Consider the following 523,263-nt stretch of genomic DNA (forward strand, 5'->3'; position numbering starts at 1 on the left):
AAGAATAAAACAAATTTCTTTACTTACAAAGAGAGAGATTTTAAGTGAGTACAAGTAATGAGGGAATACAATCAGAAATGGTCAGAAGAAAAATAAAGATGAAATGCTTTCTAACCTCAGATTTGAACTACGAATCTAAAGAAAACACTCTGCAATGTTCTTAAGCTTTGCTACTTCTTTCAAGAACCAGAATATAAGCAGTTGCAGATGATGTGCCAGAGTTCTTGCTTATCTTCTATTATCATATGTAATTTTAATTGGTTGCAAACCAGTCTACAAAAAGCTTGTTGACTTTAGTTCCATATATTTGCTGGCATCTGCTCAGGAATATTTCAAACCTGGGCATACAATTAATATCACAGGTAAGGTTTTGTTTTCCTTTTCCTTGAACCATCCTACTGCCTCAATTACACATCATAAGAAATCATTCAAACTATCACACCCAATAATCAAGGACAATGGTAGACTAAGGAAGCTCTGCATGGTAGCAGAGCTGGTATGGTAGGCCAACTGGCAGCCTGTGGGCTGAATCTGGCCCATGGGACTATTCCATCCAAGCCCTGAACACGTCTGCCTCTCCCTTGCATCAGACCTGCTCTACAAAATGGCTTCTTCCATGTGGCATGACCTTGCATGCCCCGTATGGAGAGCACACCACTGTAGAGCACATATTTCTGTATGAGCAGTGGAGAGGTTCCCATTACCAGCATCCACACCCCTGCACTGGAAAGGTTGGACCCCCCAGACCCACTGCTTTCAGCAGGTCTATACTATCTTTAAAATTGGAACAATGCACATGAAAACTAGCAGCTGAACTGACAGCTGTGCGTTAGATCCATACGCTCCAAATATATCTGCTGATCCACTATAGCATCAGTTTTGGACGTATTGAATGGGGAGTCAAGTACACAGGCAAATATAATGGATTCTGGCTGCTGACATCCTGCTGGGACTGAAAATGTAAATAAAAACGCAGATTCACCCCTTGCCCTACCCAAGGATTTGTGGAAGGTAATGAGGAGCAGCTGGGAGATGGACACTTGACATACCATGGACCTACTCCCTTCCCAATGCAGCAGAATGGACTGGAGCTGGGAAATGCAGCTGGAGCATCCCCTCCACATGCCTTCAGCCTGTCCACATGGGAGAGCAACTCCAAGCCCTACAGTGTCACCATCTAACCCTACCATCCACACATGCTTTTGAGTAAGAAAATCAGAGCCAAGAAGGGATAACAGTTGGAGAATGAGGGCAGTATCAGGGAATGACGGAAACTATGGGGGAAACTGTAGCTATTTCTCTCTCTCCCAAAGTTATAGAAGCATAGGAACTGCCATACCAGATCAGACCTGTGGTCCACCAGTATCCTGTGTCCAACAGGGACTAGCAGCAGATGCCTCAGAGATGGATAGGAGGAACCCCCTCAGTAGATAGATGTGGGATGATCTGCCCCCCTAAGGGCTCATCCTGCCTCCAGTTAGAGATTGTCTTAAACCCTGAACCATGAGATTTGATAGCAGACCAACAGTGCACACAATCAGAAAGAGAGAAATTGTACAGCATGGAGTCCATTATATTCTATGCTGAACTAATACTTCTGCCTAAAACCCTGCCAGAACGGATCAAGTCTCTCAAGAATCCATTTATTTCCATGTATTCTACATAGCAAGACTCCACTACAGCTCCTGTGTAACAAATAGCTACTTTGTGTTCAGATTGTAACATTGGAGCATTTACAAATGTCATAGTTCTTTATTGACATAGCATCTTTTGCAAGCATTAAAGCACTTTACAGAATTATAAACTATATGCATATTTTAGAGCAATCCTCAACAAAATGCAGCTACCTCTGGAACAAGACTCCAATGTTGCAGCTAGCAATTCTTTTCCGTGCTGCTTATCACCAAAGGATCTGAGCAACTCACAGACTTGAATAAATTTTTCCTCATAAGTACTGTTTAAGATAGGAAATATTATCCTCATTTTAGAGATGGAGGGACTTTGAGCCAGAGAAAGTTTACATGATTTGTCCAAGGGCACATGGGAAGTGAACTCATCACCTCTTTATAATGGCACCAGAACAATCAAACAACAATTTTAGGGCCCAGTGGTGGGAGAAAAGAATACCAAGGCAATTAAAAACAACAATAGAATATAAGTAGTTGGAATGTAATTCCAAGATTACAGTAGAGAAATCCTACAGTGGAAAAAGAGTTATGGGATTTTCGACAACCATGAACGATCCATACCTAAATCTGGTGTCTTTTCTGAAGGATATCATCTCCAACACACTGTAAAGCCATTGGTTTGACTGAAACAGCAGTAAGGAGCTATCTACTGAATAAATACCAAGGCATCTTAAGGAATGGTGATTATTCCATGGAGGTCTCCCATCCAAGTATATATCAAGCCTGACTCTACTTAATCTTATGAGATCACAGGTCAAGGTTGTATGGCTGCAGTCTATCCATTTCTGAATCAATAAAGTCAAACATCTACAAACAATACAAGAGTTTGCGCGCTGTTAGTTATATAACATATCATAAACTAGAACACTTACTTTTCTTAGCATCATAGTACTTACTCTGTAATTGGTACAATTTTATGTAAAATGTTTCCTTTGTTTCCTGTCTCAGTTTTAATTGTTGATGTAATTGCAGTTTTGCAAACAATGGTAGCATACCAATGCATCCATTTCTGTAGCAAGTAAAATGGCTTAGTACTATTCACATCAAATTATTGTAAGACCTACCTCATGTCAAAAGGAAGAGCAAATCATGAAAGTAGGCGATTTGTTTGGACTATCATGAAAGGCAGCCCCTGAAGCGGAGACCTACAGTGTTAAAAACCCCTTTGTACTTGCACTGAAATTATATTCGCAGGTACAAAAAATACTGCTATAGTAACCCAGCTATCTGGGTTTGAAGAGAGATAGGGAAAGAAAAGCAAGTCTTCACACTAAGTCAGAACTCTGGAGATAGTAAGCCATAGGAAAAATACTAACCTTATTCAATAGAGTTGCTGCAAATTCACAGCTAGTGAAGGGATGTAAGTACAAAGCTTGTGAGCCAGCATTTCAAATATGATTACTTAGCTTTTTGGAACTATAAAAAAAAATCAAGAATGGGACATGCTCACCCCTCTTGCTCTTGTAATAACCAGTTCAGACAGCGCTGCCATGGAAAATCATCAGTGCTAATCTGGCTTTTACTGTTCATGCTTCATTGTCACATGGTGCGGAAAATGAGCTAACTCATGCTGACAATGCTTTGTAGTAATAACTTGAGCCCTCTAGAGAATAAGGATCTCCACCTCTATCACAGTCCTGGCTGTGGGTCATAGTAGGCTCTTCCCCACTCTCTCCAGTTTAACAAGAAACTATCTGCTATTACCAAAAATATGCACCAGCCCTGGATACATTCCCATTCTGCATCCCCTTTTCTTTGCAGCGAACTCAGCCAGCTGGCTTAGGATAGGAGGTTGGGGCAGGTGAAGAAAATTTTGATGAAAACTAAGGAAAAAAACTGTTTTCACCAGATTTCTGCAGAAACCTGATTTTGATTTAAAAAAAAATAATAAAAAATTTAATTTTCTGCTGAAAATTTTCAGCTGGAAACTGGCAATTTCCATTTGGAAATGTCTCCAGAGTGCCTCACAAGAGTTCTAGTTTGAGTGCCTCATGGCCTCATTCTCCTCTCTGGAAAATTTTCAACCTGCCCTGGTTTTAATACCGTTGGCTGGTTTTAGTAAACCAAATAGCCACATATATCTGCAAGTGGGTCTTGACTAAATTGCAGTTTCCCCCTCTTATGCCAGTGGTGAGTTTGGCTCAGCATGTTTAACCTCACATATCCCTGCACCAGGTGGGTGCAGGGATATGCTATCATGCTCTGGAATAGCCTCCCTGTGTTGCCTTAACTGTGTGGTTTTGTCTAAATTTCAACACCTCGATCTCCTCTCCCATCGTAAATCTCCTGCCTCTTTCATAAAAACAACCAAACCCTGCTCTCTGAGCCTCACTTTCCCCAGGCAGCACTAAAATATAGTACAACTGGTTACAACAGCTGTCATCAAGGCTTCCATGCAGAGAGGAGTATATTGATGCCTCTGCACAATACTAGATTATGGTCATGTGTGAAGCATATGGCAATACTTCTGTCTGAAACGCAAAACAGACTGCATTATGTACTGCATAGGAATGTGCTTTAGTGAAAATGGAAATTTGAGAGACTGGTAATATACAATAAACACTTGTGGTAAGTCAGCATGTGACTGCATTAGAGCTATGCTGATTTATACCAGCTCAGAATCCGCCCTGTGATCTTTTTGGCACCATGTATAGACAATTCCAGCAAACTTGGTCCTGGCTTAAAGTTAAGCACATGAGCAGCCCCATTGAAGTCAATGGAACTACTTTATATGCTTAAGGTTAAGCACATGCTTAAGTGCTTTACTCTATTGGGGACAGAGTCGTGAGCAATTCTGAACGGCACTATTTCCAGTTCTCATATTTGTAGTATGAGGACCCAACAAAGTTTTGGTCCTTTAAAAATTGGTGGCACATCATTGGAAATGAGATAGGAAAGGCTGGCACAAGGCAAATTTAATTGAAACCATTCTATGCCACTAATACACGAAAAACGAAAACAACCAGCCTACTAATCTAACGGGCATGGCTTCAACAACAATTAGTTCCACTGATAGCTTATCTGAATAGCTGTACAGCTGCCAGGCGGTATTGATCAGAAGAGCAAGCTATTCACAATAGTGGCACCTAAAGCAATTGGTTTTTAAAACAGTCAGAAATATAGCTATTGATTTATTTGGGGATTGCTTTGTCCTTTCAGCATATGCTTTTGCTTTCTTAACCTGTCAGGGCTTCTCATATACTATGGCCTTTGAAGACAATCTTTAAAAGAAAGGTTGAAGAAAGCAAACAAGGAACGGGACATTTCAGCACCTTTGCAAAGAAGCTCAGCTGTCTTTTGGGGACAGCAGACATGTTGTAGGGAAAATTTTGCTCTGGCCATCTCTAGCCGCAGAATCCCATTCTAAGATTTAAAGAGACACATAACTTTTGGAGGGCAAAGTACAAAAGGTACAGAGTTCAGGATTTGTTCCTATTAGCTCCCAAAGTTCACATGCTCATTCCAATATCCTGGCATTTCAAAGCATGGCTGGACATACAGCAACAACAGTTTCTCTTATGGAATTTCAGTTGTTCTGGTTCAAGCTGTTAGAGGGGTACATAGAAATGAAAAAAGAAATGCGAGGAGGCATAGTTAACGAAACAATTTAGAAAGCTAAGCTCAGATTTGTTTCCAGAAATGAGCAAAAAGTCTTGGGTTAGGTGGAAGATTCTTACTTTTTTCTAGCTCAGACTAATTCCCCTGATCCAATTTGTGGTGGGCGAAATTCACCCCTGTGCAAAGGGCCAGCTCAGAGCACTTTACTGAACTCTCTGTGCCAGGGTGAATGTCACTCAAAGACGTGAAACTGATTTACCTTCAATTTTTTTCTGAGTAGATAAAAGGGCAAATATCCCCCAATAGTCTCCCCTCTTTCTTAACCAATAGGTGCAGCATGGAAGATATTTAAAGCTAAATCTGTGAGGACGTAGGCTCCAGAGAGTAAATCCATGCATTGAGAGTCCCTGCCTCATCACTCATGGTTTGATAGGAATGACACTCTCAAGTCTCCATCTGCTGCTGTATGCATTGGTTTGGGGGAAAAAAGATGCAGGTCCTAACCATCACATCTGCCAGGAGGAATAGCTGCTATGAATTTGGGCCAGGCAGCTCCTAAACTGAACATCTCCCATCTAAAAATCAGCACAGTTAAAATGTATTTAAAACAGGGAGGTAGAACTTCAGCGCTCCCTTTTAAAATGATGGTTCCCAAACAACCGTACATTCCCCTGGAGTGCACAAAGCAACCAACCAACCCACAGAGCCACAAATCCAACATTCCAAACCATGGGCTATGTCTCAAATACACCCCATTTACTGTTATATGTAATTATAGACACACCTCTGGAAGCTTCAATCGAGATCAGAGCCTCACTGGGTGAAGTGCTGCACAAACACACAATTCCTGCCCTGAAGAACTTACAGTCTAAATAGACAAGGCAGAGAAAGGGAGTATTATCAACTCTGTTAAACAGACGGGAACTGAGGCACCAAGAAATGAAGTGACTTGCTAAAGCTTACACATGAAGTCCGTGGCAGAGCTGGGAATTGAAGCCAGAAATCTTGAGTCTCAGTCCAGAGCCGTCAGGCCACCCTATCTGGTTAATGGACTACTTGGGAAAACAAAATTCCCTGAGAACTGCTAAGCCTATTGATCACACTGATTTTATTACTGTAGCAGACACAGCAACAACCATTGCTCAGGCTGCTCCAAGCTTTCTTTCCTAACCCTCTTTTCAGCCATTCAGAACCCTCACTTTGGGGCTCAGACGTTCTAGGCATGGCATCTGCCCAAAGGTTAGACTTTTTAAAGATCAAAAACAGTTCAGCCAGATTTGGAGTACAAGGGGAGTGAGAATAACTCCACCTACCCCTGTTACAAAACATTCTTGTGAGCTTCATTGTGAACAGCTCCACAGCTGAAGCAGCTAGGGATTTGAAATAGAGCATGCAGCAAATCTTTTACTGAAGAGACCCGCCTTTGAGTGTTTCCGTGAAAACTGGTTTGGATGAGCAATAGATTTAGAAAGCATTTTCTTGCTAAGCTTGAAAAGTCTGCAGGTAAGGAAAGCTGCACATGCATATTATTTGTATTGTCAGAGTGCTTGAAAAAGCCCCCATTAGAGACAGAATCCTTTTGGCTAAGCACCATGTAAACACTGAACAAAAAGATAATCCCTGCCCCAAAGAGTTTTGCAACTAAATTAACTAGGGACCAAAAATATAACACTAATATGTGTGGGGCAAAGGGCTCCATCTTGGATGGTGCAAAGGGGGTGGAGATGTATACTTTGCCAGGTTTCCAAGAGCGAGCTTTATTCTGGTGCATCTCTACCTAACTCCTAAACTTTGCAGGACAGAGACACTTTCCAAGGGACCTTGCACATATCCTACATGTCCACTGCTGCCTAGCCAAATAATCCCAGATTATGGATTTTATGTGCATTATTGGCAATTTTTGCAAACCAGCCAAGCTTTGAAGACCTAAATAATGAAGCTTCTTTTTATGGATATTTTAAATATTTTCCATATTTTTTCTTTTTAAAAAAAAATCCTAGGAAATTCCATACCAAAAAAATTGTATAGTTAAGAACTAAAAATGCAGGAAATGCCAAAGTAAAAGCTGCTCCAAAGAGTTTACATTCTAAACAGACAAAGACACAAAAGAAGTATTAGTCCCATTTCATCATCAGGGACCTGAGACACAGAGTCACTTGTCCATGGTCATACAGAAAGCCTGTGGCAGAGCCAAGAATGGAGACACACTCCAGCACTTTAGCCAGAAGATAATTTGTCCTCTTCTTTCAACTTGTCATGAGCTCCCTGAGTTCCTTCATACAACCCAACTATTCTTGGTACAGCGATCTTCAGTTCTGCAGCTCCTGTCTGTATCTCTCCACCTTGTTGGCCTTCCATTTAACTTGAAAACATCTTTTCTGCTTACCCACATCTCTCTGGTACTCTCTCCTGCTGCTTTCACTGTTATTTTAGATTTCTAACTGCGTTATCTAACACTATAAAGCATTTTGGGAAAGACATTATATGAAAGACACTAGAAAATTAAATTGTCTTATATTGCCTTCATCTTGAACAGCAGTCACAGAAAAAAGATAGTTGAGTGCTTGTTTTGTTCATATCAGTTTTGCTTTGTGAGGGCTTTCCTCTTTATTTGGGCTAAATAACTTAAACAACACAAACGCTTTAATCAGACATTACAGTCCAGAAAACTATTCCACTGAGGATTATACACATTCTGTATCTTATACACATTGCTTATGTTTTCCTACCATCTAGTGGCTCAGTTCGGAAGACACAGGATTCTTCTTAAGAGAAGGGATTGCTCGTCTCCACACCAGCCTTACTTTGTGAAATCAGTAGTTTGTAAAAGGTTGTAGGCTTGAAGTGGTATCTGGTTAAAACCCACCTGATAGCTATTTTGTGGAGAACACATAGCAGTCTGACATGCCCCAAAGATATGTTCTGTTTGTTAAAAAAAGACAGTGCACACAAATATATTCATCAAATTTAAACAAGGCAGCACATCAAAATGGAGAGGGCTAGGACATACCTAGAGGAAAAACCCATATAACATAAGACAGGCATTAGACTGGAACCCTAAGGACAAGAGGTGATGAGGCTGACCAAGTATACAGTGGAAATGCATAACAGAAGCAAAACTGAAAGCTATCAAAATGACATGGGAAGAAGCTAAGACTTTAGCAAGGATGGAAGGCAGGGGTGGAGGCCCTATGTCCCACATGGTAAAAGATGCATGAGAGAGAGAGAGAGAGAAGAGAACATCAGTACAGTTCTTTGCCATTAGTGGACTTCATGTGTGACCTCAAGTAAGTCACTTAATTCTTCTGTGCCTCAGTTGCCCATCTGTAAAATGGGGATAACAGTGAATTACCTGACTGCCTTGTCTATTTGGAGTGACTGTTCTTGGGGGGGAGGTACTAGGAGATTTTCAAAGGCACATATATTAGCCACTTAACTCATTGACTTTTGTGGAACATAAGACACTTATTGCCATTTATTTGCCTTTGAAGGGCCTGTGGAGGGGCCAGAGTCTAGCACAATGAAGTCTTGACCTCAGTGGGAGCCTGAAGGCATTACTGTAATATAAATAGCCAGTGTTTTAGCATTTGCAGGGGCTACCCAGTAACAAAGAAAATGAGACCAATTAGATAATGAGAGCCCACCATTTTAGACCAGGAAAACTACAGGTTACACTATTACATACACAAGACAATTTTAAAATATGTTGAAAAGCCATAGTGAGACTAGAATTAAATGCTGAGCAGTGAAGCCACGGGGATTTGTGCTACAATGGGGCCCTCCAGAGTACAGCATTGGCATCACACACATGACATCATTGATATTGGCCACTGACACAAGTGGCCAAAGTTCAGCTCCTACATCCACATCCACAATTAATTGCAGCCTGATTTGCCAGAGTCCTGAACACCCACTCACACAATCAAAGTCTGTGGGAGCTGCAGGCACACAGCAGCTCTGAAAAATCAAACCACTTCTTTCAGTGCCTATCCCTGGCTTTAGGAGTCTTGATCATTTTGACAGTCTGGTCTTGAGCATTATCAAGCTTATATTTGGAACATAGCACGAAGTTTATTGAGATTTGGCAGATGGATTTGGCTTTAGTCTCTGAGGCCTGAGAACATGCTGCACAGAACATACCATGGCCCAGACTCAAATATTACAGCTGTCATGCTCATACTAAGCCCTGTGTTGACCATCCCAAATATTCAAAAAAAATCACAAGTCAGGCCTCAGAAAAGCATTGTTGGCTTAAAAAATCATTGCTTGTATTTGCCATCTGGTCTTGGAGCCTTTATACGTTTTCAAGCATTTCTGCATAATGATGAGAGCTGGAAAGTTACTTTAAAAAAATAAAGGAAAGACAACTCTCAGGTAGTCACATGCCTCCAAGGACAAGGGCTGTATGGAGAGAGACCAATCAGCACAAGACTTATAATGAAATCATCAGCTGACAAACACAGAAATGCATATAAGGCCCGCAGAATGGCTTTTTAAAGGCAGCTGACAGTTGGGTAATTACAGACTCTATTATTTGTAGCTGAACTACCCTGCCAGGTGAATGGTTATGGTCATACCTGTTTCCCTCAACTCCACCTGTTTCAGCAACAGGCCTTTGCAAATACTATTTAGGCAAAACCAGAGCAAACAAGATGTTGCAACAGAATGAGACAGCAAACAAGGGAGTTCCCGTTAGCAGAAAGGCTGCTTCCCTGAGGCCATAGGGTTCAGCTCCATTTAGCTGTTATGGTTTCAAGCACAGCACTGAGAGAAACCAATGTTTTATTCAATCTAGCACCTGCCCCCATGTCTCTCTCCACAAGAGGAGAAGATCTGAACAAGACTATGGAGCATCAGCTTGAAGACAGAGCCAGCCTCTGATTTTGAGCCAGCTGCTATCATGGCAATATATTATTTATATAGCACTAAGTATGCTAACACTGCAAATGTGTGAAAAGACAGGGTCCCTACTCCAGCAAGCTTACAAGCTAAGACCTTGATCCTGCAAAGACTTAAGCATTCAAGTATTTTCATTATATGCTTAAAGTTAAGCATATATGTACATGCTTTGCAAGACAGGTGTCTAAATGTAATTTCTGCCTTTCCATTTTCTGAATGAACACCAGGAGAGCCATAAAGGTATAAAAGCTAAAATCTTCTCACGCATGGGGGAAATTTTTGTTTCCTGTGCCATTCTATCTATGGGATATTAGTGACCATAGGGTCGGTGTAATGGCATATCTGCCAGCCTCCTTCTGTCCCATCTCTGCACTCTCATGCAACCATGACAGTGAACACCTCTTCCACCGGCAGTCAGATCACTGCATGTGCAGAGCAGCGTGAGGGGATGCAGGATTTGCTCACACTGCAGGGGCACGTCCCTGCTCTGGAACCATAGATTGAAGCACGCAGAGCAACGGACATCACTGTGAATGGGGGCTGGATGAAGCAACTGGATTTTGATGTTGGAGCCACTCAGACACTGCAACCGCTGATAAAAGGCCAGGAAATCCATCACTGAGGTAGGGGTCCCTGGCTGTTTTCATTAAGATATTCTCCCCCTTCCAGACAAAGTCCAAGCTGGAGGAAAAGGGAGAAAACAAAGGGAAACAGCTTCCTCTTCTGCTCTCGCTGAGTACAGTCCTATCAGCTCTCCAGCAGGAGAGGGGGGAGGTAGGAGCTGGGTCAGCCAGTATGCCAGCAGGGGGAACTTTCAATTAGTTTAAAGAGGATGAAGGAATGAGATGTGCCCAGAGTTCGGACTTCTGATCAGGCTGATGAATTCACCAAAGAAAGGAACAGACAGACTAGACATATGGCAAAATACAGCCACTGTGGCTGTGATTAGTAGAGAGTTTGTCTAGGCATAGGAAGCAATATAAAGATGCTGTAAAATAGGGGCTCTCATACTGGGAGTCGTGAGGTTATTATGGGGGGTGTTTGCAAGCTGTCAACCCCCATGCATGCCAGTAAGGGTGGCATAGCATGGGGAGGTCATCACAACCTGAAATAATTTCAAAGGGGGTCCTAGCAAAAAAAAAAAAAAAAAAAAAAAAAAAGTTTTTTTCTTTGCCAAACCTGAACAAAGGGGCTCAATAAAGGCAAGCTCTGTGGAGGTTAGGGGGCAGATCTGTTTTGCTGCTGGGGGTGCAGAGAGGGCTCCACCCTTCCACAAGGGTGCCAAGAGACCCTCCTTAGAGCAGGCTTCTCTGGCATGCAGGGATGTATGCATCTCCTAGGATCTGACCCTGCCCTGCCCACTCCTACCCAGCACACGCTCCAGCGAGTGCAATATCTACGGCGAAGTCTATTACTGGCTAAATGAACCTAGCGCCAAAGCATGCGGGACCAAAAACACTTGGATGATTTCTGAAGGACTGGATCCTGAAGCAATTACTGTGGACTCATATCCACATATCTATCTATCTATCACACACACCGGTTTGTTTGAGATTGATTTATTTCATGTTCCTGATTTTTAATACAGCACGATCTGGCTAATTTACGTGAATGGCTGGTGGAGACTCACACTGCTGAGTGTTGCAAATTAAACACACACACACACACCAAGGTTTGTGTTTTGAAAATGCACAGTGATCTGTTTTGACAAATAATTTCATTTTAATTCCCAGCATACTGGCAAATTCAAGATAGAGTGAGTGGAATATACTATTAATGTTTTGTTGAAAAAAGAGACCCTATGGGTGTTGTATAAACATTATTGGTTGTGCTAATTAGCAAGTAAATATTTATAAATAATAAGCACCAACCTGGCTCCATTTGCATTTAGGCTAGGAGTACAACACATCCCACAGCAGAGACTTCCTAGACAATTTATTTCTAAATTTTAAAATGTACAAACAATTGAGATCTGACAAAATTGCATGAAAATGTAAATCTGGACAAACATCATATAGATCAGGGGTTCTCACTCGGTGGTACGCGAGGCAAACCTCGCCGCCGATTCCGCTGCCGAATCCCCCCCCCCCCCCTCCGCCGAGAAACCCTGCTGCCGCCGCTCCCCCCCCCCCCCCCCCCCAGCAGCCGCCAACGCTGCCGCCGATTCCCCCCCACCGAGAAACCCTGCAGCCGCCGCTCCCCCGCCCCCACCGAGAAACCCTGCTGCCACCGCCGCTCCCCTGCCCGCCGCCGCGAAAAGCTGCCGCTCCTCCCCCCCCGCCGAATCATGTCCCCCTTGCCGCCGCCGAAAACGGGCAAAGGGCTGCAGAGTTTCTGCGCTTATTTTCCAAGTAGTACTCTGGTCAGGTACAGTCAGGTGAAGCAGTACTTGACCTGACTGGAGTGGTACTTGGGAAAAAAAGGTTGAGAACTGCTGATATAGATCAAATACTAAGTACTGAGTTGATGCATTCAACTCAATTTTAAAGAGTTCAGCGAATAAGGAAATGTGATTATTATGCACCTGATTCCAGCATCAGTTATCCTTGTGGAAATGCAGAGTTACTTTACTGATTTCATAGGAGTTCTTCTAGATTTACTATGGTGTAATACTAGAATCAGGCAGATGCTTTCAGCCTGAAGTGGACAAATCAAAACAAAAAGTAAGTCAAATGCTAACTTCAATGGCTACAATTCTTGATTTATGCTGGAGAATAAAGCGAAGTGTCACTGATAATTGCTCTGGAAAGTTTGCATGTGCAGAGAATTCCAGTATTTACACCATGGACCTCCCTGTAAAGTGAAACATGGTTTTGTTTTGTACAAGCTGGATGTGTATCTGAAAGAGTACACGCAGTTACAAGTTACTGGGACAAAACAGCAAAATACATCAAGACACAAGCTTGTAGTTTAATATGCATTTTATTGGTAAGAATTTTCATTATAAATTTAGAACTGCATAGTAAGAGAACAGGACATAAGGGAAACAGCAGTAGATAGGATACAGAGCATGGGGTAAGAACATATAACACTAAAGCACCACAGAATGAAAGCAACTTATGTTTATGCTAGCCTCTATGTCATCTATATCACGTGCTCTATATCTTTTGTGGGAAGTGGAAAAAAACCAGACACATGCTTGAGAAATATTGGTCATATTTCCCTTTTGCTTCCTTGTTGAACTTTGCTCGATGGTGCTAGAAGTGAAGCCTCAACAAAAAGCTGACTGTTCTGTGCTATGGTTTTGGAAGCCAGCTCCTGCTAGGCACTAGTTAGTTGTGGAGTGTATTCTAACACAGGAAACAATGTCTTCTCAAAAAAACCCAAACAGACAATGCTACTGCTCTTCCCATAAATAATTCCAATCCCCAGCACTCAGGCACAATTAAAAAATAAAATCACAAGTCACATTTGACAATGCAGGCTTATGGTCTCTGCAAATGTTTTAATTTAAGCTGAACATACATTAGTTATATGGACCCAATTCTGCCACCCGCATGTAGTACCTTACTCTGGGGGAAGGGGAAAAAAATTAGTGGAACTGTAGTACCTGTATAGCTCCAAGAGATCTACATAGATCGGTATTAGGCCCTGGTTCAGCAAGGCATGTGCTTAAATGATTTGCTGAGTAGGGATCGTTTGAACCGGAGCCTCAGCAAATACCACCATTCAGAAGGAAATGTCTGCTTAGGACCAAGTTTTCAGCCAGCTTTTGAAAATGTACTCAAACTCAAACTATAACATCATCGCTGCCGCTGCCCTATCAAGCTTTTCTGAAAGCAGCAGCAAAAGTGCTCATTAGTGAGTAGATTTTCACAGGTGCTGAGCACCTGCAGCCCCTATTATGGTCCTCAGAACTTGCAGATGCTTAGCACATCTAAGTTGGTGGGAGAGGATGAAGAAGGCCATTACTGTGTAGCCACCCAGACAATTGTAAATACAATAAAGCCATTACATTAAACATGAGAAATTATATGCAAGCCAGTGTTCTAGGGAAGTGAACTTATGGGTTGCTGTTTATGGTCCATCTCATTAACTATGAGTAAATTGAGGTGGCTATCCACCAAAAAGCCTTCTCTATCTGGAGCATAACATCTCTGCTTAACTTGTCAATGCTTCTTTACCTGGATCTTCCATCATCAGAAGGAAGGCTCTAAACTCCTAACTCCCAGCACCAAAGGGACCAATATCTTGATTACATGTTCCAGTACAGTTCCCTGTGTGTGCTCAACAGCTATAAACAAATGCTATTAGATTAATTAGTATAGACAATCAGCTGCCAAGATTTTCTTTGAAAGCAGTTTACAGTAACAGAAGCCAACTAGAACCTTCGGCTTTTCTTTACGGATTTTCCTTTTAAATGCATTACTCTGCAAGGTCTGGTTTTTTGTTTGCTTATTTTTTTAGACACTGATTTATTTCATTATGAACTTTCAAATCAAAAAGCAAGGTAATCATTTTAAAGTTTAACTAAATGTACACATGAAAATTCTAACAATAGAGTTCCTTCTCCTTATGGGCTTTATTGGTACAATCAGGGACTTGGATACAATTTTGTGCTTTCAGCACAAGACACAAAACTCCTATACTGTAGTTAACAGACCCTGGAAAAATTTGGAACTACTGCTAAATTACCAGACTGATGTATTTTGTGCTTTGCTTTCACCCACCATTACAATCTTAAACAAAACACACAAAAAATTGGAGTTGTATTTTGCTGTTTTTATTTTCTACATGCTACGCACACAATAGCACAGGAATAGGTGACATACAGGTGTTCTAGTCAGATTGTTCTAGTCAGCTAGTCAGATTGCAGAGCTCCAAACAGAGTTCGGTAGGACTGTTATACAACCAATTCCATGGTAGCCTCGAGGCTTGGAATATTAATAAGTATTCATTTAGGCTCGATCCTACAGGCAGAGCTTAGCAACCTCATCTCTCATGAATATCAATGTACTGAGCACACCGCAGGATTGGGCTTTGAGAGGATTCAGTGATGCATTTCCAATATTTTGAATTGGTCATGGGTCAGTTTCCCTTTTGGGAAAGGTATTTTGAAAAGGATTATTCCTCTTTTGAAATGCCATGTGTTGTTTCTGTACAACACATGTTCTTATCACACACATTCTTGGATGAATGCATGCAGTGCCCATTGAATTCAGTGGGAGCCATTACATGCACCCAAGGGCAGAATTAGGAAAATAGAGTCTGTTCCAGAGCCCCTTGAAGTCACTGAAGGACTCACATTGATTCCAATAGGCTTTGGTTCAGGCCCATAATTAGCAATACATCCAAGACAACATCAGTCCCTCATTAGAACATTTCTTTTCAATGGGTTTAAGCAGCTTAAGTCCATTTATGACAGTTGGCCCCAAAACGGTCACAAAATGTTGTTCTCTCACTGGCAAATTTTTTCCAAGCGTTGAAGCATCCGGTATTGGTTGTACAGCACAACCCAGAAAATACACTTTAAAGTTAAGCCAAGTTTATTCCTTCTCATCACAAACTTATATGGCTGCCAGATCCCATCTATTTTCATCTTCCCAGACATACTCTGGCTTCCACACCTTAAGGATTTTAATCAACTGAAAGCTTAAAGAGGCAAAAGTCTCAAAATATTAAGGATGGCATCATTATAGGAAGCTTTAAAATAGTGGAAATATAAAAGGCAGACAACTTTCTACAAAGATCAAAGATGAGGCACCCTGCACTTTTTCCCAGTAAGAAAGCACACACATTTCTGCTCATTGGTTCCTCCACCATGCCTAGTACAACTCAGTTTGTATTATAAAGCAGGACTATGCAACTGGTCAAGAATGAGAAACCACTCAGGAGTAGTCACCCAGTCAAAGGAAGGAACAGCTCCCTTGGGGTGTTTCTGCAACGGGAAGCATGACAAAGGAAGGGGAAATCTTTTAATGGTTGAGTTAATGGTTAGTTAAAGATAGGGAAGATTGTGTGTATATAAAACTCAGATACCACAGCACCCATATGCCCACTATCAGTCAAGACCTTGTTATAGGAACTGATGGGATGGTAAAGTAACAGATACGGGAGAGCGGATCTTCATCTCATTTGTGACACACTGGCTTATACACTAATGGGGTGCTCAGCCTGCATACAAGGTCCACTAGAGCTTTTTTCCCCTTTTCCTTTTCTCTCGGTCTGCTTTCTGCCTGCTCCTCCTTTCCTTATTCATCCCATGGTCCCCTCCCCAAACAAACTCCAGCTTACTCTTAACACATCTAGGTACTGCCAGGTCCAGCCCTGCAAGGATGGCTGTGATCAGCAGTCTTCTCTGTACATGCTACAAATGGAGCAGCAACAGAAGAGCTTAGCACAGGTGTACTTATGCACAACTGCCTCTTCCCCACCAATGTATTTGTAACTGGGCATGGGGAAACACCACCTGTCTACTCAGATCCCAGAATCTCCCCATCCTAGCGTTACCCTGGTATTAAAGTCTGAGATCCAACTGCTTAGAGTCTTGTGGACTAGGTTAAAGAAAAGGCTTGTATTGGCAACAGATGTTTCTCTCACTTTAGAAGTACTGAAATCATTAACATTTCTTATAGCATAAAAGGAATAAAGGAGTATTTCCTTGCCTCACTGATCTCATTGGAGAGGATTTTATCCTGTAAAACGGGCTTGGGAAGTGGGTATGCTAAATCTACTGCCGATTTATTGCAATAACCCTCTACATTTACACATTTATTTATGAAATTCAGTGCAATTCACTGAAAAGTAAAGATTGCCCGGGTGGGAGCAATGAATAGAATCCTGTGCATGTCCGTCTACTTTCAGGAGTGTTTTGTGAAGCTGATAGCGTAAATTCCCTGAATACATGACTTCAGTACACTTTGCCGCTATTGCACTATAACATGCTGGAGTTGGCAGCTAGACTAACTAGATCATATCAAGGCTTAGAAATAAGCCTTAGTTCTGGAGTCTATGTTAACAGTCTGTTCTTAAGACTAGTGACAAATAACACTTATCCTTTGCTTATAATATTCCATTAGTACTAATGCTGACCACTGATCAATGGACAGAATACTATAAGTCCAGACAGCCAAGCTCCATAAAAGAAGCTCTCTTGAAATTAGCAAGTGCATCTTTAACCACATTTCAATTAAATGGCGCCTTAAAACCCTCGCCTTGGGATAGTTAAAAGTGGGTTAATTATAATTAAGATGTCACTACTAAAAGAGGGGCTCCTGCATTTGTCTTATTAAAAACCTTTACAGTAAACAGTACTTCGCAAAATATCTTATTGCACAGGAAGAATAAATAAAGGTTTTTTTTGGAGCTACAAAGACAAGGATTCCAGGGAACCTAGAAGACCCAGAACAACGATCCCAGGGCCATTCCAGTTGCTGCTCCAGCGAGCATGCCCAGTGCAAGGTCTCCATCATTGTTACGGTAACGTTCTCGAATGATGACATGATTTGCAGGGGGCTGGCCATAAGGTCCTAGAAAGTAGTAACAGTTTGGTTAGGAAGAGAGTGTGTACATATATTTTGATTTAGATGCAGGGTTGAAAAGCTTACCCATTCACCCTCTCTCCTCCTCCCCTTAATGTGAACACTAACAATATCCTTCCTTGCAGCTGGTATGGTGAAAACCAATTCCAGTTGGAGCTGGCCGCTGATATCAATTCTTGATCATGCTAGGTGAGAGTACAGACAGCAGCCTTCCCCATCACCACAGAAAGGGAGAAGGCATCCAGAGACATAAGTTCTATTCCCAGCTATGCCACACATTCCTTGTATGGCCTTGGATGAACTATTTAATCTCTGTGCCCCAGTTTCTCAATATTCAAGATTGAGATAAAAAAATTCCCAAAGTGTTGTGAGCTTAATTCATATATGTTTGTATTTTGAGATCTTCAGATCAACTGCCATACAGAAGAGCAAAGATGTGTTACTATTTCCCAAGCCAACCATATCTCTGCATTGGATTAGGTCTCCAGCTACACAGAAGTCAGTCGTGCAGCTCCTGCAACAATTCACTCCTCCTCTAAGGTTGGCACTCAGGAGAAGAGCTCTCTAGGAAAACCCAGATGCAGCAGGAAGTGCTCACACCAATTCATTAAGTGGGACCTTTTCCCTCAGTCTGTACTATGCCAAGGGCCAACCCTGGTGCCAGAGGGCACTATGTGCAAGAGTTGGTGGCTTTTGAGTGACTTACAACTAAGATCCTGACTATTTGTGCTCATTAAGGGCTGGATCCAAGCCCATTAACATGAAAGTGGAAGTTACGTTCCCATAGCAATTTTTGGGAGAGTAGAGATGTTAAGCCAAATCTATTGGACAAATTCCATCCTGAGTCAGTACATTCTCTTGCTAAATCCCAAGAACAGCTTCAACTGAACTCAGAATTCTTCACTTCCTATTCTTGTCTGTGTGTGGTGATAATTACTACCTTTCACTTTTGAAAGGAAGGATAGTTCAGTGGTTAAGGCAAATGGGAATTTTCCTTCTAAAAACTACCTACAGCTACCTTCAGCATCAAGTGTGATGGCAATATTGGCAATTGGTATAAGACCCAATTTTTATTCCATAGGAAACATATATTACTTCATAGTAACGTCAGTCTTGATTAGAAACATATGAACCAAGCTGGAGCAAGGAGCTGGTATTCGTTACCTTGGTATGGATACTGATAAGGAACAGCATATGCTTGCCCATTAGAGGCATAGATGACTTGAGGACCAGGTGGGGGATATGCACCATTGTACGGTTCGTAGCCATAAACCTGGGGAAATTAAATGGATCTATTAGATGTTGCTTTACCAAGCATCTTTTGGATTTGTTTAAAGTGCTTTGATTAACTCTCCACCCCGTTGCTGGTGCAGTTTAGGGATTATATTAAGGATGTTATACCCAAGATTAAGAACACATGGCCAAAATTTGAAGACGTGACTAGTGATTTTTGGGTGCCTCTATTTTTCTCTGCCCAATCTGAGACACCTTAATGGGTCCTGGTTTTCAGAAGTCGTAAGCAACCACCATTCAGAAGTTAAGTCCCTGTAAAGATGCTTCAAGCTGGGCACCCAAAATCACTTGTCATTTTTAAAACCATGAGCCCTTTTTCCATTAAAAAATAATTAAACTATGTTTTAAGAAACAAAATCAAAGCAACAGCACTTCCAAGGAACTGAGTCTGAGCATTCAATACAGTCAGTCTTTCCTCATTTTATGCTTCCTTATTACACTGTTACCTCAGGTGATGGGGTTGCATATGCTGTATATGGAGGAGGAGCTGAGGAAATTGCAGTCTCATCATACATCACTTCAGAACCAACATAGCCCTAAACATTAACAAAAACAGACAGCAGTTATTCACTTCTTTGCACACAGACAGAAGTGACTAGAATATAGACTAAATACACAAGAGACCCAACAGTAAACTGAAGTGTCCCTAGATTTCTGAGTATATTTATTACCTACAAGTGTCAAAATCACACCATACCAATGCTTTAAATGAAAAGCTTTATTACAGTAGCACAGTACAGACCCCAAGTTTGCAAGGTTTTCTAGAGGATGTAACTTCATGGGGTGATCCACACCAGGAAGAAAGAGGAGAGAGTGCATCATATATGTTGCAGCAGGACTCCAAATATGGGAGCAAAGCTTTGGCCAGCTGGCAAGGTATGAGCCAGCAAAGCCATTTTCTTTTCTCAGACTCATTTTATTCCCCTTATCGTAATACTTTCAACTGATAGGTTACTGTTTTCTAGTTCAGGTTAATTTGAGTAAGGGGGGGGGGGGGGGGAGAGGAGAAAGATGACACTCTTTCTGTACAAGCTCAGATACAAGTTCATATATTCTGCTTTCAGTCACTCTGGAGTAATTCCACTAAGCTCAGTGGAATTACATTAGTGCAACTGAGTGCAGATGTTAGCCTATAAGGATGAAAAGGTAAAGCTCCCAGCTGCACCCGAACGTTTCATACCAGTGACTTCAAGCTTCTCAGCAACCCATGCTCTTTGTCTACAAATAAGACAAGGACCTGAAAATAGCAGATCTATATTTAAAAGTCCCCTTCTTTCAGCTGTTTGTAGAAACATACATAATTTAAAACATTACACTGAAACTATTTTTAAAAGCGTCTTTTGTTAAATCTGTGTTCTCTCCGAAGGCAGTGCAGAAGGGAGGGGAAGTAACTCACAGAATAACCACTGCAAATTTCCAAAAGTTTCCTTATATGTTTCAGAAGGGCCTTGGATCTTTGCCTCTAGTTGTGGCGATGTATAATGCTGCTCCTATTCGACCAGACTTCCCATAAGAAAAAGGCTAACTTCACAGTGATACTGTTCTCATAAGCTCCTAAAAAAATTCTCTCCCCGACTCAAGCTATTGTAAGTGAACTCTGTCTAACAAAGAATTTCTGCATTTTAGCTTTGAGTGCCCAGTCATATCTGTGGTTTTATTCGAGATTCTAGGAGACCAGGGGTTATTTTGATTGGTCCTGTGTTTTCCATCCATGCAGAGAGAGGATTTCACTCCCTGCCTCAACTGAAGGAACTAGAGCCAAGATTTACAAAACAAAAACAAAAATAGGAGCCTACTGTTAGGTGCCCAAAATAAAGCCCTGCTCCTGCAAACAAACACAAGCAGCTTTACACATGCAAGGACTTCCATTGAACTTATGAGACTACTAAGTGTGTGAGGTTTTGCAGAGTCAGAGCCTAAGTGACCCAATTTTCAGAAGTGGGGAGCACCCTGTTATTCCTAAGGAAGGCAGTGGGTGCTGCTAGATGCTCAGCATTTTTGAAAATCTGGTCAATTACTTAGATGCCTGTAGGTGGACTGACTGCTTCTAGGTAGGCGCCTTTATTATTTAAATAATATCTTAGAGGTTTCACACTAGATAACATCTGAAAGTCACACTCTAAGGCCTCATCTACACTGGTGGCAGCTTGTAGCGCACATGTAGCTACATGCTGCCGTGAAAACAAGCTGCGGCCACGCTGCACGTGTAGCTAACATAGCAGTGAAAGGCTCTGGCAGCACAGGGTCTTTAACTGCCATGGGGAAAAGGCTCCAGCAGCGGGACACTACACTGTTAAAAACAGCAGTTTAGACATTAGAGGCACTGCTTGGGTGGTAGAGAGTAGTGTAGGGAACATACCTAAGGTTCTGGCACATCTTTACTTGCCTAAGCAATGCCTCACAATCTACTCTGCTATTTATAGCATGCAGTGTATGTAATCTACACACCACCATAAGCATAGACATAGCCCAAGACATTAGTTAGCTTGGCAAATTGTACCCTAACAGTTGTACTTTTAGAGCACCTATAACACATTCAAAAATCAGAGTTAGCTTCAGCTCAGAAGTTACTGAACGTTGCCTTTCTGCACTGTGATGTAGTTACTTGCTACAAGAAAATAGCACTTTTACCACACTACAAATATTACGTCAGGTATCCAAAAATATAAAGAGCATCACATGATAGGATGCAGCAGCTATTGTGGCAATGTGGGAACCTATATAAATGTAGATGTCACTCTCACCCCCACTCTCTGGCTTCCTTGGACTATCCCCCATCTAGATGGGCCTGATCCCAATAGGTGATGAGTAGTGGGAGGGTCAGACTGTATCTTAACCAGTTCATTCTTAGTCTACAGATCTGTCTTTTCCTCACCAGAGAATGACTGCCAGCTTTCTGAGACTACTCTTTGAACAAGCCTTATAGCACAGTATTTGTAGTGCTCCAGAAGATCATTTCTCTCCTTTAACCAGCATGCATAGCCACAAAATGGGCACCAGATCCATGATGCTCATACTCTTTTCTGGCCCAGGCAATGAGGGACAAAGCACAATAATTCAAATGGGTTCTTGAAGGTAGTGTGAAGAAAAACTGCTAGGCCACTGACTGTCACTCACACGCTCGCTCCCTACCCCATCACTATGGAAACATTCACAGTGCACTTACCGCATTTGTTCTAGCATCCTGGAGAGCAATTTTCCATGCCCTGCAAGAAACATATTATTTAATGGATAAAGAGATACTCCACATTTCTTGTAAGGTTTTGAATAAAATACAGTTAGCAGGTAAAAGGTACTGTACAAGCCAAGTTTCAGTAAATAAGTGATATGCTGGAAAATATATATCAAAGTTACTGTGGGTGGTGATAGCTTAAAGTTAAGCTAGGACATATGCAGAGGGATTGTGGGAAGGACCAAGGAGGTCCTAATTCCTTTGTACAGTCCATAAACCTACGCCAAGAGTAATGTGTGTTGTTCTGGGGCTCCTTGTGAATACAAAGAAGGGCAACAAAGAAAGAGCCAGGCATAAAGATGCAGGAGACCTGCAGCCACACTGAGGACAGGGCAACATTATAACAGTAAATCGGGAGGGAAGGAACATGTTCCCACCATCTCTTCAATTGTTGCACCTGTGCCAAGATATAACCTAAAAAAAAGAGAGGAAGAAGAGTCCATATCAAAGGAACATTCTTCCTCTCAGCATTCGCCAGTGTGTAGCAACCTTGAGGAATTCCAGAATATTTGGGGCCCATTCTTGGGCTACAAAGGGCTAAGTACAGCATGTTAAACAACATTCTTTGGAAACTCACAAGCAGTCATCTGCACTTTCTGCACAGACGTTGATAGTTTTCCCATCCCGACAAACAATCTGCAGCAAGCAGTCTCTTGGCTTCCCCTCTGGGGGCTGGAAATCTACTCCAGAAAAAGAAAGTAAAAAAGATTTTGATTTAATACTTTGGAAAACAAAATCCTTTATTCCCTGAATACTCTTAATTCATGTGGTCTCAGTCCTTCTGGTCAGGTTTGAGTACAGCAAGGTTTGAGTTATGCAGGTATTGGTCTCCTAGGGTATGTCTACACTGCAATAAAAGACCTATGGCACAGCTGCAGCTGGCCTGGGTAGGGTGGCTCATGCTGTCTGCTATAAAATTGTAGTGCAAACATTTGGGCTCAGACTGGTGCCCAGGATCTGAGACCCTTCCCTCTCACAGGGTCTCAAGAGCCCAACCCCAAATATCTACACTACAATGTTATAGCGCCACAGCCTGAGCCTTGCAAGACCGAGTCAGCTAATAGAGGCCAACTGCAGTGTAGACATACCCCTAGGCTAGCGACTCCATCAGGGCAGGAGAAAGTTACTACAGCTTGGCCTGGCTTTCAGGCAAAAAGCTCTTAGGGAAGGACTTCAGCCTACCAACTCTCATTTCATTGTTACTGTATATAAAAATGTTAGGCTAAAAGTTCTGTTAGAGACAAAACCGCACATACAAATCCATCTTGTTCAAGTGGGTTAAAAAAATAAAATAAAATGCAGCCAAACACACAGGTTAAACTTCCTCAATCTCTCTCCTGCCTGAAATCAGAAGTTGCCTGCACATACAGCATCAGCTCAAGAGACCCCAGCAATTTTGTGCTTTAGGAAAGATGCAACCGTCTCTCAGAGCACAATGCCATTTGCAACTTGAAGCCTCAATCAATTTAAAAACGTAAACACATCTTGAAATTAAAAAGCTGTAATGACAAAGAATCCCTTACCTGGTATTAGCTCAAGCAGAAGAACACTAGTGTTAGGGAGTAATTGTGTGTTAACAGCACACTAGTTTGGTGAGTGTATCCTCTCCCCAACAAGAAAAACACACCAGCCTCACTGCCTACCAGGGATCCGGGGAAAACACGTCCATGGGAGCTCATTGCTAATCAAGCTGATCCCCCTCAACTAGAGGCCTTAGCCCTATATTGCCTCACACAGCCACAAAGGACCTAGGCCAGCTAGGATCCACATGTCAAGTCACTAGCCAGACTACTATAATCCTATTTACAAGCAAGGAGACAGCTGGATGGGGCCCCATGCACAGGGCCCTGCATAAGTAAGGGCCAGCCTTGCTCCTTGTGTGCTGACCGCACATTGAATACAATGGCAGAACAAAAAAAGATGCCAACTCCCCAAGACACCGTGGAAAGCACCAGCCTGAACACCACCAGTCTTAATGCTCTGTCCTGTTTCTTGTTGGGCAGGGGCTGTGCCCATTGAACTGGTGTTTCTTTACCAAATAAATGCACTCTCTGCCACTGGTGTCCTTCTGGTTAATCAAGTATCAAGTGAATAGTGCCTCTAATAAAAAGGGTGTGCTAAAAATGAGCCTGATAGAACTAGAGGGAAGGCCCCATCCAAGTACTCTTTTCTCCTCTCAAGCCTCTGAGCAGCTCCAACTCTACAACATCCATCAGAAGCACACTACATCAGGCATATCAGCAATCTGCTATCCATATCCCCAACTCACACTACTTCTGCCACAGGTCAGCACTTTACCCACAACATATGTCAGCAGAATCAGTGTCAGATGCCACAGGCACACCATGATTCTACTAGTGTCTTATATGTGAATTGCAGCAAACGCCAAGATGATCTACCATATGATACGTGGGAATACAATGCTATGAGAAACCACTCCCTTTACTAGTTTACAGGTAAGGAATCTGGAAAGTAATTTTAAAAAACAAAAAGCCACATGTTCTACCTCGGCATTCATTTCCCACTCTGATGTTGATGCAGTGTACTCGCATGTGGATTTTATCCTCTATGTCATGCCGATGCTGATCATCATAGAATAGCAAATGGCCATCAGACCACAGGTCAAACCAATTCTTCTTCCAACGTCGTAAAATGGTGCCTGAAAGAATGGAGGAAGTAATTTCTGGGAGCACTGATCGGAAAATGCTTGTGTCCCTAAAATATAGGGAAAGCAGCTTTTCAATTTGACCCTTGCAACAAGGTATTCTACAAGTCTGAAAATTAATTGCTAATTCATTTTGCACCAGGAAATCTGAACTGCAAAACAATGGGACAAACAGCATACAACAAATAATGCATATATGACAGGCCCAAGTGTTATTTCTTATTTAAAAATTAATGTTATGATTGCTAGGTTGTGTTTTTAAGCAAATCACCTAATGCTTCAGGGTTCTAGTGACCAAGTACTATATGGGACCAAGTGAATAAGCAAACATTGGTAGGTGTCCAGTAATGCTTCTAAGCTCCACTTATAATAATCTGTTAGTTTGGATTTTTTTTTTCATTAAAGCATTAGTTAAGACCTGTGCCAGAAACAGGCTACTAGCCCAGGCGTGCTCAGCTATAGCAATGCCTATATTCCCATTATTGTAATCCAAAAAGGTCAGATTGTGATGCTATCAAAATAGGCAGTTTCTTTTGGTCCAATATCTTTGCGCACATCCTTAGAGAACTGTTTAAACAGGACACAGGGCAATATTTTTTTCTACTGATTATCTATAAGAGAAGCCTATACACACAGCCAAACTGTCAGCTGGGGAAAGTAGGTAAAAAGTCCACCACTCACTTTGCCGAAGCAGCCATCCACTCTTCACAAACGCCATCTTCGTTTACTCTGGGGCAGAAAAGAAGAAAAAGCCCACAATCTTCAATAAATTGCAACAACAATCAATCAGGGAGAGGAATCTCTATGCCTCCTAGTTAGCTGCAAGACCTTGGTACATCTAGCTGATGGGTGCACAATAGAGGCTCTTTCCTGAAGTGCATTCCCCCTTGAAAAACTATACAGCTGGGATACAGTCTGAACCATTTAAGAGTGACCTGCAAGGGTAACATGACAACAGTCCATATAATTTTTTGGTAGACCCTAGTTGAGAAGTAAAGCTCAGTAAAAGACAGTTAATATTCCACAAACTTTTACGCCATTAGTGAATGCAATGAAAAACATCCTATGATGTTAGAAGATCCTTTTAGTACTAGTGACCTAATTCTGTTCTTTACTAAGTCATGTTATCAGATGTAGATATGAACACAGTATGTTGGAAAAGAATCAACACAGCTTTTGTAAAGGGAAAATCATGCCTGGCTCTATTAGATTTCTTTGCAGAGGTCAACGATAATGTGGATAAGGGTGATTCAGTGGATATAGTGTACTTGGATTTTCAGAAAGCCTTTGATTAGGTCCCTCAACAAAGGCTCTAAAGCAAAGTAAGCAGTCATGGGATAGGAGGGAAGAGCCTCACCTCGATCAGTAACTGGTTAAAAAATAGGAAACAAAGGGTAGGAATAAATGGTCATTTTTCACAGTGGACAGAGGTAAATACCAGGGTTGCAGATGATATAAAATTACTCAAAACAAACAAAAGGAAGTACTTCTTCACATAATGCACAGTTAACCTGTGGAACTTGTTGCTATAGGATGTTGTGAAGGTCAGGAGAATAACTGGGTTCAAAAAAGAATTAGATACATTCATGGAAGATAACCATTGGTGGACCTATTAGCCAAGACGGACAGGGACACAACGCAATGCTCTGGAAGTTCCTACACCTCTGACTGCCGGAAGCTGGGACTGGATGATGGAATGGATCAATCAATAGTTGCCCTGTTCTGTTCATTCCCTCTGAATTCCCTGGAAGATAGGATACTGGGCTAGATAAGACACTGGTCTGACCCAGTATGGCCATTCTTATGTTCTTAATAAGAAAGACCAGTTTTAAGTTTCACTTGAAAATACAAAATCAAATTCCCATCTAAAACTGCCACTCTCTACTTGGAGTGGGTAACTGTCAGCAGGTGACAGAGCAATGTCTTCATTTCCCAATTGTTCACCTGGTTTTCATGACACTCCATAGACTCTCTCTATTCTACTGCTCAGAACTCATAAGCTACATCACCACCGTCACTTCCCCTTCTCCATCCACTCGGAACTTCCAGCCAGGTCCTTTGTTCTGTCTTTGCTCATCACCTGCCCCCCATACCCACCATACAGTAAAAGCTCACCAGGACAGAAAGGGGGGCGGAGGGGGGAAGAATTCTCCCTTATGACCTGTGTTGTCCCATATAAAAACTGTCTCCACTTCCCTCTGAGAGGCACTTTTGTTCCTGAACTTGCATCTATTTCAAATGAAAAAGTTCTTATTTCTCTTTAGCTTTCAAGTGACACTACCAAATGCTTGATACTGCACATCAAGGACATTAAATCAAGATCTATTGTTCATTATACAGGGCTGCTACATTCTGTATTTGGTTGCATGACAAAGAGAATTGAACAAACCTCAAAAGGAAATGTAGAAAGGAGGGGAAGGAGGGGGTTTTGTTTGACAACACAGCTGTTTTGACTTTTATTTATTTCAAAAGGGTTGGATTTTACTTACCTGGCTGTGATTCAGACAGAACAGCTAGAACAAAAGGGTTGTTTTTCAACTTGCAACAAGGTTAATCCTTCAGGCACAATTTTTTAACTTGTAAATTAAGACTGTGAATGATGTAGGAGTTTAGAGGAGATTCAGACCCCTCTGAAACTACTACCCAACATTTGCTTGTTATGAAAGTACACAAGACTGTCCATTAAAGGTCTCACTGATTTGATATACTTTAACATATTTGCTGTTCTCTAGCCCCTTTGGGCTGAGGATCTCAGAGAGCTTTACAAAGGAGACTCAATGGCCTTGAAAATTAAAGTATCTATCTTATCCCCTTTTAGAGATGGGGAAATTGGAACAGCTACCAAAGCCTTGTTATAATTTGTAACTACAGATAAAAAAGTGCAGAAATAGCTCAAGTATTAACTGCCCCCACATACCATCCCAATTTAGAATGGAAAAGTTTTCTTACGGAGAGACCATCTGTCCGGTTTTAGCTCAGATCCTTTATTAATATGTCAAGTTATAAACTTTACCACAAAAAAAGCTTTAAAATGGAAGTCTCAATGAGCACTGTTAATGCTTTACTACACTACCCAGTTCTTACAACAAGAATCTAAAATATTCTTGTTATGCTTGCAGGGCTATTTGCTCCTCTGTTCCTTTTCTGATCTCTTTAAGTGCACACACTCAGATGTCAGGCATCATGCCTTTACCTATCTCCAGGTGAACCCCTGCTACTCTCAGACTAGACCCCAGGCTACAGTATCTTGTGTATCAACTGTTCTGATCCTAGCAGGTCCAACTGAGTTTGAGTAACTGCTACCTCACCTACCTTGTTCTCTTTAGCAGTCTGTGACCAGAAACATATGCAGTGACCAGAGAGCCTTCTTAAACCAAAGTACTATTTATTTTAACATTAGAAAAAAGCACTTATAGAAAAGATTTTAAACCAATCAAGTCTACATGAATGTCTACCTTGCCTGAAGAAGTGCTCTGTGTAAGCCTGAAAGCTTGTGTCCCTCATCAACAGATCCAATAAAAGATCTCTCAGCCACCTCGCCTCCCTAGTATCCTGGGACTAACAAAGCTACAATACCACTGCACATCTTACCTAAAGGGCTTACCATCCCAGATGGTAACCTAAGCAGGCCTCACTTCTTCAGACACCCCTATCGGGGTCCTGAGTCTGTCTGGTTCTCCCAAACATCTTCCTTCACTCTTCTTGAGGGAGTGTTCTCTTAAACTGGCCAGATCTTTTTTTGATCTCTGATGTGTGCAAGCCTTCTCCTATCTCGACACTGTCTCTTAACTCAAGTGTTTGCTGAGAAGTAGCTTATCTTGAACTAGTCTTTCCCTGCATGTTTGTTTTTCCATACAGCCCTCACTAAACCAAACCAATACATTCAAACAGTAAATATCCCAATAACCAAGTCAATACAGAGTATTCATAAGTTATTACAGAACAGCTCCACATCCATCACAACAACTCTGTCTACAGGATGCCAGCACATTTTACCTACAGGATTCTAAATGCTTTGTTATCCAGGCAAGAAAGATAACAGAACACACTAGAGAAGTTTCAGACATTAAACATGCATAAAGGAACATCACAGAGTCAGAATGGGTTACAACATAAGACAAATAGGTGTCATTTGAGGTGTTTCTATATACATCAGTGTTTCTCAGCGACCAGTCTGTGGACCAGGGCCGATCCCTGAAATCTCTCTGACAGTTTAGGAAGGCAGCTAATAAATCTCTCTGGTATCAAAGCTTCTAGAATGTGTACTTAAAAATAAAGCTTTTAATTACAATTGACATTTAAGATATCTTGCAGAGGTATCCATTTTGCTTAGAGCACTTTGTAAGAGATCATAACATGCTTTAAACCAGCTCATATCCTGCTTCAATGCTAACGATGCCAGAAAATACACTTATATTACACACTGTACTTTTACAAATGCTGATTTGTATGCACAGACAATTGGGCTTAAGACTAGGACCAGTGCCTAAATTCTCAATTGTGATACCAGTATCAGTATGTGTTAACTGAAGCTAACAAAATGTACCCCTTTTCCAACAAGATAGCAATTGCTGGCACTGGGCACAGAAATTCTCTTCCCCTTAACTCCTAATACTGGAAAATGAAAAAGATTCCTTCTATTTTATTATCTTTTGTGTTTGTTTTGCTTTAGTGGTTCTCTTTATATTTTCCCCTCATTTAAAATGACAAATTGTAACTGATTAGGTTAACATGAAATCTAGAATCTACGTTATTGCTGCATAAAGTTCTGTGGCTTATCATCTGGTCACGTTACTCACTTCTTCATTTTCTAAAGAGGAAGAACTGATTTAACTTCCTACCTCCTCCCTAAAATATTTACATGGCCCCCCATTACTATAGCATCTGAGCACTTGACAATCTTTAGTGTACACCCTCACACCACCATGAGGTATGACAGTGCTATTATTCCATTTTACAGATGGGAAATTAAGGTACAGAGAGACTAAGGCCCAGATCCTGAAAAGTACCGTATTTCCCCATGTATAAGACGCTCCCATGTATAAGACACACCTTAATTTTGGGGCCCGAAATTTGAAAAAAAAATGTATTACATAAAGTTATTGAACTCAAGTTTTATTCATCATAAATGCAAGTAAAAAAATCTACAACCACTGTATAAGACGCACCCAGTTTTTAGACCCCAAATTTTTTGAAAAAGGGTGCGTCTTATACATGGGGAAATACGGTATTTAGTCTCCTAACATCCACTGATTTCAATGGAAGATAGGAGCTTAAATGCCTTGGATGATATGGACTTAAATGTCTTGCACAAAGTCACACAGGAAGTCTATGATAGGGAATTGAACTTCAGTCTCCCAAATCCCAGGCTAGTACCATACCCACTGGACAACACTTCCTCTCTAGAGCTTCCAAAGCTCAAGTCATATTTAAGCTTTAAAAAAAAAAAAAAAAAAAAAACCACCACAGTTCTCTCCCACATGTGAAACATTTACCATTAAAACACCAATCTGTACACAAGAAACAATCCTGCATGGTACTGAGTGCCCATAGTTAGTATCAAAGTCAACTGAAGTTGAATTCCAACAGTGAACTCTCATGAAATCCCACTGACTTCAGTGGTTTTAAGTGTAGGATCAAGCAATGAGACAGTTGTTGCTACCTTTGAAATATACCCATACTGTTAGAATAATATATAATTACTCCATGGTACAGGGCATGCACATTTCTTCCAACAACAATTGTTATTTTTTTGTTTTTTTAAAAAGGAGAGAACAAGAAACCTTTTCTTTTGAACAATTAAAAGCTACATATAAAAAGTTTAATGGGGAACTGATTTTTAAAAAAAAGATAAATCCTGTAGACTATCTAGAAATGTATCAAACATAAAACTGCTGACATATTTCCATGGCAAACAAAATCCAGTGGTTGGGTGGCAACTGATGAGTGTGATAACATTTTGTATTTATACAATACTTTGCATATGATATCATATATGAGAAGTTATGTGTTGCAGTAAATTAATTTTAGTTTATTTAAGTACATAACACTTACTTCCAGTGTATACAGAGAGAAAAATCACACAGGCAGGTAGAATGTATTACTGTCAGCACATAGATGGGAGCAGTGTAAGAACCAAACCTGGACCTAGGAAACAATCAGTTTTGAGAAGAAATACGATGTGTGCAATCAGTGAACAATTTTAAACTATTTCCAAAAGCAAAAAAACTAGTTTAAAAGGATCAGCTATAATTGAGTGGTGTGTCTTAAGTTAATGTTTAGCACAAGTACAACTAATACATGAAATTTAGAATAGAACAAATTGGGAATTTTTGTTGACATATGTGATAAATGAATCAACCACTGAAATCTAAAAGCAATAATACAATGGTACTCTGCAAACACTGCCCATGAATTAACAGTAGCAGAAAGAAAAGAGAGTCATGGCTGTCCCCCACTGTGTAGATTAGCAGCATTCTTCCTCCTCCTGTTTGCATACATGGCAACTTTTGTTTCCAGTACATGTAAACATATTCAGAATATCCAATATTTTCTTTTAAGTTTCATGCTATTCTCAGGGGCAGATTTTTAAAACCTGCCTTCCCTGCTTTTGGGAGGGCAAAGAAAATTGCATCGGCAATTATCCCCATCCTGCAACCGGATCTCAGTGCAGGAGTCTTAGTTGTGCTCACCTACTAGATACATACACATCTCAGTAGTCTTAAGTGTTCCTGTGACTGACTGAGGATGGAGAATCTGACCTTTCAAACTACAATAAAAACATGGTAGTTTGAATGATGATTACTTTGGATGATGCTAGCACTAAATCTGGATAGTTTACAAGCCAGTCCCTATTCCATATTGAGGTGGGGTCTCATCAGCAGCGTCCTCCCTAACCTATTCTTTTCCCCAGTAGAAGTTACAGTGACCAAATTCAAACACCAGCTATGTCCACTGAAACAAGCAGGAATACTATGCCTTCTAAGCTTCACAATCCCACAACTGCTACATATTGGCAGACTTGGGCTTGCTGAAGTAAACATGCTCCATGCAAAGACACTTACAGGATCAGGGCTAAGATCTGAAACAGCCAAAGTCATCCAACTCAAGAGACTCACAAGTCAGAGCTCACAGGCAAATGACAGAGAAATAATATCCCAGTTTCTTCCCTGTCCAATCTGACCCCTCCATTACGCATTCTCTCTAGTATTATGTGTTTCTCTACTGCTACCAAAAATAACACCACCGAATTCCCTCCCCCGCCGCCAGGGCCACCATCAGGCCCTTGACATAAAAAAGGTTCACCACCCTGCTCTAACATGACCAATTATATGCAGAGCTATAAACACGTAGACCTGAATGAAACTGTTTCCATTTTTTGTTTCAGTGAGGGAAAAAAATGAATAAATTCAGTTTGAAACTAAAGAAATTGTTTTTTGGATTTTTTGGTTGGGCCACCAAACTGAAAAATCATGTATTCAATTCTGATACTCAGTGTTGTCAATTCTTGCCATTTTAATCACAAGTCTCACAATATTTGGTATTATTCTTAAAGTCCCAGCACCGGCATCAAGAAAGAGCATGAGAATCTCAGCTTTCATTAAAAAGGGGAAATTTCTAGTCGTCATGGATGTGAGGAAAAGCTTGAAAAAAAATAAAGCAAGTGTAACCTAAAGATTCAGAAACCAGAAGACAGACAAAGAGATCCTCAAGTTTAAAATTTTGAATGGGTGGCAACATTACACTTTCCAGACATCTCCAAACCTAGGAACTCGGGCTGACCCCAGCAGGGCACGAGTCCCTCCCCCAAAAGGCAGTGACAACATTCCACTAAGATGATGGGCAAGGAATATTATCCTAACCTGGGGCCTGCTGGAGACAGGAGGCCTCTTCTTTTCAGTTAAGCCGAGTAATTTCAGTTGACGTTTTTGTTCTGTTTGCTTCCCAGACCCGCCCCGGGCCTTTCTCAGGGGAGTTTTGGAGGGGGGAGGGGGGGAGAGAGGAAGAGTCTCTTTCAGTTTTAAAAGGAGAGGAACGGGCTCTCCTCTCCGGTCTCCTCTGGGGAAGGACGGACTTGGCTGCGCTTATTTCAAGTAGGCGGCGTTGCTGTAGCCAGGTCAGTCCCAGGGTGGGAGAACACAACACAAGGCAGGCCAGCTCTTTTCCGGGCCCGGGCGGTAAGAGACGTTGTCTATCGAGCCACACAGACACTGGGCTTTTCTCCGGGGGCAGGGGGGCGCCTTCCCCGCACCCAGCGAAGCAAGCCTGGCCCTCCGAGCCCAGCCAGTAGCCAGCCAGGACGTTGCAAACACCGCCCCCCCCCGCGGGAAGGAGGGATCGATGGGGGCAGGGCGGGGCAGCGCAGGCCTTTCTCCCGGCCGGGGCCGTGCCGCGGTTACAAAACACCAACTTCCTGCGCGGCCCGGCCGGCGGCGGCGGCAGCAGCTTCTCCAGCGCCCTAGCCTCATCGCGCTGCCGAGCCGCCCCGCGCCCAGACAGGCTCGCTCTCGCCACGGCCCCAGCCCAGCCACCCTGACCCCACCGCGGAGCTAGGCACCCGCACACCACACCCTTACGCACCCGCTACCTCGGAGCCGACGACGCGTCGCGCGCGCGACCCCCGCCCAGAGCTGTCTCCTTCCTGCCGCTTAGCAGCGCGCTGCGCGCTCATCATCGTCATCACCACGCCCTCTGACGTCAGCCGGTCATGTGATCCATGAGCTCATCTAAATCACCACCCCCATCTCTGCGGTCAGCCTGTCCCATGATCCATGAGCTCATCTCATCCTTCTGCGCATGCGCCGGGTGCGGCTGGGCCCTGTCGTCTTCGGGGTGGGGCTCAGTCAAGAGGGACCTGAGCGCTCAGGTTCAGACAGCGCATGGCCTTGATCCTCTTCCATTCCTGGTGCCTGTCAGGATCATCAGGAGTGGGCGGCGCGTGCCTCAGCTCTGGAGACCTGCTGTAGAGTTGCTTTTGCTAGCTATTAAAAGGGAAGCACGGGGTTCCCTGTGCTCCCCTGTCAGTTTCCCTTTCAGGGGGCAGGCACCCAAAATAGTGCAGGGGCATGTTTGGATTCAAAACACCCCCAGACCAGCTCTCCTTGATTTTAATTTAATTTTGGGAGACTGTACGTTTCTGCAATTTTTCTGAATTCGTCTCTGCGTGGTGGGGCATGTCTGTCTTTTTTTCCCATCCTTGCACGCTTGGAGGTTGGTCCTACTTTGAGTAGGGGATTGGACTAGATGACCTCCTGAGGTCCCTTCTAACACTAATCTATAATTCTAGGAGAGAGGGAGTTGCTTTATTCATCATCTATTGTTCATTTTTGAGTCAAAAGAGTGATTTATGTGCTTGTTTCAAGAAACTATGTCCTAGGTTCAATCTCACCCTCCTGACTTCCTTTGAGCACTTTTTAGAGGCATCTCAGTGTCAGGGATTTGGGCCCCATTTGCCAAGGTATTCAAGTAGTTGCCTATTCTTAAGCATGTGAGCTGTCTCATTAGATAGCTGGGCACATACTTATGCCCTGGTGCAGCAAGATATGTTGGTTTACGAGGTCACTTGTGGTGGCCTCTTCAGTGACAGATGTCAAAGGCATAGCATACTCTTTGCGTGTGTAGGTCTTTGAATTGATCAAAGCAACTTATCTCCTGGGCTATAAAAGCCCTATGCTGGGCTGCTTCAATTTAGGCCTAGAGCTCATCCCCTTAAAAGTGTCTGTACAAATCAAATTCACCGGCACCCTGAGTCAACATTAAATTTAATAATAGCATCACAAATCTTGAAATTAACAATACAAGCCTGCTGGGGAAAGGTGCCTATTTCCTGGGGATTTGGGTCCAAAGCCATCACTCACTCCTCCTAGGGTTCTCTCTCTCCCTGACAACTTTCCTACAACAGACACAAGCCTAATTTTGTTTTTCTTCCCTTTGCTGTACATATTTCCTCTTGTTGGTCAGACCTGACCTGGGGTTTTCTCCCCCATACACTCTCTTTCTCTCTCTCTCACACACACACACACACTTCTTTTTGCTACTTCCTGCACTGTGCTTCCACTGTTTTCTTACTGGGTGGATGTAGGTGATCACTTGTGATGCCTCAGATTGCCAAGCCTATCACACCATCTGTTCCAGTCCTGGCTGCAACATTAACCATAACTTTTTGGAAAGTTCATTGTTTAAAAAATTCCAATTGCTGTGTTTTTCTTCCCTATACCAAAGTCACAATGTTCTCTTTGTTCATACAGGGCTTTCACACTTTTTCCAAACCTCTACTCCATTTGGTAAAGCATGGATGTTCTTATATTAGATTTCTGTATGGAATGAAACACTCAAAGGCTTTCTAGAACAAAGTCAAATATTCTTCTCTCCTTCCTCAGCCAAAGCAAATGATTTTCTAAATTTTTTTTCAACTGCATTCCCTGTTGCATAAGTCAGTTAGTTGACTGGCACTTCATTATTTTCTGCTAAACTGTGCTGTAGTTCAGAAGCAATGAAGCACTCCTTCCATGGCCCTATCAAACTGAAAGCCTTGGAGGGTCTGGGACCAATGCCCTGGCATTTTCTTTCCCTCTTATTTACAATGGTTAAAAATGGGACAATTTCTGACACCACATCATATGACCATGGTAAAAAATGACAGAAAGCCACTTTCTTCTAACATCTATATAGATTCATAGATTTTTTTAAGGCCAGAAGTGACTGTCTAGTCTTAACTCCTCCATAACACAAGCCACAGAATTTCACACAGTGATTCCTGCATCAAACTCATAAATTCTGGTTGACTCACTGCACTTCTTATAGAAAGACATCCAATCTTAATTAAAAGATTTCAAATGATGGTAAATTCACTAAATCCCTAAGTAAATTGTTCCAATGGTTAATTACCCTCACTGTTAATCTGTGTCTTATTTCTAGTCTGAAACATTTAATTAAGTTCCTTGTTCTAATGAGGGAAATAACTTTATCCAAAAGGCATGTCTCTACTTCACTGTAGAGCTTTTCATTAGAACCTTGTCCTGTCCCATCCTACTACAGATTAAAAGAAACAGCAGAAACATCCTCACAGTGGTAGGTCAAGCAAGGGATCCAACATATTTTAGTTGCATTCAGCCACTTGTGGAGTGTTTCTTTAAAGTGCAAAAGAATATTTGTTTTTCTTTTTAAAGAGTCAAGCATAAAGAAGCAATGTTTGCTTCAGTCACAGTCTTTCTTCATCTGTCATGAAACCTCCTGGACCTCCTGCTTATCTTCTCTTCCTGAATCTAATCACAATTATAAATAGAAATTATCTGTGAAGCCTGTGGTGGTACAATCCTTGGCTGCAGGTGATTCTGGGTCTCACTATACCCTGGGAGGAGAAAAATAATGGTGACAACAGATGAGGGAGGAAGAGAGAGAACTTTTGTTTGAGAGTAGATCTGGGAATTTCAGATGCAGCTGGTGAAGGGAATTTGTGTACAGCTTTAATTCTGTAGCTAACTCAAAGTCCCTCCGCTTTATGCAAAGTTCTACTCTCAAGATGTGAAGCAAATTTTTTACCCTCAACAGCTGACAAGACATTAAATGGTATTAAATGGTGGATGGAAGTAGATGCACCCTTTCATCAATAGTTTAGAAACTTTCAAAAGAACTGAAAAAACATTTAAACATTTTCAGCTGAATCCAAAGATGCTGAGACCTAAGTTCAACTAGATCTGATAAACTAGATCACTCTGCTCCAATTCCAATTTCATGAAGCAATTAGATTTCTAAATGTCTAAGTGGTAGAGATCCAAAGCTACTAAATAGCAGAGGGCTGCTATTTGTAAAAACCTGTTTGAAGGTGAACAGCATGACCTCTAATTCCTAACCAATCAGCTGCCTGCACAGTGTAGTGTGGTTTATCTCTTCAATACATGATAAGTTTTTGCTGCAACCAATTTACCCTTTTAAATGTTTAAATTTTCAAGGTCCTTTCAAGGTCTTCCAGGATCCTTATTATGCTATTGAAATTCATGCTTCAAAATGTGGTAACACACTCTATTACGCTCTTTTCGTAAAATACTCCTGTAGTCTTACAAAAGTGGTCTCCACTGGGCAGAGGGAAAAGATCAAATGTATTTACAGTCTAACAGGAGGCTGTATACAAAACATCCCAAAACAGAAAACTGAAACACAAGCATAAGAGAGAGCCCCTTCCTGGTTTGTCTGAAATGACTTCTCATTCCTCAGTGGAAAACTTCTACACACCTCCTTATAGTATCCTTGGTAATTGACATATAGCCAGCATAAAAATCTTTGGCTGATGACCAATACACTTGAAAAATAGACCATTTTAATTGTGAATCTGAAAAAAACATAAAACAGTGACCTGCATTCCATAATATGTGTGGCTAGCTGAAAGAAAGTCAGACAGTAGAAAATACTCCTTCCTCTAGAGTCCTCCAGGCATATTTTAGTAGTAATATCAAGCCCTAACAAGGAATGTGCTAGGCAATATATAAACAAATAATAGGTAGACAGGCTCTGCAGGCAGTGCTACAATCTAAACAGATCAGACAAAGGGAGTATTATCCCCATTTTAAATATGGGGAACTGTATTTAGGCTTTGCTTTACTCAGCCTTTTAAGGTCTAAGTGACTTAGATAGCGAAGTTCCATTTTCAAAATGACTTAGGCACCTAAGTTTTGTAGAACATCAATGGGTCTTAAGTGCCTGTCACTTTTCAAAATGGGACTTAGTGTCTAAATCCTTTAGATTTGGCAATGTGGAGCAGAGCAATGCCTAAATGCCTTTAAAAACAATGAGATTAAGTGACTTGTCCAAGAGCACATTGGAAGTCTGTATGTATCAAAGCCATGAAGTCTGATGCTCAATCCTGTCCTTTAACTACAATACCCATCCTTCCTCTCATTATCCTTCCTTTCCTTCTGTATTTCATAGAGCACTCTGGGAATGTTATACTGCTCTAGAAATACAATTATTACTCCGTACATTTATTCTGAAATTATAGGTAGATTTATATGCAAATGAAATGCAGTCTTTGGGCTCCTGGCAAGCAGCCAATGCTGCCCCCCAGGCAGTGAGGACTACGCAACACAGCACTGAACTCACTGGTGATAGGGGATAAACAGGAAGCATAGGTAAGAGCTGGAAAATGTTCCAAGAGGCCCAGATTTAATTGCCAGTGTCAACTATTTTATGTTAATTAAAAACAAAGTTGCACATGAGCCCAAATGCTTATCAGACATTCTCGCAGGTCACAGCCAGAGGAGCTATTTCTCTCTTAGTGATGTCAGCTGGTGTGATAGTAAGAAAATCTCATTACAAAATGTTATCTGTAGGCAGGTGTCATACGGTGGCCAGCCCTTGTAATTAAACTAGGTCCAGCTTCCCTGTGCCAGGACAGGTGCTCCCATTTGGCCTGTTACAAGGGCAGGGCAGAACTTGGGGACTCTAAAGGCTCAGTAAGGGGACAGGGGAAGAGATGTCCTAGTGAGTCAGAGCAGACTGGTTCAGTCAGAGTTAAGTGAGAGCTGCCAGAGACCAGGGGGACTTGCAGAGGTCCTAGAAGGAAGCAGAAAGTGTTTCCTGGGGAAAGGCTGAACAAGGCAGGAAAGCCCCAAGGGGGGTTGCTGGCTGACATCCCCAAGCCAGAGAGCAGAAGGCAACAGCAGCAGCAGATAGGGTTGACTGCTGGCTCTAAGCTAGAGCTGGGGGCCAGAGAGGATTGAAGGCAGGGGAGTAGTGGAGGAGTTTATCTGTTGATGTTTCCAGGGCTGGAGAGCTGGAGCCAAAGGAACCACAAGAGGGCCAAGGAGCATGAAGATGCTCCCTGGCAGCGTGGCTGGGGGTGATTCCTGTGGGGAGAGGGAGGGTTACACTCCAGTTGGAAGGGCTGAGGATGGCTGTCCTGGTACAAGGAGAGGGAAGTACTGACAGTCTGGGTGTGGCCAAAGGCACCACTGTGTGGTATGTAGGACTCTGAGGGAAGAGATGTCTTGAGAGAACACCTCATGGCAGGGAATACAACCTGAGACATGTGAACTGCTCAGTTCATCTCAGTGGGTGTCCTCATGCCCCACCTGAGCTTTAGCGCCTGTGATATGCATGAAGTATGTCTGGACTTCCCCAGATCTTGGCTTACACGGGGGGGGGGGGGGGGCCTCTGACCCTCCCACAGAACCCAGCGCACATCAGAGAGTTGGGGCATTTAACCCCTGTAGGTGAACACAGCCACCCTCCAGACCGTGGCATGTGTATCAGAGGATGGACAACTGGGCTCAGACACCCCTAGAGGGGCAAGGCTTCCCATATCTCAGCTCAGATGATGGGGCAGAGAAGGGTGCACAGGCCCCCCTCGAGAGGCATGAACCCCCTAGATTTGGGCACACACAGATGAGAGGAGAATGTGGGGATGACAGGTGCCACTGCCCCTATTCTCTACTAGTCTCCCTGCCACTCACTCCCACATCCCCTTCCCAGGTCCCAACCCTCCCTCATCTGAACCCCCAACCTCTCTCTCTTCCCCATAACACCCTCTCCTCACTGCAGCCCCAAACTCCTCTCTCCCGATTCCCCCACCCATCAGTACCCCTCTCCTCCCAGGAGGCATTCACATGTCTAATATTGTACCCCAAATACTTTACATTCTCCCCAAAATAAACTTGCCACCCATGATTCACAAATTGTAGCAACTTCCATCTGCTCAGTCCAAAACTCCTTTTATTTATCCGTAAGTATGTTAATTAAGGGTGAGCTCACAGCCATCAGTCTCAGTGAGATCTGTCATCTGTGATTCATCCACTTATGACTAGTATTTCTCAGTTTAACAGTGCAAGGCAGCAGAAGGAAACTGGTTTGTGGGGGCCCTGTAACTCAGGAACACTTCAGTCAACCCCAGGTTTGGATGGTTAATGCTGCTCTATGCCCCCCACAAGGCACACCACACTTTAAAGCAAGCTGAGTAAATGTTTAGATTTTAGAGCACTTACAAAAGTCAAGCTTTAGAACACATAAAATGGAGGGAACAGAAATCCTCTAGCCCTTTTTCTGTATTGGCACATGCGCATTGTAAAAACAAATATTTTCAGTTTGGGTGCTCCAAAGATTTAGTGGATGCCGTGCATTACTTTGGGTAAAACTTAACAGATTGAGACCATTTTGGCCCACACCACATCAATAGTTAGATCTCTAGATCTGTGCAAAAAAATCCACTTAGAAACTTTTGTGAAAATGGCTATTTTGGGGGGCTTATCTCTCTGCAAGCCTAGTTCAAATGATCCCAAATTTGGATCACTAACTCTACCATGCAGAGTACTTAGAATGGTCAGTCTAAGCAGAAGATGTGATGTAATCTTAACTATAGTGGCACTACTACGACACTATAATACTTCCTGCCATCAGTCTATCTTCCTACTAGGCCTCGGCTTGGATGATTATGAACCACTGATCAGTGTACTGACTGCCATATATGCTTGCCATTTTGTTTGCTGTTGTAGGGTTACTCAAAAATATTGAGAAAGAAATTTCAGTTTCTAGTAGTTTTGTAAAGAACAGCAAGTATTTGGCGTGAGATTTTCTCAAGCACCTAAGATAGTTAGGCACCCAACTTGCACTGACTTGATAATGTTAATGGGAGTAGAGCTTCTTACTTTTTTAAATGCTTTTGAAAACCTGGATCATTATTTTCAAATATATAGGAATCCTCCATTGACTTCAGTGGGTTTTGGATTAGGCCATATATATTTTCACCCAACCAAACATCAAATATATTGTCCAAATATTTAATAGAGTCCAAGGCCAGAAGAGACCACTGTGATTGTCTGACTTTCTGTATAGCACAGGCCATAGAACATCCCCAAAATAATTCCTAGAGCAGATATTTTAGAAAAATATCGAATCTTGATTTAAAAATTGCCAGTGAAAAAGAATCCACCATGAGCCTTGATAAATTGTTCCAATGGTGAAAATTGTATATCTTCTTCCCAGTTTGAATGTCTCTAATTTCAACTTCCAACCATTGGCTCATGATATACCTTTCTCTAATAGATTGAAGAGCCTGTTGTCAAATATTTGTGCTTATAGACTGCTCAAGTCACACCTCATCCTTCTCTCTGTTAAGATAAATAGATTGAGCTCCTTGAATCTATCACTATAAATAGGCCTGCAGGTTTGTCACAGGGGGGAGAAAAAAGTCAAGGATAGCATGATTTTTCTGTTTGGCCATGATTTTTTCCTCTGTCTGTGATTTTCTCAAAGGGCGGGTCACCAGCCCAGTGTGGAGGAGAGGTTGGGAGAGAGAGGGAAGGTGCTGCAGAGTGACCCCACCCTGTACTCACCAGGTTGCAGTGCCGCTCAGGTTTGCCGGCTCTCCGTCCCGTCATGATGGGAGGACCAGGGGCAGGGGGCGTTCAAATCTAAGTGGCACTACAACCTTGCTTGCTAGGTCAGAATGCCTGGAATGGGGCTACAGACCCAGCCCTGGGATACAGGAGCTTCAGGAGCCGCTGTGGCTCGGCCTCCCTTCCCCCCAGCATCTCCTCTTTACGAGGTGGGAGTAGGATTCCGGTGCTGGGGCTAAAGGTGCTACAGCAGAAGGTGCTGCGGCAGGTGGTTCGTGCCCCCTCAGCGGGGTGAGGAGGATGGCATATTGTAATCAGAAATCCAGGAGCAGTGTGAGTAATGCAGTAACCTGGGACTTTTACTACATTTACCTTGACAGCGTCGTGATTTTTTATTTTAAAAAATCTGCAGCCCTAACCATAAGGCATGAACCCTCTCCATTTTATCAACATCCTTCATGAATTGTTGACACCAGAACTGGACACTGTATTCCAGCAACGATTGCACCATTGCCAAATACAGAGGTGAAATAGCCTCTATGCTCCTATTCGAGATTCCCCTGTTTATGCATCGAAGGATCACATTAGTTGTTTTGGCCTCAGTGTCACAAAGGAAGCTCATGTTTAGCTGATTATCCACCAAGGCCCCCAAACCTTTTTCAGAGTCTCTGCTTCCCAGGGTAGAGTCCCCCATCCTGTAAGTATGGCTTACATGTATGAATTTACATTTATCTGTATTAAAACACACATTGTTTGCTTGCACCTAGCTTACCAAGCGTTCCAAATTGCTCTGTGTCACTGACCTGTCTTCTTCACTGTTTACCACTCTCCCAAAGATGCCTTTTGTCTGTGAACCATTCTGCTGTGAACTAAAAGTCACAGCTAGTTTCAACTTCATCATAGCACAGTGGGAGTTTGTTTTGCTTCTGCATTTTATCAGAGCAAACTCCAGTATCTGCATCTCCCAGAAGCCTTTTCAGTCCTTTTGATTAAGTAGTAGGAGCTATGGCCAAGGGCAAAGCTTTGCAAACAACATTTTAAAAAAAAATTGTAGCTTGGCGCAGACCAACTGTCCCCAGGTGTTTTGTTTTTTTCTTTTTTAAAACAAAAATGGAATCTGATGGCTCCTTTCCAGAAACAAATGTGAAACGAACATAGTGTAAAATATACACTGAAACATATACACTATGAACTTGTTTCTCTAAAATGGTGCTGCCAGCCATGCAGGCCAGTTGGAGCTAGATTGTAACTTGGATTACACACCTGTGCAAGGAAATAAGAAAGGGCAAGAATCCCCCTTTGGCCCGTTTGCACTACCCTTACTTTAGATGCAACGATGTGGCATTGGCATGCCAGATTATGTCCAAGCACAAGTGGAGAAGGAAAGGAAGGAGTGGATGGAGCCTTAGTTCCACATTTCTTTGCCCCCGATACCCCATTCACAAGTCACAGACTGACAAATCACAGTAGTTGAGTCAGCACATATGGTGCTATAATTTGCTGGTGAAATAGGCCAGATGCACATTATGCCCCCCCACCCCCACCCCGCCCACCTCTCACAGCAAGGAGGACACAAGGGAGAAATTGTATCTCAGAACTGCCTCTCACAATCTAGCCTTTTTGCAAATAGCCCAAATAGAAAATCATTCGTCCCACACACAGTTCCGTCTCCCCCCTTGTGACTGGATAGTTTTACCTGCTTCTACGGTTCAGAAGCCATCACTAGCCAAAAAGCAGGGCAGTGTTACATTTTTTCTCATGAGAACAGATTCTGCTCTAACTTGCATCAATTGTACTCCGGCTACTGACTTCCAGTGTTACTCCTGATTTACAGTAGTGTGAGTAAAAGCAGGATCAGACCCACAGAAGGCAGCTTTTACACAGTTCTACCTCCTTGTCTTTTTAGGACTACAAGTGTTTGCAGTTTATCAACATCCCTCTCAAAGTCCTAGAACATGAAAATGAGGGGTTTTATTTTAAAATACTGTAGATAATTTCCATGTGCTATTAAGATGGGCCAGCACTGTATACTAGAAGAAAGCAAGGTTTTTATTAAGATGCAATGAGAAACCTTGCAGACAATATCACTTGTAACTGACAAATCCACAGAGGATAGAGACATCTATATGGTATGTACTTTGCATATTCAACTGTTTGAGACTATTTGCCATAATAATTTGTACAGACCTTTGCAGAAAATGAATGTCAGGAAGTAGTGACTATAACAAGCATGATCCAGGCAGTTCTCAAATCAGGAATTGATTCTGACAATGTGTACAGATTGAGTTTGCTAATAACTCTACCTATCTGATAATGACTTCTGAGCACTCAAAACTCTTTACATTACTTGAAAGGCAATTATTTCAGATAGTAAAAAGTAGAGATGAAGAGACCTATTACAGTAGCATCCAGATACCCATTGCATAAGGTAGGTGCTGTACAGACACATAGCAAGAGAGTCCCTGCTTCCAAGAATTTATAATCTAAATAGACAAGACACAAAAGGGGTAATTCAACCCAACTCCCAAACCCATTTAGCAGCTGAAATGCCATTTGCTTACTGTAAAACAGGTTGATAATTTGGTTCCAAGACTGAAAGCTGTTTTTCAAAACCATCCAAACAAGAAAAACAGGTACAGAAACTTTAAGCGATTGTGGCTTTACTTTGGTTTTGTTACCAACTGTTGTCGGTATTTCATGGTGAATCTACTGGTTTGCCTCTGGAAGACCAGTCAGTAAACATCCATGTCATCAAAGAATTAATTTATACAGCCTGTCAACTAGCCTAGGAAATAAAAGAGTAAGGGGAACTTCTGCAGGAATTTGCTGTTCAAGGGAATGTCACACCAGGTTCTGAATAAGCAAAACTTTCAGAAAATTGCTCATCTTACGGTGTGTTTGTATAGTCAGCATTCAGCACAATGGAGCTTCAGTCTCAGCTCTGGCTGCTAACTGCTATCTGCTATTGTAATACAGGCACAAAATCAATGAAGATGTACTCACATAGTTCAAGGCATGAAAAGTGACGGCAGGGTCACTCAGAATCAACAGGTTTCAGATCTAATAACTTCAGCCCTAATTCAGCAAAGTATGAAATCATACACTAACTGTAAGCACGGACTTCATTGGTGACTACTCACATGCTTAATGTTAGACACAGGCTGAAGCACCATGCTGAATCAGGGACTTAGGCAAGAACATTGGCCAAAAATATTCACAGCCCATGTTTGATCAGGTTTTATTATTATAAAATGGAGTTTGATAACTGCTGAGAGAGTACATCATTCTGCTTCTTTCCAAATATTAGAGTGCAGATATTCCTAGATATGACTTTGCATTTGGCTGTATTAAAGCACATTTTGTTTGAATGGACCTAGTTTAATAAGAGATTCAAACTGATTTGTGTGACTGCCCTGTCCTCATCATTATTTGTCTTCTTTTCTCTCTCCAGTTTTTTCAACATCCTTTTAAAAATGTGGGCATCAGAACTGTACAAAATGATTTGAGGGCTGGAGAAAATGCCTTACAGCGAGAGAGACTGAAGAGCCCAATATGTTTAGCTGATCAAAAGGAGTAATAGATGACTTGATTAAAGTGTATAAATTCCTTTATGGGAAGTTAAAACTGGGTTCTAAAGGGTTCTTTCCTCTAACCGAGAAAGATAAACCAATGGCTGGGAGCTGAAGCCAGACAAATCAAATTAGAAATAAGGCACATGTTTTTAACAGTGAGAGTGATTAACCATTGGAAAAAGCTACCAAAGGAAGTGGTGGAATCTCCATCTGTTGATGTCTTTGAATCAAGACTGGATGCCTTTCTGGAAGACCTGCCTTTGACAAACACAAGTTAGGTTTTAGTCAAACCCATGGTTTTGAGCTCAACACAGGGAAATTTAATAGCTTGTAATATACAGCAGGTCAGGCTAGATAAACTAATGGTCCTTTCTGGCCTTAAAATCTATGAAGATTACTGCTACTCTTTCGAGGTATAATTTAACAACACACTAGTTCATTAAGAGCCTCATCACTCTTCCCCTCTCCTCTCTGAATCCCTACGCTACCCTATTAGCTTAATTCTATGCTGATGTAATGCCAATAAAGTCAGTCAAGTTATAAAATATTCACTGGATGTATCTAATTTCTGACCTCTACTACGATTTGTAGTACCATAGCCCATAAGCACTGTACAAACCCAGAGAGAAAAAAAAAAGACACTCTTGCCCCAGAGAACTTTCAGTGTAATTTAAGGTACGATACGTGCAGTACATGTAACAAGCAGGAAGGAATAGGGGGAGGAAGTGTGAGGGGAACAATATTATGAACACATATTAACATTGGCTAGCTACACATTCAGATGGTTTTGAGTAAGTTAATCAAATTCTCTAGAATTTATCAAAATACATAAGTTTGAAAATCCCTGAAGAGAAAGCAGTAAAGTGACAGACTTCTGAGTGAAAGACCTGCAGACAGAGTACGGACCCCACTCTCCTCTTGCTTTGGTTTGGAATCAGTAACTCCATGGTTTGCCAAGGAGTTTCTCCCGACTAACTTGGTAAGTGAAAGGAGAATCATGGCCTCTGTGTGTGTTTATGTGTAGTTCCCACCCCCAATTACAGGCTCTTCTGCCCTTGCCACGTAGAGAATCTGTCTTTACAGATTTACAGAGGTAGGCACCTAGCTCGCTACCCCTCTTAGATGCCTTTGTAAATCCCACTAGGCAATTTCCATTAGGTGCCTAGACGCCTTTGAAAATCTGGCCCAAAATGGCTACTTCCTTGGGGTGATGCCAACTCACTAGCATTGACTCGAGGGCTAGAATCATTCTCTGATATCAGCTAAATCTAAACAATGTTTCTTCTTCTGGCCATCATATAGGCCCACGTGAGTACATTATGTTGTAAGGAAGTATTAATTCCCCCAAGTCTTACATACCAGTCTATTGGGGGAGGGGTGTGCTAAGAACCCTGGACAATACCTTTATTACCATGGAAATGGAAGTAAGCCTGTTACGGGCAGCATAGCTTAAGAAAGGGACATGTATCTTCAAAGAGCATATATACAGAACCCAAATTAGTTAAATCATCAATATTTATTCAGCAGGCAAAATTCACCAAGAGCAGCTCACCGCAAGGTTTCATTCATGTATTTATTTTTGATGCAAATGTATTTACAGCCTGCTTCTCCCATGCCCTATTCTTACCATGTCCACTCGGGCACTGTTGTATTAATCATTTTCTGAGACTTCTGTTGTCTTTGATATGCAGCTGCTGTCATTGCCAAGTTATGCTGTGAATTAACTTGCATGCTTCCCCTTTGTTTTTATCCACTGAACCTCTCTATGTCATTACTGCTCAAACCTCCATTCTCTGTGCTTTGAATTCCTGAGCAGATGTTGACAGAAGGAGCTGTAAATTAGATAACCTCCTTTGATGCCCTCTCCTTGCAAGGAGCTAGCTAGCATCCCCAACCATTTCCTTAATAATTTGTCAGTTTTCTTTTCTCCTTCATTCATATCATGTATGTGGGAATGAAACACACTATCTTTACAGCAAATACAATCAGGGCAGAAACACATCAACAATATCATGCTTTGTATTTCCTTTGCAAGTCAATTTCTCCATCTTTCCTATCATGCCCTCACTACAAACTGGATTCTCCACTGCCTTGTCCTCATAGAATCATTTATGCCAATGCAAAGGGGATTTTAAACACTACCATAAGTCAGAAAGGGAGTGTTTTGCACAGGGGACTGGCCCAGGTGGAAGGCAAAGAAGAATCAGGTTCTCTAGTTTTGATACAACTTTTTAGTGTAAACTGAAAAATAAACACTGTCAGAACTGCACTTCTCAACCTTAGCTGTGAGAATTGGCAAGCAATGAGATACCCATTGAAGCGATAGGGACAATTATTTTGTTGTCAGTAAATGCAGAGAGCTTGATCATTTTAGTTAGTGGTAAATAAAGCTTCCAGGGGGCCTGGAAAGTTGCGAAAATTCTCTTTTCTTCTTGATTTCTATTTTCTAGTACTCTGGCCACATGTATAAGTGCTAATCAGATAGCTTCTCAGCACTCTTTATTGTTATGTAGTTATTTTGATTTACACATAAAGAGAAGATGATTATCTTAGTCTTTGAACACCCTGCTAATTTCTTTTAAAAACTCAATCAGTCCTATAGAAATAATAAATCTAGTAGATAACTCCACCCCTATCATGAGAAAGAACTCCTTAAACAAACGGGTGCTTGAACAAATACCCCATCTTTGTCCAAAATATACCCCAACCATCCAGGCAACTCACCCCTCCCCCAAAAGCATATGAACAGGAGATGGGCTTTACAGCATTCACTGAAGATCAACAGATTTGGCTGTTTCAGACCCAGCAGAGAATGAATTCCATCATCATAAATTTGAAGGCCAGAACAGACCATTGTGATCATCTGGTCAGATCTCCTGTATAACATACATCATAGAACTTCCCCAAATAATTCCTAAAGCAGATCTTTTAGAAAAACATCCAGTCTTGATTTAAAAGTTGGTCATGGCATAGAATTCACCAAGACCACTGGTAAATTGTTCCAATGGTTAAATACCTTCACTGTTAAAAATTTACACCCCAGGGCTGTAATAGAGAAAAACCTCCAGCAACAATTCCCTATCATCTAAAACAAGGGGGCCCCAGTTCAACCTTGTATAGGGCTAGCAACTGCATCATTAACACACACACAGAGAAGTAATCACTCAGGTAGGGAGATTCCAAGCCATGTAGGGTTTTATAGATCAAATTAACACCTTAGAATCCACCTGGAAGCCAAGTGGCTGCTGATTGGTGTGACATATTCATGGTCAGAGTCAACTGTCGACATTTCTACTGGTACCTCTTAACCAGAAGGGATTTTTGTCTCTCTCAAATTACAGGAGATATAGTGATCATATTGTGAAGAGCAATAAAAGCTGAGCACAACCTACCCAGAGAGGATATAGGGGGGCCATCTGTCCAGCACACCTCTTTCTCCTGCAGCTCCTATCTTTCATTGTGGGGGAGCCAAGTCCTCACTCTGAAGGGGTGCTCGGATGGAAAGAGTAGCTGGTGAGACCCAGGACCCATTTCTTCACCTCTCTCATGGCCGATCCAAGTCCAGGTGGCCAGTTCCAGAGGCAGTGAACCTGGTGAAGCTCCCTGCCCGTTTCTCCAAATACTACAACGTCATGGGGCAGAGCACTAGGGAGGAAGCTAGTGAGGCTGTATTTGGAACCAACTCTACCTGCTTCTCTCTACTGGGGACAATGATGGCTGGACTTTCACTTCTTGTCATGGCAGATGAGATGTCACTGGCACCTGTTGTCTCCCCTTCCAATAGTGTGACCTTTGCTGCTCCACCCTGCAGCCTTTCAAGATGGAAAAGATCCTGATTTGGATGCCCTCTGCTTCACAACTGCAGAAACTTCTCAGCAGCTAGGCTGTCTCCTCCCTGCTACTGCCGTGGGGGGCACTCTACATGGTCCTACAGACAAAGCAAAGGTGGGGAGAGAGAAGGTCCCCTAAAGCCTCCCTCCAAAAAAAAAAAAAAAAAAAAAAGTAGACTCTGACTTGAACATAACCCTCAGTCTTTTACAAAGCAAGGCTCAGGGATGCAGCAACACTTTAAACATATTGTGAAGAGAGGATTAAACTAGAAATTTAGCAGGTTTGCGCTTTTCTTTTGATGATCTGATATGCTTTTAAGTACCTACCGCAGTGTATCCATCAGCCTCCAACTGCCACCCACAATCCATCACAAAATTCCCTACTGATGCCATGGCATGGACTGAGGGCAACAATCAGTCATGGGGTACAGTGCAGTGGTATTTTAGCCCTTTGTCTAAGGCACACTAGAGTCCCACTCCTTTCAGGGTACTAAAGTCCAAAATAAAGAAAGAATGTGAAAAACTCAAAACAGGGTCATCCAATGAACCTTCAGCAATACCCTGTCCTTTTAGCAAGGCAGAACCACTCCGCTTTCCTCTCCAGTTCTCTCTCCCCAAGAATGTGCCAAGAATTCTAGAAATAAGAATTACTCAGAAGAGCTGTGTGTGACACCACTTTTATTCTGGGAGAATTTCACCACCAGTCACAGATTACTTTGTGACAGAGTCTGTTTTTCCAACACCAAAATCTCACTTTCTTTTTTTGTGAAGCGGTTGAGAAATAAAGGGTTTTCTCTCCCCCTCCCCAGACATGTGTCAGCATGCTATTCACCAGCAGATTTTTCCTTACCGCTATTCCGGAGATCTGCCAGAATAGAAAATATCATGATTCATGGATAAATATGAGCCAATAAGACCTCAAAATATGTCTGATCCTCTTACCTAAATAAATCCTGTTACTGATACCTGCCTGCACTCATCAGTAATCTGCCCCAATGTGACAGGGCCTGATTCCATGGTGCCCCTCATAGCCCAATAGGGCCCTACTCACCCTGTCACCAGATCACCAATGGCCAGTCACCCCCTCTCACAGCTAAGACACACTTTTGGGACAAAAGTACTCTGGGCCTGTCTTCAGGCAGTCAGTCCTTTGGTCGATCTCCCACCGTCTGGTTGTCTCATCTGGTGGGATGCACATCCAGGCAGCAAACGGTCTCACACTCTTGGCTGAAACCAGTCATCTTCGACTAAAGGAGAAGCAGAGCTCTGCTCTCCTTTTTAACTACACACTTGACATCTGCTGCAGGTGTAGAAGGGCAGGGCCAGCTAGGTCTCCAGGCCTTCATTAACCCCCTCCTTGCCACTATTGGGTCTGTACACCCCATTACAAACATGTTTAAGAGTAATAGTTTAGCTGTGTTATTACTATTTCTTTGTTTTCTGTATACTGAACATTTACATCAACAAGGACTGTTCCCTGCAGCCATTCTGTATTCTGCTTAGTGAAGACTGCTGCATAGGAGACACACTCTGTGCTCTGTCATTGGGACTTTACTTTTGTTCTTTCATGTTTTGTTCTTTATTAATTATTCTCACTGAAAGTATCTGTTACCCCTTTCTGTACAGAAAAAAGTAACAATTTGAATAAGAGACTAACTGGAAGTGGTACTTGGAAAATATAGCTTAAATATTCATATAATGATATTCCTGGATGGGTCAAATATGGGGTTAATCTATGGACTTCTGGATTTAAAAGCATGAACCTTTAAAGGAATGAGCCTCTACTGTCTGAGTTACAAGATTGTGGCCAAAATGTTCAAAATCACCTAAGTACCCCTGTCTTTTAAAGGAGCTTCAAGTCTAGTCTACAGACAGTTTTTGTACCACTTTAACTACATCTGTTTAGAAACAGGTATCACTGTATGCAGTTATACTGGTATAAAGGTGTTTTATCAGTATAATTCATTCCCCTAAATTTCATAGGGACATTGCTCTCTGACTGTTGCATGTGCACCCTGCTTCTGGGATGGCTGCTACTGTATCACTTTTCCCCATCCCTTTCCCTTACTATCTGCTGTAGTACTCCCTTTCCATTTTCACTTTCTCTAGTAAATTCTCATTTACCCTGATAGCTTCTACTCTGGCCTTTTCTCTTTGTTGGCTGCTGCTGACTCCTCCCCTTCCTTTTCTCTGATAGTTCCATTTTGAGAGCAGGTGAATAATTAACAGTAATTGAATTAATTTTTTTTAAATCAGGAAGACTTGCTAACTATGGAGTCTATTACAAAGTAGAAAAATCACATCCATAATTTATGCATCTGTGACAATATTAAGTATTTTCAGAAGAAACTGGCTCTCTCTCTCTCTCTCAAAAAAAAAAAAAAAAAAAAAAAAAAAAAAAAAAAAAAAAAGGCGTTCATCAGGTGCCAGAATTTTTGTCAGCTCTGGTACAGAGCGGATCAAAAAATTTGTCAAAACAGATTTTCTTCTGAAAATGCAGCCTCAATGAAACCTCATTTTTGTGAAATAGCATCAATTTACACAAAATTTTATTGGAAACAGTTGGAAAGAGTTTCAAAATTGTGAAAATGTTCTGTTTTAACATTTTCAGAATGAAAACTTTAAATTTTTCATTTCAAAGTGACTTTTTGTTTCTAACATTACTTTGTTTCTATTTCAACCTTTTTATTTAAAAAATAGATAATGTTTCAATGGACTCAAACTTTTTAAAAAATGGAATTTCATTTTATGAAAAATTTTGAGGTAGGGAGAGAAAGATTTTCCATACTCATGACTGAAGCAGACTGGAAGGAAATGGGTGGATTTAAGGCGAGGACTCGACCTGAAATGATCAGATCTGTGACTCAGCATGCAGTGGTCTCAGTGGTCAGTGCTTTTTTCAGAGGGTTCCAAATCAGAACCCAAGGCATATGTGCATCACAGGAACAGGGTGCGATACTGACAACATTCAGCTCAGGGCTTGATCCTGATCTGAGATCCATAAAGAGAGGAGCAGCAGAGAGGCTACCCGAAGTCTCCATTTGAAAATGTTAACATTAAAGTGAACCTAAACCAACTCTTATTCTGCACATCAGAATAGGCTGGATAATTTTATACATATTTTTCCATTTTTGTCCCTCTTCACTTCTGTTTAAAGAAATATGAATTGCCAAAATATTGCAAGAAAATCTGTTCTCATGAGACTTTCAGTCCAGCTTTCAGATTCCAGGTGTTAAGAAAAGCATCTAAACTCTTGGCTGCTTATCCAAACTTTTCCATCACTAGATGCAGACCCATTAGTTATTCGCATGATCCCATAGAAGTGAAGTAGAACTCTGCCTCATTTGGAAAGTGTGATATTTTTTACTTGCTGGAATAAAACAGTGCACAAGATGCTCATTAGATACACAGTGAATAGGGAGTTCTCCCACTTGTGATTTTTAGCACATCTTCCAACTAACTCAGAAATCTAAATGTAAAATCCAGGTCAGCATGAAGCTATGTTCCAGTCTCCTGAGAATTCTTGATCCATAAATCAATGAATGGATTATACTGATCCATATACAGAGCTTGGTCATCTGTGACAGATGCTAGAGTGATATTATGTTTAATTTATTAATCATCGAAGTATAACTCTGAGGAGGTTAGTAATCCAAGTCAGAAATAGTCTTATCTTTCTATAACTGTTTAAAGAGAGAACACACCTGAACAGAGAACACTGCTTACACAAATATAAGCAAACACTACAGTTTTTTTTTAATTTATTTCCTTGGTGTCTTGCAATAGGTCTAAGGAAAATGTCACATTCGGGCTTGTCTGTTGGAGCATGCCACAAAGCTAAGTAGCATGTCATAATTTAAAACGTCAGCTGGCAATATGCCTTTTCCTTCAGTGAGCAGCATATGAGACTGTGCACCGTGTCTTTAAATGTGTAGCAGGAAGCCAGTCAGGAAAAGAGGCAGAAGGTTCCAGGTATATGCACGAAGTAGAGAGAGAGAGAGAGAGAGAGAACACAAAGCAGAATAGTGAGGATACAATTTTCCTTATTCTAATAGAGTTCCTCATTCAGTGTTCAATCAAAGCAAGTCTCCGTAATCCTTTGGCACATAAGGCATGACACTTGTCCCAAATTGTTGTAGCTTACCAGGCAAAACACTTTGAGTAGATATGTAATAATAAGACCTAGCTCTTATGTAACACTTTTCATTGGCAGAGCTCAAAGCTCTTTACAAAGGAGGGCAGTATAATTATCCCCATTTTACAGATGGGGAAACTGAGGCACAGAAAGGGGAAATAACTTACCCTAGATCAGTGGCAGAGCCACTGTGTCCCAGGTGTCCTGAGTCCCAATCCAGTGCTTTATTCACTAAACCACTTGTAGGATTGTTGCACTATGTAGTGCTGAAATAGGGCCACAAGGCAACAATGAGTAAGACCCAGAGTACTTGTAGGATCACACCCAGGACACAGAGAAAAACTGGAGTGTCTAACTTCGTATTTCCATGTTTGATTCAAATTCTAAAAGCAAAAAGTAAAGGGAGGGAATCACTGAAAGTTATCAGGGTCAATGTACAGCTGGGGAGGAAGGAGAACTGGAAATACACTGCCAACACAGTTCCTTTAAAATGTCATGGGACTGTCTTGCTATAAGCATCATTTACCCTTATGCAATAACTCTTACGGAATTTCTTCTCTATAAGAGTTTAGAATAATAACTGCTAAAATGAGTCTATTAACCAAGGTAGCTGCTTCTACATTAAAAGTGTGCCAAATGTATATCTCAGCGATACAGGTATCTATCAGAGCAGAAATGTGGAAGGCATTACCATCTGAAAGTGTCTCAGCCCTGCTAATTTTAATAATTTGGAAGCAGGCGAAACACACCATGAAAAGCGACTATGCTGCAGGGCATTCAGCTGCCAACTGGAAGTCAGTGTGAGTATCCAAAAAAGAAACTAAAAATGAAATTGAAGAATTATTGCAAGCTATTTTCCTTTACAAAACAAATTCCCTGCCAATAAAAAAAAAAAATACCAACAGAGATTAGGCCAGATTCTCAATTGGTATAAATAGGCATAGCTCCATTGAATTGAATGGAGTTATGGCCATTTACACCTGCTGATGATTTGGACCATTCTTTGTTTATGTGTAATAACAAACAAAATGTATTGTATTGGAATGTGAAGCAGTGTCAGAAATCTCATGAAATAACTAGGCTTGGCAGAATTCAATTTAAAAAAAAATAATTTTGATGTAATATCAATATTGATTTTTAAGCATTTTTTTCTATTTTTATTTATTTAAATTTCACAGTTGTGCATAATTATGGGTTTTAAGCAATTTTTTTTGATAATCAGTTTAAATTTTCATAGCTGTGGAAAGTTCTGGGGGATGAGGTAACAGGTAAGCCAGACAATTTTAATTATTTAATGACAGGAGTTGCTGAGATTCAAAAGGTTAAAGCTTTATAGCCGTTAAAACATAGATTGTCAACATCATATGTCAATATATACAAAGTAAATAGCCTTAAATCAAATTCTAATACGGTTTCAATCAGAATTTTTCTTACTTCACTTATCTTTAAGTTTCAGTTATTATCAAGGGATATATTTTTTCATCAATTTGTGTGTGTATGGTGAAATAGACATTTATCCTCATTTACAACCCTAATCCTTCCCAGCCTAAATATAACCCATCCTTGTAAAGATTTGAGACCAAAAAATAAAAATAAAAAAACCCCAACACATGGGTGAAAGGAGGAAAGATGACTGTTTCAGCACAGAGAACAACATGGCTCCTTGTAGCAGTTTTCAGAAACTGTATTATTAGTGTTGGATGAAAAATTGAAAAATAATTTCACAAAATATTTTGAAAGTAATTTTCATTCTGCATGTTTCACAGAGAAACAATTTTTTCTTTAATCAAACTCTTTTACAAAAATTTTTTTTAAAAGTATCTAAATATGTTTCTCTTCCCCTCCCCACTTTTCCCCTTTTCCAATTTGCTCCTGAAAAGGAGTAGAGGAGCAGAAAAGGAGGGCAAAATGGGAGACTGGAAAAGCCAGTAAATAGTTTTGCTTTCCAGTTTCAAAACCACCACCCCCACCCCCAAAGTTTGTTTCTAATTCACAAAAATTTCCAATTTTGAAAAAAGGTTAGTTTTTCAACAAAAAACCCCACCCTTTTCCTTTGGAAAATTGACTAGTTCAATGTATATTATCAGCATATTCTGATTGTAGCAGGGCATAAAAATACTAGTATAGGTTTCCAAAGGTGCTATTCCGGTATATTCTTAGTAATCCAAAGCCAGATAGCAATACCCTTTCTCACACTGAGGGCTTGTCTGCACCACTGTAGTGCTTTGTGAAGATGCTACTTACGCCAACAAGAGAGCATCTCCCATCAGCGTAGGTACTCCACCTTCCTGAGAGGCAGTAGCTATGTCAGCAGGAGAAGCCCTCCCATTGACATAGCATAGGAGTTCGGTCAGCATAACAGCCTCACTCAGGGGGTGTGGATTTTTCAGACCTCTAAGCAACATAGTTATAATGATGTAAGTTTGTAGTACAGACCGAGGCTGAGTAGTGTCACTGAAGTCAATGGAGTTCTCACATCATAAGGTACTGCTCAGTATGAGTAAGGGTAGGACAATGTGGCCCTATGGAGAATCTCAGAATAGGAATGTTAATCCTCTTCGTGTGTCTTCTGCTTAAATCTTTGCTGTCCCCATTGCTTTACATTCCGTGGACTATACACAGCATGGCTTTTAAGCCCCAGCATACCATAAGTGGAGGGAGAAGGAGCTCTGTATTGATAGTCCCTGGAGTGCGCTTGGGGAGCTCACACAGCAGCATCACCAATTATCCTCTTTAGTAGGGTGCCTTGCATTTTCCCTCAGAGATAGCTCAGCTCTGCCATAATGTGGAAGGTGGCGGAGAAGGAGAGGTCATGGGCCAGGCTTCTCTTTCCCCATTTAGGGTTTATAGTGCTGCTGTCTATGCTAGACTCTCCTGGTCTGTTTCCAAATGTATGTAAACATTTGGAGTCCTTGACTTCAGGGAGGACAAGGATGGTAACTGTGGGCCTGGTCCCTGTGAAAGAGCTAAGGGGGCGTCATAGGCTTAGTTTCATATCTATTTTTTGGGGGGGGAAGCAAGGGGCTTAATACTATTAATAGGTATAGGTCTAACTTCTGGATTTACCAGCTGTTAGTGGTACTTAAATTACAGTGTACTTGAAATCACACATATCTTCATTATTTAAAGCACGCTTAATTGTTTGTTTTAACTTAATTTGCCATGTTTACCAGCTATCTTTAAAAACCAACATTAGCATAAAAACAAATTCTGGAATAAACAGAATGGAGCACTTTCATATAACTATGAATCACATCTCTTTGGTTTCAAACGTACATAAACATGCAATGCACACATCAGTCAAATCCATTGCTGAAGCCTGTCCCCTTTGTCCATCTGCCTAAGCACGTTCCACTCCCATTTAACTTTCCCCATTCACTCTGCCACTCACCTGGGCTTGACACAGTCACTGCTGGACACCCCATGGATGCTTGAGAAGAAGCTCAGATCTTGCGTACACTTGCTACAATATTACTGATGCTGATTTGAATGCGGCCCTTATGTCTCGATGCCAGTGTTTCTGGAGCAAGGCTCTTATTTTATAGATAATAAAACTGAAACAGCCCCAAGCTGCTGTGAGGGTCAAGAGCTGCTCTCCTGCCCTCCCTTGCACAGTCCACATGGGGAAACTGACCTGGACGCACAGAGTGCCTGGCATCACCACTTGCCCCCCTGAATGTTCCTCTGTGGGGAGGTAGCAGGGCCAAAGGGAGAAAAATCTGTGGACCTTTCCCCCACCAGTTGCCTCTGCGATGTATCCACTTGGGGGGGGGCGGGGTGCATCATCCCCCTCCTAATACCCCAATCTCCACCCATGGGGGGACAGGGCACTTTCTATGCACCCTTGTGTACCTGCAGATTGTTAGCCAACCTAATCATGGGAGGCTAAATCCTTATTTAGGCTCTAGTCCTGCAGTGACCTCTGTGTTGGCAGACCATACAGAGCTCTGCACCCATACAGAGCCTCATGGAAGTCAGTGAACTCGGCATAGGGGACCAACTGTGTGACACCCATAGCAGAATCAGGGGTTTAGTTGTTACCTGGTTGGAACTTCCAAGTAAGTTAATTGGAGTTTTGCCTGACTATAGACTCAAGAAAGATGGGAGAAATTGGCCCAGAGAGAGATTTCCCCCTCTCTGGTCTGCTCGCTACAACCCTGCTAGCACAGATCTTTCTGGTGAATACTGGAGAACTGAAAGCATAATGCCAGACATAGAATACATGCCCACAGTAGCTCTAGTGGCCATTGAAAATCATTTTTGAAGTTTTTTTCTCTTCCTTGCTGGTTCCTATAAAAAATGCACGGTACTCTATACATGCTGCTTCTGATCCCTATTCCGTCAGCTGCCCATTCAATAGAATTTGGTGGATCTTTTATTCAAGAGTAAAATAATATGCTGATGCTGTCAACTGTCCCTAATTTTAAATATTTTAAAAAAATTTCCAAGGCTACAAGTCATTGCCCAGTGTTCTTTTTTGACTATCAAGTAGACTACTTTGACTGAAGTTAGTCACATTAGAGCATCCATTACTTTATTATATTTCTGTAGCAGAAAAATTGAGAAGGTAAAATTTACTTACACAGTTTAACATAATTATGTAAGGATGTGACAATAGAAAAGAAAGTGAAAGAGGCCTACTTAAAAAAAATCTAATGAATATTTAAATAAATAATAGAATATCCAAACAAATTTAGGGTGAATTCTTAACTATTTCTCCTATGATGCTAACCATTGGCTTTTCTGACCTTCGCTCGGTTCAGATTTGAAGATGTCACTGTTTGGTAGCTCTCAAAGTAAAAAATGCACCTTGGCATGCCTTTATTTTAGGAGGGACAACTGAGCCCTTCAGTCCACTCAGAGGAGTGTTGGACTTTGTTTCTGCTACAAGACTAAGGCCTGCTCTACACTTCCACTGGCAGTCGACAGGAGATACGCACGCTACATAAAGTAGCGTGTGTATCTCCCATCAGCTTACTTCCGTTGCTGTACCACGGCGTCTCCACTGTGCTGTGTCACTGGAGATGCCCTCTGGTCAATGCAGTCTTACTCCTTTCAGGGAGGTGGTTTCATCGTGTTGACCAGAGCACGTCCGGAATCAACTGAGCGGGTCTCCATGACCCGCTCAATCGATTCAGCTGCATCAATCCCCAAGTCAATGGCAGTGTAGACATACCCTAAGTTTAAACTGCTTTTTCATGCTACTCAATGAGCTCTAGAAACTACATCCTGTTTCCATGGTAACAGCATGCAACAACATAATGTTCCACAGCAATTGTCAAGTCAAGTTCATGTAATACTTGACTCCTTAGAAGGGCTTTTTGCCATGATTTTGCCACAATATAAATTTCTGATTAAGAATGGCAAATTCTATGTTCTTATAATTTTACTTCCAATGCATAAAGCTAATAAGTGAACTTGTCTCCATTCATAATATTCTAGACAATGCAGGCAGTGCTGCATATATTTAAGGTTGCCTGACACTTTCCATTAAAAGACCCTGTTTTCAATTGCTTATAACTTTATCAAACTTAAACTATTCAGGCTGAAATTTTCCAGACTAGGTGTCTGTCTCAGTCTGAATTTTTTTTTTTTAAAGTTTCAACTAAAGTAATTGAGCTGTTCCAAGAAAGAAAATAATTTTTTACCCATGTTAAAAAATTCTCAGTCATTTTATTGAGATGCTTTAGCACCACCATGCTTTAGAGCAAGGGCTTGAGATTTGGCAGGGGAGGAAAACAGCAGTAGCTTGGGACAGGCTGGCATAGGGAATGGGGGATAGGAACAGAAGTGGACAGGGAGAAGTTAAGTGGGGAAATAGGGGCAGAAGGATCAGTAACCACTAGAGAACACTCCCCTATAGAATCTGGAATATAATCCATTATTCCTGAATCTCAATATTCCTTCTCTGAATTCCTTCAGTGAAACCCACTGGCAAAATGTGCGTCTCCATCTCCCTCTAGTGGCAGGTCCACATAGAAGGTAATACCTTTTTTACATCAGTTACACCATTAGTACTGGTGGAAGAGAACCGTATCTGGATTTAAACAGTCCCACCATGCTGATAACCCAAGTGGGGGTCAATATGATCCCAAATGATGGAATTTCTGTTATCTCTGTATGCTTTCATAAAATAAACTTAGGAAATTACATGCCAAAAATTATGGTAAAAGAACATTAAAGTGGCAAAGTCAAACACTCAAATGTTAGGGAAAATCAGAACTATGGGTTCCCGTGCATATAGCATTATGATAGTCTTTAATTACATGATCACATACTGATTTTTCCACAGGAATCTTGAGTTCAAATCCTGGATCAAACCAAAGTAGTGGAAATTATTCCCACAAGGTTTCCATTTCCACCACTCCTAACCTCTCTAGTTTCCTCTCACTTCCCTCTCACCATGGTTGTCTTTTTGGAACAAGTTCACAACCTCTTGCCTGTTTCACATTAGTCACTGGGCGGCTGCTGCTGCTGCCTCTTCAATAGGGGGCTGCCAGGGTAAGCCACTCTCCTTAATACAGGTTCCAATTCATGCATGTGCTTAAATGCTTTGCTAAAGCCATCCCTATTCATCAAAGTACTTAGCCACATGCTTAACTTAAAGCACATACTTAACTCCCATTGAATTCACTTGGGGCTTACACACAAGCCTAATGTTAAACAGGTTCTTGTTTTTTCCTGAGTAAGGATGGACTTTAGGGCTGCCAGAAGCACCTTCTGGGTGTGGTAGCTGGTGATATGAACATTCTCACCATCCTCTATGGATCTTCCTCCTCCCTCACCACCAGAGATACAATCCCTGTATGTTCCAAGCTCAATCACAGTGATGCTCACATCTTCCCATATCTAGTATATATGGGTGGGAGCTTGCATTTGATAGCCAGCCTTTAGCTATCTTTGGGGGGAGTTTTAGGGAAAGGATTTTTTTTCTTCAAGATCCTGGTTAGTTTTGACTAGATCCAAATGCCTACCACAGATCTCTTGAAATGTTATAACAGCTGCTACGCATTGTAACAAAGCACTGTCCCAGAATTTCCCAAATTCACACACTCTGCAAGGTTCAAGTAAAAGCAGTTAGCCAATATTTGGGGTCTTGAAGGTTGTTTCCGTTAGGAAGAGAAATTGATGATGACCAGGATTGCGTCAAAGAAATACCTAGCTCAACCCACAAAAAATTACATAAAGTTCTATTTTCCTGAACACAGCAAGAGCTAAACAGCAGGAGACAGTTTATTTGCTCAGTGTTCCAAGCCTCTTTCATCCAGCACTCTGCCCATAAAACTCTCTCTAGGCTTTCTCTCAGGGCCATGCTCCCCCTGCAGTTTTGGCTGTCTCCTTGGTTTTCTGCTGTTTTGGTGGTGTTTCTGCTGCTTCTCTTCGCACACACAGCTCCACCAAAACAATTACCAACCCCCAGTGAAACCTCTCTGCCCACTAACTCAGATTCCTGATCAGCAATACATATGGCTTGCATGTGGGTGCTGGCTCCGATTGTTTCAGCTATCTCATTCCACAAAGGAGCTAAATTGTTTCTTAAGTTATCTTGAATGAAGGGAGGCTGTTATGCCCACCAGCTTCAAGGAGATTTCACCCAACTCCCAGCATAACAGTATCTTTAAAAGAAAAAAAACTTACAAATATTCACAAAGTTAAATAAACGCTCGTGTAAAAAAAAAAAAACAAAAAAAAAAACCCAACATTGTTAACAAACATCTTCAGCATTAGATTGTGCTTAAAGCAGGCCTAACAGGAATTCTGTAGTAGTAAGAGTACAGAAAACGATTTCACTTTGCATGCTTTCAGAACTTAGGAAACAGCCCCAGCCTTCTTTTTTGTTTGTCTCTCTCAGACTCTTAGTCACCCTCTGCTAGATTTCAGGCCAATGTTAACTATAACGACTGAGATATAAATCCCTGAAAAAAACAGATTTTAACTGATGATGCTATTGTAAACTGCACAAATAAATAAGATGCAATGCACCAGTTAATTTCAATACTGAACAGGAAGTTGAAAAAAATGGAGGACAAGTAAATCTAATAAAAGAGATGTGTGCTTGATTTTTAAACACACATTGAAATGATAAAATGAGAATTTTTTTCTCCACATCTTTTAATAAAGCCTACTTCCCTAGGTATGTTTGTACAACAGATAAATCTTCAAATTTAAAAAAGTGACAGCTGAATGACAGGAAATATTAATGGGCTTCCTTTTCCAAATGTTACACCCTTCAGTCGGTTTCTCAGCTCCAAACCAAGTTTCTGTCTGATAGAACATTCCTTTCACAGATATTTCGATCATTTAGGGCCTGATCCTGAGAGATGCTGGCAAATACACCCTTCAGAACTAGGATTGATCAAATATAGGAAAAAAAGGAATATATTATTCCAGGAATCTCTCCATTACCTGGAGAGATAATATATTCTACCAATACTATACAAGGTTGAATGCCCCCAAAATATTATTCAGATAAATTATTTGAACAAAAAACTGAAAATAACTCAAATAATATTCAACCAGCTCTACTCAGAATCAGACCCTTGTACTGAAAACTTATTGTGGGAAAGAATCTGTCAATTTTGTTTGTAAAGACACATGCATACTTATGGTACAATGCAGCCAGTGTTCCCTATGCCAGAATCCCTGCTAATGGCCTGTATCTGGGAAAGTCTTTGTACCACTTCTGTATTTGAAATGGAAAGAGATTGCCCCAGGGTTTTCAACAGTATTAAACAATTTAATATTTGCCTTGGAGAAGGGGGTTGATCCTTCACAACATGAAAACAATGCTTCATAACAGTGTAACTCAGCATCTAAAAGGTTTCCCTAAATGTCTCTATCTTGTTATTCATGTTTGGGGTAGAATAAGAAGGCTGTCAGTCGAGGACGAGTACGCTCACCACAGCCCAGATGGAGAAATATTTGACCTGCTCCCCAAGTAGAACAGAGGTGTATTTGCTGAGCAACCTTACAGTTGCTCCATATTTGAGCAGAACTGTATCTTTAGTCTATAGGAAATGTTCAGATATTCCTCAATAAACCAGACATGATGGGTGAAATCCCGACCCCACTGAGGGCAATGGGAAAAAAATCCCATTGTCTTCCATGGAGTCAGGATCTCACACCTTGTGTTTAAGTTTATCTATGCATATACAATAATAGAGTTAAGGCAGCTTATGTGATCTTAACAGGGTATTTCCAGTAATTCCAATGTTTGGGTTTCTTTTATATGTTTACACTTAACTCTGAAATCCCTGTTTTTTGTCAATTACAAAGTTCTTGCCATGTTTTATATTATTAACACACAGTTGCAATCTCAGTTCCAGTGATACAATGTGTTGTCTGGGTATTTAATGACTTTTAATCATTTTATGGTTAAGTACCAAGACCAAATTATCTACTGGTATAAACAGATGCAACTCAGGAAGAAGGTGGAGGTGGAGAGTAGCTGAGATATTTTCATTGTGCTGGTGATGTCTGAGGCCATGGAGTAAAGGATATTGAGTATGGGTCCATTTCCTGTGTCCCTAGAAATGACCAAGAGATATGGTTCTGTTGGTCCACTGATAATTCATGCCTGGGTTCTCTGATCGGGTGTAGGTGTCCTCATGTATTATTGTTCTCAAGAGGTTCTGTGAGTAGAAGTCAGCTCAGATGGACTGGTTCATTACTTCCAGCCACCCATGGACTTTCTGGGCATAACCTGGTATAGCATGGATGCTATTGCAGCCATATTCTTGACCTCATGTTTGGGTTTTATCTTAACTATTTAATATGCTCAGATTACTAATAGGATGGTCCAACTGTCATCTTACATATTTTGATACAGAGGATATTCCACACCTAAATTAGCACCAGAGGCAATTAGTTTGTTTACAGCCACAGAGATGAATGAATCCCATTGATTTTTGTGGTCTCAGTGGTGCCAGGCACAGCTGAACACTCTTACCCCCCTTGCCTGGATATCAATCAGCTCACCAACACCCCTTGCCTGGATATCAATCAGCTCACCAACACACATTAGCAGCTGTCATCCTCTGTTGGCTGTCCCCTCTCACTGGAAGTTTAACGGTGTTCTGAGAATTGGAGTATTTGGTGTGCAGACTGGAGAAGATATGGCTATGAATCAGCCCAGATTCAGACCTGCTGTAAGACATTTAATATGAGCTAAAGCGCTGTGAGAAAGACCAAGAAATATAGCTTGTTCTAGGCCAGAGGCTCTAGAAAGATCAATCCAACAGGTTAATCCAGACTGCCTCACCCCTGTAAATCTTACTTTAACCAATCCCTATGTTGGGTTTGGTATTTTTTTTAAAATGGATAACACTCTATTGTTAACTAAAAAGTACTCCCTGAAAATCAGAATCTCCCCTGCACCCCCTCTTTAATGAATTGGGTTTGAGCACATCTGCAACTGAAGTCAGCATTTCTAATAGACAGACAAATATGGTTAATATTTATTGACTAGGTTTTAATGAACTAGAATCAAAAGTCTTGTAGAAAAAGTTTGTTTACTAACAACAATTAACATTTTAATCTATTGTTATAGAGGGAGAATGTCTTCTTCAATATGGCATATTATTTTTCAGAACCAACTCAGAGAAATGTAGGGCTGTGTGATGGGGTCCACTCATCTCTTGCAAGTGCCCCTGCCAGCAGATTGGGTCTGCACCTGTACACTCTCTGCATTGTGCTGCTTGCAGTGACCCCTGCTGGCACTTAAGGTCCCTGGTGGATTTTCAGTGACAGCCCTCTGGCTGAGTCGTTCACACAGACTGCGTGAACACACACAGAACAAACCCCTTCTGGGGTACACAGTCCAACAGGACCTATCTCAGTGCCCTCAGTACAGTCTGTCTGCAGCCCTGTCCCTGGGTTCAGTCCTCAATCTGTCCAACAGGGCCTATCGCAGTTCCCTGGCTGGTTATAAGCCCCTCCTGGGCTACTTTCAAACTGTCTCTCAGCCCTTTCTGGGCTCTCTCTCAATTATCCCTGTGCTGGTATGGAGCAGTGCCCCCAGGGCTTCCTCCCTGGAGACTTTTCATCTGTTGTCTCCAACTGAGTCATTCTTTACAGTTCAGTCCTTTTCCAGGGTGGTAAAGAAAGTCCCATAAATGCTGACCCTCTTTCTGGGTCTTCAGCCCCTTCTCTGGGATACTTCCCTTTTCAGGGCTTAAGCCACTTCCCTAGTGGTTGGTGGTGGGGAAGACCCAGGCCCACCCACTACTCCAGGTCCTGACCCACAGATCTTATAAGTAGTCACTGCCTGCTGTGTCCATTTACTAATTGCTGCATTTCTCTGGGCCACTTCCCTGCAGTCCCAGTAACTTCACATTCACCTTTATATCAGAGCTGAAGTCTTTCTTGAGTCCCTGCAGCCAGCCAGGAACACTTTTCTTGCTCTGTGGTCCCTGCCAGCAGCTGAATCTACTCTGTCCAGCAGCACCATTTATATGAGTTTGCTGGACTCAGATTGGCTGCTCCCTGCAGCCTCTCTCTGATTGGCTGCTTCCCCACAGCCACTCTAGGCAACCTGGAGGACTCACTTCTATTTCTCTTTCCCTGCACTGGGTTGTGGTAAGACCATGAGGTCTCCAGCAAAAGACCTCTGAGCCTAGCCCACTCAGTAACAGGCTGGAAGAGACTTTGAGAGGTCATCTAGTCCAGCCCACAGTTGAGGCAGGATTAAATATATTTTGTATATTAAATATTTACTTTATCCCTTCCTGGTCTATTTGGTTATTTGTGTTTGGGTCCTCCCCCCCCTTTATGTCCTTTTGCCCTTGAGGAGAAATTCATTATCATCTGTGATTAAAGTGAAAAGAAGGGTTACAAATAACTGAACAAACCTTTTAAAATTTTCAAGATAAATTGCATCTGGCCTCGGTGCTATAAGGAGTCAGCTCATTCCTTCTAAGACCATCCCTGATTTAGCATCCCTGACACAGTTGGCATAACCAGTTCTGCTTAAAATAAACCCCACTAGTTGATTACTAACCATTTCATAATGGTTCATTTCAGGCAACAGAACTTAGCCTGCTAGCCAACGTTTCAAAACTTTTGTTCATTATTAGATTTTCAAACTAATTAAGCATGTGAACAAAAACTCATTTGCATGAATGGCCATCAATAGTGAACACTACCTTTGTTTTTCATCAGTAGATCTCAAAGCACTTTGCAATCTTTAATGCATTTATCCTCACAACACTCTATGAGGTTGGACTGTGCCATTATCTCTATTTTACAGAGGCACAAAAAGGCTAAGCAGTGGAGTAATTAATTGAACCCAGACCTCCCAGGCCCTAGACTAATGCCCTAACCATTGAACCATTCTTCCTCTCACAAAGGTTATGAATGGCAGCTGCTCAGAGCTGTGACAAATGTTCAGCACTCCCCCCCCCCAGTATTTGCCCAAACCTGTGGACAACAATTGAAATTGCCCAGAAATTATTTAGACTAAAGACATCATACTTATGGATATTTCTCACCCATTGGATTCTTTTGCCAGTCCTTTTGAAGTATAAAGTTAGCTCTCTTCCCCGGCAAATGCACCAAATACATACGTTATCAAAGCTTATCACAAATTAATGTGAGCTTATGGCACATGTTAGCTCACACTTTCATTGCTAAGAGGCTCTGTTACCACTAGAGCATGCCATAGAAAAGCACAAAAAATTAAGACCACAAAAAATTAATATCCTTACATATGGCTGGAACAAATGGGTATACAGTAGTTTAGAATCACTCCAGGACTGCAGTAGCTTCTAGATTCCACTGGGTGCTGGCTAACCAATTCAGCATTTATATTTCCCAGTTCAGGTCAAGGCCAGGTTACAGATGTCATGGGTGCTGGAGAACAAAGTTCAGAGGCCTTCCGGACAGGTAAGGGTGAAGCTTGGAGAATCCTTAGCTTTCAGAGGTGAATTCTTTTGATCTGTTTTTTTCAAATCTATGACACATTCTTTTATGAGATGAAGAAACAATTTGATGGGGAGGGGGAAGGGAAAGTATTACTATATCTTTTTCTAGACAGTATCTTCACCTCCTTCCCTCCTACTGACACTGTCATCAGTTCCAGAGCCAGGATAACTGAACCACATTTTTCCAATGGATCAGAAGTGTGGGAGGCTATATGCTTTCAAGTGATTTCTCTGTATGTGACAATTAATTAGGTCTGTTCAAAAACCACAAAAGGAATAAAATTTCATTGCACTGTATTGTCAGAGACAATGCCCCAGATTTCTCAACAAATTCAGTCCAGTAAAGATAGTAACGGTAATGTTCTTTTTCTATTGTGGCTTGGGTCTGTATTATAAACACTCAATAAACTGCAATAACAATCTGCTGTTGGCCAGACTTACTGATGTATGTCAGTTTTCAGCTCTGGAAGAATGGTACTGTGAAACGGGGGCATAGGAGAATACTTTGAAAACAGAAAATTGTCTTGCCTGTGAGAAATGTCAGAGAGCTAAGAATTGGTTTGCGACTCTGCTGTGAAGAGGAATGCCACATTTAACTCTGCTACTGAAGAAATGAAATCCTATGAAGGAAATTCCACAAATGGTAAGAAGACTTATTTTTATTAATTTTTAAAATAATTTCAGTCTTATTGTAAATGATTTCCTAATGATGCTCATGGGTTTGGCTTTTTGGAGGCCAGAGGGTGGGAATTGTGGTAGACATAGCTATTAGAGCTATTACACCCAATTAATAAATAATACTTTATTAAAATCAGTTAGATTTGAATCTAACAGATCAGGTAGTGATGGATTTACATATGTGACAATAACAGAAGAGTTCAGATTGTTTGGTATTTTGCTTGGAACATATGGGTACATTTTTCACTAATATACAAATTATGAGACAAATATTTATTAATTAGACAGTTTTGGTATAATTGTATCTAATCTAAAAAGCCTGTGTTATGCATTAGCAATAGAGGCACTAAATAGATGGCACTAACAGATGTCATATCTGTATTTAAACAGTGCTAGACTATACTTTCACAAGAAGAGGAGATTCTGATTTGGGGGAGGTGACATGGAAGGAGGGTGCTGCCTCTGAGACACAATCCCCCCTTTCACCTTGGGAGCCCACAGAAGCTCCAGAGATAGAACTGCACGTGATCCGTTCTCTGTGAAATTCTGTAGACAAGAGAAGGGAGTTGCAGAGGTGAACCAGGGCCAAGCCGTACTGTGACATCATTTCCTGCAGAGGCCATGGATATCCCAAGAGATATCTGAGTCAGATGCAATGCTGCTTCAAGGAGCATTAACTGCCAGTGGGTCCGTATACGGCGCACAACCAAGAGGGAGATCACCAATGACATCTCTCTGCTCCCACATCTGACATTGGAATGGACAAGAGAAAAGTCCCCTATTTTCTTTAATTGTTACCATTTCATCAGCCTCTCTTCAAATTTTACCATCCTTTGTCATGTACTGTTATGTACGACCCACTTCTCACCATTAGCTGCATCTGTATTTGACAGATGTTTTATACACTTTTACGCATTCCAAAATATCCAACTTAGAATTGGACACTAGATTGTATACTTCCTACTGGAGAGTCAGCTGACATCTTTTCCAGCTGCTGAGATCAATATTCACAAGCTGAGAGCAGAATAAAAAATCAAACATCTTTCCTCAGCCCCAGAAATCAAATTGTTCTACTTCATATTAGCATCAGCAAAAAATTAATATCAAGATCTCTTACTTACAGTACATATTTGATCAAGCATATGCATTATTTTCTTTCCTATTCTCCAATTCTTGTAGCCTTCATAGAAAGACAAATCATAAGGTGCTGCATGGGTTCAAAGTATATCCTGTGATGAAACTAAACACAAACCAAAAAACAACTCACTCCATAGAAACAGATAATCAATGACATAACAAGCAAAACAAAACAAGAATGGGTAACTGCATTCAATTTTACCTTTGTGAGAGGATTCTTCTCAAAGGGTTTGTCATTCATGTAGTATTTGAATTCAGTACAAGACTACTGCAGTTTATTTGTTTTAGATAATTTGTGTAAATATTTTACCTTGGATTGACACTGCAGAAAAGATTAGATAGAAAACCCTTGATGGGTAAATACCTCTGGCAGATCTTCAGGTGAATCACCTCCTTCTCATCTCACAAGAGAAAGTGACATGATGACAGGCTGATACTTTGGTTATATCATCCAACACTTTGCAGGCACATGGACAGACTTCACCTACCCCCCCTACACACATAATGAGAAAAAGAATTTGTCACTGACAAGATAGACTATCTGAACCCCACAACAGCCATTGCTGTTGGAGAAGCAGACAAAGGGGCAAATTAGTTTTTTTAAGAACTGAATTTATTTTAAGTCAATTGAAAAGATTTTGTGTTCTGTTTAAAACAAATATCAGCCTATTTCAGAAGTTCAGAAATTGTGGTCTGTGGACCACCAATATCTCACAGAGAACTCCTTGTGGACTGCAGTGAGCTGGCTGGTCATTATTTATTAAATAAATAATTTCAGCTCACCACCATGTGACCAGCCAGCTCTTATTTCTTAAAACACAATAAAAGACAATTTAAAGTACATTAAATGCTTTCCTAATATACTATCAAAATAGAGGAATATAAGGTTTGCAGGTCAGACGAAAAATTGGTAGAGTGGTAAATAATGATGAGGACAGGTCAATTATACAGACCAATCAGTCTTGCTTGGTAAGGTGAGCAACATGGATTATAACAATATGCACTGTAAACCCAGACAAATGCAAGAAACAAAGATTGTAGGTCCCGCTTACAAGATGGGAGACTGCATCCTGGAAAGCAGAGACTCTGAAAAGCATTTAGTGGTCACAGTAACTAGCCAACGGAACAGTAGATAGCTAACTGAATATCAGCTTCTAGTTGGTAGCTAAGAGGGTGAACACAATCCTTAGCTGTATAATCAGAAGTGATATTACTGCTGTCTATGGCATTAGTGAGGCCACTAGTGGAATACCGTGTCCAGTTCCTGTGTCAGCACTTCAGAAAGGACATTGAAAAAATTAGAAAGGATTCAGAAAAGAGTTACATGAATGCTCAGAGGTCTGAGAAACCTGCCTTATAGTGACACACTAACAAGCTCAATCTATCTAGTTTAGCAAAGAGAAGTTTCAGAGGTGACATGATCATAATCTACACGGAGAAGAGATTCCTGATAGTAGGCAGCTCTTTTATCTAGCAGAAAAAGGCATAATGAGGTCCAATGGTTAGAAGCTGAAGCTAGACAAATTCCAACTAGACATAAGGTGCAAAACTTTAGTAGTTAGGGTAATTAACCCTTGGAACAACTTATCAAGGGACGCAGTGGATTTTCTATCACTTGCAGTATTTAAGTCAAGACTGGACATCATTCTTAAAAGATATTCTATAGCTCAAACAGATGTTATGGACCTGATGCAGAAACTACTCCTGTGTTATGCAGGAGATGATACTAAATGATCATACTAGATGGTCATTTGCAGGGTGGGTAAAAACAAAACAATGATTTAAAAAAAAATTTAAGTAGGATTTTTTAAATTTAAATTAAATACAGTTTTTTAATAAACCTATTTTAAATTATGATAACCTATATTACAGCCCAAACATATTATAATCTGTTAAAAATCACTTAAATTAAATTAAAAACATTAAGCAGCACATGTTTGCTGCCAAATTGTAAAGAAAGTCAAACCACTGAACTGGTATAAGTCATTGGCTAAGCACATGGAATCAGTTTGTTGAAATGCTAAATCAGCTTTTGACAGCAGTTGCCTCTTCTGCAGGTGCAGAGAAAATATATTATTCATTTCAGTTTATTCAACTAGTTCCTGTCAATGATTATTTCATTTGTAGTTAAGAAACCAATTGGAAGCTGAAAAAGCAGGAAAACTGATTTTCCTTTTCCAGTTGAATAAAAACTAGTTGTGAAAGGATGAGATTTACTAGTTCTAAAGTCTTGGTGGATATGGTGACCAGAAAGAATCAGTTCAATTAATTAAGGACAGATAAATACTTGCTTTGTTTAATAAATCAATCAGTTTCAAATGCAAAACATGTTTTGATAAAATAATTTTTTATTAAATAAAACTACATTAAAAGTGCTGGAAACATTTAAAAAACCAAATTGCTGTGTTTGTGTATTTTTAATTTAATTTTAATTTCCATCCAAACAGAGCTTGACACAAATCACTAGTAAACAATTAATCATCGTCTAGTAAATCACCATTTTCTAACACAGCAAAATATATTAAAAAAAGAATCTGAGTAAAGATAAATTAAACTATACAATTGCTTCAGGAAATGTGAATAGATATATAGTGTATCCTCCTGGTTAGCAAAAAGAAGCACTAATTTTGGTGTAAAGGCTATATTTAGTCACAAATAATATGTTGTAATGGTTACCAACTAATGAAACTCAATCTTTCTTTAGGAAAATAACTATAAAGCACAAATGAAAAACATGATAAAAATTGATAGTTTAAATCAATAGTTTAAATAAATAGTTTCCTGCTTGTTGATTTAAATCATGATTAAAATAGATTATTTTGAATTCCTTTGATTTAAATCATTCCACCCTGGTCCTTTGTGGTTCTAAAATCCATGAATTACTCAGAACAATGAACAAAAATACCTTAAATTCCCTGTTAAGTCATAATCCTTCTCATTAGTATCCAAAAGGAAATATTTTTTACACAATGTATAATTATCCAGTGGGACTCATAGCAACAAGACATAGATGCTATGGGCCAGATCTTCAACTTGTGTAAATTGTCATAGTTCAATTGGAGTCATGACAATTTACACTAGCTGAGGATCGGGATCTAAGATTTGAGAAGGATAAGACACTTCTATAGGTAATTTGGACACCCATCATTACATTAGATATATTCAGAAGGGATATAAATACTCATGTTTCATGGCATAAGTCAACCACAAATGGCCTTGGAATAAGGAAGACCCATTATGAGAATTCTTATGTTCCTAAACAGAATATGCCTGTTCTTAAAATCAAAAGGTAATCTGTTTTGAACAGTGACAGCTACACCAAGCAACAGTGTAGGGCAGGAAATGAAGATGAACAGTATATTGAACAGAAGCCTCAGGGGGAATTTAGGGTGTCAGCCATAATTAGCTGAAGTGTAATATAGCTAGGACAACAGAGTTAAATTGTATTTCTTATGAAAAATGTCATGGGATCCTTAATGACTACAAAGGATCAAGTGCCCAGTTTCATATCTCATCTGATCTGTCAACACAGCACTATCTAATATCCCACTGCAACACTGATTTTGTACATTTATATACATAAAAACTAAAAAAAAAAAAAAAAAAAAAAACAACAAAAACCTAGGGAAGTCTATTAAAAAGAATTATGCTAATTGAATATAGGTAAGGTACGACAAGAAGTAATGGGCTCAATTGGCAGGAAGGGAAATTTAGGTTAGCTATTAGAGAAACTTTCTAACTTTAAGGATAGTTAAACTTTGGAATAGGCTTCCAGGAGGTTGTGGAATCCCCGTCACTGGAGATTTTAAGAAAAAGTTGGACAAATATCTATCAGGGATGTTCTAGATTTACTTGGTCCTGCCTTAGCACAGAGAGAATGGACTAGATGATGTTTTCAGGTTCTTTCCAGTCCTACATTTCTACGATTCTGTGAATGTTATAGTTGTACAGTTAAATTGCTAAAGCTCAGGAAAATCCAGAGCTAAGGTTGTAAATACAACCTGGCCCGGACAGTCTTGTGTAAAAGATACAGCATGTGTGTTTGTAGGTTCCCAATCCTCCCATGAGCTGAGCAAGGACAGTATGCAGATTGCAGGCAGTGGAGCTCATGGGAGGATCGTAGCAGAAAAGACTGTGAGATGCTGTGGTGTGATGTGAGAAGCTGCATGTAACCATGTAACTGGGGCTGCTGCCATGAGTGGTGGTAGATGGTTAAGGACACCTGCAAACTTCCCATCTTTTGAGTGTCCAACGTTCCTGGAAGCATGGGTTCTCTATGGAATCAGGCCTGGCTTTCACAGACCCTTAACAAACCCTATCCACTGAGGGTGACTGTGCTTTGCCTGGGGCTGTCCCCTCCCACCACCAGGAGGTTCCCTTCCCCATTAACCTCGCATCAGGGAGGTCACCCCTCGCCCCCACTGAGTGTGAGGGAGCCCTTCAGAGGGCAGCAGTGCCAGGCTCTTCCATGGACCCCTCTCCTCAGGGAGATCCCCCCCCCAGCAGGGGGTGGAGAAGAAGACTATGCTCCCAGTTCAGTTATCCAAAACACAGGACCCAGCAGCAGTGGTGTACTGTGGGTCTCCAGTGCCTGAGGGTCATACTTACATTGGCACCCCCATCAGCAGCGCACCCCAGTGGGGGGGTCTGTGGGCCTGGGTCCTGCTCTCCCCCACTCCCTGCCCCGTTGGCGGCAGCAGTGGTGGCAATGCCCCCGGGGGGGTGGGGCAGGCATCCTGTGGGCCCGTGTCCCTGAAAAGTTGCCATGCCTTGCCCTAAGAGAGAGCGAAGCACGGCTGGCAAAAACACGACCAACCCCACCCAATGTTTTTACCACAACAAAGCTGGTGGATTTTGCATTTCCGGTTGTGGTGCCCCCTCAAAAATGGCGGATTATGCATTTCCGGTTTCAGTCATGTGGTGCCAAAAGCCAAAATTCCAGAAGCGACCAGGCCCAAAACTCCGTGAAACAACCCGGATGTGGGGCCACAGCAAGCCTGCTGGGAACAGGCCCAAAAAATGTGAACCATGCCGCTCAGCTGACAACAAGTGCATGGGTTGCAAAAAGGCCCAAATCAGCTTATAATGGGCTGACTTGGCATCACTCTCTCCCACTCCATCCCCCCTCCTCCCCCCATCGGCAGCAGCAGTAGCGTTGGCAGTGCCCCGCAGAGGGGGTGTGAGTGTGTCTGTGGGCCCGTTTCCCACTCCTTCCCCCACTGTGGGGGCGGCAGGGGCTGCTCAGCAGTGGGGGGTAGGGGAGGTGTGACAGGCTCTGGTCCCTGCGGCTCCCTCCTTGCACCCAGTGCAGGGCCGGAGGGTCTGGGAGGATGCCCTAGCTGCCTGCGTCAGGGGGAGGCTCCTCCTCCTCCAAGGGCCTGGCTGGCACTCCTTCCCAGGCCAGTGCCTGGGGGCATGGCCACCCCTATCCTTCCCTCGGTACATCACTGCCTGGTAGTAATGAAGGACTTAAACTAACCTGTCATCTGTTGGAAAAGTAACACCACAAAACAAAGTTTCCAATAAGTTTTTGGAATGTATTGGGGACACCTTTTTGTTCCAGAAAGTGGAGGAAGAAACCAGACAGACAGCCATTTTAGACTTGATTCTCATCAGCTGGGAGAAATTGGTAGCGAATCTGAGGGTTAAAGCCAATTTGTGTGACAGCGATCATGAAATGGTAGTTTCATGATTCTATGGAAAGGAAGGAGTGAGAGCAGCAGAATAAGGATAATGGACTTCAAAAAAGCAGACTTTAACAACTGCAGAGAACTGGTAGGTAAGGTCTCATGGGAAGAAAATCTAAGGGAAAAAGGAATTCAGAGCACTAGCAGTCCTCAAGGAGACAATATTAAAGGCACAACTGCAAACTTGTCTGATGCAAAGGAAAGATAGGAAGAATAGTAAGAGGCCAATATAGCTCCATCAGGAGCCCTTTAATGACCTGAAAATCAAAAAGAAACCCTATAAGAAGTGGAAACATGGTCAAATTGATAAGGAGTACAAAATGACAGCACAAGTATGTATGGACAAAATCAGAAAGGCTAAGGTGCAAATGAGTTACACCTGGCAAGGGACATAAAGGGCAACAAGAAGAGGTTATTTAAATACCTTAGGAGCAGGAGAAAGACAAAGGAAAGCATAGGTCCTCTACTTAGCAGGGAAGGAGAGCTAATAACTGATGACATGAAGAAAGCTGAGGTACTTAATGCCTATTTTGCTGCAGTCTCCACTAAAAAGGTTAATGATGACACAATCACAATTAATATGAACAACCAGGGGGCAGGAATAAGCAAAAATAAGGAAAGAACAGGTTAAAGAATATTGAGATAAGATAGATGTATTCAAGCCAGCAGGAGTTAATGAAATTCATCCTAGCGTACTTTAGGAATTAGTGAAGCAATCTTGGAGCCCTTAGCAATTATCTTTGAGAAAGCCTGGAGGATGGGAGAGGTCCAGAAGGTTGGAGAAGAGCAAACAGTATCTGTCTTTAAAAAGGGGAACAAGGAGGACCTGGGAAATTATAGACCAGTCAGCCTAACTTCAATACATGAAAAAATACTGGCACAAATGATTAAGCAATCAATCTGTAAGAATCTGGGGAATAATAGGGTTATAAGGAATAGTCAGCATGGATTTGTCAAGAACAAATCATGCCAAACTAACTTAATTTTCTTCGATAGGATCTCTGACTTAGTGGATTGGGGGAAAGCAGTAGACATAATAGTAGTAAGTAGTAATAGATAGATAGTAAGGCTGTTGATGCAGTGCCACATGACATTGTCATAAGCAAATTAGGGAAATGTGGTCTAGATGAAATTACTATAAGAGGGGTGTACAACTGACTGTACTCAAGGAGTAGTTATCAATGGTTTGCTGTCAAATTGGGAGGGCAAATCTAGTAGGGATCCCACTGAATCGGTCCTGAATCAGGTACTATTCAGTATTTTCACAAATGACTTGGATAACAGATTGGAAATTATGCTTATAAAGTTTGCAACTGACACCAAGCTGGGAAGGAGTTACAAACACTTTGGAGGACAGGTTTGAAATTCAAAATGACCTTGACAGATTGGGGAATTGGTCTGAATTCAACAAATGAAATTCAATAAAGACAAGCACAAAGAAAGAAAAAATCAAAAGCACAACTCCAGAATGGGGAACAACTGGCTAGGTGATAGGGCTGCAGAGAAGACTGGGGTTCCATGAACATCAAACTGACTATCAATTGTCACTGTGATGCAGCTGCACAAGAGGCTAATGTCATTCTGGCATGTATTAACAGGCCAGACAGGGGAGATAATTGTCCTACTTGACTTGGAAAGGTTAAAGAACCGACACTGTGAGTCTTGAGAAAAGACAGCTGAGGGTGGACCTGACAACAGTCTTCCCTTGTTAAGAGCTGTTACAGAGAGGATGGTGATCAACTGTTCTGCATGCCCCCTGATGCTACCCTGCAGCAGAGCAGAGCTAGGGAAAGTCTTGAGGCTAAGGAGAGCTACAAGCCGGACCAGGCTTCCAAGGGAGGCCGGGGAGGTGTTACAGCAGAGGTTGGACAAAGCGCCGCAGGGCTGGCCCGGGCGGGGGATCCGATCCCAGAGCAGGGGCCGGGCTGACTGACTAGCCTCTCCACCCAGGGCCTTCCAGCCCGAGCCCGACAGTCTATGATGCCACGGGGTGGGGGTGTTGAGCCCTGTCCCTGGTCACGTGCCGAGGGCGCCTCAGAAGCTTCCTGTGACCCTCGTTTTCCTTCCCTTGGAGGCTTCAGGCCCAGGCACCCCTCCCCCTTCCCCTCCGTTCGGAAGTGACGTGCGGCCGCTCAGTTGCTGCGCAGCTCTCCGGAGAGGGACGGGAAGGGAAGGCGCCGCCGGGACATTCAGCAGCGGGAGGCGCAGGCCCCAGTCGCGGCTCTAGCTCCCGCCCCTTCGCTCCCGAGACTCCGCCCCCCCGGCCGCAGACACCGAGCGACAGAGCAAGGGCCGGGGCTGCTACCACGAAGCGCCGCAGCCCGGTGAGTGCGGGGCGGGGCCGCGCCGGGCCGGGGCGGGGACAGGGCCCGTCGGGCTTCCGGACCCCTCCCGCCCCCGGTGTAGAACGGGGCTCGGGGGGCGCCGAGCCTGGGGGTCCCGGCGGATCCGATCCCTCCGGGCCGGGGTTTATTTACCTCCGTGCAGCCGGGTGTGTCCCCTTCTCCCCCGCAGGCCCTTGCGGTTCCCACTCTGCTGGCGGGGTGACAGCAGGGAGACTCCGGCCCGGCTGCGCGGGGGCCTTCTCCAGGCTCCGCCGCCGAGCGCTGGGAGGCCGGGCGCTCTGCCCTTCAGGCGGGGAGGCCCCGGCTGGAGGCGATGCGCCCCGCGGCGCCGTCCCCGCCCGGCTCTGATGCCTCCCTTGCCCAGTGCGGTTCCCTGCCTCTCGGAGCTGCCGCCGCTGCCGCCGTCCTGAGCATCCAGCGCCAATGCCGAGGGGAGCCCCTGGCTGACTGCGGGCCCCAGCCACCTCTCCTGGCGTTGAAAGCCTTTCGGCCGCTGGCAGAGGGGCAGGCCGCGTCCGGCAGCCACCGCAGGAAGCAAGCGCGATCTACAGTCAAAGGAGGCCCCAGGGCACTTTCTGTAACAGGTGTCAAAAGCGGCCCGGCCTTGAGGATGCTAGCGGCCCGGGCAGCCAGTGGCTGTCAGCCATGTTAGTGGCCTAGGCTAGAACTATTAATTTGGCCCCTCATTTTTTCCTTTTCTTGCCCCCAGAGAAAGTTACCGTCAGAATAAAGCCAGGGCAGAGTTTGAGTTTTAAGGTGTCCTCCAACTGCACTGTTAGTAGTGTACTGATGTAGGTTAAATGACAGGCCTGCCATGACCTTTGTGAAAATGAGATTTGCCTACTACGTGGTGGTCAGAGTCACTATAATTGTGTAAATAATATTTAGAACAAATAGGAGCAGTGCATGCTGAAGAATCTGCTTGCAGCTGCTGACTGAGAGCTTAACAAAACAGTGCCGTGTTCAATTGACCTTACTCTGGTATTTCTGAATATTTTGAAAGGTTTGATCCAGCCTGCAACCAATAGAAAGTGTTTCATCATTGAAGACATTAATATAAATTGTGCTTTAAACAGACATTCCCTTGCAATCTTTGAAACACAGACCTACCTTTCTGGGGAAAAGTGGTTTTTTTTCCTTATTCCATCTGAAATATGAGAGATTAGAGTTGTCCCTTTAGTAAAGTGCTGTTGCTTCAGAGATTAATATTAGAGGAGAGCTGCACTTCAATATGTATTATTTTACAATAAATGTAAGATGTTCACTAGGGGCATGTGTTATCTCCTTTGACTAGTATTTGGCTGAATTAATATAATTTCATAGTGAGACTTCTAATTGCAAGTGTCATACAACACAAAGCTTCCCAGCCTGTACTTTTTTGCGGTAGTGATCATGCATTTCAGCTTCCAGGTTGAAAGACAGGAATAATTAAAAGGCTTTTTTAGGTTCTCTCTCTATGGGAACTCATGACAGTTGCCTCTCATTTCCAGAAGGAGTACAGTATAAAGCGAAAACTAACTTTAGGAAAGCATTCTTGTACGCTAATAACTTACCAAAGACGAGAAACCTATCTAGCTCTTATGTCTTTATGTATACATCTGTATATTGAAGTGGTTTCATTCTTTTAAGTATTCATTTTTTCCCTTCCGCCTGAAAATCTAAAGTGTCCAAAATCAGCAAAAGATAATCAGAGCCTTACAAAAAGACTTTCAAGGAACTGGTGGCTCAGCTACCCAATCTTACTTTCTCACAAATTATAGAACATTTCAATTACCTCCATGAGGCATAAAAATGGAGCCCCGTTGAACTCTGATCCTGTGTGTGATGGGAGTACTACTGGGCTGAGAGGACTTCGTCCCTTCAATTGTAAATAATGGAAATTCTAGATCTCAAGGAGTTTTGCTAAGTGAGTAGGTTAACATTTTTCTTTTATAGGGAGATTCATTACCATTCTTCTCAAAGGGGAAAAAATCCTCCAGCTCTTTTACATTATGTATTACACCTCTGGAAAGGTACAATAATATATATTACAAATGATGCTTGTTAACCAGCGTTCTTGTTCTTGGCTGTTTATGGCACTACTTGCCTTAATCACTGAGGGGGTAAATCAAAATGTTTTAAAATTACAGGAAGCCATTTAGTTTCCTGTAATGCGTAATCATAATGTTTTACATTCTCAGATACAAGTGCACATAAATTCTTTAGATAATGTTAGTGTTTCAGCTTTGCAATTCAACCTTTAAAAAAAGGTAGAGCCACTAATAAATTTAAAAATGAGAAGACTGATTAACATATGTGAAAAGGAATTTCTTTACTCTTTGCAAAATCTTGAGTTCAGAGCTCACTTTTTTCCCTGCCTGATCTTAATAGGAAGGATGACTTATGGCTAAGACATAAGACTGGAAGTCACACATGGGTGGTATTCTCACCTGTGTCACAGACTTCCTGTGCAATTTTGGGAAGTTACTTAATCCCTCCCATTTAGTCCTCCTTCCTCCATTTTTTTTTTTTTGGGGGGGGGGGGGGGGTGCAAATGGGGATACTACTTATCTCATAGGGAAATTGAAGCTTAATATTTCTGAAGTGTGTTGAGGCCCTTGGATGGAACTATATAAATGCAAAGTATCTCTAAATATCTAAAGCAGTGCAGGAAGTGCTGGCCTAGGCCTTGCCTATATTGAAAATTTCCACCAGTGCAAAAGCCCTAGTTAGTGATAACGTAAATCATGACTGCAGCATACATAGGGGTTTGCCCCATTGCATGGACCTCAGTGACCGAAGTCTTGACAAAACACCATGTAGTTAAGATCTTAGTCAGAGTCAGTTCTCTTTCAGGGAAAAAAATCCTGAACTTTGGTCTTTGCTTGTAGATAATGAAAGAACTGATTTGTAAAATTAAAAAGGTCTATAAACATTTATTCCTGATTTTGGATGTTAATTGAATTTAAAGCTTTGCATTTCTAGGTTAAGCTTCAGAGAGGTGAAATCAATGAGCAAAATCTGAAAACACCTCATGTAAACTTGAGCAAGGGAGGAGGTGTGACTGTAGTCAGAAATATGTTGACAGATAAATAGATACAAAGCTAAAGTGGAAACTAACAGAATTTTCGTGGTGGATTCTAAAAGTGATCCAGGATAGCTGCTAAATGTTAAATATTTTGAATGTTTCAGCACCTGTCCTGTAAAGTTTAAGGAATGAAACAGTGGATTATAGTATGCTTGTGCCTTTGGCAAGCAGCCTGTTTAAGGGAGATTCTTCCAAACTCCTGTGATGAGAAGCATCTAATGACATGAGTACAAAGCAACTTAACAGATTTTTATAGTTTTTATTCTGCAATTGTGATCTAGCAGGATTTTTGTGGTTAAATATAATGAAACCTCTTTACAACCTCTAACCTCTTTACAAACCTAAAATTTTGTTGTGTGTGTTTTCACGTATCTTCTAAAGATTACTTTTACACAAAAATAAATGAACTCCTATGATCCATCCTAGAAACCTCGTTAGCTGTTTTTCAGTACCTAATTCAGGTTTCAGCTATAGTACTCTGTCTGCACATGCTCAGCTTCCTGGAACACTAGCTTTTGGGGTTTGAAGTTTTCTGCATGTTGGTCTCTGCCCTAAGGTGAGATTTGGCGAACTTGAGGGAAGAGGCGGAAAATAATTTTTTCCCCATTAAACATTTCCAAGCATACCTCAGAATAAGCTACAGATAAAATGACTGAATAAAATCCAGCATGGAAGTAGTCCTTACTAAGGATTATTACATTTATTTCATTTGAAAATAATTTTTCTGATTTAACAGACTGTCACTTGCATACAGACCAGGCGCAATAGAAAGTTTTCTGTGCGTCTACAGATATTCACTTAAACAGGATACCAGTTTGCTATAGTACTGAAAGGAGGACTCCAACAAATTAGGTTGGGAACCACTGTTCTTGGATTAATTGTTCTCATGTATTAAAATTGTATTCATACTCCCCTTGCCATAACTTCTGATATGGACTCATAATATAATAAATGCAGCATTGCAGTAAACTGGGTTTGTGCTCTAATGAGCAAAACTTATACTAAAAGAATGGATGGCAGGGTTCTGAGTTTCACAATGACTCCATACCAGTGTGACCTCTTTATTTATAGCAGGTAGTACTCAACCTTTCCTTACCAGGCCCTGTTCCCATTTAGCAATATAGAAAAGGCTAGAGGGTTGTAACCCCTAGGAGGAGACTGCATGATTTCTGACACAAACACGATGGGTCCTTCACAGAAGACAAGGAAATAATTATTTTTCACTGAGTTTTGTAGTGTCTGAGACTCAGACACACGCTTGGAAAATTTGAAAGCATTTTTCTATACTGGTATAGCTCCATCCAGTGGTGGAAGCTGCCAGTTACACACCACAGTCTACAAACATCTGCTCTGTCCAACTGCAGCTTCCTTTGTTGTTTGCACTGATGGGCCTACACTGGTTCAGATACATGCATACAGATTTCTCAAGTGTGAATGCCTCTGAAGTCAAAAAAGTTGACAGTATTAATAACAGCTTTGTACTTCCCACAAGGAGGCTTTTTTGATGCTGTCTAAGGAAGTGGTTCCTTACCTTACTTGTCTGGAGTCCCCTTTGTGCTTACCTCCTTTACCTCCTTACTCTGCATTTCTGTTGATGTCATACCCTGCTGAAGTTGCTGTCTCACCTGTTTTACCTGTGGTATCTAGAATTCTCTCCCCCCTCTGGTTTAATTTTTCAACTTTTCCCAGGTTGCATGTTCTTCAGCTCTCGCTTATTTATGACCATGCAGTTTCCCCTGTTTGTTTTTTGCTGTTCCCTCACCTGTCCATTGAATGTCCATTGAATTTTTTTACTGCTTCTCCCCTCTTCCCCACCCCAGAAGTTTCCCATGTTGCTTAGCATTATTCCCTCCCAGTTACTATAGAGATTGCAGAGAGCAGCACTTCAATCAGCACAGGGTTGAGGGCACCAGAGAGAGGAAGAGATTTGAGATAGCCTTGCAGGTGTGAACAGACCAGGTGGCCATCTCCCAGAGAGGTCGCTCCATGATTTGGAAATACCAAAACTAAAAGGAAAGCTGGGATCTCTCTTTTTTTTTTTTAAAAGGCCAAAAAGGCAGAATATGTATTTAAACACTGAAAGGGGGACAGAGTTGGAAATAGGAAGGCAATGAGGTGTAGGGATGAGAAGAGACATACAACAGGAAAGATATGCTGATGTGTAAGTAGATGAAAGTTAATTGATTTAGAAAAAAGGGAGAAAGTAAAATGGCACAGGCTAGTGAAATATTAATCCTTAAACCTTACTGGGATTGTGTGGAAATATCCCATAGCTTTATACGTGGAGGAGAGGGTGAGTAAGGAAATATTGTAGAATGTTATTGCTAATTAGAATTAGCTCCTTTATAGTTGGGTGGGTAATAAATGCAGCTGCTGGTAACTTTCCTTACTACTAGGCAATGTAAATTGTAGATTACTGTCATTTAACAGTTTTAAATGGATTTTTTCAATATCCTGAGTGTTTTGATTTTTTCCAGCTTGAGATTTGCCTGTCCTTTTTAAAAAGTGATGTTTGTATTGCTATTAGATAAAATTGTTGGATTCTTATTATGCTAGTTTGTGTGGTATTTTGTATTTTCTATTAAACTTCTACAATAGATGCTTTTGTGGAAAGCACAATGAATTTGTGCAAGTTCATGTTTTTTTGGCTTATGATGCTATGCTCTAGACAAAATATTTTGACAACTATACTTTTTACTCATCTTAAAAATCAAGCTGATTTCTTTTTGCTCTTTATACTGCTCAGATGAATGAGTGTAAGCAGTCTAAACTAGGGAAGCTACACTGGCCTGTTTAACTTTGAGTCCCTTATAGTAGCATTACAAGAGTCTTCAATGCTGCAGGTAATATTTTAGTTATTGAAGTTCTTTATTTAGCTTCATAAACTTTCTATACTCAAACTTTTGTAACAGTTTTGGCCTAAAAAGTGTCCCTTCATATGACATTTACAGTTCAAGAAATAGAGGGAGGAACTCAAGGATAATGGGAAGGCTAGTTCAGTTTTGCTACCAGAGATTTTTTTAAGTGAAGGATTGGCACTAATGGGCAGAAAAGAGGCACAACTGCAAAGATTTAAAAACAGGACTGGGATAACGTACAAACTTGGATTTTTTTTTTTTTTTTTAATTAAAAGTAGTACAATTAACTCACAAGATCTTGCTTCTAAAGATCTCTTATAAAAGGAATTTTATTTTTAGAATGTGCCAAACTGACAGTTTGAGGCTGAAATCCCTTAAGAAATCCCTTAATGCCAAAGAAAAGTTAGTGACGCTTCCTTGCAGGCTTGCTAGCACCTCAACTTTGACTTACAATATCAGCTCTAGAAGTGGGAGGGTGGTTTTATTTCTGTAGCTGTTTTGTTTTTCTGCTAATTATGGCTGTTTTTGAAATGTGGGGACTTATCCAAAAATAGCTGGCCTGAAACCCCAGATCACTTCTGAAGAGCCAGGGGTGATTTTTTTTTTTTTAATTACTACTGATGTAGACTAAACTTGAACAAGTTACTTGGGGTTCTGTTTTCATAGCAATTCTGAGCTGTTTTTTTCCAGCTATTTTATTTATTTCTTAGGCTATTGATATTTCAGGAATTTACATTTGAGAGATTAGAATCCCATGCCAAAGAGATTTTTATTTTATAGCAATTACTCCCCAATGCCAAGAGAAGCAGGAGCAGAGTATAAGTGTTTGGGTATCACAGACCTAATCTTACAGTAGAGAGGGAGAAACCGGAGGAAGTCAGTCAAGACTTGAGATGAGAGTACTCATTAATGGAAAAATCAAGATGAGGTAGGAAACGGAGTGTTTTAATGGTAGTGAATGCTAGTTTGAGACAGTTAGGTGGCTTTGCACTCATTTGGATACCAGGGAATGTGGGTACATTTTGAAAACAATGTCCTTGACTAGAGTGGAAATACTTTGCCCATTAGTAACCCCTCTTCTAGTGGATTCAGGGAAAAATATACTTCGAAAAACATTTATACAGTACAAGTGCGTTTCTCTATCTGCAGTTTAATATGTTGATGGGTGGTAGAATTGTTCACTTTCCCTCCCACCAATTGCATTTAAACTCCTACAAAGATTCTAGGGACTCCATATGCTTGGCTAAATAGATCTGATTATGTTCTTGTTTCCTTTTTAGTTACTGAAATCATGAATCCTGTTTATAGCCCTGGATCTTCTGGGGTTCCCTATGCAAATGCCAAAGGAATTGGTTATCCAGGTAAGCAACTGAATATGTAGCTTGTTTTCTTTGAAAGTGGTGCCTGTGGGTTGTTCACAATAACCTAATCAGTATAGACACTAAAGTGACTCACTTGTGAATGTTTCCTACCTTCTGTTAACTTTCACTTAAGTGGTTCATCTATTCTTGAAATGTAAACTTGGTTAAGTGGCTTGACTTCCTGTTGTATTTTGTGTTTTTTAAGCTGGTTTGGGAAAAAGTTACCTTAGGGCTTGTAACTAAGTTAAAATTAATGGCCTGCAGGGAAACAAACTTGGTCTACTTCTTCCCCATTGTTGGCTGACAATTTCCTTTTTTAATCTTGTTTATTGGGCACTGGCAGTCTTGTGTGCCACAGATACAAAACAAATTGAGACACAGGGTGCAGCGCCAAAGATTTTTAAAGAATATTTTTAGTGATGCCAAAATTATAAGGTTCTGTGCATTTCCTTATTTTCTCTCCCCCCTCCTCACTCATGTTCCAAGGTTCTTTTGCTTCTCATCTCCATGCCTTTCTCACAACCCCATGCTTAGTTTGAGTAGGCTTGGTTCTGTAGCCCCAGGAGTTCTGAAGTTACTTTAAATCATTAGTTAACTCTATGCAGAATTCAGTGAAAGTGCGAAGTGAAGAAATATATATACTTTTTTGCTGCCATGAAACATTTCAAGTGATTATTCTACTGTTACTTAGCTATAGATATCCTGCCTTTCAGGGCAGGAATTGCTCCGTATGTGATTTTTTTGCTTTGTTCTTCCTGCTTTTAAATATTTCAAGTGATAAGACTTACAATTTGCATTGGAAAACTATTCTCCAACTTAACAGGTGTCACTGTCAGGAACTTAGTTTCATCCTATTTATTTATACACTTTTCAGTCTCAGACTCTAAGGTCAGAAGGGACCAATATGATCATCTAGTCTGATCTCCTGCACAAAGCAGGACATAGAACCTTACCCACCCACTCCTGTATTAAACCTATAACTGAGTTAAAGTCCTCAAATAATGATATAAAGACTTCAAGGTACAGATAATCCACCAGCAAGTGAGCTGTGCCCCATGCTACAGAGGAAGGCAAAAAAAAGTCCAGAGCTTTTGCCAATTTGCCCTGGGGGAAGATTCCTTCCCAACCCCAAATGTGGTGATCAATTAAACCCTGAGCACATGAGCAAGACTCACCAGCCAGACACCCAAGAAAGAATTCTCTGTAATAACTCAGCACCCACCCCATCTAACATCCCTTCACAGGCCATTGGCATATCTACCACCAATAGTCATAGATCAGTCAATTGCCAAACTAGGCTGTCCTGTCAGACCATCCCCTCCATAAATTTATCAAGCTCAGTTTTGAAGCCAGCTAGGTTTTTTGCCCCCACTGCTCCCGTTGGAAGGGTATTCCAGAACTCCACTTCTCTGTTGGTTAGAAACCTGCGTCTAATTTCAAGTCTAAACTTCCTGATGGCCAATTTATAACCATTAATGCTTGTGTCCACATTGACATTGAAATTAAATAATTCCTCTCCCTCCCTGCTATTTATCTCTCTGATGTATTTATAGAGAGCAATCATTTCTCCCCTAACCCTTCTTTTGGTTTTGCTAAATAAGCCAAGCTCTTTTGAGCCTCCTCTTATAAGGCAGGTTTTCCATTCCATGGATCATCCTAGTAGCCCTTCTCTGCACATGTTCCAGTTTGAATAAACATGGGGGACCAGAACACATAGTATTCCAGATGAGATCTCCCCAGTGCCTTGTATAACAGTACTAAAACCTCCCTATATCTACCTTGTCTGATGCATTCAAGGACTGCATTTACTTTTTTCACATCCACATCACATTGGCAGCTCATAGTCATCCTGTGATCAACCAGTACGCCCAGGTCCTTCTCCTCCTCTGTCACTTCCAAATGATAAGTCTCCAGCTTATAGCAGAAATTCTTGTTAGTCTCTAAATGCATGACCTTGCACTTTCCACTATTAAATTTCATCCTATTTCTATTACTCCAGTTTACAAGGTCATCCAGATCATCTTGTATGATATCCCTATCCTTCTTTGTATTGGCAATATCTCCCAACTTTGTCATCCACAAACTTTATTAGCACATTCCCACTTTTTGTGCCGAGGTCAGTAATAAAAAGGTTAAATAAGATTGGTCCCAAGACCAATCCCTGAGGAACTCCACTAGTAACCTCCTTCCAGCCTGACCATTCACCTTTCAGTATGACCTCTTGTAGTCTCCCCTTTAACCAATTCCTTATCCACCTTTCAATTTTCATATTAATTCCCATCTTTTCCAGTTTAACTAATAATTCCCCATGTGGAATCATATCAAATGCCTTACTGAAATCTAGGTAAATTAGATCCACTGCATTCCCTTTGTCTAAAAAAAAAAAATCATCTCAAGAAAGGAGATCAGGTGGTGTGGCACGATCTACCTTTTGTAAAGCCATGTTGTATTTTATCCCAATTATCATTAACTTTGATGTCCTTAACTACTTTCTCTTTCACAATATTTTCAAGACTTTGCATACTACTGAGGTCAGACTAACAGGCCTGTAGTTACCCGGATCACTTAGTTCTTGTTTTTAAGAAAGGGAAGATATATTAGCAATTCTCAAGTCATATGGTACAGTCCCTGAGTTTACAGATTAATTAAAAATCCTTGCTATTGGGCTAGCAATTTCATGTGCTAGTTCCTTTAATATTCTTGGATGGAGATTATCTGGCTCCCCCAATTTAGTTCTATTAAACTGTTCGAGTTTGGCTTCTACCTCAGCTGTGGTAATTTCTACCTCCATATCCTCATTCCCATTAGCCACCCTACCACTATCCCCAAGTGCATCATTAGCCTTATTAAAAACCAGAGACAAAATATTTGTTTAGATATTCGGCCGTGCCTAGATTATCCTTAACCTCCACCCCATCTTCAGTGCTCAGTGGCCCGTCCCACTTCTTTGTTTTCTTCTTATTTATATAGCTATAGAACCTTTTACTATTGGTTTTAATTCCCTTTGCAAGGTCCAACTCTACTTGGCTTTTGGCCTCTCTCACTTTATCTCTACCTGTTCTGACCTCCAAGAGGTAGCTTTCCTTGCTGATCCCTCCCATCTTCCAGTCATCCTAGTTCATTATTTATGTTCACATCCTTCAAATATTTGTAGGCATTTGTGTCCCTGCTTAGCCAAATTGTTTAAAAATAAGTAATCTTTTCATAATTAAATTCTTTCAACACCTTAACTTTGTTGCTCTTCTCTGAATCTTTCAATTTATACATCCTTGCACTGAGGTACTGTTGTAATAATTGGGCCTACATGTTTACTGTAATTGTGAGCTCTATTGTAAAAAGTATAAAAACAAATGTTAATGGAAAAAATATAAGAGACAAACAGTCTAAACAAAAAAGGGTACTGATAACTCAAGGACTCTTGATATTCTTGGAAAACAAAAGGTGTGTATTAGATTCTTTTGATAAGGGTTTATGTCAGGCTACATGACATGGAAACTGGCATTAAGTGTACAAAATCAGAGTTTTAAAATTGTTAAATAAAATTACCTTAAATGTGCAGGATATATAAAGTTTATTGAAACAAAAGGAAATGTTAACTGTAGTTAGTGAGTTGATTGTTTATCACCAGGGGCTAGATTTTGAAAAGTATTTAGGTGCCTCAAGATGCAGATAGATGGGATTTTTCAGAAGTACCTAAGGGTTGGATGCTGAACTCCCATTCAAATCTGTGGGAGTTAGTTAGGCTCCTAACTTATTCAAAAGTGCTTACCTGTTTCCCCATGATACTGTTCTTCTTTGTAAAGCATTTTGGGATCTATGGATGAAAAAGCTATAAAACAGGTAGGTATTACCCACATCTTTAGGTGGCTAAATACCTTGGAAAAATCTGGCTCCCGAGTACTTAAAGTTTTTAGAATTAATAGATCCAATCTATGAACAAAGGCAAGTGGAAGGGCATGAGAAGAGGAAAACAAGTGTTCCTGCTCTTTCAACTGTTTCTCAACTGTGAATGAACTAGTCCAAATGGAGAATGTTTTCTCTGCACCTGCTAGCTAAACTGAAACTAGAAGAAATTACTGTACAAAAGAAAATACATTTTTCCAAATGTATGTAATTAGAAAAGCTGCACCCTATAATCCATTAACTTGATGACTCACTGATGCAACAAGTTTAAGTGATTTCAGTAGATTGTTACTAACTAAATGTACTATAGATTAGTTAATTATAAAATTGACAAGACAACCTCAGAACTCTAATATTTTCTTTTTAGTCTTTGAATGTATGTTTAGTGCCAAGCTTTATTTACCTTTGTGTTGCATGAATATGGATTTTTCATATTTCAGTTAATCATTCAGGGAATTAACTAGAACAAATTCAATTGAATTGATAAAATGTCTTTAAAAAGTCACCTGTAAATCTAATACCATAAAATGGTATAGTGACAGATTAAATTAAATTCCTATGGCTAGTCTAGTTCAGGTTTACAGGGTACAGAACATGCTCTGTTAAGTAAATGATGGAGGAGGCTAGAATGTGCTTAATGTCAGATAAGACACCTAGGCCTGGTCTACACTGGTGACGTAAAGTCACTTACATCGACCTACGTACACCTGTGTCTACACTGGCATCGCTGTTAATTCGAATTAAGTTGCCTCGAAAATTGACTTAAGACCACCTCTGCAAGTGGCGTAGCACCTAATTCGAATGTATTAATTCAATTTAGTGTCAGTGTAGACACAACTTCACTTAAATCGAATTTATTGGCCTCCGGGAGGTATCCCATAATGCCCCATTTTGACCGCTCTGGACAGTCGCTCTGAGCTGCTCTGTGGTCACACTACCATGAAATGTCCCCTCCCTTCAAGCCCCAGGAAGATTTGAATTTTCATTTCCTGTGCTGCCAGCGTGGAGAGAGCTTTGTCACTGTTCTCCGCATTGCTACTGCAAAGCCCAAATGCGCTCGAGCATGGAGTTGACCAGAGGTCTTAGATCTCATCGGTCTGTAGGGCGAGGAGTCCGTTCTGGCTCAGCTCAGAGCCAGCAAAGGGAATCTGGACATTTATGGGACGATATCCCAGGGCATGCTGGAGAAAGGACACAAGAGGGATGCTCAGCAGTGCCGCGTGAAGATCAAGGAGCTGCGTCAGTCATATCAGAAAGCCAGGGAAGCTAACAGTCGTTCTGGCTCCTCGCCCAAAACATGCCGCTTCTATGATTAGGTGTATGCAATTCTCGGTGGCGATCCCACCATGGTGCCACCCCGCAGCATCAATGCCTCCGCTAGGTCACAGTCCCTGGACAATAATGAGGACTCTGGACGAGGAGAGCAGGGTGCATGAGAGCGTGCTGTCCGTTCTCCCTGAAAGTCAGGATGTATTCCTGACCCCAGCAGCACACAGGAGAGCACTAATGATCCCGTGGAAGGCACATCTGGTGAGTTCTCTTCTTCTTAGCAGTTCTGTCCCTTTACATTGGGATGAGGGTGGCACGAAGGGGATGTCAGGCGTTTCGGTGACTGTACTGGGGGTTACCCAGGGAAGAGTTTATTTATGTGATGAGAAATGCTTCGTTTATCATCAGTTGATACCTCATGGAAACTTTCATGTATGTAATCTGTTATCCTTCACAAAAATTTTCAGGGGAGGGCTGCCTTGTTCCTCCCTCTATGGTAGGATACTTTGCTGCAATCAAGGGAGCCTGCATCATGGCAGAACACTGCTGGTACCCCCGCTGTGTCCAGCAAATCTTTGTTTTAAGCAGAGACTTCCCCCCCTCCCCCCACTCTGCAGTTCCTCTCTGTAAGGGTTTAAAATACCAGCAGAGACTCCACCCCCTCTCCTCCACCTGGTCCTCAGATCCTCTCTGTAAGGGCACAGCGAGCAGACCCTTCCGGGATTTCAGGAATGGAATGAGGCTCTGTGTTTGCCCTGTGCACTGCATGGGGATTATTGTCTACATTGTTGCACTTGTATCATTTTCTTCACTCTGGGAACTGTGCTACCTTGTTATTTTTTTCATTCCGTAGACACCTCGGCCTTGGCCCTACCCTCAAGAAATGCTGCGGAAAGACTACCACAGATTAGAAAGGAGGAGGGGGGGGGGCGAAGGAGATGACATGTTTGGTGAGCTCATGAATGCCTCTGCGGCCGCAGAGACAGAGCAAAGAGCGTGGCGCCTCATCTTGTCCCAGAATATGGACATGGAGACTCGCAGAGAAATGATGGAGCATGATCGCAGTACCACGCAGGAGATGTTGCGAATCATGCGGGACCAGGCAGACATGCTGAGGAGGCTTGTGGAGCAGAGGAAGGACCAAGTCATGCTGCAGCCCCTCCATAATGGCCCCCCCGACCGAGAGCTTTGATGCCTGCCCCCAGCTGGTCTCTGGGGAGACTGGCTAGGCTGCAGTACATGCAGAAAGCAGTACAGTACATGCAGAAAGCAGTTGTGGCCACTCTGACAGCTGGCCAGCAAGCTACCCCCTTACCCCTTGAGACAGTGAATGAACACTCCCCCTTCGTCCCCCATGACTTGAATGTTCATAAATAGTTAATCATTTCAACACGTTCCTTTATTAAATCATATCTTGTTCTGGAGGGAGTTTCCTGGTACAGATATCGATGGGGGCGGGGTGGTTTCACCAAAGGCAAACAACATATAGGAACAGAAATCAGTCCTGCATCTCATTGCAGAACCTGGTTTTCAAAGCTTTCCTAATGCAAAGTGCTATGCGGTTAGCTCTCAGCCTAGTGCTGGCATCTGGCTGCTCATAATTGGCAGCCAGTCTTTCTGCCTCCACAGCCCAACCCTGGGGGAACCTCTCACCCTTCGCTTCACACATTATAAAGAACACAGCATGCAGATATCACAGAATAGAGGTTCTTCTCAGTCATGTCCAGTCGAGTGAGGAGACTCCTCCATCTACCCTTTAAACACCCAAAGGCACATTCTACAACCGCTTAACCTCTTATTAAAAACACTCCTTGTCTCCGTCAAGGTGACTGGTGTACGGTTTCATTAGCCCAGGGAGCAAGGGGTAAGCAGGGTCCCCCAGGATCACTATGGGTATTTCCACACCCCCAATTTGAATTTTTTGGTCTAGGAAAAAAAGTGCCCGCCTACATATTAGAGAACAGCCCTGAATTACAAAATATTCACGCATCATGCACCTTCCCAGACCACCCCACATAATGTCGGTGAAACGACCCCTGTGATCCACAAGCCCCTGCAGGACCATGGAAAATTACCCCTTGCGGTTTATGAACTCGGTTGCTAGGTGGGCAGGTGCTAAGATAGGGATGTGCATCTTGAAACATGTTAACTTTGTGAATGGCTGTGATGTAGAATCCCTAAGACTTGTTATAGAAAATACAGCCGATTTCTTTATCCTAGAGTTTAATCTTGACACCTTTCTCAGCAAGGTCAGGCATAAAATCTTACATTGTATACAATACCATAGTCTAGGCTGGTGAAGCAAACATAAGACAGTCACTGCTCCAAAGAGTTTAGAAATCAGTAATTATAAACATTAAAACCCTGCAGTTCTACCAGATTTCGATAGACGTTTAAATTCTAACAGAAACCGTATGAGTAGTCTGAGTCGTCTTCCCCCCCGGCCCAGTAAACTGTATATCAGTGCATATTGCAGCAATGTTGCTGTCTCCCACCCGGCATGCCTGCATTTTGAGAAACAAAACAAGGGAATCACTCTGTTTTCAACCAAATTAATTGAACTGTATTAATGTATATACTTGGAAAGATAATGCCATCAAGTTAAATTAAAGCATATGGTTTTTCAACAACACCTGAAGTCAGTGAAATAACTTAATTGGCTCAGGTTACAAAATTGTTGACACTGTGGTTAAAAATAATTTTCTTTTCATTAATTTTTTTAAAAATCAGAAATTTTTTAAAATTTGAAATGGACAACCTATGTCAAGGCCTAAAATTATGAACTATTAATTATTTAAATTAAATTAAAAAAAGCAGTCACGTTTGCTGCCAATTTTTAAACAAAGTTAAACCACTAATGTCACTGGCTAAACACCTGGCACCAAAGTTTGTTGAAGTGGCAAACCAGCTTTTGACCAACTACTGCAGATGCAGAAAGAATATTTTCTTTTTAATTATTGAACTGAAAATATTGAATAATTAGTTCAAAGTTAAGAAACCAGCTGGGAGTTGAAAAAGCCATCTATGAATAAAAAATGATGAGAGCTACTAAAATCTTGCAGGACATGGTGAACAATCACTTCGCTAACTGCTGATAATTTCTCTTGTTTAATAAATCATTTAAAAAAGCAAAATGTTTTGATATTTTCTTATGCATCCAGTACATTTAAGCTAGTTTTATTTAATAAAAAGCTTAAAATGCTGTTTTTGTGCATTTAATTGAATTTCCATCCAAATAGCGCTTGATACAAATCACAAGCAAAGATAATAAAAAAGAAATGCATCATTGACATTTCTAGTGTCATAACGTTAAAAATTAATTTGAATAAATGTAATTAAGCATTAATTGCTTCAATAAGTGTATAGATTGTGTATCCTCCTGGTTAGCAAAAAGCAGCACCAAATTTAGCATAAAGGCTATATTTAGTTGCAAGTTAACATGTTTAAATGGTTACCAGCCAAGGAAAATAACTGAAAAATACAAATTCAAAACACTATTTAAATCAATTATTTAAATCAAGGTTTCCTGCTTGCTGGTTTAAACGAGGATTACAATTGGAAATTTTAAATCAGTCCACCCTGATTGTTGATCTTTCAGTACATGCTATTATCATCTTAGTACTTGGAGCCTGTCTTTCTTGACATCGGTTTAGTCATGGCAATTCTGTACGTTAGTGTCAAGGTGTTGACATAGTATTTAGTCACTGTCCCACAGTGAATCACAGATTGTTACTGCTTAGGGTCACTGTGGGTGGTTGAAATGCCAGGACTATAACTGACAAAAGCAGAGACAAATCTAGGTTAAACAAAAAGATTAACCCTCCAAAAAGTTGGCTTTTACTGTCCAGTTTGGGGCACTCTGATCCAAGAAATGACGCACTCATTCACACTTAGAGGTATCTTCTCTTTACACAGTGAAAAGGACTCTCTCTAAGTTCAGTAGTCTTACTGCATTTCAGTGTTGGTCTTCTCTTGGATTATTTAATACTAAATCTTGCAATCTGACTGCAATTACTTAGTGAGCTGGCTAATTTAGGCTTTTGCTGAAAGTGTGTTGGAGACTGTTGAAAAATGGGAACTGTTTAGCTTTCCTACTCAGCTAGTAGTCAAGTAAATTTAGAAAAATTGCCTCTGATTACATTTTCTTGATATTTGTTCAAAGTGTCATGCACAACAAATTCTCTTGGAACAAGTTATGTAGCCACACTATGTTGCTTATCTAGAAAATAACCTTGAATTGTTTTCTTTTATCATAGCTGGTTTCCCAATGGGCTATGCAGCAGCTGCACCTGCCTATTCCCCTAATATGTACCCTGGAGCGAATCCTACCTTCCAAACAGGTATGCATAAAATATTTATTTCTTAGAAATAGTCAAAACTCAGTCTACGTTAAGTATTTGAAACTAGGAGGAAGAAGGAGAAACACATACAGTTTTCTTTACTTTGTAGCGTAAGATGGTGGTCTTATAAACTAAACAGTGACTTCAGTTTTTGCATCTGGGAATGTGTTTACACTGTCCACACACAGTCATCCTATTTTAGATAAGGGAGGACTAACTTTTTTGTGCAGAAGTTTGAGTTATTCAGTTGCCAGTCACAAGTATTAGATAGGTAGTTAAAATCCTTACATAAATTTTTTGTTACACCTTTCACCAGTCCTTTTTGACCAGACTCTCTGAATAATGCCCTTTATTTCTATCTCCCTCAGTAAGTCTCTTCCCTTCCTCTTTCAGAAAGGCTTCTGGAATGTATCCTTTTATCACCTCCTCTCATCTTTCACTGCCTAAATTCTATGTGCCCCTTCCTACCTTAAGATTGTGCTTGTCACACACCTGCATACAGTGATTGTACAATAGTTGTAGCAGCATGGTGAAACACCTATGAACAGGGTGAAACACTGTTGTGTGCCTACTGGGTTGTGGGGAAAGGGCAGTGTTTAAGAACAACACTCACATACTGCTCAGCTAATGGGCAGGTAGGATGAGGGATTTGAGGTTATATGGAGGAAAGAAGAGATGCAGATGGGGCCAATGAACAAAAGTGAAAGCAGAATCCTCGAAGAATCCCTCAATGTGATGAGCATGATATTAATATTTAGAGTGAAGGCGAAACTGATGGTAGCTGTTAATATCTCCAATTACAACAGAAGGATTCACTCAGAAAGGGAACTTAAGACACTTTTTCAAAAGGAATATTACATACAGATAAGAGAATTTGATTATTGTCCTTGTAATATATTGTGGCTGGTATAAATCTATATTAGCAGTGAAAGAGAGAAAGATAGTGGAGAAAAAGTGTAGCAGTATGCAAATGGATCAACAGGTTACAACAGATCAAGACAAATGTAGTATTTGTCTATTGATGTATAAGATATACCAAAGATGATGCAAAGTGAGGGGAGGGGAGAGGGAGAGAGAAGGAGGGGAAGGCAGCAATGAAAAATTAGTTGGGAGGATGGAAGGAGAGGAATTTGTATGAAGAGACTGAGTCACAAATGGATCATGTAAGTGGTTTCACTTACCACCGTAGTGTCTTTTCCTTCTTTGTTCCTTTAAAAGAGTACTTCTTCCTATGGCTTTTTCCCCCTGGAGGGTCTTCTTCCTAGGAAGCTTCCTCACAGCCTTTCCTCCCCAAGTCTTCTTAAAGACCTCCCTGCTTCTCACAGGCCCTATCTCAGGGCCTCCCAGAGGCTCCTAACTTACTGCCTGTGGTTCTCTCCAGCCTGTTTTCACCATGCTGTACCCAGACAGAGCAAACTCCTCCCTCACCCACTACTCTTCCCTCTTTATGTAGTTCACCCTGACCCCTTCACAGGTGGGATCATTCATTGTAATTGAGTCACCAGATCAGGATGAGCTGGGGATTAAATGCTATGTCACAAGCAAGACTGAACCCAGCTCCCTTTAACGGGCTAGCCAGCCTGCACAGGTCAACACAGAGTGATTCCACAATCATTATTTTCAGGCAGTGTAAGTTTAACTGGGCTTAATTTAAGTCTTACGCTTACCTTAACAAACTTAAATGATGCCTGACATTTTGCAAATTGTTTCTCTAGGAAGCAGGACAGTAGATACAAGTCCTTTTGCCCTGGGGAACTTGCCATTTGTACAATTGATGGCTCTCATTTCATAAAGTTTTGTTGTAGTTACTCCTGTAGTTCAATAGTCAGTAATACCATTCTGATTTTACAGGTTTTTGTCCAGGCACCTTCAAGAGCTCCTCCACTTGAATCCATTATGTGCCAAAATTTCAGCAGTATTCATTAAAATGTCTAGTTATAATTTGTGGTACCTAGGAATATAGTTGGGTACTTCTACCCCTCACACTAACAACCTTGTAGTCTCTACAAGGAAGTTCTAAACTTCTGAATTCTGTTAACTTCCTGGCATGGCTCTGACAAATCAAATGCAATCATAAAGTCTTAAAACAGAATAATTACCAACTCACAAGACTTGGACAAATGCCTTTACATTTAGAGGGTAACAGGAGAACCTTATTTCTCACAGGACAGACAAAGCTGTTCTAAGACTTTGTGACAAGTCAGTAAGTACTTATGTAGTTAATACCTGGAAGCCTGGTGCTTATTTGCAGGGCTATGAGTTTGTGACTCACCAACTTCTCTCACTTACTGCATAAAAGAGAATGGCCGCATTCTGGCACTGTGTTAGGGCAGAGAGTAAGCCATCTAAACTCCTCACTGTCTGCACAAATCTGTGTTTATATAGTACTATTACTGTACCTGGAACTGAACAGTGTTTTGTTTACCACATCTCAGGTCCCTGCCCTGAATTACTGTCTAAAGGCAGGGCAGGTAAAGTCCTGGTTTCTGTTTGCCTTTGTCAGTTGGATCTTGAATTTGAGGCAGGGTAGCATATAAGCATAACTTTAAAAAAAGCTCAGAATCCCACCAGACTATCTTACTTGTTTGCAATGAAACCAAGGCTTCTAAGTCTCTGGTGGATTGAGGTGATTAACTGGTAATACTGAACTCCAGCTTATTGGCTAGGGTGTCTCTGGGAGCACAGCATCCAGGAGAGGTGCAGCAGCCCTCTGATACATCAGCACCAAAGTTCTTGACTCCAGACAGCAGTGAACACAAATCAGCAGACACCTCCCCCTGCAGAGATGGCATTTGGCATGGGAATAGAGGATCCTAGATGAACTTATCTATCAACATGTATTACTATTAAGTCCTTCAGTCTCATGGCTGAGATTGCCTCAGTGATAACACTACAGCTTGTATTTACAAGGCAGGAGACCCATCATCCATGTCCTGATCAGAATTCTTGTCACTGTGCTGAGAAATACCTATGCCTTGGAGGGTCAGGACCATGGAGATAACTTAAGAGCCCTCTGGTGAGTGGCTTTAATCTTCAGATCCTGTTACAACTCCTTATAGTTGCTCCAGAGACAGCTGCTGTGTTGGCTTCTACAGGAGTCAAGCTCCCATTGAAAGCAAAGAGAAGAAGCCAGAAGCACCATCTGGGTCTGCAGATAACTGGAATTGGTTCTGTGAACTGCTAGTGCTCTGCTGACTGTGGTTTAAGAGCCACTGTGTATGTAGATTTGGGCTCTGGATAGTTACATATAATCAGGCACAATTATTCTATATAAAAATAAATGGCATATGATGACCAAATTAAGGTCTTGATTAATTTTTATCCAAAGCTCTTCAGTTTGTTCTCATTTAATATTTGGCCACTTGTCTTTCTGACTAACTTTCTTGAATAGGTAGGGCTAAGCTTAATTTGCAACATGTTTATTATAGTAGAATTTGTTCTACATTTGATAATTCTGAAAATATTTTTCACTTTCATGGGGAATGATTAAAACTGGATAGAAGTACCTCTTTGTTCACCATCTTCAAGCATACCAGTTTTACTTAATATTAACACCATGAATTTCTTACCTCTGAATGGGGAAACTACAGTTCTTATTTCAGAAGTAGTAGTCAGCCATCATTTTTGGTTCCTTTTTAAAAATTATGACCTAGAGTTCAAAATGTCCAGATTTTTCTACTCAAGACAAATAGCTACTTTAGGCACTTGGTAGCAGCAGCAATTTCTATTAAAAACATTAACTTTACCCAGAAGGATGACAGTCCCCAATACCTTGTGAGTCAGTACATTAGCACTTAATATCCTCTTTATTGGAAGCAAATACTTAAATGTGGTATCAGTACACACAACTGATACTTAAAACTTCAGTTTCTGTAGCTACACAACTGTAACCAATGGACTTTCTCCCACATCTAAGGCTAGATGAACCAGTCACAGGACTCTGTTTTCTGTATCTTCTGGTGGGTCTCTTAGTTAACATTGAGCACTTCGCATCAGTTCAGTGAAGCATACCACATGAGGCAGGGCCAGAAGGTGCCTTTACAGTGAATGCTAATTACATCTTTCAACTTGAGGGACTTGCGTGTGTGACTTGAGGCCTAAGTCTCCTCCCTCTCCCCTCAAAGCAATCCAGGGCTGTTCATCATATGGCCCCACCTTCCATTGACAGAGGTATGCACTACTCACAGGGTGTTTATATTTTAGCTTCTCCCAATTAAGGCCCAGTGTCAGCAGTTATGGTGTTACTTCTCACTGTTCTCATGCCCTATCGGACATTGGCTCCATTATGCTAAGTCTCCCTATCTTCACAGGACAAGTGAACTCCTCCACTGAGTAGGCCAAAGGAATCACTGATCTGTGTCTTTCAGGTGTACGGGGATTGAGCCAACAGCACATGCCTTAATCACTGCCTATCTGGGTAGAAACGGTGTAGCTCCTAACGTACCTCAGAGGGAAGCTTGCTTTTGTGGTTCTCATGAGATGTGTAAAAGCATTCTGATGGCATTTAGCCTTTTATCAATCTATTTTTAAAAATTCATGAGAGATTATTAAGAGTTGGTCTACACAAATTGTACAAAGATTTTTATCATTGAATTCCACTGAGATGTAGGTACACAAGTGACTAAGTAAGTTTTTAAAATGAGATCTAAGCTCTTAAGTGACTTGCATGCTTATGTTACTTGTATCTTACTTTAACATTTAAACACTGACGCCCAGATTTTCAAATTTAGTTTAGGCATCCAAGTCTGAACCATTCTGTTACCCTATTCTACAAGATAGAACTATTTTAAATGGTTAAAAGGGCTTCTCAAACTTTATGAATGGAACAGAGCTTAATTCCCCTTTGCAAAGAGACAGTTGATTGTAATGATTATTGGTGTGTGCTGGGAATTTGGTTAGCATTTAATGCATTCCAAGCCATTCTGATTAAAGCAGACTTTGGTGGACCCAAGCTCTTCTCATCAGTGTCATAACAAATTTGAGTTACAGCATGAAGTAGGCTTGAAAAAGAGCCTAGTTAAGTCCATGTTTTTGAGATGCCAAAAGCTGAATTTCTTGTACTGCATCCTTCCTCACCCTAACATCAGAGCATGGCCACATTTGGTATCACTCTTCCATTCTGCCGCCTTCCTTCTGTGATGTTGGAGCACTTGACTCAGCCCAGAAGGGTTTTTGGGTTCTTCTTAGTCTCCTGTAGGAAATCACCTTCCATTAGTTCATTGGAAAGTGGTGAATTAGTTGATTGACAGGCAGTCAGGTATTACTAACCATATCTGTCCCTATGTGAATAATGTCTTTCAGAGTTTGTGCATAGGTATTGATGATAAAAGATCGTACTGAATAAGATAAGTGTTAAGAATAATAAACATTCAGTTATATTAGTCTCAAACTTTAACACAAAATACTTTGTTCATTCTTTCCTATGGCTTTTTAAAGCAGACTTAACTTTGTTGCAGGTTATACACCAGGCACACCATATAAAGTATCCTGTTCACCCACCAGTGGTGCAGTGCCACCTTATTCTTCATCACCTAATCCCTACCAGACTGCTGTGTATCCGGTTCGAAGTGCCTATCCACAGCAGAATCCATATGCACAGGTAGAAAGTAAAGATCAATTGTTGTGTGTCAGTTCAAGTAGTATCTTGCTTTCAACATGCACTGTGAACTTTTGAACTCTAAATTTTGTTTCATTGGTTTCATGAAATAAAGACGACAGCTTATTTCTACCTGTTCTGAAGGTTTTGTTACCAAAATGTCTCATGTACAGTATATACAAAAAACGTAATTCCCTGTCCAACTTGTAAATTTATTTTGTGCACAGTGATGGGCTTCTTCCTGTACTAATACACTTAAATCAAAAGTTTAAAATACAGGTGCCTAAAATTAGCCTTCTGAATCCAGATTTAGACACCTGAAAATATGGCCTTATTTTTCAAAAGTGTTGAGGACCTATTAAAGTCCATGTGAGCTTGAATGTTCAGCACATTTGAAAATTTTAACTTTAGTTATCTAAATAGGTTGCCTAATTTTCAAAAGTGTGTGTCACATTTTCTGAGTTGGAAACATGAAAATCGGTGAGACTTAAGAGTCTAAGTGCCTAAATCACTTGTAAAAATAGCACTTTAGCTTCCAAATCTCTTAAATTAAAATTGCAAAAGTGTCTGTGTCTGGCTTTGGGAACTACATTTTGGGCACTCATTTTTTTTAAGTTCTTAGCCCCTGCTTCAAATTGCTCGTATGGGAGGATTGTGGCAGCTGCTGTTGCTCCTTTATGCAGGAATAGCAGGATCACACTGATGCTGTCCTGATCAATTTCACTCCACTTCTCTTGCTGTGCCACGGAGAAAACAGGAACAGAAGCGTGATGATTCACTGATGTGGGGTAGAGACAGAGGTCTCTCCTCCTATCTTTTCCTGAATTTCCAAAGAGAGGTGGTTTCATGCAGACTGCTTTCTGTACTGCCAGGCTGAAGCAGCTTAATAAAACTGACAATGATAGCATCAGTTTCACTCTTCTGCATCACTAGACAAGCATATAGGATACAGTGGCATAAGGGTGATCCTATAGAGCGGTTAGAAATAGAAGCAAGGAGGAAAGAGCTGGGGCAGGCCTAGGTGAGAACTATGACAAACATTGGAACAGTGAGCTGCCCTTGGTAGTCAGAGTGCAGTATGTTGTAATTTTTAAATAAATTAGCTTTGGAGTATGCTGGAAGTGATCTTCTTGGACTGTGGTGGAAGAAAGCTTCTTCATGTTGCACTCTAGCAGCTTTTTAGGACATCTGGTTCTGGACAGAGACATGCCCAGTCCTCCTCAACCAGATGGATTATTGCCTTGAGGGAGAGCAACCTTGAAAGATCCCCAGGGAATGAGAGGGGAAGGGCAAAAGCACAAATTCCAGAGGAAGAGACAAAAGAAAAGCTTAATTCTAGAGAGAGGTTGTATTTGTGGGGTTTTGGCTACCAAACCAGTAGTTAGGTAGCTGGAAAACTCTCTTTTCAACACTCCTTAAGGTTTCAGTTTCTCTATTGGATTATTTCTTTAAGTCTTCTGTCTCCAGTCCTTGACATACATCAAGCTCCTGTCTCTGGAGTAACACATTGCTTCCTTGAACATCTCAGAAGTTAAAATACTGCTTTCAGTATATGTGATAGTGAAAATATACTTAATAGGTTTACTTACTTTTCTTTTCCAACAGCAAGGCACTTACTACACGCAGCCTTTATATGCAGCACCACCCCACGTAATCCATCATACCACAGTTGTGCAGCCTAATGGCATGCCAGCAACTATGTATCCTGCTCCAATTCCACCACCAAGAGGAAATGGTGTAACTATGGGAATGGTGGCTGGGACCACTATGGCAATGTCAGCAGGTAGATTGATTTATATTGCTTATACTTTTTCATGCAGTCCAGTTTTGGTTTGTTGTCTATCTCGTATAGTACGACTGCATGACATACTAATGCCTTACCAGAAATGTACTGCAGTTATAGGTATAAATGTTTCCCACAACCATTAGTTTTGTTTAACATCAGATGCTTGTGTGCTTGTTTATGAATTTTAACCCATTCTAAGTACAGAATCCTTGTGCTCTGGATCAGATCAAGTAAGCAGCATAGAAGCATTGGAAACAAGGAAATCTGACTTGGCATTCGAAATGCAGTGCTGCTGAAGAGACCCTCAAGAGGGGCTTTCGTTCCTCTAGTCACTTGCGATTTAGGAATTGAAGTTCTCTTTCCCAGACTAAGTTGCTAAGTGAACTCTCCATTCTAATTAATCAGATGGAGAATCATTGCACAGAATTGCCAGGAGTTCCCAAGCTGCACTTTCAGATGGAAGGTTTTAGGGCCTGAACATAATGCAAGTTACAATTGTGGCCAGCACAGTTGACTGTCAGTTAGTTGTGCCCATGTTCTAACATGTTTTTAATGTTACCAGAATAACATGGTTTTATAACTAAGACCTAGGCTGTAACATTGTTCCCTAACACTGTTACAGAACACGCAGTCCTGTCTGCATTAGCCCTAAACTATGTTAGAACTTGAGCGACTTTGTCAATCTGAAGAAATTGGTGTCTTTGCTGAAGTATCTCAGAAATAGATCTGTCTCTAGTACAGAGTGGAGTGCCTCTCCCCAGAATTTTGAGTGATGCTGTTACTTAAGCACCAGTAGTGTAAGAAATCTATTTTACCCCACAGCTGCTCTTCAGTATCTTAAAAGTTTTCAGATTGGCCAACAAAGGTGAACTAATTATTTTGTTACGTGGTAGTTTTCTGGATTACTGAACTGATTACAGTTTTCTAAACTCAGGTATCCCACAAGCCTAGTAGAAATATTTTTTCAGGACCAGCACTGTGTGCTCTCTTCATTACCTTTGTATTTTTCCCCACTTTCTTTTTTGAGTGTGGGGTAAGCAGCAGCAACTAAACATTAGTAATTTGCACATGAAGTGCTGTAGAAGGAAACTGTTAGAATTTTGGGGTCCCAGCCTTCTGCAGTCTCTCAGTCTAAAAAACCGATTTACATAGGCAGGAACCAAATTATGCTTACTTATCCTAGTCAGTTTTCTTTTGCTTCAGGTGTTTCCACTGCTCACAGAGCCTTCTGTAAGGAAAAGTATTGTTCAGTGTGTAATGTGTGCTTATGCTCTGGAGCTACTGCTAAGTAGTTATTCACTACTTAAAAGCATCTAAACATGTATTGGACAAAACATTAAAGTACCGTGTTGCATTAACATTTGAAGGATGGTAAATGGAATTGAAAATGCTAAGGTATAGATTCACAGTTGTGTATTGATATATGTCAAAAGAGGAACAAGTTCTGATTAATATGGTTTTGGTTTTCAAAATGACTATTTAATAGTGTTGAAAGTCATATTTGTGAACAATATTTAACATAAAAGTGTTTTGTTTCTCCTAGGTACTTTGTTGACAACTCATTCCCCAACTCCAGTAGCCCCTCATCAAGTTACTATGCCCACATATCGGGCTCCAGGAACACCAACCTATAGCTATGTGCCCCCACAGTGGTGATCATCCTGGCAGTGTAAGTTACCAGTGACTACAAATGGCCACATGACTGCAGCTCCTTTCATGGAGATTTCACAGGAGTTATACTGTTCGGGAGAATTTTACAATATGCCAGTTCAGGGGATAGGGATACAAGTAGACTTTATTGCCTGAATGTCAGTTGTTCATTTTGATTAAGTTGTGTAGGAGGAAGGATGTTTTTTAAACACGTCTGTCTTCTGATGAGACTTCCTTTTCTGTATACTCACCTCATTGGTGTCTGCATATAGAATTCAGTAAGATCTGTTTCTCAAAATACAGCATTTTAATCTATACAGCTGTAGAAATTTTAGGTGCACTTAATCCAAGGCCCTCAGGTCTGTATGAAACAGAGACTAGTTTGCTTAGTGATTTGGGTTTTGTGGCAATTCCTGACTCCAGCAACATTCTGATCCATGAATGAAAAAATATGTAAAACATGGAAGTAGGATCAGCTTAAATAAGGGGCTGTTTGGATCAGCATAAATGAAGGGGCACTTCATATTGCCTTAGAAATGAACATTTTCCAGAAAGGGAGGAAATTAACTATGAACTAATATGATCATAAGAAAATAAGAAAGTATAAGAAACTGATAATTCCTATCACCCAAATTTAGATGGGTTTAAATTTAAATTTGAATTGTTTACAGTCATAATGGAAATATCATTATAGCCTTCAGCATATTTTAAACTACATGTGGAGAGAAAAAGACTTGTGATTTCTTCTGATTAAACAATGTAACTAACTAATTTATCTAGATAGCATACTGTGCATTTTTTAGTTTGTGGGGGAGTGCAGCTTAAAATTGACATATAGCCTATTGGTCTTAGTCTTTTTGGGGCCTGATTCTGCTCATGTTTCACCAGTGCAAATCAGGAGCAACTCCACTGGTGTCAATTACATGTTTATAAAACCAGTGTGAGAGCAGATTCAGGCTGGCTCCCTTCACTTTATTGCTCTGTTAAATGTTTATAGCAAGTTAAGACAAAATCTAACTATTTCCATGCTCATTTCTGTAACTGGAAGTCAGGAGTTTGCTGATATATTCTAGTTCTGCCACGGGATCACTGTGTGTCCTTTGAACAAGTCATTTAATATGTGTTCCGCAGTTCTCATATCTGTAAAAAGAAGCTACCACTACCCCGCTCACAGTGGTATTGGCTTAAATATCTGAAGTGCTTTGCACTTATAGCACCTTTCAGCTAAGAATACCAAAGTATTATAGGCATATATAAAGTGACAATGTGCTATGACCACAAGGGTAGAATTGGTAAGGATGATTAAATTGCATATAACATCATACACATTGTCCACCTATAACCTTTCAATATGCAGCAGGACTGATTCTGTAGCCCTTGCTTGCACAAAGTTTCCAATGACATCAGTGGAAACCTTGCTGGAGTAAGCTATGGAACTGGAACCATTATAGTAAATGCTCATCTAGCGTGTTTCATCTGCCGATCTTATTTTGTGCTTTCCTTCGTACCATTCTTCTAAGGCAAAGAAGTCAAGTGACTTTTCTAGGGCCCTACAATAGATCATTGGCAGAGCAGGGAATACCACTTATCTATGCTGACTTATATATCTGGCTTTTTACATGATAAGTTGTGATTCCAGGGCAGAGTTATAGCCACTGGACCATGTTGTCACCCATATAATTTGTGTAATATTGCAGTGGAATGATTAAGCTTTACTAGTACACGCTTATCTTGGCTTACAGCGCAGTGTGGTCAGTATGAAATACAATGTGTGCAGAGATCTATTTGTAAACATCTTATTACTAAAACTGATACATTTGGAATGAAGTAACTGAATTTCCTAATGTAACTTATTTAGTTGCTCAGTGCTTTGTTAGTTGCTAACAAGCATTAAAGGCCTTATTCAAATGAGAGGTGAAAGAAAAGTATGCTAAGAAAATGACTTAAAACATTTCAGTGGTGGTATTAAAACACTGCCTGCATTTGAGGCACTTAGCCATTTACTTGGATTTGGCAAATCTGAAATGGCTGTTCTCTTTCGCTCGTGAAGTCCGTGGAATGACAGTGAGGGATTTGCTTCCTAAAACCTAGTCTTTTTTTAGTTATTAAAAAAATGTGTGCCAGCAATCCTATTATAAATAGCATTTGAGGCAGAATTTGGGATATGGAATTTGTAGGAAAACCTCTACACTTCCAAAGCTCCATTTAAAAAACATATATATTTAGTGGCTGTTGGGGAATGTAAGGAAGAACAAGAGTCTTACGTTCAGGATTGCTGCTGTGAAGTACAAAGCACTTGAGTGTGCTACAAATTTCTTAACATGAAAATTCAAAAGCTAACAGTAAATATTTTTAAATCAAATATTTTTTCAGTGACCTTTTTAAAAAAGTCTAGTCAATGTAAGGTATTCTAGTAATAAAAATTGCTGTCCCCTGATTCACCCAAGTTGGTGACTTAAGGGGCTGTAAGTGGACAGTAGATTTACAGCATAACTGCTACAAAGTAGCACATTAGGTTATAGTTAATGCATTTAAAAAATGAATCTGTTTTAAATACATTCCAGAGTAAAGCTTGCAGTATTAAACTAGATTCTGGGATATTACCTGGCTAAAGTAAAACATAGTTATGAGTATCCATCTTGCCTCTTTCTCTCTGAACGTAGGTTTGAAGATGGGAGATATGCAATCAAGTAATTGAGGTTTAAAAGTTGGTGCTGAAGCCCTCATGCCTCCAACCAGGACTTACTTTCTTCTGAATGCTTTCAACACTTTGCTAAACACTACTAATTCCAGATCACTGAAGATTTTTCCAGTGCTGCATATCTTACATCTTGGAACTCCAGCAGTTAGTCTTAAAGCAAATCCTGTTTTGTGGACTGTCTTGCAATTTTTTAGCTAATTATAATGATAAAAAGGGAGTATAAACTTATTCTGATCCATATCTAGTTGAATGCATGTTTTAAAAAAAAGCAACAAAAAAAACTAAGCTTTGCTCATGCAGTGACTGATGCAAAAACCATCATATGCAAAATCCAAAGGAACCGAAAAGTATTTTACAACTTGTATCACTAATGCACTGTTGTAACATATGCAGGGTCTTAAAAGGTAGAATCGTGAAAGTGAATTCTTTATAGAATACCATAAAATACATTAGATAACTGCTTCAACCTTTTGGGGTTGATGGAGTTGCCAGTTAAAAGGGGCAATTTTTTAAATTTAAGTGATGTATTCTTTTCAAATTAAGTTCAACTAATACAATTGGAATGACTGGAAAATGAGTTGACGAGCTGTAGAAATCCTGCACAGAATTAGTTTACCACATTTACCTTTTCATTTCTGTTATATGGATGCAGTGTTATGTGGACATTCTTAAGGATCAGAATGGAACGATAAAGGAAGTGTTGTGTGGCCAGTTAATGAAAAGTGTGAATAAAGCAGTCTTCTGTGCTGCCCTCATCCTCGAGACAAATCTGTGCCATTAGAAGAGGAGATAATACCATGTATGTATATATCAAATGAATTATGGCTCCTGAAAAAAATACATTCAGTAAGAAATCATTATCCTCCATATTATGGAGAATGTGTCAAAATGAGACTGCCACACATCTTGATAGAATCATATTTTCTTTGGCTTCAGTCCAGGAAATCCATTCTGTTTTTTTCCTAAAGAATGTTCTAATCAGCTGAAAACGTATGTGCATTTGACGCAGCTTGCTTTTCTAATACTTAGGAAATGCTAGGGTTTTCCGCAACCAACAGGAGGAGTTCAACTACATGCTATCCTGAAGAAAGTTTGTGTGCTTGTTAAGTGTATTAAAGGGGAACAAACCATTTAACACAATTTCCTTATGAACTCGTATTACATGCGGTGTGGTTTATGGATATGGTATAACAGGGCTGTCAGAATGTAGAGATTTCAGAAAGATTTTTCCTTTAAACAAAGTAATTGATCATAGTAGGATCGTTCATGAGTTACAAAATTGTTGATATAAGTGTTGAATTTTCCTTTTTTACCTCCCAAATTGCACTTGGAAAGCATGTAAATTAAGACTGACTGCAGATTATTGTTTCATTGCAATGAGTCATTTCGGGTATTGTTGCTTGCAGCTTCAGTTTTTAAAAAGTACCTCAAAGCAAATACTGTGGGGATAAAGGGCTAGCCTTGGAACCCATTTGTATACCAAAATCATTATGGGAAAGATTTTAAATTTGAATATTGCACAAAAAAAATCAAGGTTTTTCTGAAACCTGCCTGATTTATGATTCCAGTAAGATGCAGTTTTTTTCCAGATACATTCTGCCCGCAATAAATGATGCGGTTAATGGTTATAAAATGTTGTTCCCTTTTAAGAGTTTACACACAGGTAGTGTTTGTAGTCTAATTTCCATCCACAAGTAATTGTTTTTAACGTTGTGTATCTGCTTGGGCTTCGTTTTGGGGGTGTTCTACTCCTTCCACAGGCTTGGCAGCTATTTCAGGGTAGCATCAGTGCTGATTTAGTGCTGCCATTCCCATACTTACACAGGTGGGAGGCGTATGCATCTGAAGGCCCATTGGAGGTTAAAGCCTTCAGTAACTTTTTTTTTTTTTTTCCTCTCCAAGAAGCACTCTTCATATTTTTTTTTACTTCCATGTTTTATTTTATAAAGTTTAGGATTATTTTGCATGGATCACTGTAAACAGACTACCCTTATTGCTAATGCCTTTAACATAACTATGGTGTTAACTATAAGTCCTTTAAAACTTACTCATGAGCACTTACTGCAGCTTAAGAATTTCCATATATTTATATATGGAGCAGAGAATTACCCCCCAAACAAACCATTTGAATCTGTACTGCTTTGTTCAAGTCTGTTTAACAATTCCATTTGTGTAGGTTTGCAGCATTGACTGGTCAGGTGCTTCAGAGACTGTAGTGAACATTAATACATGTTAGCTAGTTTAGAGTGAGATTTTCATTGTCTTAATATGTTTTTAATAAAAATAGTTGCGAGGTGTGAAACAATGCTGTCTTGGGGAGAAGCTATAGAGAACAAGTTTTAAGCTTTGCTGTCTCCCAACTTGTTACTCAGCGATGATAAACAAACAAAGCTTTGAAACCATAGGAGAGAACTTTCATGAATGCTGCATTAGATAAATAGTTATGGAAAAAAACATAACGTTCTATATATTTGCTCTGACTTCAAATTCCTAAATGTTTCCTTGGAATCGTCTCCCAATAATACTATTCCGTAACATTTAGGTGGTCTCAATTGCTTGAGCACTTTTTTTCTAAATTGCATTATGGGATTCATCCATAAAGGGGTAATTGTACCTTTTTCTTGCAAAAGATATTGCACCTTCCAGATGTTATTGATATAATCTAATGGGAGGTTTGAGCAATTCTCCAGTAGTTTGATTAGGGGAGTAACCAAAAGCACAGGGGTGTGTGAGGGGGTGGTGTATATATAAACTATCTTATGGTATTTTGTTGCAAATAGTGGAAAGCATGGATATGAAACTGGGATAAAAATCATACATTACACAGTGGGGATCTTATGAAACATTCTGTCCTGGTTTTTATAATACATTCCCTATTTAAAATGCCTATATAACTGTACACACAGACATAAACACAGTACGTGACTGCATTGGAGCTCTTAAGAAAACAAAAGGGCAGTAGTGCAGTAGAGACCAGTTCAAATCAAGCTTCTCTGAAAACTTTTACAGCAGCTTCATGTTATAGATTAAAAATACTACTACTTCAAACCTGTAACTGACGATAACTATTACAGCAATAACAAGAGAAGTCCAACATACATTTTGGATCTAACTTCAAGTGTTGCATTTAAATAAGGTATTTTAAGGCTGAGCAGTGTCCTGTGTTAGTAACATCTGATTGTATCTCTTAAATGTAGCAAAGAAATCAAGTCATATTCTTGAAAATGGCTTAATAGCTGGCATCAGAAGGTAGTAGCCCTAGTCAGTGATGTGGTCATTAGCCAACCAATAGGAAGGAAATAAAACTACTACATTATTTTAAATCTTGTTTATAAACTTATTTTAACCAACCATTTCCTGTTGGAACTTTAGAAGACTTACAGAAATGCTGTTCATGGAAGTTTTTTTGAGTGTACTATGCAAATTAAGGGCTTAGATGACAAAAATTCATAATTTAGGATTTACTTTAGTAGAAGTCCTTTCTCTTACCAACTCACCCACTGAAAAGCCCCTTAAGTACCATCATGTCTTAGTGTTTTCTGACTTAAGTTCATGGTACAGGTATGCATACCAGGGTACTCTACATTGAGTAGTCTTTACAGAGCAATCTGGTTTAATGTCTACATAGAGAACAGGCCACTTACAGTATCTGAGCCAAAAAAAATTCAGAATTTTGACTCAGAATAGCACCCCCAGTGCTTGGACACAGTATTGTATATCATCAGTTTGGGCCTTAAACATGTTAGGTTTGCCAGAATGGAGAAGTGCAGCAATGTTTTGACACCACCTTTAACTTTAGGTTTAAACCCATCAAAGAGAATAGAAAATACCATGTATGTGGAACTCTCAGTTACAGGCACAGAAACAGTGTAGTGATACTTCAGTTAAACTTCTGGGAAGAGAGGACAGATGCTCTGATTGGTATTTGCATAACTTGCAACTAACCTGAAAAAGAAGCTCGGGCAGGTGTCAGTAGGAAATACACGTTTTATGTCCATGCTTCTCCAGCAGGTGTCATTATAGGATAACTTGGTATTTGTGGAGGATCAAAACAATCCATTAATCCCCAGTTTGAAATGCATTCTCTTAATGGAACACCTGTTAGAATATGTAAGGAAGAGTTATATTTGTCCCAGAATTTCTGATTAAGGAAGCATTAAGCAAATAAGTTTTACCCACGGTAAGCCTTCTGTAGAGACAGTTGGACGTACCAGGGTATATTAATAAGGAAAACAGTGCAGTGTGAGGTGGGATCATTTTTCACTAACATGCCTCATTCAGAATAGTCAGGCCTGTTCAGAGATTTTCTCTTCTAAGTTAGTGAGGACTTTCAAGCAGGCGCTGTTTACCCTGTTTGTGTAGGGAGGAGATGAGAAGTGATGAGGTCACTAGTGTTGAGGGGAGAAGGAACAATGCTTAGTTGGGGAGAGAGAAACCTCTTCCTTTGTCTATTGAATGTGACATTTGGAAATACTAGAGTACCACAGTGTTTAGGGCCCACTTGTTCAGAATATTTGACATCACATTTTATAGCCTGAAGCGCCAATGTCAAAAAAGTGAATGTGATTTTTCCATACTGTTGTGACTTGTGGGTACTTAACAGGCAAACTGAGAAAGCTTCTTTAGCTGGCTGCTGTACAGACTTGTTTCAAGTAGAATGGATTTGTTAGTGGGTTTTTTTATTGTAGTGCTATTTTTGGCTGCCCTCATGTCTAAGATTTGGGGGGAGAAAAAAAGGTGAGTTGCATGCAACAGAAGTACAAGAGGTCCCAGTAACAGTTCTCCATGTTTGTTACGAAATAGGCACAGGTTTCCTTTTTTCTATGACTTTTTCTTTAAAACTGTCTTACAAGCAGTTATATTGGTACTTTTTTAAGTTTAGGTAAATGTTGTCTTCCAAAATAAGTTTTAAAGCATCACTCACTTCTGCATTGAACTATTGCATCAACACACAAAGGAGTGGAGGTTCCATTCTGAGCCAGTTCAATTATGTGTAAATTCATACTTTTTTATTTTTATGCAATCCGAGTAGATGAGCTCAGATTTAAATTCTTAAAAGCACGTTTATTGTAACAAGAATTGTTATGTATTAATACTTCAGTTTTCAATAAAGATTGACTTGTGTTGCTTATTGTGGTCTCTTGCTGTCTTTTTTTAATAATACTGGTCACATTTTTATTATTTAATTGCCGACAAATGTGACGTGTTAGAATAACTTCCTTCTGAGTTTGCAGATTACTGTACTTTACTGATTAGCTGAGTGTTTTCTTCACTCATCAGTGAACTACACTTACATGAATAAACACTCTTGTGAGGGCTTAAATTAATAGCATTCCTGCTAAAATTCTAGCTAGTCATTTGTGTCCACATTATTTCTGGCTCCTTAGGTAGTCTGCAAAGGGCTTCCCACAGTTGCACACTGCTCCCTAATTCCAGCCGTGGGTGTACATAGATGCATAAGAGATGGTAAATCTGCCCTTCCACCAACTAGCCAGCAGTGTAGAAACAATGGTTTCACGTAGCAAAGTGGGATTAAAATGCCCCGCGTAAGCATATAGCAGAGATGGTGTAGCTCCATATCATCCCCTTTCAAATCTCTGCCATATTGGTATGTTTGAGTCCTTGGAGTATAATGAAAATGTGTAACTTTATAAATTAGTATGATCATGGCCAAGCAGCAAAAAAGGGGGAAATTTGAACATTATGACTTGAATATAACGTTTCAAACAAGAGTATCAGTTATTTATTGTAGGTTTCTGACCTGAAATAGTTTGCCTGATAATATGACTTCAAAGCCATGTGTATTTGAGGAGGGATGGAAGGTAGTATGACATCATGGAAATCATCCTGCACGTGTAAATTGTCTGGATTTTGAAATTCCATAGGGTTCTCTGTTCCATTATGTACTTTTTCACTTATCAACCAGCCTAAACCCCATCACTGGTTGGGCATTCACCTTCTAGGATATGTCTGGATGAGTTTTTACCTCAGGTTAATTGATTGCCAATGGAGAAGGCAAACTACAAATGTTTGGGGAGTGCCTGGACTAGTCTTTACAAACATGTTAACTCTATCAAGCTAATTGGCAATCCATTAACTTAAGGGTTTGTCTTCACTAGCTTTTTGCCCTCAACTACTAGAACCTGAGTTGTATTGGGAGATTGGGAGGTGATGTGCAATGATGCTCATTCCCTCCCCCCCATCTCATATAATTAACACTTTAGCACAAAGGATTGTCCTCCTTATTGATAATGGCCATAATAGGAAATCCAATTTTTGGCTGGAGATTTAAATATATTAAGTTAGAAGGAGCCCTATCATTCTAGAAACATCGGTGCAGCTTGGCTAGCAATCCTTGCTCCTTGGTGAAAACTGTTAGGCTACTGATCACCAGCAAGACAAGAACCTTTGGGTTCAGATTATCCAGTAAGTGGTAAAAATGTATGCCTCCCTTCCCAACCAGGTGTTTGAGATTCCCACCCTGCCTTATCCCCAGCTGCCAAAATAGATGGCTGAGGAGCCAGCTAACAGCCTGAGATGACCACTCCTGCAAACAATCACTGCCTTTGCCTCTTGGTTTGTAGTGGTTGCAGAGGTGATGTATTCACTATGATCAACGTTCATTGTTTTTTATTTTTGTTTTAATTGCCTGGGAATTTATCAGTGTGTTACATAAATTTTAAAATGGTTGAAAAATCAGTGCAAGCACTGGTTTGTTTTCTGGCTAAACATTGGGCAACAGGAGCACAGAAAACAGCAACAAATGTGGGGGGTGGGTATTGAAAGTAAAAGCAGTTGGATAGGGTAGCTTGTTTCATGACTGGTACATTACCAGCACATACTGTGGCAAGGCACCTCTTCTGTCCTGCTGAGCTGAGCACATCCCCCTCTGGCAGCGGTGGGGTAGGGGGATAAAGTTGCCCCACTCTGGACAGTGTTTGTCTTCCTACTCTGTGTTTATGTATTAGTCTTTTCAAAGTGGGCCGGGGCAGGACAGGGCTTAGCTCCTCCACTAAACAAAAATAAACCAATCTATAAAGAAAACAAAGGGGGTTACCTTGCCCTGCCCCCTGGCCGGGGTATGTTGTCCTGTTGGTGGCCCCAAGGTGTCAGTCCTTCCCCTAAACAGGCTTAGCTCAGCTGTAGGCAGGAGAGCAGCCTGTCACTCTGGAGAAGCCCTTCTCGCTGCTGCCACTAGCCTTGCAGCACTTTCTCTTTTCTCCCGTGCTAGAGGAGGGGTTTTTAAAGGTCCCAGGCAGCCCTCAATTGGACTCAGGTGTCCCTAACTGACCACAGGAAACCACCTTTCAGCTTAGAGGCTGGGCCCTTCCAACTTCATGGCTGTGAAAAACATGTCATGGATGGTGAAATCTGGCTAGTGTAGAGAAGACCAGCTTTCATAGAGCTGGGCTGGCTGGAGAGCGGCAGCTGCTGCCCAGGAGCCCAGCTCTGAAGGCAGCAGCGACACAGCGATGAGGGAGGCATGGTCTGGGGGGGGCAGGGCCACTCGTACAGGTGGACAAGTGGCTGACCACGCAGGGCCCCATGGTCAGTTCTGGGCCTGGAGCTGGGGAGGGGTAAGGCTAGGGGGTGCCCCAGCCAGGAGTTCCCACTGTGTGCGGGGCTCCAGCTACTAGTCCTGGAGGGGTTGGGGAGGGACAGGACATCCTCTTGCCCTGTGCAGGCTGCTCCTGGACCTGAGTCAGAACCTCTGTTGGCTGGCTGCCCAGCTCTGAAGGCAGTGCCCCTGCCAACAGCAGCGCAGAAGCGATGATGGCATGGGAGAGTGAGGGACACAATAGGGCCCTGTCTTGCAGCTGCACAGCCTGACTTTGTCCCAGTGCACAAATGCATCTGCGTGTATCTTCTACTACATTGCTGTATGTCAACAGCCTTGCATTTACACATGAACATAAACACACCTCCTTAATGTACTGGATTTTTCTTAACATACTCCTTACCTTCACTTACGTGAGTGGTCCAAAATTTGAGTGAAAAATCAGTAAAAACCAAATAGCGTTTGTAAAACCTGGAAAAACCTGGAAACAAGGGTCCTTAACTTAAATGAAGGTGCTAGTTCCTGATAAGGTAGCAACATAGACCACACCCAAACACATTGAGTTGTTTTTCAGGGTCACAGCAATCCATTAGCCAGCTGTACTGGAATAGAAGCTGGGCCATGTGAATATCCAAAGCTATTACAGAATAGGTAGAGGGCTCTCGTAGTTATAAGAAGCTCTTCTCCACTACCTGTATTGTCATGATGGCTATTGCTGGCCTGTTGGAGATGGGTGATCAAACTTGTCAGCTACAACTACTATTCCTATTTGGCCCACTAAATGTTGCCAAACATGGGCCTGAAAATGTTTGGCTGCCAAGTCACGTAGTTGTACATCTGCTGAAATCATTCCAGCCCCCTTGTTGCTTGGCTTGGACTTTTACCTTCAGCTGTTCTGCAGTCAATTGTAGTAGCTTGCTGCTTTCTGGAACAGAGGAGAGCCACAAGGTCAAATTGCTAACTCAACAAAGTAGGACTACATTTTGTTGTCCTTTATCTACCCTGCTATATAATCTTTAGGATAAGGATTATGATTACACCTATCACAAAGCATAGAGGTAAGGCTGTTGGTAACGGTACCAGCCACTTTGTAGGCTAAGAAACCTAAGAAATACACATGCTTATAAAAGGCAGCATTTCTTCCCTTGTTACGAGCTTGGGTGAGGTGGGAACGGACCTAAAATGCTGGCACCGTAACCTCTGATCTTTAGCCCTCCTCTTACTTATGCGTCAGTTCAAATCCATATACTACCCTGATAGAGCATGCTGTGACACGGAGTGTACTGCATGCAGCAATAGCAGCAGGAGACATGCTATAGAAGTAGGATGTAGTGATGCACAGAGCTACCCTCATGCTCTAACGCTGATATTACCCCAGGAATTAGCGTGCTCATAATGGACAGGAGAGAAAAACAAAGGCTTGGACAGGGCTGCCGTAAATTGAAGCAAAGATTGTAACGCTGACCACCCAATAGCCCCATGAACAAACAAGGCTTTGGATATGCACAAATATTAACGTTGCTGAGGCTAGGGTTAGATGAATGGGGCAGGTGTATTGTGCAGTACAGGGGAGGTGGAAGATGAGTCTGTCACCACAGTCAGCTCTCCACTGCAGGCACTACAGCAACACAGCTGCAGCTATGCCAGGGTAGCGAGCCATAGTGTGTAGTGTAGATGCTTCCTGCGTCAACAGCAGGGGTTTCTTCTGTCGCTGTAGTTAATCCACCTCCCTCAGCAGCTGTAGCTAGGTGGATGGAGACATTCTGCCATTGACCTAGCTGAGTCTAAGAGGCTAAGTTGACTTAATTATGGCACTTGGGGTTGGGGGGGGGGGTATGGTGAGGGAAGGGGGCATGAATTTAGCCATGTAGCTTGGACACTCTAAATGTTCAGTGTAGACCAGACCCCAAGCCTGGTTAATGGCTGCAGCGCTGTTATGCTTGGCTCCTTCAGCTTGTCAATTCCATGCTTTGAAGGGCTTATGGAGGTGGGTCCAGCACTGACCCCTCCTTAACCATTTACCCTTTGGCTGGGAATACAGCAACCTTCACGTGTTGTCTTACATTCCAGTGTATTCTACAACCAAACCCTAATCATGGGCCTTCAGCACTAGCCATTGTACAGCCAAGTCATGAAGACTGCACGCACCCAGATGACTGAAACAGGCCGGTTTCAGTGGGTCGAGAGGTTCTGTTAACAAAAAAGGATTTAGCAGGAAAGAAGCAGCCGCAACCCCTACTGGCTCCCACCCAGGAGTGATTTGGTGGCATTCCAGCAGAGGAGAGGTAACAGGCCAGGAAGGATTTAAGAGGATAAATAGCACTGTGAGCTTTGACTGGGAGATTGTTCCATGGTGCTATGTGATCCTCCTTGTAATACTCCAGTGTCATGATTAACTCCTCCTGCCAGCCTCAAAGACAGGTGTGTTACTGGTTAGGTTGCTAAAGTGGCACATCTTTGCCTGGGAAGAGGAATTAGTGGGCAAATGAAATTATGTCCTTCCGAAAAGAGCTGTGCTGGGCAACTGGATTCCTCTTTCGGTCTATTAGTGTTTGTAAATTGTGTAGCCAGGACTCAGCAGGGCCCTCCTGTGCTTCCTTGTGCTCTGGCTTAATCACGGAGCTGAGTGGTTTATCAGCAATAACCTGGAAGTGATGCAGGTGTAGTGACACCTACAGAATTGCCTTTTGAAATGCTTCTGGCACATCTCCCAAGCTTCAGAAACACTTAACATTGGAAAGCTCAGCCATGTACAATCCTGTAGTTTACTGGAGGCTGGGGCAGATTACTAGGGCCCCCAAGCATGCTGAGAGGATTATCCTGAATATTATATTCAGATGGCTCTATTAATACAGCTTTTCTTTAGATTGCCTTTTCTCTGATTCTAGGCCTGTCCTTTTTCTCCTCCTCCTGTTGGTTTATTTGATTGGTTTTCAGATTCCTAGATTGCAAGACCAGAGGGGAGCATTGTGATCATCTCATCTGACCTGCTGTACTACACAGGCCAGAAAACTTCTCCAAACCAATTTCTAGAGCACATCTTTTAGAAAAACATCCAGTCTTGATTTAAAAATTCTCAATGATGGAGAATTCACCACACCCCTTGGTAAACTGTTCCAATGGTTAATTAATCTCACTTTGAAAATGTTAAAGGTTTACATCTTATATCCAGGACTTGCCTAAGGGGACTGCCTCACCCTTTAGATCTTCTTGACCAAAGTAAGATTGCGATGACAGAGAAGAAATTACTTCTCAGCACTTGCACCGTCAGACACTGACAGTTCTAATATTTTCTGTTGTGAAGGGCTTTTTTTCCTCCAGTTCTTTCACCATTCCTGTGATCAGGCAGCTCTATTCCAGCATCCAATGGGGCCATTTCACCCAGGAATATTATTTTCATTTTCTTGTTCTCTTGGAAGAAAGCATCAAATGCATCTGCTCAGTCTCTCTGCATGATTGCTGTGATGTTTAGGAGTTCTATTTCTCTGGGCATGCTCACCACAGAAGCTGGGAATTCTTGCTCTATTTTTTTCATGTGGTTTTCAGACTGTTCTTGCTTGACTGTCCCCAGAGTCTTCTGGGTGGAGGGGTCTTCTTATGTTTGAGCTTTTTTGTTTTGAACCTCTATCTTAAATTGCTTCTCGAGTTCCTCCCATTGATGTTCTGCGGGGTGGGGGTGGTTGCTTAATGGAACATTCATCAGTTTGTTCACTGTTCCATCCACGCTTTCCTGATCTGGATTTCGGCTGGATCTCAGCAGGATGTTGCCTACCTCCTCTCCTATGGAGCAGATGAGAAAATGCACTTGGCATCCATCGCTTTTGTTGACTTGTCCTGCTGCAACTCAAAACTGCTCAGCATTGCAACTCCACAGGGACCGCATAGCAATAGCTTCTGTGGCGGGATTATGGGAGACATTAGCTCCGTGCCTTTGGGAAATATCTGCTTTTCTTTCAAATGTGTTCTCCGGCTGCTTCTTTGCCTTTAAGGTTTCTCTCCAGTGCTGTGTACATGACTCCTCCTTTAGTTGGTGTGGAATCTGGACCTCCGGAACAGCTGCTCCGCTTTTGGCCTATGGACCAATTTCTCTGAGCAGCTTCTTCTCAGAGGACTTGATTTTTCTCTGCCCAGTCTACTTTTCTCTTCTCTGTCTTGGGGCATTTCACACTCCCTTGGCCTGTCTCTGAACATAGCAATGCTGCTGCTGCTTTCTTTCATTTCAGCCCTGACAACACAGCTGTAATGGGGGCTTGTGACTCCATGAAGGCAGGAGCAAAGAGCACAGAGGGGTGTCTATCTTACAATAGAGGTAAATGCTTTATCCTGGATAGTCAGCAGTACTTCCCAGTGAAGTGAGGCCCTGCAACATTAACTCTTTAAGCACCTGCCAGCCCTTACACAGACATTAGTTGGCAACGTGGTATTGCAATAAAAAAGTCAAATAGCTCTCAGTTGGGCAGATCACTCTTCAGAAACCTTGCCAAGAAGAGCATTTGTAGGAAACCAGTGATTTCATCCCTGACAGCAACTGCAGGGCTGTGATATGATCTCGTGGGGTGAACCATGGAATCAAGCAAACAGCCTTTCATCTCTCCATGTAAACACCCCGGGGAGAATCACAGGATCATTGCCCTCCCAGCCTCACAGACAGCTCTTGATGTTTGCTTGGTTTAAGGCCACTAGAGTGGAGAGTACAAAATTGGACAAGCGGAAATGTGGACACCTTGTTTATTTCCCATCTCATGAGCACATATGGAAACAGCCATTTGCATGCAGAGGTAAGTATGCATCTAGGTTAAGGGTCACACATGTGCCAACCATATGGGCTATAAAACAGTGCAGAGAGCTACCTTGCTAGGAGAATGCTGCAGAATCACAGCCCACTATATGCTGGGGGAAGTACAAAGCCATTGCAGAGACAAGAATGACGGTGAATCTAAGTAAGCAGGACAAGGAGCCTACATTTTTAATCAGAACACAGTTCCTGTCAAAGCCACACTTTTTTATATCACAGTTCCTGATGGGGGAAGGAGACAGGAGAAGGGGATAAAAAGATTAAATGTGATGTGAGATGTTAATTCCACAGCAGGGAGGAGATTGCAAGCTGTGGGTAGTGAGTGGATATAAGCCAAGCCAGGAAACCAGAATCCTTTTGCTTCTGAGGAGTCCAAAATCATGCAGGTTCTAACACAAAACACACTAGTGAAATAAAGTTTTGTGGCTTAGAAACGTACTCTTTAAACATGCTGTAGGCAAACGCCACCGCACCTCCCAAAGTGGAACCAGTACACAGCACTCTTTCTGAAGCAGCATGTGATGGAAATGCAGACATGTGCACCCTGGATCCTGCCAAGTCATGTTTCTGGTTCAGTTTGGAATGAAATTAAGAAATGACGGAATTGCTGCATGTAGTGGTTGAAATGAGTTGCAATGATTTTTGCTCTGCTGCATTGGCGAATCGACTCCCTCCACACCCAAACTAGGCAAATAAAACATTGCATCTCAAATGGGCTCCACACATCCCAAACACTTAGGTTTTAATTTAAAAATAAAATAAGTTACCAACTCAAGACATTCTTTAATCCATCACTTACCGAAACGCCTGACCCTGTAGCCCTGTGTAGGACTGCAAGCTCTGTGGGGCAGAGACCCTCTTACTCTTGGAATAATTATATGGGGTCCCGTTAGCTTCCAATGGGCAATGATGAGGAGGGGTTGCAGGTTAGGCCTGAATGTTTAAAGCAGAAATATGAGCAAAAAGGGCCATTCCTAGAGCACTGAACATTATTGCAATCTCACGCTCTGTTCAAACACTTAACATGACGCAATAATCTTCATTAGCAGGTATGGGGCTAAACTTGTCAAGAGAATAATGCAACCAGAAGTAATTGCAATAACATGGTAAAATTAGACGTGCTAGCACTGATTTGCTGTTTGCTTTGTGCCAGTGCTAATACCATCTATTTCAAGGGATCAGTTTGTTTTAATTAAAACAAAACCAAATTTGAATCCCAGGCAATCAGTGTATTAGAGGCTTCACTGAAAATATAACCCACTTCCAGCTTGAAATGCTGATTTGCCATGCATACTTAATTCCACTGCTCATTATGGACCCAATCCTGCTGCCTCTGAAGTCATCAGCAATTCAGTGGGAGCAACAGCCAGCCCTCATACTTGACTTCAGTTCACAAAATTAAAACCCTTAGTTTTCCAGAGAGGCTATGGTAATAGCACACACTCTGGAATACTAAACCAAGAGTGAAAATTTCTGCTTATAGAGTCATAAAGTTAGTCAAAAGTACCTGTTACTTTTATTTACTTCTGTTTGTGGGTGACCAATTTGATCCATTGGGGCCTGGCTTCCTGACACCACAGCTCCTATTATGTGAAGCACTTCTGAAAGTCATGGGCCCAATGAGCCTCAAGTTGGAATCTAAATGTGTGGCAAGTCTTCAAAACTGGCTGCATCACAGGTGACCCTTCAGGGGATGCAGTATTGCACCATGACACATCTTGGAACGGTCGATACTTCCAAAAAGGCCTCTTCCCCATATGTAAACAGGCAAGAACACAAGGAGGGAGAGTGTGTCCCAGGCTCTTCAGTTGAAACACAAATCCAAAAGCTCCCCTACTTAGAAGAGGCCAACTCATGTAAAAGTTTAATGCCTCTTTGGCATGGAAATTCATCAGTTCATTATTTTCTTTGCCTTTGTTCTGGTAGGAAGTCTCATTCTAACATGCATCTTCCAAAGCTTATGGTGAAACCTATGGAAACATGAAGCTTTGGTATGTCTCCAGCACCTATTCTAACATTTCCAATCCACACAGTAGTTATTCCCTGCTAGTGAGGTGAGTGGGAAGATCAGTCAGTCAGCTACTCTGCACAGAAGAGAGATTTCTTGGTAACTACACAAAGTCCACATTACACTGGCAACTTCAAGAACATCTCATGCCATCTTTTAACCAATTCACACATTTAAACCATTTCCTCGCCCCTCCTCCCCCAAATAAAGTCTGGGCCAGTTGTACGCAAATATTAATGAATATTTTTCCTGTAGTTTCTGACAAGGAGGTCCCACATGGTGAGCTGCAGCAAATTGCCACAGGCCCCCCTGCCCTTCTGGCTCCTCTGAGTGGTCTCTCCCCCTCCAGAACAAACGGGACTTGCAGGCTTCACCCATGCTACTGCTCGTGCTCATTTATTTACAGTGTAGGGGCGCAACCCCACTCCCAAACCAGGCCCACTTGGCTCCAAGGCTTTGGGTTGTTCACTCTGCCTTGGCCAGGAGGCAAACTGAGTAGCAGGGCTCCTCCCTGGCCACGCCTCTCCCTTGGTTTCTCCCTGGCTGGGTTATATCCCCTGCAGCTAGGGAAACAGCTCTTTTCCATTGTCTCCTTAGGCAAGGTTCTGCTTGCTTTAATCAGAGCCGTCAGCTGTGGGTTCCTGGCTTGCAGTCTGGGGCCCTGCTCACCCACTTTGCCCCAGCCCAGGCAGCTGGGTTGGGGGGTGGCAGAGGCACCAAGGGGCTTGATTATCCTTTACTCTGCCACACACCTTCCCCTTTAATGAACCACCCAGTTCACCCAGTCTCTCCCTCTCTTTGGTCTGATATACTGGCCCACACAAGGGGGTTCCCTTTTCTCTGCCTGGTGATCCACAGGGTCTTCTCTAAGGGGTTGGGTCACCCGTCCATCAGCCCTTCCCCCCAGGGTGGCTTTCTTCTCCACCTCCCCAGTATGGCCATGCTGCCCCCAAATGCCCCTTGACCCTACAGATCCAGCTTTCCAATCCATGTCAAGGCTGCTCCTTTCCCCACCTCCCCAAGCTTCCCTGCTGGGCTCTTGGGTGGCTAGGCCCTCGAACTCCCTGGGCACCACCAGGGATCCCTTTACTCCCACCTCTATGGGAGCCACTCTGAACTTTCTGGCCTGGGCACTGTTTCCACTTGTGCCCTTCTTTCCCACAATTCCAATACTCCCCAGTCTCCACGGGCTGCAAGAGGTCTGATCTACCTGGCCTCACTCCCTCTATTTCTTGCCCCTTCCCCTCACCTTCTGGTTCTATGGGGCAGCTTTCTTTTTCCTCCCCCTGCTTGTGTCTAGGGGTTTTCTTTATTTCAGTGGGGTCCTGCGTCCCCTTGCTTTCCTGCTTCCTTTCCATGGGGTCTCCCCAGCCCCTTCTTTGGGGTTTCCTACTGGTCCTTCCAACTCTCTGAGAGGGGGTCCCCAATCAGACCTCAGCAGGACCAGATAGGGTAACTTGGCCACTACCCCTACCTGCTGCCACTTGAACCACCCTTGGGCCTCTAGGGCACCTGTGCCAGCAGATACTGCTTGGTATCCCCATGGACGCATCTGAGGTCCAAGCTGGCCCCTGGGACCACCCAGTGTGTCCTTACCAGTCCCCTCTGAACCAGCGTTTGGGTGGAGGCAGGGTCCACTAGCTCTTGCTAGGGTCTTTTCCCCACCCACACAGGTATGGTGGCCAACAGCCTCACCTTCAACCCCCCATCCTTCAGTCCACCCACAGAAGTCCACCAGTCTGCACTCCCTCTCAGGACAGTCCTCCTTCCTATGACCAGGGCAGCCACACCAACAGCAAGTCCACTCCCAGCTTCTGCCACTCCCAGTCCAGATCCCTTGAGGGGCTTTCCTGCCCCTTTGAGCACCTTGGCCTCTACATATTCCTCCATCAACCTAACCATCTCTGCTACTTGGCCCGGCTGATGCCATCAGACCCAACCACCAGGGGGCCCAGTCCATGAGTCACTGGGCAAATGCCTGGGGCTGCAGGCACTCAGTCCACTTGGCCGTTCAAAATTTCTGGCTGTAACACTCTGCCAAAAGTCTGACCCAGTCTAATATGGCAGCTTTCAACACCTCGTAATCCCTGGCTTGGGCCTCTCCCAACATCATGTAGGCAGCTCGTACCCCGCCTCCCAAATACGGGGCAAGGTGCAGGGCCCAGGCTGCCCTTTCCCAGCCTTCTGCTGTAGCCACCCTCTCGAAAGTGCCCCAAAAGGTCTTCCACCGGGGTCGTCCATTGGGCCCTTCTTACACAGTCCCCAGCCTGCTGTCCTGGTGCCATCCCCGCTCACTGGACTCACCACACGTTGGAGCAGTTGCTGCTGGACGACTGCCTGGTCTTTGATGAAGTCCTGGAGGTGCCACTACTGGTCAGCCTGCCAGGTCATCAGTGCCTCTCGTTCCACCTGGTGGGACTGCTGCATTTCTTGCACGGTCTTTATGAGCCATTTAAAGGTCTCATCCTTTGCAGTGGCCACTCTTAGCAATGGCTGTGGAAGAATCCTGGTCAAGCCCCCACATGTGGTGAATTACCACAGGCCCCTTGCCCTTCTGGGTCCTCTGGATGGTCTCTCCCCCTCTGGAACAAACAGGACATGCAGACTTCACCCATGCTTTGTTTACAGTGTGTAGATACAAACCCCATTCCCAAACCAGACCCACTTGGGCCCAAGGTTTTGGGCAATCATGCTGCCTTAGCCAAGAGGTAAACGGCGTGGCGTGGCGTGGCGTGGCGTGGCGTGGCGTGGCGCGGCGCGGCTGGACTCCTCCCCCTGGCCAGACCTCTCCCTTGGTGTCTCCCTGACTGGGTTATATAGCCCGTCCCCAGGGAAACAGCTGTCTTCCATTGCCTCATTAGACAAGGTTCGCTTGCTCTAATCAGAGCCATCAGCTGTGGGTTCCTGGCTTGCTGTGGGTTCCTGGCTTGCAGGGGGGGCCTGGTGGCCCACTTTACCCCAGTCCAGGCACCTGGGTTGGGAGTGGCAGAGGCACCAAGAGGCTTAATCACCCTTTACTCTGCCACATGAGCACACTGAATTTTCTCATTAAAAACCAGATAGCAAGGGGTTTCCCAAGATACCTACTCACAAAAATTTAAAGCCAGGCCAAATCCCTCTCATCTTTCTCAAGTGAGTAACCCAGTTTTGCAGTACTTGGAGGAGTAGACTGTCTTTGGTCTGCAAGCTTGAGTGGACCACTGATATTAAAGACCAATACGACCTGCATGTGAAAATACAGATTTTTAAGATTGCAAAGTGCTAGACTCCTGTGTGGAGGAGGAAGGCTACCCCTAGGGCTCTGTTGGGATTGATAAAATTCTTGTTATATTTATAAAACACCTAGCACAATGAGGTCCTGGCCTCTAATTACTACTGCAATACAAATAACAATCAAAAGCTGGGGCTTGTTCTTCTCGGGCATATTTATCAACAGATTTAACTGTTCATACCTCCTTTCCCCTCTCCCCTACATTAAATAATCCTTGATGATTGCTTGAAGAAGAAGCTACTCTTTCTCACTGAATTGTTGCTGATATACTAGAAAACATGTCCCACTGTTAAGAGAGTACATGATGTTCTCATGAATACCCTTAAATTTGCTATGTATGTACAAACACTCCCTGTCCCACCTTGTTTTTTATTTTAAAGTTGGCAGTGTAAATTGAGTGATAACTTCAGGGTGGGAGGAGAAAATAAAACTCATGGTGAGAATGTGGATGATTCAGTATTATTTTGACCTGTACCCAATAATGCCAGAGAATTTCTGACTGTTTAATCATAGAAAACCAGTCTAGTTCATATATAATTACCTGAAAACACAATGGTCCATTCATGAAGGAATAGGTGTTGTAGGATTAGTGAAAAATTGAATTATTACTGGATATAAAATAAGACCAAGGATGACAGTTACTTGTTAAAATTCTGCCCAGGTAAACTAGTTTCTATCCATTAGCTTCCATATGAATTCGCTATATAACACATGAGAAATTTTGGGGGGAAAATGAGTCAGATGCTTACCTCAGTCATACCACTGTCAATCATATAACACCACTAAAAATGGAGTTAAATCCTAATTCTACTCAATGGCAAGGCTCCCATTCCCTTCAATGTGACCAATATTTATCTCTAATGCTAAGCTTACATGGGAGTAACTGAGGCCAGAATCTGGTCTCTGATGGTTCTTACAAGGCTAAAATTACAGCTGATATCACCAGTGACAGTAGGCAATTAAACTGACCACCCTGCTCTGCCGGAAATAAATTACAAGTACTCGATATTATGCATAAAAAGCAACATCATCTGGCTGCACTAACCTATCATGGCCCCTATTAGAAAAGAGATGTCTAGAGAAGGATTCTCTTTACAAATATTCATAGTGCTCACTAATTAGGTGTGAAACAAGACAGGTAAAACATTTACACTCTTCAGACTACTTCTATGAGGACAATATGACGGCAAGTCACTTAAAATGTTGGTTTTTCAAGATGTCTCCTCTCCCTTAAACTGGTTCTATACTTCAGTGGAATTACTGCTGTTTATATCACTGAAGGCATTCAGCCTGCATCCCAAGGCTGATTGTCTTCAGAAATCAAAACTGAGTTTAGGAACAGGACAAACCAGCTCTCCAGATTATATAGCATGAATGCGTGCCAACCCATTTTCTTCCTGGCCAATCAAAACAGACATATTTGTGGGGGGGAGGAAGGGGAACACATTAAGGGTAAACAGGAAAAGAACAGTGCCTTCTGTCAAGCAGGATCTCTCTGCAACACAATCCAGCTCTGGCTGTGACAACACTGGCGCATCAGGTGGCAATCTGAATGTTGTGAGGAAGCTTCAAGGCAGGAAATTAACATCAGCCCAGTTAAATAAACCAGGAAACTGGGAGATCAGCATCAATCCTCTTCTGATTGGTGGATAAAGGGCTCTTTCCTACAACCCTGATTTCTGGGAGTAAGCCCATTGATATAATGTGATTCAGTTCCCTAGCCACGGAAACCCCAAAGGCAGGATGCGTATGGGGAAAGATGTTCTCCCAAGACATCCATTGCAAGCTGGTATGTCAGAGATGAAGCCTGGTCCAGCAGTAACTTGGTTATTGCTGGGATAAAGCAGCAGGCAGAACTTGTATGACACCAACCCCAGAGAAATGGATTGTTACTAAGGCAAATGATGAGTGGCTCAAAATGTCAGGCTGAAGTTGCACTATGAGGCCCTCCCACTACAGGGGCCTGTGATCATGTTGAAAGTCCATTTCTAATGTGGCTGTAATAGTTTGGGGAGTCTATAGATCTAAACTGGACATTACAATTCACCTCTCTGCCAGTGGGCGCAATGATGGAGGGTCTAGTGCAGATACAGCCTAGCCTGGCTTCCTCACAGGGTTTGTAATCATGTCAGCTCTCGATCCTAAGGCCCTGTAGGGAAATTCTCTGAAAATACCATTCCTGATGCTGATTCAGCTCCACCAGTGTTAGCAATGGTGGGGGCCCTAGTGTGATCACTGCAGGCTTTACCACCAGCTCACATAGCCCAGCTCTGAACAGGTCTAATTAACACGGTGTTAGGCTGCTGCTGGTGAGCTTAGCACCACGTTGTTAGACCTACTCAGAGCCAGGCACTAGGAGATGCTTTTTAAAAGAAAGGGTGCAACAGCCCAGCCACATGACTGCTCACTAGGTTGCTAACACAGGTGCACCTGTGTAAGCAACAGTGGGACATGATTAGAAAATGCAGACAGGGCTTATGCATGTTCACTGTCTGAAACATATGCAAAAGCCTGAGGCCTGATCACACTAGCTGTGCCTAGGGCAGCTTATTTAGTAGTGAATAACACTTCAGATTTTGCTTTATGTAGACGCAGGCTCAATAAAGGCCATGCCAGCCTAGAGTACTCAACAGTAGCAGCACTAATGTAGACTGGTTGTTGGTGTTTTCACTAGTATGCCATCTAGACCTACTCTGAACAAAGTCTGGCCAGTGTAGATCCATCTTAGATCCTTAGCTGCTGGCACAGACATTTCCTCTTAGCAAGACTCTAGGGCCAAGGCTATGCCTGGGTTCTAGCAGAGGAAAATATCTATGTCCACTCTTGGCCAGTGAAACCATGAGAGCCCCAACTAGTTGACCATGGTGTTAGGACACAGCTGTAGCTTAGCCTTAGTCTGGTTCTAGCAGAGAGTAATAGTGCAGGTAAGTAAGTTGGACGGGCAAGAGGAAGCCAGCAGGAAGGCTATTGTCAGGTATTGCAATCAAGAGATGCAAAAGTCCAAGCATTAGTAAATGAAATATTTCCTGTTGTAAGCTTAGGCTAGCTGATTATTAGAAGGAATGAAACAAGGTGGGTGAGATGTAACACTGCATTGTACAACTTCTCTTGGTGGAAGGGACACATTTTTGAGCTTCACGGAGCTCTTCCTCAGGTCTGGAAAAGGTAACCAGAGTGTCATAATCAGGTTAGGCCCCGTAAAAGCTATTACCTCAACCTACCTTGTGTGTCTCATAGCCTGGGACCAACACAGCTACAGCAACACTGCAAGCAAATAGTAAAAGGAATGTTTGTTTATACAATAGTCTCCATGCAGGGGATGTCACTCAGAATATAGGAAAACTTTCTAAGGGACCTGTTTAGTTGTCATTGCAGATGCACTTGCGGGATTGACAGACTATGCCCCTGCAAGTGATTGCATTAGTGCAGTGCTGCCCAGACAATCAGAAGGCCAGTTTTTAAGACCCTTTTGAACTTTGGCTCCGTCTTGGTGTTTAAACCCTCTGACTTGGAAAAATTACCTTGTGCAGAGGTTTGTCCTTCAGCTGAAAAGTTCAGCTTCTGCATATAGGATTGCAAAATAAGGGTCCCCTGGGACTGAGGAAATTGCGAGTGTGTCTGCAATTACCAAGGGTGGTGACCTCAGTTGCAATGTGGTACAGCAAATTCAAGGAAAGGCCACGCCCCATGACTGCCTCTGTACTGAGTCTGTACTCTATACAGCCACTGCATGGCAATTATAAGCTCTCTTAGGCAATTTTTACATCTTGGAATGGCTTCCCCATCTCATTCCTCACAGGAGAGGCAAAACAGAAACCCAGGGCTCAAGTATCTTATTTCAATAAAAGATATTGATAGGAAATGGACCACCACGAATGCTGCACTGCTCTGAAGTGCTCTGCTGCCGCCAGTCAGAGAATTCAGCGCTGTAACCTGTCAATGGATAGGACAGGAATTTGGGAGATGGCCTTTAATTACACTGGCAGCCTTGAGCATGTTATTCCAAGTGACCAGCATATTTCCAGCCTTCTCTGTATCTCTCGACAGATATGCCATCCCAAAGAGGACTTTGAAAGATGACACTTCCAGAGGGCCTCTGACACATGGCCACCTCTGTAGCCAGGAGAACAAGCAGCTATTATCGTGAAGAGGCAAAACAAGGACCACACAGACAAACACGCACGCATAAGACACAAACACTAGCTGTAAGTCACTTTTACAAGTTTCTTTATGAAATTAAATGTAGCCCCTGGTGAGGGGAAAGATATAGTGCAAGAATGACTTTGTACATGCTACTGAATTCAGATATCCCTGGATGACCAGACTTTGGTCAGCTACAGTATCAGCAAACATTGGAACTCCGAGCTTTGCAGACAGTTAGTGCTTACTCACAATAGTATCACACTGGAATGAATGGGTGTTTCTTCCAACCACCCGCAACTTCTCCTAAGCTATGGAATTCAGTCGTTATGGCTTCTGACTCTTCCACTATTGTAAGGCAAATCTTTTCTTTTACTAACCAAGGAATAAATGAATTCTTTTTGGCCACAATTTTCAAACCTGTGTGCCTACCGCTAAGCTCTTAATTCCATATTTAGGCACCTTATAAGTGGCCTGATTTCTTTTTCAAAGGTGCAGATGACCTGGAAACCCCCTTGATTTGGGGGTTTATATGTGTTGTATGGTTCTGAAAAATCCACCCATTTGGTAATAAGGTGCCCAGCTGTGGAGTTAGGACCCTAACTTAAGGAAATTAAGTTTGCAAATATTGGCCTTTGTGTTGTGTTAAAAAAAAAACAAAAAACAGACAAAACAGGCATCAAGTTAACAAACATCTGACAGGACTGATTACAAAATACACCGTTCTGTATTTACCATAAATAAACACATTACAAACGATTAACATTTTCATCTGCCAAGAAACATGGCAGAGTGACGGGGGAAAGAGTCTAAGGAGCTGAACAGACAGTTTTTATTTTAGGCACATTTTTTTTCCTAACTCATTTTTTTACATAACTCAAAGAAAATCAACGAGATTGCAAGATTCTTGTACTTCACTCATGCTGTGGGTTTGATTGGCACCATTTAACATACGATGGTTCATCGGTGTGTTGAACTAAGGAAAAGAAAAAGGACACAGCGATATCATTGTTGTCTTCTCAGAGTGCCAATAAAGGCTAATCAGTTTGTTAGACGTGTAGTAGGATCATTTCCTTAAAGAGGAACATGGGGATTGGGGCAGTGAAAGGAAGGGTCTTGTCCCCCAAAAAGTGCATTACATCAGCAACAATGAACCATGTTTCTGAGCATGCTCAGTAGACACCAAACAGGCAGTTGTTTGAATGGACAAACCACCATCTCTGCATGGGCAGCCATGTTGACTGAGGGCTAGAGTCTCTCTGGCAGTTGTCAAACAGCAATAATGTTCGTAGCTGGGAGGAATGGTTCAAGATGCAACTGAGAATAAGGGAAATCTTAAGATGAAAAATAGTTCAGGCTCCATCCCGTGCTGATCTCTTCCTGGGTGTTTGTATGGCTCCCGAGCGTCGTGCAGGGCTGGCTCACTTAGACTAGCACAAAAACACGCAACACAGTGTCCCACTTCAGACCCCTTCAAGTACAGTCAGTCTGCAAAATAAATAGGGAAGGAAGGAGCATGCACTGTCCTTTGCAAACAAAGGATTGGAGGAGCCAGGGCTCCGTCAGCTGGAACTGACGGCTAAAGTGCTTTCTCATAAGGGATTCAGGCACCAACCACCAGGCTGCCCCTTATTTGCGAAAGGGCGTCAGCCTGCTGATATTCTGCCAGAAGTTCGAGGGCTTGCGCTTGGGTTCTGCCAGCATGAAGACTTGCTGTTGGGGGAGGTTGGTAGGCAGGGTAGGGTGCTTCTGGCGCATCAGAAAGTCATAATACGGCCTGGTGACCGCTGTTAAGACAATGAGACAGAGAAGAGCAAACATTAGACTGCTGCAGTCTCATGGACAACTCCCACACAGCCATTCTTAAAGCTGGGGGAGCATTCGCCAAAATAAGTAACCACCAGTTACAAAGAACTCTAGCTAGAGTTAACTAACCCCAAAGGCAGTTCGGGGATTAAGCCAATGGTCTGGGAGTGCCCAAAGTGTCAATCAGAATTCAGAGATGCTCACGTGCTCTCAAAATGCAGCTTGCAGCCACACTCAGCAATACCAGGACAAAGCTGGATACTTAAGACATGTCTACACTGGAAAGAAAACCTGCAGCTGGCCCATGCCAGACGACTCGGGCTGCAACCTGAGCCCTGGCATCCTCCCACCTCACAGGATCCTAGAACCTGGGCTCCAGCCTGAACCTGGAAGTCTACACAGCAGTGAAGCAGCCCCAGAGTCCAAGCCCTGAGAGCACAAGTTGGCTGGCATGGCATGGCTTTCTTTGCAGTGTAGACGTACCCTTACAGCGCTCTACTGCCGACAAACTTAAACAGCACCCAATTCTGATGGCTTGGGACACTGGTTAGCCGACCTGCCCCTGCACACATTAGCCAGTGCTGTGCTGTAGGCCATAAATATGCAAGTATTTGTAAATGTTTTAATGTTCCAAAGTCTTAGTGAGCAGAGGGCCCAGTCCACACCATTTAGATACAGAGCTCGATTTTGAAGCCCTCAGGGTTGGGTAGAGTTTGGAGTTAGGGGCTTGTCTAGACTACAGACGCTAGAATGGCACAGCTACGTCAATGCAGCCATAGTGTAAACATTTGATATAACAATGGAAGGGCTTTTTTCCATCACGGTAGTTCATCCAAGAGAGGGCAGCTAGGTTGACAAAAGAATTCTTCCATCAACCTAGCGCTGTCTATACTGGGGCTTAGGTTGGCTTAACTACAGCTCTCAGGTGAATTTTTCACATCCCTGAGTGACCTACCTAGGTTGACTTAAGTTTTAAGTGTAGACAAGGTCTTGGTTAGCTGCACTGGAGAGAGACTGGGCAGCCTCTGCCAACTGGATCTGGCCTCTGTTTCCAAACTGCCATGACATTTAGCAGTGTCTGGGTGACAGCCTAACTGTCTATCTCTGACTTTTGCAGTGCTGTGCAATAAACTGTCAGCCTGTGTTTGATTCTTGGCACAGTACCCAGGGTTAAGCGGTCACCTTTGGAACCACAGAAAGGTAAGAGACTGAATTCCTTAGCAAGCTACAGTAAGGGCAGGACAGCCACAAAGTCTGGCTTCCCACAGTGGTTATGTGAATCTTCACCTGGAGGCAGTGTCAATGATGATAGGGATAAGGAGGGAAAACTTCCCTGTGACTGATGGAGCTCACCCCCTCTTTGGCTACTGCTAAACCTTCTTAGTGAGGCTGCTGATTTCTGTTCTGGGTCCCTAGAGAAACTGGTGAAGAGCACATCATCTGCATCCAGATATTCCCATTTACAGCAACGGGCAGGTATTTAACGAACTGTTCTATTGCGGTAGCCCCAAAGCTGTGCCAAATACTGCACAAACATACAGAACGAGAATGTTCCTTCCCCAAAGGCCTTAACCTAAACACCCCTTTCCACATCCCCAAGTGTTCCCCTAAAACTCCTCTTGTCATTCTGCCTGCAATCTGCCCCATTCACCTTGCTTGGAGGACCTGGCTTCTAGGGTTGAGAGAGGGACTCTAGTCTCTAGCCAGATGTCATCCAGCAGTCTCCTAAGCAGAAGCAACTAATTGTGTTTAGCTACCTTGACCTGTACTAGGGGTTTTGGAATATGAACCAATGGTTAGACACACAGCACGGCTCCTGTCGTCAGGAAATATTGGTTTCCTGAATCTCACTGGTTTAGCTAGAACTGTCAAGTCTTCAACCTGGCGAGAACTGCCAGGAGCTGTACTGCAATTTCCCACCTACCTGCTGCCCTACTCCAGAGCTTTTGTTAGTGTCACTTGATCCACACTAATCACATGCAGTAAAATTAGCTTGTTCAGGGAAAATTTACATATAAACGGGAGGCACTAGAAAAACACAGTGCTGAGTAATTTCCACAGCTCAGGGACAGTTACGTTAATTTCACCAGGATCCTATTTCCCTATCATGACTTTTCTCTGTATTTTTTTCCTCATCAGTCAGTGACGAACGGCCTGATCCAGCAAAAATATTACATATTCATAAAATTGCATTTCCTAGTTCACGCAGGAGACAATACCTCTCCATATGGTACTAGGCAGTTAGTGAGGTGTTAGTCACCTCCATCTTTAGCATTCCTGTGTGACCCCATTGGAACAAGACCCACCAGTGGAAATCCTTAGTCCTTTCCCTCTTAACAGTAACAGTAAGTAGATGGATCAACTGACCCTTGCGCCACTGGCACAAAGATTTTAAAACCTATCCCAGTAGTAGGAGAAGAGTAACACTTACCGAGCTCCCAAAGACGAACAAACTGGGGAAGAGGGCAATTCATGTATTGAACAGCACAAGCTTATTTGAAGTCAGGATTTTAGAAGTGCTGATGGACTTAGGAGAAAATTAAAGGGCGATACTCACCCTTAGGCTTTCCAGCGTGGTGCTGCTTGCTGGCATTCAGCATCGCCTGCTTCTTCTGCACCTCTGTGATTGAGAAACCTTAAAGATAAAACCAAACCTGTTACTTAGGTCTCAGTCTAGTTCCTCAAACAACCAGCAGGGCTCAAAGCACATATCAGAAGAGGGAAATGTGGGGATGGATTTGACTGTGCTCTTGAGGCACAGCTCCATATTGGGGTCTACAATGCAGCAGGAGTCCCAGGGCACAATCTGAGTCCCTGGTGCTGAGGGAGCGTGTGTGCTGCCTGGGGCGCTAGGCCAATTTTTTGCAAGATGCAGCATGTGCCTCACTTTGTGGCAGGTTGCAGCCCTGCCCCAATCAGTTCTCTCTGCCTCCTTAGTTAGTATAGTCAATGGCACTCTACCATATTGCTGGCACTCTTGACGCACCAGGCTGTCCCTGCTTGGGTGGCAACAGTGACACAATTTAGCCCTGGTCACATTAGACCAGGTATGAAAACGGTGAGATGGATGTGGCCCCTAGAGAACATGCGGTCATGTAAAGAATCCTGGATCGATCTTGTCCTGGGCTATTGACAAGTCTGTCTCTAACCTGCCAATGGGAAGAATAATTCAAAACTAACATAACTTACTATTTAATGGTTCAAGCAGGCTAAGCAAAAGATTTCAGCAGCTCCCTGAGACCTCATTTCTCTGCTATATTCTTTGCACAATGAGCAGAAGGGAAAAGAAACATCATGCAAAATATGACATGGGCTGGAGGTGCATGTATTGCATTTGCATACATTTGTGTTCAGTGTGATGGAGGGCCCTGCTAGACAGACAGCCTTTCCATACCAGTTTCCTGGTCAAGCTGAACCTGTTTCCTTTCATTCTCGAATGCCTTTAGCCAGCGCTGTTTCTGTTCAGGCTTTTTCACACAGAATAAGTGGACTTCCTCAGGGTCCCTGCAGTGCAGCTTGAATGCATTTTTAACACTGGTGTTGAAGTCCTTATCCTTCCCATCCTCCACATCCACTATTTCCATGTCATCCATGTTGATCCGACTCTTATAATAGAGGATGTCACGGCGCAAGAGATCCTGAAAGAGACCCCATGAAATCACACTATTATTTTCATTGTAACTATAGCCAATTTCTGCACGCACACTTTCTTTCTCTTCCTAGCCACAACAGACTACCCGTTACCTTGCTGATGAGCATTACTGCCTTATGAGGAAAAGCAATGACACCTGGAATTTGGCTTCTTTGTCTTGATTGTGGCTTTTCTGAACTCCTGTTCTGGTGCTGGCTTGTCTTACAACTAGCAGGTGGGGCCCAGATACAGTTTCTGCAGCTGATGGAGCATGTGTCTGGGCAGGACGGCATATAAAGCAGTGTGATAATACGTACAGCCACTCCTATCAACTGCACTAGAGTGCTCCTGTAACTCACTGTCACTGGCCCATGATGTATGAAAGGTGAGCCCAGGTTCCTTTGGTTGCTCTGACAGGGTGGCACTGGGTACTTACTAAGCTAGACAACCAGTCGACGTTATTACTCCAGACTGAAGCCAGTGTAATGGAGCAGGATTTGGCCCCTACAGTCTATCTCAAGAAGCCACAAAATGCAGGACTGAATTTCCCTGTTAATGTCTCTAGTGAAAAATATAGCTAGTAGTAGTGTCAGAGGCCAGGCACTCATTAGTTTGTCACTTGGAGTAAACAAACTTGGGTAACATGAAATGGGTCATGTGCTCAGCGAAAAGCGGTGGAGTGGTCATTTCTGAAGTGCTGTAGAAAGAGCCCTATCTTTCTCCGCACTAGGCTACAACCACATCTGAGCCTTTGCACTTACACGTGTCGCTGTGACCGGCCAGCATTCCCAGTGAAAACAAACCAAGTGAAGCTTTGCCTACAGATGGGAGGGTCTGATTTTCAGTGGTGCTGAGCTCATGGACTTCACTTGGAGTTGAGAGCAATCAGCAACCCTGAAAATCAGGCCTGTGAATTAGCTAAAACTATGAAACAGCTTTAAATAAAGAGCAATGTACAGGGAGAAAAGGGTCTATGGGTCATATTGAACTTTGCCTGAACGTGTCAACAGAATACAAAACTGAGCTTTAAATACTACCCATACAGGGCAAAGTGCCAAAAGGCAGGACACAAAGTGCAATGTGTTGTTCCATCCTCACTTAGAGCCTGATCCAAAGTCAATGGAAGACTCTCATTGACTTCTGTGGGCTTTGGACCTGGCCCCTAAAGAGAAGACAGACAGATTTAAGGTTGTGATCCCTCCCGTTATTTTGATAGGCTATGTCCTTGGGTTTATCATCATCTAATATAGGAGCTGTAACACTCCACACTTTCCCTGTGAGAGAAGAATATCCTAGCTGATTGAGCTGAAAGTTAGGTACCCAACCAAAACCATATTTGTCTTCTAAATACCCTTCCAGTAATCTGGTCATAAAATCCTGCTGATGACATCAGTGGTGGGAGTTGAGGGGAGAGGGGAAATGGTGGCAATGATGATGCATTTGATTTTCTAAAATTAAGTCTCATACTGATCCTACAAAAGCAGTGCACAGCTTTCCTTTCGGCAGGAGACCTGCCTGCCAAGAGCCTAGTACTTCCATTTATCATCTGCAATCAAGTGCACAGTAGACCATCATAGCAGGAAAAAATTGCTGTGTATGCACAAAACCACCCCAGCCCTCTGACAGACAGACAGACAGACAGACTTCTAGCTTTAGCCTTTCAGCCTGTATACTGACTCTTTAAAGATATTCTGGGAAGGGAATGTAAAACTGAACTGAGATGTGATTACACCTCATTGGGCATATCAATCAACAGAGGCAGAGACTGGCTCTTCAGGTTACCTTCTTACAGCAAACCAGCTGGTGATCGAAGAGGAAGAACATTCTCTGTTGGCCCTTCGCTTGAGGCTGGGAGATTTTGGTTAATTCCCCAGAGTAGATGAGTTCTGAGCTTCTGACTAGGACGTCTTCACCCTGGCGGCAGCAGAAGCACAAATAGCACATCAGTTTGTCCCAAGAAAGGAAACAAGAATAACAAGAATTCAACCTGATTTGAGTGCCGGGGCTTGATTGGTTAAAAGATCAGTTCCTGACCTACCATCCTGGATCCTCTGTGAAAGTTCATAAGATGTCACAATCATTTATAACCAAACATGTTGATGGGGAAAGGTGCAAATGCAATACAGCCTGAATTAGTCCAAATAAAAAGACCTCCTGATATAACTCAAGGAGTGTGTTAAGATCACTCTTGGTAAACAAGATAAATGTGGGACCAAAAATCAGTGAACCAAAATTGGTGTGTCCTGAATGCAGTCCTTCTCTGTAAATGGGGAGGGAGTGAAAAAGAAGAGGAGGCTGGTATGAATTCAGATGGAATAAATGTGACATAATCCAGTCACTGTCCAGCATTAAACAGTGTTAAACAAGGTTTGGTATACAGAGACCTCAGCCTGCTTAGTACTATGGCAAACACACTATTAAAAATCCTTAATCTTTTAGTAAAGATACAGAGAAGAAGAAAAACAGTTAAAGCGTTTGAAATATAAAGCATTAAGTAAGACTTTCATTTAACAACATTTCTTGTTCCCCTTCCCTTTTGCTGGAGAGAGTTTTTAGAAAGAAAAGCCTTTCTGTTTTTAAGTCTTTGTCAGTGTTTGACAGTCCCTGGGATGGTATCAAAGATGGTAATAACTGTCCTTTTGGGGAAAAGAGAAGTCAGTTGAGATGGGCTGGAGATGCTGCTGCTGCTGCCAAAGTCCAGTCCCATTTTATCTCCGGTAGTGGTTGGGATTCAGCTGGAGCTGGTGGGGGTGGTGATATCCCCTGGATTGCTCTTCCTGGCCTGGGCTCATCAGGACATCCCTTAGGGTCAGGATGAGGAAGGCTCAGGGTCCCAGGAGATGGGAAGTAGCAGCCACAATGGGGAAGCTGGCTCCAGTAGCCAATTTTTCTCTGCAAAGCCTTTCTTTTTGGAGCCCCAAACAGGAGCAGTGGGTTGAACAGCCCATCCCCCATTATCAGGCCTATTTTCTGACACAACAATTTTGGTTCACTGATTTCTGGTTCCACACTTCTCTTGTTTACCAAGCGTGATCTTAACACAGTCCTTGAGTTATATCAGGAGGCCTTTTTGTTTGGTCTAAATTTGAAGGTCCAGTTATCACAACCTGATCTTATTACATCACAACATTGGAGGACAATCCCTGCCTCCCAGGAGGGCTAGGGATGCTGTCTCTCCCTCATCCAATGAGTGTCAGTTTGGCTGGGCATATGTAGAAAAGGAAATTTTGTTCTGGATTCAGCACCATTTGACGAATCAGGATCATCTGCTCAGAGCAGATATTCTGAGCCAAGCCCTTTGGGCTCAGAGGAGCTCTGTCAGTTTACACCAACTCTAGAAAACAGGGAGTTTTGTTTATTTAAAAAAACATAAAACTGGCTTTAAACAGAGTTTTTCTGAGCATGACCAAATACTATAGGAAAACGCAGATGCCATTTTATCTGTCAGGATCTGTATCCCTCTCAAAGATACAGCTTAGAATACTAGATGCCAACTCTGCCTGCCTCAAAGAATGTTTGAAAATTGTTCAAATAATCAATGATTCATTGGAATTTCAATAAGCATCATGTGCCAATTTCCTTCTGCAAAGAATAAGGATGTATGGTAAACAGAATCCAGAGCTGTACAAAGCTGTAGAAGCATGTCAGAGTAGCTTGGGTCTGTCAGAGTTCCTCCAACCATATCAGGAGAAGGTGACTGATGTAATATAAAAAAAAAAAAGCAACATGCCTGGATGTGACAGAATGTGATAGGGTTCGTAAGCCATATAAAACAATCACTGTGGGTATAGTCCCCTCTTTGGGGCACCATTCACTCTTCAGAGCACTTGGGTCCCCTCACCTCCCAGTCCTCTATTGAACTCTGCCACTGGGCAATTTTGTCTATGTTCTCCAGCCTCCTCTTTCTCTCATTGATCAGTCGAGCGACATTCTTCATGGCATTTAAGGCAGCTTCAACATCTTTAAAATCCCTAGGGTGAAACGGATTTCATTAGGAACAGCACACCTAAATGAACGGACTGGAATCCAAAAGTGCTGCAAGTCTAGAGTCTAGGGACTAGAGCATAGAGCTGGAAGTAAGGAAATCTGGGTTTCATTTCTGTTCCGCAATTCATTTGTGTTATATTTCTAAAGCACTTTGAGAATATAACATAGAGAACCCTGGGGGCCACATTTTCAGAAGAATTCATCTCCCATTTTGGCACCAGAATAAGTGGTCAGATTTGGAAAGAAGTTGAATTCTTTGGAAAGCCTGGCCTGAATGATGATTTGAAAATCTGACCCAGAAGGTGCAAAGTACTCGTTATTCTACGAATATGTTTTCTCTGGAGATTTAAAGCTACCATTTTGTCCAAAACAAGAACTATTCTTTAAGCAAAATTGTTAAAGCCACAATATTTTCATGCTATTAGATTTGAAAGATTTAATTAATGTCAGGCATGGGCCAAGACCATTCAGAAATGCAGGGTCCCTTTCAAGCAGGAGGCATTATCTATTTGTGGTAGGACAGAATCTCCCCCACCCAACCCACACACCATCTGCTACCACCATCCCTCTCACTTCCTCTGGGACTCAGTGTTCAAAACTAGTTCAAAGAAGAGTGCTGGAGTGTCTTGCCTCACATACCATTTCCAAAATCTCACAGCACCCACTGCACAGCATACTCTGAGTAACCTCTTCCAAAATGATTAGTTTCACAACACAGTGTTTATAAATTTAATAAGACACTCACATAAAATAATTCTGAGAAACATGAGTGTGGTCCCTAGGAACTTTAAAGTTCAGGTCAATTCATTGTGTATCAGTATGATCGCTCTCCTCCAGTACAGATTTTCAGGTTTCTTTGTGTAACTCTAGTTATATCAGGTGCATTATTAAGGGTCACAATTTATTAGACACAAATATGTTTCTCTTACTGTGATTCCTTAAAAAAGCAGTTGATCAATGGTTGTGCTCTGAGAATTTGAATAGAATCTGTCAAAACTGTAAAGAGATTGTTTAAAAACACAGGCCCAAAGTTCGTCATGCCTTAAAATTGTTATGGCGCATTAGGGAAAGTTCTCTGGAGCCTAAAGTCTTTTTTTGTAGGACCTACAACATTTTGTGCTGTGCACCTGCACTGCACAAATTAATTCTTGAAGTCTATCAGCTATGCTAATATCACGCATGGGGAAGTGAACACAATACTAAACAGACTGTAGCCTGGTGATTTCACACCTACTACACAGGTAGGGAAAGCTCAGTGTTTGTATAATGGAAAAGGATATGTCTGCTGGGAAAGTATTTTTCATATCCCCCTTCTAAGAGGGCACGCTAAACAATGGTGAATATAACATACAGCTACCTATGGGTACCCTTTTCCTGTAACTCCAAGACAATTATTCTCAAATTGTCCATTCCCACGTGTGTCAAAGCTGTTCCCCACATGCTGCACCTACCTGTGTTGGGGGTTGGTATATTTGAGCAATTCAGCCAGCTGCAGAGGATACTTGCAGATTTTCTGCACTGGGGTCAGCAGAAACCCATCTAGAGAGATGTCAATCATCTTCTGAAGCAGGCGGCATGCTTCAAAGAAGTAGACGTACTTATTGACTTTGGTGAGCCGGGACAGTTCCACGCAGGCGTTGGGGTGGTTGTTGCAGTACTCGGAGTATATCTGAAACTCTGTTTGCTAAAATGGGAATGAAAAAGCAACCGTTAGTGGTAATCTCTCTTATATTAGGCTCTGGGCCCGAAAATGCTGCACAGTGCAGGTCTCAGCCATCCACTACCCACTGCAGGCCCCTCTTCCCAAAACACCTACAGTACATACACTGCTCCACAATAAAGAGACTCCACCCACCTACTCTGCTAGGCAAACACCAGTCTCTTCCATGCCTCACCTTGCTGGCACCCTGGCCTTGGTAGTGGTGCCCTTTGGTAGTGGGTACTGCCAGGTGTGCTGATATACTTCTCTCTCTGGAGGGCTTATACTCTCAGTGATGGATCTACATGTGTCACCCCCTCAAACACCTCCCCCCCACACACACTCCCAATATGCCAACCTGCAGTCTCCTTTTAGACGGAGACGAGAACCATCTGATAAATGGCCTGTATGTTTGCCTGGCAGAGGCCAATTAAAAATTATGGTACATGCTATTTATCAGACAGGCTAGGATGCTTCCAACACCCCATGTATGCCACAGACCACTCCATCTGCTACCCAGCCACCCAGCTGGATGTTTCTGATGACATAATCAGCAGTGAAACTCTTAAAATATTAGCCTATAAATGGCATCATTAGGCTACAGAGTTTACATGCAATGGAGAGGGATTGCACTCAGTAAGGCAGCTTTTTACTGAGTCACATTGGGAAGGTTTTCTTGGCAACCAGAAGGGCTACAAATTTAAATCTAAAAAACCCAAAGCTTAAAAATTCCATCAGAGAAATATCAGACTTCTGGCCCACCCCCACTAACATGCCCCCAGCTACATAGACACTGCAAATCAACTCACATATTCCAAGAAGCAGGAGCCGATCTCACTCAAGTGTGGATGGTCTGTGTTGAATTTCTTCTCCAGTGCTTTTACAAATTTTTTCTGGCATTTGTAAATGTCTTCTATGTTCCCAAAGATTGTCTTCAGCTGTTCTTCTGTAAACATATCAGCCCTTTTGCGGCACTGCTTAATGTAACCCTGGAAGGAAGTCAGATTTGAAAGGGGTATTGGGTACCTCCTCAAGGGGCTGATCCGCAAACCACTGGAGTCAATGCAAAGACTCTCATTGACTGCAGTGGGCTTTAGATCAACGTGTAGACCCTACACTTTCCAGGATGAGTACCGCTGTGCTTTTATTACTATTTCTCAAGGTACCAGGCCTAAAAATGGCACAGATGGAAATCAAAGCATAGTCAGAAACTTGCTCTGGATGATGCTGTAAGCCATGCTCAAAGATACAACCTGAACTATAGAATCTTCTGCTATAAATAACTAGCTCACTGTATGGGTACCAGATATTCTGGTTAAACCCAAAGGGCCAGATCAGCTGGTGTAAATGGACATAGCTCCATTGATGGAGTCATGCTGTTTTACATCAGCTGAGAATCTGGGTTTGAATGCTAAGATTGGGGAATGTCTGGACCAGTCAAGGGAGAAAGAAGAGTGCAAACTCACAAACAGCCATGGGGTAACTGGGACACTCTTTTCAAGAGCAAGAGCTTGTCTCAGTGTCCTTGGATAAAACAGTCTTTGTTTCCCCTGTTGGGTGCTATGTTTAGCCCCCATCGGCTTTCTCCCTCCATCCTGGAGAAGGCTGCAATTCAGTGGTGTTTTAGGTATGTATTTTGCAAAGTGTTTGGGGATGAAAGGTGCTATGTCCATGCAAAGCTGTTATCCCCAATTATAATGTATTCAGTGCATGTCTCTTGTGAAAGTAGATGTCAGAATATTCAGCATGTTCAGAAGTGAATGCTCTAATTGGCCAAATGTTCCCCAGGGTCTTGATCTCTGAATATCTGATTTGCATGAAGGCTGGTATTTCTGATCATACCACCTCACACCATTTATTAATAAAGAATATAGTGGTGCTAGAATTCTAGTCTTCTTGGCTTGGGAAATTCACTTAATTACATTTAATCAGGACTCCTCTGCATGCTCCAAATAAAGGGGCATTTGGGATATTCCTGGAATGCATCAGTATTCTCTATTTCCTGAACATGCACGGTGATTAAACAGAGGGTAAGAAGAAGAGAGTCTGGTGGACTTGTCAATTACACACCAGATAGATATTGATAGACAAACAACTCTATTAACTGAAGGTTCTTTTCTTAAGTGAAGGAGAGTAATTTGCAGCTAGAGAGAGAGATGAAGAGCAGAGGATATCTTAGCAGCCTGGAGGGTAGGGATCTCTAACTCCCTTCAGAAGTGGGTTCAGTTCAAGCATTTGGATGACACCCATTCTATCGGCCCCTCACATTCTCTCCTTTCACAGCCCGGTTACCTCACAGATGTCCTTCAGGTGTTTGATGTAGTCTTTCTCTGTGCTTATGATCTCGTTGATAACGTTGGTCCTCATTTGGTCCTTGCTTGTCTGCCCCACCCCATAACGCCGGGTGGCGGTGCTGGCATCCTCTTCTTTGCCGTCCTCTACCTTCATAGGGTAGTCTTCCATGGGTTCATCTTGGTTCACTCGGAGCTGTGTCAAACACACATGGATTTCTATTGGGTTACAGTCCCTCTGTTCCTTGTTTTTACTCTCTCATCTTCTCTGTGTCACTAATTAAGCTCCTTCTACCACCAAGAAAGGCACATTAGGGGACAACGCTTGCTCCCTGTCACTTTCCTAGAGCCCACATACTGGTTAGCCAGTGTCCTCCAGAATTAATTCTACAAAACATCCAGAGCCTGGGCACACAAATTGCTTGGGTAAGTTGGGGGGAGGGGAGAGGGGAATTCTAATGATAGTCCTATATACATTCTGCTTTGATAATCTTTTTTAAGGAGTAAATTAAAGGAAACTCATACTTATAAGGTAAATAATAATAATAATAAAACATTTCTTTATACGAACTGAGTACAGATGCCAGTGATCAAGTAATGTCATATGAAAAGAGAGCTCAAGGTAATTCCCAGGGCACGCAATATGAGACTCATGCTTCTTTCAGAATGACCACTAGATGGCAGCACAGCATGAATATAGGCAAAAATATCAGACATTTTCATAGAGGATGAATGTCTACCCTATGGGCTGTACTAAAACCACTCATTATTAATTCCAGGCAATTTTCAATGCAATTCTTTTATACAGTACTGCCATAGTGCATATTAATGGTCTTAGGTTACCCCATGTGGATATCTAATAACATTTTAAAAAGTATCAAATAAAATGCATAGGAGAGAATAAAGAAAACTCAAGTAGAAACATGCAACAAATGTACGCTCCGCTTCAGCCATTTTAGAGCTACATATATAGCAATGATACCAAGAGGTTGTTTAGATATCTATGTAGTTAAAATTAATTAAGATCGGATTATCATATCCACATATACATATTGCACACTTCCACATGCATACAGAACTATGTTTACTCAGTTACAGTTAAATTTAGTCATTCCGGTCAACATTATCAACAAAAATTGATGGATCAAAGATGTGGGACCCTGATTTTCCATCATTGCTAGCAGGAGAGCATGGATCAGCAAAACCAGTGCAATCTCGACTTTATTCCCACAACTAAAACTGGACTGCACAGAATCTAGGAAGTCTGATGACTCCAGATTAGCCAGAGGTGCTTTGATACTCCCTTCCCTATAGCTCTTCCCTGAAATAGGTAAGAGTTCAAGTGATACTTGGCAATGCCTGAGTTGCTTGAGGAAACACCCATCAATTACTCCAGTAGGAAAAGTTTGGCATCCTGCCCTTTTAAAGGCCAGCACCGACAATCCCCTTCAGCAACACATACGCAGTCTCACCACAAATTTTACTAGCCGGGAGGGGCATGGGTCCAACTTATATGCAGCAGCCTTAAGCTCCCCCAACACAACCTCAGTGTGGAACTCAGGTAGAAAAGACCCTTCAGAAACACTTCTGTCCCCATCGAAGCTCAGAGATGGGTCCACATCCAAGTGATTTTATTTACAGATTATGTTTCTCATTTGGAACAGTTGTTCTGCTAGGGAATGGGAGGATGCTAAGGAAGAGACAAAGAACCTCTTCTTTGCCTCCTGCACAGCCATAACAAAAGATTTCAAAACTTCCATGTCACAATCCGTCAGACTCTGACCAGGATTTTTGCTGCAGGCCAACTCCCTTCATACGTAAATTGTGTCAGGTAATTTGTGATCTCAGGTGACCTGTGAGGGCAGGAGACTGAAAATCCCGATGTCCTGGCAGATTTGACTCGCCCCCTATCAATTCTCAATTACTGTGCTTGTGCTGAAGAGACAGCCCGTGAGCAGTGAATGCAGAGCTAGGATGCTACACTGAGGTTGCAGCTCACATCGTGGGATGAAAAGTCTCTCTTACTTGGAAAGAGAAGGAAAATGTGTGGCTCATGCACTAAATCTGCCTGGGCTCTTGTTCTCTTCCATATTAATGTGAACTCTGATGTCCTGGCAAAGCAGCAGTAAGGAATGAGTCCACTCCTGCACTATCCAATATACAGACTACATTTCTGGAGTTCACATTTTGTCCACTAATCCTGCCACATCCAATACATGGGGCTTGTCAGGCCAGCTGATGTAGGTTCAGCACGGTTTCACTTCAATTGAACTATGATGATTTATACCCGCTGGGGATCTGGCCCATACCATATAAATTACCAGATCATGACAAATGGAGATATCCACTGAGGCTTCAGTTCAACACAGCATAACTAAAGAGAAGCACTGACGCACATGGCTCTGATAACCAGCACATTCTAAACCAAATCATCTCAAGTCATGGAAGCGCTTGGGGCATTCATATCAGGAGGCATGAAAACAGAAGCTGGTGTTAATGGACTGGGGTTAAAAATAATGTTTAGGTCCTTACCCGTACAAAGCTGGCTGGAAACCAGCCTTCGCTGTCAAGGATCCTCCCCCACCACCACTCTTTGTTGGTAGCATCCATTACTTCAATGACATCGCCAGCCTTGAATCCCAGCTCTTGGTCATCCATTGTGACGTGATCCCAGAGGGCTTCTGCATAAACCACGCTGCCATCGCTGATGAGCTGGAATAGAGCAAGTAAGGCATTGTCAGCCAGTTACCGCTAACAGAAGCATGTCACTCAGCTAGCACATGGCCATATGGACACTCAGAGAGCTGAAATCCAAATATTCGGTGCCACATTGCTAATTGCTAAGTGCTAATTTGCGTAGCTAAATTGTGCTCTCGATTGCATCTGTTCCACCCCAGTCTGAGACAGTGGGAGGTGTCGGGGTAACTGAGGCAGGTTTTGGCCCAGAGAATTGTTACTATTGGTGATTATGCATTGGCCAAAAAGAAGAGATCATGCACTTTAGGTATCAGGGTGCCATTGTAGCACCAGGTCCCATTTGCTGTGCAACTCTTGAGTCACAAATATGGAACCTCGTGGTAGCATTTTAGAGAGCTGCTTTTCAGAGCGGAAAGTATCCCAGGGTGGCCTAAGATGTTATGTTGCTTTAAGTCTTTAGGGTGGGTTAAAGTTAGCACTTAAGCTGTTTTAAGCAAGTCCTCAAAGGAACACAAATGCTTAAGCTCAGGGTCAGCTGGTCATTAACATATATTTAAAAAGTGCTTACTTTGGAAAAAATGCACACATGCATGGCCCATCTCTCACACTTAGGGAATGATTCTACTGCGCGGATTCAGTATGTAATTTTCAAATGGTCACAGCTTTCTTACTTTCCAAACGATTATTTTAAACTTAGTTTTGGACACACTCCTCACTAAGGGCTATTTACATGCCAGGATTGAGCCATTTCTCAATTATCAGTGTGATAAAACAGAGCAGCAAGCCCCGAAAACCACGGGGAAAATATCCCCTTCCTGCATCTACTCATGATTCAGTAACATCAGAAAAGGCTTGCTTCAAACATTCAAAGTAAAAGCTATGCTCAAGCAGAGACCAAGCCTGGGAAACTTCAACCCTAAAATATCATTTTAGAAAAAAGCATGAAGAAGTAAAACCAAGGGACTAATGTACATAATGGAAATCTTTGTATCCTGAACTCTTGACAGTCGCTGCCAACTGAATATCTGTCTGTCTTTTCCCTACAAGTCCATCCTGATTTCTTGGGTCAGAGACTCTCCCATTAACCTTAACCTGCAGAGAACAACACTTATGGACTTTCATCAAGGCCTGAACATGACTAAGAATAATGATCTAGACATTTATGTGATTCTGAGAACCTTTGACCTCTTGCCATTATGATTTGGTTGGGGAAGCGTCCCAAACAGTCTAATCCAATATAGGGAGCTTGTGAATCCTGGTTTTCTGTAATATCATTGTGCAATGCTAGACTCTGAAAGGAAGGTGGTATGAACAGTCCCCAAGGAGGATGGGAAAGGAGAAAACTTGTATGTATGGTTCAATGACAAAGTTACTTATTGTAACAAATACCTTATCCTCAGTTGTGTTACTTCCCTTTTCTGAAATATTATCTCTGTATCCATCCACTGTGGTGGATAGCCCAGCATTGGCTATTATTTGCACCTGAGGTTGATTATATTTTTCCAGGCACAGTTGATCACATCCTGTGTTATTGTTTTCTGGTTTGGTACCAATACAAATAATACATGGAGAAAAAAGGCGGGGGATCTTGTGCATGCTGCAGGATGTAGGACAGGAGGAATTAGAGCTGGTTGAATTATTTTTTTTAACAAAACTATTTCTGGAAAATGCTCTTTTATCAAATGTTGAAAGGTATGTTTTCTCAGATCATATGAGGAAGGGAGAGAAAGACTCCTGAAATAGCCAATAGCCCATTAGTTTGAGCACTTGCCTGGTATGGGGGAGACCTAGGGTCAAATCCCTGCTTTGAATACGACAGAGTGGGGTCTCTCAAATCTTAGGTGAGCATCCTAATCACCAGGCTGTTTTGGGATGAGAGGCTGGCTCTCTGTGTTTTTTTCACAACATTTTTTGAAATATCTCAGTTTTGTTCTGCATGGAAATAAGAAAAAATTCCAAAACGGTGACATTTTTCATGAAATGGAATTGTTGTTTTTCTGATCATCCCTAGAATTAATACAATAGCTAAAATGGTCCTAAATGTTTCAGTCATACCTCACTTCTTTTCAGCACTCTAGCTATCGGGGTGCATTATAAAAATATTTAGCATGAAAAGAGCACTTTTTATCTGTGCATCCCAAAGTGGTTCAAAAAGGTGGACAAATATCATTATCTCCAATTGGGAAAAATGAGTTACTGAGAATTTAAAGGATATGCCTAAGGTCACACAGCAATATCAATGACAAAACTGAAATAGAATCCAGAACTATCAAATCCCAGTCCTGTGTCTTATCTACTGGACCTCACTACTTCCCATCTATACTGAGTTATGATGAGTTTGGATCATATAGCTAATGCTAGTACAGGACCATTATTCCATGTAAGAAAAGCAAGGATCAAATAGTGGTAGTGGGTGACCCAGAAAACCAACTGCTACCATAGCTAGTGCAGCAGTAGAGAGATCTTTTCACACTTAAATGCATGGTATGCAATTTGTCCTATTAAGCTTTGTGTGTGTGTGTGGGCGTTTAGGCTTGATAATTAATCAATAATGCTGTTAGGGCCATTTACTACACTGCTTACTAATGGTTCATATAGCAAAGGGGAATAGAAGCCTACTACTGAAATTTCTCCTCTCCCTTCATGCATGACTCATTTGCTCCACTGTCATACAGCTATGGAATAGACTAATTATGGAATCCTTGAAAAAAACAAAATTCAAAGGGCCTCTCAAGACGCAAGTTCTGAAGAGCGAATAAAATACAGCTCTTTTTAAAGATAAAATAACTTCACTATGTCCTTAAATACCCTGTTCTGAGTGTGGAATGAAGTACCGGAGACAGTCATGTCACACACTCCGTGAATATGCCAAACACAGCTAAATGATCCTTCTTTACAAAATTGCTGCTGCAACACAAACAGGATTCAGCAGACGTGAATAAATTAATAGTGTAGGCTCCAGGCAGTCAGAACTGCCTATCTTTATAAGGAAGACAGTATGGCCAGTCAGACTCAACATTAGCAATGATCTTGGGTTGAGCTGTTGACAGTTCACTAGGGGGATTTTACACACACAATTCCTATTGAAATTAATGGGAGATGTGTCAGTAAAACTCTTAATCAACTCTGAAAATCTCAGGCTTTGGCCCTGGTGGGTGGCTAAGGCATCCTTTATTTTAATGCAATATCTAGCATTAATACCTGATGTTTTCTACATTCAGGAATGTAGCTCTAAAGATGGGAGTGTCTATAGCTACAGTGTCACAGCTGAACTACCAAATACCCAAGCGTAGGCAGAGAAATCCGTGCCAGAGTAGTTACTCAAAAATGATGGGGGGATTATATACCAACTATTGTTTCATCAGCAGTTAACACCATTTCTATAAGAAGGAAACAATGAGAGGAGATTAATGCATAAGAGTGAGGAGAAAATTTTTTTATTTAGGCTTTGGACTTTCTCACCCAATTTAGTCCCACAATATTTGACATACCATCTTGACTGAAAGCTACAGCCTCGGTTCTGCTCTCTGATTCAATGCCACTTTAATTCAAAGATCTATTTGGCCTTTAGGAGGTGATAGGTACTATAAAATAAGATATTCCATTGATTATTACCAGCAATGCCCATTAGTGCATCATGTCTTTGATTTGCAGCTTTTTAAATTTCATTTAATTTTGTTAGTCCAACTATTGGACTCTCATGGAATTGTTTTAACAGACCCTCCTCTGAGATAGATCATTTTAGAATAGCACTGTGCCACTACTCAATTTCAGTCATGATGTCATTGGCATAAATGCTGTTAAACTATTTATGCTATTTAACATATTTTCTCTGAAGTACAGTTGTTTCAGAAGTGGCACTGAACCACAATGGACACTGTAGAATTCAACAAAGCTTGCTCTGATAGAGATGTGTTGTGGCCAGGGTAAGAATGGTATGGTTTAGACTCTCCTTTTGAAAATTAAGAGGAAGCCCAATAGGAGGAGAAGGATTTTTTGCAAGATGCCAAGAACACTGCCCAGTTAGACAGATACATTACAAGTGCTTCTTGCCTTCCACAGAGCATCACACTAGATGGAGTACTGATCACTTTCAGCATGGCAACTCCTAAGATCAATAAGGCTCACAATTACCACAGCACATGCCTTGCTCTTGTTAATCATTATAATCATTAAGAAACAAAGGTTTCCATTCAAAACAATGTTTAACTTTTACATCCTATTTTTGTGACTTCTGCAGCTTTTCATTCTGACCACTCCAGGACTTTTCTTAAAGGTCGGCAATCCCTACCACTAAACTTGTTCTTGTGACCTACGTAGGATGACCAGACGTCCAATATTATCAGGACCGTCCTGATATTAGAGGTTTTGTCTTATAGATGCAATTATTACTCCCTCTTCCTCCCCTCAAAAAAGTGTCACGATTTTTCACATTTGCTATCTGGTCACCCTAGACCTAAACAACGTGCGAACCACAGTCTCCAGAAGAGAAATGTTAGAAAACAGAATGCAAACCTAGCTTTCCCCAGACACGCTCTCATTCAGCTTTGTTTGTGATTCTGCAAATGAACAGAAACCAGGGTTGAGTGTGCAAGGAGCATGTCAGCAAAGCAAACACAACATTATCAATGTATTGCTGACACTGACTATTGACTGTACTGCAGGTGCTCTAATATTACATTAGCATTGTTACTCATCCGCTGCTGTTCTTAGCTGTAACACAGCTACAGCCTGCTGTAATTGGTTTGCTGCTCATTTACAAATATGACAGACAAGCAACCAAGGGTTCACTGGAGTAGCACTGTGTACATTACTGGATGGATATATCACAAAAGTGAATAATAATGTACATTAGAATCTGCTGCATCAGGCACCCATGCACTGTCTGTTCTAGGGCAGAACAAATATGACCACGAGGGGCAAACAATAGCCTGGGGTCCACTGCAAAATAACATAATTGCACTGAAATTAAGCCAGTTATATGTATGCAAGCAAAGCTAGGTTGCCAAGCTCCACATTTATGTGCATGTTTGTATTTTAACTTGCATGTTGATGAGTTCCAGAGGGGTAGCCGTGATAGTCCGTTTTTAGCAAAACAGCAGACGAAGTGGGTTTCTGCCCACAAAAGCTTATGCCCAAATACATTTGTTATTCTTTAAAGTGCCACAGGACTCTTGCTGTATTTTAACTGTTCAGCTCTTGTTTGTCTAAGGCGGTATGCCTCATCATAATTGCCTCATATGTCCAAGGTTTGTTCTAGCAGAAGCTCCAGGCAATTTTAACAGAGATGAAAGATCTGTGTGCTATGTAGAAACCCTAGGAAACCAGGGATGAAGGCTGCTTTAGGAAATATTTATCTTTCAGCTGGCTAGTTCTACTTGAATAAAACTGTAATAACCTGCTATTGCTTATGCTGAGTGCTAAGAGCTGAAAAATCAGCCCTGCTTACACCAGGTGAATCAGGATTGGTGTTCATGTCGCACTCCCCATCAGTAACCTGTCCAAGCTAGGGAAGCTAATGATCCAACCAGAAGAGCAAATTCAGTGATGAATCCTGGTCATGTGCCACCCAAGACATGTTGCACAAACACTAAGAAGATTGGCTATCAGTCAGGCACAGGGGAGCTCAGCCTCCAGTCAAGACAGGGGATAAGGCACAAACCAGAAAGAACCACATTTTCTGCTGCATGACTCTAGAACAGGTGCCTTCCGATCAAGAGTAGCTATAAAGTCAAGCATTCCTTGACTAACTGCAATACATTTAAGAAGTGTTTTTCCAAGTATTTCTTCGGACCTCTCAGAAAACATGTATTAGAAACAGAAAAAGCGAACTGGGTCATCACACCAAACATTTAAAGCCTGCAGTTCCACCAGTCTGAATGTCAGCAAGCCACCCTAAAAGCAAAACCCACTGACTGCTCCAGTTGCTTCGCTCTGTCAATCCTTCCCCTATGGAGGTGCTCACCTTCCCGCTCTCATGGGAAGTGGAGCAGGGGAGTTTTATACAGCACTTTATTTCCCATCATGCACGGAGGCATGGCTGCACTCACTCTATAGATTATTTTAAATGTACAGGTGTCATCCAGCCAATCTCTGCCCTGGACTTAAACATTTTCCTGTAGATCAATGCTTCCAGGCACCTTCGTTCACTGTGCCATCCCTCTCATCCTGCCCTCCAACTCTCTGTGTTCAAGGAAGGAGAGGGGAGGGGAGAAAAAGATCAAGAAAGAATGTGTAAGTTGGTTTTCAGAAAAACAGTAATAAAACAGAACCAGGGTCCTGGAAATTAACGTTCCCCTAAGTAGGAGTTTTAAGAAATCATCTTCCCCTTTTGTTACTAACAAGGAAACATCTAGATGGTCATTTATTCATAGTGTGTAAGGCCTGGAAGTTCCATTAGCTCATCTAGCCTCATCTCCTGTATATCACAGGGCACTACATTTCATCTAGTTACCTCTGTATCGGCCCAATAGTTGTATTTGGCTAATGCACACCTTCTGGAAAGGCATCCAGCCTTGATTTGAAGACATTAGCAGAGCACGAATCCACCACTTCCCTCAGTAGCTTGTTCCAATGGTTAATCATCACAACTGTGAAAATATTGTGCCTAATTTCTAATTTGAATTTGCCTGGTTTCAGCTTCCTGCCATTGGTTCTTGTTCTCCCTTTCTCTGCTGGATTAAAGAGCCCTTTAGCATCTGGGATTGTCTCCCATGAAGATACTTATACAGAGTAATCAAGTCACTTCTTAATCCTCTTTCTGATGAACTAAACAGATGGAGCTCTTCTAGTGTCCCATGGTAAGGCATTTTCTCCATCCCTGAAATAATTTTTGTGGCACTTTTCTGTACCTTCTCCAATTTTTCAAAATCCTTTTTAAAAAATGGACACCAGAACTGGACACCGTATTCCAGTGTCAGCCTTACTAATGACATATTGTCTCCTTACTCCTGTTTACTACTCTTTATACATCCAAAGACTATATTAGCCCTTTTGCTACAGCATCACGCTGAGTTGCTCATCTATCTACTCTGACCCTTAATTCCCTTTCAGAGTCACTGCTTGATAGGATACAGCCCCCCCATGTAGGTACAGCCCTGCATCTTTTATTCCTAAAAGAATTTATTCCTTGCATTTATTCCTTGCATTTGGCTATATTAAAACACATTTTGTTTGTATGAGCTCAGTTTACGAAGCCATCCAGATTGCTCTGTACGACTGTCCCATCCTCATCATTATTTACCACTCCACCAATCTCTGTGCCATCTGCACATTTTATCAGCAGTGATTTTGAACAGTGTTCGGCCTTCAACTGCCCCACTAGAAACATCCCAGTGTGATGATTCACCATTGATGACTGCTTTTTGAGATCTGTCCACCAGCCAGTCCTTAATCCATTTAGCATGTGTTCTATTGATATTATATAGTGCCAACATTTTAAATCAGAATATCATGTTGTGATAAATCAAGTACCTTACAAAAGTCTACTACATCTACCAGTTATGTTTATTAACCAAACTTGTAATCTCATCAAAGAATAAAAACAGTTCTGACAAGACCTTTTTTCCATAAAACCATGTTGATCATCATTAATTATATTCCTGTCCTTTAATTCCTTATCAATTGAATCCTGCTTCCAATTCTTACTGCTCCCCTGATTAATATGCAGGGTAAGTGGTTAAAGTAGATTGAAACAGGAGGGGGAGCTCTCACCGCACACAGCCAAGGAGGAGGGGGAGCTGTATAGAAACAGTTTACCGAAGCCAGGAGGGAGAGGGATTCTATCCTTGTTTTTAGCAGAGTAGGCAGAGCGGTGCTCTCCGTTATTTTAAGCTCTATGTGGGTGTTGAAGGGAGAGGTTGTAGGAAAGAACTACAATCCACGTATCTCTTGCAGTGCTCTGCATGTTAGGGATCCGCTACACAGCATATACAGGCACCTTTTGAGGGAAGTCTTCAATATCCATTCCAAGGACAAATTTCCCCCAAGCATTAATTTTCCCCTTTTACCTTCCATGACCAGTCACTTTCATTAACCAGAAACAAAATTCAGTAATGTCTTCTCCCAAGGAAATCCCACTCACCTGCTAGAGATGGGAGTTTCCTGTTTTTATCATGTGCTACATGATAACAGAATCTGCTAACTTTCTAGAGCTAATATCCTCAGTCTTAGACAAAGGAAACCATGGAAGGTAAAATACCACAGAATCCTTCCTAAGGTTATCATCGTTCTACAAAAGACAGTTCCTGTTATTATGCCAGGTAACAAAATGTTAATTTATTACAGAAGTTGCTGGTAGTCACCACTATAATTAAGGTTGTAAAATGGTTTCCATAAGCCCTTGTTATCATTCACTCAAGTTTCCAGAAGATTATTCTTTGAAGATGAAAATTTCCATGCCTTGAGGCACGTTTTTTCTGATAAATGTGAACTAATTTTGTTCACCTGTTCTTGAATGAGAAGATTGTAAAAACAAAACCAAAGCAATTTTCTACTCCCCAATCTGACCACCATTTTAGTCACAAATGGCAGAACCCTGAAAATTCAGACTTGACTCGGAGCCTCCTCAGTGAGGAATAGCAGAACCTTTGCTAGGCTGGAAAATGTGTGGTTTGTGATTTGAGGTAATTATGGGGGTTTGAAAGTGCCCCTGTGGAGCACGCAGAGTGGGAACATTCTCTAGTCTGCAGGCAAATGGGCATGCATGGAAACCTAATGAAATACAATGTCTTTCAAAACTGTTCAGAAGGCCTTTAGCAGTTAAGTGATTGCTTAAAGAACCACACCATCTTAAGCCCATAGAGCCCATGAATTTAAGTTGCTCTAAAGCCTTAAATCATCTTAAATGTAAGAGTTTTAAGCACTCTAAGGCCTTAAAGTGTTTTAAGCAGTTTAAACCCATCTAAAGCCTTAAAGTGGCTTAAGCAGCTTAAACCCGTCTAAGGCCTTAATGTGGCTTAAGTTGCTTCAAATTTTGGCTAACTTGCACCCCATGCCTCTCCAGCCACACAGTTTGGGAACAAGCAACAGGCACCAGCTGCTAAAAACTTTGCCTTGAATTTTCAAAATGTCCTAGATGCCAAACTCCTATTGACTTTGAATGGAAGGTGGATACTTCACTCCCTTAAGTCTCTTCGAAATCCTCAAGCTTTGACATTTTGCTCCACATGACAGCCACTCTAAAACTTAACATGAGGCCAGGATAGAATTCATATCCTCCTGCCCCTTGAGCTGAAGACAAGTAGAACCTCAGGTAGCTGTTCTAAGTGTTGGGCCAATGGCATACAGTAGAGGGAAGCAATACATAGAAACTAGCCAGTGCATTACAATATTAACTAGAGAGCAGTCACAACTGGAACTTAGAAATCAAACGCTTATGGATTTCTTCTCTTTTCTTCTCTAGATGTGGGAAGGAGGGAGGATTGGATTTGAATCCCCAGATGTAAACTTTCCACTGTGGTCTTGATTCTGGGTCTGACCCCCAAACCATAAGGGTCCTCCATAAGGGGCCTATTTTCCAGTTCTAGTTTGGATACAGCTAAAATGTTGCAAGAACAGTTGACCTCAGAAAATTTGATCCCAAAAAAGAGGGACTATCACAAGACTGGCTAATTGCACAACAGCAGCTTGAAAGATTTTTCCATCCTCAAACTTGAACCTCACCTTTTGTTTGGCTTCAAAGCCACCCTGTAAAAGCTAACTTATACCTAATAGGAAGGTATCCAGATCCAAACACCACATCCTTAGCCCACCTCTAATTATTTAATAGCAATTGGCAAAATTGTCGCAACTTTTAATTTTATCTTTTCTCAGGGACCCAATTAGGAAAGCTAGTTATTGCCTTCATTTTAATGTTATGTGTTTATGATTATACTACCTATGCATGTTGCTGTGTTCTGTATTCTAGTCTCTCTCTATGGTCCGTCCTTCCTTCCTTCCTTATATGAATTTCTCTTTGATCCTCTCCCACCAATGCCCCTTTTATTATCCTCCATGATATCCCCCACCTGTCCATTTGTCTTTGTTGGAATTCAAGCTTCTCCTTAATTTCCTGTCCCTAAAGTGGGCTGCTGCCAAATTTGGAGGTTTCTCCTTTGTAGTCCCTTGTTGCTTCCTTTTCCCCTTCAAGAAATTGCTGCCACTTTTGATATATGGGGAGATTAGGTGCCTGTGGCTGTGGGCCAGCAGCCTGCATCTTAGCTGGTTCCTCCATACAACCACTGCCCCTTGTGGCTGGAGGCCACACTCACAACTCAGGAGAAGCCAGCTCAGTTGCAGGAAAGAAGCCACTGTATAAGAAACTCAGGATGCCCTTAGCTCCACTATGAGAAGTCCAGTTACTCCCTTAAATAGATCAGGAATCCCCTGATTCAAAAAAAAAAAAGAAGGGGTAGATACACAGCTATGGGTTTCCCGGACATAAACACCTGGTCCTAGCGCCTCATATGTGCAAAGACGAGGGAATCAGAAAGATTTGCAGCACTCTAATCATTGAGCCAGACCTCTATTCCCTCCCCAGGAGACTCAGTAACTTACAGAATAATTTGTTTTGCAAATAAAGCAAGAGGAAACATTTGCAAGAAGCAAAGATAACAGTGCTATTTGCAAACCACTTCAAATCAGCAAAAGGTCAGCATATCTATGGTTCTGGGATAGGCAGCAGGCCAGAAAGTAGCCCTCGTTTTTCTTTTTGCGTAATTTAATTTTAATGGAACATGCTGCAAGGAACACGCTAAAATGATTTTTATTGCTACTGTCTCCTGTGAAAACATCCCCCTTGGATTAACAGTTGGTTGCCAGATTCTGCCCCAAATCAAGGGGAGCTTAGCACACTCAGCATGTAAGAGCAGGAGCCCTGGAATTTTCAGGATTTGGCTCTTAGTGATGATTTCCTTTGCCCCCAAAGAGCCAGTCAAGATTTAGCACCTGCCTCATTCCCTTGGCTTCTCCTGTTAAAACAACTACAAGTGCCAGTGACCCAAAAAATTAGCTATAGAGGCAATTTTCCCATCTGTATCTTTCTCACACACACATACAAACATACACTTGAGGCTTTCATCTTATTACGCTAGTGATCAAACAACCCTTGACCATTCTTCCTTTCATGGACTATGGCCCTAAGGAAATCTCAATATTAGCAGGACTGAGAGGGGAAAAATCAGAACTGATGCTGTTTCACGTGGCTGTCATTAGGCAAATGTTAGTCATTCTTTTATTATTCCTTCTCTGGTTGGTTTCTGTAGGAGTAAAAATGTAGTTACTCACCTTGTCCTCTTTTATTCTAACAAGAGCTGCTTCAATTTAACCAGGTTCTCTCCATAACACCTACGCTAAGTAATGTATGTTGTTATTTTTTAAAACCTTTTCGATTGTACATGCAGTTGGTAGATAGAAGTAGCAGCTTGCTGGGATCTTTTGGGATCCTCTCATGCTTATGCCATTTAAATATTTCAATTTTCCGCATTTATCTGAGGTTTCAATTGTCATTTATGTCAAGAAAGCCAGTGGATTCCCTTAGCTCCATATTGCTGCTTCAAGACCATGCTGGAAAATAAGGCATCTGAGCTGGGGCAGATCACAGGCTCTCCTCCTCCTCCCATGTAACACTATTTCCCTATGCACAACCAAACACACAAGTTCTCAACCAATTCCCTGGGACTGAATCCCTTGGCTGTGGAAGAGGTTGCAAAATGAATCATGGGCCTTGCAATAAGTGGCTTTGCAAGGGCACTCAGAGGCAGTGTTGTTTAGTGGATAGGGCACTGGCCAGACTCAGGGGACCTGGGTTCTAGTCCCAGCTCTGACACTAACATGCTGTGTGACCTTGGGCAAAATCTTTTCCCCTCTATCTGTCTGTTTCCCTTCCTGCTCTTTGTCTTGTCTATTCAGACTGCGAGCTCTTCGGGGCAGGGGCTGTATTTTTACTATGTATGTGTATGGTGCCTAGCACAGTGAGACTCTGAGTTTCATTGGGGCCTCCTCTAAGTACTGTAATACGAAAAAAATTCAGTAGCAATTTCTTACTAAGATTAGTCATTGTAATTTTCAAACCCTGCCTCTACTTATCTACTTCTGACACTTTTGGGGGAGGTCACGGGGGAGAAAAAAGTCTTCTTTCCTAGGTTCTTTGTTCCAGCTGCTCAGCTGCTGCAAACCAGCTTAACGTCTCAAACACAACAGAGCTGTGCCAGTTGACACCGACTGAGGGTCTGACACGCTTGGGACTAAAACAATGGCTGAAAGTGATGACCATTTTGGAGTGCCTGAAGTACCCCAGCAGAGATACATGCAGAGGAAAAAGTCAAAAGGTACAAGAGAAATGCCATTTTATTTTATGGTTTGCAGTTTTTTTCATTAGTTAACATGCCCAGGGGGATACAATATAAATATGAACATTCCCCATTTTTAAATCTTATCTAATCTGTGTAATGGGGCATTTTAAAAACCAAAACAATAAAAGCATAAATGACAAATAATAGCTGACAGTATCATTCTCAATACTTAACGTGTTTCCTATCTGGCCAGCTGCATGCTTTAGAGTGCAGGAATAAATCACAAAGACAGCAGATGGTTATCAAAAATCACCCTACAAAAATGAATCTAGCCTTAGAGAACAGACTTAGACCAAAATGTGATCAAAAGCAAACAGCTCCCTCCTATACATAGGTCCTGTACTCTGCAACAGAATGGAGCAAACTTTTATACTTTCTAGATTTAAAGCAAAGAGACAAGGTTAGCAGGCTCTGCTCTCCCACTGTACAGGCCACTGCCAGTGAAATGTTCTGGTCAATTAGAGCTAGACTGTTTCTCCTGGTCCCATGTAGCTGTGTAGGGGAGTGGAAGGCAGCAAGGATGCAGCTCTGTGCAATCCACGTGTATCGCTTCTTGCAATTGGGTAAGTATAGAGGCTGCACTTAGGATGTTCTCCCCTGAGAGCAACAAGGAAGACAGTGAGCGGGGAGTGAGGGGAGCCATCACTCCATGTTCCCATGTATTGACCAGAGAAGCTGGCTGACTGTGGGGTGTGGAGGAGTGTGCTGTACCCCAAAAGGTGTGTCAAGGCATTATTCCCCCATCTCCAGCACAAACGGAGAGCCATGGGGGGCCTCAGGAGTGCTTCTGTGAGGCTCAGCATCATCAGTGCTCCCCTTGAGCTTCCACACTGCTCCTCAGTCAGGACCATGCCTGAAGGCACAACTGGGCCCAGCATTTGGATAGCTGCAGCAAAGAAAACAAACAGTCTCGCTGCTGGGTCTTTGTCTGTGGTGACGATTAAAGGGCAACCGGCAAAAAAACCAAACACACAAACAAAACCTAAGGCCGACTTCGTGCATTCAAATCCCCAGTTACCTTCCTTTCCCATCAGGCTTTTCCATGTTGCCTATGCTGTTCACACCCAACACAATTCAGGAATCCTTGGCCTGAAGTCATCTTCCTGTGTTGTTTCTTAAGTTGAGATCTGAGGCAGGTTCGAATGAGTCACAATTTCTAAAAACAGATTAATTAACTCCTATTCGCCAGAAGTGAGGATTTCAAGGCAAGAAATCCCACTTTCAGAAACAGATATGATGGCATAATTAGCTGTAGCCAGGTTGAGGCTGTATATATGACTGTAAGCAAGGTTAGAGTGGAGCAAAAGAAACAAATATGTGTTCCCCTCCCAACCAAAAAACTATGCCCAGATGCCATGGAAATGGCCATATTACAAATAACCATATAAAGAAATGGAAATGCCCCAAAATAAAAATTCATCCACCAGTTCCCCATTAAATATTAGGGGGGGAAAGACCCAAATTCAGCCCCCTACCCTGAATTCTCAGAGGTCTGGTGACCATCCAGGGTTGCTGGAGTTTGGAGATATACCTCCACTTAGCACTTTGCTCCAGGATTTCAGACTTGTACTCTTTGTCACAACTTCCTTTTTGACATAAGGATTGCTGGGCCCTTCAACTCTCATCTACACTGTGAAATAATAATACACTGCATGTATTTAGCACCTTCCACTGAAGAGCTCTAAGACCTTTAAAAACATTGATTCATTTAGTCTCCCTCACCCCAGTGACAGAAAAATATTGTTATCCATATTTTACTGCTGAGGGAAACTAAGGCAGGGAGCTAAAGCAACTTGCCCAAAGTCACCCAGAATGCAAGAACCAGGAATAGATGGCAGACCTCTTGAGTCTCAGTACTGTGCTTTTAGCCCCCAGACTCTTTCCCCCTGAAATCCTTTCCTATGTAACAGCAACACTTGCCTTCCAAGGATATCATTATAGAAACAGGGACGTGGATTAACTGTCATTACAGAACAATCAGAGGCAGCATGCGGAAAAAGGCAGAAAAAGCTTGTATACACATTTCACAAACCACAACCCTGCAATCTTTACTGAAAAGTATGCCTCAACACTCCAGCACTTGGGACTAGAGGTCCTGCATGGAGCTATTTTTTAAAATCCTGCTTCCATCCTGCAATACCGACTGCCATTCCCACCTGCTCTCGCATTGTTTCTTGCATTTTTATCCTGCTCCCACACGCAAAAAGTGTAGATCCCACAAATCTGGCAAGGAAGACAGAGTCCCCCATGCTACTTAAAAAAAACCAAAACAATGAACACCTGTCGGTTAATATATTGTATATATAAATGGAGTTCAGACACAATTTTTACCACTAAAAGAATAAAACAAATATTGCTTAAATCACATAAAATACTTTAATTCCTGTTATAATAGACATCAAATCTCTTTTTATCCCTCACTTAAATTTATGTCTTAAAAGTTTTAAAGTGTTTCTCCGCAAATTACTGCAGCCTGGGGATTTTTTTGCCCACCCAATCTTGCCCACAACAAAGTACATGTTACCCACTTCCACTATAATGGCAGCAGGTCCTGCAGGACCCACAGGATCCCAGTCCCACTACAGGGCTCTGCTTGGGACCACAGCCTTGCAGAGTTGAAGATCCAAACTGAGATAAAAAAAGGGATAGGTACCCTTACAATTCTAGTTCCACATGGATTAAAAAGTAAGGCAGCTACAGTTAGGGCCCGAAGCTGCCACTGCTAGTCACATTGAGCTATACCCTTACTCCACACGTAGTCTCAACAATTTCAGGAGGACAATTTATGGAGTAAGGCCCTGGTCAACCCAACTACAGAGGGCAGAGTCAGGCTTTATGGAAGAATTTTTCTGACACATAAAAAGTTGTCTGACTCTTTTTTTTCTCTTTATTGCCTTTAAAAAACATCATCAAGGAATTTAAATGTAAAAGACTGAATTAATGCAGTGCTAAGATTGCAGATTTAAACACCAATAGTCAAGTGATGCCAACATTAAGGTTCTCATAGCAACGTTAAATTGCCTGCGGGTGCACAGGTGTTATTTTGGATAACTAGCTATGCTATTAAATATGTGCCTCAATATACAGTTCTGGATATGTTAAAATCACTGAAAGATCCATCCATACATACTGTACATTCTGGATATAATGTTACGCACACATGAATAATACGTGCAGAGAAGTCAAGTGTTAAAGTATTCTTCTACTATCTTAAAGTCATGGGTGATATCTTGCATTGCATTGCTGGAAGCCTTTCCTTTTAATTTCCTTTTCTTTAGCTTGCCCCCAACCCTAGTTCCACAACTCTACTAAATTCTCTCCACTGCTCCTGGAAAAATGGCTCTCTAATGGCAGCCAGCACTTTTCAATTCAGAAGCAGTCCAGGATCCTTTGTGTTAGCAGTTGCTGTATGTCAAGAACAAGGGAGCTGCTATGGCAGTCAGCACTGAGGTATATCAGTGCCCTGCAGGCACCGTCTGCCAGAATTATGCTTCCACCTAGACTCATGTCGGTTGTTTTCAGAAGCAGTTTTTCCTCCTAACAGTCGCAGCTAGCAATTTAAGGTCTCAGATGCTCCCAAAGATCCACTCCATTGGCTGCTGCTGCATCAACTTTGAAGTGCTACAAAAGTTAATACAAATGATATTAGGATGCATTTCATTCCCAAAGCCATTAGCTGCTGTGGCTGAGCAGGAAAGGGCAAAAGCTGCTTCGTGGGACGGATCTAAAACTGGGGGTGGCAGTGGGTTGAAGGCGAGTGGAAGAGGAGGGTCAGTGATGTGCTATTAATATGTTAACAAGGGACAAATTTTCCCCTGTATTTAGCCTCAGACAAACACCATGTAGAAGCCGGGTCACCTGGCTGGTTCATGCCTTCATTTCAAGAACTGCTTTCTTATAACCAAGAAAACAGTCAACACCACTTAGCAAATCATTAAGTGCCACAGGTATACAAGTTTATATTGATCTCCTGAAAAGCATAATGCATATATTCCCTGCATTTGGTGTTCAGCTTATGAGATCTGAAGGACAACAGGATGGGGTGAAGATCTTGGTAGGGAGTGAGGGGCAGTGGGTTCTCTCTTCCTTTTTGACATATTTTGCAATCTGATCCACTCCAGAAGCAAAGTCTTGCTCTACAGAAGTATTTTTATGAACCCCAGAAATAAATCACCTCACATTAGGATGGGTGAGCAATATCTAGAGGAGGGCAGAGTCCTTTAGAATCAGGAAAAGCCTTCAAACCCTCCCATCAATTTTGTGGTAGATTTTTTAAAACGGGGGCTTCTGGGACACCCCCCTTCTAGCACATCATGGGGGAGTGTGTAATGGTCGAAAACAGACTGCAACTGGGTAATAAGAGTCCTGTGATTGAATTCCATCTAACTGCTGACTGGCTGAAAAAAGCCTATGGTTCACTGGCTAATGGCAAAGTGACTAATAGTATGGCCAGACACTGATTAGCACAGAATTATTTCAGTTTCATGAATCTACCTTAATGGACAGGATTGTTTGGTCTTTAAAGATGGTAATCAATATTTCAGGGTGCGTGAGTATGTCAGCCCACCCAGGAATGGTTTGTGTGTATTAAGACAAATGATTGGTAGATCAATGGATGCATTGTAACTAATATTATCTATAGCTATATTTCTATATTTTAATTACAGTCATTATAAATATCCTTGGTTCTTGTTCAAACAGCCAGAGGTGTACGGTACCTTATCAAGACATAGAGCAGGACAGATAGTAATAGCTGACACTTCTGACACTGTGTAAGGAGTTCTGATACACTGTGGCCCAATACTGCTCCCATTACTGTGACTGACAAAACTCTCAGTGACTTTAGTAGGAGGAGCAGGAGCCAGTCCTCAAAGGCAATCAAAGCTTGCTTAATCCTGGTGAAAACTGAAGGTCAGATTCTGCTCTAATATATTCACAGGCATCGGCCAGTGACTTCATTGGGAGCTGGGAATTGTGCACTCAAGATCAAAGTTTGGCCCTAACGCTGGCCCTTTAATATTTTGAGGGATTTGATTGGCTGTATCTGTAAGTCATACCTTCCTTAAAATAAACTCTTTTCCATAATACCTCTGTAAAGTTATTAATTTTTTAAAAATTATGATCACAGAATAACCACAAAGCTTGAATGGGGAGATGTCTTTGAAATCCATATTTGTTTTTTAAACAGCTTGAGAAAACCATGCATGTGTGACAGTTTCAAAAGCTGGATTCCTCATACTGTCCTCTAAGGATTGTTTGTATATTGTGACCACTGACATTAGATCAGGGTGGTATTCAGAAAAGCACACTGGAATATGATTTGCAATACCTCAACCCTCTGATCTGCAAGCTTGTATTTGGGTTTGGGGATGGTTACAAAGAGAGAGACAAAGAAAGAACTCACAAAATACACATTTCATTTCTTTGTGTGCTGAAGTGGCAGGATTTTGGCACAACATCAATCTATTACACATAAGCATGTAAATAACCAGTACAGAGAACATTATACATGATATGACACAGACAACACCATAACCAAACCTCTCCCAATATCAGATCAAATTCTATGAGCCATTATTATTCAGGTCTGAAAAGATCATAGCAGCTGCAAGTACAATGGCAGGGAAATACACTGCCCTTATGAAACGTGCATTTCATTGCATGCTGCTTGCAACTGCAAAATGAAGAAGGAGCTTGTTGATTTTTAGGAGTTTGGCCATTTTACTGAGCTTTTTCTGTGCCAGTAGAAAACAGTCCCATGGCTTCCTTTATAGTGTCTCTTCCCAAGATTAATTTGCCTTTAATGCTACCAGTTAGAATGTTGCTCCATTTAGGTACCACCGCTTATATCTGGAATTTCATGATGTAACAGGACTGGTGATATGACATCACTGCGGTGAAAAAGCCATGTCGGAGGCTATGTTTCATTCCCTTTCTCTTCTAACAGGCCTTTTTCAGTGTTCCTGCATCCAGTGCTCACACTGTGCATGGATATTGTGTTTCTGCTAGAAATAATGGGCATGAAAGCAGTTTCCTGTCCAGTGATTTTGCCAGCCATTTTAGCAGATATGCACATATATACAAACATGAGGTGGTAATTAAGGAAACAGGATAAAAGCCAACAAAATGCTCTTTCCACGCTGCTGCAGCTGTGTGTCAAATATAAATTCCTGATGCACTTTAAGGATTCATTATTAATCAATTACGGTTAATTGGACATTGCTTACATCCCACCACACAGCACATATTTCACAGCTTTGATGAAAGCAATTAGAAAGCAATACAGGTTTGAATGGATCAGGCTTTTCACAGCGCATGTAGCCGTTTCTTGTGCGATAGTTTGTTATAAAATAATTGCCAGTTAACAAGCAAAGAGAGTGCACAGTCTGTAAAGCACTTGGGGATCCTTTGGGTTGAAAAGTGCTACATACAAGTATGGAATCGGGGTTTTTTACCACTATGAGTAGCAGTTATTCAATTAACTGGGCTGGCTCTGTTACCTCTTTCCCGTTCAGTGGCACAACTGTGCTCCGGACTGCAAGGCACAGACGATGACAACAGGGAGTGGGGGAAGGAGTGCTGACTAATCAAAACAACGAGGGGTACTCTCAGACAGACAGGTATCGTGACAGGAGACAGGCAAACCAGAATCAGACAACGACAAGCTGACCTGCTGATCTGTCGCCCAGTCCTGGAAACCCCCAATCCACCACCACCGCTACCATGCAACAACCGTCCTCCTTCAGTGAAAGGCCAAGAGAAACATCAGCACCACGTTAATGATGATGAGGAAGAGCAGGATGACAAAGACCACTACCCGCTGGGTCTCCGGGTTCATGTTGCAGCGAAGGAACGTGTGAAGTGCACTCCATTTATGCCTACTTCGGTCTGGCCCCTTCGCCATGGCCAGCGATGGCCTCAGCCCCCAGAAAGATACAGCTCTTTAGCTGATTATTCCACGGTTCCAGGGGGCGGGAGGGAGGGAAGAAGGGGGTTACACACAATAGAGCTCTTTTGCAGCTGTCAGAAGAAGTCTAACGGACTCGGTACCGCCATTGTCAACACTTAATGAGCTACAGCACATGTGCCAGAGCCCCCCTTCCTCCCATCAAGCAATCCAGCATATCACCTTCTAACTCGGCACAGTAATGGGTTTCCACTTCTTCTGCAGCAAAGTAAACGTCTCAGTTGCCTTAGCAGAAGGAAGACATTGAATTCTTTAGTGCAGGAAGCCTGCGAATGCTGGAGCACAGCGATCCCAGCTGCGATGCTGGCTTTCCAAAGAGCCACTCAGCTATTTGCTAAGCACGGTATCCAGGATACATGCAGGCCCTAGCAACAAGGAGAGCACTAAAGAAAACGTGGGGGTGAGGGTTCTTCTAAGGAGGGTCAGGAGTGGATTAGGCGGCTGCTTTTTTTAATCCTTACTATCATGCTAAGAGCTATGCCACAGTTGGAGAGAAGTCCTGCCAGAAGGCTAACGGAGCTCCCTCACAGGGGGGCTATATGACGAATGTCCACCCACGTGCAACAGCACAGAGGCAGGGCAGATCTAGGGCCAGCAGAAGGGCTGCAAGGATGTTTCAGTTAAATCCAAGTTCTAAAAGCGCAGGGCTGGATGGAAGGATGGATTTGGGACTAAGACACTAGACTGGGACACAGCAGAACTGGGTTCAATTTCCACCCCAGCCTCTCTGTGTGACTGTAGACAAGCCACTTAACCTTTCTGTGCCTCAGTTCCCCATCTCTAAAATGGGAATAATAATATTTTCTTTGTCTATCTTTTCTATTTAGATGATAAGTTCTTCAGGGCAGGGGCCGTCTCTTATTAAGTTTATGTACAAATTTGAAAGATTTCAAATTTAGAAATTAAAAAAAAATTAAAAGAATATGTAGTGATTGTTCCCCTCAGAAATCCCCATGCCCTCACAGCTGTATTTCTTCTTCTTCATATTACAACAACTTCTGGAGGCCCTAACCAAGATCAGGGCTCCACTGCAGTAACGATGAAGAGGAGGAGGGGACTAGGAAGGAGCAGGAGGAGAACAAGAGGCCGATATGTGGTCCAGCAAAATGCTCAATTTGCTTCCATTATTGTAATGTATATAATACACAAACCACCCTTTTTCAGCTGTGGGCAATGTTTACAATCAGTACATTACCTCACTGAAGATACTAACATTGACCATCATTTCTTCTTGAGGATTTATATTACTTAACTCTTTCTTTTCGCGAGTTGCCATCTGGTTGTGGGGTTATTTTTTTTTTAAAATGTGCTATCTTTGGGAAAGAGCAGGTGTTGTGTGGGAACTGCTAACCAGAGAAATAATTCCTTCTATATTGTTATCATTGGGTAGTGTGTAAAATATCTGCCCTTACTGATATTGTTACAAAAACAAGTCTGTAACAACTGCAGCTCAGTGGAATCTGCCCTGAAGAATACTGTAAATCATCCCTGAAACCTAAATGGAGAGCAAGAAGTATAATGCCTAGGTGGAGGAGGCTTCAGACCCAACTGTATATTTAGTACATGGCATAATATGCTCCACTTTGTCTTCAAGCCCCATTAGCGGTTTTGGTTGTGCTTCTGCAGCTTTGCCATTCACAACCTCAAGTACCAGGGGCAGAGCCCCCACATGGGGGGGGGGGGGAAGGGTACACTTTACCAGGGCCCCAGAGACTCTGGGGGGCCCAGCAACCCCCATTATCATGAGGAAAAAATTGAGTCTAAATTGTAGATCATGCCTGAGGATATTTATAGAAACATATTTCCCTGTATCTATGTCCAGATCTTGTGAGATTTGCAAATCTTGGAGATTTGTAACATGGGAGGGGGCTCATGTTACAAGTTTGTACTGGGTCTGAAACAATTATGCTTGGAACCTGACCAGGTGCCATGTATCCATATCACATTTGAAACTCCATTTGAGCTTGTCAGATCTATGCTGTTGATCTCCACAGTCTGTTTTCTTATACATTTCAGCATGAGATTCTGCTGGTATGATGCCTGACTGGAAAACGGACACTTCCTGCCGGAAAACTGGGTTATGCCAAACAGCTTCCCAGGTCTGGCACTAATACTGGGCAACTTCTCATATGTCTCCAAGGATTCTCATGCAGGTTTCTCATCTGCTAGCCCTCCTGTTCAGTGAGTATGTGAAACTTTTAAAGGACATAGTAAGGCAAGGTGGACTGCAGCATTTTCAGTGTTTGGATGACTCCAATTCTATCTGTGCCCTCAGATCTGAGCAGAGCATATAATAACTTGAAACAGTGTCAAGAGCTACTTGGCTGGTGACCCCTCTAGATAACACAGAGGTAATGCTTGTGGTTTGAGGGAGATAATTAGAGGAAATGTTAGAGATTATATTAGAGCCTTCAGTTGGCGGGAATATTACTCAGGTTTGTAATCTGGGGGTCTTGTTGGATACTGTGCTGCCTCTTAGACATCCAGGCAGCAGCAGAGACCAAGACTGCATTTTTCATCTATATTTGGATAAGGGATGCTACCTTAGTACAGGGGGTTGTTGACCTTGACAGAGTTATTCATGCCGTCGTCTCCTCAAGACAGCATTACTTGCCACATGCACTGCATGAATGCTTGAATCTCAGCCAGAATAGGACATGGCTCCCTGTTTATTAAACAGTACTTTTCACAGTGAGCACATTACAAATGTGCTCCAGTGTCTACCCCAGCTTCCAACTCATTTTGACTTTTAAAGTCCTAAGTGGTTTGAGTCCTGACCACATAAGAGTCCACTTCTGTGTGTGTGATAGCACATCAACTGGAGAGACTGAGCCCCTGTTTCGTGAAAGGACTTGAATTCCCACTTGATTTGCTGACCTTCAGCACAACCTGCAAAGCTTACCTATTCTTGCAGGCTTTCCATGAGTGGATTGGTGTTGGGCACGAGTGAGATGAATCTTATTTGTGGTAGTTAGGGAAATTTTGGGGAGGCTAAGTAGGGTGAATGGGAGAACTTTCTGTAGGGTGGGAGAATGATTATATATATTTTCATAAAACATACACAGCATCTACAACATTAGCTGGGTACTTGGCTAAACTGAAAATAAATAAACAAACTGTAGTGATTTACGAAAGCCCAACTTTCAGTGATGTGTACTGACAGTGAAGGAGGCTGAAAGAATCTCTGATGGGCTGTAGGAATACAGAGGGGCACTTTTTAGACTAAAATATGCCAATAAGTCTCTGAGTTCTTCTAATGTTATAGTTCTTCAGGCAATCTGTTTTGAAATATTTGTATATTATCAATGTGTTTAGGCATTTGAGGATGAACAGAAGGAAAACTTCATTGGATCTTTTGGGTTCAGTGAAGAGGAAAGTAAATATACCATGACATTTTTCCTCTTTGGATAGTCCCATGAAATTTCATGAAAAAAATGAAATATCTTGGGGCAATAGGATGCAAGCTCAAAAGAATAAATTGATTTTACACAAATTTCTGTGGAAGAAAAATGTATTTTGCATACAACTCTCATCACAGCAGATCTTAGAAGACTTCCTAAGCCAAAGATCATATCTGTGTCATTCCTCTTACTTTATGTTACAACCCCTATTGCATCAAGCTGGAATATATAGATAATATTATAATATTATATAATATTAATTATAATAATAATAATATATAATATATAATATATGTACATGTATTTATTGTTTGTACATTAAACAGTTAAAATAAAGTCACACAACTACCTTGTAACTGACCTTACAGTGGATAATCTGACTGATGAAGGCATGAATGGCACAGATACTGCAATCTGACATTGGTTGTGATACATCCTTTGTTTCTACAATGTTGGCAGATCATACAAACATCCAACAACATTTCTTAAACAGGAGAATTTGTACCTGGTAATAATTTCCATGGCAACTCAAACTGTTTCCCCGCTGCAAACAGCTAAAATACAATTGCTCAGTTATTAGCTATTATTTTGTACACTTTTCATTACAGAAATTAGATCTGGTTCTTCCTCATCACTGACCATGCACATGTCTATATGGTAGTTATTATATCACTGCCAAAGGAAATAATTTAAGGTGTTAGTCTGCAATTGGGTCTACTGTGAAATTTTATTCTTCTAATGTTCAACAAAACAGCACATTTTAAGTGAATAGTGCAGAATATTCATGGAAATTAATTTTTTAATTGCAATAATTCACATCAGATAATGTACTTGATTCACCAAGTCAGGGAACAGAAACATACCAAGTGATTTGTATGTCCACTCAAAACAGTTCAAGTTGTGAATACTGAACAATCCCAAAGGTCTGATCACAAACAAACAAGTTACAAACCGAGCTGTATTTGAGAAGATATTCAGTGACTAAAATTTCAAACAATGAATACATTCAAGAAAAATGAAAATCTGTTACTGGGTAACGTGTGAACACAGAAAGTAAAAACAAATATTAATCAATTTTTTTCTAATTATTCATCCAGCTCTAAATTGTTTTTCTGTACACTTAGTGTAGTGTCAGCCTTTAAAGATTTGGCTCATTGTTCATTTTTGCAAGGCCTGGTAGTTAGATGTAATGAACAAACAAAATCACTTGCTTTCCAAATGAGAGAGAATTTCAATATTGTCTCGGCTGCACTGGGACATAAAAAACAGCTGTATATAAATATGAAAAATTAATAACTGTAATAAATAGCACAGGTGTGTCTACAGAAAATAACTTGATTGGTCTTCTCAATTCATTCTACTGAACTGTGAGGGCAAGAAGCATGTGTTGCAAACTGCAAATCTAATGAATAAACAGTGCAGTAAGAACATATATTGGTGTCCAATGCCTTTCCTTCTATCCATGGCAGAGTTAGAAGGAAAAAAATGGGGTAATACTGTATGCGATGCTGAAAACACAAATCTCTTCTCTATACCTCTTAGCACAAACATTTCAATCTAGAAAGAAACAAAGAAAATTTGTGAGCCAGATCCTTAGATCAGTGCTTAATTTATGTCAGGGTTTGCCAGGGCTGAACTCCGGAACATCTAGGCTTTGCCACGTCAGTTCTTTTGAGCACGTAATAGATTCAAGTAGCAGTGCAATGCTCCACTTCCATTCACATATCACTCAGCTGCCAGAGGAATGTCCCTAGAGCATTGCACTGCTGCTTGCATGATGCTTGGGTCCCAGCACCTCAGCACCCCAGCACCTCTTTCCTTACAAATTAAGCACGGCCTCAGATGGTGTCATTCGGATTAACTCTGCTGAAGTCAGTGAAGACAAGGCAATTTACAGCAATTGAAGATTTGGCCCAACACGTCAATAATGTGAAGACAAAATAATGATTGGGGACAGACGGCAAACCCCTAAGAGTCACTCGAAGTACAGCAGTAAAGTGAATTTCTAGGATTGTCTGTGTTAGCTATAAAATGGGAGAAGGCATCAGAAGGGGAGAGAAGATTGCTTTCTATAAGAAAGTGGAAACAGAAAGATTTAGGATCTGATCCAAATCTCATTGACTTTTCTTTATTTGCGGTTGGTTTGAGCCCTTTATAAGGTACAAATAACTCATCGGAAGAAACAGGCTTATTGTGTAATTTATTAACATGATTAAAAATCAATTACATACAAAAACTGTATTAGAAGAATATTAAAGTAGCAATGCCAAGCAGTCAAAGTCAAGAAATGCCAGAACTGAGGCACAGTCAATTTGTTCATGGCAAGCTGGGATGTGAATTTACCTCACATTGGCCTGCTGCAGACCAACCATCCATGTGGAGCCTGTTGATGGGCGTTAATAGTTTGTTAACGTGCTTTGATCTAGTCTTGTTTCTGAAAACAGGAACTTGTAATAGGGAGTGTTAGGTAACCTTAATCATAGGCAGTGCTACCTGCACCACCTGTAATAAAGATAAAATGGCTCCTTACTACAGGGATGTTGATCATCATTGCTTAAGGCTAAATAGTGGAGCGAAGTGCAACAGTGGGATTTTTTGTGTCCTGAATTAGCTCTCAGGAATCAGTATAACTAGCAGTTAAAATGAGATGTAATTCATGATTGAACCAGGGCCTAAAAGTGTCAGAATTGAAAAAGTTCAGCTGTTTAAATTGCACATGGCCAAAGATTTCCATAATGGAAAACAATTTGTATAGGTCCAGAATACCCTTTGAAGTTTATAGTCTGCAATGTTCCAGGGCCACTATGTTACTAGTACACTGAGAGAGTTGTTTCTCATCATTTCTGATAGAGCACAGCGTGTTTCTCTAGCTAGTATGACATGGCATAATTCAGTTTCTACAGCCAGTACTGTCCAATTCTACTGGACAATTTACGGGTTTTCTACCACTAGTATATTACAGATGGCTCCACTGCTAGAGTGCTAAGATATGGTACCCTGGCTGTCATCAGAAAAAAAAACTAGTTCTAGGATTTCTCCATGTGATCCACAGATTTAGAGATTGTTGCATGGGGTGGGGGATGAGGGCATGACACAGAAGATCAGCCATTTCAACCACATAGTTGCGACTGAAATCCTCAAAAATTAAAGAGGACATTTCCACACCTTTGTTCTTCCTCATTTCTTCAAAATGGAACACTTTCTTAAAGTGTCAACAACTCCAGCCCACAAACAATTAATTCAAAGTTGGAGGAAGGTGTAATAATTCCACTTTGGAGCAGTTCTCTAGAGGGGACATCCCTTGTATGAAGAAAAAATCTTAACTGGGGATAATATAGAAGCAAGAATTTGTGTTAAAGGAGATCTTTTCATGTTTAGACCTCTGTACTTAGAAAGTCTTCTAAGTTCTCGTAAACCATTTTTCTTGCCCTCTGTCACTCCCTCGTCTCTCTCTGATTATATAACCATTTTCAAGCAAGCAATTTAGTTTTGTGATGATCAGCATATTTAAATGACACCACCCAGTATGAAGGATGAGCATTTGTATCTCTCTTTCCTTTACATAAAGTATTTGACTACAATTTAAATCAGGAAATTGCCATGACACACTCATTGCCTTGTCTTATTGTCTGCCTCTGAATAGCCCAATCTTGCCCTCCAGTTCTGTATATGGAAAATAATGAAGTTAGTTACACCAAAGAGTGATATAAAGAATACACAGCTGGCATGTTATTGTGACCCTAGGGACAATCAGGGAGGGAGTTACCAGAATGTCCTGATTCTGGTATGTATATTCTGGTTCAGCAAAAAATGTCACAAGGTCTTAAATGAATGCCAGGGTCACACTGGTCATGAATAGCATTGTGAAATGTACGTATAGAGATACTATGTAGGATTTGTGTGTGTATATTGAAAATATGTTCTTAGCTTGTGTGACACAGCAGAGGCGGAGAAACAGGTTCCTTGACAGACAAGAATATGTTTATTTACCCGTGTCTCTGTTAGTATGCACAGTTACTTTGTGAACCACTGGTATCACTTCTTGCTACTTCATAGCAGAGTATGAATGTCCAGTGTAGGAATGATCCGTCCATGCTAAGAAATTAGACCCCGTTCTAAATGACAGGTGTCATGTAATAACAGGATGTCTCAAGCCAACACCAAAGTATAGTCTGTATTTACTGGCTGGCATTGCATCACCTGATATCAGGAGGAAGTTAGCAAGCCAAAGGGAAAGATCACAGCAGATGGAAGATCCAAGGCATCCATTATATGGTCACATAGGTGTAATCAAATACCTTACATCATGAAAGAGTTTTATAGCCAGTGTTGTGCCTTTGGATATGACAGCGAGAAAGGCATGACTGAGGTTATGGAATGAAAGACTACTCGCAGTCGGATGCACTGAAATAGATATGGAATCCCAGGAGGATCTTACCAGAGGGGCTGATACAGACTGGTCAACCTGTCAGTGCCTGACCCGCCGGCACACATAAACTGGCAGACCAAAGACTAATATGATCAAATGGGTTTATTCTAATGACACGAATATATGCAAATGCAGCCAGGTGCAGATCATGGAGCATCTGCTTGTTTGCAGACTCTTTGGGGAGACCTGTACAAAGGAGGACCTCACTGCAGCTGCAGAAAGAGCAATTGCTTGTGCACGGTTCTGGAAAAATATCTAGTTAGTGACAAGAACATGAAAAGAAGAAGAAGCAGCATGTACATTAAGCATTGTAAGCAAACACAATGGAGGCACATTTACATAAGAATTCAACAGAGAAATATGAAGTCAACAAGGAAAAGCATACAGCAGGAGACAAGAACCTTATCTTGCAATACACTTCCAAGTTTTGCTAGACTGTATTTGGGGAACAAAGAAGAAACGCCATCCTCCTGCACCTAAGAAGTAAATGGGCAGTGCATTTACACTCATGGAAATGGGATTACAACCAGGCGTGGCTGAAACACTGCAGAGGATATTTGGGGTGAGAAACGTCTTCAGACAGGAGGTTAGCCTGTTAAGTCTCGTCTCTAGAAAGCATGGTATGATCTTGTTTTATATGTAACTTTTTGTTTCCATTATCCTCACTCACTATCTCTTGAATCTCTGCTCAATTTATCCTTGTTTTCACTATAAATATATCTCAGTGCTGTGATATTAAGTTAGGTGCTGATCCTGAGTTGACTTATACAAGTTGGTGTGCAGACAGCAGACCCACTATTTCTGAGAGTGTTCCTTGGATAAGGGGCTGAACGCTACAGGGGAATGTTTCAAAGGAGCAAAGTGACCAAGATGCACCTATTGTTAACCTGTAAAGCAAAATGAGGTCTGACATTGTCCTGAGGAAAATGCCTGGGTAGCTAACAGGCTAGTGGCATCAGGGAGCTGACACCTAGTTAAACACAACCAAGTCTCCTTCATGCTGGAGGCAGGAGTGTGTCAAGGTGACTCATAGTCCTGGGTACCCCAAGAACCATCATAGGAATGTACAGTAAAGTTTGTTTGGCAACCCTTTTCACCATCTGATGGAATTTTAAAAAAATGGACAAAGTCTGAGTTCCATGGAGAAGTTGAGTGAACAGGTTATTTGAAGGCAATAACATAAATGAGTTGCATTCAAAAAAGAGACCACCAGCCATTTTGATGGAGGAAATGTTACAGCAGAAAAGATAGACACAGAGAAATTTGATGGAGACAAACGTATTGGTCCAAGTACCTTTTCCAGTCTAGCGACTATTGATGCTTCCATTCAGGCCAGCAAGTTAGGGAAAATGCAGCAAAGCAACGTGCACATGATGATAGGCTGGTCCTGGTAACATGCCTGGTTTATTTTGCCCAAGAAATAGATAATAATGAGACACACAGCTCTTGATGATTCCCTCATAAACACTCCAAAATGTAGCTTTCAAACAGAACAACAACACAGACTGGAGATACCGTTGCTCTGTGACTCTATTGATACACGACACCTCCTCTGATCTATGGTAAATGAATAAGACATTCTTGTTTGTATTACTAGAAAAATATCCATGGGGGGCTGAGAAATTTGCTGAGGGTATGTCTACATAGAAAATGTTACAATGGCAGAGCTGCACCAATGTAGCATTTCAGTGTAGACACAGCCTATGCCAAAGAGAGGGGTTCTCCCATCAGCATAGGTAATCCACCTCCCTGAGAGGAGGTGGCTAGCTCAATAGAAGAATTCTTCCATCGACCTAGTGCTGTCTACACGGGGACTTAGGTTGGCTTAACTACATCACCTAGAGTGTGAACTTTTCACACCCCAAGCTATGTAGCTGGGTCAATCTAAATTTCTAGTGCAGATGAGCCCCAGGACAGCACATTCAGGGAAAGGAGAGAGTTACCTCCCTCCATCTATTCAAAGAGTCATATTGACAGGACCGCACACATCACCTCACTGGTGAGAAGATGGGTTGGCTGGATGCAAGAACTTTGGGAAAGGATAAAATTTAAAATGGGTTGGGGTAGGGGGTTGAAAATCAAACATTCTACAGGACCACTATCACCCACTTCAAAAATCTAAATCTAAACGAAAATATTGGGAACCAGATTCTGAACTGGCATAAAGCAGTGCAGCTCCAATGAAGGCAGCCGAGGCTTGATTTACACCACTGGAAGATCTGGCCAATGATTAAATATCTGCATGAATCTGCTTCACAGGTATGCAACATGTGGAGATTTGCCATTCTGTTCCAAGGTTATATACAGGCAGAGACAAGGGAAGCTATTCTGCCTTCAGGGTCACGTATGTATATCTATGGGTGGGGGAGTAATGGGATTAATACAAGTAACTTCTATTCATTCTAATGAGAGTAGCAGGCATGAATCCCCTGAGCAGCGAGAGAACAGCAGCACTCAGAGCATAGGGTCAGGGTAATCTAATGGGGCCTGGAACAAAGCCCATTGAAGGGAATAGAAATCTTCCCATTCACTTCAATGAATACTAGATCAGGCCCTTAAAGAACTCTGTTGTGACACTAACATCCCTTCTGTCCTCCCACAGTGTTCTGCTTTAATCAAAAGAATAAAATAAGATGTAAAGACACCTTTTCATCCTTTTATTATATTCAAGAGCCCTTGAACTCCGCTGCCTCCGCCCCCAATCTCAGGCCAATTCTGCTCCCACTGGCCCTTTGTCCCGAAGGTCATCAAAACCACAAGGGAGGGTCTGCCAGGGGATAAATAATTGTCTCTGAAGCTCCAGAAGTCACGAATGAGTCACAAAGACTTTTATTTCTCTGCCACAGGATTCAAACAGATTCTATGGTGCAAGAGGAAAACTCTCTCCAAAGAAAAAAAAAGCTTCTCAGTCACAACTTGAGGAAAAGAGAATCCCAGACATTTTCTGTCAGTAAAATCATCCCAAAGGAAATTTGAGATAGAAAAATTGGTATGAAAATCAATTTGTTCCCTGCTTCCATGCCAACAGTTATGTTTGGAACTGCCTCTAGATCAACATTCACCAAGTGCTTTCCCATTTTTTCAAATCACTTCCAAAACCCCATCCCTTCCAAGAGATCATATGTGCAATAACATCCAAACCTCTTGTGCTTCCACTATCTACTCCATATGCTTCTTGAACTAGGAGACCCGTTTTACTCTACTAACTGTACTTGATAGTGGCATAGTTTGGATGCAGCTGTATCAGTAGTAACTTGGAAGTAATAACTGCCTGTTGCACACTGGTACACTAGACCTGTACTACAAATCTAACTATGGTTATACTTTTTTTTTCTGAGGTAAACAAGGCCAAACTCTTTGTGCCTTCTTAAGGACAACACTTTCCCTTGATGTTAGGTGCTATGCTGGTGACAGAGCTGTGTTGGCCACATATTAGTTCCAGATCACAACTTGCTACTGCACAGCTGGATAGCTCACGTTGGGCAGCCACGACACACCTGGGAGTATACTTTGCTTGTCAGTTTGGGGTGAAAAAACATTTTGTACCGTTATCTGCCACTGCACAGCAGGATGGTTCAAGTTGGTTGGGCAGCCACACAACAGTCTGCTACAGAGTGCATCTGGAGATTTTCAGCCCAAATCAATATTCCTAGTCAAGTCTAGGAATAAAATAGAGATTTATATGGAATGCTAAAATGAAGTTTTATAATGGAAACTGATTACAGCCTTAACTGTGAAGAAGCTGCCATTCTTCCATGGCACCAAAATAGTTTTGAACTATCAACAAATCAGTTTTCCAATTCTGCTACTGTGGCAATGATTAAGTTAAATTTGGGGGGTGGGGGAGGTCCCATATGACTGAGTGATTGGTTTTACAAACCTATAGAAATATTGGATAATGTACAGACAGACTGCAAGGTGTTTTGGCACAAAAACGTTTGGAATTAAATTAAAAATCTGTTCAGATATTTTCCCCCAAAGGCAAAAAGTATTCTGTGATAGGTGCCCCTCTCTTCCCCATCTCCCAAAACCAGAACTACATTTAATAATAGCAAAGAACAGAAGTTATTAACAGAATCTCCCCTAGTGCTCGCATTGTTATTGACAAGCACAGCAAAGCTGCTTACAATTTAATAGCACACATAAAATTGACATAAACATTGCTCTGTCTTGGGTGTTTCTTTTGAGTGACTTTTTTATGCTTGTCTTCCAGACAGAGAGATCTAATCATTAGCCATTTTAACATCTGTGGGGGGACAAAGGGAAACTGCCCCTTCTGTTGTATCCTTTAAGTTTAGTTTACATTAGAGACAATTGGCCAGTGCAGAGACTATTATCATAAATTATTAATTCTTTATCTAGCTACTTATAAGGCCCCTCATCACCGAAATACCTCTGCATTTTCTATGAGTTAAAAAAATGACAGCTCTCCCTCTTTAGTCTTTCCCTGCTACCAAAAAACGGGGTTAGGAGTTGTTTGTTTTGTTACGAATGAATCTGAGAGAATGAAGATGCTATTGAGGAAAAGCCTGGATGAAGCTCGATTCAAAACTTTCTATGTCATTAAAATGAAAACACTTATTGAGTCAAATTAATGTCAGTTTGTGTGTATGTATATAGAGAAATCTCATATACACGCATCACATGGGGCAAGATACGTGGTCCCGCTGAAGTCTTTTGCATGACTGGAAGGGGGCAAAGAAACCATAAACCTGCCCTAAAGAGGCTGATGAGGATTTCCCCAGCCTAGGATAATCCTCAACTAGCATCAAGCCAACATAGTCTGCTTTACATCACCAACTCCTCATCTCTTATTGTAGGGGAGGGGACAACCGAGGAGCAGAATGAGGCAGGACCAGAGCACACAGTGTTTTCTGCCTGATCTTCAGCTGCAGGAGATTCCTCCAGACAGTGCAATTTAGGGCACCCCAGAGCTACCTATGTCTGTCCCGGAATTGAGTTTGCACAAAGGTGTCTCTTCAGTTCCCTGGGAAACCTATCCTACCACCCACAGTTTATTCCATATTCACTATGAAATATTTGCATATACTGAAACATTTAAAAACTAAATGCAAAAGACCTACGATGCAACATTCAAAGTTTGCACATTGAAGAATCTCTCACACACACACAAGTCAGAAAATGCTAAAGAGTTTTAGATTTAGAACTTGATGCTGCAAACCTATATTCACATGCTTAACTTTAGACATGTGAGTAGCCCCAGTGACTTCAATAGGACTGCCTACGTGCGTAAAGTTACCCATGTCCTTAAGTCTTTACTAAATCTGGGCCTTAGACTACAGGGTCCTCAGGGAAGAGACTGGCTATTTCTTGTCCTTTACAGGATTAAGTGTCATTGGTACCTAGCAAATAAATAATTGCTGCTTCCAAACTATAGTTTTCTCTATTCAAGTCTTGACCACAGTGGCATGTGGGATCTGCAAACAGGGACTTGAGCCAGCAGAAGGAAGGAGGGAGGGCATTTGTTATCTGGCTACGTTTGCTTTAGTGTCTGGCTATCAGCAGGGAGAACAATATACTCATATGAAGATATAAATGAAGCAATAACTCATCTCTCCTAGACTATATGCATGAATATAGTGTAGCACTTCCAAAAGATTGATCTATCTAATTACTAATGTTGTGGCTGGATGTCTGGTCTGACAATTTCTTTCCCCAAAGTATTTTGTATCCTTGAGATGGAGTATATCCTTCTAAGGCAAAATGTTACATGGAGAATAGTATGTTTTAAAAACTTATTTTTTTTCCAAATTGTTTGCTCATGCAAATATGACAAATGTATACTAAATAAATGTCTCAAGGATTCTAATTGCATTATTCTAAAATGCTTTGGACTATACTGTTTACATCTGAGAATGTTAAAATCTTGTTTGAGCAGATTTGATGTACATTAACATTTATTAAAAGTTTTATGACTTTGTATGTAGTTTTCTGCAATATTGAAATGTACCTGAATTATTTGGTGGTAACTTAATCTGTTTTAGAGAGGCACTTAGTGAGGGTGTTACACTGCTGAGTTCCAAGGAATGAATAAAGATGTAATTATAAGAACTAAGTTTTAGAATCAAAGAAATTACAGCTTCCGTTACCATGTTTACCTCTTTTATAGAAAGGTGCACATAATTCAGACCCAAATACATGAAAGAAATTCTTAGACCATCCCTGATAGGTGTCTGTCTAACCTGTTCTTAAAAACCTCCAGTAACTGGGATTCTACAACCTACCTTGGAACCCTATTCCAAAATTTAACTATTCTTCCATTAGGAAGTTTCTCCAAATATCTAATTTAAATCTACTTTGCTGCAGATTAAGCCAATTACTTATTGGCATACCTTCAGTGGACATGGAGAACAATTGATCACCATCCTCTTTGTAATGACTGTTAATATATTTGCAGACTGATCAGGTCCCTCCTCAGTCTTCTTTTCTCATGACTAAACATGCCCAGTTATTTGAATCTTTCCTCATAGGTCAGGTTTTCTAAAACTTTTTCATTTTTGTTGCTCTCCTCTGGACTCTTTCCAATTTGTTCACATCTTTCTTAAAGTATGGCGCTCAGAACTGGACACAATAGTCCAGCTGAGACCTCACCAATGCTGAGTAGCGCTGGACAATTATCTTCCGTTTCTTACATATGACACTTCTATTAATATACCCCAAAATGACATCAACCTTTTTCGCAACTGCATCACGTTATTGACTCAGTCGATTTGTAATAAACTATAAACCCTAGAACCTTTTCAGCAGTACTACTTACTGCCTAGCCAATTAATCCCTATTTTGTAACTGTGCATTTGATTTTTTTCCTTCTTAACTGAAGTACTTTGCATATATCTATATTGAATTTAATCTGGTTGATTTTAGACCAATTCTCTAATTTGTCAAGGTAGTTTTGAATTCTAATCCTGTCCTCCAAAGTGCTTGCAACCCTTCCCATCTTGGTGTTATATGCAAATGTTACAAGCATATTCTCTACTCTATTATCCAAGTCATTAATAAAAATATTGAATAGTACTGAACCCAGGACAGATCCCACACAAGACCCTACCTAATATGACTCTCCAGTTTGAGAGTGATGTAATACAAATTAGATTTATCATGGACTTTAATGGGGCCAGGATGTCATACATTCTGCTTTCAAATGTATCAAATGTATTGACATAAATAAATAGAAAAAATGACCAATTTAGTCACTGTTTTCAAAGATCATTTCCAGAAGCTTGATCCCTTTCTACCCAACATATCAATGCTGTTCATCTTGGAAAAATCAGTTAGTAAACAACAAATATATGCTCAGCTACAATAGCGTATTTTCCAGTTTATGCAGAAGTGTGCTCCGTCAGCAAAGAGTAGGAATGAGCTCTTTGTATAAGATCTGATATGTTCTAAATCAACCATGCCTAAGTCTACTTGCCAAGGTCAATTAGTTTTATTTGATGGACAAATAAAGTATTATTGTTTTCTTCATGATTGTCACCGTGCATAAGTAGATTTTGTGCCTAAACCAGTCTATGTTGTCGATAATTTTACAGTGCTAAATTTAAATGTATATTCATCACATCATGTAATTTATAATTACATATGTCCAATATATTATGCTTCCATATGGGAGGACTGAAAGACTACAGAACATTAGTAATATAGCTTCCTTCTGCCATATTTTTCAGCTGATTATACTTTGGATACAAATGTGTGGATCTGTTGCTTGGAACAACCCCAAACTAAATCAAACAAAAATACAATATCAACCAAAAATCTCTTTTAAGTATGTTCTCTCTGTTAATGAAAAGGCTTTGATAGGGCCCCTAAGAAGATAATTTTTCCCCTTTTCTTTTCTTAGGAATTGGCTCATATAATACCAGCCTATCCTCTATGATTACTTTTTGATTGGTTTCTTTCTTGGCTCCTACACATCCTCTTACTGTTCTTCCTAGGTGGGCTCTGAAAACCTTCCCAGTTTTCTTCTATCCCTCAAACCCCCTTTGTCAATAAGTCATTCTACTTCCATGAAAGGCTTCACTGTCATTCCACAACCATTGTCCGCTGATTCCAAACTGATAAAAACTGAAGATAAAAATAAAGACCTTATGGTCTGCCAAATATGTTTAAAAATACATTTCAGCCTTTCTCTGTTTATTTAAAGATAACTAAGAATGAGGATATCTGCAAGGAAATTGGCATGGTTTCCTTCCCCTACACCAATGAAATGCCAGTGGAGATGCAATAAAGCAGGGAAGAGACAGCTTAGAAAAGTTTATTAAATTATTATATTTTAGCTTTTTCATCTGTGATTCCCCCAAGGCTCTTACTGAAAACCTTCAGAGAAGATCCTGCCTAGAAATGTTTTTATTTTATAGAGGCCTTGGGCTTTGATGCATCACTGAAGTTCATCAAGATGGCTGGAAATCAGGAAGGTTTATGTTAGAAATGTCCATTCTAAATTGTTTGGTATTTGTCCATTTAAAGTCCCTACATTAGAAATTAGTATTCCATCACACTGTGCCATTCCAGAAGGCAATCATGCAGAGAGGCATTTGCTAATGCTAATTGATGCTAAATGATGGAATCATTATCCATCAGAACCTGTGGACAAGGTACATAAGGTGCTACCTGTTCCTGGGCCAACAAAATAAGTTGTAATATATAAGCTTACAGAGCACAGGCCAATAAATATTCAATGTTTACTGGTTGACCTGATAAGTCTATGGATCTGAAATGCCAGCAGATCCAGGTATGTTTAAGAATTTTGCAAGTTACAACTGCTTTGGACAAATCAATATCCTTTTTACTGACAAAGTTATATGACAGATAAGCAGTTAAAGACAATGAACTGTTAAGGAAAAAAGCTCTTGTCTTCAGTAATAAAAAATGAGGAAAATGAAATACAGAGAATATCTGATATAGAAACAGAATCATTTCCAAGTGAAACAAAATATTTTTCAGAAGTTATCAAGAGGTATAAAGATTTCTGTAAAGATAACTGTAATCCCTAGAATATTATATTTTATTCCTTTTCTTAAAAAAAAACCCCCAAGACCTAGGAAGTTACATACAAAAACTATATTCAGAGAATGTTATTTAGTTTCACATTCCAGCAGTTGAAAATCAGGAAAGGCAGTAAACACCTTCTATAACTCCAAATGTACCCAGTACATGCTGTGGAATTCACTTCCAGTGCTCCTAAACATAACAGAGGCTAAACACACTTCAGATGCCAGCTACATGTGGGAGAATGCATTTCTAGTGCTGTCATACATACCATATCACTTCCAATTCGCTTTCGTTACAAAGCGAAGTGGATGCAGCAGCCTAGGAAACTGAACAAGAGAATAGTTTTGCGGCAAATCTTGTTTTATCCAACCAGTTTTTCCATCTCTATCGCAGCATTAGATACCTTGGTGTTCTTCTAGATGCTTTATGTTTACTTGCCCATAATAAGAGGAAAAATAGTAATGGATTGAATTCCTAGTTCTACGCTGCTGTGGTGGCATAAAGAGGCTGTAAAGAAAGTGGAAACAGCCCCTAGTAAACCACTTTCATTAGGAGCCTTCTCACTGGTATAGTGCTACCACACAGACCCTATGATGGGCCTGTTCTCAACCCCCATTGTAGCCCTGAGGCCTCCACTTTCCCAATAGTGCAGGGAGTCTGGTACTGGAAGGAGTGTATGCTGTATTTTTTCTAAAAGGGTGTTGTACCTGTTGTTTCTGAGTATGTGCCTCCTACAGTTCCTAGAAGCATGATGGCTGTCTCTGACACAGACCTAAGGTGTAGCCACAATCATTCCAGCTATAGTTGATCTCTGAGAAAGCAAAATACATCTTTTATCGGTGCCATTCCATTTTGTGAAGGTCACAAAGATAGGAGAACGTACAGCATACTCAATATAGCAGTATGTGTTATAGTTCATAGGGAGCATGTCCTCAGCTTTTCCAATGAAACGTTTATTAATTCACCCAAAGGAAAGAGCATTCTATATATTGTCTAATACTGCATAGCAGGATACCAATTTTAATGCACTAGGCATGGGCGTTGTATGTTTGCAGACAGACAGATCCTGTGTACTGACTAATACTCATCACACAAGTTAGACTACAGAATACATTCTAATCTGAGATAAGCAATTAAATAGATGTCAGCGTTACAAGACCTGTTGGCTAAAACCATCCTTATCATTAAAATGCTACTTGCTTGGACATAAACCTACATTCAAGGTGAAAGGTTTGAACGCCTGTACAGAACAGTCCTTCCAAGTGCTTTAGAATCACTGTTCTTTAGAATCACCTGCTAACCAGACTTCAGGTCATACCAACCGTGAAAGTATTCTGGACTGTGATGCTCACTAATGTCTGTATATTCCCTTTCTGCCTAACAACACATGAGATGAAAGGAACTCTTCACTGAAGTTACTTGCAGTTTAGAGAGCTGCAGTTCCATTCTATATCATATCAGCATACCGTCAATGCTAGAGCCAGCAGCTCTATGGAAAACTCAAATCTGAGTTCTGGATGATAATGCAATTAAAATGGTCACCTCAGCAAATGAATACTGAAACCTTAGCCATTTATTCAGGACCTTATTGCAATGGTGATGTCTCACTATTAAAAACCAGAAGCAGCCTCCTTTCTGCTTCTTCACAGACCTACAGTTGCAATACCTCATTGATGGCAAGTTGTTCTCCTCCTCCTCCAGCATGGCCGTAGCGGTGATTGGAACTCCGAAAGTCCTCATATAGATCCTCCTCGCTTCCCACATCATCTGCAAGAGCTGTCTTATCCAGTACCCCATCGGTGATCACTGCAACAACAAAAAAATGAACTGCTTAACCACACTGCTAACAAGAGACTTGAATGACAGCAAATGGAAAAGATCGTTAATCTTGGATTTCAAAGTGAATTATTTTAAAATCTGTCCAAGGGATTTTTCTTTAGCATGACTGAGGGGTGCCAACTGATAATCACTAGAAACCCAGGTGGTCAGTTTATACAGAGAACAGGAATGGCAAAGGCACTAGTAACGGAAACTGTCACAGGCAGTCCCACCAATATGGCTGAAACCCAACATGGAGAGATTACCTGTGCTGTAAGAGGAGAGTTCACTGCTCATGCCCATTTAAACTTTTATTGCACTATGGTGCTGATCCTGCAAAAAAAATCATGTACATGCCTAACCTTATGCCTGTGAATACTCCCATTGAGATCTGTTCGACTACTCACATGCACCAGTGTTTGCAGGATCAGGGCCAAAGAACAAAACAAAAGGTAACTTCACACAAAATCTCAACCTCTGTGCAGGTGAGTGAAGAACTCAACAACATCCTCTTCCTAATTTGGCACACAATGCGCAGTCAGAAAAAAAATAGGAAAGTCAAGGGAATGTAAACTTAAGTTTGGATTCAGGTAGAAATCTTGGGCTGTTTAATCTTCGCTAAAGCTTGACTGATACCAGCTTATATGCATCTAAATTTATTACCATCTCTGTGCTTTAATTTTAATAAATGGAGGTTATTTACCTGTAACTGGAAGTTCTTTGAAATGCATGGTCCCTGTAATCCACACATGGGATATGCATGCCCACCATATGCCTGAGTCTGGAATATTTTATAAGCAGTGTTCATTGACCCTCACATGCACTGTAGCTCTCCTCATGATCTGAATCAAGTGCATAAAAGGTGGTGTGGGCCAACACCTCTCCAGTTTCCCATTCTTATTGCAGTTCAAACAATCCACAGCAGAGGGGATAGAGGGCAGGTAGTGGAATACAGATAGGGACCACCCATCTGAAAGAACTTCCAGTTACAGATAAGTAACCTCTGTTTCTTCTTCGAGTGATGATGTCTATGTGTATTCCACTCATGGGAGATCAACAAGCAGTAGTCAGACAGGGGGTGGGTGTGAGGACGCAAAAGTGATAGCTGACTGTAGTACTGCTGTCCCTACAGCTGAATCTGTAGCTCATGACTGACAAAAGCATAATGTCTCATGAAGGTATGCAAAGAGCTCCAACTAACTGCCTTACATATCTCTAGGAGGGCAACATTTCTCAGAGATGCAACCAAAGCAACTTGCCATCTAGTGGAATGAGCCCTCACTCCCCTCCAGAGGGGGAATATGAGCTGGCTGATAACAAAGGGTAATACTGCCCAAGATCCATTTTGAAAGTGTCTGTGTCAATATAGCTTGACCCCTTGATTGCTTTGTTATGGAAACAAGTAGTTTACATGTTCTTCTAACACACTATGTTCTTTGCAGACATAAAGCAAAGCCCTTTGGATGCCCAGAGAATCGAGCCATCTCTCTTCATCTGAGGCATGGGGTTTTGGAAAAAATATTGGTCAGTGAATAAACTGACTCGTATGAAACTACTTTAGGATTGAATCTAGGATGGAATTACAACGACACCTTTTCTTTATAGAAGGCAGTATATGGTGGGTCCACCATCAGCACTCCCAGTTCACTGACTCTTCCGGGCTGACATTATGGGTACTAGAAAAGCTACCCTCATGGACAGATGGGCCATAAAAGCATGTAGCTAGAGTCTCAAAGAGGATTTTGTGAGCGATGATAAAACAAAATTGAGGTCCCACTGAGGCGTGAACTTCATCAGTGGTAGAAAGGAACTGAAAATCCCATTCAGAAATCTAGTTGTGGCAGGATGAGTGAATAAGGAACAGTTATCCACCGGAGGATGGAAAGTGCTGATTGCTGCTAGATGTGCTCGCAGAGAACTGAGGACTAGACTGAAGACTTAAGTGTAAGTAAAGATTCTACGATAGCAGGGATCCCAGCTAATTCTGGAGACAAGTTGTGTTGGTGAGTCCATGAGTAGAAACGCCTCCATTTTGCTGAGTAACAGTTTCTCAGAGTCTTTTCTGCTTTGGTTAAGGATGGACTGCACCCTTTTAGAACATGAGTGCTTTATTTCTGATGTCCATTCAAACACTAGGCCCTGAGTCACAATAGTCCCGGATTGGGGTGATTGAACCTGCCCCAATGCTGTGTTAGGAGGTCTGGTAATGTGGGATGTTCATGGGTGGGTGAACTGAGAGCTTCAGCAGATCCGTAAACCAGAACTGTCTTGGCCAGCTGGGCACCCTCAGGATGACTTGAGTTCTGTCTTGGTGGATCTTCCATAGAATGTATGGTATCAATGGGATGGGAGGGAAGGCATATCCCAGGCAACCCTTCCATGAAACCAGTAGGGCATCTTCCATCATGCCCTTGCGCAGGGCTACTCTGGAGCAATATTGAGGAAGTTTCCTGTTCTCCTGTGAGGCAAAAAGGCTCCAGGCTGGTGTTCCCCAGCGGGCAAAGAAGTCATCAAGAACTGAATTGTGGTTCTCCCATTCGTGATTTGTGGAAAAATATCTGCTCAGGCAGATCCACTAGGGAGTTTTGCACCCCTGGTAAATATGCTATTGATAGGGTTATGTGATAGCTGATGCACCAATTCCAGAGGGTGACTCCCTCTATCCACAGATGGAGAGTTCTCACATCCCCATGCTTGTTTATATAAAATACTGTTGTCATGTTGTCCAACATTATTTGGACATGTCTGGATTGGATGGCAGAAGACGTCATGGGCTCAATGGACTGCCTGGGGTTCTAGTAAAATAGTACGCATTCTGGACTCTCGTAGGGTCCAGATACCTTTGACACCTGAATGCCCATGTGAGCACCCCACCCAGGAGGAAGCCACTGGTAATGATCGTTGCATCAGGAGTCGGTGTGAGGAAAGGGATCCCCATTCAAACTTTCTCCAGTTTTGTCCACTGGACAAGAGAGTCTACAATTTTGGGTGGAACTGTCACCCTGCTATTTATGTTGCCCTTGTCTGATGAGTACTTGGAGAGAAACCAGGTTTGTAGGTAGTGAAGATGAAACCTGGTGAACTGCATCATGTATGTGTATGAGGCCATGTGGCTGAGGAGAGGATGACAAGTTCTGATTGATGTCCTACATCTGATAGTTACCTGAAGTATGAGAGCGTTTATGGCCTGAAATCTTTTGAGAAGTAAATAACACTCCTGCTGTAGTCAAGTCCAATGTTGCCCTTATAAAATTTCTGAATCTTGTGGGGGTCATCATGGATTTTTTGTGATTGGCGCAGACCCCTAGAAAGGCAGAAGGCTATGCGGAACACTGGTTGCCAGCTAGACTTCGTCATAGGAACTGCCCGTCAGAAGCCAGTTGATGAGGTAAGGGAAGACTGTAAATCCCTCTCTTCTCATCCAAACTGCCACTACTGGAAAAAAAAAACCATGGTAAGAACCCGTGGTGCTGTTGCTAGACCAAAAAGAACTCTGAATTGGTAATGCTCTTGATGGAAGAGGAACCCCCTGTGGGCTAGGTGGATGTCTATGTGAAAATATGTCTCTCACGTCCAGAACAGCAAACCATGTGTTCTCCTCTAATGAGAGAATTATTGATCCAAAGGATATCATGCAGAATTTTTGTTTTTGAATGAATTTGTTCAGTTGTCTCAGATGGAGAATTGGTCTACATCCCCCATTCTTCTTGGGGATCAAGAAATAAGGGGAATAGAAATTCCTTCCCTAGATGTTGAGGTGGAACTCTTTCTATGGATCCTCTGAGGAGAAGGGAGTTCACCTCCTGTTTTAGAATCTCCTCACAAGAGTGATCCCTGAAAAGGAACCAGGAAGGGGGTTTGTAGATAGGAGGTACCAGAAACTTAATCAGACAGCTGCCATGAATAACTTCTAATACCCATTTGTCTGTAGTTAGGGCCCTCCAGTTTTTGGCAAATTGTGCAAGGTGGCCTCTGAATGTCAGAGATGGGGTATAAAGTGGCATCAATAAAGGGATGCAGATCTCGACAGTCCCATCAAAGGAAACTCTTTGCTTGGGGGCTAGAATATGATATGTCGGTAAATGTTCTGGAGACTGGGTTGCTATGTCTATATTCTCTGTCTCTTGCATGGTGGCTACTAATATAGTTGGTGTAAAATGGCTCAGGCGGCGGTCTTGGCCTATACCCCACCTATGGTGTTTTCTCATAGGGGTAGGGATATAAATACCCAGACAGTGAAGCATTCTCCTTGAGTCTCTGAGGGAGTGGAAAGTCTGAGTCTTCTTGTGGAATAGATTGACAGTATCGAAGGGCAGATCTTGGATGGCATTCGGCACCTCTCTAGGGAAACCTATGGGTTGTAACCATGAGTCTATCCTCATAACGATGACCATAGTTATCTAATCTGCCATGTCATCCACAGCTTGGAGGGACGTTTTAGCCATTACTCTGCCTTCATCTACTAAGGTCTGAAAGTGGGCCCTATCCTTCTCAGGGAGCTTGTCCTTAAATTCCAACAAGTTAATCTAATTAGTAAAATCAAATTTGGCCAAGAAAGCCTGATACGTATGCGGTGATAATTTGTGATCCTGAACTGGATGGATGTGGAAGAGACCTTTCTCCTTAGAAGGGTGAGTCACTTGTGTCCCTTATCAGAAGGACCAGCCTTTGGGTGCTGTTGCTTATATTGCTCTGTACCTGTTTGCACCAGCAAAGAGTTAGGTGGTGGGTGAGACAACAAAAACTCTCCCCCCTTGCATGGAGCAAAGTAATGATTCTTGGCCTTTATAGAGGTGGGAGTACAAGAAGCAGAAATGTGCCAAACCATCTTTGCCAGATCCATGATGGCCTTGTTGATGAGGAGGGCCACTTGACTGGGACCGGAAGACTGCAGAATGTTTTATAAAATGTGCTGAGGCTCCTGGACTTTCCCAAGCTGAATCTGTAGCTCTACAGCAACCTTCTTGATGTTGTTTAAAAATCATCTGGCAGAGAGATAAGATGTAGTAACTGCCTCATCTGGTGAAGACAATGAAATTGCACCTAGAACCATCAGATCCAGCACCTTTTCCCTTCCAAATATTCTGACAGGGTCAGTTGTAGATGACCAGGTGATGGCAAATAGGACTCCTGCGCTGATCCTAAGTGTCTAGGATAGGGCTCCCATGGTACCCAATATTGACAGTAGGATGGATCAATGTGCAGAGGAGGATCCCACGACATAAGGTTCGACCTTCTCTTGACCAGTCATATCTGATTAGAGGCTAGAATATTGATCTTCTGAGGCTCCTGTCTTGTGCCATCTCCATTTGCTGCCATGGAAGCTCCTGCAGTGCCTCAGACTCCTCCAAAGAGAAAGCCAGATCCCTTATCTCTGGTGGAACTGAAGGTTGCGTCCTAAGTCTGGCAAGTGGGATGGGAGAATAAATGTCTTGCCAGGATTGCCTCTTCCTCTGGTGTATCCACATCTCATAATACAGACTATCCAAATAAGAGTGGTGAAAGCAGATAGGGAAGAGCAAAGATGTCCTCCGAGACATAGGTCTCTGGGTATGAGGAGAATTCATTGGCAGAGCCGTCAGAACCAGAGCTTCTCTGGTCACTGTGGCAATAGGCTCCATTCAAGGCCATGTTGCTACCGGTACTGACTCTAGAAGTGGATGGGAGCACCAGGAACTGTTTATCCTGAGCCTTCACCATTGGATCTGACGTTGGAACTGTCGAATACGTACCCCTTCATGCCTCCTTCTCCTGTTGAGAAGATTTACTTGGGCCTTAGTCCTTAGCACTCATGTGCGCTGGCTCACCTGACTTTGATGGGGTCTGGGAAGGATTCTCTCTCTTTGGGGCAGTCTTAGATGAAGATGGCTGATGTCCTTGTGTCTATGAGAGTGCCCTTTGCTTTCATGTGAAGCCTTCTCTTTTGGCTTACAAATCAGCCTCCATCTTGACCTCATGCTCACAGGGATGCTGCCTTCTTAATGAGACTGATGTACTGGTGGCGGGGGGGTCCCCAGCCCAGATCTGATTAACTATATAAAATATGTTGCAGTAATGATGTGGTAAAAAGGGAGCTGAGGACACAGAAGATTCCAACTCAGACCATGTGGTGGTAGGAAAGAACTGGAGAGGCATTGGCCTGCACCACTTTTTCTGCCCTCAGTCTGGAGGACGAGGAGAGCTCAGGTACATGTGTAGGCCAACGGACACTGCTTACAAAAAATTCCAGGCTTGGCCACATGGTGCGCATGTGTATCCACGTGTGGAATACATATAGGGACTATCACCATGATTTGCACCATGTCACTGTAGGGTAATTTACTGTCATTTGTGGTGTACTAGGTTTTCACAAAGTGGCACAGGCATCCTTCAAAGTAATCTATTGCTCCAAGAGCTTGTCTGGAAAAGTCACAACAAAATAGCTTCATCCACAATACACAGCACAATATTTCCCACTCAAGAGCAATAGTTCTGTGTGTCAAATTCTGCTCTCATTGACAATGGAGTTTCTCCAGATTTACATTGACATAAATGAGATTGGAATCTGCTGCCATGCACTTATTTCTTTACAGGGACGATCTTCAGTTGGTCTAAACTGCCATACCTCCATTCAATTCAATGGAGCTACACCAACTTATACCTGCTGATGCTCTAGGGTCCATGATATAGTAGCATTCAACACGCATTCAATGTCTGTACAGAACCTAGGCGGACACAGACCTTGTCCCAAAGAGCATATGTGTGTAGCTCCAGAGTGCAAATTAGACAGGATTTAACCCAAAGTAATTCATCAGCTAGGATCCAACATTTCCATTGCTTTTTTTTCTCTTTTTCAGTCACAAATCTGAAAATTCCCTCCCATTTGCTAAGCTCTGATATTCACCCATTTTTAAAATCTTTTTTTGCTCAATATTTATCAATGGCTGCACCTTCCTTTTAGGAAGGCAGGTTTGATTTTAAAACTGGAACTGTACATTTCACAGAAAAGATCAGGGACTTTGTTTTTCTGTTGTTCATTTTATTTCCTGAAAAATGCCAGGAAACTTTAAAAATTATTAGCAACCAAGAAAAATAAAATAAAAGAGGAGATAAAAGAAAGATTTGTTCTTTCAGTAATATCCCTATTTATCTAAACCTTCCATCTTCATCCTTCTAAAATTAGATCTATAAAACACAGCCAGAAAATAGGCTCTGAATTTGGACCCCTAGAGAGTGTGCTCCTCTTTACACACTTTGACATGAATGTCATTCTGTCACAACACTGCCCTGTCATGATGTTGTATCAGGCTCAAGTCTGCCAAACTCAAACATGGATTTAATTACTGATAAAAACCCTTCTGACTGGGAGAGTTAAATGTTTTGCCAAACCATTTGTCTAGCCCTACTTTGTATATAATTTTATTCTACATAAAACATCTAATAGCACTTTTCATTTCCTAAATAAGCACTTGCCACAGAAGGAGTATCTATTACCACCAAAGGCAGGTAATTCTACTCTTGCAAAATACAGAATAAACTTCACATAAGTGAGGGCACATCTCCTGATAGCCTGTCTCCTCCTATTAGATAAAACAAGTGCTAAAGTCCTGAGCATGAGTTTGAAGCCAGTGGAAATACAGACTAGCTATTAGGAGAGAGTAAATGTAATGTATGCTACTTTTACACAAGGAAAAGCCTGTCACCCTTTTTAAAGAATAGGACCCTTTTGTAAGGTTTTCTCAAGGTTAGTTGCGATTTTGTGAAACTCTCTTTTTACCAAGTACATTTTGAAATGCACATGCTGCATGTTGACCGATAATCACTCATTCATTCTATACTTTTATAAGATACTATGTATAAGTTTGCTGATTCATAAACTCAGAGTATATCGTCTTCCTGCTTTCCTGAGATGGTAAGAGTGATTACTGAACAAAATGCAAATCGACATTTGTATTCAGATTAGCAAGTACTGTTAGAATAAAGCATATGCAGTTTACATAACAAAGAGGTGTACTCCAAGAAACCGTTCTACATGATAAAATACAAAGGCAATAACATGATGCCGACGAACATAATGCAGATAAAATACACCTGATGGAAGATTTCAACTTAATGGAGTCTACAGTACAGCAGTACTAAAGCTAAATGAAATTAAGGTATCAAAAGATAACATCATCTGGACTCTTGGTGATCTTCTCATTGACCAAGTTACAAATGAAGTCATATTTAAAATCCTTGCAGAGCAGATGAAATACAAAGGAAATAATTCTAGACTCATATAAATAAAAGCTGGGAAAGCTTTATTAGATCATCTAGTCCATGGGTTCTCAACTTCTGCCATACTGGGACCAACCTAGGATGAGCCCCCCATTTAGCAGTAGGGGAAGGGCAAGGTGGGCATCATTCCCTGGATGAGAACCCTAATCTAGTCCATCTCCCAAGGACTAGTCCAGAATCATTCCCTACTGGGTATTTCCTTGTGGTTTATTTGCTTTCCTCCCACTCCACCCTCTCCCCTCCCCCTGAAACCCTCCACCTTCCAGAAGTGACACTGCTAGTATCAACAGGAAATATGTACGAAGCCTTCAGCCTGACAAAAGAAAATCAATGTTATCCAAAGCACAAGCTGCAATAATAGGTCGGGGCAGGAGCAGGTCCAAAGATGTCATCTGATATATCCTTCTGAACAGCCTCTAATTCAAATCAAAGTAACAGACACCAAGTGATATATTTTGAAAGGCCCCAGACATGGGAATTTAACCATATGACTAAGAGCCCAAAGGGTCTGAGCTTTGACGCCAAAGGCAAAGCTCCCATCGATTTCAGTGATGCAATATTAGGTCCTTAACATCTCTTTGGGTAGATCCTCAGCTGATGTGTATCAGTGCAACTCTACTGAAGTCACCTACACCATCTTAGGATCTGTCCCTGTAATTCCAATGCAATGCTTTGGAAATGCAGTCATAACTTTCCTACACAGAAGAGATTACAGCAACAACTGCAATGACAGTTCCATCAGTGTTTCCATCATGTGTCATGTTTTGTCAGTGTTTCACAATGCAATCATTTCCAATCACATTGTGTTGAAACTCACTATGTTAGTAGTCAGCAAAACACATTATTAGTAGTCAGCAAAACACATCCTAATGACTGAATCAGATCTGAATGAAACATTTCGAATGTTTACTCTTTGAATGACAACTTACTAAATTCAACAGAAATTTGCAAGGTGACAAGAATCTCCCTTTGATTTGCACACAAAGCTTTAATTAATTTCAGTGGCAACTATGTCAGTATCGGGACAATATGCCCCTTATGATTAAAGTGGAGTTTGCTGTGGAATGGTTTAACTGCTCAAGCAGTTAGTGTTTAAGGGATGCTTGATGTAAGCCCGAGTACACATTGTTAAAATATAAGCTACCAGCACCCTATTGAATGTATACTCAAAGTATATGTTTCATAGAGAGCAGTTCTCATATCTAGAATACTACATATAAAACTCAGATGTACTGGAACTGCCACCTTCATAATTTTAATCAGTGTAGTTATAAAGGATTCTATTTTGATACTATTTAAATCTACTCATCTACCACCACTGGTACATCTACCATAGTTTGAGAACTGCTAACATAAAGTGTGCACTACACACTGTACTGTTAATGAACTATTTTGGGGGCAATCCGTGTAATGACAAAAACGAAAGGTACACTTTCAAGAACACAACTGATTGTTTTGTACAGAAGTGAATCACAGTTTAGCCCACCAAAGCTCCTCTTTCTTTGTGTTCTATCTCCCTTAGCATGGCACCTTATTGAATCCTGCAAACTTTCATTGCTTTTGCTTTATATCTCTTCTCTGCTAGTTCCATTACATAGAGTATAATTTTCAGCCTGGAAAAAAAATGTTTCCTGACATCTTTAAAGCTTTCTGATTTTGCCATGTTTTCCCAGTTGTACTATGATCTGCTTTATGTGGGGAAGCAGGAGAGGGAGGAGAAAGCTCCAGGGAGAATCTATTTAAAATATTCTAAACCTCAGGTAAATCTCCAGCCAACTTTATTTGTTTTTACTATATAAATTTGTTTTTCTTAGCATGTCTTGCTTAACAACTTTGGCCAAGGAATAAGCCTCACCAGTCTTCTCTGCAGCCTTGAAAATTGTTGCTACATCTTGCATTGGTTGTCCAAACTTAACTAAACAAACAAGAACTCATTGGTAAGTTTCACCAGAGAAGCCTATTGCTTGTAATAATGCAAAAGATTTTGGGTTCTCAGTTTTTGATGAAAATTTGTCCAGGAGAGAATTTTGTCATGGTATTTTGTCAAAACCACTAATGATTCAGAGGCAGGATGAAAGAGTTAAGAAAAATGGTGACTAATAAGACTTTGCTCTGAAGCAGCTTATTCAAGAGGGAAAAAAGAATCCTGAGAGTTGATTATTTAAAAAAACCACCTCTGAAACAGTGACCCAGTACACTATAAATCAGTCAAGGATGTAGGGAAAGTGAAGGCTCTTAATATAGGTAACGACTCAACATTCATAGTAGAAACTAGGTCCAGCAGGAAAAAAGCAAGCTTTATTCTAAAAATCTTTTAAATGGACTTGATAAAAATTGTGAGAATGGTAATTCAGTTTCTTCATTAGTTTAATCAAGCACACAGTACTAGCTGGACAGGTGCCCATTATGCTGCACAGCAAGCAGAGTCAGCTTTGCTGGACCCTTCTCCCCCGCCCCACCAAATGCTTGCTTTCATCCACACTTGAATGCACTGATGTGGTCACAGCTGGCCTTTTCCTTTTCTCTCTGAGCCCAATAATCTAATCCATCACTGGAAAACACACAACAGTAAAGAACAACTTTCACCCCCAAACAAGACTCTGAACTACAGCCAATTAATTTTAAACTGATTTCCCCATAATTTGTATGGTTGTCCAGATAAATTCTATTAACTATGACAACAAATCCTAATCTGCAGAACAAGGGGAGGGATAGATGCCATGATGTACCCCTATGGCTGCCTCCTTGAGTGTCAAAATTCTGCTTTGTACTGCTTTATCATGCTTTATCATGCTAGCTAGCATGTAGACATAGGCATCTAAGGACTTTACAGAGGCACAGCTATAGTGTTGCAGCTGCGCCGCTCTGAAGTCTCCCATGTAACTGCTCTCTGCCGATGGGAGAGAGCTTTTCCACCGGCAAAATTAAACCACCACCAACAAGCGACTGCCACCGACATAATCCTGTCCATACCAGTGCTTTTGTTGCTGAAACTTATGTCGGTCAAGGGAGTGTTTTTCACACCCTTGACTGATAAAAGTTTTACCGACAAAAGTGCTAGTGTAGATTAAGCCGAAAGTCATGAAGCAGACATTCCCTGGAGAGAGGAGAACAAAACAATGTAAACCCTTATGCATGCCGCTGAAACCAGAATAAGCAGCACTGGGAGGAGGGTTTAGGGGTCTGAGCCCCATCATCACATGTGAGCAACAGCGAGGGTTATAATAAACTGCACTGCACAGAGCACTGATCAGTGTAGACAGCACTAGTTACATTGGCTACCACTGGCTACGCTGGCCGTTACATGAAGAAGTGTAGAGTCAAGAACACATTCAAGTACATAAAAATGTGGTTCAATAAAAATTAAGTTTAATTAAATATATATATATTCGAAACAGAAGAGTGGAAAGAAGAAAAATGGTTCAGCCGCATGGCCTTCTTAAGGCTGCTGGGGGAAAAAAGTGATTTATTTTTCTCTGCAGCGTGAAGAAATGTGGCGGGGAGAGAAGGCGAGCATGCAAGACTCTGTAAGGGGGCTGTAGCAGATGATTTGCCACACACAGCACAATGAAGGAGCAAATGGAGGAATTATACCTCAGAGGAAAGCCTCCCAGGGCAGTGCAGTGGCTGAGGGGTCAGTCTAGCCCAAAATGATGATGAGGAGAATTATAATTATATAATTATTCCTAACTCCAATAACAGCTCGTATTATGACATCAAACTAGTCCCTCCAGCCTTGTCTATGTGCGGGTGGCGGTGTGTACAGTATGTGTAGCTACATGCTGCAGTGAAAAGCAGGTTGTGTCCACACAGGTGTATAGCTACACATGGAAGTCATAGTCTCTGGCAGGGGAGCAGCGGGGAAAAGCTCCAGCAGCGGGGAGATGCCAGAGCTTTTCCCCACTGCCTCCACCTGGCAGAGACTTGCCCCACATCTGAAGTCTTTCACTGGGGCAGGGAAAGGCTCCAGCAGTGGGACACTACACTACTAACAATAACGCTGTAGGCATGGGAGGCACTGATTGGGTGTGTAGAGAGCAGTGTAGGGCACACACCCACAGGGTTCAGGTGTGTCTTTACTCTACTCGGCTAAGCAGTGCCTCCTAGGCCCACAGTGCTACTTTTAGTAGAGCACTGTCCTGCCATCTACATTGTTATTTATACCTGTGCTAGGCAGGCATACAGCATGCATACTTTACATGCCACCATAGGTGTAGACACTGCCAATGTGCACCTGTCTCTATAATGGCTATATAGTTACCCATCTCTCAGGAGTACCATTAATGTTATTTATTTATATTATAGCTGTACTGAGCTTCCACCTGAGACTGGGGCTCTAGTGCACTAGGAGGGAGTCAGAGAGAGAGCACCCCCACCTGGGAAAGCTCACAATCCAAGACAAAGGGTGGGAAAAAAACATCCCCATCCCCATTTTATAGATGGGAAACAAAGGCACACAAGATTAAGTGATTTGCCCAAGGTCACAGAGGGAATCCATGGCAGAGACCTCCTGAGCCCCAGTCCAGTGCCACAATCGCAAGGCCATCCTTCCTCTCAACGTTTGTAGAAAGCTCCCAAGGGAAGATGCTATTTTGTACAATGTAAGGCCCAAGCATGGGGGTGCATTCATCTTTTTTTTTTTTTTTTTTATTTTGCAGCTACTCAGCAGACATTTTAAACCACATTCTACAAATGCAAATAAGATAGACTAAACCAATTGTTTAATTTTTCAAATGCATTGTTTCAGTCCCCTTTTCATCAGAAGAACTGCAGGGTTATTTTCTAAAGGGGCATTTCCCTCTTAGGGCAGGGGAAGTGTGCTCTGAAATCTGGAACTTCTTCATAATCGATGTCAATGTATCTCTCAGAGTCAGATGGGCAAGATCCTCAGCTGGTGTAAATTGATGTAGCTCCAGCTGCGTATAAGGCCCAAGGATGTGGGGAATGACCTAGCCTTGATGGTGAGTGAGTTAAAATAAGCTTTATTGATAACTGTCAGAGATTAATTTTCACAGGACCTACAGCCAAAAGCCTTTTATAGGCACGCAGAGGAAATAATCCACAACAGTTATGGAGTGCTTTCAAGGCTGACAATTATCCATGCACATCTATATTTAAATAGAAGCAAATGAATGAAAAATAACCTCAACAGGGATTTGATTTTTGCTCACTGGAAGGTTGTTTGATAGAAGCTGTTTTCTGGGTGCCATAAGTCACCTGCTTAATTTACCTCTGTGCAACATTAAATCTAAAATAATGCACTGAAATAACATTAGAAGTCCAATTTGCACTCACAGAGCAAATGAATTCAGAGCTAAGGACGTCATTCTCTCTCCTCCACCCCCAAACTGCTGCTGGTTCTTGATTGTGGGGCGGCCAAGGTGAAACAGTTGACAGAGTTCACACGGCCCAGGAGGCTAAATAAATGTATAGAAAAGAAAGGCCAAACCCCGATTGAGTTACTCAGGTGAGCTGAGCTAAAAACCTCTATTCTCTGGATTCCAAACTGCTATGTTCTGGTCTCCTTTAGAAACAGCACATAACATTCAGCAATTCTACTTTGACTTATGTGCTTCAATTATCAGCTGCTTGATATATTGTGATCCCTACGCTTCTCCCACAGTAAAATCCATCAGACAGTGATGTAATCCCATTTCTGTTCCATCAGTACAGTTCCTCTGGCTCTTTATTGTTCCAATGGACCCTCTTCCATTACTCTCCTCATGGTTGTGGGCTAGTATAACAGGAAGAGGGTAGTCTGGTGGGAAATGGGTAACAAGGGAAGAGGAACCAATAACATTGTTTTGTGAGAAATATGAAAGCATGGTCCTGCAAAATAAAACCTCATGGAGTTAATCCATTCCATGTGCAATTACATGCTGATAATTAAACAAGATTTTAGGGATCATAGGGGAGAAAATAATGGGTGAGAGAAACACACACACAAGATATACACAGAAAGCAAACGATGAATAGGATCCCTCCTATTAAAACACAAATTAAGAGTAGAAAAAAAACACATCAAAATGAAATCAGCCTTTCAGTAAATGTGCCATTAACCAGCACCATCGTGCATGAGCGAGCTACTAATTAGCTGAAGCAGGGAGCAAATCCACTCTTTGGAACAAACATGCTGCAGCTCTTTAATAAAAACATAGTGGGGGTCTTGCATTGTCTGCAGGGGTGGTAGCCCAGGGCAACATCCATCAACTATAACACACTGAGCCACCCACTCAGGTTTCAAGAGTTTCTTTATCCCAATTAGAATTCTAAATGACTCACAATGAGGCTTGAGGGAGTTTTTGGCTCTCATGTGTAGTGGAGATAATTATGGGCAACGGAGAGACGCAAGTTAGGAATGGCTCTGCAGTTTTGGATCCTGGTGTTGCTGCTTGCAGTCTGCTTCCAGCTCATATAGTTCTGCTCCTGCACAGGCACATCAAAGATGACAAAGTGGAGAAGGGGTCTAGGGTAGTTACATTTGATTGGGAGCTTTTCAGCAGGTGACTGGCAGAGCTGAAGCTTGAGACTTGAATGGAATGATACAAGGGGAAATATTAAATAAACTAATCCATAGCCCAGTCCTGCCTGAAAACAGATCTCTGCCATAATGCAATGGCCAGACTGTGATCACTGCTACTGACTGCTTAAGCATTACACATCCTGTTTAATTTAGTTGTTACCGTGTCTCTCCTTGCCCACCCATGCTTATTTGTTTGTTCCCATCCATCTCATCTTTATATCTCATCTTTTCGACTGTAGGGTCTGTGGGGAAAGGACTGCCATTTATGACATGCCAGTACAGTGCCTAGCACCGTAGTGCCCAGTATGGTTGAGGCTGTTAGGTGGTATCTCAATGTAAATATTAGATAGTATGATGCAAGTCCCTTTTCCCCCATGTCCTGGCATTGTTCTTTGCTGTGTCCTGGGTGAGACATACTAACAGTCATTCTGTTCCTCATTAAAGACTATCTCCCCATTGGAGATGACAGTCAATATAGAATGGATGGGCAGCTGTTTAATCTTTGAGATCTCTGCTTGAAGTCTAAAATCCTCAGGGCATACATTATTGAACTTCAGTATGCTGAGGATTGTGCTATCCTTATGCATACTGAGAATGACCTTCAGTCCACGCTGGATTTTTTTGCACATGCCTACCAAAGCCTAGGACTTCCACTTAACACCAAGAAGACTAAAGTGCTCCATCAGCCTGCCTCAGGTCTTGCACAAATTACTGTTGAAGGACAGACTTTGGAGATAGTTGATCATTTCTGCTACCTCGGTAGCCAACTCTTTCAAAATGCAAAAAATGACAGTGAGATTCAGCACAGGATCCAGTGCGCAAGTGCTTCCTTTGGTAAATGGCTCCGACACATTTTCAAGGATCATGACCTACGGCAGGACATCAAGATCCAGGTCTATAAGACAATTGTCATTCCTACATTCCTTTATGGATGTGAAACCTGGGTGACCTATAGTCAACGCCTTAAGAGTTTGGAGAGTATCACCAATGATGCCTCCAGAAGATCCTTCACATCAAGTGGGAAGATTGCAGCACTAATACCAGCCTCCTCACTGAAGCCAATGTCACCAGCATTGAGGCAAAGATCCTTATGCACCAACTACGCTGGGCTGGACATTGTGTGCAGATGCCAGATTTTCACTTCTCAAAAAAAGTTCTCCCCTCTCAGCTTGCCTATGGTCAGAGGAAATGCTACAAAGATACACTAAAAGCATATTTTAAGAAAACTGATGTGGACATCATAAGCTGGGAGAAGCAACCTACCAACCGACTTCAGTGGCGCCACATCCTCCATCAGGCAGTGACCCACTTTGAGGAGAAGCGTTTTGCCCTCAAAGCTGAAAAGAGAGTGAGAAGGAAGGAAAAAGAAAGAATATTCTACCAGCAGGCAGCTGACCCACTAGGAAATGTCTGCACTGTTGCGGGCGAATCTGTGGTTTTAGACTCATCTCAGGACTCATATGTAAATCCGTGGTAGAGATCATCCTTGAATTGAGGGATTGATGCCGCCAACTCACTGGGACATACACCACATCATTTAGTCTCCCATTGATGGGACTACTGTGGAGTAAATTATTATTTAGTGTAAATAAGGATGGAAAAATCTAGCCCCATGATTTTGCTGAACCTTAAATAAAATCAAACACAGATCAAAACTCCCAATCCTTCCAAAAATATTTAAAAAAAAGAAACAAACCAACCCTCACAAATCCACACAACTTGCCATTTTAGTTATTATGGTTATATGTAAATTTGATATTATCCAGTAGAAAATAAACTGGGCCAGCTCATCTCAGCTAGAGCCCCAGATGAGTTTTCAATGCCTCCGCATAGATGTAAATGCCATTTGTGTCTCTAACCATCCATTGCTACCAAAATCGATACTAATGGTCAAGGAAATTAAAGCAAATGAGCTGGGAAACCAGAACAATAGTTATTTACATTAGGCAAACATAGGAGGTAGGGACAAAGATTAAACATGGTCAGTGCCGCTGACAAGCCTAATGAATATATTTTAACTGGTATGTGAATTAAGGAGGTCTCGGCAGCAAAATCTTGGGTATTTTATTTATTTATTTTTAGAAGAGCATCTGTCCAGCTTTTCAAAGCTTTGAAGCATGTCCACGAGTGAGAGGATTAACAGTGTCAGAATCGGATGCATTCGTTTCTTTAAGGATTATTCCAGGGGAATCCCCCTAGCTGATCTCAGTTTCAGCTGTGTGATTGTACTTGGCTTCATTTCTTAGAGATCACTTCCCTTGTCTCTTTCTAAATTGGTTGTTTGCATGTGGATGGGGACAGGGGGCGCACAAACAAACCACACAGCTTTACTGCTGTGTCATTATTTCATCCTATTTTAATGTTTTGGTTCAAACGAGCTTAAGTTAAATCCAGTCAAGCACATCTTATTCTTTTTTAAATTTATCACGAAACAATTCAGATGAGATCAGGGCCTAAGATGAAGCTTTCAGCCATTTGTGACTACAAGGGATATAAAAGTTGAGAGAGAGAATGCAGCCTAACACGGGAACATTTGGGTTGTAAATGCTCAGAAACCTGTGGAAATGTCATTCATTCCACGTTTATGTTACTCTCAAAGGCTTTAGTAGGGCTTTAATGCTGATGGAGCTATCCGCCCAAACATTGCACAGCCCATGTCTGTTTTCATTATACTGATCCAAATGTGACGTTTTCTTCTCTAAGACTGATTTCTGCTCTAAAAAAACTTCCTAAGTTTACATGGGGGAGCATGTTACTAAGGAACCCAAACTATTAAGTACTCTACTCGTATATTTGATTTCTTGTATCTATTACCTTATTAAACAAAGTAGAGAATATTAACATGCTTTGAGAAAATCTGATGGGTTTGTATTCTCAGAGTTCCTTCGTTTTTATTATGCTTTTATTTTCTATTGCTCAGAAGCACTAAGGGCCTGGAAGCCAACTCTACAACAAAATCTCATCATCTACATTATATAGTGTTTTTCAGTCTTAAGTACCCAATGGAAACACGGAGGTTCTGCTGCATATTAGGCCTTCAATACTTGCTTGGATAAGGTCTCTATAAAGCAGTTATATAATAAGATTCCATGATTGTCTGTGCATTGCTCTGAAGCTTGTTATGTCTGTAGAGACAGTGCGAAGTGACAGAAACAGCTACAAGCTGGTTTAGGGTTTTTGTTGTTTAGAAAATCATCAGGTTGAATCATCACTGGGTCTGTTACTGTCCAGTTTGTAAATTCTCAGTCATTTTGACTTTACAAATTATAACCTTATAGTGTACAGCTACATAAAGGCATGTATCTACTAGTTCTTAATATAATTCCTATGCAATATTCTCTGTAGAAGGTAGAACACTTCGTATGATAAAATATTGTTTATAAAACACCTTTCAAGTATAGTGTCCTACTCATGATGCCCTTTGCATGGAAATATCTAATTTCTTACAATGTTCTCAAAAATGGACAGTCAGAAAACAGCAAAGATACATTTTATTTTTCAGAGATTTAATAAATAATAGCAAATCCAGACCTTGTAACTCAACAAGTAAACCAAGAATGAAAAGTTATGTTAATGATAAAAAATCCCCACATTTGTAAGCACAGTCAACATTGGACTTTCTGAGCCAAATTTATTATGTTTGAGTGCCTAAAATTAGGCACCTAATCCAGATTTAGGCACCTAAATAATCAAATAGGCTTATTTTATTTTCAGAAATGCTGAACACATACCTCTCCAAGCAAAATCAATAGGAGTGCTGACTGCTCAGCACTTCTGAAAATCAAGCCACTTGTTTGGGGATCTACATATGGATTTAAGAACCTAACCTTAGGCATTTACATTTGAAAATTCTGGCCTTAATTTCTCCCCAGAACTCTTCACCACAAATACAAGATCTACTCTTTACTTTTGAGAAGTTGTCCAATCTTAAAATTAAATCTACAGCCACCTACCACAAAAGCCCTTACCAAAAAACCACCACACCAAAACCCTATCAAAAGATGTAATTACTTTGGGGGCCTATCAAGCTTAAATACTAAGGGTAGAGTTTAAATACTGAGGGGGTAATATGACCAACCAATCAAAAATAATATTGTTTACAAAAAATTTCTGCACTTCTTCACAAAGTATAGATAGACCTGACAAAATGAGAGATATCCTGAATTCATTTTGGGGAAGTGTTCTTCTAATTAAATAAATACTGTTAAAATTCTATTACCCTTCAGAAAAAAATCCTGCTCCCCTTTATATTTTAATCCCAGTTCTAAGAAAATCCCTGGGATCAAGCTCTGAGAACATTTTTGCATATTTAGGATTATGGGTTAGTAAATTCCACTTGTTCAAGGAATAATGGATTTCAATCCTTGTGAACTGAACACACTTGAATTATGAAGCATCGCATGAGTATGGATGGCAAAATTGGGTCCTGTAACTCGACGTAACAATTAAAGATATTTGGAAGAATGAATCTGAGTGAGCTGCAAGATGGCTGGTGATTATGGCCAAAAGAAATGAAGTCTTTTTATTAGACAAACGAGCAAAAATTGTCTCTCTACTAAAAGGTCACTGCAAAATATGTTGCCACAGGTGCCGATTTTAGAGGGACCTAATGCAGATGTAGGACAGAATTTTCAAAAACACTTGAATGAAGGCTTTTTCTGCTTCTGCACAAGTCAATGAAAGTTTTACCATAGATTCCAATGGGAGTTGAATTGACCCAACAATGACCATTTTGTAAATCCTACCCCTAAATTTCATGTGTTTAAGACCAGTTGTACAGATTGCTAGAATGAGCAGCTCTGATGACTATATAAACACATACACCTCCCTCAAAAACCTCTGAATTTTCCTTCCCAACATATACATGCAAGTGAGCAATTTCTTCTGAAAGCCTTTCAAAGTCCAGAATGAAGTGCAAAGTTGACAGCATTAGCCTTAGCATATATTTAAAAAAGAAACTGCCAAAGCTGGTCCAAAGTCACTAAGGCTTTCAACTCTGTTCAGAAAGAAGTAGGGAGACAATAGCAATTCACCCTAAAGGGTTAGAGTTCCTGAGGATCTCAGGACATGCAGAATATGTCATCTGTTCATGGTTCTGATTGAAAGGAGTATGCTCGAAACATGGGATTTAAATGGTTAACTATCACAATAGATTTAAAAGCATCATAAAAGACTTACAAGCTTAAACACAAGAGTCTTACAAACAGAACTTAATTCAATAATTTCATATTTCCCAGTATATGGAAATGAGAAGGGTAGGCACCTTATTTACGGTCTTTTCACAATATTCCATACAATGTCTGAATTGGATCTACATACGTCAGATACAATGTAGATTGGCATTAGCAAAAATCTCCCAAGTCGAGAATGTATTCCTAGTGGAATTAATACAGTAAAATACAACATTCCATTCAGACAGATTATTAATCATAATCCTGAAAAAAAGAAAGCTTTTTGGCAAGGTCACCAAATTGGTCAGGCTGCCTCTAATAGTGAAATTTATTACTTAGTATGTTAACTGAAAGCTCCAGCACAGGAATAAGAAAGGTAAAATTGGTAGAATCAGCACTTTATAGAAGTGTTTAGCCTGAGATGCTAAATATGCACATCTAGAATGTCAAAATGACACACTGCAACTTACAAATCATTAAACATAATGACAGTGAAAACTTTGAAATCTTTGGAGATTGACAAAGTAAAAAGTGCTAGGAGATGGAAAAATAAATAGCAAAAACATATTAAAACAACACAACCAGCAAAGTAATCCCACCACTAAATGAGAGGTAATTGCTAAATCATACTGGTTGAACTATCACTAATACCGTAAAAGGTAAGAAAAGTGATGAAGCTTTCTCAGAGGTTAAACTATTAGCCAAAAAGCAGTTAACCTATATAGTCCCAATGCTTTTCTGACCAATGAACCATTTAGCTGGATCATGAATGCCAGAAAGAGAATATGCCTATACAAGAGATAGCTGTTATAAGTGGCAGCAGTGAAGGTAACATAAGCAAGTTTGATCAAACAATACAACCCTAGTAAGAGACAAAACACATGCTGAAAAAAAATAGTGTCTCCTATAGTGAGATGTTCAAAACTGAAGTCTAATATATTGTGTTGTATTTTGTTTTGCAATTTTAAAGTATTCAAAGTCTGCATATGAGCACCTTTTATTTATTCCAAATCCAAAGATAATAAATTAAACTTATCCCATGATTAGTCAAAACTCAAACCACTGAATTCAACAGGTCCCTCAGTGGGCTCTGTCCAAGAACCAATAAATAAATGGTACTAAGGATGAAGAAGAAAAACCATTGGATTCCATTGGTAAGTAGTCTAGTAGAAAATGAAATAAATATTGATGGCAACCAGAAAAAAATTAAATAAAAAATATACATGCCAAAAAATACCTATGCTTCTTTTAATTTGGGAAATCAGTTTTAGTAATCTCTCCAGCCAAATGTATCTAACTAACTGAACAAAACTGTTTCTGGACCCTTAGCTCTTCTGAGACAATAATGATAGTTTCCTTGGAGTCCAATCTATCTGTCTAGAGTGACTCAGAGTAATTGTAAGTCACTCTCCCTCCTATCTCTGCAATACACACATCAGTGCCAGAAGTGTTTTAGCTTTCCAAACACAACCCATCAGCTATGTTATGTATCTGACTAGATTTAGCTGTCAAAGAGGTGCTCGTTTGATAAAATATGCATCCCCCACCCCAAATGGAATGCACTGAATGTTCTGTTGTAGCTTACTGGGCTGTGCAATTTTTATTTTTTCCTGAAGATTCTAAATACACAGTTACCAAGAGTAAAGCTGTGTAAATAGTGAAATAATGATTCAAGAAAAAATTTGCAAATAAGAAATGAAAGTTATATTCTCCATATTTTCTTGTCGCTGAAATTTGCTTGACTGAGAAAAAAAATTGTTTGTGAAAGAAGCAGAAGTAATAGATTTCTGGCTTCTCCTATTCATTTGCTCAAGATGCCTTCTATTTCTTTTCAGAACATTGTTATGGCCTACCATTAACAGACGTGTCAGCCTGTGATGACAAAACTATGTGGGTAGTATCCAGAATTGTCCCTAAGCATGTCCATTAGCATACCTCTTTTTTTCTCTCTACATCTACCCATCACTCATCATGTGTGCAGGTGACCGAAAAAGGCAGTTACAAATAGTTCAATGCTTAATAAACACAACTGAGAAGATCCTATAATATCTAGGTGGTTATTAGGCTGAAATGTGTTCACATAAAATCTTTGAACATTTCTAAAAATCAAGAACTGTGATGAACAGAGAAGAGGCTGGAGTTCATCAAATACATTTTCTGTATGAACAGTTCTACCCTAGGCATTGTATGGCTTTTTGTTTAAAATGTATTCAAGCCTGGGAGAGATGCACCCATGTAATAAAAAACAGAATTTGGCCAAGAGGAATGCCTCTGGGAGCAAATCAAGGGGGATCATTTTCCTCCTTCCTCTTCAAGCTGTAGAAGAGGAAAGTTCCAAAGTGTCAAAGTCAACCTGAAAACACCCTAGACAGAGTCACTGAGAGCCACATTCTACAGTCGTTCCATGCATTGAACTCCCATGGATATCTGTGGGAGTTTTACAGGAAAACAGAGACATGGCCCTGAGTATTTCATCCCCTAAGCCATGGATACCAATGCAGTTTTTAGAATTTCAGTTCAGAAGATTGTAGCTGCTAGTAATGTTGAGTTTAGAAAGGACTCATTTGACTGTCATTTCCATTATGTTATGTTGTCACATGTACTGTACATTCTGTTGAGGAAACTTTTTGTTCTACTCCTGGAATGAATTGCATATTACATGATTATATTTCAACTATAAATCATTCTTAAGGGAGGATGTTAGGAGAAAAGGCTAATTCTGTAAGCAGGAAGCATTTTACGGTAGTAACAATTTTATTGAATCTAAAATCTTAACATCGATCCTAGATATTGCTAAATGACAGTAGATGGCATTTTTAACACACTGCAACTTTCTACACACATATCCCTTAGGTGTATGCACTTTGCATGGAGAATTCTAATAACTCATGCTACAGCTTGGAGCTTCAGGACCTGAAGTCACATTAGGGAACCACAGTCAAGTGACATGAAGTATCTTAGGGCTTGTCTGCACACAAAGTTGTACCACTTTAATTATACCAGTATAGTTAAAACAGTGCAACCCTTCAGTGTGGATGGAGTCATACTGATATAAATGTGCTGGTATAACTGCATCCAAACTTGGCATTGCGTCAGTATAACTATATTGGTTTTTAAAAACACACACACCTCTAACAGAAACAGGTAAACTGGTACAAAACATGTGCGTAGACTAGGCCTTAGAAATATAGGCCATCCTACAGCTGCTGCATCATGGATGAGCCAAGGACATACAAAGCACCATCCATTCACCTAGAGCACTGGACAGAAAAACAGGTATAATTTAGCTGGCTGTTTTGGGGAGCACAGGGGAGGGGAGGGAAGGGTACAGCAACCCCATATGAGATGTTTGTGGGTAGAGTGACAGCCCTCAAGTCTTGCACAACAGGGTGGCTTCAGGATGGAAAATCCTTGCTATAGCTGTTAAACAAGTGTTGAGAGACCCTCTGCCTGCAGTCCCAGTACAATTATTATACCACTGAAACATACAATTCCTCAAGGCACTGAGGTTTCAGGGTGCACCAGCTTAAACATATCAGCCATCAGGAAAAAGGAGATGCCTCCAAAATTGTGTGCTCTCCAAGATGATAAATGTATTCTTGCTGAATGTTGTTGGGGCCCTGATACATGTGCCAAAAGATAGAGGAGGGTTTGAGCCTCCCTTTTCCCTGCTACCTAAATGTTCTTTGAACAATAAACAGTGCCCTGGAAAGTTTACATTTACATCACAGACAAACTCAGAGCATGGCATAGGGAAAGCTTTCCTCACAGAAAGAGTGAAGGGAGGGGAGCCTGGAATTCTGGAAATGGGAGATGCCGGGGCTCAGTATAACACAGGCTCTGCGATCTTATAGTCCATGCTAAAGAAAACATGAGAGAAGATGCTAGCTGCAGGACTTGGAAGGTGGGCCAGATCCTCAGCTGATGTAAACTAGTGTAGCTCCAGTGAAACACACAGATTTCCCCCAGCTGAGGGTCTGGAGTTTGAAACTTAGCACAGACCATGACAGAAGAGCTAGCCTTAATCTATGCATATTTTCAATGCAAATTTAATACTTTGTAAGATGCCTTTTACTCATTTTTCAGATTAAAATACTTAAACAACATTCCTATGACTTTCTAATTTTCTGTTAGTTTTCTGTACAAAGCGAGGATCAAGGACATCTGATTTACATGGAAATGAATAGCATCAACTCTGCATTGCAGAGAGTAAGACTCATGCTTTGCTCTTATCCAGGAAAATCTGGACCCCAGCTTCCATATTCCAGCAAAATGAAATAGCTTTAGTGGGCTCAGTACCTAGGAGGCTGGTGATCTTGGTGCCTTTATGACATTTCCAAGTGAGGTTACAAGAAAAGCAATGGTATTTACAAAGAGATTTTTTTCCCCCCTTCAAGGAGGGAAATCTGCCACAATGAAGGAGGAGGTATATTAAAAGTTGTTATGCAGTCAAAAGGCTATTTATATGGATCTGTGCATTTGTGAGTTGGTTTATGGATTATCTTGAACTGAGTGTAAACACAAAATCCACATCTGTTTATAATATATATCTATGGAATCAAGATGTTAGCTAGTATTCATATTTAACATGCACTGTTCTTTGAAGCTCATCAGTAACATCTTTCTCTCCCTGACAACACATCTCTTGCACTTGTTTAGTATATCTAAATAATTACTTTATCTTCTACTTTGGTGGTATTTAGCCTGCATCAGAAGCCTGATTGTATCATTCATGAGTGACAGCCTATATGCAATGCAGGACTATTAAATTAAAGGACAGCATTGAAGTATCAGTAAATGAAAAAGCTCCCAAGGGAGTTGCTGTCAAAATAAATAAATTCTTCCCTCAGACAGGAAAAATAACTCCCCAAAACAAGCCCTTTCATCCATTCCAGAACACTGTCTCTGTCTAGACAGTAACCGACATTGCTCCACACCTAAAGCATTTGTTTTATTTGCCAACCACTATGGTGCATTAGAAAAGAAGAGTTATAGCATAATACGATGATCATTGGGGAAAAATGGTGGTGAGAGCTATACATTAACTTGTCAGTTACAATGGTGCAACTCCACTCGCTTCTCCAGATTTACATTACTGTAACTGAAAGACAAAACTGGCCCACTGTTTCTATACGTGAAACTCTGAGTTCAGCAGCATGAAGGACTCTAGTTGTAGAATTGCAGCTCTATTCTAATGGGGCTTGGGCTGCTTTAAAAGCTGGTTATTCATGTGATTAAATCTGAGAGCGAGGCGTGTGGTGCGTACTCAGGATTATTAGTTTATGATGCTGCAAACCGAATGAAAATTCAGGATGCATCCTCAGTCCAGAGGGCTGTAGGGGTGCTACCAAGACAGATAGACTGTATACTTATTGTGGTAGGTTCCACTTCCCTTTTGAGCACCCCCTTGTTGTCCAGTTGCAATGCTGCCGTTCTCTTCGGCTACCAGCACACACTGCAAGCTGTCAGCCTGCCTCTGTAGGTCTTCTGTGACTTAGCCCTGCGAGCAGGTCACATAGTCCAAAACCCCTTCTTGGGTATAAAACACAAAAGAGATATAAACAGTTCCTTGCCCTTGCAGGCCAATTATAAACAAAACAGGCTTTTACCCTTTCTGGGTCACATTCCCTCTCCCAGGACTTAATCAGGCGAGTTCCTTCTTTCCCCCACCACTGAATGTGGCCAGCAATAGGCCCAGACCCAGCCTGATTTCTCTGGCAGCAGCCTAGGGAGTGTCCCTCTTCATTCTTCTGGCTCTAGCTGAGAGCAGCCAGCTCCTTTTATTTCAGCCTGCTAGGCCTTGATTGGCTACTGTTGGTCCCTAGCCTTTCTGGCTGCTAGAGATCTACATCTCATTTGTTTCCAAAACGGCTGTTCTTTTTCTTCACAGATAACTGTTTCCTGGTGGGGTGCAGCAGAGCAGTGGGGCCTCCAGTAGGGGACCACAAAGGCCTAGTACACCCCATCTGACATATACATCATACTAGATCTGTCATAGAGCACAAAAGATTTAGGGCTGAATGGTGGCATAGCATCAACCCCATATTTGCAGGGGTGCTGAAGTGTGCACCGCAGTGGGAGCTTGCAGAGGCAGAGTGCTGAAAGGCCATCATTCCTGTATCTCACTTGGCATGCCTAGCATTGGTACCAGCACTAGACCTATGCAGGGCGGTGACTGGACAACAGTCATGACTGGTCCCTGCTAAGTAGGTGGAGAGGGCAAAAGAGGGGTCTCTTTGGGCCACTCAACTGGGAAGAGGCTGCCCACAAGATGGCCTGAACTCAACTGGCATCCCTTTAAGAGTGACCTTTGTTTTGTTGCGTGTTTGTACAGTGGTGTTCTGTCCATGACCAGGGCTTGTAGGAGCTTGTAATACAACGAATAATTAATTATATAAAAACTGTGACCCTGATCCTCAGTTCCAACCCTCCTGTGCTCAGTACAGAACCCAGAAAGTGGGTGAAGGTGGACACACGCAACCCTTCTGCGCTCCCCACTCCCTGTCGTTGGTGTACACACACACACACACACACACACACACACACACCCCACCCCACCCCACCCCACCCCACAGAGCAGGGTCAAAGCTGTACTATATTCCATCGGCTTGTAAATACTGCCTGCTCCCATGTGTGGTTAGGCTGGCCACAGATTGGCAGAGAACATTATGCTCAGACCATGCTCTGACACCGGTGGGAGGTGATGGGAGGCAGTGGCTTAGAACCAGGTCTGCCAGCCAGAGATCTCCCCACACAAAGGAAATTTCCAGCTGCCTGTTCAGGGCAGCTTTCAACACTCCCTTTGCACAGCTCCATCACAGGGGAGGATTTGGCTCAGCATGCATCTGATGTACATAAAGCTCTTTAGCATCTTTCCTTTTAGTCATTACATTTGTGTCTGCTTCCCTTCCTCTTTAACATACATTGAATTATGAGAGCTTACAAACTGGATTGTCTCTATGACAAATCTTCTGAGCTCAGCAGGTAAAGCTCCATTGAAAGCAGGAAATTCTGCCACTACTAAACTGTTTTCCTAGTGTCTGCCATCAAAGTTTCAGCAGGAAAAACAAGCAGTCATCAAAGAGTATCAAAATTTAAATACAATCTCCCTGCCTCTGATATTTCTTTTTTATAAATAAACCCTGAGCTTGTTTGAACTGTAAAATGTTGTTCTGAGCAGTAATTGCTTTCCATCCAACATTTTATCTCCAATTGATTCCAAGGCACATCTTCATAGCTGTGTAATTCTCACTACTAGCCTAACAGTAACCTTAAAAGTTGAGCTCATTCTCTTTGTCAAACAGCTCATATCCTGGGGTTGCATAATCTTGAAAATGTCAACAGTACAGACAAAACAATGAAAGCAAACACAACTTGAACTGGTCCTGGTTTCCATTGAACATGACATTTCCAAGCGGATAAAGATTGGAAATAATTATCTCTGAACGGTGAAGATGCCTTTCTATTTACATACATCTCTTTCAAAGGTGAAGAGAGTGATACAAGAGGGAGGGGACACTAAGAGTTACTGACAAGCAGAGTATTAGCAGGACTGTGAGAATCTATGAGAAAAAATAGCCTGGTCAGCTAGCTTGTTTTTCAATTTTAATTAGTAATCCCGGTCCACGACCCCAAAGTAATATCATCTGAAGTCAGTGATGACTGAAGTAAAACACAGAAAGGAGGAGGTAATAGAAAACAAGATGGTTAAACTAGATGGGCTTTATATGCAAAATCAACACCTGTATCCATCCATGTTCATTAAAGGTCTGTGACTGTTCATATCATTTGTCTCAAACATTAGGGTTAGGAGCTGGCTACTATCGGTGACTCAAGCTGTGGATTTAAACTCTGATCATCAGAATTCAGGAGGGTTAGGATGTGGGGTTTTGCTTTGGACCAACCCTAATTTAAACCAGTCTCGAAGAAGCCTAAGGAGCTTGTTACTAAGACCTCACTCATTGAGTGATATGTCACAGACATGCTTGGAACGATTCAGCTTTTACTGGTAAATGTTGATGCCCCCCCTGCACACACAGTGATGTTGACAATTTGTGTGTGAACGTTTGTAAAGCTTTAACTTTTTGAATCTCAACATCTACTCCCATTAAATAATGATTGTCTGACTCCCTCCATTATTTAATCCCCCCATAAATTCCCACAATTATGAAAACTGAAATCAACAAACATAGCAACTGTGAAAATTTAAATAAATAAAAATAGAAAAAATGCTTTAAAATAAACATTAATATTATTCGTCAAAATTATAAAAAAGTAAAATGAATTTTGCCAAGCCTGCTCATGGAGTGGAGATCAAAGATAAATGAATAAAACATGTTTCTTTCAGTTCCAAACCAACAGTCTGCAAAATTGGCCTGGCCATCATGAGGAACAGTTTTCTTGTGGTGACAGTCCAGACGTTACATCCTTCAGGCTGAACTTGAAACATGGGGATGCAGTTGGACATAGTATATTTTGGTACTTCTGGTTCCAGCTGGCACCAACCAGTGCAAAGACACAATATGAGAATAATTGCCGAAGCTAACTGGACTCTTTTGACCTTTGGTAATAAGGCAGGTTTAGTTCACCTATGTGGGGATGGTTTCGCTTGACTCTCCCCACCCTGCCATATTCAACCCACCTCTTTTGGAAATTGAAAGGAGTGATATGGAGATACCGGAGAACTTCCAACCACCAACAATGCTATGTTTCTCAGTGGAGTGCCAGTCTCATTCATTCTGGTCTCTAGAACAATCACAATCATCTCTCTTTATCATAAAACAAACAATATAATGTGCAGGAAAGGAAGAATTTGTTCTGGGGTTTTGCTTTATAAATCTGATTGACCCTGCTGTCAGGAAAATCAGTTTTTCAATGTTATTATGATGTCAATTAATTTACTGGAAATAAGTGTCAGGTGGGACCAATTCTTATATTAACATTCCTGGCATTACTTCCATGCCAAAAAAAAAAACCAACAAAAGCCAAAACTACAGGAGACGCAAACATAGTAGAGAGAAGAAACTACCCCTGAGCAACTGTAAATGGTATCATCTGAAAGTGAATTAGTAGCAACAGAAGTGCACATACAGATGTGCACATCTGGTACACAGATGATTGTCTTTTCTTTTATCAGAAAGCAAGCAGTGGGCAGCTTTTTTTTTCTTGTGGAAGCAGGTCACCCAACAATTTCCTGACCAGCTTACCTCGCACAGCAAAAATCCATCACAATAATCTGCTTTCCTGAATACTATGTTAAGCAACCAGATAACAGTGATTGGTGCAGTAGAAATATCACAGTCATCTAATCATTTGCTTCCCCTGATGTGATGTGGACAAAGTAGAGCACAATAAAATATTTCCAAAAGGAGCTGGGGGAAGGGGAGGAGAGAGAGCGGCAGCAGCAGTGGAATCCTAGCAGCATTGTTTTATTTTCTGTAGAATCAAGTGTTTCTTTCTTTTCCATGCTTATAACTTAATTATACTAATCTGAAGCTTTTTCTGATCAAGAAAAAATGGACCCTAAAATCACTGTTTTTGCACTCAGTTTACATCTCCTTCCATGCACCTGATTTTTCTCTCTGTATAGCCTTTGGCTCTTCTTACTTGCACTAATAAAGGGGTTTTCTCCACCACATGTAATATTGTTGTGAATATTGTACCTCGTTGTTTCACAGCTAGAAATCCCCAATACAGGAAGAACTTACATAGGGTACAGGAAACTCTCAGTTTCCACTCCACTTCATTGTTCCACTGGGATTCATCCATCAAGAAAAGAGTAGAGAATTCAACCTACTAAACTTGCAGAACTTGGAATATCAGAAGACAGGACCTTCCATCCTTCTTCCTAATCTACCGTCTTCTTGGGGGAAGGGATTAAATATTGCAGAGAGGAAACTAAGGAGACATTGAATGACAACATAATTTTTATTCCTGCACTTCCTATGGGCTTTCAGAGTGATAATACCAGATCTCAGATGTCCTCCGACAAGTATGCCCCCTCTCCTCTGTCACCATAGCTCTAATGCCATAGGAGTGGCACTCTTACTCTCCTCCACCAGGCCATCCACTCCAAAGCTAACTGATATCAATTCCCTCTGTATGTGGAAGCAGAGAGGATGTCCTGGCCCTTAGAAATTCAGAGCTTGGAACAGGTTAAAATTGTGCCAGAAACCAACTTGCCCTGACACAGAAAGGGAAAAACTCTTCATGCAGAGACTAATGGGTGATGTTCATCCAGTGATGATGATCAGGCATAAAGAGGTGAACTTCAACTTGAGAGGGACTTGTACATTGCATTTCAGAGGTCTTGCAAACAGCTTGCAATGGCTCTAATTAGAAGTTTCTTGAAACAATGTTTTAATTTTCTTTTTGCCCCAGAGTGTTGATTTTAATCTACTTCAGCTTGCCACCCATTACATTCCCACTGTTACAAGAGTGATTCTGTGGCTGCATGCAGAGACTTACAGATAGCACTCAACAATGCTTTGTACAGATGGCATCCAAGGCATCATGGGAGGATGTAGAACCCTCATCCTGAATGGATAAAAACAACTACTTTTAACAACCATTGGCACATGTCAAAGAAATAATGGGGTCAGGACGACACAGGTACTCAGACGCACTACTGCGCTGGCAGCCAGCCGACCGTTAATATATGGCACAGCCACCAAAAACAGCCTGCACAGCTTAGTAAGCAGGAAACTCATGTTGCTGAAAATGTTCCTGGATCACGTCTGGCATCTGTATTCTGTCTGCAATGCACAAGCAGTGAGTGACGGCATTAAATAGGCTAAGTCGTATCACATCCATACTAGTGATGAGTGATTTTCAGAAAGTTTGGAGACTTGCTTTAGATAATTACCCCAAGGTTTAGGTACTTAGCCAGCCCCAGGGGGTCTCAGACATTGACAGAAATCCCAGAAGGTTTTCCAGGTTTCAAACCTCAAAGGGGGTTGAATCATATTGGGTTTGAGATGGAGGCAAACTGTTTATTTTCTTATTATTGTAGCACTAAGAGGCCTCCATTGAGGATGAGGCCCCACTGTGCTAGGTGATGTAAGAGCACAGAGACAGTCTTTGCCCTAAAGACCCTGAAGTCTAAATACAGACAAAAGATGGGAAAGTAAACTCACTGTGTTTCTTGGCCTTGCTCAAAACCACATAGCAGGTCAGTGGCAAAGCCAGGACTAGATGTCAGTCTTCCAGACTCCGTGTCCTGTGCCCAGCCCCTGGAATACATAGCCTTGTCCTAGTTTAACCATGTGCCCACCCTTAATGGATATTCTATTGGGCTTTACATTTGTTCATAACTGTAGACAATATGTTAGCAGGGGGTAGACGCTTGCGAATTGCCCCTGTGTCTCTTTTTAAAATACAAATAACCATTTTAAAATGAAAAGATTAGCCCTTTTCTCCAGGACAGCTCTCTGCAGCAGTGCTATGCTTCCACAACCATTACACAGAAAAGTAGCAAGACATTCTCAGAACTGCAACAATTTGTTTATAATTAGGGGAGTAACACCTACAAGACTGCAAAGAACTTGCAGGATGTCAGTATTTTGTAGTCAAAATACTGAGGATGTTTTTTAAAAAATAGGATTTTGAGGAGTGACCAAAATTATCTACACATGTAGTCAAAAAAAATTTTTTTTTGCACCAATTACTCCTCAGAGCAATTAAAACCTTGTAATTTATAGGGGCATAAGTAGCACTCCAACATCAACTACGTCCTCAAGCTTGTAAATAGTTACACACATGCTTAACTTTATGTTCATGAATAGTTCCACTGACTACAATGGGACACCTCACACACTGAAAATTAAGCATGTGCTTAAGTCAATACAGGGTCAGGGCCTCTCATTTAATTTCAGAACAAAATCCCACTGACTTAATTCATCCCAGACCAAGTCGAGAGCTGGTCAAAGCATTTAAGCTTTCTGATCACTAGGGACACATTTTTCAGGGACACTTTTCCAACAGCTCTGATTTAATTCTGTGGGTCTGATCCTGGGCCCTGGCAGGAGTTGCCCCCTTTCCAGAGATTCTACAGTACATTCTCAAAAAGGTGTCACCCATAGTCATGTACCGACGATGCAAAGCCTGAAGAAAACACTCTAACCAAGCAAAATACAGAGAAGCCCCTCTCATTCTCTGCGCCTGTCTTGATTTGTGCTGACCACCCAAAGCATAGTCTCTATCTAACACCCACACTGTCCTAGATTTTGCACACATCCCTTCCGAGAGCTTTGCTGACCCAGGCTTCCTCATTTTCTCTGATTTATCGCAGCGCGGTCAGCTCCTGGAAAGAGGCCTGTCAGTTCTGGTTGTGTGCAGCTCAGACGACACTCCCTCACTGCCGTGTGGTTTGTTTATCAGAGGAGCGAGTCTCTCAGGGGAAAACATACAGCAAGATCTCTGTCTTGCAAAGAGCTGCTCTGCCTAATCCAAAAGGGCATCCCAAGTACTCCCTTCCTCTCCCCCCACCCAAGTTGACCTGGGTATAAATATGATTGCATTGGCAAACATCCACAGTTCGAGATAATTAATTGCTGCCTCCAAACCAACATATAATATGTACTCAGGCACGGCGCAGCCCACAGAGTCCTATGACACCATGCCTTTAACCATCAGTTGCTGGCAAAATTGTTTATGTGGCTGTTATCTGTATTGGTTAAGGATCCCAGTGTGGTCAGAAATGTGGGCCTCTAACACTGGCTGTCAAATGTTGTTTTTGAGACACTGGGGCGCTGAAGTAAGAGGCTGCTGATAGACTCCTCGCACACTGTAGGCTAGGTCAGGGAGAACTGCCTCAGTAATTAGTCCTGAGTTCTTGGCAGGGTTTAGTTGTGTCTCACTCAGTCAAAAGGGCTCGCTACTCACATCGGCTCCCCAAGGCCCCAGAGGCAAAGGAACGTGGGAAGCAGGGAATTAGGAGACTCTGACACAATATAGCAGATCAAATGGTCAACAGTGGTCACGGCTCAGAGAGAGGAATGCTTAGGGCAGGAATTCATGCTAGCAGATTACTCCCACTTCATGCTTGTCTCTGAAATGGAACGCTGAGCAGATAAGCCAGAAGCAAACAGAGGAAAATCTCTTAACCTTGAACACTCACTGAGTTTCTAAGAAATAGTCATAGTTTGCCAGCCATGTTTGTGCTCAGGGAAACTCAGTTGCACGAAGGATAACTTAGGAGCTCAGATGGCGATTTTGGTAACTCCTCATGAGCTTTCCAGAAGAGTGTTTGCCATCTGAGCATCTCACGCTATGGGGTGCTGATGTGGTGCAGTGCTCTGGAAGACTGGGGTTTCCACCAAAAACTTTAAACTGGAAATTGGAGTAATACTTAAAAGCTTTTCATCCACGGATCCCTTGGTGCCTCACGGAAAAGAATAAGCATTATCATCATGGCAAATCCCAAAGGGAGGGAACCCTCTTGCAGATCAAATGCCATCTAGTTCAATCTCTAGCTAGGTCCTTAAAGTGGTCTGGCTGGATATTCAGTTTATGTCACTCATTAGCGATCTTATTGTGGCATCAAATCTTTGGGCTACCATGTGATCGCTGGTTGTGTAGTGGCATTCCTTCATAAAATGAATAAAGCCTAGTGTCCTCCATTTTAAAGATAGGGTAACTGAAACAGAGCTTTATGTGATGTCTAAGGTCCCACACTGAAGGCCAGGTTGTGCACCTTTTACTCACTAAAGTTGTCCCATTGAACCACTGAGACTCAGTAAGTATCAACTCACCAATATGAGGAAGGGGTCCCAACTTGCCCTGAGGCAGTAGCAGAGTCTGGAACAGAACCAAGGGCTCTTGACTCCCTACGCTCAGTACACTAGACTACCTCAGCTGACCCCCTACCTTTATAGTAATTATTAGAATTATTTTACTGCTATACTTCCAGTTCCAAATGGAGCATCAGACTCTGATGAATTCAGAAGGGAGGAGAATTGGGCCATGAACCCTGAAAAACAGGACGGTTTGGGTGTGTTTTGGGGTTTTTTTTATCTTGCTTAGGCAATCAGTGTCATGAAAGCCCTCGGGAGTTAATGCCTGTGAAGCCTGTTCAGACTGCAGACTAATTTTCAAAGTAATTGGGGAAGACAGACCTCTGCGTGCTTAGATGATTTAAGCCATATCTACAGTCTTGCTCTCTTCCACCTATTCTTCAGTGGATGAACATGACAAATGATCAGCGATACAAGAACTCGGCCGCTTCCTAGAATCTCTTGTTTTAATGTGAGTGCATAAAATCCAGGGACAGTAGAGCTTTCTATAATATAATCCCAAAGCTCCTTATAGGGCAAGCTAAAATAAATTGTCACTGGGCCTGCTCAGTTGTTATGCTCAATAACATCCGGGATGCCCATGCTACAGAATATTAGATTAACCTCTGACCGTATAAAATGCTTTAAAGGTTACAGAGGTACACTTCATCATTTTTTAAAATCACACTTTATTTACCATCTATAATCACTTCATGGAATCTTGGAGCTGAAATCCGGTTCCTCATCCTCTCTCTCTCTCTCTCTCTCTCCGTGAGTGTGAACAGTGATTTTTTTTTTAAATAGGGTTACTCCCTTACAGCTTGATCAAAAGGCCACTGAAGTCAATGGGAGTCTTCAAAGCCAAAGACCTCATTGGGTTTTGGATTGCTATGTGTACTACCATGGTGTCTAGAGGCCTCAGTACAGAGCAAGGCCCCACTGTGCTAGGCACTAGACAGACAAACTGTAAGCTCTTTGGTGCGAGAGACTAAAAATGAGACAAAGTATGATGGGGGAAACAGGCTCAAAGAGGTAAAGTGACTTGCCCATAATGAAACAGCACCCAGATCTTCTGAGCCCCACTTCAGGACTCCTTGCTGGTCTCCACTGCACCTCAGGCACATCTTCAGCTGGGTTCAGGCCCTAATGTGGGGTTGCTTATTGATTTTAAAAAAATAGATATTGAAGCACTTACGTTTGTGGGAAAAGCTAATGACTACATGGGCTTTGTAAACAGGCCTAAAATCTGACTTGTTTTTTGTCATCTTATATACAGTAGCTATCAACCATGACAGCATCCCTTCAAATTAAGTCCTTAAAGAGGCAGGGAGTAAAAAGTAGCCTAAGGCTACTCTTCCACCTCTTGTCAAAATATTAATAAAATAACCAAGGCAGGAGCTCCAATTTCTATATAGAGTAAATAAAAAGGCAGCTTTACAAAAACTCTGGCCACAAAGGAAGGTGCAGGATTACATTTGTATTGATCTGGCTATTGCCTGATCAAGTCAACCCTGGAACTATTATATGGTCCAATCGTCTGTAGCACTTAAAAAAAAAAAGTCATACGACTAAGGCAGTTGAGATACAGAGGCTGGAACTGTGCCTAGCACAATGGGGCTCTGGCCTGGCTGGACCCTGCTGCTATTGCAACATAAAGTTTTAAAATAATAAAAATTAGCTACTTTTGTTGAACTTTAGGAGCTTGATCTCATGAGGTGCACAGGGAGCTCTAGATGGGAGCAAGGCCATTTGCTTGGGCCATTTGGCTGAAGTGGATGAAAGGGAGGGTGCGTGGCTGCAGCATTCAGTGCCCATTGCTCCCCAGACCATGCTTTGTCCAGGGAACATGTCAATCCATGCTGCCCATGAGTGCTCTAACACGCGCAGGGAGCAGGGCAAAGAAGGGAGGCATCACCCACAGCCACTTGAGGAGCTAGCCGATTGGGTCTCAGACCCAATAAAGAGAGAGAAACAAGCAGGTGGGAAAGAAGAGAGGCAGCCCCCCAACATCAACCATTGTGTGATGTGAGCACATGGATAAGCGCTCTGCCCTGCCTCAAAGTACTTGAACAGCCACCTTTGTCATCCAGCCCACATTCACTTTTCAGCCCACAGCCATGCCAGGTGCTTCCTGTGACTTTGCCTAGAACTTTGGCTTGCTTGCATATGGTGACACGAGGGGTATGAGTAGCACCCTTCCTCTCTGCTCTGTAGGCTGTGATGATCCAGTTACCCTGGATTAAAGCTGGTCAGGAAAAATTCAAAAGTCCTTTGAAAAATGGAATCTTCCACCTTTCAGCCAGATCTGCCCCGGACACCTTAGGCTCAATTTGTCAAGATGTATTTGTTGTAGGGTTCGAAACTCTTCAATGAACACCACTACATAAGCAGGTAGTGACCTGCTTGGCTCTTTCCTGCACTAGCTCTGCATGTTGTGACTTGTGCTCCTTCAGGAGTGCAATCACGCGTGTTTCCCACATAGCTGGGTGCGTATTTTCCTCCGTTACATATTTTTACGTTACTAGTATGATCTGATCCTAATAAATATAATATAATCTATTATAGACGATAACTTAACTCTGACAGAGCCTTTACAAAGCAGGCTGTGAATTCACGTATCAAAAGCAACGATTTCTAAAATGAAGGAAATAAGAATGTTAGAGTTTATAGCAAAGTGTAGTGTGTTTCGCTGAAAATTAAAGATGTCATCAGCTTAAAAAGGAGATATTTGGAAACTGACTTGTGTGAGTAAAGCTCTGCCTATGTTTTTACTCTTCTTATTACAAAAACATGTTCATTTTGTGAGAAAATGGTGAGAAAATGCAGTTCAAAAGATGGCTGGCTACTGGAAATGCAAAGCTTCTGGCCTGTCTTACATAGAAGACAGACTATCTCATTGGTAATGCTACTGCATATGCTGCTATAGGAATAATAATTATTATCACACAAACTAATTCACTACATGCAATGTGATGGAGTCAGCATCACCTTTTCCTGCGTAAACAAAGGGTTAATACCTCAGACTTACATGGATGCTCCAGGTAGAGACCTTAAAAACAGGTGCTCCAGGAATAGGAGAAACTGCCTTGGCGAAGACTGGAGAAAGAAGGCCCAGGATTCTGTGCCTGCATTAGAAACCCCAGGCTAGGAAACCTTCAATTATATTTCTGACATTGTGTTAATTTTTCTGAGCTTGGTCTATAAAGTCCTTCCTTGTGGGAGGGGAAGGAAATGTGACTGGCTGATCCTACTGTGGTTTTTGTTTTGTTTTGCTGAGTCTCCTTTAACAGCCTGCAGGCAATAAACGGGGGCAAAGCATCATTTAACAAGTCAAAAGCAAGGAAATTCAATCCACTCAGTTATATATATATAACATCGCTATTATAGGCTAATATAAATGTAATGCAATATTGTCCTGTCAGATTTAAAAGATCTCCTTTTGGCTGACCTAAAAAACTAAAGAGCAGGTATCACTCCAGAGAAGAAGGGCCTCAGACAAATTTGAAAAGATATTATCAAACTTTTTAGAAACCTTTGATTAATCCTGGGCAGATGGAAACAGAGATGTGTCTCTCCTTTTGCCTCCCTGCCTCCCTTTCCCATTCCTTTATCTTTCTGTCCTTCTGCCTTTTTTTCTGTTCTCCCTTTACCTTTGGGGGGAAAAAAATCAATAAAATATAAAGAAAAATAGATCTCCTTTAAAGTTCAGGTTTTGTCTAAAGGTGAAGGGAGGTGGAAATAAATTGATTTACAATTTCTTAATTTTCCCTGAACCAATGTCTGCAACTGCAGATGGAAATATGTGTCCTTACCATCTGATACTGATTACACTGCAATCTGCCTGTTACATTACATTTATATATACATAGACACACATATATACGCACACTTTTTCAGTCTGAAGGAATTGACTATCCAGGCTCCCCTTATCCCTCTGAGCATTAAATGCCTACACCATAGGATGAAGACTGAGCAGAACATGGCATTAATCTTACGTTCTATCTGAATCAATGTTAAGCAAAATCCATATACTGTGCTTCCACATGCTCTGACCTTCCATTAGAATCACCAGAATTCTGTGGCTGGCACACAAATGGCTCTAGAGATGTACACAACTTCCGGTATCATGGAGTGAGAATTATTGTTACTGAATTACTTTTCTCTGGAAGAGGGTGGCCCGCATCAAAACATGCCTTAAGTCACCCCCAAGCAATGTAGGAAAGCCTGGGTTAGGATCTTGACCTTCAGGACCTAGTTCACCGTACATCCTCATTAACTGTCTAACCTTCATAGGCATAACAATCCTCAAGGAATGCCAAGAATTAAACAGAGCCATCAATACAGGGCTCAAAAGTTCAAAGAGTACGTGTGGTATTAAGGCCATAGGTGCTGGAACTAGGGGAGCTGACACATCATCTGGCTTGAAGTGGTTTCCATCATATCCAGGGTTTACAGTTTGGTTCAATGGCTCTCAGCACCCTTACTATAAAAATTGTTCCAGCACCCGTGATTAACATTGATACTTATTTGTCATTAGTTATAATTATCAGAAAAGTATGTAAGGCAGAGGCTGCCAGCTGATATAACCCAAACAACTTATTTGTTTAGCTTGTTCCTGGAATAAATTTACAATTGTTATGTGAGTCTTGAACACACAGAAGGACCGTTAAACAGTAGTAAATTTAGTGACCAGCTTCACTGTTATGTCTCTGAAATCCTGGCACTCAAACATTTGCTCCATTTGGAAGCACCTGAGCTGCAAGTTACCCAAGGATGCTCTTTGATGCCTGGCAGAAAAGTCAAAAACTGCAGGAAACAAAACACCAAATTCTGAAAACAGTATATCCCCTTGGAAAAATTCCAGTGAAGTAAGGCAAAACTGGTGTCCATGCCAACTTTCTGCACAAATTCCTACAATATAAAACTAGCACTGATGAAAAAGACAATCTTTATTCTGGACCTCAGTTCTATTAAGTTTATTAACGCTGAAGATGTCCTGATAAAGATTGGTCATACAGCACTAGCCAAGAGTTCCCATACAGTGGTATTAGAATACCAGTTTTTCCCTGTATTTGATGGGGCTTCATTATCTAGTAAGTAGCTAATAACCTTATCTTTGAGGACATCAGTTCTGTGATCAGGAGTACTTCAGTCCCTTCTTATAAAGGAACATAATATACCTCTCAGGCATAATGGAGCTATTTTTGGAAGCCAAGCATTTTGTCAAGATCTGTAGATTAGAGGGAACCAAGAACTGTCATTCCTGTGTTCTGTGCTCAGCTCTGCTGCAGATTACCTTTATCACTTTGGGCAAGCCATTTAGACCTCTACTTTAGCTCCTTCATCTGTAGAAGGGATAATGGATGTCTAAAAAGCACTTTGAGATCCTTGGATGGAAAGCATAAACTAAATGCAAAGGATTGTTAAGATGTTAGAACGGTGGATTTTTAATGGTGTGACAAATTTTCATCTTTCTTATCGTGGGTCTTGCACTTTTCCCACTTATGGAGGACCTGGGCACTGTCTTTTGCCCCTGGTTCTGGGCGTCAGCCACTCCAGTAGTGCCCAGTGAGAGGGTGAGGCAGGGCGAACCTAGGCCCATCCTCTTCAGCTTCCTGGCCCTCTCTCCTCTTGGCAGGGTCTTTTTCCTCAGGACTCGGTGCCTGAGAAGTCCCCCACCCCTGCACTGCTTGTGTGGGGTTTCCGCTCCCTGCTTTCTGTACCTCTGAGTTCAGGGGCTAGGAGGAAAGCCTCCCTCCCAGAGTTCCCTTCCGCCTGATTCTCTGTTCCTCCAGTCAGTTACAGCATTCCTCTGACACTATCACCAGCTCTCCTCACTCATACACCTGTCCAGCTGGAGCAGAGGTTTTTATCAGGTGCCTGGCAGGGCGTTGATTGGCCCCAGGTGCTCTAATTGACATGTAGTAACCTTTCCTCAGTCCACAGGGAACAAAACTGATCATTTTGGCACTTATATACCTCCCATCGAACACTCTTCTGCTGCCCTCTGACCCTGCTGTAACACAGTACATAGTAGAGAACAAAGAAGATGGGGCAGACACTTAACCGCAGCCCCTCTACCACCTGTATCCACTACACCCCCTTATTACATAGGAGCTCACATAACTTCACGGAGTGTTCTGGACCTTTATTTGCATTGTATGGCTAAGGGTCCCAACTGTCAATTCAGTATTTCATGTAAGCTCAGCTTTGCTTAGTTTTCTAGGATGGGACCATCAGTACAGTACTTTATTGTACCTATTGAATGATCATGTAAGAGGTAGGGGTGGGAAAGAAATTACAAGGGCATCTCTGCTGTTTTTGCACAGTATGCTTCATAAATTGCCTACCTTCGCCTTATTGCCAAGAAGGCAAACAGCACATTGGGCTTCATTAGTAGGAGCATTGCCAGCAGATTGAGGGAAGTGGTTATTCCCCTCCATTCGGCATTGGTGAGGCCACATTTGGAGTATTGTGTCCAGTTTTGGGCCCTCCACCCCAACAGGAAGGATGTGGACAAGTTGGAGAGAATACAGTGGAGGGCAACAAAAATGATTAGGGGGATGGAGTACATGACTTATGAGGAGAGGCTGAGGGAACTGGGCTTGTTTAGTTTGCAGAAGAAAAGACTGAAGGGGGATTTGATAGCAGACTTCAACTACCTGAAGGGTTGTTCCAGGGAGGATGGAGCTAGGCTGTTCTCAGTGGTGGCAGATGACAGAACAAGGAGCAATGGTCTCAAGTTGCATTGGGGATGGGGAGGTGAGGTCGGATATTAGGAAAAAAAATTTCACTAGAAGGATAGTGAAGTGCTGGAATGCGTTACCTAGGGAGATGGTAGAATCTCAATCCTCAGAGGTCTTTAAGGCCCGATTTGACAAACCCTGACTGGGATGATTTAGTTGGGGGTTGATCCTGCTTTGAGCAGGGGGTTGGACTAGATGACCACCTGAGGTCCCTTCCTACCATAATCTTCTATGATTCTATGGTAATTCAATGGGATGTAAAAATCCATGATTTCTGACGTCACATTTAATCAGTCAACAGAACCAACTGATAACAAAACCCTTGTGACTAACCGTGAAATAATGAAATGGGTAGGTGAAGAATGGTGGCTATCGAACACTTATCCTCACATGGACCTCTTAGTAATTAAATTATACTACACAAAATACGGAAAAACTTCATGATAATGTAATTTTGATCCTCTTCACTTTGTATAAGTATGCCAGGATATGATTCTGTTCACTTTACAAACAGCATTATAATCTTCTTCGTGTAAAATGCCAACTCAATAAAATATCATAAATCTATAAGTCCTTTAAAGAAAACTTGTTTAGAATTTAATAGGAATAAAAGTAATAGGGTCCAAAATGAAATGTAATTGTTACCTTATTCTCTATGCAGGCCTCTTCACCCATCCCACAGAATGTTATAGAAGGGATGTAATCATCATTGTATGCCTCTAGGTACAATGTCTTTCTGGCTAGCACTCCAGAGGACACTAGACTTGAATCTTGATGAGCTGTTATGTAAGCATATTAAAAATCTCCCTTTCGCTCTTTCAGTGATGTTTTTGTGTCACACAAGGGTTTTGCCTCAACAATTTTCTGCCTCTGTGATGAACACAACTGACACTTCCTGGTTAAAATAACCTTGCTCCCTTGAAATAAATCAATCAGTTGTATATTCTTGTGCTCCACAAAAAAGTCCGTCAGTCTGTCTATGCATCCCAACTTCTCCCACCTACTGAGTTCCACACAGCAACTCATGGACACTGCTCTAAATGGCTCTTCTAACCTGGCAACTGTTCCTTGCAGCAGCAGCGTGTGGGGTGGCCTCTGGCTGTGAGGTGACTGGGTGGATAAGAGTAGATCCCCCTCTGGTAAGCTGGGTGGTAAGCTGGGAAATGGAAAGTGGAGTGGGTGGGTGTTCCCTGACTACTTGTTCTTCAAACTCCTAGCAAGAAGGTACTGGTGAAGAGAGACGTGGGTATAGCTGCTGCAGGACTCCCACTAATTTAATGGCCACAGCAACTGAGCTTCACCACCACCTCCCCATCCATTGCTGTAGCAGTAGGCAGAGAGGATGGGGCCTGTATGGTGTCCTATGGACTCCTAGCAGCACTGGTGAGGAACAAAGGACAAGAGTCTCCCTTGCAGCAAGTGCAACAGCAATAATGGGTGTTTCTTGGTGCATCGGTTATTGGGTAATGATCACTTTCAACAAGCAGTCTGTCTGAGCATCTTTAGGGCAGGCCTGGGAAACATCTGCTTGCTTCCTTCCCCCTCCACCCAAATGCAATTAAATTCTATCTACTACGATCACACCGCTACCCACAGGCCTGGACTCACAGCAAGACTGACACATCTGACATTGCAAGTAGTGGGAAGAGGATTTGGAAGGAAGATTCTGAAGCCGCCTGCTTCAGAAAAGGAGCCCTGCAATCAGTTTACATAAGTCCCCACTTCCAAGGCTCACTTGGATAGGACAGGCTAACGTATTTTCAATAAAAGCTGAGATTCCCCTGTCTTAACAAGGTGGCTGCCAATCAACTCAATAGTGTACACATGCAAAAGAGGGCAGATTTATGCCCTAGGTATGCGTAGCTGAAAAGCCTTGAATCCTAGCTGGGAAGCCCATTACGACATATAACTCTTTCTATAATAGTTATGTCAAATAATCCTGATTAATGACATCCTGTAATGGAAAAGCCTTCTTTTTTTTCAGATTTGCAGCCTAGCTTCCAGTAGGGCTCACCTATTTTAGTTGTTGATATTAAATGTATTGAAACATGTGACCTATGTCAAATTTTGTCCTGCCAGTTGATTCCTTCTACAAAAATAAATAAATAAATAAAAATAAAAATCAGTTTGCCTGATAATCTCTATGTAATGAACTCACTGAAGTGGAACTATACAATTTTTTCCCCTACTGAAACTTTTTTTTTGTTTTAGAGCAGATTGTTTCACAGGGCTTTTTAATTCACACTGTTTCTATTATCTAGCATCCAGTTTTAATAGCACAATGTAGGCGTCTTCACATCACAGTTCATTCTCCAACAAAAATGCATAAATCACACTGATGTTGAAATTAATGCTTTCTTTTGCACTATGACAATTTCTAACATTAAATCAGTTGTTTATAGCAATCATATTTTGCATATTCTAGTTTGATAGGGGAGGATTCTAGCTGTGCCTTAGAAGCTAAAATTATTTTCCCAGATCAAAAAAGATACTAAAGAAAAACTTAAAAACAAAGCTGACATCTGGGACTGGACAGCTGAAATTAGTTTCATCCCCAACTTTTAACAAAACCCAATAAATAGACCTTTAACGTATTACGGTAAATATAGTAACAAATAAGGTGCAATCTAATGACAACAAATGAGATTAAAAGTAGCCTCAGATCTTTTTATATTAATCAAAATGGAAATACTTCCTGAAGTGGTTTAAGTTGTAAATTGTCTAATAGATTGTTTGCCACATACCTACAGTACCTCTGGCTATAGTTCAATTGTAAAATTCTTATAAAAACACAAGGAATATATCCCGAACAAAAGATTTTTAATGAAAAGTCAACTTTTTTCAGCTAACAGAAGCTTTTTACCTCAAAGCTGAGCAGTCAAGCAGCTCTACAAATAATGACAGATGCAAAACTTGGGTCAAGTATAACTAGATAGCACAGCAGACAAGCATCTAATGTAACTGCCTTTTTTCCTTTAATTGGCCTTTGGAACTTAGCAGCCAAATGATGCGAACTCCAAGTAAGCTCACAAAATCCTAGCTCATTTTACTTGCTTTCCAAGTTGTCCAATTAACCTTACATTGGCACTCAAGGAAAGTTCTAGATCACATGACTTGAAATCAAATCGTATAATACAATCCTTATTTTATACCTTGTTTGAAAAGAATAGACACATCTGTGGTCCAACAACAATCTTCTATAAAACTGTACTGTAACTATTTGGAGACAGGCAAGCAGGGGGTATGTCCTGGCACTTCCCAGCTGACAGATGGGGAGACTACAAACAGCTGTTCAACACAATATAAGTTATATTAGCAGACTACCCCATTGATTCGAATTTACTAGTTTATTTCACCTGGAGAAAACAAACAACCTACTGACCAAAACAGATTGCCCAATGTCCCATTGTCACTGGGAGTTGCAACTGCAGAGTTCATTTACAGGATAAAGTCCTCAATCTCCTTGATAATTTTGCTTAATTGACAGTTGAAAGCTTGATTGATGATAAAATGAGCCAGATCCCTGAATGGTGTGAATCAGTATCGCTCCATTTAAGTCAAAGAAGTGATGTTAATTTACACCATAAATCTAGTTGTGTCTTGAAGTGATTGCAGCAGTGTTTGTATGACACCACAGCTTATGTATTTTTAGCTAGAGTAGAACAACGTTGCAGTTCAGTAGATCTGAAAACTTGCAACAACATTTAAAATTATTAAATCTACAATAACAGATGTTATTACTGCTGACTTCCTGTTCTTGTCTTTATTCTCCACACTCTGTGCTACAACAGTATCATTCAGAGGTGAAGCACCCAGAACAATCACCTAAATGGATCCACCAGATGGATCCAGGCAATGACTAAAATCTCTCAACCAAGTCAAAAGAAAACTGCCAGGCTGCACTCTGCCCTTGGAAATGAATGTAAAAAACAATTCTAAAATTAAAATAAATGAAGGGAAGGATTCATTGTAAGAGACAGGTGACCAAATGAAGTGTGGAGTCTGGCTCCAGCTCTCCTCAGAGGAAGAGATAGTGGCAGCCTGGCTCACTTTTCTTTATGACTTGCCCAGGATACAGAGCTCTCTCAGTACGAAGAAGGTACAATATTTATCTCTGTATTTCTGCAGCCCAATTAAATTAACAATCTGCTAAAGAGCTTCGTTTCTATAATTAATAGTGATGCACCAAGCTAACAGCACTGCAGAAAAGAACTGTATGTCTGTTTTCCAGAACTAGCTGACTAATTCACATTTGTGACCATTTCAATAAGCATTTTCAATTAGTATTTTGCCTCCTATGCAATTTCCAGATATTTGGGGCTGGGACCTCTGCAGAAAGCATGTACTTGATATTCATCTCTACCTGCTGACTAACCTGCTCTTTAAGCTCATTTGGCTGCTTGCTATCAGATTGGATACTTTCCTTGCACAGAATGTTCATATAAATTACAGATGATCCAGTAAACCACTCCCCTATGGGCATCTTAAACACCAGGGCATGGGTGGGGAAGGGAGTGAATTTTAGTTCAGAAGCAATTTAAAGGTCTGATTACTAATTTCACTGCTAGCAATTAAGCATGTTTCCAACACAACATGGGATGCTAAACACACAATCCAGCTTCTGTTGAAGTACTGAAGTATTATGGCTTGGGCCCATAATAAAAACCCCCTCAAAAGTTATGTCGATATCACATGTAAGAAATTCTAGCATGTCATGAACACAATAGTTTCTCAACAACATTAAAACCCTTAGTGACTTTATAAGAAATGCAACCTGAGTGCTGATGAAGCTAACATCTATATTAACTTTCAGTTGCTTTGTGCCAAATCCTGACTGCTGAGCACTTGCATCTCCTATGGACTATAAAGTGAACTGCAGGTACTCAGCACCCCTCAGGATATGGTTTTACGTTAGCAGTGTGCATTGATGGTTCCCAAGTAATGTTTCTTTTTCTGTATTCACTGTGCTGTGTACTACTCTTGTAAAGTAACAGAAAGTTATGCCAGTTCACTACTGCCCAAGCCAAGGTCAGACTGTACAGTTATAATGGACTGAAACTTCTCTAGCGGCTGGGATAAATCTGACAGCATCCTGCAAGTTCTCATTTGTAGAGCATTCCCGAGAGCAGAGATTTGGCTCAAAGGCAGGCAGTTGCTATGTTCACTCATGGACCACTGTCAAAAAGCCCTGGTAATCCAGGTACCAGTGACAGGTCAGGATGTGACTCCTCACAAGCAACCAGGGCTAGAAATGAGTGCTTTGTATTGTTGGGAACTTGGGTTCTTTCCTACGGCATGTGAGAGGGACAAGACTGGACCTTACAATCACATTGTTTTGATCACTTTCATCTTCCACCCCTTCAATTTCAATGTAATTTATAGCAGCTGCTGTTGCAGTCCTACAATGGATCTAAGGTATGTAAAAATATCCCAGAATCCCAATTTCTATCCTCTATATAAAGAACTAATCTGTAAGAGTTAGATTCTCCCTACAGCAAGAGGCACACTGAAAGGGATTCAGAGGGGCCACACTTCAACAGAATAACCAACCACCCAAAGAACTTGGAATGAATCATCCAGGCAGCCCAGGTGGAATGATCTTCATGGGTGAGGAGGGGAGTTCATGCCACAGCCATTGCTAAGGTGATGGAGCTGCCCCAAAGCATGCGTTTCCTGATCATTCCACCTGGGCTGCCCTCACTTTGCCTTTCTGGCTACCTACCACCACCACTACCACCAGGGAACTGTTTATATGACCCCAACAGGACTGTGCCCACCCTCAGTCTCCCTGGCTCCTCTCTTCTCCCCTTGTGCACCAAGATCCTGATCCTGAAAAGACTTATGCACGTGCTCAACTTTAAGCACAGTAGTTCCATTGTTCTCCATGGGGCCCCAGCTCTTAAAGGTAATCGTAGGTCCCAACGCAGATCCAACAGTAGTCTGTCCCTTAAATGAACAGTTACTAGGCAGTGTATTTGGTAACTTGGTATAAGGTAATTATTTACAGCCCATATGTGGTGGAGGTTGCTGTTGGTTTTGTCTTCATGTTGCAATTTGTGTTTCTCAATAACTGTAAGAGGTCCCAGAATCTTAGAAAGGCACTTCTTTCATTTTGTTTTATAAATCCAAATAAATATAAGTGGACAAACTCTGACAAGGTCCCATTTCTCATAGCTGAGTGGGAGCTCACAGAAATAGCTATGAAATCACAGAATTTGTGTGCTTCCTCTGAAGCACAACTATTAAAAAGTTCCATCCAAGAACAATTTTAATTCCTTTCTCCTCAGTGGCAGACTCTTAACACAGCACTTCCTAGCAAGGAATTTGCAATTCTTTAATATTTCCAACATAGCAGTAAGCTTCACTGAGTCTTGCTAGAGTTGAAAGGAATGATATATTTTTAAGCACTACCAGGCATGACCACCACTGAAGAGAAATCAGTGAGCCTACAATTGATAATTGCCAATAAGTGCCGATACTTCAAAACCTTTCAACTACTACTTGCTACTCATTTTTGTCCTCCTTTTTCTAGTGGCTTTCTACCCCAGCCTCACTTCTAAAGCAAAGTAGTTTATGCTGAATTTCAGTGGAATTGCTGTTTGCCAGAGGCTGGGAATAGGTGATGGGATGGATCACTTGATGATTACCTGTTCTGTTCATTCCCTCTGCAGAACCTGACATTGGTCACTGTCAGAAGACAGGATCCATTGGACCATTGGTCTGACCCAGTATGGCCGTTCTTATGTTCCAATATTTAGATCCCTGCAGATCACTTCTAAATGTATTTCATTCTCTTGCTTTACAGGTCTAGAAATGTTAATAAGGCTTGATCTATTGCATTGAGAGAGGCAGTCTTTCCAATATCTTCTGGCGCTTAGAAACTCTATTTCATTGCTGCTTACTGCCTTTTTTTTTTTTTTTTTTTTTTTTTTAGTGTTCAGGTGCTCAAATTTGGCTGAGGGAACTGGTAACAATTTGCAAAAAGCAAACTCTTAGGTTCCTTAGAACAGTGTTTCTCAACCTTTTAAGTAGCAAGTACCCCCTAACTTCTGAAAATTTTAATAAGTACCCCTACACTCAATTTTCCACAGGATTTTATATTTACAGACTAATGTAAGTCATATGTTGGAAGAGGGGCTGAGTATATAAGGCCGTGATATGACAGATGTCAGCTCTAGTGTGGGTAGGGTTACCACCTTTACACCAGGGTTGCACAACTCAAGCATGTACCTGGCGTAGAGGTGATGTTGGCCATAGCTAGGAGGCTTTGAGCCAATGCTGGGGAATATAAAGCGCCGCACCAAATGTTTTGCCTTAGATTTGAGAGGAGGCAGGGGTGAGAGAGAGACAGGGAAAGAAGGCGAGAGAGAGAGAGACAGAAAAAGAGGATAACTTGGTGAAATCTGGGGCTGTCATATTTGTCAATTTCACTGCGCAGCTAGAGCAGTGAAATTGACACGTTTTCTGGGCCTTGGGCTTTGAGCCAGAGAGAGGGGCTGCCACCTGAGCAAGTTGCAGGCAGCTGCCATCTGGCTGCCAGCACAGGAGGTGGGCGACTGCCACTCAGTCCGAGCTGGGGCAGGGAGGCTTCCATGCCGGCTGGGACCCAGAGATGTGGGCAGGCAGCTGCTGCCCGTCTTCAAGCCAGAGGGTGGGAGGCTGTCCCTCGGCTTGGAGCCGGGGCGCGGGGGGCTGCCACCCAGCTGCGAGTCAGCTCATGAGACACAGGAGGCTGCCATCGGGCTCCCAACTGGGAGCTGGGACCCGGTGGAAAGCAGGGGGTTGCTGCCCACCTCCCCCAGAAGCTAGCGACTGCTGCCTGCCTCCCAGCTCAGAGCTGGGACCTGGCAGGAAGTGGGCTGCTGCTGCCCAGCTTCCCCAGAAGTCGGCAGCTGCCGCTTGCCTCCCCTTCACTCTGTTTTTCCCTGGGTACCCCCTGCCTGTGTCTCATGTACACTCAGGGGTACGCGTACCACAGGTTGAGAAACTATGCCTTAGAAGATAAAATTATCAGCTTTGAAGCACTAAGCAATTGAGGGGTGAGGGAGGAATTTTGTTGTTTGATAATCTATGAGCCTAATCCTTGGGTCTGCTATGGCCACTCTAGCAACACAAAGACCATAAAGCTTGCTTAAACAGATGCCCAGGAATTGCCCAAATATGATTGCCTTTAATTGCCTGGCTCTGTTCTCATACATTACTCCTAATGTAGGGAGCATGGCCAGAGTGCCTCTGCACAATGGCTATTCCCAGGTACTGGAAAGACCCATTGCGGTATAAGCAGGCTTAAGGGAAAGCAGCCTCACTGCTGCTCTAACTTACATGGGGGATTTAACTAGCCTTCAGATAACCTCAGAATAAGCGAACCACAAAGATGGCTTAATGCCACCTTTGCCCCCTACTGCTATTCTTGGGTCCTGTACTGTGTGCACCTTGGCCGGGCCCAAGCGTCACAGCTTAGGTATGTACATGAGTGGATGCTCTTGTTCCTTTTCCTGGTGCACAGGTCCACAGACGTAGCCACTGATGCTCTTCTTGCCAATATCAGGAGGAAGCCAAGATCTGACCTGGTACAAAGACTAAGCTATTGTCACCACAAGAAACGATCCCACCAGATCAAATCGAGCTCCAATGGGGGATGAGTGTGCCCGAAACCATCTGTCTACTCACGGAACATGAACAGCGTGGATAGTCTCCCTCAGTGTCATGACAGCAAGCCGCATCTACTTTCTAACATTGTTACAAGGGAGGAAAAAGTTTGTCTGAAGGAAAGAAATTCTAATTCAACAGGCTCCTTGTGAGCAGCACAATTTCCCTCAGATTTCCCCTGTCATCTGAAGTCTACTAATTAGGAACACTCGCAGCCTATGGCTTTATCCACAGGAACCTCAGACTCCCTCAGCTCCCCACAGTGTCTGGTGGGCAAATGAAGGAAATACAGTCAGGTCCTGGAATCATGCATTTAGTGATGATGTGTAAAGAAAATTGATTTGATAGGCTGGGTTAGGATGCTCCTGCAGGGAAAGAAAACAAATGCACATAGTCTGAATAATTTACCCTGGGCATCACTCAATCTGTCAACATGGTACCTAGTCTCTGACCAGAACTGCCTCCAATTCTACCCTGGTATGTTGTCCTACAGTGTCTCTGACATGTATAAATATAGACACATAAGTAGCTAGACTGAGGTCCTTCCTCAACGTTGAATAACAGCACTGAGCTTGGTTTTCATGAGTAGGGGCTGTAGAGGACTATAAGTGCCTGGAGAGTAAAGATATTGTAGATCACTAACTAAATCCAGCACTACAGTCTCACTAATATTTGGCCCATGCAGTGTCTTTCATGAGACAAGCTGATGTGACTTTAGGCTAAATCTTTTTAAGAGCTCTTCTGCAGCTGGAAGTCTGCACTAGTCAGCAGCCAAGGAAAGCTCAGCTGTTACCGTATCCTGTTTGGAGTCTCTTTCTACGTGGTAAGACTACACTCAGTCAGCACCAGTTCTGATTTACCACTAAAAATTCAATGCTCCTCTCCACTTTTCTCTCACTCTGTGGCAAGGGAGAGGATTGTGGGGAAAGAGAACCACCTCCACGGTCTTTGGTAGAGCAAAAAGAAATAAGCCATTTTGCCATCCACGGTCAGAAAAGCATCTATTATGAGAAAATGGTTTGAAGCATTTCATCTTGTTAATGACCCCTCCCACACACACACATGCACAAACACACATCGAATAGGAGTCTAATGCAAATCAAATAGATCTGCAGTGCCAGAAGAATTCATTAATTATTGCTAAAAATAGGAAAATTGCTCAAAGTTAAGGGACTGGAGGTATAAAAAATGTCTATTGAAATTATGCCTATTGGTAAACCAAAGACAATGATGTTTGCCTAAATCAGTCTCAATTCACCAAGACAAATAAATCCTTAAATATCTATAAACATATGCTAAAACTAGTTCTTCTGTGATGTTCAAGGAGTGAGTTTACATTTAGGATACTAAGAGCCCCTAAGCCATCTCTACCTATGTATTTCCCAGTGAACCTAGTTTTGTGTCCATCTTTTAGACTAAGCTTTCTGGGATGGGACTGTCATTTGTGCATTTTGCAGCACTTGGTAATAATCTTGAATTCTTTGTACATCCCAAACTTCCCATAAAGTCAATTGGACTGTTAGATGTGCAGAGAATGCAGGGTTAGGTCCTCTAATTATAACCTCGATAGGCCAACACATTCTGTGGATGACAGAAGCTGGGTAAGCCATAAGCAGTTATAATTAGAAAATGCCAGATATACAGTATATGGTATCAATTTTGCATATCTACACTATCAAGGGACTTTTGGGAGTTCAACAAGATTTTTTACCCATTTTTCCCTCTGAAATGTTGATCTATATTCCATATCTTATCTCCATGAAATAATACAAATATCCCAAGTACTGTCATGCAGACTTTTTTCAGGTCTCATTTTGTACTGGGGGTACCTACTCAGTCTATGCTCAAATGGAATCTTGACTCAAGAATGCCAAATATCTCAGCTATTTTGCTAATCCCAGTTGTTGCTTTTTTCAGCACTTTCCTTGGTCGTTTCAATGTTTCACCCAAAAAGCATTTTAGAAGTGGAGCCTGCCACTTGGAACAGGATGAGGAGTTGTGATGGCAAGATTGACTGTCTATGTTTTAAAGATCAAAGAAATTGCCAAGGGCATCCATTCTAAAAGATTTATTATAATTTACCATTGGATTAACTAATTATTGAAAATACCATTGTCACAGAGACTGTTCCCCAGATTTAATGATTTGGTATGTACTCACAACAATATTAAATAACACGTTTTGCAAATGAAGACTGATGAGATATGTCATAAAGTCAACTTGAAGTATGTCTGTGAATTTGTCTTGGTAAATAGGCTTATGGGTGACCAGAAACTCAACTCAACTAAATAAACTTTGCTTAGAAAGTCAGTTGAATTTATGGCAAAAATCAGCCCAATCTAAGCATTTCTAAAATGTTTGAAAAGTAAAATATGGATTTAAATGCCATGTTTACTTTATTTTTGCTGTTTTTAATCTCATTCTTTAATTTGTGCAAAAGATGTAGGGACATCCCAAAACATATCACCACTCTTTCCCCCTTCTCTACCTCTTAATTTAAAAGAGAAATGACGGAACTAGATTCAGATAGCTTTACCAAACTTGAGAAGTCCCACTAAGATCAACAGGACTATTCAGGGCATAAGGTACAATTCAGCAAGGGGAAGGGTATCAGAGTCTGACCCAAAGTGTGTATTTATTTTCTTTCCATAATGACACTTTTTTAGGAAATCTATGGATGTTTGAAAATCCAGAAAGGCATAAACTTTTGCCCTGTGTCCATATAGCATGGCCTCAAAGCCCTACTGGAAATCTTGTGGCTCTTAAATTTACCCTGCACATGGCACTTGAGAGGTTAACATTTCAGATGGAAGTGACACAGTGAGGACCATTTCAGGATGCGCTAGTCAAGCTGTGTTGTCAGTATCGGTTCCATCGGACAGGTATTTAATGGTCTCAGACCCTTGATTGTTGAACCCCACCTCTTATTACTGCTGTATCAACCCTCTTTTTAGTCTGAAATGCTATTTCTCTCTAGTTTCCCTTGCAGACTTTTTTCTAATACAATAATCCAGAAATAGCAAGTGGTTTCTAGGTGGCCACGGATTCAAGGGGGAATTATGGGAATTTCAGACAGCACTTGTCTCTAGTTATTAGACAGTCAAAGAAGTTGAGAAGCCAAAAAGAGGTCAGGTAAAAAAGGGAGGTATTCTTCACTCTTATCTATAAATGGCATTCGTTCATGTAGAAAATGGCTGAGAACTTTCCTATACATGCTGCTGCTGCCCTTATTTTCAGCTTTTCTGGGTGTGGATTCTGACATCTTGGGAATTTCATTCTGCCCTACAACAAGAATCCTGAACAGTGCCATGGAATAGCCTGCTTTCCTTCAGCAAGCATACTGCACAATACTTGGTTCCCCCTATTTTAATCTATGTTTAAACAATTGTATGCCTACTTCTTTCCCTTTTTCCTCCCCCATTTCTTTTTTCCCAAATTCATACCTGCCTTATCTTTGAAAGGGGAAGAGGAATGAGTCTGGCTAAAAAGGGAGAAGATGAGGAATAACAGAAACTGAATAAACAAGGCTGTATGTTTTTCCTCTTGTCTTGCTGCTGATCCAGGCATCTGATACAGAACACGTAAAACAATGGGAGCACACTCAGGTTTCTGCCAGTCTTTAGGTTAGGAAGGGCATGTCCCCAAATGGTAACATTCATTCTAAAGTGAAGAGCACGCTTGAGAAAGGAGGGAGGCTGCACTTAAATGTGACATCTGTTCATCATTTATTTGGAGAACAAATGAAGCAGGGATGTTGGCTGTGTAAACTGCCAGTCCAAGATCAGTATGTCTTAATCCTGTTCAGGAGGGAATCCTCCCAGGGATGGGATGCTAAGGCTTCATGCTGAGTCAGTTTTTGGCCCCTCCTGAGTCTGATAACAAGGAACTCCGCTTGGTGTTAATTCTGATGTGAATAGCTGCCACTAGGAACTGGGTGGAGAGAGCTTGTTCACTCCACATAGATCACCAAACAGCTGTGAAAAAGTGACAACTTTTGCTTACTATCACAGAGTCCATCTTTGATCCACAGTACAAAAGGCATTTTTACTCTTTATTTAGGGACACAGTATGCACCTTTCTTCTTAGATGATGCAAAGACATCATAGTTTTAAAATTAAGATTTGCATGTGAATTTAAGGTAAGAAATAGTTTTTCCCTGAATGATCTGCTGAGTGTAGTCAGAACGAGGGCCCGCACATGGGCGGGGGGAAAGGGTACACTTTACTGGGGCCCGGAGGCTGCAACCCCCATTACCATGAGGAAAAAATTGAGGCTAAATTGTAGATCATGCCTGAGGATATTTACAGAAACATATTTCTCTGTATCTATTGTCCAGATCTTGAGATTTGCTGGAGCCAATCAAAAGCAGTGTTCGAGCAGTCTCAAGCAACATTCTGAACAGTGAGTTTCTGGGCCTGCTGGGCCAGCCCAGGCCCTTCTCTAGACCAGAGAGTGTGTTCTTGTGCAGTTAAACTAGGACTTGTAGTTTGAGACCGAGAGACAGAGAGATTCGTGTTTCTCTCTGTGACATGGTTTATCATATCAAGATCAAGAACTACCAGTCCCAGAGTTCCTTGTGCATAGGCAGGAGGGAGGGACAACCAGTGGGAGGGACAAGGCAAAGCACCATAAGACAGTAGGAGCCAATGCTGCTGCTTCTTCTGGTAGGATTTGAGGGCCCAAAATATATGTGAGTAAGTGTCTAATTCACTCACAGTCACACCCTCCCCCCCTCATACTGCCATGTCTGGTGGTGGCTAGAAATACAAATCAGGCAGCCAGGAGGAGGTAAAAGAAAGGGAACTAAAAGAAGCTACAGGACACCAATCTATCCTCCAGTTTTTCAAATCAGACTAGGCCTTTCTGCAGTCAAGCAATATACTAACTAGGGAAGCAGACAAATACAATCAAACCATTGACAGGATATAATACTTTTATAATGACCAAAAAGTTACAAAATAGTCAGCAAACTTGAAGGACTCTCAGGCTGGGTGTTATGTTAAACAAAAATAGCAAAGGGGGGCATTTGTCAGAAATGTAGAATATGTAACAGTAATTTCAGAATTCAAACTTTTTTCATGGTTCATGAGATTGCATGTATGGGATGAGGGATTGTGGTATGTGTGTGGAAGGGGGCCCATGTTACAAGTTTGTACTGGGCCTGAAAAAATTATGCTTGGGCCCATGTCAGAACTGCTGATTTAAATTTTAAAAAACTACTTTCTCCCATTAGCACTATAGAGCTAATACAGCTATGGGAAGGTATCTGGATTCTATTCTGATTCGTGCATAATCAACAGAACTGTAATTAAATCCTAATGGCTGAATCTTTATTCCTACTGATGACCAGCCCAGAGAAATCTCAGCTTGATTTTCAGATTCCAGGTAGCACTTGAAGCTCTATCATCCTTGCTCTCAAACTGAAAGCTTGTAATGGAATCCCGCACACAAACATGGAAATCCACAATCCCATTTTGAGTCACTTTCCATGTAGCAAAAATAAATTATGAATGGGGCCATCTTGTGCATTATATACACATTACATGCTCAGATATGTCAGATGTTTTATATTTATGTTCTTTAATTGCCACATATAATTTAATCAACTAAGGAAGTATCAATCTAAAAAAAGTAGGTTGACATCATTGCCCTCCTACCTAACAATAGTTTTAGGAATACATAACTGAGCAACAGGATGCTGATTGAGATAGGGTCTCATGACCCCATGCCTTAAAACATAATAAGGCTTTGTAAGGTGGTTGAGGTCTACAGATAAGGATTGCTATAAAAAAGGCAAGGTGTAAAATCTTTACCTTTTATTGCAAGCTTCTCTGCAGCTTGCATTGATTAGATTTGGCATTGTAGGTGCTCAAGTTATACAGGGAAACCGAGGCACAGAGTTTAAGTACTCAACTTTCATCATGCCCCACAAATTTTTGGTGCTTTATTTGACACACCTGGCACCTAGTTGAGCACTCATAGCTCCTGCTGACGTCAATGGGAGCGAGATTAGAAAAGCTGAAAGCAAGACAGAATTCAAAGCATTTCAGTGCAATGATATCAATTAATAACAAAGCAAAAATTTGAAAGAAGTTTATTCTGAGAAATGCAGCTTATCTGGTTTCTCACTAAGTGAGGAATCCAATCATTCTGGTTTTCAGTGGTAGTTGAATATTTTCCTTTTCCCTATAGGAATCCCAGCAGGTCTCAAACTTCTCATGCCCTCCTTGCTCCCCCTTATATATCTCAGTACAATGTGTAACAAAGGGCTATTTTATGCTTTAATAGCCAACAATTTCTTCCGAGGGGAAAAACAAACAGGATGTGTTGTTTCGGATAAACTCTGCCTGTGGTGACAGTACAAGGTCTCAGCCTTATGAGTACAGTAACAGAATTTCCTCAAGAGAAAATGTTCTGATTCATAGTACACCTCTTAAATTTTTCTTGCTTAAAACATTTTGTCCACTTTATTTTTCCACTAAGAACACGTCTAAGTCAGGCTTTGGTTGGCTGCTTGGTTTTATTTACTTCACTAAAGCTATTTCCTTCCAAATGTGCTTAGCATAAAGATTCCCAGGCTCATTATTTTTCAGAGCAAAACAGTAGATCAGCTTCCAGGGTGTTATGGACATTATCTCTGGTTCTCACATCTGTTGAAGCCAAGGCTCTGTTTTGCTGTGGCATCTGGACACAAGAGAAAGAAACTATTTGACTTTCAATGAAAACTGGAATGATAGGATTCCTCACTAAGCTTCTTCCCTTCCATAAATCATGATTGGCCTGAGATACACTTCTAGGACTTTTTCCTCTTTGTTAATATAACCAAATTCCAGAGCACTAAGGAAAATAATATTGCTGATCACACAGTCATAAATTAGCATCAGAAAATGAACATACTTCAGGAGATACAAGACCAAACTCTTTGCTGTTTCTAGAGAAAGACTGACTTAAAAGGCTAACCCTTTGTAGTTTTTATTAAACTCTCCTTTAGATATTGGGATGATTGCTCTTCTCTGTACTCCATTTCAGGTGTCAAACACAGAATTTAAAGATTCCCTAACATTAATTTCTGGAATAAAAGACACAATCAAATATTCCTGTAGGCCTTAAAACAAAATTATCCAGAATCACAAATGTGTTGACTAAGTTAAGTTACATTTGGGAAAAATGTAACCAAGTCTGCAGTCTTCAGACATGCAAAATTCCCTGTGGCATCAGTGGAGGTTTTGCCTGAGTATGGACTGCAGGATGTGGTTTTTTACATGAACTGTATAATCCCCCTCCCCTAGCTAGGCCTGATGTGCCAGTCTTGTGGTGGAAAAAGTCTTAAGGACTTAGGCAGATACACCTTTGGAACCCAAAAAGTATATCTGATTGTGATGTATACGCTGAAAGGGTGAGGCATCCGGTGGTAGTGCAAGGGGACCACAAATGGCCTTGAGCAAGGGTTGTATGAGCAGCAAATGCAAGTCCCACAAGGGAGGCATAGTATAAAGAGAATCAATCAAAGCCTCAGCATGACCCAAGTCCCGCTTTGAGCAGGGGGGGTTGGACTAGATGACCTCCTGAGGTCTCACCCTAATCTTCTAGGATTCTATAATAAAGACTCAATATAATAAAATAAATCTTACCAGGCAAATAAAAACACCTAAAATGTTTGTTTTTTAAAATCATGATTTTGGGGGCCAGTCTCTCGAGTTTACAATATCACCAACCCCAGGCAATCAAATCATTAATTTCTAATGTATCTGATTCTGACACCATGCTTCTAGTGGGAATGAAATTTTGTGCCATAAATGTGCTCATTATTCTGCCAACGACAATGAAAGACAAGTGTTTATAGTCTTCCTAACTCACAACCTCGTCTGTCACTAAAGAGAATCTGAAATGTCCAAAAGGCAGTGAGCAGCCCTCAGTGCTGAAGGAACAGGTTCAGGATTATTTAGAAAGGCTGAACATGCACAAGTCATGGGGCCAGATGCAATACATCTAAGGGTGCTGAGGGAGTTGGCTGATATGATTGCAGAGCCATTGGCCACTATCTTTGAAAACTCGTGGCGATTGGGAGAGGTCCCAGATAATAGGAAAAAGGCAAATATAGTGCCCATCTTCAAAAAAAGGGAAGGAGGAAGATCCAGGGAACTACAGACCAGTCAGCCTCACCTCAATCCCCAGAAAAATCATGGAGCAGGTCCTCAAGGCATCCATTTTGAGGCATTTGGAAGAGAGGAAGGTGATCAGGAACAGTCAACACAGATTCACCAAGGGCAAGTCATGTCTGACCAACCTGATTGCCTTCTGTGATGAGATGACTGGCTCTGTGGATGTGGGGAAAGTGGTGGATGTGATACACTTTGACTTTAGAAAAGCTTTTGATATGGTCACCCACACCATATTCTTATCAACAAATTAAAAAAATAGGGGTTGGATGAATGGACTATAAGACGGATAGAAAGCTGGCTAAATCATTGGGCTCAATGGTCTAGTTGGTAGCCAGTAACAAGCAGAGTGCCCCAGGGGTCAGTGCTGCGGCCAGTTGTGTTCAACATCTTCATTAATGATCTGGAGGATGGGATGGATTGCACCCTCAGGAAATACTAAGCTAGGGGGAGTGGTAGATAGCCTGGAGGGCAAGAATAGGATACAGAGTGACCTAGACAAATTAGAGGATTGTGCTAAAATAAATCTGATGAGGTTCAATAAGGATAAGTGCAGAGCCCGGCACTTAGGATGGAAGAATCCCATGCATTGCTACAGACTGGGGACCGACTGGCTAGGCAGCAGTTCAGCAGAAAAGGACCTGGGGGTTACAGTGGACAAGAAGCTGGATATGAGTCAAGAGTGTGCCCTTATTGCCAAGAAGGTTAATGGCATATTGGGCTGCATTAGTAGGAGCATTGCCAGCAGATTGAGGGAAGTGATTATTCCCCTCTGTTCAGCATTGGTGAGACTGCATTTGGAGTATTATGTCCAGTTTTGGGCCCCCCACTACAAAAAAGATGCAGACAAGTTGGAGAGAGTCCAGCAGAGGGCAACAAAAATGATTAGGGGGTTGGAGCACAAGACTTATGAAGAGAGACTGAGGGAACTAGGCTTGTTTAGTCTGCAAAAGAGAAGAATGAGCAGGGATTTGATAGCAGCCTTTAACTACCTGAGAGGGGGTTCCAGGGAGGATGAAACTAGGCTGTTCTCAATGGTAGTAGATGAGAGAACAAGGAGCAATAGTCTCAAGTTGCAGTGGGGGAGGTCTAGGTTGGATATTAGGAAAAAACTTTTCACTAGGAAGGTGGTGAAGCACTGGAATGGGCTACGTAGGGAAGTGGTAGAATATCCATCCTTAGAGGTTTTTAAGGTGCGGCTTGACAAAGCCCTGGCTGGGATGATTTAATTGGGTGTGGTCCTGCTTTGAGCAGGGGGTTGGGCTAGATGACCTCCTGCGATCCCTTCCAACCCTTATCTTCTCTGAGTCTATGAAAAACCCAACCTTCAGAGAAGAATGGGGTTTGCAGAGATGAAAGTACACTGCCTCACAGAAGCATGCAGCATGGTATTCCATGTGCTCTCTCCTGTTTCACTCAGCATGGTAGGCCTGAACAAGTATCCGAAATGGACAGCTACCTCTCATTGGATTTCCTCTCTGCATGAGCAATGCTGGAGGGTTAAAAGCTTGTGTATCTGGGGAAGGGGACACAGAAAGCTCCCCAGCATCACAGAGAATAAACCCCTCCCTGACCTGCTTCACAAGAGGTTAATGTGAAAGGTACACTGGCAGAGAGAGACTCCAATCCCAGTCACAAACTCCATGTTGCATGTCACATATGATGTCCTTTCTTTTTCTCTGCCTAAGTCTCGAGCAACAGCTGTTACACAGCATCAAAGGTAAGCCAGATAAGCTAATCTTATGTCATGAATTAGTGTTGACCACAAATTAACCTGACCACAAAGTCAATGTATCGCAGAATTCTTAGGAGACAGAAGATAAAAGCCATTTTGCAGGCCTGGTCTGTTTAATTAACATTGCAATGCTAGAGAAAAGTAGCGTATTTTAAGTGCTTTAATTCAGATTGACTTTCTGTGTGCCTGCCTTTGTTTCCTACCAGTCAGTTAACTAGTGCCTATTTCATCATATTAACAGTAAGAAGTTACCCCACTGTAGAGTGTATTAGCACTTAATATTTCCTGTTGATTCCACAGAAAGTCATCACTTCCATGCACTTAACTTGCAGCTAAGGTATCTCTCTAAACACATGTCCCTAGTCACTAGTCCTCTGAGAAGTCACTCATTCCAGAAGTATTTCTTTGAAAGTCAACAAAGTCTGCTCCCTACACCAAACAATCGAGCAGATTGGTTTGTGTGTTTTTCTGCCTGTATTTGAGCAAAGGCATTAGAATCACGGATTCAAAGTGGGATGTTCAAAACCAGAGCAAGAGACACTGATCTTAATGTATGATGTAGAAAGTAAATATGACTGGAATAAAGACATACCTATCCAGGTTGATACTTGTCAACTCTACTCACTTGTTAAATTAGAGAACTAATTTGACCATAAAGAGTCAATAATTGATTGATCTTCCAGAACATGAAGGTCTTGGAATGAAATCATCTTTTGATAGGGATACCTTTAGTTACATAAAATGTTAAGAGCTGGGTGGAGCACATCTTAATGAATTTGAACTAACTTCACAAGTAAATTAGTTTTTAAGTTATCCATGTAACTTAGTATTAAGCAACTGCTTTAGAAATTATTTGTTTGCTCACTTACACCAGCTTCACAGAAAGAGTTGCTTCCAGTTCTCAGCAATGTGAGGAGAATAAGGCCCAAAGAGTATAGCAAGGCTCAAATCTAACCTCAGGTATAATTTAATGATATTCTGCACTTCCTTCTAAAAGAAAAATGACATAGGGCTAATGATGCAGTGTATTATAAAACAAATAGTAAAATATAGTTATAATACTTAGGTGCCATTTTTCTCCAAAGTAGGACCTACTTTTGTATGTATTAATTAGAAAAGGCATGGCCCTTTCCACTTGACAAACTTTGATTCTTCCCCAGTCATTCTTTGTCTGGAATTGAATTCAGGATGGTTATGTATGTTTGACAACAGCCAGCCAAATTCACAGCTGGCTTACAATGGTGTAAACGATGGCAGGGTGGTGGAAAATGCACCTGATGGAGGAAAATTTCCCGATGGAGGAAAATGCAATGAGGTTGGTCTGTGGCAGCACAAAAGCCATAACTTTACTATGGTGCAATCTATAAGTGGCTAAGGTGGCTCCAAACGTGGGAGGTACAAAGCCACAAGGAAGGTATGGCCCAGGTTTCTGGGAAACCTGTTAATGAAGCCACTGTCCTCAGTCAGTAGCACAGTAGCACAGCTCCTATGTAGCCCAAGCAGATTTAAAGCTGTCTTCCCAAGAGCCCTCAATTAGCAGAACTTTAATGGCAGGTAAAATTGGAAAAATATCCTGCCTCTCTCAGGGTTGACTCAGCTTTCGGGTGCAATGAGTCAAGTTGGTGCCATAACATCACACCTCCCTGTGCCAGCATAATCAGCAATGTTAACTCACTGCAGCTGACAACATCTTCCATTAAAATCTCTGCTATTTTAAATTGGCCTGCTACTCCTCAATTATAAAAGAGGTAAGATTACCTACTGGATAGGATCCCCACTGCCCACACTGCATCCAGAGTCACTGTAAGTCAGCAGGAGCAGCGTGGTCTAAAAGACGAGGTGCATCTCCAGCCCCCTAACCCATCCCCTGACTCTTGGAGTCTCAAACTACCAGCTGTTCCCCCCGCAAGAAGTAAAATGGAGAATAGCAAATTCCCGGCTGCTTATCCCTGGGGAGGAAAAGAGCACGGTGATTATCTGCTGTTCTCCTGAGGAGTGCAGATCATTGATGATCTTGGCCCCTGCATTTTGCATGGACTGGAGAGGGTTGATGTGGATGGGAGGCCCGGACATGAGTCATTGTCTAGACAGAAAGCACATATCACAGAAAAGTTATGAAAGAAGCAGCAGCAAGATTTGGATACAAACTGGATGTTGGGCGGGGAGGTGTGAAAGAGGAAAAGTGGGAGGAGTTGAAGATGACTTTTAAAGTATGGGTTTGGGTGACTGAGATGAGGGTGGTGTTAACAGTGACTGAATGGGGGGAGTGGAGAAAGTTTGAGAGGAAAAAATGGGGTTAGAGTTGGCCATGTTAATATACAGTGATGATAAGACATCAGAGTGGCTGAGATGCAGGACTGATTGTAGAAGGAGGGATCAGAAGTACTAATGTAGATCTGTGAGCCAGTCCCATAAAGATGATAATTGCAGCCATATGATCAGATGAGAGGGGAGCAGGGTGAAGGAAGAAAAGAGGGAGACCCCATGGAGAGTGAGGGAGAAAAAGGGCCACCATAGAAAGATACAGATGCAGGAGAGGACAAGATTCCCCCCACAGAAAACATCAAAGGAAGATACTATAACAATAGGATCCAATTGCGGAATCGGACTTCCGTCTGTTCACTGAAGTCTGCTGTACACTTGACTTGAATGCTAAATCAGAAATATCCAATGCTCCCAATATTCCTTCCACCACCACCTCTAACCGCAAAAGTTGTGGTGTCCAGAAAACATTGTAACTTATTAATGAGAAGCCAGCGATGACACCATTTTAGTGGTAACTACAGAGAATCTGATTACAAAACTTTCCAGTACGTCTCATGAATGGGGCCCAAACCTCAAACTATGGCCAATAAAACATGTTTGAGAGCAGTTCTGACTGGAAGCGTGACACAGCTGCATCCTTTAAACACACACAGCAGACCAAATTCACTCTGTAACGGAGAGAACAAACGCCCATTGAAACTGGTGGGAGCTGCATAATGTAATGGCCCAGAATTTGGCCCAGCTAACCAGTTAATATGTCAAATGCCTCACACTGCTAAATAATGGAGCTGGACTTCCTTAATCGGCCAAGTTGGCACTCTGCAGTACTAGCAGTGATATTTTTGCATTTGGCATTTTCTGCTCCTTTGCTTTATCATAGTTTTCACTACAATGTCAGGAAAGATTTCTATCTGCTTCAGCTGAAAGAAGCCTGGTAAGAGCCAACAGCAGCCTGGTACCTTTGTTATCTTTAACTATATAAAAAAGGTTGTTTTGCATGCTGCCTCAGTTTAGGCAGTTAGGCTAGGACACGGTTCACATGAGACACTCATCCTGCTTCGTCACAGTCCCTCCATCTCTTTGATCAATAGCCCATCAATGTGGCGATTAGACCTATGTCAAATATTCGCTTGACATTTGCCTCTCTTTAAGCACACAGTGCAAAAAATGAAGTGTTATGCGTGTAATTGTCAAGACGCCCATTTGAAGTGCTACTGTTTAAATGCAGCTGTTCAAATGGAACTCTTTGAGGTATGTTGGTTGGTATGGGTCACACAATACTAGATATGGCTCTCTGATATGGGGAGATTACTTCCTAAGGTCAGAATGGGCAGCAGAAGCCATTTTACATCTGTTTCTCTAAAGTAGAGTCTGCAACTGAGCTGTTCCCCAAGACCCCCAACCCCCCCCCCCCCTTTTTTTTTTTTTTTTTTTTTTTTTTTTTTTTAAAGGAAAGTCTTTCTGCCTGCAGCTTTCCCAGCTTTTTATACTCAAAACAGCTTGGCACTAGTTATGATTAGACAATATTTCACATTTTATAGTTGTTCATCACAACTACAGAAGTACAATATCACCATATCTTGAAGGTGATGCCCTCAGGAGATTCAGGTCAGTTGTGTCCAGGCCATTAAAACAGGACTAGTAAACTCTAATACAAATTGATATCTAGCTTCCTGGAAATAATAACAACAAATTAAACTGACGCCTCATTTAATCCCTCCCTTAATTATGTACCCAACGAGCTGAATAGCTTCTAAGCTACTTGTCAGCTCAGGCTTAGTGTATGTTCTTCAATATTTGACCTTATCCAAAGAGCATCTTCAGTACCATGAATACTGTAAGTGTTAAGTATTTAATGGACTCTGTCAAATCTGCAGAGGCTACCATGAAGAATGGGGCTTGGAAATGGACCTGGCAAGAGGCACTCAGTCTTTGATTCTTTGTGGATCTCAGTTTTGGCATGTGCCTTCTTTCTGATTTGGCGAATGCGTGGCTGTACAGGGAACAGGGCAGGTTTTTGCAAGGCATGTATCTCACCTATTTCCTTACCTATGGATCAGGGTGAAAGACTTGCTTTCTGCAACCAAATGCAGATAGCACATTGCACTCTACAGAACAGGTTCAGCGTACAGTGAATCTGAAATACGCACAGGAAGACAAAGGGACACTTCCTGCAGATGCTGCCACAAGAAAAAAGAACCCCCTGCAGAGTTAAGTTCCTGAATTCAGGATGTAATGTCTCTCTTTGCTTCTGAAGTTTCTTATCTTGTGATTCTCCTTCGTGGTAAGAGGTTGAATCAAGCACTGACTTGTTAAAACACTTCTTATGTGAGGCAAAAAAATGCAACATTCCTATTACAGCCTACTCTCCCCCACCTCCCCCCGCCCCCCTCCTTCTAATTCCATGATCTCTTGCCTTTGGAGGGTGCACAATTCCCCAACACTAGTGGAAAGGTCCAAATGAGTCATGAAATTTGACTGTCAAAGTAACTAATTTGTATTCTTTAAATGACTCTCTTAACATCTCCCTGTTTAACCTTTAGGGCACCAGCATTTTCCAGGGTGCCAGCCAAATTAAAGCTAAGGAAGACTTAAGGAACGCAATCCCCAAAGAATTCAGTTATGTATGGCACTGAAAAGTGTGGCATAAGTGATGAGAAAACAGGACCCTGCATTTTCTCAGCATACCCCCAGTAACACAAGGAGACTAGATCTAAGCTAGAAATATTTGGTAAAAGGGGCTGCTATGAAGTGATTTATAACTGGAATAAGGTATACATTTATTTTAAAATAAAATCAATTAGTACCTCAAATGAAAATGGTTGGCCTTTCCTGTCTGAGATAGAAGGTCCTTTAATGTTCTCTAGAGACTTCATCGGGGCTGCCTTATTCCACTACTCAGGGTTGGTGTTAATGGACCATGTGCTGTATTCTGGGAATGGAATTCTGCCAATGTACAGGCCCACAGCTTCACAGCTGGGAGCCAATTCAAAAAGGCAAGATTATTCCTCCAACACTTCCTACAGTCTGCCAGGCTTCACCTCCCCAGTATGGTAAGCCATGGGAATTTAGTGAAATCAATTAGGCCATTTTGCTTACAAATCCTTAGATTCTGAGCATAAAATGTGTGTGGTGCTGTTGGAAATTCTAAACTGCAACAAATCCAATCCATTTTTACTACCAATAGCGTATTATGGCATCCAAAAGCAGCAGGATGGATGTAGCTGTTGTGCCTCAGGGTCTCACCTGTGTGCTATTCTGCGTAGCTCTAAATGACACTATTTGTATAATGTTGGGTATAACTTTACAGATCTCTCTGCATTCAGGTTCAGAATGTTTCTTCATGAATCCATATAGACCTCCTAATACAGCTGTTAGTCTGAAGCATACATATCACTGATGGTGGAGTGTTAAGAGCAAACCTCCATCCTTCTCACCAAGCATCTTTCTGATTCTTCTCCACAGAATTAAGTCACACTGCTGTAGCTGTGTCAATACAATCATCTCCATGACAACAGACTAGAATGTTTCAAATATAGAAGTGTGACTTCATTGCACAGAGAAGGAAGATATGCACAAAGGCGAGAACTCTCTGCTGAACTAACAAGATCATACAATTGCCTGTGCCGCCTAAATATTCAGAGTTAGATTAAATCCAACATTTTCCTGAAGACTTATCTTTTATATTTTCTACTACAGGTTTCACCTGAGTATCTGGAAAACATAATTGGCAGGATCAATTTAAGCACGACTGAGTCTTCCTGCAAAAAGTTATAATTGGGTCTCCAGCTGAAAAATCAAGATACAGCATGTGACATCCTCTAGTGTACGCCTGCAACTTCCCAGAACTATGCTGTGTGAGTTCAGTGCTATGAGACTGGGGAGTAAAACAGGCAATAGGTACACAAGGCTCAAGTGATGAGCACCACAGAGCTCTGTCTGCATGGAGTGCCTCGTTCTTCACACTGTAGCACTACAGTCTGAGCAGTAAACATCATGTTAGTATTGGGGACCCCCCAGGATCTGTGGGTTCTCTGTGGCTGGAGGAGTGAGAGCACTGTTTGAGCCAGCCCCCATTTTATTTATTTATTTAAAATTAGAAATGGACTCAAGTGGTCAAATTCAAATCCAGACTATGAACACTCCTAAATGTGGAGTGTTTGCAATCGGGGCTCTGCCCCAGTTCAAAGCAGAGATGGGGCCAATTTGAGAAATTCAGATATGGGTCAGAATGATGGTTCGGAATGATGGTTCGGATGTTTGGATTTAGATCTGAGCTTTCGGTTTATTGCCCAACCCTGCTGTCCTTTTCTTTATCATAGGGACAACAAACAATGTCAGCCTGCTCCTTTTTATTTAGGCTTCGCAGGGGAGGGGAGCAGGGGGAGAATGAAGTTCATGGTGCCTATTGGCATGGGAAAGAGTAATCAAAGCAAATGCTTATCAAGGACCCTCTATTTCATACCTTCTATTCTGCCTTCAAATGGAGAAAGGATCTTCAGGAGACCACTGACCTTGACACTTCCTTTCGTGCTTGGGCAGGGAGAAGAAGGAACAAGGTTGGACCAGTGTTTAAGAAAAAAGGCACTATTTAAATACTCTCTTTGGAAGGGTCTTAATTGCATAACAACTATTGCTAGCTCATGTGTGTATATACACTCTTTGTACATCGTATGCTTGGTGACAAAGGAGTCCATTCATAACAAATGGCTGCTGTGTTGAAATTGGATTATCCTTGGAATTTACTCATAAGTGCCCATTCTTATTAGCATATTGGCCTTAACATGGCTTTTGGGGATTAACAAATAACTACAGTATTGCAGCAGGGGAACAATGGGCAGCTATGTTTAACATGGCAGTCCTCTTCTATGCCATGACTTGTTTTGCTGTAAACAGAAAGTCTAAATAAAGTCTGTATGTCTGTAAACACAGTATCATAGAATCATTTGGGGCTGGAAGGGACCTCGAGAGATCATCTAGTCCAGCTCCCTGCACTGAGGCAGGACCAAGTATACCTAGACCATCCCTGTCAGGTGTTTGTCTAATCTGTCATTACAGACCTCCAATGATGGAGATTCCTTAACCTCCCTTGGAAGCCTATTCAGAGCTTAGCTATTCTTATAGTTAAAAAGTTTTTCCAAGTATCTAACTTAAATCTCCCTAGCTGCAGATGAAGCCAATTACTTCTTGTCCTACCTTCACTGGACATGGAGAACAACTGATCATCATCCTCTTTGTAACAGCCCTTAACGTATTTGAAGATTGCTATCAGGTCCCCCCTGTCCCTCTGCCCCCGTTCAGTCTGCTTTGCTCAAGATAAAACATTTTTCTAACCTTTCCTCATAGGTCAGGTTTTCTGAACCTTTTATCATTTTTGTTGCTCTCATCTGGACTCTGCAATTTGTCCTTGGACCACGTAGTTACGTAAGGGTATACCCTCAGTATTTCCCCCAGATGATTTTTCATACAGATCTTCACACTTGCATGAAATCTGCCCATAGCCAGGATCCATTTCTGTTGGATAGCAGAATCTGGCCTGGAATTTGCCTGAAGCTATGGCTCAGGTAACAGCCTGCACTATTATCAGAGAGGTGGGTATAGCAATTACCAGATCTCAGTTCACCTGTGGTCCAATTTTGCTAGAGGCTGAGCACCTTCTTAATGTTGCTCAGGGACTCCAGTATCCACTGGAGTCAATTTGAAACCGAAGACATGCAACATAATCGAGGAGATGCACAGCAATATGCATGATCAGACTCGTGGGCCAAAAAGGGGAAGAGCTGCCACTATTTACACTGAAGGAATTATCCGTGGGTGCAGCATCCAGTCTGAACAGGACAGTAAGAAACAAGTCAAGATTAGAACTATCACGACAAAGCCAACACAAAAAATATTCAATCTTAGTTTTACACTAAACAAATCCAAGCCTACAAATTCTAACTTGCTCCTCCAGTGAAAATTGTTTATTTCAGAGCTCTAGGCCCCACACAGATTTTGTAAGAGCATATACAAATTCCAATGAATGAATTGTCACATGACTCTACAGCACCACTAAAATTGTCCCTCTTTAGTCCACCTCATCCACAAATTTCCTCTTCCATCTGTGTACTCACCTAGCCAACACACCACTTCAGAAAAAGGCTGGGAGACCTGCAGCATGCTTCATGGTCAACAAATACATGTTCTTTAGAATCAAGCTAGGAAAGTGTTCTTGAGGCAAGAGTTACTGCAAATGCGCTGCTGCCAGCCTCCTCCATCGAAACAGAGAAGCTGCCAAGTCAAGCAGCAAATGTGATCACAACTCCTCTGGTATCCCACAAGAGAAAAGGCCTTCTCTTCGGATACTCAGGACCCAAAATAGTTAAGATCTTATAGGTCAAAAACCAGCACTTAAAACTTCATCCACAAACCAACAAGCAGCCAGTGCAAACTATGTTACCCAAGTGTAACATGCTGCCATAAGAAGCAACTGCATTAGGCAGCTGCTTTCTCCAGTAGCTGAAATCTCCAGGTTAGCCCACTGTAGAGCACAACTCAGCTTTCTAGTTTGTAGGTGACAAAAACATGTCTAACTGAGGTCAAACAAACAAAGGAACTAGAAGCAACCTTCTTGATAAGTGCAGGTTGAAAAAGGTCCTCTGCCCCTGCTGCTACCAGGTCAGGAAGCAGACAAGGATCCAACAATATTCCCAAGCTGTGAACCTGTGTAATGACTATTGAAGGAGCTGACAAAATTTTTTGCCACGTATTCCAGTTACTTCCCGTCTATAAGAATCATCTTGGCCTTATCAGGATTGTGTTTGAGCCAGACAGCTCTCATCCAAGCCCCATGCTCTGCTAGACACTGAATAATTGCTGAGCTGCACCTCTATGTTACATAATTGGGTCACAAACTCAGAATTCTTCCTACCTCCTCTTCTCCACCCAGAAGGAGGCCCAGAAACTTTTTTTTTTTTTAAATCTACAAAACTGGCTATAGATCTGATCAACAAGTTGCATTACAGCTGATCTCTGTGGATTTTTATCTTAAGCAGACTCTTAAGAATGATAAAACTACCAATTTCAATTTTTTACAAATCAGGGTTATTTTCAGACAGACAGGACTTTCTGTCTAAGCGGAAGCCCAAACCCTGAGGAAAGGTTGGAAAGACTTTAGCCTACTAGGGCCCCATAAGATGGATGGGTAACCTCTGGTCAGCTTCTTAGGAACATTTATGGGTTTGTATATGTTTTCTCTCTGATGATTTTACCTAAAGAAAAAAGGTACTTGCTTAGAAAGAGCTGTGTGGTAACGTGTAACTGCTGGCACCACTGTGCGTAGTCCTAGGGGAGAAAGCCCTTTCCATCTACTGGCTCATGAAGAAGAGTCCTGAGTCACTTTAAACTCAGGCTATTTCTTCAAAAGTCCTTTCTTTGTCTCCTGGTCTCTGAAGAATCCTCTTTGAATGGGTGAGCCTTCCCAGGATGCGGGATTGTGTCAGCTCTGTCCTGTGCAGTAGAACACAATTATACATAAACCAATGGTTTATGATGCAGAGTTGCCATATCTGTCACACCATCATTACGACAAAGTCTGTGCATGAACATATGATCTTCTCAGCTACACGAATGTAATCTGTCTCTAGAACTACAGTGCACATTACATCCAGACTCTCCTCCCACTCTCAGGCTTCTGCTGTAATTTTGCAGTCCTGATTAAAAATGAGGACGGTGCTGAACAACTGAAATTACATCTTTAAGATTCAGGCAGGACTAGGGTGACCAGATAGCAAGTGTAAAGAATCAGGACAGGACTTCATAGGCACCTATATAAGACAAAGCCCTGAATATCGGGACTGTCCCTATCAGGATATCTAGTCACCTTAGGCAGAGCCAACAACAATAGCAAAGTGCTGCTCCTCTTTCTGATATGGTCAAGTTCCAATCCCAGATGGGTGGTGTGCACTGCAATGTATCTTTTTTTTTAAAAAAGCCTGCTATTGTGCTTGTGTACATAGGCACAAGAGTGGATCTTTCATGATACAGCAAAACAAGTCACACAACTGATGCAGATTGGATGTGTCTGATGGGTACTTGCTCAGCAGGTTACATTGACCCACACTGCACTCATTATGTGAGTCCTGTTGTTATAGAGTTGAACTCTTTACCATTTTCTTACACTGTTACGGATAAACAGGTCTTTCTTCCTCTGAGGCACATGTAAGTCTGCATTTTTTACATAGCACTGCAAGAAAAATTCCCATTCTTCAGTGAGCATATGCTAAAATTGCACATTAGCCCCAGCAACAAGGATAGAGCACACTGTACAGACTATATTTCCTTTTCTTCTTAAAGCCTCCTATGAATTGCTATTTTCAAATGTCAAATGTGCCTTTCTGTATGTGTCTCATCTGATTAGCACATGTATACTGTATGTACTATATTTCATTCTCTTCCTAAAGTCTTCTATCAACTGCTATTTCTAAATGCCAAATGTGCCTTTATGCAAGTGTCTCATCTGAGTCATGAAGTTGGCCCATGCTCAGTTGAGGGCTTTCAGCATCCAACATGAGAACATTTCATTGGCAATCACAGTGACCATCAATAACCTAATACAAAACACCACCCCTCCCGGTTGTTGCTACATAACAGTCACTGTGAATATTGGGCCTTCTAGAGTTACTCCTCCTCACCTACATTTATAAAGGCAGTCTTCAGCAGGGAGGAGACAGACATTTGTAACACTAATTAAAAACTACCACATGGAAAATGTTTCCATTATCAGGATGACAAACTCTTGCCCTGCTATTTCTCTCCTACTCAAAAATATGTCTATGCTAGCTGCTTTAAACCAAAAGAAACCTTCACTTTAGTATTTTTCCTTATTGTGTCATGAGACATGTTTGCTATACAGTACTGTTCGGAGATAAAGCCAGTGAATCCTTGGTTCCTGTCCGTCCCAAGGCAAGCCCATCTTAAATTTTGTTTGGGTGTCTGAAAAGAAATTCTCCCAGGATCTTCCAAAATGAATCTAAACTAAAATATCAGGAATTGTTTGCAATGTGTTAAATCAATGGCTATATTCCAATCATCATTCAGGGAATACGCATGTTGTTACAAAACAGTTCTAGAATGCATACACTGCAGCAGTTAAATTTTGCATCTTACTCTGTCCCTAGATCTGTCCCTTTCTCTACTGACATCAGCAATAGCTTAATTTTATTCACTTATTCATTTAAAACATTTTGAGCCACAGCAAAGTGAAAATGTTCTGAATCACAAAAACTAGATGCAAAAGAAATGCCTTGGTCATTTTTATGTTCATTTCCAGAATAATGAATGAATCCAATGCACATTATGGGCTAATCATCTGCATATTACTAGTTAAAGAACTGAAGCACATTTTTCATCTGAGAAACACAAAAAACCCTATAACTTGTGTGTGTAATGGTGCATATTTATGTGCATATCAGCATATTTCATGCACATTCCATTATAAGTGAATTACACTCATACAAACTGAAAATTACGTACAGTACTGTTTGCATAAAACTGGCCAAATATTCAGCCAACATCAAAACTGGCTTCCAAACTGTGCCCACAATTTGTGCACCTGAACCTGTATGCAGAAAGCTAAATTTGTGAATGTAAACAGCAATTATGAGAGCAAGCTGCAGGATCCAACCAGTTACTTCATTCAGAAACATGACTGTCACTTGTGTGTCCAAAAACTGAAGATGCATTTTTAGAAGGCAATTTTCAAAACTAAGCCTAATATTAAAACGTAATTAAGCCTAATATTTAAACTCCTAGAATGCAGAGATTTTTCAAACTATCGGCTAAAAGAATGGTTATGAGGACATAGGTATGCATATGTTTGCAGACTCTACAAAGTTAAATTCAAATGTTCCAAAGAAATAAGAAAGAGACTGGTGTGGTGTTTGGATTTTCATGTTGATTCTCTACCTGCCCTGTTTTGGAAATTATGAAACAAATGTGGCCACCTACAATTCTACCAGCAACTGATGACAACCATGCCTGTCATAAGTGACCTTTCTCCACAGGAGAAATATGGGAAATATCTATTGGCAATATATGTTTTCTAATGTTGAGCCTGTTAGAGAGCAATTATGGAAAGGGCAAAAAATGGCTCAACCAGCTAGAGTTTATCTCAATCTCTTTCTTTTGGCAAATGGTGCTGACATTTTATGAGAAAAGTCTCTCATTACAAAATATGCAGAAAACCAGTCTGGATAAATTAAAAACTATGCCTCCATCCAGAATTGAAACCAAATTGAAACCAAACCCATTCAGAGAGCTGAAAAATGGAGATAACTTTTTCCCCCTGCATTTTTTGTCTGAATAAATGGAAGGGCAGAAATACCATGAGAAAGGCTGGTCTTGTGCTATTTTCCATCTAACTGAAAGAAGGATGCAATGAAAATATCATGAGGAAGACTTTGTTTTTGCAGAAGCTAAAGCCAAGTAAAATTAAACACAGTCAACCAGAGCTTCTAATGTTTAACCTTTGAATGGTTATCTACCATACAGAATGCTCCAGAGACAAGTCGGTTCCTGTTATACTGTCAGTTCCCACCTTGCAATATTCTGGGAGCTCACAAACTCACTGGCATATAGAGCTGCCCCATAAGAGCTCACATAAGGGTTCTTGAGAATATAGCACAATTTAGAAAGAGTTCAATTACTCTGGGATAAAAAGTTAGTACCTTTCCAGATTGCACCATATCATTAGCAGCACTATTAACCTGAACTCCTATGGGCCAACTTCATACTCCAGGGGAGTTGCTGCTCTTGGCTCTGTGATTTTAGGGGACTGACAACAAAAAACAAGTTTAACTTCAGTTTTGTGTTGAATGGCCCCTGCTAATTTGGGGCATTCAGTACATAAACTTACTATTGCAGCTCGCCACTGAACTACAGGTACACTGAGGTGAATAATATCCTATGTAACATCCCCTTAACCTTCATCACTTGTAGACATACCGCTGAACAGCTGCCTATTTGGTTTAACTAGCCCTATTCAGAGAGAGACTTAAATGAGACAGGATGCCAGTTATCCTTATTATATTTCAACTGGATTTGAGGAGAAGCCACAGAGGCTGAATACCCTAGCTATACATGGGTTTACTGTGTCAAAGAGTATGAGAGAGAGGGGCCAGCTGGCACAATGACACCAAAACACACCAAACTCCCTTTTTGTGGACTTTTCCAGTTGCCCAGAAAGGTTCAGGTCACAAGCACATTACTCAATTCCTATCACACTGGCAGTAGCTTGTCTATGTCAGGAGTGCCTCTCTTACTTACAAAAAGACTGAATTACTTCCAGCTTCCACAAGACCCAACATCGAATTAAGTCAATCACATAGAACAAGGTCTGAAAGGAGTGGGCAGAGGATGGGAAAAGTAATACACACATGCACACAGAGGCACACACTAACATTAAGATGGCATCTAGTACAAATTCAAAATCTGCCTTCTCCCAACAAACCTTTTCAGCTTTGAAATGCCCCCATCTTGTACCCCATCCAAAATATCCATCCTACCATATGTGCCACTCTCTCCTTACCCCCTCATTCCCATCCTCATAATCCAGTCCCACTTCATGTCCACCTCCAGTCACCAGCAGCTCTCCCCAGATTTTCACCAAATCCCAGTTTCACTACCCCTCTCTCTTCATGTCTCTCAGAGCTCTACCCAGTCACATGGGTGTCTGCTACTCCTTTGGACAGGTGGCTGCTCTCCCACATGATTTAATCCCACTGCCCAAAGCTGATGAGGCTGCTATAACAGCAGGGTGGAAAGAGACAAAAAGAAGTCAGATGAGTTTCAAAGTTATTACAACTGTTTTACCTGCTCCACTGGAGCAGTGCAAGGACTGCTCCACCTCCCCCACCTCTGGCTGGCACTCCCCTCCATCTGCAGGCCAGTCAGAGTCAAAGGAGAGTATAACCCTGGAAGCATAACTCCTCCCTCTGCAACCACAGATGCAGCAAAGTGGGAACACATCTTGCTCCATCTCCAGTACCTAACTGGGACATTATGAACACAAGCATTTTCTCCTTTAAAAAAAATTAAGGGAAATTCAATGCAAAACTTCCCATTGATGGATAGTTAAAACTACAAAAAGCCAAGGAATGCTTCCGTTAAAGCGCCAAAAATCAGCATTCGCCCAGCTCCATTGCATATACATGCAGAAATGTTATATTTTCTATTCTTCTTTTTATGGTTAAATATGCAGCTGAATCACCATTTGTGTTGAAAAATATACCCACTGTGCAATATGACCAAGTCCGTTACATAGATTCAATATTATTGTGATAACATTAAGCACAATGAACTCAGTTAGTGTAAATATAGATGCCCTAAATACTTGAATGTGATTCCCAATTGCAGTTCAGCATTGGTTAATGAACAGTATCATTATGTAATTATCGGAAAGCATTACCTCCACATCAGCTTTACCTAATGATCAACAAGTCATCACCCCCAGGCTCAGGTATCCCTGCAATTCTTCCCAAAGAGTTCAGGATCTGTTTATCTACTGCCTAACTCATCTGATATGAACTGTGGAACATACAGAAAACCAAAGTTAATTTAGCATGCCTTGTTTCTTTAAATCCTGGTTTTTGCCCATATTTTAAGCACATCAATTGATCGTTTCAGGGGTGGGGAACCTTTTTTCTGCGAAGGGCCTGATGGTGGTACGCGGAAGACAGCTGAGTGTCCGCCACCGAAAAGGGGCAAACGGCGGCAGGGTTTCGGCGGCGGGCACTGCTCCCCCCACGGAACCCCGCCGCCGCGAAACCCCGCCGCCACCGAATTCCCCCCCGCCGCCAGGGCCGGACCAAATGGTCCCGCGGGCCTGACCAAATGATTTCGCGGGCCTTACATGGCCCGCGGGCCGGACGTTCCCCACCCCTGGTTTAGAACATTAGTGGGAGCTACTTTGGCAGGTGGCTCATAAAGCAATGCAGGGGAAATGTTTAAAGAAATACATCAGGGGAGTTTGTGAGGATGGAGTTGATTAATCCAACTGAAAGCTCCTAACTCACAATGTGCCAAGTCGAGTGTAAAACAATGTCAACATGCACTAGTGTATGCTTTGAGGCATTGAAAATATTTTTTTGTCTCTTGAAACGTGCTGAAAGACTTTGAACTTTAAATCAATCCCCTGTTGTGTGACCTCTTCAACTGCAGCTGACTACACGACCCTGGAGAAAAGGGGTCAATGAAATTATACACGGTCATTCACAAACACAGCTGCAGACATCAGTTCTACAAGGAAAGGGCCAGAGGAAACGGAAAGATGCCTCAAAAGGAAATCTCTCAGACCAAATAAGAAATATTCAAACCGTTTGCCGCAGCTCTGCTAATGGGTCCCTAGTCAGCAACAATAACACAACAAATGTGAAGAGAAAGGAACAGCTCAGCTCTCACTTATGCAGTTTTCTAGCTGTGAAAAACTAATTCCATGGTCCCCCCCCCCCAAATTTAAAGGGCCATACTTTCATACACAATCAGGCATATACCTATGGAAATCTGGAAACAGCTGCACAATTTGTGCAAGCCTACTGCAACACAGGCACAAATGCAAGGAGGATTTGTTGTAAAACCACAGTGGCCTCCTTTAGTCAAAATATTGGTTTTCAGTGATCACCACTTTTCCATGCTCTTTCAGTCCTTGAAGACATCGGACAAATGAATGAACAAGAAGCACTGTTAATAAAGTGAAGGGGTAAGCTAGCAACAAATGGACTAGGAAAACAAAAAGACTTACCCTCAGAATTGAAACTGAAAATGTCAGTAAGGAAATCCAAACTGTTCAGCTGGATAATAAAATTATAATGGGGTGGGGGAGGCGCACTAGTTTGGACAGAGAGTGTGCTTTGATACAAATTCTCAGCCATGAAATCTGGGTTCTAGTTCCCATGATGCATTTGGTCCTTTATGGCCAAGTGTTCACAAGTAGCCTTTAAAGATAGATAAGTCCAAACAGACTCTGAAGAGTTACAAAGGGATCTCACAAAACTGGGTGACTGGGCAACAAAATGGCAGATGAAATTCAATGTTGATAAATGCAAAGTAATGTACACTGGAAAACATCATCTCAACTATATATACAAAATTATGGTATCTAAATTAGTTGTCACTACTCAAGAAAAAATCTTGAAGTCACTGTGGATAGTTCTCTGAAAACATCCGCTCAGTGTGCATGAGTAATCAATAAAGCTAACAGAATGTTAGGAAAGGGATAGATAAAAAGACAGCAGATATCATAATGCCTACTGAAATTAATAGGCAGCGGGTTTAAAACAAACAAAAGGAAGTACTTCTTCACACGATGTATAGACGACCTGTAGCAGCCGTAGACAGGAGATATTGAGGCCAAAACTATAACAGGGTTCAAACAAAAATTTGCTAAATTCATGGAGGATAGGTCCCATTAATGGATATTAGCTAAGATGGTGGGGGATGCAACCCCATGCTCTGGGTCTCCCTAGCCTTTGATTGCCAGAAGCTGGGAGTGGATGACAGGATGGATCACTCAATAACTGCCTGTTCAGTTCATACCCAATGAAGCACCTGGCATTGGCCACCCAGTATACAGCCATTCTTATGTACTAAAATTTGTGTGCCTCAATTTTTGGTGTCCAAAATTGGTAGTTACAGTCACAAAGGATTCCAATTTGGGCCATGCAGTGGAAAGAAGGAACTAGAGCAGTATTGGTGCAGACTATCTTTTATGCCCTCGGTTCGGAGCATGAGAAAAGCAACTGTGCAACTTCAGCACAACGGACACTACTTGCTAGAAACCTCCAATCTCAGGCACATGGAGCACATGTGTATCCATGTGTTGAATACACGTAAGGACCAGAACTGGATGAAGAATCAACCTTTACATGTTTAAGGGCAGGCACCCAAACAGTGAGTCATCCAAAATTACAGGCTAATTTTGAACGTTTGGGTCTCAATCTCTCGGTGCCTCTGTTTCCCATATGTAAAGTAAAATAAAAACTGTAATATCGCATAGATGTGTTTAAGGCTTCATTCATTCATGCTTTTAAAGCCCCTTAATATCCTTGAATGGAAAGCTTGATAGAATTGCAAAGTATTCTTCCTCTACATTTAGAGAGGGGAGTTCTCCACGTAACACACTGGCTATTGACATTCAGACCAAAAATGCCAAGGACTGACAGTAAAGAAGAATGGACTATATCTGAGCCTATGCAAGTCCAAACAACACTTTGCACAACTTCTCCAGTTGACATTTGCATGTACTTTTATGCTGTTACAGTGGGTCTTTTGGTTTTTAGATCTTTTTCTTATTATTCATTCCCCCTCTAAAGGCAAATCTTTAAAAATTAATTCTCTTTAAAAGCATCACACTTGATTATTGATCACACCAGAGGGAGATTTCTACCAAAGTAGATTTTCCCCAGTTGTAGAGTGAGGATACTGCTACTTACTTTCTCCACAGAAGAGATACCAGTTCATGCTCCCTAAAGTGTTAACATTCACCAGAAGTCTCACACAAACCTCGATTGCCCCCCCACCCCCTTGAACTCCAACTTATTAAAAGAAACAATTATTTATTTTAAAATGTTAGTGACTGTGCATGGAACCCAACAAAAGCAGTTGGATTCCACTTCTCCTGAAGATCCCCCACAATTTGATCAGTTAAATCTGGCTGGATCTCATCTTGGTAACCCTCCCCAAAGTCTCAGACCAGCACCAAGCACAGCAGTGAGATCATTATGGACAAAAGTCTACTGCATTTTGCAGTGGGAGAGAAATACTGGTCCACCCAAAATTGTTGAAGCCAACTGTGGAAATGTGTAACCCCTCTATTAATTCCCTGTAGGCTGACTCATCTTCCAACCTTCCATTTCTGCAACTCTTAAGCACCTGGATGTGCTTGGTGCACACACACACTTCCTGCTCTTTCTTCTCTTGGTCTTCCTAAGTGATGCACAGGATCTCCTCACATACCAATTAAAAGGATTTGAAACAGGACGGAACTCTTGCTTTGAACCTCAGCTTACATTTCAGCCTCTAGCAGTCTCATGCTTGGCCAGGTGATTTTAAAAAATGAACTATTAAGATTTACAGTAGATAACACTTTAAAGTATTTAAACACACACTTTCCATGCCTATCTTTGAGGTGTGATTTTCATGCTGCTCCATAACAGCACATTGGTGCTGCTGGCCACACTAGCTCTGCTAGTAGGGCTGCTTCAGGACTGCCTGTCAGAAACAATGAGATAATAAAATCAGAATAAAACAAATAATCTCAGGGAGAAACACGGTCTACAGTTCTAATCCAAACTCTGATATGAACTCCTTCATGGCCTTGAACACATGCTGCAAATGGAAACAATGCTTCAGCAAGGCATTTCCAGGAAACACAGAACAGTATTAAGGAGATTGTACAAGGCACTAGTAAGACCTCATTTGGAATACTGTGTACAATTCTGGTCACCCATGTTCAAGAAAGATAAATTGAAACTGCAACAGGTGCAGAGAGGAGTACCAGAGTGATCAGGAGAAGGGAGGGCCTATTTTATGAGAGGAGACTGGAAGAGCGTGGCTTGTTTAGTCTCGCAAAAAGAAGGCTGAGAGGTGATAAGTGCTCTCTATAAATAAATACAAGGGGGATGAAGAACTATTTACGCTAAAGGACAATGTTGGCACAAGAACAAATGGATATAAACTAGCCATGAATTTATCTGGGAATTAAAAGGTTTCCAGCCATCAGAAATGGTGACACTCTGGAACAGCCCCCTAAAAAGGAGTTGAGGGGGGTAAACAACTTAATTAGTTTTAAGAGAGCCGGACAAATGTATGAGTGCAATGCTATGGCAGGATTGCGTGAGAGAGAGGAGGATGGCCTCATCAGTGTTGCGGTCACTTCTGGCTTATGTCTTATGTTCCTAAAGCTAATGCTTCAGGGATTTAACCTACCACTAGCAGGGGCCAGGAAGGGACTTCCTCCTCCCCCAGTGTATTCTGTGAGGAGTTTTTCTTATCCCCTTCCTCTGAAGCATCAGGGATGGCCATGGCTGAACACAGAACATTGGACAGGGTGGGGCAGGGCTCTGAGGTGACTCCAAGCATTCTCTCTCAGATGCTTGGCTGGTTGGTTCTTGCTCACACGCTCAGGGTCTAACTGACTGGTATATGTAGAGTCAGGAAGGAATTTTTCTCCAGGTCATGTTGGCAGTGACTTTAGGATGTTTTTGCCTTCCTCTACAGCATATGGATGCAGGTCAATTGCCAGGATTATCTGGGTATATCTCAGTTAATCATTTCTCTGCCATTGCAAGGGCCTTGAGCTCTAGCACACCTCAGTCCCTCCTATTCATAAATGATCTGAAAAAGGGATAAACAGTGAGGTGGCAAAGTTTCAAGAGGAGTCAAAATTACTCAAGAGAGTTAAGACCAAAGCAGACTGCAAAATTACAAAGGGATCTCACAAACTGGGTGACAAAATGGCAGATGAAATTCAATATTGACATATGCAAAATAATTCACATTGGAAAACATAATCTCAGCTACACATACAAAATGATGGAGTCTAAATTAGCTGTTACTTCTTAAGAAAGTTCTTGGACTCATTGTGGATAGTTCTCTGAAAAATATCTGCTCAATGTGCAGCGGCAGTCAAAAAAGCTACCAGAATGTGAGGAACCATTAGGAAAGGGTCTTCACTGGTACGGTTATTGGGTGCACAGCTGTGGACACATGAATTGATCTGAATTGATCCCCGGCCCAACAGAAGTACTTCTTAACACAACACACAAGCAACCTGTGGAACTCACTGCCAGGGGATGTTGTGAATGCCAAAAGTCTAACTGTGTTCAAAAAAGAATTAAATAAGTTCATGGAGGATAGGTCCACCAATGGCTATTAACCAAGATAATGGGGGACATAGATCACACTCCCTGTATGTACCCAGCCCAAGATAGGGAAGCTAATGATCCAACTAACGGACCAAATTCAGTGATGAATCCTAGTCATGTGCCACCTGCGGCACATTGTGCATATGCTAAGAAGCAGCAGCCAAGATGATCAGGGACACAACCCCAGGCTCTGGGTGTCCTTAAACTTCTGACTGCTCGAAGCTGGGACTAGACGACAGGGGACGGTTTGTTCGATAATTGTCCTGTTCTGTTTATTCCCTCTGAAGTATCTGGCACCGGCCATGGTCAGAAGATAGGATACCAGACTAGATGGACTACTGGTCTGACCCAGAATGGCCGTTCTTATGTTCTCTGCCTGTGGCACATAATAGTCTAACTTCCTGTCTGTCTAATTTACTTTGGTTTCATTTCCACTGGTGGGTTTAGTGTGTGGGTGCTGGGTGGTTCCGGTGGCCTATGATATGCAGGAGGTCAGACTAGAGGATTTAGTGGTCCTTTCTGGCCTTAAAATCTATGACTATGATTCTTACTGACTGTAGCATTCTTGAGGAGCAAGGGCAACTTAGGTTCCAGTGAATTGCTTCTATTAAAATATTGCCTCAAGAACTTAATGATGAAACTGGATTTGTTTCTCCCTCAGAGTCCTCAAATGTTGCCTCTGTGCCTCACTCACCTCTGCACTTCCTGTTAGACGCATGTGGTGTCCACCAAAATGGCACCGTGCCGCACTGACGTATCACACATGAATGTTGAGAGAAATAATGTGTGTATCAAAACCTTTGAAATTAAAAATAAAAGTGTCATCCCAGTGCTAGACATGATTTGCACCTGTTGACTTAATCTGGTCAATTCTGAGCACCCTTCCCAAAGAAGAAACTTGAAAGGGCAAAAACTCAAGAGCCTCAAATAGCATCATACAGTTGTGCTGTGTTCACCAGAGGTTTTCAAAGCAGTGATAGAAGGATTTTATTGAACAGCATGCCAGTTGCAGCCGAGGGTCGCTTTCACAAGGCTCTTCATGAACTGACAGTATATGCAGCTGGGACAAGTTGTTACACCCCCATACCTAAAATCTCTACCTAGGCACACCTCTGGCTGCTAACACAGAGCGATGCTGCCCAGAAAATGGCAGTCAGCTGACCTGCTGGGAGGCACTTGTCTGAATTTGCTTAAGGAAGAAACTAGTTTGCTGCAGTCCTGCTAAAAATTTCTCCAGCCTGCAACAGTCAGGCAATAAATGTAAGAAGAAATGAACAACTGGGCGATCTCTAACCATTAGAACTGCTGCAAGGTTCTCCGCACTAAACTAATGTCAGTCAGGAATGATAATCTTCTTCCCAGGCTCACAATTCATGTGTCCAGAGCCTAAATGCACATGACAGTGACCGAACAACGAGAATTATAAATGCAGGCAGGAGTGAACATCCCTTAAAATCATGAGAACACAGAGAATTAAACCACAAATGAGAAAATAGATGCACAAGTTGTATAGTCAGCTCAAATGACTGGCTTTCTCTCTCCTCAGTATGCTATAATGCAAACCGTCACATCCCTCTTCTATTACACAGTACATCAATTGGGCATTTTATAAAAGAGGAGATACACTCCACACTGTCATTTAAACAGAAGACTGCCAGCACAGAAAACGAGCTCTGTATATTTATATTGCAAAGAGAAAGGCGATTCCAAAGGGAAATGATAGCTTTAAGTTGGTGAGAGTCTAAGCAATGTTTTCATGGCCTTTAATAACTCATTTCTTGCCTATTGATCCAAGAAGTATTTCAGGGTTCTCTGTCATTTTACTTGCAACTAAGAGACCACGTTGCCAGCTTCCAACTTATGGAATTTCCCCAGATGGTCTGATTTGCTTTCTCAAGGTCAGTGCAATATCATGTAGCAATAAAAGAGTTTCCCTTACCAGTAGCTGAATGGAGACTCTCCAGACTCCAGTATCTTGACAGTACACCTCTCATCCCACCACCTCCGCACACTACCCCGCTGCTGTCCGAATCTGAGCCGGGAGAGAGCCCGGAGCTGCCACTGCTACTGCAATTTTCTCCACTGTGTGCCCCACTGGACTCGCTGGGGCATTGCTGGGTCCTCATGCAGGCAGGTAAAAGAGAGAGCCAAGGGCTCTGCTGTGCTGGAGGAGGAAAGAGACTAAGCACTCTGGGGCTGCACTCAGGGCAGTGGTACCTGGTATTGCTGCTGGCTAAGGGCTGAGCTGGATTCCTAGCCCCTTCCCTGCTAGTCAGCTGCACGATGCAACCTGACATCATAGGGGTCCACTAAGGAGGCTCCCTCTGTGGCAGCTGAAAAGCTCTCAGTGGCAGTTTCCAGAAGCAGATTTGTACTAAAGCCGGTCCCGATGCATTAAAAACCAAGGGCGGGACAAAGATCTTCATTTCCAGGTCCACAGAACTGTCAGATTAAACAATAAATGGGAACAGCAGAATTTATGCATTTTTAAAAGGCCCAAGTGAGAAAGACCTTGTGTTATCTGCTTCCCCTGAGAACTCTAGGAAAGAACTTAACAGACAAACTAATCATGGTTAGTACTGGCTGCTGCTGCTGTTGCTGCTGCTGCTATAAAAAACTATTTTTAAGTGTTTAGAACAAGAATTGAAAATGAAAAATAAATGATCGAAGCTGGAACAGCAGATTGGGATTCTGCAAGGCTGCTGCTGTGAGCTTTGAAAAATATCATTTATCATCCACTCCCATACTATATAACTGGGATGGTCTCTCTGTTCAGTTGTGTGATTGCTTGCAAAAGATCCAAGTTAAATGGAATCTTTGACTCCCCTTTCTTAGTTAATTAAAGTATTCTCATTAGCTTCCAAGTGCCACAATAAATTGATAGGATGGAAAGAAAAGGTGATCTGCAGGGATGCTATTTTCCCGGAAGATGGAGCAACAGCTGTTCTGTCCACAAGAGCTTTGAAGCATGGCACAGATTCTAGTGCAAAGGGACACTTCCAGACCATCGTCTCTTTGCCACACCCAACAAAAATCCTGCCTGGAGATGGTAGTTTTGTCAAACACTTTTAAAAATAACCTAGCAGTGAGCACATGGTTTGCACTGTAGTAGAGATTGTCCAAAATTCCTCACACTGGTGAGTTACAAGGATTTCACATTTTTTTGTTTACATAAAAAGAAGAGAACTCACAGTTAGCAAAACCAGCACCCTTTATGATGTATCATGAGTATTTTCATGGGGCCAGGTCACCACATGAGACCTGTGCAGAGGGGACTGAAATTCTCAAGCCTATGAGTCAAAGGAGAGTACATCAGGCCTGACTATCCCATTACTTCCACCTGTTTCAGGTCAGTGACACCTGATCGACTGCAGTGAAGTTATTCCTAGTTTACACAGGGTAAGACCAGAATCAGGCTTCACACCCTGCTGTCTCCTACCCCTACCCACAAGACACTATGGCTCCTGCAGTGAGTGGAGTTACTTCAGATTTACACCACTGTAACTTTAAATCTTGTCCCGTGGCTCTATCTTTTGCATTTGCCAGTGATCGTGAAATACTTCTGGTGGGGATGTTCAGGGAAAGTTTCTGTTAGTTTAATGCTTCTTATTTCCTTTAACACTCTAAAAGAGATGGAGGCACATCTCTCTAGTGCACAGAGCTTCCTGATTGACACATAGACACATCAGCCAGCCAGGGTAGAGCAAGGGCCCCTGTAGTAAAACAAAAGAGACAAGCCTTCAGCCGGATGGGGCAGCTGCAACAGCCATCCCATCATGCTTCCATTAGTAGGGCAGACAGATATGTCTTTAAAAGTACCCTTCTTCCAGGGTTTTTATTAGATTAGAATGAAATGTGGGGATTTAGTTCAGCAAACCTTAAACAAAGTTTCCTAACTGTTCACATGTAACCGCTGCAGAGGACAGACATTTTAAGAAGAGAGGTGTTGCCTAGTGGTCTGAGAATAGCCGTTGGATCTAGGAATCCCCAAGTTCAAAATCCCCCACCCCTGATACTGACTGCCTTTCTGGCCTTGGATGAGTCATTTCACCTTTTTTTCCATACCTGAAAAATGGGAATAATATTTACCCACCTCACTGGGGTTGTGAGAATTAGTTAATCTTTATAACATGCTGTGAAGGTGAAAACAATCCTACACTGTGATTATTTTTTACCCTTTCCCCCTTGGTATTCCTCCCAAGGTCCTAATCCAGCATATATCTGGCTCTGTGTAAAATCTGGGAAGGTTCTCTAGTGTAGACTCTTCTTTAGTTCCAAAGTCCTAGTCAAGAATTTGAGAAGATAGCCTTAGAACAGATCATCTTTCTTATTCATAAAATACATCTGTCATAATGAGAGTATACGCAGCTAAATAATATATGACTTCAGAGAAAATGAAGTATATGCAGCTAAATAATACATGACTTCATTTTCTCTGCACTACACCTTTAAATTTCTGAGGAGTCCATAAGCTGCCATTTTGTGAACCTGTTCAGATGCAGAATGTTACATTGTGAACACAGTGTTCTCTCATGAATACTTTATGTCTGTTCTCCATTTATTGTTCTCCTTAATCCAGCATAGAATAGCTTGACTGAAGCATACACATTTTTGGCCTTTTTGCCAAAATGATGGTGAGAGTCTCTGAAAGTGATAAAGGAAAGTCAGAAAAATGAATTTATGGATAAAGCTGATTTCAATTAAGTGAGATCAGTTCTAAGCCAATCAAATTCTAACACGTTACACTACCATACCAACCTCCATCAGATAAAGTGATCAATGTTTTAGGTCAAAATTTTTTAACCTAAATTCTCCTAAAACCATATTTAGGCTTAATAAGGTTAATTTGATTTTCAAATTCTATTGAAATTAATGGTAGCTCCTTAGAAAATTAAGCCACTATTATTTAGATTCCTAAATACAGATGTAGGACCTTAATTTTATGTACCAGGGTTTGAAATTTTGGGTTTTAATAACTCTATTGAAGAGAAATAAAGATGTTATTATGATCACTGTCTCCTGCTTTGACACAGAAATCACTTTGGATTTGCCTCAGTAGTGGGGCAGTGGCAGGAGAATATTTTCCTATGATAGAGTTCTATTATTCCACACCGATGCTTTCTCAAGTGGAAAACCCTTTGTATTCCATCACTTCTGATTATTACAAAGCACCTAACAATGTCCAGCCATTCAGTCTGCTCAAGTCCTTGACCATTCTTTATAATAAGCAACACTTGGAGTAGCAGCAATAATAATGTTCCATTTCCATTGGGGATGTAGGAGTTCCTTTAAATTACATTTTAAATATAGAAAAATGAAAGACACCTGTGATTTTGTCAGATTTGAATACATGCATCCTACAGTGTCTCTTACTACAGAAATGTCCCTGCATTTTCTATGTGACTGAAATTGAACCACTCCTCTTTGCTATCCAGTCAGATCTAACCAGAATTGTTCATATTACAATACATACTAAAAGAAACATTGATTGATGGGGACGTATACCAAGAGCAAATATTGATAGTGGGGTTACACACATTATATATAGCTAGAGTGCATCAGAGAGGCAGTGTGGTCTAGTGGCTGGGGCACTTGACGGGGAATCAGGAGGCCTAGATTATATTCCCTCTTCTGCCACTAATCTGCTGTAAATCACTCTCTCTGTGCCTTTGTTTACCCTCCCACCCTTTGCTTGTCTTGTCTAAACTGTAAACTGCTTGGGACTCTTACTATGTGTTTGTGCAGCCCCTAACACAATCGGTCCCTAATTTCAGGTTGAACTTTTAGGTGTTATTGTAATAATAAAATAAAATAAAATAAAGTGTCCTCACGATGTCACCGGACAGGCACATTTTAATACAATGTAAGGAATACATAAATACTATAAAGCATGGCTGCAGATATCATGCTCAGGAACCCCAACCCATCCTGGAGAGATGCCATCTGCTAACATGTTTCTGGAAGCTACTTTTCATTTGGCCAGTGAGGCTGGGAGGATTGCGAAGATGGGAGAGGGTATTATCTGTACTGTAGCAGGGCCTATGGACTCCAGTCACAGGTGAGGGCCCTGTTTTGTTAGTGCCATACAACACATACCAGAAAGATAATCCCTGCCCAGGAGATTTTAATCAAACAGCCACTGTGTTTACCTATTGTAGTCTTTTGTGTTTGAAGATAACTAATTTTGTGGAAGGGATAAATGGATTGTCTATAGATCTGCTTACAGTTTTCTAGGATTTTCTTTAACTTTTCCAGTTAAAAAATGGATAAAAAAGGTTTTGTGGATATACAGAATTCCCCCCCCCCCCCCCCCCCAAGCAAGTAGTTAGTGCACATGTTCCCATCTAAACCCTCTCTAATACACAGCTACTCAGTAACATTTTACACTGGTAACCAGCTAGCACAGTATTCAATATATGATACACATGGCAATCTTTGAGAGAGTACACATTGCCAGAAACCCTGCACAGAGCAAACATCGGTGGTTAAGATTAGACACAATATGTCAATCTTAAATCCTTTTAATCTTTCTATGATTTATAGACACAGTGCAAAATAAAGTTGACATTGCAATTAGCTTCCAACCAGTTAAACCCTATAATATCCCTCCATGGTTAAGAGGGGAAGGAATTGACATTTCATGCTACAGCACTAGCTTGAAAGGTGTGCATGTGAGAGCACAAATGCATATGCGCACACGCCCCCCCTCCACACATACACACAAACTTTTTTTGTTCTATAATGTCAGTTTCATAACCACTTTCCCATTCAAGAAGAAAAAGGGCAAAAAACTATATGAGTAAAATAGCCCATCTTGTTATTTAGCCAAACTACAGGACTGCTAAATATTTATAAGATATAATGAATGCCTCTTATTAAACTATTATTCCCCCCCTTGAATAGATTTTTCCAGCAGTTGTCAAACATCTTCACATTAAGTGTTGCCAAGTGTGAGATTAACAGCCCATCCAACACTGGGAAAACAGGATGAAAGTCAGCCACACGATGCTGAGTAAACAAACAGTCCCTTTACTACTGAAAAAAACACTTTCCTCTACACCAATCAGGTCATCTCACTGAGCGAATCCCTAACTCTGCTTACATTTACACTGCTCTCTGTGTGCCTATTTAATGCAAATATAAAAATTCAGTTTCTATATTGCTTATGCTAAAGTAAAAATTTGTCAGATTGCCAAGGCGCCATGGTGAGAGCAAGGTCAGGGTGGCTCAGACAGTAGTTCTCTCACCACTGGTAAGAAGGGAGCACGTTCAGGGGTCATGCCAGGGCTGAGTCTCAGGCACAACCAATACAGACACTGTGGTGCATCCTGGTGAACAGCTGAAGCACACACCCAGGGATTATTCTTTAGTTCATCTCTTGGGCTGTCAGAGGGCAGTTAAGTTAACAAAGCTTTGGCTCTTAAGGCTGGTCTATATGGAGGAAATTTCCAAAAAAATTCAAACTGCTTTTAAAACTGGTTCAGCTAGGCCAGTGTTAAAACTTGCGAGAGCAACAGTGTAGACCAGGCTTAGGAGGTATGAACTGGTTACAACAACCTAGTGGATCTCATCTGGTTCAGTAACAGTGATTCAGTCCCCCTAAATCAGGTCTACACTACAACCTGGCCAGTTTTAAGACTAGTTTAGCAGAACCGGTATGAATTTGGGAGGAAATTTTCCCAATGTAGAGAGACCATCATCAAACAGAGCAGATATCCTTGCTGTCTTGATCAGTTGAAAGAGGTTTTCACATCAAATGCCATATGTCAGCTGTTCCTGAGAACATGAGGGATGCTCCATTTGCCTAGAGAGGCACAGCAATGCCAGCCACTGCTGTAACACATCGCTTAGGAAAGTCCTTAGAGAAACCATTCCTCAAGCAGGAACGCTCCAGCTGCCATTCCATTCTATTTTGTGCACACTATGTTCCAACACTTGGTTCTCGGAAGCAGCCCTGAATTTTATTATTCACAGCAAGTGGGGCATAAGATGCATCCTTTCATAAAACATTTGCTTTGGTTTCCATGGTGGAGAGAGCAAACTGTTGATTTTGGTTCACCTGAACTACACCATCCAAATGTGTCATGATCAGATCACAGTCTGACAGTGGAACAATCCCTAACATGTTTCTTTGGACCAAAACCACCAGGTCAGCCCTCCCCTGAGGGCTCTCCTAACTCCAAAATATCACCGCTCCTCTCTTCTAGGAGGTCAGTGACGAGCACTCCCTCCCTTCTTTGTACTGGGCCCAGTGACCCCTCTTTGGGACCCTCAGAGGATGCCAAGTAGCTGCTTCTTCATATCTTCTAGCACCTGACTTGGGCAGCTCTCTCCAGTCCACCAGAATTTGTATGAGAGGAGGAACAGAAAGCAGCGTTCCCTATCATCCCTACATTCACACATTGGAATAGGAGATGGGAAAATACTCCCTTTTCTGCTTTAGGAAGGTGCTAGCATCATAGACTCCCATAATCCCCAGTATGCAGCTATTAGAAAATATGTTAAGTCTTGTGCAGTATCAATAACCCTGTAGTTAACGTGGTAGCCAGCCATAATGATAGCGGGAATGTTCCCTTTCTTTTCTCATCCATTAGAGGAGGGAGGCCAATATATCTTAGACCACCCACAAAGACTTTTTCTGAGCACAGTAGGCTGTACCAGGATGCCACCCCAGAAGCCCGAAGATGGGAGGACAATTCACACAACACCCCCTGAAAGTCTGGGAGAGAGCACTCAGCCTCACAACAGGGTGGTGCTGGCCAGGTGAGAGGCAACTGACCCCCTGAAGAGAGCAATGCCTACACTGGGGTCCAGTCCTGGTGCCTAAAAGGAGGGAGGGATGGATGGGCCAGCCAGCTGATAGGGAGGAATGTAAGCTTTTCAACTGATCTCATCCCAGGTCTGCAAACTGTTTGTGGACCTAGGATGTTTGCAGCTAGGATGAGAACCTGAATGTTTCTCCCAGTCCCCAGACAGGTTGATCTGATCCTCTGTGGCAGTGCAGGAAGATAGGGCCCAAAACATGAAGGATTCATTGATCAAAATCAATAACTGGAATTGCAGCAGGCAGTGGATAGGAAGCCAGCAGAGCCACTGGAGCAGAGTCATGATATGTGCCCTTCGGTTAGTGCAGTACAGGTGGGCATCCCTGTACTGCACTAATCAAAGCTCCCAATTTGTTTTTTTAAGAGTACGTTCCCCTATGGTATGCTGCAATAATCTAGTCACAATGGCACTGTAACTTGCCAGCCATAAACTGGAGAGGAAAGGTCACAACCATCTAACAGCACAATGGAAAAGGCACTTAGTGTGGCAATCAATGCCACCTGAGATTCCCCGAGCAGCCAGGGAGCCCAAAGTCCCACCGCAGGTTGCAAATCTCCTTGACAAACCATGGTTCTATCTTCCTCAATAACCTTTGCAGAGCACAACCACCTCCCAGTATCACCCTGCACTTGTGTGGAATAAGGCTCAACAAAGGCGTTTTCATTCAGACTCCACCGCACATAGGGAAAACAATACACAAGCAACTGATTTTTAGTAAAAAGTAGTTAGAGCTACATCTCATCCCTCAATTGGCACCTCACAGTCTTCCTTAGAAGCCTCATTGAACAAGAGGAGTGACAGATTGGACCTTTGCAGAACCCTACAAGAAATGGCCCTTGGAACATGCAATTAACTATCCAACACTAACCTCGGGAGTCTCTAAGAGGAAATAAAGTACCACATCTCATTTATCCCAGACTTGAAGCACAAGCAGGAAGACCACCCCTCACGGTCAACAGTATCAAAAACTACTAGGAGAAGGTCTTCAATTAACCAGATGCTTGATTATGGGATTATACATCAGGACCTCCTCCATCCCACTTTTCTCTGGTAGAAAGTTGCCATGTCTTAGTTGGGGGTAGCTGGTCTCTAAATTGTTAGAAGACCATGCACAGCATCCTCTTGTCCTAATACAAGGGACATAAGTACGGATGAAGATCACACAACTTTTCCTGCATTAATTGTCACCACCCTGCCATACAGGAAGGGCTGGAGGGAAGTCAAGGACATTTCCAAGCTCACAGAAACCTTTGCAGTACTCCCTGCCCAACCTGATGCAAGGAGCAGTTTCTGGAAGTGGGATTTGACCAAAATCCACCATGTAGCCATGTACAACACAGCCGCGGGAGGCCTCCGTTTTCTTTACATAGATGTATACAGTGGATTTCCATGAATTCAATGATTATTAATACAGAAGCAATTAAAACTTTAGTGTCAAGAATAACTATTAAATTATATTAAAAAGATCTGGTAATTGGTCATACTGGATTTTGTTTTAAATAACCCACAGCTCTGTCAAGGGCAGTAGTTATCAAAACAGAGCTGTGTAAGAAATGAAATGTACATATTTCTATACTGCAGCTGCCTGAAACATTTTCTTAATCTTAAGAGTCACCTGTGAGCTTGGAGCATTGCCCAGTCAAATAGTTTAGTTTTCTTACCAGCTACAGAGTCACTCACACTCACACACCCCTTTCACATGAAGTCCTCCTAGAAGGTGATCACTGATGACAATGCTAGGAAAAGTGTCTTTCCCTTTCCAGAAGTTTTTGTTAATATGAAAAGGTCTTATTGTGTCATTTCATTCCAGTTTGCTGTGGCTTCAAGAGGAATTCCTCAGGATCATGTGTAGGTCACAATATTAAACATTCACTCGTATTCACTGCTAATCTCAGAATATTCTGTGCATCCAAGAAGATGCAAATTTAATGGTGCCTTTTGAAGGAGAAGTCTGTTTTCTAAAAGCCCAGGGCACCACCTATTGGTCAGTCCACATTCACTTTTCATTTTACTTAGGAAAAAAAAAAAGAAGAAAAGTTAAAACTCTTTCAATATAAACAACCCTAACTGAGGGCTACTATGAATTTAAAGTTCTCTGAGCTAGTTGTGCTCAGAACATTAGTTTTATTTATTTCTATTGTGGCAGTGCCATAGGATTCCAAACAGAAATTAGGGTTTTATTTGACTAGGCTCAACACAGACAAGCTCCAGAATGCTTACAATCAGCATCTAAGATTTAAACCAGTGGTTCCCAACCTGTGGCACGTGGGGTCTTTCAAAATGGCCCATGGCTCCCCTCCCCCGGGCTGCAGAAGGGAGCCGCTGCCTAAGGACCCAGGCGGAGCGCGTTGCCAAGGAGCTACGAGACTGGAGATCAGCGCTCCCCTCCTCCTGGCTGTAGCAGGGAGCACAGCAAAGTGCTCCCCACGGGTCGCTAGCTGCAGGAGCCAGAAGGAGGACGAGGTAACAGAGTTACGGTGATGTCAGTAGTCAGAGGTAGCTCCTGTGATCTGTAGGCATCTCAGCAAAGGAAGGTTTCCAGGAGGGATTTGAAAGAGGCTAAAGCAGTAGCTTTGTGAATTGGGTAGGTGAGCTGTTCCCAAGCATATGGGACAGCAGGGGAGAAATCACAAAGGTGCATGTGGGAAAAGCATGGAAGCAGGCAAGCAATGCCATCATTGTTGGCATAGCGGAGGAGTGTGTGGGGGGGAGGGACATTGCGATAAGAAATAGTTTGCTTTCTTATCTCCAGAGCTAATCTGCAGCCTCTGTGTTTGAATTTTATTAACCACCATAAAGCAAATAATTTTTAAGCCCACTGTTCGTAATACTCTGCTTAAGTAGATGATTAGTACAGATGTCTATCATCCTGATAAGTATTAAAATCTGAATACCCAGTACAATTTATCAGGGTGACTATATTACTGAAATCAGAGAGGGAGATTTTCATAGGCACAAATGGCATTTCTGCACCCATTTCCCACTGACTGTAAACAGGAGTTGGATGCCTTACTGCCAACTGTGCCTTTAAAAATCTCCCACATAATGTTCTTTCTTCATCCCACTCTGAAACCGATAGAATGATCAGCGACCTTTGCACAGATATGTTGAGCAGGAGAACACAAGAATCTGGCAGAGATATTTTTTGTTTAATAAACTGTAGGGCTTGCATTTGAATTTTAAAAAATTCAAGTCACTGAAAATTAAGTAGGCATCTGATTTCATGCATGTTCTGAATAAAAATGCAGCACATATCCTTCTTTAATGTGATCTCTTAAGTACAGGTGGCAATCTCCTGTGCAGATTTCTGCTTAGAAATCTACAATGTTAAGACAGACTGTGTTTAGACAGACGTTTAGATAGACCTCTACATCACAGTTGTACAGCCCCGCAAGTCCAAGTCAGCTGATCCAGGCCAGCTGCAAGTGTTCTACTGCACTGTAGACACATCCTTATATTCCATGATACCCTTTGTGAGGGCCTGGATCCTCTGGTGAGGTTATACAATATCAACCCCACAATCTAGGGGAATGAAGAAGAGAGGGAGATACTGTTGTCTAGTGCTTAGAGAAGAGATCTGTGAGGCAGGGAATATTGATTCTATTGCCACTCATTTCCTGGGCACCCCGGACTTCACCTGTCAGTGCCTCACTTTCTCCAGCTGAAACATGCTGCTAGTAGAGCCACCTGCAGAAAGTGTTCACTGCACAGCTTTAACCTGAGGATATGTAAACGGTAAGGGCACATTCACTATTATTACCATAACCCAATTGGACAATCCTATATGAATTCTGTATTCAATACAACAGAAATTAATTCTTGCACAACAGTTGTCAAAGTAAGAAGGATGCAGCATACACACCACAAAATGAGAGACGCCGTTTGCAGCCCACGCAGTCTAAGCCTGTTGGGGTGCTCTGAGAAAACGGATGCAACTTAAGGGGAAGAGTGTCTAAGGCAACTGGAGAAGTGATGGACAGACTCATTCTAGCCTGCAAGAAAGAAAAGAAAAACAAAGGAGACATTAAGCTTAAGTACCCAGAGGTATGAATTATGGGCTTCATCCTGAAACATTTTCCTGCCAGCTGGAAAGATTGCTTGCAAGAATACTCCCAATGGTAAGTGTCTGTAGGATCAGGTGATTTCTGGTTAGGGAGAAGGTTCTGTCCTATCCAGAAGAGCTTTTTCTTTAAAATGAAGGTTCAATCAGTGATGGAGAGGACAGAGCTGCCAGGTGACAGGGACAGAAGAAAAGGTTAACTGAGCTATGATGACCCCTTGCACACATATAGACAACAGGTTAATAGGTACCATGTCATTCTGAACTTGCATCTATTTTGCCCTAGAACCACATGAAATTATTTCCTTTCTGTTAAACACCCTCTGAGGGAAGAAGAGGAAAAAGACAAGAGATTTCTTTGGAAAATTGAGCAATATGTGGACTACCACAAATATGGACTAATTCATCCCATGAAATTTTTACCCATTAAATCATACCCAGTTTCCATTAGTGAAAACAGCTTTCTCCCCTGGATAAAAATGGAAGAGGAACAGTCACCAAGAGAAATGTCAGTTTTCACCTGTCAACTCCCGACCCCTCAAACTTGAAATGAAAGTGCATTTGCTTTGTTTATTGCTATTGCAAGAAAACCTTCATATTTTTGAGTAATTTTTTCCACAGCAAGACATGCTCTGCCCAATCCATCCTCCATTGTCTTGAAATATAAACTACTGGCTGTCAACTAGAACTTGGCAATGGAAACAGGGGATGTGGTAGTTTGAGCTGTATTAGTCTTTGAATGGGTCCTTACTTCCCAGTAGAATTCACACCGAAGCTCAGCAATTCAACAGGTGGGGAGGAAACAGTCCTCAGGGACCTGGCCATCATGATATGCTGTGAAAGTATATGAATTCAGTATAAAATAGCACAGGTAGATCTCATGAGATTGGGCTACAAGCCCTTTTGATTAACAGGACATGGAAATGTCTTGCTAGAGCCAGAGGAATGCTGCAAATTGAGCATCCCTTTACTGGTTCATCAGGGAACACAGATGACACATGCCATGCTACAAATTGATTAAACCATACCAAAGTATAGATCATCCAACATATTAGCAGAATATACAATGTGATCAAAGACACCAAACCCTGGAGTTATCAGAGCACAAGCTAAATTTACTTTAATTGCATATTTTTTTCTATTTCATTTTTATTATTTCTCCATCTCGTGTCTCTCACTGCTGCTAACCAGGTAGAATACTAGTGACTAAATGAAATTAATGCGACAGGAGCAAGCCAACAAGGGTCTCATGGGTATGGCAAGTCCCCAACCCTACCACTACTGCCCTTTTCCTTTACTACTGCTGAGCTTTTCGCAGCAATATTCTCATCATCATCAAAAGAAGGATCTAGGATACTTAAGTCCAGTATTCAAATTAGGCTCCTTCTCCTTTCCTGCTAGTCTACTTATCTGTCACAATAAGCATAATTTTGCTTCCTTGTTCACCGACAATACCATCAGGGGTGTTACACTGACCTGGCTTCCCGCCAATGGCTCCTTTAAAAAAACAGGTTCTTAGCAAAATGACTTTGTTCTTCCGAAATTAAAAAGCAAAGAAACCACACTGTTCAGGCAACTGAAAGTCATACTATTCCGTTCCAAGCCATGGGGTTTACTTTCTTGGAATAAGGAGAACACAGCCAATGTTTTAGCACCAATTGCCATCGCCAGGATAACAGAGTAAACCTTGTGCAAATTAATCTAAGCAGTGCCTGTTTGTTTAGACAACAACAATGAAGCCCCAACAGGGGCACACCCTCTTCAAATGACAACAAGACAGTGCAAAATGGGCACAGAAATGCAAATACCAAATGTGACGTCAAGGATATCGACTTGTAAACAGGGTAGAAGACGTTATTGTGCTGTTTAAACTAAGAACTGTGACTGTACACACTACAATGTCATAATTGTTACAGCAGAAGCTACATGCAAAATACTGGCTACTCCTTAGAAAAATGCAGGATTTTGTTTCAGCTGGGCTCTTCCTATGCCAGCAAACAAATACCCCCCATGGAGCTCTGTATTTGGAAAATGCCTTTTACCACATCCCCATCTCTGTGATTCTTAAGACGCGCAAGAGGGGCACCTTACTGGTTCAAACTCTGCTTCCAAATACCTTGGTTATCCTCCTAGAGTACACTTAATATGACCACATTGCATGAGATCTTGCTATAATAACAGATCTTAACAAGGATACCTCATATGTTAATGGAGATTCATCCTCTTTACAATGGGAAATTGTATGTTTTTGCACATTTTAAAACTCTGGCCCAAAATTCTCTCCCCAGTTAACTGACGCAGCTCTACTAGAATTAGTGGGATTGCAACGGTGTAACAGAGAAGATAATTTGGACCTGTATGTGCACATATTTCTCTTTTAACATGGGTGCTATATTTTATTTATTACATGTGGATAGGTTTCCTTGTGTTCTATGTAGAGCATTTAGCTGGTTAGCAATGTAATGGGAGATTACAGCCTTAAAATGTTCTGCACGTGTTATTGGTGTTGATTGTTAAAACTGTAATAGTCACAGAGGCTTTTTCATGCTACTGTTTTCGATTGTTGCTTATGAGCCTAAGGGTTTGTCTGCACAGTGAGGTAATGTGCCCTATGGGAGTGTGATTTCTAAAAGGCACTAACGTGTTGTGCATCAACTGGTCTGTATAGGTCCTGCTTGTGTGCACTGAAGGAGCCCTAGTGCGTTTTGATGTAACACTGTTTCAAACAGCACCATGTTAAAGTGCACCAGCTGGGTCTACACAGACAATTCATTTGCAACACAGTGCACTTTGGAAATCACACCCCCCCGCCCCCCACCCAGAGTGTATTCCCTTCCTCCCCCTCCCCCCGGTGTAGACAACACTGAAGTTTGCGTTGTTTCAGACATGTAAAATGCACGTGTTTGACATGTAGCTCTGAGGGGGACTCTGACTGGTGCCTGCTTAGCAAGGTGGGAGATCGGATTTGCTTTTTCAAAGAGTCAGTGATTTAAAAGGAGTACTTTTCACTGTTCATTATTTCCATTGCAGAATATAAAATGGAATTGTTTAGCAGAACCTCCCTCTGCTGCCCCTTTTCTGGATTGCTCAGAAGTCCAGCAGCAAGAAACCTGGTTTCTGCTGAATTACCCAGAGGCTGTGTTCTACCAGATGTACATTTCACATCAGTCAAGTTTAACAATCTGTTGAAGCAGAGAGGGGACAAGACAATGAATAGATGATGTTAAAACAACTCCTCCAAAAGAATTCTGAAACATATGGGGGCAATCCAAATCTGTGACCCACCCCCTCAAAGAATCAGTGGATTATGCAGAACTGTGGATTTTGCTCTAGTCTTCTGAATAGATGATTACATTAAAATATATGTATAACCACTCCAGGCCACATTGTGAGACCCTTCATTATGTAAATTAATGCAAGTCTGTGGCCATGCAAAATGAAACAGAGTCACCACAAATGGTGTGAATTTCTTTCATTCCATTTCAGAGAGTGTTAACTTCAAAGGTTAGCTGCGATCAGTTAAATGTTAACACTTTAAAACACGAGATCAGAAGATATTCAGCCAAACCAGAGACTTCCTCAGAGACTAAAGTCAAGGTAATACCTCAGCCAGGTGTAAACAAGGCTAATGGACCATTACCTGACAAGTGTCCAGGAAAGGGGCAGGGGCAAAAATCTACAATTTAGCAAAGAAATAGCATGGAGTTTCCTTTCACACAGACTGCCTGTCACCTTCTTCCCAGCTGAGAATGTTTTACAAGAGAGGGACTGAAACTGTAAAATCCAGGGGCAAACACCCGCAGACACCCCTTTCTCTCTTCCTGGCCATTGCATTCACTGCATCCGGGGAGACAATGGAAGCAGTCGTTGGACCCTGGGGCAGCGGTCCTGACCCAAAGCATTTGGTAAGTAAGACTGCTGAAAGCATGTGGTGAGAAAACTTTGCTTTGAATCTAATGTAGTTTATTAAATTAGATACCAGTAAGTATTTTATCTTTATTTTTCTTGTAACCATTTCTGACTTTTATGCCTCTTTACCTGTACTCACTTAAAATCTCTCTCTTTGTAGTTAATAAACTTGCTTTACTTTTTTATCTAATCCAGTGTGTTCCAGTTAAAGTGCATGGATAACTCCATTTGGGATAAAAAGTTGTGTGCATATTAGTCCTTTAAAGGAATAATGGATTTAACATATCGGTACTGTCCATGAGAAGAGGACTGGGCAGTACAAGACATACATTTCTTGGGGAAGATCTGGGACTGGGGGTGCATTTGGGTCACCCTTCAGCATAACCAAGGCTGATAACAGCCGAGGTGCGGTTGGCTGGCTGCAGCACACACAGACATAGCTGGGAGTGACCTGCATACTGGTAGCTGCTTATGACCAATCCAGGTTGGAGGCTACAGCAGCAAAGCAGTGTAAACGGTACCCCAGGTTACAGGGCAGGAGCAACACCACTACTCATTGGTCCAGATTGTCCGCTGGTATGTTCCACCAACATTTATGATTGTTTAACTGGTAGTTCTAATTTTTTTTACCTGTATTTAAAATCAGATTTTTGAGAATTTGTTTTTCCCCATAGATTCTGATTGCCTGCCCTTTGTAGCTGTCAGATATTACCCATCTATTTTCATTCACTGGTTTCATGTTGCTAGGATGAAGAATAATAACCAGCTATTACATTGAAAATGGAGGATGCATTCACTGTTTTGCCCAGTCTGTCTAATTTAGCTGCTTCTACAGTAGTGGGTCATTGCATTGCGTTGTATGCTGACCTGATGTTGACTTAACACAATGCGACTCATCATAACCAAATAACATATCCCAGAGCAGTCATGTGTCAGAAAACATCAGCCTTGCAACTTATATCTCAAAGCCCCCACTCAGTGGTATTGTCTGGTTTCAGAGTGACAACTGACAGTAAATGTCTTTCAGGCCTCCTTTTGTGATAATTATTCCTCTTTCATAGAGGATTCATAGAATCATAGAAGATTAGGGTTGGAAGGGACTTCAGGAGGTCAATGTTTTGGACCATTATTGAAGAATATTGCTGTATTAAATCAACTATAAGGGTAGTTAAGCTATGGAATAGGCTTCCAAGGGAGATCCTGGTATCCCATCATTGGAAGCTTTTAAAAACAAGTAGAACAAACACCTGTCAGGAATGGTCTAGGTTTCCTTGATCCTGCCACAGTGCAAGAGGCAGGATTTGATGACTTCTCAAGGTCCCTTCCAGCCCTACATTACTGTGATTCTATGATTAAATAAGTGACAGAGTCCTAAGTTAATAATATTAACAGAGGAATTTAGGATTTCAAGGAGAGCAGAGAACAGGGCAGGGAGTGGATACCTGGATACATTCTGATTACTCTCATCAATATGGGCATCTCTATGGAATGTACTCAGCCGAAGTGCTCCATGGATCTCAAGAGTGTCCCACAGAAGTAACAACTGTGATTACACTTTTTCAAGCCAGAACTGTTTATGAAGATGAGAATTCATAATAGCCCTTTTTCATGCACTTAGCTCATTCTGTGGACCAGTTAGATATGGTCACAACAGAATCCACCTTCTGACTGCCATATATTTACCAATCGGAAGCTGATTCTCCGGCACCTCTCCCCTACTGCAGGTAGTAGGACAGGGAGAGAAGATGACTTCCTAGTGGTTGAAACAGAGCTCCCTTTAGGCATATTAGTGAGCCGTGAGAGCAGGTGTGGCTGTTACACTTACACAGCTGATTGCAGTTTAAAGTTAGCATCAGAAAAAGGAAGTGGAAAAGTTTAATGGAGACAATGTTTATTAGTGGCATCAAGTTCTCAGCCAAGAGAGCAGATAGTAGAATGAAGAGCATCTGGGCCAAAGGGAGAAGTGAAAGATGATGACATAATTTCTACAAGCTTTAACACGCGTTGTAGCATTCATTACGTTTTCATCACTGTCAAGCAATTATTTTTAACACATTTTACTGCCTTTTGTTTAGAATGAAGTCTCAGTAAGTCTGAAAATCATTTTCCCCATTGCAAACATCAGTCGTTTCCCCAGCATATTGAACAATGCTGAAAATAACATAATTGCTTTTACTAAGAAACATCAGCAACATCACTGTATATCGTAAGCCCAGAATGTCAGCTTCTGAGCCAGCAGCATCATTCATTGTCAGCAGAACCTGCCAGTATCAAGCCTGAACCCACAAGATCCTGTGTGCCCTCAGGGAGCTGAAGATCGGGCCCAATATTTGTTAGGATCCCGCTGTGGGCTTCATGGCTTCATGATGTGTGGGCCCACAAAACTTGGGTATGCAGTGCTCTTGTAAAGAGAGAATGGAGGATAATTTTTCATAAACTCTATTTTCAGAATCAATCTGGCTTTCTTAACTATTTTAAGGTAGATCAATATGGGGCACAAGGCCCCCAATCTTGCCAGCACTGATGGAAACGCTGAACGTTAGGTGCACAAGTACTCTCACTGACTCCAACAGGCCTGCTCCTGTGTATAAAGCTAAAATTTGTGCATAAGGATTTGCAGGGTCAGGGCCTAAATGTTCAAAGAGTGTCCCTTTAATGCAGTGTAGTCAGATGCTCTATTAGCATTTCTTCAAGTCTGTTTAGAGAAAGGGAAAAAGTAAATGCAGCAAACTCACCAACACACAAACCCTGATAGGAGCTTTTTTATTTGAAAACCTATATCTTGCTTCCAAAGCTAGGCCTAAAGCGTTTCTATTTTATTAGCAGTAAGTTGCATACAGATGCCTCCTTTCTTTAGCTTTCTCGACATATAGGCCAAGTTCTGCTCTTGGATACACAAATGGCTCTCCCTAAAGTTAATGGGAACCGGGGTCATGCCTCCAGGAGTCAAGCATTGCTATCTGCGTGAGTCAAAGTGGCCACAACGGCCTTTGTCAAAAGCAGCAACAACACATTTCCTAAAGACACCACGGATGGTCAATAATCAAAGCAATTTTGTATCAATTTACAGCTCCCATGGAGAGTTTCTGTCAAGCACTTCTTGCACTCCTTCCCTCTGGGAGTCAATGGTAGTTTTGTCTGAGTCAGGAGTGCAGCGTTTGACTCAGAAGTTTAGGAACAGAAGGGAGTCTCTCTTTGAAGTGTTGCAGCAGCCCCCAGGGAATAACGCTGAACAGTAGCACATTTCATTAGTGTATTTTTATTGATGTTAGAAGACTGATTTGTTCCCCCTCCTTTCATTTCCCTGCCCACCAAAAGAGAGATTTGACACTATTGCTCCCCTTTTCACACTGTGACAGAGCAGAAGCTGCGTACTTTTAACAACAAAAGAAGCCAGTCCCCAGCTTGGTGAGAGTTTTGTTTTACATACGTGGTCGCCACAGACCAGAGGAACAAAAGGAAGCAGACAGAGCTGGTGTGAGATAGAGCCTGAAGAGAGAAGAAGACAACAGAAAGAAGCAGCCGGAGAGAGGAGGACAGTGCCAGAGAAGAGAAGGAGGATGGTGTCCGATTTCTTACTTTTAACTGGTCCTCTGGGAGGTTCCTCAGTTGAATCTCTCTCTCCGGCTGCATCTCCTTCTCTAGATTCCTTTTCCGATTCCTTTCCAGCCACATGTCATCACAGCTGAAGCACTTGTACAGGGGTTTGAGTCTCTTCCTCTGTGACACCTTCTTGGCTTTTCCATTTGGGGCGATGAAAGGGGTCATCCAGACGTTGCTCTCTGTGCTGGAGAATGGCCGTGGGGACAGTGGGATCTGAGGGGACCTCTTTTTGCGATGCAGAATCCATCTCTCGCTTGGCCTCTTTTCAGGTGGCATTTGACTTTGCTGTTGGGGATCCTGTGTTATAAGCATCAGGTGAAAACACAGAGTGGTTTTTTATCATGCTAAACAGCTGATTGCAAAGCTCAGTGCTGGGACCCAGAACCACTTGAAGAGTTGGGCGTTTACTTGAGCTCTGGAAGATGGAAAACCCATTCTACCCACTCCCACTCCACACAAAAACCTGAGAACCTGACCAATGCAGCAGCAACTGTATCTTACAAAGGTAACTACCAAGGTGTTGCAAAGATTTTATTCATCTCACTTGTTTTAAAAGCCCATCTGAAGCTTGAAGCTGAAATCTGGTTCCATAAGTGGGAAGGAAGGAAAAACACCGAGGCGTTAAAACAAAAATCACTTAATGGGTCATTTGATGGCTTTGGAAAACAGAGTTAATGGGGGAAAAGATCAATGAAGTTCTGAGCCTGCCAAAAATTTCCCTTTTAAAATACAGTATAGTAGCTGCCTCACACACCATAGGCCAGATTGGGGCAATAAATCAGTCCACATGCAGGGAAAGGAGACAGTAGAGGAACCTTGATTCACTTAGCCAGGATTGTTCCAGGGCTTTCAAAGTGTTGCTATCCTTTAAAAGAGTGCAACATAGGTTCCCTTCTGCACTAAGCAATACCTCTCTCAACACCTCAACTAGACAAGTGCGCTGCCTCCACTCCCTGCACAGTGCCACAAGGGAAGCAATCAACACTTATAGTCATCCTTGTACACTTGTACAGGGCAGTCACAATCCTAGTCCTGTGGTTTATTACAACAGGCCTAGTACTGGGATTTAGGTTACTGTGTGTGTGGGCATTATTGTTTATAAAGGTGTCTCTGGGAATGCAGTCATACCCTGGCTTGCCTATCTGTGCTTTCCCCACCGTACCTTACCTATGAAAGGTATAAGAACCCCCAGATGCCTGCTAGTCTGACACATGAGTCCCATGCTTCTGATGTTGCATTTTATGTTATCACTGCTATTTGCCTGACATTTAGCTGAGGAATTAGGAAGCTGAGAGAAAGGGGAGGAGGATTGCATAGATTTGGGCTTCATTCCCTTTCTTCTTCCATGTGCTACTGCACAAAAAACCCCAGAGCTTTTATACAGGAGCTAATTAAAAACAGAGATGTCTCGAGTCATGTCACCATTAATCCAGGTAGTATCGATGGAAGTTTGATAATATGTAAGGAAAGAGATCAGTGCCACTACGGCAGGAATGATCTCAGAGCAAAGTTGGCGGAGTACACTTTCCATGCCAAGGAGGGTCGGTTTGTGAAGTGGCTGGGATCTCCCTGCTATCCCTCAGTTTGTTTGAAGAACCTAAGTATTACAAACTTTTTAAAAAATAGTAATTTTCCATCTATTCTTAAACCAGGTCCCCACATAAATAGCGCTGTGCCAGCTCAGTTTTCACTTGCAAGTGGCATGTGATGCCACAGTCTGGCAACATCTGTCCCAAAACTGATGGGAAGTGTGTACCTGAGATCCATGAGGCCCTAAACCCCAGTGCATTAAGGAAGGGCTGGGAAAGTGGGGGAAAGGGAGGGATGTATTAGGTCTGTCTTTTATTGCCCACTGGACAACACAATTACATAAATAAGTAAAAGCATGTCAAAAACAATCCAATTGATTAAGTCACTCTAAGGCCCATCTAATGTGATACTCTGGCCCCAGGCAAACTGTCAGATGTGCAGAACTGGGTCATCCTATACTGTTGCTTTCAGCATAAATTCTTCTGTCTTAGAAACAAGTTTGAAATTGTTAGCAATTTTTGAGGGAGAGTTGGAAGTTTTTGTTTGTTTTTAACACAAGAATTCTAAATTTATCCATCTGTCTAGCCATCCCTCCAGTGATACCACCCACTAAACAGATGCGGGAAAAGAGCTGACTTTCACTCTATTGTTGACTGTATTTTCTGACATTTTTATATAGCAACAGATGTCCAGAGGTATATTCCTGAATATATATTTAATTGGCAAACCTATATTGGAGAGACTTAACACTATAATTCTATTATTTTATTGCAATATAGATATATAGCATTAGTATTTACTTTGTTCAATACCAGTCCTGGACATTCAGAGCTCCCTTGCATACATATTGAATCACCTTAGTCATGATGCCAGGTTCAGGGCTACCACAGTGTCCCAAATCAAACCGCGGTGCCTAAAATAAATCTGCCTTGGTCGCAGTCAAAGGTCCTATGTACTTTAATGTATCAGAGTTCATTTCTTGGAAGTTGGACAGTTATATTAATTTCTAAGCTTCAGCTTCATTAAAACAAATTCACTAAACCTATTCATATTCTGCAGTATGAAGAACAGCCACCAGAGGGAGGAGTAAAACTGCTCCAAACCATTTTTATATGGTCTGGGAGCAATTTTAATTTTCATACTTTCCTTTCAATAGTTTAATTTAGCCCCAGATTTAAGTGATTGTTTATTTTCTCCTAATGGCTGGAATCCAGGATCTTGGCTCTCACAGTCAGGGCTTTACGTGCCTCATCTCTCCCTTTTACCTATATTATCTTTGGGTTCGTTCACCAGCTTAGTGCTTTTGTTCAGCCTCCAAAAGACTCACCTCTGTTGACCATGTGCATTAACTGCACCTTAGAGACTCCTGCTTGAGTTAGCCATTTAAATGTTTTAGAGAGATGTGGATTTACCCTTACTGTAGAGTGCTCTGAGACCCTTCTGTTATCAGAAAGATACTGTATTTCTTATACATTTTGTGTGAAGGAACTTATGCTCGTGAAAACAAGAGTCTCCACAGCACTGGCTACAGTAAATCAGTGTAACTTGGGGATGTGCAAATTCCCACATACAGCTCTTCCAGTTCTGTACCCCTCATTGTGACATGCAACCCAGCCTCCTTTTCCAGTTACCAGGCAGCAGTAGCTGCAAAATCTTGTGGTTGTTTGAAACGCAAATTAAATGTCCACTAGGAGAAGGCCAGGCAAACTCATTGTTATATGTCTCAAACTCAGATTTTGAACTGGGACAGCAGCATTGAAAGATCCGTGCTTTAGATTAGCATGCACCTGCACAAGGGCCAGCAAGAGTTCTTTGTAAGTGTACATATGAGCCACTTTCTGAGATGGGATTGACACAACAAGCCCTTATTTACAGGGAGAATCAACAAGGTGTGTGTGCACACATTGGCCTGCACTGATAGACAAGACAGTACATCTCACATCTAAACCTGGTAGTGATGCTGGTGCTGAAAAATACTGTTCAACCAAATCCTGTTGCTCTTTTCTTAAACAACATCCAGTTGTAGCAACTCCTCTCAGTCTCAGCACGACTGTAATATGAAGCGCAGCCACGCCAGCTTCTGAACAGCCTGTACCCAAACATCCCACAGGAGGATCTAGTGCAAGCATTCTCCAGTGTGCTCTTTGCTTTGCCAAGAGATTCACAGCCCGGATTGGAAAACCAAACTGGTGAGTAGGAACCAATGGAAACACATGCATTGCATTTGCACTGACTCCAAACTGTTTCAGAAGAAACCTGCTCTTATTTCCCTACTGGAAATATGTTCCTCACTTTGAGGACCATTCTCCAGCCACTATGAACCTCTCTCATTTCCAGTATTAGAATTATCCACACACATCAGCTGGACAGACAGCCCATATTTATTTTATTTTTGTTGTAGGGGAGGCAGAGGACTGTCCATAGTCGGTATTTAAAGAGAAGCCATAGTGACTGTAAATCCTTGTGGTATTCCAAGTGATAGCAGCTTACTGTCTAAAATAAGATTTCACTTCTTGTTGCTTCTATTAGCCTGCAAAAGCAACACAGCTAACAGTGAGTTGATTTCTATTTTGCCTTAGGAATCAATACAATTGTTGACTAGGTACCCATCACAGGGCCCAGTTTTGCCTTGAAGAGACCTGACTAAAGACAATGGCTTAGCACAGGTTTAACAAAGGGCAGTATTTGGTCTGTGCAATTTGTATCATGCATGAGCCAGAAAGAACCCAGCTGGACTTTTACATTCCAGGGTAAGTTTGCAGCACAGGCGGTTAGGAAAACCCCCATCATTTTACTTGTATAAGGAGTTAATTCTAATCTAAAGTCACTGAGAGTCAATAAATATAGAGAATCATGATGCCAATTTTACAGAGTCACTGTTTGCAGTAAAGCTGCACTTTAAGGGAAAGTAAATGAGCGTAGATGCAAAGAGATATCTTCCACTATTCACTAAGAACAGTCACTAACGTTCAATTACTGTACTTATGCAAAGAGATGTGTTTATCTTAAAACCTAACTAATTTGCTCACTCTTCTATTAACAGAGTATCACTCTTGGCTTTTGGTAGGAGAGCACTGCAAAGTAAACCAAAATTAAGTCTGGTGATAATTCTTACAGAGCAACTCACCTCATCTCTGAGTATATTGCTAACTGAAGAAGCAGTGTTTAAGCTGATCTGTGACTGGCTGCTTATCCCACTGTCTTCTCTCTGGTATTCATTGTCCAATGAGTGCACAGAAAGCAAGAGACTGCCCCTGGGCTTTAGTGTCTTTGGCCTCTCGGGTGCCTCTAAATTGCTGTCAATAGCAGAGCTGTTCCCAAGAGAGATCATCGAAGTGGCACTTATTCTCCCAGGATAACGGAAACTCTTGCGTTGAGAGCCAGGTCTTGGACTTTGTGGTTTAGGGCTCATGGGCCGACAGGGCATGTCTTTACCTTCGTATGTTGATAGTTGGGGGCAAGAGGGGCTTAACTGAGGAAATGGTGATTGCAGGTCACTGGGGCTAAAGGGAGATCTCAGCCAATATTCGTCAAGAGAAATATCTAAACCATTGGCCAATGTTTCCAGTTGCTCATCATAGTCCGGACTTTCTGGACAATTGATAGTCAGATCATAGGATAGTACTCTTTTTCTTCTCATATCTATAGGTGTAGAGACCTCAATGGATTCCATAGAGGTGTCAGAATGGTTGGCATCTGTGGAGGTGGCATTAGATTCACCGGATCTCAAATATGCTTGTCCATCAGAGCTCTCCTGCTTCTCTGTGGATTTTCTTCTTGCAACATTACCACGGCCTTGCTGGTGGCCCCTGGTTGTTTTAAGACTCTCCTGTGATGGCGATAAACTTGCTAAGGTGGGCCTTTTCAGTCCATCTGCCTCCCTGCTCTTCAGAAATGCTTTCCAGGAGCTTTGGCGAAGCTTGACTTTCTCCTTTTCATGTTTCAGTGATGCTTTGAAGCGCTGTTCAGGGTTTTCCTTCTCCAGGGATTTGGATTCAAAGAAACTCGAAAATGATTTATGCGCCAAGGCCAGCCTTGTCCTGAATTTTTTACCCTCTGGGTTTTTGTTTCTTTTATACTCATTCTCACTCAGGGATTTCCTCACCCCAGAATAGTCTAGCACTTCACTGTTATTATTTTCAGCTGACTCTAAAACTTGTGCTTCAGAGTATTTGACACTGAACAATGTGGGGGAAGTAGAATTTGTGTCTATGTTGTCCATCAGTATCCGACCAGAGCCAGAAGCCTTCCTCAGGCTGATTCTGCTGAACAACCCCATAGGTCTTTCATAGAATAAGTCGTCATCATCAGAATATTCAGAGGTGTAGCTTTCCTTCCTTTGAAAAACGGAACTGGGTGAACTGCCTTTAAAAGACTGCAAGCTCTCTGTATCTTCATCCTCTTTCCCAGTGTCAAGTTCTTCTATCTTTGTTCTGCTGCCAAACAAGCTGCTGCTACCTGGGTTTTCAGCAACAACTGTCTTGGTTTTCTTGAAGGATGCCATCTTTGAGAAAACTAAAAACTTGGAAGGTTTCCCAGTTTTGGTCTGTTTCTGCACAGCTTTATAGAGACTGCTGTTACTCCCCAGGAAATGGAATGAACTCTCATCCATCTCCTCACTGTTAGCACTGCCAGTGCTCACATTGTCTAGACCCAGGGCAGAGGCATCTTGGCTCTCTGTTTTCACTGTATGGTTAAAGGCATCAGTCACATTTAGATTCTGTTCACTGTCTTTGCTAAGGCTTGCCAGCTCCTCCATAGCAGAGCCTGACATTAGTTCTCTTCTGGGAGAATCTCCACAAATGCCTCTTTGTTCTTTTGAAATGTTGCAGCTTTCCATTTCTTCCCTTTCTAGCCTTTCTTTACAACAGACGGTGCTCCCTAAGGTGTCACCATCCATACCATCTCCCTGACAAAGGCCACCAGTGCTGTTCTTTTCCAGTGCTATTGCAGTAGTTACACATATGTCTCGCTCTAGGCCTCGATTTGTATTGAACTCATTTTCCTCAGTCACTTCACTGTCTCTTGTTTCAGACAGTGATTTTTTTAATAGCTCTGTTTCTGATGCCATGTTAGCATCTTCCTGAGAGATTCCACTGCTAATTATGCCATGTGATGTCAAATGTACTCCAATGCACGTATCTCCCTTTTCTTTCAGGGGAACTGTAGCATCTTCCACGCGTAAATTAACCCCACTGGGTTCATTTTTTATATTTGTTACTGGGAAGCTACTGCAACTGAGTTTTAAAGAGAAATCGGGATCTGTTTTCTCAACTTGCTGCTGCACAATTTCTGATTCTTCTTGTACTGTGCACCCAGCAGTGGTCATCTCTTCACTGCCAGAGACGGGCTGTAGGGGCAAAATTTGCTCTTCACAGCTAGAATATGCATTCAGATCTCTCTGGCATTCGTCAGGTTCTTTGCTGGCAATGGGAGGAGACCCCAAATCCTCATTGGCTAGTTCTCCTAATGTTCCAGTTATTATTTCAGCAGGATGATCATCATTCAGCATCTTGGACTGCAAGCCCTTCTCCTCCACAGATATTATAATCAGAGCAGGTTTTAACTCTGGGAACTTTATCAGCTTTTTTTCCTGGCACATGTAATGTGGTTTGGGAGCTATTTCAACAGCACAGGCATCAGCACCATCCTCATCCTTTTTTTCTGTATCGGTGAGACATCCCAACATTGTTGTTACAAACTGAGAGTGACCCTGTATGGTATCATTTTTGCAATTCAGGTTTTGCAGCATCGAATCATCCTGCTCTCCTGAGATGTCTTTGCCACCGGATTTCAGTGTGGTATCCATGGCTTTCCAACACAAACTTAGTTCAGAACACTCCTCTGAATCTGTTTCTTCCACATAAGCCTCAGTACTTGGTGATTCAGGGCTGCTCTCCTCCACGTTGTTCAGCTGTGTTTTACCATCTGGGTTGTAGTCTGCAGAATAGTTACAACCTTTGTTTTCTGCAATAGCAGAAACATCTGTAAGATAAGTTGCTTGGTCCTTAGGATCACTGATGCCATATTCAGAGTTAATGCTGTAAGAGAACCTGTGTGCTTTGAAACCCCTCTCAGATTTGAATTTATCTTTTCTTACATCTCCTTCAGCATTTATGCTCATTGGCTCTGAATCCAAGGCAGAGGGAGTCTCCCTTTCTTTTGAATTCCACTCGGAGTCATCTCTCATCTGGAGCTGGGCTGAAGATAAGCCATCAGCACACATGTCTGCTTCTGTGTTAAGGCCACATGTCTCTGATTCAGTGTGTAAATTAATCTCAACACCTTGTGGAGAGGCTGTTGGATGAGGCAGCTGACTGTTATTTGAGTCTATGCAGGTATTAAGAAGTGATCCTTTTATGCCAAATTTCCCCTCCACTTTTATTGCTTTTTCAGAGCTCCCACCAAGCCTTTCTATGTTTTTCCAGGTGTACTCAAAATCCAACCCTTGAAGATGTATCCTGGAACATGACCATCTTAATTTATCTGTAAGCTGAATACAGTTACCCGAGTAGTCTCTCTTGCCTTCAGCATTTATGTTTTCAGGTGCACTGTGCCATGTTTTACTTTCTGTGATTTCTGGCCTGATAAGTGGAAGATGAAATTTAGATTTTAGGCAGGGGTGGTATAAGAATGAATCTGATCTAAGATTGGCCCCTGGAGTTCTGTTTCTTGTCCCTGTATCTGTAGTTTCCCCATTGTTAATTGAGTTCCTCCTATTGCATTTTATGTGGGGTCTAGAATCTAGTTCACGGTTAAATTCAAACGCCTCAGGGTTTCTTTTACTGTCAGTTCTGTTTGTTTCAAAATTAATATTAGGCAAACTATGGCTTGATCCTACATCTGGCTGCAAAGGAAATTGCTGAGTCACGGGGAAAGTCAAACAGCTTTCAGAGTTTGCTTTCAGACAAGCAATGCTTAATACTGCTGGATGTTTTTTACTTGTTGCAATAGCATCTTCATCTGGTTCTGACCTGACACAGGGTTGCACTTTATTGTTCTCAGACTTTGCTTCGCCTTGCAATCCATCCACTACCAACTTAGTCTCTGTCTTTGATACAATGTCCTCTCCACTAGTGCCAGACCCTGTGTTGGAAGGATCACTAGTTAATATTAATTCTTCCTCTCCTGCCCCTTCTCTTCTTAATTTTGTAGTCTGTATCCAAAATTCACTTCTAACTGGTGCTACTTCTAAATCAGAAGATAACTCCAATTGCTCCTTTTGGCTCAACTCCAATTGCCTCATGCAATGATGTTTGAGAGGGGGTATTTCTGCATTGGTATCTGGAAAATTATGGCATGGTTCTTTTTTTTCAGAGGAAAGGCAGCTTGAACTTAAGCAAGTTTCTCCACTTATGTCACTGGCAACAGACTCTGCATCCGACACACTTTCATAAGGCTCTGTCTTTATGTCTGACAAGGATTCACTCTGGTGTGACTGGGTCTCAAAATAATCTTCATCTGTTTCCTGGCTTGATCCGCGGATCTCCAACTCTACCGTGCTCGGGGCAGAAGAACTCCGATCATCTTCGAACTCTGCTTCAGTGATGTAGTTTTCAGTTGGCTCTGGGGTCTACAAATAAAGACACAAAAATCAGTCAAGAATGAATTCAGCAGCTGAGTATCAGAGAGAAAGATGTTTCTCTCTATGATATTTCTGGAAAGAAATAAAGTGTTAGGGTTTAAACACAATGAAGATACATTTAATATAGGATACACCTTTTTCCTGAGGGATTATATCTGGCGTTTGCACAGGGTTGGACTTGATGCCCTTATGTCTTTGCTATGAACTATTTTTAATAATATAGCATTCAAAATGTGACAGAAGCTCCAAAGACCCTTTTGCATCCTTACAATCCAAGGGCCCCTTTCACATTTTACATGAATCAAAGTAACATAATTCTTTCTATTTAAAAACTATTTGTGAATCCACCCTTGAATCTCAGGAGGGGGTATATTGCACTAACCTGGGCATAGATATTACTATCCAATTATGTAACCAGTGCTGAAGGAGTAGGGGTGAGAGTAGGCTCGCAGACCTAGCAATTTTTTTAAAATAAAGCCAATCACTGAGCGGTGCACTTTAAGCACTATCTTACTAAAGCTGATGCTCCCCAGATTATCATAGACTCCCTACTTTTTCCAGACCACTTTAAAAACTGTTTAGAACACAGTGAAGTTACTTGGACCCTGTCTACATGGGGGCATGAACCAAGTTTGAAAGTGATGTTTGAACTCAATTCCGGGAGAGACCAAGGGTACTCAGCACACCAGCTTTGGTAAAACCATCAGAATGCAAGATGAAACTACCCCAAGCTAAAAGGAGGAGAACCAATCCTGATACAGCTGGATGAGGAAACAATGTTAGATAACATTTGCTGCCATCATTGGCTATAACTGCATCCAAAGATTCTACACAGTCGAGACTGATCAAGTTACTTAGCTGGTTTCAGACCCATATATGTACATTTACAATTAAACTCTATATAATCTGAAGCCTCTTAACACCTGTGAGGCAGATCTCTCTCTAGGTTCTTATACCTCACTGTTCTCCAAATGGGAAAACAGAAGCAAGACGAGGTGGAGACATGTCTAAGACAAATACAGAAGGTGAATAGCAGAGGTGCAATGAGAACTCAGGAGTCCCTATCTTCCAGTCCTATACCTAGTCCATCAGGTCAATACATCTTTGAGAGATGCCCACAGGTGCTCCATGCACTCAGGGGCACAACTCAATGGAAGCCCTAAAGAAGAACCACATTTAAAAAACAGAGCAAAAGGACAGATACCAGCGTTCCTGAGCCCTGCCGCCATACCACAGAGGTAATGGTGGGTTTGGGACACAGCTGGAGGCCCACTGAGGAAGCTATTAAAATGGGGTTATTTGGGAGAGGAGGAGATTCTTGTCTGAACAGATCTGTACATCAAAAGTACAGATCTGAGTATCCTAAGCATAAAACATGTTACCTTTCCTTGACAGCAAAGATAAAAACATAAAGCCCATAATGGGAGGCGGGTCACTGCCTCAAACTGAGTTCAAATGTCCTTTCCCCCTATTAAGCCAGCTCCAACCAAACTGTGCAAGTCATGTAATCTACAGAACAATGCATCCTTCCCTGCATATAATCAATGAAACATGTGATTGAGGTCTTTCAATAATTTCAAGCCCTGCCATTAATGGGACAGAAATGACCAGTGTTACGCCAGTACAGGTCACATGTCACATGCTGATCAATGGTGTGACTTGCAGGAGCAGTTGGCTCCCACAGCAATGAATACAGGACCAGCTGCTCAGTTTAGCATAACTGAATCTCCAACGATGCTCTAAACAAATTTATAGATAACAATAAATAAGATGTGAATTGTTTAAGCAAGCAGGAGCTGAATAATGAGGACACCTGGTAGTCCTGAAAATAATTATGAATTAAATTACACAAAAATTAGGACACAGACCGATTAGATTCCATCTACACTACAAGTACAGATGTGTCGGGGTATCCAGATTTTTAAAAGCCCCCTGTTTTGATGTTTTGGGGCTTTATTCAACATGCATCAAGGGCTCTTCTGTTGACTTTAATCCACATATCAAATGAAGAAGACAGTTCCAGACACAAAGGGCATTCATTCATAGTTCATGGGAGAGTCCCAAAATTGCATGGACTCTGCTGTGTCCCACAGAGCTGCTAATTGGGACTGCTGAAGTCCAGATTTTGGCTGGCAGCCGCCTTGTGGGACATGCACAGGGCTGGAGCAGAGCTAAGGGTGGAGTCAGCTACTGCACACTTGGGGGAGGGGTAGTTCACAGGCCATACCTTCTCCTTTGTCTGTGGCAGCAGCCACCCCCACAGCGTGTGAGGAGACCAAGCCCAGAGCTACTGCCTTCTACCCCTGACTTTCATGGGGTAGCAGCATTTCCTGTGGTGAGATGGAAAGGAAGGCTGATTGGGGCAATAACCATGCATAACCAGCTCTGTTATGCATGCACCAGCACTAACATCCACACTGCAATTGTATGCAGATATGCAGATGAGGTGTTCACATAAATATTTGTTTAACAGCAAGTATTCTGTTCTAGACAAGTTCTTATATCACCCCCTCACTATAGAATCGGAGTGCAATCCGGTGGAGCATTAATTTATGTGATTAACATGTATCACATTCAGTTTGTTCTCTCTCCCCCTCTCCTCAGGGAGAGAATTGTAGGCAGAGCAGTGTGATTTGTTTTGGTAAGGTTTTGGAAATGTATTTATTTTAGACCATGTGTTTATATCAGAGAAGTGTGCCTTGTACTTGGAACAGAAGGTGGTGAGGTCTGTAATGGCCCTTAGTCCCTGTGGTGAGTACATGGCTTGTCCCCCCACAATCCCAAGGCACAGGTTTGAGAAGTGAACACCACAAGTCATGTCGCACTACTCCTCAGACAAGAAGTGGATCAACGGTGAATGAGGGTGCCACTGAACTCAATAGGACTAGCTGTTTCAGGATTCAAATGTTGCCCCCAAATTGGGCATACAGGGCTCCCTACTGAAATTCTAAGGACAGAATTTGGCTCTAGGCATTTATGCAGTTATGTGTAATGTAACAATGGAGAGGCAATGTAAAGATACAGATACCGAAGAAATATGCAAGACTCATGTTTAAAACCAGATTGTGGCATTCTTTGACGCTGGCTCTGTTCTGAGAATAACCTGTTGCAGCAGTTTTGCTAGGCCCTTGGCTTGCAAAAGATTTACATGCCTGACCAGGTGCAAAGTGCATTATTCTCCAGAAATTGGACATTCCTCCTACTGGTGAAGATGCACCAACCAGGCAAGTGACAGTAAGTGACAGTGACAGTAAACCTGTGAGCTGCAGCCAGAGGGGGGAAAAAAACGAGCAAGCTTAGAAAGTGGGGGGAAAACTGTAGTGAAACTGTAGAGTTTATAAAAAATTAATGTTGGGTGATGATTAACATTTGTTCAGCCTGCAATGAAGTATTTAGTTTAGTTTTTCAGATTATTTTTACTTTTAAAAAAATTAATAAAATTGATGTGAAATTCAAAATGAAAAGCCGTTTTGAATAAAAAAGTCAGCATGTTTCATTTAGAAAATGTTGAAATGCTTTGGCTTTTCTGCCTTTTTTAAATTTTTTTGACTGAAACTGTTTGGAAAATTTGACACAAATTGGTCAGACGTTTCAAACAACTTGAATCTGCGTTTTTCCGTGAACATTTTTTGCCAGCTCTAGCATTGGACATGCAAAAACTTTTAAAATTGTTTATAGTCTTTGCGCTCTTTATAATATGGCTCATCAAACTGAGAGGATGAGCCGCCTTCACAGTCTGAAAGTCCCTTTTCCTATTTGCTGGATACATGTGGAGGATTAGCAAAGTTTAAGTCCCACCACTATGTACAGGTGAATGATCTCCCCATCTCCCTCTGAGGCATCATCTTTACTTTTTCCTCTTCCCTATGAAGCTGTCTAATTTCCACTATATCCTCCTTTTCAGCTTGTGAATTCATGCCCCTGCCCCTCAAGAGTATCGCTAATTTACTGTCGCTCACCACTTAGTGCATGATATTTTATTGCTATTTCTTTTACAGGACTCTCGTTGTTTTAGGAATAAAATGTTACCTTTTAAAGAAAAGACATTCTGCCAGGAAAGGGCAGGACACAATTGCTAACTGCATTTCAAGATGCAATAGCCACTCTACTTAATTGTTCCCCTTTTGAAACAAGTTGCATTCATACTCACTGAAATCTTCATTTGAACTAGGGCATGCCAGTTCAAGGAAAGTTATTTTTGTTTAAGAATGCTCTCAGGGAGCATCCAGAAACAGGAGAATGTTTCTGCAGAGTTTGAGAAACGCTTGCCAAGTGGTTTTTGAGTGACGCGTCCTGGCAAAAAATGGACGGATTGAAAGTTTTCAGTTTGGTCTAATATGACCGTGTCCTCCTCCAGGTCTACAAGAGCTTGTCAATACTCCTGTCAACCTCCCGTACAAATAAAACTAATGTTCCCTACATATGTGAAGAAAACACATTTAAAATAATAGATTGAATGTTTTTGTTGTGGATTGTGATATGGATGCAACCTTCAGCCTCTCAGTGAAGTCTTCTAACACCCAAGCCTTGCAATAACTGTTGGAAGATAAGGGACTAGTTATAAGGCAGTGCCAGTATGGAACATCTGCTCTCACCAAACTCATAGGCCCCATCCTGTTCTCATCAATGCCAATGAGACTTTTTTTGCTATTGACTGCAGTGGCACAAGCTGAATTTCTATGGATCAGATTCTCCACTTGCACCACTTCTTTATACTTGATAAGAATGTGTTCATGATGCGACCATTGTAACTATTCATAACTTAACTATTAATTTCCTACCTTTCAGGTGCCGCTGCTTTGTAACTGATGGGATCCGGTGACACTTGTCACTTAACCTTGCTAATGTTTTAAATGAAGATTTGTTTTTCCAATTCAGACTCACATCCAGCCCAGGGCATAAATATTACTGTGTTCATTTTATTCTGAGGTCCAGTTCACAGAGCAAGTCTGAGATAGACCCCTACTCTAAGCACTAGACTGCACTCCCACCGACATGTTGTCTTATTACCACAGTGACAGGATAGGTCATCAGTTCTTCATTTCAAGTCAGAACAACATGAAAGCATTCTCACTATAACATGGCAACTGACCCTTCTGATGTCCATTGCTCCCTATGCAAATGATGGTAACCAGCAGCTCCTGAACTAACACAATACAGTGCACAAATCCTTATTATTCCTGCTCGGATGGAAGATAGCGTGCATCCTTGCTGACTACTTACCACTGCACTGAACTAGGTAATAAAGCCAGCATTGCTTCATGGGCAGGCACCATTCTCTAATCTCTAATCATGAGGTTGCTTTTATAGTTCACTGCAATGAGATGAGATTGAAATGCAATACTTATTAGCACCACAGTCAGCTATTCTCTTTGTTCAATGAACCTCTACATTGGTCATTGGATTAAGCAAATAAAGAAGCCCTAAAATAGGCATATGGGTATTGTTTACCAATTGACCAATCCTGTGAGGCACTACACATTCTCACCTCCACTGTTATCAGTGTAAAAGAAGACAGCACCAATACCACAATAACACAGAGAAAGCCTCAACCCCCTACTGATGGATTACCTAGTAGCTTTTCCTCTTCCCCCTCCTTGAGAAGGACAGTGCTATTATATAACCACTCAGCCAGAAACAAAGGATAGAATGAAAAATAGATATGTTTGAAGACTGTCTGCATTTTACTAAACAAATAGCCCCTAAGTAGCCACAAGTATCATTGAAGTAAAAATGAGTTGCGGATGCTCAACAGCATTTGAGAATCAGATCACTTATTTAGGTGCCTCAATATGGATTATGGGGCCTAAATTCATTTAGATAATCCAATGTGCAACTGTTGGCCCCAGGACCCTTTAGATAGTGCTTGTGAACGCTGCTGGACTGAGGGCATTCTGTGAATACTGAAGTCTTGTGTATCCACAGAACAGGCACAGCATGGGCCATGGCAACTTCCCCACATCCCACCTTTAACGCCTGTCATGTCTGGCCCAGAGTGACTGGCCCTTGAAGGTCAGAGGGTCATTCAATCTCCAAGTCCTATTTATGTCTCGATCTCTCATTTGGGACCGTCAAAGGGTGCCAAAAGTAATGACGCTTTGTGGTGACTTGGACACCTATTATGTAGGAAATGGACTACATGGCCAAAGACAACCAACTCCTTCAAAAAGGCTCCTGAAAAGCCGCCTTACTAATTACCTTCGGGATCAGATTAGCCTTTTAGATTCAGGGCAAGCATCTGAACTTTTTATGCACAATAAAGAAAGTTCCCTTCACAAGCAATTTATTCAGTGAGTTCAAACATGGTTCACGGGAACCATGGGGTACAGCTGCCCTCCCTGCAAACACGTCACACTGCCTCAGTCACCACCGGAAGGTAACTGAAGGTGAAAGCGCCCTTTACACGGACTTGTGCAAAGGACACAGAGATGCGACTGAGGCCTCAATTCACCAACCCTCCCCCCACTGAAATGAAATGCGGCTCTTTTACAGTTATCCGTAAGAGCAAATTGGGTGACAGCTTCAGGCCCAGTGATTCATGGGCTGACGGTTCAGACCCAATCTCGGGGGTTCCACGTGAGGAGTAAATTCCAGAGAAAAGCTTTATCCATGGGAGAGGATAAAATGGGACTTTGGGGAGGAACATCCCATAGGCATGCTGAGCTGAGAAGCATAGCTGGAAGGTAGCAGATGTTTATTCATTGTCCCTGTAATAGCAGAGATCTCCTGGAGTTTGGGCAAAATTAATAAAAAGCCCAGCCCCACCAATCAATCCCAACTGATCAAGTGTGCCTAATGCACATGATTAGCATTCTAGGTGCTTTGCAAGCACATGAAGGGGAAGCAGAAAAGTGGTGTTAAGCCATTTGTGCAGTCCATGATGCTGAGGCTATCCTGGCACTGGTCCAGCACTCTTTCAGGCTTCTCTGATTTACACAAGCAGTCCCTTGGAGCCACTCTGGCTACTAGGCAATGCCAGGGCATAATGGATCCCTGCCCACACCCTTTCCCCCTCCCAATATGTCTCTGCTACACTCCCAGCCAGGAGACGGTAGATGTACAGCAAATAATCCAGACTGCTCACTTTGAAATCTTCAAAGTGTTCTGCACCTATTAAGTGGTGAACTATTACTTCCAATTGCAGTAAGTTTGATCCTGAGAATCTGCTTCTGCCTGAACTTAATGGGAGTAACTGGAGCTCAGTAATTCACAGAACCAGAGCAGGAAAGTAATATTCCTCCTGACAGTTCCTGCTGAAGTCAGTGGGAGGGGTATACAGGCATCCGAGAACTACATTTGGACCTAATTTCTTCAACAGTTTTATGACTGTACTATTTAGTTTAATTTCTGATTTTATACAGAGTTGTGCACTTATTTGGTCTATACTTCATGCTTAAGCTACAGCCCCTAAACATTTAGCCATTTATGTATCAAGTCATTAGAATATTACATTACTTAGGTCTCTAGTGGTTGTTCATAGAGGATAATAGCCTGTTAGCACTGCCAGCTAAAAATAACACAAAAAGCCTGGCCTCTTGATGCTTCAGGTCCTGGATTCTTTGACAATCAGTGATGGTGGTGGTGGGAGAGACGGGGGGGTGTTACAAAGTTAGGGTCACTTTGTAAGTGATCCTGTGATTTGATCTAAAATTACACTTGTTGCCTTCATTGGAAGGTCTCCAAAAACTGACTACCAAATGGAGTGGGCTGTCGCAGAATAATTAAAATCTGCGAGCAATGCCTTTAAGCTATCAACAAGTGCCATCCCACAAGGTGTATATTGGATGGAGGGGGGAGGGAGGAGGACAAAGAATTTGAATTAGATGTAAAACGATATGTACAGCAAAGAAAATATCAAAATACAACACAGTAACTACAATAAAAATGCATTTCCCTTCCCACAAGCTGTAGTCACAGCATCCTATTTATGCACGGCAGATGGTTAGGAGCAGGCTGAATGACATTGTTCTCAGTTGCACTGATGAGTTACAATCCAAGGCAGCACAGGTGAGTTTAGAGAGGGCTGCAGGGCAAGCCCTGAAAGCTGACACTCCCCTCTGGGGTGTAGGGTTTCTGTGACCCAGGCAGTATCTTCATGCTGCAGAGCCTTTTGATGCATACAGAGCTGCTGCCATGTGCTGGCATCAGTGAAATATCACAGCTGAGAGGCTTCTTGTATTACAGCAGACACCAGGCAGCTTCTCTCAGCCCTGGTCTACACTACAGAGTTAGTTCAACATAAGCTGCCTTACATCGACCTCAATCTGTAAGCGTCTACACTAAGATGTCGCTCCCACCAACATAACTTGCCTGCTGCACAGACATAACACCACCACCTCCGCGAGAGGCACAGCACATAGGTCGATGCAGTTATGTCAACGCAGTGTCAGTGTAGACACTGTCTTGCTTATGCTCACTGTTGCTGCCTTTCAGAAGTTTTCCCACAATGCCGACAGTTAAATTGGTGCAAGCGCTCCTGGCACAAGAAGCATAGCGTGGACATGCAACAGCGATTAATTACTTCAGTGGCTGTATGTCCACATAAATTAGGTCAACCTACTTTTGCAGTGTAGACTTTCCCTTGGACTCCTCCCAGCAAACTAACCCCACATCTAGAAGGTGCTCCTCTGGCCTGAGGGCAGAAACATTATCTCCCTCATTGACCCTAATTGTGCTGCTGCCTGATGTATTCTATCAGAGAGGCTCTAGGAGCCTCCGCTACTAATACATATGGTTGCCCCCTCGAGGCTGGGATGAACTGACAGTCTGAGCTCAGTTTACTTAGTGGGCTAAAAATTTCCTAGTAAATACTGACTGCACTCCAGTCATACCCCGTGCTTTGGGACATAAGGATATGTCCTACCATCCCACTGACTACATCAGTGTTAACAGAATAAGGATCATCCAGCAGAGGAGATGGAGGACCAACAAAGGATTGTATAAATGTGTGTGTCAAGCATAAGGTAGGGTGAGCTGAGCTATCAAGGCAACTATAACTAATGACTAACTTTACAATAACTAAATTCACACCCCGTGGTGCTGTAGAGAAACTGTAAAATAAGGCTGTGGCAAAACTGTTTCATTACATGTTCCATCTATTTTTTGAATTGCGTTTTAGACAATTCTATGGCTGCCTCATTTTGTTTTTCATTAAGCTTCATTAATTGGGCTTTTGCACTGCAACATGTAAATATTCATTTTTTGTATTTTTCAATGCAAAAGTTGATCTTCAGCTGCAGGAATGTTCAAATACAAATATAAAAACATTTGCTATGCTTATTCAAATAGGTCCATTCAAGGGTGACTGCTCATTTTCACACAAAAATGACTTTATATTTTAGCAAAAACATTGAAGTTTTTTTGCAAAATTAGGCCATTTTTGCAAAGTCACAATGAAATGCAAAACTCTAAAGTTGTGCAAGATATTTGCAATGGGACTCAAAAGTGCCGATTTAAAGATATTGATATTGTTAAGTAAGGCCCCAGTGCTGGAAGCCAAACTATTGGGTCCATGCACAGCCCCAGTTATTTCAAAGGTACTCTGCATAAGATGCAGGGCTCCAAGCTGGATGGTCTGATTGCAAGATCAAGTCTTAAGTAATGAGAGATAAAAGTTCAGAAAGTTCACAGCAAATAATTCCAAGTTATAGCAATAATCAGCACATGAACTACTCTCAGTTGCTTTTATCCACCAGTCTTATTAATCAATAAAATAGTAAAATAAAAGTTGGTGCATGTACAGTTGTAGAATTTGAACTTTAGTACCACTTGTCTTCAATTTGAATCTTTTTGATGCATTCGTGGCCCAGCAATGGCTCACTCTGCTGGGTAATTTAAAACAAGAAAATGTTTTGGCATCTTAATTCTGGCTTTAATGCATAGCAGGTTTCCAGTCTCAACTTATATCTTTATTTGTAAAACAAAGTAACAATATTTTTTCATACAACATTATACTGAGTAAATTCTCATTTTTCTTGAAGAAATAGTTCAAAAATAACAAAGACATGCTTAAAGGAGTTATGCTGGAAATAATAGTTCAGCCTAAAGATAGAGGGTAAAATTTTCATAAGTGCTTACATAATTTAAGAGGCCTAAATCCCATTTGCAAGAGTGACTTAGGCCTAGTGCCATTACAGCTATCCTGGTATACTACACTGGCAAACCCTGCAGTGTAGATGCAGCATAGATCAGCAAAAGCACTTTGTGTCCAGTGTGCTTTTGCCATAGAGCTTAGACCAGATCCTGAACAAAATAAGCTATGCCAACAAAGGGACTTTGCCAGTACAATTGTGTTTACACTAGGGCTTTTGTTGGTACAAAAATGTTGTAAAAACACTACCACATCCCTAAGAGACATGACTTACACCATTAAAAGTTTTAAGTTTACACCTGACCTTCATCACTTTAGCCCTTTTGAAATTGTTACCTTAGACTGTCTGCTGAGCCAGAACCTTAATGAGTAAAATGCTCCAGTATTTTTTCAAAGCACTTAAGCACATGCTTAAATACTTTGCTGAACTGAGGCTTTCATTGGCCAGGGCAAAATAAATGGCTCCAGGGGGCGATATTTTCTCACAAATGGTAACTTCTCTTTACTCCATGGGAATGGACCACCCATGTGTAAATGCACTGTGGGAACTGAGGATGGATGCAGGGAGTCCCTTTCCTCCTGAGTATCCTTGTGCAGAATGTGACCGCATGGCATCAGCTAAGGTTCCCTGTAGGACTGGCAGTCTGATCAGGAGAGGGCCAGGCTTGGAGCAACAATGGAGTGACAAACTGCCTGTGGAAGCTTGCACAGGCCTGCTTGTATTATGCATGAATCCAACCATTGATCCAATATTTGTAAAAAATGAAAACAAATGACTTTAATTCAGGCAATTGCTCTGCAGAAAGCGATAAATCGTTCAAATTCTTGCTTAAAACAACATTTTGAAAGGAGGGACATGTGGGCAGGCTGGGAGGAGTACTATGAGAATATGGAATGCTGCATTTCGTAACTTCCCTGATTCCTTAACAGGAACCATCAACATATATTGCCCATCAAGGAAGTATGCTGCATACATTTATTAACACATTCCACTCCTGATTCAATTTGTTCTCCCTTAAAATGATTTATCCTGATCGCACTGCCTATTTCAGTGGTTCCCAAACTTTTTCACTCAAGGGCCACAGATATCATTTTTACAACCCTGAAGGGCCACCAGTCTCTGCCAGCAGCTCTCCCCTCTCCCCCCACTGCAGCCAAACCGAAGGAGTTCAGCGCTGATCTCCCACCCCCCTGGCTGCAGCAGGGAAATCACACACATCCTGTAGCCCTGTGCATTCCAACTGGGTCCCTAGGTAGTGGCTCCCTTCTGCAGCCAGGGGGAATGAGATCAGAGCTCCCCTCCCTATGGCTCCAGCAGGGACCCCGGTGCCTAGGGACCCAGGCAGAGCGCTTTGCTGTGCCCCCTGGTGCAGTCACTGGGAGGGGAGCGCATGCTCTGCCTGGCTCCTTAGGCAGTGACTGGTGCTGTACTATTTTGGTACTATACTGGTGCTTAGCACTACTGGTGCTGTACTATTTTGACAGATCTACAGATATAAAATACTCAATACCAAACATTCTCTGAAAATTTAAAACAAGCTATTTGGAGCACACGCCATCATTTGGACCGCAACAGCAACTAGATGCCACAACAAAGATCACAGCCCCATTGTGCCCTGTACAATGATGCTAAAGTTGTACTAACTGTTCTAATGTGTTTACAGGCTAATTACACAGATAAAGGGAGGGACGAAGGAAGTATTAGCTACATCTTACAGACAGGAATCTGAGGCAAAGAGATTAAATGACATTTCCAAGGTCACACATGAAGTCCATAGCAGGCTTAAGTCCCAATATTCATTATTTTTAAATAATTGAAACTTCAGGGACAGCCTAAATAGATAAGACAAAGGGCTTGTATGTAGAACTGGGTGAATTTTTGGGGGTGGGGAGGACACAAACAGTAAATTTGCCAAAAAACACATTTTTCCTGAATTTGGGTCGAATTTAGTGAATAGTTTCAGCTACAAAGAAATGAAAAGAAATTTAGAAGATGTCTTTACAATTCTTTTCAACCATTTTGAAACAAAAAGTTTCAAATTTTGATTTTGAAATGACGTTTGGCTAGAAATTCAGCTATATTTATTTTTTTAACAAACAACAAAAGGGCTAAAAACTCACCTGAAAACTAAATGAAGCAAATGGAGTATTTTATTTTATACCTGGAGGGATGGGTTTAGTCAGCTTACTAGGACCGTATGTCTCAAGTGTAGTTCTATTGTAGGGCTGAAGAATGAAATCGCCCTTTTAAAGAATGGTATTTACCAATATGGCTCTGTATACCTGTATTGAAGTCACCTTTTATTATTAATTAAATTGTCTACCAATGTGACTGTATAACTTCACAAGTTGCTCTGCATAAGATTGAAGGAGCCGAATTTTATGAATGGGATTTTGTAAATTAGACGGTGTTCATTCATAAAGCGCTGCACCGAGATAAATAGATAGATAGATAGATAGATAGATGGATGAAATAGTAACTCCTTTTAATACATTGTAACTAAAGTGACCCCATTTTGTAACTGAAACCACACCTTAAACTTTGTAGTCCATCTTTGTACTTCTACTGAAACTTGGTTTAAAGTTAGGTGTGTGCAATTTCATCTAAAGGTGTGAATGTGGGGGTGTGTAATGAGATCAGACCCTGAAGCCAGCCTGTCTCAGTGACCAACTGCCAGCCCCATCTTGATGGCTGAAGAACAATGCGGAGGAGCCCTACCTAAGAACCCACCCAAGAAAGAAGGGGGCAAAAGCCACGTCTAGGAAAAGATCAAAGTCATATCTGCCATCAACTGATGACTCATGGTCATACAGTGCCTGGAGGCAGTGTGACACGACAGGATCTATGGACAAAAACATATAAAAAGATGGGTGAAAAATCATAGCTTTGGGTTTGGTTCTGCGATCATCCTCCAGGAGCATCGGTGCACACCGACAAGACCCAGCTCTCCTTCTTCTGTCTAGGGCACCTGGCCAGTGGACTAGCACAAGCAACTGAGGCTGGTAATTATATCTCATCAGCAGAAGTGTGTGTGTGTGTGTGAGAAAGAGAGGGGGGGGGGGTAATGATCAATTTTAGCTAGGGATAGTAAATAAATTACTTTTCTTTCCTTTTAAGAATTCTATGCATTCGCAATAAACATGGCATATCGCCTTATCCCCTAAGCAAGATTTTGTTAACTTTATTTCTCAAGTGTAACACTACCATGAAAAGCAACTAAAAGGAGCATTGTAGCATTTCACGTTTGTCTTGATGACTTCCAGCTCCAATTTACAAGTAAATTTAAATCATTTCCAGCCTGACACTGTCATCCCAAGAGCTAATAGTTAAACGAGTTTCTCCTTTTATATCAAAGCCTTTCCTCTTTAGGCTTCTCTTTTCCAACCTTATTGTCTTCAGTCTACAATCCTCACAGAAGATTGTGCAACCCCATTGACTGTTAATAGATGCCTCTTGCATAGGTGTCACTGAGGTTACACCTGGCAATCCTTTGAGGTACAGGCAGTCACAGAGCTACTGCACTGTGTTACAGGATCCCTTGCTTCCTTCACTATGCATCTTCCATTTACACAACTTGCCTGTACTGTCTGGCATCCAGTAGCACACAGCACTGAGATAGTAGACATGGGACTCTAAGGCTGTTGGAGGACGTTCTGTTATACTGTATTTGAGAAATAGTATGCGATCATGCCATTTCTCCATTGTAACGTATAGGCACAAGGGGACAACTCATTTATGCTCCTGGCGTGGTGTACAGGAGCTGTAGTCTGGCTGCAAATGTCTAACAGAGAATTCCCTTAGTGTAGGGAAACTCTGCTGGTGCATTTTCAGTGTAGTATGATCCTACACCTCTGCCTCCACCCCTGTATTAGGGGTGCACTGGGAGCTGGCGGGCCTGGTGGAACTCTGCCGCAACAATCCTTCACGGGAAAGGGGTATTATGGACCCTAAGCTAGTGGCAGAAGTTGGACTTGTCTTGCCTCTGAGGATCAGGTAGCTGGAACATGCTCCAATGTCTGCTTCCTCCCCACCTCGCATCAAGCAAGAATCTAGCCCTTAAGATTACATGTGCAATCTCAGCTTTGGCATCTCCAAACTTCAGTGCTGAACTGTGCAACTTACATTTGGAGTTTTAAAGAATGGAACAAAGAGAAGCCACTGTCTGAAGCAGGTGCCATTTGTGAGAAAATATCACCCCCGAACTAAAAACTACTTCAGTCACTGGAAAAAGTTCTGGCTTTAAGTATGGCCCCCCGACTGGAATGAGAGGCGAGTGAAGCTGCAATGATTTGCCACACCCACAGCCATTTCAGTTTGACTAGCGGTGCGGAAAGGAAATCCCTTGCTGAAGCAGGTGTGCATAAATCATTCAGCCCTCGCACATTCCAGACTTCAAAATTACCTTGCAAGGTAACTCTACAATGAGTCAGATAAGTATCCACCCAGGTATTAGCTACTCTACAGAAGATCTGGCAAGAAATACATGTTCAAATAGGACCTAGATCCAGTGTATAGGGAGTGATATACTTTTAACAGCATGCCCCATATGATGGATCCCACAGCCAGACAGTCTGTTCAGTGAGCCAATACAAATCCAAACATGCTAAAAGGTTCAGAAGTTTATCATCCTGGCAACCAAAGTAATGCTAGTTAAGCCAAAGTCCAGCTCTCAGCAACTGCATTAAGGAATCAGGAACAAGATAACCATAACGTACCAATAGGCAATTTTTCTTGTCAAAGCACTGAGTTAAATGCATGACCAGGACAACAAATGACTTGCAGAAACTGCATCTCATTTGCTACCCTTTTTAAAGTCCTTTTGAGGAAAATAGCACTCACTGCTATGTAAATATCCACGAAGACATACACTTTAGCTAAGGAGACAGCTGTCAGCTTCATTTTAACCAGAAAGAGAGAGAACAACATTAAAGAGAAACAAAATGCGCAAATCCTGCATCTTTAGCTCTTTGAGGAAACTGCCGACATTGCCTTAGTTTAGGGTGGCATTCAATACAGTTCACTTCTCTTCAGCCAGCCTTTTCACCAGTCTCAAAGCACAATTTGGAAAGAGCACTGAATATTTATACCCTCCTTTTAATTTCAGTAGACTCTTTGCTGCATGTCACAGAATAATTACAGGCAAGATACTCAATTGTTCAGGTCAACCTAATGGTTTTATTATCCTCATGGTTGTTCCCCTATAATAGCCTGAGAGAACTCTCCAGAGGGAGATTCTGTATGGTACGGCAGTGTACCTCTTCTGTTAACGGGAAAGAGTGGATAGAGACATGCCCAATGGAGCTTCTAAGGCTGAATGTTGTGCCGTAGGCACCTCCTACCCCCCATATAATATGGACTCAAAAATATGACACCTGTTAGCCCTGCCCCTCCCCCTCATTCTTGCCCATCCTTCTCTCCCAGCCATGCTAATACTGTATCTACAGATCTCCGTAAATCCAGTGACTCCTTCTTCCCTGTACTTCCACCCAATCCAGTTCTTACCATCTCATTCCATTAGCAAGGCACTGTGCTCCATCATTCCACAGCTGTGAAATTACCCCCGAAGAATGAAACTCCTAGCTGATATGTCACAAAGAAAGCCTTCCCAGTGTAAACTGCAGAGCTTCCTTGAGCCTTCAGACAGGCCCATCCAATAGCAGAGAGGTGTGTAATAACCCAAACTTAATAAAATTAACTATTTCATTGCTGATTATTTTAACAGAAGCCTCCAGTTAATGCAGTCACATCATTGCCAGATGCAGCAACAGGTATTGCTGCAGAAGCTGTGAAGCAGCTGTTTGCTTTTAACTGTTTCTGGACAGGATCTATTAGCTCAAGCACTCTCAAAACCTTCAAGTGACACCTGAACCTGTCCGCAAAAGGAGAGAAAGAAAATGTATCCTATTCCGAAGGGCCAAAAGCCTGTATTGCCCCCAGGGAGTCACAAATCCAGTCCATGTCCCACTCCAAACAGGGAAGGTTATGATTTAACAGTTACTATCCCTTCTCTAACCACTTTGTGACCTCCTTATAACTGGGCAGACTGTTCCACCAGCAGCACATGCCAGTTCCCACATTTCCTTATTTGGTACTAGGCCACCAGTCTCCTTTCATTCACCAAACAATGGCCTACCTGCACACTCTTTACTCCCATCTGTGAAATATTTGCTGGGGCAGGACACCCCTCTTTCTGGCCCAAACATCCCCTCACTGTTGATGCTGCAGCTGACCCCAGGCTGTAGGAATGCTGGATGGAGCCATTTTGCTTGCTCCGATGACTTGTTTTTGCAGATGTTAGAGTTTTTTTCCCTCCCTGGGGGTGCAATAATTTAGAATGGCTGAAATCTTGGATACTTCCGTTCGTGTTACCACTGCTCCAGCTCTCCCACTGCTCTACTGCTGCTGAAATCATTCTGGTGTTGTGCACCTCCTTGAATGCCACCTCCATCTGTGATCCCAGCTCCACTACTCTGGTCAGAGTTAGCGAGTTAGGTTCCAACAAGAGCAGCTCCCGAATTTGCCAGTCTGCTGCTTTCTCAATTAGCTGATCCAGGATCAGCTGATCCTGCAGAGGTCCAAAATCACAGGCCGATGCCAGCTCCCGCAGCGCCGAGGCAAACATCACACAGGTTTCCCCAGGAAGTTGTGCCCGCTGTCAGAACCGGAACCTCAGTTACATCACATTTCGCCTGCATTTGAAGTGCTCTGAAAGCTTCTTCACAGCCTCCTCAAAGGAGGCCGCCAGTCCCAGCATTGCAAACGCCCTCTGACCTTCTGTGCCCAAACAGTGGAAGAAAAGAGCCCTTTTCTGGGCATCCTCTGTTTCTTCCAATCCAGCTGCTGTCAACCAGGTCTCAAAAGCCATTAGTCAAAGAGACCAGAGTACCGGGGGTTCTCCTGGGCCTGGCAAAAATGCCAGTGGCAGGAGATGGTTCGAGTCCTCCATTGTCATTGCCAGAATGTTGTGTAGTCTATTGTAACTCCTCCCACCATCTCTGAGCAAGAGTTCATCCAGTCACACAGTGACATATTACAGTCACTCCTCATTATCTGGAACACACCTTGTAATCTGAAAACCCCACCCTTTATCTCCTCATTTCCCTGAATGCAACTAACCCAGAAATATAATGTTCCTCCCATTCTGACCACAGGGACAGGGGAAGAGGGAGTAAGGGAAGAAAAGGTGAATGAATGGATCTGAGTGGGGAAAAGAGCTGTAAGAAACACCAACACTCCTCCAAAGCAGTTTTGTTGCATGTCCCCAAAATCCTAAACCTAAAACTTGCTAAACTTTTAACCAGCATCAGACAAGATGGTTCTACACTAATTACTCATGATCACTAACAGCACAGCAAAATGATCCCAAAATTACATTGAGGCACACTTCTTATGATGAGACCAGGGTTAGAATACCAGGGCTGCAGTGACTTATGATTCAAAGCCAAAGCTGACGCACATTTCATTTCACAGATCCTAGCTTTCAGACTTTTACTTTTGAAAGCCTAAAATTCACCTTTTTCCCTCATAAGATGTCACCTTGTGCCACAGCCTTTGAATTTAGAAATATTAGCATCATTTCATTTGTCTTCACTCTTTTTTAAGTCCAAGGAAAGAATCTTCCATTTCTATCATACTCTGTATTGTACTAATTACTTGTCTAGCAGGTTGCAACATAGCTTATGAGCATATATATGTGATTTTCATTTGACAACAAGGCATGGATATCACATGCCACCCACATCGGTGTCTAGAAATAGCCCAGACTAAGCATGACAAATGATCTATCATTATAAAATGTCATCGGAAGTATTTGTATCTCCAAAGCTAGGGACAGCTATTAACTGTGAGATCTCAATTTGGAGGCTGTTCTGTGATCTTTTGTTGGATTTTTCTGGGAGATGACCCTTTCTTGCAACAATATAGCAACAGAACAGGAACATGACCTAAGGTATAAGAACAGGACTGGAATCCAGGAAACCATGAGTGTGTATGCAGTGGCAAAAACGGGTGTGTAGTTCAACACAGGTGCTGCTGTAGTGGAGACAGGGTTCCATTATTTTTTCCACTTTGTCACCTAACCCAGCTAGCTGGACCCTTTGCTCCATGCCTGCTGCCGAATCCACCTATACATGCCCACTTACACTCTGCTGCATGACTGCCTTGAGCTTCAAATCAGTTAGTCTTCTGGTTTGTTTCTACACTGGACTCAGTTATCAACTCTCAGAGTTAAACAGTAGTAAAACACACTGATCCTGTCTAGATTACATCTTCCACCTTCACCACCACTAATGGAGCTGCCATGATGGTGAATTATGAACCTGATTTTCATAGTATAGAGAAGGCTCATGAATTCTATTGATGACTGCCATTAACGTATTGTGTGGCCTAAGGGTAGCCACTTCATCCGTTACCCAGTTTCCCCTTCATCAAGGAATGGATAATACTTACCTACTTACAGGGATGTTTAGTTAAGTGTGTGCAGAACTTTGACAATTTACATGTGGTCAAGAAGACAGCTTTGTGCCACCAAAGTCCAACAATTAAAATGAAGGGGATGGGAGTGGGGCTTTTAATTCAAGGTTTCCCAAGGCTCTATAGCACCAATCTTTTAAAAAAGGCTCCAGAGACAATCCTGGCAATTACAGGACCTAACTTCAGTGCCAGGCAAATTGGTTAAAACTATAGTAAAGAACAGAATTATCAGACACACATAAATGAACATGATATGTCGGGGAAGAGTCAACACTGCTTGTGAAAAGGGAAATCATGCCTCATCAATCTATTAGAATTCTTTGCAGATGTCAACAAGCATATAGACAAGGGTGATCCATTTGATATAGTGTACTTAGACTTTCTGAAAGCCTTTGACAAGATCCCACATCAAGGGGCTTGTAGGAAGGCACTGTGGCCATCCATGGAGCCTGGACCTGAGGAAGGGCTGCGATGCCCCCACTGGGCAGATCAGAACACTGCAGGCCACAGACCCCAGGAGCAGAGGGGCGGGGCCAGGACAGGAAGGGGAGGTATAAAAGGTGGGCCTAGCTGCTCAGTCAGAGGGAAGCTGCTGATAGAGAAGAATGTGCCTTCCTGAGGCTGCAATCTGGGCCTCACCCACGCCCCGCAGCTGTGCAGAGCAAGTCTTCCAGTGACCGGAGCCTTCAGGGCCTGCCAGTGCTGCCTGGCCCTAGTGACTGGGAAGAGCTACCAGAGGCTGCTGACTGGGAGGGACCTCCCCGAGGCCAGTCCCAACCTAGAGGAGTTGCCCGTCACCTGGGACCGCCGGAGCTGCCTGAGCCCTGTGTGCCGGAGGACCCACCGGGACCCTGTGACTTGGAGGAGCTGCCATCCACTGACAGCCCCAAGCAGTTCCTGAACCTGCTGCCAATAAGGGACTAGTGGGACTCCCGCTGGCTGTCTACCCCAGGTACCTGGGTTCAGGGTGGGAAGAAGTAGCCCAGGGACAGCTGACTATAGTTTGTCTGAGTTTGTGGTTGCACCAGTGTCAGCGTGTTGCAGCTGGAGCTCTTCTGACCCAGTGACAGAACTCCTTTGCCACTGATAGGGCCCTGGGCTGGGATGCTGTAGAGTCAGGTGGGCTTGCATCCCCTCCTCCCCTTTTCCTGGCCACCCCAGGAGTGCTTGTCTCCTCTGAGCCTACTGCCACAGAAGACACTGAGAAGTTGGACTACAGACTCCTTGCCAGCCCCGCCCTACCTGGGGGCTACAGACTCGTGTGAACCCACTAATTCTTGCTTTGGAACAAGGCGCTATAGCTTTTCCTTGATCTGGAAAAGGGGGTATACAGTGAGGTGACAAAGTTTGCAGATAACACAGAATTACTCAAGATAGTTTTGACCAAAGCTGGCTGTGAAAAGTTACAAAGGAATCTCACAAAACTGGGTACCTGGGAGATAAAATGGCAGATGAAATTCATATTAAGTGCAAAGTAATGCACACTGGAAAAAATCATCAAAATTACACACACAAATTATGGGTCCTAAATTAGCTGTTGCCACTCAAGAAAGAGATCTTGGAGTCGTCATGGATAGTTCTCTGAAAACATCTGCTCAGTGTCAGCTTTTTTTGAATGCTGCTAACAGGATGTTAATTACCATTAGGAAAGGGATAGATAATAAAACAGAAAATATCATAATGCCACTTTATAAATCCATAGTATGTCCATCCCTCGAATATTATATGCAGTTCTGGTCACCCCATCTCAAAAAAAGTATATTAGAACTGGAAATGGTACAGAGAAGGGCAAAAAAATGATTAGAGTTATGGAGCAGCTTACATAAGAGTAGAGATTATTAAAAAGACTAGGACTGTTCATCTTAGAAAAGAAATAACAAAGGTGCGATAGAAGTCCATAAAATCAAGAATGGTGTAGAGAAAATGAATAGGGAAGTATTATTTATCCCTTCACATAGGGGTCACCCAATGAAATTGATAGGCATCAGGTTTAAAACAAACATAATTCTACTTCTCACAATGCACAATGGAGGATAGGTCCGTTAATGGTATTAGCCAAGATGGTCAGGAATGCAACCCCATGCTCTGAGTGTCCCTAAATGTCTTACTGCCAGAAACTGGGACTGGACGACAAGGGATGGATCACTGAAAATTGCCCTGTTCTATTCATTCCCTGGCACCAGCCACAGTCAGAAAAGAGGATCCTGGGCTAGGTGACTAACCTAGTATGGCTATTCTTATGTTCTCATAGTGAAGGCCTGACTAATAAGGAGAAATCCCCTTTGAGATTTACTAGCTCACTCAGTGAAGCTTAGCCACTGTTCTTTCATGGCTGGGCTCCATGACAAGCCCTGCATTCAACACAAGAAACTGTGGTGGTCTCTCAGCTCACCGGACGAGCATCAACTCTTTCCATGCCAATGAATGGGTGAGACCGGGTCTCCCATCACAAGTATGCACACTTACCAAACATGCTTGTGTGTGTGTCTGTGTAACAGAGATCCTTCTCCTTCTCCATTCTCCCAGCCTGCTAGAACTGGACCTGCTTACCTTCCACTGTCCCTCTAAGTAAATGGATTTGCTCTATTTTGGACCATACATTTGCCTCAGAGTGGAGATTCAGTCCCTCGTGTGTTCTTTCTTTGGGTTAAGGTAACATTTTGTTCCTGTATTATAAATGTTGGGATTTTTCATATTTTAGCCTAGTGTCTGCTATATTCCATAGTGAGGTAGAAGTCTCACAAGCGTCACATTCATTGGTTTGAATTTCAAGACATCGGTTGTCAGAGAATATGTTGCTATTCGCTGTATATAGCACATGTGACTGTGACTTGTCTGTGCCTAGGGTAGCCACCTGAAAATGCCAAAGTTAGGGCAGGCTGCAAAAGGAAAGCAGATTCTCCCAACACTGGTGGGTGACACTGAAGTCAGACTTCCCAACCAACCACAAACAATGCTTCTGATTCCCCATACAGGTTATCAAGAAGCTAAAACAAAAATATACACAGCCCCCTTTACCGCATTTCAGTCTCTGGCTCCCAATTGGCCACTAGGTCCAGTAAAGAGATCAGTTATTTAAAACTCTATGCTCTTTACCAAAAAGGTTCCTCCTGACCCCAAAGAGTCAGCCACAGTACCAGATCAATATAAGTTTGGATCTTACCCAAAATACCACGCTGCCAGCCAACTAGTAACTAAAGGTTTATTATAAAAGGAAAGAAAAATTATAAGAGAAATGTTAAATGATGAAAGCAATCAGACATACAATTGATTTGAAAGTCCATATATATCAGGTTTCTAGAAGAATTGTGGAGTTTGCAGGCTTGTATAGTCCCTCTGGTGTACATCCAGTACCTGGATGGGTCTCAGTCCTTTGTTTCACAACATCAGTTCAGTTGTAGATGAGTTGATCCATAGGTAGGTGAAGACTGACTGAAGACAAAATGGATGTGGTGTAGCTGCCTTTTATGTCCTTTGGCCTTTGCCATGCTGCTTGTGGAAATTTACAGGAATGAAATGGAGTCCAGGGTCACAGGAGTAAGTCCTGATCACTCATCAGGTACATCCCTGGCTTCTCCCCCTGGGCCCATCGTACCTATGAGTTTCCTTAATGGGACATTAAACAGGCTAGTGCTGCAGCCATCCTGTCTGGGGTGTCACCCAGAAATACAGCACAAGTTGAAATACAGATACAAATATATCCATAACTTCCATTACACACAACACGTGAACATAAACATTATCATCTTACTTAGCAAATTATAGCCTTTCTAATGGTACCTGACACGGCATATATCATATGAATTATTATGATTTTGACATATTGATGTTAAATAATATAATAAATCCCCCCCCCCCCCCCCACCAGCCAGCATCACAGTGACAAAGCAATATGTATAGCAATTTTCAACCAAACCTTCCTTCCCCACCCTTTCATACATCAGGCTTGCAGGTCAGTACATGAGGAAAGTATTTTTCCTTCCTAGGTATGAAATATGGAGAAAGCATCAAGACAGTACCTGATATTCAACTGGAAAGAACCACAAAGTATGGAGAACATACAAAAATAAACAGAGTATATTCCCCCAAATACCAAGTTATTACTAGATACTGTCACTGTACAATAGCCTTCATGGGACCTTTTTGTTTTATAGACAAGCACATGTGGTATCAGTCTGAATGATATTTAGATAGAACCTCCCCAACTGACCAATTCAAGGAGCAGTTTCAACTTTAGTAAACAGAAGTGCAGATTACTATGGCTGTATATGATGGACTATAACGTGGCACACGGTGAGGCTCAGGAATACAAGTGTGACCACGTGGGTTTCCAAGCTGACAGGCAGTTGTAGCTAGAGTTACAGATCAGCATAGTGGAAGAACCAAGCATAAGTTGGCCTAAATATAAATGTGCATGTTAGGAGCCAGATGGATAACTTAGATCAGGTGGAGGCCAGCAGAACAGTTTTCAGTGGCTGATGTGAAATAAAGCAGATGTAACTTAGGCAGAGATTGTGCCAAGCACCCGTTCACATCAGTGTCAGCGATGGACTGATAACCCTCATTTCCACCACACAAGGGAAATAAACAGAGTATAGTTAAAAATATAGACTCAAATGCCCTTGCCTTCCTCCAGCATTAGTCGGAGCCAAGGCAGAGTGAGGTTGGGACCTGACAGCCAGCAGCCCCTGTCCAAGAACTTCATAGGGAACTGAGAAATGGACCAATGACAAATATGAAATCAAAACTGAGAACAAAAGTTGATCTGATCTACCCAGAGCAACAGCAGGGAGATGGCCACAGTCAGAAAGGTGGGAATAAAGGGCTCTGCACATTCTGATACTGGCATTCAGACCCCCGGGTGGTGATCAAGAGTCCTCTGTTGCGTATAGGCCTTGTCCCCAAACCCACACAATTCACCACCGGATTGCACTTGGTATACTCAAGACAACTATTTTCATACCTGGTCAAAAATGCCAATTAAAAACACAAAAATTGTCAGCATCTAGTTTTTTTCCAAAACATATACACATTTAAGAAAAATCATGAAAGTTTCCCATGAAAAATTGTAGGTGTGGTTGAAAAGCCACATTGTCAACAAATATTCTGACAAAAATTTAATCAACTCTATTTAATGTTACAGATGAAGAAACGGAGGCAAAAATGTGATGTGACCCACCCAAACTCACCAAATCAGGTTTCCTGGTACCTGTTCCTATCATGGTCACTATCTCCCCTCACCTGTGCTCTGATCATTAAACCCCACTCTACACCGAAGCACTGAAATTCAGGAGAGGGGGCTGTTTTGCTGGAAAAATGGCCGATATTTAGCACCTGATGCTATTCCTGCTGAGGGGCACTGCTGTGGACCACCTTTCAGATACAGTGCAGTGCTCCATTGCCGATACAATACGAAAGAGAAAAAACCTTTCAAAAGTCTGGCTTGAACTTCGATTTTCCACTGCTTTAAACTCATTCAAAGAAGATTGCTATTTTATCATCTAGAGGAGTTTCCACTGACAACATGCGACACCATAAGTGAGAGAGGAAACGAAGGTAGGAGTCTGGCCTTCTGCACAGCCATGCAAGATTTAAACTGCCAGGGCCATCGGAACACTGAATTCCATTGTCTGATATTTCAGTCATACCTAAACATCTCACTGGCTTGCATGGCCTCAGAGCAGGCAAGTGAGCCCAGCACACAGACCAAATGGGGGCACAGTGCTGCTATCCTGGAAGGCATGGCCAGGCGCCGGTTCAGTCCATGTGCAGCTTAATCCTGGCTGCAATGGCTGTATAGGCTATTGTACTACCCAGGAAAAGCAGTTTCCTGCATTATTCCTAGAATATCCCCTGCACTAGGGCCTATGGCCAGGGAATGGGAGGCAGACATGCAGGTACTTATACAAGCACTGCACCTGCTGAGGAGACCCCCTACTGAGGGCATCATCCAGCTGGTTTATGCCACCACGGCTGCTGTCAAGTGGTCACAACCCCAATCATGAATGCTCCCATAGTTGGCAAAGTTTTGAGCAACACACTCAGATCTCCTCAAAGAAGTCAGTGTGGTCAAGAGGTATCCTCAGATGGTTCTAAATCAGATCTAAAAAGGAACAGGAAGACTATAGTTAGTCTCTACTTTAGTCAATAAAGACCCAAAAAAATGACTGTAATAGTTCCATTCAGTGCAAAGATAGGCAAAAGGACTAGATGCAGCCCCAAAGCCTTCCTGCTGAATTTTGTATCAGGTAAAACTATTGGCAGGCTTGTGTTAGAGCTAAGCAAAATAATTAGTGAAATTTGGTCTCAACACAATTTGCTGTCTTTAGAGTTTGTGAAGCTTTGTTAGCACACAATTCCGAAAGATATTTGGCTCGAAGTGAGTGAGTTCTGCCAATCATGTGAATTTTTGAGGAAGACTACATGGCCTAGAATTACAGAGCTGGGACCCCAAAATTCTGGCACTGCTTGGATTTAATATTCAGTTAGGCACACATGGGGAAACAGAAGCTTAGAAAGGTGAAGTGTCTTAGCCATGATAATAAATGAGTCAGCACCAGGATCAGCAGTTAGGTCTTCGGAGTCCCCGTATCACCATCCGACGCAAGTCATTTAGTTCTCTATGCCTCAGCTTCTCCATCTCTGAAACTGAGATTACTACAGCTGGTCAAAAAACTCCAATGAAAACTGGAAACAAATTTCTGAGACTTTCACAGTTCTCTCCCTCCATGCCCCAATTCTAACCATTAACTTCATCCCACAGATAAGAAAACAGGTTCAGAGAAGATGATGCCAAAGTTTTCAGAAAAAGGCCTTGATTCTGGAATCCCAAGTTGGATACTCAAGTTGAGGCACCAAGAGTAGTCGCCACTTTTAAAAATTTGTTTGCATGTGACTTGCTTAATGTCACATAGCAAATCAGAAGCCATCTGCTATGGCGGAATGGAGAGTTGAATGGAGTAATCCAATCGGCTAATGAACAGCATTAATTCTGTAGCATGGACTTGAATATATAAATGGAAGCTTTAGCAACTCGTAAATAAGCTATGCTTCGTGTTTTGTTCTTTAAGTTTAATTACATAATGTTCACAGAGGGCATTTTCTGGTAATTAGCTGCTGGGGGCTAACACCTCATTAAGCCACCCAAAATGCCTGGTGTATCTTTCTTATTGCTTAAATATTAGAAAGATTGCTCCTTTCTAAGACATTATATTCTTGTGAAGTCTACATTCAAAGTCTTCAGGAATGTCTGGATTACTGTCAAGGGAAAACAGAGCATCCCTCCTATTATCTAACTTATGCAAAAAAATAGACAAACATAATATACAGATAAGGCAGTTCAGTGCAGAGAAATAGAAGATAAAGGAGAAGGGAAAAGGAAGAGGTACATTCTTTCAAGCATTTTTCATAATAAACCATTAGTACCATCAGATGATAACACTGATTTGGATGGGAATGAACTATTCCCTTCCATTACCTATTTTAGGCTCAGACCGTGACGTAGAGCTCTGTGTAGCTTGTCTCATTCACCACCAGAATTTGGTCCAGTAAAAGATATTACCCCATTCACCTTGTCTCCCTATAGTACAGGCAGGACAACAGATTGAGATTGAGTGCTTTGCCCATCACCACATAGCAAGTCAGTGGAAGAAAGAGATGAAAACCTTCTGGACCAGTAGGCCGGAGACATGTACAAATATGTCCTCAACTAAAGGTCAGTATCTAGCAGTGTGTACATATGTACTCTGAATGTTACCACTGCAGGAGCACATTGGCCCTGTGTACACAAGAGATAATTTTCTAAAAAGTTCCCCACCACCAATACTGGTTCAATTCTGCCAGTGTGAGCAACATTGGGAGTTCTAGTGAAGATGAGCCATCAGTTGCCACTTGCATTGTGAACATTATCAAGGAGCTCTGCTTGTAATAGGTCTAGCTGACATGGTGTTAAATGCCAACAGCAGCCTGCACCCTCATCTACACTGGGGCTTTTAATATGGCTTTTAAATGTGGTGCTGAAGTCGTGGTCTAGCATGGACAGAGCCTTGGTGAACAGAAGAGTTAGGCCAAGTGACTGCAGTTATTATTAACATTGCCACACTAATATCAAACGTAAGGTCTTACCTAAAGCTTCACATCTACAAACTGCTGTGCCAGTGACAAGTCTGCATACATGGGCCCAACTCTCTACTTCCTTATGCCAATTTTACACTGGTCAAAATCCACCAACTGTAAGGGAATCCCCTTTATTGACCAGTGTAAGCAAGAGGAGAATCAGACTTAGTGGTAAACATGAAGTTTTAGATCTTTTTTGAAACTTAACCTTGCTCAACTTTGGTGTGACAATGTGAATAGTAGCTTGTTAACACTAATTACAATTGGCTTGCATAAGAGGCATATAACTGTCATTGCTCAGCTGCTTTTCAGAGACCATCTGCCTTATTACTCTTCAGGGAAGTATTTTTTCAAATAGCTGCATAAGCTCACCTGGTCAGAGGAGAGGAGGCATCTCATTTCCACTATCAATATCTGAGACACAATATTACATTATTTGTAATACATACTGTGTTCATTAAAGCCAAGGAAATTGCTGGGTTTTGTTTGATCATCCACTTCTAACGTGTCACGGGTTCTGCCTTATATTTATGATGGCCTATCCGTACAACCACTATCTTCTTTATACTGAGATTTTAAGTTTTACAATTTGTCTCAAGGTCTGTAACCAGACATACTCACCCCAGCATAGACAGGCAAAGAACAGGCCACATGGATATGTTCTAGCTGCCCCTAAGACTAAAGTAGCATACTAATTTGCAGACTAAATAGCGACTAGGCAGATCTATGGCACTAGCATCTAAATGGACGTGGGCATGCCTGCAGAGACATTTATTAATCTGTGCATATTATTTCACTATTAAACCTGCATTTCCTTAGGTTGATGTGTTCTCTCCTTTTTCATTATCCAGTTATTTACCTCCTCCTGTCTGTACTCTAATTATATTACAACACATTTGCAGGTGCAAGAGCCACAGTGGAATATGGGTTTCAACATTTTTCACTGTGATTTGATAGAGGCTGACACTGGTTGTGACTATTTCCTCAACCCTGTTCTTGGCTGTGTGCTGCTGACAGCTCCACAGATTGACAATCCTATTAATAGCATTTGTCACATCTCATTCTGGTTTTTCCAGATTGCATTACATAGCCTCACAGCTCTGGCAGCTTGTGACAGCAAGCACAGTTCAGGAATACAGTGAACACTGAACATCACCATGGCCGCTACTGGATACTGTGGAATCCTGAGGACTTGGCAATTAACTGTTACAGCAGCTTTTGACCCTGTTTGACCTTGCTGCTCCTGCAAGACAATGGGGGTTTTCTGGTGTGTCACCTAGTTTACAGTACTGCACTTACTAGTAACTCCTATAGCAACTGGGGAGAGAATAAATCCTTTGTGATGGAAAGCACCAATTTTCCAGTACTCAACCATGTTTGGCCTGTGTGTGTTTACCAGTGGCACTGTCCCATTGCTACACATGCACCTGTTGGGAAGAATTTTATGGAAGAATATTGGAAAATTTTCTCTAGCAAAATGTTTGTGTCTGTAAAAAGCATGGAGAATTGCACTAACTGGAGATTTAAATTGGGGCAGAGGAGGGAGCAAGAATGGAAAAGGGGGAGTCTGTGGGGGGACACTACCATGGGTAAGTCAATTGTTTTATTTCCCAAACAATTTTGTGGGAACCACTGAACTGAACCACTGAACTGAGTGGCTGGTAGCAGAAGAGGAGACTAATTTATGGTCAACTGGGATCATTTCTGGCTAAACGTATCTTGTCCATTATATATAGAACAGAATACTGAGCATAAGGTTCTGTTTTCCCACTGATTACGGTTCCCAGACACAATGCAGGATAATATTTGCAAGTTCATGCCATTAGTCTTCAATTCTGAGGCCCAGACCAATCCTGCTAACAGAAAAGGTATATTCCCCACTCAAAACAGACATTAACAAGTGTCACTGTTTCAGAATTTAATGGCCTAATTTCACATGATTTATAGCAGCAAGAGAGCCGTCCAGGCCAAGAAGTGTCTACAGAAGCTGTTAATTATTGGTTTATAGTGAAGGACCCAATTTCCTTGAGTTCCAGCCTCCTCTTTACTAGTCATTAACTGCCTAGAAATCCCTGTTGGTTCTTGTTGCTTGCATGAAGCACAGTACTGAACACTTCATACTATGCTAATTTACACTGTGATCTATTCTTAGAAACGGCATGTGTCGCACTTTACCAACCACACACACTAATATTCTAGGTTGGGAATATACTCTAAATGCACATAAAGCATTTTGTAAATTCAGAAGTTTGTTTTTATGCTGGTTCATGAATAGTGCTCAATGTTCAATTAAACTTCCTTTCCATCTAAGCAATGTATAAAAATTAATCTTCTCCTGGATACCCTATAGAAGCCTTTAAAAATGCTCCCTCTTGCAGATTTAAATCCTGCAGTGCTAAACAGATTTCTGGATTTTAGCAGCACACTCACAACCCATCTCAAACTCCGAACTGGATGTACAGACCTCCAAGGGTCTGATCTTTTTCAAAATGGAAATAATTTGATTTAATTACAGAGCAGCAACCATCCCTTTCAAAGCAAGGCATGAGATTAAAGGATTCTAACACTTGTATTCAGTTCAGATTAAGAAAATAGCAACTTTGTAAACTGGCCCGTTTGCCTTCTCAGTGCACATTGCCTATCTCCCCACAGTGACTGAAGATCTCAATAGTACACAGCTCTACGGTATTGCCAAGTGCTCTGTAGACTGCTGCAAAAAACAGAAAGTGAATTGCAAGCTTTCATTCTGATCCCCATCTTTTGGAGATGGTGCCAAGTTATCAAATAAGAGTTTCTCCCAGTACAATTAGATGCACTATTCAATCAGCAACTATATTACAATTACATATAAATATAACAGGTTTTTTTTACCTTCTTCCAGGTTTAAAAACAATACAGATATGTTTGTATAAAATTTAAGAAAGCAGATTTGAAATCCAGGGCTGTGAGAGCTACTATTGACGTCACAATAGCTGCCTCATTTGTCTGTATCACACTGTTTCATAAGCCATTTGAATTGTTGACGTAGGCTTGGTAGGTGCTGAGTCCTCAGCTGCAACTGAAATCGGTGGGAGTTAATGCATTCAGCACCATGCAACGAAGTACCCAGTGCCCACAGAAATGTTATACTTTTATTATTTAAGTCAGTACCCTTTCAGCACAGTTATAAACCCTAGGATTACAGCTAGGGCTGTCAATTAATCACAGTTAATGCATGCAATTAATGCAGAACAAACTAGCTAGATTTAAAAAACAGTCATGATTAATTGCACTGTAAAAATGATAATCAAAAAATATTATTTTTCAATTCACTTCACACAAGCCACTCCATCCCACTTCTTGTTCAGCCAATCGCTAAAGACAAACAAATTTGTTTTCATTCACAGGAGATAATGCTGTCTGCTTCTTATTTACAATGCCACCTGAAAGTGAGAACAGGTATTCACATGGCACTGTTTTAGCCAGAATTACAAGGTATTTATGTACTAGATACGCTAAACTTTCATATGCCCCTTAATGCTTCAACTTGTAGGCTCTAAAGTTTTACATTGTTTTATTTTTCAGGGCAGTTATGTCAAAAAAAAAATAATTCTACATTTGTAAATTGCACTTTCACAATAAAGAGATTGCACTATGGTACCTGTATGAGGTGAATTGAAAAATAATATTTCTTTTACCTTTTTACAGTGCAAATATTTGTAATAAAAATAATAATATAAAGTGAGCACTGTACACTTTGTATTCTGTGTTGCAACTGAAATCAATACATTTGAAAATGTAGAAAAATATCCCAAAATATTTATAATAAATTTTTTAATCGTTTGACAGCCCTAATTACAACTTGTGATCAATCTTAGAACACCATTAATACTATGAGATATATAGATAGCTGTGATTAGATAATAAATCTATGCATTTTTAGAATGCCTTCTATTCAAGGATTTCAAGGCATTTTAATATTCATGGACTAAACCTCCTAGAAGTAACATTATATTTCATATAGCACAGATGTGCTGCAATTCATTGGTTAATCATAAGACTAGAACTGAACTGAATGCTTATATCAGCTATTATACAACTGTATATAAGCAATCAATTAAATGCTTGTATCCAGTAAAAATATAGGCCCTGATTCTGCCACTGTTATTTATGCTAAGTGGAGCCATACTATGTGAGTAGTTCCATTTATTTTAATGGGATTACTCAGAGTACAGTACAACTCCATTTGACTGAGAGTGGCAGAATTAGACACAAAATTATATAGGCTTGCTTCTCCATTGCTCTTTGTGAGTGATTTACACTAGTGCAAAACTGTTGGCATTTTGCATTAGAATAACTGAGTACAAAAGATGCAGGGCAATGGAGAACAGGCCCAGAGAGTACACATGCTCGTATCCATTACTGCTGCTCAGGAAGACTTGTATGGATCTATAAGCTACCCACCGCTGTTGAATTCTTGACAAAGAGCAGGATTGTTTTCACATGGTCTCATTCATTGCTAGCTTGATCCAGTGTACCAAAAGACAAATGCCTTTTCTGGAAAATACAGCATGAACTAAAACCGGGTTTACTTTGCACAAAGGTACTTCCCTGTCATCTGCCGCTTTTAACTGTGCAATTGTGACTGAAACACGTTGCTCACCGGAAGAGCTCTCCACAAGGTGCAGGTAAAGTGTGACTCCACCTGAATTAGCTGGAAGTATTCAGAAAATCCTGACTATTCCCCGAAGTGCAAGTTTATTATTCAACCGGGCCTCCCTGTTTCTAAGGTAATTAATTACAAAGATGTGATTGGACATTGCTTGGTAATAGTTGAAAAACCTGCTAGATCAAAAGAGGCAGCTGCTCTTAAGATTAAAGGCTAGAAACATGTTATAATTGTTCTGAGTTTCCTTTTCTCTCCAAAGCAGGAACAAGTTGATGTAGATATCAAATAATTTAAATGAACAAGATATTAGAAGTAGGACCTCACATCTTTAACAGAGGAAAGTATTCCCCCATTTATTATTGCACAGTGAAAACGTCAAATAGTCTAGAACAGTGGACATAACACCAGTTAAGCTTTATCATCTGTTCAGTATTAAAGGCTAGTTTTTCTGATGCCTTTGTGATGTAACTGACTCTTCTACCTTCCACCACTCTTGTTTTTATCAGTCACTAGAATGGATAGCTTCTCTCCAAGGCAGAGCATACAGGTTACTTTACTAATGGACTGTCTGTACAAAGATGAGATAGATAGGTGCAACCAGAAGGCCATCTTTTCTCTGAGGTACAAGACAGTCAAAAGAACTGGGTTCCAATACCGGTTCTGACTCATTTCCTATATGAACTTGGTCAGATTTACTTAATCTCTTTATACCACAATTTTTATCTCTGTAAGATGAATGTCCAGGAGTCTGAATCCGTTAGAGACTGTGAAGTGCTTTGAGATGCCTGGATAAAAGTGCTAGAACAGAGAGAGAAATTGTCTCCTGAACAATCTCTGAAAGTGTTCCCAGCATTTCTCTGGGAATGTTAGCGAGGGCACCTCCCAACCCCACTGTACATATTATTCCCTATCCCCACATCACCCACAATACGTCAGTGGCTGCAATTATCATCCGATTCAAACATTGCATTCAAACATTGAAAGTCAGTTCCAAGTTGCACATGCAGAGAAACATGAGAGGTGCTGGCAATACAATAGTGTTTTGACTAATATAATAGCTTTGAAGTGAAAGGCTAAACGGAAGTCCCGCCCTGCTTAAGTATTTCTACATCAAGAAACGTAATTAGAATGAACAGATTTAAGTAGTTCTCTTCTTTAACGGATATCTACTGCAATAAGGTGCACTGCAGAGAATTTAATACTCTAATTCCCTTCTTTTCATTGGTGGGTTTGAGAGTTAGTTTCTATTGTCACTTTGCTGAGAGGAGCAGGCTGATTAGATTCATTTGGTGATGACAGTCCAATGTTTATATTACAATTGCTTCCATGGTGATGAACTGTGAGGTCACAAAAATGCACTGTGATGTTATTCAATTAACTGGGTGGGAAAGACCAGTTAAATCTGGAACTGGTTCTAATTTCACCATGCTCAAATATATTTGTATTTCTAATTCTGAATTACAGTTTATGTACAAAATGTGGGCTATTATCCCCTAGATTTGTAATGCTTTATAAAATAAAGTTAATACCAACTCAAGGGCTGAGTTAACAGGCATTGTTTACAGGAGTAACATGGGTCAGCACCCCATGCACTGCACTGGATTTTACTCCATTGTTGACCAGAGGCTGTCAATAGAGCTTGACACAGACATTGTGACACACTTGGAGTTGCCTGCAGTGGAATGAAGTTTGACTCAGAAGCTTGGTGTCAGACGTTTCACATAACTGTGGTTTAGCCAAGTGCCCTTTTTTGCAGCTGAATTTGAGAAAAATGCAAGGTGTACAAAGCCAAACGTTTTGGTGAGATTCATTGTATGTAATACACCAAATACGAGTAAATTACTCCTACTATTCCCAGAATAGGAGCAAAGGTGCTGGGGAGATCACAGGCCTAAAGCAAGCATCAGGTTTAGACAAGGTTGAAAGGCTGAAGGTGGTCGGCTGGTGTGCAGGAGGAGATGGGCCATGTGTGGAGTTTGATTGCAATAAAATAGTCTACCTTCCCCTCTTGGTGACAAGAGCACAAGATTGCACCACTGTACAACTGAGTGCTAAGCAACCAAAGGGGGGCAAATCCTGCCACCTCCTCAACCAGACACAGAGGATCCAGTATATTCCCGTTGCAAAGGTAGGATTTGAGGAGACTGGACAGGGGCCCATATTTATTGAGTGCGAGGGAGTTTAGGGACGCAGCTGAGTTTGGGAGACAAGCCCAGTGGATCCTCTGGCCACTGCCTCAATGCTGCAGGTGCTTTGGAACGGTGGTGCTATTGCAGTCGCATGGCAGCAGGAGAAGTCATAGAACCTGGGCTGAAGGGAGGATGTCTTTGACCAAGCCCTACAGCAGCCATGTCAAGATCAGTATTGGGGCTTGCTAAGGGAAAAGGGCTACACCGTAAATTCTGTCTCTTCAGGAAAGAAATACTTAAGGAGCAGCCAAGACTCCAGTTTACAATTTAGTTAGCTGCATGATTTTTATTTCACATGCCCCCTCCTTATCACACAAAATATCCAAATGGATTGAATGATCCTGGCACCATATTACACAGTTACACTAAAACCTGTGCTGACTTGGCATTTAACTGAATCAGACAATGCAAACACAGGCAAAATATGGACACTGCTGAGGAGTAACAAGAAATATTTCCAAACCAATTACCACCTTCATATTAATTAATCAGCACATCTCACTAGAAGGAAGCATGTCCTATTTATTGGATGTTTGGATGGTAATCAGAAGTGAATTACCATATTGAATCCACAACACTAATCAAGCAGAATGTGTATCTTATAAGAACATGTTGCAGTATATGCTTAAACATTCACCTATCTATATCAACATGCATGTTCATTCTTCCTTCAGCCAAGAGGAAATAAGGGTTTTCAGAAATACTAAGTGTCCTACAAGTCTCTCCCAAGAGATCTGTACTCCATCAATGTTTAAATCCCCCTCCAAGTAGGAAACATCTGCTTTTTAATTTTCAAGAAAATAAGATACTTTCATTAAATGGCTTATGCACATCCCTTTGTGGTCTTTATTCAATTTCTCATACATCAGCCTTTGTCTGGGTAAAGCTTGTGATGCAGATGATAGCCTTCAACACAGTCAAGCATATAGTATTACCATACATTGAGCTTCGATTATATCTAGTATGTCTTGCAAGTTTTTCTTTTTCCTGGAAAGGTGAGTTACCATCATTAAATGGGCTATCTACACTTCACCATAACAATCTGCAGAGCACCCGTTCTCATAAGGTCGTTCAGTCGCAGTACCAAGCTATGTCAGGCACAAACATTTTTCAAGATACATTATAAGAAGAAAACCTGACTTTTCATACACAACTGTGTGATTAAGATAGTCTTGGAGGCTGGGAAACAATATTCCTTGTAGAATTACCTCTATCTTCTTACTTCTTAACAGCTGCCACTGCCTGACAACCAGACACCAGTGGGCCATATTTTCTGCTGCTACAAATTAGCCCAGTTCCCGTGAAGTCACTAAAGCTCCTTCAATTTACACCAGTAGAAAATTCAGCCCCTTGCCTCTGAGCAGTTGTTTACACAGCATGTGCTACCCGTTCATTTCTCTCAGTTTTACCTCTAACAACAGCTGCTGCTGACATGCTATGCTTTTGATAACTATGCTGTTTCAGATAAATCACCCAAGTTAGACTGCTGGATGAACGATTAGTCACAACTGAATTTGAAACTAGCAGGTGATTTCTGAGGCTAAGGAGAACATTGCAACCAATCTGTGGCTAGATTTTTAAGTCACATGAGCTAGGTTGTTTAAAATTCAACAGTGAACAAGTTGAAAAAAGTTGAAAGTCATTTTCCTTTCAGCCTTGTTCTTGAGTTGCTGCTATCCCATTTTTTAGCCATTCCTATTGGCTGCTGCTTTTTGGTACCTTGACCATCCATCTGACAACATGGGAAGGTATACATTTTCCCTGGTGGCGTGCCTTTTCCTCAATTAAGACCAAGAGGGACCTAGTCTGAATGTTTACATCCATGCTGTTCAGATGATGTGTTTTGATTCACGCACTCCTAATATGCACTGAAGTCCATGAGGAACAAAGGTGTAGTTTGGAAACTTAAATTTAGTAACCCTTTATCTTCAAAGAAAGCTGGCCTCAAAATGAGCTTTGCTTTGGTATTTTAGGCCAATGAGAAGAGTGACAACACCCGCCCAGCATAACAGACTACTTCTCGTGTCTTATTCACCAAGCCTTTATTCCATTTCACGTCCAAAAGCAGAGACAAAGGTAAACTAAACTGTAACAGGTTCGTGCAGGCCCACCTGCTGGTCAGGTGCTCTGCGCCCACAAACCACGCCCAGACGTCAGCATCGTGCTGCCACCAGTGCTCTTTATTTGCAAACTTAACCCACCAGACTAAGACACAGTCTGGCCTAACATCCCAGGGGCCTCACTGCTCCAGGTAAGGGTCAAGGAAGCTCACTCTCTGCTGCAACTTCAGCTTCTGCCTCTGCCGCCCCCCTCCTCTGCACTTCCTTCCTGGGAGCCTTTGTGGAGCCTGGCCTAACAAGCCTAGCAGCTGCTCCTGGTTAACCCATCCCTTGCAGGGTTTACTCAGCCGCTTCCCATTCCTGCTAATTAGGGCAGGAGCGGCAGGGGGCTGAATCAGCCTGATCACTCCCAGCACCCTGTCACGTAATCGTGGATGGAAGATATCTGGGATCTACCCTTCAACTCCCATTCTCCAGCTCACCTCAGAGATTCTGCTGAGTCAGCTGAGTTTTGTTTATGGCATTTCTTTGGGACGCGGCAAAGAAGAGGACAAGTTCCAGCCTGAACATTTAGTCTCTGTAAGTCACTTCTACAGTTAGGAACCTGTAAGGAGCAGGGCTCCTCAGTCCTCTATTGCATGAAACCCATTTTTTACTTTTAATAATCAAGGTTCTATTTCTGCTCCAACTGAAGTCAATAGTAAAACTCCTACTGGGAGCAGGAGCAGGCCTCTAACTGATTAATAATGTAGGAGTCAGGCAATGAACTACTGGGAATTTTGCCAGAGACTAGGCCACTAGTTACATTCTACTTGCTTACTGGTGGAAAGCCCTGTACAAACATTAACATAATGAGCTGCATGCATCCAGTTCTACTCCCCAAGTCCCATGGACAGCATTGTACAATTAGCTGAGGGTTCCTTGTTTGTTTTTCTGATTTAATAACTATTGCTCACTGCCCTCGTCAAGTTATCTGATGGATGAGTGAGCTGGTTGAGCATGACAAGGCCTGTAAAAAATGTGGATTGAAGTCATCTAATCACTTTTCTGGTCAAAAAATAAAAGCAAGTTACCTTTCTTGGCAATTTTGTCAACCTTTGGTGATGGCATCATGGGATCCAGTATGGCTGCATTCTCACTACATCACTCCCAAGCATGATGGACCTTCTCATCTACCACTAGTATGGCAATTACAACGCTTTGTTTCAGGTTCAGCGCTCCTTCTGAGACTTTCACGCTAGATTACATCAATGCACCTTACATACGGATATTCACGCATTCTTAGTTACACCCTTGTGTGTCCATTTTGCGTACTGAATGTGAAGAAAATTACATGATCACATACTATCATACTGCATATGCACGGAGGGACTCAGATTAAGGTTGAACAAGGAACCGTGAATTTAACATTTCTTAATCTTCCAGTGCTTGATTTTGCAACCTAAATAATGTTTTTATTGCAGTTTTCAATGTAATTTATTTATATTATAAATAGTGCTCAGAGGCCCCAGATTATCAAGGGGCCATTGTTTTAGGTACTGTACAGAGAAAGACTGTTCCTGCCCAGACAAGCTTAGAAGTTAAGAATGGCATTAAATATTGCATGTGCACCCAAAGACATTGTACTAGAGATGTGTTTTAGAAGCTTAAAAAATGGAAGTAATCAACCTCTCAACAATTTGTCATTCGTCTGAGCAATTAAACACTATGTAGTTATGTTGAAAAAGTGTTCATGTTTAAAAGACTTTTCTTGATCTAAAATTAGTTTTATAAACCAGATCATGAGGTGGTAGAATTATGTAGTCAAGGGTTCTAGATTGTTAATGATCTAATTTTGTTGGCAAATAGCTGAAGAACAATTTTCAGAGTCAAGAGCACAATTTGTGAAAAACAAGTTTTAATTTTGTGCACACTCATCTAATCAGGGAACAGAAACAATCTAGTTAAGCCACAACTTGAATTTGAAATATTTGATCCATTAGTCAATAGAGTAAAAAATGAAAGGTATTTGTTCAAGCTGAAAAACTGTAACACATGCAAACAAATGGTAAAAATAGAAGAAAGCTGAATTCCTTGTATATATTTCAAAAGATTGCCCAGGTACGCCAACACCCAGGGCAGCTGGCTACAGAGTCCAAACTAGGCCTGTTGTCTACATTTCACTTCATGAAAGGTAAGCAACAGATTGTGCAGGGCACAGGGGGACAAAGGGAAAATGAAAAGAGTGAATGAATGAGAGAATGAGACACTACAGTGAAAGGAAGACTATGATGAATGATCATGAGGGGAGGAGGACAGCAGGGTAACAGCAGAAGCATAGAATAAATAGCAAAACTCATGGAGTCAGATACTGCAACCCTTACTTTGAGTAGACTTGCTCCTGTAAGCAATCACCTCGGTTTCAGCAGAAGTCTTCCATGTGAGGATGTGCTTAGAAAGCAAGCAAGGAATGGAGAATCAGGCCCAAAAGAAGACACAGAGCAAGAGAGACTTAAGTAAAAAGCAGCTGCTTCTTCAGATACAGGGTAGAAAATAAAGTGAATGGGCCTGGAACTGAAAGACCATAAAGGAGACAGAAGGGTAAAAATGATTTTCCTGTATATGTCCTGAATTGTAATACTGTAAGTTGGAGGATAGTAGGGAGGTAGAGAAGGGTGCTGCTTGATTGGTGGGAAATAAATAAATAAATGGGAATCCTTTCTTTCTAAATCCCAGATGAAACTCCTCCATCCATCCCCTCTTTGTTTTCATTCTGAAAGCTGGTAATCTTATGGATTCCCCTTTGAAAGTACTGCTCCTGGAGGGCTGTGTGCTGCACTGGGTTAATGCACTAGCTTTTCACCTCTGGAAAGCTGGATTCAGAACCTGAATTCACCACCAGAAAAATGAGTTTGGGCATTTCATCCTGGTCGTTGGTAGCCATGAAAAAGACAACCTGTAACTGAACACAAATGGAAGTTGCTGCCCAGACAAGTCCCAGGACTGGAAGAGCAAGTGTTACTGCTTTGATAAAGCACTTCAGCATTGAGCAGTGTGAGAGTAGCTCACACAGCACCTGGTTGTATTATACATGGCATAATCCACTACTATTAAGTCCTCTGGTAATGATGAAAACTGGAATCAGATCAAAGAAAGAAAACAGAATAGTAAAAGGGGAATGCTTCATTAATGATCTGCAGAAATCAACTGCTGTGTTGCCACTTTGTGGTGTGAATTAAAATTTATGGCAAAATTCTCCACTCTAATCCACAATGCAACTCAGATGTACGTTTTATGAGAGGCTCTGATAATTTGGAAGGAACTACAAATAGAAACTATTGCATATTAAGACGCACAAGCTTTGAAATGTAACCTAAATGATTAAACCTAAGAGTTGTGTCTCATTAAGTTCCAGAATGTGTTCTGTACAGTGAAATCTAGAGTGTATACAAGAACATTTTCTTCATTAGTAGAAGGACTCCACTCTATAAAACTGTATATTTCCCCTTGTTTCCCTCATTTTCCATGCTTCATGTATAATGCCAAGCACACTGGGCACTGAATCCCTGAACAGAGGAGATGTATGTTTTATTGTATTGCTCCAACAAGTAGGTGAAATTGACTAACAGCAATGGAGAAGGGGATAGTCTTCTGTAGCTAGCTATGCAAACATTAGCTTGAACTAATCCATATTAACCTCTCAGTGCTCAACAGAATGAATCACCAGAAATTCCATTCAAAACACATGGACATTAACAACTGACTTTGGGCCACATTCAGCTACCAGCAATAGTAAATGGCTGATGTACGATTCTGGTTAGTATACAGAGGCGTAATAGTTGTTTAGCAACTAACAGTGTCAGGCTGGTACAACTTTACGTGTGAGAATCCTACAGACCAGAGTGATTTACAGTGCTGGGACAGCAAAAACATGGCTTCTCTTTCTTGTCCACATATTAATGCCAAACAATAGTGACAGCAAACAACTAAACTGGCTATTTATGTTTCCATATCTAATTTTCCAAAATTAGTGTGATGGGCAATAGCATCACAATAAAATATGAAGAGCAGACACACCCAGCTATCAGCAGGTGGCGCCCTATCATAATTTTCTCGGATGCAAGCGATTACTTGGTTTTAACAGTGCATCCTGATGGTTCCTGGAATTGATTTTTGACAAGCAGGGATCTGACAAAGTCTGAGACGACTTGTGATGAAGAACCTCAATGCGAGTTTGTTTCGGAATTGCACACTCTATAAATGAAAACAAGGTGCTCCCCATTGCAAGTGATACATTCCTCCACCTGCTCATGATCTCCTTCAAATTTCTTCCATGCAAAATTTGGTGGGAGTCTGAGAGTATCTGTGCACCAATCAGAACAATTCAGACCCTTTCCACTAGAGATCTCCACTTGAGTATTTCTAGTGAGTCTGCTAGTCCCTCCTGTCTGAGCATCTCCTGTCTAAAAGACAGACTGGTGCACTTGGTAAAGGAAAAATCAGCTGGTAGTCCTGGCAGTGCAGAATAGAGAAACAAACAGCCTAGGGTGGTAGGAAGAGCCATTTTATGTTTGTTCTATTGAACTAAGTGATCCCCATTATCCTTGTGGGTATTTGATGTTTCCAGTTCCTGAAATATTTCCTCCAGCACCCACACAAGTATAAAGGGATATTTTTGACTGACCTTGCTGACTCTGGATTGTGAGGGTGAAAGCAGTCATTTGTGAAGGGGAAAAGGTCCCCACTTTCAGTATTCTCAGCCCTCATATTGTAGACTGTTTTTACCAGAGTTGAAAAGATGCCTCTGAGTAGATATATGTGAATTAACTTAGGCCAGTCCAGCCTGCTAGGCTGGTTCAGTCTCCTAACACTAAATTTGCTATGTGAAAGTCAATTTCCTTTATTACTTGGGAATCTGGATTGAATATGCCTGAAGAAAGATAATTTACCTATGGCACAACATGGGAGGCATATTCTGGTTTTATATTCAATATATTTTGCATGAGTAAGCACACTTCTGTGTGGAACTGTGAAAGATTCTGGCTTATATCTGTCTGATGCAGCTGTGCCTCCGTTTCCCCACTGGAGATGATCTCCATCAGGTTGATAGATCAATTTGACCCTCCAGGTGTGTCAATATTTCTCCCTTTTCAGGGCAAACATTCCATAAAAACAAGCTTTCTAAAACAAGCCTTCCTCCGTACTAGCAAAGCAACCCTTCCTTTACCCAGAAAAAGCTTCAGCGAGAAGAAGGAACCTTTCCACACATCAAGTATTCAAGCCATCCTTCACCTTTCTTGGTCACACCTTCCCTTTAAGTCCTCCCATCTCCATGCCTACTCCAGGTCTTGCCATGGGGAGCCTACAATCTCTCACTACTCCAGGCTGAAGCATCTGTCCATTCTAAACTCCTAAATTACCCTGCTTCCTTTATCCCAGAGCCACCTGCTTCTAAGTTTCTTCCCTGACTCCCACTTGGACTGCAAGGACCTATGGCAGTCTTCTGCCCATGCCCACCTCCCAGGCCTTGCAGAGCTTTCCTCCCAATCTGCTGTTTTCCCAGATCTCTCCACTCTGAGAAACAGGACCTGCCTTTTATTTCCATTTCCCCATTCCCAGCAAGCCTTTCTGCAGCATTCAACTCACTTGATCTGGTCAGAAGCCAGGAATGATGAGAGCTAGTACTTCTTCTCTCCCACCCTTTATCTTCTCTTTTTGAGACCTATGTCTCTGACTAAATGTTTACTTAGGACCTAACAGTGCTCCTCTTCTCAACACCATTCTTGGTTAGGGTGTCTAGGTGCTACAGTAATACAAACACTTGTAGCAAAAATCAAGCAGATGCTCAGCAACAGAGGTGCAGTCTTGTGTAAAAGACCTGCCCTCTGAGGAATTCTTTTCAAGAAGCCAGAGCTACACACAAGTAGGCTCTCTCATTGCCTGGCCAGGTCATTCTACCTCCAAATGTAGAAGAACTCCTGGTTCAAACTGACCTGGTACCGTACGACATTTTGATGAAAAAACTAGAACGATCTAAAATTAATATGGCACACATCACATGGATTAAAAACTGATAGGTCACAAAATGTAGCTTTAAACAGAGAATCGTAATCAAGTGGGTCTGTTTTCCGTGGGGTCCTGCAGGGATCAGTTCTTGGCCCCATGTTATTTAACATTTTTATCATTGACCTGGAAGAAAACATAAAATCATCACTGATAAAGCCTGCAGATGACACAAAAATTGGGGGAGTCGTAATTAACAAAGAGAGAGATCTAGATCACTTGGTAAACTGTTTGCTTGAGCTCAGTGTGTGTTTTAATATGGCTAAATGTAAATATATACATCTGGGAACAAAGAATGTCGGCCAGACTTCCAGAGTGGGGGGCATTATCCTGGGACGCAGCGACTCTGATAAAGATTTGGGGATCATGGTGGATAATCAGCTGAACATGAGGTCCTCAGTGTGATACTGTGGCCAAAAGGACTAATGTGATCCTTGGATACATGAACCAGGGAATCTCAAGAAGGAGTAGAGAGGATATTTTACCTCTGTATTTGATAATGATGCAACAGCAGCTGGAATACTGTATTCAGTTCTGGTGCCCAGAATTCAAGAACAATGTTGATAAATTGGAGAGGGTTCACAGAAGAGCCACAAGAATGACTAACAATTAGAAAACATACTTATAGTAATAGACTCAAGGAGCTCAGTCTATTTATCTAAAAGAAATGGTTATGGGGTGACTTGATTGCAATGTGTAAGTACCTACATGGGGAACAAATATTTAATAATGGGTTCTTTAATCTAGCAGAAAAAGGTATAACAATCCAATGGCTGGAAGTTGAAGCCAGACAAAATCAGACTGGAAATCCATGAATTTTTAACAATATAATTAACCACTGGAATAATTTACCAAAGTTGGATGTTCTTCTAAAAGATCTGCTCAAGGAATTTTTGGGGGGTAAGTTCTGTGGCCTGTGCTATACAACAGTTCAGACTAGATGATCACGATAGTCCCTTTTGGCCTCGGAATCTATGAATAACCAAATTTAAGATCACTAATGGGAAGCAAACTATCAGCGAAAGAGATGTCAGACAGTCACATGCTAGTTACTAGACTCATGTTAATTTTCTTGATCTTGAACCTGAAGGAGGATGTCAACGAGGTTGGTAACAATGTGTAAGTCTGGTGGAAGACAGCCTTTTCGCCAGTCTCTGTAATACTTTGCAGCCTAGGAGAAAGTTTCTGAACTAATGCTGCATAGGGGCCCTTGTCATTTGAAGTCCTGCTGCCCCAAAATGGAGACTTCTGAGGTGGATTAGCATGGTTTGGGGAGGCAGACTGAATGCAAGAGGACAGGCAGCCAGCCAAAATTTCTCAAACTAGTAAGAGATAATAAGGTTTTAGGTCACATTGGAGTCCCAGGAGAAGGGGCTTTGTGTTGAAACCATGCAAGACTCAGTAGTTTTGGCAGAGTTTCACTTGGAGTTTCACAGACACTAGCATGCGACTGTCTGACTCATTTGGACACGAAGCTTCACATGAACTTCACTGGTTGTGAAACTGAAATTCACCTCAGACTAGTCATCTTGAAGAGTTTTGCACACCTCCACCCAGTCTCAATAGCAATTAAATATGTCATTTTGATGGATGTAGTTGCTTTGTGGGTCCCCAAAATAGCACTTTTAATAGCCTGTTTGTTTAGTTCTGACCCTCCTTAGGTGTACAAACTAGGTGAAAGTTTTTGCTTGAAAATTAAAGAAAAATCCCAAATTAGCATGCGTGTTGGCCAGGCACAGCTCAGCTCTGCTCTTGTATGGGTAGATACTTTAGCAACTTTCTTAATCCAGCCTCTAATAGACAGTTGCAAAGTAGAGGGGAGAGCTTCACTAGCCATACCTCTGGGATTTGTGAGATCCAGAAAAGCCACATGTACAGTGTGATCAACACAAAAGCACACTGTTCTGACCTGTGGAATTGAGCATAAAGTGACTAAACTGATGCCACGTCACAACTGGCCAGCATGGAGATTTTGCCTGGTAGATGCTCAAGCATGTCTATAAAGCAATGAAAGAAAACTTCAGCATGTGACTTGCCTCAAATGGTAGAGAAGGACACCCTGTTTTCTCTGTTATACATTTAAAAAATCAGAGAGGTCATGGAAATATTTATGGGTTCATCCGTTTCTCCTCTTGAAGAATTGGTCACTCTCAAGATCCCATGAATATTTAGTTTCTCCTGCAAAGCGTATTACATGACATCTGTTCAATATTTGTGGCTCTAACCATTCCATTGGAACTGCTACAATCCATTGTCATCCACCCATCAATTTATTCTAATCCTATACTCCACCGCATTCTAAACATCCACTCACTGCTCCATCCTTTTGCCTCCTTCCCCTCATCTCATCCCCAAGATATAGATATCTGCAGCAAGGTTAACACACTGGGTTCTAGAAAACTGGGGGAGGAGGAGCATTCATCCTCTGGGTCCTCCTGTTTCAGCTACTCATAAGTCATTTGTAAATCAGAGTGACCGGTAAGCAGAGTTGGGGAAGAGATTTAAGAGCCAGTGGGCATTATCCCAGACCAGTGCTGCAGTGGTCAGTTGGTGGCATAGTACCTTGCTCAAACCTCTCTGGTTTTATCAGTCTTCTTGGGTGGACAATTAAAACTTGCCTCAACTGGATAAGAACATCCCAACTCCAAACTGCAGGTGGCAAGTGGTCCCTTCTAATAGCCTTTAGAGTCATGGTATCTGACTCTACCTTTCTACCTCCAAACCCACTGTAAACATAGAGCAAGTGTTGCCAAAGATATGTACCAAGCCAGAAGCCATTTGGAACGGTCCCCTCATTTTCATGGTAGCCATGAACTCTTGAGTCAATGCAGAAGAATTGTCATCTGCATGGACGCTGAGGTTACTGAGCAGAATGAGCCTCACTCAGCACATTCAATGTCACCGCAGTGAGGAACCCAAGGCACTCTCTGTGGTACTGTGGGGTAGCATATATCATAATTTATCCTCATGGATTCAGTGCCCTACAAAAGGCTCCTTTCTTCATTCCCACGAGAAGCGAGCTAATATTTTTAGAAAGTCACCAAGTTACTTTCTCTTCTGGCTTCTCTGTGCGTACTGTCTTTCCTGTGCCTCTCCTTTGGACTGTCAATTTGTATCGTGCACAATGCCAAGCAAAGGGCTAGTGCCAAATAATTTAAAAATAGACAGAAGGAGAACAAGATTAGTACATAAAAATAAGCATTCCATAACTTTTCAGTGCTGTAACCCTTATTCATACAGGAGCACCTCAGGAACTCCAGTCAAGGGAAGGTGCCCCATTGTACCAGGTGCAGTTCAAACCAGTAACAAAAAAAAAAAAAAAAAAAAAGACACTTTACCAAGCTTAGCCAGGCATAGCCAGGGTGGTTGGGGATGAACTTATCTAGCTCATCGCTTACCATATTTCCACTGAAATCCCAACCATAATTTAAAAGTTAAAAACCCCAAGGCTGGCAGGTAGCAACACCACTACTTGCCCTCCCCCACATGTAGAACTTCTCCTGGGGTGCAGGCAGACAACAAAGGTAGTATAAGGTGATGCGATATATACACAGCCTGGCACAAGGAAATACCTGGGCCATTGTCGTTTTAAGAACTTTAATGCAGTTTTAGAGTTTTGTAAAATTTGAACTTTCAGGATCCAGGGGCCTTATTCTCCCAACAGAGGATAAAAAGTTACTACCATTGACCCAGTTTAGAATTGCAATAAACCAGTTATTTCCCCATTTCTGTTCCCATGATTTTAGATGCAGTACTGTTTGAGTATGTGTCAAACCAGGTAAACATCAGTCTGAGGCAAAGAGGAGAGTAAAATTTTGAGCTGAAACCAAGCATTTGAAGTTTTCTCAGAGCAAGACAAGTTTAAAATGTATATATAAAGTATTTATCAAATGTTACTGTATCTAAACTAAATGGTGGGAATGCAGAAGGACAGGATCTGACATCATTAGAGGGCTGGATTCTGGCTTCAGTGGGAATTACTAGTATCTTGCACTAGAAGAATAGGGCTCTTGTATTCCACCCCCCTCACTTTTGAGAAGAGAAAGATTCTTATTGATACAGTACTGAAAGCTAGAACTTACCCAGTTTTCCTTCCTAAAAGCCTCCTTTATGTGAATGACTGCAATAGGATGAATATCATTCTCAGAACGCAGAGGTTATTTTATTGCCATGCTTAATGAGTCTTTTCAGAAAAACCAATGAGACATCTGCATTTGTCCTTTAGCTGACGCTAAGGAAAGACTGACAGTGAAATGTCACTGTTAATGACAACTTTTATTTAATTTGTGCTCACATGGAAGAGTTAATGTATGTTCGAGTTATTAGTTTTGTCATGGTAATGAGCATAATTTCTGATGTTTACCTAAACTCTATACTGTGTATAAATTCAAGCTGAGAACTAAATTATAATAGAAGTGTATCTTTTCTCCTCATTGTTGAAAATTTAGCAGCCCTTAAATGTCACATGTAAATTGCCTGAACGTGCCAGCAGCAATTAAAAAAAGTTAATAATGTTCTCAACGTGTTTTGGCATCAGTACACAGTGAGGGCCAAATTCCACAGTGGTATGTGCAGCTCTTTAGAAAGTGACTCGTGCCTAGAAATGCGTAATGCATTCCTCTTTAGCCTCAGATAAACCTAACTAGATCTGTAAATTTGCCTACTTTTCAGATGACGGTACCATGGAAAAAAGGCAACTGTAGATAAAAGCATCATACATTAGTTTCTAAAAACTAAAATCTCTTAAAGTTCATGTCAGAAGAGATAATTATTCCTGAACTTGTGTGAAAAAGTCCACTCCCCTTTCTCTTATCTAGAGATAGTAATCCATATGCATTTGTACAAAATGTCTCCTAATCCTAATAATCCATCCTCAAAACTTCTGCACCCTCAAGGTTGCTCAGTATAAACGACTTGGGATGGGCTCTTTAGGCCAATAATGGGTGTAAACTTGTCTGACAGACACTTGCTGCATGTGTTTTCTGATTAGGGAAATAGCTGTATTTATCTTAATCTCTGCATTTGCACTGAAATCTAAAGATGAACATGTAAATATAGTGTCATTTCTTTTGAAACATCCAACTCCTGGGACTAGCAAAAGGAGGCTAGTTTGCTGCTGAAACAGCACAGCTGCAGTAGAACAGAAATAAGAAAATGTGAGAGGAGGCAACAGTGTGAAGCCAGGTGTGTGCTTCGAAGGTAGAGATCACACGTTTTCAGAGGAGTTCTTCTGCAATCTGCCAGTAGCATGGCAGAGCTCTGGTGCCGATCAGCCAAAAGAAGCAAGTGTATACATTCAGCCTTGCTTCACTGATATGTATGCACATGCCACAAAATATAGCAACTTTTCCTGCTTTCTTTGAACCTAACCTCTTAGTAATAGTGCACATCACAATGGAGAATCCAGCACAGGAGACAACATGATTTTGACTTATTTGTGGAGTGAAACTGTGTCTGATATAGGCAGAATCTGTCCCAATGAAAAGTTACCAAAAATTGTTTTGGCTTCTGGTTTCTTGCTGAAAGTTGCATTTTTCCCACCAACATTTTCATTTCATGAACAGCCATTTTGTCAGAGTGACTTTGACCAGCTGTACTCTGTGGAGAACTGACTCCAAGGGTTTGTGAGCTGATTCCACCCCCATGTTCTGTATCAACTGTTTTTTATGGCATGATCCCCAGCTAACCCTGAGGACATCCATGAGGATATCACGATGGAAATTAATGCTGGCTAAATTTGCATCCTCTACTGTGGCTGCTGTTTTGCAGCTAGAGACAATTAAGCTCAAAGGCAGCACAACTCCTCAAATGTTTTCCCTCCACATCTGAAGGGTGGGGACAATAGAGCCCTGTGTTTCTGCAGATCCACCCACCAGACTCCTCCTCCAGTTTCTCATTGGGTCACTCTGAAATATCGACCCAAGGACGGATTAGGTAACACTTGACCCGCGAAAATCAGTACTGTGAGAATCTGTCAGAATTTCATCTTGCTATGTACATAGCATGATTCTCTGCAGCTTCATCTTACAGTTTAATTCTTTTACCCTTACACCTCCACTATGCATTTTGCCATTCTGAACCTCATGGATATTATGCTGTCCCCGAATGCAGTAATATAAATTATACGCTGCATCATTGAGTTCTTTCAGTTTGCAAATGCAAGATTCATCTTAATTGTGTGTGGTCTTGGCTCATTTCTCAGCTTTCAGAATAGTGGTCCACATTCCCAGGGCATCAAAAGAACTTGGCACAGTACATGCAAAAGGGATGCAGGACTGAATGACTAAAGAGAGAGAGAGAGACCTAGTAGAAAATTGTTTTGTCAGATCAAGCATTGTTTATGGCATGCAAGTTTAGTGAAGGAACCTAGTGTACTGAGTGAGGGATAAAAGAAATCTATTCAATAGGTATTTTTTCAGATCTTATAAAGGCTGGTTTTATCAGAGGGTTTCTGTTAGACAAAGAGAGCTCAACTCATTGTAAGCCCATGTCTGGTATCTTATGGCTAGCTGAAAGACTTGTCCACACTTACCAGCCTCCAGTGATATTTCATCAATTTCACCATCAAGAAGTGTTTCACTTGCAAAATTGCTTTATCTGGAAAGAAGCTCAAAAATCACGGCAAAACCAAAAATGTAGCTGAATTACAACTCCAATAGTTACTACAGTGCAACCTCTTTCATGCAGCTTTAAAATCTAAATCCCTAAGATAACTTTCTGATAGCTCAACATGGAACTGTAGTTACAACCTCAGAGGAAAGTCATGGGATGAGAGGGAAAGTCTTCCCAGGGATCAGTAACTGGTTAAAAGATAGGAAACAAAAGGTACAAATAAATGGTCAGTTTTTATAATGGAGACAGGAAAATAGCAGGGTCCCTCAAAAATCTATACTGGAAGCTGCGCTGTTCAACATATTTATAAATGATCTGGAAAAGGGAGTGAACAGTGAGGTGGCAAAATTTTCAGATGATACAAAATTACACAAGGTAGTTAAGACCAAAGCTGACTGCGAAGAGTTACAAATGGATCTCACAAAACTGGGTGACTGGGCAACAAAATGGCACATGAAATTCAATCTTGATAAGGGCAAAATAATGCACATGGGAAAAAATAATACATACAAAATGATGGAACCTAAATTAGCTGTTACCACTCAAGAAAGATACCTCTGAAAACATCTGCTCAATATGCAGCAATATGCAAAACAACAGGATGTTAGGAACCATTAAGAAAGAAAGAGATAATAAAACAGAAAATACCAAAAGCCACTATATAAATCCATAGTGTTACACTGTCTGAAGTGGCTCATGACCATAAATGCAACCTCAGGCCAGACTGTCAAAGAGCAGGGCAGACACCCCAAACTGGTTGTATGTTCTATCATTAGATTTCACCAGGCCAAATGTGAAATCCTAAAGCACTAAAACAATCTTACCATGGAGTCACAGACAGTCCCCTTGGGCATTCCAGTCTATCTTGCCACCCAGGCAAGCTGGACTATGTAATACATGGTCACATTACACCTAAAATCACAATATTCAGGTTACTCCCAGTCCCAAAGAACCAATCACTTACCCCAGGTCAATCGTACTCAGATCTCAAAACAAAGACAACACTGGTAGCCAATGCTATAATAAACTAACTAAAGATTTATTAACTATGAAAAGAAATGAGAGTTATTTACATGGTTAAAACCGGAAACACACACAAGTTACAGTGTTAGCTTTAAAAAGTTAATATATTAATATCTATTTTAACTCTACTAACCCACAGATAACTCAAATTAGTTTCTAGATATGTATTTGTTAGTGTTCAGGGGCCTTGGCAAGAGCTGGCACCTGTTCTGCCAACATCACATATGGCATGCTCACACTTCGAATACTATGTGAATTTCTGGTCACCCCATCTCAAAAAAGGTATATTAGAATTGTAAAAGGTACATAGAAGGGCAACAAAAATGACTGGGGTATGAAACAGGAGGAGAAATTAAAAAGACTAGGACTTTTCAGTTTGAAAAAAGAGATGACTAAGGAGGGATATGATACTGATCTATAAAATCATGAATGGTGTGGAGAAAGTGAATAGAAAAGTGTTATTTACCTCTTTACATAACACAAGAATTGGGAGTCACCCAATGAAATTAATAGGTAGCAGGTTTAAAAACAAACAAAAGGAAGTAGTTCTTCACACAACATACAGCCTGTGGAACTCATTGCTGGGGGACATTGTGAAGGCCATAAGTATAACTGAGTTTAAAAAAGAATTAGATAAGTTAATGGAGGATAGGTCCACCAAAGGCTATTAGCCAAGTCGGTCAGGGCTGCAACTCCAGGTTCTGGGTGTTCTGGTCTCTGATTGTCAGAAGCTGAGACTGAACGACAGGGGATGGATCACTGGATAGTTACTCTGTTCTGTTCATTCCCTCTGAAGCATCTGGCACTGGCCACTGTGGGAAGAGCTAGATGGAACATTGGTCTGACCCAGTATGACTGTTCTTATGTTCTTATGAAACTGAGTGATGAAACTGTACTTATGAAACCGTACTGCTCTCTGATCCAAGAAGTACTACATTAATGGCATGGACAGTATAAGAAAGGGAGACATGAAGGGAAAATTAAGGACAAGACCTTATCCAAAGAGATTTTTATAGTTCCCAATCTGATCAGTTAGCAAAGCACCAAGGTAGAGAATATGGACATGTCTACACTGCAAGTGAAGATATGATTGTAGCACAGGTAGGCACAAACACACCTTCACTTGCTGTGTAGACATACCCTATGTTCTAGAGCTGAGCAAAGCCCATGATTTTTCTTTTGTTTCAAGAACAAAATTAATTTCAGGTTGCATAAAAGGCCACATAAAATTAAGTTTAAATTGCTAAATTTTGCCTGGTTTGCACTTAAACCATAAATAAGCTCATGTTCAGTCAAAGTTCACCCAAATTTGCTTGAAACTTGCAAAACTTTCCACTAACATGGCCCAAATTTGGTGTTCAGATCAAAGCCTGGAAAAATATGGGCTAGCTCTTACATTCTTGCTCATGCATCTTTTCCTTTTCCAGTCACATAAAATTGTTAGCATTTTCATAGTTAAAGAAAAATTTAAACCTGTTAAGTCTGAAGACAAGTGTTTGTTCCTAACCAGAAGTACAGAATTTGTTTTAGATACTCAGAACGCCTAAACTACTAAAGTTTTCATAGGGCAAAAATGAGCCTTCTCCAAAATTTCAGTGATTTCTTTTTCACCCCTGTAATTTAAATGTCTTTGTTTTAACACTTTGTACTTTAGAGGGAGATGTAGATCTAAACATCTTGTGCTTAAGGTAGCTTAGAATTTAGAAGTAAAAAGATAGCACTATGCCCTTATGTGGTAATCCCCATGAAGGGCTCAAGAAACACTTGTTTACTAGAAGCAGTTCTCCAAATGGACCAGTAAGTAGATTTGAGGTAGGAAAATTGAAAACACTCAGAAAGGACCTCACCCTTTTGGCCCCCCTCTGGGCTGGTTTGTAAATCAAAACAGATTGTGTGTGGTACTTGTTTGATAGGTGCCTGTCTCCAAAAAGAGAGCTAAAGATTATCTACATCACAAAACAAGATGTACTTGGTTCTTACCACTTCATAAGCAAAGCTAATCTTTATTAATCAGTTGCCATGGAAACTTCCCAGCCATGGGAAAGCTATGTGTGGTACGCAAGGATCAAAATAAAAACTGCTTTTGGTAAATGACTTACTCATGATTTGGATGCTTATCCACACAGTAAGGAAGGCAAAAGTTTGTTTCAGTGAGTCACATCCCACCGAACAGATTTCAGAGAAACAAAAGCCATGGAGGTTTTCAACTAAAATATGAAGTCATTGGAAAGTGTTTCACATATTCAAAATAATAAGTATTGCAATTCTTCCATGCCTTTCATCCAAAAATTTTAACCTAGACTAATTAGTCCTTACGTATGTAACACCTGAAGGTGCCAAGCCAGCAGTATGTCGGTAATGGAAGCATGGACCAGTCACAGAAATAACACAGTTGGGGAGCATGAGGTCAATATTCTACCTGCTGTGGGGGACATGCTTGGGGTGGGGAGAGGCCCCGGTGGAGGGGTAGAAAGGCAAGGGTCTTTAGGGTCTTATATTATCTCTACAGAGAGGAGCGGGAGGTGGAGCCTCCTCATGTGGAGAAGGTTGGAAGGGATGTTATCTAAGCTTGCTTTGGCTTTCTTTCCTCTGCTTAGAACCTTTAGGATGAAGTATAAATGTCCTAAGGATTTTACGGTTTAAGCCTGAGGTTAAGAAAGGCTATCGGGGAATCACCTCACCCCCCCACTGAAATGCCGCCACCCTACAGGTGGAACAAAACTGAACAATGCAACATTACAATGATACAGTTCAGAAGAATTCTGTTCCCAGCTGAAATTGCTGAGCAGGCAGAATGTAGTGATTAGAGCTGGAATCTGGCCAATACAACAACAACCAAAAAAACGGAAGCTGATAATCTTATTTGCAACTGTGGTGTTTTGGGTTTTTTGTTTTTTCCAGCGGGAAGTGCAGGGCTTTCTAGTCTTCTGGCTGATTCTTCTAATGTTTTGAAAAAATTGTGACACCTGTTATGTCATACGGTGGGAAAATCCAAAAGCTAAAAAAAACCCATAGGCTTCATTGTCACTGTAAACCCTACTCCCCTGCAAAAGCAAAGCCATAAGGTAATGCCATGCAACTTGCTTCCCACATAAAAGAGAGTCTGGATTGTCCTTTGAGTTTTGTTCTGTTTAAAAGTCTAACTAATAGATAGGGTATAGAATGGTTAACCTCAACTGTTTGCACTATTAGCCAAAAAGCTACAGACTTCCCTCTCTGCAGCTGCATTCAAATCAACATATTATCGTGCAAAAATGCAATACATTTTGGTCGTTTCTGACTTTGGTTAAATGTATGCAACTTTCTGAAATCTAGATGCCATGGTGGCTAGTTAGAGAGAAAATGCCAAAGATTTGAGTGGAAAAGACTCTTATTTCACACTTATTTGAAATTATACTCCCAGCTCAGTCTAGTCAACTTTATGAGTCACCAACCATAGGTCAAGACTGACCTTTGTTCTGAGTAATACAGTATTTACCAGTGTTTGGTATTTACCCAAAGCATTCAGTAATTTTGTTCTGGAGGGATTTGGAGGGTACAGATATCGATTGGGGCGGGGAGGGGATGTCCACCAAAGGCAAACAACATACAGGAACAGAAATCAGTCCTGCATCTCATTGCAGAACCTGGTTTTCAAAGCTTCTCTAATGCAAAGCGCTATGCGGTTAGCTCTCAGCGTACTGCTGGCATCTGGCTGCTCATAATTGGCAGCCAGTCTTTCTGCCTCCACAGCCCAACCCTGAGGGAACTTTTCACCCTTCACTTCACACACATTATGAAGAACACAGCACGCAGATATCACCGAAGGGAGGTTCTTTTCACTCATGTCCAGCCTAGTGAGGAGACTCCTCCATCTACCCTTTAAATGCCCAAAAGCACATTCTAAACCATTCTGCAACTGGTTAACCTGTTATTAAAACACTCCTTGTCGCTGTCAAGGTGCCCGGTGTACGGCTTCATTAGCCAAGGGAGCAAGGGATAAGCAGGATCGCCCAGGATCGCTATGGGTATTTCCACACCCCCCGATGTGCATTTTTTGGTCAGGGAAAAAAGTGCCCACCTGCATACTAAAGAACAGCCCCAAATTACATGTGCATCGTGCACCTTCCCAGACCACCCCATATAGATGTCGGTGAAACAACCCCTGTGATCCACAAGGCCCTGCAGGACCATGGAAAATTACTCCTTGCGGTTTATGTACTTGGTTGCTAGGTGGGCAAGCGCTAAGATAGGGATGTGCGTCCCATCAATTCCCCCTCCGACCCCCTCGCAGTTTGGGAACCCCATCGTGGCAAACCCATCCACTACGTCCTGCACATTTCCCAAAGTCACTAACCTTCATAGCAGAAGTCTATTGATGGCCCTGCATATTTGAATCACAGCGGTGCCCACTGTAGATTTACCAACTCCGAATTGATTCCCAACCGAGTGGTAACAGTCGGGGGTTGCCAGCTTCCACAGAGCAATGGCGACTCTCTTCTCCACCGTCACAGCTGGTCTCAAGCGAGTATTCACATGCTTCAGGGATGGGGCCAGCTCTGAGCACAGTTCAAGGAAAGCTGACTTTCACATATGAAAGTTTTGCAGCCATTGGTCATCATCCCACAGCTGCATAACGATGTGGTCCCACCAGTCTGTGCTTGTTTCCCAGGACCAGAACCGGTGCTCCACGGACTGCAGATGATGCAGCAATCGTGAATTGTTCTGCTCGATGGCTTGTAGCAGTGTAGCCTCGGTGGCATTGCTGTTGCCTGCACTTCGGCTTCTTGCTCTACTTTGAAAATACTTGATGATAAGCCGCGATGTATTTATGACGCTCACAATAATAGTGCAGAGTTGAGCTGGCTCCATGTCTCCGCAACAATGGCAAGTGCGCGGAGTAAAAAAAAGGCTTTCCTGTTTGTTTGGGGGAAGAAGGGAGGAGGAAGCAGCATTACATCATGGGACGATGACACTCGTCCCAACAGCCACCGCGGATAGTTGCATTGTGGGATAGCAACCCACAGTGCACTGCTTTGAAAGTCGAAATAAGCGTGGTGAGTGTGGATGCACGAGACCTGAGCAAACAGCGTAGTGTGCACGCGTTGCTGCGACTTCTAAAAATGGGCTCTTGAAAGTCGACTTTAAGTAAGTTGACTTCACTCAGCAGTGTAGACATACCCTTAGACAAGTTAGATGTCTTCAAGTCACCAGGGCCTGATGAAATGCATCCTAGAATACTCGAGGAGCTGACTGAGCAGATATCTGAGCCATTAGCGATCATCTTTGAAAAGTCTTGGAAGACAGGAGAGATTCCAGAAGACTGGAAAAGGGCAAATATAGTGCCCATCTACAACAAGGGAAATAAGAACAACCCAGGGAATTACAGACCAATCAGCTTAACTTCTGTACCCGAAAAGATAATGGAACAACTAATTAAGCAATCAATTTGCAAACATCTAGAAGATAATAAGGTAATAAAAAAAAATCAGCATGGATTTGTCAGGAACAAATCATGTCAAACCAACCTGATAGCTTTCTTTGACAGGGTAACAAGCCTTGTGGACGGGGGGAGGAGGTAGATGTGGTATATCTCGACTTTAGTGAGGCTTTGATACTGTACCGCATGACCTTCTCTTTAACAAACTAGGGAAATACAACCTAGATGGAGCTACTATAAGGTGGGTGCAAAACTGGTTGGAAAACCATTTCCAGAGAGTAGTTATCAATGGTTCACAGTCATGCTGGAAGGGCATAACGAGTGGGGTTCTGCAGGGATCAGTTCTGGGTCCGGTTCTGTTCAATATTTTCATCAATGATTTAGATAATGGCCTAGAGAGTACACTTATTAAGTTTGCGGATGATACCAAGCTGGCAGGGGCTGCAAGTGCTTTGGAGGATAGGATTATAATTCAAAATGATCTGGACAAACTGGAGAATTGGTTTGAGGTAAATAGGATGAAATTCAATAAGGACAAATACAAAGTACTCCACTTAGGAAGGAACAATCAGTTGCACATGTACAAAATGGGAAATGACTGCCTAGAAAGGAGTACTGCGGAAAGGGATCTGTGGGTCATAGTGGACCACAAGCTAAATATGAGTCAACAGTGTAATGCTGTTGCAAAAAAAGCAAACATGATTCTGGGATGTATTAGCAGGAGCGTTGTAAGACAGACATGCATAGTAATTCTTCCACTCTACTCATCGCTGATTAGGCCTCAACTGGAGTAGTTCTGGGCGCCACATTTCATGAAAGATGTGGACAAATTGGAGAAAGTCCAGAGAAGAGCAACAAAAATGATTAAACGTCTAGAAAACATGACCTATGAGGCCAGACTGAAAGAATTGAGTTTGTTTAGCCTGGAGAAGAGAAAACAGAGGGGACATGATAACAGCTTTCAAGTACATAAAAGGTTGTTACAAAAAGGAGGGAGAAAAGTTTTTCTTCTTAACTTCTGAGGACAGGACAAGAAGCAATGGGCTTAAACTGCAGCAAGGGAGGTTTAGGTTGGACATTAGGAAAACTCCCTATCTGTCAGGGTGCTTAATCACTGGAATAAATTGCCTACAGAGGTTGTGGAATCTCCATCATTGGAGATTTTTAAGAGGAAGTTAGACAAACACCTGCCAGGGATGGTCTAGATATTACTTAGTCCTGCCATGAATGCAGGGGACTGGACTAGATGACCTCTTGAGGTCCCTTCCAGTCCTATAATTCTAAGTCATGTAGTTTGTCAGGCACTGAGCTACCGAATTTCTGCGCACAACTGGCTAGTCACAGCTTGAAACTTTGAGCATGTCTTCTTTTGTAGGCACACTGAATACACATGGCCAGGTGCTCACTTAGTATAAATAGATGCAACTCTGTTGAAGTCAGTGGAGCTCTGAATCTGCCCATAAAACTGGAGGTCAGGACTGAAAGCTTGGCCATGTATTGCCTATTCAATATTTTAGATCCTGAAAACCAGTACGATTCAACTCCTATAAGAGTTTGGGGGCAGGTGAGTCTTATCCCAATCTTTGTCTGCAGTCCATTCCCACTCTCCTTTTCCACTGATAGTTTTGAAGTAATAGAGAAATACAGAAATCTGTGAGATGAGATCTCATTGGAGAGGGAAGAAAGCTGTGTGGTTCCTTAGAAAGCACACATGCCTGATCTGGCTCTATTTCACTCAAAACACGGATGCTGCCTCCAATTTGCCACTGCAGAAATATGTGTAGTGTGAATACTCAGGATAAGCATGTGGAGGTGGAACTCCAAGATTAATGGATAACTGGTCCCTAACCACTTAGGTTCATGGTGGAAAGTTGCTTTGTGGATAGGGTTTAAGGCAAAGCAATATTATTGCAGGAAGAGGGAACAATCCCTGCTGTTGGAACAGGAATAGCCTGCACTTCCAGCTGTAAACTTGGCAAGATTTGTTTTCTGAAGGGCACCCCAGCATCTCACCTTTTATTTTTAAATACGTTATCTGACAGCTACCATGTTACATGTGAAGCATTTCAGCTATGTGTTAAAAAGGCCACAACAAGCCAAGGCACCAGTTTGTTGAGGCTGCTACAACACCACCATCCTGCTCCAGGAGCACTCGTGTTATAAGTAAGAAAACATGCCTTACTTTAATCTGAACTTTGTGTTTCTTTCCTGAAACCGATGCACATAATCAAAGTATTGCAAGAGATTAATTGAACAGATGCTGGTAATATAATCACTTCAAAGAGTCATGATTTACCTCCTGGCATTTTTATTCAAGTAATAACTCCCACGGGGCCAAAAGCTGAGCCTACCATGTATGTTCCTATGGTGTAGCACCTTTTCCCATGACACACTGCCCACTGACATATATCTACACAATGCGCTTTGTTGAAAAAAATGAGCTAATGTTGTGCAATCTTACAAACCTCATCCCTACTGAACTTGCGAGTACTGACGCTACTGATGAGCTGTACCAAGTTGTGATGCTTCATTCAACGCATTTAAAGTCCTTCATGATTCTTTGATGGAAGTCATTTCAGAAATGCAAAGCATTAGCCTTCCACTTTGTTCAGTGGTCAACAACACGGAGCATCTTGGCAACACAAATTCCTAATAGGAGATCTAACTCTGACCAGGATGCCTTCTGCAGCTGTGAGCAGGTCACTTCAGCCAAAGTTTTCAAATCTGGCACCTAAACAAACAGCCTGGTTATTGGAGATGCAAAGCACTTAGCTCCCATTTACTTCATTGCCCCTGAAAGTCAGGTCCCTTATCTAGGACCTTTAGGTATGAATGTAGGTGCTTAACTTTAGCCATAGATTTAAAATGTGTCCTGTTTGTGCTTTATAAGGGTAGTTAAAAGTTACATACCTAGGTAATAAAAATATATCTATTAAAAGATACCCAGGTATATAGGTTTTAGGTGTAGTTTATTTTATATATATATATATATATATATATATATATATATATATATATATATAGGTTTAGATGGATTAGGCTTTTATCAGTACATGTCGGTAAACATCCATTAGCCAATAAACACACAAATGGATGAAAAAATATTTCCATAAGTAATATTAGAAATGTACAGGTAAAGAAGATAAGAAAAATGTTGCTCAATAACTTATTACAGTTTGATTGAAGGGTATTTACTCTGTATATGTTGACATCTAATTATGACAATTTTGGTTTTGAGAGTTATAAAAACATAAAAATTGAATTCTTCCAAGCCTATACATATGCAAGAACGAATGCTCATTGGTACTTAATAAGTTCTCATTCCACACATCAGTATAAAACAATACATGGCACAAGATTATGTGCAATCATATGTTTGTTTCTTTATAAATTAATGAGTCTGCAAGCACATGATGTAGAGTTCATATACTCAGGTAAGTATCTTGGTATTCAGTGCAATACTGTCACTCATGTACTGTAAATATTCCTGTTATTTAGTTAGTATTAAAATGAGGATGATGCAGGTCAGTCACTTTAGCTCCGGGTCAGTTATTATCTTTGTTTTATATATGTTACAAGCAGTTCATTGGCTAAACCTAGACATGCATGAAGCCAGTCTTGGGCAGAGCATTTCCCACACACTGCTGAAAGGGCGTGTTTTGTTGTACATTATAATTCTGCTGCTATTTTGAAAGTTCAAGCACTAGTGATTACATGATCTGAATTTGCTACCTGGAACGTGTGCAGAGTGAACTCTGACAGGTCCAGTCATTGAGTCCCAAAGGTTGATACAGTGTTAAGATATACATGTGTTAAAGAAATAGCAGCATGTGACTAAGTTATTGCTGTCTACCACACAGCCAATGCTTGTGGATACAGCAACATATATTTCCCTTGGCCACCATTTTGATTTTTTTGAGTGAATCTATGCTCAGCACAGTCCCTGCCTTCAAGCTAGTGCCTGATACACCCCTACATCTAACTAACACATTTCTTCAAAAATCCACACCTAAAGTTTCCTATACACAAGAATTACAAGAAGGTCAGAGGACTTCCAAATTATTCATAATAGAACCGTAGCAGAAAGCACCACCCTTGAGCTGAATGCATCACTAAAAACAACAGACCAAATGCTGCTAACTAGGGATCTTATTGTTATTCTATGAAAAGAGGAAACGTCAGTAGGCACACCCTATAAAACCTTGCACCAATCAGAAATACTGTTTAACATAACTAGTCAGGAGATTAAACCTTCACAGATGCAATAGATAGATGGTATCATTTTTTAAACCTGGTCACATACTGTAATTACGTAGTCTATATAGATAGCATTTTAATCATGCGAGTGCCATACAAATAAAGGTTTGTCTACACTACAGTTGTTACAGTGGCACTGCTACAGCACAGCAGCTGCACTACGGGAGCACCACAGTATAGAAACTTCCTCCACTGATGCAAGGGGGTTATCCATCAATGTAGTGGTGACTGTGTATGATTAAAGTATGACTCTAATATCATTGATATTAGCAAAACAACGAGAGTTCTGTGGTACCTTAAAGACTAACAAATTTACTTGGACATAAGCTTTCATGGGCAGAAACCCACTTTGTGATCTGGGTGATCAGGGTCTGGGTGACCAGACATCCCAATAAAATCGGGACTGTCCCGATATTTAATCCTTTGTCCCCCAAACATCAGTCGGGACCTCATTTGTTCCAATATTCCAGAGTCAGGTAAAAATTCAGTTCCTAGCCCCTGCAGGGGGCCCCGGAACATCCAGCAACCACGGGCAGCCCCAAGCCCCTGCAGAGCTGGAAGCTCACGGTCCCTCTGCCGCTCACTGGGAGATCGGGGTCCCCCGCCATCCATGGCAGCTGGGATCTCGGGGTCCCTCTGCCGCCACCGCCGCCCCCATGTGTCCCGATATTTGACTGTTGCGATCTGTTGTATCATAAATGTGTTTATCCCTGGGGTAACACCCACAAGTTAGTTCACATCCAGTCTAGCCAAGCACATTCTGAATGGACTATTCAAGTTTGATGGCCCATCAAAGACACTTAGCTCTCACAATGAGCCATAGAAAAAACTCATTCCACCCAGATAGAGGTTGAGGCAGCTGCAGGAAGAGCTAAGGGGACAATGGTGACCCCACTCCCCCACCGTGAGTCATCAAACCATGTAAGGATATGTGATATCCTCATGTGACCCTGGCCTCCATCTTCTGGGAGTAACTTTCCACAAACTGGGCTGTGAGCTTTATTTGAAACAGAAAATCTCCAGGCACATGGCAAAGGGTATAAAAGACCCCTGGAATGACTCTATTTTGCCTCTTTCCTGCCCTGACTCTCTGGAGTATGGATTTACAGCTAAAAGAAGCATTTGAACTATGGACTGAGGACCAACAAATCTTTTGGAAGTTACCAGAGAGACTTTACAAGCCAGCAGTCTAAAACATCACTGCTATAAACCTGATATACATACAATAATTCCAGTCTCCTTATATGATCTATTAACTCTCTTCTTCTTTCTTTTATTAATAACCCCTTAGATTTTATTTACTAAAGGACTGGCAACAGCGTGATTACTGGGAAAGACCTGAGTTATATATTGACCTGGCTATCTGGCTGATCTCATGGGATCAGAAGAACCCCTTGTTTGATAAAATCAGTAACCACTCATCATAAAGTCCAGTTTCTGGGTGGTGAGATAAGGGCTGGAATACCTAAGACGACTGTATTTTTGACTTCTTGTTAACCAGTGTTGCGAGACAGAAGTTTACTTTTGTAACTGGCTTGGTATAATCTAATGATAGAATAACCACCAGTTTGGCATGAATGCCCTATTTCTCAGCAGTTTGTCCTGAATCTGGCATCCTCCACTTTGATCAACTGTGACATTAGTTAATCTTCCTTTTCCATCGTCATGTCTACAATGCGGGTTAGGTCAACCTAACTGCATCACACGGAGCGTGAAATTTTCACAGCCCTGAATGATATAGCTAGGTTGATCTAATTTTTAGGTGTAGACCAGGCCTAAAAGTTAGTAGTGCTAGTATTATATATGGGTATTATTTGTTCGCTCTGCAGCAACATGCTAGCTAGTAAGGTAAGCTTACAATTCGTGCTTTTCTCTCAGAGGTCAACAAGTGTAGACAAGAGCATCTTAATGAACCTTTACATATTCAGTATGGGTCAAGTTCTGTAGCTGATTTACATAGTAGAAATGGGCAAATAGTCACAAACAATTTGCAGGCTGTACTAACAATGGAAAGGGGTGGCCTGACATAGAAAAATGGGAGTCAGGGTGACCACTCCCATGCAGAGGGAAGAGAGGGGGTCTACTACTATTTGAAGATTCCCAGCAATGAGGTTTGCTGCACATTTACAGTTCAGTTGTGGGGACTTTATTCATTGACTCATAGATTTTAGGGTCAGAAGGGTCCCTCATGATCATCTAGTCTGACCTCCTGCACATTGCAGGCTACAGAACCTCACCCACTCACTCCTGTAATAGACCCCCCAATGCACCATTTGCACTACTTTAAACCTACTAGTGACCCATGACCCGTGCTGCAGAGGAATGCAAAAACCCCACAGGCTCTCTGCCAATCCCACCTAGGAGAAAATTCCTTCCCAACCTCAAATACGGCAATCAGTTAGACCCTGAGCATGTGGGCAAGACCCACCAGCCAGATATCTGGGAAAGAATTCTCTGTAGTATCTCAGAGCCTGTATGTGATGTGGGCGTCTACATAGGTAGCTATACATTTAAGTGGCATGAGCAGAGCTCTCCACCATTCCGGCCCTATAGAACTTAGAATTTCTAGTAGCTTAGCTTCAGCATGGAGCTATGCCAGTGGGGACCTTCAACACTGTTGGATGCCTTAACATCTCATTTTCTTGCTTTTTACATTAAGGTATGTTATTTTTAGACCAGCCCTAATGGATTCAATGCTGTGTGGGGATATTAACAGAATGAACTTTACTGAGACTGGAAATGTGTAGCAGAGACCCCATTTTGCAAGGTGCTGTACAAACACAGAACAAAAATGGTGTCTGCCTCAAGTAGTTTACCATCTGAGTACAAAACAAGAGACAACAGATGGATACAGACAGATCAATGGGTTCTGTCCTGCCTCTAGGGTTAAAGCCAAGTAAAAGGGCTTTAGACAGGGTCTCTCTGGAATTGTTGAGGCAGTGGATGATGGAGTCATACACTGGTACTCTCTGGAGCAGCAAGGAAGCTGATTAGCAGGCACAGTTGCAGGTCCCATTCCATTTGCAACTGAGTGGCTGGCACGGTTGCATCTAATCTGGAGACAAGAGCTCTAATTGAACTTGATGCAGGGACTGAAATATTAATCACATAAGGCAGTGGTTCTCAACCAGCAATATGCAGAAGTCTTCCAGGGGGTACATCAACTTATCTAGATATTTGCCTAGTTTTACGACAGTCCACATAAAAAGCACTAGCAAAGTCAATACAGACTAAAATTTCATACAGACTTGTTTATACTGCTCTATATACTATGCACTGAAATGTAAGTACAATCAGTACAATTTATATTCCAATTGATTTATTTTATAATTATATGGTAAAAATGAGAAAGTAAATAATTTTTCAGTAATAATGTGCTGTGACACTTGTATTTTTATGTCTGATTTTGTAAGCAAGTAGTTTTTAAGTGAGGTGTAACTTGGGGGTATGCAAGACAAATCAAACTGCTGAACATTAGTCTGGAAAGATTGAGCGCCACTGGCAAAGGATACTCAGAATATGAAGCCAGCTGCCAGAGAATCAGCAGCACCACAAATATAGGCAGCTATTAATGAATTCAAGAAGGGAGTCAAAAGAGTAAGAAAAATGGGGAAAGCATTTAAATAAGTTTTAGAGGTTAAGATGAGAAAATACCACTGTGCCACACAATCTTAAGGACAGGGCTTTCATAAATCATTGTCTTGTTCTATCCACCTGGAACTTTTGAGACAAATAGATATACTTCACGTAACACAAGACAGGGCCAGTCTATATATTGAGGGCCCCATAATGCCCTGTGGCAGCTCAGCTCTGCAAAAAGATGGAGAAGCTGACATTGGGTGTAGGTGTTGAGACCAAAGGATAGGCTCCATTTTAGAAGGTGGGATTCTGGATTGTAATGCTGTAGTGAACACCAAGCTCTCGTTGGTCTTGTGTTAGAGTTATGTAAATTTAAATAAAAGCATTTTGTTAAATAGGTCTCCAAGAAAAAAGAAAAAGTACAGGAGGGATAGGAAAAGATAAAGCAAAGAAGTCTTTTAACATTCCCAGAGCCCACTCCAGTCTGATATTTTACAATTAAAAGTGCTTATAAATTTAATGTTCCTTCTGGCTATTGCACCTGAGTGGAATAACCACAAACAGGCGCTTTGCCAGCGATACAGATCTTTTACAAATTCCAAGGTACAGAGACTAACCAATCTTAACACAGATGAGGGTTTTTCAGTCACAAGGGAAGACAAACTACATCAAACAGATTAAAGGAGAGCCACCAGACCAAATACACCAACCCCTGAACTGATTGGGACACCGCACAAACTGAACTACATGTATGAAACAACTGTCACAGTCGTGATGTCCCAAAGAAAAATCAAAGAAATGTATACTTGAGATAAAGAGTTCCTCATGTAGCTCAAAGAGGAAGATAGGTTTAGATCCAAGGTTTAGATTTGAAGTGAGCTGGGTAGGATGGTGGAGCCAATATCTCCCCAAAATAGAAAACATAGATCTGAATTTTAGGAAAGTTGTTGATGCTCAGGGAGCATTATGAAAACATTTATTTGAACACTCAAACTCTTCTGAACTGATGAAGTTCCATAATTGGGCAAACTTAGAACTTCTTGGAGAGCACTGTAGGCCCCGTTTAGATCTTTCTAGATTCGTCTGCATTGAGATGAAATGCTTTGCTTTAATGCCAGGTCTGCTGCAGTATGAATGGAAAGACCATCACAGTCTGACTATTTCTATGGGAAAGTTCAGGGGGGCAAGAGAGAGCTCATTTCTCAAGAGAGATTTAAATTTCTCTGAATGGAGAACATCTGGCCATACTGTTACACCACAGAGCTTTTTGTTCCCTTCCAAATACTCTGGCAGCAGCTTGCAACATTTGCTATGTCATCTAATCTTCAAGACATGAGCCAGTAGAAAGTAATGTGAGGAACCCTGGGTATCATAGGGCTATCATGGTAACAATCCCACTGTAAATAGATGACAGGCAATTAATGGTATTGCTTGCATGTGTTCTATGGAGATGCCAAAAATTTAGTGTGTACGAGTGGTCCAGTTTCATTCATGGCAATTAGAACATAGCCAAAACCCCTATATCTGTATCTGATTTCAGATACTGACCTACAGCAGCAGGTATGGTGACAGCAGGGCTATCAACAAATCCTCACTGTGCTAATAACGGTAGCAATTAAAGCCCAAGCACATGTCAGTGTGCTTTTAAAGTGGGCAGGAATTATTTAGCTGGTCTTAGCAAACTGGAGATTCAATACTAGGAAAACAACAGAAGTACTGTTTTTGACGTATTAGAGGTATTAGTGGCAAATCTGCACTATTGCCTTGTTTGTTGCCGTACCAGCTCCATTAGACGTGGACTGAGACTGACTCTAGGAGTCTCCTTGTTTTGAATGATTCAGTGTCACTGAGTAAAATATGATACACATTAATAAGTGGGCAAAATTAGTTTTAACCATAGCAGTCAATCATTCTCTTTTGGCCACCACTTTAAGACGTCAGTGTGACAGATTCTTGCAATATCCTTGGAAAAAAACCTTATTAGATTAAGTGTAAGTATCTTTGGAGCCCATTGTAATAAATGCAAAGGTTACATATTATTGTGTGCATTGATCACCAAAGGAGTAAGTTGAACAATGTAGCAGACAAGAATGGTCTTTTGGGACAATACATATGAAGTGGAATTCCTGAAGAATCTCTACCGGGAGGAGAATTCAAATACCCTCTGCCAGTTATGCAAAAGCCACCTGGAGGAACGGTCCATAATATATTGAGTACCTGTTTCAGAAATCTGAAGATCAAAAACCCAAGTTGTATAAAGAAACAGGCTGAGCTGCCCAGTCACTGTGTTTGTTCTGAGCTAAAGCAGTTATGAACTTGTAATCACAGAAAAACCCCTTAGTGGGGTTTGAAGGACTGAGTCCTACCAGAGCCTCTGCTGGAGTTGGGGGAGGAAGGCAGGGCTGATCTCTAGTAAGCTTATTAGTACGTGTGTAGGTTCTCTTATTGTTTTTAATGTTTTTTCTGTAACGCTTCCACCTTAAGAATAAATGTGCTTGCTTAGAAAGAGCTGACTGGTAACTTATAACTGCTGGCATTTACGGCTGTTCATAGTCTTCAGAGAGAAAGCAAAGTGCAGATGCTGGCCTATTAGGCAGTATAGCATGCTGGGAATATCTTCCCATAGGCAAGGACCTGTGCAGCCTAGAAAAACCCTGATCAGGAAGGAGACAGAGGTGAGTCTCCACCCAAGAGAGGTGAGGGCTAAGGAGCCAAGAGCCTAGAGTGAGTCCCCTTGATGTCTCACAAAGGAGGGAAATATAGGTGCAGTTTTCCTGAAATGTGACAGTCAGCATCATCAATCTGTATTTTGTGATATTATACTTAAACAAGCACAACAAAATATGATGGTAAATTCAAATACTGCAGTGTGGAAAATACCAATTTGATTTTAAATAGTTACCATCATATAAAGGCTGACCTATCAGGCTGACCAGCCACCCACGTATATGACTCTCTCCTGTAGTGAAGTGTTATACTTTTGATCTCTGTATGTGTACTATATGAAAACTAAACATTTTCACAACAAAAACAGTGCCTTGGGCTCAGGATATTTTAAGACATTTTAATTAAAAAGTTACTGCAGCTAGTGAGAAAGATCTGCAACTAAAATCAAATGGATGCATAATATATGATATTGTCAAATATACCCTTACATTTCCCTTGGCAGAAAGGAAGGAAAATGACATAAGTCCTTAAAATGACTCTCATGTGAGGCAGAAATCCTGATCTGCAGAGATATGTCAGAGTATATCTGCTGATAAATATCTTACGCCACAAGATGGCATCAGATCTTCTGAAATCTAGGGTTGCATCCAATTTGTGGCTGCTTTAAAGATGCAATGAAAGAAATCGTAATGCCATTCAAGTAGTAGTGTGTGGCAAATCTACTTAGCAGTTAGCACATACCTGTTGGAGGTCTTATTGGAGTAAGTGCACATGCAAGTTAGGCATACGGTTTTAATACAAAAACTAGGTGCCTGGTCTTTTGAAAAACGAGGGTCCCAATATCTTAAGTGTCCCTTGACTCTGAAGTTGCAAGAAAATGGGACAGATCTCCAGCATTTGGTTTCACATTCCCTCTTTATATATTAGCACACATTTTTACTTTTCAAGTTTTCCAGTATTACAACCCTAGAATAGTCAATAGTTAGAAATTAAATCAATGCACTTGCTGAACACTGATTATGGTGCGGTAGCTGGAAATTCAAAATGATCGGTCTAAATATTGGGCCAGATCCCAACCTCCCTGTGCCTCTCTGCCAGAACAAACAGGCTGGGAAACTGACATAAATAAGCCAGCTCAGGATTCCCCCAGTGGCAAAGAGCCAAAAAGCTGGCACTACACTATGAAAAAACTCCAGTCAAAACCAGATAATCTGGGGTTTAAACACACCATGTCATGGGGCCCCTATGGCTCTTCCCCTTTAACCTTACCTCTTTGCCATGGTCCTGCCCCATCATGGAGTACCCCAGGCTCCGATCTCTTTGCTGAGAGAGTCAGGGACAGCCAATTAAACCTTTCCTGAAACCAGAGTGTACCCGGCTGGGCCCACTGTCACTTTTCTAATTCAACATAATCATCTACTGGGGTAGCATTGGCAAGGCCCTTCAGAGCAGTGGGCCTTGGAGTTAACACCCCATTTAGATATATGTGACAGTTCACATCTCAGACCTATCACTTCAGGTTGTCTGTGGATGTCATTGTAATGGTTACACTCAGGTCACTTTTTCAAAGACAGTCTATAAACTTAGCTCCTGCCCCAAAGTTCACAGAACATAAAAAATACAGTTGGTAAAGTTTCTTAGCACCATTTAGGCACATACTATATAATTAGCCCACAGGAAACTACTCTTCTATGGCTTTGTTTATGTTTCCAATAGTTCTGGCATTCAACATCCAGTATCTTTTCCACCCCAGATGCAAAACTTTATCCAGTAGGTATTATGAGTATAGAAATTACCCAACTTTTTGCCATTAATTAATAACGTCTCAATCTGCCCACACTTCAGCCATTATCACTTGCTGTAGAGAACAAATGGGGAACATAAATATGATAATGGGCTCTTCAGTCAAGCAGAGAAAGGTATAACATGATCCAATGACTGGCTGAAAGTTGAAGCTAGACAAATTCAGACTGGAAGTAAGACATCGTTTTTAACCATTGATACAATTTGCCAAGAGTCATGTTGGATTCTCTGTCACTGGCAATTTTAAAATCAAGATTAGATGTTTTTCTAAAAGATCTGCTCTAGGAATTATTCTGGGGAAGTTCTATGGCCTGTGTTATACAGGAGGTCAGACTAAATGATCACGATGATCTCTTCTGGCCTTGGAATCTATGAATAATTAAGGTTATTTTAGTGGAGACCAATTTTGATAGGCTATCTGAGCAAGAAGTGATTAGTACTAGGCAAAACTTGCTGTCAGTTCAAAATATGGCCAGTTTTGAGCTAGTCTCCCAAACTGGAAATCAGACTATTTGCAAAATTTGCAGGATTTGCTCAGCAGTCATAGGCAACTAATTTTATTTATTCCCCATCCATAAAATTCTACACCTTACAAAGGAGCTGTGAGGCTACATTAATATTTATAAAAGTGCTTTGAAATCCACAGATGGTAGGTGCTATAGAAGTTCAATAATAATATACTAACAAAGTGTTCCAACTCACAAAAACAACATACTGCAGTGTGGTGTATGCTTAATGTAGGACCAGAGCATTGTTAATGGTAGGGTTTGTTTAGAGTGAATCTGGATCAAGCAAACCCCTTACTTCCCAAAAGGTTCAGGGAAAAGTTTGTTTGTAACATGTCATTCAAACTTTCCTGATTTCAACACAAACTCTGGCAAGATCCAACAGTTTTGACTGAGTTTTACTTTGAGATTTAGTTCATTCAATTCAGAGTGACACTTGGGAGTATGAACCCACATCGATCCCACTGAATAAAAGAAGTGCGTTATACTCCTGAAACTCAGAATGACCAAGATTAGCCCAGCTCCAGTGATGACCATAATAGAGCTCATATGTCCCACTTTTACTGGGACAGTCCCTATTTTTCATGTACTGTCCTGGTGTCCTAATGTTTGGGGATGCCCTTTTCTCATATCAAAACATTTATTGATTTTATATCTACAAAATGTTTAAGATATTTTGCTACCCCAACATAAAATGTTTATATTGACCACCACTAGATAGCATGTGCATGTTTTGAGCCAACCATTATTCAAGGCCAAAAGTTGTCAGGTGACAACATTGGAATGTGCCTGATGAGTCAATAATTCTGTGTATCCGATGCAGAAAAATCCTCCTACTCTCTTCTCAGAGTCTGTCTGTCTGTCCCTCACTTCCACTCTCTATAACGGCATGTAGGGTTCAGCCTTTTTTGATCTAGTTTGCTATCCCAGACGGAGCTTTTTTAACCAAATGGAGCAGGTTAAAGAAAGGAGCTTGAATGTGGAGCAGGTGTTTATTTGCAATCCTAAAAAATGTTGCCACATACATTCCCCACTTTTTTTTAAATATGGTCAATTTATTAGAAAAAAGATGGTGAAAGCAGGTGCAAGAGATGGGCTGCATTAGAGCTACATGTTTAAAGACCAAAATGAAACCTTTTCCTGTTTTGGATGCTAAAACAGTTCATTTCCCATTTAAATGTAACATAAAGACCTAGTTTCAGCAATGTTGTGTGGTATATTACTAAGGATTTTACACTAGATCTAGAATTCCGCACAATATCTAAGTATGATTTGAAAATGCCTAAGTAAAAATGGCAGTACCATGGAAAGTTAGTTTTCATACAATTATCACCATTTTATTCCCTAAGGAATTGCCTTCAAATTAACATAATTCTTCCCTACCACGCGCTAAATGATGACAGCACTTTTGATCAGTAATCAGTTCAGTAACTGTTAGTGATTAAACTTTACCCTCCTTAGATCCCACCTTTCTGATCATCTATCGAGCATACCAATGTACACATCTAACAAATTCTTTCACAAAAACCAATGCTTACGTGCTATACCACTGACTAGATTGCTCTGAAAAATTTGTTTTTAATTCTCCCACTATTAGTTCTATCAATTAGATGAAAGTAACAGGCATTCAGTCATATAACTGTATTATTCTATCATGCTATTTGACTTCAGGTATAATGAATCTGCAACTGGATAATTTAGTTTCCATTTCTTAGCTTCTGAATTTGGTAAGTGTATTTTAACATAATAGATAACTACCTAAGATTGTGCTTATCTGCAATTTTTGATATTCTATTTTATTTAATAAAATATTTTCAGTGATGCTTTTGTTCTATGTCTCTTTTGCTTGAGTATGTTTAAAGTGCAACAAAAGCTTCAGGAAAGTGTAAGAATAATTAATTCCAAAAGGTTTGTGTCTCATCAAATGCATCAGTAGATCTGTTTAAAGTTGCTGCCAACTACTCCCTATTTCTGCAAGTGTAAAAATCTGCTGTTTGAATTAATAAGAATTTCCCTGACTTAAAACCACAGAAAATGTTTTCATTTTATTGTAGCAGAAAATAGCATTTTGATTTCTAGAAAGTTAATACAAAGCTAGTGAGTGCACTTAGTTACTGGGCATCAGACCCTGGAACACAGTTTTCTCAGCTAGTTCCCTTCTTGGCAAAGCACACACACACACACTTAGGAAAAGTTAAAAATTGCTTACCTTGAAGAAGCTCCGAAGAAAATACATTATACTTAGCATTTTTGAAGATTTAAAATGTGAGGAATTGTTCAATCCTTACAATATCCGAGGCCTGTGTGAATTCCTACACTCCTGCTGTGTCTTTAGTTACATGCTTTCTTGTTGCTATTTTGGACAGTCTTAGTACAAGAGAAGCATATGAGCCATGCCAGGAGCTTATGCTAAGGAGTTGCATAACAATTAGGGCTTATCTGTGCTGTGATGTACAGTACAGCAATGCAAACAGGTTTGTTCACAGTTTACTGGATCCAGAGCATTTCTTCTAGGCATGCTCAAAGAGATGCCATTGTATTTGCTAAAGAAACTAAAGCAAGAATTGCAAGTTGTAAGCTCTCTAAAAGACCTGGTAACCAGTGAAAATGGAAAGCACAGCACATGTTCACTTACATTCCCTCCAGCTTCTGTTTTTGCCAACAGCAATCTCAGTTAATGAGTATTAAACTTACTACAGTCATTTAAAAGGGGAGAAGACAACAGTATGAGCCCTCTGTCTATCCCTGTGAAGACAACTGGCAGGAATGTTGCATTTTGCAGTTCAGTATTGTAGGATAAATACAAATTCAGTTTATGTTAATTCTTTTTTCTCCCATACATTATGAGATTATCTAGGCTTTATTAACATGCAGTGCCAATAAAGTGATGCTAGTTATGCCTTTGTAGTAAAGGATCTGTCTGCATTTTGTTGCGAGAGTTAGAGGTTTACAATTTACTCAGAAATAAAGAAGGTATATAACTGAGGCTGCAGCTGCCTGAGGGAGGTTAGTGGGCTGTCCCACCCCCAAGGTCCTATCCCAGGGAGTGGAGTGGGGAGCGGGCCAGGTATGTGTATGTATCTGTCTCTCACCACATGGCACTGGCTTCCTGCCTGGCCCAACCCAAGATAGGGATCAGGGCTCAGCTTGCTCTATGCTCAGCTCTGGCCCAGGCCACTGCTGCTGCTTCCTGTGCAGCCAACCCATAGTGCAACGCTGACAACATATGGCGATTAGGAACTCCAGTCCGGCACACCCCGCAACAGCCCCGGCAGACCCAGGGGAAAGCCAGAAACACTGGCTATGCTGAGACTGGGATCCACCACTTGGAACACGACCAGTTGCATGAGGGGGCCTTGCCTCAGCAGGGCATCCCTCACAGTATTGGGCTAATTTCATGATTTCCATGCAGTCCGTGAAATTGTGGTTTACACAGGACCTTATGTATAATGTCTCAGAATGAGAGCGCCGATATATTATTTCAATCATCAGGCACCGGTACCAGCCGCCTAAATCTGTTTTTCATTAACTATAGCTGGTGTTGAGTAGTTCAGCCATTCAAAAGTCCATATCAATAAACCCTTTACAACAAGGAATGTATTCTGTCTCAGCCCACAATGTATGTGCATCTCTGTGCACTCACTCACCTAGACTGCATCACCTGTACTGTACCCCTTAACCCATCTCCCCCAGACTAATTCTAAACTTCCAAACCCATGAGCAGCTTCATAGAGCCACAACAACATTTTTTTTAAACTGAACTGCTAGATCTATGTTTTGATAACTGTGGTAATGGACACATATAAGTATCTGATTTGGGTCTGTCCCTTTTAGCCATTTACACGCTCACTCTTTTTGCACATGCAATTGTAACAGCACAAGAAATTTAGGATCGTGACTGTTCATGTCACTACACACCTAACTTAATAGCAACCAGCCCAGCAATTTGGTTTGAGTTTTATCATAAACCTGCAAATGCAGTACAGGCTGTGGTTGAAACTGCAGAGTGTGCACTCATTACCAAGTGACAGCTTTACTTTAATAAAGTTGCCTTCTTAGTTCTTGCAATTTCATAAAAAGCCTCACATTTTGTTGTTTTTTCTTGAAGCCTCAGCTCCTGGAGTCATGAACCTCAGCTTTCATATTTTTAAAAAAAGTAAATTTCTAGCTCTCATGTTTGTGGAAAATAGCTAAAAATATGACCCCAAAGAGGCTCAATCCAGAAGGCAACTAAAAACCTAAAGCCTATATTTAAAAATTTCAGTTTTGAGACCTGAGTCATGCTTATTAAATATTTGTGGTTGGCAATATTGATGTTTTGATTATTTTAAATTTTTTTAAAAAGTGTTCTAAAGAGTTACCACAATGCTTTTGGATTCTATTTTCCTACTTATTGAAGACATTGCATGTAGACTTATTTCTCCTGGCTGACCGTCATTGATTAATTGATCCCATAGGTCATGTGTTTTCAAGATTCAGGCCAGAGCATTTTTTAACAAAAGTTCTGACATCAGGCTGTTTGAATTGAGGACGGAAGTGCCCTTTAAAATATAGTTCACAGATTTAAAATTCCAGGCTGAGGCTGTCCTTAACTTATTCTGTCGTCTGCATCAAGTATTCTTTCATAGGCTGAAATGCCAAAATGCTAACAATGGATTATTAGCCTTAACCAAGTTCCTTTTGTAAACTTGGTATTTTTGCTTAGATACTATTACACTTTTGGGATTTGTGCATTTTATTCTGTTTCACAAAAAAGATGTACAAATTGTGACATTCCCCTAATCTTGTAATACTTTAAAAGAGCACCATATTTTGAGTCATATACTGCTGCCCAAAATTTAAGAGATTTACGAGAAAGATTCTAGCTAGTCAGACCTTTGCATGTCTCTCTCAACATACCATTATAGAGTTATATTAATCTTCTTACTTTCCTTGGAAATACAGATGCACTGTCTATGAATAGACCTAACAGTCTTGATGAGAATCTGCCACCTGAATTAAACTGACTTACATTATGAGCAAAATCCAGTCTACACAATCTCCTCTTCCCTTCATTCTACATCCCAAGATACAGGAGTTACCCTAGAAATCTCCCTCTTAGGTAAACATTCCTTTCAAAATTGCTGTGATCCGTTTTTACACTGATCTGATTCTGATGTTTCCGTTAATTTAACGGTGATTTTTATTCTCTTTTGAGCCAATAAAATACATTTATTGCCCAGTTACACGTGGAAAGCCACTGCTAATGGGGAATTTTTTCATGTATTCTGCTCACGATAACAGGTAGCCTTTTTAAAATCACAAAGGAGAATGGCTGTTGAAATGAGCAACTGTATCACAGAAAAACAATTCACAAGATGGTCATTTGGCATTTTAAACCCAAATTCAGCATTTTACAGCACTTAGAAGAAGACATGGACCCTAACCCAATGACCTTGCAGTTTAGAAGATTAGACAACACTATACACCTGCTCCAAAAACTTCCAACTTGTGTCTAAAGTTAGGCACCTACATCTAACTAGATACCTCAGCTGGGATTTTCAATGGGAATTAGGCACCCACTCTCATGGAAACCCCAGACCTACTGTGGAGGAAGAATTTTTATGGCCCTAATTATTATTATTGCCACTTTACTATGATTAGTTTAATACCACTAGCTTTTAAGGAGATTTTAAAATAAATATTTCTAACAAAGGAGAAGGTGAGGAAACAGTCTGCTGGTGTCATTCCAGTCTTATGGCGTCAAGGGAGGACTCATACTATCTCATGAGCTATGCATACTGGGGAAGTAAAGGGGGGAAATGGGGAAATGCCCTAACTCCTTACTTTTTGTGCAGGTGTCGTGCACCCCTGAGGCCCCTGGAGAAAGCAATCTCTGCACTTCCAAGAGCAGGGACTGCAGTTGTGGATGGTACCCAGGCAGGCAGTGTGGCCATGAGGCATAAGAATTCTTAGCTCTCCCCTCTCCCCTCAGAATCTACTGCTTAGACATTTTGTTATTGTCTCTGTGTCGGTAAAGCCGTTCCAAACCATTAGGACAAGAGACAGTTAATGAGGAACATGCACTTCCAGTCTCCTGAGCTTTGACCTGTGCAGCCTTAATGTTCTCTTCATAGGGTCTGACACAAAAGCCTTTGAAATCACTAGAAAGACTTCCATTGACTTCAGTGCACTTTGGATCTCCCATAGTTTTTTGTATGAAAATACAGAAGGCAGGGGTTGGAACTGAAAAAACCCACAAAGTTCTACAGTTCTAACAATGGGGACTTTAAGTAGTCACCCACACGGGCCAGGGACTGAGTGACACTAGACCACTGCAGCACACCCAACTGCACTGGCTCAGCAGGATGGACAAGGCAACCTCCTAGGATTTCTAATCTAATTTCTATGATCATATAAGCCATTTTCATTTTGTTAGTAGTTGTACATTCACCCTGAGGCCATTCAGTCAGTTCCTATTATCACAAAAGGTAACTCTTTATGCAATCCAACATGTTGGTTCAAGCACTTAAAGGCACTATGAATGTACCTTCTGCAATTTCAGCAATGAAGTTTGCCATCTGCAAAGTGTCACAGATTCTGGAGATTATAACTGGAAACAGTCATGTTGGAATGGAGAGAATTATTTCTATCTGCACCTTCCCTCACAATCTCCATCCTTTGGTGCTTGTAGTGCCTCCTCAGCCCAATTACATTGCTTCCATCAGACAGGTCCCTATGTCAGTGAGTAATGACTAATGCGGCTCTTTGACAACTCGAGTGTGGCTCACGGAGCCTCCCAAATTCCCCTACCCCCACACCATTCTCCGCCTACCAGCCAGGGAAGGGGGAGGGGTCTCAAGGCTTCTGCCCTGTGGTGAGAAAGGAGCTCTCAGAGCTTGCCCTGTGGGAGGTGCCTTCCAGGATTTGGGGCTTCAGTGGAAACCCTGGGAGGTGCCTCCCATGGGATGAAAGCCCTGAGACCCCCCTCCCCACCACAGGGCAGAAGCCCCAAGCCCTGGAAGGTGCCTCCTTTGGGGTTATACCCCAAAACGCCCCTCCTCATCACAGGACAGAACACTTACGACCAGGATGGAGATCCACAAGGCCTCTAGCTCTAGCAGTAATTAGCTGTGAAACAGTAAGTAGTATGTTAATATTTTTTAAAATACCTGTGCAAAGGTTGTGCATGTCTTGCAACTCTCCAACTTCTCAAGGTTATCATATGTGGCTCTGAGAGTCAGTAAGTTTGGCCACCCCTGACATATACCCTTCCTTCAGGGAAGAGTAGGCTTGAGCCCAGTCTATGGTTTGAAAAAAAGCTCAAGCAACTTGGGACCCAAATTTTGGTGTTCTAGTTCAACAGAGAGAGATTACAATTGTTTTAGAAAATATTGCGCTTATTTGTTAGTTTAAAAATCCCATACAGTATGCAGCTACTGCATTTGCAACAATAAATAATTACTTTTATCTTTAAACACAACTGATCTAGATTAGTGTCAGTAATATAACAGCAAACAGCAATTTTAACAAGTTTGAGTTATCATGCACTTGAAGGTGTAGAGCCTGTGTCAACACACATGATTGTCTCTATATAGGCACCAAGGAGGAGATGTAGATCCCCACATGACATGGAAGGGATGACTAGAAAAGCCTGGAGACAGTCATGTTCTAAGGAGCACACAAACATTTGTCTCCTGAATCAGAGTTAAAAGTTTTGTTTTGGGCGTTGGTGCCCCTGAGCTACCAGTTGAAATCCTTCATTCAGAACCGCGTTTGCAGTGATGAGACATTATTTAAGCAGTTATATGAGACTGTACAGATTGTGCGATGGGACTTGCTAACTGGTTTGTTTTTCTACCTTACAAACTGCTAAACCGCAAAGCCATGAAGGAGAACTCCATCCCGCTCTCCAGAACCAGTCAGTTTGCCTTAGACCACAGATCAGACAGGAATCTAGCACTGAACAAGTCTGAACAAACAATGCATTTTAACTTGTATTCCATTCCAAAGAGAAAAGGATGATGAATCTAAAAAAACAAATCCTGTTCTTTGAGATTCGTTTCCATTATATTTGAGATGTGTTTAACAGTTGAGAAAAGCACATCCTTTAAGACTAGCAGATGCCCACTAATACAATGACAATTCTGTACTGTGTTCTGCTTTAAACTGCCTGAGAACAGTCAAACTCATTCTTGACTTGGGCAGCACTATGTTTGTCTATGGCCACATTTCTTAAAGAGGAATGTCATTCAGGATTACACCAGACCTTCCCAGCCCCACTGCCTTTATTTTACTACTCAGTTCTTGTCAGGAAGCAGCTGGGAAAAGGTTATTCCATGTGGATTCCCTATCTGTTAGATCCCTGCAGGTAGATGTACTACTTCAACTGAAGTAAATGCATACAGTGCAAAACAAATAAACCAGCCAGCTCAGAATTTCCTTTGCCTTGAGGAAAACTCTGCTGGCATAAAGCTGGCCGAAGCAGCATAGCCATGTCCTATGCCAGCCATCCCTTCCACTTCTAAGTTACACTCTCATATCAGGTGCATAGCCAGTGCACAGACAAGGCAATGGAGAGCAGAGCAGAGAACAGCTTTTCTATTCCAGTCCTCCACTGGCATAAGGTCATTTAGGGACCTTAAACCAGCATCATGAAGTTACAGATGCACCTCAGCAGCTATAGATTAAGTAAGAGCAGGGCGGTATGGAATCAGGAATCACAATCAACTTTAATGCTTCCCCAACCCATTTCTGAATCTGCACTCTGCTCAGGCACAGCTGAGAATCCAGTCCACTAGCCATTATGAACCCTGGTCTATGGCCTCTTTCTACACCCTGCATTCCCTGACCCACAAGACATTGCTTCAAATTTATTCTGAGAAGCAGCATAGAATGCACAAGAGCGTCAAAACCTGCAGCAGGGGGAGGAGCACATGGCATATTTTGCTGCATCAATGCTTGAATCACTGCCCCAGATGCCACATTGCTTCACTAAGTCAAAGAACATGAGCAGTCACCAATACAATCCAATGTTGTGCATTTGCAACCTGTCATGTTTGGTCGGGAGATTAAACTAAATGCAGCTTTAATCAATGTTTAAAATGAGACATTAATTTGATCTGAGGTCAGAGCCCTTGTATGAGCCATAGGATTCAGGATATTTACTGAGCACTGACCAGACAGCCCCCAAGGTGTTTACCATCTAAGAGTCTGATTCTATTGAAACCAATGGTAAGAGCCCCTTTGGCGTCAATGGCAGTACAAATCTAACCCTGCTCAAAATCAGGCACAGTTCAGATATGTGATGCCGATAGGATGATGGTCAAAACTTTCAAGATGCATGATATTTATATCCATTTTTCTAATCTCGGAGTTACAAGGCATTGTAGAAGCAGAGCATTCAAGAAGGGCTTTGACTGGAAAAGGAAATTATTTTGTTGCCAATGAGAGAGAAAGAGTTCCAGACATAAGGCGTGTCCACACACAAGTCAGGAGGTATGGATAAACTGCCACAAACTCTTGGCTCACTCTGTGATGAGCTCTTGTGGCACCTCTTGAAAAATTCTGCTAAAAGCAGTTGAAGTTGCAAGGTAAACCAGTGTTTGAGACAGAGCCAGTTCTTCAGTCACTAACTACTTCACAGCAGAGAAATAAGTAAGACATTTGTATTCTAGGAGCAAATAAGCCCATGCTTGATCCATGGCAGCTGTTTTGCTACCCTAGAGAGCTTTCAACCACTCAAGACCAAAACGGAGGACACACTGGCCAGACTAAAAATAGTAGTGAAGGATGTGGGATTCAATGTGTAGCAGAAATAGTCTGATTGTATATATGTCATACAATATATATAACATTTCTGTCATATATTGTTACACACTTGAAATTTTACACATGGACTAAGCCCACTAGCCAGCAGCCACACACAACCCAAAGTCACAGACTCTTTGGCATATGTAGATTGTGTCTAAAAAAATAACAGAAGTGTACTTATTTGCCTTCCTTCTCCCCCACCTTCCTGGTTTAGCTGCAGTCTTTCCTGTAGGAAAATGTGACCTGCTTTTTCCTACACTGTCTTCAATGTCTTCTCTCTCTCCCTTCTTGTATCTTCTTTTCCATGTACACTGATTTGTCTGCACTCTTCCCTGTATTTTACATTTCTCACTTCTCCATGTCACCTTTGGCTCCTCTTACTCATGTGGGTGCGCCTCAGAGTTTTGAGCCACAGTCCAGCAAGCAACACACCTTATGGGAAAGGACTCAATAGCCTGTTCACTTTTGACTGAGGATCCCAAGCAGGGTTGGACTCCAGTCATCTTTCCTTCACTGCCTCTTAGAGACCGAGGTCTGTTCTACCCTACAGAGTTAAGTCGACACAAGGCAGTTTATGTCAACTTAACTATGGAAGTGTCTATACTTAAATTTCACTCCCACCAACGTAACTGCCCCTCTACATCGACTTAATCACTCCACCTCCATGACTGGCATAGAGTCAAGGTAGATGCTTATGTCAACTGTTACTGGCTTTCAGGAGCTGTCCCACAATGCCCCATACTGACAGTACAATCGATACAAGCACTCCTGGTGAGGACATGCACCACCGTCACAAGGAGCAAATGTAGATATGCACAAGTGATGTAATTACTGTGGCGGCTGCGTGCTGACGTAAGTTAGATCAACTTAATTTTGTAGTGTAGACATGGTCTAAACTTTTTACCTCTCCAGGAAATCCCCCAAACAATCAAGACTCAAATGACGAAATAGATTAAGCATAGAGAGAAATCAGATTAAAATAAGAAATGATGTACAACTTCTTTAGAAGGGCACTTGGCAAAGGTTTAAGTATTGTAAACGCTCATTGACTGAATAGCAATACCTCAGGCAGAAATTGTTGAAAGCACTGTACAGTACGAACTCAAATATTTAAAAATCCTGATTTAGGTAATAAAGGAAATTTGATCTAATAATTCTCTTTCCTCCCACCTCATTCATCTATATCAGAATAATACAATACACACAATTCAGCAAAATTGCAGCGTGGGCAAAGGTGATGCCTAGCAGTGGAATAGCAGGGGCTGCTACAGGTTGACACTGAGGTGCATAGGGAGGGGGAAGATTGCAGAGTTCCTCCCCACATCATGCCATTCTCTAGTCCATTTCATGAGCAGTATATTCAAGAAAAAATTAACACATTTTTAAAGTTTAATAAAAACAAGGCCTTAGTAGTGTGAGAATTAAACTGAACAAATGTAGTTACAGCTGCAGAACTGATACTTTTTAGAGACCATCTCTTGGGATCTCTGCTTCAAGCACCAAAAACTCATGCTATTTATGTCTTGGCTGTTCCAATTCATTGTCATATATTTACTATGTGTTTCAAGGATTAACTATGTGTCTATTGACTGCAGCTGGAATCATTTAATTTAACAGCTAAGAATTCAGCCTCAGCCAATGATTAGCGCCAGAAGATTTACCACACTGATGCTACACATGAGGGACTCATTTAGTATTAAAGAGGTACCTCAGTGGTTGACTTTCTGCACACTCTGTCCTCTGTGTGCATATTCATTTGAGTGATAATGCAAGTATTCATTTAAGTGAGTGATTAACAGTGTAATTACCTGTATACAACTGTAAAAGGAGGATGTGACAGTGCACGTGGAGTGTGAATAACAGATTTGTAGTTGTGTATAAGGGGAGGAGCCAATAACTGAAACTATGCAAGTAATGATATATCCAGATCTTTTGTTCCACCAGGAATTTTACTCTTCCTCCATCTCCTCATTGCAACATTGCCATGGAAGGTTAATCTTTGCAAAATTGACCACTTCTTTTATAGCACATATTAAATCAAACATCCAGAGCTCTCTTGAGCCTTTATGACACTTGCCTCCATCCAAAGAAGGCCCAATTTCAATGCTAACCTCTTCACCAGCTCTTAGAGTTACTAACTCATGTAGTCTTTGCACTCTGATGAGAGAAATAGTTTAATGATGACGCTCTCTGCGCTGCAGCTGAGGCCTACTCCATGCCCCCTCTCACGTACCGGAGTCACAATGGAGTCCTATGAATTAACTTGGAGAAGCACAGTCTGAGTGCTTATAGATCCCAGAGTTTTATTATGAGCTGCAAGCTAATGAAAACATCTCTGCGCATTTTTGGATAGAACTCACACAGCCAGAACCACTCAAGAGCTCTTGCTGCTCGTATTTCAGACCAAGTTCATCCTGGTGCCAAAACTATCATAGTATGCTAAAACTTTTGCACTAAGCTGAATATTAGGCCCTTCCTGTATTCAGATATGTGCTTTACCAGAAGCAGTCTTGTTATCCAGTAGCAGTGCCAGAACAAGTGTCTTCATAGAATAATCTATCACAATACATGAAGTTTGCCTTTTTTTGCTTCCCTCTATCGACTGCTACTTGCATTTTGCTCAGATAATAAATTATTTTACAGCTACCTGCTGAAATACTGCTATTTAATGAATTAGCAATAACCATATTTTAAGAGCAACCAGTTTTTAATTTGAACAACAGACAATAGCAGGGAAATTATTTGAAAAAAAATATTACAGAACTTTACTTATGGGAAGCTAGATGGCTCAGATAACGGTTAATGGAAAACACACTTTCAAATCTTCTGTCTTGATCATTAGCTCAGATCTACCCTGGTTGATAGAGTCTGAAGTAGTTATAAACAGGCACTTGCACTGGCTAAAAGGCACCAAGGTAAAAAAGAGAGATGACGAGGAAACGAAAAATTGACCCCCCTTGAGCAACAAGTGGAATTCATTAATCTCCTAGACTTTTGTAATGTTGACTTTTAGGTGTCTTTTTTTTAAGTTTAGGAGGCAGTGTTAAGTTTGGGTAGACAGAGAAACAGTGTGTGCTATATGAAATCCCATTATTCTCAAAGACTCTTCACAATAAATATCACATGGTAAGCTCATGATAGATTCACAGGCCTCAGGTATCCAGTGTAGTGATAGTTCAGCTATTTTACCATGGGCCAAATCCCTTCCTTGCTCCAAGTTTGAGTGAACAGGCTGTGATGGGCAGAATGCCACCCACAGAAATGCCCTGTGAAGGGCAGAATCCTACCCTCAGTCAGCTACAACCTTCTTAAAAGAGAAGGTTAGCAAATAGATTTGCAATCCACTGACTACAACCCTAACCAATCTCCAGTAATTTTCCACACTATCCTGGATGGAGCCCAGCTCTATGGCACAGAGAGCCAAAACCATTGGTATTGGCCTCCTGCATCCTACCCCTTCCTATGTATGGAAGCGCTGCCCATGTTTTACTCCCTGTCTATTGGGACCTTAGTACCCACAGAGCAGGAGACCAGACTTGTTTATGTGCACTAAAATATTTCATATACTGTAATAATCGGACTGACCACCACGCCAATCCAGGTCTGAGAGGCTCTAAGCTTCACTCCCTTTAAGTATTGCATATCCAAGAGGGGTTACCTTCAGTTCTTGGGTATAGACAAGTCTTAGTTCTATATTCCAGAGGTAGAAGGCAACTGCAATACTGGAGAAGTTACCAACTAATATGCTTGTGTCCTGTTGGAAATGGAAGCAATGGGAGCTCAAGCAATTATGCTATACAAGCCAACCACAATGTCATCACTGCAATACACTGATAGTCACTGCTGGTGTTCTTTACAGGATCATCATTCAAAGGGGTTCTGATACATACAATCATGGTATAATAAGGTATCACATACATGGTATAATATGAAACAAAGAAACAGGGTAATGAAATCTATTCAAGATGGTAACATAGAATAGCCTGTACACAAAGCATTCAATAAGGAGTTCATGAGCAATCCCAAGCAACTAAAAGCTTCCCTGGTGACTTACACAATATTTGTTTTGTAACATCTTTATACTTATTCAAGACCCTCTTTTTCTGCAGATGCAGTGTAATGAAGAGTTTAATGCATATAAGACGTACATCTTGGAAGCATAAACCAAAACAGTGTCCAAGGACAAAAAAGTGACTATATTGATATAGTTAGGTCCACTTTAATTCACAAAAGCAAGAAAATTCAGAATAAGGTTAAAGAACTGGAAAGATACAGATTAAAAAACACATTCCATTTTTTCCCTACAAGAGACTTCATTTTTTGGCCTCCAGGAAAAGGCTGAATAATTTCATTGTAATCTCATGACATTCCCACAGCAAGTTTTAATGACATGAAATGGAAAATCTGAGCGATGTGGACATGAGACAAGAAACAATATTGTTAAAATTATGTCTCTAGTCAGTGAAACTGGATATGGATAATCCAAGTTATGGAACAAGCCAGGGAAGCTGAAAATTACCTTTGAATATTTAACACCAGGGCTACATTTTAAAAACAATCATCACTGAGCCCAGAGCCTAATGCTAGAAAGAGTAGGTTTCAGGGTTCCCAGTGGAAAGGCCAAAAAAGCAGCAGTCTTCTGGGAAAAGCAGTAGATTTAGCAATTCTGAGTTCTAGAGATGGGTCAAGTTTGGGAAGATTTGTTTTATTAGATCTCCCTATTACTTGAATGTCTTAGATTTCCTTGACAGCCATGAGAAATAAATTAAAATACTCTTATATACAAGGGTTAAATCTTCAACTGTGTGTATACATTGTTATGCACAGTTTGGCATGTATGTACACGGTTGTATTTGCACACAAGATGAATGTGCTAGTCAAGTTAACATATATCAATATGTAACCAGAAAGACACTTTCATTGTGTTTACTGCTCCTTTCCACTCCACTTAACCAATCTTACAAAAGCACTCTGGATAAGAAGGAAGGTGGGCAATGAGGGTGAAGCCTGGCCAAAAGGTGGGACAGGAATGATAACTGGAAGCATTTCACGGGGCCCATAATCAGAACACTGAGCACCAACAGGAGCATTTGCTCCAGCATTCTTACCTTAGTGGGGATCACTGTGCAGTAATCCTTGCTCTCTGAATCAATTCTTTTATCCTAAAATTAGAGGGGAAAAGATTGCTTCAGCAACAACAGAAACATCTCAAAAGACTCCACAGACAATCAAATCCTCCTTGCAAAAACTCTGTTTATTTAAATTGTCCTAATATATTAGAATATAACTCCAGGATCAAAGTAAGTGACTTGGTCAAAGTGCAGTAATGCCTGGAGAATAAAATGGCTCTGGATTAAGGACAATTCATTCACTCTTCATAGGGATGGGAGCCTAGTTTTATTGTTTAGTAGAGAACAAAGTATAAGCAGTAGCCAAACATTTCAAACATAAATGTCTACAGATAGGCTCCTACATCCGCATGGAGGCACCTAAATAAAAGAGGCATGATGGCTCAGCACTCATTTAGATATCTTAATATGACTTTAAGAGTCTACGTTTATGCACTCATTTGAAAATTTGGACCAGAACTCACAGCCTTTTTAACATTTGAAATGTGACTTTTTGATTTATTCTTTTGCAATGTCAGAAATATCAAGTACTGACTTTTTGCTGGATGGCCTTGCAATGATCTTTGGAGGACCGGAACACTGGACTCCCACATAAGATATGACCTTATCACATAAGATATGACCTTATCTGCAGATTATTTGTCAGGTGGAGAAAGTAAACTGAAGCACAATTTAGCCTTGTGAAACATTACTATTTAAGTCCTCCAAAAATCTTGCTAAAGTTCTCCAGCAGGGAAAGGACCCATCATCTCTCATGTTAAAAGCAAGCAGAAAAGATTATTTTTATTTTGAAGGAAACATTCCAGACTCTTCATAAAGAAGCAAGTTAGGCTTTCAGCTGGGAGTCTTGTTTTGCATGAGCACTAGTTTATTTTAGCACCTCTATTTTCAGTGAACATACAGGGTAACTTAATATCCAATGGTTTTAAGTAATACTGTTCTTTCAAAAAGGAAATATTTGAGACCGGTGTAGCCCTTCTAACTTTTCTGAAGCAAGCTTCTACAGTATATTGCCTAATGCTGTAATTACGAGAACACACAGAACTTATGTATCTGCAGCCTGAAATTGCAGGAGTTCAGTAAAATATTTAATATTTAAACTGCCAGAAATTATTCATGCTTTTTGAATTTCACTACCATGAAGAGGCTGCATATTAATCACCTTTAATTGCTATGTGCTGAAAGAGGACATGACCTGGCAAACAGGCAACCTACAGTAAATAGTTAGTGTACTTTGCTTTGAGTCTTAACTAGCATTGTTAATAGGTTTATATTTCATTTTTAATTGTGTTCTAAATTGGGCTTCCTCTCGACATAAACCTCCCCCTAAGAAACACACACAGAACTACAACTGAGCAGGGAGATAGTGCCCACTGAATAGCTCCTGATAAACAATTCAATTTGATTCATAAGATGATTCGGTTTCAACTAGAGAAGAAGCATTTTTAATAAGGCTAAGTGATTTGTGAGGTCAAGGAAGTATAGGTTTCGGGAGGAGAAAACTCTGATCCTTCTGGAAAACAGATCTTCACTAGCCAGCTGATAACAGAACCTCAGCTGTTCTGCTTATTTCTTTGTAACTTTGTTTGTACAGTTGATTTATTTTGAATAAGAAAAAGGTAAGGATGATGTGATTATTGAAACAAGAAGACTTATAAATTCATCATTAAAAAAGCTTGCTTAAACCCTTTTTCTCTTCTGCCCAGAATCTTGCAGAGAACTGAAGAATCAGTGGGCTTTAAAAGAACAAGAGTTAGTCAGGGAAGTGCCTGTTCAGAAGGACAGCAGATCTGAGAGATCAGGTTAGCAAGCAGGGATAGTCCCCCAGACAGTCTCTCAAGGAACTCAGCAGGAGTGAAGGAGAGCAGGTAGCAACTGTGAGGAGGGGAGGTGAAGGAGTCAGAATTGAAGGAAAATTCAGAGCTAGCAACGGAGATCACACTATTAACAGATGGCTCAAAGAGAAGGGTGGGCCATTGGTTAGAGTGCCACCCTCAACCTCAAAAGACCCAACTTCAATCCTATCCTTTGTTAGATTTCTTAAATCACTTAACCTCTATGCTGCAGTTCCTCGTCTGTAAAATAGAGAGAATAGCACTTCCCTGCCTCATAGGGATGTTGGATGGGTAAATACATCAAAGATTTTGATGTGCTCAGATTCTATGGCAATGGGGGCCATATGGGCTATGTCCACACAGTGAGCCACAGCAAGTCTCAGAGCCTGGGATGACAGACTTGGGCGATGGTGCTAAAGACTATATAGCTGTGTAGACATTGTGGCTTGGGTGGAGTGCAGGTTTGGCAGCCTAGAGCAACAACATCCACACAGCTATTTTTAGCACAGTAGCATGAGCCCCATCAAACTGAGTCTGTTGACTCTGAGACACGCTACCGCTCACTGTGTAGATGTACCCAGTAGTACCTATGAGAGACAAAAGGAAAGGGGTCTCTGGGAACATTACTAGCACTATTCTATTAGTGATGTATACCAAGTCTGTTTGTGATAAACCTAGCTAATTAATGTAACAACAAGCTAATACATCAGCTATCAAACAAGTGTATTTATGAACCTGATTTTCTGCAACTGCAAAGGTTTGTACAATTGCTTTACACAGGAGCAATTCCATTAATCTAGCATTTAAACTAAAATGAAAGCAGGTCTAATTGGTACTTTGATATTAGTAACCACCATTACCTGCCAACAACTCACAGTTGTGCAGACTTATACACAGCCACCCAATTACCTATCCTCTGAGCCTTAAATGCTATATTTTTATAGGGCCTTCTCCTATGAGGGGCTGAGCACCTTTAATTTGCATCATCTTCAAATGATCATTACACTGCATTTTGGTATATTGCATTTGAAAATTAGTAAGTGGTCACATCAAAACTATCAAACTTCAAAGATTATGATAATGCATATGAATAATGGGTAAATTAGGATTGTATGTTTAATCTTAATACTGGCTGATTTTGAAAGAATGTTTACAATCAAAATTTAGCTTTGCATTAAATTTCCTAAAAGTCCTGATAGGGATTGTAAATTAGTTGATCAGATGCCTCCTGAACCCAGCTCTGAGCCATCTTGAAAAAACAGCAGATTTTCATGCAAAGCCTATAACCCTCGTGAGGTGAAAACCTCTCTTCTTTTTAAACTCTGCAAGAACACAGTTTAAGACCCCAGTTTTGTAATGAGCTCCATATGGGCAGACCCCTGCGCACACAGCCCTCTGACTTCACTATGAATGAAAATAAATTACCAACTTAAAACATAAGGAAATTCCCCCACCTGAAATTGACTCAGCACCTGGGTGTGAAGCTTTGGGTTCTTAGAATTAGTCTCCTCTTCTGTCCCTCTAGCAGTCCTTCTTGCAGCACTTCCTCTGAGCAGCTGTACAAGGAGAAAGCCAAGATGAAGTTAACCCTTTGGGTGCCATAGACACACCAGTGCTACTGCACCCTATCACACTTGCATATAGAAACAGTTCTCTTGAACTCTATGTGGATATGAGCTACAGAGCAGATTTTCATAAGAGCTCAGAATCCAATAGCTCCCAATGAGATCAACGAACATTATCAAACTATTTGGAAAGGCCAGCCCTAATTGTGAGTGCAGTGCTTCCAAAAGCTAGAGTCACCTATAATAACTTAGAGCCAGATCCTGCAACTGAATCAGCCCATGTAAGACTAAGAGGCCTTACTATCATAACTAGCATTGTATCCTGGACAGATAACAGAATTTGCCAAATAACTACTTATAACTGTAATTTTATTTATTTTACAGTAATAAACCATTATTTTAGTTATACTAACCCACATAAACATTAGACTCAAAGCAGTCTTTAAAGGAATGTGCAAACAAAAAGTTATCTTATACTAGTAACTATTTTTACCTGGAATTTTTAGATAAAAAAGTCAGACAAAGTTTTCATAGGTCTCTATACATGTAACAGAAGACATTTTAAAGAAGAACCTAGACTTACTTAACTTTAAACAGATCATAGTACCCAACTAACTAGTGACTGGTTTTATTTTCATCCAGAATTTCCATACAGCTAAAATATATTGTCAAAATGTATCCTTGAAGAAACTGGATTGCAATTGAACAGAGTCTGCTTGGTCCCTTCTTTCCTACTTTATTCACAATTTTTCCTTAATCAAAATGGCCAAAATTTATGAGGGGTTGAAGCTGATTGTTAGGATTGAAGGTGTTCATAATTGCAGTAAAAATGTCCTCACTACTAGTTGGGGAAAAGATACTCCTTGCAAAGATGGTTGCTTCCTTGTTTCCAAGAGGACTAAATCAAATGGCTGCCTGCTAGGAAAATGAATGCAATTTCACTAAAGCCTTTCTACTTCTTAACCTTCATACCTACCACTGTGTGAAAATGATATAAATATTACATAGTGTGCCATAACTAACAGTTTGTAATGGCTCTTCACTATAAAAACTGTTTTAAAAGATATTTATTCATTGTGAATTAAGCCATTAAAAATACTAGAAAGTAGGAATTCTACTAAGTGCAAACCTTTCCTATGGGTTATAAATAGAGTTTGTACTCTTGCCTACCCTCCAGAAAGGCTTAATGGTTAGACTGCATAGCCAAGCACATAGGTTTGGCAGATTCTTTCTGACACTGAGGGGATGAACTGGGATTCAGCAAATCAGAGACCTGGGTACTATTCCCAGCATTGCTAGAAATGACTTAATAAAACCTCTCTGTTAGCTTACTTATAAAATAGGGTGGCTGATACTTGACTGCTTCCTAAGGTAGGTGTATAAGGTACTGGTCAGCTTGGGTAGTGAAGTTCATAGAAATATAAAAAGCACAGAGTAGAAGAGATGAAAACTGAACTTGTGATCTCCTGCATTCCAGCCCAGTACAACTTCCACTAGGATAAAAAGTAGTTTTATGGGGATATCACCCTCCACCCCTTAGCCTAAACTGGGAGCAAGACTCAGCTAAAATGCAGTACATTTAAGAGCTCTGCTTGCTCTGAGAGAGTAGGCCATCCCTAGGAAAGAAAAGAGACACAGACTATGGTCCATAGACTAGTAAGGAAACTGTCAATCCCATGCACCTCAGCTCAGCTGTGGAGCTGCAACAGAAATGCCTGCAAGAGAAAAACATACAAGCTCTAGAGATGAGGGTTCTCCAGCCTCTGAAGATTTTCAGCTTTAGAGAGGCTCCTCAGTTCTCAGGAGCTGTAGCACTTGACAGGAGCCTCATGCCCCAGCTATGTAGACACTGCGTGAGCAACAAACAAAGTAGTCTCTCTACACACACACAGTTAGCCCTTCCCAAGCCTCCACACTTCCCCTTCCCCCATTTCAACCACACCTGCTCTCCATATCCCCACAGGCAGGGCCGTATTATCCATTAGGCACAATAGGCACAGTGCCTAGGGCCTATGAAAAAAAAATGTTATATAATTTTTTATTTAAAAAACTATTTATTAATAGCTTAAAATCAAATTAGTTATTTTGGTCAGGAGGCCTACGAAGGCAAGTGTGCCTAGGGCCTACGAAGGTCTTAAAATGGTCCCGCCCACAGGCCATAGGTTAAGTGGGGATAACATCTCTGCAAGTTTTCCCATAACCGTCCTACACCTAGATGTGCTTAGGTAAAGGGGATTAAGGGTGGTTAAGTGTGACGTCCCCGAAGGCAAACTGAAGATCCAGGAACAAGTGATGGGATGCCTCAACACACTACACACAGCACATCAATCTCCCTCACAGTACAATGCAGAGCCTTAATTACAACTTTGGCAATATCAGCACACATTGAGGGGTGACATGCGCACAGGTTGTCTGCCATGAGTTATGTCTTTTTGAAGGAAGTATGAGGCTATAAATAAGGTTTTGTGTTATAGCCGGAGGGAGATTAATGTAGTGTGTGAAGTTTCCTTAGCAGCTGGAGGTAGAGGAAAGTTAAATTCACTCTATTAGTGGAAACATGCACTATGGGTACTATGGTAGGGCTAAGAAGTGCCCATAATTTGCTTTTTCGTTGTTATCTAAGGCTTGTGCTGAGGGGATGTCACACTGAAGCCTTGTCTTCACTGCTAAAAAAGGTACATCTTTTACCTCCGGGTAACTAATTTGCATGAACTATCCAAAGAAAAAAATACAGTGAAGACGTGGTGCTTCAGTTTTACCATGAGGTAAAAAACACATCTTCTTTATCAGTAAAGACAAGGCCTAACTCCCATGTAAATGAAGTTTGTGTGGTGGTTTCAAAGAATTAAAATATATATAATGGATACTTTATATATGAAGACCCCTACACTCCACCAATACCAATGTCATACTTATTTCCATGGAAATGGTGTCTGTTATTATTTCAGCAAAATTCTTATGGATCTCACTTGGAGTTTTGACCAAATAAAGTCTGTAGGAGTGAACCCATAGTAACTAAGAACATGTTTCAAAAGGAAAAGAAAGCAGAAGGAAATTATGAAAATGACAAAATTTGAAGAACAAAAAAATAAATGATTAGATGGACTCTAACGGCACCATCTAACTATGTGATGTAGCTAGTTTTATTTCCACTTGTTTGGAAAGACTGGCATAATTCCCTCTTGGCTCTGCCTTTAGTGGTTAATATAAACATCCTAAACTTAGGACAATAAAAATTCACCACACCATCCCAGGTTGTGAAGAGTGTGGGGAGAGATTGACATTGAGACCGCTACATAGAGAATATATAGCAGCTGATCTTTCATGCCATTTATCTTTACTCATGAAGAAAGGCAGGACAACTCAACTGGAGTTAAACCACTTAAGATTATCCCTCACTTCCTCATCAAATATCATACTAGTATATAGTATATTTACATGCTGATCCCATAGCAGTCTGTTGCCATAGGCTCTACCTTTCAGGCAGCAAAATGGTTTCATGCCACGAAGGGTGGAGCTGTAGTGTTGAATTCTGTGTGAACAGCTCAGTTCATTTTTTTCCACCTTAAACTACAAAAAATGTGCCAAGTCTGCATTGAATGGAGTTCAGGGACAAATGTATTGCAAATACATCTTTCTGAGGAATTAGTAGATTTTAGAGTTTAGCCTTTAGCTAATGCAGAAACACAAATGACTAATTGTGCAATGTTTTTGTAACAGTGTTGGTCCCAGGATATTAGAGAGAAAAGGTGTGCAAAGTAATATCTTTTATTGGATCAATGTCTATTGGTGAAAGAGACATGCTTTCAAGCTTTACAGAGCTCTTTTTCAGGTCTGGGAGACTGGGAAAGAGAATCAGGGTGTCACAGCTAAATATAAGGTGCAACTGATGGTTTAGCATAAGGAGTTAACACATGTTGCAAGAAACCATTCAAAATGAAGTGAGCAATTAACACCTTTGAAGTCATAAGACAAAGGAGAGTTAGTGGATTAGGTATTGTAATGAGACATAAAACCAGGGTTTCTACTGAGGCCATGATTAACAGTTATGAATTTAAGCTCCCAGGCTCATCTTTTGAAGGTTTTGTAATTGTACAGTATCTAACTCAAATAAAGGATGAGGATGGACTTTGTGGGGAAGAATGTTTAATTATCAAAAGCATTCCCTGTGCCTAATACAGCAGTACATTGCTGAAAGAGTTTACCTGAGGTTAGGGAGGAAATTTCAACCATAGTAATTAACATCAAATTAACTTCACTCTCTGCCAGGCAAGTATGCCACTCTCCCTTTATCGATTGCCCTCTGGTGGAAGACAGCAAATTAGAAGGAGGAAACATGTAAGCCTGAGGCAGGAGTGCACAGCACGCAATGAACAATGGCCAACACCACTTTCTAACTGAAGATAAACTGGGTGAAGTATGTTTGTTATATACAATGCTACTTGCAACTAACTTGGTGCTTAGTAAATTAGGAGGAACAAAACTATGAAATTCTTCCGTATGGATTTAAAAATACCTCTTGATCTGGCTGATAGCACCTAGGGTCTCTGCAGCTGACTATGTAACATTTACAAGGCAACAAAAGAAAACATTGAATACATTGTTAGGTGGTTGGCTCTTAACTTAACTAACTTTGACAGTTACTCCATTTTACACTGTTTCTAGTAGTGTTGCAAAAGCGGTGTCTGTCACATGACCTTTCAAAATGCAGTTTGGGACCATACTGAAGCACTGGTCCTGTGCACTTCCATGCAAAAGACCTAGATTGATTTTTAGGTCTGATCTTTTGATTGCCAGGTCAACAAAGCAGGGGCCTTTGTTGGGGCACCACAGAGGTACCTGATTCAACCCCTAGGCAGAGGGAGCATCTCCTATTGTCCAGCCGCAACTCCAGCGGTCAGGCAAAGGAGTGACACCAATAGGCTCTGAAGGTAGTTGCATCCAGCTCTGCTCAGCCAAAGATGTGAGATCTTGAAGAGGAAAGATGAAACATTGTTCAAGGACACCAACAAAAAAGGACAGATTGTTTCTCATAACATCTCAGCAATTTTCAACACAGTAACAAATAGCTTAGGGTAAATTAGGATTTCAGTCTAATTTCTGAAAATTAGATTCATGGAACTTCCTGCAAAAGAAGGACGTTTATGCCCAAGACTTGCAAAAATTAGAAGAGAATAAATATTTGCACTGATTTAATTAAATGACTTTATGTTAAAACTGAGAAGCTCTTTTTGTAATTAGCAAATTGTAAAGGAGTAGGATTATCCCCCTGGCCTTCTCCTTCATTTTGGCAACAATCTGGTACTTTTCCACCTTTTGAGAAGGCTAATTTGTAGCTTTCCTGCAGAGTTTATACTAGTTAATTTGGCCCAGGATAAACACCTGGAAACTAGGTCATCTAAAAAATATGTGAATGTCACAAATGAACTTGAAAATATTTTTGTAATTGAAATTTTCACAGAAGAGAGCACTCTAACTGTTAAATGAGCAGCTCATGGCCACATTCTTGGACCAGCTTTCAAGATACTTTAAACTACAGGATACCATACTTGAAAGCACAGTGAGTTAATGCTAGTCAGAGGGCTTGGGGAAAGAAATATATCAGGGCTAAAGAAAGTACTAAAGGGACCATCAGTAAAAGGAGGCTGATGGAATTAACAACTCAAATGGCAGAGACACTGAAGTCCTTCTTTCAACAAGAAAAAATAAAGAAAAGTAGCAACACTTAGGAAAAGAGGGTGATCTTATAGAAACAGCTAGTTATAAAGAGCTGGGAGGAGAATTTTTGAAAATTTGAATAGCTACAAATCTGTTAGCCCTATGTAATGCACTCTAAGGAATTGGAATTAGCAAATTAATTTACTATGCCTCTCAGTCATTTCTGAAAAGTCATGGGGAAGTACCAGAAAACTTAAAAAAAAGCAAATGTTGTACTGACAAGAGGGAAACATGACTTGTCAATTAACATCTGTACAAGTCTGACTTCTATATTTGGTGAAATAATTGAATAGATACTGAGAAAACAATCCCTAAACAGCTACAGGATAATGGAACCACAAGCAATAAGTAGTAAGTGTTTACATAGAGCAGTCCTTGCTAGACAAACACTTTTATACAATTACAGAATTAGTGTATGAAGAAAAAGTGGTAATGTGACATCTGGATTTTAGTAAACAATTAGATATAGTTTCTCTTGAAATCGTACATAGCTAATTAAAGCTAGCTGGTATATATAAATGCCCGCAAGGGGCTTGGAAGCTATCTAAGAAACTGTAAACAAAAGTTTATGAAAAATGCCAAAGTACTGAGTTGTGGAGAGTATCTAGGGAACACTTCTGCACCTGTGGAAAGACGACCTAATAGGTCTTCTTCCATCCCTTTGAACTATGGTTCTAGGATAAGAGGGAACTTGTTTTAAAATCTGGTATATTCTCTGTCAAACAACTGAAGTCCTAATCATTGTTATCTCAGAGACTGGAATCAGGGATTTTAAAATTTGCTAGCACACATCATAGTCTTAGAAAATATATTTCTTAAATTCTCAAAAGTTTAAGTTTAAAAGGAAATAATGCTGCACTATCAGCCCCCGGTTCTATACTTTCTTCTCTTAAAGATAAGGGGCCATGTTCGTTCCTCCTGCTCCTTGTGCTTTACCTTAGTCAGGCTATGAAAATTGGAATTTGACTCTCACTGGCCAGCAGAGAATTCCCCAGCACTGGGAAGCTCTCAGATTGCATTTATCCAACTCCTACACCAACTGTGGCCTCTTAGGCATAGGAACAGAAAGGAGCATACTTGCACATTGCCAATTCAACTGGCATTTGGGCCCTTGAATACCATAGCCAGTTGGTGTAAATTAGACAAGCCTCAAGGCTACTCTAACTTATGCTACTGCAGCTTGAGAATCAGGGAACTGAACTGGCTCCCTGACTGTTCCTCCTACTACATTGCACAGATCTCAGCACCTAAGAGTTTTGGACCAATATCTTCTGGTAAAACCTTGGTACATCATGAGTGATGGTAGGGATTCATGAATCTCCATGTAAAATCTTTTGCCTTTCTGATGCATCCATGGCTCTAGTATTAGTGCAGTCTGATTTTGTTCACTAATTACCTGAGACTGTGTTCTGGTAAGTACATATCTTTTCTTGCTGTCTTCTTTCTTTTTATTAATATTTTGAGGGTTCTTTCCTCTTCTGCATTCTAGATTTTATAGGACGGATTGCAACAAATTTGAGGTTGATATTTTTGTTACGATTTAACATTTATACACAGATTTATTTTCTTTGGCTCTCCCACTTGATTCCATATCAGCATTGGTAATTATATATTTAGACAGCTTAAAAAGTATGAGTATATATTTTGTTAGATTTAAACTAGTAAAGTTATTGACTTCTAATGCAAGAGGAGCCATTTTACATACGGGGTATTTCAGTAAGCTGCTGAAATCATATGTTCAGTTCCGAAGCCTCTCTTAACACTTTTCATGTTTGTGACAGGGCTTAATCCCTGTCACCTGCAAGGCAAAGGAAAGAACCTCAGTTAATCATGTTCCACACCTGGGGTGTGATTACCAAATGGCTTCCTGGACAGAGGGGGCAGGGCTAGGCCTTATAAGGAGCTGAGGGAGTCAGTTGAATGCAGAAGGTCTAAGAGAGTGAAGGTAGGTGCCCCTGAGCCCTCTGGAAAGGGTTTGAAATGGGCTGTGAGGTATCCAGGCTACAACTTGGAATGATGAACAACTATGTCCCCTTAGCTCTCTGATCTGGGGTGCTTTTTACACTTCTTTGCTGTGAAAGCAACCATTCTTGGTCTGCTCATGTAGCATCCAGTATGTAAGTTACTCCTAGTTCTGTTGTATGACTGCTGTAGCATAATTCATCAGTGGCTAGCTACAGAGTGACACTAGTGAGATCCTAATCCCAGGTTTTCCCCAGAAATGTGTGTCTTGTACTGCCCAACTCTCTCCTGGACAATACAAGCTCTTATAAAGTCTACCATTTTATTAACCGAAAAGGATATGCAGAAATCCTGTTATCCCAAATGGAGTTGCTGAAACACTTCAATCCACACTCACTAGTTTAGATAAAATACTTTTATTAAGTAAAAAGTGAATATAACTGAGGCATAAAAGTCAGAATTAGTTACTAGAAAAATAAAAGTAAAATGTGACTAATATCTAACTTAACAAACTAGAGTGACTTCATAGCAAGGGGTCTCTCTCACCACGTTTCAACAGACTTATTGGCTGAACTTCTTTTAATCCGGATCCCTCCCACAGTACAATGCTGCTTCCTTTGTTCTTCAGGTGTTTGTGGATGCCATGGGCAGAGATAAAGAGAGAAATGATTTGGAGCATCTGCCCTCCCTTCTTACAGTTCTTTCCCTTCTTCAAGAAGCATCTCTAGCTGAGGTTCAGGAGACAAAAAGTCTGTGTGGACAGAAACTGCAAGCTGTTTTTTGTTTTGTTTTGTTTTGTTTTTTTTTTTTTAAGTTGTAGATTTTTTTTTCACCCATGTCCCTTTTCCTGCCAGTGAATAGCCATTTAGCAGCTGATGGCCCATTTTACCTTGTTTACATCTGGCTGAGGCATCAACTTGCCCTTTTTCTCTGAGGAACTGGTTTGGCCACTCCCCAGACTTGGAATATGTCTCAGTAATACCATACAGTAGAATCTTATAACTTTACAAACAATGTTGCCATGCATTTTACCAAGACAATACTAGCCAGTAAGTTATGAGTTTTCAGATGGTATCTCATAAGGCATATTTGTACAAGGATTATTATAATAGTGTGCAAGGGGTGAATACAGGGCTACAGACAGTCATATGGGCAGACGGAGGAACACTGCAAGGACAGAACTGACCCTTGTGGCAGCCCTGAAAAGGGGGTGAGATCCAGAGAAAGAGTGCACAGGAGGCAGGATGCTCCTACTGAGAGAAACCCACAGGAAGCAAAGTAGGCTCATGTGGGAGGGAGCCCTCATGTAGGGTCTGGAAATGAAAGCAAATGACTTCAGTATTCCAAAGGGGCAGAATTCTTCAGATTTGTAGGGGTTTTCATTTAGAGCTTCTGGTTATCCCTGACAGAATTTGAATGTTATGTGACTTGGCCAGAAGGCAGAGACCCAGTGACAGACAGATGGCCAGCATGAGATGTTGGAGCCGAGGATATCAGTGACACTATGCATGAATGCAAGGGGGTGCTCCAAGGGTGAGTATACTACCTCACACCATTATTTTTATTTAATGAGACAGATCCTGTTCACTGGTGGTTTCTAATGGAAATTGAGGAAAAGCGAAACAGTATATAACAGACTTTGTTTAAGATCATGAATGTTTCCTCCTGTCTGTAAAATCCAAATCCAAAACTTAATTTACTCCACACTGAAGGTCAAATATTCCGGGGTTTTTCAGAAAGATCACGTTCAATTTGGCTATAGAGACTTTAAAATAAAAGTGCTTTGATTTATCCAATATTCTTTGTTCTCCAACAAAGATGAATAAGTGATGGTATAATGTAACCCAATATTTTCTCCAAGAGCTGAGCACTTGGTGACATATGCCACTTTCCCCAGAGACATAAGTAGATAATGTGCTATTCTAGGCATGCTGGGATTTCCCTCTGCAAATCTCCAAATGTCCAGTTTCAATTGAACTTGCCATGGTGACAAGATTGTGGCACCATTTAAACAGCAGACATTTGAGAAACACTGAATGTCACTACAGCTGGATGTAGTTTAAGCTTTATAGAACTGAAACACACACATAGATAGTGATTACATAGCTAGTGTGAAAAATTGGGACAGGGGTTGGAGGGTAATAGTACCTACATCAGAGAGAGCCTCAAATATCAGGACTGTCCCTATAAAATCGGGCACCCTACCCATAGAATATAGAAAGTCTGCATGACTGAAGATACTAAGTTTTCTTATATACAAGAATTATATTCCTCTAATAAGAACATAAGAATGGCCATACTGGGTCATCCCAAAGGTACATCTAGCCCAGTATCCTGTCTTCTGACTGGCCAATGCCAGGTGCTTCAGAGGGAATGAATAGAACAGATAAGCATCAAGTGATCCATCCCGTCGCCCAGGCCCAGCTTCTGGCAAACAGTAATCCCTGCCCATCTGGATAATAACCATTGATCAACCTAGCCTCCATGAAATTATCTAGTTCTTTTTTCAATCCCGTTATAGTCTTGGCCTTCACAAGATCCACTAGCAAGAAATTCCACAGTTCGACTGTGCATTCTGTGAAGAAATACGTTTTTGTTTGTTATAAACCTGCTGCTATTAATTTCAATTGGTGACCCTTAGTTCTTGTGTTGTTTACTTTCTCCACATCAGTTATGATTTTATAGACCTCTAGCATATCCATTCTTAGTTGTCTCTTTCCAAGCTGAAAAATACTAGTCTTATTAATCTCTCCTCATATGGAAGTTTTCCATACCCTTAATAATTTTTGTTGCCCTTTTCTTTAATTTTTCCAATTCCGATATATCTTTTTTGAGACAGGGCAACTAGATCTGCACGCAGTATTCAAGTTGTGGGCATACCATGGCTTTATAAAGAGGCAATATGATATTTTCTGTCTTATTATTGATCTCTTTCCTAATGATTCCTAATATTCTGTTAGCTTTTTTTGACTGCCGCTGCACAATGAGTGGATGTTTTTAGAGAACTATCCATAATGACTCCAAGATCTTTCTTGAGTGGTAACAACTAATTTAAACCCCATCATTTTATATCTATAATGAGATTGTTTTCCAATGTGCATTTCTTTGCATTCATCAACATTGAATTTCATCTGCTATTTGGTTGCCCAGTCACCCAGTTTTGTGAGATCCCTCTGTAACTCTTCGCAGTCTGCTTTGTACTTAAAATGTTGAGTAATTTTGTATCATCTGCAAAGTTTGCCACCTCACTGTTTACCCCTTTTTCCAGATCATTTATGAATCTGTTGAACAATACTGATCCCAGTATAGACCCCCTCTCATCATTCTGAAAACTGGCCATTTATTTTAACCTTTTGTTTCCTATCTTTTAAACAGTTACTGATCAATGAGAGGACCTTCCTTCTTATCCCATAACCGCTTACTTTGCTTAAGAGCCTTTGGTGAAGTATCTTATCAAAGGCTTTCTGAAAATCTAAGTACACTATATCCACTGGATCATCCTTGTCCACATGCTTGATGATCCGCTCAAAGAATTCTAGTAGATTGATGAGGCATGATTTCCCTTTACAAAAATCATGTTGACTCTTCTCCAACAAATCATGTTCATCTACGCATCTGATAATTCTGTTCTTTACTATAATTTCCACCAAGTAACTTTCTGGGGTAAAAATGTGTGACATGATTATATCCCATCATATCCCAGAGTGAAACTTGACTGCACCCTTACCTTCCATGACCATCTTGAGAAGGTAGCTGCAAAGATAAAAATGACAGCTAACATAATTCCAAAACTAGCTGGTACAACCTGGGGTGCATCAGTATTGCGAACATCTGCAATGGCACTTGTACATTCAGTAGCTGAATATTGCGCACCGATATGGAGCAGATGCAGCCACACACAACTTATTGATGCCCAGCTGAATACAGTAATGTGTTGCATCACTGGAACCCTTAAATCGACTCTAACACTTTCGCTACCTGTTCTGTCTAACATTGTTCCCCTGCCGATACACCGAACTGCTGCAACACTCCGTGAAGCTCAGCGAATCCAGGAAAACAGATATCTTCCTATCCACCAAGATATCTTCCTATCCATCAACAATGCCCCCCACTACCCCAACGCCTTAAGCCCTGCAAGCCTTTCTGGGAATATTTGCTTAGCCTCATGCGATTAGGCTATGATCAGAAGGAGGCTTGGAAAGCAGATTGGGCTAAAAAGACTTTAAAAATAAGCACCTCATGCCAGATCCCCATACAGAAAGTTCCTGGATTTGACCTCCCACAGACATCTTGGTCAAGTCTGAACTGAATCCAAACCAACTATAGTAGATGTGGACACTTAATGCACAATGGAAAATTAAGGACTCCTCCGCATGCAACTGTGGCTTCCCACAACAGACCAACAAACATATCACCACCTGTTGCCCAATTTATAAATGTGAATGAAGCATCATTACAATAAATTCTGCCACTCCTGATGTAACCATCTGGTTAAATCAACTTCAGCTGAAACTGTAGTTGCTGCTCTACACTAGCCATACAAAAAAGAAGAAAAATCTGGGACAGTTCCTAAAAAGAATGGCTCAGGTTTGGGAATCTCCCTCACATCCTCAGCCATGAATAAATAAAACTACCATGTTTTCTGCATTACACTTAGCTGGTTATTTAAACATTACTTGTCATCTTTGTAGTGAAAAATTACTCCTGTTGCACATGGTGAAGTTTTCTATAGATAAACCTCTCAGATTAGCATAGAAGAATACAAAGATTTTTTTCACCTAAGGTTTTGGTATGAAAGTTAGTCAATGCTTATCAATGTACATGTTAGTTCTGCAGTTACCCGCTGTCTTAATCCCTCTCATGAGATCTCCGTCATTGCTGTACATTCATCATTATCCCAACACTAACTTTTGGACCACGGTGAAAAAGGTCTTTCTAAACACCAAAACCTCACAGGATCCTTTCAACATAGAATAGAAATCCCAATAACTGCACAGCATACCTTTTTCACAAGGGTACTGTAGTCTTAAAAGCCAGCCAGGGTGAAGTCTTTTGCAAAGTTTTTTTCAATTGCAGAGCAAAGGGGAAACTCCTGCCAAGTATGACAAAAAATTGTTTTCTGAGTTTCTGAAAGCCTTAATAGTTCATGTTTCCAAGGCAACACCATCAAACAGAGAATCATTAAAACAGCCGCTATCTTATTTCATTTACAAATCAGGCTCCAGCTCTTGTCTAAACAGGGTATTTGTAAACCAGCAGAGCATGACTGCTTATGCAAAGTGCTGGGAACTCTTCACAAATGAAAATAAATTATGAGGCTGAACAAGGCTGGTGTCTTGACAGATCTGGGGTTATAAACGTAAAGATTAGCAAGAATCTTGTGTAAATTTCAGTAGCTATTAGTGCTGGGCCTTAAAAAAACTCCTGAAAGGGGAACATCTGGGAAAACTCTCTATGGCACAACAAGATTGTTCAGAAAGGACATAATAAAAGGGGATCCCACTTCCATTCTGAACACCAACAAGCCACAGTTCAAGCCAACAAGCGACACAGTCGCCTCTTTCATTTAAGTACAATGGAAGATATTTCCTCTGCTTTTATTTTTCCTACATTAAAATCTGTATTAATCAGATAGCAAATCTGAATTGCTCACATGTAAAATGGTATGAATCATTTCTCAATTAAAAACAGGCAACACTTCTAAAACTTTGAAATTATATGTGTCCTAATTATAGAAAAATATTTAACTCCCCAGTGAAATTGCTTTATTTTGTCTGTTCTTTAATCTGGCCAGACAAAGGCATAACAGCATCCAATGTCTGGAAATTAATACTAGAAAAGTTCAAACTAGAAATCAGGTGCACATTTTTAACAGTGAGAGTGATTAACCAGTGGAATAGTTCACCAAGCAATGTGATGGATTCTCCTTTACTTGAAGTCCTTAAATGAAGATTGGCTTTTTTTCTAAAATTCTCTCTCGCTCAGCCACACATGACTGGACTCAAAGCAGGGATCACTGGGTAAAATTCATTGAACTGTGTTATGCAGGAGGTCAAACTATTTGATCATAACAGTCCCTCTTGGCCTGAGATCTATCAATCTAAATATTAAGATATTTTGTGTTGTAAGATATACTGTAAGTGTGTACTTATCTAAAAGTTAGATTTTTTTTCAAGTAGATAAACATATACATGTTCCATCCATGGTGCTTGGGTGCCTTGAAATAGCTAAATATATTGATGGGTGCCTTAAAGGAAATAAGGGGGCAGAGAAGTGTGTCAGTCAAGTACTGTACCTCTGACTTTCCGTATCTGATCATAGTACAGTCTTCTAGTTAATATCCAGTTTTCCTATCATCCTGCCTCACCACTGCTAGTGAATTCTACATAGAGAATTGTATTGAGGACCTGAACCCTCCAGAATAGGGTTGCATCTACTAGTGGGATAGTGGGGGTTAACGTCAACAGTGAACTCATAGTGCAAAAAATTACCTGGGGTGGGGAGCTCATATAAATAAGCTTCCCCTGCTGAATGCCCCTCTGTAAAACCCCAAGTTCCTCTGTCCTGTCTGCTAGTGCTGCAGAGGCAGCTGACCCTAGGGAGTTGGAAAGGGTACCTCAGACTCCAAGCAGGGTATGACTCAAAAATCCCTTACTGCTAGCTGGCATGGGAGCTACAAGAATATCCTGATATGTACATTCTTCTTCACCAAAGAATGCCATGTGAGGTCTTAAATGAAAGCCAGGTCATGCTGCTCATTAATATCATTGTGAAATATTTGTATGGATACTATGAAGGGAGTTATGTATACTGAAAGGAGTTTGTCTGTATCAAGGCAGAGCTAATAAACAGATTTCCTGTTGGACAGGAGATGTTTGTTCAGCTGTATCTCTTTCAGCATGTTCATTAAGCATTTTAAGCTAATACAATGGCTCCACCCTATTTATGAAGCCAACAGGAGGACGTGAAAACAACAGGGAAGAAGGAGAACACAGACATTAAAACCCCCTGTTTGCTTGTTTTTTCCTGAGTACAGACAATGAACTTTGGGGATATAAGTAGAAGGCAACAAAGATACCCTTTTTTCCTGCACCTAAGAAGTAAACTGGCAGTGCATTTACATTCATGAAAACAGAATTTCAGTCAGTCTTGATTGAAATGCTGCAGAGGACATTTGGGGGGAGAAACTTATTTAGACAGGAGGTTAGCCTGTTAAGTTTAGTCTATAGAAAGCATATTATAATGTTGTTTCCCTTATTCTCACTCACTGTCCCTTGAATTTTTTATAATAAATTTATGGTTGTTTTCACTGTAAATATATCTCAGTGCTAGGATATTAAGCTAGATGCTGATCCTGAGTTGACTCCTACAAGATGGTGTGTACACTGTTCTCTTGGGGACAGCAGAGCTGATATTTCTGTGAATGTTCAGTGAAGAAAGGGCTGAATGCTACAGCAGAGCATTTCACAGGGGTTGGGTGCGCCCACTGTTAACTTGCAAAGCAAAACAACGGCAGCAGAGTCCAAAGCAGAGTACTTGAGGGGCTAATAGGCTGGTGGCATCAGGAAGCCAACCCCAGCTGAACCCAAGCAGTTCTCTGTCATGCTGGAGGCAGGCACTCAGTGCTGGGTACCCCAAGAACCGTCATACAAGGGTAGCAGCCAGCCACATCTGTTTAAAATCTCTTTGATACTTTGTAGGGTCTATTAACAGTTTTAACCTAAGGCCCAATCCTGCTCCTACTGAAGTTAATGAGAGTTCTGCCGCTGATTTCATTGGGAGCAGGATTGGGTCAGTAGTGACTGAAAGTTGTTACCATGTGATGACTGCTCAGTGGCCTGTACACAATGAAGAGCTGGTCTCTGCATAATTCCTGCTTGACATGTGTCCACATCAAACACCCCATTATAATAATTGATATTAACTGGAAACCTTGCTGGCAGCCTCTGCCAAATCCACATGAACTGCAGTTCTGCCTGGCTTTTCCAGAGGCTCCTTGTGACTCCTCCCCCTGCATGCCTCTCTAAGGGCCAGGCTGAGTCTCTCTAAGGCCCAAGTCCACAAAGGTGTCTAGGCCTTAACTTATTTCAGTGGAAGTTAGGAGCCTATTTACCTTTGACGATCTGGGCCCAAGCTATCCTTACACATGTCTGAGGGCAAAAACTGTGCTTTCTCATACCTGGAAAGCACATAGTGCATTGTAGGCATCAGCAAAACCAAGTGATTAATTATCAGAGGAAAACCCTCCAGAATAAGGTTGAGTGCACTGGCCCGGTAGCATTGTTTAGCTTCAAAAGTCGCTGCCTATGTTGGTACCTAGTCTGAGGATAGAGAAGTTTCCAGTTCTGGACTGTCTTTCTGGCAGCTTTCACCAGCACTACCTTTGAAGCGCTATGGCAATACCAGATTATATTGCTGGGGACCTCACTGTTAAAGCCACACATAGACTCACGTGACTAGTCCTATAGAGGGTTTACTTGGGTGAACGAGAGGGCTCCATAATCAGATGTAGGGTAGTTTCTTGGTTTTGTTTGTTTTTCTGGTAAACTCTTTCCTCTCTGGAATAGGATGAATACAACCTTAGCCCATGCATCAAGAATGAATATTCATAGGACACAGCTGGAGATACACAATCTCCCCAAAGAACACTTCATAGCAAACATGTGCAATGTGTTGATTTGTGTATAAATCACTTTGTGTCCACTGTCACTGGTGAAGGTTCCATGTTGTCCTTTGTTGAGGTTCTATGGTGTGGTTTTAAAAGTGCTTTGAGGCTTACCCTCTCTGATCCTGCTGGGGCTTCACTGTGTTGTATAGGCCACATGTCCACATTTGGGTAATCTGACAAAGTGTTTCAAAAGGATAGTGTGCCAAATAGTTGGGTAGATGCCAGCCTAGTTGTGCTTAGGAGGTAATACAAGCAAAATAAACACACACATGAATTAATTTCTGTGGGTTGTTTAAAATGATCCAGATTGCTCATGAATCTTGAATTTATTTGTACAGAAAATATCAGAAGTGGCTGAGTAACTGCATAACAGCTCTGGAACCAAATACTGCTATTAATCATGTCTTCATATATAGCTATCAGTATGTGAGTTTCAGTGAGGGAAATTTATTATTGAGACAAAGAATCCTGTTTAAAATCAAATAGTCTCAGTGATGGGCTTCTCTTACAATTTTTTTTCATTGTTTGTTTAATATTTTTACAGAAAATTGCTTTCTAGCACGCCTTTTTGGAAGAGATGTATTAACTTTTTTAATCTTGGTGTTTACATTATAAATAAATGTTTACATTTATCTGTAAAGTGATAAATCCTAGGAAGGATGTAAAAGGAGTCAGTTGATGAGCAAATGTGAAGGTATAATGAAGATCATAGTAATTCAGAGTACTTTAAGAACCAAGGAAAACCAAAAGCAAAAAACTTCAAGATACGACTGAAGACTCTAAATAAATATTGCTTAAAAAACCCCGGTTAGCATGGTGTGTTTATGAAAAATGAAATAACAAAAATACCGATGAGCATTACAAAGTTTTGCCAACCACCACAGTAGCAACTCTCTAATTTAAAAAATGGCCGCAGGTACATGGCAATCATACGATCATGCAGTGCCTAAGCAATATGTGGAGTTGGAAAGAAGGTTCAGTGGGTATATTGTAGTATGGAGAGTGGAGGAGGTCACTTAAGCTTCCTGGTTCAAATAACAGTGGGTTGGATATGTATCTGGAGGGAAGATATGAGAAGTTGAATTTCTTAGTGGATGGGGGAGGAGTGGTATTTTGGTTTGTGAACCCCTGTTTTGATGGTACAGATGTCTCTCACTCCAGTATTTACAGTAAGGGAGGTGGGGATGTGTGAATCATATTGGAAATATCAGAGGCATGTTGATAGGTAGGTGAGGTGTTTAACACTCTTCCTTCGCCTATCCAAAAACAAAGTGGTCAGTGTTGAAGGGTTTTTTGTAGAATCTTAACCGTGAACTTCCTAATTTTTAAATGTTTGGGGAGGAGGGGAGACTGGATTTTATAATTCAACCTTGCTTTGAATTTTATACCTTTCAGACATATTCTCTTAAATAACTATACAAGTCCTATTAGCTTAAAATGATGACTTTAACTTCATGCTTCATGTTATGCTTTCCTGAAAGAAGACAGGCTCTGAGTGTCCATTCCTGGACACAGACTGTTTCCCCATTCACCACAGTCTCTTCTATCTCCTTTGTTTCATCCTTGAGTCATTGCATGTTCTACTTGGCCAGTGTTTCAATAACAATGAGGGTGCTGTTTGATTTTTTTCATGAATTCTTTGCAGCTAAACCTTGAACTAATACTGAGCCAAACTCGCTTTGGGTTATCGTATCCCTAATGCTGTGTATCTAGCAGGAGGTGTTTCTGAACTGCCTAGAACCATTGAGGACTGACCAATACCACACTGGACTTAAGTATTGAGCTTTACTGTGGTGTTCAGGACTATCCCCTTAATTTTATAACATTACTGAAAACTTGCTTAATATATACAGGTAAGACTTGAATCTAACTCAGCAATAACAGACTGTACATTGTACATTTATAGCAGAATCAAAGTATATGCTTCAATTTTCCCTTAAACTCTGAACTGAAATCTGAGTAATAAAACAGACACAAGAAGTTCCACACTCAAAGCATCTCCACAATGAGCCATTCATTAGTTGGTGCTTCCCATCAAGACTGTTAAGGGTGACACAGGTTTACCAAACAAATAATCCTTGATGATGAAAGGTTTTCAACAAAACCTTCCTTCCAGGGAGCCCAGGCACTTTCACATTACCAAGAAGTGAATAGACAAAGTGCTTCAGGAAACCTGCCAAACAGTAGCTCATGCCCTGAAAACAAAACACTGCAGTCTTCAGGGGACTAAGTACAAATATAGTGACTTTTTGTTTTCTTCCTATGTTCAATACTGTTTTTCTTGGCTTTCTTTGATATTTTTTCATTGAGACAAATTATTGAATATATACACATTCACCCATTACATGTAATGAACAGTTATGGATCAGTTTGTGTATTGCTGTATACTGTCTCCTACCTGAATGTGATATTGATATTTCCTTTCTTCAACATGGGCCCCTCTGAGCCTGTGCCATCCCTCCTACTGTCCATTACTAGGCAACTCTAACAGTACGGTCTGTGAGCCATTCATTCCCCTAGGAATTTGTTTTTTTTGGTATTCAGCAGACCATGGATTGGATACCCTTGGCTAAGTGGGTCTATTTTAAGAAGGGTTGGTCAAATCAGCTGAAACTAAGCATTTAAGTCCACTAATAACTAAATATTTTTCTAAAAACCGACACTAATCAGATACTTTGGGTATTGCTATCTTGTATCTCATCCACATACTGCTAATTATTGAGACATTCTTGTGAACGGTAAAACCCATTTGTGACAGGGCAGTCTTCTCCTCCCCTTGGACAGCCTCAAACAGTCTGGACACTTACACGTTTCTAAGCACCACTGGGTTATTTGAGTTCCCACCTCCAGTACAGCCTCATGCAGCCACATACAATTGGAAGTAAACTTCCCCCTTAGCCCTCTTACCTGAATGCTAGGTCAGCTCTAAGCTGCTTGCACTCTGTCAGACCAAAAAGGTTGTGGAAATAGAGCTTTCTGTTTGTGTGTGGATGATAGTTATGACACATTAAGATCTGGGTTATAGTTAAACCAGGACACACATCACAAAGATAAGAGTAGCTAGATGTCTCAGGCATTGAGGTAAAGAAATATGGAGACTTTTGCATCACTGGTTTGAATCGCAACAAGATCAAAAGCAGCAAAAAGTCTGCCTCCACTTGTTAAACCCAGCACAAAAAGTGGTCACAAAGGGCATGAATCAGAATCCTTGATGGTGGCTACTGTTGGAAATCCCAACAGAGGCTAAAGGTCTCAGGGCCTGCTTGTGTAAAATGATACATAGCCCTGCACGAGACCCTGAGCGGAGTCTCCAGGCCCAGTGGGAGCTCGGGGGAGGATTGTACCCTTCTGATGTATCTCCCCTCCTTCAGATCTGGGGAGCAAAACAGGGTGTGCATGCTACCCTGTCCCAAAGAGGAGTACAATGTGCTGTCCACTGGGCATCCACACAGCTCTAGTGACCACTGCAAAGGGGAAGGCAAGATCTTGCCTTTCACTGCCTAGCCATCCCTTTGTGGAATGGTTTGCCTTCTCTAGGGGTGTTTGAATGGAGGAGTTCCTCTAGTCTCTCACAGAAAGGGTTACATTTGGCCTTAGACCTTGGGGGAGAACAGGGTAGGAGGGGAAACATATGGGAGGAAGATTCATTGGGCCACCTTCCCTCCACCATAAGGACCAGGCACAACCTACCACTGGAAAATCATGGAGACTGGATAACTTGTTCACCCCTACATGTGATGTCTCTAGGGTCTCAGGCACATTTATTGGGCTCGGAGAGAATCTTGTCCTGCTGCTGCTTATAAGATCCTTTACATATTACACTATGCTACTCCATGACAAGAACAAGCATTTGCATCTATGCTGCTTGCAGTGGCAGAATTAACTCAGCTTAACAAAAATGGACCTATGCTAGAAGTTCTAGAACACTTCAGCTGATTTTTCATTTACTGTGCTTTTGAACAAGTTATGATCCTTTGACACCCATCCTTTGATCCTTGCAATTCCTCAAAGTAAAGCACCAGCAAGCTACAATTGTAAGTAAATTATTTGGGCCAGATTTTGTCATTAAGGAATTGTCCTGCTTTTGGGTGTTGCAGAACTGGGCTACCACCGTAGGAGACCAGGAAGAATTGTGCCCCAGCCTGCAAGAGTGTATCCCCATGATTTCCTCCTCTTAAGTCGAGGGAGGCTCAACATGCACTCTTTTGAGGCCAGCACTCTGTACTGTGGAGACCTGCAGTTTTGTGCCTGGTCCCTGTGTTGGAGGAACAAGATAGGGAAAGACTCTTTGCGCCCTCATTCCTTGCACAGACGTACAGGAGAAAAGTATAGCCTTAGCCAGTGGTGATACAGATGTTATCTTTATAAGTTGTGAAAACTATCAAAATGTGTAGTGTGTTTTTTTAAAACCCCTTTTAAGGAAGGAATTAGTCAAACAAGGATTTTTTTTTTTTTTTTTTGCAGTCGGTGCTGTGCATTAGGCAACAGCTGCTGACAGATGTTAGCTTCAAGAGTGCTTCTTCAGAACTGGAAGGCAATGCAAGGATATTTCTGCAGAGTGCGATGTGCTTAATGTCAGTCAGTAGGGAAGGGTAAAAGCAGTTTGAGGTAGGGGGAGCATTCCTGGAATATTTTACACTAGGTGAGGGAGGGAGTAAAATGGATTTTAAGAGCACCTGGCTTCTTAGGTATTCTCTTTAGCACATAATTGATTAGAGGGGTGACTTCATTTTATATACCTTAGTGGAATTGCTGCGATGGCTTTCACTGTAATTGCAGTTGTGATACCGTTATGTGACATTCTACATTATTTCTTAATTTGTATCTCAGCAGCCATCAGCATACAATGAATAAAACATAAACAAGTTAAAGCCATAAAACAGTGTGAATATGCTTTGGCAGGTTCTGGCCTCTACTGATTCATTTCAGCAGCTCCTTCCCCAGTCAAGAACACTGCAAAGGGATTATATCAATTGTCCTAATTAAATCTGTCTGTAGCAAAACAGATTCAGTATTTCTAGGTTAGATACAAGTCTCCAAAGGGTTTTCATCTGGATAGTGATGATTAAACAAGGGCTATCAATATGTCTCATTGCATCTAGTATGCCAGCAGCACAGATTGGACTGTAAATCTGTCTTTGGAAAACAATGGGATCTCCTCATTCTCCTTACAGTACACTTTTGACTAATTGCACAGATGGTGGCTGCAGCAGCTTTGCTATAAACAAATATGGCTTGAAATGTGTTTGTGTGTCAAGGCATTGGCCTCACATTGACCTCTAAGGAGTTAATAGAGCCCTAGGCAGGCTGTGCAGGAGGCAGCCAATTAAAGAGGGGCTGAGAGGAGCAGCCAATCAGGGCCTGGCAGGCCCATCTAAGAAGAGTTGCAAGAGTTCAAGAGTTCAAGGAGGGAGGACTGGGCGTCTGGCAGGCAGAAAGAAGTAGCTAGCACCCTGGACAGAGCAGTGCTGCTAGCAGGGACAGGGGGAGCGGGGAGCTAGAGTGAGCTCCTGGCTGGCTGGCTGCTGGGTTTGGCAGTCTGATGCCCTGAGGCAAGGGCGAAGAAGGTGCTGGGGCCATGGGGAAGTGGCCCAGAGAAAGTGAGGAGTTCAAGGGAATGCAGCACGTGGCTGCCATCTACAGGGTCGCTGGGCCAGAGAAGTGGCAGAACACTTGGACTGCAACACTTGCCCCTGGAAGGGGGAGCACAGATCGTGACACAGCTGGAGGGCTGTGTCAGAAAGAGAATGCCGCGGTCCTTGGAGTGACATGGGTCTGGGAGTAGAAGTGGTAGCGGGTGAAGCACCATCAGGAGAGGGTGTACTGACATGCAGAGCTAATCCCCAAAAGATGGCCAGCAGGAGGTGCCAGCATGGTGGTTGGAGCCCTGTTACAGTTTATCATGTAACCTTGCAAGGTTTTGCTGTCTTGGTTTTTGCCTCATTATAATTTACATGCTTCATAAGGTTTCATGTGTGCTGCATAGAATCCACCAAATTGTAAATGATATGTCCCTCCAAGGAACCATGATGAAAAGAACAATCAAATAGCCCCCTGCAATTGCCTAGAAAAGCGATATGTCCACACTGAAAAGGCATCTTAATTATTCTGCCTATGAATTTGCATTGACAGTACCTGGGGAGAACTGTGAAGCTAGGCAGATGCGAATATGAAACTTACCAATAGCTACCCAAGTAATTGGAAGTATACAGTAGTCCACTCCTCACTGATCCACCTTCATTGGCTGCAACTAATACACTGACTTCATTTAGCTTTAAAAGGGGTGGGGGATTAAGTGTCCATTGGAGTTCATAAAAATGAGTGGCAAATAGGAACGGCTAGACCTGTTCATAGTGCAGTCAGACTCCTCATAGACTCTAAGGTCAGAAGGGACCAATATGATCATCTAGTCTGATCTCCTGCACAAAGCAGGCCACAGAACCTCACCCATCCAGTCCTGTAATAGACCTCTGACCGAGCTATTAAAGTCCTCAAATTATGGTTTAAAGTCTTTAAGGTACAGAGAATCCACTAGCAAGTGAGCTGTGCCCCATGCTACAGAGGAAGGCACTCCTATTAGCTTCCTCCACAGACCTCTGATTCTCAGCATTCCCTGCTGTTCAGTCCTCAGCTGGTGAGCTAGTTTTGATGTGAAGAGATGTGCATCAAGGACCAAGCTGAGATACTAAGCTCACTTTTACTATTGACACAAGGCAGGAGTTGAATTCAGGCAGTCAGAGGTAAAAATCTAGAGGGATAGCCCATTACTGCCGTCTGTACACAGCATGCAGTTCTAAGTACTACTTTTCCTAGCTTAGTGGCCCAAGACTGGGATGCTCTTAAGCAATGTTCTTTTTGCTCCTCTGACCGTATTTGTACCTTGATGAGGACTGCAAGGACTGAGGAACTAGGAACTGATGTGGCAAGAGAGGGATACCAAAATAGTGAATAAACATGAGGCGCTCCGGTCTTATTTTAAATTGGAGAGAACAAATGGCAGTACTGGAAACCATTTTCTGTCAGTTGGTGGACACATCCTTAGAGTAGAGTTAACCGAGTTCCTCATGAAGAAGCTAGGCTCGCAGGGCATAGCACTGCAACCAAGCTGAGACCCAAATTCCAAGGTCCAAAAGCAGAAACACTCACTAGGTGACCTGAAAGGGAACCTCCCCGGGCTGAACCAGGAGCAGCTGTGCTGAGCTTGGCCCCAGCGGCAGAGAATAATTTTCTCTCCTTATAAAAAGGACTTTGCTTCTCAACAAAGAACTCACCAAGAAGGGGGGTGGAGGGAGAGGATGTTCCCAAGGGAACTAGAGAAGGACTGAGCAGCAATATAAAAAATAAATGGTCCTGAGAGAAATTCCTCTGTGAAGCCAGCTCCTTTTTCTTAGTGACCTTTGGGGCCAAAACGTGAGATGCTGATAGGGTTCCTGCTGAAGCAAGCGATGCTCAGTGCTGGGCAGGTACCAAGGCCCCAAGCAGAGCTGCAAGGAAACTTGTTTAACTAAACCATAAAACAGGTTAAACTCTGTCAAAGACACATGCCCCCTGCCAGGTTTGTAAATTGGAGTTGAGTGAACATGACCTCGGTTTGTGATTCTGAATGAAAGCCAGTCAAACCAGTGACTTTGCATCAATCTGACCTGAAGCTAGCTATGAACATGACAGTTTTTCTTTTTTTTTTTTTTTAATGTTTCTGATCTCATTCAAACCTGAAGGGAGGAAGGATGGGCTTGTGTTTACGGCACCAGCTGGGGAATCGCTATATCTGCATTCAGTTCCTTCCTCTGCCTCAGATTTCCTGCATGACCTTGGACAAATCGCTTAATCTCTCTGTGCCTTAGGTCCGCATCTTCCTACTTCACAGGGGTGTTGGAAGAGTAAATTCATTAATATGAGGCATTTGGATACTATGGTAGTGAGCATCTCATCAGAGCCAACATAGAAACTCAAGGGATATAAATGTACATGAAGGAAAAAATAAAGTTGATATGAATCACTGCAAATGAAAAACTGCATTTCTCACAGCTCCTTATTTTTAATTTATCATAAAAGCTCCTTATATCCTAAAGATAACTTTCTTCTTCTTTCTTCTCTCCTTCACCCCATTTCATATGAAAATATATCAAAGAGGACAAGTAATTGCTGAAGGAACATCACTCTTAGTGCAAAAGGCACAATCATCACTGCATAAATGCCTCCTCCTTTACGCTAAAACAGCTTAACTAGCCATTAGGAAGCAACTGGGTAACTTGTCATGTGTCTATACTGTGTGTTTCAAATTAAGATGAGTCAGTCTAGGCACAAAGATAGTTCTATTGGCAGGAAAGGAGACCTCCTAGAAATATAGTGGACTGCAACAACTCCATAAACGTTAGCTTTTGGTAAGTGCCTCAGCAGTGTATTCCTTAGACAAATAGCCTTTGGTGTATAAGAGCACAAGCAAGTTCTAATTGTAGAAAAACAAGTCCAGATCATATATTCGCCTTCAAAGCTGGCACTAACTGAAGCTCCTTCATAGACAAATATCTGACACTGTGCTTCATTAACTTTTAAGAAAGCATTTGACAAAGTTCCAGTGCAGAAGGCAGCGGAAAATTATAGTTTCCTTTCCAGAATAATTGATGTAATCAAAGGCTCATTCATGGAGTGAACCAGTGCTGCTTCACTACCAAAAACCAGGTAATAAAGCCACAAGAAGATTCTTCCTTGAGTGAGTCTTAATCTATTTAGGAGACGGTTTAATAGGTAGGCCATTTTCTTGGCACTTAATAGCAAAAAAGGGGAAAACTAGAACATGCTGAATATTTGATAAGTGAGCCAAAAGCTCTTCTACTGACTGACAGAAAGGCACTCCCTGCGATCACAAAGTCGGGGAGGGGTGTTGTCAGGACCAGCAGGGAAAAAACAGTAGTGGCTCCTTTAAAGTCCCCCATCCCTCTGGGGTAGGGAGAGGAAGGTGGCTGAGCAGTGGAGGCAGGCATCACCTGTGCTAGTGGGGCGGAGGTAAGCCATTGGCCCTCTGCACACCTGAAGAAGGTATGTAAGCCCTATCCCTCCAGATTGAGCCCCCCTCACATCTGGATTAGCAGTATGCACTGGAGCAGCAAATGAGCCTGCTGTGGTTACATACAGCTGCAACACCACCCCTGCCCCCATGTGGAGAAGGGAGTCCACAGGATGACCAGCAAGGTCCCAGTGAGGACTGGGTGGAAATCACCCTGGTCGCAGCAGAGGGAGCCAGAGCAGTGAAGAGCGCATGTGGTGGAGGGCAGTGCAGCATCAGGGCACAAGGTGAGTGTAAATGTTTCCCCCCCTTTCTCCCCAATGGGTGGCATCTGAATGGATACAAGGATATGGAGGCCCCTGTTGGGGTGGATAATTCAATGGTTTATGTGCTAAACTCTTCCGGTTTATCTCTTCCTTTAGGATCAAGTGAACAGATAGCAGGAGCTGGTGACTAGATATGCAGGGATAATACTGCACACTTGGTCCACACACAAGTATCTGGCTTCCCCTGGAAGTGGCATGGGTGAAGGGACATGCAATGGGGTCAGCAGATGCCCTCTTACATTCGCTGGCCAGGGAAGGGCCATGTGAATGGGTCAGTTGAACCCGAGGGTAACAATTTGGTGACTCAGTAAAGGGGTAGGACAAAGAGATTAGGGATAAAGTCAGGCCTGGGGAGTCACAAGTCCTTGGCAGGTGAGTGCTAAATTATGGACTGGGTAGAGATTTTCCATTATGAAATTGCTTAGGGCTTGAAGGATATTGGTGACCAGTCATTGGCATTCAAACATGTACAGGATATATAAGGACTCCCACTGAAAATGAGTCTAATGATACAAATGTGCTAATTTTGCTGTTTATCCAGTTTGCATGAGCAAGAGAATGGGTCATGAGAGCCAGTGTTTGGATCTACAAGCTCAGGGTAGCACATTGGGCCTATTGGCAGTTAGCCACTTCCCTTGGAGGTTTACAGCTGGGCCTCGGTGGCAAGGTGATTCCGAGTTCACATGGCAAGAGGGGCATGCTCTGGGACCAGCCGATGTCCTTCTAACACTCTTTAGCAACCAGGAAACAGCCACATGATTTATTGTACACCTGCGTGAAAATGATTTCAGATTTTGTAAGGAGTTGACTTACTCTTCAGGGAACAGAGTGATTTAAGATAGATCCAGAAGCTTGTCCCAGGGTAACTATCTGATCTGATCTGAAATGCTTCAGCAGAGGGTACAGCAGGGAACTGCTAGGCCTCCATGGGTTGGCAAGGCCAGAAGATGTGGAAAGCATCTAAAATGGGGAGCGTCAGTAATTATGAATTAAAGATATCATATTTGGTACCCGAGCTATTCAGGGACAATGGGTACACCTCTCCAGCTGCAGAGCGGATATATTTTTGGTTGATGTTAGGGAGAGAATGGTTAATTATCTGGGAAACTGGCTAGTTGTGGGGGACGGAGTTCCTAATATCTGGTACAGCAAGGATGCAACCCCATTACTCCTGACCCTTAAACCTTGTACAGGGGAAGCATGGCAGGGTCTGAGCAATGGGCAGGGAATCAGCTCTGGAGGAGTGGGGGGCTGACGGCAGCCCTCCACCAAGTGGAAACAATTAAGAAAGGAATGACCTGCACTCTGAGGTGCTGCTGGGTAGCTCGCAGGTAAATTCAGTTAATGAAGTTATGACCTTCCTTGCATCTTGTCGGTCTTCCCACATGCCCAGGACCATAAAGAGCTCACAGTTGTCAATGTAAATAAAAGAAACCAAAAGTGCAGGCCAAATACACGTAAATCAGTTACTGTCTAAAAGAACCCATCTCCACACTCAAAAAAAATTCTAGCTGAGCTATTTTTCTACATTGCCACCTATCCCTCAAATTAACCATGGCAGTACTCCTTTTGTCATTAAAATTCTATAAACATGATTAGGAAAAAATCATAAATTAACTTGTTGCATAATTATCTCAGGGTAAAACCTAAAATGGTTCTTTAGTAAAAGAACACCTCCTGCTTCGATGTAGTAGTTTTACCCCTTACTAATTACTAGAATTTGACAAATTACTAATAATTGTTGGCTGGCTGCATTACTAGAAATCGGCACCTAGCAGCCAGTAATGGGGAAGTAATTGTTGCAAATGCCGTGAAACCTGCTGGTGCATGCCTTTTAAAAGGTATTGTGCCTGCATTTATTAACTAAGCCCTCTCGTTCTGTTTCTTACATGTTTGGGACCTACAAGTACCGCTTTAATTCATTTGTTGCACTCCAAAATAATATCCCAAACGAGCAACAAACCTGCTGAAAGAACAATGCTTGATGTTTTAAAATGATGATGAAACTCAATTTTTGATACCTTTGGGTAATGAACACATTCCTTCCCACCTTCCCTCAGCTCTAGCTGTTGTGCCCAGCCTAGCCTGGCATTGACATGGCACTTCACACCTGCTCTGCCAGCTTTTAATTTTTAGCTTTTAAAGTTAAATTAGGAGTCACTTTTAACGTGCTGACTTTTGTAACAAAAAAATAAGACACCTCAGGCTATGACTATGGGCAAAGCCTACTGAAAGCTATAACTGGCCAATAACTTCAAATTTATATACATATATATATATATATATATATATATATTGGCATATCTGCACTGGCATAGCTGACACATAGGAACAAGGAGAGCAAAGATTTAGGTGACTTTTTTTGGCCTTTATGCAGTTCCAGATGCTGGGGTGTAGTTCTTCCCAACCAGCACATGAAGACAGTATGCTAAGACTTATTAACAAGGTCATGCCCTACCAAAGTGGATTGCCTTCTGACTCCTACAGCTGTCTGTCTCCAGCAGGTGGAGCATCAGTATGCTTGCTGGCTGAGAGGAAAGCCCAAAACAAAGAAGAAAACTGAGTAGCCTCAAAAGTCTGCAGAGATTTCTAGCCACTGATTGGTATGCAGCTGCCTTGGAGAATCAGTGTATACAATCTATAACATTTACATTTTTAAAATCCAGATTCCTGAAGAGAATGAGGCTTTTGGAAAAAGCAGAGTTAGCATAACTCATACATAGCAACAGTAATTTCCTCAAGAAAACTTTCCAAACAATCTCAACACTCCACTTCTCTGTGCTGAATGCATACACACACTTAACTGTCACTGTCTTAGATATGAAAACTCCTCTTCAGCATGTGCATATTTTGAATGAGATGCAGCTGGTATGGCCTTATGCTCAAACTGAAATATCCAGTTTTACAAAATAGACTTTACATTTTTTACTCTTTATTTCCTCATCTTTTTTCTCATTTGGGCCATTGTAAAATGTGCTTGTAGCAAAAGTCTCTGAAGTTCAATATAAAGAATTATACATACCTGGGACATCTTTTCAGTTGACATGCACCAAACATAGTTTTTAACACAGGTTTCTTTGTCCAAGTTTCATGTAGCAGTTGGTAACTATAAAGTCATGGCTATAAATCTTGATTATAAATTAATTTGGTCTGGAGTTTGCCACCACTGAGCATTAGAATAAAACACAGCTAGCAAGGAATGTAACAGGCTTGTGGTATTGTAAAGAATCCACATAACATAAGAAGTCTTCAAAATATGCATCCAATCAGTTTCCTTCATACCCTTAGGTTAGGAGGCTTCTTGTGTTCAGCATGGATTCTTGCAGGTAAAGCCAGAGAAATGGAACACTGTACTGATGAGTGGCCCACGGCTCTTTTGAAACCAAATCCAATTTGGAATTATACATCTCTATTGGTAATGAGATCTAATGAGCGTGCATATTTATTATGCAAATTCCATCAGCAAACTATAAACAGAATCAATGAAGCTAAAGATACAGTTGCATTTCATTATACAGTAGGAAAGTTCATAGTGGAAACTGAGTGGGTTTGTCTTGTGCTGGAGATGACATGCTGCAGTATGTGCAATATGACATTATTCATATGGGATTTGATTTGTTTTTTGCTGCCTTCAATGTCATTCTGCAGCTAGAGGGGATAATCTACATAATGTCTATTCATAAAGAAGCTCCCTCCACTTCAGCAGAGAAGCTGCCTCCCCACTCTTCCTCTTTACTTTAACCCTGACTTACGCTTCATTAAACATTCAGTGACAACCAGATTCACTGCATCACATGCCTTGTTTTCTGTTGATCAGGAAGTCAAGGAACTGACAGGAAACTCAGCTGGCTAAATATACCTATTCTGATGCCAGCTTGCCATTTTTCACATAGCTGTCACTGACTCTCTGGTACGTGCAAATGACTGGACAAGATTATACTACTGGCAATGGTCCCTGAGTTGGCTTTTGAACCAGCTTCTGTTTCCAAAGACTCGTATCAAAATGGGCAGTTGTGTCTGAGCAGCCACAGACAAATCTGTGGTGCACACCAAAAAGAGTGGGATTAAAGCAATAATCAGGGATAGACCAGTTTCTGACACCCGTGCATTGAGTAGACCCATGGATACGCTTGCAGATTGCCAATAAGTGCAGTGTTCTACATTGCACAGCAAGAGGGGGTAAACAGCAGGCCTGGTCTCCATGCAGCACCATCAACGGCAGCCCCTCGTTATGCTAGGGATGGGTGGGACTCATTTTCATTCTCTTATGGATCTTTCAACTACTCTTCTCCTGTGCCTCTGTCTCTCTCCGCCCTGGCTCTGGGTTCCTCCCCCTAAAGTCTGATTCCCTCTCTGGAGCTCTCCTTTCTGATTCTAATCCCTGCTCTGAAACTAAACTGAAAAGTTTAAAATTGGAGTAACTACAACTGTACCATGGAGTGTCATCATTTATATTCTGCTAATGCTTCTGTAAATTTGTATTCACAATATATAGCCTGCCATTCCTAGAGAACTAAGCCTGAAATACTCTTACTTCACTCTTTAGGCACATTTCCTACCTCTCCTTTACTGAATGCTAATTACTCTGATGGTGACTGAAGATTCTAAATTGTTAGGTTGCCTAAAATAGTGGCTTGGCATCTTTCTCAGAGGCACAACTTCTCCCCTCTTGCATTGGAGAGAGTAAACTATTATATAGTAATTCAGGGTGCAGCGTACTCCCTCCTGCAAGCATAGCACACTGGTATGCAGTGGGGGCAGCACCATGGGTCTGCCACTCCTCCCGCTTCCTGTCCATTAGCACTTGGGGGATAGTTTGGGTTGTGCAGCCCCTGCTCTCTGCTTCTGTACCTGGGGCCATGATTTGGGCAGGTCTCATGCAGCCACATAAGGCATGTGGGTGGGGGCTTACTCGCTTGTGCAGCCACATAATACAATGGCCCAGTCAAAATCTATACAGTCAATATGAATAATATACACTGACAATGTATGTAAAAGAGAGGAGACACCTCCACAGGTTTAACTTAAAAATCTTAATAAAAAAGTTCCTAAAAACTAAGTGATCAGATTCTTCTTGGTATAAAGAAATACACAGGAAAGGTATGCCACCTAAAAATTGTCTCTTTATATCTGAGAATTGGCTAGTCTGTCTGTGCTCCAAAGGGACAGAGGATTTCGTTCCAGGGCTTTGCACACAAAGAAGATTGTGTTTACAGGGATGTGTGCATGTGCAGTAGGGGGAAGCGACTACAGAATGAGACATGTACAGAGGGGGTAACTTCCAGAGATAATCAATGGTCACATAATGAGCAGCCTACTCAACGGAATATTGATTAGTTAGTGCTGGCAAGGTTCTACTCTAGGGAGGTCAGTACTCCTGCCAGCTGCCTTATATAAAGACAAAGAAAGCCTTAGCAAAAGGCAAATTATAAATGGCAGGGTTTTATTTGGGAGGCACGACTTGGGTTTATGGTAGGGAAAAATGTTTGACCATAAAACTAACAAACAGGAAACATCCACAGTCCTATTAACTTTTGCTAATAAGGATCAGTCTGTTTTATTAAATGCAGTCAAAAATTTGCCCCCATGGAACTTTTTTACTAATATTAGAGACTATAACTTGTCATTTCTACTGGTGGGTTTTGTTTTTGGGAGTTTTTGTTGTTGTTGTTTTGTTGTTGCTGGAGGTTCTTGTTACCTTTTGTAAGGAACTGCATGCTTCCATAAACTACAATTTAGGTTTCTGTTCACTGCGGTACAGTATATGTTTCATGTCCATTCAGTAACAGAATTGTTTTAAGTATACTAAAATCATCTTTTTTCCTAAGATGGGTTAGATCCTTAGTCACGTTGCTACAGGAATGGCATTGGCAGACACAAACAGAACTACTGACAGTAGTCTGATGAAATGAAAAACTATTCAGTCTGTGACTAAAAGGAAATCCTACCTTTTGAGAAGCAGAGTTTCTTTTCTCACAGGCTTTCTGTGGAAAGAGAAATTGTACAAGTTAGGAGAAGGAGATCTGAAAGTAGTATTCTATAAGCAAGGGCCCAGTTCATTCCTGGTGTAACTCCTCTGACTTCCAGTGGAATCACACCAGGGTTTAAGTTGGCCCTATGTCTTTGCCAAAGAGAACAATAGAAGCTGGCCAATGGCAGCTGCTTTTGCATTTCATCAATGAATCTGTTCATTCTACCCTCAGGATGGAGAAGCTGTAAACAAAGGCTCTTCATGATGTCTCATTGTGTTATGCATAATTATATTGTATATACTTCATAAGTGTACATGCCTCAGGGCACGCTGCAAAAGCTCTCTACTTACCCGGCTTTTTCTGAGAGTGGGGAGAGGATAAAGGTAACAGTTAAAATGAAAAAGAAAAAACCTAACAGCTGCTTGAGGTGGCAGTTGGGGAAGATCTGTAAACCATGGGGAGAAGGAGGGTAAGAAATAAAGGAATTAACAAGGCCATGCCTAGCACCATCCTGATCACTTTGTTTTTGGGTGTTGTCATAATAAAAATCATCTGGGTTCCTTTCTCCCACAACTCTCTCACCCCCCACAAAGTTGGGAGACTTTACCCTCTGTCAATGTGAACCCTTCCCCCATGAAGGGTTGCTTCTCGGGAGACTCCATTAGAGGAGCCTCATAGAGTTTTCCCACTTCCTCTGGCCCCTTTCAACAGATTTTTTGGTGGTATAGGGAAATCTGGCCACTATCATTTATTGGTGTTGGAGCACATGCAGTTTGAAGCTCGATCTTCTACAGACTCTGAAGAATTTCTGTTGTGAAAAAAATTTACAAACTCTCTGAACATTGCAATATTTTAACCACAGAATGCACAAGTTTCAACAGGTTCACTAGTGAAGATCCAAACAGCCTGACTGTGATCTCATTTCACTTAGGTATAAATCAGAAGAACTCCACTGAAGTCATTGGCATTACAGCAGTGTAAAAAAGAAAAATAACCTGCTGTAAGATCGGAATAGGTCCTATCATATTTAAGCCACAATTGTTTACAAAGATTTTTTTACCAGGTGAGCATGCAGGTATTTTTAGCTCCTTGGTTTACAACATTTATTAATCCCATTAGTTTTGCCAGGAATATATAAGAATTTTGTGAGTTTCCTTTTGACAGGACCACATTCTGCCACCCTTACACTGAGCAGTATCTTTTGCCAGGAGTAACCTCTTTGACTTCAATGGAATTGTTAGTAAAGTTGCTATTCAATGCAATTACATGTGGTAGAATGTTGTCCATATTGAATATCTTAAATTCTGGCACCTAGCCATGTCAAAGTAGTCCTAGACACTAGATTTCATTATGGACTATTAAACAAAATAATCCTAAAGTGTGTAAATCAAGACATAATTTAAACAGCCAACTAGCAAATTTGAGAGATTTTAAAAAGCATAACACACCTCTTAATGCTATTATCTCTAAATTGTCTCACCTGATTAACCTCAACCACACTATGACCCTGTCTACACTTACCTCCGAGATTCAGCGGCAGTCGATGGGAGTTACTCAAGCTACACAAAAAACTTGCGTAACTCCCGTCGACTTCTCTGCTTCTCTTCTGCGCGCCATCTTCACTACACTGCACCGATGGGACCCGCATTCCCGTCGATGCAGCGCTACGCCACTTGTGAAGGTGGTCTGAGTACGTCGATTTCTGGATCGACTGAGCAGGTCTGCACTGTGACCGCTCAGTCGATCCAGAGAAATCGATCTGACAGCGGCGACTTTGCCGCCGTCAGTGTAGCCATAGCCTAAGACTCCTTTGGCTAGAGGCCACAAAAGGTAAATTTCAGGCAGATTGGCACTTTGCTGAGGTGAGTGTAAGAAAACCAGGAATTTGTGATGCTTCCAGAGCTCTCTAACCAAATTTAAATAACAGCTCCCTCCATCCCTGGAAGGATATGGACACAGGAAATATTGCCAACATCACAGTGCTAGTAAAGAGGCACTCCCATAGAAAGGATCAGGGGACTAGTTGGGAGAGATGGGGGAGAACTAACAGAAATAAGACCTGCTCCCTCCTCTGCTCAAAGATCATGGCTAATGCTATTGTCCTCACCTAAACGCCAGCATCTTAGACAGAAACATACACTGCTAGTAGTCCCAGGAAATCTCCACTAGCAGCTGGCGCTAGACTATAGAGTTACTGAGTAACCATTTAATGAGCTGTGGACTCTCCCCTATTTCCATTATTTAAAGATGCTTCCATTCATTTCTCTATTGAGTGCAACCCTTCACCTCTGCAGCCAAGTCTTTAGGCCCTGTTATTTTATTTATGGACTGGCACTCAAGGGAGAATCAAACCCCAAGTGCCAGAGGAAAGAAAAATACTAACTGACCTGAACAGAAATTACCTTTGAGGAAAACCCAAGTAAAGCCATTTTCATGCCATAAAGAAGCAGAGGAGGTTGCCATTGTTAAGCTAAAGTTTAAAACGTGGGTACACAATTTGGGGCTGACAAAAGGAATGGCACTCACAGGAGAGCTGATGCAGTAGATTATACTCCACTGTTGCTTTGTAGAAACAAACACTGAAAATATCACTATTAAAATGCTATGTTGTAAAAATCCTCTTCTAAAGTTTCCCCCTTGGAAGTAATATTCCTCTCTGAATTATATCCAAGGAATAATTTAGGGCCTGATTCTGCAATCCTGGCAAGAAGCTTTATTAGGACTATTGCTACGAGTAAGTGCATGGGGGTTGCAGAATCCAATCCATTGCAAGGAATTTCACCACTGCAAGCAACAAGGTCATCTTCATAAGGTAAACCCCTTTGTATCTGGCACTGGTGCATCCTCGATTGGAACACTGTGTTCCGTTCTGGTGTCCACAATTCAAGAACGTTGTTGATAAATTAGAGAGGATTCAGAGAAGAGCCTCCAGAATGATTAAAGGATTGGAAGACATGCTTTATAGTGATAGATTCATGGAGCTTCATCTGCTCAGTTTAACAAAGAGAAAGTTAAGGAGTGACTTGGTCACAGTCTATAAGTGCCTACATGGGGAACAAAAAGTTGATGATAATAGGCTCTTCAGTCCAGCAGACAAAGGTATACAACACCACCCAAAGGCTTGACGCTGAAGCTAGATAAATGCAGGCTGGAAATAAGTCACAAATTGTAACAGTGAGGGCAATTAACCACTGGAATAATTTACCAATGGCAGTGGTGAATTCTCTATCACCGGCAGTTTTTAAATTGAGTTGGGATATTTTTTCTAAAAGATCTGCTCTACTTCAAACCAGAATTAATAAATCCTATGGCCAGTGTTATACAGGAGGTCAGATTATATGATCATAGTGATCCCTTCTGGCTATATAATCTATCAGCCTAGACTATTATAATGTTTAGCCCTGGAAGGGTACATCTCAAGGGAACTAATGCACACCAGAAAAGGAAAACAGAAAGAAACTGAAAAACATCCAGGACCCATTCAAGAGCTTGCTTTTCCATAGTCAAAAACATAGTTTTGTTTACATTTTTAACCTATTTTACCTATTTATTATTTTACCTATTAAAGCAAATGTAAAACTTAAAGGGTGCCATTTCGAATACAATGATATTCATAAAATGATCACAACACACAGAATGGCTATTCAATCTGTGTTGCCAGTGTGCTTCAACGCTCAATTCTCTTTCGGGGGGAAAAAGGTGGTTCAGTTGTTCTTGGCTTTTTTACTGAGACGGCCAGCATAGTATCAGTTAGTGAAGTGGTGATGGCGGTTTTGTCCTGTGGAGACCTGCTGATAAGAGACTGAACTAGTTGACTGAGAACACTCAGGCCTTGATTCTGCAAACTGACCCACATGAGCGGCCCTCTGTGCTCCATCGACTCTCATGCTTGATGCATTGATCAGCTTGTGGTATTGGAATATAACTCATTCATACTGAACAGATATGCAATGCTAACAACTTTCATTCACTACATAGTTCATTCACTCTGCAGCTCACTCTTAACGAGAGTTGTCAGAAACACAGCAGACTCAGCTCACAGGGCTTCATGCAAAGCATCAATTTTGGCTTGTGTGGGTTCTAACCGAGTTCCATTTTGTTATGGGTTCAAATGAAGGCTAAACTCAAAGCTAAATGCTGGTGAAACTGCCATGTTTGTTGTGGCTTGGGGTCAAAACCATTCAAATTTGCACCCAAACCATAAACCAGCCCAGGCTTGCTTGAAACTTAGCCCAGGATTACTGAAAAATTCATGAACTTTGGTGAACTTGCCCCAAACTTTACATTGGAAATGAAAAGCAAAACAAAACTTTCAAAGGTTTTATTACAAAAGTTTTGGCTAGTTCTCACACTGATCCCGTAAAGGAAAATGCCATTGTTTTTTCTATTAAACACTGAGATCCTTCCCCATTCCCTGTATTCTTTGACCAGTGTCCCATTTCCCAACATGTCTTCTGTCTAAAGAGCTTCCCCGTCTTACTGATATCTACACTATGTTTTAATGCCAATTCCCATCAGCCACACTTAGAACCTTGATCATACAATGAGTTCTGTGAAGATTCAGGGGCAAAAAGAGCTATAAGGGCAAAGCAGAGTAAGTGGGATCTTGGGAGAAGGGTGTGGGAGCAGATTATCTCTATATTCAATTCCTGAAGCTCCAAAAATAAACATACATCATTCAATTGAAAACCAAACAAATTTATCCCTGTAAAAATTTTAAAAAACATTGAAAACTTGCTTAAAGCAGCTTTCAAAGCTACCCACTTTTCTTGTTTATTTTTCTTTGTTCCAACTGCCTTTTGAAATAGTTTCCTTCATTGACTAAGGTTTATCATTTTTATCATACCAATGTTACACTTTTTAAAAAGCTGACTTAACACAAGTCTGAATCCGATATTCTGTAAAAAATAACACTAGCAACTTCCTGTAAAGTATCCAGCGCCCCAAGGACTGCATATTTGAAAGAAAATGAGGCTATCTGATTCCTGAAAGACAACCCTTTTGATTCTGCAGATTTCATTTCAGTATGGTACAGCACAGTCACATCTTGCATTCATACTTAGCCTGTCAGAGTTGGCAAGTATAATATATTCTGTATCTAACCTTTTTCCTCAAGTGATAAGAGGCTCAGTCTTCCTCCCACTTAAGTCACCTTTTTCATAAACTTATTGCTAAAATTATTTCCAGGTTGTACATTATGCAAAATTCTGATTTGTTTGACCTTTCATGACACTGATTTATTCCTAGTGATCTAGTGGCACCTCCAGTAATCTCTCACATCCTACCCATATGGCACATCCCTGTTATCAGCCTTATACACTTGGTTTTGGTAGTCTGACAGAGCTTACAATTTAGCCAAAAGAACATGGAATACACTGTTTCTAAAAAAACCAATGAGACTCCTGTAGCACCTTAAAGACTAACAAACTTCTGTAGGCATAATCTTTCGTGGGCTGCAACCCACTTCGTCAGATGCATGAAATGGAAATCACAGATAGGAGGTATATATATACATCCAAGGTATCCAAGGTGTGTACATATATATACATACATATATATATATATATGTGTGTGTGTGTGTGTATATATATATATATGTATACCTCCTATCTGTGATTTCCATTTCATGCATCTGACAAAGTGGGTTGCAGCCCACGAAAGCTTACGCCCACAGAAATTTGTTAGTCTTTATGGTGCTACAGGACTCTCATTGTTTTTGCTGTATACAGACTAACATGGCTACCCCTTTGGAACTATTTCTAAAGCCTCCCTTTATCACCCTCTTCCTTCTCTTCTTACTTTGTCCTAAAAAAATCTGCTTTAATTGTTAGATGACTTTTGCCCCAGTAACCTGAATTAAAGCCTTTGTCTAAGTTCCACTTCCTCCTCCTTGCTAACAGGTAAATATCCTTTATATTTCTACTCCTACTCATTGAATTATACCTACAGCCCCCAACCAAGCTTGGGCCCCCCCTATTGTGCTAGGCACTGTATATACACATCAACACTTTCTCTAACCCCAAACAGCTATACAGTCTAAAACAAGACTAAGAATAGGAGAAAGGAAGTACTGTCCCTGTCTTGCAGATAGGGAATTGAGGCAGAGATTAAATTATTTTTCCCAGGCCACACAGGAAATTGATGGCAGTAGCAGTGCCAGGAGCTGAACCCAGGTGCCTTAACCCCAAGTCCATCCATCCTCTTTTAATTGTCGCTCATCAAATCGTCTGTCTTCTTTCTCCCTTCTAGTAAGGCTACCAATCCTCATAGACTCTGTACTTCAGGTTCATCTTGGAATATCCTAGATCATATAGGATATGAGTGGAGAATAGTGATGGGCAACCCACAGAGGTTCACTTCAGATACTCATTTTGTACCGATCTCCTGGTGATGAAAAGTAGGCTAGCTAACAAGCTGTTTGTCAATATTTCCCATGCTTGCTAGCTTCAGCTATATTGGAAATACCATAGAAATAGCTTCTCTTGTGCTATACTTGCAGATATTGCTACCTTGTGCTGTCATCCTGTTCTGTCTCAGGCTACATGTATTTGAGTTGGGAACCCTCCCTGAAACACCTCGCTGCTGTAAAGAGTGGTGGTGATTCAAAAAATGGTTCTCTTCACTTAAAGGCATTATTAACTCAGCAGAAGGCTGTGGGACACAAAATTGTTGGAAATGCTGTCTTTTGGATGACATGGAAAATCCTCACTACACTGGTCATTAAAGATCCCAGGGCTCCTTTTGAACAAGTTCGCCCTGGTGCCTTGGCCGGCTTCCAGCAGCACTAATTTGATTGTTTTTTAATTTGTTTCAAGAGCTCATCCATTGCTCCCTTTACATTCTGCTGATGTAAATTCCCCTGCAGATTGAGCTGGGCACACTGTTCTTCACTTCCTAGCCTAAATTGTGTCTGTCTTCATTTTACATCAGTGACTGTACTTGTGTAGTGTCTGTAATTAATTTTTGTAACGGCTCACGTTTTTCAGGCTGAATGGTGCTGTACAAATGTTTTCCACTATTTTCCACTCAGACTGGGGGAGAGAGGTGGAGGAGGGTAAAACAAAAGCAGAAGCAGATGAAGCCAGTGGGTCACTGTCAATCAGAATCTTTCTATATTTGGCCCAAACTTTAAATCACTTACACAATTATTGCCAAACCCAAGCATTCAAAAATCATAAGATTTTAAAATTTGGGAGTTCTTCTATTTGCCTTTTGGTTTCTAGCATTTTAGGTGTCACATTTCCAAGCTTTCCTCTACAGCCATGAAAGCTAGAACTTCTCCTCCTCCCCGGCCTTTTTTTAATTAAAGCTGAGATTCTTATGTAACCCCTTGGCCCCAGGAGCTGGGACTTCAACATCAAGTCACAAGACTTGAGCTGCCAACACTGTATGACCAACTTCTCAAGCAGGGCCCTGTTTCCCAAGCATTGATGTTCATTTTTTATGCACTTTCTAGTTCATCATTTAAGCATTTTTCACTATTTCTGAGTATATAATGTCTCTTCTGGAACATAACTGCAGTGAGGAATGATTAGAGCAGCAGCTGTCTCTGAAAGCAAAGGATGTTGCTCCTTCATCTTATACAAGGAAGTTGGGTGTCAAAACATTTCCCAACTGATATTATAGCAACTAATATAAAAAAGAAATTAAAGGAAACATTTACTTGGAAACAGCAACCCTCTGCCTGCCCCACCCCTAAACTTTGTGTGAGAGCACAAAAGTTGTCTGTCTGCTTTGGCACCAAAGAAACATTTTTAAAATGTTTCCACATACTATAAGTTTTTTCCTGTCCTTTTAAACTTTGCTCTGCAGAAAGGTCCAAATGCAGCAAGGAACGGGAATTTAATTCTTATCCAATTAATGTTCTTTAGTAAAGCACTAAGTCCTCCTTTTAGGAGTAAAGTGTCTTAGCATAGGAAAAAGCTAAAAAGTTAAATGTATTCTTGGAAAATATAGAAGCAGCTGACTGTAAGTGAGGCCACACCTCCTAAGTTTGTGTCCTCCCATTTAATAATATTTTGCATTTCTATTGTGTTTCTACTCAAGTCTTTCACAGTGCATCAGTACTGAATTTAGCATTGCAACATTTCTTTGGGGCACATCATATTATCACCATTTTCTAGATGAGAAAACTGAGGCATAGATTTAGATCACACAAGAAGATTTCACTACAGCTGGATACAGTGTTGCTTGAATCCAGGTCCTGTGCCTTAACTATGGAAGTCTTTTACATTCCTCTGTCCCAAGTAGGTTTTCCGATGCCCAATGCTGTAATCTTTAACTTTTGCTGAATGAGTTTAAAGGTGATCTCAAGATAGATCCTCCTTCCATTTTCTCTTGGTATGATCAAAATGGCAGGCTATGTGGACTTAACATAATCAAAATGGTGACATTCCCTAAAATTCTATATTGACTGTAGAGCAGTAGCGTACAGAGGGTCTCCTGTACCCAGGGGCCAAGCCTACATTTGCGCTCTCCCAAGGCTTCACCTCCCCACACTCGGCACAGGGTAGGAGGGATCCAGGCACCGCCCCCCAGCTGCCCCGGGGAAGGGGGGGTCTGTACTTGTAGGGGGAGGCCGTGAGGCACGAGGGAGGTGCAAATGCAGGCTTGGCTCCACACACACCCCCTGTACTTAACGGGCAAGCGGTGCCCATCTCTCCCACTGCAGCCCTGCAGTCTGGCGCTGGCTTGGATGGGGCTAGCCCAGAGCACACTTACCTGCCACTTCAGCCCTGCAGCCCAGCGCTGGCTGGGATTGGAGTGACCTCACCCCCCAGCCTGGGCGGGGAGTGCCAGGTCAGCCCTTCGCAGAGGGAGGGGGGCGCAGGAGGCTGAGGCGCAGCTGCTCCCACTTCTGCTCCTGCACTCCCCCTATGTGTCATGAGGGCTGGCCCGCCCCGGGGTGGTGAGGCCGCCCCATCCAAGCCAGAGCCAGGCTGCGGGGCTGGACCAGTGGGTAAGTGTGCTTCGGGCCACCCTTCATGATGGGTGGGGGATGCAGGAGGCTCTGCACCCCTCAGAACCTCCTGTGTCGTCGTTCCCCCCCCCCCTCTCCCCGCCACCTATGTGTCGTGAAGGACCAGGTCAGCGCAACCCAGCGCCCGGCGGCCTGGCCCCTCCACTTGCCCCTTGGTACACCACTGCTGTAGAGAGACAAGGTAGATGAGGTAATATTAATTGTCTCTCCAATATCTTGGGACTAACCTGGCTACAACAACTCTGCATATATTAACTGTAGACACTCCCTCTATTCAAGAGTGCCCATTTCCTCTGGTGAGGCAAATGCTCTGAAATCACCTGTTAGATCTCATAACATTCAAAACAGAAGGACAGCTTCAGGGGTGCTGGAACAATTTTTTTAGGGGGGTTCTGAGAACGTTTGAACCAAACTGTAACCCCTCTATATAATAGAAACCACTTCAAGCCAGGGGTGCACCAGCACCCTCTGCACACCTAGTTCCAGCCTATGGACAGTTTGCACTTCCTTATGTTATAAGCTACATGACTGCACATCAATTTCATTTAATAGACAATTGGCTGGGTGTGTTTGGAAGGTAGATTTCACTGAAGAGGAGTGGTTTCTCCCTTGGATTATGCAGCATTCTGCCTTAGCACATGTGCAATTTCCAAACATATCAATACAGAGCCTCAATTCACAACCACTTATTTGGACATCCCCTTCTGTCTTCCTCCAAAGAATTCCATCAATTTTTTAAATCAGTGGAGTTAAAGCAACATAAATCTGGAGTAACTAAAAGTAGGAAATCTGGTCCCTATACTGTTACATCGCTTATGAGAAGGGGGAGGTTGAAGATTTGAATGCTCTCTCACGGGCTGTTTTCCTAGAGAAGAAAAAATTACTGAGTCAGGTTTGGACAACCAGGTGTGAGAGCTGTCTCCATTTTCTTTAAAGATTTGGCTTTGTTTCTCTTTTGACATTCTCAAGAGCATTGACTGAAGGACTGTGGTGAAGATTGAGAGGGTTAACAAAGAAGATCAGGTTATTCTTAATGGATGAGCTGATGTAAGGTTTTCCTTATGCTTTTTTGGGAAATAGAAGGGTGCAGCAGGGAGGAAATGCTGGTTTCCAGATATGATGGGATGACCCCTGACATCGTTAAGGATGAGCTCAACTTCCCATTAAACTGCTAACTTCAACATTGCTATATAGCGCACATGCATATATAAATTGCTCTGAAAACTGCTATGCCATATTGGGGCAGAATAGACTCAATTAGGTGTCATTAGGTTAATGCTTCTTAAAATATAGCCCCTGCCCATTATACCTCAAAAGTACCCTGCTTTCAACATTCTTTCCCCTCACTCCTGGGGAAGTTCCAGGGTCAGGATTCACCTGAAACTGACATTAGTGGATTACTCTTGATTTCAGTTAATGTCCAACTCCAAGAACCAGCATCAAAACCCAACATAAATTGAAAAGTTGCTGGGCTTTGATTCTGGTTCTGTAAACTGGCTGGTGCAAGCCAGTGCCTGCCAGCAAGTGATCTGTGCATCTGACCCAGTCCTCTACAGGGCTGGAGCAGCAGAAGGAGCAAAACTGGGATCGGAGTGACCTCACCCTCCAGCCTGGGTGGGGAACGCCAGATCAGCCCTTCGCAGAGGTGTGATGTGATGAGATGTGAACTGAGATGTGATCCTGAGAGCCCTGCAGATTTCTGCTCTGCCAGGTCCCCAAACAAAGAGGGGGCAGAGCTGCAGGTCTCTCAGGTCCACTTTTCCTCAGGCACACAGCTCCCGCACACAGGAGAAGCAGGGCTGGAAGCTGTGCTCCTGAGAAGCAGAGCTGGGTTCCATTCCTCTGGCAGCAGCTCCTGCTGTCAGAGGAACTGGGCTGACACTCCAGTGAGTCCTGAAGCAGTGTTGAAGACTAGCCCCCCTCATGTCTTGCTTACAAATGGGCAGTGAGAGGAGAGGGGGCTTATCTCCAGAGTTACCACGTGAGCTGTGGTGTCAGCCCTACTCCTCTGGCCCTTTTCCTTGCAATGCCTTGCCCAAGCTCCTCTCCCTCATTTCCCCTTGGAGCTCATCCCCTCCAGGATCTGCCCTTGGAATCTTCGGAGAGGGAAACCTAGTGGCCATTCCCTCTTCCTTCCTGTCGACTTTTGGAGTTGGAGTTGGACTTTTGGGGTTGGGCTGTCCCCATCTTTGCTCTTCAGGGGAATGCCCCCAATACAAGGTGTCTTTTTTTAGAGGGTTGGGGGTTGCCAGAGGGAGTCACTCCAGCCAGGATCCAGGCCTGGCCTCCACTGAGTCAAGTTAGTTTCAGCTTAGCCCAATATAGATTAGTGGGTAAGGCTTCCCCAAGCCCAGAGGAAGAGACCCACTTATGAGATCCTGCCAGCATTTTTATGCTGCTTTCATGCCTTAAATGCTGCTATATTTGCCCACTTTTATCCGGTCTGATTGCACAAATAACACGTCTTTATTTTAAAGAAATCAGAAATAATTACACTTAAAACATATCCAGATAGCTTTATGCCCTATCAAGACTAGTTTGGTGTTTCTTCTGGCAGAAGTGTGCCATCATAACTCCCAGAAAAGTGTAAGAAATGCTGCTCCGAAACGTAGGTGTCTGTAATGCTATCAAACCTTCCAAGAAAAGGACTGAACGGTCCAATAATGTACTGGCAGTGAATACAAAGGGAAATGATTTTAAAATGCGTAGTTTTAAATTGTTTGCAGTTTTGTAGCTGTGTTGGTCCCAGGACATGAGACACAAGGTGGATGGGTAGGACCCTGGGCTCTAGGACTCTGTGTGGTGGGAGGGCCACAGAGCTCTGGCTGCTGCCCAAGTCCAAACACCTACAATGCAATTAAACAGCCCTTAGCCTGAGCGCCATGAGCCTGAGTCAGCTGGCACAGGCCAGCCGCGGGTGTGTAAATGCAGCGTAAACAGACCTTCAGACCTTGTCCTAAAAGGAAACGTGCACAACATCTTCAAAAGATGAGCCTGGAAACTTACGTTCTTAACACTGCTGGACACTCAAAACTGTGGACTTGACGGATACTGGTTGTATGGCTCATTACAACACCTTGTAACACAGCCTACTGCTTGCTAACTATTGACTGCCCACTTCATTTTAAGCTTCTCCTTCCCAGTTGGAACAAGAAAAGATATTACCTCACCCACCTTTTTTTAAATGGTCTATTTGTAGAGTTTTTGTAAGCCTATCTGTGTATTCTGTTAGTGATTTATGATCATAGACAGTAGTTTGTACTTATTTAAAGTCATAGACACTGATCCTGCAATGAGGCCCATGCATGCAGACCTCTGTTCCGATTCAGAGTCCCAATGGTAATGGGGTCTGCCTGTGTGGAGCTCATTGCAGGAAACAGGCCTGAGTTAATAAGGCAAAGGAAAGAAAAAATATATTTTGACTGCTGCCATTATTTGATCATTTTCTTGTATTTATGAAGTCTGCTTCACATACCAGTAGCTCTTGAGCACAAAGACTTTTTTTTTTTTTTAATGAAAGAAGTGTCAGTGTTAGGAAATGTGGCTATATAAAGTGGATGTTGTTGGCTTTTCTGGATAGATCATTCCCTGGCTTTATAAAAGATGCTTCATACTAATTCTGTATATTGCCTTTGCACAGCCTGTGCTCCCTGAACATATAGATTGTGGACTAGAGCTGGACCTGAGACATGGCTTGGTGAATATTAAATATTCTGGAAATATTTCAACTCCCTGCTTCTTTTAGGGGGACAGGGGACATTGAACTTCCAGGCACACGTTAAATGATTTACAATGCTCATAAAATAAAACTGGCCTGAACCTCTGCCCAGAATGGGAAATGAACTTGAACCAAGCATTTCTGTAGGTTTCAGTGTGTTCAGATTTGCTCTCCATTATTTTTCATTTTCATTGCTTTGCCTTTCTTCACCACCTGGTTCCATCCAGAAGATCAAGTATGGGAATATCACAAAGGCTGTTACGGTATTTCTGGCCCAAGTGAAAGCAAGAAATATTGGTACTAATTAAAGCAAGATGAATCAGAGGAGGTCAGACCTGCCTCCCCTCCACAAAACAAGAACCCTGGAGGCAGATATGAATGCCTGGGAGTTATAAATGTACCTAACCACGCTGTTTAGACCCTTATGTTTTATTAAATATTGACGGTCTTGGCCAAATTAGTAACCCTGGAGTTAGTGCTATAATTTAAGCTGCCTAACATGAGGTACCTTAAAAGGGCCTCATTTTCAGAGAGTGGGTTCTCAGGACTTTCTGAAAATCAGGCCCCTTAAGTAGCCTCAAGCTGGGCACCCAAAGCACTTTTGAAAATCTTGGCCTTCATTCTTAGGCGTTAAAGACAAAAATATGTTTCAGTGGAGTCCAGTTAACATCCCGCCCAAAATTATTTTATGTAGAAAAAATCTGTGCTTCCCAAATGTTAAAATGTCTGGAAATGAACAGTGAAGGGACCCAGCTAGTTCCCCACTGTCATATAATCAATCTTTTGTCACTATCATTCACCTACCCAGGGATATTCCAACGGTTAGAGCATTAGCTGGGGGCTCTGGATACCCACGTTCAATTCCTTGCTGTGCCAGAGACTTCCTGTGTAACCTTGGCTAAGTCACTCGGCCTCTTTGTGTCTCATGGTATATCTACACTACAGACACTATGCAGGATAGTTACATCTCTGTAGCTATACCACCTAATGCCGAAGTGTAGACACACCCTACACTAATGGATGGGATTTTCCCATTGATGTAGGAACGCCAACTTCCCAAGCTAAAGTAGCTACTTTGGTGAAAGCATTCTTCCATTGACGTAGCTGTGTGTATACAGGCGATTAGTTTGGCATAGTCTCGTCAGTCAGGGGGTGATTTTTTTTCCACATCCCTGACCAGCATAAGTATGTCAATCTAACTTTTAAGTATCATGGCCTCAGTTCCTCATCCACAACATGGAGTAATAGTACTTCACTAGCTCACAGGGGTGTTGTGAGATGAACATATTACAGTAATTGGAGCTCAGGATACATTTATGATAGATTTACACCCCCTCCCACCATTAACTCTGCCCTTGTAAGGGAACAAACCAAACCAAACAAAATGTTGGGCATCGGTCTAATCTTTTTCTATGTATTAGAAGCATGAACATTTTCCAAACGATTAGAGTTCCAGGATATATTAAGTTATGTCAGGATGTTCTCTTTTGTCAGTGTGACGTGTTAATAGAGCAGAAGAATAGTTTTATGAATAGAAATGGATACAAATATTACAAAGTATGTTGATTTATTACTTGTGATATGGTAATGCCTAGAAATTTCAACCAGGTCAATGCCCCATTCTACTAGGTACTATATAAATAGTCCTGAAGTGTTTACAATCTAAACAGAGAGGAGAAAGAAAGTGTATTATCCCCATTTTATAGATGGGGAGCTGAGGCACAGAGATGAAGGCCCAGATTTGTAAAAGCATTTGGGCATTGCTGCACTCAGCATTGCAACACCTTTCTAAATTCTCATTTCTAAATACCTTTAAAAATCTGGACCAAACTGATTTGCCCAAAGCCAAACAGGAAGTCTATGGCAGAGCTGGGAATTAACCCAAGCTTCCTGAGTTGTAGTCCAGTGTTTTAAGCATCACCTTCCTGAACCAAGAATTTACTGTTGTAGCTTTGTGTCTAACTCCCAAGAATCACAAAATATCTGAGCTTAAATAATCAGTTGTGCAGGACTGAATATCACCTGTCTTAGGCCTAAGTAACAGTGTAACTTTCTGGAAGGAGAGGGAGAAATTATGCAGTTCATTACATGGTTCTGTAATTTATCAAATGGGTATCACCTCCACATACAATAAATTACAGCGAGTATATTTTTATTCGAGGCGCACAGATCACAAATTCTTTACAAAATCCTATAATGAAATCATCACTGATTCACTTTGACATTCCACAGCAGAGTTCCCAAATACCACACTTATGTTACTACAGCATTTGGAGCTTACAATTTATAAGGCTTGTTAAGTTGTTAATGAATAAGGTGTGAATTAATGATTCATTCTATTTGAATTGCACCCATAGTATGCTACCAAGCGCAAAATGGAAACAAAAGCAAACAGTAATACCACTAGAAGAATTGCAAACAGAATCTCATCTCTAAAAGCAGGCAGCTTCTTACATTATTATCAAATCCTAGTGTCACCTCTCCTATCCATTCCGTTTTAGCTGGTAAAGTGACAGTGTCTGATGGCATAAAGAGAGGAACTATGCATCTTTGGAGGGATATAATATCCTTTCCCCTCTTGTGGCTAAGGCAAGCTTTAATATACAGTACCTCTGAGTCCTCTGTTTGATAGAGTATGTTGGAAAGTTGGGTAGCAGCTATTAATTAGTGTACTGTGACTCTCAATGCTAAAATAGTATTCCCTAGATGCTTTTCAATTGTAAGCAGCATGTATTTCTGAATACAGCCACCTGAATACACCGTAAATACTTGCATGCTCCTTTTATTAAGATACTATTAAGATGACTGTACTGTACATAGCTGTCCTTTAAGACTATCAGATTCGACAGCAGTGTGGCTTTGCTCACTTTGCCTTCTCAGCACCTAGGAAGTTAACTATTAATGCCATTACATTAGTACTAAATCTCTTACCTGGCAGAGTTTCAGAACCAACCAGCATGCCAGGTATGCTGTCACAGTGAATTTTGCTTTCATGTATCTGTCTGGTAAACAGGTAAGATACATTTGCACCAGATCCAGCTCTTCACTGACGACGCTATTGCCAGCATCAGTAGTGGCATCCTCCCCATCTTCTTGTCGTCTTTGATCCTCTTCTACTGATGCACTTGGGCACCTATTTAACTCCATTTTATCAAAGATTTTTTCCTCTTTGACAATCTCTGATCTTTCCAGAGACAACTCAGGGAACTTTTTGTTTCGTATCAGTAATTATATTTCCCGATCTTCCAAAAGTATGTAGCCTTGTCTTTAAGCCAACCCAAAAGTTAGACTATGGTTGAACAAACTTTCTTTAGTTTAAACTCCATTGGCTCATTGCCTTTCTCTTATTAAGCGACCTTTTGCAAATGTGTGTACAGCTACAAGATAAATATAGCACTGGCTAGAGAGCCCTGTCATACAGCACAAGAATACTCCTGCCCGTTGCCAAGAGAGGAGAGAAAGATTCCATTTATTTAAAGAGCAAGTCCCCGGCGTCAGTGCTCCCTTGTTCATTTAAAAAAAAAGAAAAGAAAAAGGAAAAAGCTGTTATCTTTTAAACCTTTTTTTTTTTTCCACAATTGTGCTTCCTCAGAACAAATCCCAGTTCTGCAACAAACTATGTTCTTATGGAGGAGGATTTTTTAATTCCAGAGACTTCTAGCCACAGTAATTCATTGTCTGTGATATTGCAGATGCCGAGCTTGTGAAGGCTACACATTTCAAAAGAATAAATGAGGTCTCGCAGATGGAAAGGGGCCAAGACATTTTGAAATAACTAATGGTCCTTCCATAGGCCAAAAAATGAACAAAACATGTTAGAGATTAACCAAGCAATTTTCCAGCTAAATGTTAAGCAGCTCATTTATGCCTTGAAACAGCATTCATTTGTATATGCTAAGAACATTTTAAGACACATTTATTTCACTCTTGATGGCCTACATCTGTTATGAAATGGCTTGAGAGATTTAGATTTAATTGTAGCACTTTTTCACCTTCTGAGTTTCAGTGGTATTAATTTATTATTTCACTTTGACCATTAGGACTAATTTGCTTTAGTGATTAGCAAAGGAAGTATCCATCCTTCAGATGAGATATTAAATTCTGCTTTCTCTTTCCCTGTTTCTTCTTCCTGATGTTCAGGTGGAAAGTGGACATCGCATGGCAACTTGCAGAAAGGCTGAGGCAAACCTCTGGTGTCCTTGGCAACATTCTCTTCCTGAATGTAAAAGGATCTGACAGCCAAGGCTTCAGTTAGTGAGTTTGAGCTACTTCTAAGCACCAAGCACGGCAGCTAATCAGTAAAAGCACTGCAAGCACCTAAATCCTCAAGGTTCAGTTCTGCCACCTTTATTCACATTGAGTAGTACCCATGCCACAAGTAATCCTATTGAAACAAATGAGATTATTTGTGGAGCAAGGTATACTTGCTATGAGCAAGAGTGGAAGAATCTAGCCCTTACTGTGTATAGTGCTTCACAATATGAAAGACATCATACAAACCTACAGAACATCTAGATTAATCTTTAATGAGTTAGAGGGAAAAGGCAGATTACCAGCTCTCATTCTGACTGAAACATACTCCCAAGGGTCTAACCTGGTTCACTATTCAGCTGCCACTATTCCTTATTTTTCCAGACTGATGAAGATGAGCAGGAGAGACAGCAGAAAACTGTGGTACTAAACTTCATGCATCAGTGAAGTGCTGTAAGTGATATTAGAAAGAATACCTTTGGCATTCCTGCACGTAATCTGGAGTGCAGATGTTAAAGGCTCCATCAGTCTGCTGCTGGAAAATAGTTGAGTGGTCTCTCCATCCAACCATACCCTAATATTGTGTATTGAAATGTGAAGCAGAATATAATCAAAGCTAGCATAACACACTGTAGAAAACAGCAGGACTTTAAATTTGCAGAGCAGTTAAAGATGAACACCTTACGTATTAGTAAAGTGCATTCCTCTTCCTTCAGTCTGTCCCCAACAAATTGTGAGATTTCTACCCAGCAGTCAAGTCCTCACTTCCACCTCCTTTTTTAATAATAACTACAGGAGACTGAGCGTAGACCAGTTTAACAGCATTTGAACCACTACTGTCTAATCCTGCTAAGTGCAGATGACACGGTGGATAAAGTAGTAGCAGCTGCAAGTCTCCTCCCCATACTGTAGAGCTGAATCAGTGGAGCACCAGTGAGAAAACTTAGGAAAATAAGGTATGCAGATTGAGACCTCACTGTTAACAGTCCTCAGTCCTGATTTTTTCAGTCCTTTGCTCCTTGTATAGCCATTTTCACCTCTGTCAAATGAGTGTAAAGTAATCTGCACAGGTATAAATGAGGTTCAAGCCAAAGGAGAATCTAGCCCCATATTAGCATGTTGTGTAGTACCTCAATGTCCAGCTTAGACAGCAATAAGAAGTACAATTGTATTTCTGTGTTTCATCATGTTTGATTAGGTACATTGTCCCTGTTTCTCCAGAGACAGTATTTAATCTAATTTGCATGGGTGCATATCTGTGCACTTCAAAGTTATTTTTTTGCATTTAAAAAAAACCCTAATACCTGTCTCTTGAATATCCAAACTTTAGTGTAAAAACTATTGTCTAATACCCGTATAGTGCTTTTTCAACCATAGATTTCAAAGCCCCTTCCTCCTTCTCTTTTTAAGGAGACCCACACTTAGGCCAATCAAACCTGAGTGTGTCCCTTCAAATCTTTTTCTAATTCTGCTACTTTTACTTAATTTTTAAATTCTTCTTTAACATTTACTGGCCCTGCTGAGGATTACAAGTCTGCACTTGTGAAGCTGTAAGAGAAAAAATAGACAAAACTTGCTTACCAGATGAATTCTCAAGAGTTCTATCAAGTCTGCCCAAACGTTGCTCTCAATTCCAAGCTTCTCTGGCACCACACAGCAATAGTATGTCTGTCTGAGACACTGGGTTTCCTACATCCAAATTGTAGGATCCTTTTCTTTTAATAAATTCTATTAGCAAGAGTCCATGAAGCTGAAAAAGACCATTACGGCATGTCACTTGAATACAAATATGTTGATAAATACTCAAAGTTCCTGCCCAAGGGTGGGGTTTTGTAAGCCAGACACTTGTTTAATTGGACTGGCTATATCTGTTACAGAAAACAAATTAATTCTCCCTTTTAGTATTTCTGAGGGGTTCCACAAATGTCTTGTAAACACAAAAAGCTATTCTGAAGTGTCTTACACAGACACTGAGGTTCTGTCATTATGTTGTCTTAATATTAATATATTGGGAAGCACCAAAAAAGGAACTAGCTGAACTGGGGCCCTTCTCAGTGACAGTGCTCTGCAGTGTAATGGGAGAGACTAAATTCAGCTCTGAGTGCTGGCCTCTTGCTCCCTCTGTCAATCAGAAAGAGAATAGAAATATCTGGCATCTCCTTTGCTTGCTTTCCCCACCTGCCAACATCACCTCAGTCTTATCTAAATTGAGCTTCAGCTGTCTGTCTCTTAGTCATGCTCTAAACTTATCAAACCCTGAGCAAGGTGTTCAACTGCTCCAGCAGCATGGTCAAAGAAGACAAAGGCATAGGGGCCTGCTCCTGCTCCTACTGAAGTCAATACCATTGAATTAAATGGTTCAGAATCAGGCCCATGGAGCTGGATGTTATCAATATGCTGAAGTCCATTTCTCTACTGAGCCCTCATCCTTGCAGCAAAAGGAAAAAAAATCAGAACCATGATAGCTATTCCTTCTCATAGATTCAGTCGTCAATTTTAAGGCCAGAAGGCACCATTATGATACTCTATTTTGACCTCCTGCATAACACAGATCATACAACCCAGTAATTTTTGCATCAAGCCCATAACTCCTGCTTGAGCTAGAGCATTTTTCTTAGAAAGATATCCAATATTGACTTAAAGAATTCAAGTAATGGAGAATTCACCACTAGATAGTTTGTTTTGCAATGTTAATTATCCATACTGTTAAAATTTTGCATCTTATTGCTAGCCTGAATTTGTCTACCTTCAGCTTCCAACCATTGGATCTCTTATGCCAGGAGGGCTCCTGTACCTTTTTTCTGCTAGGTTAAAGAACTGTCTATTATCAACAATATCTTCCCATGTGGATACATATAAACCATGATCAGGTCACCTCTTACCTTTCTCTTGAATAAACTAAGTAGATTGAATTTCTTTGATCTCTCACTAGAATGGCATATTTTCCAGGTCCCATATCATTCTTGTAGCTCTTTTCTGAACCCTTTCCAATTTTTCAACATTCTTTCTGAAGTGATGACACCAGGACAGTATTCCAGTAGTGATCTCACTAATACCATAAAGAGAGGTAATACCATCTCCCTGATCTTATTTACTATTCCTCTAGTTATGTATCTAAATATCACGTTAGCCCTATTAGCTACAGCGTCACTCTGGGACCTCATTTTCAGTTGGTTGTCTACCATGACTCCTAAGTCCTCTTCAGTGTTCTTGCATTCCAGAATAGAGTCCTTCATCTTGTGAGATCTACCTTCTTTGTTCCTACCTTGCATTTGGATGTATTAAAACACATATTGTTCAAATGAGTCCACTGTACCAAGTGATCCAGATTGGTCTGTATAATTGTTCTGCCTCATCACTGTTTACCACTCTACCAGTTTTTCATCTGCCAGTTTTACCTTTGATGGTTTTATATAGTCTTCCAGATCATTGATAAAGATACTGAATATTATTAGGCCTAGATTAGATCCCTGCAGATCCCCACTAAAAACACCTCCCTTTCCTCCAGTTGGATGACGATTCCCCATTAAGAATTACTTTTTTAGTTTACTTATGAGACTTACAGAGTGCTTGGGACTGTGTGGGGAAGAAACTAGGGGTTTTGTTTAAAAAATCTCTCAGCTGCTCTTTGAAATGAAATCTCCTGGTTTGTTTTGTTTTTTATCTGAAAGAAGCAGTGTCCTATCCAAAGTTCTTGTGAACAGCTGCTGTGGGGGCAGGGTAGAAGGGAAGTGTGGAACTGGGAGCTCTGTATGATCTGAAAGGACCTTACACAAACTGTGACATCATGCTTCTGCTATGAATCATTTTTAATATTACACACACAAAAAACAACCCACAAACTTGAACCACTTCTTGGATGATACAATTTGTGCTGAAGAAGCAGGAGCACTGCATTGCCTAGAACAGCTGCTTTAAAACATGAATCAACAGACCAGCAGTCCAATTTTTGTTTTGCATTAGAAAATTTGAAATTCAGGAAGAGTAGCAATGCTTACATATCACAGTGGGGCAGGTCTGTTTGCACTAAAATTAATACTCTGCAATATTTGCATCAGTCTCTCATTAGATTATGGCAATATGTTACTAAATAACAGATTGGTTTTACACTTTATCTTAAATGTGTTTTAAATTATAAATGTCAGTATAGCCAGACTCTACCCCTACTTTCGCATGCATGATTCTCAGTGAAATCAGTGAAAATAGCACATGCACAGAGGGCAAGCCTCTCTTCAGTTTATTCTCTAGAGCACACTCTGAACTTTTTCCATGTTTGAAACTCCAAGTGATGTGAATCAATAGAAATTCACAACTGAAAACAGGCAAAATATGTAATAGCAATCTGCTTTCCTCCCTCTGATTTCAGTGGGCTTTGGATCAGCCCTTCTATGAGAAGGAATTTGGGTTAAGTTTGCAGAATACCCCTGTGACAGATGCTATGGACAGACAGAAAATTCAGACTTTAGTACCAGCTTTATAAATGTTATATGTATCTTTAGAGGCTAGGGATTGTATTCCTGACTCAATGGGGGTTTCCTGCAGGAACTATGAACACTGGGGACTTACTAATACAAATTCTTGGGTAGATAACAAGTCTAGAGAAGACTCGCTCCTGGGGGGAAACTGCTTTTACTAGTTTGACCTGCTTCAAGAGGGCAGCGAACAAAATTGAAAACTATATGAAGTGACCACCTTGTGGGAATGGAGCTCAATGGCTTTGCTGCACTGCATCGGCCCCACTAAGAGGTGCACAGCTAGTGCTACCTCCTGCTCTACAAGCAGCACATCCACCTCTTGTCACCAAAGCAGGAACTGCAGGAGACTGAAGTAAAATTCCTGAACTGTCTGAGGCTGATCACAATCAGCCCTCAGTATAGTCCAGAACTTGTGACATTTGCGATTCTTTCATAAATGGTGGCAACCCTAACTTTACCCAAAACATCTCAGCATTTCATAGTGCAGGAAAATCCTCACTAATTTAGACCAGTGACTGAGGAATCCCTTGTAGAGACTGGGTTTTACAAATTAGTGAACATAACACAGTAAAAGCAAGGCTGCTGCATCACTGCATGTACAGTGGTCATCTGTTCTGACCATTTCACAGTATAGTTTTTATTCGTTAACTGTCCATGCATTAGCAAATGTAGTGAAGTGTATCTTCTTAATACAATGTTTTAATATATGAATCTTCACTGCAGTACTGTTTCTACTCTTTGCAATACAAGTGACTGCTACATTTTTGTGTATTATAAAGTATAAATTAGCAAAGTTCCATGGTATTTTAAGGTGAGGTGTTTAGTAAGCTTGGATCAAGAAAGAAAAAAATGTTTCCATTACTCATGGGTTGAATGCAAACATTCAGAGCTTTGGTTCAACTAAGCAGTTAATACCCCAAAACTGGAGGTTTATCTGAATTGTACTGACCATATGAGCCTAGCAAAACTGGGCAGGAAATCTTGCAAGAGGAATCCTTGTGAGTTTTCTGGTATTTGCTGCTAGTGACTGGGTCAGAAAAGCTAAAAGAACAGGCTCTTGATATGTTCCAGCACAAGTGATTCTTGCTCCAGCCAGAACGAGGGAACTTGAGGGGGAAGAGGAGTGAGAAAATGAAAACTAATTGTTTTCAAAGTTAACTGAACTCTTCTGAATGTCAAGGAAGGTTCAGTTCAGGTTTCAACCAGCACCCTGGCGTTTTGCATGAAACAAACTATGCTAATTCGGAACTGGTGTGAATGCACTACTATGTATGCCATGCTCCCTCATCAAGTAAATGGCCCCACATGTAATAATGCATTTAGCTTGCTTTTAGCTTAATAATCAGTTCCATGTGAAAGGGAATAGTGGGTGGCATAACTGTTTCATTTCTCCAGTTTCAAATATCCTTGAAAACTTTTTACGGCCATTGTTACGGAGAAAAGGAGAGAGAGAGAGACAGAGAGAGCACCATAGGCCCAGATTTTCACAGGGGGCCACTATTTTGGGGGCACCCACCTTGAGATATTTTCTGAAAATGTTGACCTGTCTTACTCCAGCAGGATGGCTGCACTTTTCACATCCCCATGCCTTCTTCAACTGCACCAGTCTCCTGCTTCCTGGCCCTCCTGTCCAACACATCAAAGCATGCAGTGGAGTAACTTTGTCCCAAAGGTTTTAGTGGAGAAAGGAGAAAGAAGCTGGTTCTACAGCTCGGCCCAGTGCCCAAGCTCCTTAAGGGCCCCCGATAACACCACACCCTACATCTCCACACTGTGTGTGTATGCGCGCAGTCCCTCAGCCCTCTGTGCATGTGTATTCCCCAAGCTCTGGGTGTGTGTGGACTTCCTCAGAGATTTATGTGTATGTGTGTGTGTGCACTCCCCCAACGCTGTGGCTGGGTGCGTGTGAGCGCGCACGTGCATGAACTCCCCCACCACTCTGTGTGTGGATGTGTGTGTGTGCACTCCCCCCAATACTGTAGCTGGGTGTGTGTGCATGTGTGTGCATGCACTCCCCCACCACTCTGTATGTGTACACGCTGGGCCAGCATTAGACTCACTGGGGACCAGGGCAGTAACTCAGAAGGGGGCCCCCACAGAAGGCGTGTGCGATGGTATCTGGGGAGGGAGCCAGTAGTTAACCCACAGGCTGGGTGGCTCGCTGAGATGTCAGGGAGTGGAAGTGGCATTCCCTCCCTGAGCTCCGCTGTCCAGGCTGGAGCCCATAATTTAGCTTAATGGGTTGGGTTAGCACCTTCCAAATGCAAAAATACCGGACCCCTCCCCCTCACAAGACAAGCCTGCTGCAACCCCAATCCCCAGCCATGAGGTAACTCGGGAACCCCGCCCCCTTCAACAGCCACGGATAGTATCTAGAGAGATAACACACAGAGAGATTGATAACATTTTCTTATTTAAACTGGGGAAGTGGGAGCACTGCAGCATCTTTACACAGAAACTGTTAACATTCGCTATCCTTGCGTATTGTGCTGATAACGCAAAGCTTTAAACCCATGTTAAAAAAAAAATCCTGTCAGTTTAATTATTTTCCTGGTAACTGGCAAATCCATTAAAAAAAAACAAAAAAAAAAAAAAAAAAAGACCAGCCAGGCTGGTCAAATACCAGCCAGGAGGTAACCCAATTTGTGAGGCCCTGGACAATAGACCTGCTTGCCACCCCTTAACGCCGGCCCAGTGCTCTGTGCGCACATGAGAGAGTGAGTGTGTGTGCGCACACTCCCCCAGCGCTCTGTGTTCCACCCCCTTTGGGCCCATACACCACAATTCAGCCTCTCAGCAGTACCTTTCTGCCCCTGCCCCACCCCTGGGAGCTGGCAGGTGTCCTTCCTGGCTCATCCCATGTGCCTCAGGCCTGTGGAGACAGGAGGCCTCCTTCCTATTCCTGCGAGCACAGCTGGGCCGGAGGAAAGTTGGCGTTCCACAGCACAGGGCTCCATGATGACTCCAGCCCAGGAAGAGAAGTAACAGCAGAGCTCAGAGGGGCTCAGGGAACTGGAGGGGAACCTGGAGACAGCAGCTATGCTGAGGGCCAGCTTCAGGGAAAGACTGGGTAGGACAGAGCTGGGCATAAACCTGCCCTGTTGCTGGCAGGGAGCCAGCAGTAGCTGCGGCAGCAGGTCTCAGGGCAAGAATCTGATGTGGAGTGGTCTCAACAAGAATCCTCTCTTATTGTCCCTTTCTACACTGCCCTTAGGGGCTGGGCTAGCAACTGCCTGGGTCAGTCACTGTAGCCAGTAAAGAAGTTGTACCTGTATTTCTGGCAGCCCTAGCAAAGGAATCCGTTCGTTCCTCAGACTGAGTGTTAAGGGTGGAAATCCACCGAGGGCTAGAGTTTGGAGAGCCTAGTGCTTGGAGTGCCAGCCAGCGTGTGCTCCTGGACCTCTAGGGCAATGGTTCCCAACCTGGGGTGCGTGACCTCCACCCTCCCGTGGGGGGTGCCAAAGATTACAGGGGTTCCATGTGGCTTCAGTAATATTGAGGTCATTTAGCCCCCCGAACCCCATGCTGGCTGGTGCAGCAGCCCCAAACTCCGTGCCGGCCAGAACGGAGGAGCATCCTTCCCCCCCAACCCTGCGCTACCTGGGAGCCATGCCAGAGTGGAGCAGCCCCACAGCGATGGGGGCCTGGAGCAGTCCCTGCCAGCTCCCGCCACTTCCATTACCCTCAGTGTATGAGGGACAGGAAGAGGCAGGCCACATGGGGCATGTGGTGGCGGCAGTTCCAGGGAAGACTTAGCTTCTTACTCAGGTAAGAGTAATTTATTATTATTTATGTAATTTAGTGTTGTTATTATTATTATCATTATATGTGTTTATAGGGGTTATATATGTTTATGGCTAATGAGGGGGCAGATCAGGAGGTGGGCGGGCGCGTGTTTTACCTAGTGTTAACTAGTGGGTCTTTCACTCAAAAAGGTTGGGAACCACTGGGCACTGGTGTGCCACAGCTCTCACAGCGACTCCCTGCCATGGGGTCAGTTGCAACTATATTATTCAGTTGTTGTCACTGGTAAAAGGGGAAAATGTGAAAAACTGACCAAATGAACAGAGGTACAACAAATAAATAAAACATCCATTTACTCTTTAAGAAACAGCATGTTAGAAAACAGCATTCAAAAGCAACACAAAAGGTACCCTTGGAATTATAAATGCTACTCAGATAAGTTCACAATATTGATCCAGAGAGGGCTGAGATTTTTTGGTACAATTCTAATCAATGATTTAGGTTTTTTTAGAAAACTCTAATAAAATGATGATTGCCTAGAGTAACATCAAAGCTGGATAGCTTTTCAAAAACAAGTTAGCAATTTTTCCACTGTGGATGCTGTTACATACAGTCTTGTTTCTGAGCCCCCTTGTTTCATTGTATTTGAACCATATAAATGCAAGGCAAGTATAAGAGTATCCAAATGACACATACAGCACTTATGGCAAGTTATTAATACGGTGATATAAGTTAATTCAATTCACAGACGCACAAAACTTCACTTGAAAAAGTCTGAGATTTTTTTTAATTAAATAAAACCATATGTTTTGTTAGTATCAAATATTTTTTACAAATGACTGCTCCATGGGCTGCATTCACATAAAGGTTTGCTGTAACGTGCAAGTGAGCAAAACATATAACTTCATTATGCAGCTGAATACCACTGCATTCTACTTTTACACAGCTGCTCTGTCTAACAAACCTGTGCAGGTCTAGGGTTAATATGTATATTCATGCAGAAAATATATACTGAACATGAGCACAGAGGACAGTTGTCAGATACATCCTTTGTGCACCATAACACAAACACACATTTTCTTGTGTGCTGCTTATTCAACTAATTTACAGCCATGGCAATGTGTGCCTTTCTCTTTTCCATAAGGGACAAGAAAGGTGTTCTCTGATTACCGTGCCACCAGTTTCATTGCATCTTTCTCTTCATTTAGAATCATAGAAGATTAGGGTTGGAAGGAACCTCAGGAGGTCAGCTAGTCCAACCCCCTGCTCAAAGCAGGACCAACCCCAACTGATGTATGTATGATGTATTACAGAATCTACCATTAGCCCTGATTTTGCAAGGTTCTAAGTGTCCTCAACTACCATTAAAGACCCACCAAAGGAATTTTAGGGTGTTCAGCACTTTCTTGCATTGGCTCATTGTTATTACACCGTATATTGAATGTTGTGTCCAGCTTGCAATGTATTTAATGTTCCAGAATGGGAGAATTTGCCATTTTCCATGCATGTGTGTAAGATTTGCATGTTTAGCATTAATAGATGTACAAGTTCACGTAACAATTACAGTCAATTGTTGATGTAAGTTCTCCATAAATGGATGAGAAAATGCTTGCCACTAAAGCCATTCAAATACTCCTAACATGATCAGACTTTAAGGCTTCAATTCTGATAGGTGCTAAGCACCCTCAATGCCCATTCACTTTCAGTGGGATTTTTGGGGTGTGCAGCAGATGCAATGATGATAGCAAATATACTTTAAATGTGAGGAAGTGTGAAAGTTCACCTGTACTCTTTGCCCTTCGGCCCTATGTGATTCTGAGAGAATGGAGTGGAACAGTTTGGCAATAGTCTTATACAGTGAAACCTAATGATTCTCTAGCAGTTAGCTCTTAATCATTATTTTGAGTTGAAACCTGAAGGGACATTTCTATTCATGCATACATTTCTGTGTTAAAATGTTGCTTTTATTGTGAACGCTATCATATTTATGTGGATGTATGCACACTGCAAATATGAGATACAAAAGTAACTTGAGAAATGCAGTATTTCAACTTAGAAAAGCATTTTCACCCAAATTCTCATTTGGCTCTCAAATGCACATCATTGAGGGTTTGTGCATATGGTTTCTGGGGGCAGAATTTGATTAACAAATTCTTTTTCAGCACCTCCAAGAATTGTAACAGGCCATGATAAAATATATTCTCCTTCATTTTCCCTATCTGATCCTTTGCTATTTTTCTGTATGCAGAACTCTCATTGACTTTAATAGGAGTTCCACAATTAGAAAGATGGGAAAAGGTGTGTGTGCATAGACCTGGATTTCCAGTCAATGCTCCTTTACACAGTGTCCAAGTCTTAATTTCTTGTATTTTCCTCTCTTCTTCAAAGAAGAATTAAAAATCTTTCTTTAATTAAAACTTAAGTATCCTTAACATGGAGTTCAAAAAATGTACTAGGCACTTTATAGATGGTTGGAAGATTAGTATCTGCTAATTAACTACTTTATAAAAACCCTTGCTACCAGATATAATGCTTGCTACCATAGGGTTGCCTAGGGTTAAGATGAAGGTTTCTTTGACTAGGTCAATTGAGACTTGTTCCTTTCAAGTGTTTTGACACACACTGCCTCCCAGTGGTCAGAAAACTTCCCTCTTCTCAGGCAGGTGAAACATTAGGAAATTAGCTGGTTCCCATTTGGTATGCACCTAGGAATAGCTAGTTTCTATAGATTAAATTATATTGAACTGCTATTCTGCCATCAGAAAATATTATGTGTCAGCTGACTACTGTACAAAAGCACATGCACTTCTACACAGAGAAGAAATTGAACGCAAAGGACTGCATTTTGCATGTGCTAAAGGCCATATTATAGAGAAGGAAATAAACTGGAGATTTAAATAAAAGTGATAAGCATTAGCTATTGTTGAATAATGAATTTTCAATGTTGGAAAATGGTGAATTATTAATGGTATTAAAGTAAATAAATAAAATGATGTTGAAAAGAGGCCATACATAACATAGGATTCAAGTGATTTTAATATGCAATGTAGAATATGTGAACTAAAATATAATACACAAAGCATAATACTGTATATCAGATATGACATATCTAAGAAAATGAGTTAACAAAATTTGGTACTCGTAGCATATAAATGTATGTAGCATAATTACATTCAATCATAGGTTCTGAAGTATTCAACAACTCTGCCGTCTATGGTTTAGAAATAATGTGCATTTCAGATTTTACACTGAAAATCCATTCTTCAGCTGAACAACTTTGCAGAGAGTCTTCTGTTTACATGTGACATCCATGCACACCTTTCCCCACCAAAGCTACCACCAGTGTTTGTTCCTTTCCCATAGCAGGGGAAGTGTCAATGTTTCTATTACTTTTTTTTTTTTTTTTTTTTTTTTGCAGCTCTTATATGTGCCTCAGTTTAATTGCAACTTTGCTGTGCCTCTTTAACCCAGCAGTTTCAATATCCACTTACCAGTGACCCAGTAACTTAGCAAGAACAATAACATAGAGGATAAATGCCAGATGTGAGGAAGGGCAAATAATCAGGCTAAAGCCTTTTCGCTATATTCACAATACCCAGTCACCCCTTTTAATAACCCAGTCTTCCGAGGGACACTTACTTACTGCATACACATCTCTAAAATTTCTAACTGTGTCAGTTCCACCACATGCTCTTGGTATTATATAGTTAATGGCCAGTTTTGTTCAGCGATGAGCGTCCTCACCATTCCCCAAGCTGAGGGCACTCAGCTCAGCACATGGTCAGTTCCTTTTGCCCCACTAGCTAAACAATCAGATGACAACCAAAATGAACTGGGGGAGGAACATACTACGCTGTATGGACAAACTGTCCAAATAGTTTGGCCATATATTTTGTAGAAAGACAAGGCGGGTGAGGTATCTTTCATTGGACCAAATTCTGTTGGTCTCTTCTTCAGATCAGAAGCTCTGTGTAGCTTGAAAACTCATCTCTTTACATCACCCACATTGTCTCTCTAATACCCTGGGACCAACATGATCATGACAACACTGCAAACAACACGTCGGGTTTTTTTCACATTTTATGTTTTTGGCTTGAACAGGAGTGAAGCATGGTAAATCTGCATTCAGGCTGCTGGGCCTTGCTTGGTGCAGGACAATTCATTTTATTAAAGTAGGGATTTGCCCTCCCAAGAGTCCCTGCTCCCCACCACTTCTGAGTAACGGAAGCCCCCTCCAGTCCAGCACAGCACTAATGGGGTGTGTGTTGTGAATATAATATCTTGTTAGAACACAAAGTATTTTGATGTCACTTTCAGATTAAAAATGTTTTTACTTGATGTATAAAATTCTAAGGACAGGCCCTTAAAACATAAGCTACTTATTAACTTTATTTTTTATCTCATTTTTAACACCTTAAATTTTCATCATTGGTAAGAGCGGTCACAACTTCTTTGAAACCAATGAGTTTTGTGCCATTGACACAAGATTTGGCAAAGTGTTCCAGTTTTTTGCCAAGCCTCAAAACTCCACTGAGAATTTCATCTGGAGATGCCTATTCGTTAAAAGTGATCTTTAGAAGAAAGAAGTAGTTGTGCCCTTATGCCCTATTTTGGCTTGTTTATGACGCCTCAAGAAGCCATGAAAGGTGTGGACCTTTTAAAAAAATATTTTTTTTCAGCGTGTCTTACATTCAAAATTTGTATTTTGCATGCCCTGTTTTTCTTGGAATCATCTGGAGAACTAGTAGTATTAGTGATTTTAAGACAGTGAAACCTGACAATTTTTATAGGGGAGTGATTTTTTTAAATTCAGGCTACTGTATTTAAACAAGTATTTAAGGCCTTGTGTACACTACAAAGGTAAGCTGACCTATGTTAGGCCGACTTACAGCCACTGCATTAATTACTGTGGTGGCTGATGTCCACACTCCCCTCCTTGGGTCGGTGGTGCACGTGCTGACCAGGAGTACTTCCATCGACTTAAGAGGGGCCGTTTGGGGAGCTGAGAGCCCGGGCTCTCTCTCAGCTCCACTAGCAGTGCCCTGCTGGGAACCCAGATGCCACACAGGCATGTGTTCACAATGGACCCAATACTCCAGTCCTTGCACACTTTGGGTATGCAAAGAATGTAAGACCAGGAACAATATAGTAGATTTCACTGAGTCACAAAATAAATATATGTATAGGATTTAAATTATTTGGCTTCCTTCCTTCATCTTAGATTTGAGTCATTTAAAATTTAGTAGCCCACCAAGATGTGTAGAATAAATAGAAATACTAACGTATTACAGACTGAAAGACATAAGTGGGAACCTCTTCACTCAAATGCAAAGCATACTGCAGCTTAAAATGAACATTCACATGATATGGGTTCAGTTTGTCAGCGCATCCGAAGCTTTACATGCAAGGAAAAATGAAACATACGTGATGTAATCAGTTTGTCCTAGATACTTGCTTCTGAACCAGTGGGTGGCAGCTATTTTTGTTCAAGATCTGATTCAAGGTGGGTCATGAGAAGGTTGGATTTTTTTTTTTAAATGTTCAAATAAAAAAAATTGATTTAATTACTTTTTGATGGGGCATTCACACCACATTTGCCTTGGCAGGGTTAATATAGGCAAGAGAGGACAATTAGCAATAAGCTGCACCTGAAAGGGAGCTGGGATGTGATGAGGTTTAATTGGGAATGAAGATCATCTGGGCAGAAAGAGTTGGGATCCAGGTTCCCTTACAATCCACTGTGGGAGGGTTGCAGCGGATATGGAGACTGTGGAGAGAGACTCTGTTGAGACCCCGGAAGGGGAAGATGGATTGTGACTTGGCTGGAAGGCTAACCCATGAAGGAGAAGCTCTGCAGCTTCTGACCAGTGAGAGAGGGGCCGCAGAGTGAGTGACAGAGGCAATGGGCTGAATGACTGCAAGGCAGGGCATGGACAGTGGTGAGCTAATTCCCCAGATGAGCCACCAGGAGGCACCACCAAGGAGTGAGTAGCACAACCCCATTACATAGTTGTCCTCACTGAAGCTTTCTGCATGTCTCCCAGCATTTGTGCAACTCCACTGAGGTTAGCAACTCTGAGGGAATTAGCATAGGCTGGTGGCTAGCATTTTCACCATCATGTGGTGATGCAGCACCTCTGGTTGGGTTGCTCACAGGACCCAGGACCTTTGGGTCTAAAAACACACCCCTTTCTTGTCCATGTTAAAAGGTTGTAGCAGACTCCTAAATCTCTGTAGTCTAGTCCTGGGGACAGGGGGAAAGAAACCTCCACTGTGAGGGAGATCATTTGGGCAGAGTCTAGATGTGGGAGCAGGGGAGAAAACTACCAGATACTTTTAGCCCAGGCTGTTGGGTGAGACAAGGAGGCCCACACAGATTCAAAGGGTGGGTGGAGTAGGGAAGGGAGAAAAGCAAGGCAAAAAATGAGCAGATGCCAATTAAAGAAACAAGTACTGCTCAGTTGTGACCCATGCACCTGTAAATGCCAACTGGGGAAGCAGAAAGATTACAGGCCTATCATGGGACAGGTGTGTGCTTTCTAGTTCACCACAGAATGTCACGTGAGCTCTCAAATGAAAGCCAGAGCCAGGCTGATCATTGATATCATTGTGAAATGTCTGTACAGACACTCTGTCACCATATGTGTGTGTGTGTGTGTGTGTGTGTGTGTGTGTGTGTGTATATATATATATATATATATATATATATATATATATATATACTGAAAATATGTTTTTGCCCTGTGTATCCAGGTATTAGTCACCAGCAAAGGTAAAAAAACAGTTGTCCTCCAGACAGGAGGTAAGACGTGTATCTCTGTCAGGATGCAAATTAAGCATTCTAAGCTAATGGTATGGATGCCTATTTACATATGAAGACAAATGTTACCAAAGAGAGATGAAATCAACAGGGAATGAGCACAGCACACACAGGAAAAAACAAGCCATGGGTGGTTATTCTAGCTAAGAGTAAAGACAGGGAACTTTGGGGGTATTGCTATGAGGTAAAGAAGACACCTGGTATCCTGCACCTAGGAATTAAATGGACAATTGGCTTATATTCATGAAAATGGAATGTTAGCCAGGCTTGGTTGAAAATGCTGCAGAGAACTTTGGGTGAGATAATCTTCTTTAGACAGAAGAATAACCTGTTGGTTAAGTTTAAATTTAGTCTCTAGCGAGCTGGTTTTTTTTTTTTTTTTTATAGGTAACCATTTCTTTCCAATATTCTTACTCACTATTACTTGAATCTCTGATAATAAACTTAATCTTCTTTTTCACTATAAATATATCTGCCCGTGTGATATTAAGCCAAGTGTTGGTCATGAGCTGAATCTTACAAGTTGGTGTGGTCTGTTCCTCTGGGAATAATGGACCTGGAATTTCTGAGACTAGCCTGGGCTATTCAGGAACAGGATATCACAGGGGAAGGATTCAAAGGGGCTCAGGGGCTGGGGTGCATCTATTGTTAACCTGCAAGGCAAAGAACATGCAGGCATAGCCCAGAGGCAAGTACTTGAGTGGCTAACCGGCTGGTGGTGGCAGGGAGCTGACACCCAGCTAAGAACAAGCAAGTTACCCTCACTCTGGAGTCAGGGGGTAACAGGGTGACTCACAGTCCTGGGCACCCCAAGAACCATCACAATGGGTTAGTCCCTTCATCTCCCTGTGCCTTAGTTTCCCCATCTGTAAAATGGGGTAATGATACTGCCCTACTTTGTAAAGCACTTTGAGAGGTATGGATGAAAGGTGCTATATAAAAACAAGCTGGTATTACGTACTTTTGATTAATTCTAGTTGCAGTATTGGGATTTATCTACTTCTATCACCTTGCTTTGTCTCCCCCTCTCTACCTAAGCCTAAACTCCAGGGGAAAGGGGAGGATCTAGTATGCATTACTTTGTGGAGAAATTCTGGCCTCATGCTCTCACTGGCCATCAGTATTGCAAGGACAGTTAGGACAGGAAGAAAAGAGGCCAGTGGAATAATTCCAAAAGAAAAGAGATCAGTTTTGTGAAGAACAGGTTCTTCTGTTGAGCCTTATGTTTATTATTACTTGATTAGCCCACATATAGTGTGTCATTTAGCATTTGTGAAGGGATGCCTCTGGGGCGAATTGTTTGATTTTTAGACATTTTACATTCTAAATGGTAAATTCTGAGCAGCCTGCAGTTACCTATATGTGGAACAATGGAGTGTTGTGTATTGCAGAGGATAGGTTCTTTGTGGCAAATGCTTTCATCCTGAAGATGGCCTGCACTGGAAACCTTGGTGACCTTAGTGGGTGGGTTTTACTTCATATCTATCCATGAGAGAGATTTTGAAAACCATATGCTATATCTGCAACACTGAATTTAATTTCACGGGTCCCTGATCTCAGTGCATTATGCTCTTTTGTACCAATTCAGATTCAGCAAAATTTAGATAATAGTCAAGTACTATAAATGGATGTTTAGAAGGGGGGGAAATGTAGTGACTAACAGCTGTAAACATGCAAGTAAAGGATAATCACATCTCACAGTTCAAGGTGTAAACTGACTGCTTGTGGGAGCCAGAAAGGAAATCTCTTCCCTCATGTCCTTTCTTCATCCCATTCTCCACCATGCAATTGTCTGCATGCATTATGGATGATTTTTTTCCTTTTACAAAGCATCAGATGTTAAACCCTATTTGAGGCAGGTTACTGGACAAGATGATCTAATGTTCTTTTCACAGATTATAAAGTCAGAAGGGACCATTAGATCATCTAGTCCAATCTACAGGCCATAGAACTTTTATGTATCAAGTTTCAATGCAGTGTAACCCTGTACACTTACAGTATGTGACAGTCTGTAATTAAGTACAGGTTAGAACTGTCTTGAAAATAATGGCTCTTGAGTAAAACCACCTTTAGAGGCTTCTTCATAGAAAATGAAAGTGAGGTTAGTGGTATATATCTGGGTACTAAATTAGAAAAATAAGACTTTTTGTGGGATTAAATAAAACCATGTTTGGCACTTAAATGGTGTTTCTGTTACCTTAAAACAGAACAAGTACTCTAACTTTTTAATAGTAATTCTCAAACACAACCCTCTATAACTATGGTACATAATAAACAAACGTCTTTGGAGAATATAGGGCAGAGCATTTGATACTTCCTGTTATTTGTACTCCATATATACAAAATGTTTTAAACCAAGTGGTAAATCTCAACATACAAATGTAATCTGCATGATCAAGTTTAAAATGATTAAAACTATTATGATAAAATCTATTAAATTCAGTAGAAATTCACAATATTTACATTATCCAAAGAATGAAAATCCCCTAAATTATCTAAATCAAGTGAATGCTTATTCGGCATATACTTGCATTTAAAAAAAATATATTGGTGTTTTCTGTTGCCTGAAAGACTTTGTCATGTGTTGCAATATGACAGAAAAGAGAGTCATTTCAGTACACATTCTTGTCTTGAAACAACTCTCACTATAATCTCATTGCAATTGAAAAATGGAGCATGTTTATTGTCCATTTGCAAACCTGGATTCAAGGGTGTATGTCATAAACTCCTAACAATATTAATAAGATGACCGTGTAGAATGATTTTCCACTGTAGGTTCTCCAATGGGTCTCTTGGTGAGAAATCCATGTTGCAGATGACACCAGTTTGACCTCATTGTGACTTGTGCATTATATGAAGCAGGTGAGAAACCATCATTATTTACATCTGGTTTCTTCAGTGTTGCATCTGAAATATAAGCAGAAAACATACTGAGTGTTCACATTTTATATTGTTTCGAAATACATAAGCTGTGTTTAGTGTGCCTTTTCATTGGCATTTTTATTATAATTTGAAAGAATATATGCAGTAGTACAACTAAAATAAGAATAGAAACTGGCTGCAATTAGCAATATGGTCAAAAGAATCTCCTGGTTTGCTATGTTGTTTTTTTTTTTTTAACAGTGCAATCAGTGTTGTACTGATATAGTAATACTGTCCTCAGCACTGAAATCCAGCCCCTTCTGCTTTGCACACTGCAGTGCTGGGCAGCACTGGAGGACAAATAGTGAAGGAGATCTCAACAGAGAGAGAGTGCAGAGATGCTGTGGAGATGCCAAAGTGGAAAATGGGCCTTCTGCTCCTCAGTGAAGATGCCGGAGGGCAATATAAGCAACAGGACTCACCATTCCCTCACTTTCCCCACCCCGAGAAGGTGACTGCTGGTAACTATTGGTGCTACGTGTTGGGAAGTGGGCAGTTGTTTGGGGTGGGACATCTGGTGTTTCTGACTGCTGAACCCCTAACCTTCTGAAGCCTTGAATTGATGAATTGATATTTGTCTCCCAGATTGGCCCAGGGTATGTTGACTGTCTCCCATGACCCAGCTGTTCCTCAGCATTATTCCAGAAACTTCTTGAAATGTTGGCAATGATGAAAGTGCCATGATGCACATATGTGCAGTGACAAATGGGAAGGCAGCCATATCACAGTAACCACAGTAGGCTCTAGGCAGTTGACTTTCTATGCGGGTTGCTGTCTCTGTGTACAGCTAAATGGAGGGTGGCCAGGATGTAACCAGATGTTCTGTTCCCACTTAAAATGTACAAGCATCATTTCCCACCCTACAACACACACAACACCATTTAAAGCTGTAGGGTTTGGGATAGGAGATGAGTCGACCCCCACCACTTCTCCTATAACACTTTTCACCTAGGCGTACACATGCAGTTGGGGATACACACAGATGAGGGGGGGACAAAATAATGATGGGGATGGGAAAGACGGGACTTCAGAATAGAGGGAGAGGGACAATCCCCTGTTAGCTACCGGCTATAGAGACTAGGCCTGTCCATACTCTTCTCAAGATGCTAGATTCAGCCAGACCAAAATGGAGTCCCTGGCCATTGTGCATTCCCTCACAAGCCACTACATTATCTTGTCAGCCATTTGGCAGGGGAGCTGTGAAGAGATGGAGGATGGCAGGGCCTTAGGGGAGGCCTCAGTTCTTTCAGCTAAGTATGCAAACTTCTGAATTTTTATCCAGGCCTCAGGCCTTATGAGATTCCTCTGTCACTGTATGTTTCTATAGCATATTTGCCTGGTTTTGTGTTTGCTCTGGTGCCAGGTTTCCATTCTTTTTTTTCACTTAATTCCCTTGGTAGCCCTAGAATCAGAACAAAACTTAATGAAAGAGAGAAGACCTGTGCTACTTCAGCTTGAGAGCCACAATGAATCAGGGAAAACTCAAAGTATAAAAAAAAAAAAACCTCCCTATTTCTGTAGGATGTGATGATGCTAATTAAATCTCAGCCACGTGAGGAATGGGAAGATAGGATTACTCTATGGGGTATAGTGTAGTGTAATGGGGAGGGGATGATAAATTGAGGCATCGCTCTGGCACATGGCTGTCTCTCTCAGGCTTTTGGATGAATTCAAGCCCATGAGAGTGCCTATAAAATCTCAGAACTTGTGTGGTGCCAGGGCCATAGTTGCTACAAGAACCATGGCCAAATGCACACCACAACAGTGAGAGTGATATTGAATAGACCAGAAAAGGGAACAGAACCTAGGCAGGACAAAGGGAAGCCAATCCTGGAGTCCCATCATTGTCCAGATCCACCTAAAGATGAGGATATATGTTTCCTTATTTAAAAAATAAATATTTGATGATGTTTCTTTTCCCAGTGATCTAGAGAAACCCAGGCATTAGAAGATGGATGCAGGGTCACAGGAGAGATTATTCTCAGGCTTTTCATTTTCTGTGTGGGTAGATCTGTTTTTGAGACCTTGATGATTCAGATATCATTACAATTAAAATTGGCTAGTATGGGCACTTACACACCCCTGCCATATTGGGGCTTTGTGGCTCCCAGGGCCCTGGCTTATTTGGAGATTTGGCCCTTTAAACATATTTTGAAGTATAGAGAAGAATTTACAGCTTCCTTTTCCTTTTGTAAAGTGTTACCTTTCCCCACTGCATGGAAAGATTATGGAAGTAAGAGTGGAATTATTCCACTGGAGGGAGCCAGAAGGTAACTTGTCTGATATGTTATGCTGAGAGTGCAGGAGAAAGTAAATGTGTGAGGGGATTCCTTTGAAGGGATATGTTGACCGAATTCCCACCTCTCTGAGCTCAGTATGGTGAGTTTCTCAGTGTGAACGTCTAAGGAAATATATAGTTACTCTCTTTTCTTGACTTTTAATTGCATTTCAAAGTCATAAATTTGGGAGACACTGTCGTGCCCCCTTTCAGTGGGGTAAAGGGGTTATTGTTAGCCTCCCATTGCACCTTGACTAGGATCCACGTGTGCATTGCTAACCTGCCAGGTTTTCTAGGATTGAGCACAGATGGTCTCACTGCTTGTGCTGCTGCTCATTACACAGATGGAAAGAGGTGAGGAACAGATGTGTTCCTGACTTCTCAGAACTGCTGTCAGAGCCAGGCGTCCTTCTCAAAGGAGGAGCGGTGCTAACCCTTGGCAGTCTTTGCAGATGTACACACATCATAGCAACACTCATCCAGCAAATACAGTAACTTTGTGACATTCTGAAGCTTTTGCAGTTTAGTTGTTGTTGATTTGAATGTTGTTTTCCAGGGATTACAAGATAGCAAATAAATCCTCTGTACCATCCAGCACCTCAAAATTTAGTCCATTAACTGCTGGAACTACTAACAGTTCATGGTAGTGCTGTGCATAATTCACACACCAAAGCCAAAAGAGTAAATCCTGCTTGTGAAACTCTGCCATCTAATGGCTAAAAAGGTGGTTGCATCTATTTTTATTCACATTCCATTTTGCTAACTGCTGCGCTAGGCATATATACACAATACGTCTCCGGAGTTGTAGGGCTTTACTTGGACAATTAGTCCTTGCTGCAACACTCAATTTTCTGAAAGATGTATTCCTGTCTGTTGCCTTTGTATGCCAAAATTGCAGGAGTTGAGCAGATTGAATTAATTAATTCATGAGGTGAACACCTCAGGTCAACCCTAAGATTTTCTGGTAAATGCAGGCAATTTCTTAGCCATACCCCAGCCATTGAAAATGCTTTCTACTAACTACAGAGGTGTGGCATCTGAAAAGCCCCAAGTTAGTAACTTGTTAGTGTTCCCAGAACAAAACTAAGTGGTTTTGGTTGAAAAAATGAACTTAAAAGCTGAAAGCATTCTCTAGCTCTTTGAATTTTTTTTCCTCTTGGACTTATTCTGCTGAGCTCCCATGGTGCTTCATGAATACTCATGAAGGTGCTTGTGTCAGACTGTGAAGCTGTATGCAGTTCTATAAAGCTTTCCATTACAGGATCTGTGTTTTATGAACACACACATCACCCATGTGAAGTATTATATCCATTTTACAGTTGGGTAAATTGAGGCTCAGGGAGGTGAAGAGATTTGTCCAAAATATCAGTGGCAGAGGTGGGACTAGGACTCAGAAGTTCTAAATTCCTGTCCCTAGTTCTAACCACTAGACTAAGCTGTTCATCTAGAACCCACCTGAGACAGTGAGGGAAGAGTCCACAAAGATTATGAGTACCATTGTGTGAAATGTAAACTCACGAGAATTTTGCCTGGTGATTTATTTGTATTGTCATAAACTCAAAGTTCATTGTCACTGAAAAGTCCTGAATGTCTGTGAAAGTCTTGGCCTTGTCTAGGCTACAGGAAAGCAGTTTTATAAAACATCTGGGCATCAGGGCCGTATTATCCATTAGGCACAATAGGCACAGTGCCTAGAGCCTACGAAAAAAAATTATATATATAATTTTTTTTTTAATTTTAAAAACTATTTATTAATAGCTTAAAATCAAATTAGTTATTTTGGTCGGGGGGCCTACGAAGGCAAGTGTGCTTAGGGCCTACAAAGGTTTTAAAACGGCCCTGCTGGGCATATCTGATGTTAATCCAGGGGAGAGCAGGGGCTGAGGCTGGAGGGAGGGGTAGGGTTTAATTACTTTCCCCCCGTGCACAGGGACCAGTGGCTAACCTGAACCCCATAGGAGGTGGGAGCCATAAAAGAGCCACTACCCTTTTTTTCAACCAGTCCAGACAAAACCCCTCCTTTCTCTCCCTGCCTTTATGGCTGCAGGTGTTGCAGAGATGTTTTATACTGCTAACACCTTTTAAGTGCTGCTTAACGACATGCTAGCACCTCGTGTAGACAGGGCTTAACACCTTTTCGATCACAGAACCATAGAGTTTAAGGCCAGAAGGAACAGACAATCATTTAGTTTGACCTGCATAATACAAGCCAGTGTGTTACCGGGATGCGGTCAATACTACATAGGTAGTCAGAGCTATAGTGCCAGCCAATGATCAACAGATGGGGTTGCAGCAGGAGGAACTGAGCTGGTAGCTCTCTGTGTAGTTTCAGACAATTTGTTTGGCACTGAAGTATGGCTCCCTTAAAGTCCTAATGTAATCATAACTAATACATTATATGGATAGTATTTTAAAAAATCACAGTGGCTTGGAGGGCAATAGCCATAAAATGATACCCAAAGGAAACAAAATAGTTTCTGAGCCTGTGTACTTTGTTAGGTGCCATAGAGATCTTTGGAAATGGGGGTCCTATAAATCAAATATTTCATAACTTGCTTATTGTAAATGATTACGTGCACTGCATCACAATATCAGAGATTAGATCCACAGAGCACGAGGCACAAACATATATTGTCAATTTGCTGTAGGATTTGCAGGTTGGGCTGTCCACCAGTGTCTGCTTACCATTTACATTGAATCTCTCAGTCTGAGGGTCACCAACAGTCTAGAAATCAGTTTTCAACCTCTCCATCCTGTCTCCCTCAACTGGATTTTTTTCTTATCTGTCTTTGAGAGGGCTGCTCGCACATGTCTATGTTTGTAAGATGGGACTGACTCATATGCTCAAAGTCTTTGTCAAATGGGAGCCTACCGCTGAGTGAATGTGACTAATAGCAAAACCTGCAATAAAATGTTGGTAAATCTCTTTCCATATTGGTTGTAAATATTACAGGTTATATTTGTACTTAATGTTGAGGTGAGTGATGTCACTGCTGGTTATTTGTATTATTAAAATGAACAGTATTAAACTCAAAGTGGCAACCCAGATTCCCCAATTTTCAAAAAAATACTACCTAGAGGCAGTAATGTATTTAATTCTGAATATGGCTAAATACAACCTAGCTATGTTTACAATGTGATACCAGCTTGGATAATATTCTACCATCTTTGCCTTAGAGTTCTATGGCATGTTTGGTTAACTTGTGAAAACTAGGGTCAGCAAACATGACTGGCAATCAGTTATAAGTGCCAAGTTGCTACAAGTTTGTCTGAGGATAAGCTTCATAACCAAGCTCTCTCTGCCACCTCCTTTCTTAATTACTGTGGACAATATCACCATCCTGCCGTTACTAAGGCCCAGAACCTGGGCATCATCTTGGACTCGAGTCTTTCTCTAGGTCCTGACATCCAGACGTTTTCTTTTTCTCCATAACATCTCTAAGATGGGGCCTTTCCTATCTATCCCCACACAGCTAAAACTGTCATCCTGGCTCTCATGTGTCCTGCATCTTGATTATTGCAATATCCTTTGCTGTGTCCTTGCCTCGCTTACATCCATTCTGAATGCTTCTGTAAATGTCATTTTCCTAGCCTCCTGCTTTGACCATGTTGCCCTCTCTTGCCATCTCTCCACTGGCAACATAAGTTGCTTGTTTCCACTTTCAAGGCCCTTCATGGCTATCTCCACTGTACATACCATCTCTCATTCACTATCAAAATGACGAGTCCTGCCTCCAATTGGCCAATGTCAGCCTCCATTGCCCACTTGCTAAACTTTGGCTTGTTAAACCTTTGAGTTTTTTCTCATGCTGTCCCTCATTCTTGGGAGGAGCTCCCCAAAAATATCTGCAAAACTAACTCATCCTCCTCCTTCAAAACCCACCTTAAAACACTCCTTTGCTATGAGGCCTACAAAACACTTAACAGTTGGGCTCCTGGTGCACTGAGACCTCTGCCTACCATGCTGACCAATATTGTCTCTTTGTTTTCTTGTAATCATCTATCTGTTTTTGCGTTCTCTTTTTTTCTTAGCTGAGATAGTAATCTCTGGGAGGTCAGGGACCATCTTTTGGTTCTGTGTTTGTGCGGTAGCTGCCCCTGTGGGGTCCTATCTATGACTGGGACACCTAAGGTGATACAGTAATACAAATAATACATAACAATATGTGAGACAGTCAAATGGGATAAATGTGACTATGATAAGCTCTGCTATTTCATTTTGAAAAACCAAATCCATTGTAGGACCCTTGGTTTGTTAGCCTGGATATTGTACTATACAAGGCCATATTCATTTTTACTTACTTATAAAGCTTCCATATAGACAAATGACCCATGACCAATGCAGAAACATTTGTCCTGCCCATTTTTTCTTCCGGAACAGTTAATTTTAAATGAACAGTTTCACATCCAGGGTCAAATGAATTTCCGTCTGTTTCATTGACAAAGGTCAGGAAGCAAGAAATAAACCTGAAGATAAACAGCAAGGTAGCCTATATAATTTCACAGGCTGCGTCTTTTAGCCAAGAAGGAATAAGGCAAATCCTCCACTCTTCTGCACTGGAGCATGTGAAATTTTCAAAGAGGAAAAAATAAATTGGCACAATTTCGAATTGCAAACTTTTGCAGCTAACATGTTGGCCAGTTCGCGAATGTATAGGCCTGTACAGTATAATCTCACATTGATTGGGATTTTCAGTTCCAAGGAAACAACCCAAAGGCGGGATAAGGAACGTACTTTGCTATTTCTTCGGGGCATCAGAGGGAAAGAGGGTCCTCATTTCCTTCCCATGCTCCCCCCTCTGCCAATTGGAAGGCAAGCAAGGATGCCAACAGCTCTCTGTTCACATTACCAATGCAGACTGTGATGAAGTGATTCATTCTCCTGTGCCCACCACCTATCGGGAAGAGGGATGAATACATCAGCTATGCCCCTTCTGCCAGTGCCTGAGAAGGATGGAGAGACACCTCTGCCACCCCTCAGAAAAGTTTGACGTGGGATTTTTGGCAGGACCTCTGCCCTTCCTTCCTTGTCAGTGTCATAAGGTTAAGGAATCCTGTGGTAATAATCCCCTGTTTATTACATAATGATTTCCACAGCAACCAACTGTGATGTCAGAGAGAATTATTGACTTCAAGGGGGGAAATTAGCACTGGGAGCTGATGAAAACTCTTAGGTAGTAAATCTCCTGTTTTCCTTGCCAACACCCTATTCATAAAATTAAGAAAATGTACTCTACAGAAACCTTTGATGTTTTAAAAAGATGATTATGACATTTGAGCAGCTCTTGAAGAACTTTCCTCCAGAAGTAAAAGTGAAGAGAATAGATGGAAAGAGATTAGAAATGTGGCTGCCTTTGTCATCTAATAGAATTGGTAGAAATGTGTTAAGCTATTCAGTAGGAATCTAGAGAGCTCCTGATTTGTCTTTACTAGCTCAGACTCTCAGTGCTGCATTGGCTTTTTGAGGCTTCTTCAAACCCTTATTAGTTGTGCTCTTAGGTAAGTCAGACAGGCACCTGCGATCCTGTAATGGAATTTTCCTTTTCAATCTCATTAACATATTTTCAGGTTCTAATTTGTATTAGCTAGGTGCTGTCAAATAGGTAAATAGTCTTTAGTTGACCTTCCCTCACTTCACACCCATATTTTTAACCACATAGCGCATGCTTGACCTCATATGATGCAGACAGCCTATGAATAAAAAATGTATGAGGCACTAGCCTGGGGTTCAGCTGAGTGGTTGCATTATCACTAAAACTGTGGTGGATTTGAATTATTGATAGCAATAGCAATTTTTACTTTCTGTTTTGCTGCTGAATAATAGATTAAAAGCTGCATGGCAAGATTATTACCGTTACTCTCATAAATGACTTGTTCAGTTAAAAAGAATGAAAATAACAAATGAAAAGTGCCTTGGGGTGGGAAATAAATTAGGCTTAAAATTTTATGCCTTCGGATGTTTAGTCATTTTGGATGCTTTTTCCAAAAATTATTTAAATTCAATCTAAGTAACAGAGGGAGTTTCATGTAATGCAGAACAGGAAATACCTTATTTTGTCCAATTGTAACAGATTTGAGGGAGCAGGAAATTGTATATATTATAGCTAGTGATCAATCATAAGTGAAATAAAAAATTACAAAAAAAAAAAAAATTAAAATAGCCAGACTGACTAATTTCAGGCTATTCATTCTTTAACATTGCCCAGCAATTAAGTCTCTCAAACCTCCTGGGGCACTACACACTAAGTAGAGGTATCACCATATGTGTAGCAATGCCATTTTTTAAACAGCATGAAAAAAATGTTTATCATTTTTTGCTTCTTGTATTTAGTTTGATAGCAATAAAAATGTCTGTGCAGGGCATTTCTAGGAATTAATGATCATCTCGGGGAAAATCGCCTTCAGCAGTGCCTCTAGCCATCGGCTTCTCTCGGCTGGTCATTAATCCTCAGTAAAGGTCCTGCCCTGGAGCAGTATTAATCAGAATCAGCCTTGCTGAAGATGTTGGATGTCACAGCAGCCCTAGACTCTGAATAGGATGAGGCACCTTTGCATTTCACTCGTGCATAAACAGAAATCAGCTCTCCTTCTGTCCTGCAGTATTGAGACTGATGTTGACTTTGAATTAGGCAACTCTTTTTTTCCATTGGCTTTGAACTTTTCACAGTGCAACCTCAGCAAGGATATGGGAGGATGACTGGACAGCTTTCTAGTTCTGTTTGCTTGGGAGCAACTCAGTAGAAAGAAAAAGAAATCTTCTGTGAACTGAGAGTTCCACTACAGTAGATCAAAAAGTATGGTTTCCAGCCTGAATAGAAAAGTGGATCTTCAAGAATGTTTTTACATGTTTTCCATTCCACTGTTTTTACTTTTGAAAAAAACTAAAAGTACTGCAGTTATAGGCATTTCTTTTTATAGGATTCTCAAAACCTTGTCTTTTAAACATTTTAGGGTCTGATACAAAACACCTTAAAGTGAAAGACTTTATAGTACCTGATGTAAAGCCCATTCAAGCCAACAGAAAGTCTTCCTTTGACTTGAGTGGCATTGCATCAGATATGATATTTTATGTCAATGGAAGTCTTTCAATTGACTTTAACTAAGCTTAGAAGGATTAGATTTTTATTGATAAATGTCAGTAAACATTGATTTCAACACACACACATACACAAACAAAACAATATTTCCATTAATAATAAAAATGTACAGATAGGCGAAATAAAACAAATGCTCCTTGAACTTCTTAGTTCGATTTATAGATATTTACTATGCCAACATCACATGTTGGAAAATACAATTTGTGTTTTAACGGGAGTAAAGCTTTAACTTTTTGAACCTCAGAGCTAAATAATTGTCTGACCCACCCATAACTTTCTGTGATTCTGAATATTTAAATTTATTTTAAAAATGTAATGCTTACAAAAAATAAATATTCATCAAAATTATACATAAAATAAAATTTGAATTCTGCCAAACCTAACTTTAACTTGTTAAGTGCCGTATAGACTTAAGTCATCCTTATCCACATAACAAGTACAGCATGGGCAATAGCAATGCAAGCTTCCACCCCAATGTGACTCAGCCCTGAACTATCCTGGTTCCATCTCTATACCCATTCAGTTTCCTTTGCTGTGTTTGCCTCTGTACATAGCATAAATACTCTGGGCCCAAACTCTCTAGTCCAGATAAGCTGTGCTCAGCACAGGACCAGGGTGAGGAGAAGGTGGCATTATGCCATCTTTATGTTTCTCCATTTCTGCAGCCAGTGAAAGCTATTCTTATGCCCTTCTGGCTATGACCCTAAGAGGCCATTCTGGCAGTTGGGGATCACCAGAGCCCCAAGTATGCCCCCTTCTTTTAGGAATATCTCTTGGCTCTGGCTCTAAGCCACTTGGAGATTTCCAGTACAGACAGGCAATCTTCAAGGACTTGGGTCCACAGAGTTTCCAGCTGCTTTGCACCACAGCAAACACAAGAATCTGGCCTGTGATTTATAATCCTCTTGACTGCACTGTCTAACAGAATTCACTCAGCACCTCTTAAAGGCCAGTTACAGTGCATCCATTTGAGCAGGTCTGTTTGCACCCTATTAAGCAGAACACAGTGTTTTGCAGTTCCCTAGTGGTTAAGTTTGACAATCCAAGAAGTTGGCATTGCTTGATGTAACCTTGAACATCCATTAAATGACACACACATTCCTATATGCAAATGTGGAATGGATTGGGATATCTAGGAAAGAAGACTGTGTGAGTAACATTGCATCATAATCGGTCTAAACATGTCTTTCTTTGTGTGTATTGACTATCTCTGGGGGGGAAAGGAAAGTGCTGATCAATTAAAAGCATATGACTAACATCTTTTATGACAGGTCAGTATGTTAATTCATGCGGAGGATTCAGTTAAGGACCATTAAATTTTTATTAGAAATCTATACAGTATATGGATGTGATGTTTTATTTAAAAGGAATAGGCACCAGCTTTTCAGAACTTTGTGCAGTCATTTGTGTCATGGAAAAGTGACACCAATGGCATGAGTGGAGATTTCTGACTTCACAGTAAATGACTACAGTGTGCAAAGCAGTGGAGAATGCGGGCCAATATTTGTCAAATTGTCTGAGTCTTTCAAGCAAAACTGGGTCCATTGCAATCTAACTTGGGGTGATTTATGCTTTCACAGCAAACCAGGAAGGGTTGGAGTTGGGCAAGGGTTGTCTAATCCTGAAACATGAAAATTTGCAAACTGAAACTGCTTTTTCAACAGAGATGTAGGTACAGCACCACTGCCTATCAAAAGAATCATATACTTCTCCATGTTTCAGTTATAGTTGCTATCATGACTGATTAAAGATGATGAGTTTTACCACCTAGCAGAAAGGAAGCATGAAAGTACACTCAAAGGAATTCTACAAATGCTGTAATAGCAAGACACTTACACAATGAACTTCTGATTTGATAGTACAATTTATGGGAATTGAACAAGTGAAAAGGAAAAGAAACAGGATGAAATTGTTACACTAAACGTTTCTGATATTTGGCTTAATGCACATGAGTATATCTAAAAGGTTTAAACAGAAATAGATTTTCAGTCATGTTTACCAAAAAGAAAGAGGGTCCTTATACTGATCTGAATGTGTAAAAATTATAGCTGAGTAATTATTTTTATTTTAGACTTTTTATTTGATTGTATCAGTTTGACTGTTTGCACTGGAATAGATTTCTTTCCATGACACAGCATCAAGAAAATCTTTCCTATAACTGTCAGAAGTCTATCTGGTGGCTTAGTAATGCTGCCCGTTACTCTCATATGAGTGCCATCCATTCGAATTAGGGTGCATAATAACCAAGTTCCTGGTGGATTTCATTTGTCTAGTTCTCAGTCCTTTGTTAGAGAGAGCTCTGTTTGGGGTAGGATTTTTTCATCATTATGAGATTTTGTTCAAATAGGGCTGCTATTCATATTTCTATTGTGTTGACTTAATTTATAGGGTTTCCATTTAATCATAGCACTAGACAGGAAATACAAATGATGAGTGTCATGATTGGTGACAAATAGCAGTTTGGGGCAGTTTATTGATTTATGTGCTGTGGATGATTGTCATGATTATTAGATAACTGAACAACTGTTACTGATTTAATAGGCTGATTTAATAGAATCCAGGTTGAACCTACATCACCTTAGGGGCACATGTCATCTGTAAGGGATGCATGCTCTCTTCCGTGCAAAGGAATAGAGAAGAGAAAAGAAGAGTTAAAAGTAGCTGAAGGTGGGCAGTCACCTTTCATAGCAATCATACATCCCTGGCTTAGAGTGTATACGTGGAATGATGTGGGGAATGGAACAGGAAGCAGCCTCCTACTACATGGACAGCTGTCCACACAACGGTTAATGCTGTTTCTAGCAACACTGTTTACACTCTGTGCTTGCAGCAGCATTGCGCCTGGAAGCAACAAAAGGCACAGATGGAGGAGCTAGTTAGTGGGAGCAGGAGAGGCAAGACACAGTTGAGGGAGGAATGGCCTCTCTATGGATTAGGAATTTTCTTTCTTCATGAATCTTCAGGTGCTAGAGAGAATGTCTTCTCCACCACCATAATCCCCCACATCTCTGAGGAGGGACTTTGATAAGAAAATAAGAATGGTCTTACTGGGTCAGACCAGTGATCCATCTGGCCCAGTATGCTGTCTTCTGACCGTGGCCAGTGCCAGATGCTTCAGAGGGAAATGAATAGAACAGGGCAATTATCAAGTGATTCATCCCCTGATGTCTAATCCCAGATTCTAGCAGTCAGAGGTTTAGGGACACCGGAGCATGGGGTTGCATCCCTGATCATCTTAGCTAATAGCCCTTGATGGACCTATCCTCCATGAGCTTATCTCATTCTTTTTTGAACTCAGTTATGTTTTTGGCCTTCACAACATCCCCTGGCACTGAGTTCCACAGGTTGACTGTGTTGTGTGAAGAAGTACTTCCTTTAGTTTGTTTTTAAACCTGCTGCCTATTAATTCTGTTGGGTGACCCCCACTTCATGTGTTATGTGAAGTAGAACTCTATCATATTCTTCCCCCCTCCCCAGCCTCAGTTGTCTCTTTTCTAAGATGAACAGTCCCAGTCATCTCTTTAATCTCTCCTTCTAGGGAAGTTGTTCCATACACCTAATCATTTTTGTTGCCTTCTCTGTACCTTTTCCAATTCTAATATATAATCTTTTTTTGAGATGGGACAACCAGAACTGTAAGCAGTATTCAAGATGTGGGTATACCATGGATTTATTTTCCCTTTCCTAATGGTTACTAATGTTCTGTTAAATTTTTTTGGGTGCAGCTACAAATTGAGCAGATATTTTTCAAGAACTATCCACTGTGACTCCAACATCTCTATCTTGAGTGGTAACACTAATTTAGATCCCATCATTTTTGTACACATAGGTAGGATTATGTTTTCCAGTGTGCATTACTTTGCATTTATCAACCTTGAATTTCATCAGCCATTTTGTTACCCAGTCACCTAGTTTTGTGAGATCTTTGTAATTCTTCCCAATCAGCTTTGGACTTAACTGACTACAATAACTTTGTATCATCTTCTTACTTTGCCCCCTTACTGTTTACTCATTTTCCAAATTATTTATGAATTTGTTGAACAGTGGAAGCCTGCTATTTACCTCTCTAAACAGTGAAAACTGACCACTTATTCCTACCCTTTGTTTCCTATCTTTTAACCCATTATTGATCCATGGGAAGACCTTCCCTCTTATCCCATGATTGCTTACTTTGCTTCAAAGCCTTCAGTGAGGAACCTTGACAAAGGCTTTCTGAAAGTCTAAGTACACGATATCCACTGGATTACCCCTGTCTACATGTTTGTTGACCCCCTCAAAGGATTCTAATAGATTGGTGAGGCATGATTTCCCTTTACAAAAGCCATGTTGACTCTTCCCCAACATATCATGTTCATCTAGATGTTTGATAATTCTGTTCTTTACTATAGTTCAGGCAGTTTGCCGAGTATTGAATTTAGGCTTAGCAACCTGTAATTGCCAGGGTCACCTCTGGAGCCTCTTTTAAATTCCCCTCATGGAGTCTCCTGGGCCCTCTGTACACCATCCAATGAGGTTTTTACCATATAAAGGTGCAATATGACTCTCTATCGTGAGTTTGTTAATTTGCTATAGATATGGTATAAGGAAGTGAAAGCATTTAATGAAGCCCTGTGAAAGGCAGGTATTGCAGAAATATTGGCTGCCATTATGTTTCCTTCCAAACCAAAACAAATTGCTTAAAGAGTTATAGAATAGGAATATATCTGTTCTGCAATTTGACTTCTTGCTTGTGTTCTAATATATACCAATTGACTTTCAAGTCTTAGTTTTATGGTACAGTGAAATGTTTATATCTTGCATGCTTGGAAAAACTTCCTTGAAAGTGTGGCCATGTCTGGGAGTTCAGTAACATTCGGTGAAAGTTTTATATTGTTAGTCCTTTAACCTATGAGATATGTGCAGGCCACGTGATCCAGCAATATTCTCTACTTCCATTTGGAGAAGCTGAACTATAATTTAAGTTGTTTACCCTAAACAGCTTAAGCAAAAATAAAGGGCCAGTGTCACCACTGGCCCAATCCAGGGTGTAACTCCATTGAAACCAATGGAGTTGTAATGGATTATGCCAGTAGTAGTTTTCACCAAAGGTATCTTCATGGATTGTTGTCTAGTGGTTAGAACATGGAAGCAAGAGTCAGAAGTTCTGGGTTTGGTTCCTGGTTACTGACTTGCTGTCTCACTGTGAGCAAGGAACTTAGGCCTCCGTTTTCAAATGTCCATGAATTTTTGGTGCCTCCACTTCCAGGCTGCTCAGCTCAAGCACTAAGACTTGACTTTCCAAGATGCATTGTCCTCCCCAGCACAACTACTTTCTTGCTGAAAATTTATTAATGTTTCAAAAGTGATTTGAACTCCTTGGATGAAAGCTTGTTGTGATTTATAACTGGATGTGTCATGTACAAAGAGAATAAGTGCTCCATGTATCCTCCAGTTGTGGATATATCATTGTGAAGTATAATTATTAGGCAAATAAATATAAGTATCTCTGTTCTTGCTCGTACACTAGAATTTCCAACAAAAAACATATGCTTTTAACTCCCATGTTAGAAAAATAAATGTTTTGTCCTGTTGACTCCTGAGGTATATTCTACCATCTAAGCAAGCATTTGTCATGTCAAGAATGTACAATGTGGGCAAGGATGTACATCGGAAACGTCTTTATTACTTTGTTTCAATCTCCACCTATTTGTGGATGGCCTCATTAAACTAGAAAAAGAGCAGGGTGCTAGCCAGCCAGTTTCTCAGCAGCACAGACATTATAAATCAGTGTCCCCAGACTGCATGTGCTTCAGACAACTGGCGACTACATACCCATAAGTAAGGAAACTTGGCACAGCATCCTAGTGGACAGGCCTTGGCGGTGGGGAATGATCGCAAAAAAGACTGTTTTTGCTGAACTAGCCTTTGGCTCCACAACTCTTCTGCTAATCTTAGAAGAGGTAGTCGCATGCCGGGTGGGGTACTACCTATTGCTCTAAACGGCAGTACAATAATAATGTGGTAGTGCAAGTCTGCTTGTCCATTTTGCATGCATATGTGCGCACAGACACACTCTTGTGATTTGCTCTCTGTCAGACTTTCAGACACCTTTTTTCAATTGATTTTTTCAAAGGTTTCATGAATCTTTAAAAAGAAACTAATAAGATGAAGGTCAGTAATAATTTACTCAGCTACGAATGCTTGAAACTGAACATGCAATTCATTCCTAACAATGCTACTGTTGTCTGAATCTTCCCAGGCAAAGAACCAGAAAATGCTTCCAAACTAATTGGAGAATACATGGATCGCTTATTCTCTTTATGCATGATGCATCCCGTTATAAATCACAACAACAAACAGGTCATTTATTAATACTACTGGCTCCAAAGACCTATCAGTTCAGTTGAATGCAACATTTATTTTAGAGCCAAATGGTGTACTCCCTCCATTGTGTAGGCATGCAAGAACTAAAAAGAAATAGAACAGCTGGGGATCCACTAAAGAAGGGAAACGGGGAGCAGGCCATGGAAAGGGTAAGCAGGGGCCTGTGCACATTCTGCATGCTCTAGATAGTAGAGCTCTGCAACAGTGCTAAAAAGGAGTGACTGTGGGTCAGGGACAGGTGTGGAAGTGCTAAGGGGTCTGCAGCTACATGGATCCACTGACTGAAACCTGCACCATGGGAAAGCACAGAGGCTGTTGCTCTGCAGACTGGGGAGGATTCTCCTCCTGAAAAATCTCTGCAGTGGTCCCGTGCACAAAGGCCATTTGTTCGGCCTATGTGCCAGAAAACAGGATTTGGTGCTCAAGGAGTGCACATGTGATTGCAAAATTATGCTGCAAATGGTACCCTCATGCTAATGCCGATGAAGCAGCAAGTGCCAGGGGGCGTGCACTGAAGCAGCCTCTGTTTTTAGAAATAATTAAAAAACTTGCAAAACTGATTCACTGCAAATGATTTGAACAGATTTCAGTTTTAAGCTTCCTGGGCGTTAGTAAGGTAAAGTTATTTTTAAAAGGACTATACAGTTGGGTATCCCTTTAAATTTGCTCCAATCTGCATTATGTTGCAGTTGCGCCTGTAAAAGTAAGCTGTTGTGGTATTTAGACTGGCAGCAGGAAGTCGGACCAGGCTTTATGTTGGCAGTTGACTATTGCTTCTTTATTAACTAGAGATAAATCTTGGTGTTAAACTTCTGTACTGCCCAAGCCAAAGGATGCATCACTTAGACAGAGATTGTGCACAGCCCTCTTGTCTCATACTCATGGTCACCCGCTTGCCCCAGTGTACAAGCCAAGAACAGCCCAGTGGCGCTAGCCTTAGTTCCCTGGTCTCTAGGCCCTCATGTTGTATTAAGCCTTTTCTTCACTGTCAGTCATTTGTGTCTGAGTCTGTAGCCCAATCCTTCAGGAGACTGGCTGTACACCTTTGTAGAATTTTTCTTTAAACCTCAGTGCATAAAATAGAGGTGAAGGACTAGATTGGTAAATATAAAATGTTTTTAGCATAGATACTTGGAAGTCATTGTCATCATCCATTGCTAGTTCAAAAATCCATAATTATAGTCTATATTCTGCTTAGCTGATATATGTTTTGTCACACAGAGCTCCTCAGGGCAGTCACATGGCATATAGCTAGTCTGAGGACATGGAGAAACAGGCTCTGAGCCTTTTGCCAAAACACTTTTATTTTGATTGTATGGGCATGTTGTCTACTCAGCTGTCTACCTGAAGAACAGCCAAAATATGACTTCACACTGTCTGTTGTGTGGGGTTAGCCCAATAAAGCATTTTATATCAGATACAGGCAGTGGAAATTTCTTTTTCTTAGCAACATAGGGGAATGTAGTGCACCTTTTAGTTTACATGGTATTTCACCACTGCAAGGGAATCCTTCAATGTAGGGCTAGAGAGATGATAGTACAATTCAATACAGTGCAGCTCTCACTAACCTAGATTATTGAATACTATTCTGTGTGCTTCAGTAGCAGAAAATAACAAATTGGAAAGAAATTCAGAGAGTGGCAATATGAATAAGGGAAGATGGTGGGGTTAGTTTTATGAGGAAAGAGATTCAATATCCCCTGCAGACTTTTAATCAGTCAAAATCCCCATTGGCTTCAATTAGTGTTTGGCTGAAAATGGTCTGCAAGTTTTGGCCCTATAGAAATAGCTTCCCTAATGCATGACTAGAGGAAGAGACATGAGCACTAAAGAGGGAGAGTTATTCTGAAGGTGGACCTCTGTAACAAGGGGTAATAGAAGAAAAGTGAAAAGGAGACAGGTAGGCTGAATAGCAGAAGAAATACCCATACCAAGAGATTTGTTCTGTTATGTCCCTGCCTTCTATGATTCTATGTAACTTGCTGGCTAGTTGATGGATCTGCTTGGGGTCATGGGAAATTGGTGTCTCCATGCTGCTTGTGCAGACGAATATTTACAGTGCTGCTGCTGAAGTTAGCATGCATTTCTAGAGAGGGGTAAGTGACCATTGTGGATCTTCCTATACCAAATTCAGCACAACTCATCTGAATTCCCATATAATCATGACAGCTTGGATGAAAGAACACTAGAGGCTTGAAGGGGCCCCTAATTTCTCTTCAAATTGGACATAAGAATGGGACAAAATCCTGTAATCCTTCTTTTAGTTACTACTGTGACAGGGGAGATTGGAGGACCCAACATCAATATTAGGTGCCATAATTAACATATGTTGAAGAACCAGTAAGTTAGAAGGAAGTGTCCTTTACATATCTGACATGAAGGGAAAGCCTATCTATGCCCAGTCTGCTGCAGAAATTGTTCAGCACCAGTGCATCCATGTGAAAATAAGACTTCAGTATACTGCCAAAGTCATTGAGACTATCTGCAGAATTCTATTGAGATATGACAGCTTTGGGTTAGCCAATGGATGCTTTAAAGCAACACAAAGCATCCAATCCAGTGAAGTACCTCCATTTTTTAATGGTCTGGGGAGCTACAAGCTGTTTTTTTTTGTTTTGTTTTTTTTATCGCAATCTCTGATCTTCAGGAAGTAGCAGTTTTCATTCCCACTAGGCAATAGAGTTGTCCCTGAGAGCCCTTAGAGCTTTTTTTTTTTAGTGTTTATATTACTAGTGCCACCTATTTCTGCCATACACTTTCCATCAACAAGATATCTGACAAATTTCTTCTGAGGCGCACAAACCTACCTATGATGTAGGCAGGAAGGATAAATGTCCTACTATCTGATCACCATTCTACCAAACCCCAGAATGTAGGTCAGGGCAGAATGAACCTCTATCTTATATATATCATTAATATTAAACTTTCATATTTGTACCAGCAAATCCTTGCAAGCTTTCATGTTCACCTGGCTTAGCCCTGGATCTGCACTAAATATTGTGTTTAAATAACAATTTAGAATCATCTGCTCCTAACTGGCATTTCACTTGTGACACTCTGCCCTAGGGTCTAGCTGGCATCCCACTTTAATAAACACTGGGGGGTGGGGGAAATTTTTACTGGTGATATTCAAAGAGCACTTTTGAAAGCTTCAGATGATTTAAGCACTATCTCTCTATTGATTGAGACTGGTAAAATCAAGCAAAAGTCTTAAATTACATCCCTGCTGTTTCTTGGCAAATACAATTAAGGTGGGTTGTTGTGTATTTTTATCACCCTCAGCTATAAGTAAAATACTTTTCAATACAAAATCTTTGCTGCCAAATAACCTAAACAACCTTGCCCAGTTCAGATAAAAATGATTTTAAAAGAATTTTTAAATATTAGCCGGGAAACTGTAAGTCTTGTTTTTCCCAAGACCTATTTTTGTGGGCTGTTAGACTACCATCCTTATTATAATAGGGTTTCAGGGAGTTGGTTGCTATAGCAACAGTCTACTTAATGCTTTTCAGAGCAAAAACCAACTTCATTGTAAATTCAAAACAAGAAAGAATGGGAAAGGAAAGGAAATCCAACCTCGGTCTGTCTAAGTGCTGTGAACTGCATCATCCTATATTTATTGGTAGTGGACTGAACAGTAGCTCCTATTTTCCTGAATCGTTTTCCATTTTCTGCCATAAAGGGCTTCTTTTGACATTTATAGAAAATAAAACATTAGATGATGTGCCAGCATTTCTCAGTTCCAAGGTTCAGCATTAGCAGGTACAGTTACTAACAACCCAGGGAATATTTTCTAAAAGCTCAGCTGAGAATGCAAAATGTAAAGCATCTCTTACAAAGTTGAAGCTGTGAAAATGTCTAGTGCTGTTTCTTGCTGTATCATTTACAGTAAATATCTGCAGCTATGAACAGGGCTCTATCCTGCTTCCACTATAGTCAGTGATAATTGGTTTCGCCACAGAGCTCAATGAGAGCAGGATGAGGCCACAATATTAAATAAGCCTCTGCCTTACACTTTTTTATGTTAATCATTAGAGCAGGGAAATACTGCAAGAAAAGCACTGTGAGTATGGGGGGAGGGAGGGAAATTGGTTTATATCCATGAGCATTCCTATGAGCAAATATTCATTTGCAGAAATGTTTAAGGAAAAAAAATGTCTCAAATGCATGAAAATTTGAACTGATGCCTGACATTTGCAGGAAGCCATCTTGAAAAATTGTTTGAGTTTGGGAGCCTTTTGATCAGACAGCACAATCAATACCATTCCGTACCACAAATGGGCTGAAGTGCTATGGAAAAGTACAACCAGAACTGAAAATTTTCCAGATTTTGAAATTTCAATGAAAAATTTCATTATGTTCAGTTTTCATGAAAAATTCTACCCCCTTTCTTTTTTTTTTTTTTTTTTTTTTTTTAAACCGACTGTATTGCAAACATAAGAGGGTCACCAGTCAATGACCGACACATCGTTTGGTTTAACTAACTGTGCTAAGTAGAGTAGCACAAAATAGATACTTCTCCTGTGTAAGGTTTTGGAATTAGCAATATAGTGGCACATACCCGTTTTTCTAGACCTGGCAAGTAACAAAGTGTTCATGTTTGTTCATTAGTTAACAGTTAATTCAAGAATAATTTGCTGTGTAAAGTGCCTCATATTATAGCTACTCTTTAAAGAAACACATCACTCTGTACCCATACAACTTAGGTCCTTTTGTCATCTGACCTCCTGAATAGCGTAGTTAGTCCAGAGCTACCTTGGTTTGTTTCTGATAAGGAAAAAAATGAGCCTGTGACATATTAAATACACAGCAATGGAGGGAAAATAACCCTTAGTTTTGCTGAATCTTGGGATCTGATTCTCCTCTGTCTTGCACCTTGTGTAGTCATCTACACCTGTGTAAATGAGAACTGAGAACACAGTGCAAAGTCTAATTTTGTTGCTGTCTTGTGGGGTTTAATTGTCTGAGCTTGGCTGGCTTTTGTGGTTACAAAACTGCAGTTATTGAGTGGGGCTAGCTGTATTCTGGTGCACAGACCATTTTCATTTCATGCATAATCATTTACAGTTTGCAGCAGGTGGCATTCCACAAAGTCAGCACATATCTCTAGCATAATAATTTAAGAAAAGAATTATGCATCTATTACAGCTGGCCTGTTGTAGCAATTGTACAGTTTAGTTTTATGCATTGCCTGCTCTGTGCAATGCAATCTTTCCCTGCTGCCTATGCACCTTCAGGTTAAGCAGCAAGTAGGATTGGGGATGGAGAGACATTCTGAGCCTGGTGGTGGTGGATGTCTGGTAGGAAAGGGAAGGCTTCTCAGCCTGGGGATGATTTGTCAGAGTCCTGGAGGGTTTTTTGGGAGATGGTCCATGGCAGAGGGGGTGTTTTCTGAGCTGTGTTTTCTCAGCCTTGAGGGGATAGGCACGGAGAAGAGGCTTCTGAGTAGGTGTGGGTTGGATAGGAGGAAGCTGAGATGGGAGAGCTGAGCACAACTGGCTAATGGGAGGGTGTGAACTGGTGGGCATGGAGGAGACAGGAGGGTCAGGGCCAGATTGGAGTGGAAAAGGGTGAGGCTAAGAGATGGGTGAAGAGGTGACGGAGGGATAAATACTGTTTTCTCACACCTTGTCCTTGATTGTAAAGTGTCTTTAAAGTGTTTTAGTCTGAAGTAGGAAGGAAGAGGCTTCTCCTTTTTCTTCCTATTTCCCCAATCTACCATATGCCTCCAAAATGGTTCCTGATGACACCCCACCATCATGTCTGAGTTTTTCCCTTTGAAAATATAAACAGCCTTCAAGGGAAGGGAAGAGGTTGTGGGAAAAGGGGCACCTTGTTACCTGCAGCCCCATGGTTTAATCTGGGCTCCAGCCACTACTGTCTCCTGTCATTTTCAGTAAGCACCGTGATATCTTTAAGCCTCATCTGAAGAGCTCATGGTGGGACAGAGGAGCCTTGCTTTAATGCCTCAATGAAGAGAATCTTCAGTTACTCACTATCCACTTCCCGACCTGTCAACCTCACAGAGTCCAAGGGCTGGTATAGGATAAAAGATTTACAACCTGCCTCCAAAGCCACAGCTGTTGCAAAATGAGACACGCGTGCCTTGATTCGGAACAAAGTAGAGAGAGACTTGCTACACGCATGCATACGCACACACACGTCAAGGGAAATCTTTCTTAAGTGGCCACTAAAGGGACTGACTAAACCTACCTACCTGATCCGGCAGGTGTTCTCTCTTAACAAAGGTGATGGAGAATTGTGCTTAATTTTGGGTGCTCCCTTAAGATAGGAATTTTCCTACTAAGTACAGTTCATTGTGCATGCTTCCTGTGCTACAACTGCCACCACTGACTCATCATTACATCAATGTCTCATCACTCTAGTTATGATACATACCATTTCAGATACATCCTGACTTACAAGTTACTGAAACTTCTAGAATAAAATAAGTATATGTTCAGAAAGAAAGTTGCCCTCTGAGTTATATTGCAACCTGCCAACAACACTTTCCCACTGCAGACAGAGGTACTATTTTTGCTATGTTTTCTACCCCCCACATTATCTCTCTTTTCTAGCTCTCAACCAGAGGAGACATGCTTTTACAGGAAATAACCAAACTATGAAATTGAGGAATGTCATGTGACAAAACTTGTGTTCCCCAAATTGCAGCAGGAGAACCTCAGACACAGTTAACAATGACAAGCCGAGAATATAATAGTGATTGACCTACACTGCGGTCAGCTTGGATAGACGTACCTTTGCTAGCATGGCTAGAATTAGCAGTGTGGATGCAGTAGCACAGGATTCATAACACAAGTCAGTACCAAGATCCCTGTCAGCCCACGCCAAAGTCTGCGCTATTGCTATTTTTAGCCATGCTGGCACAGGTAAAGCTTGGTGAGTAGTACTAAACCTTTGAAGGAGGCCTAGGACTTTGGTTTTTATTTAAAATGGGGTCTTTTATCCGATGGCACCTAGGACTGTTGTGCAAGCTATTTCTCTGAAACAACATCACCAGTCTAATTAATTGGTAATGGTAGTATGTATTGTATTGCGTTAGCATTCTGCTAATCACTACAAGATGGTATCTGCCCTGAACCGTTTACATCTGTGGAAGTGCCCCTGGTATGCCAGATACACAGCAAGGGATGGCCCGTGACAGAGATTACAACCTCATGCAGTATCATTTCGGGTTAAGTGCATGAATAGTTTATGTAATACTGTGGGCCAGGGGATTGCACGTAACTCAGTGGGTGGGGTGGGGAGGTTGGCACAGCCCGGCCAGGAACTAAAAACAGTAGGGGGGTGACTAAGATGAATCATGTAGGTTATAAACACTTCCAGAGAGGTACCGCTCCCTGGGGAGGTTTGCCTATGCTAATTCCGACTGTTTTTTTTTCCAGCAACCAACAGACAAAGGGCTTTTGATACAAAAAGTCTGGGTTTAAACTAATTCGGGCCTTCTCTCTGACCCAACAAATGGGCAGAGCCTTCTGTCCGAAAGGCCCCACCTTTGCAGAATGGTTGGAAAAACTTTGGCCTACCGGGGCCCCATAAGGCTTATGGGTGACTCCTGGTAAACTTTTAGCATGTACAGAGGAACTGTAATTGGTTTTTTACATGGCTTCTCTGCTTTTACCTTAAGAATAAAAGAGCTTGCTTAGAAAGAGCTGTATGGTCACTCGCAACTGTTCACAGCTCTCAGGGAGAAAGCAAAACACAGGCACTGGCCTTTCGGCTGGCTGGCTTGCTGGGGATGCCCCAGGGTAAGGCAGGGAGCCATGCAGCCTTGGATTCCCCGTCAGGAGAGAGAAAGACACGGGTGTCTGCCCAAATGTGGTGATGGATAGGAGCCAGAAACCTTAAGTGGGTGCCCTGGAGGGAGGACCACGAGGGAATCCAGGTGCAGTTACCCTGAAACATAAAGCCCTTGCCCCGAGGAGTCTAAGGATGGCCAGGCAGACAAGTAGGCAGATGTTGGGAAATGGGGGGAACCTCCAAATGGGAAGTTTGGTACAAATCAACAAAATTTTATATGGAGAGCAGAAGGGAAATGGGTTTTTAAGAGGAACTTAAAAATAGAGGTGGAGCAGGTGCTTTACAGATCAGCACAGAGAGGCTGAAAACTTTCTTCTCCTCCTCCCCTGCCCCCCAAGAAAAAGCAAACAAAATTTCTTTGTTTGCTACTAGCTGGTTGGTAAATACAAAATTAAACAGCTACAGAATATGCTCTACATCCTCTACAAGCCAGCTGCTTTGTTCAAGGTGTGGTAATATCCTCTCATATACCAGTATTGGTTAAAAAGTCTGCTCCATAGATTAGGTACTGACTTTGCTTATTTTCCTCCGTGCCTTCCGATGTTTCATGGGGGGAAAGAAGCGGGTTGGGGGGAGTGTTCTTCACACTACAGCAACCATTTTTAATACTGATGAAATAGTATTTGGTCCAATCCAAGGCAGGGGTTATGAGTAATTCAGTTAGACAGCCAAAACCAGACCTGAATTTTTGCCATTAAATGAGGATGGTCGCTAAGCCAGTGAACAGGCAATTCATGTATTTGTATTTTGAACTTAGGCTCATCTGCACTTCTCACGTGTAACACAGACAGTGTGGTTTGCTTTGCTTGTGCTGCACCTTAGCCACAGCTGCTGAATACAGAACCTGGTTCCCCACTAAAACACTAAAAGCTAAATTTTGCTTTCAGTGCAAATCTGGAGTAATTCAGATTTATATTGGTGTAGCTGAGATCAGAATTTAGCCCCCTACTGCTGCCAGGGGGAAAAAAGAATCCCTGTCAGACTGTATCCATGGAAACCATGCTACTGCAAAAACAGGCAGAATGGCAAATCAATCTCTTCTGCTTCAAAATGGAACACATTTAACACTGTTATAGAGCATCTGTCCTTTGAGAGAGCATCTTTGTTGAAAACTGTGCCTAAAAATCTCTTTTTTCTAGCAAATATGCTGGTGAAATCCTTCTCCCTCTCTCTTTCTGATATACACAGTAAAGATCAGTGGAAAAATCAGATGCAGACAGTACATTGATACAGAGCCAAGTCCGGGAGCAATAATGTTTAATGAAGAAGAAAATTGTTTAATTTAGCATCTAGCCCTAGTATCTGGGCCCCAGGTGACTAACACTCAGATACACTAGTAAAGGCAGTGACCCATTACCTTACTCTCCATATTTTCTAGTTGCATGGTACCATATGTATCTAGCAGTAAATTTGTACCTGTTGTTGATACATTTGTCCAAGGAGTAGTGTGTATTTTATTCTGTTAGATGAGATTTTAGGATCTGCTTTTTAAATGCAAATGGGCTTGGGTAGCTCAATTTATAAATCCATAAGCCTCAGAACAGGAGGTATTTCTGCTGAAATGCATATTCTTGTTGCCAATGGCCTCAATACTGGAGCACAGCTATATTATTTTAGATGATATTATGTAAGACTTGAGAGATTACCTGTTTCCCTGTTCCGTGCTATCACAGTTATCATCAATGAGGGCTCTTGAGCAAAAGAACTGTTATTTTAAGCAGAGGGCATTGCTGGCACGGCACTCTCTGGGAGTGGAGCTCATCTCTAGTATTCATTCTCCCAGCCCCTCCTGGTCATGGGCATGGCTCATGTGTCCATCCTGATTTTGTTAGGTCTCTCAGCAGTACTGGATGCTACTGTTGTCCACAAGATTCAGTTTTCTTAACTGTGGAATTATATGGGAATGGAGGGGAAGGCCCTTCAGTGAGTTAGTTACTTCTTACTTCTGTGAGATCCCAAAGGGTGTTAGAGCTTGACCCAAACTCCAGTGCAGATAATGGAATGCATTGACTTCCGCGGGCTGTGAATGTGTAACTACTCTCTTTCCCTGCCCAAGGGCACTCGGGTGCATTTCTACCAGGTTCCATCTTTTTTCTTTCCACTTGTTAAACATGTAGCTATGGCCAGTAGGGATGATAATGGTATATTTTAGCCCAAAGTATTGCTAATATTTAAGTGAGACTCTAATACTATATCTCCTCCTTTGTCAAACCCAAATATTGCAGTCTCTGCTCTTCCTGTCCCCCAAGGATACAAGGGTGCATGCAGGGGAGCAAACTGACCTAGTTTAAGGTAAACAGGATGGAAGCAATGATGATAGGTCAGGGAAAACACTAGAGTTGACCAAGCTATGAATATGCCTTCTATTGGAGATGTATATCTGATCTTTACAATATCACCTTGCTGTTTCTGGGTCATATTATCTCCATTGCCACTTCTTGGTTGCTAGATGATAGCTATGGCCTACACTGTACTGTTTTCTTTTATCTACACTTGGCTGATATTTGTGGACATTCCTCTTTGATATGGATCCTGTCACAATCATCTGTTCCTTTTTAATCTTAAAAATAGATTATTGCAATGCATTCTCTTTAGTGCTATCACTGAAATGCACCCAAAAGCTTCAGCTGATACATGATGCAGGAACACAGCATTTGAATGAGATGAGTTATTATGAGCACTTAAGGGTGCTTGGTACTCTGCCCTGTCTACCTCTTCACTTAAAAAGGCAGTTCAAAATATAAGTAAAGATCAATGAATCCCAAAATGAATGTGGGCCCAGTAATCTGAGAGAGCTTCTCTCTCTGCCTGTGTCTGGTCATGGTGGCATAATTTGCTCCTGCTGTCAATTCTTGGGATGTGGTCTCCAGGGTGAACTCCCTTCATAGAGCATGCCATCCCAGCAGCTCCTCCTCCTCATCAAACAGATGGATCTCCTGCTTCAGAACCTCCAATGCCAGGCTGTTCTCAGAGGAAGGCCAAAAGGTCTGGAACTGCTTGCTCTGGTGACCCACTGGAACCCAAATTTAGTGAGCTTCAGAGTGCAGTGTAAAGTCATGTCTATTCACTGATCCATAAAGTTACTTGTGTCAATCTCTTGCAAAGTATTTCTTACTAGTAACTTTCACTGATGCACACCTACATTATACCTCTTAAAATAAAAGTGTTAAAACATTCACTTCCTCCTGTAGGTGCAGACCTATTGTGCTGAGAATTACTTCTCCTATTCCACTGATGTGTAACTTACAAATAGGATTTGCAAATTCACCCCTTGAATTGAAGGGGAGCAAGGGAATGAAGAGGATCTGGAACTGTTTTTCCCAGTTGCCATGATCCTTACTAAAGTCATCAGGCTTCAGTGGCCCAGAGGCGAGGGTAGAAGTAGAGTTGCTGGTACAAGGAAATGGAGAGGGGTGGTCCTGCATGGTTGGGGGATCCAGGAAGACAGCTGTGTACTTGGTCTCACATGGCTGAGGAGGAAGAATGTGCCAGCTTGCTGAGAGGAAGGAGCAACAGGGCCATTTGTCATGGGGGAAATTGGGACTTCACTCTGAGTGAAGATCGCAAGCCCCATCACCACCAGGTTGAACATCTCTATCCTTGTTGAATGCATAGAGGCTGCTCTGCCCTTTCACCTTCCTGCAGGTCAGGGAAGAAGATTATGTGTGGGAAGCCTGCACTGATGCCACTATGGCAGCATTTGTTCTGTGGTTAAACACAGGACTCCAATCTCTAGGACTGTCGCACCTTTCCTAAGCATGACATTTTAAAATAGTGAGATCATCATAGTCTTAGAGTTTTTGTCATGTGTAAGCGCTCTAGAGTTAAGAGCAGGAGTATTTTCTTATTGTTGTATTTCTCTGTAGCTTCAGAGCAGCTGCCCCATTTATTTTCTGCCCTTCGCCCACTCCCCTCTTCATCAGTATGGTGGATGTCTACAGTCATCTTCCAAAAATTAAAATCTCAAATGAGCCCACAAGCCATCTGTTAATGTGGGCATGCGAATGACCAGGGAAGATGAGGCCAGATAGGAAAACTCCATGGGACACAGTTGTTAACTACCACCACAACTATTTCTCACATCCATGCTAAATATCATTTTAATGATTGTGTAAATTCATTTTCAGTAAGAGCTTAATAACAATGGAGGATATAGCAAAATGATTCCCTGAATTTATGCATTTAAGTAAACATGCTAATTCCACCTACATGGTAAAATCTGCATGCAATTCATTTTACTTTATTAGGCAAAGCTTCTGTCGCAAACTAGCATATTCTCCCTTTTGCAAAGAGCAAATATCAACTCCTCTTTGGAGCATGAGCTGTGCCATATGAACTCTGTTATATTCCTAACACAGCAGGTATCTACACTGACCAGTGGTGGCATATAGCAGCTGCCATTTGATCTGATGCAGTAGAAAATGCCCTGAAACCAAAAATGTCTACTTGCAGTATATCTCATACTGTGTTAAGATACAGTATATTGCCACTTCTGACAGTTATATCAGCTACAATTCTGCCCTCTGTTTCTAGCTAAAAGTGATTGTTTCTTGCATTAGAAATAAAATTTCTTCACAGTCCAAGCCTGAGAACTAATGGCTCTGCTTAGCAGAGCCTTATGAATTACTGTCAACTATAAAATAGAAAGAAGAAGTAAATGTATGTATTGCTTCACTTATCTAACCGTAGCATTGGAGACTATCTGTAGTAACTGTGACCACTAATCTTTCTTTTTTTCCATTATGAATTTTTAATTTCTGTATTATGAACCTCACAGCAGCAGTTAGTTCCAAGAGCTACAATCTGTTCTTTTGTGGCAAGGTGCAAGCTGAAATTATGGGAACTATAGTGAAAAAACAAGCCATCTTGAGCTGTCATTACAAGTACAGTAGCATAAAGCAAAACATTTTGCTGTTGATGAGCTGAGCCACTAGATACAGGCTTTTTTTTTCTTTTGGGGTATTGGAATGATGATAATAGCTCCATAGCTAGTGATGCATTATATAATTGATTGTGGCCCCCTTCAGAATCCACAGATGGGCACATGGGCCTCAATCAGTAGTTTAGCCCTGGGCCTGAGGTAAAAATTTTCTACAAAATGTAAAATTAATTGGAGAAAGGGGTTTCCTGAATTATGACAATCTGAAAATAGAATTGCTCACCAGAATAGCAAAACCACTTTTTTTTTAACCTTTGAAACAAAAAAAATATTAAGCAGAAGGGGTTAGAAACCACCTTAGTTTACTGGACTAAAATCTAGGGCACATCACCAAAATTTTGTGGAATAAAATATATTTTCAAAAGTTATTAACCAGAGATCATATTACTCTGGCTATTGTTGGGATGCTTGTCAGCAGGGAACAATTTTTTTTTTCACTAGAAGGATAGCAAGGTGCGACTGAGCCTCCAAAGGCACGGGAGTAACTCAACAAGCCTAGGCTTCACACAGGGAGGAGCACGCTCCTTTCCTTGCCTTCTCTACTTGACAACCACTTGTGGCTAAGCAGAGGGGGCTAATCCTGCTCTAAGCTACAGAACACTTGGCTGATGAAGAAGTCAAGGAAGTGCTAGTATTTGTCATGGGGGAAATTGGGACTTCACTCTGAGTGAAGATCGCAAGCCCCATCACTACCAGGTTGAACATCTCCATCCTTGTTGAATGCATAGAGGCTGCTCTGTCGTTTCACCCTCCTGCAGCCATTCTGCAATTCCTTCTCCTGCATCCATCATCTTCTCTTTCGCTCCTCTTCCTGGCCCTCTCTTCTCTCTGCAGCCCTCTCCCACACACGGCACAGTCTCCAGGAGGCCTACAAGCATAAGCCCTGTAAAGGGGTGTTGGAGGGCGTAGATTGTGCCGTCTTAACAAGCATCATAAAGCTCTTCAGGAGGTCAATGCCAGGTAAAGTCTACTCCCGTGCACACCTTCTAAGGTCCCTAGGAGACAGGTTTCCCCACTAAGCATCTTAAGTGGTGCACATTTAGTGAGGTCCCCCTTCTGCAGACCTGAAGAAGGTGATCCCGCTCCAAAACTTCCTTCCCTCCCCAGTCCCATTTTATGGCTTTTTAAAAAAAAAACTAAGGAAATACTCCTTCAAAAATTGTCATTAATGTGGAGTTCAGGTTGCAGGTTCTTCAGCTCTCTCCTGTCGGCACACCACCTACTGCAATGGTGCCCCTTTCTCCTGTGGCCCCTAAGCACTGCTGTTCTAAATGGGATAAATGATCATGATCAATGATGATAAATAAAATGTGATAAATAATCAGTGCTTGGAGCTACTTTTAAAAAACATTAGAGTTAAAATATGTTTGAAACTCAGGAAACGCAGTTAAGGTTCCACTTGCAAGCAAGACATCTGAACGACCTTAACTCCCTGTAGTGATGCTCTGAAAAGAAATCTGCAAATAAAGCTGTGTTATCAGTACTTGAGAGAACTTTTGTAAAAACCTATCATTATGCGACAGAGACAGTTCTCTGTACAGTTAATATATGGCAGGGTTATGTGAAATCAGGGGTCGAATGTTAGAAGACCAGGCAGCCCTGTTTGACATCCGGTATCATATATGGCAGTTTCTGCAGTTGTAATCAGGAATGTTTCTAAATATTCTGTATCTTGAGTGCAACAAGCCCTGTGAAATACTCACACATATTACATTGCTTTAATACCCCAATGGACATCTAGAATGCTCTCTAATATTAGGCATTATTGGTTGTGATGGAGTTACATGAAGGTGAACCTGGTGTAACTGAGTGAAGACCCAGTCTCTCCTTGACCTTTGCATGCAGCTCTCATTCATGCCAATGAGGTTGACACATACCTAAGGCAAGATGCAGCCCTTAGCTTTGGGAATCTGTGCAATTTTGACTCTTTGCTTTCTTCTTTTTAATTTGTCTATCTCTATAAAGCAGATGTTAAGAAACTGGTCAAACTCTGAGGTGCATAAAGTACTTGGTAGATCAAGGTGTAGTGGACCTTATTCTGTATTAGGAGAATGGCTATAATTTCTTTTTTTTTTTTCCCCCCACATTTTGTTTCAATCTTCTCTACAAGTACTTACCTTTTTACACTGGTGTGTTACTGATGGTTCTTCCCCGTCACTGTTCTGTCTGTGGTAGTTGCCTCTGGGTTATTAGGAAGAGTGGCCCCTTGAGAGAGTCCTTGGTAGTATTCTTCTGTGTAACAGCATGAGGTTGGGCTGGACTGCTTAGATTCATGACTTTGCAAAGGTTTGTCCAATGAACTGTTTGTGCAGGCTTGTGAAAAATCACTGGGTACATCTGAACAAACAGAGTTGAAGAGAGGTAAAAATGTTGGCCTGCTCAGGGGTGTAATGCTGTTAGAGTTACATGGACTGTGTTCAAGTCTAAAGTCTTTTATGTAAGAGAGGGCTTGATTATTTAGCTGGGCATATTCAAAATTGATCTTACTCCTGGTGACCTGACTCACATGATCTAGGGTACTTGTTCTGCATTTCTGATCTTCAGAGCAAATTAGTTCCCTATTTTCTTTCAAGTGATATGGATTACTGGCTTTAAGGCTTGTCTCATCGTTATCTTGGTTTGTGTGAGAGAGACCAGGGTATTCTAAACTCCTGGTGATACAGTTGCATTCATTTTGCAACAATATTTTGTTTTTATATTGAGACATCTTGCAAATTATATTGTTCATTTCATTCCTGATGCATTTGTCTTCCAGATGTTTGTTTTCATAGCTGATTTTTAAGGATGCAACTTGTGTGGCACAACGTTCCAGAAGCTGCACGATAGTGGTGTCGCTTTCCCTTTGTGTGGGGCTGATGTAGCTTTGGAAATGTCTCAAAGTAAGAGGCTGCATTGGCTTGTCGCAGGAAATAGACAAAGAATGATATATTGTTTTATTTCCATCGGCTGTCTCTGGGGAATCCATTGGGGAGGTTGCTGCAGTCATGTAGGAATAACATGATTTCACTTCGTGGCTATCACTTATCATAGGGTTTTGAAAGCTCTGGCAAACAGGCTGCCTGTTCAGATCTGCTGTTAATGGGGCTTTATCGCCAGGTCCCTTACCTTCTCCTGAAACTGGCATCTTCTCTTTTTCAGACAAACAGGTCCATAAATTGTCTCCAATAGCTTGTGATTTTGGCGCGTTCCCTGATGTGTTGTTGGCTTCCAGAAGCCCAGACGCAGCACACGAGTCCTCAGGGCAGTTTCCTTCCCTTATCTGAAAATGCCCGTCAGCTGTGTGAAGCCATGAAACTTCCTTTTGGTCTTTTTCAGCTGCATCCACTAAACATGGCTCGGCTGTGTCATTGTCATCATCCAAAGAAGACTTTGGATTAGAAATATTAGCTTCTCCCTTGGTTTGTTTTTCCTCCTCAGCTGCTATGTGCTCACTCCGACATGGACTGAGACTAGAGGAGACCAATGGATCACCACTTTTTGCCAGCTGCAATTCAGGGCTCCTAATAGGATCTGTGGGGGAGACCAGCCCTGGGTTTTTTCGCAGCCAGTTTATTATCCCCATGGTCAGTGAAAGTTCAGTATCGCAGAGCTTTAACAAACATTCCTTGCCTTTCCATGTGCTGTGAAGAAACCCCTGGCTAATGATGTCAACAGTTGGCTGTGAAGCCATATTTTCCTCAGCTCCCACATGAAAGCTGTAAATTGACAAAGGGATTTCAATGGCCTGTTCTGAAATACTTTCAGACATACACAGCTCATCATCGAGGATGGGGCTTATTTTGGTTTCATTAGGATCATAGAATAGTTCATAAAGGGCATCCCCACTGTAACTGTCTCTTGGAAATCTACCTGGAACCCCAGGAGTCTGAGCCTCCTTCATTTCATCATCCTGCCCAGGAGAGAATGAATCATAGTACCCTTCATCACTGGTGGATGTGGATTCTTGGTGGTCACTTTTTGGTGTCCCTGTATCTGTGGAGCTTTCTTTGGAACTGTCAGGATCTTTATCAGGTGAGACTAGCAGGTCAGTCATTGAAGCATCAGCTTCAGGTTTAGTCTTTCCCAAACCAGGACTGGGTATCTTCAACAACCTCCTATCAAATAACGCGCTCTGATGTAATTGCACTGACTTGTTGATGTTGTCCCAAAATTTCACAAAGTCAGCTGCTTCATTTTGAGCAGGGGATGCCAGCTGCTCCACCCCCCCTTGAAAAGACCCCAAGGCAGGGCTCTCTTTGTGCTTGGAGCACCTCACCAACACTTCTTTGCTGTTCTCCAGCTCCAAATGAGCAGAGGTCTCATCAGCAAAGATTTCCCCACATCCAGTGAGAGAGTCAAAGCTCTTCAGAGAAGCGACATCCTCACACAGAGCATTGCAGTAGTCATAGGAGGAATCAGACTGCATTTCACTGTCAGACAAGTCTTGTGCCAAGCAGTCAGCTGCAAAGGTTTCTCTGGGTTTGAGAAGATACTTCCCAAGCCTGCCTGACAGCTCGCTCTTCCACGCTGGAGAAGGCAGCCTCTTGCTCTTCTCAACTAGCAGTGTCAGGCTCTCTGGTTTATTTTTTTTAATGTGAAATATATCCCTGAGCCCTTTTTTAGATCTCTTAAGGGAAATCCTCTTCCTGGGAATGCTTTTTGCTACAGCTGGTACAAAAGGCATCTGCGGCACAAAATTTCTATAATCTATCATCTGCTGACTGCTGCAAGTAGACTGGCTTGGGCTGACCATGGACTCTTTCTTACCACTGGAATTCAGGGTGCTCCCCACCCCAGAAAAGCTGATGCTGTTGACGAGTCGCCCTTTACTTCTTTCTGGAGCTGCAAAGCCTTCCTTGTAAGCTTTATCACTATGGTTGTATTGTTCTGTTTTGTCTACCCCTATCACACAGTCATGGGTTTTACTCTTTCTTACCAGTTTGTAAGAAGGCCCATATGGTGCTTGGCTGTTTTCACTAGTCCCACTCCTTGTTCTATTGGGAAGGCTCTCATTTCTGTGTGCGGTCAAACATGCCCGTTGGACATCTGCTTCACTTTTGCTCCCCTCGATTGCTACACTTTTGTCTTTTCCTAGATTGTCCTTGTCTGTGGGAATCACGTCCACTAATGGTGCTTTCTCAGAGGTCAGCTGCAAGCTCGATTTTATGAAGGTCTTTCCTCTCCTTAGCTCCATGCTGCTTCATCACATTTGTTTCTAGAGAGGAAACAGCAAAACAAAACCTTAGCATCTGGCTAGCAGCATGCATTTAGCTAATAATTTCTGAAATGACCCATATAGATTTAGGGTATGTTTTCAAACAAATAGAACCACACTAGAACTTGTGCCACCAATGTACTAGAATTCTTTGATGGGGAGCATGTGGACAAGGGTGATCCAGTGGTTATAGTGTACTTAGATTTTTAGAAAGCCTTTGACAAGGTCCCTCACCAAAGGCTCTTAAGCAAAGTAAGGGTCACAGGATAAGAGGGAAGGTCCTCCCTGGATTAGTAACTGGTTAAAAGATAGGAAAGAAAGGGTAGGAATAAATGGTCAGTTTTCAGAATGGAGAGATGTTAACAGTGGTGTCCACCAGGGTCTGTACTGGGACCAGTACCGTTCAACATTTTCATAAATGATCTGGAAAATGGGATAAACACTGAGGTGGCAAAATTTGCAGATGATAAAAAACTACTCAAGATACTTAAGTACAAAGCAGACTGCGAACAGTTACAAAGGGATCTCACAAAACTGGGTGACTGGGCAACCAAATGGCAGATGAAATCCAACATTGATAAATGCAAAGTAATGCACACTGGAAAACATAATATATAAAAAAACATTATGGGGTCTAAATTAGTTGTTACCACTCAAGAAAGAGATCTTGGAGTCATTGTGGATAGTTCTCTGAAAACATCCACTCAGTGTGCAAATGGCAGCCAAAAAAGCTAATATAATGTGTGGAATCATTACGAAAAGGATAGATAATAAGACAGAAAATATCATATTGCCTCTTTATAAATCCATGATATGCCCACATCTTGAATACTGCGTGCAGATCTCGTCACCCGATCTCAAAAAGGATGTACTGGACTTGGAAAAGGTACAGAAAATAGCAACTAAAATTATTAGGGGTATGGAACAGCTTCCATATGAGGAGAACTTAATAAGAGTGGGACTTTTCATCTCGGAAAAGAGATGAATAAGGGGGGGTATGATAGAGGTGTGGAGAAAGTAAATAAAAAGTGTTATTTACTCATTTTCATACATTCATGACATTTTGGGGTCACCAAATGAAATTAATAGGCAGCAGGTTAAAAATGAACAAAAAGTGTTTTTTCACACAATGCACAGTCAACCTATGGAACTCCTTGCAAGAGGTGGTTGTGAAGCCCAAAATTATAACAGGGTTCAAAAAAGAACCAGAGAAGTTCATGGAGGATAGGATTGGATGATAGGATTGATGGAGGATAGGTCCATCAATGTCTATTGGCCAGGATAGGTAGGGATTGTTATTTGCCAGAGGCTGGGAATGGCCAATGGGATGGATCACTTGATGATTACCTGTTCTATTCGTTCCCTCTGAAGCACCTGGCATTGGCCACTGTTGGAAGACAGGATTCTAGGCTAAATGGACCATTGATCTGATTCACTATGGCTGTTCTTATGTTATGTATATTTTGAAGAACAGCTAAAGAAATAGAAGTGGGGAGGAATCAGCAATATAAAACTGATTTTATTTCTTGTGAGAGATTTCAGTCAATAAATGTCATACAGTCAAGTCTTTTATTGACTGAAATTATGCCAAGGAACTGCCTTAGGGAGGTATGGTTCAGTAACTTATATTTTGATCAGGTCAGGGGATGAGGAGGCTCCCAAGTGGGGAAAACTCAGGAGTTGTAAAAAAAAAAAATAAGAGGAGACATTTTCATTTTACATTAAAATTTCTTCAAAGCAATCCCTTTCTGTGCATTGTGAATTGTTATTTTGCTTTAAATGCATGCTGAAACTGAATTACTGTTCTTGTTTCTATTCAATTGTTTAAAGGGGCATGCTCATCATTGCACCACCTACTGGTTGGGCAGGTGTGTGGCAGGTTGTTTTCCTCTCAGGAGTCCCCCTTTCTTCCCACTTTTCCATCCTGCGGAGGTCTGTCCTTCCAGTGACAGTGTCCTCTGGCCAGGTCACATTTGCAAGAGTCGAACATTGTGGGCAGCCTTTGGGATTAAGCAGGAGGCCTCAGAACTCCTCTCCACCTTGGGTTGAGATCTCACATCCCAGACCCTTTTATCATCAGGGTCTTCTCCCCCCAACTAGTTCCCCACCAAAGGATAGACTTCTGTAGCTGTCCCTCCTTAAGGGTTGGTAGAGGAGCCTGGGCCAACCCTCTCCACCAGGTTGCAATCCAGGGCACAATGATAGGCAGCTACATCCTGCATCCTGCAGTGCTATGCCGCTGCCTCCCTGGATCACTTTCCACTAGTCCTTTCTCTTCCCCCAGGGTAAAGCAAAGAACTGAAACACAAAGATAAAGACTCTAACCTTCAGAGAGTCACAGGTCCCTTTGTAGGCTTGGACAGGTCACTACAGCCAGGCCTGAGACACCAAGAGCTCCTGTGTTGCTCTTTTTCAGGAGCCCAGCATGTAGGTCAGCTCATCTGCCTGCCTTTGATTTGCTCCCCTTTTAAAGCTCCTTCTCCAGCCTGTGCAGGCTTGGCAGGTGTGGTGAGGTGAGGCCACTTGGGTGCAGAGCAGCTCTTTAATCCCTTTCTTTCCAGTGGGGGATTTGTAACCCCATCATAGAGTGCAATTGATAACTTTCTGTAGTGCTATTTTTATTACACAAAATCAAAAGTAGCTTTTATAAAAAGCTAAATATCAGTGGAGAGCTGGATTGGCTCGACAAACATTTTAAAATGTAAAATGACCAACTATAGTACATAGATGCATTGACAAAACATATGGGCATTGTACACTGGTTACTTTTAGATGTATGTGCATGGCATAGTTCAATGCAAACTTGGGTCTAACCTATATGCTACAGTGTTAAATACAGTTGATGTTTTCAAGCAGGAGATAAATACTTAATACTTTTTATGAGTATTTTAGTCATGCCATAATCAACTTTACTGAAATTATTTCTTAAATAGACTTCATTTCCTCCCTATGCCAGTGTAAGTCAGGAGTAAAGCAATGGAATTATAGCAGCATAATTCAGAACAGAATCAAACTCCTACTGCAAGCTCTCATGCAAGCCAAATTCTTATTGGATAAAAAGAGCAGCCCAAATTCTTATTCAAAGACCTCTTCTTGAAAGAATCCTGTCAGATCTGCACAGAATTAAACCTCAGTTTGAAATGGAATTCCCTAGTTCTGCATCATTTACACATACACTAAAACTAAAATCATCTAGAGCACTGAAAGTCAGCTGTAACTGAGAATGAATTATTGCACAGTAAAATACACATGAGCAGCACAGTTTTACATCCAACTCTCACTGATAAACCATGCACAGCTACACTAGCAGAATAAATAACAACCAGTGTTTCAAAGGAGGAGTATAAACAAGGGACCAGATGCTCAGCTATTCTGCATCCTGTACAAGTCAGGAAGGGTGGTTTTTAAACCAGTTTTTTATGCACCCTCTCCTCCAATTGTGAACCTAGTGCAATCTGAAGACACAACTTGGAACAGTTTTAGGGCTCCTCTAAATTGCAGCAGCTGCCCATGGCCTCTAAGAGGATGTTCTGTCAGCTGGATCTGGCCACCCTACTACAATGGACAAGTAGTATGGTAGGATAGGAGCCAATAAGCCAGCCCTGTGCACTTACTGATTCTCTGAGATAGAAGGAATCTTCAGGCAACCAGATCCATGGCCATCCAGTGGCAGAAAGCAGTTTCTAGTGGAAGATATGATATAGCACATTTATAACATAGGGTAAGAAGGCAGGAAATAATGGCACACTTGACTATATACATGTACAGTGTGAATAATATGGAATACATGATAGTGTGGTGATAGATAAAGGTTTTATCAGCATGATTTTGTAGCCATGTTACTCGGGTGGAAACATGAGTGTGTTCTACAGATCATCTCTAATGAATGCTAATAAAGACTTTTATACTTCAATACACATTGCATAATCATACATGTCACTGATGCTACAAAAAAGTTACTTTATGAATAGTTTAGAGTTTTTAGAAAAAGGTTATCAAGATGTTTTTGCATCACTTTGCTGCAAAGCCAGGTGTTGTTTACCATGAATCCAACTATGCAGAATTGAGAAGGAGCCATAAAAACCTGCTAGAAATCACTGAAGCAAGCTTTCTGCCAACCTAATAATGTCATGCACGTGAAGTTTCTGATATCTCAAACTTTTCTAGTGCTAGAAGTAGATGCTAGGTCCCCTTGGGAAAATCTCAACAGCTTGGAACTTCCTGGTGGGCTGTGAGATAATAGACTTCAACCTTGCAACATTTTTATGTCTGTAGCTGTCCCAGGACTGAATTTTGCCTGTCCTGAATCTTGGGCAGGGGTAGCTTTTGGAGAAAATGCCACATTTGAGGAAGAAAAGAACATTTTTCTGGCACACTGGCATATTAAGAAGGCAGCTGTTTGAAGCTGCTCCTGGGTCTGGAGTATTAGAGTATGTCCTCAGTGGATTGGTGACCAGAGAGCAACTAAGATAATCAAAGGTGCAGGATGAATTAAGTTGGGGACAGACATGTTTTCACTACAAGTATGTACACTGCCTAGCCCAATGAAGAATGTTTTGGACAAGCTGTGTTTGAGTCCCTTTACCTCAAAAAACAGCTATGAAAAACAGCTGATTAAAGAGCTTATGGGTGTCCAACCCAATTGGGCCTCTCAGTCTATGAGTGTGAGAATCAGTCTATGAGTGTGAGAACCATGTGGGCACCCAAAGAGGGGGATGGTAGCAAAACCTGTCCCCAAAGGGGCACACTTGAAAGGGACAAAAGGGGTCTAAGGCACTGCTCATCTGGTAATCAGGACAGGAAAGGCTTAAAGGTTTTCATAGATTTGTAGAGTTCCAAGCCAGATGGACCAGTACATTATCCAATCTAACTTTGTGTATATCGCAGACAATTAAATTTCACCCATTTACCCCTATATTGAGTCCAGTAACTGGTTTCACTGAAGCATAACTTCCAGAAAGACATCCAGTCTTGATCTCTAAGAAGTGGAGCATCTACCCCTTCCCTTGGTAGTTTTATTCCAGTGGTTAATCACCCTCACTCTTAAAATCTGTGCCTAATTTCCAGTTTGAATTTGTCTGGCTTCAGCTTCCAGCCATTGATTTTTTTTTATGCTTTTCTCCACTAGATTAAAATTCTTTAACACCTGCTACTAGCTCCCCATGAAGCAATGAATACACTACAATGAAATCATTGCTCAGTCTTCTTTTTGATAAACTAAACGGACTGAGGTCTTTAAAAGTCTCTCATTACAAAAGCATATTCTCTAGTCCTCCAATCAGTTTGTGACTCTTCTCTGTACCATCTCCAATTTTCAACATCCTTTTAAAATCTGGACACCAGAACTGTTCACAGTAATCCAGTATTAGTCTAATTAATGCCATAAAGATAAAATCCTCTTCCTAGTCCCATTTGCGACACCCTGCTTATACATCCAAGGATCGCATTGCTACTTTTGGCCACAGCATCACACTGAGAGCTCATGTTGAGCTGTTTGTCCACTCTGACCCCTACGTTCTTTTCAGAGGCACTGCATTCCAGGATATAGTCTCCCAATCTGTAGATATGGCCCACATTTCTCTTTTCTAGATGCATAACTTTGCATTTGACTGCATTAAAAGGCATATTGTTTGAATGGTCCAGTCTACCAAGCCATCTATATCTCTCTTCATGACTGCCCTGCTCTCATCATTATTTATTATTTTGCCAATCTTTGTGTAATCCACAAATTTTATCAGCAGTGATTTTATATTTGCTTCCAGATCATTGATGAACGTGTTAAATACTGTGGCCCTAGTACTGATCCCCGTGGAATCTATCCCCTGCTAGAAACACTCCTATTCAAAGATTCCGCATTGATAACTCAGTTTTGAGATCCGTCAGCTAGTTCTTAATGCATTTAACTGATACTCTGACATGCTGATTTAAAAAGCAGCACTACAAAGTATCAAGTCAAATACCTTATGAAAGTCTAAGAAGATTACATCTACAGTTATCTTTCTCCACCAAATCTGTAATCTCAAAGAATGAAATTAGGTTTGTTTGACAAGCACTATTTTTTCCATAAAACCACATTGACTGGCATTACTGATATTTCTGTCCTTTAATTCTTCATTCATTGAATCCCACATCAGCTTTTCCATTATTTTTCCTGAGATTGATGACAAGCTAAGCACATTATAGTTAACTGGATTGTTCCACTTGTCCTTCCTGGCACAATATTAGCACTCTTCTAGGCTTCTGGAATCTCCCTAGTTTTCCAAGATTTGTTAAAGATTGTCATCACTAGGGCAGATATCATCTTAGCCAACTCTTTTAGGACTCTTGGTTACAAGTTATCTGACTCTGGTATTTTAAAAATGTTTATCCCTCATAGATGTGTCTAACATTCTCCTTGGACTGACTAATGGACTGCCAAGTATTTATGTGACACTAGTACATCTCCCTGCTTTTTTCCAAATACAGAATAGCAATATGTATTGAACACTTATGTCTTATCATTATTTGCAATTCTACCATCTCCATCTAGTAATGAGATCATACCATTTTTTCCTTTTCCTGCCTGTGGGGCTGTGCATCAATAAACTGTCCCATAGAAATTAGATTAAAAATTTAAGAATTTTTAAGGTGAAGTTACAGCATATGCTTCCAGTGGTTATGTAATCCTAATCAAACTTCTTTAAAAATTATTCTAGACTTTTGTAAGATTGTACTTTGTCTGCGGGTTATCCTGACCTGTGCTTTCAGCTACAGCATTGCCTGTCTGTAGTCCTTTTCCATTATTGCACCCTTTCATTTAATTTCCACTTTTATCTTGTATCTGGTCTACTCAAATAAAATATATATGTGGGGACTGATTTCCATCTTTGTAAAGGAAATATGTTTTGCAATTAAAATTCTCTCAAAATGACAGGAATCTTTGGAACTGGCAGCCGGCCCACTAAGAATTAATCCATTATGATTTCATCAAGACTCTGGGTACTTTTCTTTCAAATTGCCCCATCTCCTTTCTTCTGGCATCAGTGACTTTCTGAATTAATTTGAGTAAGAAAGCTGTAAATCTTTGCTGGGCTACAGTTAAATTGTTCTCTGCCATTGTCTCAGATGCAAATGTTTCTGCAGCTAAAGAAATATTATGCTACTGTTGTGAGGAAACTGCATTTCCCATCTATGATATTGCTAGAATGATTCATACTTACTGGTTTTGACCACTTAACTTTAAGGTTCCACAGGCTTCTAAACAAGCAATTAAATCCAAAGGTTGGGCTGGCAAGTATAATAGAAATAAGCTTTTGATGAACACCACTCTGGATTTGGATAATATTGTTTATAAATTTCAAAGACACTCCAGGGAAAAACTTATAAGAGCCATCTATTATGCACTAGTCCACACTAAGTGTTGGACCTCTTCTTATTTAAGCAGAATGGTTATTAATAGATTTACACTTTGCATATTAGCAAAAGAAAGGTGCTGGAAATGTGGGGGAGACCAGTGTACCTGTAGTGGGGGAATAATCCCAGTATTCTGCCTTTCTGTTGAGAAGTTGGAAGAATTGCTTTGACTTTAGGGACGGGTGTCGATTTACACTGAGTTGCTGTCTTACTGGAAAATATTTCTTGTTTGCATTTTCTAAAGAAATGGAAAATTTATTCCTGAGGCCCACAATATTGGCAAAAACATCAATACTCTTGGGTGCAACCCCAGGAAAATCAACCCATTTGAAGAATAGGAGTGTTGACATCAATGAGGTTGCATAGCTGTCATTAATAGCAGAAACTGATTTAGGAACTAGAAATTTAGATCAACTCTTGGAGTTGAAGCTTGAATCAGTGCTGCTTCTCCTAAGCAAGGGTTAAAAAGGAGCATTATCCTTATGTGGCATTTTCCCAAAACCTTATTAGTTGCCTAGTTGGAGACTTGTGCTACTGCGCTTGTTATATGTGTACTTGTGATGGGTTTCCACTGGAAACCAGAAATGAGCAAAGTTAGGGACAGTTTTTAGTTATTTTGAGGGGTTTTTTTTCCATTTCTCATTTGCTTTATTTAATAGTTCATTCTTAAACAGTAGCACCATGTGAAGGAGGTGTCTTCCAATCACATACTATATTATGTCTAAACTTGCCCCTTTCCTAGGTTTTGATCTGATTAATTAAATACATTGACAAACTCTTTGCACAATATTCTTTCTAATTGCTGATATTTTTAAAATTCAGGGAAAGAAAAATAATCAGCACATACCTTTTAGTAGGGCTTCAATTAATTGCAGTTAATGCATGCGATTAATGCAAAACAAATTAACTAGATTAAAAAAATTAGTTGCAATTAATCACAGTTTTAATTGCATTGTTAAATAATAAAAGAATACTAATTTAAATGTATTATAAATATTTTTGGATGTTTTTCTATCTTTGCAAATATATTGATTTCAATTACAACTCAATTCACAATCTCACAACAGGATTGTCATGCTATGTGGACTCTCTCCTCAGGCCCTATGCCACCAACACTCCTAACTATCTTCTTGATACCACTAACTTCCTGAGAAAACTACAATCCATTGGAGAGCTCCCAGAAAACACCATCCTAGCCACTCTGGATGTAGAAGCTCTTTACATCAACATTCCACACAAAGATGGACTACAAGCCATCAGGAACGTTTTCCCTGATGATGATGATATGGCACACCTGGTAGCTGAACTTTGTGACTTTGTCCTGACCCACAACTACTTCAGATTTGGAAGTAATCTATACCTTCAAGTCAGAGGCACAGCTATGGGCACCCGCATGGCCCCACAGTATGCCAACATTTTTATGGCTGACCTAGAACCATTGCTTCCTCGAAACTCGTCCCCTAGCACCTCTTCTTTACCTACACTACATTGATGATATTTTCATCATCTGGACCCACAGGAAAGAGTCCCTTGAAGAATTCCACCGGGATTTCAATAATTTCCACCCCACCATCAACCTCAGCCTGGACCAGTCCACAAAAGAAATCCACTTCCTGGATACTACAATACAAATAAGGAATGGTCACATTAATACCACCCTATACCAAAAACCAACTGACCTCAATACATACCTTCATGGCTCCAGCTTCCACCCTGGACACATTACATGATCCATTGGCTATAGACAAGCCCTAAGATACAACCAGATTTGCTCCGATCCCTCAGACAGAGGCAAACATCTACATCCATAAAAGATTCTTAAAACTACAATACCCACCTGGAGAGGTGAAAAAACAAATTGACTGTGCCAGACGGGTACCCAGAAGTCACCTACTACAGGACAGACCCAACAAAGAAAACAACAGAACACCACTGGTCATCACCTAAAGCCCCCAGCTAAAATCTCTCTAACACATCATTAAGGATCTACAACCTATCCTAGAAGATGATCCCTCACTCGCTCAAGCCATGGGAGGCAGGGCTATCCTTGCTTACAGACAGCCCCCCAACCTCAAGCAAATACTCACCAGCAACCGTACATCATACAACAAGAACACTAATCCAGGAACCTATCCCTGCAACAAACCCTGTTGCTAACTCTGCCCACACATCGACTCTAGTGATACCGTCACAGGTCCTAAACACATCAGCCACACCATCAGGAGCTCATTTACCTGCACATTTACTAATATAATATATGCCATCATGTGCCAGCAATGCCCCTCTACCATATACATTGGCCAAACTGGACTGTCACTATGCAAAAGAATAAATGGACACAAATCAGACATAAAAAATGGTAACATCCATAAGCCAGTAGGAGAGCACTTCAATCTCCCAGGACACTCTGTAGCTGACTTGAAAGTTGCCATACTTCAACAAAACAACTTCAAAAACAGACTTCAGCGAGAAACTGCAGAGCTGGAACTTGTATGCAAACTTGACACAATCAGACTGGGTCTGAATAGGTACTTGGAATGGTTATCTCATTACAAGAAGTAATTGTCACTGATCACACATTCTCACCTCCTAATCAACGGTTGTGAATAGGCCTCATCTACCCTAACTGAATTGATTTTGTTAGCACTTGCCCACCTCATTGTTATGTTTCTTACCCTTGGATGTGTATATATATATATATATACCTCCTATCTGTGATTTCCACTTCAAGCATCTGATGAAGTGGGTTGCAGCCCACAAAAGCTTATGCCTGCAGAAATTTGTTAGTCTTTAAGATGCTACAGGACTCTTGTTGTAATTACAACACAGAATATAAAGTGGACATTGCTCACTTTATATTATTTTTATTACAAATATTTGCATTGTAAAAAAGAAACAAATATTTTTTTTCAATTCACCTCATACATTCACCTCAGTCCTACTTCTTGTTCAGCCAATCGCTAACACAAACAAGTTTGTTTGCATTTACAGGAGATAATGTTGTCCGCTTCTTATTTACAATGTCACTTGAAAGTGTGAAGACAGTCGCATGGCACTGTTGTAGCCAGCATTACATGGTATTCGTATGCCCCTTCATGCTTCGACTCCTAAGCTCTAAAGTTTTACATTGTTTTGTTTTTGAGTGCCATTATAAAAAAATTAAATAATAATAATTCTACATTTGTAAGTTGCACTTTCACAATAAAGAAATTGCACAACTGTGCTCATATGAGGTGAACTGAAAAATACTATTTTTGATTCTTTTTTTCAGTGCAAATATTTGTAATAAAAAAACATATAAGTGAGCACTGTACAATCAATATATTTGAAAATGTAGAAAAATATCTCAAAATATTTATAATTTAAATTGATATTCTTTTATTGTTTAACAGTATGAGTAAATCTGCCCTTAATCACGACTATTTTTTAATTGTTTGACAGCCCTAATTTTAGAGAAAAATGTTCAAGGTGTCTAAGTCCCATTTTCAAAAGTGACTTCACTGCAATGGACTTAGGTGCCTGAGTGCCAAAATAGCTTTTGAAAATGTACCCCTAGTTCCAAAATGAAATCTGTGGCATAATGAAATTTTTGGACAAGAATATAATTGAAAATGTACTTAATTATTTTTTTAAATGTTGGAGGTTTTAAACAGGAAACACTGAAGTGAAATTTATTACATTTTTAATGAAGAATTTGAAAAATGAGAAGTGAAAAGGAACTGTAGGCTTCATGAAGGGACCTTGCCATGCCTGGCTAATTAACACTGGGATATGATAAGATACTATGGTAATGGGTTCCAATCCAAATCCCTGAAACAGATTAACAAATAAGTATAAGGGTCCGAGTACCCATGATTCCTATTAAAATCAATGGGTAGTATAAATGCTTAGCACTTGTCCAGATCAGGCTCTAGATCAATTAACAGAGCATAAAGCAGAGTATACAATCTCACTAAAAGGGCTCTGTTTGGGAGAATAGAATTTAGTTACTTTCACAAACATTTAACTCCACTTATTAAAGGTCACAGAATAAAGCCAATGGAGAATTTTCCTGTTAATAGTAGTGAACATTCAGTTCTTTTCCACTATTTGAATGTATTTTTATTATAAATCAACAAAGAGGTTCCCTGCTGGAGAGTGATGATATCCTGTCTGCGGTTACTGTAATAAGCAATTCTGTTTCTTAAAGGTAGGTAAACATAATGTTTCCTCACAGTGGAAACCAAAGAGGATTTTAAAGCATTGCTCATCTTCTCATTTCTTAAGATACTGGCAGAGTAATCAGTTTATTTCCATTTTTAAAAAGGAGAAATAGAATAAGTGGCATTAATGATTCACGATACAGAGGGATGTTTGTTTTTAAATAAACCTCTATGACATGCAGGCTTATGTTGGGATCATACCACCTGCTTGGAGTATTCTTGTTATCATTATTAGTGGTGGTATATTATCATGCCTCTTTATCACCTGCCTGTTTTGGGCAACCCAGAATACCTAATTATTTGCATATACATTTAGGTCAGGCTCTGGTTTTTTCCCACTAAAAGGCATAAAGAAACACACCATCATATGCACACAGTATAATCTTACACATCACATCAGAATACTAAAGAATCTATAGTTAAATGTTTAATCTTATTAGCAATGTGCTACAGGAAAGTCTGAACCTTAAATTAATCACTGCCAACTGCTCAGTAAAGCTGAGATGTCAGTAGTAAAATTAAACCCCTTGGTATTCAGAGTTCTGCAGTTTTGTGTGTTTAAATGTGCTGGGTACACATAAGAGACCAAGAAGGGTGAAGAAAAACAAGCATTCTTTTCCTTCAGTTCATTGTACAGGGCATGTAAGCTGCGGATTCTCTACATGTTCAGCACAATGGCTAGCTCCTAGCCACCAGCTTGGTTCCCTTGATCAGCCACCTGAACAGTTTCTGTAATTAATTGCACTTGGAGCTCTATGCAGAGGGAAAACAGGGAGAGAACTACACTGAGGAATATGGAAGAGGAGTGAATTAGTGACAAAGGGAGGTGCCCTTCATGGCAAAACCTTTGCACTACCCTGCACAGTTCAGTTTTTCTTCTGTACCTGAACAGAGAAATGTACTGAGAGAAATGTTCTGGCTTGAAATATTTTCCTTACACCTTGCAGGAGAGCAGCATAAACTCCAGCAAAGTGAGCTGTTGAACCATTAGCCTATCTCCAAGGGGCGAACAGCTGAACAAAAATCTCTGCTGTGTATCTGGAAGGGAATCAGTGCATTTATTACTTGCTGTCTCCAGCTGCCTGTTGTATCAGCCAGCAAAGTGTTAACCGTGCCAGCTCTTGTCACTTTCAGTTATTTATTGCTTTAAAAGAAATTGAACATGCACGTCAAAAATATAAAGGAAAACCAGTACTTCAGGCTAGTGTCAAAACAAGCAATCATCCCAAAATAACAGTCTGTCCCTTGGAATCTCATTGAGAGTGTCAGCGCAAAAGGAATTCCATTGCACCGAAGGTTAACAATAAGGCAGATGACAAAAATCCTACTCACCGTGTTTCACCATTCAGAAGAAATCCTCTCTGCTATAGTCTTGTTGCTGAGGCTGAGTATCTTTATCCAGAGGCTCTTGTGATGCTGCTCAGACTCTGAGGGGCTGTGCTACTGCTGCTCTCCACTCCTATCTCTTTCTTCCTCCTCCTCCCTTCATCCCCACCCCCAAATCCTTCCAGCTTGTAGATTTTCATACCCTACATAGATTCTAGGTTTCCATATGTAGCTTGATTTAGGAAAGAGGTTTGTTTCAGCCATCTGTTTGGTAGCAAGTAAATGCCTCCATTGCTCCGGGGTGGGGAGGGAGGGAAATGAAGGTAAACTAGAGAGCTCACAGCCAGCATCCTGGTTATATTACACACACACACCAGGTTTGGAATAGTTCAAGAGCACGTTTATTGTAACTGTATTTCTCCCACCAATTTTAACAGCTGACTGGAATACGAAAAGATCAGTCTAAACGTCTACTTCTAGGTTATTGCAATGCATCGCTGTTCAACATACATTAAGGTTACTGAACTGTGTCACCCTTTGAAGTAGTGATTTTAAAAGGGCTGCTATGGAGAGAGACAATGCCTTCATATACACTACTTCTGATATTAAAGAAGGAAACTCACATTGGAGCAAACTGGGAACTGGAGGAGAAGGAATATTTATACCAAAAAATTTAATTGGCTACAATTTGTCTTAGATTCTGTTTTATCCAGCTTTCCATGAGTCAGTCAATTCTACTTCTCCTTGATTCTGCCATGAAGTCAAAAATGGAGGTTCTGATATCACAGTCTGTTGTGGAACTGAGTTTAATATCACAAATATCAGCCTTAAATTTCATGTCAGCGTTGAGCTAGATCCCCTCTCAGCACTTGTAATAAAACAAGAGAAGGTTTATTTAAGAAAAAACAGGGATTCAACTAAAAACAGAGAGGGGTAGAAACAAACAGTTCCTATACAAAAACAAAAGCTTAAAGCACAAAGTAGGGCCTACATTTAATAGTTACTTTTCCTATCTGATACAGGAGGTTTCCCTTCCAAAGTTCAGTCTATTGCAGAGCTGGCTGATTTCACAGGATCCAAACTTTAATGAAAAACAACCTGCTCCACAAGCTGCTTCTGCGGTGAATGGATACAGAGTGCCTGTCCCCACCCTGTGTTGTACTGAAACCGTCGTTTGTCTTTATTCAGAGAGACACTCTAAGGGACCATCTAAGGTAAATGTTAACTACTTCTGCTAAACTATCCATTCGATCTTGTATTTTGCTGTGACACCCTCAGTACCTTTCCCAGAGCTGAAGAAGAGCTCTGTGTAACTTGAAAGCTTGTCTCTCTCACCAACAGAAGTTGGTCCAATAAAAGATATTACCTCACCCACCTTGTCTCTCTAGTATCCTGGGACTGACACAGCTTCAAAAACACTGCATGCTTTCAATATAGGAACATTACTCCGTAAATATTAACCATACATACATCTTGCAGTGATTGAGTCTTGATAAGCTATGAGATTTCTGTAGATGCCTACTATGTTGCCCTGTATAGATAAATGCCCTACAAGATGTGTTGAGTGAACTGAGTTTGTCAGGTCTGAGATGAGATGAGATGCAAAGGACAAGTGATCCTTTGCCAAGGCGCCTCTGTGTCACATTCTCTCTTCCCTTCAGTTCCCTGCTTGATGGCTGCTTACACTTCTGATAGAGACCAGGCTGTGCTGCCTATCTTTGGTGCTGGACAGGCAGCTTTAGAAAGAGATGCATTGAGTAGCATCCAGCAGGGAAGAGTAAGAGCACACACCAGATTTACATAGCCCGGGTTTTAATCCCTTGAAGGTTCAAGAGCCAGGAGAGGAGAGCTCCCCCATGACCAGAGCAGGGTAAGAGGGCATCTAAGCAAGCCCATCCCATCTGCAGACCTGAGCACAATGGAGCAAAATTGCCCAGTTAGACAGGGAAGAGAAGGCCCATGTATTAACTGGATCAGTGCCTTTGCTGAACTCTGGGGGTGAGCAAGGGCAGGGTCTCAAGCCACTCACCTCTCTGGGCTTCCAGAAGCCTTAAAGATTGGCTAAAAATGCTTGGATGAGGGCAGAGCAGAAAGTCCCAATCCGCATTGCAGCCATTTGACTGTCCCGATTTCTCCTGTTGGGAAGTGAGTGGCAAATTAAATTGTGGGGGAACTTAAAAAGTGCCCATCAAGTGCCTCAAACGTGCATTGAATCAAAAGCCTGGCTATGACTTCCCTGAATGATCAGCTAGCTGGACTGCAAAGGAGCAAACTATGCTTGAAGACTAATTGCTCTGGAAATTGGGTTAAGAGCAATTGTGAAGAAAGCCATGTGAAATTGGAATGGAGTTGCATGCTCTGATATTTTTGACTTAGCATGAGATATTAATATGTACTGCGTACTGATTTCAGAAGGTAAAAGCTCACTCCATGGGTGATCTTGACTTTGAGAGCCCTCACTTACTGTGTTCTAATAGGGATGAGAAAACCTTAAAGGGTTTTCAAGCCCTTTCTTTTCCTTAATGAAGTTAATGCATGTTAAAATGCTGGCAGAGACTGCAAGTTGATCAGAGACCACATGCTTTGTATGTGCTGACTCATTGCTGAAGTTCAAGGTTCTCAGTACCCCCAGAGAGGTCAGGGGGTTTAGTTTTATGTCTGCAAAAATATCTGCATAAAATTTGCATGCATGATTATTGAGATACATTTTTACTTGAGCATTTGTGTGCATATAATTCTAAAGGTCTGTACTTGGGTGTCAACTTGCAGTACCATTCACAGCATGGAAAAAAGAAATAAAGCTGCAGTGTTAGCTTTAAAAGCACCACAGGCCGTTCCACTTTTGACACGTCCTAGGATGCAGTCTGGCTCTCCCTCCTTTGGACTTAAGTTGGGCTTCTCAAAACAGTCACCCCTTCATCTTCCACCTGGTGCCTATTCTTCACTGGAGGGAGCAGTGGAGATCATTCTTCAGACCTGGAGAATGGACCCAAATCTTCATTCCAGGGGCTGTAGAGGTGTAACGTTTCCCTCTGCAATCTGGACTGGGTATATCGCTGTGTCACTCCAATCCCCCACTCCTAGAGCCTGTCTTACACTTGCCCTGCTGTGTGAACCCCCATTCCTGGGTCAGTTCACTCACAGTTTCTTGCAGATAAGCAGCTCCTATTTTAGGGCTGGTTCACAGTGACCGCGCGATTCGGCAGCAGTCGACGGGAGTTACGCAAACTACACAGAGTAGTTTGCGTAACTGACGTTGACTGCTCGGCTTCCCTTCTGAGTGCTGTTCACACTGCGCTGAGCTGACGGGAACACTGTTCCCGTCAACTCAGCGCTACACTACTTGAGGGGGTGGACTTACTCAGTCGACTTCCTGATCGATTGAGCGGGTCTCACTGACCGCTCAATCGATCCTGAAAGATCAATCTGGCGGGAGTGATTTTGCCGCCGTCAGTGTAAACGTAGCCTTAGTGAATGAATGCTTCGGCCCAGTCACTCATGGAATTATTCAATGGTGTGACCCCCCCCCCCCCCCGCCAACATCCCCAGTCCCAGATGCAACCCTAGGAATTGCCATCTTACCGAGTTCAGTGCTTGCCACTGCACTCTGCAAGCTCTTTAGGTTAATCAGTTTATCATAGAAATTGATATGCACCAGCTCTGTCACTTTAAATGAAGTCTCTACACCCACCCAAACCACATGCATTGCTTTAGATAAAATAAACAAATATGTTTATTAAGTACAGAAATATTTTAAGTGATTATAAACCAGAATAATACGAGTCAGACTGATTAGGAAGAAATAAAAAGGTAAATCGCATTCTAAACTAAGCTTAACACTTCAGTGGTCTTTCAGTCTTTGATGTTATCTTACCACACAAGCTGGCTGATTCCTTCAACCAGCCACCCCCATGAGCAGTCTGCCACTTGCTCGTTGTTGCTTCATAGACGGATTCCAAGGGAGAACTCCAGAGAAAAAATGCCTCTGCCTTTAACACGTTTCCTCATCACCCCCTGGGGTCAGGTGATCAGCCATGTCCAGCAATGGGCATGTCTTCTTCCACTTGAGTCAAATTAGCATCGCCTTATCAGGTGCTCAGGCCAGTCCTTTTCTCCTGTATGCGTGCTCTGCGAGGCGTGAACCCTCGCTCCGCTTTGAGTTTGCCTGGATCTATTCAAGCGAAGTGAGACACACATTTGGGAATATTACAGAGTAGAGTTTCATAACTACGCGTGTGACATTGCAAGAAGCATACTATCATAACAATAATGTTCAGTATGTCATAAGTGTTCCAAAAACACCTTACATGACACACATTGCATTAAACAATACACAGTTACACTAAAAGGATGAACCTGAATGATACACAAATCACACCTAAAGGGCATACATAGGGCACAACATGTCACATCAAGGTGCACTCGGTACCAGTGAGACAGGTCAGAGGCTCACAAAGACAGCTCCAGATATGAAGGGATTTCAGCTCCTGGGAGTTCATTTCAGGGCCTGTCAGGTCCTTGTTATAGGGGGAAAGAAATGGGAATTATGAATTATCAAGCACATTAGTTAAATACCGTGTAGCCATAGTGATATTTTGAGCCCCACCCTGCTCCCTGGTTATCCATTGGTAAAACTCCCATTAAAGACTACATGCTGCCATGTGGCTCATATATTGCCATATGAACTCACTTTTTCAAAAAGTTGTAAAATATTTCAGTTTTATAAACTGTTCTTTGCCCATCAACCCCTCACTACTTAATTGTCAATCCCACAACACTTCTCTGCAGATCATGAATTTAAGTAGCAAACAATGAAGCCAAATTATTGAGGGTATTTATTAGGTCACAGTTCAGGGCATCTGCATCTGTATTCTCTGAGGTCCAGTAAGGGCACCCACTCTGAAATTTCTGGCTCCCCATCTGTTGCCTTTCTTGAGTGGAGAGCTGCATCTCTCTCCCTCCTGACTGAGATATTCCCAGGCCAAGCAGTTCCCTGCTTTCACTGTGTTGTTTCCAGCAACAGACAGGCTGGCTATGCTGACCTGCTTGCTCTCTCTTTAGAGGCTGATTACAGTATAACTGCCCTCAGTTATAGTTACCACACAGCTCTTTCTATGCAAATTTATTTATTCCTTGGATAAAAGCAGTACAGGCAAAACATATTAAAAACAATAAAAGAACCTACATAGATGCTAATTAGCTTCCAGAAATCACCCCAATTCTAACATAGGTTCTCTGGCAGGAGCAGTCCTTCAAAAAGCCCCAAAGGGGCCTCTTTGATCGTCTCAAGTTCATAACAGCCTCAGCTCAGAACTAGCACCTATGACAAGTTTGGTTCCATCTTTTACAGTTTGGAGCCTTTGATGTGGAGTTTCTAGGAACAGGTAAATAATAAACTGTGGGTCTCTCTCCCCAGGGCATAGCTTTAAAAGGCTGGCTTTGGAGGGGAGAAATTTGCATTTCCCTCCTCCCAAGTACTATCTAGGAAATCCACTTCACACACATTGTCCCCAAAAAAGCCCTTTGAAATTCCCAGTATCTCCCAGAGATTGCATTGTTCAGTCTTGTAGAGAAGTTACATACAATTAAACATACACAACTGCATTTCTAATACAATAGACCCCAAAGGTATTAACTTAATTCAATAATATTTATCTTAATTCCATAAGGTTTGCCCAGGGCACTACAGCCTATTGTCAGTCTGTCACAACTCACCAAAAGCAAATTATGCTATTTCAAAATCATCTGTAGGCAGAAGTAGGTACCTGGCATTTCAGTACAATAGTCAGACTGGGCAAAAAAACCCCTCAGATAATCCAGTTAAAGCCAAAAGAATTATACCACAGATACATTTGGCCCATGATATATCCTGCCAACAAATCAAATGTCTAAAAACTGAGACTATAATGATCCCCAGTTGAGTTTTCTGCTAACATCAGCTTAAACTTAATTATTCATACACGCTTATCAGTATTCAGTGGTTTTGTATGTCTTGGTAATGCGATATGGAGCCCTTCACCTCCAGGTCACTAGCATGAGTCTGACTGAGGCTGGAAGCAAACAATAATTGTTACTATCTAACTACTACTTAGCGGCTTACCTGAGGTTAATTGCTGGTCTCATTTCAGTACTTGGTGAACAAGTAAATGTCTGTTGCAAAAATTACAATCACAAATTGTCACCAGTAGGAATAATGCTTAGCAGTTATATATCAACTTGTGTATCTTCACTGGATTTTACAATCAAATAAATAAAAAAAACCAGTTCCCTCGCTCTAGTTGTGAAATTCTGTTGTCTCCATGTTGCAGCCAAGGAGCCTGAGACAGAGAAGTTAAGTGGTTTGCTGGAGTCACTGTTGACACCAGAATTAGAACTCAGGGGTTTCCTGCCTTTCAGTCAGTCTTTAGTCTGCCAGTAATGATGAACTAAGTGAACATAAACGAGTGCTGATGCCTCCAGGCCAGGATTCATTACGGTTCTGGGGACTGATGGCAGGAGAGGAAAAAAGGAAAATAGACATATTTTCCCCAAAACTTCTCACAAATTTTGGCTTTCATCAAACTTTCTTTAAAACAGAAATGTTTTGACCAGCTGTAGTCATGACCAGTCAATTTAAAAAGCCAACATGCAGTATTTCTACTTCAGAAATGCACAGCTTTATTAGAAACCTCCCAAATTACTTTACAGCTTGCTAATAAAAAAAACATGAACGTTCACAGGATGCTGTCGCATAGCAGTAGCAAATTATACAGTACACATACAACAGCAACATCCGTATGACTGTATAGCCATAGCCATATAAATATTAAATACAAATAGAGGGCCCATATTTAGAATTCTATCTCATTCCCGATGTGCCACAGGGTGTAGTTTAGGCATCCTTGAGGGCGAGGCTCAATTTGTGTGTGTGTGTATGTGTATGTGTGTAAAATAGTGCATAGTGGGCTTATGTTTGTCTATTCCACGTCTGAGACATTACAATTTATTGTTCTTGTACAAGTTATTTGACACTCTAGCTAGAGTAACTCTATGAGGCCATAGGCACTGGTAAAAGAAGTAAATGATTGTTTACATGACGTGTTGTATCCATTTAAACAATGCTCACAATTCATTCCTTGTATAAAACATCTCCTTTAGTGGTGTAACGTGTCTGCCACATCTCTGAACACAATGCAGCCCCAGTGGACTCACTAGTTTTATTACAATGCTGTTTCTGATAACATTGCAATAGCCTTCTTTCTCAAAGGCAAAATAGAGTAATTTTGGTACAAAATATGTAAAATGACAAAATGCACTAGTTCACAAACACCCCAGCAAAACCTAGAGGCTGAATTTTCTCTGTGATGCAAGCTGCCCTTGAAGATAATAGATCCCAAGTTGCCATTAAAATTTAATTGTCTTTTTTTTTTTTTTACATTTGGAACAGGTATAAAAAAATCACCCACAACACAACTTAGACAGTGCCTAAAATTAGATTTAATCAGCTAAACTAAATATACATATATTTTAGAAACAAATCTCTGCACTGAGGCTGAAAGTTTGAATGCCTCAGTCACATAGGATTCGAAACCAGTGAGTTATATCTCTAATAATAGAACAAAACAGGGTGTATGAAGGAAACAGGCACAGCCCCTTAAATTCAAGTAGTGCTAGCAGCCACTGTAGCAATTTGTATCTGTTTCCCTGATTTCTTTACCATATTTTACTTTCCACCCTATGTCTAGTGAATAGTGGGAATAGCACGCTACTCACAATTAAATAACATAATGTAGGAGCTAGTGAAACTGAAGGAACTGAGCTTGTTAGGAGACATTTGGTTACTATATCATGGTTATTGACAATGCCAAGGTCAGCACTCGGGTTGCAGCTACAGTAGTTATCAGCAGGTATTAGCATGCAGTATTTATGAGCCTTCAAACTGGTAGGCCATTTAGACTGGGGTGATGTGCTGAGCATTGCTCTTTCACAGCCCTGATGGGCTCACAGGCACTGTGTAACAATGGCAAACTCATCTTTCCCTGGTTTTCTGATTTTTGACAGGTGATTATTAATGCTTTCAAAGCATCTGTTATGGCTCAGTGGTGCTTAGCCTATACTATGATGTTATAGATGTTTTTTTCTTAATAACATGCAGCCTCTGCTCATTAAAAGCAGAAGCATCAGTGAAATTTGGGATAGTGTGGTCACTGGGAGATGGGGGGGAAATGCTGAGAATACATGGAAAGGGGAACTCACCTGGGGATGGTCGGAGAGGTGATATATCACTCTGGTGTAGCCTGTATGTTCTTCCTGCTTTTGTTAAGAGATGTAGTGTGCCACTAAAATAAAACAGCTTTATTTAAGAAAAGCCCTTAAAAATGTATTTTGGAGCTTTAAATACACTGATCTTGGGGACTTCTTGCCCTACAGATTGTGTACAGTGACCTAAGTTTTCAAAAGCGATTAGTGATTTTGAGTACCCCAGTTTCTGGGTATTCAGTTGAAGATACCCTAAAGAGGTCTGATTTTCAGAAGGCTGGGAGCTCAGCCCTTTCTAAAAATCAGGCCCCTTTAAGGTGTGTTAGGCTGGGCCCTCAAAATCACTATCTGATTTTGAAAATCAGGCCTCAGATGAATGGATTTGTACTTCAGTAATGTTTTTCATACTCAAAAGCTCACAAAGCCCTGAGCTGAAGAGTGATAGTATATGGGACTGTAAGTAATCAATACCTGCAGCCATTACACACTCAACAGTATTTCACACAGAGCCTGCACCATTCAAACCTGACTTATTGAGAGAGAGTCTAGTTTCTTTACCGAAAGTGCCAGGGGATCTTTAATTTCCATATGCAAAACAATTAGAGGCAAGCAGAAATATAGGTTTAACATCTCTGTAGGCTGATGAATTGGGTCACCTGGTTCAACGACTGCTACTAAGTCTGGAACCACGTCAGCAGTGTGTGGTGACCCAGAAGGGATGAGTATCATGGAGCTGTGAAAGAAGCTTGAGCTAGCAGTGCTGTGTATGTCAGCTGCTGCCATGTCTTGCTGCAGGGCCCCTCAGGGAGGCTGCACGCTGCCCACAGCTATAGGCGTACATGGAGTCAGGCAGATCCCCTAGCCCCATTTCTTTTCTCTATTCTGTACTCCCCCAGGCTAGCATGGATCTGCCCCAAGTATCCACCCCAGACTTGGAAAGATTACCTGAGGGTAATAGTAATTACATCTCCTAATAGACACATACACCCCACACTCCTGCCACTGCCCAGGAACTTAAGTGGGGTGAGGAGATAGGGAGAAGGCAGTCACTGTTGCTATGGGGTTGGGACTCACTGTTCTTTCTTTGACACATTACTGCACATCTGGTTCCAAAATAGTGTGGCAGCCCAGCCTCCTAGTAGCCACACACCTTTTCAGCAGGAACTTCCAAACAAATTTGGGTTTGTACAGCGCCTTGCACAATGGGGCCCTGATCCGTGGCTAGGGCTCATAGGTGCTACAGAAATAGAACTAATAAATAACTTCTCTCTCCCTTCGAGCATCAGTGCGTGTTGTGAACTGCTGACATAGTCTAAACATATGTTGAGTTCTTGGATGTGATGCTATTCTGTTGATGAGTGCTGACCTATCAGCTGCTGCTATAATTGTGTCCATGTAGCTTTCAAATGTATATTTTATTTTCTACTTAGCAAAGAGCTTGAGTTCCACACCAACTTTGTGATGGCTGTGCAGTGCGGCAGGAGCCAGAGTTATTTCAGTCTATGAGAGGTTTGAATACTGGTGGGATGCCAAAAGCCATCATCTTAGAAGTCAGTAATGCTCAACAGAGTGTGCATTCACCATTCAAACGGTGAAACAGAACTTCATGTAGATGAGAGCAGGCCAGATCCTCAGCAGATGTGAATGGATGTAGCCCCACTGAAGTCAATAGAGATATGCAGATTTATAGTAATTGGTGATCTATTCTGGTTAAAGCAGTCTTGTAAATTCTGCCACTCCACTGCATCTAAAAAACATGGGGGTCCCCATTGTTCTGGTGCACACAGGGAAACTGCACCATCTTGGAAACTTGTTCCATGGCATTTCTCTCTCTGTGTGGTGGATTGGAGGCAGGGTTTGAGGACAGGTCATGGGCAAGGAAGGAACATGGCCAAGCAAATGCCCGTGTATCTGAGCGTTTAATGGTTGCTACTACAGCAAGGAGGTTGCAGCTGAGGAGCAGCTCTGCAGCTGCTCTCTATCCTGGCAATGGTTTGTGGGGTAGGAATCTCTTGCCCAAGCCCTGCATAGGACATCTGTACAAAGAAAGAGAATTGGGCTTCATGAATGGTGCCTAAATATCTGACCTCTCTCTCTTGGAGATGAAATCTGCTACTTGACCTCTAGGTTGAATTAAAGAGAAAACTAATCATGGGAAGAGAAGATAGTTTGGGAGCAGAAGAACAAATAGGATCCATGAGGAATTATGACACTGATTCATTGTGCAATTGTTAAATTTCTAGAAAGAGAACTGTTAAGAAATGTTTTACAAACTGTTTTAAGGTTTAACATCTAATTTTTGTGCTGTTTCTGTTGATGCTTGTATCACTGTACTAAGAGTGGACCCCATATACTGAATAATCTGTTTAGGGCAGATATGCTAACAGGTTAGCGATCATTCCCCATTCTTCTCTGGTATAACTATTTGCATACTTCTTTTATTTCTTTACACTTCTTTTGCTCTATAATAAAGTTTTAAAAAATTAACTCCAACCCATCCCTCCTCCCCCCAGCCCATGGCAAATGGAACTATTTGCTGCTTGCTGGTGTAGTACACTTCACCAAGTGAATTTACACTTCCCTATCAGGTTTATTTTCTGATGTACCTCAGATGGTGAAACAAATCAGTAAGCAGAACTTTGGAATAAATATTTTACTTGTCAGTTGTTTTTGCAGTAATGAGAAAAAGTAAACAACATAAAACCAAAATGAAAGTCAGAAAATGTTACCACCCATGTAGGATTCAGGGGCACTTTACAGAATTGTAACTGTGAGGTTGATGGTGGCACAGCTGTAGGATAATCCCAGTTCTAGGCTTTCAGCTACTGTGATGGCTGCAGAGGTCTCCCTGATTCTCTGACCTGCTCTGGTGACTCCAATATTTTATGGACTTACTGCCTTATCTGTCTAGAAAATCTCACTGACATGCCAGATATTGGCATCATATTTTATTTGTGTTAATATTCAGTGTTTGGCAAATACCAATATCTACTATTAGGTGTTCAGTCAGATACCAAGAATGTGGATTGTCACATTCCTACTTGTACATTGCTGTCACCACTATAGATTGCCTTGAGAAGCCACCTTATTATACATGTATTTTTCCTACTTTTTTGGCTTGCAGGGATCATTTAGTTTTAGAAAAATCTCAGCTAACTGTGAAACTTGTCTTCAAAGAACCTGCATGAGTGAAAACACAAACTGCATTTGAATGGCTTTCTGATCAAAGCTCCTCTAAGGTCATGTCTACACTTGAAAGTTTTGTCACAAAAGAGCATCCACACTTGATGTTCTATTATCCGCAGTGAGAGCAGTGCATTGTGGGCAGCTATCCCACCGTGCAACTCAGCAGTTTCTGCCACTAGGAATTCTGGGGTGAGGAAGAGGAGTGCAGAGCACCTTGGGTGCTGGCTCAATGTCCCATGGTGCAATGCGTTTCCGTGCCGTCATTCACTGTGCTGCTTGTAGCGACTTGCGCCCTTTTTTCAATGGCTCCCCGCCGTTTCTTGTGTGCCCACCATCTGAATCTGAAAAGATGGATCCTACATTACTCTTCACTGTTGCTTTCAGCGTTCTTAACACATCGTGTCTGGTTGCGCAGTATATCATGAGCTCTGAATCAGAACAAGAATCAGAGGAGCCTGACCTGCTGAGTGACATGCAGACAAACAGCGCCGCATTACTGTTGTCATTCATGGAGCATCTGCGCACGGTGAACCGTCGCTTGTGGGCACGGGAGACAAACACTGAGTGGTGGGATCGCATTGTTATGCAGATCTGGGATGATGACCAGTGGCTACAAAACTTTCGAATGCACAAAGCCACCTTCATGAAACTCTGTGAGGAGCTGGCCCCTGCCCTGCGGCACAAGGACACAAGAATGAGAGCTGCCCCCTCGGTGGAGAAGCGCGTGGTGATCGCCGTGTGGAAGCTGGCAAATCCAGACTGCTACTGGTCAGTCACCAATCACTGTGGAGTCGGCAAGTCCACCGTTGAAGCTGTCTTATCACAAGTGTGCAGGGCCATTAATCGCATTCTGCTGTGAAGGACTGTGACTCTGGGCAATGTGCGTGAAATAGTGCACGGATTCACAGCTATGGGATTCCCTAAATGTGGCAGGGCAATAGATGGCACATATCCCGATTTTGGCTCTGGAACATCTCATGACTGAGTACATCAATAGGAAGGGGTACTTCTCTATGGTACTGCAGGCGCTTGTGGATCACCAGGGGCATTTCACTGATAGCAACGCAAGTTGGTCGGGAAAGGTGCATGATGCTTATATCTTCAGGAACACAGGGCTGTACCGGAAACTAAAGCAGGGACCTTTTTCCCAGATGAAAAGATTCCAATAGGGGATGTTGAGATGCTCATAGCGATCCTGGGAGACCCAGCCTACCCACTGATGCCATGGCTCATGAAGCCTTACAAAAGCAACCTGAATAGCAGCAAGAAGCGCTTCAGTAACAGGCTGAGTAGGTGCAGAGTGGCTGTTGAATGTGCGTTTAGAAGGTTAAAGGTTTGGAGATGCCTTTATGGCAAGCTGGACTTAAATGAGGACAATATTCCTGTGGTTATAGCCGCCTGCTGTGTACTCCACAATTTATGTGAAGCTAAGGGTGAGAAATTTTCCCCTGGGTGGACTTCTGAGGCGGATCACCTTGCATCTGCATATGAGCAGCCAGATGCCAGAGGTGTTAGGGGTGCAAAACAGGGTGCCATACGCATAAGGGAGGCACTGAGGTCCCATTTTGACAATGACAACTCATAATTTCTTTTTTTTTAAACATCACTGATATTTTCCTGCTGTAAATGGTAATAGATGTGCTGTGAAAGGTAAAAGATGTGCTGCGGAGGTGCACATCTCATGTTAACACAGAAATAAACAGTGCTTATTGTTCTGAGAACTGACTTTTATTATTAAATACCAAACAGTGCACAACATAAACAAATCCTGGAGGAGAGAGTGGGGGAGGGGCAGTGTCTGCTATTATAGCTGCGTGTAAATCCAGCTGTCGCTCTCGTAGCTGTCTGAAGGGGTGGAATGACGAGGGTATTGGAGTGGTCCGTGACTTTTGTAGGAATGTGTTAAGTGAATTGGTGAAGTGCAGGGAAAGAAGGTCTGTTGAGGCTGCGGAGTCAGGGAGCTTGCATTACCTATGTCTGCAATGAGACTATTGTCTTTAGAAGTTCTGTCTGCTCTTCCATGGCCTTGATCATGCACTCATGGCCAGCAAAAATTCTCTGCTGGTTTTCCTTCCATTCTTGTCTGTCCATCTTCTGGGATTCTGGCATTGATTCTTTCCATGCCCTTTTCTCTCTTTTGGACGCCTCAGAGGACTGAAGGAGTTCCTGGAACATCTCCTCCTTGCTTCTGCAGGGTCACTTCCTTATCTGCTGGAGGTGGTCCACAGGCATAGGGGCCTTGGCTGCGAAGGTCACATCTGTATAAGAACAAGAAACAATGAACAGAACCACTATTGTCAGTGCCCTAACAGTACAAATGTATCACTGTGAGACACACCTTATTCTCACTGTCCCCCTGTGCAAAGCACAGCTCCCTGATCAGCCTGGGAATGGTGGGTTTAGGAGCGGGAGGGGCAAGATCAATCAAGTAGGTCAAGGTTCTGGGTTCTGGGTGGATGCTTGCTTGGGGCATACATGCAAATGCACTAGAAAAACAAATTTCAAATTGTGCCACCATTCTCCACAGGCAGAGGCCATAGAAGCCGATATCTCGCTCCTTAGAATCAGCAAGGATGTTAGGATGCATCTCCTCCACGCAAGCAGCTTCAAACTGGGTCCCTATGCTGCATGACTGTGCACTGCTTTGGTCCCCCCAATGTGATTTCCAATTGGCATGGGAAAGTGTCCTACAATGGGGGAAGAAACACTCTGAGGCAGAGAATCAAGGAGTACTTCCAAGAAAGTTTCCTTGAGGATACCCACAAAATCTTGGTGTGCATTAACATGCTTCTCAGCCATACTCCTAGATGTGCAAGGGAATGGGAAAGCACATGCAAACACACCTACTCTTGTACTTTTCTATCTTTTCCAAGATCTGTATGTTTTAGCCAAGTCAAGGACGCCCAGCTTCCAAATATTTACCAGAGCTCCCCTCACATGCATCCTGAGCGCCTGAGCTGAAGGGCTGGGAGTGGCTGTATCCTTCTGGGGTGGACAACAGCTCCTGACTCCCAACCTCAGTAACTGAGCTGCTTCCCAGATCCAGGTCATCCTCCAACTCCACTTCCTGATCGATTACCTCTTCGTTGGGGTTTTGTCCGCTATCTGTTGGCCCCAGGGCTGCAGAGGTGTCGATGGGTATCTTGGGGGTGGATGTGGGGTCCCCGCTGAGGATGGCTTCCAGTTCTTTGTAGAATTGGCAGCTCATTGGCTCCACACCAGAGCGACGGTTCGCCTCCCTGGCCTGCTGGTAGCTGTGCTGCAGCTACTTGATTTTAGCTCAGCATTGCAGCATGTCTCACTCATAGCCCTTCTCTGCCATGGTACGAGAAATCTGGCCGTAGATATCAAAGTTCCTTCAGCTAAAGCGAGCTGGGATTGCAGAGGAGACTCCCCCCAAATACTGATCAAGTCCAGCAGCTCTGGTGTGCTCCAAGCAGGAGAGCATTTGCTGTGTGGAGCCGCCATGGTCACCTGGGAAGATGAGATTTAAGCTCTCCATGCCAACCAAGCAGGACATGGAACAAAAATTTCAAAAATGCCCGCGATTGTAAAGAGGGAGGGACAGGTAGCTGCCGAGCAGCAGAGTGGAACTGGATGTGCAAAGTGGTCAGGATTGGCATTATGGGACATTTCCGGAGGCCATTTAATGCAACATAAACATACCGAAATTGTCTATGCTGACAATTTTGTGACAGAACTTTGGAGAAAAAGACTCTATATCTCTTGTCTAGGTGTTTTATTTTGTCGACAAAACAGGGATGTTTTGCCGACAAAACAGCCATTCTAGTGTGTACAACGGGACTGTTTTGTCGACAAAAGCTGACTTTTGTTGACAAAACTTCCTAGTGTAGACAAGGTCTAAGTCATTAGTCAAAGACAATGAATAACAAGAAATAGGCCATTTCAGGGATATGGATCACTGCAAAGTGGCTTGCAGTGAAAGAGTCTCTGTTCCCCTTTCATAGGGCTACTCCAGTAGATGCTGTGCTGATATGTAGAGGGGACACCTTATGTATGGAAAAAAATCACAAAACACACAAGTGAGATGTTAACAGACAAAAACACCCTTGTTCAGAGGACTCTGTGAAATGCTGTGTGTAGTTTGGACAGATTGTTACAATGAATATATTTACCACTAGATGGCTCTCAATATTAAAGGTTGTTTTCAGTGTGACCTTTAAATATAAAAACAATCACTTTGTTGATCTGAATATCACTTAGTGGCTTAGCTTTTATCTGTACTCTGAAAATGTGCACTTAAAAGTTGTGTTTTACTGTTAATTATTGTACTTGGAGCTGTTGACAGACTTATAGATATAAGCGCCTTACAGATGCTCCTGATAAAACTAGTACACATTAAAACTAGTTCTGGAACATGTACTAAATAAAGTACAATGAGTTCAGAAGCAACCTGGCTCTTCCTCTTGCTATCCAATAAGATGGGTTCTGATCTGTTGGAGAGGTGTTCTAACACAGCTCTGTTAGTTTAGAGGCCTAAATTAGAATAATCAGGTTGCTTATTGCTAGGTTAACATATTGTCTGAGAACAAATGTAATCAAGTGGTTAAAAGTCCAGAGCTGTGTTTGCTATATGTTCTACTAGGAAAAACACCTTGAACATGTAGGCATTATCAAAGCAGCTTTTCTGCCTATATGATTATACTAATTTAACACATGAAGTGCTAAAAAGCAGAAAGCAAGGGAAGTCCTCAGTGGTTTCACTGTGGGTATGGAAAGGACTCCACAAAAAAGTTTTTTTTTAAAAAAGATATAGCATTGTGTGCCAGCATATAGTCCTTCTCTATCCCGGATCTGGCACAGAAAGAGAGAGAGAGTTAACTGGTGCCTCAAGTCTCCTGCAGTCCACATTTAGAGAGGAAGAAAGGGTTGGTTTAATGAGGCACATCCCCTGTCCCTGAGGATGATCAGAGGCTGATTACCCCAGGGACCTCTACTGCAGTACATATAGGGAAAGAACTGAGGTTCACTGAGGAGACTGACCTGGGAATCTTGCTAGTTGAGCTGGGTGTGGGAATGGCAGGAAGCAGCCCTCTCAGAAGGTCCTCCAGTTTCTTCTGCTCCTTACACACGTTGTCAAATCTTCACCACAGGGCTCTGCATTGCATCTGCAGCGCTTCTAGCTCCCAGTACATGAGGGTGAAGGATTGATTCTGAGACTTGAGCCTTGACCTCACAATATGCTACTGCTAGATCAGCCCACGTGACTTATAAAAAGTTCGGATTGTGTGCACAGCTTGACCTAGCTGATGCTATAAACTGGGGTTTATGTTTCCAGTTGCTCAATACAATGACAGCAGAGGAGTGACTCAGGAAAAGGGTCATCTTTGGTAAGGTGGAAAGCAAGCACACATACGGAAGCAACTGAAACGATTTCAAAATGTGTTAAATGGACTAGGCTTGTGGGAGCAAAAAGTGGTTCATCAAATTCACTGTAGAAAATATAAGGAAAGACCGTGAGTAATTAAAACTGACAATGAACTTCCAGTCTGAATGAGATGGATGTTCTAAATACAGAGCAGGAGGAACACAGGAGGGGAGACAGACTCAGAAAGACCGTGAATGTTACACCAAAGCTGTCACACGCAGGAAAGGCTTGAGGCATATCTTCCAGGACAGTGCAGATAATTCCGCAGACATTGTCCTGGTGCCATGGCCAACGCTAATGAATGGTGGGAATTCTGAATGTTTTGGTGAAGAGTTGACATTTCCCAGTGGAACTGAGCATTTCAAGAGAGGAGAAATTAAGGAGCAGGTGGCATTTGTATGAGCAGTTCAATCTGAATATCATGGGCATCAGTGGCAGTGCTGAGAGACTGGAGCCACAGCACAGGGATAGAATCTGCAGAAGAGTGTGCACCTCCGAAACAGTATTAAAACAGTCAGTAAGGGCTGTGTCCCTTTCCCCCAGTGTTTTACTCCTCTCAGTTTACATGATCTGTAATAGTTTTAAATTCCCTTTATTTGCAACTTCTGTTGTTTTTGCAGTTGTTCTCATTTCTGCTGGATTGGCACACGAAACATGAGCTCTCGCACTTTCTCATCAGAATAAGGAACTGCTGGATTGTTGATGGAAAAAGCTACTCTAATACATGAATTCTGAAAGTAGTGAGAGTGTTTGGAGAAGCAGATATCAAAAATTGTAAAATTAGCCCCGGGGCTAGTGGGTTGACAATTCTTATGGTATTTGCCTTTAGAATCCTGAGCCAGATTGTGTGATGGGGGCCAAGAAATGAGTTTATTTCTTACAAGTACTTCTCTGCACATCACATCCTTATTACAAGTATCAAGTTGTAAAGAGCCTGAAATGAAAATAAGGGTAGTTTTGTGGTGAAGGCCCTGGCTTGGGGCTCAAGAGAGGTGGATTCAGTTCCCAGCTCTGTCACAGAATTTCTGTGTCACCATGGATAAGCCACTTAATTTCTCTGTACCTCAGTTCCCTATCTGCAAAATGGGGATGATGATACTTGCTGTCTGTCTTGTCTAGTTATATTATGGGACTGTATGTTGTGTGCAGCACCTGGCACATAAGGGCCTGCTCGTTGTGGGGCCAGTAGGCATAAATGTGATACAAACAAGTAGCAAAGGAAGAGGGAAGTGAAGTGACGGGAGGTGTTTGTGTATCCAGATCCAAACAAGCCAGCGGTGCCTTTTTTAATTAACTATGATTTTAACTGGATCAAAATAAATGATCAGATAACATAAAAAATTAATCGAGTTAGCATGTGTCCATGTCTGTAAACTGCTTTCAGCAACACTCTGTACTTGGGCTCAGTATCCATCTGTCACCAGCTACAATTTCACCAACTCCCAAGATACTCAGTAAATTACCGGCATAAGCTGCATTGGTGTAGGCCCTGGTTTGTGTCAGAGACGGATCATCAAAGTAGGTACACCTGTGTGAACTTATTTTGCCAAGAAATCTTCTGTATTTCCTTTGCTACTATAGGAACATTTGCATTTGAGTAAGTTTTTTCCTTCACAAACCTAGCATTGGCTTCTGCAGCTCCTGCAGAGAAATCAAAATCTCCTGGCTGACAGTACCGTGTATTGCCATGGAAAGGAGTGGCAACATCACAAATGCTATATTCAAAGGACAATGGGAAGAGGGGTTTTGAGATGAAAAAATCCCATTTGTAAACATACGTGCAGTGGATAACTAGCAAGGAAAATGCTGGGAAGAAAGAGCAGTTACTGTATGTTTGTGGGCAATACTGGATATTCTAAAGGCTCCCACAGTGAAGAGTCTGTCTTTATATTAACATAGGTTGTGATTCTCTGCACACTCTGCCCATTCATCTTTCACGCCATATGTGCTGCAGTACCTAGCACCTGCTTCAGCAGCATGAGATCAGGTCATCGTCAGCCCAAGGATATAGGTTATTTAGAGCATCAGCGGTGTTTCAGATTATTTGTTGTCCAGTCATCAGGCACTGTGCTGTGAGCTAGAGATGAGCATGTTGGCTGTAGCAGTGAAACGCCATCCTTAACTTGATGGCACTCCGCCTTGATCTCATTCGTATTGTGAAGGGAGGCAGAACACATTGAAGGGCTCTGATAACAATCTATCATTAAAGTGCTTGACAAGAAGAGTCGGTTGGAATCTCTCCTGTGCTTTCAATAATGCAACCCCTCGTTTTATTTCCTCCTTGTTGCCTTGAGCCATTGGAGTGTCCCAAAGAGATGGGACTATTCCCTCCCAGTCTGTGAATATCAGATATAGGCAGGGTTGGGAATTGATGGTACTCCGCCGGCATGTCTGAGATGGTACTCTCTCATTCCCCATGCCCACAGTTCCCAAGGAAACAGGCTTGCTCATACAATGGGTCATCTGCATCCAGTTAACCTTCAAGGATCTGCATGTAAAGCCCCCATTCCACACCAGAAGCCACTGAAGACAATCAGCAAAACTCTGTCTGAAGTCCAGCACATCTCCTTCATTGGATGGAGGGATCACTGTGGAGTGATGAGGGCCTCCCTTACCTCTTGGCACGCTTAGGTGCTGCCTCACAGAACAATAAGACCTCATTATCTCAAAGAGTGAGAACCAGGTCTGGAAATGGAACCTCATAACCAGCCTTCCCTCCACTTTGAAAAGGAAAACCTCACATCATTGGTCTCTGACATTAAACAGTCTCTACTTTCCTGCCCTTTGGTCTGTCTCCCCTGACAACTCTGAGCCATTGCATTGCCTCTTCTGATGGAAGCCCTTTCTGTCTATGACAGACATGGTGCTGGTTTTGATACTTCTCTCCCATTCTACAGTATTTTCTTTCTTTTCCTCCACTCACTTTCTCTCTCCTCTCCCCATTTTTGTCTATTCACAGGACCCAATCTATTGTAGTAACAGAGCATCTCACAATCATCAATAGATTTTATCCTCACAACACCCCTGCTAGCGAGGGAAGTGGTATCCTCATTTTACACATGGGGTGTGGAGATACAGGGTAGGTTAAGTGAATTGCCCAAGATCACCCAGGAAGTCTGTGTCCGAGTCAGGAGTAGAACCTGAACCTCAGTCCAGTGTCCTGGCCACTAACCCACCACTACTGCTCCTCAAACTTGCCTTCTACACATTAATTCTATCCTTTCTCTCTTCTTTTTCTCCAGTCTCACCGAGGCTATTTCATCCATCTTCCAGTCACTCATCCCACTCACCAAGCCTTCATCCGCTTTCCTCTGTAGCATGGGGCACGGGTCACTTGCTAGTAGATTCTCTGTACCTTGAAGTCTTTAAAGCATGATTTGAGGACTTCAGTAACTCAGTCATAGGTTAGGGGTATTACAGGAGTGGGTGGCTGAGGTTCTGTGGCCTGCAATGTGCAGGAGGCCAGACTAGATGATCATATTGGTCCCTTCTGACCTTAGAGTCTATGAGTCTATGAAATCCTCTCCCTAACCACCCCAACCTCTCTTGCAGCACATCCTGTCTTGGATTACATGAGAGACAAAACTGATTAATACTAGGCTGCACAGGATCCTCCTCCTCTGGCTGGAGTCTTGCTGTAATAATCCCATGCTTTCCTTCCAGCAGATGCTTCAGCTGATACCCACCATGTGAGATGGAATAACTCTGGTGCTAGCCAGCTGCATAATAAAAGAGGGCCTGTGAGGAAAAACTCTGTAATAGCATAGCTGTATGTATACACCCACCTAGCTTGAGCTCTCACTGGGAGGAATGAGCATTGTCATCTAGTGATTAGAGCAGGGGCCAGGAACCTCCTGTTCCCTCTCTCTGTCACTGACTCACTGTGTGGTTTTGGCAAGCATTTAATCATATAAAACGGGTGATAATTTTCAAGTATGGACAAATTGGTATCATCATCTCTACAAAGCATGTTGTCAGGCCTAGGCCATGGATGGCCTGTGTGCACTGGTCAGTACTAAATTGCGGTCAGGAGCCGAGTAGCGGGGTCGGGGTTGAGCCGGGTCAAGATACCAGGAAGTCCGAATCAGGCACCAGGTTATAGAAAGCAAGCAAACAGCAAAGATGGGGACAAACCAGAGTCAGAAGCCAGAGTCTGGTGTCTATAGCAAAACAAGGTCTGGCGTGGAAGCAGGCAGGCAGTCTGCACTGTTGCTCATACAGCTCTCCATGATGGCTTCCTGGTTTATCTGCCATCATAAGCCAATCAGTAGGCTGCGGGGAGCTGTTACTCAGGTCCCACTGGGCGGTACTTCCTGCAGTGCCTACCTTCACTGGGTCCCCCAGAGGATACCTAGCTTAAGCTTCCAGTGACAAAGCAGAAGCATCAGCAGCCCATAATTCCCAAATTCTAGTCCCATAGTTCTTACGTATGTAGGATTTATACAGGTACCTCCTACTAGCACTCACATGGGATTTATTTATTTTTGAATGCCATTAGAAACCTAAAAAACATAAATACTTTCTTCGCACAAATTAAGCTGCTTTAGAAAAGAAAGCTAATATTTTAAAAGTCGGCATTATTTACCCAAGCTGTTGCATAAATAACTCATTATGGGAGGCAGGTGGAAAGGAAAGATTATTAAACACAAATGAAAAAAATCCAGAATGACTTTTCATAAGGCACTGTAATTGCTTGTGTAAATATGATCACGTAAATCTGGTGTTTGTTTTCATATATGCCCAAAAGCCTGACTCACAGAAAACCAGTGCTGGTTGAATCATGTAGGTCATTTCACCTTAAGGAGGCACAAAGATAGGAGAGGAAGCCAGGTTTGCTTTTCATTGACAGGAGCAGGAAATGAAGTTGTTTACATGGCTTTAGCTCCTAGCAGTGTTCCTGGAGTAAGAGGGTAAGCTCTGTTTGGAACCAAATATGTTCTTTTTTCCCCTCAAGTTATGGCTACTTAACTGACCTCATTGTTTCTTCCTTTATATACATCTTTTTGAAAAGCTTCAAAATATTTCTATTCTTTCTGCTACCCTTATATCCCATTAAACTCTGCGTATTGCACCTGCACAGTCAATCTTCCACAAGACCTACCTTCACTTTCTGACTCTCAATAACATATTCTATCCCCCTGTGGCATTTGGAATTGAAAAATGATTCACAAGCTTACCTCTGAATCATCCCCTCTTCCTTACCCAGTATCCCCTTTCATTTTGGAGCCTCATCAAAACATCTTCAAGCCAATCCTCCCCATCTTTTCTCTTTCTTTGTTCCAAGTTTCTTGACCTTTAAAATCATTATAACCTGGACCCGCTTTTCATGCCATTTTTTGCTGCTTTATTTTTAGCAACAGCTGTACCTGGTTTCTGTACTTTGTACGGGTGCAGGAACAACATGTGTGCTAGTATAGATTTAAGATCTTATCACCACAGAATGACAAGTATTGAACAGCTTTCAATACCTCTTGATGCAACGGAAGACAGAGCTAGCTAAAAGTTGGAGATCATTGACCATACTCCATTTCTTATTATTCTTGGTGTACAGTAACATCTAGAGACCTCAACTGAGGTTGACTGGTCAGTTCATAACTTTGGTGTTCGTAATGCTAAAGTTCTACTGTATAGTGAAAACAACCGTAAGTTTATTATCAAAGATTCAAGGGACAGTGAGTGAGGATAATGGAAACAACAGGTTACATATAAAACAAATTGTAACATTCTTTCTAGCAATTAAACTTACCAGGTTACCCTCCTGTCTAAAGAAGTCTTATCTCACCCCAAATGTCCTCTGCAGCATTTCAACCAAGGTTGATTGAGATCCTATTTTCATGAACTTAAATGCATGCCCGTTTACCCCTTAACCTGCACCTTGGAAGTATCTTCTACTTATATCCCCAAAGTCCATTGTACTCAGAAATAGTAAAAAACCCCAGAGCTTGTTTTTCCTGTGGGTTTCACATCCTTCTGCTGACTTTGTTTGTAAACATGCCTCCACTGTGTTTGCTTACAGTGCTTAATGTACATATTGACAGACACAGGTGAATAAACATCCTTTGTCTGCAGGAAACCTGTTTCTCCACCTCTGCTGTGACACAGAAGCTAAGAACATATTTTCAGTATCCACACACAACTCCTACATAGTATCTATACATACAATTCACAATGATATTAATGCCCAGCGTGACCCTGGCTTTCATTCTAAGACCACATGTGACATTCTGTGGTGAAGCAGAATGTACATACCAGAATCGGGACATTCTTGCAGCCTCCTTGCTATTTGGCACTGAGGGGCTCTTGAGTTACAGAAGCCTTGAATTCAAATTCGTGTAACACAACCAGTGTTAATTTTTAGGCAGTGAACAAAATATTCTGCAACTTTGATCCATTCATTGCATCATGGGGGAGAAAGTGGTCAAAGATGCATGAAAAGAGAGTGCTTATTTGTCTTGTTCACTCAGATCAGTTAGATTAAGTTCCTCCTGGGGTAGGGACTGTCTTGTGTTTGTACAGTGTCTAGCACAATGGGGCTTCAATCTCAGCTGGGACTTCTAGGCACTACTGTACTACAAAGAATAATAGTGGGTAGTGTCTTGTATTCTATGTCGCAGCATATTGTTATATCGCAAGAGCATATAAATGTCATGCACTGTCTCTAGTACTTGATTTAAACTGTTTAGTTATTGCACATCATACACTTTATTTTGCACAAGCCTCTCAAATTCAACCCTATGAATTAGCTCCTAACTTGAAGATGCAAAAGCACAGTTCACCTTGGCTTTCTTTGGGAGAGTCAGATAGGCGCAGCAATAAATCAAGTAATTAATGGTGTGCAATTCAATACAGACTGTAAAATAGGAGCCAGAAGGAGAAGAATCTCTAATATTGGTTGTTCTGAATAAGCTATGGACATAGGAAGTGCATCTGCATAACATAAATTTACCAGAGAGTAACACAAGTTAATCAATAATTAGAACATTAAGGCCAGGATTGCAGGAAATGGAGAGAATCATTCAGGTCGGCACCACAAAATATTGAGCGTTCAATCACAAGCAATACATATGGATTTTGGAACACCATGTTAGACACAATGGCAAGGCAGTCTCCCAAATTCACTATCTACAGGAACAGGCTTCAGTTCCACTGTGTCTTTGGCCTGTGACAGTCCAAATACAGCAATAATATCTAAGCTTAAGGAAATGCAATGATGATAAATGAGGCCCAGGTCCCATCTATGATATCTGCCAACCCGTATGTCAAAACAAAAAGGTTTTAAAAATCCAACAGTCACGCATGGTGCAATTGCAGGGCTCCTGTTAAAACTTGAGTTCTGTGACATGGGCTAGACCTGTCTGAATCTGATAGTGCTGAATCCATTTGCACAGTTGACATTATTTGCTATTTCCCAATTTTGCAAAACTTAGGCCTTGTCTAAACACACAAATTGTGCCACTTTAACGACATTGGTTTAGTTAAAGCAGTACAACCTGTCATGGATGAGGGCAATAGAACTTGTATTCCCCCTATATGGTCCACCAAGGGCACCCACTGTCTGGCTTCCTGCTCCCTAGTGGTTACATCTCTTGGGTGAAGACACATGTCTCTCCTCTTTCTGACTGGGATTTTTCCAGGCTGCTCCATTCCATGCTTATACTGAAAGTACTTCAGCAGGCCAAAATGCCTAAGGAGGCCTGCTTTGCTTTCTCTCCTCAGAGCCTATAAACAGTGTTATTGCTCTTAAGTCACCACACAGCTCTTTCTAAGCAAGAACATTTATTCTTAAAATAAAAGAATTACAGAGAACACAGATTAAAAACAATAGAAGAACCTATGCACATGCTAATAAGCTTACCAGAGATCATCCCAACCCCAACAAGGGCTCTGGCAAATGAACAGTCATTCAAATCCTACACAGGGGGTTTTCTGTGGTTAAAAGTTCATAACACCTTCAAAAGATGAGCCTGGGAGCTTAAATTCATAACCTTGTGTGAGATAGTGAGGGCAGAGGGCAGTAGGAGAGTGCAGGAAGGGAGGTATGTGAGCCCAAGAATGCTCAGGGCTCTGTTCCCTGCAGATTAGCTAGGTGCCATTAGGGGGCAATTAGGGGCAGCTGGGGCCAGTGAAGGATCAGCCAGGAGCCTCATAAAAGCCCTCCGCCCCAAACAGTCAGGGCACAAGCGGGAGGAGTGTGCTGTGCTGTGCGGTGCGGTGCGGTGCGGTGCGGTGCGGTGCGGTGCGGTGCGGTGCTGTGCTGTGCTGTGCTGTGCATCGGAGGGACGTGGATCGGATTGAAGTGAAGGGGAGTGGTGAAGTGAAGGTGGAGGAACAGAACGGAGTGCAGAGGCCGGTGGACAAACGGAGGTATCCGGCTCAAGGAGCCAGAAGGAGGGGGAAAAGTAGCCCAGGGGAAGACAGTGCAGCTGGGAACACGGTGCCAGCAGCACATAGCTGCCTCTCCTAGGGCCCCTGGGCTGGGACCCGGAGGAGCGGGTGGGCCCGGGTCCCTACCCCCCTCCTTAGGGAAGACGGGGTGACTGGACACGTCTGGCCCACTAGAGACAGTACAAGCGTGGGACCCACCAGAGGGGAGCTGACGGCTGCCACACGTGGTGTCAGAAATGGGATACAGGGAAGACCGGGCCCCACGGTCGCAGCTGTTTGACCTGATCCACCTGACCCGGAAGTGGCTGCGACCTGAGGCTCTCAGCGCCGAGGGGATGTTAGAACTCTTGGTGATGGACCGCTATACACGGGGGTTACCATCGAAACTCCGAACCTGGGTTGGCCAGAATGACCCCGCTACCTACGATGAGTTGGTTGCCCTAGTGGAGAGGCAGCTGGCAGCCCAAGAACTGTCTCCGACCCCCGGGGAGAAGGCCCGGCAGGCACGGAGGCCAGTCCTCAACCCCGGCCCCAGGACTATTGGGAGGCCCAGGGGAACAGGGACCGGACACCAAGACCCTGAGGAACGGCCCGGGGACAGGAAGGGACCTGGGAGCTCGGGGGGTGAAGGCTGGGGGGCCCGACCAAACAGCCCACGGCAGAGGGGGGCCGCTGGCCCAAGATACCGGTGCTATGAATGTGGAGAACTGGGTCACATAGCAGCCCAGTGCCCCAACCAGGAGGAGCCCATGCAGTGCAACCTGGGGAGTCGTGGGGAGTGTTGTGGACTCATTGGTGCAGTAGGGGTTGCGATGGCCCCCAATGGATATGTGAGGCCTGTAAAAATGAATGGCATCACAACCATGGCCCTGATAGATTCAGGGAGCGCAGTCACACTGGTCTCTGGAAAATTGGTGGGACGAGACCAGCTGACGTGGGCGAAACACACAGGGGTAACCTGTGTACATGGGACAATAAGTTTCTACCCCTCAATCCCAGTATTAATTGAAATCCAGGGAAGGTCCACCCAGGTAACAGCAGGGGTTGTCCCTAGGCTTCCCTACCCGGTCTTGGTTGGCCGGGATTTTCCTGGGTTTGAGGACCTACTCCCCCCTGTGGAGGCCATGGTGGTCGGCGAACCCCAGACTGAAACTGAGACTGAGACACAGGCAACCGGTGCTGCCCCTGTTTTTGCCGAGTTTGCCCAGGGGTTATTTTCACCCCCCGGGAGACACCGGAAGTCCAAGAGGGAAAGGAGGGCGGACAAAAGGTTGGGAACCCGAATACTGGCTGGGAACCAGAAAGCAGCCCTGGTCAGTACGCGAACCCGTTCAGGAAGCCAGGAGGCCACTCAAGCTAGTGAGGACCCAGGGACGGTCCCCAGTACTAGCGGGGGCAACCCTGGGGGTGAAGGTGAGGTTGAGCCCCTAGAGGTAGGGCGGTTGGGACCCCTACGGGGAAGATTTGGACAGGATCAGGCCCAGGACCCGCTATACCTGAACGTGAGGGAGGAGGTAGCAGAGGTTGACGGCGTTCCCGTGGAGGGGAAGACCAAGGGCCCAGGACCCTATTACGTCCTGAAGCGTGACCTGCTGTACCGTGTGGCCCCAATACGCGGGGAGGAAGTGGAGCAACTCTTGGTGCCCCGGAAGCACGTGAGGGCCGTTCTGGAGTTGGCCCATAGCCACTTATTCGGAGGACACTTGGGAGCAGATAAGACTCTGGACCGGATCCTAAGGAGATTTTACTGGCCAGGAATACGGGCAGAGGTTCAACGCTTCTGCGCCTCCTGCCCAGAGTGTCAGCTGCACAGTCCGCGACCCCACTTGAGGGCTCCCTTAGTGCCCTTGCCAGTTATCGAGGTTCCGTTCGAGAGGATAGCTATGGACCTGGTGGGGCCACTGGAACGGTCGGCGCGGGGCCACCGAAGTGTTCTGGTCATTCTGGATTACGCCACACGATACCCTGAGGCCATTCCGCTAAGAAACCCCACGTCCAAGGCAATCGCGAAGGAACTGCTCCAGGTCTTCGCCAGAGTGGGCATCCCTAAAGAAATCCTGACGGACCAAGGGACTCCCTTCATGTCCAAGCTAATGAAGGACCTATGCACCCTGCTCCGTATCCAGGCCCTGCGGACCTCCATATACCATCCACAAACAGATGGCCTAGTTGAGAGGTTTAATCGAACCCTCAAGAGCATGGTACGAAAGGTGGTGGCACAAGACGGGAAGGATTGGGACACCTTACTACCATACTTGATGTTCACAATACGGGAGGTCCCCCAGGCGTCCACTGGATTCTCCCCATTCGAGCTATTATACGGCCGCCATCCGCGGGGTATATTAGACATTGCCAAAGAGGATTGGGAGGAACAGCTTAACCCAGGGAAGAATGTAATTGAACATGTAGCACAGATGCGGGAACGGATAGCCCGGGTGACCCCCATAGTGCGGGAACACCTGGAGAAAGCCCAGGAGGCCCAGCGGACCTACTACAACCGACGGGCAAAGGCCCGGAGATTCCATCCCGGAGAGCGGGTGATGGTGCTGGTGCCGACGGCGGAGAGCAAGCTCCTGGCCAGTTGGCAAGGACCATACGAGGTCGTGGAAGCTGTCGGGGAGGTAAATTATAAGGTGAGGCAACCGGACCGCCGAAAGCCGATACAACTGTATCACGTGAACTTGCTGAAGCCCTGGCGAGACCGGGAGGCATATCTGGTTGCCCGAGAAGCGCCCCCCCAGGCGGGCGTTCCACAAGGGGAGGTGGGGATATCCCCCGAGCTAACCCCGGAGCAGCGGACGGAGGTCGTCGACATGATCCGACGGAACCAGGATGTGTTCTCTAAGCGGCCTGGACGTACGGCGGCGGTTGAACACCACATCGTCACTACCCCTGGCATGCGGGTGACGATAAAGCCGTACCGGATACCCGAGGCCAAAAGGGAAGAAATTCGAACCGAAGTGAGGAGGATGCTGGAACTTGGAGTTATCGAGGAGTCCCATAGCCAGTGGTCCAGCCCGATTGTCCTGGTCCCAAAGCCCGACGGAACTCTGAGATTTTGCAACGACTTCAGGAAGTTGAACGAGATCTCGAAGTTCGATGCCTACCCAATTCCACGCATCGATGAGCTAGTGGACCAGTTGGGCAAGGCTCGATATCTGACCACCTTGGACTTGACCAAGGGCTATTGGCAGATCCCCCTCGCTGAGGATGCCAAGGAAAAGACTGCCTTCTCCACGCCTGATGGCCTGTTCCAGTATGTCGTCCTCCCCTTTGGTCTCCATGGCGCTCCCGCGACGTTCCAAAGGCTGATGGACAAATTACTGAGACCACACGCCCAGTATGCTGCGGCCTATCTTGATGACGTGGTCATCCATAGCCCTGACTGGGAGACGCACCTGGGGAGAGTAGAGGCGGTGCTAGACACCCTCCGTCGCGCTGGCCTCACCGCAAACCCTCTCAAGTGCGCAATAGGGCTGGCCGAGGCCAAGTATCTGGGGTATGTGGTAGGAAGAGGGCTGGTCAAACCCCAGTGGGACAAGATAGAGGCCATCCAGGCCTGGCCCCGTCCAGTCCGCAAGAAACAGGTCAGGGCATTCTTAGGAATAGTGGGGTACTATAGGAGATTTATCCCCCACTTTGCCACTAGGGCAGGGCCTCTGACTGACCTGATAAGAGCACGGGGCCCAGATATGGTGAAGTGGACCACGAAGGCTGAGGATGCATTTGCCGATTTGAGGACGGCTCTTTGTAGTCGCCCAGTGCTCATAACCCCAGATTTTGGGAGGGAGTTCATCCTCCAAACTGATGCGTCAGAGACAGGACTAGGGGCTGTCCTCTCCCAGATGATAGCTGAAGAGGAGCACCCAGTCCTATATCTCAGCCGGAAACTCCTCCCCAGAGAGCAGAGGTATGCGGTGGTTGAAAAAGAGTGCCTGGCAGTTAAATGGGCCATGGAAACCCTCCGCTACTATCTACTGGGGAGGAAATTCACCCTGGTGACCGACCATGCCCCGCTCCGGTGGATGCACCTTAACAAAGAGAAGAATGCCAGAGTGACCAGATGGTTCCTCTCCCTACAGCCTTTCCACTTTCAGATACGACATAGGGCCGGCAACCTCCACGGCAACGCTGACGCCCTGTCACGCCAGCACTGCCTCGCGTCCCAGGAAGCCCAACCCCGTGGTGTTGAGCAGGGGGGGAGGATGTGTGAGATAGTGAGGGCAGAGGGCAGTAGGAGAGTGCAGGAAGGGAGGTATGTGAGCCCAAGAATGCTCAGGGCTCTGTTCCCTGCAGATTAGCTAGGTGCCATTAGGGGGCAATTAGGGGCAGCTGGGGCCAGTGAAGGATCAGCCAGGAGCCTCATAAAAGCCCTCCGCCCCAAACAGTCAGGGCACAAGCGGGAGGAGTGTGCGGTGCGGTGCGGTGCGGTGCGGTGCGGTGCTGTGCTGTGCTGTGCTGTGCTGTGCATCGGAGGGACGTGGATCGGATTGAAGTGAAGGGGAGTGGTGAAGTGAAGGTGGAGGAACAGAACGGAGTGCAGAGGCCGGTGGACAAACGGAGGTATCCGGCTCAAGGAGCCAGAAGGAGGGGGAAAAGTAGCCCAGGGGAAGACAGTGCAGCTGGGAACACGGTGCCAGCAGCACATAGCTGCCTCTCCTAGGGCCCCTGGGCTGGGACCCGGAGGAGCGGGTGGGCCCGGGTCCCTACCCCCCTCCTTAGGGAAGACGGGGTGACTGGACACGTCTGGCCCACTAGAGACAGTACAAGCGTGGGACCCACCAGAGGGGAGCTGACGGCTGCCACACTTGCTAGACACTAAAAATCATTGTCTTAATAAAGACACTGGTTTTATGGCTTATTGCAACAATCTGTAACCATTACATTCCTTTTTTTTTTCTTTTTTTCTTTTTGTCCTATGATTTCAGAGTTATTATAATGGGCCACTTCATCTTGAATGGTCTCTTAGAATATGTGTTAACTACTTATGCTAAACAATCTGTTCCACCTTGTATGTAGCTGTGACACTGAGTGCCATTCCCAGCCCTAAAGAAAAGCTCTGTGTAGTTCGAAAGCTTCTCTCTCTCACCAACAGAAGTTGGTTCAATGAAAGATATTACCTCACCCACCTCGTCTTCCCTATTTTGATAGTAAATGCTGGGGCAGTGGGGATGCCTCTGCTAGATTTATGCCAGTAGAGCTCCCTGCCGCAAGGGGAACTCTGCTTGCCAGTTTACAGTCTGAGACCAGCCAGTTTGCATCACCGGAGTGGCACAAAGTGGTCAGATTTAAAAAATTTATTAAAGATAATGTTTTAAAAAATGGTCAGATACAGAGTTTAAACAGAAGAGTTCCTGAACATCCAGGCATAATGTACAGATTATCAGCGGGTACAGAGTTTGGTTGGGAGTCAAGGAGTACAATGAAAGCATAATCTGTGGTATCCTGGATGGGGGGTAATAGGTATGACGGTTAACAGTACAAGCGATCAATAATTCAGGAACATCACTTATTGCAGGGGTTACATAGGATGCAGTTAATGGGGAGTAGGTATGTCCATAGTAGTGGATTGTCCCTCATTGAGTCAGTCATGTGGTGTAGATAGTCCTTTAATCTATAAATTCCTCACGGTGGCGCTCCGGCTTACTCATCCCGGTACTGTCTGTGCCCGGTGATGTGCTCGATGTAAATGTCTCTCGACCACCGGATGGTGTCAGACACCATGAGGCGTTGCATTAGCCAGGCATAGCGCCGACTGACACCGCAGGCCCGTAGCACACACTCGTTGCAGGAATCCCAAGCACCCAGGGCTCCGACGATCAGGGCGTGCGTCTGAACCTCGTAGCCCTTTGCTCTCAGGGTGTCGGCCAGGGGGCGTACTTCTCCTCCTTACAAGCTCAGGCTGTGTGAAAGGCTGGAGAGCATCTGGAGCATCTGGCCCTTTACACATATAGCTTTTTACACAGGGGAGAGGAACAGCTCTTCGATATGGATGTAGTCTTCAAGGGTTAGATGAAAAAAGTTAGGTTCAAAGGCCAAAACTGTGTATTAACGAAAGGAAACAACAGCTTTCAGTGTGTGGATTTTAGAGCTCTGACTACCAAGTAATAAGATTAGAGAGACAAAGTTGTAGAGGTAATATTTTGTATTGGACCAATTTGTTGGTGAGAGAGACACGCTTTTGAGGTCTTCTTCAGGTCTCTGTGTAAGCTCAGAAGCATGTCTCTCTCACCAACAGAATTTGGTTGAATAAAAGGTATTGCCTGATAGACTTTTAGGTCAGAAGGGACCATCATGATCATCTAGTCTGACCTCCTGCACATTCCCATCTAGTGTCCCATCACCGGCTGTTGGAGATATTTGTTCTTAGCAATTGCAGTTCGGCTACATGCCATTGTAAGCATTATCATACCATCCCCTCCATGAACTTATCAAGCTCAGTCTTAAAGCTAGTTAGAGTTTTTGCCCCCACTATTCCTCTTACAATGCTGTTCCAGAACTTCTCTTGTCTGATAATTAGAAATCTTTGTCTAATTTCAAGTCTAAACTTGTTGATGGCCTCACCCCCCTTTTCTCTCTCTAATATCCTGGGACCAACACGGATACAACAACACTGCGTACAAGTAATAATAAGAACATAAGAATGGCTATCCTGGGTCAGGCCAATGGTCCATCTAGCCTAGTATCCTGTCTTCCAACAGTGACCAATGCCAGGTGCTTCAGAGGGAATGAACAGAACAGGTAATCATCAAGTGATCCATCCCGTCGCCCATTCCCAGCTTCTGGCAAAAAGCAATCCCTGCCTATCCTAGCTAATAGCCATTGATAGGCCTATCCTCCATGAACTTATCTAGTTCTTTTTTGAACCCTGTTATAGTCTTGGCCTTCACAACATTGTCTGGCAAGGAGTTCCACAGGTTGACTGTGTGTTACGTGAAGAAATACTTCCTTTTGTACGTTTTAAACATGCTGCCTATTAATTTAATTTGGTGACTCCTAGTTTTTGAGTAATGAGAAGGAGTAAATAACAGTTCCTTATTTACTTTCTCCCCACCAAGACCTCTAACAGATCATCCCTTAGTTGTCTCTTTTTCAAGCTGAAATGTCCCAGTCTTATTAATTTTCCTTCATATGGAAGCTAGTCTTTTTAGTTGCCCTTTTCTGTACCTTTTCCAATTCCAATATATCTTTTTTGAGATGGGGCAACCAGATCTGCATGCAATATTCAAGATGTGGGCATAACATGGATTTATAAAGAGGCAATATGATATTTTCTGTCTGATTATCTATCCCTTTCATAATGATTCCCAACATTCTATTATCTTTTTTGACTGCCGCGGCACATTGAGTGGATGTTTTCAGAGAACTATCCACAATGACTCCAAGATCTCTTTCTTGAATGGTAACAGCTAGTTTAGACCCCATCATTTTATATCTATAGTTGAGATTATGTTTTCAAATGTGCATTACTTTGCATTTATCAACACTGAATTTCATCTGCCATTTTTTTGCCCAGTCACCCAGTTTTGTGAGATCCCTTTGTAACTCTTCTCAGTCTGCTTTGGATTTAACTATCTTGAGTAGTTTTGAATCATCTGCAAATTTTTCAACTCGCTGTTTACTCTTTTTTCCAGATCATTTATGAATATGTTGAACAGTACTGGTGCCAGCACCAACCCATGGGGAACCCCACTATTTACCTCTCTCCATTCTGAAAACTGACTATTTATTCCTACCCTTTGTTTCCTATCTTTTAAATAATTACTGATCCAGCAGAGGACCTTCCCTCTTATCCCATGACAACTTTCCTGGCTTAAGAGCCTTTGGTGAGGGACCTTGTCAAAGGCTTTCTGAAAATCTATAGTGAAAACACTATATCCACTGGATCACCTTTGTCCACATGCCTGTTGTCCCCTTCAAAGAATTCTAGTGGATTAGTGAGGCATGATTTCCTTTTACAAAAACCATGTTGACTCTTCCCCAACAAATCGTATTCATGTATGTGTCTGATAATTCTGTTCTTTACAATAGTTTCAACCAATTTGCCTGGTACTGAAATTAGGCTTGCTGGCCTCGAGTTGCCAGGATAGCCTCTGGAGCCTTTTTTAAAAGTTGGCCTCACATTAGCTATCCTCCAGTCATCTGATACAGAAGCTGATTTAAATGATTGGTTGCATGCCACAGTTAGAAATTCTGCAATTTCACATTTGAATTCCTTCAGATGTGGATGAATACCATCTGGTCTTGGTGAGTTATTACTGTTTAATTTATCAGTTTGTTTCAAAACCTCTTTTGCTGACACTTCAATCTGGGACAGTTCCTCAGATTTGTCACCAAAAAGAATGGCTCAGATTTGGGAATTTCCCTCACACATTCAGCCGTGAAGACCAATGCAAAGAATTCATTTAGTTTCTCCACAATAGCCTTTCCTTCCTTGAGTGCTCCTTTAGCATCTCAATTGTCCAGTGGTCCCACTGGTTGTTTAAGCAGGCTTCCTATTTCTGATGTACTTACAAAAATGTTTGCTCTTATTTTTTGAGTCTTTGGTTAGCTGTTCTTCAAATTCTTTTTTGGTCTTCCTAATTATATTTTTACACTTCACTTGCCAGAGTTTATGCTCCTTTATATTATCCTCAGTAGGATTTAACTTCCACTTTATAAAGGATGCCTTTTTGCTTCTAACTGCTTCTTTTACTTTCTTGTTTAGCCACAGTGGCACTTTTTTGGTCCTCTTACTGTGTTTTTTAATTTGGGGTACACATTTAAATTGAACCTCTATTATGGTGTCTTTAAAAAGGTTCCATGCAGCTTGCAGGGATTTCACTTTTGGCACAGGGATTTTACCTTTTAACTTCTGTTTAGCTAACTTCCTCATTTTTGTGTATTTCTCCTTTCTGAAATTAAATGATACCGTGCTGGGCTGCTTTACTATTCCTCCCCTCCCCTCATGCCCCACAGGGATGTTAAATTTTATTATGTTATAGTCACTATTACCAAGCGGTTCAGTTATATTCACCTTTTGGACCTGATTCTGTGCTCCATTTAGGATTAAATCAAGAATTGCCTAGTCTTGTGGGTTTCAGGACTAGCTGCTCCAAGAAGCAGTCATTTAAAGTGTCCACAAACATCATCTGTGCATCTCATTCTGAGGTGACCTGTACCCTGTCAATATGGGAACAGTTGAAATCCCCCATTATTACTGAGTTTTTTATTTGTATAGCCTCTCTAATTTCCCTGAGCATTTCACAGTCACTATCACCATCCTGGTCTGGTGGTCGGTAGTATATCTTTCTTGCTATATTCTTTTTATTCAAGCATGGAGTTACTATCCATAGAAATTCTATGGTACAGTTTGGTTCATTTAAGATTTTTACTTCATTTGACTCTACTATATTTCACACATAGTGCCACTCACCCACTTGTATGACCTATTCAGTCCTTCTGATATATTTTGTATCCTAGTGTTTCTGTGTCCCATTGATTATGAATATTGTAGTGTTATTCCCCAAGATAGAACTTTTTTTTTAATGTGATATGTACCATCAACCTGTGAAACAGTAGGCTGATAAAGACAGCCTTATAAATGCCTACGTAGAGGCTGTGTGTGCATATGCAACAGCACAGCTAATTTCATATTTGTGTTATTTTTTCTATCAGCTAAAAATGTGCAGCTGAGATGACAATGAACTACTTTGTTTGTTCACATTGAACCAGCTGGTGGAAAAAGCTCTTGTGATTTAACATTCCTGGGATTTTAGATTAATGGATAGATTCTGTTGTTGCTGTGTAAAGAGCTGTGAGGCAGAATTTGCTGCCCTAATGAATGAGATTTTAGTTGGATGTGATTCCAGTTGGCTTGAATTACACCCCTTTTCCTGTTCTATTCTCAATGATGGCATAAATCCTACAAGTTTGGGGGTTTGAATACTAAATTTGCTTCTGTCTTTTATGAGGTTAATTATATTACTCATTAACACATGGAGGGTCTGAATTGGAATCCATTTTAGGTAGTGGCAACACTCTAATAACACATTCCTCAGTGGGTGCAGGATCAAGCCTGTAAAGAACATTGGCCACCTGCTTTTATTACCGTGAACCACAGCAACAAAGATCCCCTTGATAAATAATCATTGGTTACTTTTCTCCCCACACCCCTTGTCCTGTAAGGTGCAGCATGTCGGGATACCCTGACACATAGCCCAATGCATGCCATTTTTCGGTGTGCTAGGAAAAGCAAAACTTGTATATGTTTGGCTAAGTTGCAGTGGGATTCAGACAATGTCTAGCACGTAGATTATTTTGCCTTATGTCATCTGGTATGCCCTAACACAGCGGTTCTCAACCGGTTACCACCGGTGGCACTTCACAGAGGGCTGGGTGGTACGCGAGCCGTACCGCGCCACCGAATCCGCCACCAGAAGTGCCCACCCACCCAGCCCCGGGAAACGCTGCTGCCGAAAAGGGGCAAACAGCGGAAGGGTTTCGGTGGAGGGCATTGTTCCACCCATGTAACCCTGCCGCCGCCAAAAGTCCCCCCCCTTTTTTTTCCCGAGTGGTACTCGGGTCAGGTACAGTCAGG

The 523,263-nt window shown here is 41.7% G+C and overlaps 4 protein-coding genes and 1 long non-coding RNA gene across 9 annotated transcripts; 1 reads left to right on the top strand and 4 right to left on the bottom strand.

Moving 5' to 3' along the window:
- Positions 1-15,476: 15,476 nt before the first annotated feature.
- Positions 15,477-64,090, bottom strand: PLEKHB2 (pleckstrin homology domain containing B2). Of its 5 annotated transcripts, none has more exons than XM_067538869.1 (10): positions 64,018-64,090; positions 62,690-62,821; positions 33,397-33,776; positions 25,498-25,545; positions 24,658-24,810; positions 22,729-22,834; positions 22,086-22,125; positions 19,366-19,455; positions 18,791-18,899; positions 15,477-17,614 (listed from the first exon to the last, which is right to left on the bottom strand). In XM_067538869.1, exons 4-10 carry the CDS (start codon positions 25,532-25,534, stop codon positions 17,478-17,480), a joined length of 672 nt encoding a protein of 223 aa, XP_067394970.1. In that variant the 5' UTR covers positions 25,535-25,545; positions 33,397-33,776; positions 62,690-62,821; positions 64,018-64,090; the 3' UTR covers positions 15,477-17,477. The 5 variants fall into 5 exon arrangements, with proteins under 5 accessions (XP_067394970.1, XP_067394971.1, XP_067394969.1 ...); XM_067538870.1 differs by having other exon boundaries at positions 33,404-33,776; positions 62,690-62,824; XM_067538868.1 differs by having other exon boundaries at positions 62,690-62,824.
- Positions 64,091-74,917: 10,827 nt separating this feature from the next.
- On the top strand, positions 74,918-109,105 carry FAM168B (family with sequence similarity 168 member B). The gene is made up of 7 exons (XM_067538873.1): positions 74,918-75,424; positions 82,651-82,731; positions 92,160-92,243; positions 97,700-97,842; positions 99,445-99,622; positions 101,169-101,294; positions 103,939-109,105. Exons 2-6 carry the CDS (start codon positions 82,662-82,664, stop codon positions 101,279-101,281), a joined length of 588 nt encoding a protein of 195 aa, XP_067394974.1. The 5' UTR covers positions 74,918-75,424; positions 82,651-82,661; the 3' UTR covers positions 101,282-101,294; positions 103,939-109,105.
- Positions 109,106-120,073: 10,968 nt separating this feature from the next.
- On the bottom strand, positions 120,074-121,530 carry LOC137146982 (uncharacterized). Its single transcript, XR_010918118.1, has 2 exons — positions 121,429-121,530; positions 120,074-120,919 (listed from the first exon to the last, which is right to left on the bottom strand). It is a non-coding gene; the product is annotated as an uncharacterized lncRNA (long non-coding RNA).
- A 4,288-nt stretch (positions 121,531-125,818) lies between these two features.
- Positions 125,819-405,973, bottom strand: LOC137147107 (uncharacterized). The gene is given in 17 exon segments (XM_067538874.1): positions 125,819-127,435; positions 127,438-127,535; positions 130,112-130,189; positions 130,949-131,192; positions 132,968-133,099; positions 135,027-135,156; positions 136,624-136,856; positions 137,681-137,860; positions 139,164-139,358; positions 141,695-141,874; positions 179,667-179,806; positions 271,683-271,812; positions 279,369-279,689; positions 284,050-288,495; positions 370,891-370,944; positions 374,219-374,302; positions 405,941-405,973. Coding segments are annotated over 14 exon segments (6,264 nt in total). The 5' UTR covers positions 288,169-288,495; positions 370,891-370,944; positions 374,219-374,302; positions 405,941-405,973; the 3' UTR covers positions 125,819-127,351.
- Positions 405,974-440,160: 34,187 nt separating this feature from the next.
- Positions 440,161-474,545, bottom strand: AMER3 (APC membrane recruitment protein 3). The gene is made up of 2 exons (XM_067538636.1): positions 471,490-474,545; positions 440,161-440,859 (listed from the first exon to the last, which is right to left on the bottom strand). Exon 1 carries the CDS (start codon positions 474,543-474,545, stop codon positions 471,507-471,509), a length of 3,039 nt encoding a protein of 1,012 aa, XP_067394737.1. The 3' UTR covers positions 440,161-440,859; positions 471,490-471,506.
- Positions 474,546-523,263: the final 48,718 nt, after the last annotated feature.

The sequence above is a fragment of the Emydura macquarii genome, unplaced genomic scaffold, assembly GCF_026122565.2.
Source record: "Emydura macquarii macquarii isolate MOO-44397 ecotype Brisbane River unplaced genomic scaffold, CSIRO-AGI_Emac_v2 contig_499, whole genome shotgun sequence".
Taxonomy (NCBI): domain Eukaryota; kingdom Metazoa; phylum Chordata; order Testudines; family Chelidae; genus Emydura; species Emydura macquarii.

What these genes read in the sequence shown, in the direction of transcription:
- FAM168B (XM_067538873.1), top strand. Translation starts at nt 82,662, where the DNA reads ATGAATCCTGTTTATAGCCCTGGATCTTCTGGGGTTCCCTATGCAAAT. An exon ending in GAATCCTACCTTCCAAACAG is followed by an intron (nt 92,244 to 97,699) that starts GTATGCATAAAA and finishes ACTTTGTTGCAG; the next exon opens with GTTATACACCAGGCACACCA. An exon ending in CACTATGGCAATGTCAGCAG is followed by an intron (nt 99,623 to 101,168) that starts GTAGATTGATTT and finishes TGTTTCTCCTAG; the next exon opens with GTACTTTGTTGACAACTCAT.
- AMER3 (XM_067538636.1), bottom strand. Translation starts at nt 474,545, where the DNA reads ATGGAGCTAAGGAGAGGAAAGACCTTCATAAAATCGAGCTTGCAGCTG.
- PLEKHB2 (XM_067538869.1), bottom strand. Translation starts at nt 25,534, where the DNA reads ATGGCGTTTGTGAAGAGTGGATGGCTGCTTCGGCAAA. An exon ending in TGGATGGCTGCTTCGGCAAA is followed by an intron (nt 24,811 to 25,497) that starts GTGAGTGGTGGA and finishes CCATTCTTTCAG; the next exon opens with GCACCATTTTACGACGTTGG. An exon ending in GAAAGTGCAGATGACTGCTT is followed by an intron (nt 22,126 to 22,728) that starts GTGAGTTTCCAA and finishes TGTTTCTTGCAG; the next exon opens with GGCATGGAAAATTGCTCTCC.